This window comes from Sus scrofa, chromosome 6 (genome assembly GCF_054392235.1).
Source record: "Sus scrofa isolate SSC_HxYL_T2T_F1_AM1 chromosome 6, Sscrofa_HxYL_maternal_Yorkshire_Landrace_v2.0, whole genome shotgun sequence".
Taxonomy (NCBI): Eukaryota; Metazoa; Chordata; class Mammalia; order Artiodactyla; family Suidae; genus Sus; species Sus scrofa.
In genome coordinates this window covers 95,847,650-96,365,255 of record NC_139388.1, presented here as the reverse complement: position 1 = coordinate 96,365,255, position 517,606 = coordinate 95,847,650, and the positions used below count along the sequence as shown (strand labels likewise).

At 42.0% G+C, this 517,606-nt stretch overlaps 7 protein-coding genes, 3 long non-coding RNA genes and 1 pseudogene across 69 annotated transcripts; 6 read left to right on the top strand and 5 right to left on the bottom strand.

Annotated features, from left to right (window-relative positions):
- The first annotated feature begins 11,974 nt into the window (after positions 1-11,974).
- On the top strand, positions 11,975-16,607 carry C6H1orf216 (chromosome 6 C1orf216 homolog). The gene is made up of 2 exons (XM_021095921.2): positions 11,975-12,179; positions 14,752-16,607. Exon 2 carries the CDS (start codon positions 14,757-14,759, stop codon positions 15,444-15,446), a length of 690 nt encoding a protein of 229 aa, XP_020951580.1. The 5' UTR covers positions 11,975-12,179; positions 14,752-14,756; the 3' UTR covers positions 15,447-16,607.
- LOC146402669 (uncharacterized) lies at positions 12,017-16,607 on the bottom strand. Its single transcript, XR_014805134.1, has 3 exons — positions 14,061-16,607; positions 13,036-13,249; positions 12,017-12,451 (listed from the first exon to the last, which is right to left on the bottom strand). It is a non-coding gene; the product is annotated as an uncharacterized LOC146402669 (long non-coding RNA).
- A 56,422-nt stretch (positions 16,608-73,029) lies between these two features.
- Positions 73,030-110,961, top strand: PSMB2 (proteasome 20S subunit beta 2). The gene is made up of 6 exons (XM_021095920.2): positions 73,030-73,240; positions 78,798-78,920; positions 81,780-81,850; positions 105,524-105,686; positions 107,175-107,224; positions 110,727-110,961. The coding sequence occupies exons 1-6, from the start codon at positions 73,150-73,152 to the stop codon at positions 110,832-110,834; spliced, it is 606 nt and encodes a 201-aa protein (XP_020951579.1). The 5' UTR covers positions 73,030-73,149; the 3' UTR covers positions 110,835-110,961.
- A 5,815-nt stretch (positions 110,962-116,776) lies between these two features.
- Positions 116,777-119,940, top strand: LOC146402668 (uncharacterized). Its single transcript, XR_014807459.1, has 2 exons — positions 116,777-116,914; positions 118,710-119,940. It is a non-coding gene; the product is annotated as an uncharacterized LOC146402668 (long non-coding RNA).
- TFAP2E (transcription factor AP-2 epsilon) lies at positions 118,574-138,854 on the bottom strand. The gene is made up of 7 exons (XM_021095919.2): positions 138,528-138,854; positions 137,740-138,225; positions 137,127-137,178; positions 123,872-124,094; positions 122,368-122,486; positions 121,701-121,842; positions 118,574-119,740 (listed from the first exon to the last, which is right to left on the bottom strand). Exons 1-7 carry the CDS (start codon positions 138,552-138,554, stop codon positions 119,458-119,460), a joined length of 1,332 nt encoding a protein of 443 aa, XP_020951578.2. The 5' UTR covers positions 138,555-138,854; the 3' UTR covers positions 118,574-119,457.
- A 7,330-nt stretch (positions 138,855-146,184) lies between these two features.
- On the bottom strand, positions 146,185-155,100 carry NCDN (neurochondrin). Of its 7 annotated transcripts, none has more exons than XM_084963864.1 (7): positions 154,207-155,100; positions 153,670-153,840; positions 151,606-152,574; positions 150,344-150,585; positions 149,484-149,708; positions 148,979-149,121; positions 146,185-147,712 (listed from the first exon to the last, which is right to left on the bottom strand). In XM_084963864.1, the coding sequence occupies exons 2-7, from the start codon at positions 153,790-153,792 to the stop codon at positions 147,276-147,278; spliced, it is 2,139 nt and encodes a 712-aa protein (XP_084819990.1). In that variant the 5' UTR covers positions 153,793-153,840; positions 154,207-155,100; the 3' UTR covers positions 146,185-147,275. The 7 variants fall into 7 exon arrangements, with proteins under 7 accessions (XP_084819990.1, XP_020951575.1, XP_084819991.1 ...); XM_021095916.2 differs by having other exon boundaries at positions 153,670-153,810; XM_084963865.1 differs by having other exon boundaries at positions 154,528-155,100.
- Positions 155,101-155,231: 131 nt separating this feature from the next.
- Positions 155,232-271,650, top strand: KIAA0319L (KIAA0319 like). Of its 6 annotated transcripts, none has more exons than XR_014807455.1 (21): positions 155,232-155,348; positions 158,559-158,725; positions 199,505-200,028; positions 228,451-228,697; positions 231,818-231,919; positions 235,499-235,596; positions 240,533-240,620; positions 242,053-242,145; positions 244,161-244,293; positions 248,079-248,307; positions 249,620-249,743; positions 250,315-250,447; positions 252,222-252,370; positions 253,714-254,020; positions 254,075-254,408; positions 255,916-256,075; positions 262,301-262,443; positions 263,273-263,395; positions 263,966-264,056; positions 265,498-265,589; positions 270,403-271,650. XR_014807455.1 is itself a non-coding variant. In XM_021095912.2 (21 exons), exons 2-21 carry the CDS (start codon positions 158,587-158,589, stop codon positions 270,588-270,590), a joined length of 3,147 nt encoding a protein of 1,048 aa, XP_020951571.1. In that variant the 5' UTR covers positions 155,232-155,348; positions 158,559-158,586; the 3' UTR covers positions 270,591-271,650. The 6 variants fall into 6 exon arrangements, 2 of the variants coding, with proteins under 2 accessions (XP_020951571.1, XP_020951570.1); XR_014807454.1 differs by having other exon boundaries at positions 155,232-155,686; XM_021095912.2 differs by having other exon boundaries at positions 253,714-253,865; positions 254,270-254,408.
- LOC146402667 (uncharacterized) lies at positions 180,823-184,589 on the top strand. The gene is made up of 2 exons (XR_014807460.1): positions 180,823-180,888; positions 181,163-184,589. It is a non-coding gene; the product is annotated as an uncharacterized LOC146402667 (long non-coding RNA).
- LOC100624298 (large ribosomal subunit protein eL6 pseudogene) lies at positions 185,692-186,548 on the bottom strand (annotated as a pseudogene).
- Positions 271,651-278,502: 6,852 nt separating the features above from the next.
- ZMYM4 (zinc finger MYM-type containing 4) lies at positions 278,503-443,140 on the bottom strand. Of its 48 annotated transcripts, XM_084963815.1 has the most exons (34): positions 442,730-442,824; positions 417,799-417,860; positions 401,285-401,330; positions 385,208-385,275; positions 364,023-364,547; positions 363,691-363,872; positions 362,278-362,339; positions 361,754-361,924; positions 357,525-357,730; positions 354,177-354,261; positions 353,684-353,939; positions 347,404-347,578; positions 347,080-347,292; positions 342,679-342,829; positions 342,080-342,195; positions 341,383-341,655; positions 341,058-341,208; positions 339,541-339,713; positions 338,308-338,458; positions 337,608-337,748; positions 337,235-337,272; positions 336,141-336,285; positions 331,958-332,076; positions 330,669-330,840; positions 328,053-328,106; positions 326,764-326,943; positions 325,754-325,848; positions 308,381-308,552; positions 308,010-308,105; positions 305,666-305,817; positions 298,292-298,403; positions 296,308-296,556; positions 282,304-282,433; positions 278,503-281,151 (listed from the first exon to the last, which is right to left on the bottom strand). In XM_084963815.1, exons 9-34 carry the CDS (start codon positions 357,582-357,584, stop codon positions 280,944-280,946), a joined length of 3,867 nt encoding a protein of 1,288 aa, XP_084819941.1. In that variant the 5' UTR covers positions 357,585-357,730; positions 361,754-361,924; positions 362,278-362,339; positions 363,691-363,872; positions 364,023-364,547; positions 385,208-385,275; positions 401,285-401,330; positions 417,799-417,860; positions 442,730-442,824; the 3' UTR covers positions 278,503-280,943. The 48 variants fall into 48 exon arrangements, with proteins under 48 accessions (XP_084819941.1, XP_084819940.1, XP_084819916.1 ...); XM_084963814.1 differs by lacking the exon at positions 385,208-385,275 and having other exon boundaries at positions 442,730-443,140; XM_084963790.1 differs by lacking the exons at positions 357,525-357,730; positions 363,691-363,872 and having other exon boundaries at positions 442,730-443,140.
- A 47,242-nt stretch (positions 443,141-490,382) lies between these two features.
- SFPQ (splicing factor proline and glutamine rich) lies at positions 490,383-507,031 on the top strand. 2 transcript variants are annotated; one of them, XM_084963867.1, is made up of 12 exons: positions 490,383-491,291; positions 492,019-492,207; positions 492,577-492,878; positions 492,987-493,082; positions 493,672-493,868; positions 493,973-494,057; positions 494,457-494,574; positions 494,964-495,012; positions 495,093-495,214; positions 503,948-503,995; positions 505,607-505,693; positions 506,942-507,031. In XM_084963867.1, the coding sequence occupies exons 1-10, from the start codon at positions 490,479-490,481 to the stop codon at positions 503,969-503,971; spliced, it is 1,995 nt and encodes a 664-aa protein (XP_084819993.1). In that variant the 5' UTR covers positions 490,383-490,478; the 3' UTR covers positions 503,972-503,995; positions 505,607-505,693; positions 506,942-507,031. The 2 variants fall into 2 exon arrangements, with proteins under 2 accessions (XP_084819993.1, XP_084819992.1); XM_084963866.1 differs by having other exon boundaries at positions 497,673-503,995.
- The last annotated feature ends 10,575 nt before the right edge of the window (positions 507,032-517,606 follow it).

The following is a 517,606-nucleotide window of genomic DNA, read 5'->3' as shown; positions in this document are numbered from 1 at the left end:
CTTGACCCCTCCTTCCTTAAACCCATAATCAAAGAGTCTCTAAGTCCTGTTATTTCTTTTTTTCTTTCTTTTTTTTTCTTTTTTTGGTCTTTTTGCTATTTCTTGGGCCGCTCCCGCGGCATATGGAGGTTCCCAGGCTAGGGATCTAATCGGAGCTGTAGCCACCGGCCTACGCCAGAGCCACAGCAACGCGGGATCTGAGCCGCGTCTGCGACCTACACCACAGCTCATGGCAACGCCGGATCGTTGACCCACTGAGCAAGGGCAGGGACGGAACCCGCAACCTCATGGTTCCTACTCGGATTCGTTAACCACTGCGCCACGACGGGAACTCCTAAGTCCTGTTATTTCTACTTCCAGATTACATCTTGAATCCGCTCCAAAGCGAATGCCCTATTCCAAGATTATTCCCATGATTTCTTGTTGCAGTGTCTTCCTATCTCCCCATTCTTATTTTTGCTTCCCTTCCAACCAGTCTGTGCACAGCAGCCAAAGGGTGGCATTTGTCTAATCAAGTTGGAGGATGCCGCTCCCTCCCTCAAACCCTCTCACTGTCTCCCAGTGCACTCAGAATTCATTTCAAACTCTGCATGGCCTACGAGACCCTCGTGATAGAGCTGTGCCTGCCAGCCTCCTAAACACTGTTCTCTCTTCACATCACACTCAGCTTCAGGCCCTTCCAAAGCAGCCTTCCCTTTAACTGAAATGACATTTTCTCCCTTGTCCTTTGTCTCATGTTGGTTTAAATCTAACTTCCTCAGAGATGCCTCCATTACCACCCCTTTCTTAATTAGGTTACCTCTGTTAGTTTCTTATCTTTTTCTTTCCTTTTTTTTTTTTTTTTTTGTCTTTTTGGGATCGTACCCTTAACACGTGGAAGTTCTCAGTCTAGGGGTCAAATCAGAGCTGTAGCTGCCAGCCTACACCTCAGCCACAGCAACTTGGGACCCAGGCTGCGTCTGCGACCTACACCACAGCTCATGGCAACGTTGGATCCTTAACCCACTGAGTGAGGTCAGGGATCAAGCCCACATCCTCATGGATCATAGTCAGGTTCATTACCGCTGAGCCATGATAGAAACTCCCTTTTTCTTTCTTTAAAAAAAAAAAAAATTTTTTTTTTTTTTCTTTTTTGGCCACCCCTTGTAGCATATGTAAGTTCCCAGGCCAGGGGTCAAATTTGAGCCATAGCTGCAACCTACACCACAGCCGCAGCTGCAGCAACGCTGGATCCTTAACCCACTGCACCAGGCTAGGGAGCAAACCTGAGCCTCCACAGAAATAAGCCGGATCATTAAAAGCTGGATCATTAACCCACTGTGCCACAACAGGAACTCCTTTTTTTTTTTTTTTTTTTTTTTTTTTTTCTTTTGGACCTTCTATCACAGTTGGGCACCTTAACATTTTAATGTTTGTTTAGGTCTGCTTTCTCCTTTAGACTAAATTCTATGAAAGCAGAGACTATATCTATTGTGTTTTTGTTTTTGTTTTTTTTTTTAATGTATGTTTTAGGTAACACCATGCCTGGCACTTAGAATTATTCAATAAGTATTTGCTGAGCAGTGAGTAATTGGAAGCCTGAAAGAGCTCATGGTGAAGAGCTTGGAACAGAATGGCTCACACAGATGCTTTCTAGTGTGGGATTGGATAGAGGTGGTTGTTATGTGAGACCTTGAATCCTTACTCTGCAGCTTACAAGTGGTGTGACCTTGGAATAAGTCATTCTCTCTGAACTTTTTTCCTCAACTGAAAAATGAGGCTAAAATGAAACGGTTTGGTTTAACTAACAGGGCTCTGGTTAGGATCCAAGGCATGGATTAATGGGAGCTTATTCAGCACATTTAACAGGCTGTGCTAATGCTAACTAACCTGTTGCTGAGCAAGGGGTGGATCTGATGCTTCATTACAGTCTGGCTGAGTAGGAAGGAGAGGCCAAGCCTCACCAAAGTGCCACAGCCGCCAGCCCAGGGGCCCGTGCCGGCACCTGTGGAGGCTAGCTCTCTGCCTGGCCTTGTGAGAGTGGGCAGGGTTGGAGGTCTGCTGGTGTGCCTGGATGGTAGTAAGTTGGGGAAATAGGCATGGCTTTGTGTATGGTAGTGTCACCTTTTGAGACCCAGGTGCCAGATCTCCGTCCCTAGTAGTCGAATCATCTTCGTCTGTACTGTCCATATCTTTCCCATCCCCTCTTCCTCTCCTCTCTTCTCTCACCTGAAAGATTTTTCATTTTCAGTTTATTGATCTAGTTCTTCCCTGTGGTGGATACATAATGGGGAAAGGGGGGTTGAAGTAGCTACAGCCTAAGGGTGATCAGAGGAAGCTATGGAGCTGGACACCTGGGTTCTTTTCATTCATTTCAGAAGGAACCACAGTCTAGCATTCTTGATGACTGGTGGGATGGAGGTGAGGGTGCAGAGGCAGCTCCCAGCTCCAGGCTGCAGAATCACAGGGCCCTGTCCAAAGGGTGGAAGGTGCAGAGGCAGAATTTAGAGTGAGTCCTATAGGTTTTTCAGCCCCCATCTCTTTTTCTCAGTGGCTGAAGAATGGAAAAAAGCTGACTGCCCACCCCTCTCTTTGTTTGTCTTATCTAATTTAACTTACGTTATTTATCAAAAAGACAGGTTATTTGGAAAACCAGATGGACCCAGGCAAAAATCATCTGGGTTTTCCAAACATGAAAAATTAGGTTCTGGGGGCCCAGGAGGAAAGGCTTATGAGTGTGTGTGTTGAGGGGGTGGTTAGGAGGGGGTGAGGAGTATTGAGATTACTTTATGTCTCTGTCGTCAGACCTGGAAATTGCTACATAACTTCCAAGCTTCCCCCCTGCCCTCTTTTTCCTTCAAGTTCTTGATGATTGCAATCTAAATGAGAAAACTAAAAGCTTTACGTTGGTGGTTGGGAGTGCTGAAAGGTTTAATTAATTGGCCAAGGATGAGGACATGTCAGGGCTATAGCAGAACAGCAGCTAACAGTTTTCCCTAGCTTTCCTGCCTTCACTTCCTCCCACAGAGCCACTGGGTTAGTGAGAGGTCCCGGGTTACAGAGGCTTCTGGAGCAGAAACCTGATCTACCTCTTGTCCCTTCAATGTTATCATCCCAAAATGATCGCAGCAGTTATGGAAGTTAGACATTAAGGGAAAAACTTACCCTTTCATGACTTTCTTTTCTTTTTTTTTTTTCTTTCATAAATTTCTGATAAAGACATGGCCAAAGAACACTGGGAGTTAAAGGTTGTCTGTCCATTAAATATCCAGGGAAGGACCTAGCTCTGCAGCTACAACAGGGATTTTTTTTTAGGGCTGTACTTGCAGCATATGGAAGTTCCCAGGTTAGGGGTTGAGTCGGAGTTACATCTGCTGGCCTATGCCACAGCTGTGGCAGATCTGAGCCATGCCTGAGACCTATGCCACAGCTTGTGTCAGTGCTGGATCCTTTAACCCACTGAGCGAGGCCAGAGATTGAACCTGCATCCTCATGGATACGAGTCAAATTCTTAGCCTGCAGCGCTACAATGGGAACTCCCAGAGCAGGAATTCTTAAAGCTTGTGGTTCTGTTACCCCTGGGCAGCATCATTATTAGGAAGGAATTGAAGTGGGTGGCTATGGAAGCCTGACTTTTGGCTGCAACAAAGGAAATGTTCTGGCTGAAAGCATAGAGGGATCCCTTTCTGCATACACACATGCATACTCACAGAACAGAGCCAAGACCCTTTCTGGCCTGAAGAATCTTGGGCAGTAGCAAAAGCACTTGTCCCATCGTGAGTGTAATTTTTTTAAAGTGTCGTTGGACTGTGAAAGCCACTTAATAACTTGCTGTCATCTGTATAATCTGAGTTAATACTAGCTCCACAGTTGCGAGATTAAACTTGAAAAACTTGTAAAGTGTCTGCCTCCAGGCTCAGCAGAGAGTAAACCTCAATGAATGCCTGTTGAATGAATTAACTCATGAACTGGAGCATTAAGTGTCCGTTGACCATTTCCAAAGGTCAGTGTATAGCAGATGGAATAACTGAGGCTGGTGAGCTGTCCTGTTGAGCCTGAAGCCTGAGGCACGACCTAACCCTGCCATTCCTTTAACACATGTTTAACAAGCATCTGTGGTGTGTGGGGTAGACCCCACAATGCACACCCCATCCCCTTTAGTGAAGGTTGCTGGCCCAGCTGCAGATGGCCTTCAGTGAGGGGATGCTGCCTCAGCTGCAGAGAATGACTTACCGCGTGCCCGTGCCCCTTTCCAGCACAGCCCACATCCAGTGGTGACAGGATTGTAAAGGCCTAGCCATGTTAACTCGTTTCAGGAAAATTCTAAAGGGCCTATTCTCGTTTCAGAGCTCCCTGAGGGGTCAACCAAGTATACCACAGATCCGTGTGCTAATTCAGCTACCCTCCCCTCCCTTCCACAGACGATCCCAAAGGCACTTCTTAGTAAATATCCTGCACCCTAAACTGTCTAAGTCTGCTTCATGGGGAATCCGACTTGTGAGTGTGCTGGTCCTGGAGGCCAAGGCTTTTGGACAGAGACTCCTTTGCAGTTTTCAGCTTTTGTTTCCAGCATTGGAGGTGTCAGTGCTGCCTTTCATGTCCACCAGAGGGCAGCAGCAGCATGGCAACCCGTCCTCCTGAGGCTCAGGGCAGTGGGCTTGCCTCTTTTCCTGTCTCCCTCCAGCTTCCCACCTCCAGTATCAGGCAGGAGCACCTCCCTTAGTGTGCCCACCCTTCCAGGGGAAGAAAACTTTGGGAAACTGTCTAGGCCTTGGTTTTGTCAGTCTCAAAATGGCCGTCTCCCACCCCAGTGCCAAGGCCAATCTGTCTTCCTAATGCGGATCCCTTCCCCTCCTCAGCGGGCCACCTCTTTGCCCAGGATCTCCCATGTCTCCACACTCACCATCCACAACAGATTTGTTTTCTGTGTGACAAGGTAATTATGAACTTGGGGCCAGGAGGCCCAGGGGCCAGTCTGAGGATGGTCACTTCCATCTAGTTCTCCCTGTTCGGCTAACATTATTGATTTTTTTAGTTTTATTTATTATGATGCTTTTTCTGTGTGATCCTGCTCTGGTGACATGAGATATGGAGGCGAGAGGGCAAGAGGGGATTTATTCTTGTGACAGTTTAGCTCTTTGAAACCACCTACCCACCTGACAGTTTTTGTTTGTTTTGAGTCTCCTGGATTTACCGGATTTGCTTATCTGTCTTCATTCTACCCAAAGTTCTCCCAAAGATTCTTCTAGCAATTGGAGCCAGATGTGCCCAGAGGATGCCATTAACTCCTCAGCAAGCCTTTACTTGCATTCCCCTTACTGGTCAGTTATTTCGAGGAGAGGCTCCCCAACTTCCTGCTTCTTTCTCAGCCCTTCCCCTGCTGCAGTCCTTACACAGACCAAGCTATAAGCCTTTTTTTTTTTTTCTTTTCCCTGCCAGAGTTTCTCTGGCTGAGAAATGGGTGTGAGGAAAACCTAACCAGGAAGCTTTCAGAGCATGAGATTGAGATTGAATGGAGCCTATTCAAACAAAGAGCATGTCTGCCTGACCCTCAGGTTACTAGAGGCCTCCCATCCTGTACTCTGCTTCCTTAGAGGGAAGAAGAGGGGCAGGCTTTAGGCAATAAATTGTAAGTGGGAGGGGGGCACTCTGAGCCATGGTGATTGCCTGATTGCCGTGGGAATCAGCTGAGGCCAAGGGCGATTTGTGGGGCCACGTTCCCCCAGCCTGTTTTCTCTGTGTATACCAGGAGAATGAATAAATCATTGTTCAGGGGCGGGATGCAGCTGCCGGGCTCCTCCCCTCGGCACATGCCCCGACTCCAGGTCCTCCATTGAGGGCTGCTGGAGCAGAGCGGTTTATACACCCAGCTCCCCAAATCCTATTGAGGCAGCCCCCTTCGCACGAGCCACTGGCTCCAAGCCCATTCAGCCTGGCCCTTTGTGCTGGAGGTTAAGTGGTTACATGTGGGGGGCACCCAGAAAGGACCTGTCAGGCCCTGAAAGGCTGTGCTGATACCACTCCCTCCTACTGATGAATGGGTGGGTGGAGGAGAGGTGGGCGGCCAGAGGGTGGGGTAGGGGAGAGGGCCTGGGGATTATGGAGCCCACTTGGAGGCAGCTGCTAGGAAGGGGGTGGAACAGGCACTCCCTTCTCTCATTCCCCCTTCTGATCAGCTTCTCTACCACGCTCCCTCTGTTGTGGGCTCTGGAACCTTGGATTTGGCTTCTCTGAGCTCCTGGCGGAAAAGAGGCCATGCACCACTTGGGTGCATTGGGGAGAAAGTCTATACTACCTTTCATGCTTCCAGCTTCTCCAAAACACCCCTCGGTTTCTCCTTTTTCCCTTCAGGGTCAGCAGGGAGGATGGGGAGAGGGGTAGAGAAATTCATCTCCTATGTTCACGTGGAGCAGTGGATTTGGAACTGCCCCACTGAGATTTAAAAACTTCCTGGGGGGCAGTTCCCCCGTCATGGCTCAGCAGTAGCCAACCCTGGCCTCACTCAGTGGCTTAAGGGTCAGGGGTTGCCGTGAGCTGTGGTGTAGGTCGCAGATGCAGCTTGGATTCTGCATTGCAATGGCTGTGGTGTAGGCCGGCAGCTGCAGCTCTGATTTGATCCCCTAGCCTGGGAACTTCCATATGCTGTAGGGGCAGCCCTAAAAAGAAAAAAAATAAAGTAAAAAAAAAAAAAAAAAAGCTTCCTGGGAAGCCCCATGGGATCTGCTCAGGGTGGAGGGTTCAGGGCAGGAGAGATCTCAAACTGGGAATATTCCAAAGATTTTAGTGTAAAAGGATGATTCCAAGGCTTAAAAAAAAAAAAAAAAGAAAAAGCCTTAAAACTTCAGATTGGATGTATCTCCCCCTCATTTTACAGCTGAGAAAACAGCCATGCTGGGGGCGTAGAGGATGGGCATGTCTTACCTACGAAGATCACACAGCAGTTTCTGGAGCGACTAGAGTGGCACTTTACCTTTAAGAGGTGGTGGAAAAATAGCTGAACAAAACAACTAGGTCACCAGCAGCTGCGAGGTCTTCCTTTCCTGAGATGAGCTAATTCTGGGGAATGGTTTTCTTTCTAATCTGCCTTAAGGGCTCTCAGGTACATCAAAGTTCCTCCAGGGCTGTGCCCGGCCTTGAGTGCCCAAGAAACAGTGTTCTGAATTTTAATGTTATTTAACAACGTTCAAGACATGTTATTGTTATTTAACCTAGAAAGGTTAAAATGCTTTGCTTTGCACAAGTTCCCAAAGCCATGTGGGAAGTTGACAGACAATATGAGCTCAGAGAAAGAAAAGAAAGCAGGTCGCCGTGCAGCTTGTACCCCAGGACGAGATGCCTGCGCTTTGTTCTGAGGTGGAAGCTTTGGGGGCTTCCTCAGTTGTCTCCCTGCTGTCCACAGGGTGAAGCCCAAGTTCCTTGGAGTGGTGGTCAAGGCCTTTCACAACTTGGCCAATGTTATCCTCCAGCCTCATCTCCCATCTCCGCTTCTTCCCAAACTCCAGACACACCAGCCTCCTCCATGTTATCGGAACAGGTTCTGAACACACACACCGCATCCAGTTTCCTCTGCCTCCTCCTAACTTCTTTCTTTTTCTTTGCTTTTCTTTCGTTCTTTCTTTCTACCGTTCGTTCTTTCTTTCTTTCTCTCTCTCTCTCTCTTTCTTTCTTTCTTTCTTTCTTTCTTCCTTCTTCCTCCTTCCTTCCTTCCTTCCCTTCCCTCCCTCCCTCCCTCCCTTTCTTCCTTCCTTCCTTTCCTTCCCTCCTTCCCTTCCTTCCTTCCTTTTTTCTTTCTTTCTTTTTGTCTTTTTAGGGCTGCACCCGAGGCATATGGAGGTTCCCAGGCTAGGAGTCTAATCAGAGCTGTAGCTGCCAGCTTACACCACAGCCACAGCAACGGGGGACCCGAGCCTCGTCTGCGACCTACACCAGAGCTCACGGCAACGCCGGATCCTTAACCCACTGAGCAAGGCCTGGGATCGAACATGTGTCCTCATGGATGCTGGTCAGATTTGTTTCCACTGAGCCACGATGGGCACTCCCTTCTTCTACTTTCTTTTGGTGAACTTCTATTCATCCTTCAAAGCCTGGCTCAGATATCGCCTCTGTGAAGCCTTTCCTTATCCTCTTTTGTGCTCATTACTCTTCCCTTCTAGCTCTGTTGCAGGGCCTGTCACATTGTATAGCCCACTTTTTGATATTTCTCTATCCAAACAGAGAGCTCCCCAAGGCCACCACCAATTCGGATTCTGCTCTGAATCCTCAGCACAGTACCTGAGGCAGCCGTTTGCAGCTGTGTGCTAAACATGAATGAATGGATGGGAAGGGGCAAAATGTTTGAGACTGAAACATCTTGACCCTACCTGTCTCTTCCTGGGAGTACTAACATCGAGAAATTATCCAAGTATAGAAGAACTCCTATGGCCATCCTATTTCATGGAGTAGAAACTCCTCTCATCTTCCCTTGTCTCCTTGCCTAACACCCCAGGCCCCCAGGGCCTGGATCTGGCTACTCACTGCTAGCCAGTCTTGGCTGTGATATCTGTCTGCTTACCAAGATATCGATGCACTGCCCACTGCTAGATCATCATGATGGGCTGGCCTGCTGCAGAACTCTGCTTGGGTTGGTACTGTCCATCTCTGGTGATTTCTGTTCTATCCCCCTGCCAATTAAGTCCTTGCAACCTATGTAGCTGGGTGGACGCAGCCACAAAGAGCCCTTCTTCTGGGGTGACTGATTCCCTGGCATCTGGACTGAGGAATCCTCTGGTGACTGAATACCAGACATCTATACAAATGCTTTTCTGTGGTCACAGATGCCCTTGGCTTCCTTGCTCTCTGAAAATCATGGCGTGCCCAGGACCACTGTCTGAGCACTTACTGCATTAGTTATACGGTGCTAGAGTATTCCACATAATGTACCCTTGACTAAGAAGAGAGGCTATACCCTGATGCCCTTGGAATTCACTTTACTTACCAGGTATATGTTATTCAGAAATAACCAGTGTTATAGAATAACAGAGTGACCAACTGATGACTCAGCAAGGTCAGGTTATTGCATGCTGAATATAATATAGGCTTTAAATCAACAGTCAATATATAATTCTTTGGGTTTTGTAGCCAGAATACTTGGAAAGAGGTCGAGGTGGGTATTGCACATTATGATTGTACCCAATGACATTCTCAAAGAGTTTGCTTCCTGTCTCTGACAGTCTGGGTTCTGCAGTTCAGGAGGTTTTAGCATCTAGGGAGAAATGTCTCTAACCAAGGAACACAAATATGACTCCACTGCATTTCGGGCTCCTCATAATACTAGAGGAATAGAAGAAAGGAGGCCACACTGTAGGCTGGACTGGTAATGGCTATCAAGGGGAAAGAGAATTGCTACTACTTAATGAGGGCCGAGAGGTGTGCAAGTGGGACCCAGGGGACTGCTTTGTGCTCTTGTATTAATCATGATTCTGGAGTTCCCGTCGTACCTCAGCGGAAATGAATCTGATTAGCATTTGTCAGGACGCAGGTTTGATCCTTGGCCTTGCTCAGTGGGTTAAGGGTCTGGCTTTGCCCCAAACTGTGGTGTAGTTTGCAGACGTGGCTCGGATCTGGCATTGCTGTGGCTGTGGTGGAGGTTGGTGGCTACAGCTCCGATTCAACCTCTAGCCTGGGGACCTCCCTATGCTACGGATTGGCCCTAAAAAGACCAAAATAAATAAATAAATAAATAAATAAATAAAAATTCAGGATTCTGTTGTTTTACAGTGAAAGAAATTCCACTCAAATTAGGCTTGGCAAAATAAGGGGCTTATTGCAAGGAATACAAGGACTTCAGGAAACAGGAACAGGACTATCACCAGGCCTTCTATCTTTCTGTGTCTGTATGTCAACACTAATTTCTCCTTCTACAGACTGACTTCTGCTTGGCAGGGAATGTGATTGCTATAGCCCTGGGCTCACATCTTCCCTGCTTTGTCTTCCTTTCATTTTATTTCAGAAAGTCCTAGAGAAGGAGTCTGACTCACCTAGAGCAGGAGTCCTGTTTCTGGACTCATCAGGCTCCCATTTGACCCATCTAGTTAGAGCTGGGAGAGACGGGGCTGGAAGGAGAGGCAGGAGGAGCTGTCTAGGGCCCACCAAACAATCAAACAATGTTGTGGCTGTGTGACATGGGGAGACTGGCATTACTGTAGACCGCCAAAGCTCAGAGACTTCACAAGTGAGGATTTGGGTCACTTCCTAGGGAAGACAACTCCAGCTGAAGGTAAGGGGAAGTTAGAGTGATTAAGGGGAAAGGGAGGCTAGTTAGGCCTCAGGACCTGATGTAGAAATGGGACGGAGGTCTCTGCATGTGTATACATTTTTTTGGTTTTTGCTCTTTTTTTTTCAGAGATACACCCACGGCATATGGAAGTTCCCAGGCTAGGGATTGAATCAGAGCTGCAGCTGCCAGCCTACGCCACAGCCACAGCAAGTGGGCATCCAAGCCGCATCTTCGACTTACACCACAGCTCATGGCTGGATCCTTAACCCACTGAGTGAGGCAAACCCACATCCAAACCCACATCCTCATGGATACTAGTCAGATTTGTTTCTTCTATGCCACAATGGGAACTCCCTCCGCATATATATTTTTAGCTGGGGGAGTACCCAAAGCTTGAGTTACTTCTTCCTTTTCCGTTTTATTTCCTTTTCTCTCTTAAAATAGTTGTCCTAATCATAAAATGATTTTTCTCTTCCACTTCCTTTATTTTGTTTACAGGATGTGTTGGTGTGATTTAATTTGCCATTTAATCTCTATTGCAGAGTGGGAAGTTAGAATTAAGCTGGGAATGGAAGAGGATGCCTCATCATAGAGATCAGACTCAAATTCTCTTAAAAAAAAAAAGCAAAAGAAAGGAGGGGGAAAGACAATGGTATTTTCTAATGTATTACGACTCAAAAATGAATCCATATTAGTTTAGTTGAGGGTTTTTGTTGTTGTTGTTGTTTGTCTTTTGTAGGGCCGCACCCATGGCTTATGGAGGTTCCCAGGCTAGGGGTCCAACTGGAGCTGTAGCCGCCGGTCTACACCATAGCCACAACAACGCTGGATCCTAGCCGCGTCTGTGACCTACACCATGGCCTGCCAGAACCTTAACCCACAGAGTGAGGCCAGGGATCGAACCATAGTCCTCATGGACACTAGTCAGTTCGTTAACTGCTGAGCCACAACAGGAACTCCTAGTTGTGCTTGTTTTTAATTGGCAGGGGGAGGGGGGAGCATGGGGAAGTTATAGCCAATTGCTTGGTTTGTCCAGTAAAGGTGAGGGTGTAGAAGGGATCTTCTGGAAGATCCTATGACCTGAAGGCTAAATTTGTCCCATATTTTTTTCTGGGGCTGCCTCTCCTTAACAGCCAGTGCTTTTCGGTTTTATCAATAGAGTCAGCAATTACTCTGTTCATTAAATGACTTTAATCAGATAAGCACAAAAGAAACATATAACTTTAAATGGTGATAGCTGCTATTAAGAAAAGGAATAAAACACCCTGGAGGATAACATAAAAAGGGGGGACTAATCTGATCTGGGAGGTTAGAGGTTTTTCTGAGAAGAGATCCGAAATATGAGATGGGGGAGAGAATTTTCGGCAGAGAGAACAGTGTGGCAGAAGGGGCGTGAAGCCCAGCTGCAGAGGCGAGGGCACAGGCTGAAGCCGCAGAGGTGAAGCAGGATGCTCAGAGCCCCACGGCTGCTGCCCTAAGGATTTAGCCTGCAATGCGGAAGCCATTGAATGGTTTTAGGCAGGAAGGTGGAGACATGATCAGATTTTCATTCTGAAAATGTCACTGAATGTGCAGTGAGGCAAACCGATCGGAGGGATCCTGTGAACGCAGTTATGAAATAAAACAGAGTCTGCAAGGGCTGGGTCAAAGGTGCCGAAGGCTCAGGAGGCGGTTCCAGCGCTCCGGCCCTCGCGCGGCTCCGCGGAAAACCGAACCGACCCACGTGGGCCTGGCCGCCCCGCCCCGCCGCGCTGACGCCGCGCGACTCCGCAGTCCCTGCCTGGGTGGGAGCGCGACACGAAAACCCGCACCCACGCCCCTGCCCGCGTGGACGCCCAGGCCAAGGGACAACCCCCCCCCCCGCCCCCGCCACAACCCCGACGGAAGAGTTCCCGCCGCGGGCCTTCGGAACAGAGCTAGCTGGGCGGGCCGGCGCCTCCAGGCCGTGAGTGGGGGCCCGGAGCGGGAGGGTTTGGACCCCTGCCGCAGGGGGCGGGGGTCGCAGCCTCGGCCCAGCTGCCTCTTTGGGGGAGATTAAGGAAGGGCCGTCAGTATCCTCGGTCTCCCGGGGTAGTCTCCTTCCCCCACCCCCTCAAGGCTAGGCAGGAAGGGGGGCTGCCTCCTCCCACCCTTACAGAGCGCCCCACCTCGGCAAATTGCTAATTAGCTTGGAGAGAAACCTGATCCTGGGCTGTCTCCATTCCCATTTTACCGTCTCTGAGAACCCCGCGATTCTTAGTACCACCTCCACTCATCCCAGCTTCCCTCACGGCCCCCGCCCAAGCTTAGAAAAAAAGAAAACATTGGGCCAGGAAGATCTCCAAGCCCCTTGCTTAACAGGATGGAGTGTGTAGGTTACAAAGGGACTGTCCCTAAACCGTTGCTCCTAGGACCTCTTCCCATTACTGAATGTGGGAAGGGTCCCTGCTCCCTCCACTTACACTATCCCTCACTCTTACTGAACCCCCACTTTTTCGAATCCTAGTAATATATGGTCAATAGAAAGCTCTCGTCAAGTAAACACTAATTTTGGGAGAGGTCGGTTGTTGGGGAGGAAGAATAATGGGGCATGCCCTCTTTCCAGGGCCTCAGGATGGAGCAAGCTAGAGGCAGGGGCACCGGGATTGTGCTAGACATGGAGGCTTCAAAGGGCCGGGTCAGGGGAGAGAGGCTTGTCAGTGGGGGAGGGGGTTCCTCTCTGAGCAGAGGGGCGAACCTAGGCTTCAGCTGTAGCCTCTGCTACTGTTGTTGGGGTCTTCCTGAGCATAGATATCCCACTGCAGTCCCCCTCCCCCATTCACACACTCACTCGGCAAGGATCTACTGTACCTGGTTAGTGCCAGGCTCCGTACTGGCTCCTGAATATGATGGAAGATATATAGAGGAATTCTATCTCTAGTCACAGAGCCAGAAGTGGAAGCTGCTATTGTAAGACAGATAAAAAAGCAAAACCCCAAAAACTTGAATAGACATTTACTGACCATCAAGAAACAAACATGGGAGTTCCCGTCATGGCTCAGTGGTTAACGAATCCGACTAGGAACCATGAGGTCGTGGATTTGATCCCTGGCCTTGCTCAGTGGGTTAAGGATCCGTGAGCTGTGGTGTAGGTTGCAGACACGGCTCGGATCCCGCGTTGCTGTGGCTCTGGCGTAGGCCTGCAGCTACAGCTCCAATTCGACCCCTAGCATGGGAACCTCCATGTGCCGCAGGAGCAGCCCAAGAAAATGGCAAAAAGACCCAGGGCAGTGGGGATTCAGAAGAAGGCACAGTTAGCTGTGTTAGTGTCTTTTGGGCAGAGGGGAGAATATCCAGATGGCTTAGAGAGGTGGGGCTATTAGAGCTGAGTTTTGAGGTACAAAAAGGAATTGTCTGGGTGGCAAAGGGAGGAGTTTGGAGGGAAGGGGAGAGGAAGGGTAGTGTAGGCCAAGGGAACTGTGTAATGAGAATAATGGTGTGTCCTGAGATCTCTGAGCAGTTTGGGGTGGTGGGAGGGGCAGAGTGGCAAGAAGCAATTCTGGAGCGGTGAGCAGGGGCCAGATGAAGCACGGCCTTATAGGCCATAAAGGGGTTTAGCCAGAGTTTGTTGGGGGGAGCCATGACAAATTTACTTTTTTTTTTTTTTTTTGCTTTTTAGGGCCACACCCTGCCATATGGAGGTTTCCAGGTTAGGGGTCAAATCTGAGCTACAGCTGCCAGCCTATGCCACAGCCACAGCCACACAGGATCCGAGCCGCATCTGTGACCTACACCACAGCTCATGGCAACGCTGGATCCTTAACCCACTGAGTGAGGCCAAGGATCGAACCTGCAACCTCATGGTTACTAGTTAGATTTGTTTCCACTGTGCCACACGGGAACTCCCAAAGTTAAATTTTTAACTAGAGGCAGAGAGATCAGCGAAAAGGCCACAGCAGTCAGTAATCCAGAAACAGCCCTAACCAAGTGAAAGCGAGGGGAGATGTATGTACAGACGCACGTTCTCTTTCTCTTTCCCTCTCTGTGTCTCTCTGAGGTTTTTAAGAGAAAGAATTGTCTGAATTTGATGGCTAGTGAGGAGGGAATGAAGCAAGTGAGGAGTCCAGGCTGCTCTTGATTCTTGGCTACAGTGACGGACTGGAGAGTGGGGCCGTCTTGCTGCGGACATGGAACGGGGAGATGGGGAACTTGAGGAACCCAGGCTTGGTTGCAGAATTTGGTAGCTGTCGGGTCTGGGCTGGAGACAGATCTGAGTGCCCCAACACATGGTTGTTCTTGAAGCTACAGCAGAGCATGAGGTCATTTGGGAAGAAGTGCATTAAGAGAAGACAAGCTGCCTCCCAGGGCTAAGGGAAAACCCTGTGAGGAGATGGAAAATCGGCAGACAGAGAAGGAGGAAGAAGACTGCAAAGGAAGGTGTTACCAGAGTGGAGGGAAAGGGGCTGAGAAGGAGAAGCCTTGTCCTGTGGCCAGGTTGTCTCAACCTCAGCAACCCACACCATCCTGCTTTGACTACATTCTTCTGCTTCCCTTTACAGACCAGATGTTTGCCGTCCAGCCAGGGGTTGCTGAGGGGGCTCAGTTCCTGGGGGGCCCGCCTCCTGCAGTATGTCCACCCGAGCTTCAAGCCGACAGTAACTCCAACTTCATGGCGAGTGCCAAGGATGCCAATGAGAATTGGCCCGAGATGCCAGGCCAAGTGGAGCCCAAAGTGATGAGGAGCTCCTCCAGGTTGCCCTCTGACAACCAGGGCTTCCAGGTTCCTGGACTCCCTGAAGGGGAGGTCCGATGCCCACCGGAGGGGGCAGAGATCCCCAGAGCTGGGCCTGAGAAGATGGGCGGTGCCAGCACAGTCTGCTCCCCGCTAGAGGACAATGGCTATGCCAGCAGCTCCCTGAGCATTGACAGCTCTAGCTGCAGTCCTGAGCCTGCCTGTGGGACCCCACTGGGCCCTGGCCCTTCAGATCCCCTTTTGCCCTCGGTGGCCCAGGCTGTGCAGCAGCTGCAGGCTCAAGAGCGCTACAAAGAGCAGGAGAAGGAGAAGCACCATGTGCATTTGGTGATGTACCGTCGCCTGGCCCTTCTCCAGTGGATCCGGGGCCTGCAGCACCAGTTGGTTGACCAGCAGGCCCGTCTGCAGGAGAGCTTCGACACCATTCTAGACAACAGGAAGGAGCTTATTCGCTGTCTCCATCAGAGGGCAGCACCATCCAGGCCCCAGGACCAGGGCTAAGGGGGTTCCTGTATAGGGGTGCAAGAGTATATGTATATATTTGCAGGCATGTGTGTGATTGTGCACAAGCAAGTACGGGTTATTTGCTGGCATGAGTGCCGGAAGCATAAACAAGTGTGTCAGTGCTAACATTTAGGCAGATGTGCTCAGAGATGTGTGAATCAGCACCTGGGCCTAAGTGCGTGTGCTGTATGGACACACAAGCTAACTTTTGTGCAGGCCTATGCGTGAGTATGTACATATGTGTATGTATAGTATGTATGTGAGAGGGAGTAAATTTGTATGCCTGTGTGGAAGGGTACCCCCACAGTGTGTGAATATGTGCATGAGTGAAGATATATATGCAAAAGATGTGTGTTTATGTATGAGTGAGTTCGAGTATACAGATTTGTGGTGGGTGTTTGTGAGTGAGCCCTTGTGTGCGCAGGCCTATGTGTAGGGGTCCATGTGTAAAAGGTGCAGGCATGGGAGAACTATATTCGGAACATGTGTATTTTCAGGCTGACTCACAAGTAGGTGTGCAAATATATGTTCATTGCATATGTAGGATGTCCATCCACGCCCTGTGTTACCCATGGCCTACAGTAGCCTTTTTTCTCCGCAGGGTCCTAATGCTCCCTTTGGAGAGGGCTAGCCTGCTCTGATTTATCCCAAGGCTGTGGCTGATCCATTCTCTTGGGATTGCTCAGGCCACCTCTCCTTATCCCTCCCCTTTACTCCCCCCAGGCCTTGCTCTGGTAAGGCTGTTGTCCCTGATGGTGGATATGCTGAGGGAAGTTAGGTGGCTGCTCTGGCCTGCCATGGCTTTTTGGCTGCAGTTTTGTCAGGGCAGTTGGTAGGAACTTGATGTCAGGGAAGGGAGCTGGGATGGTTGACTGAGGCCATGGCAGGGATGGGGGCGGGATCAGAGAAGCTAGGGGACTGTCCCTTTTGAACTCGGTCTTGGGGCACACGGGAGATGGGGATGAGGGAGATGACAATGGCAGAACCCTGTGAAGACCAGGAGAATGGGAATTCTAAAATACCAGTTCCAAACAAATCGTATCTCACCACTGCAAAGGAACTGTTGCAAACCATGCCGACTTAAGCGTCTGATGAAAAGGAATCTGTGTTAATATAATGTCATATGTCAATTATACTTCAATAAAAGAAAAAAGAAAAGGAATGTGTGCTTTCTAAGCTTGCAAGGAATGGATAGATGTTCCAAGGCTGTTGGGGAAAATCTTACTTCCCTCTCTGTGCCTCTACTTGCTGTGCCTCTCTGGCTTTAGCAACACTGGATGTCAAATTCATTTGGTCCATTTCCCTGAAATCAGACTGCCTTGGCTGGCAGGAGCCACAGTTCAGCTTTGGTGGACAATGAGCAGTGTCAGCCCAGCCACTGGAAGCTCTTAGGATGCTGGGCCATACCCTCTTCTGTCACTGCATGGCCCTCTAAACAGGGTTGAGAGGCTCTAGCAGAGGCTCCATGAGATGGAGAGCAGGTGAGTTTTGGGGAGAACCAAGGACTAAGGTAGTTGAGCTCCCTGCTTTGCTTTTGGGAGCCAAGAGGATGCAAGATCCTGTTGGGTAAGTAGTGACATGGAAGTCACTGACACTGCCTCTGGCCCTTTGTCTCCCTATCTGCAACATGTGTGGGTGGGTAGGTGAAAGGTATAGGGAATGAAGCTGAAGCAATGGCCCTGGGGACTTTGTGCTCAATCTTGCATGTTGAGTGTGAACCTGGCCTCTGGACCAACCAGGATGAATGAACCGGGGCAAAGAAATGCATGTCATGGGAGTTCCTGCTCTGGCTCAGTGGATTAAGAATCTGACCAATATCCATGAGTCTTGGGTTCGATCCCTGGCCTCGCTCAGTGGGTTAGGGATCCAGTATTGCTGTGAGCTGTGGTGTAGGTTGCAGATGCGGCTTGACTGTGTGGCTGTGGCTGTGGTGCAGGTCGGCAGCTGCAGCCACGATTCAACCCCTGGCCTGGGAACTTCCATATGCTGTGAGTGAGGCCATATAAAGCAAAAAAAAAAAAAAAAAAAAAAAAAAAGCATTTCTTGGGTTTCTATTTTACCTGTTGTCAGGTAGCCTCTTTTCCACGCTATCTGAATCCCCCTTTTGAACGGGTTTTGGGCTAGGGGGGTGGGTGTGGGGAGAGACACTGGAAGGAGACATTCAGGCTGCTATGGCCAGCAGTCTCATGGGGGCTCTATGGAGAAGTGGGTGTGAGGGTGTCTCTCCTCAGGGGTCTCTCAGTCTGGCATAAACTCACACAAACACACTCACCTACTCGGTCTGCCCTGAAGCCACCACTTCCTTGAAGGGGGGCCTGACTGTAAAAGACTGAGTTAGTGTCCTTAGATGGCTCTGACATGAATATAGTTATACCACGTGTACACGACTTTAGATATTTGTTGATACCAATCTAGATTAGATCTTCTATTTTATTGCATTTTATTTACTTATGTAATTTTTAATGGTTGCACCTGTGGTGTATGCGAATTCCCAGGCTAGGGGTTGAGTCAGAGCTGCAGCTGCTGGCCTACGCAACAGCCACAGCAACGCTGGATCCTTAACCCACTGAGCCAGGCCAGGGATCAAACCCGAATCCTCACAGGCACTGTGTCAGGTTTTTAATGGGAACCCGAGGCACAATGGGAACTCCAGATCTTCTATTTTATATTGGTTTGTAGGATGACTCATTAATTCAAGTATATTACAGTTGACCCTTGAGTAACACAGGGGTTGGGGCATCAACCCTCCATGCAGTTGAAAATCTGTGTATAACTTAGAGTCAGCCCTCCGTATACTCAGTCCCTCCATACCCATGGCTCTGCAGCCGTGCATTAGATCAACTGCGGATAGTATAGTACTATAGTATTTACTATGGAAAAAAATACACATATAGGAGTTCCTGTCATGGCTCAGCTCAACCCGACTAGGATCTGTGAGGATGCAGATTTGATCCCTGGCCTTTCTCAGTGGGTTAAGTATCTGGCCTGGCCGTGAGCTGAGGTGTAGGTCAAAGACATTGCTTGGATCTGGTGTGGCTGTGACTCTGGTGTAGGCCAGCAGCTGTAGCTCCTTTTTGACCCCTACCTGGGAACCTCCATATGCCATGCAGGTACAGCCCTAAAAAGCAAAAAAAAAAAAGCAAAAAAAAAAAAAATCTCATATAAGAAGACCTGAGCAGTTCAAACTTGTGTTGTTCAATATTTACCTGTAGTTACCTATTGCATAACAAATTACCCTAAAATTTAATGACTTAAAACAATACACCTTTATTATTTCATCATTTCTGTAGGACAGGACTCTCTCATCAGGCTGCAATCAAGGTTTCAGTCCAGATCCAGGGTCTCCTTTGTTGGGAGCATTCAGTTCCCAGAGAGCTGTTGGCTGGAGGGCACATTTAGTTCACTGCCATGTGGGCCATGGCAGCTTGCTTCATCAAAGCATGCAAGCCAAGAAAGTTATAGAGTACTAGGAAGAATGAAGTCACAATTGTTGCCAGAATTCAGCCCTCTGTTTGCCGGTGCCAAGTTGAAACACAGAGACAGAGTTTTGGGTAAAGGAGAAAAAAAATAGTTTTATTGCTTTGCCAGGCAAAGGAGTGTCATAGCAGGTTAATGCCTTGAGACTATGCCCCACTTTGGGAAGGATTGTGGGAAGTTTTATAGTTAAAAGGAGAAAAACAGGTTTTCATATAGGAATCAGGATTGGGACAAGCGTGCATTCTTCTTTCTTTGGGGGAATCTTCGTCATCAAAGCTGGAGTCAGGAGATGTTCCCGATGGTGGTCTTCTGGGTTATTGCCTCGAATAACAGTACTTGCGAAAAGGGCACATTGATCAGAGATGAGAACAAACTAGGAAAGTTCCTGAGAAAACATCATGTGGTAATAATCTTTCACCCACAGGCCATTGTGCTCAAGGTGCCTAATCATTAGCTTATGGGTGACTGTGTTTAGGGTGCAATTGGGTCAGGGAGAAGGACAAGGAAAGACGCTAAGCTGTTTAATTTTAAAGTATTCATTTCTTTTTTTTTTTTTTTTTAAGTACTTTTATTTATTTATTTATTTATTTTTGTCTTTTGTTGTTGTTGTTGTTGCTATTTCTTGGGCCACTCCCGCGGCATATGGAGGTTCCCAGGCTAGGGGTTGAATCGGAGCTGCAGCCACCAGCCTACGCCAGAGCCACAGCAACGCGGGATCCGAGCCGCGTCTGCAACCTACACCACAGCTCACGGCAACGCCGGATCATTAACCCACTGAGCAAGGGCAGGGACCGAACCCGCAACCTCATGGTTCCTAGTCGGATTCGTTAACCACTGCGCCACGACGGGAACTCCTAAAGTATTCATTTCTAAAAGAAGCATAAGGAATATAACTTTTCTCTTAGGTGTATAAGGTGCCTATATTATTATGTGTATTCCTTGAGAGGGAACCAGGATCTTGCCCCAAGGCTGTACTATTGTTGCTTGATCCTGATCAGCAACTGTCTGAACCTGTCCCTAGGAACTCAGGGAAGGTCACAGTGTCTGAATGAGGCCAATTTCCTAAGAACAAGAAATGGGGGACACAGAGAGGCTCTTGTGCCCAGCAGCCCCACAGGGCCGTGTTTGGTTTCACAATTATCTGCAACCTAATCATAGACGTGACATCCCTCGGTGTTGTCATATTCTCTACTGGTTAAAAACAAGTAGCTTATGGAGTTCCCATGATGGCACAGCAGAAATGAATCCGACTAGGAACCATGAGGTTGTGGGATCAATCCTTGGCCTCGATCAGTGGGTTAAGGATCCTGCATTACAGTGAGCTGTGGTGTAGGTCACAGATGTGGCTTGGATCTGGTGTTGCTGTGGCTCTGGTGTAGGCTGGCAGCTGTAGCTCTGATTTGACCCCTAGCCTGGGAACCTCCATATGCTGTGGGCGTGCCCCTAAAAGGACAAAAAGACAAACAAAAACAAAAACAAAAACCCAACAAGTTGCTTAAAGTCAGGGATCATTAGGGGTCCCCTTAGAGGTTGCCTACTACAGGAGGAATCATGGGGGTTTTTTTTGTTTGTTTTTGCTCTTTTTTCTTTTTAAGGCCACACTCAGGGCATATGGAAGTTCTCAGACTAGGAGTCAAATCAGAGCTGTAGCCATTGGCCTGTGCCACAGCCACAGCAACACCAGATCTGAGCCGAACTGCGACCTACACCACAGCTCACAGCAACACTGATCCTTAACCCATTGGGCAAGGCCAGCGAATGAACCCGCTTCCTCATGGATACTAGTCAGGTTCATTACCTTTGAGCCACAATGGGAACTCCCAGGAGGCTTGTTTTGATTGATTCAATAAAGGCATATTTTATGGATTACTTTTTAATTACACAAATACAAGTCACATTCTACTTAGAAAAATTGAAATATTTCAGAGAAACCGAGTGTTCCCTTTTAGCCATTCCCAACAAGTTATATATTTTTTTCTTTTTTGCCACGCCTATGGCATATGGAAGTTCCCAGGCCAGGGATCGAACCCATGCCACAGCAGTGACCCAAGCCACTGCAGTGCAACTCGGGATCCTTAACTCGCTGTGCCACAAGAGAAACCCAAATTTTTTTTTATTTTGTTTTTTTCTCCTCCGCCTCCAAGGTATACATATTTTTAATTTCACAAAGTATACTTCTCACTGAAACAGTCAGTGACCCAGTACATTAATAATTTTTGTTTTCTCAACATTTGACATTTAAACAGAAACAAAAAATAAACAGAAACAATATTGAACAAGTTTTTAACAAATTCTATTCATTAAGAGATGTTGTTCTAGCAAAGGGATATAGCTACATTTGAATAACTTTAACCACAAGGATATTTTTTTTTCTTTTTATGGCCGCAGTTGTGGCATATGGAAGTTCCCAGGCTAGGGGTCAAATCAGTGCTGCAGCTAAGGCCTACACCATGGTCAAGGTAATACCAGATCCAAGCCCCAAGCCACATCTGCAGCCTACACTGAAGCTTATGGCCACACTGGATCCTAACCCACTGAGCAAAGCCAGGGATCAAACCCTCATCCTCAGGGACACTATGTTGGGTTCTTTTTTTTTTTTTTTTGTCTTTTGTCTTTTGTCTTTTTGTTGTTGTTGTTGTTGTTGTTGCTATTTCTTGGGCCACTCCCGCGGCATATGGAGGTTCCCAGGCTAGGGGTCTAATTGGAGCTGTAGCCACCGGCCTACGCCAGAGCCACAGCAACTCGGGATCCGAGCCGCGTCTGCAACCTACACCACAGCTCACGGCAACACCGGATCGTTAACCCACTGAGCAAGGGCAGGGACCGAACCCGCAACCTCATGGTTCCTAGTCGGATTCGCTAACCACTGTGCCACGACGGGAACTCCACTATGTTGGGTTCTTAACTCCCTGAGCCACAATGGGAACTCCACCATGAAGGTTTCTAACAAGACGTTCTGAGCCAAGGAGCAAGAGAGCTGGGGCTGGCCCTCTGTGAAGGTCTCTGCCTGAGATTTCTATATTTGAGAGGTCTGGTTTTTTGTTTGTTTGTTTGTTTGTTTGTTTTGGCCACTGGGCCAGAGATTGAACCCATGCCACAGCAGCAACCCGAGCCACTGCAGTGACAATGCCACATCCTTAACCCACTGAGCCACACAGCAACTTCGGGAAATTGTTTTAAAAGCCACCCAGGAGAGATTTCTTAGTCCCTAGGACTGTGAGAAGAGTGGGGAAGGTTCACACACGAGGGAGAGCATTATTAGCCAGTGAGCCACCCCTCCCTTTCTTGCCAGAGTGAAATCCCATGACCAGGAGCAAGAAAGTCTAACTCAGGTTTCTGGTCCTATGTGAGGAAACCTAGGAGGAGTTTAGGAGGAGGAATGAGGGATGAGGTGCTGAGACCTGGAGACCCACAGGGGCAAAGTGCACAGCAGAGGCCTGTGCAGGCCCCAGGACAGGACTGAAGCATGGAAGGGACTGGCAGGGATGTAGGTAGTGCAGGGCTGGGTCCGCTGGGGAGGAAAAAAAGTCTCAGTCCATGGAAACTTTCTTTCCAGGGACCCCAAGTGGGTCTGAGCCATCAAGCTGGTCAGAAGGGGTAGGGTTAAAACCTGGAGTGCTGAGAGGCAGGGAGTGGACTGGAATGAGGAGGGGTGTAAGAAGTTGGGAGTAGGGCACTCAGCGACTAGCATCCATGAGGACGTGGGTTTGATCCCTGGCCTTGCTCAGTGGGTTAAGGATCTGGCGTTGCTGTGAGCTATAGTGTAGGTCGCAGACGTGGCTTGGATCTAGCGTTGCTGTGGCTGTGGCATAGGCTGCTCACTGCAGCTCCTATTTGACTCCTAGCCCGGGAACTTCCATATGCTTAAAAAAAATTGTTTAAAAAAAGAAGTTAGGGGGATAAGGAGACTGCAGAATGTAGTAAGCGGGCCCCTGAGCCCTCAGCCTGGCATGTCTGGACTCTGTGTACAGACAGTGTCTGACTTTCGATGATTTATAATTTTTGGACCTTTTGATGGTGTGAAATGGATAAGCATTCTGTAGAAGCCTACTTTAAATTTTGAACATTGCTCTTTTCCCAGGCTAGAGATATGCAGTATGATATTCTCTCAAATACTGTTGTCATGCTGGCAGCTCCTGATCAGCCACACGATCACCAGGGTAAACAACCAATACACTTACAACCATTCTGTACCCAGACAACCATCCTGTTTTCACCTTTGGTACAGTATTCCATACATTACATGAGCTATTCAACACTTGATTATAAAATAGACTTGTGTTCAATGGTTTTGGCCAACTATAGGCTGATGGAAGAGCTGAGCACACTGAAGTTAGGCTAGGCTAGACTAGGTGAGGATGTTCCATAGGTTAGGTTTATTAAATCCATTTCTGACTTACCAAACTTTCAACTTGCCATGGGTTTATTGGGACAGAACCCCATTATCAGTGGAGGAAGACCTGTAGTGGCTATCTCCAAGGACACTGAATGGCCCCTGATGGCAGCTTGTGCCAGCCTGCATTTCCTATAGGCCTCACCCCAAAACCAGTGTTTGTGTCTTCTTTTCTAGTGCAGACTGGACCCAGATGTCTTGGATCCTCCACGTACTAGCTGTGCCTCACTTTTTTCAACTGTGAAATGGGAGCAATCAGTACTTCTCTCACAGTGTTATGTGAGAGTTCAATAAGTTTACAGAGGTAAAGGGCTTACAGGAATTCCCTCGTGATGCAGCAGGTTAAGGATCCAGCAGTGTCACTGCTGTGGCTTGGGTTGCTGCTGTGGCTCGAGTTTGATGCCTGGTCTGGGAACTTCCACATGCCAAGGGCGAAGCCAGAAAATGGAGGTGGGGCTTAGAGCTGAGCCTGACACATAGGAAAGAGTCCCTAAATGTTAGCTGTTACTATCTGACTAGGAGAGAATGGGGAGGCCATCAGGGGTAGGAAATGCAGCTGGGCAGTTGTGCTGTACATTAAAAATCATTGTGGAGTTCCTATTGTGGTTCAGCAGTAATGACTAGCATCCATGAGGATGTGGGTTCGATCTTTGGCCTTGCTCCATGGGTTAAAGATCTGGCATTGCCATGAGCTGTGGTGTAATTCACTGACAAGGCTTGGATCTGGTGTGGTTGTGGCTGTGTCTGTGGCATAGGCCCAACAGTTGCAGCTCCAATTTGACCCCTAGTCTGGGAAGTTCCATATGCTGTGGGTGCAGCCCTAAAAAGACGCCCCCCCAAAAAAAATCATTGCTAATGGGCCTTGAATCCCAGATCTCTGATTTTAATGGGATGCTGGTGGTGAGAAGAGGAACATGACATGAGAGTGTCCTAGGAACTGAACCAGACCTCAAATCCATACTCGTACATGCCCACACCCACCAGGCACCCACAGAACCGGAGGGCACCAATCCCATGCCTAAGAATTGTGCATATGCAATGCGCACACACACACATACTATACAATTGTTCATGCAAATGCACACTCCTAGACACAGACTCACAAGCATGCTTCCTCCTCTTTCCCCCACTCTTCTCAGTCAATAATAAGACTGCACCCAGTGTGGGGAGGTTTCCAGACCCAAGCAGACCCCCCAAGCCTCTCCCAGCTCCAGCACGGGACAGCCAGAAATGTGTCTGCTCCTGCTTTCCAGGCCTGAAGGCCTCCGTAGCCAAACCTTATCTTTCCCCACATCTCCCCTCAAACTCCTAAGCTCAGAGGTGGTTGATCTTCTAACTGTTCCCTTCTCATTCATCACCAGGAGATTTGAGAAGAGATTCAGCTGGTTGGGGGACAGGCCAGTGACGGGGGACGGTGCTCAGGGGAAAAAGGAGAGGGGGTCATCATACTAAGGTCAGGGTAGGGGCTAGGTTGCCCAAGGTCCTGTACCTCCCTGCAACCGGTTGAAAGAGGCGGGCCGTGGGATGAGAGCAGTCCAAGAGGTTAGGGGCCTGGGGGGCCTTGACCTTGCCCCATAATGGGGCACAAGGTGGAGCTCTAGTGCTCCTCGCAGAGGAGGAAGGAGAGGGCAGGAGGCCGGCGTTCAGCTGGTGTTCGGTGGTCCCCGGGCGGGGCTTGTCCCCCGAAAGGCACAGACAAAGAGGCTGCCACCCTGGACCCCCGCGCCACTGCAGCCGGGGGACTCTGCACAAAGCTGGGGGCGGGCGGAGCCGAGCCCGCCCCACGCGCCGGCGCGCACGGGACTGTTGATCCGCACGATTGCGAGCGACGTTTCCTGCGCCTAATCCCAACAGGCATGAAAACGGCTCGAGCGGGCCGCCAGCAGGCCCTTTGTCCCGGCCCCTCGCGGGACAGCTGCAGCAGGATCCCTCCCCCCCTTTTGTGTCTCCTCCCCTGCGCCCCTCTCCGCCCTCCCCACCTCAGCTGGCCGGATGGCCGCGAGCCTCCCAGGGCTTTCGCCTCGGGCGCTTGGGCCGCACAAAGGGGGGCAGTGCCCTTAATCTGGGGGAGGGGGAGGATTAACCCCAGGGTCTGCAGGGAGGGTTGGGACCGTGGAGGGAAGAGCAAGAGAGGGCTGCGGGGTGTAGGGATGTTCAGGTGAGAACACAGATTTGGGACAGGAGCCTTGGGTGGACACTATGAGTGGGTGCCAGTTAGAGGGGGCTTGGGTTGTTACTTATGCTCCTTGGACGCCTCTGGCCAGCCTCCGACATTCCGTGTTCAGATAGTACTCAGGTCGAGAAACTTCCTAGATCTGGATGCTCCCCCGGGCTGTCCTGGGACCTCCTTTCTCTGCACGCCTCCTGAGATCTCCTCCATTCTCTGCCTCTGTCCCTGACCATCCTCTGGACTCCAGCGGGGCCTCTGCCCCCACTGCCCAGCGGACAGCTCCACCCAGATGACCCACAGCATCCCAAACTTCCAAAACTGAGCTCGTCTCCCCACCTACAAACCAGCTCACCCTATTCAGTCATCTGGGGTGTGATCCTTGGCCCTCTGAGTCACTCCTCATGTCACATGTCCCCAGGTCCTGTCCCCTCCTTCTCCTAAGCACTTCTCCAGTCTATGCCTTCCTCTCCACTCAACTTCCCCGTCTTGGTTCAGGCCACCTTCATCTCTCACAACTGGAAGGGCTTCTGGCTTGGCTTCCCTCCTCCCATTTGCAACACTGCTCTAGGGTGGGCGTCCTAAGATCCCTCCGACTTAAGACCTTTCCAGGGCTCTTCAGTGGCTCGACTTGCTTAGCTTGGTTTGCAAGGCCTTCTCTGGTTGCTTCCTACATCCCCACCAGCCTGACCTTTCCTCTCAGTCCAGGGTTCCACAAGTCACTGTCTCATCCACAAAGACCTTCCTCAAGAACTTTCATGGAGATTTTCCCCATGCAATCTCTGTCTAGCCTTGTTCCTCACAAAACCAACCTTCGGATTCCCAAGTTCTAGGAAACTACACAGCAGTGGATGATTCAGGGAAGCCAGACTCTCCAGAGATGGTGTGTGCTGCCTGGCCTTGCCCACACTACGTGGCAGAATAGCAGGGTTCCTCCCAGGCTGATGAGGTCCTGCCCTTCCCTGGGCTTCCTCAGGCCATTGTGGCTGCAGAGGCCACTCCAGGTGCCTGAATCCCCTGGGGCTGCTAAACACCCTTGTCTCTGTCCCAGACCTCTGAGGATGGACCACATCCCCAGGGGGCTCAGAATCCCACAATCTGCAAGCGTGTCCGTGTCACTCTGTTCTTGTCACCATTATCACCAGCCACCTCCTTCCAGGCACTGCTAGGAATCTGCTTCCAAGGGCTCTTTAAGTCCTCATCTTAGTTGCAGACAGGAAATCCCTATATTCTAAGAATATTTATTGGGAGTTGTGGCACAGCAGAAAGAATCCCACTAGTATACATGAGGACACGGGTTCAGTTCCTGGCCTCACTTAGTGGGTCAAGGATCCAGCATTGCCGTGAGCTGTGGTGATCCTATGGCTGTGGTGTAGGCTGGAAGCTGTAGCTCTGATTCCACCCCTAGCTTGGAAACTTCCATATGCCACATGTGCAGCCTTAAATAGCAAAAAAAAAAAAAAAATTTTTTTTTGTCTACCATGTGCCAGACCCTCTGGTGGGCAGTGGAGACCTAGATGAATCAGACACAGTCCCAGGCCACTGGGGCTTCACAGTCAATTCCTGGAGACCCAGACATGGGTGAGAAGAGTACAGTGTGATAAGTGCTAATACAAGTCTGTCCACAGAGCTATGGAAGCACTTTCCAAAACAGGTTCCAATAGTCAAGAAGTAAAAGATTTCCAAGTCAAAGAGGCTTGGAAAACACTGGGTTAAACGATGTTAACTGGGCTTCTTTATTGCAGGACTTCTCAGGGCCTTTGCTGTGCAGAGATGTGTGGGAATTCCTGAGACGAGGGCAGTGTATGAAGAGGGCTTCTCAAACTTGTTTGCTCATGGAATCCTTTTCTCATGGGTCATCTTATAGATGGAGCATTCCAGGAATCACATCTGGGAACCACAGAGCCATAGGAACCTAGAAAATAGAGAGACTAATTCTGTGTTTGACATGGGGAGAGGAATGAGGGAGGTGAGGGATGATGAAGAAAGAGTTTGCAGAGGTGCTGTTGTGACGGTTATGACTGAGAAGATGAATACGAGTAGGTGAGGACAACGGCATTTGGACTCACACTAGGGAGCCAGGAGCCAGGAACCAGGAGCAACTGAGAGGTCAGAAGCAGGGCCCTGTCCCCAAGACAGAGGAGATTCTGAGTTAGTGACTGTGATGAGGAGCGAGGCTTTACCTGTGCCACTGTTATGAATGCTTGTTCTCATGAGGTTGGCCTAAGACGTCACAGCACTTCCTGGGAGGCTGGGCAATATAATAAAGTCAGTAAAATATCCCACCTGTCTGTGAGCCACACAAGCCTCTGTCTTCAGGTACACCCTGAACCTCCCCCTTTGCGACCTACGCTGCGGCTGGATCCTTTTAAACCCCTGTGCCAGTCTGGGGATCGAACCTGTGTCCTGGCGCTGCAGAGATACCACAGATCCCATTGCGCCACAGCAGAAACTCCCCCACCCAACTTTTGAACCTTCCCAGTCCCTCTTCCCTTCCTCTTCCTCGTGCCCCTTAGAAAACTGGCTTTAAAGTCTGTGTTCAAGGTCACTAACCTTATCAACAAGAAAGAAAGTCATTGAAATTTGTGAAGCCTTCATTTCCTCATCGTTTGAGAGGGATAAGAAAGTAAGTGACATTTACTTTTACGAGATGGCTGTATTAAATAAGGCTCTTGAAATGGCTTTGTAGGTTGCAAAATATTTTACAGCCCAGTGTAACGTTGTTGTTTGGTTAGTTTGTCTTGCTTTATTTTTTACCCCTTCTAGAAGCAAGTGTTTTCATTTCAGTCATTACTGTTTGTTTTGTTTTCTTTTCTTTTTTTTGCTTTTTTAGGGCCACACCCGTGGCATATGGAGGTTCCCAGGCTAGGGTTCGAATCAGAGCTATAGCCGCTGGTCTATGTCACAGCCACAGCAACGCCAGATCCCTGACCAACTGAGCCCACATTCTCATGGATCCTTGTCCAGTTTGGTTCCTTAACTGCTGAGCCACGGAGGTTACTCCTTTCATATTTTTTAAAAGTCCCCTTTGGAATAGTATTCCTCCCTCTCCTCTCTCCCTACCTGCCACTTAGAACCACAGGGCTGCAGGCTCGGCTTTGGACATTGATCCCCTTTCGATTCTCCGCCCCATCCCACTCTTTTCTCCCAGGAGATCTCAGTACTTCTCTCTTCTGGGCTCTCTTGTTGAGTGTCAAGAGTTACTGAGCTCAAGGCCCAACCTGCCTCTGAGGCTTGAGGAGGCTGTTCCTTTAAGGAGGCTGGTTCCCAGGACTAAGTGTGGTGGCAGGGAGGGACAGTGGCAAGTGGGATGGGGTGGCTGCTGGTGAGAAAAAGGATCGGACCCCACCCCCGCCCCCTGCAGGCCTCTCCTAATCGCCACACTCTGCGTTATTACCCGCCTAACGCAGCGTGCTTTTAAATAAAATATGCAAAGATTTCCTTCTCAAATTATCTCCCCAGGCGTGCTAGCTTGACTCCAGCTTGTTAATAGAAAAAATGCAAATAGGGCCTCCCACCTCTTTCTCCCAGCCCCTAGGCCCTGGACAGCTAATGTGATTTCTTCCATTTAGGAATTTCTGTTTCCATTGAAACCAGTTTGGGGGGAGGAAAGGGGCTTTTCCATCCACCCGGAGAGTCTTAGAAGGGAGGGAACAGCTCAGGTAGAAGTTGGAGGAAATCACTCGGTTATGGGGCTTTTGCCTCTTTCTGAGCCTCATTCTCCTCGTCTGAGATCTCAATTAGTCCTTAGGGCTGCAGTGAGGCTGAACTGAGGGGAAGGCATGGGTGGGGTGCAGAGTAGGTGCCCCTTTCTGGTTTAAACCTGCTATGCTTGGAGGATTCAGAGATGGAGCACTGGACTTATTATGGTGATCATCTTTTTTTTTTTTTTTTTTTTTTTACTATTTCTTGGGCCGCTCCCGCGGCATATGGAGGTTCCCAGGCTAGGGGTCCAATCGGAGCTGTAGCCACAGGCCTACGCCAGAGCCACAGCAACGCAAGATCTGAGCCGCATCTGCAACCTACACCACAGCTCATGGTAACGCCGGATCGTTAACCCACTGAGCAAGGGCAGGGACCGAACCCACAACCTCATGGTTCCCAGTCAGATTCATTAACCACTGCGCCACGACGGGAACTCCTCCATTTATGAGATAAATAAGTACTAGGGACTAGGGATGAGATGTAAAACATGATAAATACAATGAACATTGCTGTATGTTATATATGAACGTTGTTAAGAGAGTAAGTCCTAACATTCCCCCCCCAGCTGCCTTTTTTTTTTTTTTTTTTTTTTTTTGCTGCATCTGCAGCATGCAGAAGTTCCTGGGACAGAGATCGCATCTGAGCCCCAGCAATGACAATGCTGGATCCTCAACCACTAGGCCACCAGGGAACTCCCTGGGAATTCTCATTACAAGGAAAAACAATTGTTTTCTATTTCTTTCATTTTGTATTTATATGAGATGATGAATGTTCACTGAACTTATTGTGTAATCATTTCATGATGTCTATAAGCCACATCATTATGCTGTACGCCTTAAACTTGTATCGTGCTGTATGTCAATTATCTCTCAATAAAACAAATTAAAAAAATAAGTCTACTCTGTTCCAAGTACTGTCCTGGAAGGATGTGGATGAATTAAAAGGGAAGAGAAAGATCTCAGCTTTACTGGACAGATGGAACACATGTGGAAAAGAGCAGTATCAAAGTATTGTATTTTTGCCTTGTTTACACTGTTAAATACAGCTGGAAACAATCAAAGACCCATCACTTGAGGAATGACTTAGGAAATTGTTACATCCAGTAATGTTTAGGAATAGGATGGTAAAGTTCCCATTTTATCATAGTAAATGAAAAAGCTAGAGGCAAAGTTGCAAATGTCATGTGACGTCAACCACATTCTGGAAGAACTACAGAGAAAAAAACATTCAAAAGAAAGACATTGAAATATTGACGATGGTTACCTCTAGATGGTGCTATCTGGGTGTGGTTTAATTTTTTGGAACTCGGTTTCCAAAACGTCGAATAATATACCTGAATTACTTTTATCTTTTTTTATTTTCTGGCTGCGCCCACAGCATGTGGAAATTCCCAGGCCTGGAACCCGAGGCATAGCAGGGACAACACTGAATTTTTCACTGCTAGGCCACCAGGAGCTCCCGGAATTACTTTTATAATGGAAAGACTTCAACCTTCTTTAAAAAAAATTGCTTTTGGTTACAAATGAATAATGGCGTTTAAGCTTTTGAGGAACTGCCAGACCCTTTTCCAAGCAGTTGCATCATTTACATTCCCACCAGCTGGTCATGGGGGTTCCAATTTCTCCATATCCTCACCAACACTTGCTATTATCTGCTGTTTTGGTTATAGCCATCCTTGTGAGTGTGAAGTGATCGTGTCATTGTGGCTTGATTTGCCCCTTCCTTCCTTCCTCCTTCCCTCCCTCCCTCCTTCCCTTCCTTCCTCCCTTCCTTCCTTTCTGTCTTTCTGTCTTTTTAGGGCCAAACCCACAGCATATGGAAGTTCAGGCTAAGGGTTGAATTGGAGCTGCAGCTGTCATCTGACACCACAGCCACAGCCACACCAGATCTGAGCCACATCTGAGACCTACACTACATTTCATGGCAATGCGAGATCCTTAACCCACTGAGCCACGCTAGGGATCGAACACTTGTCCTCATGGATACTAGCTGGGTTCATTACCACTGAGCCATGATGGGAACTCCTTGATTTGCATTTTTCTGATGGTTAATGATGTTCACCATTATTTTTTTATAGCTGCAGCTTATGTTTTGATTGTTCAGTTCCTATATCTGCCCAATCCTACTTTCTCCGCTTCCCCACTTACATCGACCCCAGAGTACTCCCCAGTCAGCTTCCTGCTTGCAGAGCTCCACCTCAGGATCTGTCCTCAGGGCACCAACTTTAGACAGTTGGAATTACATATCTGGGCTTGGCAGCAAAGTTTGTTTGATAGACAGAGATTTGGGGACCACTTATTATAGCAAGGATGGTAGACGTGGGGCATTGGGCAAGGTGATGGGAGATGAGGGGCCAGAGAGCAGAGGGATCCCATCTTAGGGATAAAGGCCGGTTGTGGAGGGTGTGGGAAAAGGAAGAGTAGACAGACAGACAAGGGAGCAGAGGCAGGACAATGTAGGCTTGTAACTGGTGTTTTCTAAAAGGACAGGTGGTCAGGGCCTTTCAGATGCTGACTGAGTCCAGGCCACTTTTGTTTATATGAGGGTCCAGTGTACATGGAAAAATGTCTAATGCTGGAGTTCCTGTCATGGCTCAGCGGAAACAAATCTGATTAGCATCCATGAGGACTTCCTAGATGCTCCCTGGCCTCGCTCAGTTTCGATCCCTGGCCTTGCTCAGTGAGTTAAGGATCTGGTGTTGCTCTGAGCTGTGGTGTAGGTCACAGACGCGGCTTGTATCTGGAGTTGCTGTGGCTATGGTGTAGGCCAGCAGCTATAGCTCTGATTTATCCCTACCCTGGGGGCCTCCATATGCTGCCAGTGTGGCCCTAAAAAAAAAAAAAGACCCCCCCCAAATGTCTAATACCAAAGAAGTGTGCCTTAAATGTGATATAATTTAAATGCTTCCATTAATACATTAATTTTTTTGTAGTGATACAACGCCCCCAAACCTATATATAATCTCACTGGAAATAAAAGTACAACATTTAGGGAGTTCCTGTCATGGTTCAGTGGTTAACAAATCCGACTAGGAGCCATGAGGTTGTGGGTTTGATCCCTGGCCTCACTCAGTGGGTTAAGAATCTGGCATTACCGTGAGCTGTAGTGTAGTTCGCAGACGAGGCTCGGATCCCGTGTTGCTGTGACTCTGGCGAAGGCTGGCGGCTGCAGCTCCGATTGGACCCCTAGCCTGGGAACCTCCATATGCCACAGGTACAGCCCTAGAAAAGGCAAAAAGATAAAAATAAATAAATAAATAAATAAAAATTAAAAAGTACAACATTTAGACTTGTCGTGAATATGAAGCCTATTCTAAGTTTCTCCTGGCCACCTTCCCCTGCACTAGGTCCTGCAGTCAGCAGAGGCTAACCTGATCAGAATTTGGAAAATAAAACCAGAAGGGGACAAATTTGGTAAGGATGTATAGAAATTAGCACCTTTGTATATTGCTGATGGGAATATAAAATGGTGCAGCTGCTATGGAATTCCTCAAAACCCAACAAACACAGAATTACCATATGTTTGCCACTGGGTAAATGCCCAAAAGTATTGAAAGCAGAGACTCAAAGATGTTCATAGAAGCATTATGCCCAGTAGCCAAAAGGTGGAAACAACTCAAGGGTCCGTGTGGTCTGTACCTACAATGGAATATAATTCAGCATTAAAGAAGAAGAAAATTTTGGAGTTCCCATTGTGGCTCAGTGGATTAAGAACCCCATGTAGTCTCCATGAGGATGCGGGTTCAATCCCTGGCCTTGCTCAGTGAGTTAAGGATCCTGCATTTCCGCAAGCTACGGTGTAAGTCACTGAGGCAGCTTGGACCTGGCATTGACGTGGCTGTGGCCTAAGCCTGAAACTGCAGCTCTGATTTGACCCCTAGTCTGGGAACTTCCATCCACCACAGGTGCGGCTGTGAAAAAGAAAAAGGGGGAAAAAAAGAGGAAAGAAATTTTAATACAGGCTACAACAGAAACCAGAGAATCTTATGCTAACTGAAATGAGTCAGTTGCCGAAGGGCAAATGTGCTTTCACTTATATTAGATAACGTAAGATAGTCAAATTCAGAAAGTAGAATGAAGGTTGGCAGAGGCCAAGGAGCTAGAGGGATGGGGACTTATTGTTTAGTTGGCAGGGGTGGGGGGGCAGGGGGGTGGTCAGTTTTGCAAGATGAAAAGAAAGTTCTAAAGTTGGGTGGTTGTTTTAGTTACACAACAATGTGAACGTACGTAATGCCACAGAACTATACACTTAAAATGATTAAGATGGTAAATTTGATGTTATGTATGTCTTAGCACACACACAAAAAACAAACCAAAAAAGCAGTTGCCAAGAGCTCTACTCCTGTGAGAGTGCTTCCATCCCTGACTTGCCTGGACCAATCAGACCTAAGTGACTTCACACGGCCCACAATCAGCAGCATCACAAGATGCAAGCAAACAGCATACAAGTTACACCAGCCACCTGAGCTTAGGAACCAAAAAACTCTGTAGGTGATGTGGTGCTTTATAAGCCATAATCGAAAAGCCAAAACTGAATTATTTGTGGTTGGTGATTAACAAAATCATTAGCTTATACCCACTACCAGAAGAAGTCTACAAGTAACATGTGTGCACAGCTTGAATCAGGTGTTACAAAAACTCAAGTTCTGATTTTGGAAGGATTTACCTTTTTGACTTGGGTAATTGGTGCTTTTTGGGAAAAAGGGGTGGGGGGGAAGAATCTGAATTCGTGTCAGTGGATTTGACAGCCAGTGGTGACTGGAAGCAAGGACAAAGATGGTTATATGATCATCATAGTCTATGTGAATGCTACCCTAGAGCTGTGCAGTCTACAACCTGCACAACTGTACTAAGCTTCCTGAGTGGCAAGCAGTGAGTTAGAGGATCATGTAAGAACCTCCCAGAATGCTCACAACTGTAAGAGAGAGGGGATGGACTTCCGAGGTCACCCAGGGAAGGGGCTGGGATTATTGTTGTTTGAATACAGCCTCAAATGCACATGTCGTGACTTCAGGGAGTCTCCAGCTTACTTGTGGGCATTTGCTGGACCCCTCCTCCAGCAGGTGAGAGCAGAGGGAAAGGCTTTATCCCTAAAGCCAGGAACTGGGTGTGACACTCTGGCTGTTGGAATGGTCTTTGTAAAACACTCATAGATTAGTCACTCTTCCAGATCAGATGTAAACTATTGTGGGCTGTGATGGTTGCAGTTGGGTCCTGAGATGCTGACCTTAGGGGCAGCTCAGCCCCTCCTTAGAAAGTGGTTTACCTTGGGTCCTGCTCCCACTGTCCCAATTCCAGGGTCCAGGAAGGAGGACCCTGAGCAGGAGTTAAGGGCCCTGGGCTCAGTGGGTGTCCTGGGTTCTTGTGACCCTGTTGTGTTGGGGTTGGGGGTGGGGACACCAAGGTGCTTTTCCAGGTTGCTGTTAGGCCACTTCTGAGGGGCTGAGCTGGGGGTCCAGAGGTCTGGGGTTCTGGCCAAGTGCCTGCTGCTGTGCTGAGCACTCCGTCAGCCTCCTGGCCTTGCTCTTGGTTCTCTAACCCTCCCCCACCCTTCTGCCAGGGACTGGCTGGGTCTCCCCCAGGCATAGACAGGCAAAGTTCAGGGGCGAAAGCAACTACTCTGTTCCTTCCCCAGGATCCTCTTTGCCCCTTTTTACAACCTCTTTCCCAGGGGGTCCTTTGTGGAAATGGAGTGAGAGCCAGAACAGAGTGAGCCTCTGGCTCTTTATTAAAGATTTGTGTGTGTGTGTGTGTGTGTGTGTGTGTGTGTGTGTGTGTGTGTGTGTAAGGAGAGAGAGAAGTGCGCTGAAAAATGAACGTGTCCCTTTTCCAATTTCTCCACAGCTCCCACCTCCCAGCCCTGCTCATCTGTGCAGGTGGACCTCGGGCTTGTCATTAAGTCTCCGTCTCTGACACCTCTGCAGCGTCCATGCCTGGGGCGCCTCTGTCTCCCACTCCCCCCAACCCCATCTCCACTTCAGCTGCATACCACACAGTCCAGCATCCCTGAAAGCTTCTCCGTCCCACCACAGCGCCAGCCCTCAGAACCAGCCCTTCACAAAATAACCACCCAGCACCCCCGCCTCCCCAACTCCAGACTTGGCATTGAGCTCCCAGATAATAGGAGGAGACAGAGGAAGGAAACTAGAAGAGGAATGCAGAGAATATAACTGAGCCTGAAAAGCTCGTTTCAGAGTTTCCTTGTGGCACAGTGGGTTAAGGATCCAGCATTGTCACTGCAGTGGGTTGCTGCTGTGGCACAGGTTTGATTCCTGGCCCAGGAACTTCAGCATGCCACAGGCAAGTGGAAAGAAAGAAAGAAAGGAAGGAAGGAAGAAAGAAAGATCAAATTTAAGAAAGAGGAGTTCCTGTTGTGGCGCAGTGGTTAACGAATCCGACTAGGAACCATGAGGTTGCGGGTTCGGTCCCTGCCCTTGCTCAGTGGGTTAACGATCCGGCGTGGCCGTGAGCTGTGGTGTAGGTTGCAGACGCGGCTCGGATCCCGCGTTGCTGTGGCTCTGGCGTAGGCCGGTGGCTACAGCTCCGATTCAACCCCTCGCCCGGGAACCTCCATATGCCGCGGGAGCGGCCCAAGAAATAGCAACAACAACAACAACAACAACAAAAGACAAAAGACAAAAAAAAAAAAAAAAAAGAAAAAAGAAAGAGAGTCTGTCTGTCCAGCTATTTTATACTCATCTGTGCACCCAGCCATCTGCCCATCTGCCTGTCTTCCCCACTTCTCTCTGTGTTTTCCTTCGTTCTATTATTTTTCTTTCATTCATTCATTCATTCTCTCTCTCTCTCCCTCTCTCTCTCTCTCTTTTTGCTTTTCAGGGCTGCACTTGCAGCATGTGGAAGTTCCCAGGCTAGGGATCCAATCAGAGCTGTAGTTGCCAGCCTCCACGACAGCCACAGCATTTCCAGATCTGAGCCGTGTCTGTGACTTACACCGTAGCTCACTGCAACGACAAATCATTAACCCACTGAGCAAGGCCAGGGATCAAACTCGTGTCTTCATGGATACCAGTCGGGTTTGTTACATTGAGCCACAATGGGAACTCCCCATTCATTCATTCTTAAATTTTTCATTAAACCCCAAATAGAACTACAAAACAATTTATATGAAGGAAAAAAAATCCCCGAGCTCTACTTTGGGGAACTTTAGCTTTTATCCAATATTCCCATTCTTGCTTCCATTCTCTGCCCAGTCGCATGAAGGCAAAAACAGATCTTGCTAAAATAATTATTTAAGAATATATGTCAGCAGAATTTCCATTGTGGCTCAGCAGATTAAGAACTGGACTAGCATCTATGAGGACCCAGGTTCCATCCCTGGATCTGGCATTGCCCCAAGCTGTGGCATAGGTCACAGATGTGGCATTGGATCCGGCGTTGCTGTGGCTGTGGTGTAGAGTAGCAGCTGCAGCTTCAATTCGACCCCTAGCTCGGGAACTTCCATACGCCACAGATGCGGCCTTAAAAAAAAATGATCAAAAATTAAATGATCATAAACTCTGTATGAAGGAGGTTCTAATATTATTCTTATTCTAGAGTTGAGAAAACTGGTAATGTTCATGGAAGCTAACTTCACTCACCCAAAGTCACAGATTTCTGTTTGTGTGACTGGCTCTCAACCACTGTGCAATACAGATTCACTTACTATAATTAAAACTTACTATTTTAATTATAGACAAAGGTATCTATTTCTCACAAAAGATCAGGAGCTGCTGAAGGTCAGGGACTGGCTTGGCTTTGTTTCTGTGTTGTCAATAAATATTTGCTGTGTTGAATCCGATTGAGAGCTTTGAGGATGGAGTGGATTTTGGGTTGGTGCCCACAAGGATAAATGGTAGAGTTAGTGAAGAGATTAGCAGGAAAGGGAGTGTTTGTGGGCAAGAGGTAGCTTTGGGGACTTATGGAAAGAGGAGTCTGATGAGTGGGGCGCCTAAAGGACACTGTCTAGGAGCTTGAGCCTCTGGCCCTGCAGCTGTTGCTCCTTGGATCACCCCTCTGGCTCTGTTTGGGGAAAGGGGACAGGTATGGGCAGAGTAGGGATGCAGGGGGCTATGCTGGTGCTGAAGGGACCATTGCAAATATCCACACTCCTCACTGGATTTCTGGATGGAGAAGAGAGCAATTTAGAGCTCATCTCCAAGGGAGAAAAAAAATATGCCTGATTCAAGGTCAGGTGTGCAGTGTCATTTTCTTAGTTTTTTTTTTTTTTCGTTTTCTTTTTATGGCCACGCCTGTGACGTATGGAAGTTCAGGGGCTAGGGTTTGAATCGGAGCTGCAGCTGCTGGCCTATGCCACAACCACAGCAATGCCAGATCCGAGCCACCTCTGCAACCTACACTGCGGTTTGCTGCAACACTGACTCCTTAACCCACTGAGTGGGGCCAGGGATGGAACCTGCATCCTCACAGGCACTATGTCGGGTTCTTCACCCACTGAGCCACAATGGGAACTCCCGTTTCTTAGTTTTTACAGATACAGCATGACAATATAAAATGGAATAATGGGGAAATTGAGTGAAGGGCATACAGGAACTCTCTGTACTATCTTTTGTAGCTGTTATGTAAATATAAAGTTATTCCAAAATAAAAAGTTTGTTAAAAACAGGAAAGTAAGATATAGCTGAACTGATGGCTGGAATTCCAGAAGAGTGCAGACTCTGAACAGAGAAAGGAAATTTTTTGCTACCCTTGGACAAGCTACCTTGCTGCTCTGAACTTCATTAATGTAATGAAGAAACATCCTTTTGCAGTGTACCTGTTGAAGATATGGTAATAATGAAATAAGAGAAGGGACAGGAAGGCTGTCAGGATCCCAGCAGAGCCGTGAGATTCAGGACCAGGCTATAGGTCCCATAGGGAAGCAAGCCCCAACCGTGTGCAGAGGCAGCAGTGAGGGTGGGTTCGGTTTAACCCAATTCACTGTATACTGAAGCAGGCTGACTCACACCCCCTGCCCTGGGAGATAAGGCAATGATCCGCTTGATGGGAAGTTGGGGGGGCAGGCAGAGACCAACACCTCCTCAGAGATGCTGCTCTAAAGCCCAGGGCTCCAGATGGCTTATCTCTGGCTCATCCTGTCCCTCTGCATGTCCTGGGAGACATGGACAGCCAAGAGCAGGTTGAGGGGGAGAAGTTCCTGTTGTGGCGCAGTGGTTAACGAATCCAACTAGGAACCACGAGGTTGCAGGTTCGATCTCTGGCCTTGCTCAGTGGGTCGAGGATCCGGCGTTGCCATGAGCTGTGGTGTAGGTCGAAGATGCAGCTGGGATCCTGCGTTGCTGTGGCTCTGGCGTAGGCCGGTGGCTACAGCTCCGATTGGACCCCTAGCCTGGGACAGGAGCAGCCCTAGAAAAGGCAAAAAGACAAACAAACAAACAAACAAACAAATAAACAAAAAGAGTAGGTTGAGGGGGAGTTCCCTCAGCATAGTAAGAACCTGACCAGTATCCACGGAAGATGTGGGTCTGATCCCTGGCCTTGCTCAGTAAGTTAAGGCTCTGGCATTGCTGTGGCTGTGGCATAGGCCTGCAGCTGTGGCTCTAATTACACCTCTAGCCTGGAACCCTCCATATGCTGTGGGTGAGGCCCTAAAAAGGCCAAAAAAAAAAAAAAAAAAAAAAAAAAAAAAAAAAAAGAAAGAAAGAAAGAAAAAAAAAGAGTATGTTGAGGGGGTCTGGGCCCAGAGTAGTGGCCCAGGTTCTGGCCCCAGACGACAGGTCCTCCCTTTCCCATCCATGGAGGGAGGCAGGCAGGCATCAGTTCACAGCCAGTGGGATAAAGTGGCAACTTTGGACTGGGAGATATGAGTGAAGCTGGGTCTGACAGGTAGAGGCTGAGCATTCCTGCACGCCTGGGCCCTCCTTTGTATTAATTACCCACTGACATGGTTTGTGTGCTGCTCTCCCTTTGTGCTATTTTAATTAACAGAGATCTCCTCCAAGCAAACCAGCTGCTGTGTAAGTTGTCAAACTGTCAGCACACACAGGATGGGTGTTATGGGCACATTAAGTGTGGGAACTAACGACAGGGTACCCCTTTCCTTGCCATCTTTGTACTTCCCCCTAAACTCACCCCAGTAGTAATCATGGGCAGAAGAATGTCAAGTTCAAGAACTTGTCTTTGAGGAGTTCCCGTCATGGCTCAGTGGTAATGAAACCCACTAGTATCCATGAAGACGTGGGTTTGATCCGTAGCCTTGCTCAGTGGGTTAAGGATCTGGCGTTGGTGTAGGCTGGAAGCTGCAGCTCTGATTTGATCCCTAGCCTAGGAACCTTCATATGCTGTGAGTGTGGCCTTAAAAAGCAAAAAACAGGAGTTCCCGTGGTGGCGCAGTGGTTAACGAATCCGACTAGGAACCATGAGGTTGCGGGTTCGGTCCCTGCCCTTGCTCAGTGGGTTAACGATCCGGCGTTGCCATGAGCTGTGGTGTAGGTTGCAGACGCGGCTCGGATCCTGCGTTGCTGTGGCTCTGGCGTAGGCCGGTGGCTACAGCTCTGATTCGACCCCTAGCCTGGGAACCTCCATATGCCGCGGGAGCGGCCCAAGAAATAGCAACAACAACAACAACAACAACAAAAAGACAAAAGACAAAAGACAAAAAAAAAAAAAAAAAAAAAAGCAAAAAACAAAACAAAACAAAACACCAAAAAACAAACTGAGAGTCTCGGGAAGAAGAGAAGTGGACTTTTAGAAATCTTTAGGAGATAGAATCTCCAGAATTAATGCTGATTGGACATGGGAAGCTTAAGAATAGGGTAGAGGAATAAATGAATAGTAGGTGGCCAGAGAGATAAGAAGTAGTTTAAGAGTTCAAACTTGTCAAGAGAAGAGTTCCCTGGTGGCTCAGCAGGTTAAGGATCTGGTGCTGTTGCTGCTGTGGCTTGGGTCACTGCTGTGATGCAGGTTTGATCCTTGGCCCCCGGGAACTTTCACATGCCATGGGTGCAACCAAAAAAAAAAAAAAAAACCTTGTCAAGAGAGAAGACTGGGGGGTGTAAGTTGAGTGCAGCAGTCAGGCAAGGAAAAGGAAATTTATTAAAGGGAAACAAGGGGGTGACTGACCCTTGCCAAGAGCCAGCCCCCTGTCCTTCTGGCAGGTCCTTCTCATACCCCAAGGACGGAAAATTGGATCCCCTGAAGGGGGAGGGTTAGTTTATCTTCAGCCTGCAGCTGGACTCCGGTGGTCACGTAGTCTTGAGAAAGCCGGAGGTGTCCCACGTAGGATGGTCTCATAGTCTTGAGAATGTCGGCACCAGCGGCAAAAATAGGATATCGCTTGAGCAAGGTGGTCAGTTTCATGGGTCACTGTGACCTTTCATATTTTGTTCGCGAGGTCAGCACAACGAACCATTTTAACAATGAGCCCCCATGTAGCCCCTAACAGGGGGAGTGAGTTCCAACAACGAGAGAAAGGTCAGCAATATCCAACGCTGCCACAAGGTCCCAACTACAGGGACTGGGAAGTGGACCCTGGGTCTAGCTCACAAGAGACAGCAGGTACCCTTGGTGGGCAGTTGTATGTGGGTGGAGAGGAGATGGGATCTTGTGCAGGGGACAGCAGTGATTTGGGAAATAAAGGGGTGCAGTAAGAGGAAGAGGAGTGGAGACAGCGCTTTAGAAAAATGGCAATGAATCGAAGGAAAGCAGCAGATAGAAGGAAATGTTGTATGGAAGAGATGTGAGCATATGTATATGTGAAGGGAAGCTCTAATAAAGAGCAAGAGACTAAAGGAGATGGGGGGACAGTTGATGGAGAAAGGTTTTAGAAGAGAAGAGGGTGGGATGCAAAGCTTTAGTTGGCATTTGGCTGTGGATCCTGCTGAGATGGGAGGAAGTAAGGATGAGAACACTTTTATCAGTTTTGGTGATTGGTTTCTACTGGGATGGGTTCAGGAAGTTAAAGTTTTGCTTCTGGAGTTCCCTTCGTGGCTCGGCTCGGTGGTTAATGAATCTGACTAGGAACCATGAGGTTGCAGGTTTCATCCCTGGCCTTGCTCAGTTGGTTAAGGATCCGGCGTTGCTCTGAGCTGTGGTATAGGTTGCAGACATGGCTCGGATCCCGAGTTGCTATGGCTGTGGCATAGGCCAGTGGCTACAGCTCCGGTTAGACCCCTAGCCTGGGAACCTCCGTATGCTGCGGGAAGCGTCCCTAGAAAAGGCAAAAAGGCAAAAAAAAAAACCAGTTTTGCTTCTGACAAAAATAAACTCTAAATGGCTTAAGGACTTAAATGTAAGACAAGACACCATCAAACTCCTGGAAGAGAACATAGGCAAAGCAGTCTCTGATATCAACCTTACAAATGTTTTCTCAGGTCAGTCCCCAAAGCAACGGAAATAAAAGCAAAAATAGGAGTTCCCGTCGTGGCGCAGTAGTTAACGAGTCTGACTGGGAACCATGAGGTTGAGGGTTCGGTCCCTGCCCCTGCTCAGTAGGTTAAGGATCCGGCGTTGCCGTGAGCTGTGGTGTAGGTCACAGACGCGGCTCGGATCCCGCGTTGCTGTGGCTCTGGTGTAGACTGGTGGCTATGGCTCCAATTAGACCCCTAGCCTGGGAATCTCCATATGCCGCGGAAGCGGCCCAAGAAATACCAAAAAAAAAAAAAAAAAAAAAAAAAGCGAAAATAAACCAATGGGACCTAATCAAACTGACAAGCTTTTTTTTTTTTGCCTTTTCTAGGGCCACTCCCGCGGTATATGGAGGTTCCCAGGCTAGGGGTCTAATTGGAGCTGTATGCCACAGCCACAGCAACTCGGGATCCAAGCCGTGTCTGCCACCTACACCACAGCTCACAGCAATGCTGGGTCCTTAACCCACTGAGCAAGGCCAGGGATCGAACCCACAACCTCATGGTTCCAAGTTGGATTCGTTAACCACTGCACCACGAAGGGAACTCCAAACCGACAAGCTTTTGCACAGCAAAGGAAACCATAAAAAAAGCCAAAAAGACAACTTAGGAAATGGGAGAAAATAGTTTCAAATGATGCAACTGACAAGGGTTTAATCTTTAAAATATACAAACAACTTATACAACTCAGAGCAAAAAAGCCATCAACCAACTGAAAAATGGGCAGAAGACCTGAACAGACATTTCTCCAAAGAAGATATACAGATGGCCAACAAGCACAAGAAAAAATGCCCCATATCCCCTCATCATGCAAATCATCATAAATTGGGATTAGTTATAGGATTAAGTCAGGGAATCAGATCCCACCCAGACATCCAGGGACAGAGCAGGGTGAGCCCTTGGCTATAGGTGAGGAGGGAGGTTATTGAGCAGGGTCTTTGGCTCCGACAGAAGGCAGTGAGACCTGGCTCTGACCTTAGGGGCAAGAGATGGGGGTATTTCTAGTATCAAAATAGCAGGGAAAGAGGGTGTAGGAGTTTGGCAGGAAGCTCCCTATGCATTTGCTGGACAGGCTAGCGAGATACTCAGTTATACACCTAGGAAGTAAACTGTTCCAGATGGACCTTCAGAGGTGGGTGGGAGTGGGCGGAGGGAAATACATTTAGAGTGGAGTGTCCTTGCCAAGCCTGACCCGTTGCTTGCAGGTGTAACTGAGGGTGAACTCAGGTATGAGACATGTTAGAAAGTGGAGTTCCCGTCGTGGGGCAGCAGAAACTAATCCAACTAGGAACCGTGAGATTGCGTGTTTGATCCCTGGCCTTGCTCAGTGGGTTAAGGATCCAGCGTTGCTGTGAGCTATGGTGTAGGTCATAGACGTGGCTTGGATCTGGCGTTACTGTGGTTCTGGCGTAGGCCAGTGTCTACAGCTCCGATTAGACCCCTAGCCTGGGAACCTCCATATGTCGTGGGTGCAGCCCTAAAAAGGACAAAAGACAAAAAAAAAGTAATAATAAAAATAAAAAGTGTGATGCCAGGTGCAGGATCAGGCCCCAAATCCAGAGAAGGGGCCGGGAATCTCAAGCCATCCAGACATTCTCTGAATGCTCCCATCCTCATCTTGGGCTCTGTGGAAGGAAGGCATCAAGAGGACAGATCACATCACATCAGAACCTGGCACGGCCTGGCTCGTGGCATCCTTTAGCTTGTCTTGCCCTGGCATATGCCATCAGAGAAGCCCCCTGGATGTTGTCTGGTGCCTCGTTAACGGCATTGCTGAGCTCATTAAATCGATCTTTCTCCTCTCCTCAGTCTCCCAGCTCCCAGCTGTCACCTCAGTCACTCCCAGCCCAGGCCTGGATTAACCCGCAGAGTCTCCAGCACAGAGAATCCTATAGATGTTGCTGCTGGTCTCATGACAAAGATTTAGAAAAATTGATCGGAGTTCCCTTTGAGGGTGGATGAGTTCACTAGGGCTACCTTAACAAAGTACCGAAGACTAAGTGGCTTCAACAACTGAAATCTATGGTCTCTCAGTCCTGAAGTCTGAGGTCCATGAAGTCTGAGAATCCAGGATGCAGAAGTCTGAAATCAACGTGTCGGAAGTGTTGTTCCCTCTGAGTGCTGAGAGGAAGAATCTGTTCCGGGCCTGTTTCCTAGCTTCTTGACAGTTTTCTGTCAATCTTTGACATCCCTTGTCTTGTAGAAATATCACAGAGTTCCCTTTGGGGCTCATTGGGTTAAGGAGCCGACATGGTGTCCATGAGGATGCAAGTTTGATCCCTGGCCTCGATCAGTGGGTTAAGGATCTGACATTGCTGTGAGCTGTGGTGTAGGTGGTAGACGTGGTTAGGATCCCATGTTGCTGTAGGTGCGGCATAGGCCAGCAGCTGCAGCTCCAGCTGGACCCCTAGCCCAGGAACTTCCATATGCTACAAGTGTGGCACAAAAGAAAAAAGAAAAAAAAAAAAAAGAAAGAAAGGAAAAGAAACATCACCCCTTCTCTGCTTTCATCTTCACATGGCATTCTCCCTGTGTGTGTCTGTGTTCAAATTTCCCCTTTTTGTAAGGACACCTGTCATATTGAATTAGGACTCCCCCCACCCCTACAAAGACCTCCTTCTAACTTGGTTGCTCCTGTGAAGACCCTGTCTCCAGACAAGTCACATTCTGCTGTTCCGGGGGCTAGGACTTCCAATCTCTCTTTTGGAGGACAGAATACAACCCCTCACAGGGGACAATCTTTTGTCCTTCTCAATCCTCCTCTGAATACCCAGCATCTTGAAGATACACCTTCACGTTCTTTGTCTCTAGGATGGCCTGAACTGAAGCTCAGAAATGATTCCTAATAGAACATGGTGATAGCCATGGGAATAGAAAGGAGAGGAGGAGGAAGAGAGGAAAGAGAAGAAAGCAGAGAAGGAGAGGGAATGAATGGAGGAGAAAAGCCACACCCAAACTCATTTTCAGGATATCGATAGTAAGGAAGACAGAGGTAAAGTCTCTCGAAGGACTTGGGTTGAACTTCTCAGCTGGACCCAAACTGGAGTCTTGGTCAGGGAAGATGATTTATATTAAAGAACTTTTCCTTTCATGGACAAAATGTCGAGTGAAAGGAGTCACACATAAAAGAAGGCACACCATATAACTCCATTAATGTGAAAGCGACGATTAGAAAAACAAATCTATGAGGAAAAAGTCAGAAGTGCCTGCCTTTGGGAGGTGTTGATTGGGAGGGGGCATGAAGGCATCTCCAGGGTACCTTGATCTGGATGGGTGTACATGTATGTGACACCACTGAGCTTTACATTTCAGATGCCCTCTCTTCACTATAACTAAATTATGCTGTAGACAAATAAGTAAATAAGCCCCTTCCTTACTTTCCTTCTCACCACTGATTAGTCTAGGCCAGTCTATCCAGTTCTCAGGCTATTTCTGTGCTCTCTGTGCCTGCAAATGCTTACAAAGGTGAAATAACAGAAACCCCTAGCATGGTGTCCACAACACAAGAGCAACTCAAAATGCAAATTCACATTATGCTCCCGTGCACATCATGTTCTGGGGATGCAGCAGGGGTGGTGTCCAGAGATGATCTGGGCTCCCTCCTCACCTCCCATCCATGGAGGGTGACCCCAGGCTCAGAGTAGAGGGCATTCAGGCTTTGGTGGAAGACTAGTAAAAAATAATGTCTCCTATCCCCAGGAACAGCACACAGCCCAGCAGAAACCCCAAATCATAATTAAAAGATGCCCTGCAACTCTCTTGGCAGCATAAATTTTGAAGATGAAAGTAAATGATTAAAATAATTAAACACTTCAAGCTGACAAGCTGGAGCAGAATCTTGCCAGCGGACGTTTGTCAGTAATTAGCTAATTAATCCTGGCGCAGATTATAAGCCATAACAAACCAGTCAGGCTGAACAGAGCCGGCTGCTCAGAATTAGACTTTTTAAAAAGAGGAGAAGGTGGGGGGAGGAGAGAGCAAATAAGAGGGAAGGGGAAAAAATAAGAAAAAGACATGGCTTTTCTGGCCACCTGTCCTGACCCTAGCAGATAGTGTGGTCCAGCCTGTAGGGCGCTTCCTGGAGAGTTCAGGGACTGGTATCCACTGAGACCTCAAACAGAACAGATCCTGGGGAGGAGAGGAGGGAGCGCTTTGGCCCCCACGCCAAAAGCAGCAGTAGGAAGGTGTCCAGGTAGGAGTGATTTGATAGCAGGTGGGTACAACACTATTCCATTTATTTCCCATTCAGCAAGGGACCCCAACAGTGACAAGGGTCCCATTTGTGTGAACAGAAATGAGATCCAAGTTGGGGGTCAGGGCTCAGCCAAGCAGTCTGGTATCAGGACAGGCTGCAGACTAGTGCTTCCAGTAGGACTATGATGTAAGCCACAAACATAATTACATAAAGCAAAAAGAAACAGATGGAATTAACTTTAGTAATGTGTTTTCTTTGACCCCAAAGGCTATCATTCAGCCTATAATTAATATAAAATACTTTTTCATGAGCTATCTTCCCTTTTTTTGGCACTGAGTCTTTAAATTCTGGTATGTATTTTATACTTGCAGCCCACTTCAATTTGGTGTAGTCGGATTTCAAGGGCTCAATAGCCACACATGACTAGTGCCTCCTGTATTGGATGGTACAGCTCTAGACAGAAAAAAAAAAAAAAAGTGGAAAGTGGGAGACTGAGATCCTAAGCCCTGGGACAATCTTCAGCAGGGAGGAGGCAGACCAGAGTGATGTTACCTCCTTACTGTCTTTCTCTCCTTGGCCATTCTTTCACCTAGCTGCTCCTGCTGGCAATTTCCAGCCCAGGCAGGCTTAGCTTTAAGGATCTCCAAGAAGAAGCATCTGGGAAGGACAGAGGAGAATCCAGAGAGACTGGATATCTGCCCCGGAGCACACACAAGGGCAGGGCAGTGCTACCGCTGTACACAGAGTTGTGTCCTGCTGTCTGGGAATGTGAGGGTATCTGTGCGTCTGTGTGTTTCAGAGATGCTTCAGGACATGAGCACGGACCCTCAGAGAGCACCCTGCAGCTTCAGCCTTTGTGGGAAAGCTGTTTCCTTCATAATAATCACATCAGGCAAGAGACAAGAGATGGCACATTTCACTCTAGTGACTCTAGTCAGATGGAATCTGTCTCTTAGAAAACAATCAAGATCTTTTTCCAATTATTTTATTGTGGTAAAAATATATGGCATAAAATTTATCATCTTGGAGTTCATGTTATGGCTCAGTGAGTTAAGAACCAGACATAGTGTTCCATGAGGATTGGGTTCAATCCCTGGCCTCTCTTAGTGGGTTAAGGATCTGGCGTTGCAGCACGCTGCAGTGTAGGTTACACTTGCGGATCGGAACCTGCATTGCTATGGCTGTGGGGTAGGCTGGCAGCTGCAGTTCTGATTGGACTCCTGGCCTCGGAACTTCTATATGCTGCAGGTGCACCCATAAAAAGAAAAAAAAAAAAACCTTAAAAAATGTATCATCGTTACCATTTTTATGTATACAGTTAAGTGGTATTAAGTACATTTATATTGTTGTGCGACCATCACTATCATTCATCTCCAGAACTTTCTCATCTTGCAAACTGTTTAATTGCTTATTAAGCAATCACTTCCCATTGCCCAAGCCCCTGGCAACCGCCATTCTACTTTCTGTCTTTGTGAATTTGGCTAATCTGGGTACTTCACATACGTGGAATCATACACTTTTTGCCTTTTTGTGACTGGCTTGGTTCACTGAGCATGACATCCTCAAGGTTCATCCACGTTGTAGCATGTGTCAGTGCTTCCTTCTTTTCTGAGACTGCATAATATCCCAGTATGTTTATACGCTTTTTGTCGGTCCATTCATCCATTGATGGACGCTTGGGTTGCTTTAATATCTTAGTTTATTGTCAATAATAGCTAATCAGGATTTTTTCAAGGGGAAGATCAACTGCTTTTAGCCAGAGACCCGTCCATTTCTACTACCATCTCAACTTAAGCTCTCTGTGCATATGAATTGAATCTCTCAGAATACACATCAAAGCTCTGGTAAAAGGCAGAAGTGAAAGGACACAGCCTCTGGACCAGTGGCACGGATTTGTTGGTACAGCCACTGACTTGCCCCCACTGCCTGGGGAAGAGATCTGGAGAGGGAAGAGGAGGCACGAGGGAGGAGGTGGACTTTGAGAGCCATGTCATAGCTCAGACTACAGGACAACAGAAGCCACTCTAACCCCTAAACTCACCACCAAAGATACAAAACACTTCCTTCCCTACCCTCAAAGCTCATCTTTGTTTAGCCAAGCTTCTACCCATACATTTGAGTATGTATCTTGGGCAGGAGCTCTGTGCCCATAATCAAATAAAGTACCATTGCTTGGGGCCACGGGAGGTGCACAGAGACTCTTGTGGTGGCTCAGGGCTCAGGGACATCCTTGTTAGCTGGATTGACTGGGGGAAGTCCCAAGGAGGAGAAAAGCTTCAGTTGTACCTTGGAGATGGGGAGGAATCAGAGAGCAGAGAGAAGGAAGGAGGGCACTTTATAGGGGAATTTCATATAGACCCTTTCATTCACATAGCTCTTCAGAGCTTACAAAATGTGTTCACATGTGTAATCTCATTTCATCCTCATTGGGCTGTAGGATCCCAGAGGTACTGTCTCATTTGAGAGGCAATATAGCATAGTAATTAAGACTGCAGTCTTTGGATTTCTGGTTAAATGTGGCAGATGGAATATATGCATCTATATCTGCTCCCTCAAAAAAAAAAAAAAAAAAAACCCTCACTAAAATAAAAGTAAAGGAATATAAAAGAGGCATGGTGGACCACAGATGTCAGTACATTTTTGGAAGACGGCAAGTGGATGGAATAGTTGGCAGAGCTGAGATAGCTATGTACCAAGTGCTGCAACGGAGGATGCCAAAGAAGAGTCAGCCAAGTGGAGCCCTAGGACCAGGGAAAGAACAGATATTGTAGGCAACGTTTATTGCAGAAGGTGGGAGGCATGGAACTAAGAACATGGGAACAGGTTGAAAGTCTGCATAAGAAGCAGGTCTCTTCCCTGCACAGACAGTCAACTACATCTTCCACACCCTGGCAGGGACTGGAGGTTTTATTCTCCTTAAAAAGTGAACTAGGAGCTCCTGTTGTGGCTCAGTGGGTCAAAACCCCACAGAGCGTCCGTGAGGGTGCGGGTTTGACCCCCAGCCTTGCTCAGTGGGTTAAGGATATGGCATTGCTGAAAACTATGTGGTACAGATTGCAGACACAGCTTGGATCCTGCATTGCTGCGGCTGTGACGTGGATTGGCAGCTGCAGCTCCAATTTGACCCGTAGCCTGGGAACTTCCACATCCCACAGCTGCAGCTCTAAAAAAAGGGGGGGGGGGAAGTGAACTAGAATGGGAAATAATCTGAAAAAGAATGGATATGTATGTATATGTATGCCTGATTCACTTTTCTGCATGCCTGAAACTAACATTGTAAGTCACCTATACTCCAATGAAATTTATTTAAAAATCACAGCTCTAAAAAAAAAAAAGAAACACAATGGTGGAAAATTTTTTAAAAAAAGAGATGGGACAAAGGGACTATACACTCTGTGTCGAGTGTCCTCAGTGAATAATGAGGGTGTTTTAGTGTCTTTTTAAAAAAAAAAAAATTGGAGTATAGTTGATTTATATCTAGTGTTCTTAGTTCAATAAGGAAAATAATCTTTCTCTCTCATTAAAAAAAAAAAAGAACCAGAGATACGAACTATTATGTAAAAAATGAGCTGTGAGATACTGTACAACACAGGGAGTATAGCCAATATTTTATGATAACTATAAATGGAATATAACCTTTAAAAATCGCTATATTGTACACCTGTAACTGATATAATACGGTATCAACTATACTTCAATTTTTTTTAAATAAAAAGGAACCAGAAAGACTCTAGCCAGGAACATTGGGCCCAGTGGAAATCAGGGGAGTATGCCATAATAAAAAGAAGGACATTAGTGAGGAGGTGTGAACAGCAAGACTCTAGGGCCCATGAGACACTGTTTCTAGAATGCTTATGGTCAGGTGCATAACCTCTCAGGTGGGGACTGGTGGAGACTTCACTGGGGAAACTGAGCATAGAAAAGACCTTTAGATATTAAAAGAGAGATCACATAAAATGGAGAGAAGAGATTCACAGAAATAAGGGAAGAAGATTTCTCAGAACTAAAAGACATGTACTTCCAGAGTGAAAAGGCCCACAAAACGTGTGACAAATATATTAAATGAAAATAGGCCCATACCAAGTCTCATTAACATACACTTTTAGATGGGCAAGGATATAGATAAAATCTTACAAGTTTCCATACAGAAAAGAGAGGGTACACACAAAATGTAACATCGAACCAGGAAAGGCAATGGACTTCTCAATAGCCATAGTGGAGCAATGCCTTCAAAATTCTCAAGAATCCCTATACCAGCATAGCCATAAATCAATTGTGAGGGTAGAATAAATAATTTTCTGAAATTCAAGACTTTAAACGTTTTACTTCTCATATTCTTTCTCAGGAAGCTACTGAAGGATGTGCTCCATCAAAATGAAGGACTAAAGAAAGGAAGAAAAAGATGTGGGTCTTGGAAAAGGGGATACAGCCCAGAAAATTTACAATAACAATGCCCTAAACAAAAGCTGTGCCCAGAGTAAGTATAGTCAGCCCTCCATATCCATAGGTTCCACATCTGTGGATTCAAGGAACTGAGGATTGAAAAATTAAAAAAAAAATATATATATATATATATATTGCTTTTTAGGAGTGCACCCAAGGCCTATGGAGATTCCCAGGCTAGAGGTCGAATTAGAGCTACAGTTGCTGGCCTATACCACAGCCACAGCAGCTTGGGGTCTGAGCCACATCTGCAACCTACACCACAGCTCACAGCAATGCCATATCTTTAACCCACTGAGCAAGTCCAGGGATCAAACCTGCATCCTCATGGATGCTAGTCATATTCATTAACTGCTGAGCCACAATGAGAACTCCTGAAAATATATATTTTTAAAGTTCCAGAAAGTTCCAAAAAGCAAAACTCAAATAGCATTTACACTGTATTTACATGCATTTACACTGTATTAGGTATTATAAGTAATTTAGAGATGATTTAAAGTATGCAGGAGAATGTGTGTAAGTTAAATACAAATACCATACCATTTTATATAAGAAACTTGAGCATTGGTAGATATCAGTATCTCTGGGGGTCCTGGAATCAATCCCCCAAGGATGCTGAGGGATACCTGTACACAGTGAGCAGCGAGATGGAAGACTCTAGGATAGAAGCCTTCAGGAAAAACAAGAAAGTGGAATTAATAGATTACCTGATGTATTTCACCATGTGGAAATTAGCATTTAGAAGGTTTCTACATTCTGTCAAAGAGTTTGGGAAGAATTCATGATAAGGACATGGCAAACAAGGAAAATAGGAGAAAGAAAAAAAAAGCTATTAACACAAGGGAAGACAAAAAATCTGTACAAGAAAGGTTATGCAGTATTAGTTTTGGCAGTGAATCAGGAGTGCCAAATTAATAAGGCAAACCCTAAACATTGATTTGAAATTGTGATAGAATTATAATAGGATACAAGAGGGAAACGTGTGGATGTGCTATAAGAAGAGGAAATTATTATCTTTCATAGTAGATTAAGAATTAGCATAAAAACATGTTATTTATTTCATATTCTTCTTTGTTCTTTCTCCTTCTCCTCTTCTTTTAATGGCCGCACCTGTAGTATATGGAAGTTCTCAGGCTAGGGGTCAAATCAGGGCTGTAAATGAGGCCTATGCCACAGTCATAGCAACACCAGAGCCAAGTTGCATCTGTGACCTATACCACAGCAATGCCAGATCCTTAAACCACTGAGGAAGGCCAGGGATCAAACATTAATCCTCAAGGAGACAATGTCGGGTCTTTAGCCCACTGAGCCACAATGGGTAAAAAATCATGTTCTTCAAATGCTCAGACATAAACACTGGTAGGCACAGCTAAACTGATTTTAAATGGTTGCCTTGAGGAGTGAGACTTGAGGGTATGGTATGGACTCCTGATTTTTGTAATAATACTTGTAGTACTAGTTTACTTTTTAAATCCAGGTGCATGTATTGATTTGCTTTAAAAAAAGGAACATACCATGGAATATCATTCAACCTTAAAAAAGAATATTCTGTCAATGCTACAATATTGATAAATCTTGAGGACATTACAGTAAGTGAAATGACAGTGACCCAAAAAAGACAAACACTGTGTGATGCCACTTATATGAAATAGAGTAGTCAAATTCATAGAGATAGAAACTAGAATGGTGGCTATCAGGGGCTAGCGGGGCAGGGGAATGGACAGTCACTGTTTGATGAGTACGGAATTTCAGTTTTGCCAGAAGAAAATTGTTCGAGAGATGGATGGTGGTAATGGTTACACAACAATGTGAATGCACTTAATACCATTGAATTGCACGTTTAAAAATGATTTAAGATAGTAAATTTTATGGTATGTTTATTTTCCCACAATTTAAATAAATATAGATCTAAAAATTGGTTAATACGGTAAATTTTACATTCTGTGCATTTTCCTACAATTAAAAATTTTTAATAGAAAAAAGAGAATGCAGCCTATGACTCTGATTTCCAAAAGATTAAGTACAGGATTAGAATGTAGGGATTAAATGTCAACTCCAAGAGGACAGGAAGTACTGTCTGTTACTCACGACTACATCCTTGGAATCTAGTGTAGTAGTCACTAAATAATCAAATACAGTGAGCACTCAATAAATGCCATCTATTTTCATTCTTGTTATTTGCCTTCAGGGTACATCCCTTCATGCTAGAGCAACAACATTTTCATGCACGCACACATGTGCACACACACATGCATACAAGCATGCAATCTCAGGTCATATCCCTTCGAAGTACTTGCAGAAATAGGAACAATTCGGCAAGACAAGCATTATCACGCCATTTTTTTAGATGAAGAAATTTAAGCCATATGGCCCATAAATCGGATCCCAATCTTGGTCTTCAGACTCCAAGTCTGATATTCTTCCATCAGCAGCTGACAACTGAAAACTTGTAGAAGCACAAAGCTGAGAAATTACCTAGATTGAATGGGTGTGATAAATGGACCTGTTTGACTGGATAAAAGGAGAACTCATGCAGGGGAGGACTGGGCAACAACTCTGGAGATGCAAATCCTTGTCAGATGGCGGGGGAGGGCCTAGAATGGCAAGTGAAGAGGCCTGGAAATTATTCAAAAGCAGTGTAGAGCCATTAAAAGTCTTCATATGAAAAGCCTTTAAGGAAGCTTCATTTGGCAGCGGTATGCAGAGTGTACTGGAGTGGGAGGCTGGGGCAGAAGCACTTGTTAGGAGACTGCACAATGTAATGACAATGTTCTAAACTGGCACGATAGAGGCAGTGGCAGGAATGATGAAAAAAATCAATGAAATTCATGAACCTTTAGTCAAACTAATCAGGAAAAAGGGAGAGAAGATCCAAATTACCAATACAAAATCAGGAAGCAGAAGAAGGTTATCACTAAAAATCCTAGAAAACTTGAAAGGATATTAAGGGGGTATCATGAAGAGCCTTACACCAATAAATTTAGATAAAAATATGATTTCCTTGAATCACTCAAGAAGAAATAGATAACTTGAATAGCCCCCTATCTGTTAAAGAAATCACATCTTCCTTTAAGGTAAAGGGGGATGTGCCTGTAACTTCCCATTGTTTGTTGCATCAAGTCTCAGCATTCAGTGCCACCAGAGGTCCTATCTCACTCATTTGGCTCATTCAGAGACCTGCTTAAGTTAGTTTGATGTAGATTTCCATTTCTTTCTTTTTTCTTTTTTGCTTTTTAGGGCCATACCAGTGGCATATGGAAGTTCAGGCTAGGGGTTAAATCAGAGCTGCAGTTGCCGTCCTTTACCACAGCTCATGGGGCCAGATCCACTGAGTGAGACCAGGGATCAAACCCGCATCCTCAGGGATACTAGTTGGATTAATTTCCGCTGCACCACAATGGGAACTCCCTCCATTTCTTTTTTTTTTTTTTTTTTGTCTTTTGGCTATTTCTTTGGGCCGCTCCCGCGGCATATGGAGGTTCCCAGGCTAGGGGTCCAATCGGAGCTGTAGCCACCGGCCTACGCCAGAGCCACAGCAACGCGGGATCCGAGCCGCGTCTGCAGCCTACACCACAGCTCACGGGCAACGCCGGATCGTTAACCCACTGAGCAAGGGCAGGGACCGAACCCGCAACCTCATGGTTCCTAGTCGGATTCGTTAACCACTGCGCCACGACGGGAACTCCCCCTCCATTTCTTATAGTCAGAAGAATCTTGACTAATCTTGGATTTTAAAAGACTACTTCCAGGATAGCAGAGCCCATGGCATCTGTCCATGGTGCTGACTCTGTGGCCCTATTCATTGCTTCAGCAAGGAGTCAGGGCCACTGAATACATCCTCAACCCAGGACGCAGTGGACCCTGTTGATTCTGTCCACAGTCCTAACCACAACCTTCATTTGCCCCTACAGCCCTAAGGGTCAGTATCAGAGATTATAACTCTTAGTCACACTCTCCAAATTTGGGAAACCAAGAATTTACCCTGAAGCTGTAGCTTCAGAGACTTTCCATGGTCCTTCAGTGCGCAACTCAGGCAAAGCTGAGGCCAAGCTCTGGTAAGTGCATGCACAGACAACTTGAGGCAGAAGGCCAGCCCTCAGTAGAGAAGTCCAGGCCCTAAGGAGAAGTGTGGCAAGATCAAGGCAGAAAAATCAAGGCTACTACCTATGGGGCAGAGCTCAAGCCTTGGAGGTACAGGAGAGAAAACTAATGAAGGAAGTCTGCCATGTGGACCAAGTACAACTGGAAGCAGTGGAAGAGGTCACAGCCTGACAGGCACAAGTATGCCCAGGTCTTACCTAGATACTATGTGACAAGCTTAGGATAGAACTTCTAAGTCCGGATGGCTCTTATGATGTATCTGAGTTTGTTTGGTTCCCTTGCTGGAACTCAACAGTTCATTCACCCAAAGCCATCCCAATTTTATGGCTGAGCTTCTTTGGAGGGAGAACTTCTCCAGGTCAGGGAGAACACTGAAGCTTTTGCTATCACTTGCACATGACACTCAGATGATGAAAAGAGAGAAGATGGATCAACCAGAGAGGGATTCCCAGAGTGGGTACCTCTTGAAAAGAGTGAAGAGTCAACTTCCATATAATATTTTTAGTTCCTACTATGTGTCAGGGACTGCACACACTTCTTTTTTAAATCCAAATAATTCAGTGAGAAAGCTGTTTTTTTTTTTTTAAATCCCATATTGTATTAGGGTTCTTCAGAGAACAGAATCAATAGGATATTATACATATATATATATATATATATATACACATATATAAGAGGAAATCTATTACAGTATTTGGTTGATATGGTTATGGAGGCTGAGAAGTTCCACAGGCTGCTCACAGGCTGAAACACTAGGAATGCTGGTGGTATAATTCAGCCTGAGTCCAAAGACCCGAAAACCTGGAGATCTGATATCTAAGGGCAGGAGAAAATTGATGTCTCAGCTCAAGACGAGAGGGAGAGAATTTACTTTTCCTCTGTCTTTTTGTTCTCTTTGGGTCCATCAACAGATTGGGTGATGCTCACCCACATTGGTGAAAGTAGATCTTTATTGAGTCTACTGATTCAAATGCTAATTTATTCTGTAAATACCCTTACAGATGCCCTCAGAAATGTTTTACCAGCTAACTGGGCATCATTTAGCCCAGACTAGTTGACACACAAAATTAACCATCACACATGCACGTAGGGAAACTGGAGCCCAGAGAAGTAAATTATTTGCCCAAGGTCACATGGTCAATGTGTGGCAGAGCCTTTGCTTTTTCCACTGCATGGTGTAAGCTGCAAGTTGAACTCTGCAACCACTCACTCACACAGGACCCTCCTAGCAAGCAGTGCGTTTTGAAAAGGCCACCTGCCTTTATACCAGCTGCACCTAGCATCACTGAATGAGGTAGGTACCAGCCATGCCACTTCTTCTTTTGGTCAAAAGCAGTTAGAGGAGCTCTGAGCACACATCAGGCCTGGGAACAGGAGGAAGTTTGGAGACTTCAGGTATCAGGGAGGGAAAGGAAACCTCTGTAGAGGGAGGAAGCTGGTGGGGATGGAAGTGGGAGAGGATTGGCTCCCTGCTGCTCCCAGAACGATTCTCACCTGCCAATCGATGGCTAGAGACTCACGCAAGTGCTAATCAGCTCCATTGACACACTCAGGCTGGGGCTACAATCCATTTTCACATAGAATGGCCGATCGATTCCTCATTCCCTACAGTCCCCCATCAGCCTCATCAGACCATCCGTCCTTGAGAAGCTGAGATACTAGTTAACTCTCTGTATCTCCAGCCATCTGCAAGCTTTGGCCTTCTCTATAATCTCCCCAGATATAATCTGCCCCCCCTCCCCCAACCAAACCATTACCAGGTGGCCAGTATAATAGAACTCTGGGTTGGGCATCCAACAGGCTTGGGTTCCAGTCTCAGGTCAGCACCTAACTGTGATTTTGGACAAGTCACCCCACCTTTTATAACTTCAATATGTCTCAGCTGTGTAACGGGGATAAAAATTTCACCTCTGCCATGTCACTCTGAGAATCCCAATTATGTCTACTGAATATTAAGTTTGGGAAACACTGCAAAATGTAGCTAATATAAAGCACAGCCTAAAATAGGTTCTTTCCCCAAACCTTGCCTTCCCCTTCACTCTAAGCCCTATCCTTGATATCTGACAATTCTGTGAGGGAAGGTATATTGACTTAGATTTAGGAGAAGTTTATCTCCTGTCTCAAGATATGCTCAGTAGTCAAAAATAGCTCTTGGGTCCTTGTTCTCCTGGCAGGATTAGATCTTATGGTGAGGGCCACTGGGTTCTAGAAACTGAGCTGAGAAGTAGCAGAAACCAGGCAGGCAGGCAGGAGCTGAACTCAGCAAAGCCAGGTGGAGTGCCTGGGGAAAGGATGTTTTTAGGATTCTGGGTAATTTCTGGGCATATCCCCTACTCTAAAAAATAAAATTTGGGAGTTCTTGTCATGGCTCAGTGGTTAACGAACCTAACTAGCGTCCTTGAGGATGCAGGTTCGATCCCTGGTCTCACTCAGTGGGTTAAGGATCCGGCGTGGCCGTGAGCTGTGGTGTAGGTCGCAGATGTGGCTTGGATCCTGTGTGGCTGTGACTGTGGTGTAGGCCAGCGGCTACAGCTCTGATTGGACCCCTAGCCTGGGAACCTCCATATGCCTTGGATGCAGTCCTAGAAAGCCAAAAATAAAGAAATTTCACCCATAGTGACACTTTGTCAGTACTCATCAATTTTATTTAATTTCAGAAAAAAGGACCATATTCTAGAGATGCCCTATATATTCTTCCTGTGGATATCTTCTTTTAAAAGGAGGAGTCCTCTGGATCCCTCCATCCTAATCCCTGGTCATAGATGATTAGATGAGAGTAGGGTGCAGTTGCTTAAAGCTGGGCCAGTCATATTTTTTCTAACTTCACGTGCACTGGGGCATAATAGTGTATGTGGAAACAGAGCACACCACTTCACTGAGAGAAGAATGGAGCAGACATGCAGAAAAGCAGAGGCAAGAAATTAGCAGGCTCCAAGGGATAGCAATGAGGGGAGTTGCTGCCTGATGATTTCCTAGTTCCCCAGCATATTGACTGTACTTGTTGGAAGGGGCATTCAATGAGTTTCCCCTGTGCTCTTCCATTGTAAACAACCTTCTATTCAGCTGGATTGAGTGTATTTCTTTTCCTTGCTACCAAGAAGCCCTCCACCTAGAACAGACCTCAAGTGTGCAAATGCTGTTTTATTTTTTTTAACCACCAAATGCTAATATTGACACTTTAACTGGGACGGTTACCAAACACTGAATCGGAAGTTGTTTGGCCATGGAACAGGTCTTCCAAAGTGCTTTTGAGTCAGCATCTGTACACCACGCATACCCTGGAGGTAAAGTACCACTCACTCACTCATTCAAAATGTGTTTAGTAGGAGTTCCCGTCGTGGCTAAGTGGAAACGACTGTAACTAGTATCCATGAGGACACAGGTTCAATCCCTGGCTTTGCTCAGTGGATTAAGGATCCATCATTGCCATGAGCTGTGATGGATCCTTGTGTTTTTTGGATCCTGTGTTTTTTGCTGTGACTGCAGCATAGGCTGGCAGCTATAGCTCCAATTTGACCCCTAGCCTGGGAACCTCCACATACCATGGGTGTGGCCCTAAAAATAAAAAAAATAGTATTTAGTGAATGTCAAGTAATACTGTTCCAGGTACCCTACTATGTACTGGGGTTACAACAGGAGTGATACAAAATCTCTGTTCATATGAAGTTTGCATTCTTTTGGGGTTATTTTTTCTGACATAAAATGGAAACAGGAGCAGTATTAAATAACCAAAATACATTTAATATAAACACATTAATCAAACAAGTTAAATACATACATAGGACTTAAGATGTCTTAAAATATGTTACATATTCTCTTCATGTATTAATTAATCCATCTGCTTCTTACAACATCCTTATGAGGCAGGTGCTATTATTACCTCTGTTCTATAGGCTAGAAAATTGAGGCAAGAAGTTAAGCAACCTGCCCAAGCTTACAAGTTAAGTGTTAAATCTGGGATTTGAACCTAGGCTGCTTGGTGCTATATCACCCATGCAATTAACCATTACATCATACTCTCTCTCAGTACAAATGACTAACATACTAAATCAGAGATGAATCTGTACCAATCCTTCTTGTCTCATCTGAGCCCAATTTCCCCAGATGAGGGCCAGGAAGCCAAGCAGATTTAACAGGTTGTGAAGAATAGAGCACCTCATCAGCCACCTCTGGAGCCAGAGTAGTGCACAGAACTTGGGTCCTGGGTGCTGGAAAGGAACCCTGGCTACTGGTCATTCTACCTTGGACTCTGCATAGCCATCTGAACTCCCCAGACCTGACAGCCTGCTGATTTCTCCAGGGAGATACCTGGTGAGGGAAGCTAGGTCACTCACATGGATAGCATCACAGCAAATGCCCAACGAGCAGGCCGCCCAGCCCAGGGCCTGCGTCTTGTAATTGTGCTCTTGCTTCTTTTGCTTCCAGAAGTTTTCTCATAGTCATGCCTTCCTTATCAGCCCCTGTCCTGACTGTATATTTTTCCCACTGGATGATGTCAACAGCTTCATCACTGGTCTGCTAGGGCCAAGTCTCACTCCTCCAATTCTCTCTCTCTCTTTTTTTTTTTTTTTTTTGTCTTTTGGCTATTTCTTGGGCCGCTCCCGCAGCATATGGAGGTTCCCAGGCTAGGGGTTGAATTGGAGCTGTAGCCATCGGCTTACGCCAGAGCCACAGCAACGCGGGATCCGAGCCGCGTCTGCAACCTACACCACAGCTCCCGGCAACGCCGGATCTTTAACCCACTGAGCAAGGGCAGGGACCGAACCCGCAACCTCATGGTTCCTAGTCGGATTTGTTAACCACTGCGCAACGACGAGAACTCCTCTTTTTTTTTTTTTTTTTTTTTTTTTTTTTTAATTTGCTTTTTAGGGCTGCACCCACGGCATATGGAGGTTCCCAGACTAGGGGTCTAATTGGAGCTACAGCTCCTGGCCTACACCAGAGCCACAGCAACGTGGGATCTGAGCTGCCTCTTTGACCTACACCACAGCTCACAGCAACGCCAGATCCTTAACCCACTGAACAAGGCCTGGGATCGAACTTCCAACCTCCTCATAGTTCCTAGTTGGATTCGTTTCTGAAGCGCCACAATGGGAACTCCCTCCTCCAATTCTTCCTCTAAATATTTCTGTAAATCTAAAATTACTCCAAAACAAGAAGTTTATTTTAAAACACAATGGCGGAGTTCCCATTGAGGCTCAGTAAGTTAAGAACCCAAAATAATCTCCGTGAGGATGAGAGTTCCATCCCTGGCCTTGCTCAGTGAATTATGGATCCAGCAATGTAGCAAGGTATGGTGTAGGTCTAAGATGCAACCCGGATCTGGTATTGTTGTGGCTGTAGCATAGGCTGGCAGCTGCAGTCGCCTAGCATGGGAACTTTTCTGTATGCTGCAGGTGCTGCCATAAAAAGAAAACAGTTATATCTAATCATTTGTGATGGAACATGATGGAGGATAATGTTTATATATGTATGTATAACTGGGTCACTTTTCTGTACAGCAGAAATTGACAGAACATTGTAAATCAATTATAATACAAAAATTAAAAAAGAAAAAAAATTAAAAAGAAAACAACAGCAACAATAAAAACCAAAGTGGCTCACCACACCCCTTAGCCTGATGTTCAAGATCCCTTGGCAAACCCCAACCCCCTCCAACTGACTTCACACCATTCTTTGAGGATGCCATCCTATTGGAAACTTTAATACCATTGTATTTTTGGAATGCTCTTCTTCACACCCTTGACTTTGCCCCCTGTAAGCCTGATGAGTTCCTAACCAGTTGTTGTTGTTGTTGTTGTTTGGCTACACCCACATCACGTGAAAGTTCCCTGGCGAGGAATCAAACCCACAACACAGCAGCGACCCAAGCCACTGCAGTGACAACACCAAGTCCTTAACCCACTGAGACACATGGAGACTCCACCAGTTGTTTTTATTTACCAAACACATATAGTATTGTGTGCTACTACCTATGTAGTAATAGTGCTATATTCTAAGCACCTTACAAATATTGATTCATGTAATCTTTACCACGACTCCATAAGGGAGGTACTACTATTGACCCATGTTACAGGTAGGGGAACTAAGGCACAGAGAAGTTAAGTAACATGCCCCCCCCCAACAGAGCTGGTATTCAAACCCAGGCACGCTGGAGCCAGACTCCATGATCTGAACCAGTACACTGTGCTGTCTTTTCAGCTTTCAAAATTCGGCTCAAAAGTCATCCCCTCTGGAGCCCTCCTTGACTTCTTTCCAGCAAAGTTACTCTTCCCCACTCTCAGGTCTCAAAGCTCTTTGTATATTAATTAAAAAATCTGTTCACTCATTCATTCATTATTCACTGAAACATATTTATTGAGCATTCACTATGGCCATTCATTCTTATTTATTTAATTCCTTGCTTTTTTTTTTTTTTTTTTTTTTTTTTTTTTGTCTTTTTGCCTTTTTCCTGAGCCGCTCCCACGGCATATGGAGGTTCCCAGGCTAGGGGTCCAATGGAGCTGTAGCCACAGGCCTACACCACAGCCACAGCCATGCCAGATCCAAGCCACGTCTGCCACCTACACCACAGCTAATGGCAACGCTGGATCCTTAACCCACAGAGCAAGGCCAGGGATCGAACCCGCAACCTCATGGTTCCTAGCTGGATTCGTTAACCACTGCGCCACGATGGGAACTCCTTAATTCCTTGCTTTTTTAGGGCCGCGCCTGTGGCACATGAGAGTTCCCAGGCTAGAGGTCAAACGGTATCTGTGTCGGTGACCTACACCACAGCTCACAGCAGCTCTAGATCCTTGACTCGCTGAGTGATGCCAGGGGTCAAGCTGGCATTCTCATGGATACTAGTCAGGTTTGTAACCCACTGAGCCACAATCAACTCCCAGCCATTCTTCTAGGCACTGAGAATACATCTGTCTACAACGATTTGTACAATCCCATATTGAAATTATTTGTTGATCTCCCTCTCCCTCTCTATGGGGACTCCTCCTTAAAACTGTTTATCTTTGTAACCCCTTGAATCTTGCACAGTACCTGGTATGCAGTTTGTCATCAGTAAATGCATTTTGCAGAAATAAATGAATAGTTATCAGGAATGGTGGTGACAGTAATGATAATGGCAAGCATTCAGAGGAATCTGGTATGCAACTGTGACAGCGTGGGCCAGGGGCCAGGTACATCATCACAGTCAAGCCCCAGGCCAGGAGGCTCCTGGGGAGATGACAAGTACCTTCTGTATGTAGACCAAGCCGTTGTTGTCACTGTGATTATTTCTGCCATTAGTGTTGGTGTTATGCTGCAGTGTGGCAGGTGCCAGCAGCAAGCTGGCCTGCCACACTTTCTCGTGGCAGGATAAGCATCAGAGAAGCAAATGGCTTTCAGAGGATGAGCAGCAAGGAGGACCAGGCTCAGGATGGGCTTTCAGCCCAGAGTCTCAGCAATCCAAACATCTGTTCTAGGTGGCTAATGTGAGGACACATTTGTATCTTACCCTGCTTTCCACAGTCCAAAGCCCTAGATATATCAGGGAGAGGGGCTATCGAGGAGGGGTGCTTTAGAGAAGGAATCATCAGATTAAAGGGCCTCAAGCAAGAGGGACCATCAACTTTCACTAGATCAGAGCCTGAGTGGGTGATGGGATAGTTAGGGGTGGGCTCCAGGTGGAAGTTGGATTTGGGCTGAGGATGGGAGGAGGAGCAGTAAGGCAGAGCTTAACATAGCCCTGAATTCCTTTATTGTTCCAAATCCTGGAAGGAGGCACACCAAGCTTTCTTGTTCTGTTTAATCTCCTTGGGGATCAGAAGTCAGATGGCACAAATGGTATTTCTAATGTTTGTGCAGAATTCTCATAAGTCCTCTATGACTTTTCCTAAAGGATCCTAAGATCATTGTATTTATGATGACAGGCTTCTTGGGCCCCTGGAATTTTCTCTAAGAGACTATGTCCAGCTCCCTGCCTCTGGGCAAGAGATTGAAAAAATTATAGGTGGTAAATAGCACAGTGACAGTGTGCGGTGCTGTCAGTTTCAGACAGTACAAAGCATCAACAGGTCTCTGATCACAGGCCACTTCAATTCTACTGGGGCTGTGTCAAACACAGCTCCTGGGGAACCTACAAGAAGAGCCGTGTTTTTAGCCATGAGCAGATGTAACCACTCTGGTCCCTGGGGCTAATACAAGGAGGAGGAAGGTGTCATTTGTCTGACAGTTTCCAGGATACTAAAGCTGATGCTGAAAACACCATCCAGCCCCCGTGTTTGTATTTTGGGCCAATCATACACCCACCCCCCCTCCCCAGGGGGTGGGGGATGGGAGATTTTCCAAGGAGAAGTCTTTCTTTTCAGGTGGTTAAGCTAAGGCCTGGAGCACAAGGTGTAGTCACAGAATTTGTCCAATGTATAGGTCCCTGATTTTTTTTTTTTTTTACCACCCCCACAGCATATGGAAGTCCCCAGGCTAGCTACTGAATCCAAGCCACAGCTGTGACCTATGGCACAGCTGAGGCGATGCTGGATCCTTAAACTGCTGTGCCACAGTGAGAACTCTTGTAGGTCCCTGATTTTTATCTTTAACTTCTTCCCTAGGACTGGTTCCATTTGAAAGCCTTCTAACTGAAAGCCAGACTTCTTTTTCCCAGGTCATCAGTGGGGAAGCAGAAGAGAGGATTTGAAAATTGAAAGGTTCTTATCCGTCCTGGCTCTTTATCTCTAAGACTGCTTCTGTCACCTCTGGGTACCTTGACCAAGAAGAGTATTGCTTTTGGGGGGTTTTCATTCCAAATCGGTGCAGTTCACCTGTTTGTACTTTAACCTTTCTCTGGTTACCTCAAACATAGCCTCATCCATCCCTGGCCTTCTCCTCTGCTGTGCCTCTCCCGCTGAGGCTTTGATAGGCTGCCTTTCCCCTTCTATGCTTTGGTTTGGTACCCTACATTCTCTTTTGCCTGACTCCCCTCTGGCCCAACCTCTTCAGTAATGAACTTCCTTCTGGTACATCCACATGGACGATTTTTAATTTTTTTTTGTCTTTTTGTCTTTTTAGGGCTGTACCCACAGCCTATGGAGGTTCCCAGACTGGGGTTCTAATCGGAGCTGTAGCTGCCGGCCTACGCCAGAGCCACAGCAATGCCAGATCCGAGCCACGTCTGCAACCTACACCGCAGCTCATGGCAACGCCAGATCCTTGACCCGCTGAGCGAAGCCAGGGGTTGAGCCTGCAGCTTCATGGTTCCTAGTCAGATTCGTTTCCACTGCACCACAATGGGAACTCCTACCTGGACCATTTCATAGACATCCAAGAAATGTGTATTTGGAAGAAATTTTCCTGACTTGAAGCAGAAGGTGCTAAATAGAAATGTGATGATGAAAGATGAACATCCAGACTAAGGTAAAATAGATACCATGAAGGCCAAAGATGTGATATAGAAAGGTGCTTTGCTATTCACAACAACCAAGACATGGAAACAACCTAAACGTCCATCAATAGATGAATGGAAAAAGAAGAGGTGGTACATATATACAAGGGAATACTACTCAGCCATAAAAAGGAATGAAATAGGTGTTCCCGTCGTGGCGCAGTGGTTAACGAATCCGACTAGGAACCATGAGGTTGCGGGTTCGATCCCTGGCCTCGCTCAGTGGGTTAACGATCCGGCGTTGCCGTGAGCTGTGGTGTAGGTTGCAGACGCGGCTCGGATCCTGCGTTGCTGTGGCTCTGGTGTAGGCCGGTGGCTACAGCTCCGATTCAACCCCTAGCCTGGGAACCTCCATATGCCGCGGGAGCGGCCCAAGAAATAGCAACAACAACAATAACAACAACAACAACAACAACAACAACAAAGGAATGAAATAATGCCATTTGAAGCACGTGGATTGAATTAGAGATCATCATACTAAGTGAAGTAAGTCAGAAAGAGAAAGACAAATACCATATCAGTGATATGTAGAATCTAAAAAATGACACAAAAGAACCTATCTACAAAACAGAAACAGACTCACAGACACAGAGAACAAACTTGTAGTTCCCAAAAAGTGGGGAAAGGGATGGGATGGAGTAGGAGGTTGGAGTTAGCAGAAGTAAGCTATTATACATGGAAGGGGTAAACAACAAGATCCTACTGTACAGCACAGAGAACTCTATTCAATCCTATGATAAAGCATAATGGAAAGAAAATTAAAAAGATGGATTTGTATAACTGAATCTCTTTGCTGTACAGCAGAAATTAACACAACATTATAAACCAACTATACTTCAATTTTAAAAAAGAAAGAAAAAAAAATTTTTAAAGGGGTTTTGTAGAAAATGATGAGGTTGGGAGTTCCCGTCATGGCACAGCGGAAACAAATCCGACTAGGAACTGTGAGGTTGCGGAATTGATCCCTGGCCTCTCTCGGTGGGTTAAGGATGCCATTGTTCCCCTGAGCTTTAGTGTAGGTTGCAGACATGGCTTGGATCTAGCATTGCTGTGGCTGTGGTGTAGGCCAGCAGCTATAGCTCCTATTCGACCCCTAGCCTGGGAACCTCCGTATGCTGCAGGTGCAGCCCTTAAAAAAAAAAAAGAAAGAAAGAAAAGAAAATGATGAAGTTGGTAATACACACAAAAATACCTATAAAGAGAATTTAGAAATGCTGCTTGTGACTTTAAGTGTCCAACTGTCAACAAAATATGGATGACAACAAATGAACTATTTAAATGATGTATTTATCACATGTCCAACTGGGGTAGGCAACCTCAAAGGTACCCCCAAGGCTGAGAAGAATAGGATGCTGGACTTGAATGTGGAAGAGAATGTTTTTTGCAAAGGGGGCCTGATGAGACCAAAAACTTGGAAGAATCAAGGGCTGATCTAGAGGGGCAGCCAGCATATGTCAGGTGCAGCCAAGGAGACAAGGACAGCACTGAGAGGTGAAGCTAAGGACAACGAATGAATATGAGTGGTTGAATATCATGACCAGCCCATGAGTCAAAGGTGGGGCTGAAGAAGAAGCTGTAGTCACCGAAGTTCTGTCAGAATGTGCCAAGTGAATGGGCTCTGACTAGCAGAAGCAAATGAATAGGAGACATGGGAGCTTGAGGAGGGGGATGGTCATTTAGTTAACCATGGTTCTGGCGGATGATGCCATGCTATTAAGAGACAACTTCCATCGCCTTGTGGATTGGTTTAAAGGTGCTAACTTGTATCTGACAATGGAAGGATATACCTTGTTCAAAATAAATTTATCTGCTGGAAAGGGCATGGTGTAAACTGTCCAAGAACCTATATACTTGTAATGGATGTAAATTTTACTCACATGTAAGAAGTGAGTAAAATTTTTCTACATTAGGCAATTATCATGTAAGCCCTCACTCACCCTTGTTAATTATAGATTTGATTTCAGAAATGTTTTTGGGGACTCTCCCTCTCCCTAAGATTACACAAAAATTCTGAGCAATGTATACTGGCTTGGATTAGATTCCCTAGAAGCACAGTTTTAGACAGATATTCTTGTTCAAGTGACTTATTTGGGGAGTGATTTCTGGAGAAAGGGTATAAGAGAAGCAGGATGGGACAGGGAATAAAAAGCTGGCAAGAGTGTGGTCTTAGCTAATTCTGCAAGAAAGCTCCAGGGCACAAATTGGACCTCAGAATTAGCTACCCATTGACACAAAAGAGTCAGTCTCTTGTATCCCTGTGCCAGTTAGTTATTGCTCAAAGTGGGGTACAGACTCCCAGGTAAGGGGATGACAAATTCTCTAGAAGAGAGGGTAGCTGTTCTGGGCTGAAGGTTTGTGTCTCCCCAAATTTACATGTTGAGGCCCAAACCCCAATGTGATTATGTATGGAGATGTGGCCTTGGGAGGTAATTAGGGTTATATTAGGTCATGAGGGTTTGGCCTTCATGATGGGAAGAGAGACCTTATAAGAAGAGAAGATTCCGCCCCCTCCCCATCTCCCTGCATACACTGAGGAAACACCATGCTGTAAGGAGATAGTGAGAAGTCAGCCATCTGTAACCCTGGAAAAGAGCCCTCATTAGGAACTAAACCTTGATGGCACCTTGATCTTGGACATTCCAGCTCCAGAATTGAGAAAATAAATTTCTGTTGTTTAAGCCATCCAAGTGGACACAGCAGCTGCGAGTTGCTATCAGCCAACATAGCTGGCGCGGGGAGGTGGGAGAAGTGTTTTACACTGACAGAGACTCTACAGTCGGCCCCTTGCCCCAAATAGCTCCACTCACTTCTCACATTAAATTCATTCTGTCTAGTTATAGCTTTTCCAGGACCCTGGTTGGCCACAGTTCCTGAAGAAACTTACAAGAGGAGGGTTAGTGAAATGAACTATAGCCCCTGCTGCTGCATTTGGTCTATGAGCTCTAACTGCTACTCATCATCTCTCTCTACCACCATTCATTTTGGATCTCCCTCCCCTTTGGCTTACCTGGTAAGTTGACCCAGATCCTAATTTCTGCCCTCCCCCCAACAATGTCACTGATATATAATTGACATATAATATTGTATAAGGCTAAGGTGTACATTGTGGTAATTTGATACACATCCACACCCTTATTTCTTGTCTTTTTTTTTTTTTTTTTTTTTTTTTTTTTTTGTCTTTGGCCACTCCTGTGGCATATGGAGGTTCCCAGGCTAGGGATCAATTGGAGCTGTAGCTGCTGGCCTATGCCATAGCCACAGCAACATGGGATCCAGGCCGCATCTGCAACCTACACCACAGCTCACGGCAATGCCGACTCCTTAACCCACTGAGCAAGGCCAGGAATCGAACCCACAACCTCATGGTTCCTAGTCGGATTCGTTAACCACTGTGCCGTGACGGGAACTCCCTTATTTCTAAGATGTCTGGTCTCCTTCCTGGTCACCAGACCCTTACCAGGCCATGGTTGCTATGATTGCCCATTTGTAGTTCAACTGGGTACAGGAGTACCAAGAGATGCCCTAGGGGATCATCTGAGTGCCAGAGTGCCATATTCCTCTATGCCCTCATCATGTAGCTGCAGCCCTATCTCCTCAATGAAGATTAAGATCAATTATCCCTGGCAAACTGTGCAGTTTGCTTGTGCTCTCAGGATCTGCTTAGACTTGATCTTAGATGTATTACTTTCATTTTTGATGTATTATTGCTGGGCCCATTTGACCTTATAACACAGTAGGTTAGACGGAACTCATCTCCTAATGAGAAATTCAAACTATACGGTCATTTGATATCCCATGGTCAGACAATTTTACCAAGATGGTATGCCCTTGCTCTAGAATCCTAGAGATCTGAGCTACAACTCTTGATTGTGGATTACCCAAAGTTCCCTATGGCATAGTCACCTCTAGTAACATGCAGTCAGCTGGGGCAAATGTCCCAAGTAGCCCGGCTGACACTGCTGCAGAGCATGTTCTTGTCCTGGACCCCACTCAAAGCTAGAGATCTTCCATATGTCAATAGATGTTATTGCCACTCAACATCTTAAAAAAAAAAAAGCTTAATCTGTTGCTTACTTAAGTATATGCTGATCAGGCTCAGTTCCAAGAAGAGTGAACTATTGATCTCAGAGTTTTGGGAAAGTTTTAGGATTCAGAGATTGGTGGATTTGCAGAGGCATGAGTGGGTCGACATAATCTTAAGTGTGATTACTTGGATGAGACTGTTATTGGTTGGCATTCAGAAGCATGTTCATTGGAATGAATCAAATCTTGATTGGTTGACTTTTAGAAACAAGGAGCTGTCACTGAGTAGTTGCAAAAAGCATGTTCACTATTTAATTGGTTGATATATCAACATTGATTGGCTAAAAGGGTTTAAAATCCATTCAAATGATGATTTGTTCCCAAGGATATTAGAACTCTCGTTATTGGTTATACAGGTTTAAAACATATTCTTTCATCTTGTGGCTGTGTTGTGCGTGGGAGCCCTGTATGGCTGAGGAGGCACCCAAGGCTGTGCAGGGAGGAGGCCGAGGCCGCAGCTTGAGGGAGGCCCCGACCCCGCTGAGCCTGTGTCTGGCAGAGCTGGTGTGAGACGAAGAGACAATCCTCCCCAGCTGTCTGGATAATCAAGAGTTTTGGCCGGACCTTTGAGCACACACCGAGATAGTGAGGAGCCAGATGAAAATCACAGACTATGGCGCAGAAACGGATTAATAAGGAATTTTAGTGATTTGGCCCGTGACCCTCCAGCACAATGTTCTGCAGGTCCAGTTGGGGATGACATGTTTCAACGGCAAGCCACAATTATGGGACCTAATGACAGCCCGTATCAAGGTGGCATATTTTTTTTTTTGACAATTCATTTTCCTACAGACTATCCCTTCAAACCACCTATGGTTGCATTTATAACAAGAATTTATCATACAAATTTTTTTTTTACTTTTTTTTTTTGTCTTTTTGCTATTTCTTGGGCCGCTCCCGCGGCATATGGAGGTTCCCAGGCTAGGGGTCTAATTGGAGCTGCAGCCGCTGGCCTACGCCAGAGCCACAGCAACGCAGGATCCGAGCCGCGTCTGCAACCTACACCACAGCTCATGGCAACGCCGGATCATCAACCCACTGAGCAAGGGCAGGGACCGAACCCGCAACCTCATGGTTCCCAGTCGGATTCGTTAACCACTGCGCCACGACGGGAACTCCTATCATACAAATATTAACAGTAATGGCAGCATTTGTCTCGATATTCGAAGATCACAGTGGTCTCTTGCTTTAACTATTTCTAAAGTTCTTTCATCCATTTGTTCACTGCGATGTGATCCAAACCCAGATGACCCCCTAGTGCCAGAGATTGCACGGATCTATAAAACAGACAGAGTAAGCACAACAGAATATCTTGGGAATGGACTCAGAAGTATGCCATGTGATGCTACCTTAAAGTAAGAATAACCTGCATTATAGCCGGAATAAACTTTAAAAAATTACTGTTCCTTTTTTGATTTTCTTATCCAGCTGCTCCCCATCAGACCTCATCTTTTTAAATTTTATTTTTTGTTTACCTCCCTCTATTCATTCACATGCTCATCTGAGAAGACTTGAGTTCTTCCAGCTTTGGACAATAACTGCTTTTAGAAACTGTGGTTACAAGAGAACAGTTGCCCAAGATTCAGAATTTTCTAAAAAATTAAACATGTGTATTATGTGGCCAATGTCTTCATTCTAACTTGGTCATGACACTAAAACCATTCCTCACTGCTCTAAAATGCTGAAGAATCATTTGAGAGGGAGGGAGATGGATGCTCAGTTGTCACATCAATGGAAGCAGCACTATTCTAGCACCTCCATTCTTGTTTAAACCCTCCACTGCTAGAGTTTTGAGGTTACATAATATACTTTATGCTCATACCTGATGTGGCTGGAGAATTGGTACTGAATTTATAGCATCAGCAGAACAGAAAATGTGATGTGTTTTATGCACATCAATAAAGGAATGACCTGTTCTTGTTCTACAGAGAATGGAAATTGGAAGTCAAACACCCTTTGTATTCCAAAATAGGGTCTCAAACATTTTGTTATTTTCATTTAAATTGCTAGGAGGCTTGAGCTATTAGTTAATCTATCTTCCAATACACTGTTTAATATAGCACTGAATAAATGATGCAAGTTGTCAATGGATGAATGATCAACTAATAGCTCTGCTAGTAATTGATTTATTTTGCTTCAATAAAGTTGCATAAACCAAAAATAAATAAATAAGACAGATTCTTGCTTGATACTATGACTTTAGAAAAAAAGTCAATATTTTCATAATAATATGGGAATTTAAAAATTCTATTTTCCTTTTGGTCTTCACTCAGCCAAAGCTAATAAAAAGAGCTTGGAAAGCACTCAAGAAATGTGACCCAAGATTTCTTAGGCCTGACCAAGAAAACATGTTCAAACAACTCCTTGAGTCTACCTTAGATAGCCAGGCTGTGTTTTCTTAGATGCAAATTGTTCTATTTCCTTATGGTGTTAATTGATGTAAAATATGAAGTTGGGAGCCAGATTTTGTGTACCTGCGATGTAATATGTGAACCTCTTCATGATTTTGTTTTTCTATTCTATAAGAGGGTCTTGCCTAAGGATTTTAGACATAGTGCTTGTTAACATGAATATCTGCTAAAGAATTCGCGGAGTTCCCATCGTGGCGCAGTGGTTAACGAATCCGACTAGGAACCATGAGGTTGCAGGTTCGATCCCTTGCCTTGCTCAGTGGGTTAAGGATCTGGCGTTGCCTTGAGCTGTGGTGTAGGTCGCAGACACGGCTTGGATCCCACGTTGCTGTGGCTGTGGTGTGGGCCAGCGGCTAGAGCTGATTAGACCCCTAGCCTAGGAACCTCCATATGCCTTGGAAGAAGCCCTAGAAAAGGCAAAAAGACAACAACAACAAAAAAAAAAGGATCCAGCTTCAGTGTAGGCTACAGATCTGCCTCAGATATGGTGTGGGTGTGGCATAGGTCAGCAGCTGCAGCTCTGATTGGACCCTAGCTAGCCAGGAACTTCCATATGCTGCAGGTGAGGCCCTAAAAAGGAAAAAAAAGACTGTGAGCAGTGAGGCTCAATGAATTTTGTGCTAAGGTAGGACGAGGTAAAGCTGGGACCAGAATTAGGTGTTGATTTATAGGCCTCCCACTACATCAGGGGGTCTGTAAACTATGTCCAATGGGCCAAGTTACCTCTCTCCCTCATTTATTTTTGTAAATAGTTTTATTGGAACATTGCCATGTTCATTGACTTATATATTGGCTATGGCTGCTTTTGCACTACAATGGCATCATTGAAAAGTTGTGGAAGATACTTTATGGCCTACAAAGCCAAAAATATTTGGCTTTACAGAAAACTGGCTATATCATGCTGTTTCAGAACCTCCGCAGGCATTTTTCTAAGATTCAGTTATTCTAAGACTTTAATTGGAGGAGGGAGTCTCCCTAATTCTTCTCTCTTTTTAGGGTCGCATCTGTGGCATGTGGAATTTCACCAGCTTGGGGTCAACTGGAGCCGTAGCCACTGGCCTATGCCAGAGCCACAGCAACGCCAGATCCCAGCCATATCTGTGACCTACACCGCAGCTTGCAACAATGCTCCTTAACCCACTGAATGACGACAGGGTACTAACCAGCATCCCCATGACACTAGTTGGGTTCTTAACCTGCTGAGCCACAACGGGATCTCCCCCGCCCCCTGCCTTATGCGTGCGAAAGCTCCTGGGCCAGGGTTCAATCCCACGACCCTGCAGCCTGTACCATAGCTGTGGCAGTGCTGGATCCACAATCTGCTGTGCCACCAGGGAACTTCCCAATTCTCCCCAATTCTTAGTGAGATAAAACAAGTTATTTCTTGCAAATCCACTTTCCTCTATACTAACAAGAAGTTACAGAATCTCTAGTGTGACTTAGCTAGAGGAGATTTCAAGAGTCCCAGGGAGGAAAGGGCCAGACTAAAAGATACTTAGGTCCTTCCTTCTTTTTCTTCTTCTTTTTTTTTTTTAGGTCCTTTTTAAAAATTGGATTTTTCCAATTCAGAATTTTGCAGCCTTTATGAATGAATGAATATCAGTATATACAAAAGAAAAAAGGTCTGGAAGGATACATATCTGGTGGGTAGCTACCTCTGGTGGGAGGAGAGATATTTAACTTCACTTCTGTATTACTTGTGTATGCATGTATATAAAATGTAACTATGTAATTTTTGCAACTGAAAAACACAAACGCACACAATGACAAAGAGAGAGAAACAGAGAGAGGCTTGAGAGACTTCTTCCCCAGTAGTGTTTAAGAAAAGGAGCTTTCTAGGATGATGGATGTATCTGTGTTCATAGTGGGATGGTTGACTTAATGACCTCATTTGCCCCTGGCATCCATCCCATGATAGATGGGCTGTCCCAAACTCAAGCTCTGTGTTCCTTCATGGGCAGAGAGCTGGAAGAAACATTCCTAAGAGTAAGGACCACCCATTTCTGCAGAAGCAAGTGAATTGTATAGCTGTTTTTGTAGATAAAATTGCAACCAGTTTTCCATTTCTGAGGAGGTTAGTAAGGCTAGCATGGAGACTCAACTGTGAAACTATTCCAATGTCAGAAACTGATCATGGAATATTTCAGTCCCCCCCCAACCCCCGCAATGCCTGCAAGATATAAAGGGATGGCTGTGCCTTCTCCTATTAAAAAATGAGTGGTATGTGAGCCTTGAGAAACACTCAAATAACAGATGTGTATAAAATAGAAAGTGAAAGTGCTTCCCTCAAATCACTGTTACCAGAAATAACTACATATAATTTGGGGTTGGAACGTCTATAAATAGACCTTTCATGATTTTAGTTTTCATGCTTAGATCTTTAATACAGCCACATTTTACCTTTATGAAGCATGTAACCAGGGCTCCTTTCAAAGGCTCTTTTTCCAGTCTAATCTAGTTTGCAGGGAAGGGGTTCCTGGGATTTACCGAGGAGAGAATGGAAACGGCCATCTAGGGACGTATGCCTTTTGGCACACACATGTACACTTTACATACGGTGCGTGATTTCCTCCCCAAGTGAGTTTTATTTTTATTTATTTTTTTAAATTACTTTTATTCTTCCATTATATTTGGCTTCCCAAGCGAGTTTTAAATTCTGTTATAAATAAAGAAACGAGGCATTACCGAAGGTAATTGGCCTATGCAGTCCAGATTTCAAGACACGACGTAGAGTCACAAAGCGATAACAGACTTTAAGCCACCAATCGCCACGCCCACCTTCCAACCTCTCGCGACAGTTGAACGTCATCTAGGAGCGCCGGCTGCCGGGAAGGTCGCGCGGCCTGCGTCGCGCGGAGCTTCGCTCGGCGGTGCTGTCTCACCGGTGAGGCCGAGAAGTCGGCCAGTCCCGCGCTCTGTCGAACCTGCAGGCCCGGGCCTCCTGTCACTATGGAGTATCTCATTGGCATCCAGGGTCCCGACTATGTCCTTGTCGCTTCCGACCAGGTGGCAGCTAGCAATATTGTCCAGATGAAGGACGGTGAGAGGAAGCAGGGGAGGCCCTGCTGGGCCTGGATTTAGAGGCAGCGGGGGAGGAGTCGGGGTAGGGGTGGGGGTGAAGGGGTTTGGGGTGAGTACCAGAAAGGTCTGGGAGGTGAAACCCCGCCTGCCTTGGTCTGCGCTTAATTTTAGAATTAAGAGACAGGCAGACAAGTTTAGGGCCTTGACTTTCGTTCTTCCCAGGGCTTCTGAGTCAGTACTTGCTCTGGCTTTTGCTGAATGCTTGGTAGGCGAGAGTTGCTTAATGGAAAATAGTTTTTAAGTGTGTAAGCGCCAGCCAGCTCCAGGATCCCTAGACCCCCAATCTCTGATAAATTTCCTCTTATCGCAATTGATGAGGTCAGTTTGATGGCAGCAGCAGGTGCTCCCAGGGAGAGTGAAAGAGACTATGGGGCTAGAAATCTGGCAGTTTCCATTGACTGACTATATCTTCCCCTGTCTTAGCACTGATCCTTCTTTTCCAGGGCATTGGCTGCCACGTTTTCCTTCTATTTAAGTAGTTAGAGGACTTAGAAAACTGGAGCCCTGTCACTTACTTGCTTTATGACTTTGTGCAAGTTATTTTGCAGTGCCCAGATTTCCTCATCTGCTAAATCAAGTTAGTAATAACAGCCTCAAAATCTTGTTGCAAGGATTGAGTGAAGAAGTTTTGTGCAAATGTTTAGCACCGTAACAAATACTTAGTAATAAACATACCAAGCACTTAGGTATGTATAATTTTAAGCAACTTATATTAATTCATTAACCCTTTGAGATGGGCACTATTACATTGCCACTTTACAGAGTACACTTTACAGGCAAAAACGTTGAGAACCTTGCCTAAGGCTGCAAGTGGCAGAACCCAGATTAACTTGTGCAGTTTAACTCCCTATCTTTTGCCATAAGTGCTATACTATACTGTCTCCCTAGTTAGTATTTTAACAATGTTTAAAAGATTTTTGGTTGTTGATCTGCAGAATCCAAGAGTAGGTTTTCATAAACATTACTGATGTTGAAAAATTGTTACTCTTTGCAGATGATTTGATGTTCTTTTGACAGATAGGTTTTGGGCACCTGTATGTTCATTACAGTGCTAGGTGCTGAAGGAATGCAAAGAAGAGTAAGATGTGGCCCTAATCTGGACGTTTCAGTTTAATAAAGGATTCAGATATATGTACAAATAATTTAACAATCTAGAAAGTGATCCTGGAGTTCCCGTTCTGGCTCAGTGGAAACAAAGCTGATGAGGAACCATGAGGTTGTGGGTTTGATCTCTGCCCTTGCTCAGTGGGTTAAGGATCCAGTGTTGCCATGAGCTGTGGTGTAGGTCGCAGATGTGGCTCAGATCTGGTGTGGCTGTGGCTGTGGTGTAGGCCTGTGGCTACAGTTCTGATTAGACCCCTAGCCTGAAAACCTCCGTATGCCTCTGGTGCAGCCCTAAAAAGCAAAAAAAAAAAAAAAAAAAAGGAAAAGAAGAAAGTGATGCTGCATATAAAAAATACAATCAAACTTCAAACTTCTTGGGTAGTGCTGAGGAAGCAGAGATTGTTTTTAGGTAATCCAGAGGAGGAAGAGATTCTAGTTGTAGAAACTGGAAGGCTTCGAGGGCAAATGCCAATTCATTTGGGGCTTAAGGAATGAAAAATTAAGTTGTTAAACATCTATGGTATGGATTGTTCCTCAAGTCAAATTTCTTTATGAAAGTCCATGATTAATTTGTAGAAGTTTTATTTGTAAACCGAGTTTTCCAAAGGAGTCAGTTTATTTTTTTGAGGGTAAATCTATCCATTACTTTGAAGACTGAGGCCTTTGACATACAGGTAAGTTTAGCATGAACTAGTGTCTAGATAGAGCAATAACCAAGTCAGCATAGGTGTTCTGTTTCATCACAATAATGTGTATGAAATCAATTCAAAAAATAAAATGGGGAGTTCCCGTCGTGGCGCAGTGGTTAACGAATCCGACTAGGAACCATGAGGTTGCGGGTTTGGTCCCTGCCCTTGCTCAGTGGGTTAACGATCCGGCGTTGCCGTGAGCTGTGGTGTAGGTTGCAGACGCAGCTCGGATCCCGCGTTGCTGTGGCTCTGGCGTAGGCCGGTGGCTACAGCTCCGATTGGACCCCTAGCCTGGGAACCTCCATATGCCGCGGGAGCGGCCCAAGAAATAGCAACAACAACAAAAGACAAAAAGACAAAAAGACAATAAATAAATAAATAAATAAATAAATAAATAAATAAAATGTATTTTAAGCCCACTTACATACACAGTAGTTCTAGGTGTTATAGGGTTTGCAGTATGTTGGGTATAATCCATAAAGGAATCTAAGGCGTTAAGAAAACAAGGACCTAATACTTTTTTGGGTTAAAATGATTTTGTATAATAAAAGAAGTATCACTAGTAAGTATTAGGTTATTTTTATTTTTTATTTTTTTTAGGGCCGCACTCAGCCCTAAAAAAGGGAGGTTCCCAGGCTAGGGATCCAATCCAAGCTGCAGCCACTGGCCTGCACTACAACTCATGGCAACACCAGATCCTTAACCAACTGAGCGAGGCCAGGGATGGAACCTGCGTCCTCATGGATGCTAGTTAGATTCGTTTCTGCTGAGCCTTGACGGGAACTCCAGGTTAGTTTTTGTGTGAATGGTTTTAAGAGTAAATCCTTAAGGTAGTCAGAGAAAAGAAATCACTGTGGTATAGAATGATAGATTTGAGTTATTGAAAAGAATGGTTCAGAGTTCCCGTCGTGGCGCAGTGGTTAACGAATCCGACTAGGAACCATGAGGTTGCGGGTTCGGTCCCTGCCCTTGCTTAGTAGGTTAACGATCCAGCGTTGCCGTGAGCTGTGGTGTAGGTTGCAGACGCGGCTCGGATCCTGCGTTGCTGTGGCTCTGGCGTAGGCCGGTGGCTACAGGTCCGATTAGATCCCTAGCCTGGGAACCTCCATATGCCGCGGGAGCGGCCCAAAGAAATAGCAAAAAGACAAAAAAAAAAAAAAAGAAAAGAAAAGAAAAGAAAAGAATGGTTTGAAATAATTGCACTCAGCTCTCTCTCATCTTCCCTGTAGTCTTTTCTGATATAAAAATGTTTATGATAGAAGCTTTGGAATTGTCTGAGGACTTTTTCCTTCTTTCATTTCATGAAGTAACTTTGTCTGGTGGGCAAGAATGCTGAAAATATGGAGGTTCCCAGGCTAGGGGTCAGATTGGAGCTACAGCTGCCAGCCTACACCAGAGCCACAGCAACACCAGATCCGAGCAGTCTTTGACCTACACCACAGCTCATGGCAACACCAGATCCTTAACCCACTGAGCGAGGCCAGGAATCTAACCTGCAACCTCGTGGTTCCTAGTCAGATTCATTTCTGCTGCGCCACAACAGGAGCTCCGCAAAAGAATAACTTTTTTTAGGTCTTTTGTCTTTTCAGGGCTACACCCGCAACATATGGAGGTTCCCAGGCTAGGGGTCTATTCAGAGCAGTAGCTGCCAGCCTATGCTGCAGCTGTAGCAACACCAGATCCGAGCCATGTCTGCGTTCTCCCCGACAGCTCATGGCAGTGCCAGATCCTTAACCCCTTGAGCGAGGCCAGGGATCAAACCCGCAACCTCATGGTTCCTAGTCAGATTCGTTTCTGCTGTACCACGACAGAAGCTCCTGAAAATGAATAGCTTTTTGAGATTCATTTTCTCCAGGTATAAATTGAGAGTGATACCTCCAATCAATTTTTTGTAAGATATTTTGATACTATAGAGGAGGTATTTCCCAGGTATTTATTAAAATAGCACACATCTTCAATTTGGTTATATGCCACATTTCATTTTTCTTGTCTCCTGACCTGCATAGAATTAATTCATGTAATATTACCATTTTATACACTTGGAAACATAATTTGGGCACATAATTGGCCCAGATTCATAGTGCTGAACCAAGATTATAACTAAGGTCTATTGGTTTCAGTCTCTTTGGCTTTGCAAAGTATTGTACACTGATGTTTATTTTGTTGTTCGTATGTATTACATATGGATCTTGTAAGTTCTTTTTCAGGGATTGGAAATTGCCTAGAGCTACGTGGGCTGTTTCCTGAACAACTCGGAGCCATTAGCATCTATCATTTTTGTTTTTATATTCCCCTTCACCAGTCACTGGACACACAATAGATGTTTAAAAAATACTTTTGGCCTTGAGTTAAGTTCATTTCCAAATTGAATGGTTTACTGTCTCAAAATTTAGCATTTCTTTTAAGTGTAATATAAATTCTTTGTAAATAAGCTCCCCCACCAAATTAGAACAGCTTTTTTTCTCATTATGATAATGAAGCAAACTTATCAAGTAATGTTTTCTTATAAAGATGATGCATATTAAGTATAGACCTTTTAGGAAATACTCATAAGCAAAATGAAGGAAATAAAAATTGCCCATACTTTTGCCACCGGCAAGAACTCAGATGCCAATGGTATATAATACTCTTCTGGTTCTTTTTCTCTGCATAGATAATATATCTATAAGTGAATTTTTTTTCTTTCATAAACAGGTTTGCAAATTAACAGTCTTTAAATCTCCTGTAGCCTGTAACAAATAAAAGTGTGTTTATTTAGGAGTTTCCAGGAATTTTATACTATCTATACACACATTTTAAGTGGTTTTTTTCCCTCCCCCCCAAAGTCTAAGAAACCATATTACTGGTATCTACAACCCTCAACACTTGTAAAGTATTTGACTGTAGCATTTTGTTTTTTAAATCCCGTTAAAGAGATTTTAACATTTTAGAAGCTTTCAAACAGGAAATATGTCTCCCAGGGAAGATTATTCAGCACTATTTGAAAAATGGAAAGTGAAAGTAAGATAGGGAGATTTAGCCTTTTTCTGAAGCTGTAAACTGAATATTGAGTTTTCTTCTTGGGGCACTGATTGCTATCTGAATATTTATTTATCTATTTAATCTGAATGAATCTGGTTCAGTTAGATAAGATTAGAGTTATTGGTATTTTTGAGGTATTTTAAAATAGCTTAGTGTTACAATATTTGTTAGAATTTTTGCTTTGGCACTCATTTTAATTTTCTCTTTGCTTTAGAAATGGAGTTGGTTACTTATATTCTCAGTTGGTTTTTTTGGTCTTTCTTGAGATGGTTCCGTTGCAGTAGCACCGGTCCTTTTCATATACTCTTGTATGTGTGTATATATAATACCTAACATGTGTATTTATAGAGACGTTTCAGGGTTTGTAATTATGAGCCTAAAGTAATGGCCATTGGCTTGGATTCCTCCAGTTTCTTTGTCCTATTCCTTGCATTTCAAGTGCTTTAATGTTTTTTATGGGTGTTTTCAATTATCAGCTTTTACATGTATTTTCCAACTGAAATTGATATTAATAAAATATGTAGATGGTTTTAACATGGAGAGTGAGAGAGTAATTGATACAGTTGCCCGTTAAAATCTCCTAAAAACTGATTCATAAAATTATTTGATATAGTAATTGATAAACCTCTCCTGGTTACCTATATAATAACAATAAATTTCAGATAAGGCAATTTCTAACACTGTGTTTTCTTCTTTGAGCAGATCATGACAAGATGTTTAAGATGAGTGAAAAAATCTTACTTCTGTGTGTTGGAGAGGCTGGAGACACTGTACAGTTTGCAGAATATATTCAGAAAAATGTGCAGCTTTATAAGATGCGAAATGGTGGGTAATACTTAGAATGTAGCTTTGGTGAGTTTGTCTTTAAATTTGTACTGAAAGAATATTCTTGGGAGTTCCTGTTGTAGCTCAGCGGTAGTGAACCCTACTGGTATCCATAAAGATGCAGGTTTGATCCTTGGCCCCTCTCAGGGGGTTAAGGATCTGCTGTTGCTGTGAGCTGTGGTGTAGGTTGCAGACATGGTTCGGATCTGGTGATGCTGTGGTGTAGGCCATCAGCTGTAGCTCTGATTGGACCCCTAGTCTGGGAACTTTCATACAGCATATGCCCTGGGTGCAGCGCTGAAAAGACAAAAAACAAACAAACAAAAAACAAAACAAAAAGAATAGGAATTCCCTTCTTGGCTCAGTGGAAATGAATCTGACTAGCATCTAAGAGGATGTAGGTTCAATCCCTGGCCTTGCTCAATAGGTTAAGGATCCACTGTTGCTCTGGCTGTTGTGTAGGCTTGTGGCTATAGCTCTGATTTGACCCCTAGCCTGGGAACCTCCATATGCTGCCAGAGTGGCCCTAGAAAGCAAAAAAAAAAAAAAAAAAAAGAAAAAGAAAAAAAAGAAAGAAAAAGAATATTCTCTTACTGGCAGGTCTCTACATGAGCAGACCAGTGTGGTCATATTTTTCTTTGAGTCTTCCTATCTTTAAAGCCTTATCTAGATCCTCTTATCCTAAAGATTTACAAAAATCACAGAGCAGAAAAGAGAATTGTTAAAACACTGATACCTGGGCGATAAAACTAACACTATCTTGAAAAATGGGCATGTTAATATCAGACTTTTAAGTGTTAGAGAATGTGATAGGAGCTAAAGTATATCTGAAATCTCAGAGCTAAGAGACCTAAGTTAAACTTGGTTTTACTATTTTTTTAATATGATAAGTCACTTATCCTTTCTGGGCCTTTATTTCCCTTATTTCTCAAATGGCATTATTATAATAATATTAATGAATAATGCTTATGAAAATGCTTTGTAAACTTTAAACTCTGTGTAATTATAGGATATTTACTGTGTCATAAAAGGGTTCTGCCTTGCCTCTCTGGCAGGTTCTTGTTTTAGGGAGATAATTAGGTATTTTGTGAGCTCCATCTGGGGCTAATGAACTTATATCTACTGGAAAAGCCTGCCTGTGAAATAATACTTGCTAATGGCCCTCTGATCCAGGGAAATTTATAGTGACACTGTAGCAGAAAGAACTTTCCTTCCAGTTGCTTACTTCATAGTGTAATAACACTGTTGTACACAGCACCGGTATAATGTGGCACTGTAAAGGAGTTTAATTTGAATATAGTTGTATGTGTAAAATGACTAGATTTGATACATTCATATAGTTTTCTAGACAGCAAATTTAGCTTCATGCATTCAATTCTGTAAATTATTTTGAGGGCCTCATCTCTGTTAATTACTCTGCCTAGTACCACAGAGAATTGAAAGACAAATAAGACTTAGTTCCTGCCATGCAGGAAACTAAAGTACATGGTACTTAGGTTTAAGCAAATTTAAAATATTTCAATAATTATTTTTTAGTGGTTCTACTTTTTCCCTACATGGCAGGTGAATGAAGCCAATGTTTCTGAAGTACAGTCAGTAGAGCAATGCTTCATTGTCCTGTCCCAGGAAAGGGAGGAGGAGTAAAAAAATTGTCTGTTACATAGCTGTTAGGGTCTAAAGTCAGTACGTACCACAAAAATTGCATGTGCTTAAAATTGCCCTTTAAACCCCTTAAATTGAAGTTCCCGTCATGGCGCAGTGGAAACGAATCTGACTAGGAACCATGAAGTTGTGGGTTTGATCCCTGGCCTCACTCAGTGGATTAAGGATCTGGCATTGCTGTGAGCTGTGGTGTAGGTTGCAGATGAGGCTTGGATCCTGTATTGCTGTGGCTGTGGTGTAGGCCGGCAGCTGTAGCTCCGATTAGACCCCTAGCCTGGGAGCCTCCATATGCCATGGGTGTGGCCCTAAAAAAGACACCCCCCTCCCCCGAAAAAAACCACTCTTAAATTACCTGTCAAGTATAGTTTTGTGTATGTAACCTATACAGTAATTTTTTTTTTTTTTTGCTTTTTAGGGAAGTTTAGTTTAGAACATTGTAGGAAATAATTACATACTCCCTTTCCAAGCCGACATTTTCTGTGTGGGTCTGCTGAATTGTGGGTCATTCTTGTGACTTTTGACACTAGCCCCATTTTACAGGTGTTAAGTTTCAAAGTGAGTGCCTTGTTAATGCACCCCTGATGCCACTGGTCTGGGTTGTACTTTCGTTGGCATTACAACTTTATTTAGAGGTTTTATGGTCAAGATACTCTATTTTTAAAATATTGTAGATAGTGATAGGAACATTTTTTTCCCTGTGGCTTGAAAATTGTATTCTTTTTGAAAATTGTATTACACTTAATAAAGTTGCTTTTTTTTTAAAAAAAAAAAAAAGAAAACCTTATAAAGTGTGATTCTGAGGCTATTCTGATTTCTAGCCTCTCTTTTCCCAATCTTTTTTTTTTAATAAACTAAAAAAATTGTCCTCTCAAGACCTTTCTTTTTTTTCAACACCTGTATATATTTATACCTCTTTCCTTCTACAGAGGAAACCACAGTTTGTGGATGAATGAATAGCTTAAGCAAGGCTATGAATTTGATCTCACCATAGAATAGTTACCTTGGTTCTGTTTTATGGCGAGGAATTACTGTCAGTACTAACTAGCTGTTACAAAAATGTTGACTAGAAGTACAGTTGTGCTCCTCATCCTGGTGTCCAAAGGGTGGTAGGCTCTAAGAATAGGAGTAGTGGAATGACTTGGATACTGATAGTCCTTCTGCTTCACTTTAAATATGATTATTTATCTCTTGTACCAGGTTATGAATTGTCTCCCACAGCAGCAGCTAATTTCACTCGTCGAAACCTGGCTGACTGTCTTCGGAGTCGGGTAAGCAATATAGCAGGCAGCCTTAGGAGCAGAAAAATCAGCTGCTTTTCTACTCCTGTTACACATGAGTGGTATTTTTGCATTTCTTTGGACTTCTGAGCCCTTCCCATTGCTACTTTTTCATTCTTCAGTCTCTTTGGATTTATTTTTTTTCTTTCTGAGTTGTTGCTAATGAAAGCCCAGAGAGTGAATATACATTCCCAAAGAATTTGGATGGAATATACCAACATGAAGGCCCTGTGATGGCCTTTAAAATTTTTTCTCACTGTTTTCATAGCAAGCCATATTTCTTAATTCCTGTGGTTGAAGGTCCTTACATGGTAGTGGAGATGAAGCCTTGAAAATAATCATGCAAATTTCATTTTGAGATTAACTGTATCTTTCTATGAGTGTTCTTGTCAAAGCACACAGAATTGTTCTTCCTCACTTATTCTGGTCTTGTTGTTATCTTAGAACTGTAATAGCATATTTTTTGTTTGTTTGTTTTTTTGTCTTTTTTGTCATTTTTTAGGGCCGTACCCACAGCATATGGAGGTTCCCAGACTAGGGGTCTAATCGGAGCTACAGCTGCTGGTCTGCGCCACAGCCGCAGCAATACAGGATCCAAGTTGCGTCTGCGACCTACACCACAGCTCACGGCAACACCGGACCCTTAACCCACTGAGAGAGGCCAGGGATCAGATCCACAACCTCATGGTTCCTAGTTGGATTCTTTTCCACTGCGCCACGATGGGAACTACAGTCATAGCATGTTAATAGATGCAACGTAAGTTAAAGATTGAATGAAAAAAGGAAGAAAGGGGAAGAAAAGGATTGAATTGTGTAGGATGTGCCAGGAAAGTTCATATGATTGCTAAAGGTATGTATTGTTCCCTTCCCACAGGGACTGAGTAAATGGAGCCTTACCATATTACCTTTCCCTCAGTGCCTGTTTACTCATCTATGAAATCTAGATAACATCCTAACCCCACAGGAGTGCTAGGTAAATGAATGCTTGTAAATCATAATATTTAACATTCATATGACTTTTGCCCAAAGCATTTTGCTTAATAATTTAATCTACTCACTATTCCACTGAGATATATAGTAGTTAATTCTCTTTCAGTGGTATGGAATGAAAAGCATAAAGTAGCAAAGGTATTAGCTCCAGGTCAGGCGGAAGCTACACTAATGGTGCCATAATTACTTGTCTGTTCCGTTTTGACAGCTCATTGGTTTTCTAGTAGTGTTTCTAGAGCTTAAGTGCTATTTGTGTTTTTATTACGGTTTTAATTTCAACTGCACTTGTTTAAGCTGAGTTATGACAGAAATTGAAAGAGTTTTTATTTGTTTTTTACTTATTATAGATCTTTAAAGCAGTTTATTTTCTAGTGCCTAATAATAATGGTTTGAGAACTTTCTCCATAAATAGAATTTCTTTTTCTCAGTGCTAGCTTGACCAAGGCGGTTTTGCAGTATGAAGGATTATGAAGTTTGAAGAGAAGCTAGAAACATGTTGGATTGATAGGAGAAGACAAAATTTACATTTTTTGACCTAGGTAAAATGTCAGTGGCTTTTTTTGTTCACTCCTCTGTTGGAGAGGAAAATGGGTCAGATATGACCTTTGCTGCCACTTAAAAGTTCCCCTGGTATTCAGTAAAGAGTATGCTGTGGCTCGCCTTGTAAAATATTCCTCTGACGTGTAAGGCAGAACTGGAATAAGAATTCCAGCTTTGGGCACAGTAAACACTTTGTTACAAATGCTACAGACATTAAGTGAGTTAAGCTCCTTTTAGAATTGAGATAAGAGTGGCAGTGTGCTTCATGCAAATGTAGTGAATCCAGTTAATCTCTTAGCAGAAATGTTTGATGTTTTAACAAATAAATATCCCATGTAGACAGTGACATGGGGCTGTAGTAAACAGTGGTTACCTCTGCCTTGTGCTCTAGGTCCAATCTGTGCTTCCCTATCCTCCTATCAAAATAGACCATTCATATTTTAGTCATTTTATTATGGGGAGAAAGGTGATGGTAGTTCTTCTGTCTTCCTACTAAGTACAGAGTTACCAGATTTGGTACATTTATATGGTCACACTAGTTAGCACATGAAATTTATTTTGAGTCAGCTGGTTACCATGTATAACTTTGTGTCTGTAGCTCAAATTATTCGATTTTCAACTTGCTGTGTGCTGTGCTATTTGCCAGTCTTATGTAAATGGGTTCTTTAAGATGCATGCAGTTTAGCTTTGTGGTTAAACATAGTGTCAAGAATTACACTGCCTAATTTAAATCTTTGCCCACTGACTTGCTAGCTATGTGTCTTTGGACAAATTCTAAGCTTAATTTCCCTATTTATAAAATAATGGTACTTACTTCAAAAGAGTTACTATAAAAATTAAATGAGGTGGTCATGCAAAGCTGTTAGCACAGTGTATGCCACATATAATTAAGTAAATCACTTGTTTTTATGCTGCTATTAAGAAGCAATTTAACAGTTACAAGTTAGTCTCTATGGGAGATTCTTTGTTATGCTTTTTAGTTGAAAACTTATCTACTAGTAAAGAGTGGAATACTAATACTTGATAGGAAAAATAGAAATAAACCAACATCTATCATCTTTTATCTGCTAGGCTTTTTTCTAAATTGACCCGGTCCAGTATGGTAGCCACTAGTCATATGTAGCTATTTCAATTTAAAATAATTAGAATTATCAATAGATGAATGGATAAAAAAAGATGTGAGATACACACACACACATTGGAATATTAGCTATAAAAAAAGAATGAAATTGTGCCATTTGTAATAGTGTGAATGGACCCAGAGGGTACTAATGCTTAGTGAAGTGAGTCAGACAGAGAAAGACAAATACTCCATTATCATTTTTAATTAGAATCTAAAAAATAAAACAAATATACATAACAAAACAGAAACAGATTCACAGATATAAAGAACAAACTAGTGGGGGAGGGAAAAGATTCACAGATACAGAGAACAAACCAACAGAGGGAAAGGGGGAGGGGAAAGATAAGGATATGGGATTACAAGATACAAACTACTGTGTATAAAATAAATGAGTAACAGGATATTTACAGTACAGGAAAATACAGGTATTATTTTATAATAACTTTAAATGGAGTATGATCTATAAAAATATTGAATCCCCATCTTGTACACCTGAAACTAATAAGTCAGCTATGCTTCAATTACAAAATTTAATTTAAACTTCAGTGCCATTCTAGATACCTATATTTGGGACCTTATTTAATGCTTCTTATTACACCATGAGTATTAATCCCATTTCACTTACAAGGATACTAAGACTGGTTAATAGAGGGTTAAATATTTCTCTTATGTATCCGAGTATACCAAAGGTGCATATATAGCCTGTTAAAGACTAAAGGAAGACTTTTGTTTGTTTGTTTTTGCTTTTTAGGGCCGCACCCATGCATATGAAGGTTCCCAGGCTAGGGGTCCAATCTGAGCTGTAGCTGCTGGCCTATGCCACAGCCACAGCAATGTAGGATCTGAGCCACGTCTGCCACCTACATCACAGGTCATGGCAAGGCCAGATCCTTAACCCACGGAGCAAGACCAGGGATCAAACCCACCACGTCATGGTTACTAGTTGGATTTGTTTCTGCTGTGCCACAATGGGAACTCCTAAAGTAAGACTTTTAACTTCAACTACTGCACTCTTACATGCTGTCTCCTTTATTAATTACTAGACTCATATACAGTTATGTTCATACATTTTTGGAGGCATAGAATGTTCAGTTCTATTAAGAAGTCAAGATCCCCACATAGGATTATATAGTTAAGGTATAAATATGTGCCCATTGGAAAAAAAAAAAAAAAAAAAAAGAAAAGGAGTTCCCGTCGTGGCGCAGTGGTTAACGAATCCGACTAGGAACCATGAGGTTGCGGGTTCGGTCCCTGCCCTTGCTCAGTGGGTTAACGATCTGGCGTTGCCGTGAGCTGTGGTGTAGGTTGCAGACGCGGCTCGGATCCCAAGTTGCTGTGGCTCTGGCGTAGGCCGGTGGCTACAGCTCCGATTCAACCCCTAGCCTGGGAACCTCCATATGCCGCGGGAGCCCCCCAAGAAATAGCAACAACAACAAAAAAAATAAATAAAAAAATAAATAAATAAAATAAATAAATATGTGCCCATTGTAGGTGTTGAATAAATATTTGCTGAATAAATGTCATCTAGTTAGGTCTACTTATAACACTGAAACTGTTATTGTGCATTTATACACTAGAAGGGAATTTTATTAAAATTTTTTTTTTTTTTTTTTTGTCTTTTGAGGGCTGCTCCCGTGGCACATGGAGGTTCCCAGGCTAGGGATCGAATCGGAGCTACATCTGCTGACCTACGCTGCAGCCACAGTAACGCTAGATCTGAGCCGAGTCTGTGGTTTAAATTCTTATGATTTGATTAATAATAGACTACGGAAGGGAGAATGATGAATAATGGAGCTATTTCTTGCTTGAAATGAATTACATGGCACATTTGGTATAGTCCATATGAGTGCCCTAAAATTATCTAGTATTATCCATGGAGATCTCCATTTTACCTGTGTGGGAACTGAGGTATGAGCCAGCCAGATTTGATACTCTTGGGGAATGTAGAGTTTGTGATAAAGCTTAGAGTAGAATGCCAGCTTCTATGGTGTGTAATCTTCAGGCTTTACTACAGCTACTTGCTGGGCAAAGTGTTTTCATAGAACCTTTTCTGAAGTGCTTGATGAGTCTTTGGTAATTTAAGTTTTTATGGGGCTATACCTATAAATGCTTAGCAAGTTAACAATAGAAACAGTGTTGTTGGAGTTCCCGTCATGGCGCAGTGGTTAACGAATCCGACTAGGAACCATGAGGTTGAGGGTTCGGTCCCTGCCCTTGCTCGGTGGGTTAACGATCGGTGCTGCCGTGAGCTGTGGTGTAGGTCACAGACGCGGCTCGGATTCCGCGTTGCTGTGGCTCTGGCGTAGGCTGGTGGCTGCAGCTCCGATTCAACCCCTAGCCTGGGAACCTCCATATGCCACGGGAGCGGCCCAAGAAATAGCTAAAAAAGACAAAAAAAGAAAAAAAAACAGTGTTGGAGGCCTTCCTGTCATGGTGCAGTGGAAATGAATCCGACTAGGAACCATGAGGTTTCAGGTTCTAGCCCAGGCCTCATTCAGTGGGTTAAGATCCGGTGTTGCCATGAGCTGTGGTGTAGGTCACAGACACGGCTTGGATCTGGTTTTGCCATGGCTCTGGCGTGGGCTGGCGGTTACAGCTCCAATTTACCTGGGAACCTCCATATGCGGTGGGTGAGGCCCTAAAAAGACCCCCCCAAAAAAAGAAAAGAAATAGTGTTAGAAAAATACTATCCAGCCTGGTCTAGTGGTTTCAAACTTAATTACATGAAGCTGCCTTAGGAAACTCACCAAAGAAGACCAGTGTGGTGACGCTTTAGATCTGCTTCATATAGATAAAATCAACTGTTATCTTTTTTTTGTCTTTTGTCCTTCTAGGGCCGCACCCTTGGCACATGGACGTTCCCAGGCTAGGGATCTAATCAAAGCTGTTGCTACCAGCCTATACCACAGCCACAGCAACGCCAGATCCAAGCCACATCTGCGACCTACACCACAGCTCATGGCAGCGCCAGATCCTCAATCCACTGAGTGAGGCCAGGAATCGAACCCGCAACTTCATGGTTCCTAGTTGGATTTGTTTCTGCTGCACCACGACGGGAACTCCAACTTTTATCTATTTTTATATCTAAGAATTCCATGTAAGATTTTATTTGAAAAAATGACTTCATTGTCCCTTTCCCACTAAAGTTTGAAATCTAGTGGTATAGTTGAAAGAGCCCTGTTTCAGGAGGTATGACAATAGCTCTCCCATGAGCTAGATGAAAAACCTTGGGAGAAAGACAATAAACCTTGGTGGTTTTAATGGTTTCTTCCAGCCCCCAAATAGCATGATTTAAAGATCTGATATCAGATTTCCCACTATGGCACAGCAGGTTAAGGATCCAGCATTGTCTCTGAGGCGGTGGCACAGGTTCAGTCTCTGGCCTGGTGCAGTGGGTTAAGGATCCGGCATTGCCACAGCTGTGGCTTGGATTCTATCCCTGACCTAGGAACTTCTTTATGCCACAAGTGCAGCCAAAAAAAAAAAAAAAAAAAAAAAAAAGATCTGATGTCAAATACTGCGGAACTATAGTAATCAGAACAACATGGTATGGGCACAGAAACAAACGTTTAGATAAATGGAACAGAATAGAGAGCCCAGAAACAAACCCACATACCTACTGGCAATTAATGTACAACAAAGGAGGCAGGACTATACAGGGGAGAAAAGATGATCTCTTTAGCAAGTGGTGTTGGGAAAGCTGGTCAGTTACATGTACATCAGTGAAATTGGAACACTCCCTCTCACCATATTAAAAAATAAACTCAAAATGGTTTTAAAGACCTGAATATAGGATATGACACCATAAAACTCCTGGAAGAGAACATAGGCAGAACATTCTTGGACATAAATTGTGCCAGCATTTTCTTAGATCATTCTCCCAAAGCAAAAGAAATAAAATCAAAAATAAAGAAATGGGACCTAATCAAACTAAAAACTTATGTGCAGCAAAGGAGACTATAAATAAACAAAATGACAGCCTACACAACTGGAGGAAATATTGCAAACAATGCTACTGACATGGGGTTAATATTCAGAATATACTAACAGCTCATAAAACTCAGTATCAAAAGAAAACCACAAACAAACCCACCCAATTCAATCAGAAAGTGGGCAGAAGACCTAAATAGACATTTCTCCAAAGATGACATACAGATGACCAACAGGCACATGAAAAGATGCTCAGCATCACTAACATTAGAGAAATGCAAATCAAAACTACAATGAGGTACCACCTCACACCAGTCAGAATGACCATTATTAAACAGTTTACAAATAGTAAATGCTAGAGTGTGGAGAAAAGGGAATCCTTGTGCACTGTTGGTGGAAATGTAAATTAGTGCAGCCACTGTGGAAAATGGTATGGAGGCTCCTTAAAAAAATAAAAAATAGATACAACAATTCCACTGCTGGGCATATATCCTAAAAAGATGAAAACCGTATTGGAAAAGATACATGCACCCCAGTGTTCATAGCAGTACTGTTCACAGTAGCCAAGATATGCAAACAACCTTAGTGTCCATCAATAAATGATTGGTTTAAGAAGATATAGTATTACAATAGAATTGTTTAGTATACACTATACAATATTACTCAGCCATAAAAAAAATGGAATATTGATGTTTGCAGCAACATGGGTGGACTTGGAGACTATCATACTAAGTGAAGTAGGTCAGGTAGAGAAAGACAAATATATGATGTCATTTATATGTGGAATCAAAAAAATAATACAAAGAGTTCCTGTCGTGACGCAGCAGAAACGAATCCGACTAGGAACCGTGAGGTTGCCGGTTCGATCCGTGGCCTTGCTTAGTGGGTTAAGGATCTGGCGTTGCCGTGAGCTGTGGTGTAGGTCGCAGATTCAGCTCAAATCTGGCATTGCTGTGACTCTGGCGAAGGCTGGCAGCAACAGCTCCGATTAGACCCCTAGCCTGGGAACCTCCATATGCCGCGGGTGCAGCCCTAAAAGGACAAAAAGGCAAAAAACAAAACAAAACAAACACAAATGAGTCTATATACAAACTTACAGACACAGAAAAGAGGGGGGATAAATTAGGAGTATGAGGTTAACAGAAACAAATTACTCTCCATAGATAAGCAACAGGGATTTACTGTATAACACAGGGAACTATATTCAGTATCTTATAATAACCTATAATGGAAAATAATCTGAAAAAGTGTGTATATATTGTGTGCATATATATGTATGTGTATATATATATACACATCACTCTGCTGTACACCTGAAGCTGACACAATATTGTTAATCAAAACTATGCTTCAGGAATTCCTGTTATGGTGCAGCAGCAACAACTCTGACTAGTATCCATGAGAATTCAGGTTCAATCTCCGGCCTTGCTCAGTGGGTTGGGAATCCGGTGTTGCCATGAGCTGTGGTGTAGGTCTCAGGCATGGCTCAGATCCTTCATTGCTGTGGCTGTGGCTTAGGCTGGCAACTGCAGCTTCAGTTCGACCCCTAGCCTGGGAACTGCCATGTGCCATAGGTGCAGTTCTGAAAAAGCAAAACAAACTGCACTTCAATTTAAAAAAAACCTGATATGAAGACCTAACCAGACTTAAATTTTTTTATTTTTATTTTTCAGTGAAAGGGAAAGAATATATTGGAAAGAATTTCAGTTATCAGTCATTTCTAGAAGTAACTTTTCCTAGCACTCTGCCCTGGATTTGAGTGTGTTTGGCCTGGTTGTTAGTAGTCATGCATAGTGTACTCTTGTCCTAGATGAGTCCTGTTGCTTTGAGCCTTCTCTTCAAAGGACAATATTGTTCTTGTGCCTTTGGTGGCTGGCACAAAGGCATCATTTGTTTATTGGTATCAGGTCATATGACCTTGTGAACAGATGGCCCAGGTGAAACCTTGATTTTGTAGGTCTTGTCCCCTAAACACAACCAACCATTTTGTTACATGTGATTAAAATATCACTAACAAGGTTAATTTCACAAGCTTTTTGGCAAATGTGGTTAGCAGGATGTGACATGACACAGCATTACTTTCTTTCTCTATGTGCCATCTCCCTTGAGGCCTCATCTCCCCTGCTCGCCCCTATCTCACCCATGCCCAGGCTTGCCTTCCAGCTCACCTACTCCAGATGGGCGGCACAGTGGGAGGACACTGGCAAAGGCAGATGTGTTTATTTTCCGGAGACAAAATGTTGTGCTGTCCCAGATGGCAGTGCCTTGGAGCAAATGGCAGCCTTTGACACTGCTGCCACGCAGCCTGGGCATCTTGACAGACAGAGCTGGCTTACTTTGGATGATGGAGAAATTGAAAATAAATAAATAAATAAATACCAGGATGTTCATCATGAAACTCACGGAATTTAAGTGCAGGTAGTATTTTTTTTAGACCTGCAGAGCAGTTTTCTTCCCTGTCAGACCTCAGTTAGCTAGCTAGCTAACTGGATTTTTGCCATGGACCAAGAATTATTTGTCTCAATAGAACATAAAGTACAAACTTAAAACATGTGACTACATTTAGATGGATGTTCAGTGGTGCTGCATAACACGCATATCCCAGGTCACATCTCAGTAGAGTCTCTGAGGATTGGGAGTGGCTCATGTCTGTCCCATTGGAGATACCGCTGTTCTGTTTTTAGTGGTCATTTTGATTATCTAAAGACCCAGGGACAGATGTGCCTTGAAGTTGAGATGCCTTTGTGCTTATAATGTTTTTCTGCCAAGAAGAGTTAAGAATTCTGACAGCTGCCCTTTTAAGCAGTTTGCTTCTATAGTCCTTAGAACTTGACTGAGTCCATTAAGGAGACAAAGACTCTGATGTTGAATTGTTACACTACTAGTCTCCTAGGGAAAAAATGGCTTAAGAACATCTTTCTTCGAAAGTTACTGGCTTTATCAGGAAACCTTTTTTCCTTTTTTTAAATATGTGCTGTTTTTCCCAGTCCTAGTGCTGATAGAGTTAGGAGTTTGCAGGTGTAAAGTCCTCCCCTCCCCTTCCCCATCTCTCTCCAGGGGGTTGTATGTGAGAAGGTGTTGCTTTCTCACTCAGAGAGCATGTATGTGCTACCCTGTTGGATGCCTGCTGTGAGCATAGAGAACCTGTGTTCTGGTTGAATGGAATGAACCTATTGGGTGGCTCAGATTGTGTGACCCCCATAATGCCAACTTCTCACTTAAAGCATCTTTCCTATCCACGATGGGGGTGAAGCAATATAGATAATTGGTCTAAATTTGTGTCATTTTGAAACTTGTGCCTTGAAAATTAGGTGGCTTCCTGTTAAAGTTTGGTTTAAGCTGCAAGCAGCGGAGTACTGTTTCACTAAGCAGCAGAGTGCTTAGTAAAATATGTTTACCATTAGAAATACAGACTTACCTCACCTTTTAAGACTGCTGTAAACCGGAGTTGCTGTGAGCTGTGTTGTAGATTGCAGACGTGGCTTGGATCTGGCATTGCCGTGAGCTGTGGTGTAGGCCAGCAGCTATAACTCTGATTAGATCCCTAGTCCAGGAACCTCTGTGTGCCGCAGGTGCGGCCCTAAAAAGCCAAAAAAGAAAAAAAAAAAAAAAAAAAGATTGCTTTAAACCAGTGCCTTGGCCTGTGTGGGCATGCCTTCACACACACAGATACAAATATACACATGTACGCTGGCATCTTAGTGTTTCTCTTTATCTGCCAGGACCCAGGATCATTCAGAAATAGGAATTCAGGGGCTGACCCAAAAAATCTGTTTTCTTTAGTCTCTCCCACAATTATCTAAAATGAAGGAGGGAGTTCCCTTCGTGGTGCAGTGGTTAACGAATCCGACTAGGAACCATGAGGTTGCAGGTTTGATCCCTGGCTTGTTCAGTGGGTTGGGGATCTGGTGTTGCCATGAGCTGTGGTGTAGGTCACAGACATGGCTCAGATCCCATGTTGCTGTGGCTCTGGCATAGGCTGGCAGCAACAGCTCTGACTGGACCCCTAGTATGGAAACCTCCATGTGCTGCGGGAAGCGGCCCTAGAAAAGGCAAAAAGACCAAAAAAAAAAAAAAAAAAAAAAAAAAAAAAAAAAAAAAAACATGAAGGAGAATGGGAAACCTTTAGAGGGAGAAGTAGTTGACTGTTCTGTTTCTTGACCACAGAGGTAGTTACATGTGTGTTCACTTTATTCATTAAGCTGTACGTGTATATTTTATGCACGTTTATGTGAGTGTTATTGCATAAAAAACATTTTACTATGTATATTACATGTACAAAATCCATAATCTAAAGTAGTTTGTTAAATATGGCCCAGAATTTTAGGGGAGTGGTAAAAGATTGAAATTGGTCCATGTTATGAAGACTTCGATGGAAAAGATTTTGTGCTAAAAGCTGTGGACCTCTCTGGAAGCTTATTGGCTAAGAGGGGGTTATCATGATCAGATGAGATTTGGTTAGACCACTGGCTACCTTTGGTAGACCGTTTGGGGAAAATAGAAGGAAGCAGGGAGACCAATGAGGGGCGCACATGTCCATTGAAGAGGTAGGAGTAACTTGTGTTGAACCCAGCCTGCTAATAGGGAGCAGTGTGTTCTAATAGAAGGGCTTCTAAATAGTCTTTACTCAGGATTATCTTGTTACTATTGACATCTGAAAACATACCATTGTATATATCCTACATAGTCTTTTCCAGCAGACTTATAGCCAACTTATTTTTTTTTTTTTTTTCGGTCTTTTCGCTATTTCTTTGGGCTGCTTCTGCGGCATATGGAGGTTCCCAGGCTAGGGGTCTAATCGGAGCTGTAGCCACCGGCCTACGCCAGAGCCACAGCAACTTATTTATTAACTCAGGGAGATGAATCACTCTGATGTTCAACATTCAGAGATATTCATAGGCATGCCTAGCACATACAACATGGTAATATATATTATTATATGCCTTGGAATATACAGAGCATAGCTTCTGCACTTGAATTTTTTTTTTTTTTTTTTTTTTTTGAGAACCTATTTAAAGGTATATGGAGTCTTATATTTTCCCTGGAAACTGCCAGCTCATGAAAAAAGAATTCAAGCGGCCTTGTTGCAGACATGGTGCTGTTGGTTTTACCATTGCACAATCAGCAATTTTATTTTGATGTTATTTAGGAGAAAGCAGTATTTTTGATTAGCAAGTAAAATTAATGTAGAAAACAAATACTGTGTTAACTAGTTGGTATAATAAGGCATCTGTGCCATGTTGCATTTCAACTCATTAAATTTCTAAACTTCTAATTACGATAAGATTACAACTTTAATAGGAGAACCGTTCAAAATTTGGGTTAGTGATGGCTTTAGAGAAGTTAAATTTATAGAAATTTCAGAATTATTGAGGGGGTAACTAAAATCTAATTTTGCTAAAAGTTGAAATATACAAAATATTTAATTTTTTGCTCCTAAAATTGAGATTCAGTTGACATTTGTTGGGCATCTACTACTTAACTAAATTTCCTTCTTCTAGGAACTTTTAACACATGAGTACTTTTCATTCCTCACAGCTCTCAGGCACATTCAGATGCGGCACTTGAAACCTCAAGGCCAAGTGGACTGTCTTTCATAACACACCTGTAAAGTGATAAAGCCACATTTGATCTTGAGTCTTCATTATTTTTTTCACAAAAACATAGGCCTAACTTTTGACTTATGGCATTTAAAAGCACATGTTTCTCAAATAATAATTTAAAAGGTGTTTTGCTTTTAAAGTTTAAAATGTTGGTTGTAAATGCAGTGACATTCTTGAACTTAATTAAGTTCAAGGATTCATCCATTATAAGAATTTTTGCCAGTGTGTTAAGCAAAAACATTCGAACAGAGCTAGTCATTATTAAAAGAGAATGAAAAAAAGAGAGAATGAAGATAATTTTTACTATGATTTTGTTTCTGCCAGCATGAAGCAAGTATGCCAGATACACTTTCAGAGAATGAACTAAGGCAGAGAAAAAGAAATGAGAAACCTTGGTTAGACAGTCTCATTTGCAGAGTAGTTTCTTTTATTTTGCCTTGGGCCTCTGAAAATCAAAGGTTTGTTTCATTTGAGGCACAATTTGCTTCCTTATTTCTTAGTTTAGTGTGAGAATTTATAAACATGGACCAGTTTGTATTTTAGTGCAATAGAAGATAAGCCTCTCTGAAGCAGAAAAGAACAAGGGAAGTCATTCGGTTAACTTTTTTCTTTTTTTTTAAAAGCTGCATCTGTGGCACATGGAAGTTCCCGGCCTAGGGGCTGAATTGGAGCTGCAGCTACCGGCCTGTTCCATAGCCACAGCCACAGCAACACAGGATCCAAGCTACATGTATGACCTACACCACACCTTGGAGCAATACCAGATCTTTAACCCACTGAGCAAGGCCAGGGATTGAGCCTATATCCTCATGGATACTAGTCGGGTTCTTAACCCACTGAGCTACAATGGGAACTCCCAGTTTAATTTAACTTCTCTGTGGTGAACTTCACTATAGTATTCTGATTCTAATAGGTTTAAACTCATACTTTTTTTCCCAGCCACAAGATTAAGAGGAAACTATTTTCAACTTCCAATATCATACTTCATTTTTTTTCCGTCTGAGTGGCAACAGTAGGTGATAAGACTGGTCCCACCCTGTGATCATGAAGGAGAAAAAGGCTAGTTTCTTCTCAGCTCCCAAGAACTGCTCTCTTCATCTTAGATGTTTACACTCTGAGAGATTAGCCTCTCTGCTTTCTCTCATTTTACTTCCTCCCCTGCTTTGCCTCCAGACCTGCCTCGAACCCCTTTCTCACTGGTGTTCTCTGCTTCATACTGAATCACTCGTACTTCCCCTAACCTGCTGTGTGTGTTCTCTCCTGTATCTCTGCCTTTGCCTGCTCCACCACTTTGCTGGTCATTCTCACCTGAATGTACTTCCATGTCTCCAAAGGCTAACTCTTAATTGGTAGTTAAGACTTAATTCATCGTTTTCTAGGGAAACTTTCTGTACTTCTCCACACATGTAAGTCACCCTCAGCTGCTTCTTGCCCTCAGCTGCTTCTACCTCTGCCCTAGTTTCTTGTTATAATTGTTTCCTTTATTGTCTTCCACAAGTGAAGCATAGGAATATATGTTTGTATAAAGAAAACCTCCTGACTGACTCTTCATTCAGTTTCTTGATTTCAGCTGTATGTTATTTTTTCTTTCCAGCTATTTCTGAACAGCTCACCTTAAGCCTCATTGGGTCTAAATTGAATTTTTTACATTTGCTTTTCCACTTTTCTCCTTATTGAGAGTCCTCTTAACTCTTCTTTCTCCCTCATCTTCTATTCTACTAGTCGTTAATTCCTATATATTCTACCTCTAAATACATCTCATACTCCATATCTCCCCTTTCATCCCTGCTGCTTCTGCAGTGTTCTAAGACATGAAAAAAGCTGAGGAATGGGAGTGGTTTTCATAGGTTCCTCCATGGTTTACATGCCAAAGTTCATATTCTTTAGTCTGGGAAGCCAGTGACAGTATCCTCCCAGTTCTTGTCAACCATTTCCTCTCTGCCTCCTACTGAATCACCTAATTCACTGAGTATACATGATCCATATTCACCAAAACATTCTATGTTTTTTTACCTTCGCATATGTTTTTTCCTCCATCTGAAAACTTTCCTACTCCTGTCTGCCTTATCACCTCCTTTCCAATCAAGTTTTCCATCTTCATCACCTGGCACAGTGCTTCTCACATAGTAAATGCTAAATAAATAACCTTTATTGAATTTATAACGTATTCACATTCTGCATGCAAAAGAGAAGTTGGTTGGGGCAGTCGCTCATTTCATAATTATCCTGTGCAGGCTCAGAGAAGTCCTGTAGGATTTGGTTGAAGGCTTTGATAAACTTGATATGTTTTTACTTCAGATGTAGTCACCACTATTATTAGAAAAAGAGATTGATGGGTTTCCTTAAAAAGGACTCTGTCAAAGAGGATTAAAGACAAGGTACAAGTGATTCTGTATTGCTTAGGCATTAGGGATAGGTAATTCTTCCCCACCCTGTCCCTATCATAGATCCATAATCTTTTAGAGCTAGGAAAGTTATGTAGGACACAAGGACAGTTGGAAGCTGCTGAAATCTTTCAGATTTTTAAAAAGTGTTTGAAATAGTGAACATTGCAATTCCAGTGTAGGTACAAAGTATTTTTTTAATTAATAATAGGAGTTCCTGTCGTGGCGGAGTAGTTAATGAATCCGACTAGGAACCACAAGGTTGTGGGTTTGATCCCTGGCCTTGCTCGGTGGGTTAAGGATCGGCATTGCTGTGAGCTGTGGTATAGGTCGCAGACATGGCTCAGATCCCGCATTGCTGTGACTGTGGTGTAGGCCAACAGCTGCAACTCTGATTAGACCCCTAGCCTAGGAACTTCCATAAGCTGTGGGTGCAGCCCTAGAAAAGACCAAAAAAAATAAAAAATAAAAAAATAACAATAGGCCCATTTTATTTATAAACGAAATTGAAAAATTGGGCATTGACAAAGTAGTTGAAGTGTTGTTATCTATTTATATTTAGTATCTACTACATACTTGAGTAGTTGTAGACCCTCTAGAGGAGTCATAATGATCTGATATTAAACCTGCCCTTTTTAAAAGTTTAAATATAATTGATCAGATATATAATTGGTCAAATATAATTGGTTAAGATATAATACGTGAAATTGAGAAAAATAGATGCTGGTATGCAAAATAATAACATTTTGAAATACTTGAGTATGAAACTGACATTTACATATTGAATCATATTTTCACACTGATTTCCATTTTGTGGAGGCAGCATTGTTTCTTAGAAAAGTGCACAAGGCTTGGAATCAGGAAGCCTGAATTCTGGTCCTGACTATAATTAGCTGTGTGGTTTAGTGTAAAAGTCACTGTCCCCTCTTTGAACCTGAGTCCCCACATTTGCAAGAAAGACACTGGAGAAACTAAATGAGCTCTTAGATCCCTTCTAACTCTGTAAGTGGCATTTTAATGAAATATTCTCAGTGCCAAAGGTGAAATTTCAGGCTGCTTTGACAGTCGGCTAGACTTAATGAAATAGTGGGCACCATTCCCTTCAAAGTCTAGTCTCTGTTTAGTGTATTTAGAAGTTTAATATTTATTAAATATTAAATATTTATTAAAACACTGTCATCATTAGCCACATCCTTTGTCTCAGTGGTGTTTTTGCATCTCCTGCCCAATTTCTGACCCGCCAGGAATGGAAGTATGCTTCATACACTGCTTAACATTCCAAGGTGTGCAGCACATTGCACAAGGAACTACGCGTTCACCAAGGCACCTCACTCACAGCAACGTCGTCTTGTTCAATTAGAGGTGGCAGAGGCTGGCCTGGCTCCAAAGGAAGACTGTCAATTCCTCTCTTTTTTCTGTGTCCACGCTCGGCAGGATGCTTCCTCACGCCCACCTCTCTCCCCCTTGCTGTGACTTTGGCTTCCGCCAGATGTCACACCGCTGCTTGTCACCGCCCAGACTCTCGTCGCTGATTTTGTTGTTTCAGTGTATTTATCACAACTGTTCTCTTTAGCTGTAAAATTTATGGAATTTCACACTCTTCTTAATCACTACAGTGTTTCCTTTTCATGAGAGAGGGAATATACAAGGAGTTGTACGCACAAGAGTTAGAGGGAAGGAAATGCTCCGTCTGACTTAAGGGAAGTTTGCCGTGTGTGCCATGTACAACCCCCACTCCCAGATGTACAAGGGAACTGAGCTCAAATGTACAAAGTGGAACTGAACTCAGTGCTGTGGGGCTCAGAGGCACTTAGGAAGTCCATTTTAATCCCAGGGAGAGGGGTATAAGAGATGTGCTTTTTGGCTAATTCCCCTGACTTAAACTGTATTCCTTTTAGCAACCAAAAAAAAAAAAAAAAAAGTGGATGATTTTACTGGCACTCCATGGTACTTTTTTTTTTTTTTTTTTTTCCTTTTTAGGGCCACACCTGTGGCATATGGAAGTTCCCTGGCTAGGGGTTGAATCAGCTGCAACTGAGGCCTGCGCCACAACCACAGCAACACTGGATCTGAGCCTCATCTGCCACCTGTGCCACAGCTTGTGGCAACGCCAGATCCTTAATCCACTGAGTGAGGCCAGGGGTCAAACCTTCATCCTCACAGACACTATGTCAGGCTCTTAACCTGCTGAGCCACCGCAGGAGCTCCCACATCTTGAATATTATTGTCTCATCAGCTGTTAATTATGTGGTCAGATCCTAAAAATGATGGTGATAGGGAGGATGATGGTGATAATAGATAATATGTATTATTATTATGTAACAGGTATTTCATTGAGCTCTTAACATTTATTTATTTAAACCTTTCCAGGATGATAGATACTGTTATTATCTGTGTTGTATAGATGAGGAAATCTCAAAATGATTTAAAGCTTTCCACTTTAAAGATAAGCTTACATCATGTATTTTTTAAGGGAGGAAAAGATACTAATTTATCTAGGTTTTTTTCTTTTTCTTTTTTCTCTTCTTTCCCTACTTGTAAAAAGAGGCAAAAATTTGGTGGCATTTTATTTTAGAAACTAAAATTCATTTTGAGTTCCCGGAATGGTTCACTTAAATTATTTTCTTTGTGTGTTGGTTAAATACAACTTTAAAAGTAAGCACTTTGGCATTTTCACGGCGAACCGTTGATGGTGATCCTCAAGGCCATTGGACAGAGAGGGCTTCAGCTAAATGTTTGGATTCATTTATTGATTACTTGGATGTTTAGGTTAGTTCAGAATTACGTATAATATTCATGGAAACAACCTAAATGTCCATTGACAGATGAATGGATAAAGATGTGGCATATGCATACAATGTAACACTACTCAGCCATAAAAAGGAATGAAATAATGCCTTTTGCAGCAACATGGATACATCTAGAGATTATCATGCTAAGTAGGTCAGAAAGAGAAAGTCACATTGTATATGTTGTCGCTTATATGTGGAATCTAAACTACTACACAAATGAATATATCTACAAAACAGAAACAGACTCACAGTTACAGAGAACAGACTGGTGGTTTCTGGAGCAGGGGATGTGGGGTGGGGGGAGGATTGGGACTTTGGGATTAGCAGATACAAACTATTATACATAGCATGGATAAACAACAAGGTTCTACTGTATAGCACAGGAAACTATTTAAAAGTGCTGCTTTGAACATTGGGGTGCATGTATCTTTTCAAGTTAGAGTGTTTTCCAGCTATATGCCCAGGAATGGGATTACTGGATCGCATGATAGTTCTGTTTTTAGTCTTTTGAGAAACCTCTATATTGTTCTCCATAATGGCTGCTCCAATTTATGTTCTTGCAGACAATGTGCAAAGGTTCCCTTTTCTCCACATCCTCTCCAGCATTTATTATTTGTAGGTGTTTTTTTGTTGTTGTTGTTGTTTGTTTTTGTTTTTGTTTTTTTGTATCTTGTCTTTTCAGGGCTGCAATCGCAGAATATGGAGGTTCCCAGGCCAAGGGTCTAATCAGAGTACAGCTACCAGCCTACGCCAGAGCCACCAGCAACGCCAGATCCGAGCCACGTCTGCAACCTACACCACAGCTCACGGCAACACCAGATCCTTAACCCATTGAACGAGTCCAGGGATTGAACCTGAAACTTCATGGTTCTTAGTCGGAATCGTTTCCGCCGCACCAGGACAGGAACTCCATATTATTTGTAGATTTTTTGATGATGGCCATTCTAACCAGTGTAAGGTGATACCCCATTGTGGTTTTGATTTGCATTCCTCTAATAATTAGTGATGTGGAACATCTTTCATGTGCCTGTTGGCCATCTGAAAGTCTTTGGAGAAATGTCTGTTTAGGTCTTCTGCCCATTTTTTGATTGGGGTTTTATTATTACTATTGAGCTGTATGTATATTTTGGAAATTCCTTATAGATCACATTTATGAATATTTTCTTCCATTCCATAGGTTGTCCTTTTTATTTTGTTTGTGGTTTCCTTTGCTGTGTAACTTTTTAAGTTTAATTAGGTCCCGTTTATTTATTTTAGTTTTTGTATCCATTACTCTAGGAGATGGATCCAAAAGTTTTTGCTGCAAGTTATGGCAAAGAGTGTCCTGCCTGTGTTTTCCTCTAAGAGCTTTATAGTATCTGGTCTTACATGTAGGTCTTTAATCCATTTTGAGTTTATTTTTGTACATGGTGTTAAATAAAGAATGTTTTAATTTCATTCTTTTACATGTAGCTATCCGGTTTTCCCAGCAGCAATTATTTATTTATTTATTTATTTATTTATTTATTTATTTATTTATTGGTCTTTTTAGGGCCACACTTGCAGCCTATGGAGGTTCCCAGGCTAGGGGTTGAATCGGAGCAGCAGCCACTGGCCTACACCACAGCCACAGCAATGTGGGATCCAAGCCGTGTCTGTGACCTATACCACAGCTTATGGCAATGCCAGATCATTAACCCACTGAGCAAGGTCAGGGACTGAACCCGCATCCTCATGGATATGAGTCAGGTTTATTAATGCTCAGCCATGACAGGAATGCCCTACCACCACTTACTGAAGAGACTGTCTTTTCATCACTCTATATTCTTGCCTGCTTTATTGTAGGTTAATTGACCATAAGTGCGTGGGTTTATTTCTGGGCTTTCTACCCTGTTCCATTGATTTGTATGTCTGTTTTTGTGCTAGTACCATACTGTTTTGATGACTCTAGCTTTGTAGTATAGTTTGAAGTTGGAGCATGATTCCTCCAGCCCCATTCTTTCTCAGGATTGTTTTAGCTATTGTTTATGGTTTCCTTTGCTGTGCAGAAGCTGTGTGAGGAGTTTGTCTTGTATTTCAGTGCCAGAAGTGGTTGGGCTTCTCCTGCGTACTTACCCTGTTTATTTCATGGACACTGTGAACTTCATAGGTGACTCTGTTTCCCTAGTAATAATTTTAGTGTTTATTGAGCCTTTCTCTATTTTAGGTACTGTACTTTTTGTATGGATTATCTCCTTGACTCTTTACTATAGTCTTTTTCAATGAGAACGATAAAATTCAGAGAGGTTAGGTGACTAACTTTTCTAAAGCCATACGTCTGGTAATAGAGCTGGATTTCAAACTCAGGTCTAACTCTGTATTGTAACCCAGTGTTTCCTCCTGAGATATTTGTTTAAGCTATATTTTTCTCCTTCATTTAACTCTATATGTCTGTAGCATAATTTTTTCCTTACTTAACAACCCTATCTAAAGGATTGTAGAAAAAGAAGGACCTAGGAGCCTAGGAAAAAGTAGCGGTATATGTAGTCACAGAGAATCTGGCAGTCAAATTTGAACCAGTTCTTGGAAATAGGACCTTTTTGACACTTGTTTAGTGATTAATCTTTCTTCTTGGGATACTAGGCATTAGCTGTGTATGTATTAAAACATGTGTAATGCTTTCTGGTATTATTATTCACTCAGCAGATATTTGTTAAACATATACTATATGCTTAAATATTGAACAAGCTAGACACAGTCCTGCCTTCATGGAGTTTATAATTGGTATAAATATTTGAATAAGTGAGTTGTGTCTTACACATACAACGTGTTTCCCTAAACACACTATAGTCACGTATATATGCTGCAAGAATATTACAAAATTGAATAGCTTAGAATTTGTCTTATTCTAGGAAAACACTATTGGATCAAGAATATGAACTTAAGAGTTCCCGTCATGGCTCAGCGGTTAACAAACCCAGCTAGTATCCATGAGGATACAAGTTTGATCCCTGGCCTCACTCAGTGGGTTAAGGATCCTGCATGGTGTAGGTCGCAGACATGGCTCGGATCCCATGTTGCTGTAGCTCTGGTGTAGGCTGGTGGCTACAAACTCCCATTGGACCCCTAGCCTGGGAACCTCCGTATGCCATGGATACGGCCCTAAAAAAAAAAAAAGAATATGAGGAAAGGTAACGGTCAAGAAACTCATAACTATGGCTTTGTCACTTTGAATGCAATGATTCTTAGAGAAGAGTGGCAGTATACACGACTTTATTTGAAATTTAAAACAAAAAAACTAGTGTGAGCCAGAGGTCTTTGATGGAGCATTGTCAGAAGAATTTCAGAAACTGCAAGTTGTTCAACAGATGTATTGATTTAATTAGTCTAGATAACACCATTTATTTATGCTTAAGCATCTCACACATGCAAAAGTTGGTAATTTGAAGTCACACAATAATTTGTGAGTTATCTTCTGTACCACGTGTTGTAGCTTCTGAATACCAACTTGAGGAGCTTGTGTGTCAGATGCTTAAGCATAAATAAATGATATTATGTAGACCAATTAAGCAATACACTTCTGGAATTCTTTTGACACTTTCATGTAAGTTTTTTTGGTGGTGGCTTTTAAAGATCTTATTAATTATTTTAAACACAGTTTAATTTCATAGTATGGGCAAAATCCTCATTGGAGACAGAATGTATGTAGGTTCTATTGTTAGATCTCTAGATATCTGGATGGATCCTTAATGTATTATTGCAACTTGATAAAATTGTTCTGGTTAGCCATAAAAGGAGTGTTCTCCAGTGAATGAAGAAGAATTATCCTTGTAGCAAAAAGGTGAACTTATTTTGTGATAGGTAAGGGACTATTTTATTAAATATCTTGGGTGGGGAAACCAGTTAGACTCTCCTTATTACATCTATCTCTCTTTTGCTATTTTAATTTTAACTGTAAGAATGTCAATATAACATTTGCTTGATTTTGCAGTACTATTCTCAGTTTTTTTAAAAAAATACTGTTGGAGTTTCCTGGTGGCCTAGCATTTAAGGCATTGTTACTGCTGTGGCTTAGGTTTAATACTTGGCCTGGGAACTTTCACATGCTGTGGGCATGGCCAAAAAATACTATTACATATTTTTTTAATTTTTATGTAATTTAAACGATTTTATTGTTGTTTAAAGTGGTAAGCTATCAAAAAGAGACTGGGGTATAACTAATATACTAGAAATTTAGGTAGCATCTTTTCTTCTAGAGTTTGGGATGCTTCAGCTTCATTGTTTTTCCCTACCATACTCCTTAGAAGATAGAAAGGGTAAAGATTAATTAACCCAGTTTTACACATAAAGAAACATAACACTCAGAGTTCCCATTGTAACTCAGCAGCAGTGAACCGGACTAGTATCTGTGAGGACATGCGTTCGATCCCTGGTCTTGCTCAGTGGGTTAAGGATCTGGTGTTGCTATGAGCTGGTGTAGGTCACAGGCGCAGCTCGGATCCTGCCGTTCAACCCCTACCCTGGGAACTTCCATATGTCACAGGTGTGGCCCAAGAAAAGCAAAAAAAAAAAAAAAAAAAAAATGCTCATTGGGGTTAAGTGTCTTGCCAAAGGTCAGACCTACTAAGAATGTTGTTACAGAATGTGACAGAGCATTCCAGAGCCTAACACACTTACTGGGATATGTGATAAGTAGATAATTATTTTCCCTAAAGACTTGCCTCTTGTTCTATTGCTGGTGAACTCTTACTCCTCTGAGACTATTCACCTTCTTATCCCAAGGCAGAAACTTGTTTGCATGTTAGGGCTACTCTGTAACCTTTGAGAAATATTACTTAGCACAGCTGGCTTGGTATTCCAAGTAGGTATATAATATTTTCATGTGTTTCATGCCCTCAGCATTTGGAAGTTCCTGGGCCATGGATCAAACCCACAGCACAGCAGTGACTTGAGCCACTGTAGTGAGAACAGTAGATCCTTAACCCACTGCACCACAAGGGAATTCCTTTTCGTGTTTTTGTTTTTTTAATGGCCACACCTGAGGCATATGGAAGTTTCTGGGCCAGGGATTGAATCCGAGCCACAGCTGTGGCAATGCCAGATCCTTTAACCCAGTGCACCAGGCCACGGATGGAACCTGTTCCTCTGCAGCGAACGGAGCCAAGGCAGTTGGATTCTTAACCTGCTGCACCACAGCAGGAACTCCTTTCATGTATTCTTTTAACACAAGTTCGAATGTTTCTTCAGGCTTCCAAGTGCCCATGTTAATCTGTGTTCAGAGAATTCAAGATGTTGCTTTTAAGACCATTTGCTGTTATTTTATTCTCCATAATAGGATGCATAAATATGTTTGAATTCTTTTAATGGGCATTTAATCAAATATATAAGTTTAGGGATGGGCATGTAACCATGAGCAAGTCCTGCTCACTACCCACTGAGGCAAATGCAAAAGGAAAAACACACTTTGCAGAGAAAAAGGATGTAAAATAGTCTCACCGCTGATGCGTGGGGACATGGGCAGGTTGAATTTAACATAGTAAGTGGCCTACCTGATACACAAAAATAATCATCCACTTGGAGATGATGAGCAAGGTTCTCTATAGAAACTTGCATTTTTAGACTTATAGATAATACAAAGAAAGGATACCTACAAATAGATTATAATTATTGTCTCTTTGATAAAATTATCTTAATTATTTTAGCAGAGCCTTTTTGTATTAGGAAAATGTTATCGCTTCACCCAAATCTGCGTTCTTCTAGAGTTACCATATTTCTTTGTATTTATGAACTTCTGTTATTACTCTCTACATTGAAAGTTAAGTGATTTGACTTAAATATTTGAGACTTCTTACCCTTTCCCACCCCAAGATATATTTCCTAATGGTGAAGCATATAGTTTGCCATTTGAGATTTTGGTCCAGATGTCCAGACCGAGCCTTTTTATTTTGAATGATGTGGTTAGAGCTGCAGCTTTCTTTAGCCTCTGGCCTCACTCTCAGAACTGTATGTTGGTTTCAGCAATTAGGAAAGACAGAAGAGCACCCATGCGTTGCCTTTGAGATGCTTTTATGGCAGGTTTTGGTCTACAGGCATTAAGAAGCAGCTTTTTTATATACCTTAGAGTACTCCAAATATTCTTCCAGTCAGGAAAAACAAGCTGACCTCCCTTTACCTCTGACCACACTCTGGGTCCTTTAGATTTCTCCAGATCTTTACTTCCATCATAATTTACTCAGGTGCTGCTATTTTCTTATTCATCAAGAGTTGGAATGTTCTTATTTCCATGAGAAGACATGTAGGTGTTACTGCTGCGACCATCACTTTGCAGTGTTTTTTCCTTGCAGACCCCATATCACGTCAACCTCCTCCTGGCTGGCTATGATGAGCACGAGGGTCCCGCACTCTACTATATGGACTACCTGGCAGCCTTGGCTAAAGCCCCTTTCGCAGCCCACGGCTATGGTGCCTTCCTGACTCTCAGTATCCTGGACCGATACTACACACCAAGTAAGTTCCCGCTCTTTAAGTAGGGAGCAGTAGCAGAGCCCCGGGTTCAGCTGCTTCCAGTTTTGTGCACAGCGCCTTGGAGTTGGGTTGCCAGGGCTTGAATAGAGGATGAATCCTAAGAAGCGCACATGCAGCTGCCCTCTGGGAGCTTTCTTGTGTAGCTCAGTCAGTAGGGTTATTGAAAAGTTGATCAAAGTCCCTCTTTTGCCAGACAAAACGAGGTATTGCATGTATCCAGAGCTGGGTTTTATTTTAAGTGGGGGTTGGAGTAGTGAGTAAAATCGTAATTCTCCATTTTTTTTGACTCATTTTGCTCTACTTACAAGCTCATTCACTTCTCAGCTATAGAGAATAAGCAGGTAAACCAAGTGGTGTGTGTGTTTGTTTTGAGCTTGTGGTGGATGGACAGGTTCCCAGCATGACAACTAAGGGTCTCTTTTCTTAAATGTCAGAGGTTTTTAAAGTGATAGCCTGAGTTGTTCCCTTGGTTCTCATCACCTGATGGCTACTCTCCTATAAGAAAAAGCTGGCTCTCTACTTGTCTAAACTGTCAGCTTGGCAAACCTTCAGACGCAGGGGTGCTATTATGTTAAGTTCTGTCTTCTGACCCTACTCTCAACCTCACCTTCAGCCACTGTGAGCAATAGGCACTTGGGATTCTCAGCTTTTACAGGCTATAGATGCAGCACAGATAATTGCTTCTCTCCTTACATTCCCTTCTTCCCTGTCAGTATAGTAAGAATCTGGCTTGTTCATTCCTTTTTTTCAGTGTTGCCCTCTCAGTCAGCCTCAGCCATGCCACAGCTCTAGGCCACATCCTGTAAAGAATTAGCCTGGCCTTCTAGTGATTGTTTCTTGATTTGGCATCTGTCAGCAATACAGCTGATTTGCCCACCAAAATAACCACCAACCACCCCTGAAGCCTAAGTGCATAATATGTCACTCCAGTTTGCCATGCCTGTGGACAGTTCTTTTGCCTCCTATTTTATGAGAGACTCAGCCCCATCCTATGAATTCTTTTTCCATTGTGAAACCGAAGCCCAGCTGGCAAAGTGAGGCTAAAACTCCGGCCCTGTCCTCTCTTTCCCTGATTTGCAGCTGGCTAGGGCAGATGGAACTGATTTAAGCCCTGGTCTAAAGGCGCGTGGTGGGGGGAGAGTTGGGGGATGGGCTATAAAGAGGAGGCAGGTTGCTGGACTTCTTTAGAGGCAAGTCCTGGCCATGGGAGGCAGAATTCCGTCATGCTTACCCTTCTCTGTAGCAAATCAATTTGCAATGGCTGTGGCTGCCAGAGCATTGGGTCTGGGGCACCGTCAACTGCATATGGAATAAGTTTGTTGCAAACCAAAAGGCTAGGCATTTTTTTGCCTTTTCTATTTGTGTAGCATGCTGAACTGAAAAACAATTTAAAACTTCATCAAAAGTTGTGGCAGAGAATTGAACTTGATGTCAGCACCTTGAGTTCTTGGCCTCTGTGTTCTCTTTCAGCTATCTCACGTGAGAAGGCAGTGGAGCTTCTTAGGAAATGTCTGGAGGAGGTGAGTAGCTCCCATGGGATCCTGAAAGGAATGTTTTGTCTCTCTGTTTGCCAATATTGTTCCTGTTCCTTGGTTACATTTTTTTCTGATCCTTGCCAGAAGGTATAATAAATATCCACTAACCAGCTGTGAAGTTGCTACCAGGGATAGAGTTTGGTGAATAATAAGCTTGTTTTTGCTCTCATGGGTCACTTTCTCATCAATGTCAGTTTTACAAGTTAATTACTTTTTTTTTTTTGCTTTTTAGGGCCGCACCTGTGACATGTGGAATTTCCCAGGCTAGGGGTCAAATCAGAGCTATAGCTGCCAGCCTACACCACAGCAACTCGGGATCCAAGCTGCATCCGAGACCCACACCACAGCTCATGGCAATACCAGATCCTCAACCCACTGAAAAAGGCCAGGGATAGAATACCTGTGTCCTCGTGAATACTAGTCAGATCTGTTAACTGCTGAGCCACTAAGGGAACTCCTAATTACTTTTCTTTTTGGTTCATCCACACTGGTGGTTCTCAAATTTTAGTATATATAAGAATCATCTGGGGAACTTTTCTTTTAAAGGCAGATTCATGCTTTCCACTCCCCCCTCCTCCCACTCCCCCCCAATTCTGATTCAGTTGTCCTGATGTAGAGCCTGAGAATCTTTTAACTAGCAGTCCCAGGTGATTTTGCTGCAGGTGTATCTAAGGCCTTACTTTAAGAACTATTGTGCCAGGAGTTCCTGTTGTGGCACAGCGGTTAACGAATCCGACTAGGAACCATGAGGTTGCGGGTTCGATCCCTGGCCTCGCTCAGTGGGTTAAGGATCTGGCATTACCGTGAGCTGTGGTGTAGGTCGCAGATGTGGCTCGGATCCTGTGTTGCTGTGGCTCTGGCGTAGGCCGGCGGCTACAGCTCCGATTAGACTCCTAGCCTGGGAACCTCCATATGCCGAGGGAAGCAGCCCCAGAAAAGACAAAAAAAACAACTATTGTGCCAGACCTTATACCTGCTCTACTTTTGTGCCACCTGTAATTGCTATAAAATCTGCTCCTTTAACAGTACATGAGTCTTGGAGAGAAAGCCTCCCTGGGAATTTAGGAGGCCATAGAAGCTTTGAGCAGAAGGGGAGAGTAGCTCTTAGTTCATGAGGCAGGAGAATGGGCCCTGCCCACTCCAATACTACTCCTAGGAGTCTAAGTCTCTGGGGTATGATCGGGGGAAAGGAGGAAAAGAAAGCGGCTCCATTAAGCTTCTTAATTCGTTTACTGTTCTTGTAGCCTAAGGATGAACTTGAGTTCGTGGTCTAGTGGGAAGAGAGTAGGAGGTTGAGAGCAGGTGGTCGCATTGGACAGTAATGTTGGTTTGCTTCTTACACAGCCTGTCATATTCAGTCCACAGTGCCCCTTCTTCCTCTTGTTTATAAATCCCCTTTCCAAAGCAGAAGCTGAGAATAAACTCATGTGCTTTTCTTTTTTTTTTTTTCTTTCCTCTTTTTGCCATTTCTTGGGCCGCTCCTGTGGCATATGGAGGTTCCCAGGCTAGGGGTCTAATCGGAGCTGTAGCTGCCGGCCTGCGCCAGAGCCACAGCAACGCAGGATCTGAGCCGCGTCCGCAACCTACACCACAGCTCATGGCAACACCGGATCCTTAACCCATTGAGCCAAGGCCAGGGACCGAACCCGCAACCTCATGGTTCCTAGTCAGATTCGCTAACTGCTGAGGCACGACGGGAACTCCTCATGTGCTTTTCTTAAGCATTCAACCAAGAGGCTATATTATTAATCCAGCAGCTCCAGGTGTTGCAAGGGGCTTCCAGGAAGAAGCCACTGGAATATTGAATGCTTTGAGACTTTATTCCCCAGGGAGGTTAAAGATGATTATTTTATAAATCTGCATTTCCTCATTGTCACCTTTTCTTGATCTTGGAGCTTGTTTTTAGACAAGAGAGCACTGTGGCAATGAAATGGCTTGTTGCTGTCTAGTTCTCAGCTGTAAAGGAAAAAAGAACTATCAAGGGAGGGAGGGCTCAGGCCTGGGGAGAGGTACAAGATATGCTCCAAAGGAAGCGGGTAGAGCTTTGTGCCTTTTTTTTTTTTTTTTTTTTAGGGCCGCATCTGTGGCATATGGAGGTTCCTAGGCTAGTTGGAGCTGTAGCCACCAGCCTGTGCCACAGCAACACAGGATCTGAGCCACATCTACCTACACCACAGCTCAAGGCAATGCCAGATCCCTCACCCAAGCTTTGTGCCTTCTATCTGGAGATTAAGTAAGGTGTTAAGGAAGAGTAGCCAAGAAGCAAAGATTTCCATCAGATGTGTTCCTCAGTAATCTCTAGCCAGGAGATTGATCGGAGCTATCTGCTTCTATGCATTCAGACCGCAGTTCCTTTGGAATAGCCTTTCAGAGGGAGTCTTATGAGAGTCCAGACATGTTTCTTTAATCACAGATTAGCTTGCATTGGAGGAGAGAGAAATAGGAGTTGTTGGGAGTTCCTGTTGGCTCGGTGGTAGTGAACCCAACTAGTATCCATGAGGACTCGGGCTTGATCCCTGGCCTTGCTCAGTGGGTTAAGGATCCCACGTTGCCGTGAGCCGTGGCGTAGATTGCAGACACAGCTTGGATATGGCATTGCTGTGGCTGTGGTATAGGCCAGTAGCTGCAACTCCAACTTGACCCCTAGCCTGGGAACTTCCATATGCCACGGGTGTCTAAAAAGACAGGAAAAGAAGAGGTAGGAGTTGTTCCAAGAGGAGTTTTGAGGCCATCCTTCCCACCACCCTCCAGCTATAAACACAGTCACACTCAGACACATCTGGGTGGGTGACTAGAGCAAACTTTTGGGACCTAGGAGTACATGGTTTTGGTCCAAAGCTTATTCCTAGGGCAGTTGCTCCTTGGTTGGCTTGTTACCTTGAGACATATTAAAAGAGAAGTCTGTTTACCAGGCTGATTGGTGGCAGATTGTGAAGAATAGTGCATTATATTGTCTCATCCTTCATCAGCTGATATGCCAGTGAAACTCTCAGCTCTTGCTCACTACCTTCCAGTCATCCTCCAGCTGCAATTTGGGCTTTCCTCAGTGTCCTAGTACCAACTTGCTCCACTAAGATACGTGCTTCACAAAAGCAGAGATTATTACCTATTTATATGTCCAGTGTCTAGAACAGAAAGCTTGACCCATAGTTAGTTTTCAGTAAAAATTTGTTGGAGTTCCCATTGTGGCTCAGTGGAAACGAGCCCGACTAGCATCCATGAGGATGTGGGTTTGATCCCTGGCTTAGCTTAGTGGATTAAGGATCCGGCCTTGTTGTGAATTGTGTGGGTCGCAGACACAGCTCAGATCCCACATTGCTGTGGCTGTGGTGTAGGCCGGCAGCTGAAGCTCTGATTTGACCCCTAGCCTGGGAGCTTCCATATGTCCCAGGTGTGGCCCTAAAAAGCCCCCCCCCCCAAAAAAAATTTTTTTTAATTAAAAAAAATAAAAATTGTTGACCGATTTCCGTTATATGTCTTTCTGCAGCTCCAGAAACGCTTCATCCTGAATCTGCCAACCTTCAGTGTTCGAATCATTGACAAAAATGGCATCCATGATCTGGACAACATTTCCTTTCCTAAACAGGGCTCCTAACATCATGCCCTCTCTCCCATTTGCTAGGGAACTTTTTTTGATGGGCTCCTTTATTTTTTTCTACTCTTTTGACGTGTGCTCTTGATAAATGGTTAATTCAGAATAAAGCTGAATATGAATAAACTGAGTGCTATGAGTTGAGTCTCAGTTTATCTAACATCACCTCAGGAAGGAAGTGGAGAAAGGATTAGCTGCATTGGACTTTTTTGCCAGTACTGTCTTTCCTCCTGCCCCTTTCTCTTCATTAATACTCTAATTGTCCTTTAGTGGCTGACAGTTTGCTTGCTACGGTCTTGTTCCCTCTAAAGCAGTAGTTCTTTTTTGTCCCTAAGCTTAAACATTTTTTAATTAATTAATTTGATTAGGTAATACATGAACCTAGAAAAAATGCAAAAAGTACAAAAACAGTGTGTATTTTTTTTAAATCACATCTGCAGCATGCAGAAGTTCTTGAGCCAGGGGTTGAACCCGTGGTACAGCCGTAACCCAAGCCACAATAGTGACAATACTGGCTCCTTAACCCACTGAGCCACCAGGGAACTCCTTCCATCCCTATAATTTAAGCAACTTCTCTTCCCAGAGGAAACTTCAGCTACTGATTTTTTTTTATTTTATTTTTTATTTTTTGGCTTTTTAGGGCTGCCCCACAGCATATGGAGATTCCTAGGCTAGGGGCTGAATCAGAGCTATAGCTGCCAGCCTACATCACAGCTCATGGCAATGCCAGATCCTCAACCCATTGACCAAGGCCAGGGATTGAACCCGTAACCTCATGGCTCCTAGTTGGATTCATTCCCACTGTGCCACAACAGGAACTCCTCAGCTACTAATTTCATATCTGACTTTCAAAAGATAAACTTTTTTTTTTCTTCTCTTTTTAGAGCTGCACCTGTGGCATATGGAAGTTCCCAGGCTGGGGGTCAAATAGATGATGCAACTGCCGGCCTACACCACAGCCACAGCAACACAGGATCCAAGCTGCGTCTGCCACCTACACTGCAGCTCATGGCAATGCCAGATCCTTAAACCACTGAGTGAAGCCAGGAATAGAACCCACATCCTCATATATAATAGGTTTGTAACCTGCTGAGCCACAACAGGAACTCCAGGATAAACTCTTCTTATATAAAGGATGTACACACAAGCTTGTGTGTACACACACATCTGCTTTTAATTTTTTTTTCTTTTCTCTCTTCTTTTTTTTTTAGGGCTATAGGTACAGCATATGAAGTTCCCAGGCTAGAGGTCAAATCAGAGCTACAGGGGCCAGCCTATATACCACAACCATAGCAATGCCAAATCTGAGCTGCATCTGCGACCTACACCACAGCATGCCAGATCATTAACCCACTGAGCTGGGCCAGGGATTGAACCCACACCCTCATGGATGCTAGTTGGGTTTGTTTCCACTAAACCACAATGGGAACTAACTCCTAAAATTTTTTAAAATATTCTGCATATTGCTTTTTTTCATCTAACATTATATTGGGGATTGTTTTTATATTAGTGCATAATAGCTACCTTATTCCTGTTGTCAGTTGCATATATTCTCTTAAATTCATGTACTATAGGCAGTTAACCAGATAGCTGTTTTACTTCCTAATCTTGCTTTCTGGAAGTGAGGAGTAATGTAGATGTTTTTTGATTGGTGCCACTAAAATAGTGGTTCTTAACCAGATGCATGGATTAGAATCATCCAAGGAGTCTTCTTTTTTTAGTGTACATGATAAGGTGCATTCACTCAGATTCTAATGAGTAGGTTTGTGGCCTTGACTAGGAATATTTTTTAAAGCTTCTTAAGTAATTCTGATCTTCAGTCATGATAGGGGACCACCAGATTTGAAGCTTCTTCGGAGCTGTGGTCCTCAAATTTTAGCATTCATCTCAAGTTCCTGGAGGGCTTATAAACATAGCTTGCTGGATCCTACCCCTATAGTTTGGGGTGTGGCCTGAGATTTTGCCTTTCTGATATTTCCAATTGATTCTGATGCTGTTGGTCTGGGAACCATACTTTGAGCAACATTTGGTCTTTTTTTTTTTTTTTTGCTTTTTACAGCTGCACCTGAGGCATATGGAGGTTCCTAGGCTAGGGGTCCAGTTGGAGCTACAGCTGCCCACCTACACCACAGCTACAGCAACGCAGAATCCAAGCCACATCTGTGACCTACACCACAGCTCATGGAAATGCTGGATCCTTAAACCACTGAACTAGGCCATTGAAACCCACAACCTCATGGTTCCTAATTGGATTCATATCTGCTACGCCACAAAGGGAACTACAATATTTGGTCTTAAACTAAGATAAGCCTTACTTTATTCCATTCTGTGCTACTTTTAATACCACATACAAAAGCTTTTTGGTTTATCTGAGGTAAAATACATCACCTCTCTTGAGATACTCCTTATAGATTAGCACATTTGTATTAACAGTATTGAGTTAATATCCGATCTGAATGTTATATACTTTTTACTACTCTAATGGTAAATGCTTTATACTATAAGAAGCAAGGTAATCACTGAATAAATTGGGAGAAAGAGATGCTTCACATCACCGTAGCTAGTTGATCATCAGGCACTACCATGAGTATGCATAGATTTGGGCTTTTGGCTAGATTCCTGTCTCTTTCTAAGGCAACTATTTTTTTTTTTTTTTTTTTTTTTGCCATTTCTTGGGCCACTCCTGCGCCATATGGAGGTTCCCAGGCTAGGGGTCGAATCGGAGCTGTAGCCACCGGCGTACGCCAGAGCCACAGCAACTCGGGATCCGAGCCGCGTCTGCAACCTACACCACAGCTCACAGCAACGCCGGATCGTTAACCCACTGAGCAAGGGCAGGGACCAAACCCGCAACCTCATAGTTCCTAGTCGGATTCATTAACCACTGCGCCATGACAGGAACTCCTAAGGCAACTATTTTAAGCTCTACAGGTGATTCTGATGCTTTCCCCAGTTGAGTATAAGCAGTCCTGCTTCATGGTTTTCCCATCTGTAAAATGGTCAAAATTTTGTGGTGGTGGTTATGAGGATTCCACGCACCAATGTAAAGCATTTGCAACAGGGCCTGGCATCTGTGAGTGCTCAGTAAGCATATAATTATTGGTAAACTTGTTATTCTGCATCCAAGCCTCACCAGGAATGAAATTGTTATCTGCCTTTAATTATAATTCCCCTGAGCAATCTCACAGGCAAACCGACCAGCCAACCCTTTGTCTCTTTTCTCCAATCTAGATCTCTTTCCTAAGCTCAAGATACAATTAATTATGTGTATCTCACCCTTTAGTCCTAGGAACATCAAATTCAGCATGTCTAAAGCTGAACCATACCGTCAGCCCCACCACCACCACTCCCTCCCATTCCCAAGTGTCCAGGCCAGAAACTTATAATCATTTATCTTTTTTTTTTTAATTTTTAAAAATTACAGTTGATTTACAATGTTCTGTCAATTTCTGCTGTACAGCAGTGACCCAGTTATATATACATTCTTTTTCTCAAATTATCCTCCATCATGTTCCATCACAACTGATGAGACGTAGTTCCCTGTGCTATACAGCAGGATCTCATTGCTTATCCACTCCAAATGCAATAATTTGCACCTACTAACCCCAAATCATTTATCTTTAATAAACTTTTTTGGAATAAAAATTTGGTTTTATAGAAAACTGGCAAAGATAATTAACAGAGTTTCCTTATATCCTTCACCTTGTTTCATCTAATGTTACCATGCTACATAGCCACAGTGTGTTTGTAGAAACTAAGAAACCAACCTTGGTCCACGCATTAGTATTAACTAAACCGCAGCCTTTATTCAGATTTCACCAGTTTTTCCACTAATTTCCTTTTGCTGTTCTAGGCTATGGTCCAGGATACCACAGTGCATTTATCTGGGCATCATTGTTGGTGCCTTCTTTTTCTCCAAGTCATCAAGTTCTGGTACCAAGTTCACATAGTCACCAAGTTCTGGCAATTTCACTTATTAGATCTCTCTCTCTCATTTTATTTATTTATTTATTTTTTGATTCCATAGGATATGGAAGTTCCCAGACTAGGGATCCAAGCTGAGCCATGGTAGTGGGGATGCCAGATCCTTAATCCCCTGAGCCACCAAGTAACTCCAACCTAAATCTTTTTTTAATAAAAATCTCCATCTCAGAGTTCCTGTTGTGGCTCAGTGGGTTAAGAACCCGATAAGAGTGTTTATGAGGATGAAGGTTTGATTCCTGGCCCCGCTCAATGGGTTAAGGATCTGGTGTTCCTGCAAGCTGTAGTGTAGGTTGAAGATGGAGACTCAGATCTAGTGTTGCTGCAACTGTGGTATAGGCTGGCAGCTACAGCTCTGATTTGACCCCTAACCCGGGAATTTTCACATGCTGCAGGTGTGTTTATTAAAAAAAAGCGAAAAACAAAACTCCATCTCCATTATGCTGATCTATCTCCCATCATTTCTTTCTTTTTTTTTTTTTCTGTTTTTAGGAAGTTCCCAGGCTAGGGGTCAAATCGGAGCCACAGCTGCAGGCCCACGTCACAGTCACAGCAATGCAGGCTCCAAGCTGCATCTTCGACCTACGCCACAGCTCATGGTGACGCCGGATCCTTAACCCACTAAGTGGGGCCGGGGATGGAACCCGAGTCCTCATGGATGTTAGTCAGGTTTGTTACCACTGAGCCACAATGGGCACTCCTATCTCCCATCATTTTTTTCTTGAACTATTTTAACAGCCTCCTGTCTCTTTTTTTTTTTTGCTTTTTTGGGCTGCACCCACAGCATATAGAAGTTCCCAGGCTAGGGGCTGAATTGGAGCTGTAGCTGCTGGCCAACACCACAGCCATATTAACATGGGATCCGAACGGCGTCTGTGACCTACAACACAGCTCACGGCAATACCAGATCCCTCACCCACTGATTGAGGCCGGGGATCAAACCTGCATCCTCATGGATACTAGTTGGATACGTTTCCGCTGCACCACAATGGGAACTCCACAGCCTCCTGACTTCTTTCTATTTTTAATCTCCTCCCACTCCAGTGTACTCCAAAAGTTGGATCATGCATCACTTAAAACTTACTGATGGTTTTCCATTGCTTGAGAAATAAAGCTCAACTCTTTGGTTTGACATACTAGGCTTTTCATAATTCTTTCCCAACCTAGTTCCCCAATTTCCTTTCTCTCTTCTGCACTTCATAAAGCCCATTACCCAACTAAATGGCCTCAGCATACATTTTTTACTTTACTCATGTATATACACCTACTGTAAACGGGTAAGCATTGCTTCCCAGAACTTTTCTTACAGCAGATATGTGTATATGTCATGATGTAGTGCACACTGATATTTTCTAATCTATTTTCGTCTACCAGATTTTTTTTTTGCGGGGGTGGGGGGTGGGGGGGCGGGCAGGGCATGTGGAAGTTCCCAAGCCCAAGCTGCAGCAGTGACCATACTGAATCTTAACCACTAGGCCACTAGGGAACTCCAACCCCAGATTTTATTTTTTTTTAAATGCCACCTATGTCCTTCTAAATCAATTTCCTGAAGTTTGAAAAACACTGGGAATATTTTAACACTCATGACCAAAAACTATTCAGAATGGTCTCCCAATTGATTCCTATCTGCTTTCAGGTGATTAATACATTGAAAACAGTTTCTTCCTTTCCAGGCTTGTGGTGAGTGAGAGTGGATAGTTTGGAGAAGAGAGCAGCTGTTTTGCCTCAGGATAGAGAAGCTTAATTCTAATTAGTGAAGAGGTTGGGGAGACTGACAAGGAAACTTTAAGAGATGGAAGAGAGTGCTGAAATAGTTTAATTGCCAAATATTTAATCCCCTCAACTTCCATAGTCTAAAATAATTCTAGTAGTTGAACATCTTGCTAGGCCCAGGGCTTTGGTTTAAGTGAACATTCTTCCAGCCTTTCCTTCATGCCTCCTTTCATATGGGTGGCTTGAGACAGGGAGACTTCTTGGGGACAGAAATCACATCTTTGGACCTTTCATCTGAGAGAGGACTCCTAGACCTTTCATTTCTGCAAAGCACTTGCTGCTGGCACATCTACAGAGAACTGGAGAAAGAGAATTCCAGGCAAAGAATGGTAAGTGCAATGGCCCTGAGGCATAAAAGTGGTCGTTTGAGGATTAGAAACCAGGCGTTCCCATTGTGGCTCAGCAGGTTAAGAACCTGACTAGTATTCATGAAATTATGGGTTCGATACCTGGCTTCACTCAGTGGGTTGGGGATCTGGTGTTTCCATGAGCTGTGATGTAGGTCGCAGATGCAGCTTGGATCCTGTGTGGCTGTGGCTGTGGCATAGGCTGGCAGCTGTAGCTCTGATTTGACCCCTAGTGTGGGAACTTCCATATGCTGTGGGTGCAGCATTGAAAAAAAAGAAAGGAAATCAATGTAGCTAGAACAAATTGAGCAATGAAGGGAGTAGTTTAAGATGTAGTTGAAGAAATAGGCAAAGCCTAGATCATTGCAAGGCCTTAGTATGAAAGTGTGCCAGTGAAAACAGGGAGACCAGTTGGAAGACTGTTGCAATAGCCCTGAGGACTCAAGTGGTAGCAGAGCAGATAGAAGAGGATGGACTTTCTCATGGATTAGCTGTAGGGAAAGAATCTAATATGACACCCTAGTTTCTGGCTTAAGCAACTGAGTGTAGAGAGTGGTGACATTTATTGAGGTCAGGAAAGTGGCCTGGTCAAGATTTGAATACGACTCAAGTACTCTACTTTGGATGTAAGTAGAAGTGTTTCAGAAAAGAACAGTGGGGAGTTCTCGTCGTGGTGAAGCGGAAACGAAGACGACTAGGAACCATGAGGTTTGGGTTTGATCCCTGGCATCGTTCAGTGGGTTAAGGATCCGGCATTGCTGTGAGCTGTGGTGTAGGTCACAGATGCGGCTCGGACCTGGCGTTGCTGTGGCTCTGGCGCAGGCCGGCAGCTATAGCTCCGGAAAGAAAAGAGCAAGTGGTCAGCCATGTCAAATGCTGTGAGGTCCAGAAAATGGGCCTTTGGATTTGACATTGTGGCTATTGATAACCTTGCTGCGTGGATTTCCATTGGCTGGTAGGGATAGAAGCCACATTTAAAGTGGGTTGAAAGGAGTTCCTGACACGGCTCAGATCCCGAGGGGCTGTAGCTGTGGTGTAGGCAGGCAGCTACATCTGATTCGACAGGAGTGAATTGGCAATGAGGAAATGAAGGTAAGAGCAATCTTTCAAAAACTTAACTGCAAAAGAAGTAGATGGGGAAAGGATTTACGTTTTGTAAGGTAAGAGATCCTAGAACATGTATCCTTTGGGGAATAGTCAAGTAGATAATTCCGCAGAGGGAGAGACTGTGCAGGAAAGAAAAACAGCCCAAAGAATGAAATCCTCAAGAAGACAAAATAGCTGGATTTGAATGGTTCCAACATACACCCAGAGTCATCAGCATTCACACATAGAGATCTGCCACCAGTGGCCATGGTAACACATCACATAAAGCCAATAGCCAGATTGACACATTGACACACAGGCCCAGTAAGTCACAATAATATACATACAGCTCCCACCCACCAGGATTCACTTCACACACACATAACTAATAGGCACACTGACAAGCCAGATAGACCCACCCCCTCACACAGAGATGCCCACAGCCCCTTCTAAGGGTTTCCCCCTAGAGGCACAGTCCTTCAACCCCTCCTAAATCCTGTGGTCTTGCCCTCTTGGGAAGCAAATCCAGGACTGAAGGACAGGGAAGGCTTCATATCCAATGAAAAGTTTTTATTAAGATAATGAAAACAATCTGGGAGTTGGGGAGGTATACTGACTGCAGGGCAGGAGAAACGACACATACAAAATCCCAAACAACCTCAATGTCCCTGACATCTTTCTTCCCTCCCAGCCCACCCACAGCCCTCTGAGAGCAAAGACAACCTCTCCATCCTGGTCCAGCTGGACATCTTGGTACATGAGCAGAAGACAATGAAACAGGAGTCCTCAATGGGATAAATAAGTTGCACTGGACATTTAAAAACTTTAATTACGACATAAATAAATAGGACAGACAGCAACAAGACTGAAGTGCAGCCTGGATTCAAGTTATGCAATTTGTGCTTTATCTTCTCTGTTCCTCAAGGGTCTCTCCTGCCTACTTCTTTCCAAGGGTTGGAGGGGTCCAAAAAGCCCACCGGGGCCTCCTGCCAGCATCCCTTTTCTGGGGGTAGGAGAGTCTGGAATGAGGGGGTACCAATGCCTCAGTAGCACCTCTAGTTTGTTAGTTTCCCTCTGCTGGCTTAAAGCAGCAAGGCCTTGGCCCCTAGGAGAACCCATTGCTGCCCAGGCACCCTAATGGGCAGCACTGGCCCCAAGAATCAGGCTTTTCCATGCCAATTTCCTGTCCAAGCCCTTCGCAGCAGTCAAGGGTCAGAAAGTGGCACATGTGAGACAGCCACCTGGGCCCTTAGCAACAGACCACCCAGACACCACCTCCCATTACTTCATCCCACACCCCTAATTCGGGGGTTTCTAGAGGAATGTTCTCTTTCTGGCTTGATTCCAACCCCCCCTTTTAATCCTTTCAGGCCACCCCCAGGAACAAAGACCTCATTTCAGGCCTTGGGAGCCCCTTAGGGATGAGGTAGGGAGAGCAACTATTTCCGGTGTTTGGCATCCTTCTCCGAAGCCTTGGTGTCACCATGCCCACTGCCCGTGCTGCTTAGAAACATCTTGTCCAGCCCCTTGAGTGACTCCAGCAAGTAGTTCTGGAAGGCAGTGAGGGCAGCACAGATGGCAGGCCCCCCGAAGCCATGGGTGATGAGGCTGAAATGTGTCAGGCAGCTCTGCATTCCAGGCTCCAGGATGAGTGCTGGGCGGCTATTGCCCAGCGGTGAACGGTCCTGTGCCATCAAGTCTGCAAACTCCTTGCAGATCTGCCTGGTGGGGGAAGGAAAGTCAGAGGACAAATGTCTGCATCCAAGGAAGGACCCACCACATGCTGGGCACTTTATATATACATATGATTGCTGACCCAGTAGTCTGCAAATGATGATCATACCCATGTTACAGAAAAGTGAGGCTCAGAGATGTTAACTGATTTGCCCAATATCACACAGCTAATAAACAGCACATGCCAATACCCTACAATCTCTTTTTCTGTGGATGTCCTGCCCACATTCAAAGTCCAGCTCAATTCCTACCTTATTCAGGAGTCTCCTTGATTCTCTTTCCTACTTCTACCTCCACCCAAAATACCCAATGCTTTAAGAGTTTTGTCTATGAAATTATCAGGGAACAATCTAGAATCTGCCTTAAATAACAGAAATAAGGAATTCATGTCATGGCGCAGCGGAAACAAATCCGATTAGGAACCATGAGGTTATGGATCTGATCCCTGGCCTTGCTCAGTGGGTTAAGGATCTGGTGTTGCCACGAGCTGTGGTGTAGTTCGCAGACACAGCTCAGATCCCACGTGGCTATGGCTGCAGCTCTGATTCAACCCCTAGCCTGGGATCCTCCATATGCTACAGGTGTGGCCTTAAAAAGCAAAACAACAACAACAAAAAAAACACCAAACTGAAGTAATAGCAGTGAACATGATTTGAGGCCTAGATGCTGTACCAAGCACACTATATGTATTCTCACAACAAATCGACACTGTTATTATTACCCCCATCATATGGAAGAGGAAATTGGTTGGTTTCAGACAGGTGAGATGACCCGCCCAAGTGACTAGGCTGGGGTTTGAATCCAGCTCTTGTCTGCAGCCTTTGTTCCCTTCTCTGTGCATGCTGCATGTGGGCCAGACAGGACAGTCGCCCATGTCTCACCTTTACATCACCATGGACACCCGTCAGCATCTTAGACATGACTGGGACCCAGGAAATGCTTGATGAATTAGCTGATTAATGAGTGAGGTGAGCCCTGCCCTAGATATGTTTCTCCAGCTGCAATGCAAGCAACCTCAAAGGTCCCATGAGCCTATGATTCCACTTCTGCCTAGAGGACTTAATTGTGATTTGAAGGACTGCGTTAGGTGAGGGGACTGGATGGTGTCCTAAGCAGCAGAGCAAGCCCGAGGGCAGGAGAGAGCAAGTAGGTCAATTGGAGTGGTTGGGGTTTGTGCAGAGCAGGTTGTGGGGCCCTCAAAGGAGCCTAGACTTTACAGGTTGGTGATTTTCAAAACCTTTCTCTTGCAATGGGACCCTTTCTAAAAACTAAATCTTAATGGAATACCAGTTCATTAAACAGGCCTCGAGGCATCTCCACAGAACTTAGTTTGAAAATCAATGAAGTAGCAATGGGAGCCATGGAAGGCTCTTGGATAGGGGAGCAGTGCATGTGCAAGGAGGCTGAGGGAACAGAGGGGCACTGGGGTGAGGGTCCACGAGTAAGACTGGGAGACTGGAGTTGAGGTGGCAGCATGTGAGTGGTGGTGAGGGAGGCATCGATGAGATTTGCAGAGGGCTCAGGTATAAAGGACAAAGGAGAGTCAAGCCAGGGGCCCAGGTGGGTGTTGGTGTCCTGATGGAGGTCACTAGAGTAGAGGGGCTGACTGGCAAGGCTCAGGCAAGGGAGCAGGGCCAGGGAATCTCAGATCCAGGATGGACCTGGGGCTGGTGGTGCCATGGGGCAGTGTATGGGGGCGTGGTACCTATGTAAGCCTGTCTGTGACACTGTTTTTGCTGATTTCTGGAACCCAGAGATGCTCACGTATCCATGTGTGCCTCTGCTGTGCCAGGTGTGCCCATGGGTAGTGCCACATGTACCATGTATACATCGCATGTACAGAAGTGATATCCATTGTGCCCATGCTTGGTGTCTGTGTCTGTGCCCTGCACCAACATGTGCCTGTACTCAGCACCCATGACAGCGTGTGCATGGCGCCCTCACTCACTTGGCAGCCAGCAGCATGCTCTTGCGGCTGTGCAGTTCCCCAGGGTCAGCATGCTGTCGGCACAGGTACTCGGCAGCTGCCTTGGCTGGGAACTCGGTCTCACAGACATAGCCGAAGTCTCGGGCCAGGTGCACGGCCTCTCCTGGGGAGGGGAGGCAGAGATGAGCCATCACTATAGCCAGGTGTATCTTTGAGCTTGGAGCATGGCCTTGAACCTTGAGCTCCTGGCAAGGCCATCCTGCTTCTTCAGATACTTTCTCCTCATTCCCCTCTCAGCTCTAGTCCCAACCCCACTGCTCTCCCTTGGGACCACCTGGGATGGGCTCAGCTCAGGGATGGGAGCTGAGCCTACAGTGTATCCCAGAGCCTGAACCCAAGGTGACCCGGCCCAGAGTCACTAACCTCCAGGTAAGGGACTTTGATCCCCTCATCTCTACCACATCCAAACATTGGCCACTCTCCTTGCCACACACACACACACACTCTCTATTGTACCAGCATGTGCATATGTGTGCATGCACATACTTTTAAAGATTAACACACATATCACACACACCCCTTACTTATATGTGATGCACAGAGAATACACATGACTAAACACACCATCTTGCACTGGAGACAGTCACACACAGTCACACTAGATGACACATGTCCCATTAGATCTCACCCTCTACCAGCGAGGTCAGCAGTGTCACATTGGCAGCCTTGCGACGGCCAGCTGGCAGGTTGAGCCCAATCTTCTCCAGCCGTTCCCGCAGACACCGGCCCCCGTTCTTGGACTTGGCCCTTGACGTGCACACAGAGAGACAGATACACACATGAAGACGAATAGAAGCATGTAGGCTAAGTGACCCCCAGCAGAGCCTTGCTGCCCCCACTAACCCTGCTGAGGCTTGGGTCTGGCCCTGGGGACACTCTTGGGCCTCTATTAACCTGATCCCAATCTCTTTCTAATCTCACTGGTTTTGCAGCCAAGATGGGAATGGAAGGTGTAGCGAGCGCCCAGCTCCAGGAACCCCTCATTTCTCCCTAATCCTCTCAATAGCAGGGACAGCCCAAGGTGGAGCAGGATAGACCAGCATCTTATGGTCCTTCTCCCCACCATAGCACACCAACACAGCTACGCAGGGACAAGCAGACCCAGAGACACCGGGGAAACACCGAGAAACACATGGGGAGACACAGTTAGACACACAGCTGCCCAGGGGCACACAGACACACACATACAGATGAACACACACAGATGGCCAAGAGTAGACATACACCCACACCAATAGAGGCAGACACAGACACCCAGAGACAGAGGCAGAGACACATGTTCATGCAAGTCAGGATCCCAGGGACATTTGTACAGACACTTACAGACTCAGACAAGCCCCCTCCGGGATGCTCAAAGAGACCAAGAATAAGGAGATATTCCCACACCTGCACAAATGCAGCTCCACACAAAGGTACATTTGTGCAAATATACATGTGTCTAGCTGCAGGTACACATGCAGTCTCTCTCTCTCTCTCTCACACACACACACACACAGAGTGGGACACACTCTAACACATCCCACTAAAAATAACACAAGAAACTCACACTCATGAAAACATATATTGCTGGTCACCACTTCCTACCCCCCCAACTCATGCACGCACACACGTGCACGCAAGCACACAAACACTACAAAATACATCAAAACTCATAGCCCTGAAGCAAAAAATACCTTACCCAAGCACAAGGACGTGCACAGAGAGACAGACACAACCATGAAGACAAACTGTGGACCTCATGCTCCCCACCCTAAAACACACACACACACCAGAGAGGCCTATACTGGCACAGGGTCCTGGGAATACCTTTCCTATGGAAGATGGCACTCTCCCTTCCCCAGACCCAACCTTGTCCATCATGCCCAATGTGGCTGAGGCCTCCATCCCTTCCCTGTACCCAGGCTCCTCACCATCCCCCGCCCCCAAGCCCACAGACCAGTGGGAGCTGCTGGGGACCTAGGCCTGTGCCCAGAGCATGCACCCCAGAGAGACTGAGGTAGAGAAGACCCTGTCATCTGGACAGCTGTGACCTGGGATGGGGCTGGCCCCTCTCTGATCCCCTGGGAAAGTCTGAAATGTCCACAGATTTTAGCCCTGGCACTGTGCAGGGAGTTGTGGGCTGACCTTCCTACCTGCGAAGGACGCCACCCAGGAGGGAGGCATTGAGGCATTCGGGAGGTGAGAGTCGCCGCTGGACCTCCCCCACTGTAACCTTGTACTTGGACGTCGAGCTGAGCAGAGAGAGCCGGCCTGGCACGGAGCAGAAGACCTCACTTGGGTTCGTGATGCCACCAACCAAGCTGTCTTTGGCCAATGAGAGAGCTGAAAGGCTGCTGGCTTTGGAGGGGATGGGGACTGTGGAGCAGAAGTGAGAGCAAGGGAGAGAGAGACAACACTGAGCCAGGGACCACAGGACAGGGGCACTAGCCAGTTGCAGCATGATCATGTCGAAGAAGCACTGAGCTACCATGCTGCACACACATGGCCGCATCTGCTGTCCTGGCACTTTTCAGAAGGAAGTTCTACTCTCCCTGCTCTGCAAGGGAAGAGACTAAGGCACAATGAAGTTAACGGGATCCACTCAAGCTCACTCAGGTAATGGGTGGTAGAAATTAAACCCGAAGTCCTCCGGCTCTTGAACTGCCATTTCCTCCACTGAATCAGGCTGGTTCCCTTGTCAAAACTCAAACAGCTTCAGCAGCCTTGGAGTTTGGGCATGTGCAATCAGAGAGGGAGTTGGAAATAAGGCAATAGAGTCTGAGCTGGAGGCAAGACTCCTGGGTCCTGAAGCAGGGCCCATCCAGATCCGTGCAAACACAAGGAGTCACCAGTCCTCACACCTCAGCTCACTTGTGACCCCAGATCAGTGAAGGGCCTGTAGACTTTGGATTCCCACACAGGGAGGGTGAGGCTCCATTAGGCCTCCAGCCCTGGCCCCCTTCCTGCCAAGTCACTCTGGGATGCTCAAGGAGACCAGGAATAAAGATACACCCTACAGCCCTCTCCCCCAAATGCTCTCGAATTATCTACCAATATCTATGAGGGGTGGGAAAGGGAATCTGAGAAGTTTATTTTTTAACACCCATTCGGACACACTTGGGTCTAAAAGAACGGTCTTCCTGCAGTCTACCCTCCATCCTCCTACTAAGCCTCAAGGGGAAGGGAATAACTGAGGCACTTACTTCCCCTTGGGCTTCTCTTTTTTCAAGGAAGTAAGAGCATCAGTAGAGAAGGGAAGGTCTTGTGTGTATTAGGGGAGGGGGGTGCACATGGGGCGCTGAGGCCAGGAGTCACTGAGCATTCACTATACTATGTGCTTCCACAGATAACCTCACTGAATCCTCAGAACAACCCACCAGGGGGCTACATTATTCCCATTTTACAGGTGAGGAGACTGCAGCCCAGAGAGGTGAAGTAATCTGCCTGAGATCATGCAGCTGGTAGGCTTAGTGCCAATTGCAAGCCCTGGACTGTGATCTCTAAAGGCAGCACTCAGCCCTCTAGTCACCTGGCAAATACTTGCTGAGCACCTGTGTGCTTGGAACTGTGCTCAGCCTCAGGAATGCAGAAGTAAGCAAAGCTGGCCCAGTCCCTGGCCTAGCAGAGCCCCTCCAGCTTTTCCCTCTCTGGATCCACATTCAAACCCTCCACCCCTCCAGAAGCCTCAGTGAGGCTCCCCTCCTCACTGCCCTCTCCCACCACATCCCATCCGTCACCATGTGCTAGGGCTTTCATTTCTCCACATGCCCTGCATGCAGCCACTTCTCTGCCTGTACAGGGACGCTCACTTCCCACATGAATTTCTGCACCCCTCTGCTCCAGAGGGATCTTTCTGGAACACACATCATTCCTCAGCTGAGACCCCGACAGTGCCTGGTCTGTTCCGTGAGAATCAAATTCCAGGTCCATAGCTGAGCAAATGATGCTATTGATCCTTCATTGAGTGCCAACGGCATACCAAGTGCTTCACATTGTCAGCTCTGTGGAGAAGATGCTATTATCTATCCTCGTTTCAAGATAAAGAAACTAAAAGTTCAAAGAGGTTAAGATGGCACAGCATTAAGGAGCAGAAATGGGTCTTGAACTCTGAGGATGGACTTTAAAGTTCACATCCTTAACTGCCATAATGCCCTCCTTCAGCCTCTTTTGTGGTCCAGACCCTGCCTACTCCTCTTGCCTGGTCCACCATCTGCCCTTTAGGCTCTCGGCCCACACTGACCAATACGAATATACTGTAAGCCACAGGTATAAGTTAAAATTTTCTAGGAGTTCCCGTCGTGGCACAGTGGTTAACGAATCCGACTAGGAACCATGAGGTTGCAGGTTTGATCCCTGGCCTTGCTCAGTGGGTTAAGGATCCGGCATTGCCATGAGCTGTGGTGTAGGTCGAAGATGCGACTCAGATCCCGAGTGGCTGTGGCTCTGGGGTAGGCCAGCGGCTACAGCTCCAAGTGGACCTCTAGCCTGGGAACCTCCATATGTCGCAGGTGCAACTCTAGAAAATACAAAAAAAAAAAAGCTAAAATTTTCTAGTAGCCCTGTTTTTAAAAAGAAGCAACTGGTAAGACCAATTTTAATATATTTTACTTACCCCAATATATAAAACTATTATCACTGAAACATATAGTTAGTTAATGGTTAAAATTTGTATTTTATTTTATGGCTACACTCATGTCATATGGATGTTCCCGGGCCAAGGATTGAATCCAAGCTGCAGCTGCATAAATGCTAGGTCCTTTTAACCCACTGCACCAGGCCAGGGATCAAACCCACGCCTCCACAGCAAACGGAGCTGCTGCAAGCAGATTCTCAACTCATTGCGCTTACAGCAGGAACTCCTATAATCAATTTGTTTTTCTTTTTTCTTTCTTTCTTTTTTTGGCCGCCGCACAGCATATGGAGTTCCCAGGCCAGGGATCACATCCGAGCCACAGTCGCAACCTAAGCCACAGCTGCAGCAATGCCAGATCCTTAACCCACCGTACCAGGGATCCAGCCCACCTCCCAGTGCTCCCAAGACACTGCCAACCTCCTTTCGCCACAGCGGGAGCTTCTAAAATCAGTATTTTAAAAATCAGACTTCTCTTGTGACACGGTGGGTTAAGGATCTGGCATTGTCACTGTAACGGCTCAGGTCACTGGGAACTTTCACATGCCACAGGTGCGGCCAAAAAAAAAATTTTTTTTTTTAATTATTAAGTCATCTTACGTTGTTTTCTTGTACTTGGTCTTCGAAGTTCAATGCATGTTTTACACTTACAGCCCATTTTAATTTGGACTAGCAATATTTCAAATACACACGTGGCCAATGGCTGCCACAGTGGACAGCACGGATCTAGACTTCGAAGGGGAGAGCACAGCAGGTAACATGAGTGACTGAGACGTGGGGATCTGCTACTTGGTCGAGTGTTACCGTGCAGGACACAACAGCATTGACAGAACTCTCGGTTTGTTTGGTTTTTGTTGTTGTTGTTTACTGGCTGTGCCCAAGGCATGTGAAATTTCCTGGGCCAGGGAACAAACTCACACCACAGCAGCAACGCAAGCCACTGTAGTGACAACGCCAGATCTTTAACCTGCTGCCCCACGAGGGAACGCCTGTTAATTGTTATTATTGTTGGTGTTTGCTGGTGAGACTAGGATTCGAGATTTCCAGGTGAAATCTCTGGATTTCTAAAACATTAGCAACTGATTAAAAAATGTAGGTGTTCCCATCGTGGCACAATGGAAACGAATCCAGCTAGGCACCACGAGGTTGTGGGTTCGATCCTTGGCTTCCATCAGTGGGTTAAGGATCCAGCATTGCCTTGAGCTGTGGTGTGGGTCGAAGATGTGGCTCGGATCCAGTATTGCCATGGCTGTGGCGTAGGCCGGCAGCTGTAGCTCCGATTAGACCCCTAGCCTGGAATCTCCATATGCCATAGGTACGGCACTAAAAAGCAAAACAAAAAAAAAAAAATGGAAACCCAGGACAGAGCAAATAGAACATGTGAAGTGCCACCTGCACTGTGGGATGACGAGCTCACCAGGGTATGAGCTCTTTAAGTCCCATAGAACGGCTCACTCTTTGTCTCAGGCTCCCTTCTCCCTTTTCCTAAGCAGGGCCCTCTCCTTCCTAAGCCTTGGTCCAGGCACCACCCTCAATGCAAAACTTCCTGGGCCCTCGACTCCAGCTCCCTCTCCCCTCTGTCACTGTCTTTACCACACTGAACTCCTGTCTGCTTCCTTTTCAGTCTTTTCCACCAACTGGGAGTGCCTGCGGGCAGGGTCTTGGCATAAGTAGATGGCAGTGAATGTGGAATAAATGAATGAAGCAAGGGTTCTTGAAACCTGAAATGGGGAGTGATGGCCACAGCCCAGATTTGCCCAGGGTAGAGGTCATTAGGAGACCATCATTCCTTTTTTAGCCACTGATAATAAACTATCCTACCTCCCTGGGTTGTCCCAATTCAGGCACGAGGGAGGGGCCAAAAGGTCATGGGAATAGTGGAGAGGTGGGGGGATATGGAGAAAGTAGCAGCACACACCACACCCCAAACAAGTTCCCTGTCAACAGAGCAGGGCCAAAAGGTGAGGCAGGTGAGGTACTCACTTTGGGTGCAAAATTTGAGAAGGCACCACAAAGCAATCAGGACAAGCAGTAATCCTATGTGTGCTGGGCTACACCTGTGGCATGCAGAGGTTCCCTGGCCAGGGATCCAGCCTGCACCACAGCAGTGACAATGCCAGATCCCTAACCTGCTGAGCCACCAGGGAACTCCAAAATAAACAGTATTTTAAGGCTTTTTTTTTTTTTTTTTTTTTTTTTTTAGGACTGCACCTGTGGCATATGGAAGTTTCCAGGCGAGGGGTGGAATCAGAGTTACAGCTGTCAGCCTACCCCACAACCATAGCAATGCCAGATCACTGACCCACTGAGCAAGGTCAGAGATTGAACCTGCATCCTCATGGATACTAGTCTGATTTGTTTCCACTGTGCCATGACAGGAACTCCTTTAGTACAATATCTTTAAAAATAAAAATTAAGGAGTTCCCACTGTGATGCAGCAGGATCGGTGGCATCTCTGGAGCACTGGGATGGACGTTCAATCCCTGACCCAGCAGAGCAGATTAAGGATCCAGTGTGGCTGCAGCTGTGGCATAGGTCATAACTTTGGCTCAGGTCTGATCCCCAGCCTAGGAACTCCATGTGCTGAAGGGCCAAAAAAGAAAACAAATTAATGTAAAAATACATGATGAGGAGTTCCTGTTGTAGCACAGCGGAAACGAATCTGACTAGTTTCCATGAGAACTCGGGTTCGATCCCTGGCCTCCCTCCATGGGTGAGGGATCTGGTGTCACCGTGAGCTGTGGTGCAGGTTGCAGACGTCACTTGGATCCCGTGTTGCTGTGGCTGTGATGTAGGCTGGCAGCTGTAGCTCTGATTTGACCCCTAGCCTGGGAACTTCCATATGCCAAGGGTGCGGCCCCAAAAAGCAAAAAAAGAAAAAAAAATCCATGATGACAAAATCTCAAAAATTTAAATAGAAGCAGGCTCTGACCCTGACCTTGCATGACTCTGTCTCACTCCCTTTACCCCAATCCCGGCCTCCCCCCAGAATGACAATCAGGAATGTGCTGACCCAACAGACACACTGACATTGGACATGCAATAGCAGCCTTGCTCCTCCGACACCAATGTCTCCTAGCCCTGTGCACAGGTGCCCTCTTCACTTGTGTCGCTCTGCCTTGAGGGGACTTTTGGGGGGTGATGGAATTATTTATCTTGTTTCAGTGGTTACATGACTATATGATTACATTTGTCAAAATTCATAGAAAGGTGCATCTAAGAAGGGTGAACTGTAAATGTAAATTATATGTAAATTATACCTCAGAGTTCCCTTGTGGTGCAGCAGGTTAAGGGTCTGGTGGTGTCACTGCAGCTTGGGGTGCTGCTATGGCATGGGTTCAATCCCTAGCCCAGGGACTTCCATATGCTCTGGGTACAACCAGAAAGTAAAGAACAAGAAAAAGAAATTATATTGCAATCTTGACCTAAAAAAATAAAACTATGAATTAATAAATTAACAAGAAAGGCAAAGTGACTATCCTCTCTCCCATGACTCCTAGTCAGAGGGACAGAAAACCCTTCTCTCCTTCAGCAGCCTCCTCCATCCCCAACTTTCATTAAAATCTGAGGATCAGAGTACCCACTGTGGTGCAGTGGCTTAAGGATCCTGCATTGCCACAGCCGTGGCATAGGTTGCCAGGTGTGGCTCAAGTTTCACAGGAATGTGACAATGCAAGTGCTTTTGCTCCTGCTCATATATATCTATATTTGTCCTTTTTACAGCTGCATCTGCAGCATATGGAAGTCCCCAGGCTAGAGGTCAAATTGGAGCTGCAACTGCCGATCTACACCACAGCCACTGCAACACCTGATCTGAGCTGCATCTGTGACCTACGCAGCAGCTTATGGCAACGCTGGATCCTTAACCCACTGAGCAAGGCCAGGGATCTAATCTGAATCCTCGCAGAGACAACATGGGTCCTTAACCCACTGAGCCACAACGGGAACTCCATGTTGACATATTTAAACACAGAGTATGTGCTGGATGTATGCAAACATAGATGCAGCTAATGCAGGTGCATGACAGACATGTGTTTGTGTATATGAATTATAGATTTTGTTACTTCCCTCACATGCCAATCCTCTTTTCCTTAGAACTTCTTCCTTCAAAAATGACAGAGGGTTAGACGTCAAGGTTAGGGAAGCAGCTGACCTGGGGAAGGAGCAGTCATGGAGGTGGGAATTAGCTAGCCCAGACTGCAAAGCAGGAACACTGGTGTTTGTCTCCCATACCACAGTGAGTCTGGAGGCTGAAGCGATCTATTCATGGTGTCCCCCTGGTCATGCATGCAAAAGCCGTCCACATGTACACACTCCTACAGACATAAGAGCTCCTACTTATTCAACCTATCAGACAAGACTCTCACATACTCACAAGTCTACACGCCTGTTCACAGTGGTGAATGGTCTGATCACTGAATCTGGGGAGTGTGCAATAAAGTCCCTGGAAAGCGGGTTAAAATTGCAATTCTTTCTAGAAGAAAATACAGGAGAAAAATCTTCATAATCTTGGGTTGGGCCGAGTTCTGAGATACAACACAAAAAGCATGGTCCAAAAAAGAAAATGATTGGAGTTCCCGTCATGGCTCAGTGGAAACGAATCCAACTAGGAACCAAGAGGTTTCAGGGTTCGATCCCTGGCCTCACTCGGTGGGTTAAGGATCCGGCGTTGCCATGAGCTGTGGTGTAGGCCAACAGCTACAGCTCCGATTAGATCCCTAGCGTGGGAACCTCCATGTGCCAAGGGTGCGGCCCTAAAAAGACAAAAAAAAAGAAAAAGAAAAAAGAAAATGATAAATGACTTCATCAAAATCAAAAACTTTGGCATTCCCGTTGTGGCTCAGCAGAAATGAACCCGTATCCACAAGGATGTGGGTTTGATCCCTGGCCTCGATCGGTGGGTTAAGGATCTGGTGTTGCTATAGCTGTGGTGTAGGCCGGCAGCAGCTCCAATATAACCCCTAGCCCAGGACCTTCCATATGCCGTGGGTACAGCCCAAAAAAGAAAAAAAAAAAAAGACACTATTAAGAAAATTAAAAGACAGGAGTGTCTTTTGGCTCATTGGTGGCTCATTGGATTAGGGATCTGGCATTGTCAACTGCTGTGGCTCTAGTTACTGCTGTGGCATAGGTTCAATCACTGGTCGGGGAACTTTTGTATGCTGTGGGCGCAGCCTAAAAAAAAAAGGAAAAGAAAAGAAAAGAAGTGAAAAGAGAAACCATGGACTTGAAGAAAATATTTGCAAATCCTATGTCTTATTAGGGATGTGTATCCAGAGTATACAAAGAATTCTTATAATTCAACAGTAAGATAAACAACCCAATCAGAAAACAATCAAAATATGTGAATAGGCATTTCACTAAAAATGATATATGAATGGTCAGTAAGCACATGCAGAAGTGCTCAACATCATTAGTCATTAGGAAATTGCATATTAAAACTATACTGAGATTTAAAAATTAAAAACAAACAAAAGTTTACTGAGATACCACCAGGATGGCTGTAATAAAACAGACATATCAAATGCAGATGAGGATGGGGAGAAATCGGAACCCTCACACCTTGCTGGTGGAAATATAAAATACTACAGCCACTTTAGAAAACAGCTTGGGAGTTTCTTTAAAATATTAAACACAAGCTTCGCATAAAATCCAGCAATTCCAGTCCTAGGAACTCAAGAGCAATGAAAACATATGTCCACACAAAGACATGTGTGTGAATGGTCATAGCAGCATTATTCATCGTAGCCAAAAAGTGGAAACAACCCAGTGTCCATCAACTGACGAATGAATAAACAAAATGTGTTACAACTATACCATGGAGTACTACTAAGCAATAACAAAGGAATGAACTGCTGATACAGACTACAACAAACATAAATCTCAAAAATATTATAAGTAAAAGAAGCTATATGCAAAGGTCAATATATTTATATGTTCTATTTATTATTATTATTATTAGTCTTTTTGCCTTTTCTAGGGCCACTCCCGTGGCATATGGAAGTTCCCAGGCTAGGGGTCTAATCGGAGCCATAGCCGCTGGCCTACACCACAACCACAGCAACATGGGATCCGAGTCGCGTCTGTGACCTACACCACAGTTCACGGCAACACCGGATCCTTAACCCACTGAGTGAGGCCAGGGGTTCACAACCTCATGGTTCCTAGTCAGATTCGTTAACCACTGCGCCACGACGGGAACTCCTGTATGTTTTATTTATGTAACATGTCCAATATGTGCAAACTTAGTAGATAAGAGACTGTCTAAGGCTTGGAGTAGGAATTAACTACAATGGGAATGAAGAAATTTTGGAGGGTGATGGAAAGGTCTTAAAACAGACCATGGTAATTGTTACACAACTCTATAAATTTACTAAAAATCATTGAATTGTACCCTTCCAATGAATGAATTTCAGGTCTGTAAATTTTACTTCTATCAATCAGTTCAAGAAATGAAGTTCCAGGGCCACACTTTCAGGGATTCTCATTTAATAGATGTGAGATCCAGACCAGGAAATCTGTATTTGTTAACGGGCACCCCCAGGGGATTTGATGCCTAAGGTTCCTTTAGCCACACTTAGGGCCCAGAGCCTGGGGAAAGGACAACAGGAGGAAGGCAGACAGGAGGGATCAAGACCCTCCTCCCAGCCTACTAGGGTCTCTTCATCACCCCCAGCGGGACCAGCTAGTTTTGTTCTCACCAACTGCTAGAGGGGTTCTTTTACCTTTTTTTTTTTAATTGAGGTATAGTTGATGTACAATATTATATAAGTTTCAGGTGTACAACATAATGAGTCACAATGTTTAAAGGTTATGTTTCATTTATAGTTATAAAATATTGGCTCTGTTCCCCGTGTTGCACAATATATTCTTGCAGCTTATTTATTTTATGCACAGTAGTTTGTACTTCTTAATCCCCTACCCTTATCTTGCCCCTCTCCCTTTCCTCTCCCTCGAGGGTTTCCTTTAAATATAACTCCTACCCTTCACCGCCCTGCTCTGTATTGCCCCCAGGGACAATCCACAGTCTATCTGCATAAGCACTGGTTTTTTAGTCTCATTCTGGGGTCAAAGGTAGCCTGGGAGGCAAGTGAGGCAGGGGTGGAGACGTGCAGAGTCAGATTCTGTTTTTACACAAAATTTGGACATTTTGTTTATTGAGGATTTTTTGCATTATTTTTTTTAAAAAACACTGCAGTAAGATATATTGTTCATCTTGATTGCTGAGTTTTTAGGGACCCTCCTAAGCTTTGCCTCAGGCGAGTTCCTCACTTACCTCACCTCAGTCCTAGCCCTGCTTGTAGATTCACTTGGAAGCCCAGAACCTCCCCATCTCCCTTGTCCTTTCCCAGAGCCAGGCATTTGCGGAGGAAAGGGTAACAATTTACATCAGCCTGGAGGTGCCTTGAAATTGGACAACAGAGCCTAGCAGAGAGCCATTCCCCACCCCAATTAGGCAACCACCCACTCTCCTTGGAGAGACCGAGGGATACTGCAATTCCCATCCCCAAACTACTCCCCTCCAGCTGTGACTATATAACCTGAAAGCCACAGAGGTGATTAACCTTTTAAATACCTGCCTGGCTTTCCAAAGCATGCTGTGCCTAGTGGGGTGAAAGTAGCTCGGCCCTTTGGATAACCCCTCTTCAAGTGCACTCTAACTTTAAAACCCATCACTCATTCATTCAACAACCCCCCGAACACCTCCTGAGCCCTGTGCTAAAGTCTCTCCTTACCAAAGCCTTCCAACCTCAGTCACCCACCGCTCCTCTTCTGAGCTCCCACCGCCACTGTACAGACCCCTGCTCACTGCCTTTCTCGGCTGGAAAATATTCCTGTCCATGTCTGTCTCTCTGACCAGTCCCACCTGCTTTCTGTGCCCCTAGGATAGGTCGCAAAACTGAAAGCGATAAATGTGGATAAAAATAGAGGGCTTTCCCCTCCCCCACTTCCCTTAATGTCAGCCTCAGCCCCATCTGCCATCCCGGTCCTATGCTGTCCTGGCTGCAAGGGCCTGCCCACCTGCAAGTGCGTGATGAGGCAGGGACTTCGCCTCCCCTCCCTCGCCTGGAGTAGTGAAGATTTTACAACTTCCCCTGACGCCAGGCCTCCCAGCGATAGGAAGGCTGCTTCTGGAATAGAGCTGGGCTGCCTCGGTTTCATCCAGGACTCGAACGGCGGTGACACAGCTGCCCCTCCCGCCAGATCCGGGAGGAGCTGGAGGAATTCTTTGCTTCAGCTAGCCAAGAACGACTTTCTATAATTCCAGGGCCCAGCTCAGAGTGGGGTGGTCCCCAACCGCCCCTGGCAGGTGCCAGAGGACTTTACGACACAACGGGGGCTCCCGAGGCATTCGTAAAGGCCCGGGGGCGAAGAAGGATGCTAATCAACTGCGCCCAAGTGGCTGGCAGCGTGGCCGGAGTCCCGCAGTGACTGCGGACGGCCCAAGCGAAAATTACCGGTGCGCGGGGTGTGGAGGTTCCAGGGCGCAGGGCTCCAGCCCGGCCACTGGAATATAGACACAGCTGGGTCACCCGCGCATGCACTTGAGGTCTAGATTTCCAGAGATCAGCTCTGTCTCGGCGTTTGCAAAGCCAGAGAGCACCGAACTCTCTCTTCTCCCCAAAGGCTCGCGGCCCGAGCCGAAGGTCAAGCTCCTGTATTGGGAACCCCGCGCTTCCTTCTGCTGGGGCTCTCATCCTTTCCCCTTTGGTGCGTCGTTCCCTACTGTGACTCGACGTCCGAGTCAAGTCGGGGCTCCCAGGGTGCAGTCCCCGGCTCAGGTCGCGGACACTCCACTGCGACCACTGACGGGCTTGACACTGTTATACCGCCGGGGTGCGCGCCCGCGGCGGTCTCGCACCTCTCCAGCGCCCAAGTCCAACCTCACCCGCCGGAGCCAGCGCGCAACTCCCGGACGGTCCTGGCCCCACTGACAGTGTTCTTGGAACCGCCTCTGGGGATCTGGGCGCACACCTAGGACCCGGGATTTATGAAAACTGATGTTCTTTGAGAGAAACCAACTCGAGGCAAGTTTAGTTCCTTTTCTTGGCCAGTCTCTTGTCCTGGCTCTGGCCAAGGGATTGGGGTTTAAAATACTCAGGGCCTCGGCTGATTTTTCTACCCTTTCCCAGGGCAGAAATCCTGCAGCTCCTTCCCAAAATGCAAGGTCCTGGCTATCCTCAGGGAGTCAGTGAGCCCAGGCGCCCCTAGCTCGTTGAACTCTGGGAGGAGTAGGGAACCGGGAACCCCAACCAAGGTCGAATCTCCAGGTGGTCGCAGCCCAGCGGTGGGCTCATGCCACCGTAGACCAAACGCTCTCTTTCCCTCGGCTTCAAAGAAATCCTCTAAACCCAGGCAGAGCATACCAACAATGAGCTGGCTCTGAGCACACACCTCTGCCCTGACTCCAGGCACCCTCCAGGCAGCCGGGTTCCCAGCATCCTCCCCAAACCCCCAGCTCCGGGTAATACAGCCGGGATACCTGGAGCTCCCTTCCCCCAAGTTCCAGGAGGCCTGTCACCTCATCTTCCCCACGCACACTCCAGGCCAGCCAGCTAAATCCCAGCCCCAGGTAACACAGCCTCGACACTTGGAAGTCCAGCTCCCACCCCCACCCTCACGCTCAGGTCCCTCCTCCCCCATCTGAGAACACGTGGAGGGCAAACAGAGCCCAGGCTTGAATTCACTCATTTGAAAAACAAACTCGAGCCAAATCCCATGGGAGCAGCGCCTGGCCTGCCGGGGGCAGAGCGGGCTTGTCTGTGCCTCCATATTCCTCTCTGGCATCCGCCCCAAATTTAAATCTCTGTCTCTGTCTTTCCCATCTTTCCCTATCATGTCGGAACTCGGACCAGAGGCCTAGAAATCCACTGGAGGGCAGATCTCAAACCCCTGGCTTTTACTAGGGCAGAGAGACACAAACACCCCCCAAAAACACACAAAGAGCAAACCTACGTGCTTAGAGATCTTCAGTGCCAAAGAACAAAATCTGGGACACAATAAAGACCCTGACATACACCTCCAAATGCACAGAAATTGCACCAGCAGAACAGACACGCTCACATACTCACAGCAACAGAGACACTTACCAAGATATACTAGAAAGACACCTAAGAAAGGAACATATAGACAGGTACAGGACCCCAAACTCACATAGACACGGACACCAGGGCCCTGAGCCTCCTGCACACAGCCTGATAAAATATTCACACACCACCTTCCCCAATCCTAAATGCTGAAAGAGGCTCCCGTACAGAGAAAAAATTCTCTAGAGAAACTGCAAGGCCCCTACGGCCCTGCTGTGAAGGGAGGGGCAGAAGTACCTGGCAGGCTAGGAAAGGGTAAGGCTCTGTAAAGTGGAAATCATTTAACGAAATCCATGGGACTAGCACCCCCATCACTCCCTCTTAGGAAAGAGGGAAGCGGTTTAACTCGTTTTGCAAATTAACTCCAGATCCATAAGAGTGCCCTCCCCTTGGTAGGGAGAGGCCAGGCCCCTGTACACCTTGGCTGCCAGGGCAGCCAAGTGAGTGTGGTTGGCCTCCGGAGGACCCCAGGAGTTGGATCTGGGGCTGACTTACCAACCACAGCAACTGCCCAAGCTCTAGCCATGCCTGCAGCCTCTACTGCCTCTCTACTGGGCGAGGAAGTGTGACGGGTGACCACAGAGCTCGGTAATGCACGGGAGGTACCATCACAGAAGAAATTGGCTCTGTGTGCTGGGGCCTGCACCATCTCGCCCCGTTCTGCCCTGGCAGATGCACCCCATTCCTTACCTTTCTTGATCACGGACTGGTCCAGGAGACTCATTCCCGGCTCATCCATGGCCTGGAAAATAGGACAGAGTGGTGGTAAGGGTGGTGGTAAAAGTGGTGGTAGACCTTTTCTCCTGTCGCTTCCCAAGCCCCTGGTATCCCTGCCCCCCGTACTGTCTGCTCCACCCAAAGCGCACCACCCAGCAGCAGGCGGCAGGGACTGGCCTGGTGGGATCAAGGTTCCCCTGGGCTCTGAGTTGGAGCCCTGGCTACCTCACCATGCAGTGCAGAAAGGGACTTTTGAACCTTTCTTCACTGAAGGCACAGGCTACCCCAGGAGATCAGGACTGGGCATAGATGTCCCACGTTGCCCAGCGGAGACAGACGGCCCCTGCCTATTTACTCAGAGAAGGGTGGCCACCATCCAGGCACGGCTCATGGACTCAATGCCAGGCGGCCTGAAAGGCCAGGCAGCATCTAACTCAGGACGTGGGACGCATTCTCAGAGAGTCAAGGGCAAGAAGAGGCAGGCTGGGAGACAAGTCAGGTTCCTGTATTGGTCACTCTTTGCCTCCTGCCAAGTCCCAAACCACCGCGGCCGGTCCTGGCCCATTCCGGACCCTTCGGGCCTCACCTGCATGTCCTCCAAGCTCGGCGGCGCCGCCAGTCCGGGGAGGCCGAGGGGCGCGTCGGCCAAGCCGTGCGCGCCGTCTGCCAGGCCGTGCAGGAGCCGAGGCACAGAGGCAGCGTACTCGCGGCGCGGGTCTAGGCCCAGGGCTCGGGCGGGCGGCGCCAGCAGGCCGGGCGGCTCGTCGTGGGCGCGGGCGGCGGCGCGGGGCGCAGCCCAGGCGGCCTGCGGAGGCTGCGGCTGTGCCAGGGGGGCCAGGCCGCCGTAGGGGTCTCCGGCCAGGTGTGGAAAGGCAGCGGCGGCGTCGGACGCCTGGCCGTAGGGTAGTGGCGGCTGCGGGTAGGGCGGCGGGAAGTAGGGCGGCTGGAAGTCGGCGGCGGCGGCAGCGGCGGCCGGCGTGTGGCAGAGCGGCGGCGCCGGCCCATAGGCTGCCTGGGGCAGAGACGACAGGCGGGCCCCGCCAGCTGCTGCTCCCAGCCCGTCGGGGCGCTCCTGGGGAAGGAGAGGGGCGCGTTAGGCGACCCGCCAGCAGCTGAAAGGATCCCAGGCCGAAAAGACCTTCCTCAGTTCCCGAGGGTCCATTTGCTGTTCTGTCTATCTCTGAATGACCCTTGGGCGCGGGAACCTTGGGCTGGGTACAGCGGTCTCCAGCGCGCACAGTTCTCAGCGGGCAGAGTCGCAGTGACTCCCTCCCTCCGAGATTTCGTTGGAGGAGGAGGTTCGGAATGTCCAGCACTCAGGCTCCCGGATCCCCAGCCCAGTGCCCCTGTGCCCCTCGGCCCGAGACGACTCACCATGGCGGAGTAGGTATGCACCAGCATGGGGCGGGCAGCGCGGGGCGCGAGGCGTGGCGGCGGCGGAGCCCTCGCCCGACGGCGAGCGCTGCGGGAAGAGGTGCGGGGAGCCTGAACGGCCCGCGGGGATCAGTTTACGGCGGCGGGGTGCAACCCAGCCCCGACCCCAACAGGCATGGGGTTCTCAGCAGTGGGAGCCCCCGGGCGGGTCCATGGGGGCGGGACGTGGGCCGGACGGGCGCTGATCGCACTTGAAAAAGTCGGTCAACGGGTGCCCAGCGCCCGCCCTTCTTCCTCTGAGCGCAGCCTGCTCCATGCACTCCAGTTATAGTGGCGGGGGCGCGCGGGGCCTCCGGGGGCGCGCATTAAAGAGACACGCTGGGGCCGCTTTCTACCCGGTCCCCAGAGACAGCTCAAAAGGAGGCGTGGCTTTGGTGCGACCCCCTGGGAAGGAAAGAGAGTTGAGTTGACTAGAAGGCGCTGTTCTGAGTGCCTTCTAGTCTCCCAGCTGCCTTGAAACAGAGAAGGTTTCAAGGCTGGGAAACAAGGGCTCTGGTTTGCTCTTGGCTCTATTGCATCTCTGCCTTTGAGCAAAGCACTAGTCTTCCTTGGTCTCAGCTTCCTTGTCCATGAAATGGGTATTAGTTCCTTGTCTGTAAAATGGGTATTGGTCCTTTCTGCAGCTCACTGGACTATGGATAAGGCGGGAAGTCCTGAATATGGAAGAAGTTTATGAGCTGCAGGCTCAAGCCCACTGGCTCATGTGCATATACCTATGTCAGTGCATGTGTGTGTGTGTTTGTGTGTGTGAGAGAGAGAGAGACAGAGAGAAAGAGAGTTGGAGACCATCACAGCCTCTCTGCATGTTTCTGGATCAAAGCCCCTCTAAGGGTGCCTTCTTCGTTCAGTCTTCCCTCAGCTGGAAACTCCCAACGCCAAGCCAGGCTCTCTGAGGAAGCTGAAAACACAAACTGCCTGGAGGTCAAATCTGCCCCGGACTGGATTTAGGAGTGAGTTCCACCTGAGAAGGGCTCAAGATAATTCTGCAGTCATTGAGGGTCCGGGTTGATTGAATGTGGGCCTCTCATACCCAGAGGATGTTGAGTGAATCTGTAACTGACATGGTGTGGACCATGTACCATCATCACACTAACACACAGGCTGTGTATTTATGTGTCACCATGGCAGACACCAGCTGGTTCTCAAGCATGTTTCCAGTCTATACAGTCACTCCACCTTTCTTTCTCTCAAAAGCCAAACTTCCCCTCCTGAGGAACAGGAACAAGGATTAAACAAAGGGAAATGAGAGGAATACTAAGGAGAATGGGAATTAAGAAAGCAGATGGGAGGTGTTAAAGAAAAAAAAAAAAGGCAAGAAGATGCTCAGACCAGGGCAGAGTAGAAATAATCACAGCAAACACTTATTACAGACTGTGCCAGACTCTATGCTAAGTACTTGATGAATATTGAGGTATTTAACCCTCTCAACAGCCCTATGAGACAGAAAGCCTTAGCACCCCCTTTCATAGTTGAGAAAAATGAGGCACAGAGAGGGGACATGACTTGCCCAACATCAAACAGTCAGTTCAGTGGCAGAGCTGCAATCGTCTGCCTGTAGCTCCTTTCTGTGCTCAGAATTACTGTTCTGTGTTGCCTTAGACCCAGGTCCCTGACTCCTTAGACTTAGTCCTGACTCCAATGGACCGTGTGATCCTGGGCAAGTCCCTTTTCCTCTCTGACCTCAATTTCTACAACTTCGACAATAAAAAAGCTAGGGGAGGGAAGAGAGGATTAGATGTTTTCTCAGGCCCCTTTCCGATGAAGTGAAGTGAGCTGGGAGTTCCCTGGTGGCCTAGTGGTTAAGGATCCAGCATTTTCACTGTTGTGGCTGGGGTCACTGCTGTGGCATGTGTTTGATCCCTGGCCCAGGGTGCAGCCTCAAAATAAATAAACAAAAAGTTTAAAAGATATTGAGCTAGATTGCTTTTTTTTTTTTTAGGGCCGCCACCATGGCACATGGAGGTTCCCAGGCTAGGGGTTGAATTGGAGCTACAGCTACTGGCCTACACCACAGCCACAGCAATGTGGGATCTGAGCCATGTCTGCAACCTACACCACAGCTCACAGCAACGCCAGGTCCATAACCCACTGAGCAAGGCCAGGGATCAAACCTGCATCCTCATGGATTCTAGTCAGGTTCATTAACCGCTGAGCCATGAAGGGAACTCCTAGATTGCTTTTTTGTTTATTTTTATTTTTTTGATATTGAGCTAGATTAGAAGAGAAAGGGAGAGGAGATTGGAGCAAAGTATCCCAGAAGGCAGATGGCAGGTGCAGAGCTCAGGTCTGGGTCATCTCAGCCTGGGAGGCTTTGGGAGAAAGGAAGAGGCTAGAAGCCACCAACAATTCATCAGTAAGAACTTTTCAGGGGCTGAAACCCCAGCGAGGGTGGTAGATGAAGCAAAATTGGGCAGCTCTGCAACCTCATGCCCAGGACAGATCAGAGGGCAGGAGTACGTTTGTGTGTGTGTGTGTCTATATATGTGAATGTGTGAGTCTATGGTGATACCCCCCCCTTCCCCAACCCTCAATTTCAGCCACAGGACATTAAACTTCAGGCCCCAGGAAAGGTGTATGTGTGTCAGCGCATGTATGCAGGTTGCTGGACCCCTTTGGGAGAAGTCCAGGAGCAGTGAGGCTGATAATGCCTAGCTCTGGGGCTCTCTTGCTCTCTCCAGTAGGCTTGGAAAGGGAAGACCAGAATGACAGGAAGAAATGTCTTCCCACTGACCTCCTTGGGTTTCTTCCTCCTGCAGCTTAAGGTGAGCCCTTCTTGCTTCAATTGACTTTTTTCTTTCTATCTTTCTTCTTCTTTTTTGCCCCCCCCCTTTTATTTAGGGCTGCACCTATGGCATATGGAAGTTCCCAAGGTAGGGGTCAAATTGGAGCTGAAGCCGCCGACCTACACCACAGCTCATGGCAATGCTGGATCCTTAACCCACAGAGCGAGGCCAGGGACTGAACCCACACTTAGTTGGGTTTGTTACTGCTGAGCCACAACGGGAACCCCTATTTACCTCCTTTCCCATCTGACCATTTCTCCGTCTTCTTTTCTGTCTCCTCTCTTTTCACCCACATCTTTAAGGTCAGTTATTCATTCTCAGAGTTGAAGCTGCTGCTCTTTTATTCCCATCTGCACTCTTCACTAGTGAGTTCCTCCCTTCTCAAGACTTTCATGACTACCTGGCCATAATTATCTCCCAATCTTGTTATCACCAGTCTGTATCTTCACTAGAAATCCAGACCCATAGATGCAGTTGCCAGTTGGATATTTCCTTCAGACATTTTGTTGCAGCCAGCTGAGACTTTCCAAGTCCCAAAGTGAACTAACATCTCCTCCACCTCCACCACCATCCCTAACCTGCCTCTTCCTCCTGTGTTTTATAGTTCTGTACATGGCACCACCATTCTTCAAATTAAAAAGAGCCATCCCAGGCTCTGACCTTTCTCTCACTTCCATAAGATGATCCTCATCAAATGTCATTATTTCTAACCCTCAAACATCTCCCTCCATCCTCTGGCAGTATCTTAAGCTACCATACTCTTTCTCATAGACCACTAGTTCTCCGAGTGTGGTCCCTGGACTAGCATCACCTACAACATCAGGGAACTTATTAGAAGTGCCTGTTCTTGGACCCCACCCAGATCTACCAAATTGGTAACTCTGGGCATGGGGCCTAGCCATAAGCCTGTAAGGTGACTCAGAAGCTCAGCAAAGTCTGAGAACCACTGCTTAGACTACTGCAACCATCCCCACCCCACTGGTCTCCTGCCTTCATTTCTATCTCTTCTTCAACAGGAGTGACTGGACCACGTTACCTCCAGCCTGAAAACTCTACTGGGGCTCCTCATGGCCTATTTTCAGGGGAAAAAATTTTAAACCCTAACCAGCATTCAGGATCTTTGCAGCTGCAACTTATTTTCCTTTCTTGCCTCATGAACCAGTTCACAAGAAGAAGATGAAAGGAGAAATAGAAAATTTGTCTAGTATTGGGCTTGGTACATAGCAGGTGCTCAGTAATGCTTATTAAATAAAGGATAAATGGATGAGTTTATGAATCCCTCAGGCTACTGAGCGATCCTTTAGGAAGTCTCCATGTGAACATGACACTACGTAGTTAGATGTGGAACCCAGACATAATCTGGGGAAGTCATCTGATAAATGAGTGATTTTGCCTACAGCTGCAGAAGAGAGGGATGTTCTCTACGGTCTGATGCTGTTTTGAGGGCTCCTAAGGCTGTAGGCTCTGTTGTCCTTCTTTCTCAGGGCCAACCAACTCCTCACTTTCTGAGGTATGGAGGTGGGCATTGCTTGCTGCCCACTCTCTGGCACACATGTACATGTGTGGAGGCCTGGAATGTTCACAGGGGTACACATGCAGACACTTTTGGACACAGGGCACATAACATGCTCAGGGGCACTCATGGGAAACACATACATGGGGACACAGGACATATATTGACACAGAAGTATGCATGTTCAAACATACAAGGACTCCCTCGCAGCATACTTGCCATATTGCTCTTTGCCCAGGCTCAAATATTCCCCCTCCCCTTTTTTTTCTTTTTTAGGGCTGCACCTATGGCATATGGAAGTTCCCAGGCTGGGGGTCGAATCGGCATTACAGTTGGTCTCTACGCCTCAGCCATGGAAACATCAGATCTGAGCCACATTTGTGACCTACACTATAGCCTGCAGCATCAATGGATCCTTAACCCACTGAGCAAGGCCAGAGATTGAACACGCTTTCTCAAGGACACTGTGCTGGGTTCTTAACCTGCTGAGCCACAACGGAAGCTCCAGATCTTTCCCTCACTTTCAAAAAGTGAGTTTGCAGATGTTTCCTGGTGGCTTAGCGAGTTAAGGATCCAGTGTCGTCACCGCAGTGGCTCAGGTCACTGCTATGGCACTGGTTCGATCCCTGGCCCTGGAACTTCTGGATGCCTTGGGTGTGGCCCCCCAAATAAAGAAAATGAGCTTGCATTTGGACTTTATGTTAAGCCTCAGGCTTGCCTCCCTTTATTGCTGACGAAGTCGCCCTCCTCCCAGCCGTTGACAACCTTCTGCTCTGGGCCTGGCTGAGTATTTGCAGGGTGGGGGAAATCTGGCACAAGGAGATGCTGAGGCGCCACCTCGTGGTTAGATCCTACAACTGCAGCTTCAGTTCCCCCTTTCTCACTTGCTGCTGACTTCCAGGAGCAAGCTTGGTCTTACCATGGTAGACTAGCCCCCTCTCCATTCCAGAGCCTGGATCTCTCTGACCATCTCTCACTGAAGTACAGGGCTCAGTCAGCTCGGCATTTTTTTTTTTTAAGGCCACACCCAAGGCATATGGAAGTTCCCAGGCTAGGGGTCCAATGGGAGCTGCAGCTGCCCCCCTACACCACAGCCACAGCCACGCCAGATCCGAGCCATGTCTGCGACCTATACCACAGCTCAGTGCTGGATCCTTAACCCACTGATCGAAGACAGGGATTGAACTTGCATCCTCATGGATACTAGTTGGCTTGGTTACTGCTGAGCCACGTTGGGAACTCCCAGCTTTGTATATTGAGGCTTTCTGTAGGGTTTGTCTTCCCCTCCGCCCAAGGGAGATTACGAGTAGGGACCAGGGGGTGCCATTTTCTTTGGGACACTTTCCTTCTCTTTTCACTTCCCTAGATGATCTCAGTCACTCCCATGACTTTAGGGACCCTCGGTACTGACAGCTCCTAAATCTGTCACTTGCCCAGACCTCTATCCAAGCTCCAGACTGCAGAGTCACTGCTTCCTGGATACATGCAGTACCAAATCACCATTTATCAAAATGAGCTTACATTTTGCATAAATCTGTTTCTCTCCCAGTGTTCCTTGTGTCAGCGTATGGCCCCGTTACCCACTCAGTGGCCCAGATCAGGAAATTGGGAGTCATCCTTTGCTCTATCCATCTTCACTTCCAATTAATCACCAAGCCCAATTAACTAACTCCTACCTATTCTTTTTCCACCCTCACTGCCACTGGCTTAATTCAAACTTAACTACGTCCTCTCTGAGCTCCCTGTCTCAGTCATTCCTCTTGCAGCCAAAGTCTTCTTTATAAACTGAATCACATTCAATCTGCTTAAAAACTAGTCTCAGCAAGCTCCCACATTTAAGCTTCTTAGCACAGCACACCAGGACTTGTAAGATCTGGTCCTTTCCCACTGGTCCAGCCTCATCTTCACACTCTGTAATGACCTACTTGGAGTTCCCAAGCTTGCCTTTATACCTGCTGCTCCTCTGCTTGTCTGCCTGGCCAGCCCCTCTTCCCCTCAGGTCTCAGGGAAAATAGTTCCTCTGAGTTTCTAGGATGTATTCAGCTAGGCTGAGAGGCTCTCATGCTCCAGTCGCACTTCATTCAGACCACCCAGAGAAGCAACTGCTTACTTACCTCTTTAGGAGCTGGCTGTCTGTTGCCTAGTATATTTCCCCTCTGGATTTTAAGCTGCTTAGCAGACACGATTTGTCTTTTCATATTTTTCAGGGATTTCAGGGACTCCATGCCAAGGACATGCCTTTCAGTGCACCCAATAGATAAATGGACGTTCCTGTCTATGCATAGCCAACCACATGTGGGCACTTAGGATGTGCTCAGCGAATGCTTGTAAGCTTAGGGGCTAGGTGGAGAAGAGTGCAGAGTGTGGACCTGGGGTTGGTCTGGCTCCAGCCTGGCAGATTTGGTTCAGATCTGGTGAGGCAGTGGGTGCTTGGGTCGGGTCTCTGCTGAAGCCCTCAGACCCTTCCCCTTCTCACTTGGCATAGACCAGGGGTGAACAGTTGGTTGTCTGAAATTCACATTTGGCTTGCAGATGTTCTGTTGGGATACTACTGATTGAATTTTAAAAATGATCAACATTCAAAATCAGATTTCATATAAAAATTCGGATCTCTGACTTCTTTTTAAAAATTGGAGCATGGGGAGTTCCTGTCGTGGCGCAGCAGAAACGAATCTGACTAGGAACCATGAGGTTGTGGGTTTGATCCCTGGCCTTGCTCAGTGGGTTAAGGATCCGGTGTTGCCATGAGCTGTGGTGTAGTTCGAGGACACGGCTCGGATCTGGCATTGCTGTAGCTGTGGCGTAGGCCAGCACCTGCAGCTCTGATTAGACTGGTAGTCTGGGAACCTCCATATGCTGTGGGTGTGGCCCTAAAAAGCAAAAAAAAAAAAAAAAAAGCAAAAAAAATTGCAGTACTTGGCAGCACTACTTGGCAACAACCTGCTGCCACGCAGGAGCAGCACTTCCTTTGTACACAAGAGTCCTAGAGCCCCCAGTGGCCTTACCACATCAGCAGGCTAGTCTGCAACCTGCTCTGGCATTGAAGGGTGTGGGCTGAGAAGTCGGATAGCCTTCATGTTCTTGGCTCTGGCACTTACCAGCTGCAATACCTAAAGCAAATCACCTACCCATGCCTGATGAGTTTCTTCACCTGTAGAATCGGAATGATGCTGGCTTCACTGATTCTTGGAAGGGCTGAATGTGAGGTGTGTTTAACAGGGCATGTGTTCAGCAAACAGTAGCTGTGAGCTGCTGGGACTTGGAAGGGAGAAGGTGCAGGACAGACCACATGGGAACCATCTTGTCACCAATGAACATTTATTGAGTGTCCACATGTGCACAGCTTTGAACTTGGCGACCAGAGAACGCACTGGGGGAGGGGAGGGGAGAGGAGAGGGCAGCAAGGGGTTGGGGGGAGGGTCCCCTGGATTCATAAGAAAGGTAGTCCCCGCTGGAGCCGCCAGTCGCGTCTCTCTGCAGCGGAATCATAGGCAGGGGTGGGAGTTAAAAGCCAGGCACCAGGATGGTGATGGGGTGCAGTTACTAGGGAAACATGCGGATTCTGGGAAAGCGTCCCTCTGGTTCCTGGCTCCAGCCAGGCCAGATGGCACCAGGGGCACAGGGACCTGATGCTCAGGTGTCCAAGCAGGGATTAAGGACAGGCAAAAATAAATAACCCCCCAACCCCCATTGTCACTCTGCTGCAACACGACACGAAAGCTTAGAGACCAGGACCCAAGGGCTCCTGGGTCCCCTCAAGGAAGCTCAGGCGGAAGGAGGTTTCCCAACCCCCCCACCAGGCCTGTCTGCCCCGGGTTTCCCTGGAAGGCTGGGGCAGTTCAGACCCTGGGTCACTGACGCTGATAGGAAGAACTGCGATGTCAATGGCCTGAGCCTGCTCTGTCTGCCCAAGAGGGCCAAGGGCAAGAACCAAATGGCCAATTGAAAGGACGTGGACGTGGGAGGCCAGAGGGGCACCACAGCCTAGGGGAGCCCACGCCCTGGCCGGCAGGGCACGTGGGCCGAGGCAGCCGGCTCCTGCCAGCCCTGTCCCACCTGGGGGGCCTCCCTCCCACAGGGGAGCCAGACATTGGGCACAATGCCACCTAGTGCCCCTCTCCTGGGGGGTTGCTCCAACCTCCCCTGGCCTGGAGGGGACAGCCACGCTGATTTCCAAGCCAATCCCTGTCCCTGAGCGGGCCCAGGGGGCGTGACGCAGTTCCTCACATTTGAAGGGTGGGCACCATGCCCTCACTCTTGGAAAAGCCAAAAGCTGGGGTGTTTGGGGGGGAAGTTTGGGGAGGGGGGTCCAACTTGGGGGCTTCAGGGAAGATGCCTCCTCCCTCCTTCCCTCGCCGCCCGCCCCCGGCTCTATCCCCAGTGGATGCCCCCTCAGGGCTCTGCCAGGCATTGCTCCAGGGCGGCCATGCGGTAGTGGCTGGCCGTCTCCTCACCCGCCTGCAGCCTCATGGCCTCACGGCACAGCCGGTTGGCCCGCGCCAACTCAACCAGGACGCCCTGATAGGCGGCTACCATCTCAGGCTTGACGGAGTTGGGGCTGACGCTGCCCAGCAGCTGGAGCAGCTCCTGCGGCCAGCGGGAGCGCAGGGCGGCGGGGGCCAGCCAGGGCAGCAGGGGCACGCAGCCTGTGAAGGCCTGCATGCCCAGGAACCAGAGCTCCTGCAGGTCGGCCCAGATGCCCTCGTAGTCGGGGGACAGGGCCAGCACCGCCTGGTCCGAGCCAGGCGTGGCTCGGGCCACGTGGGACTGTGACAGGAAGAGGATGGCAGCTGCGAAGAAACCTCGGGACGCTGGAGTTCCCTGAAGAGCTGGAAGGCAAGGAGGGAGGGGGCATGAACCAGAGGGGCCAGTGGCCTCGCCAGACCCTCCCTTCCCTTCCCTGGTGGCACACTCAGGAGCCAGAGCATAGACCAGCATCAGCCTGCCTGGGTTCAAACCCTACCTCCGACTTCACTGTGTGACCTTGGGTAATTCACTTTTCTGGGTCTTGTTTCTTCACTTGTAAAATGGGGCCAAGAGTGCTAATTTTAGCACGCTGTTGTGAGAATGAAATGTAATAACCCTGGGACGTTACCTCGTGGTCGGACCCTCCCGTAGTCTGAGGAGCCTCTGCTGAGCCTAGTACTACAGAGGCTGGGGAGGGCAGAGTGATTTGATTCTTAGGCCAGAAAAGGGTACCAGAGGGGACCATGGACTGGGTCCCTGGTTTGGCTCACCTGCCTGCAGGGGTTTGCCCCCTGCACTGCAGATGCTATCCTGGGGGCTGTTAGCATAACCTGGCAGCATCTGTGGGTGAATCAGTGCTGGGGCTCTACTCAGGGGCTGTGGAGAGGCAGCCTGGGACCGAGGGAGTGCAGGGGCTAGAGGGCAGGAGAGACCCTGGTCCACTGGGACCCCTTCCAGATGCTGGGTACACCCTCCCTCCCCTCAACCAGGAACAGAGGCAATTGAGGGTATGGGCTCATTACACTCTGTTCCCAGGCATCTGTGCAGCGCCTCCAACCTGACAGATGGGGCGCAGGGAACAGGCGGGGACAGAGGGACCTAAGCAGACACCCACGGCCAAAGTGGGAGACACAGAGGGCTGGCAGGGGCTGGAGCGGACACCCCTCCCCCTGCACGCAGCCAGAGTGAGGTGGGTGCGGGGGAAGGTATGTTCAGAGAGGCACTGAAGCCTGTCACGAGGGAGGTGAGGTGCAGAGGAAAAACCTCAATGGAGAGAAGTCATGTTTTTGACTCAAGGCCTGGGTGGGGGCGGCTCCACCTTGAAAATACAGAATTCAGATTCCTCGGGCTGCTGGGGATTCCAGGTGCCTATGCCTGTGCCTCCGAGCAGGCCTGTGCTTACACCCACCAGATCTTGCCTTAAAAGTCTTCAGAAGGAAGAGAATGTTATCATTTGGGGAAGAAGGGTGGGGAGGGCGGGGGATGCAGATGCACTTCAGAGACTTCCTCTTGACTGGAAAATTCTGTAAAACTATTTTTGGAAAACGGTGACTTATGCCCTGAGCACAGCAGGTCTATCACCCAGGTTTGCTGCCTCTGTCTGTTAGGACTGGGACCCCAGGGCTTACCTGGAGAGGTGCTAAGGAGCCGGGCCATGAGGAGGCCCAGGGTGGCCACGTTGGCAGCCAGAAGCAGCCTCCCCTGCTGCTGCACTAGTGCGGGCAGCGACGCCATCAGAGTGTTCATTAGAGAAGTGAAGCAGGCATCTCGCCTGGGGAGAAAGGGAGAGAAAGATGGGAGGTGGCGAATTAGTAGGGCCAGACCAAGCCCCGGGAAAACTTGGGCTCCCGGCTTCCCCAGGCCAGTGTCTGGCAAGAAATTAGCCAGCAGGGTGAACAGTTAACGTTAGGCCCCATCTGTGGCACCTGGGGAGCAGAGACTGGGTTATGCCTGCAGAGGGAGGGTTCCACATACACCAGATCTTCGTGTTGGGTGGCTCTCTCTCCATTCTGAAACCCTTTCGTTCTAACACTAACAGGAATTCATGTGCACAGGGAAGCAAAGTGGGAAACTGAGATTTGGGGCAAATTTGAAGAGGCCCCCTCCTTCCTCCAACCTCCTCCCCAGCCTCACTTGATCAGCCCAGGTGCGGTGACCACGAGGTTGAGGAAGATGTGACAGCAGGTCTGTAGGCCAATCTCCACGCTGTCGGGCAGCACTGAGGTGTCATGACCAGGGGAAGTGAGCTCCCACTGCTGCAGGAAATACTTGCACAGAAGAGAGGGGGCCCCCTCCTTGATCAGGATCTCCCGGGGCCCATCTTCGACTGTCAGGTGGCACCAGCCGGGCAGGAGGAGCCTGGGGGGTGTAGAAGGGAGACAGATGTGTGAGATGAAGGCACCAGGCTTCCCTTTTGGGGGGGTACCCCCATCTAAGAGAAATGGAAGTAGGGGAGGAGAGCACATTTTTGAAGGCACTGCACAAAGAGCACAAGCTTTGGGGGTACACAGGCCTGGACTCAAACTTGGGCTCTGAGTGTGAGCAAATTACTTTTTTTTTTTTGGCTCTGCGGCCACAGCAGTGATAATGCCGGGTCCTTAACTCTCTGAGCAACTCCTGGGCAAGTTACTTTAACCTCCTGGAGTCCCGGTTTCCTCATCCTGAAGACGTGAATGAGACGTCTATCCCAGATTTGCTGTGTAGACCAGATGAGATCATTTTGGGAAAGGTATAGTAAAATGCCTGGCCGTAGAGGCTCAATAAGCAGTTCTCTCTTTATAGAGCGATCTGGGTTTGGCAAGTGAGACTAGGCTCACCAGGTGTTTTGTGGCAACAAGTCCCCCGCCGCCCTAACAAACCGAAATACTACTCAATCTCATGCCCCTCAATCTCAGGAAGCCTGGCACAGCCCATGTTGGGGGGAGAGGAGGTGTTCCTGTGTTACTCCTTCCTTTAGAACATTCTGGCTGAACAGACCATAACTACAAACTCACCGGAGAGCATCCCCTGGCCAGGTGGGCCCTGGGGTGGTGGGGGAGATGGCCAGGGTGGCCACCTGCTGGGAGAGGTCATTGGCCTCCTCAGCCTCCTCGTAGAGGGTCTTAGCATAGCGGACGAGGAAGGGCAGCAGCTGGCAGACTTCCTTGCGCAGGGATGAGGTCTCCTCGGCCAGCCAGGCACCCAGGATCCGCACGGATGCAAACACAAAGGGCTCCTTCTGCTTCTCCTGCCCCACCTGTTGCCAAAGGATCCCTTTGAGATGAGGCAGGACTGGGGAGACCCTCCCCTGCCTGGCCAGCATGCCAACCAGCCTAGAAATAATTGAACTCCAAGAGAATTCTAATTCTGGCCTGTGAGCCCTTCAAAAGCAGGCCCCGTGCGCCAGAGCCCAGCACACACAGGGACACACTTAGCGGGGACCCCGGCAGAGAGCAAGCCCCCAGGTCATGCCTGTTGAGTGAACTGAACTTTAGACAACATGCTCTGGCCGTAGCTGGGACTCAAGTCTCCTCTACATCTCCCCCACCTCTCAAGTGGCTCAAGGCTAGAAGGGAACTCACAGGTCTGAAGCTGAGTAAATACCCCCTCTACAGTGGCTCTGACCTAGAGGGGGAGGCCAGGCCCCTGGCCACCAAGGAAATACCCCTAATGGTGGAGGCGGTGGGAGAGAAGCCCCCTTGGGGCTAAGACAGAAAGAATGAGACGATGGGAGCTTGGCGTGGTGTGGGGGATATACGGCTGCTGAGTCTAGGGGCTGGAGCAGGCAATGAAAGAGATCAGAGTTCTGAGCGAGCCCCTGTAGGCCGGGATCGCTAGACTCTCAGACAGGGAGGGCAGAGGGGATACTGGGGGAGGCGATCAAATGGAGTCAGGGGAACCTCTACAGAGGCCAGAAACCAGACGGCCCTGCTCCTTTTCCTTGCACACTTGCACATTGGCCTACGTATGTGTGTAAAGCAATGCTATAGATTGAGCAGAACAGACTGCTTCAATTTCGTGTGTGGACTGGGGGAAGGGCTGCGAGTGGGAGGTTACTGTGTTGTGTGTGCGCGTGTGTGTACTGTGATGTGAGTGCACATATGGCGTGTGGTATGGTGCTTGTGTGGAGGCTCAGGGAGGGCGGGAGAGGGAGGCTGGGCCGTGCACTACTCCCTGGAGTGCCGCAGGATCGGATCGGCCCTGTTACACCCAGGTGCGGGGCTTCACTTCCCCCTTTGCCTTGTCTTCTGGCTCCTCCCACACTGGGCACTCTTACCTGCTGCAGATAGTGGATGACGGCCCCGATGGCCTCCTTCATGACGCTCACCAGCTGCACCTTCTGAGGCTCCTTAAGCAGGGACTGCTCACAGCGGGTGCACTCCTGGATCCCCAACTCCATGAGCGCGTAGCAGGCGGTCACCACATCCTCTTTCACCTCTGTGCCTGTCTCCTCCAGTGCCAGCCGCACCTCTACGCATGCCAGATTCACCAGCAGGGCCAGGAACTTGCTCCCGGAGCTGCCCGCTGGGATCCAGTCGGAGCCGCAGGCGTGCGCCAGGCGGGCTGCCAGCTTCAGTGCGGGGTTGCGCTGCCAGGAGCTCAGCTTGCTGCCCAGGATGCGTGCCAGCCCAGCCTGCAGATCCCGGAGGCATTCAGAGGGCACGGTTGTCGGGGGCAGAAAGAGGGGCAGCAGCTGGCAAAGCTCAAACTTGCTGGCATCCTCAGCTTTCTGGAAATCTTCGCTGAGGCCCCGCAAAACAGCCAGCAGGTCGGGCTCCGCCTCCTTCCAGCATTGTGTCTCGGCAGCAGCCAGCAGCCCCACCAGGAGTGCCAGGGCCTGGTCAAAGCCATAGCCGTGCCCCAGGTATGCCTGACACAGGGCAGACACGGTGCCACCAGCAATGAGGTGTCGGGGCCCACGGGGTGTGCCTGCCACGGCCGTCAGGCACTGGTAGGTGTCATCGATCATGGAGCGGCGAGCAGCATCGTCAGGGTCCCCCCGGGCTGTGAGAAAGGTGCTAAGGATGGGGATCTTGTTCAGGACCTGGGGGTGGGCAGCTAGTTCAGGGTCACTGCAGAAGCAGGCCAGCAGGGCCACACCCAGGGCCCGGAGAACGTGGTCGGGGCAGCCATCTGGCGCCTCCTTGGTGGTCAGGAGACGATTGGGGAAGGTGAAGCCGACGGCATCAAAGATCCGCCGCCGAGTTTTGGCATCGATGTCACCTGCTTTGACTGCCTTGGTCACCTAAGGGAGGTATGGGCTATCAGCAGGATGAAAGGAAGAGGTGGCAAAGACTGTCCCCTGCCCTCTGGGGGGGTGGGGACATTAGCAGGACTAGGTTATATAACAGGATGCTCTGGGGTCAGGGAGCCTTCCAGAGATCATTTCATCCAGCTCCTTCCTTCTCCCCAGAGACAGATAGGTGTGACCTCTGGGATCCCTCATCTATGATAACCCCTGTGGAAGAGAGGTCTGGTCCTCCTCAACTACTTGTTCTGCCATTTCATCACCTCGTTAGTTGAGAAGTTCTTCGTGATGTCTAAGCTAGATGCCCATAACCAGAGTTGGAAGAGGCTTAGTACTCAGTGTTAAAAATCCTCCAAGGATTTAGGGGACCTCCCTAATTGCTCTCTCCAGAGAAGTCTCTAATCCATTCCCGCCACCTCTTAGGGGAAATGGCTCCTGTGTCTCGCCACTCTGCCTGTCAAAACATTTCCCCTTACGTTTCACCTAAACACCTCCTCTGCTGCAGTGTGAGCCCTTGACTCTCGAGCCTTCTTCCTGTTGCCATGGCAAACAAGCAGCGGCTGTACTCCCTCCTCCCTTCACCCCCCACACACCAACACCCCCCCCCCCAGCACTGCAGCTCCTGTTCTGCTGTCCCCAGCTTGAGTTCCTCCAATGGGGTCAAGCCCCGAACCAGATCCTTCACCTTCAACCTACATACTGCCATCCTGGCTATCCCCTAGGACCCTTTCCCAGTCATTCCCAGTCCCACTACTCTCTCTACCCCCAGAACAATTATCCCCAGCCCTCAAGTACTCTGCACTAGTTACTACCTGCTGCTGTTACCCTATGAGTCAGCTCCCATCTGCTCTGGGATGCCCCAGAGAGCAGACCTAGGCAGCCTCCTCCAAGGCTCCCAGGGGGTGAATAAACCCCTGTTCTCCCCTTTGCTCCCACACTCAGGGGAGCAAAACTGAGTTCACAGGTAGATGCCTTGGGCCTTCTTTGGTGCCACAGGATTACCAGCACCACTTTGGGGACTTGTTGACCCCATTCCTTGGGGGCCCAACCACCCGGCCCTCCCCACTTCCCAATTTTCAGTCAGTTCCTTACTAGCAGCAGGGCTGCAAACTGCTCGCTGTCATTCTTGGCCTCACGGAGGGCTCCAAGGTAGCGCTCCAGGGTGGGGTTTCGGCCCTCTGCCTGGTTCAGAGCTGGCTCGCAATCCGAGGCCATGATGCCCGCCTTGCCCAACTGTGAACACAAGAGGGACTGAGCATCCCTCTGCAGAGGAGGGGTGGGGGTGGGAGTGGAGGATGGAGGGAAGGATTAGCACAGAGGGGAGGATCAGGAGGGACGGACTCCTCAGAACTGACCTCCCTTGGGGAAGCCCCTATAAGAGGCTGGACCCACAAGTCCTTAGGGATGAAGAAGGGACCCTGGTCCAAGGTCACCTCCAGAAAGCGGGAAAGAAGGACCATGCATCCTGCTGCCCAGCTGGACAGCTAACCTCACCAATTTCCTTGGGGTGGGAGGGGGCTGGCCCCACTGCTCCGCTGCCACCTGGCACCAAAGGCCAGGTTTTGTTTCCCTCCATCAGGCATACAGGGAAGGAGTGGTGAGGACAGACAAGGAGGAATGGAAACATACATGGGTGAAGTTCGATTATCCGGACTCAGGCCGACAAGAGGGAAAAGGGCATCTTGGGTTTCCTTTCCCCTCCCTTCTTCAGAAAAGGCAGGAGACAAGCTTCAGCAGAAGTGAAGAAACAGGGCGCTGACCAGGGAAGGCTAGGAGGCCCCTCTGGGGACCCCACCCCTCCAGCCAGGTCTCTCAGTCGCCCCCGCAGGCTCCTTGCCTCCTCTCCTTTCCCTCCCTCGGGCAGAAGCTGCAGCAGCAGCAGCAGCAGAAGCAACAGCAGAATTAACCCTTTGCGTTCCCTCTCCTCGCCCTCCCCGCCCGGCTACCAGCCTGTCGATGCCGGAAGGGGCTGGAGAAGCAAGAAGGGGTCCCGGGTAGCTCCCAGGACAACGGAGAATCCAAAAGCCGGATAATCGAAGCGGGGCTGCTGAGATGGGGAGATGAGAAGGGGAGGAGGATTCCTGGCGGTCACCACCTGTCCCGCAGCAGCCAGGTCACAACACGACATTGATGAAGTCACGACAGGGCGGCGATGAGATCACACTTCACGATGGCGCGGTGATGTCACGGAGAGATCACGGCAAAATCACGACATGGGACAGCCCCCAAAGATGACAGGGCAAATTTGTAAAAAAAGATATAGCTATATACTGAAAAGGGCTGTGACAAAATGGAGTCTCGACAGAGCACGGTGATGTCGCGATATGGCGCGATGGAGTCGCGATAGGGTCCCCGGGGTGTGTGGGCATCGATCAGCGCCGGCTCCGAGTGGCCCCAGCTGGGATGTAGGGGAGGGCCTGAAGGGGGCTGAGCTCACCAGGCTGCGGCCCCGAGCAGCGAAGTCTTCTCCGAGCGCGACGCTCCCGGAGCCTGGGGCCGCTGCTCACGCCGCGTTGCCCACTCCTGGCTCCAGGCTGCTGCAGCTCCACCCCCACCCCCGCACCGCTCTCGACCAATCCGCCGCGGCCTCACTCCAGGCTCTGGCCAATGGCACGGCTGGGCGCTAAGCCGTAGGGGGTGCTGCCGCTGCCGCCATCTTGCTTATGGGTATTGCCAGAGTCTGAGGCCTGGGGCTCCGCAGGGCGGGTGAAGGTGCAGACCGCCTCGGAAGAGCAGGAGGCGACACCTTGGGGACCCCGCTTCCTTCGCTCGTGCGTAGTTCTAACCCCCCCCTCCCCCGGCACTATCCCTCCTCCACCTCTGGCTCGAGGATGGAATTGAGCTTCCGGGGGCAGGAGGGCTTGCTTAGGATGCGAAGTGTGTTTCCGGGTTGAGCCCGGGAGGTGGGAGGGGGCGGTGTTTCGGCCGCCGTAGCTGACCGGAGAGGCTGAGGCGAGAGGGAGCTATCCCGGTGGGGAGCCCGCACCCCCTTCTTCCTTTTCCTCCTCCTCTGGGTGAGAGGAGCGAAGGTTGGGGCCCTGACCCCATGGACCGGGAGGAGGCGGAGGCCGCCGAGAGCCGGGGCCCCGCTGTGTGGCCCTGAGCCCCGGTAGGTGGCCGGGGGCGGCTGGCTGCCAGGCGGAGGACCACGAGCTCAAGGGAGGGGCAAGCGGGAGAGGCTCTTTCTGTGTGTGCGCTGGGACCCGGAGGTGGTGCTCCTGGTCCCACTAGAGCAGCCAGCTGTTTCTGGTTTTGCAGGTTCGGAGCTCGAGTTCCAGGTTGAATCCCGCCCGGGCCTGGTCATGCGGCTCCCTCTATTCCCCGACAGACAGAATGGCCTCGAAACTCAGCTGGTCTTCTTCCCTCGCCCATAGCTACTGTCCCTGGTGTTTGTTCCCCCACCAAGACAGAAAGTTGAACAGAATAAGGGGGGCGGGGCTGAGCACTACGTGTGAATTATGATGCGAAACCTGTCTTATTCAGGACTTGGAAAATTATGCCCCACAGAAGGGTCCTGTGGTGGCCGCAGTGAGCACAAAGGTGAAATGAAGGAAGTCAAGAGAAAAGACCTCTGGCGAGATTCCAGGAAAGCTTTGCTTTCTCTCACCTCAGGGAGGTTGTGTCCAACCGACAGTAGATGCAGTTAGTGAGGAGCATTAGCCGACTCTCCGTGTGTTTTCTTATCTGATTAATCAGACTGGAAGCTAGGAACAAACTGGAAAGACGACCTCCCAGAACAATCTGTTCATTTTTCCAGCTATTTGGAAAACAATGTCTGCAAATATAAGCAAAGCTATTCATGGCAGTCTGTTCTGTAACTTTCCCAAATATCTTAGACTTTTCTTTTTAAGGAGCTTTATTCTTGATTACTCATACCAGCTGAATAGGCTGTTTCAGCCGTGCTCTGTCGTTGCTCAAACATATCTTATCGCTGGGTACATAAATGGAGTTCCACGTATGTAGCTGACAGACTGAACTATGATACATCCCCCATCAACCTGAAGTATTAAGTAAACATTACCCCCTGCTCTGTCTGAACAGCTGCTGCAACAGAGAGTGCTTTTATTTCGGGTGTACTTGTAACGCCCTAAATGCCAGAACTATTGCAAGCTTTTCTAGATTTTCATTTGTCAAGTATTGTGGGGGTGTGTGTTCTCTCCATGGGCTGTTTCCCTTTGCTTCTATAACAAACCATTTGGATCTTGGTGATGTATTGTTCTTGCCTCTGGTCAGCAAGCCTCTGGCTGGACCCTAGGAGTGATTTGTGCCCTTAGGCAATTGTAGGTTTCGGAGGAATGGCTGGGAGTTCACGGGAAAATAACTGCCTCTCTCTCATGCATGATTTGCGAGACATTGCACTTCTAATCATCTTGCTAATCCAATGGTGTTTATTACTCCCATTTTCAAAAGCTATTCATTTCTTTTATGCTTCTGTCGCCCACCTGCCACGCTATTGATGACAGGTGTTGAGTCACCTTGAATTTAAAATCCTTTTGTGGTAGGCAGAAATGTGTTGGATGAGATTCATACACACACACACACACACACACTCTCTCTCTCTCTCTCTCTCTCTCTCTCTCTCTCACCCATTCCATCGTGAAAGTCTAGAAAAGTTGCTGGATATACTTTCTGGCTTAGGCTCCATTTCATAATCTCTTAAGTGTGTCTCTGGACCACAGACCTTGTTGCCCCCTTCTCCCTAACATACAACTACAAACCACTAGAAATAGTAATGGATGGAAGCACATGAGAAAGATGAAGTACTTCAGATGCTTAAGGCTCAATTAAAGCTTTTTCTTGGGTGAGCCATACCTTAGCTTTGTAGCTCTGTGTGTGCGTTTGTCTATTTCCTGGTATTAATTGGTATTAATATCCAACCTATACAGTGCTGGCTGGGACTTTGTGTTGTCAGTCTGTGTCATTTGCCAGATGTGGATGACAGGTGCATATTTAGGGCAGAGGACTTTTGAATTCCTTCTTCACAATTCAGTAATTCTTGTAATGCTGCCAAGATTTATATAATAATTTATATAATATAGGGAAATCATGTAAGAAGAAACTGATGGAAAATCATTTTTTTTCTTCTGGAAAGGACCTAAATCATCCAGCTCTTTGGCGTTCCTGTCGTGGCTCAGTGGGTTAAGGATCTGGTGTTGCTGTGAGCTGTGGTGTAGGTCGCAGACGTGGCTTGCTTGGATCCTGCGTTGCTGTGGCTCTGGCATAGGCCAGTGGCTACAGCTTCAATTAGACCCCTAACCAGGGAACCTCCATATGCCGCAGGAGCAGCCCAAAAAATGGCCAAAAGACAAAAAAAAAAAAAAAAAAAAAATCAGCCCCTAGATTCTAGAGTAGCCAGCACAATGCGTAGTACCTAATAGAGGCTATGTAAATACCTGTCAATGGATTTAAGTGAGGAATTGCCAATGCTTCTAGGGATCTGGGAGGTTACATCAAAGTGTAAGCAGAATCTGTTTTAAAGGTAAGAGTGGTGGGGACTGGAGCAAGCTGGAGAGTGCATGGCCTGCTTAAAGACAGTCACATTAAAAGATTTTAAAAACATGGCTAGAAAGACCTTCAGATTAGCTTACCTCTCATGCTCCAAACTTAATAGATAAGAAAGTGTGTTTGGACAAAGTCACAAAGCTGTTAGTCTAACTGGAACTGAAATTCAGATTTTTGCAGTCTGGTGCTCTTTCCATTCTTCCACATAGATGATTAGCTGTTAGATTAGAAAATAATGGAATATAAAGTGTTTCAGTTTTGCAGTGGATTCATTTCATACCCCTTGCTATGTTTTTATCCTGATAATTATAGGCTATGTCAAAGCTCAGGTTTAAAATTTATAGGCAGGTATGAACAGTGAAAGACAAACTTGAAATTTCTCTTTTCCCTAATTCTGTCACATTCTTTAGCACTCTGCATTTTGAGGAATCAATTATTAATCACTTGGCATATCATTTTTTCTTTTTCTTTCTTTCTAGTGGACTGGTCCTGCCTGTCTGGAAGGCCATGGAGAAGCTGGGAATGAAGCCAAGCTCTGCTTCCTGGATTTTATCAAGACTTTGTTGGCAGACATCTGTGAAGTGGTTCAGAAGCCTGTACCTGTTTTGTATTTGCTTCTGCTTCAGTGCTCTGTGGTTGACAATAGGTACATTTTTAAAAATATATTTAAGGTTTTTTTAAAAGGGGTACTCTGTGTGAATCCTTCAGTTCATTTTAAAGACTAGTAGGAGCCAGAAAAGCAATCTGCTAGTTGATGGAAATGGTCATCCTTTTGGTGGACATTTATTTCATTGGGTTTATTTGTTTTAAACTAAAATTTTAAATTGGGTTCTTTCTTTCTTTCTTTCTTTCTTTCTTTTTTTTTTTTGAGGGGGCTCTCTTTCTCATAAAGGAGAATTGGCATGATCGTTTTGAAATTTGATGAAAATGTAATGAAAAAAGTTTCAAAGTTAGATAGACCTGGGTCTTGGAGGTAGATGTTGCTTTTCACTTAACTGTAAAACCTTGAGCAAGTTACCTGTTGTCTGTGAGGAAGGATAAGACCTCATAACTCGATTTAAAAGATAGTATAAGGGAGGAGTTCCCTATGTGGCTCAGCGGAAATGAGTCTGAGTAGCATCCATGAAGATGCAGGTTCAATCCCTGGCCTTGCTCAGTGGGTTAAGGACCCAGTGTTGCTTTGAGCTGTGGTGTAGGTTGCAGATGCGGCTTGGATCGGCATTGCTGAGGCTGTGGTATAGGCTGGAAGCTATAGCTCTGATTGGACCCCTAGTCCCTGGGAACCTCCATTTGCCTAGGTTGCAGCCCTAAAAAGACGAAAAAAAAAAAAAAAAAAAAGTTCCTTGGTGGCCAAGCAGTTAACGATCTGGCATTGTCACTGCTGTGGCTTGAGTCACTTGCTCTGGTGCTTGTTTGATCATAGGCCTGGGAACTATTGCATGCTGAGGTGTGGCCAAAAAAAATTTTTTTAAGTTAATGTAATTTAAGTGTGTAGTACAGGGCTATGATCATAAATGATGCTTTGATTTCTTTCCTGAAGGAAGCTGTATTCTACACTTAGAGGGAGAATGTGTTCCTTGCTTTTTCCATGGAAAGGGGTTATGCTGATAGATTTTATAAAGCATGCTTTCCTCCTAGAGATTGTTTCACCAGTCTAGAAACTCTTGCCAGGAAAAAGTGCCAAGAAGGCTAAATTTCAAAGAATATCCTTTTTTTTTCCATCTTTTTTCTTTCAGTTCTTTTGTTGACATTTTTCTTTTCAGAGTATGGCATGTGAAAAAACAGCAATTTGAGAATAACTTTTGAGTATGCTGCTGTTCTGGGCAGTGACCAAAAGACTTCTGTTGTAGAGACCACTGTCTGGGATAATCAGTCATTTGCTCCTATAATTACAAAGATTTCTGTTGCTTTCCAAAAGGAATTGGTGGCCATGATCTTGAGAATCAAATAATCACTGTATTTAGCAATTTCAGTAACATCAGCTTTAGGGTTTTTTGTTGTCTTGCAGTGGTGGTTGATGATTGCATAATTATAGCAGTGGAAATTGCAGTTGACAGAAAGCTGACCTAAATGTTTTTTACTCAGATGATGCTTTGCTGGGACAGCTAACTATTTCAGGCCAACATTTTATATAAGATCATTTGAATTAACTAACTGATTTAGAACCATCAGAGTAGGAAAATGACATTTTTTGAAGTACACCAACCACATAGCAGACCGCTGGTTATAAACATTACATGTATTTCATTTAATCCTTGTGATAATCCCAAAATAGATTGTTTTACTTTGTAGATGAGGAAATTGAGGCCCAGAAAGGCAAAATGACTTGATCAGGGTCTCACAGAAAGAACATGACAGAGCCATGAATCTAAACCTAGGTTTTTCCACTCCAGAGCTCACACTCTTTTTCTTCTGCTACCCTGCCTTCCAACCACAAATGATCTTTTGGAGAACCAAAGACAGTTGTTTTTTTTTTTTTTTTTTTTTTTTGCCTTGATCCAGGACGAGCATTTGTTATTTGAGAGATTCTGAGTATAGGGGAGGAAGAAACATTTCTGAGTGTTTCTGTGTTTTCCAAGCTAGTTGGTTAAACATAGTACTGTGGGTTCATTGGGCTGTTTTTTTAATCCCTGGAGCTTGGTGCTTAAAAACAGCACCCTAATGAACAGATCGAGTATGACAGGTGAAAAGGTAGTATTGTTAGGAGTGGTTTGGCGGGAATTAGATTGTACCAGTTCTGTTTTTTTGTGTTTTGTTTTGTTTTGTTTGCTTTTTAGGGTCACACCTGCTGCATATGGAAGTTCCCAGGCTAGGGGTCGAATTGGAGCTACAGCTGCTGGCCTATGCCACAGCCACAGGCATATGCCACAGCCACAGCAACGCAGGATCCGAGCCCTGTCTGTGACCTACACCATAGTTCATGGCAATGCTGGATCCTTAACCCACTGATTGAGGCCAGGGATCAAACCCGAATCCTCATGAACCCTAGTCGGGTTCATTAACCGCTGAGCCACAGAGGGCACTCTTTGTACCAGTTCTGTTTGATGAAAGTTTGGAGCTTTTACTGTCTAAGGACCAAGAACTATGTGTGTTCAAACTGAGGTAGCATGCAGGCCACACATGACAGATTTATTGTATATTTTAATTTATCAGAGCTCTTTTACATCAGTTTTTCAAAAAATGCAATGTCCTAATAGCAAAAATGAGTAAGAGATATAAACAGAGAGTATCATAAATGAGAAATTAAAATGATTTAGGAGTTCCTAGTGGCTCAGTGGGTTAAGGATGCAGAATTGTCACTGCTTTGGCTCAGGTTGCTACTCTGGCACAGGTTAGATCCCTGGCTCTGGAACTTCTGCATGCCATGGATGTGGCCAAAAAAAAGAGATTTATAAACTTAAAACAAAATGTTCATTTTCATTATTAACCAGAGAGCTGCAGATTAAAATGAGAAATACGGAATTCCCATTGTGGCTCAGCAGGTTAAGAACCCGACTAGTATCCGTTAGGTTGTGGGTTCGATCCCTGGCTTCAGTCAGTGGGTTAAGGATCCGATATTGCCATAAGTTGCTGCATAGGTCACAGATGCAGCTTGGATCTGGCGTTGCTGTGGCTATGGCATAGGCTGTTGGCTTCGGCTCCAGTTTGACCCCTAGCCTGGGAACTTCCATATGCTGTGGACGCAGCCCTTAAAAAAAGTGGGGGGGGGGGAGAAAAAAGAAAAAAAGTTAAATGAGAAATCCTTTTTAATATAGTATGTTGATGAAGATCAAAGTAATATCTGGTGTTGCCAAGAGGTGATGTGGCTGCCCTCCTGTTGTGCTAGGGAGTTTGAACAGAAAACTTTTTGGCATAAAATCAAGATCTTTAAAAAGTTCATATCCTTTGACTTAGTAATTCTGTTTTTAGGAATTTACCTCAAGGACATATTTAGATGGTTATGAATGAGATCATTCATCAATACTTCATTTATTCTGTGTGTTGCAAAACATTTTTAGAACCTGTTCCACAATAGGAGTGTGGTGACAGTAGGCTTGTCCACATGGTAAAATGTTATCTGACTTCAAAATTTACATTTTAGAATAATAAGTATATGGGAAATGCTCCTCTTATTAAATGAAAAAGCATGATATTCATATTCAAAATTGGTGTCAATTTTGTGAAAAAAAATATTCTTATGTAATAGGAAGTCTGAAACAAGATATATAACAAAATGTTTATATATTCTTTTCAGTAGTGGTACATATTAACTCTTTTTATAAGGGGGGAGAAAAACCTACCTGAAAAGGCAACAGCAAAGCAACAGTAAGCAATAGTAGCAAAAACCTATTATTGATAGTCTGAGTTAATATTTATTCATACATTTGTTCAGTTTTTATCTGAGCTCTTAAGTTTTCCATGATAAAATACATAGATTGTTTGCTATTGTCCTTTAGCTCATGGATTATAGAAATTATTCTTGAAAAACTAACGAAAATAAAGCAGCTCTCTAGTTATCCTCATTGCTGTTTACCACTTAGCAGTTTCTCTATCTCCGGAACAGTCACAGTTACCCATCGATATGTATAGTGGGCTTCTTTTTTATTTCAGCTTTGGGTTCAGTGCTAGATCCCACTGCCAGAAGGAAGTGATTACAATTTGTCTGATAAAAGATTCTCTGTTTTCCTTGTGGGCCATTGAGACACTATGTTTCTGTCTAAGGTTTTTGTTAAAAGGCTTAAAATAGCATTTTGGTCTAGAGACTGTCAGTATCTGGAGACAAATGTGAAGTGACCCCAAGAATTTGGAAATTCCTGCAGTAACTTGTCAGCTTCTTGAGAGCAGAGATTTTGCCTGTTTTGCTTATACTAGCAATTCCTAGCGAGTACCAAGGTCTTGGCACATAGTAGATGCACCATAAAAGTATTTGCTGACTGAATAATAAATTAACAATAAGGGAATTTTCCTTTGAGAATTAAATGTTAAACACAATGTATCACTTGAGAGCTAAAGCTTAAAATGAACAGAGCAGAGGTATGCGAGGGCACTTTAAGGAAGGTACTTTATGCCTTTCAGGACGGCAAGATCTGATTAAAATATTCACCAATGTGTTAACATCTAAAGAATGTGTACATTAAGAGTTATGCGTGCACATGCATGGGAGAGGGTATACAGCAGCCTTGGAATTTTTTTTTTTTTTTTTTTGTCCTTTTGTCTTTTTTTTAGGGCTGCTCCTGCGGCATATGGAGACTCCCAGGCTGGGGGTCGAATCAGAGCTGTAACTGCTGGCCTATACCACAGCCATAGCAAGGCCTTGGAAACTTAAACCCAGGAGAATCATTGGGGCTAATGTACACCTAAAGCTAACACTTGGCTATGAAAATGTTTACTCTTGTTCCCTTGCTTCTGGGAAGTAGATTATATAGAGTTAGTTAATAAGTATTTTGAGTACAGAGAAAAAGGTATTCAATTCAGAGCCAGTTTTTGAGAACTTATTAGGAGTCTGGACCTAGGCTAAGCATGAGGGTAATAAAGATGAGCACAACACAGTTCCTGCCCTGAAAGAACTCCCAATTTAATGAGGGAGATAGATGTATAATTACTATGATGTGTTAAGTGAGAAAATAGAGGGATGCAGTGCCCAGAGTGCTACTGCAACCAGAGAAGCATTCAGCTGAGAGATGAAGGAGGAGAGCTGAAGAATTCTCTCCAGAGAAGCTGATGCCTGAACAGAGTTTTGAAGGTTGAATTTGAAGGATATTCCCAGGCAATGGGATTGCAAGAGCAAAAGCACAAAATTATGAAACAGCTTGGTATGTAGAAGAAGCTCTCTTTGCAGTTTAGTGCAGCTGGAATGCAAAGAGCAAAGCCAGAATGGCAACCTGAAGAGGGAAATGGTGGCCAGGTGATAAAGGATCTTGTATGCCATGGAAAGAAGCTTTGAGTCTTATCTTTTAAGGCAGGTGGTCTGCATATTTTCTTGATTATACTGTCATATCCATGAAGAAATTTGAAGATGTACCTCAATATGTGTTTGTTTTTACTTTATACGAGATGCCAAAGCAAAACCTTAATACAATCAACTAAAAAAAATATAGTTTTAATATTTTCTTTTCACATCCCAGTGATTTGTCTTTTGCAACTCTGGTAAGCAAAATCTTTGTTTTGGAGATCATTGCCTTAGGAAATTCAGAGTTATAGAAAATTTTAGGCCAAAGAGTAAATACTTGTAAATTGCTGGAACATTTTTGCTGGAATATAAGGGAATGGTAATGGTAGGGATGGGAAGAAGATGGAAAGGGGAGGGAGGTCAGGGCTTGAGGAAAGGATATCCGTTAGGAAGCTAATGAACTAGTAGCCCAGGAGAAAATTGATGACGTTCTCTGTCTTCAGGGAACCTCTGTCGCTGAAGAGAGTAATTTCACTCAATATGAATCAATGGATGTAGGGCTAAATGGATGGATAGAATTTAGGAATTCTGTAGTAAGAGATTAGAGGAGGTCGTTTATTTTTTAATTGAGGTGTAATAACACTATTTAATTCCAGAACATTTTCCTCACCCCCTAAAGGAAACCTCATACCCATTAGCAGTCATTCCCTATTTCTCCCTCTCCTAGCTTCTGGAAACCACTGATCTACTTTCTGACTATGGATTTGCCTATTCTGGACATTTACTGTAAATGGATTCATACAGCAAATGGCCTTTTATGTCTAGTTTCTTTTGCGTAGCCTAACATTTTCAAGATTCATTCATGTTGTAACATGTATCAGTATGTCACTCCTTTTCATGGCTGAATAATATTCCACTGTATGTATATACCACATTTTGTTTATTATATCTAGGAGTGGAATTGCTGGATCATGTGGTAAGTCTAACTTTTTGTTTGTTACAGTTGCCACACCATTTTATATTTCCACCAGCAATGTGTGAGGATTTCTCCATGTCCTCACCAACACTTGTTATTCTCTGCTTTTTTGGTTATAGTAGAGGAGGTTTTGTTTTTTTTTTTTAACTTTATTGGAATATAGTTGACTTATAAAGTTGTCCTAATTTCAGCCATACAGCAAAATAAATCAGTTATACATATACGTATATTTATCAGAGGAGGTTATTATTGAAGGTTAGAAAAATCAGGGAAGTCTAGGAGGGGGAAATGAAACTTGACTTGGGCCTGATATCCAGTTTGCAGAGAGGCAAACTGACACAATAAGAAACAAGGACTGGTCAAACAACTAGATGGGTACAAATCATTCATTTGTTTTATTATTATTGCTTATTCATTCAACAAATGTTTATTAAACCAGGCACTGTTCTTGGTCGCTGGCTCACCGTCGCTGGCTCACCGTCGCCAGCCAGGGAAGTTTTCTGAGAGAGCAGACCACATTTGCCCTCCCCATTCTTCCACTTTTGTTTTCTTCTGAATCCAGTGAGGTCTGGCTTCTGCCTAAACCTTGGCTCTGCTAAGGTAACCAGGGACTCCCCTGGTTGGACATCTTTACTTTTTACCTTGCTTAACATCTCTGCTGCTGTGACTACTTTCTTGATACCCTTTTCTCAGTTGCCTTACGTTATACCATGTTTTTTTTTTGTTGTTGTTCTCCTTAGTTGATACATTGCCCTTTCTAATTATTTATTCTAAGCTTGTCCCTTAAATGTTTTGTTCTTCAGGGTTCTGTTTCAGCCCTTTCTTGTCTCACTCCTATGTGTTCTCCCTGGGTAATCTCATTCTTTCCCATACTCGTGACCTGTGTGCTCATTACTCCCAGATCTGTAAGTGTTCATTCACTTCTCTCAGGGCTCCAGACCACGTGGGCACGTGTATGTCACATGTCTCTAACTGGATGTCTCCCAGCTACCTCTAACTTAATATATCAAGACTAAACTCATGGTCTTTTACCCTTCTTCCTCCTGTATTCCCTGTAGCAGTGAAAAGACCACCTCCACTCATATTCTGAGGTAGAAATCCCTGAGTCATTCTGTATTCCTCTTCTCCTCCACATTCAGATCACTGCTGATAGAGTGCATGTCATTCCTCTGCATATGCTGTTACCTTTCTACCTGATGTATTCTGATTCAGGTAGACATAAGCTCCTTTCCAGTCCTTTCCCTGAAGCCTGTGATTTGAACTTGTTGTTTAATGTTCTCATAGTGTCTGTACATTTCACTGTAAACTATGCCACATTATACTCTGTGGTTTTAGGCTTTATGGAGAGGATCAGAGTGAGTATTGCCCTGGAGTTCAATCCTTACTCCTAAAGGCATTTCTAGTACCTGCTGATCTGTGAAGTTAATGTGATTTCTATGCTTTGGCAGAGCTGGAATTCCAAAATGCTCCTACTTCCTACCCCAGTACTGCTTGACCTCTAGTCATTCTGTTTCCCTCTCATCCTTGTAGTATCTACCGTGTAATAAACATTAGGTGGTCTTGCCTTGTGTTTTATGTCCCAGCTCTTAGCCTTTTGGAATCCCCTCTTTTCACAGTTCCTTCTCCAGTGTCTTACCACTCAAATTCTAGCCAAACTCAGATCTCTGCTCCTTGGGCTTGGTGAAACCCCTCTGTTCTGTTTGGGTTCCAGCTTTCTGTGCTATGGTTGAGAAGTTGTCCCTTAAAGGAGAACCGAGCAATTATGGGGCTCACTTCAAATTTCCTTTCTTCTTCTTCTTTTTTTTTTTTTTTTTTTTTTTTTGTCTTTTGTCTTTTGTTGTTGTTGTTGTTGCTATTTCTTGGGCCGCTCCTGCGGCATATGGAGGTTCCCAGGCTAGGGGTCGAATCGGAGCTGTAGCCACCAGCCTACGCCAGAGCCACAGCAACTCGGGATCTGAGCCGCGTCTGCAACCTACACCACAGCTCCCGGCAACGCCGGATCGTTAACCCACTGAGCAAGGGCAGGGACCGAACCTACAACCTCATGGTTCCTAGTCTGATTCGTTAACCACTGCGCCACGACGGGAACTCCCAAATTTCCTTTCTTCTAATAATTGTAGCCTTGCACTGCCTTTTACTTCCTGATGGAAAACAGTTGTCATGTATATTCTGTCCAGTTTCGTCGTTATTCATGGAGATGGTGAGTCTGTTATCGGTTATTCCATTATGGCTATGAGCAGAGGTCTGCTATGGTTATTTGCTTGGGTGCCTACTTCATGAAACTATCTTACTCATAGTTACATACCTAACATTTAGCACATAGTAAGTAGCAATAAAGGTTTGTTAGGTAAACTTAAGGATGATGCTGGAAATAGGGCCACCTTGTAATATAAATGTTAAGGAGAATAGATCTTTCCTGTTCTTCTTCTTCTTCTTCTTTTTTTCTTTGTCTTTTTGCCTTTTCTCGAGTTGTTCCCATGGCATATGGAAGTTCCCAGGCCTAGGAGTCTAATTGGAGCTGTAGCCACTGGCCTACACCATAGCCACAGCAGCGTGGGATCCGAGCCGTGTCTGTGACCCACACCACAGCTCACGGCAGCGCCAGATCCTTAACCTACTGAGCCAGGGATCGAACCCGCAACCTCATGGTTCTTAGTCGGATCCATTAACCACTACGCCACAACGGGAACTCCAGATCTTTCCTGTTCTTTGTTTCAGTCTTGACCCATTAAGTGGGCACTTTACTTCCCAAAGGGGCCAATGTTTGGAAGGTTATTTTTGCTCTTTTTTCCCACCTTTTCTCTGGCTCTCTCCATGAATGGAAGAGTGGTTTTTCTTTTTTCTTTTCCTTTTTTTTTTTAACAGCTGCACCTGTGGCATATGGAAATTCCTGGGCTAGGGGTCAAATCGGAGCTGCAGCTGCAGGCCTATACACCATGGCAACACCAGATCTGAGCTATGTCTGTAACCTACACAGCAACGTGCAGCAACACTGGATCCCTAACCCACTGAGTGAGGCCAGGGGTTGAACCCACATCCTCATGACACTACGTTAGATTTTTAACCTGCTGAACCACAGTGGGGACTCCAAGGAAGAGTGATTTTTCTGATTGGTGAAATCGGAAAAGAATTTTGTTGTATAGAATGGCCAGTCTTCAGGATTTTCATGTGTTCTCTTCCTGCCATGGTTTAACTGGTATGCCCATGCCAAGAGAGCCAATTTGTCCACTTGGTAAGTTTAATTCAGTGATTATCAGGAAAGCCAATTTGTGATTATCCATCTAAGAATCAGGAAGCCAATTTGTGATTATCCATCTAAGCTATGTTCTGTAGTTACCTTAGCACCTATAAGATGACATTTTAGTTTCCTTCTACCTGTAAATGCCATGATTTATTTATTTATTGCTTATTTATTTATTTATTGCTTAAACTTCCACTCGTGACAAATGGAAGTTCCCAGGCTAGGGGTTGAATTGAAGCTACAGCTGCTGGCCTACACCACAGCCACAGCAATGCAGGATCTGAGCCTCGTCTTTGACCTACAATACAGCTCATGGCAGCGCCAGATCCTTAACCCACTGAGTGAGGCCAGGGATTGAACCCAAATCCTCATGGATCCTAGTCGGGTTCATTAACCACTGAGCTACAAAGGGAACTCCTGCCATGTTTTATTTTTTAATTATTCTTAAACTCTGGGTGAGAGAGATTATTATCCTCAACTCTCAAAGTGACTGCAGATGGGACAAAGACAGCTTCCAGCTTAATAAGAACTCTTCCCCACTAGTTTTCATTCCTGTCTTGTTCTCATAACTGCTTGCATTTGCCCCTGGCAGACAGAAGGCACCTGGACTCACTTCCCTACCTTTTAGCTGTACTTTTAGGGCTGTAGCCTCTGTTGTACCAGTCAGACCAGATGGCATTCTTTTCCTTTAAGAGGATAATTATTTTGAATATGCATCGGTCTTATCTTTGGGAGAAAAGCATTTTCAGGAGACTTTTTAGGTGGTATTACATCCCTACTCTCCTTGTATCTGCTGGGCACCTAATTTAAGGCAGATGACTAATGGAATATACTTCATAGTGATGAGGCTTCAGCAGGAATTTTCTCCTGCCAAACTGTCCTATATTCTTAACTACATTGCAGTACAGGAAGGTAATAAATTATTAATCCTAAATCTGTCTCCTCAGATTGTGATAATGACTTGGGTACATGGCAGCTGGGGGAAGGTAGAGTTTTCTGGCTGTTAACATAAACCATGCAAGCTTTTTGATTATAAAATTCAGCTAACATTAAGCAAGTCTGGGATATTTTTACATTACAATTTAATTGATGTAAGTAAAAAACAATCAGAATCTCCTAAAGTTAGCCTCTCTCCCAATGAAATGAAGTAATTGTCTTTTGCTTAAATACCCTACCCGTTAGTAAAAGATAAGCATCCTAAGTCCTTCTCTCTAGCTTGGAAAACTAACTTTGGTGGGTTTGTGTTGCCTTTTAGAAGCATTATGCAAACAGACTTATTTCCTAATGTGAGAAAGTGAAGAGGGTTAAGAAAATGGCATATTTGGGCAGTAAATCCAATTCAGTTTAAAAGCTATCTTATTTGGAATGAATAAGCAATGAGATCCTGCTGTATAGCACTGGGAACTATCTAGTCACCTATGATGGAACATGATGGAGGATAATGTGAGAAAAAGAATGTATACATGTATGTGTGACTGGGTCACTTGCTCTATAGTAGAAAATTGACCTGACACTGTAAACCAGCTATAGTGGAAAAAATAAAAATCATTAAAAAAAAAAAAAGAAAAAAGCTGTCTTAAATTGACTCTCCTCAGAAACTCCTCAAGGGAGGAAATAAAATAATGGAGGAAGTTATAAAAACAGAATAATAATTGCAGGACCCAAGCAAGGCCTTCTGGCTTATTTTGGAGATTGTGTAAAAGTCTTACTAATTGGAACAGCTTCCATTTCAAGGCATTGTGTGGAATCAGCAAGAACATGATCAAAATTATGTGTGTGGTTACTCTTTGGACATCTGTTTTATTTTTTATTTTTATTTTTTTATTTTTGTCTTTTTGCCTTTTCTAGGACCATTCCCATGGCATATGGAGGTTCCCACGCTAGGGGTCTAATCAGAGCTGTAGCGGCTGGCCTACGCCACAGCCACAGCAACGCCAGATCCTTAACGCACCGAACAAGGTCAGGGATCAAACCCGCAACCTCATGGTTCCTAGTTGGATTCGTTAACCACTGTGCCACGACGGGAACTCCTGGACATCTATTTTTAAGTGATTAGTACTGAAGGGTTTGGGTCAAAATGCGTAGCTCTTGGTTTGAGGGCCTGCCGTTTGAATTTTCTTTCTGATCCTCCATCCAGGAGCTTCCTTAAGAAAAGTTAGCCTGAGAGTTCTCTTGTGGTACAGCAGGTTAAGGATCCAGTGTTGTCACTGCAGTAGCTTGGGTCACCGCAGTGATGTGGTTTTGATCCCCGGCCTGGGAACTTCCACATGCCCTTGGCACAGCCCCCCCAAAAAAGGAAAAAGGAAAGAGAAGTTAGCCCATGTGGTTAAGATCTTTTAGCCACTTTTGATTCCAGGCAACACTGGATACATTTTAGAGAGAAGTTGTAAGAATTGTTCCTGACCGCCTACCTAATCATCAACTGAGCAAGAGACAGGAGACAGAATCTCTAAGGACTTGGGAGTCAGACAAGCCTGAGTCCTGGTTCTGCTATATACTGAGTGGTATTACTGAAACCCACCATTCTTCAGGTTCCTCATCTTCAAAACAAGAATGACAGTACCTTTTACAGGATTATTTTGAAGATTAAATAAATGTTCACAAAAAGTGTTTAGTCTACTTCCAGGTACATAAATAACAATTCAGCAAATGTTAGCAGTAGTCATTATGATGTAATGACATAAAATCCTGTTTGGTTGGATTCTTATCTGATCCCAAGATGACCCAGTAAAGCAGTAGGTTTGAAGTCTTTGCTGGCTTCTGAAACTTCTGGGCAATTGGATGTCAGTCCCCACCTTTTTTATGGTATAATATGGGCAGCATTGTCAGGAAAAGTAGGCCTCCACTCAGTCTTGAGATTGGTTGAAGCCCATGACAGGGTGAGCTTACTGTGCATTTCCTATAATTATAACAAGCCGCTGAGGAGCACAATGCCTTCTTGTTTCCTCCTTCAGCCAGGGATACTTTTCCTTTGGAAGAGGACTCTGTTCTGATGCCATGACACTACCTGGCCTTCAGCCGTGTTTCACTTCCCCCAACACTGGTGATATGCTCATGTTGGGCAAAGCCTTGTGCTAGGCCAGATTGTCTCTCTCTTTGGTCAGGGCAGTGTTTTTTTTTTGTTTTTTGTTTTTTTTTGTTTTTTGTTTTGTCTTTTTGCTCTTTCTTGGGCCGCTCCTGCGGCATATGGAGGTTCCCAGGCTAGGGGTCTAACTGGAGCCGTAGCCACCAGCCTACGCCAGAGCCACAGCAACGTGGGATCCGAGCCGCATCTGCAACCTACACCACAGCTCCCGGCAACGCCAGATCGTCAACCCACTGAGCAAGGGCAGGGACCGAACCCGAAACCTCATGATTCCCAGTCAGATTCGTTAACCACTGCGCCACGACGGGAACTCCCAGGGCAGTGTTTTGACTGGGGCTACCTCAATAGCATTTTTTGATTTTATGTCAGAAATAGCTTGCAGAGTTAGTTCCTTCCTTCCTTAATCTATTTATTAGGCGCCTGCTATTCTAGGCATTAGAAATGCAGTGGTGAGTAAGACAGACATGGTCTCTACCCTCGTGGAGCTTGCAGGCTAGTGATTCTTTAATCGTTACTAGGGAACAGAAATGAATTCTCTTTGATAGCAATGATGTTACTGATATCAGTGATGCTGAGGGCTCCATAGGATCTCGATAATTCAGTGATAAGGGAGACCCAGTTTTCCTTGCAGAATCCTAAGAGACTAGGCAATTTGGTGTCTCAAGATGATCTCAGTAGAGTAACCTTCTGCTACAAATTATGTAGGTGAAGCCCCTGTCTATAATGCGGTATATCTCCAGCTCTCCTTTCAATCCAGCCCACTTTCTCCACCATTTATAACCCACATCTCTGAATAAGCAGTAAGGGTGGTTATCCGGCGATTTGGAAAAGGTGCGACTATGCAGTCTTTGCCTCCAGTTTGGAACTATGTGTGAGTCCTCTGGTGATTTCATGAGTATTAGAAATACCCAGCCAGTCAGCTTTTGAAAATCTTTTCTGCATCAGGTTTGTTACTTAGGCCCTCAAGTGAGCAGTTGCAATGCAAAGCAAGCAGCAAATTACATAAATCCTGAACTTCTCTGCTCAATCACAAAAGGAAACTGTAAAACGCCCTATGATAAGAAGGAATTATGAATGTTCCTGAATGATGAGTTAACAATCACAGGCACTGTTCTAGGAGAAGCAAAAGCAGAGAGGAATGCTGGTCATGGCCTACCAAACTCCATCAACTGCAGACTCTGCCTCTGAGCCCAGTGTAGCTCATCCCATTTCCCCTTTTTATTTATTTATTTTTTTTGCTTTTTAGGGCCACATCTGCAGCATATGGAGGTTTCCAGGCTAGGGGTCAAATCGGAGCCAGCCTACACCACAGCTACAGCAACGCAGGATCCGAGCCATGTCTGTGACCTACACCACAGCTCATAGCAACGTCAGATTCTTAACCCACTGAGCGAGGCCAGGGATCGAACCGGCAACCTCATGGTTCCTAGTCATAGTCGTTTCCACTGCACCATGATGGGAACTCTGCATTTCCCCTTTTTAAACTCTCCCAGCAAGTGATGGGCTTTTGAGGAATGCTCTCTTTCTTCCAACTGGCTTAACATGCTTTGATTCTGATCCAGCAGCAATTTAAAATAAATGCGTGCTCTTGGATTCTCTCACTTTTTAGGTAATAAGTTCATTTGTATTACCAGACCTGGGAGATGGGAGTTAATATTGATTTGATTTTACTTCTGTACTCAAATTTCAGATTCAGGTTTAAAACTTTAAAGGAATTGCCATTCTGCATATTAAGAAAGGACTCCCGGTGTTCCCGTCGTGGCGCATCTGAAACAAATCTGACTAGGAACCATGAGGTTGCGGGTTTGATCTGTGGCCTCACTCAGTGGGTTAAGGATTCGGTGTTGCCGTGAGCTGTGGTGTAGGTTGCAGACCCAGCTCGGATCTGGTGTTGCTGTGGCTGTGGCGTAGACCTGCAGCTACAGCTCCAGTTAGACCCCTAACCTAGGAACCTCCATATGCCACAGATGCGGCCCTAAAAACACACACACACACAAAAGGATTCCTGTTTTTTTGCTTTTTTTTTTTTTTAAGTACACCTCACAGCTTATTGTCCTTAACTGAGGGCAACCTGAGTCTGCTGGAAGCATATGGATTTAGGCCTGGTAGAATGAGTGAGTCTTAATCAGAATAAATGAAGCTGCCTTGTAGAGAGAAGCTAAAGAGCCAAATTCCACTTCAGAAAGTTGAATCCTGCTGGGTCAGTGTTGGCTCTTGGCCTGAGCTAAAAAAACAAAACAAAACAAACAAACAAACAAAAAACTTGTGCTGAATACCATGCTTCTCTTTTTTTTTGACCATGACTGAACCCAGGCCACAGTAGTGAAAGCACCAAATTGTAACCACTAGACTACAAGGGAACTCCCCCAGGCTTCTCTTCTACCTGTGCATTCTACAACTTTAGTCTCTAACTGCTTGGCTTTCTTTTTCTCTTTTTTCAGTTTGATTTTTTTTTTTTTTTTCCTTTTTGGGGCCAAAACCTGTGGCATATGGATGTTCCCAGGCTAGGGGTCGAATCGAAACTACAGCTGCTGGCCTAGACGACAGCCATAGCAACTCGGGATCCAAGCCAAGGATGCGAACTGCACCACAGCTCACTGCAACGCTGGGTCCTTAACCTACTGAACAAGGCCAGGGATCGAATCTGCATCCTCATGGATACTAGTTGGATTTGTTACTGCTGAGCCACAGTGGGAACTCCTGGTTTGATTTATTTAACCCTTTCATATCTGATGATAAAAGTCACACATTCTTAATGTAGAAAGTTTAGGAAATGCATATTCCAGATAGAAATAAATACTTCCTGTGAATCCCATTGCCAGAGATGACCACTGTGTACCTGCAGCTGTAGTATCAGGGATATCCCTGGAGAAGTTGTGTTTTGTGAGGTCTTGCTTTCTCTGCTCAATTCTGACTTTTACTGGAGGCCGTTATGGCACCAGCCTCTCTAGACCTGGTAGAAGGGAGGTTTTCTATTCTTGTCGATGCCATGTCCCAGCCTAACAGAAGCTGCAGGCTCTTCCTCTCTACTTGATTTTCAGAATCACTCTCAGCTATGCTCTACAGAGTGTGCTTATAAGCTGTACCCTGACATTTCTCATACTGCACTTTTCAAATCATAGGGTGGATTTTCATATTACCCATTCTGTGAACGTTTAAAGGGAGGACCTGGCTCCTAAGCTCAGGGAAGCAGATCTTGAGCAGGGTTATTTGCCCAGGATAGTCAGGACAGAAGGAAAAGTTTTCTGGCCTTTCCAAGGAGACTTTCGCTGACAAGGAAGACTTTCCCTTCCTTCCCCAAGCTGTTTTGATTGAACTGTTTCGCCCCCACTCTTTCATATTCATGTGGGGGTTGCTGCCTTGGCAGCGGGGAAGAAGAAGTAAAGAGTGAAGGCCCTTTGTATATGGCATGTTTTCAAGATTTTTTTTTGCTGTGTGCTCATGGGGAGTGTGTGTATGTGAGAGAGAGCGCGCAAAACACATTTGGATATCCTTATTGCTCGAAATAATGTCACTTTGATGCACCATTTTACAGATGAGGATGAGGAAAGGCCAGATGCTCTGTGGCTAAACAGAGTCTGTATGAGGTAACTGGGTAGTGAAGAATGTTGACCGTTTTGCCCAGATTTTTATTTCTGTCAGTAGAGTATGTGAATTGCAGTCAACTTGAAAATGGAAGTATAAGACAAAGGTGTGTGTGTATATATACACACACACATATACATATATATGTATGTATATATATGTATATATGTACTTGTCATAAAAATGAAGTTATTGAAAGCCATACATCCAGAGTAAGTAAAACAAATGGTACCAAATTACCTGAATGCTACATTATGTCAATGACTAACTACATTACGTTTTTCTAATATTTGTGATCTCTGGCTCTTGATATGTGTTATCTTGTATTCAGTGCCTTAAAATATGCTTACTGCATTTCAATACCTTCTTTAGTATGCTTAATTCAGATCACTTATGATAATATCTAGGTGTTATGTGCATAGTATAGATACATATAATTCATGTCAACAAACACTGTCCCTGGCTAAATAAAACTTATTTCCTGCCATCAGAGAGTTCACATTATGGAGGCAGAGATAGATGTAGAAACATAAAGAAGCATGACAAATTTCAAGATGTGTTATGGGAACACAAACAGAGGGGCAGGGAAGAGCTGAACCCTGTTCTATAGCAGGCTGGTGAGATAAGTGCTATTCTGATCCCTTTGAACTTCTTTCTCCCAGATTCATCTGAAGTGGTTTTTAACCTGTGGAGCACTTTCACTTCTTTATCACAGGGAGGGGGTGGGGTAGGGGGAAGAGTATGTACAGCTCTATAAAGTCTAGAGAATAAGAGCCCTCAGAAAATTACTTTTATTTCTGTACAGATATTATACAGATTGGCTTTGATTTAATTTGAATAATCCAGCTCTTAAAAATTCTAAGAATACTAACTACTCATACAGTTTCACTTTCATTTACACACAGATGAGAAAGCATCTGTAGTTCTGCATTTTATTTGCTACAAGCAGAAAGTGGTTTGAGATATTTAAGTAGCTGAAGCTTGGTTGTATTGAGTCCTTGCATGTCCCAGTTCAGCCCACTGCAGTTTTTTTTTTTTTTTTTTTTTTATGAGACTTACATAATATTCCAAAATGAGAGATTTTTAATGGATAAATTGATAGAAATTTTTCCTCTATTGGCATATCTGCTAACATGACACTTCATGGTTTGCTATGTTATTTCATCCTGAGCTTATTGCTGTTTTAATTTACATATCTCTGCTGCAGCCCTCTAAATGACCTCTTTAGAAACAACAAAATCCCTCAGGAAAAAACAAGGAAAACAACAGCAACCCAAAGCAAAAAACCTTCTGCACAAACAAATCAGTGCTCAGATTCAAGGTTTATTGTGTGGGTTTCCAAAGAAGGTTGGTATGATTATGAATGCAAATAATTTATCAACCCTTCAGTCAGAGACAGCAGTCAACTGTGGTTCTTAGCAGTAACATTTAAAAGTGGGCTCTACAGGGAGTTGCTAGATTCATGATGTTATATCTAGGGGCTTTTCTCTTTAGAAATAGAAAAAAGGCCTTTTTGGGACAATTTTTTGTTTTGTTTTGTTTTGTTTTTTTTTGGCTGCCTCTGTGCCATGCAGAAGCTTCGGGGCCAGGGATTGAACCCAAGCCACAGCAATGACAATGCCAAGTACTTAACCACTAGGCCACCGGGGAACTCCTAGGACCACTTTTATGTACAGGCCAGAATTTATCTGTTATCGTGTGGTACCTGTGCTTTTTGAAGTACAATGACAGTGCTACATACAGAGGTGTGGGTTCCTTTACACTGTGGCTTGGAGGCGTGCTCTCCTTGCTGACAGCATTCTCCAATCTTTTAGTCATAAGGTGGTGGGAGAAAAAGTGAAGCAGGAGATTCTGAGTATATTATATGCAGCAGTATAACCCCCAGTCACCATTTTTTTTTTTCTTGAGTACATGGTTTAATCATTTGCTTTCAATTTGCCTTTAAATATTATAAAGCCTTTGATGACTAGATCATTTCTGAGCAGGTGACTTTATGGTAGGAGAGCTATTTTCAGCTGTACCAGTGTTTCGATTAATACTCTCACTTATAACTTGGTTGTGAAGAAGTCTTTGGACTAAACCTTAGCAGATAGGTCTTTTGAAACTGTATAGCAACTATATCCAATTAATGCAAACTTTTGTTTTATTGCTAAGTATCAGGTAGAAGCTGAAGGCCTGAGAGTTGTGATAGACTGGTTTCTGTTCTTCATCTGGGTGACCAGAACTTTAAGAGGTGTTTTTTTCTTTTCCTTTTCATCATTACTCAGGAGAAAGGAAATTGAATAGATTTAGATGTCATCAGTGATAGATGACTATTTGCTTAGGTGAACTGGGAAGCTATTCTCCACTGTTGTTTTTTTCAGAAAGTTTCATGGTGAAAGCCTATCTTGCCTGTGAGTGAAGTGGAGTGGTCTGAAATGGATAGATAGCTCAGGGAACTGAAATTTGGTTGGTCCCTTCATGAGGAAAGATTGCTTTGTGATTTAAAAAGATTTTTCAGCTCAGTGTTTAGGCAGGAAAGGCTGTCGCCTGGCTGGTTATATTGGATTTTGCTATCTCTTTTTAATCCATTTGGCTTTTCTTGAGTTTCCTTTTGCATATCTCTCATTTTACCTCTCATTCAGTGCTCTCCCCAGTTTAATTCAAAAAGCTCTTTCTCATTTCTTAGTGAACTGGGAACTTTGCTTTTTCTTCTCTCCATCCCTCCCTTTTTTTTTTAGCCAAGGAAATGAATTAAGAATCTGACTAAAACTTAAGTAGTTCCATATTAAAACTTTTGCCAGATTTTGTTAATTAAAAAAACCCCTCATACATTTATTTAAATACTGGGTAAACTTTAAAAATTAACAAATATTTCTTTGAATGCCTGTTGTATGCCAGGCATTTTTTTTTTTTTACTGTTTTTTAAAAAAAATAACTCAATGAATTTTACATTTATAGTTGTACAGTGATCATCACAACCCAATTTTATAGCATTTCCATCACAAACCCCCCACTCATCCCCCCACCCCCAACCTGTCTCATTTGGAAGCCATACATTTTTCAAAGTCTGTGAGTCAGTATCTTTCTGCAGAGAAGTTCATTGTGTCCTTTCTTTAGATTCCACATGTAAGTGATAGCATATGATGTACATGTCTCGTTGTCTGACTGACTTCACTTAGCATGATAATTTCTAGGTCCATCCTTGTTGCTGCAGATGCCGTTATTTCTTTCCTTTTAATGGCGGAGTAATATTCCATTGTGTATATATGTACCACATCTTCTTTATCCACTCCTCTGTTGATGGACATTTAGGTTCTTTTCATGTCTTGGCTATTGTACATAGTGCTGCAGTAAACATTCGAGTACATGCGTCTTTTTGAGTCATGGATTTCTCTGGATAGATGCCCAGGGGTGGGGTTACTGGATCAAATGGTAATCCTATTTTTAGTTTTCTGAGGAATCTCCATGCTCTTTTCCACGGTGGTTGCACCAAATTGCATTCCCACCAATAGTGTGTTAGTTCCCTTTTCTTCACACCCTCTCCAGCATTTATTGTTTGTAGACTTTGATGATGGCCCTTCTGGCCGGTGTAAGGTGTTACCTCATAGTGGTTTTTATTTGCATGTCTCTAATAATTAGTGATGCTTAACATCTTTTTATGTGTTTTTTGGCCATCTGTATGTCTTCTTTGGAGAATTATTCGTTTATGTCTTCTGCCCATTTTTTGATGGGGTTGTTTGTTTTTTTGGTATGGAGCTGCAGAAGGTGTTTACAAATTTTGGAGATGAATCCCTTGTCAGTCGCTTCATTTACAAATATTTTCTCCCATTCTGTGGGTTGTCTTTTCCTTTTTTTTTTTTTTTTTGTCTTTTTTCCTTTTCTAGGGCCACTCCCGCAGCATATGGAGGTTCATAATCGGAGCTGTAACCACTGGCCTATGCCAGAGCCACAGCAATGCAGGATCCGAGCCGCGTCTGCGACCTACACCACAGCTCATGGCAACGCCGGATCCTTAACTCACTGAGCAAGGCCAGGGATCAAACCTCACGGTTCCTAGTCGGATTCGTTAACAACTGAGCCACGATGGGAATTCCTGTCTTTTCCTTTTGTTTAGGGTTTCCTTTGCTGTGCAGAAACTTTTAAGTTTAAATAAGTATCATTTGTTTATTTTTGTTTTTATTGCCATTACTCTAGGAGGTGAATCTGAGAAGATACTGCTGTGGTTTATGTTGGAGAGTGTTTGGCCTATGTTTCCCTCTAAGAGTCTTATAGTATCTGGTCTTACATTTAGGTTTTTAATCCATTTTGAGTTTATTTTAGTGTATGGTATTAGGAAGTGTTCTAATTTCATTCTTTTATGTGTGGCTGTCCAGTTTTCCGAGCACCACTTATTGAAGGGGCTGTCTTTTCTCCATTGTATATTCTTGCCTCCTTTTTCATAGATTAGTTGACTCTAGGTGCGTGGGTTTAATTCCGGGCTTTCTGTCCTGTTCCACTGGTGTATATTTCTGTCTTTGTGCCAGTACCGTATGATTTCGATGACTGTGGCTTTGTAGTATAGACTGAAGTCAGGGAGCCTGATTCCTCCAGCTCCATTTTTCTTTCTCAAGATGTCTTTGGCTATTCTGGATCTTTTTTGCTTCCAAACAAACTTTAAAATATTTTGTTCCAGTTCTGTGAAAAACGTCCTCGGTATTTTGATAGGGATTAGAGTGAATCTGTAGATTGCCTTGAGTAGTATAGTCATTTTGATAATACTGGTTCTTCCAATGCAAGAGCATGGTATGTCTTTCTATTTTTGTGTGTAATCTTTGATTTCTTTTGTCAGCATCTTATAGTTTTCAGAGTACTGGTCTTTTGTCTCTTTAGGTAGGTTTATTCCTAGGTATTTTATTCTTTTTGATGTGATGGTAAATAGAATTGTTTCCCTGATTTCTCTTTCTGATCTTTCGTTGTTAGTATATAGAAATGCTGTCGATTTCTGTGTATTAATTTTGTATCCTGTGACTTTGCCAAATTCATGGATGAGCTCTAACTGTTCTCTGGTAGCGTTTTTAGGATTTTCTAGGTATAGTATCAAGTCATCTGCAAATAGTGATAGTTTTACTTCTTCCTTTCCAGTTTGGATTCCTTTTATTTCTTTTATTTCTCTGATTGCCGTGGCTAGGAGTTCTAAAACTGTGTTGAATAGTAGTGGTGAGAGTGGACATCCTTGTCTTGTTCCTGCTCTCAGTGGGAATTCTTTCAACTTTTCACCATTGAGATTGATGTTAGCTCTGGTTTTGTCATATACAGCCTTTATAATGTTGAGGTAGGTTCCCGCTGTGTCCACTTTCTGAAGGGTTTTTATGAGAAATGGTTGTTGGATTTTGTCAGAGGCTTTTTCTGCATCTATTGAGAGGATCATATGGTTTTTATTCTTCAGTTTGTTAATGTGGTTTATTATACTGATTGATTTGTGGATATTGAAGAATCCTTGCATCCCTGTATGCCAGGCATTTTGCTGTGCCTGCAGATGCAGAGATACAGGATACAGGATTTAATCCCAGCACTTAAAGAGGGCAGAGTGTTTGAGGAAGACAAACAAATATGATCCAGTGAGAGAAATACTATGATGGAGGTGTGTGGAGGATGTGGAGAAGAGAGGAATCTTGGAGTGAAAGTTTCAAGAAAGACTCTCTGGAAGGAATGGTGCCTGAGCTAATATGATGTGTAATAACAGCAACAAAAGTAATGTCAGCTGATAATTACTGAGCTATAACAACATGCCAGGCATTGTTTAAGTACTTTATATAGTTTATTTCCTTTTGTATCTGTGATAACTCTGTTATCATTTCTATTTTTACTCATGAATAAACCAAAATTTTGACCCAAGATGACACAAATAGTAAGTTGACTGCATTGATAGTCAAACCCAGACAGTCTTATTTCAGGAGCAAAAGCCTTAACCAGACTTGTAGGGTGGGGATCAGAAGATGGGATGAGATGGAATAAGGGTATTGGTCTTTTTTTTTTTTTTTTTTTTTTTTGTCTTTTTGCCTATTCTAGGGCCACTCCCACGGCATATGGAGGTTCCCAGGCTAGGGGTCAAATCAGAGCTGTAGCCGCCAGCCTATACCAGCGTCACAGCAATGTGGGATCCAAGCCGAGTCTGCAACCTATACCACAACTCACGGCAACGCCAGATCCTTAACCCACTGAGCAAGGTCAGGGATCGAACCTACAACCTCATGGTTCTTAGTCGGATTTGTTAACCGCTGAGCCACGATGGGAACGCCTCTTTTTTTTTTTTTTTTTTTTGGTCTTTTTTGCCATTTCTTGGGCCACTCCTACGGCATATGGAAGTTCCCGGGCTAGGGGTGGAATCGGAGCTGTAGCTGCCAGCCTACGCCAGAGCCACAGCAACGCAGGATCCGAGCCGCATCTGCGACCTACACCACAGCTCACGGCAACGCCGGAACCATGACCCACTGAGCAAGGGCAGGGATCGAACCCGCAACCTCATGGTTCCTAGTCAGATTCGTTAACCACTGCGCCACAACGGGAACTCCCTCTTTTTTTTTTTTTTTTTTTTTAAAGGCTGCATCTGTGGCATATGGAAGTTCCAGGCCAGGGGTCAAATTGGAGCTACAGCTGCAGGCTTATGCCACAGCCACAGCGACACCAGATCCGAGCTGTGTCTACGACCTACACCACAGCTCACAGCAACACCGGACCCCTGACCCACTGAGTGAGGCCAGGGATCATTGAACCCACATCCTCATGGATACTAGTTGGATTGGTTTCTGATGTGCCACAATGGGAACTCCTGGTATTGGTCTTGATATGGATTTTCTTGTTCTTTTTTCTTTTTTGGTCACTCCATGGCATATGGAGTTTCTGGGCCTTGGATCAGATCCGAGCAGTAGTTGAGACCTACGCCATAGGTATAGCAATGTTGGGTTTTAACCCACTGTGCTGGGCTAGGACTCAAACCTGTGTCCCCATGCTCCAGAGACACCACTGATCCCATTGCACCACAGTGGGAACTCTGATGTGAGATTTTCTTCTGGAAACAAAATTTTTAATGTAATTTTCTGAGGGTTCTATGTGAACTTCCAACCTTACCTTGGAGAAGTGGATGTATTTTCTCATTAAAACCGAAATTAAATGAGGGCAGTTATCATAGTTCCTTTAACCTGTGAAGTTCAGTTTTAGTTAGGTTAAAAGAACACTTCCCCCTCTTTTGCCTGTAAGTATTGCCCTCTGCTAAGTAGATGTTATGGTACTGTTTTTCTCTGTAACAAATGCCACAATCCAGTACCTATGAAAACTTTTGTTTGTTTGTTTGTTTTTTGTCTTTTTGTCTTTCTAGGGCTGCATCTGTGGCATATGGAGGTTCCCAGGCTAGGGGTCTAATCGGAGCTGTAGCCATCCGCGTACACCACAGCCACAGCAACTTGGGATCCGAGCCACGTCTGTGACCTACACTGGCAACGCCGGGTCCTTAACCCACTGAGCGAGGCCAGGGATCGAACCCAAAACCTCATGGTTCCTAGTCTGATTTGTTAACCACTGCACCACGACGGGAATTCCTGAAACTTGTTTACCGTAAGTCTTTTTTCTTTTTTTTTGCAAACTCTTGACATTTGGAAGTTCCAGGGCCAGAGACTGAACCTGCACCACAGCAGTGACAATTCCGTATCCTTTACCTGCTAAGCTAGGAAACTACTTCGCCATCAGGGAACTCCCTGTCAGCAGTTTTACAGGAGAAAACCTATTCTTCTTGGTATTCTTAACCGGAGAAGTGCTATAACACTCTGGTTTTGTGATCAAGTCATTGGAAGCTTGTTTTTTCTTCTAGCAGCCAATCAAGAGTTAATGTGAATGGTGGCTAAGAGATATCTTGTGGGCAGCTAGTTTCATGGAGAGTTTGTCTTTGATCAGAATGGTCTTTGGGAAAAATGGAAACATTCCCGTCAAGGGAAAGGAGTCAGAATATGGATACAAAGCCTATTGATTCTTGTTTAGCAGTTAGTTTTTTTTCTAGCAAATCACCTAAACCATAACATTTAACAAACTGTGCTCTTAACAAAGCTAAGCACACAGAAAGGCAATGAATAGTAATTATTTTCTTTTCTAAGGACTGCTTTGTGAGGTGACTGCCACCTTTCAATCTAACCTGTAAGCAGTTGAGGAAGAAAGTATTGGCCCTTTTGAAAAGGAAGAGAGAGGGCAATGGTTATTACCCTGGCTTTTCCCAAACTTCATAATACCTGATTGTGCCCGTCAAAGGATTTAGTTACCTCCTCTGCCTTGCTTTTTGAATATGCTAACCCCCGCAGGAGAGAACTGGTGTGGAGAGTAACATGGAACCATTTTTGTATTTGTTTATTAGTGGGTGTACAAGTGACAGACATGCTGACAGTCAAAAGGAAGGTAGAGTGTGCCCCCTGATGTGGTTTGTTTTTGAACAGTCCCTTTGAGTTGTTTTGGGGATTGATAATATCCTTGCCTGTCTCATTTTCATGTGGCATCCATCTTGGCGGAGACCCACTGCTTCTGAGAGAACGCATACTTCTGATGATAGCTTCAGGAAGATAAATGGTGTAGAGCCATAGTGCAGTCACTGACTTAAGCACCAAATTTAAGGCATCTGCTTTCTTGGTAATGGTTCAGTACAGGTATAATTATCACATGAAAACTGTGAATGGATTCTTGACCACATTATGAAATTGTGAAATTGCCAAGACCGGCTCAGCAGGTTATGGCTAAAGAACTGGTGCTGTGAAGCTTAAGGAAAAAAGTTAACATAAAACAAGACACAGAGACATTTATCTTAAAGGTGGGAACCGGGGGACTCAAGGTCTCAGGGACCAAGAGTGCCGCCTCAAGAAACCACACTGCTTTTATTGTGCTCTTTGGGATTATGTCAAGTGGGGAGGGGGCTATAGGTGCAGGATATAGTTTTTTGTTTTTTTTTTAATGTTCTTTTATTATTTTAAAAGTCACAGAGCTAGTAGATGGTTAAGCTTTTACTCTGACCTTTAGGCGTCAGCTATCTATGCATAGCATTCTAGAGCATCACCATTGTGCTTCTGCAGATGGCGTGCCTATCTGCAGCAACCCAGTATGCCTAGGTTTGCACCTTGGTTCTCCTTGCTAATGCATATCTTGCCAACGACCCCTCATAACCCCCTTAGGGCCATGAGGCTCATCTTCCTCCTATTCTTTTTTTTTTTTTTTTTTGTCTTTTTGCCATTTCTAGGGCCGCTCCCACGGCATATGGAGGTTCCCAGGCTAGGGGTCGTATCAGAGCTGTAGCCGACGGCCTACGCCAGAGCCACAGCAACTCGGGATCCGAGCCGCGTCTGCAACCTACACTACAGCTCACGGCAATGCCGGATCGTTAACCCACTGAGCAAGGGCGGGGACCAAACCCGCAACCTCATGGTTCCTAGTCGGATTCGTTAACCACTGCGCCACGACGGGAACTCCCTTCCTCTTATTCTTTAGAGGACGTATCATGCTGTGCAAACCGCGTGCCTATCCGCACAGGTCTGGTGTGTCTAGACCAATGCATTATGTCTTCATTCAGCTGACCACATGAATAACTTATGCCTTTAGGTCTTCTTAAGCTTAAGTCATTTGCCAGCACTACGACTGTTTTCCAAGCAGGGATATAGGGTAAAGTAAAGCAGGACAAGATGGAGTTTTCAGCCTAGAAAGTAGAAGCAAAGAGGCTAAGAAAATATTGTAGAAATATGTTTCACGACATGAAATTTCAAGAAAAGAATTTTAGTTTCAATGAATGTTAAAAAGTAAGTGCACATTGTGCCTATAAAATACCCCAACCATGTGTAGTTTTCCACAGATCACCCTCCACTCCCCTTCCTAGGAGAAGAACTTATCAACTGCTTTTTTTTTTTTTTTTTTTCCTAATAATACTGGTGGGGCATTCTCTTGACTGCCATTCCCACCATTTCAGCCCTTCTCTGGGATAATGTTTGGTGAATTTGGTTAAGGTATAAATTCCCAATAACCTCAACAATGTGATTCCTAAGATAGCAAGCATTCTGTCTCTACTTCCATCTTGGTTGTCAGCCAGCACAGTTTCCAAGTCAGCCAGAGAAGTCAAGCTCATTACCTGAGACTTAAGAATGCTGTAGGCAACAGCACTGTCTCTAAATATTTCCAGAGTTGTTCACAGCTTTCTGAAAATATTTGATGAATTTCCTTCTGGCAATAATTCTTATATTCTATAGACTTTTTTATTCTGCTACTTGGAATTATGAAACCTGGTGTAGATTTTGTGCCAGATTTATTGAATTCTGTCTTTTGGGAGGTGGTAATGGTAAGTAAGCATTGCTAGTTCCAGAGCCTCCTGTTTTGGGGATCCTCCAGGCAATTCATATGAAAGCCTGTGTTCTCTGCTTTGTCATGACTTTAGAAAGAAAGGGACTAGCTCTCTCTTCCTGTTTTCACCCTGGGTAAGCTTTCTATGTGCTCCTACCAAGAATGAGTTCTAGACTTTTTCAAAGGGTTTTTAGCCTAATGTTCGACCACCTGTAAGCCCTTTTTTGGTAAGGATTTAATACTGCTTTTGTTTAGGCCCTGGAAGCAGAGCCAGGCTATGGAGGCGTGGGCAAGAGAGGAACTGATCTAAAATTGGAACTTATTTTCATCTTACCTTTTGTCCAAGTTACTTCTAGAATCCAATATTGACTCTACCAATGCTTCCCCACTTGCTTCTCTGATAAATCCTTTTTCTCAAGATCAATATTAATGAAAACATGAAAACGGAATCTCAGAGAAGTTAAATTACTTTTCAGAGATTAAATTACTAGTAAGTGATGGATCTTGATCTGAAACTGGAACCCTTGTTTTTTTTTGGATCAGTTATTTAATTGGGTTCTTTGTTTATAAAACAAACTTGTGAAGATAAATCCCATTTGTGAAGGCAAGCCCTGGAGCTAAGGAACAGCCTTGACTCTTTGCAGAATTTGTGAGTCCACAGCTTTCTGCTCTGTAATTTCCTATTTCTCTTTCTCTGCGTCAAAGATCTCACCTTCTTGGTGCTTGGGCTTATGTAGCTTCTTTTTCTTGAAGTAAGCACCAATAAGGTGTTCTGGGATTTTTACTCCACTGATAACACTTTTGGTGGAGGTGGAAATAACAAATTTCTGGTTTGTTCTACACAGAGGAACTCGATTGAGGGACAGAGGTCCAGTCACCAGTAGCAAGCCACTGCTCAGCTGCTTCAGGAAAATGGCCTTCTTGCCTCTGTGGTGTCTGGTGAGGGTGATCAGAACGGTCCCAGGAGTGACGTTAGCCTGCAGTTTCTCCCTTGCTTACTGGAGGGTTTTTTGCCATGACTCAACAGCTTTCAGGGTACATCTTCAGGAGGATAATAGCTAGGCATTTTTCGAAGTTTAACCACTTGGGTACCACCATTCTTGTCACCACCAATGGGTTTTGAGTTGGCGGTGACGAGTAGTAAGAACCCTCACCTTCTTTTCTTTTCAACCTTGGATTTAGCTGCTGAATACATCTTCTTATACAAAGCCTTTCTGGAATACATAGCCGATCAGGAATACCTGCCAATTCTTCTGACCAGGACAGGGTTTCGGCAGCAGTGGGGCTTCCCCTTCTTAATCTTCTTAGCCTTTTTAACCTTGCCACCACCATTAGCCTTCTTGGCTTCAGACTTTTTCTCCTTAGTATCTGGTTTCTTAGCTTTTTCGCCTGCCATCTTAAAAGACGGGAAAGAGCTGGAATCCTTGTCTTCTAACTGTGTAAGATGATTTATCATCCTTTAACCATCTAAGAGGAAGAGTAATGATTCACTGAATGGATGAAAAAGATCTCCCCTTCTCCCATTTTTGTTATTGAACACATAACAGAGCAACATTAAATAATGTTTGATTTAAAAAAATTTTCTCAAATTCCCACTCTCTTAGTTCTCATGTGAACTAAGAGATCAGAATATTGTCTCCCATTATAGGGAACTATTGGGATTAATTTTTTTTAGCAACGCTGTAGCCAGGTAACCTCCCCCAGACCTTACATGTCACTGCAGCAGCTTGGGTCACTGCTGTGGCCCAGGTTTGATCACTGGCCCCGGGACTTCTGCGTGCCGTGGATGTGGCCAAAGAAAAAGATATAAGTGCTTCTGACCATCTGTTCTCTCCCAGGCTCTATTCCTTTGAGCTATTACAAAGGATCAGGTTGTCAGCTATGACTCACATGAATCGGAGATCTTACCCATTACTAAGCTTTAGTAATACTATTAAAAATACAGCAATCAAGAGTATAAGTGAAGTAGTGAGAGTCTGGAACAACCTGTATGAATCCATAGGTTGTTCCTTCCCTCATTGAATGTGTTCTCTCCAGCCCAGGGTAATGGATGAGATCTTTGACTGAGGCTTCCAGGCCACCTCAAAATCAGGGGGGGTGTTTGGGTTATGAAATATTTCTCTTTCATACTACCAGATAGTTGTATAGCTTATGTGACATTTTTTGGGGAACCATGGAAGCAAAAGAAGGCCTTTGCAGGACAAACCAGTTTTGTAGGCTCCCCCCTTGCCCCTCATTTTATCTCTTCCTCTTTCAAGATCTGAATTTAACCAGAGCTGCTAGAAACAACAAGGGAATTAGAATTTTTTGCTACCTTCTCTTGGCCCTTGTAATTGCCATAAATCCCCTTGACCAATGGGTTGTTCCCCTCCCCTCCTCATTCCATTGATATGACATCCTCTGTGACTTGCCTCAAAGGTTTCACCATTTTACACCAAGGATGTATAGGCAGCCATCCTGTCATCAGTTCCTCATCATATTTTTCCATTCTCTTTTTTTCTTGCTGTGACATGCCTTAACCATTATGATTTGTGTCAGTCTGATTTGACATTCCCGTATAACTTGGTGCTTTTCAACTCACTCGCACTTTCTACCCTTTCCTTCCTAACTTTTTAACTGTGACAAAAATCCATTGAGTTACTAGATTCTCTTTATACTCAAACTCGTTAGTTGGGACATTAGATAGAATGTTCTCAGACCTGGTTTTTTCTTGGCAAAGTACCTGTTTCTCCCTCTAGCCTGCAGGCAGTGGTTGCTCATCCTCCTGTATCCCATGTACTGCTGAGTTTTAAGGTGGAGCCGATGTCCTTATCATTCCTCACTGTCACTTCTTGAACATTACTCCTCCACTTTTTTTTGTAAAAACTTATGCTCTTTGAGGTTTATAACACTTCTTAACCCTAATCATTACTCACCTGCCAACTGTCATTCACTCTCCCTTCATTTATTGTGGCGTGTGGGCCTCATCTCTTTTCATAGTCCTGCCATAAGTCTGGATTGTCTTCAGTACAACCCTCTCAATACCTGGCCACATGGTTTCCTGACACTTCATTTGTTCATTCATTCTTTCAGTACTTCATTCATGCATGTTCATACTTGCGTTTATTTGTGCATTCATTCAAAAAGGCTTTTTGATCACTTGCAATGTAATGTACTAAATCCTATGCTAGAATTGGAGATAACAATGGTGAGGGGAAAAAAGGCCACACATGATCCTGTCATCCTGGAGCTTATAGCAAAGTTGTAGGGGAAAGATATTGAGCAGATGATTATGCAAAAAAATGTAACTTTATAAATGTTATAATTAACTTTGAAGGAAAGGGGGCAACAGGGTCCAAAGGGTGTATTAGAGAGACCTTCCTAGTATGGAGGCATCTCTGAGGAAATGATGGTTGAACTGCAACCTCATATGAGGAATTAACTGGATAAAAAAGAGAGGCAAGAAAAAAAAAGAGGCAAGAAAATTCCAAATGGGGGGACAGAGTGTACAAACCCATTTAGGAGAGGGAGGGTGGACCATTTGAAGAATGAATGAAGGCTGGTAGTGGAACATGATGAAGGAGGGAGAGCATGATACAAGGTGGGGTTAGAAAGGTAGGCAGGGTCCAGATCATACAAGATCTTTTTAGGTTACCTGAAAGACTTTGGTCTTGCTTTTAGGGGAATGAAGCCATTGGAAATTTTGTTTGTTTAGGAGTTCCCATTGTGGCATAGTGGGTTAAGGATCTAGTATTGTCTCTGCAGTAGCTTGGGTTGCTGCTGAGATTTGGGTTTGATCCCTGGCCCAGGCACCTCCATATGCCGGGAGTGTGGCCAAAAAAGGGAAAATTTTGTTTATTTAACATTTTATAATTAATTAATTAATTAATTAGCTTTTCAGGGCCGCGCCTGCCGCATATGGAAGTTCCCAGGCTGTTGAATCAGAGCTGCAGCTGCCAGCCTATGCCACAGCCACAGTTCACCTGGGAACTAAGCCTCGCCTGCAGCATACACCACAGCTCATGGCAACGCCTGATCCTTAACCTACTGAGTGAGGCCCAGAATCGAACCTGCATTCTTCTGGATACGAAGCTGGGTTTGTAACCTGCTGAGCCATAAGGGAAACTCCCAAAATTTATTTTTCAAAATATAATACGTATACATTGTACAAATTCAAAAGGTGTAAAAGGCTATTTAGTGAACAAGTCTCTCAGCCACCTAGTTTCCCTCTAAAGGCAACTATGCCAGTTTCTTGAATATTCCTCCAAAAATAGCCTATTTGTATATGTACATAAACATTATATTCTCCCCCCCCACACACAAATTGTAGCATACCATACACACTCCTATGCACCTTTGTTTTTCCACATAATATTTCCTGGATATCATTTCATATCAGGACTGTAGAGAATGGCCTTATTCATCCTAGCAGCTGCATGGATCTTCCTTAATTTATTTAACCTGTACTCTATTGAGGGATGTATAAGTTATTTCTGATATTTTTCATTTCAAATACTATACAGTATATATCTTTGATATCATGTGACATAAATGATAGTGTATCTGATAAATAAATCCAAAGTTAGCTACCTTTATTCATAAAGACTGAATTTCTCTCCTTCAGAATACTTAATTACTTTGCAGTCCTGCATTTATTATTATGTCTATTTAATCTCCGTTTCCCCCATCTAAATTATAAGCTCCATCAAAGAAATGCCTAGCATGAAACAGATGCTCAGTAATATTTGTTGAGTAGTTGAGTGAATAAGCAGATAAGGATAATAGCTAAATGGGAAGTAAGGGTGCCTTATTAATTAAACTTTTGAGGTTATCTTTTATACCGGACAGAAATGATTTACATCTCTATAAAAATCAAAGTGATTTGAAACTTACCAACTTTCTTTTTTTTTTTTTTTTTTTTTTGTCTTTTTGCTATTTCTTTGGGCCGCTCCCGTGGCATATGGAGATTCCCAGGCTAGGGGTCGAATCGGAGCTGTAGCCACTGGCCTATGCCAGAGCCACAGCAACGCGGGATCTGAGCTGCGTCTGCAACCTATACCACAGCTCACAGCAACGCCAGATCGTTAACCCACTGAGCAAGCGCAGGGACCGAACCCGCAACCTCATGGTTGCTAGTCGGATTCGTTAACCACTGCACCACGACGGGAACTCCTGAAACTTACCAACTTTCTATATGTTAACATCTAAATTTAGGCTCTACTCAATAATAAATAGTAAGTCAAACCAAAGTATATATTCTTTTAGACCAGAGATTGGCAAGCTTTCTTAAAGGGCCAGATAGTAAATATTTTCGGCTTTACTGGTCCTAAAGATAACTCTGTTGCAGCTACTTAACTCTGCCACTAGAACAAAAGCAGCCATAGATATGTTCCAATGAAACTTTATTTACAATAATCAGCAGCTGGAGTTGGCCCTTGGGTCATCATTGGCTGCTGCTAGTTTATAGAATCAGTAGTGATAGCCCTTCTTTCATTCCTGATACTGTCAATTTGTGACTTCTTTCTTTTTTTGTCATCAGTCCAACTAGAGCTTTATCAGTTTTATTGATCTTTCAAACAACTAGATTTTGGTTTCATTGATTTTTCTCTGGTTTTTGTTTCATTGGTTACTCTTTAATTTTTCCTTTCTCTGCTTATTTTACATCTAATTTGCTCTTCTTTTTTTGTCTTTTATGATGAGAGTATAGACCACTTTTTTCCCCCTTTTCTCAGCCAAGCCTGCAGCATATGGAAGTGCTCAGACTAGGGGTTGAATCGTAGCCTCAGCTGCTGGCCTGTGCCACAGCTCTTCATATCCGAGCCACATCCTTGACCTATGTCACAGCTTGTGGCAGCATTGGATCTTTAACCCACTGAGCGAGGCCAGGGATCACACCCACATGCTCATGGATGTTAGTTGTGTTCTTAACCTGCTGAGCCACAATGGGAGCTCAATAGATCAGTTTTGTTTTTTTTTTTTCGGTGTTTTTAGGGCCACACCTGCAACATATGGAAGTTCCCAGGCTAGGGGTTGAATTGGAGCCACAGCTACCAGCCTTCTTCACAGCCACAGCCATAGCCACACCAGATTCTTAACCCACTGAATGAGGCCAGGGATCAAACCTATGTCCTCATGGATACTAGTTGGGTTCATTACCACTGAGCCACGATGGGAACTCCAGTTTTTTTTTTTTTAGTAACTGTTTTTTGCTTTATTCTGCATTTCACATATGACAGTCCCAAACCCAACTCTCAGTTTTTCTTTTCAGACTTTGTTATTCTTTCAGCCTCTATGTCAACATACTTTCTTCCAGTAGCGCATAACAGATTGATCCTCACCTGGTGAGTGCACACAGGCTCTCAAACATCCCGACTGTCCAGCATGGGAACCTGGGTCCTTCCTTTTTTTTTTTTTTTTTTTTTGTCTTTTGTTGTTGTTGTTGCTATTTCTTGGGCCGCTCCCGCGGCATATGGAGGTTCCCAGGCGAGGGGTTGAATCGGAGCTGTAGCCACCAGCCTACGCCAGAGGCACAGCAACGCAGGATCCGAGCCGCGTCTGCAACCTACACCACAGCTCACGGCAACGCCGGATCGTTAACCCACTGAGCAAGGGCAGGGACCGAACCCGCAACCTCATGGTTCCTAGTCGGATTTGTTAACCACTGCGCCACGACGGGAACTCCTCTTCCTTTTTTTAGTTTATTTTTTTTTCCTTCCCCCCCCCCCCCCCCCCGCATATGGAGTTCCTGGGTCCCTGGGATCAGGTCTGAGCCACAGTTGTGACCTAAGTTGCAGCTGTAGCAATGCCAGATCCTTAACCCATTGTGCCAGGCAGGAGATTGAAACCTGTGTCCCAGCACTCCCAAGACACTACCAATCCCTTTGTGCCACAGCAGGGAGTCCCCTGAGTCCTACCTTTTGATTGCATCCATGTCTGTGTGTGTTGGGGCTCTGCCTTGGTCCCATTACCCCTGAAATGTCCGTAGGCCAGGAATGCCAAACACATTATATACCAACTCTTAATAAACACAGGGGGCTGCTTTGGAACCTAGGGTTGAGGGTGAAAGGCAGGCTCTGTCTAGGTTCCATTATAAAGAATGCTGTGCTTGATTGGTAATGTCTGCCGCAGCAACACCCACTAGACCTGTCTGGAATGAGGATATTGGGAGAAGAAGCCACATGCTGGCCACAAGTTTAGATAGGGACAAGGCAAGGAGTTCCCTGGTGGTCTAGTGGTTAGGTTTTGGCATTTTCACCTCTGTAGCCTTGGTTCAGTCTCCCACATCAAGCTGCTGCACGCTGTAGCCAAAAAAATAAATAAAAGAAAAGAAATAAATAGTAAAAAAAAAAAGGGACAAGGCATATGATCCATCCTTGCCTTAGGTGTTTGTTCTGTTTTCTAGGTTGTGTTGTCTCACTGGCCATGTGGCTGAGGAGGCAGTCTGAAGGCCACAAAGCTGCTGGTGGCTTTCCCAGGCCCTGGATGGGAGAGCATAAGCATCAAGCTAGAGGTTGGAAGGGCAGTCCATGCAGGGCTCTCCAGAGGTCTACATGCTGCAGGCCACGCTGGCATTAGTTCCCTGTCCTTTGGAGTCATTTCATTCAGTCAGAGCCAGCTGGCTGGCTGTCAAAGAATTATATGCAGCTCAGGGTAAAAATACTTTTTCATGGCACTTACACAGAAATAACTTAAATCTCTGGATAAACTTCAAAAATCTCTATTCCAGGAGTTCTTACTATGGTGCAGTGGGTTAAGAATCTGACTGCAGTGGCTTGGGTTGCTGCGGAGGCACAAGTTCAACCCCAGGCCTGGCACAAGGGTTAAAGGATCTGGCATTGCTGAAGTTGCAGCCTAGGTCACAGCTGTGGCTCCGATTTGACTCTGGCCTGGGAAACTTCCATATACTGTGGGTGCAGCCATTAAAAAAAAAAAAATACCCCAAAAATCCCTCCAATTCAAACTGAAAAGGTTTCTCTTCTATGTGCTCAAAATAGAGTTACAAGACAGACTTACTTTATTAATTAATTAATTAATTTTGTCTTTTTTGCTTTTTCTAGGGCCGCTCCCTCAGCACATGGAGGTTCCCAGGCTAGGGGTCGAATCCGAGCTGTAGCCACTGGCCTACGCCAGAGCCACAGCAACACGGGATCCAAGCCTCGTCTGCGACCTACACCACAGCTCACGGCAACACCAGATCATTAACCCACTGAGCAAGGGCAGGGACTGAACCCGAAACCTCATGGTTCCTAGTCGGATTCGTTAACCACTGCGCCACAACGGGAACTCCAGAATGTTCTGTAGTAGCTATTTCCATATTGATAAACATTCTTGTTCTTCAGATATTTTACCAGCACAAACTATACTGTAATGAAATCCTCACAAGTGAGAAGTTTTCCGGGATAAAGGTACACAATATTTTTGATGTATAATTTATTGAATGTCTTCTTACTTATGCTCAGAAGGAATGAACTGGTTCTGTATGATTTATCACACTAATTACATTTTATGGCTCTTTGTTATGAATTTTCTTCTTTTTTTTTTTGGTCTTTTTTTTTTTTTTTTTTTTTTTGTCTTTTTTAGGGCCGCACCTGAGGCACATGAAGGTTCCCAGGCAAGGGGTCGAATTGGAGCTGTAGCTTCCGGCCTAGGTCACAGTCACAGCAACGCAGGGTCCGAGCCACATCTGGGACCTACACCACTGCTTATGGCAACACTGGATCCTTAACCCACTGAGCGAGGCCAGGATCAAACCCAGTCCTCATGGATGCTAGTCGGGTTTGTTAACCACTGAGCCGCACGGGAACTCCTGTTATGAATTTTCTTATGTTGTTTAAGGGCTGAGCTTTGGGAAAAAGTTTTCCCACATTAATTATATTCATTAGGCTTTTCTCCAGTGTGGATTCTCTGATGCTCAACTAAGCTCTTCATAAAGGCTTTCTCACAGTTACTACATCAGTAGGATTTATTTCCACTATCGGTTTTCTGATATCCAGCAAAGGATGTGTACCTTAAAGATTTTCCACATTTACTACAGTGATAGAATTTCTCTCCTGTATGCATTCTTTGATGGTTAATAAGAGTTGAGCTCTTCCTAAATGCTTTTCCACATTCATTATACCAGTATAGTTTCTCATCAGTATGAATTTTCTTATGTTCCAACACAGTTGAGTTACTCAAAAAGCTTTCCCACACTCATTATGTTTAAAAGGCCTTTCTCCACTATGTACTCTTTCATGATGAGTAAGGGCTGCCTTCTGAGCAATGATTTTCTCATAGTCTTTGCATTTGTAAGGGTTTCTGACTGGTATGAATTCTGTGATGACTTAAAAGGATAGAGTTCTTTCTGAAAGCTTTTCCACATTCATTGCATTTATAGCGTTTCTCATTAGAATGAATTCTGTAATGATTAATAATTGTTGACTGCTTCTTGAAAATTTTCCCACATTTAATACATCTCTAAGCTTGCTTTCTTATATGAGTTTTATGATGATTTAAAAGAAATGAGCTTTTCATAATGGTTATCACACATTCTTTATGGGATTTCTTAGCAGTATATATCTCGTGTGCAATAAAGGAGGAATTAAATTCAAAGACTTCCTACATTATAGTACTTCTGTCCTCCTCCTCCAGGCCTATATCAGTCATGATGCTTTTTGTTTGCTCTTCCAGAGCAGATCCTTCAGAAGTATTTTGCTTTAGGGCTGACATCTTTTTTTTTCAAAGTGGTACACCTGGACTGCATGATACCTGATGGAATTTCTCACACTTCTATCCAGCGCTCTGCACTTTGCTTCAGTTGGGCTATTAATTTTGGTTTGGAAGAGAGAAGCTTCATAGACAAGAGATTTTTTTCTTCTTCTTCTTTTTTTTTTTTTTTTGCTTTTTATGGCTGCACTTGCAGCATATGGAAGTTCCCAGGCTAGGGGTCGAATCAAGGCTGCAGCTGGTGGCCTATGCCACAGCCACAGAAGTGCGGGATCTGAGCCATGTCTGCAGCCTACCCCACAGCTCACAGCAATGCCAGGTCCCCGACCCATTGAGCAAGGCCAGGGATGGAGCCCGCATCCTCATGAATACCAGTCGGATTCGTTTCTGCTGCGCCACATGGGAACTCCATAGACAATAGCTTTTTATAGTTTTCCAGCATCACATTCCCATTGAATGTCATCCAGGTGTCATCATTCAATCTGGGTAAAAGCCAAAGCCACATCCCCAAATGTCAGTGATCCCTGTATGTAGGCTCTTGCTAGTCTTGGAGCTCTCTCTCTTTAAATATTCTTCCAGGCAAGGGTATAGAATCCTGCTTAAGCCAGTAGTTCTAGAGGCCAGGAGGCCAAAATCAAGGTGTTGGCGGTGTTGGTTGGTTCCTTTTAAGACTCTGGGTAGAAACCTTCTTTGACTCTTCCTAGCTTCTGGTGGTCACCTTCAGTCCTTGACATTCCTTGGCTTGTAGCTGTATCATTTCAGTCTTTGCTTCTATCAGCACATGGCATTCTCCCTATGTGTCTTTTCTAGATCACTGATTTTAGACTTCTTTTCTAAAATAAGCATTTAATGCTATAAATGCTCTCTAAATATTGCTTTAACTGCATCCCACAAATTTTAGTATGTTGTGTTTTGATTCATTCAGTTCAAAATATTTTCTAAACTCTCATGCAATTTCTTTTATTTTTTATTTTTTTATTTTTTTTTGTCTTTTTGCTATTTCTTTGGGCCGCTCCCATGGCATATGGAGGTTCCCAGGCTAGGGGTCGAATCGGAGCTGTGGCCGCTGGACTACGCCAGAACCGCAGCAACGCGGGATCCGAGCCGCGTCTGCAACCTACACCACAGCTCACGGCAACGCCGGATCGTTAACCCATTGAGCAAGGGCAGGGACCGAACCCGCAACCTCATGGTTGCTAGTCGGATTTGTTAACCACTGCGCCACGACGGGAACTCCTTCTTTTTTTTTTAGAACTGCCCTTGTAGCATATGGATGTTCTCAGGCTAGGGATCGAATCGGAACTATAGCTGCTGACCTGTGCCAGATCCAAGCCACATCTGTGACCTATACCACAGCTCGTGGCAACACCAGATCCTTAATCCACTAAGCGAGGCCAGGGATTGAACCCACGTCCTCATGGATACTAGTCAGTTTCATTAACCCCTGAGCCATGATAAGAACTTCTCTCATGCAATTTCAACCAACACTTGTATAAATTAGTATTATACCAAGTGAACCACTATTCAGATGTTTGGAGCTCTTTCTCTGTGTAGCTTCCTCCTTTCTGGTAGTTTGTTCCAAATTCTAGCTATCACAGTCACCCTGAACTCTCTTTCCTCAATTCAGCAGGCCATCCGATTCCGCTTGGTTTCTTCCCTATTCCATAACCTGCAGCATGTGCGGCCTGTAAACAGAAAGCCAAGTTGGTCATGGGGGTTCAGCCTTGTTTATTTCCTTTTTCTCTGGGCTCACAGTCCCAGAACAACATGTTGAACGCATGTTGAACCACATGTTGTTCAGTGTCCAAAACCAATTGTTTTGTGTATGTTGCCTAGTTTTCTAGTTACTCTTGGTGGGAAAGCAAGTCCTATGGGAATTTCTCCTTCAAGGACAGATGTGGAGGTCACAGTACATTAAAAAAATTAAATGGAATAGCTGCTTGCAGAAGAGTGCAAGTTATTTTCATTTTTGTGGACCTCTTCACTATGTTCAATATGAGAGACTTTTTCTGAGAGGAATGATGGAAAGTTGATAAAAAGGCAACTGCCAGTAGTTATTGATGTAACAATTTGATTTCAACAAAGTCACTACACTCAGCTGTTACCAAGGTTTATACCATTGGTTAGTGTGTGGGAAGGTAGATGAGGAAATAAGGGGCATTTCTGTAGCTCTTGGTAGCTTCATTTTTTTTTTTTTCATAGTTTCTACTTCTTCATCTTTTCTTGAGGAAGTTCGATTTTTTTCTGGTCTCTAAAGTATCTTGTCTGATTTTAGGTTGGTGCCCATGTTTCTCTGTTTTCTTTAAAGAATAGTGGAAGATTGGCTTCCCTGGTGCTTGCCCCACTCCATAATCCAGAAACCTGCCTATTTGCCTCTTATCTCACAGTCGACTAGTGTTTATATTTAGTATTTCCTGGCTGTCAAGTTGGCTTTGGCTGATTATCCATAGTTAGTCATAGCCCTTTTTCAGTTATATACATACAGACGTGATTATCCAGCTCTTCAGTAGTTTGGCTCTACTATGTATTTTCTATATGTAATTCTAAAATATATGTTATAATCCCAGGGCTAGGGCTTGGGTGAAGAGAGAGTCACCTCAGGTATGTCATCTTAGGGAGACACTCTCAAGGTCAGGTAAATGAACCCTACATTTACATGACTCTTGAGAGTGAATGCCTCTATGCCCGAGGTACCTTCTTGTCTTTCCCTGGTTCTGGCTTTGTTAACCCTGACCACAGTTGGTTACATGGCTATACAACTAAGACCTTAAAATGAATGCTGTATAACAACTTCAATTTATAACATGCTTTGATTTTACTTCATCTATAGAAGCGAGGTAATATTTCAGGAAAATCAATACTGTGCCTGAAAAAATTCAGTGGCTCAAAAGTTTATCCATGAGCAGCATTAGCTGGAATTTTGGACCATGTTATCTAGGTTAACCACAGTAGGTCACCACTGTACTTCTATTTCTTTTTCTTTTTTTTTTGTCTTTTTAGGGCTGCACCTGTGGCATATAGAGGTTCCCAGGCTAGTGGTCTAATTGGAGCTACAGCTGCCGACCTACACCACGGCCACAGCAACGCAGAATCTGAGCTGCATCTTCGACCTACACCACAGCTCATGGCAACGCCAGATCCTTAACCCCTGAGCAAGGCCAGGAATCTAACCTGCAACCTCATGGTTTCTAGTTGGATTTGTTTCCACTGTGCCACGATGGGAACTCCCCCCCCCCTTTTTTCCCCTATTTCTTTCTTATCATGACATGGATTGTCATTAGGAAGTTCATTCTAGCAGAATATCTGTCATGATTAAATATCATGAGATGTTGGAGTTGCTGCTGTGACACAGTGCATTAAGAATCCAACTGTAGTGGCTTGGGTTGCTGCAGAGGTCCAGGTTTGATCCCTGGCCCAGCACAGTGGGTTAAAAGGATCTGGCATTGCGGAGTTCCCGTTGTGGCACAGCAGTAACGAATCCGACTAGGAACCATGAGATTGCAGGTTCGATCCCTGGCCTTTCTCAGAGGGTTAAGGATCCGGTGTTGCTGTGAGCTGTGGTGTAGGTCACAGACACGGCTTGGATCTGGTGTTGCTGTGGCTATGGAGTAGGCCAGCAGCAACAGCTCTCATTAGACCCATAGCCTGGGAACCTCCATATGCCACAGGTGCAGCTCTAAAAAGACAAAAGACACACACAAAAAAAAGGATCTGGCATTGCTACAGCTGTGGTGTAGGTCACAGCTGCAGCTTGGATTCAGTCCCTGGCCCAGGAACTTCAATATGCTGCAGATGCGACCATAAAAAAAAAAAAAAAAATCATGAGATACTTGACTACTGCTCTGGTTCATGCTGTGATATGTAAAACCACTTGATTTTGGCAAACCATTGGTTAGAAAATGGATGAACCTGAAACCTGCAAGAGGTCAGGAGTACTTGGTTTATGTTGCTGCCAGTTCACTGGGGGAGGTATTCCATCTTCTTCAGCAGCCTGCTCTTCTGGCCCCATAGTCTTCATATTGTCCCTGAGAAATGCCTCAGAGGTGAGTGGGTGGCCAAGTGGTAAAATTCTGTCCCTCAGTACACGTCACCAGGAGAGCTCTTTCGTTTTATTTTACTGTTTTTTTTTTTTGTCTTTTTGCCATTTCTTGGGCCGCTCCCGCGGCATATGGAGGTTCCCAGGCTAGGGGTCTAATTGGAGCTGTAGCTGCCAGCCTACGCCAGAGCCACAGCAACGCGGGATCCGAGCCGCGTCCGCAACCTACACCACAGCTCACGGCAACACCAGATCGTTAACTCACTGAGCAAGGACAGGGACCGAACCCGAAACCTCATAGTTCCTAGTCGGATTTGTTAACCACTGCGCCACGACAGGAACTCCTATTTTACTGTTTCATGAACTGGAGGTCTGTGTAAAAGATCTGTGTGGAAGGGACTCATTGAGGAGGGGAGCCAGTGATGAATGTGGAGCAGTAATTCTGCAAGCTAAAATATCCTGAGCCAAAAAACACTGTCTTTTGCTTCTTCTGTTCCACTTACTAGACAGCTTTCCCACCCTCTTAAAACCCAGTCTTCAAATAGCCTCAAATGTTAGTATTCAGGACTTTTTACAGAGCTGTAGTCTCTGTTTTTATTTCATCTTTAAATGTTTTCATTCTTTGTTTTTAGATGCCAAGGAGAGCAGGTGCCAGCAGGCAAAGACACAATTTGGAGTTGGCCTGAGATCTAGAGGAAAAAATCACCTCCGGCTTCTTGAAGAAACCCCATCTTTCCAGTCTTGTTGGGCTGCCTGCTGCCAGGACTCTGCCTGTCATGCCTTTTGGTGGTTAGAAGGAATATGCCTTCAGGCAGACTGCAGCAGGCCCCAGAGCTGCCAGGCTTTTAGGACAGACTCTTCCAATTCCATATTGGTGTTTTTAAAAAAATTCCAAATTGCAGATGATTTAGATATTCTACTTGAAGATGATGTACCACATATTCTGGGGCTAGATTGGAGCAGGGCATCTCAGAGGAGGCAGAGCCTACCCAGAGCTCCACTCAGACCCACTGTATCTTCCAGTGACCAGCAGAGCTTAATCAGGAAGCTTTGTAAGAGAGAGAGTCCCAGTGAAGAAGTAGCTGCAGTGACACAGCCTTCTAAAGTGAATGCCTCCAAGGAACCAGGTGATCTGAATACCACTGGCTCTGCAGAGGTAAGTATATTATGAATAGGGAGCACAGAAACTGTTTAATCTGCTTTTGCATTTGGCACACATGAGCAATGAAGCTGGTGCTTGTGGGCAGCTCTTATAGGCTGAGGAGTGTATCTATAATGCTGCATGGTGTCATCTTAGTGGGTGCTGCTCGGATGTTCAAGGGTAATTTGACCTTAGAGATGTTCACTCCAGGCAAGTCTGACCATTGTTTTGGTGAAAGCAGAAAGCTGCTCATTATCTACTCTAAGCTGGTTCTTGGCTACAGGTAAACGCAGTTGTGTGGGTGTCAGTCTCCATCAGTGATTCTGCAGTGTTTTCTGCCAGATTGCAAAACATTTGATTGATGTGGTTGCAGTTAAGTTCTTTTCCTCCTCCATCTCCTGCCTGTAAACACATTCCTTAAGAGGTAGTTTCTATTCCAGTCTGAAGTAACCATGCTTGGTACCACAGATTAAGACCTGACCTGCTGGGCTGGAGAGCCGGATGTGGCCATTAGCCAAGAGGTCTCTGAATTCTCACCAAGCTTTGTATGCCAAGGGAGAAACCACCAGTGGAGTTTATTCTGCTTATTATGTTTCTTCATTGTTGATCTTCCTGGGCGAATGATTAAAAGGAATGACTCACTCTGTGCTCATTCTCCCTTGATTACTGTGACTTATTTTTGTATTTGTTTTGTCCTAGTTGTCTCTATCAAGTTGAAGCCAGAATGGGGAGGCTTCTACATGCCAGGCATTATGTGTGCTAATTGTTGTACTGTGTCATTCTGTTTAATTTTCATAGCAATATTTCTGAGTAGATAATATTATCCCTGTTTCATTAGTAAGGAAACTGAGGCCCGAAGAGGTTAAACAGTTTGATCATGCAGCTAATGAACAGCAGACCTAGAATTGGAACCCAGATTTAATATTAAGAAAAAACTTTTCAGTGCAATATTAGAGATACAATATTAGGTTTAATATGTCCATAAACATTAATGTCGGGTATTTTTCTAAGCATTAGAGATATGAAAGGAATTCCCATTGTGGCTCAGTGGGTTAAGAACCCAACTAGTATCCACAAGGATACAGGTTCAATCCCTGGTCTCACTCAGTGGATTAAGGATCCAGCGTTGCTGCAGTGTGTGACAGGTCACAGATGCAGCTTTGATCCTGCATTGCTATAGCTGGGGTGTAGGTCAGCACCTGCAACTCCGATTTGACCCCTAACCTGGGAACTTCCATATGTCACAGGTGTGGCCTGAAAAAGAAAAAGGAAAAAAAAAAAAAGAAATATAAAATCAAACAAGACATTGCCATTAGAGTTTATGGTCTAGTGGAGATGCAGACATAAAGGTGTATATTTACAGTAGTGTATAATTATTGCATTTGTAGATTTATGTATCCAGTGTAATAGGAACACAAAAGAAGTGATCCCCTTGAGCAGGCAGGTGATGTGTATATGCAAGGAAGACTTTTCAGAGATGTTTAACTTACTTCTTGAAGAAAGTGTAGGATTTTACTATGGGGTCAAAGGTAAATAAAAAACTTTCTGGAGAGAGATCCTGTATATGCAAAGGCTCAGTTGGTCAGCAGATATTTATTGCACACTTATTATGCAAGGTCCTGTACTAAAAGCTAGGCACTAGAAATATTATAGCAAATAAGATAAACATGGAAGAATTCCCTTGTGGTGCAGCAGGTTAAGGATCTGGTATTGTGACTGCAGCAGCTCAGGTCACTGCTGTGATATGGGTTTGATCCCTGGCCCAGGAATTTCTACATGCTGCAGGCACGGCCAAAAAAAAGGATTAATTTGATTCCTGTCCTAACAAAGCTTATAATCTAGTAAGGAAAACAAATATGAAATTTATGGTAATTAAATAATTATAACTTTGATGCACATTATGAGAGAGTAAATATAGAGTGCTTAAGAGCATCTAACAGGGCCCTAATCAAGACTATGTGGTAAAGTTAGGCTTCCCTAAGTAAGGAAAGTTGAAGCTGAGATTTGAAGTAGGAGTTAGGAAAAGAAACAGGCAAAGAATAATTCAGGCAGAAGAAATAACGATTTCAAAGTTTGTTAGGTGCCCTGGAGCATGGCAAGATTCAGAAGTAAAGAGAGACTGGTTTTGTTTAGCAAACAGAGCAAGAGAGCTAGTAGTGAAAGAAGAGGCTTCAGAAGTATGTGGAGCCTTGAGACCTTAAAATATCAGTATTTATCTTAAGCAGGGAATGAAATGATTAGATATGTTACTGTGTGGTGAATAGACTAGAGAAGTACAAGAATGTACTGGAATGATCAAATAGGAGGCTCTTCAGGCAAGAGAACCACCACACCTTTAGAAGGAAGTCGAAGATTCAGGAAAGGGGATAAATGACAAATACTCCCTCAGAGCCAAGGTTCTCAAACTTTAACAAATGTCAGAATCACTTGGAGTTCTTGAGAAAAATAGATTCTAGGCCAGAACTACAGTTTCTGATTCAGTAGGTCTAGAGTGGGGCCTGAGAATTTGCATTTGTTGCAAGATCCTGGAATGCCCATGCTGATAGTCTGGAAACCACCTTTTAAGAGCAACTCCTTATAGGCCAGGTGGGTTAGAATCCAGAGCAAAGAGTACAAGATTAACCTTAAGCAGAAGGAGAGACATCTCCTTCATTGTGATAAGAAGAAAGAAATGGTTGGATATAGATGCAGCTAAGATGGGCTTTTAGGCTCATTAGAAGGAAATTTTGGTAGTTCTAACCACATTCTTGTTTTTTCTGAAACAAATGGGATAGATCATTTACTGAGAGTAGAAGGAGTACAAGAATGTACATGGGACAATCAAATAGGAGGCTCTTCAGGCAAGAGAACCACCGCACCTTTAGAAGGAAGGTGAAGTGGGGGTAGATAGGTAATAGGCAGGAAAATGAGAGGTTTTGAGAGTGTAAAGGTCTGAAATGACCATTGTAAGGGGTAGAAGATAGAAAATTTCTGGATAGCTTGAAGATGGAGACTGAATTTACAACAGTGGCACTGATCTTTATAGTTGTATGATTCTTCTCAGTAGCTCTCAGCAACCCTTTCAAGAAGGCTGATAGTTTGATTCATCCGTGATTAGAACCTTGCCAGTTTTGTATAGAAGGAAATTGGGGCGTGAAGACAGTGGATAAAAAGGAGAGTATAAGAAGAAAGAAAAAGAGGCAAAGGCAGGAAGGGGTGACAGAGATGCAGTAGAGGAGTTTGACATTCAGAGGTTTCAGTGAGAGAAAGCAGATATAGGGGCACAGGTAAATGTGTAGGATGGATAGGAAGTAGTTATCAGAATATGGGATATTTGAATTTAAGATTTTGGAGGTTGGGAGTCCCATTGTGGGGCAACAGAAACAAATCCAGCTACTATCCATGAGGACGTGGCTTCGATCCCTGGCCTCACTCAGTGGGTTGGGGATCTGGTGTTGCCGTGAGCTGTAGTGTACTTCGCACATACAGCTTGGATCCCAAGTTACTGTGGCTGTGGTGTATGTAGGCTGGCAGCTGTAGCTCTGATTCAACCCCTACCCTGAGAACTTCCATATGCCCCAGGTGCGACCCTGAAAAGAAAAGCAAAACAAAACATAAAAAAGATTTTGAAGGTAGAAGTTCTGGTGATTACAGGATCTAGGGTGAAGTTATGGAAGAGAGTTGCTGGGGTAGAGTGGACAAGATATCTGTTGGTGACAAGGAGCTCAAAGAACATACTGAACAAGTTATCCATGTAGACATTGAGATAGTCTTTAATAAGGATGATAGCAGCAATAGCTAATGTTTAATTAATACCTACTATGTGTCAGCTACCGTTATGAGCCCTTTACATGAATTAACCCTTTTATCTATACAACAAATCCTATGAGGTTCTATTACCATCTTTATTTTATAAATGAGGAAACTCAGGAAAAGAAAGGTTAAGGAACATGGCCAAGGCAACATACCCACTATATGGTAGTACCAAGACTTCAACCCAGGAAGTCTCATTCTATCCAGTGTCTGTCCTCTTATTCCTCTTACACTTGAGTCAAGGACTTGCAGTGAGGAGGAGTTTTAAGAGCCAGATGTCAAAGCCATCAGTAAAATAGGAGGAGTAATGAGTAAGTTGGAAGATGACAGCTATGATGAAAGTTGAATTACAGTGCAGCAAGATAGCAAAGGAAAAGAGGTTTTTTTTTTTTTTTTTTTCTTTTTTTTACAAAGAAGATAGAAGAGTAATGATTTGCAAAGGGCACTGGGAAGAGGAGCAAAATAGCAACCCACCTTTAATCTTGAAATATGGGAGAATAAGCTGGCCTTTGTATTGCAGAGGTGCGTTAGAAACAGTATCCCCAGGGGAGAGGGCAAGCTTACAATTAAGAGTAGGTGGTCGGAGACCACTTTATGGGCATGTGACCTCTGTAGTACCCATCCTCAGAAAGGCCTTGTTATTTTATTTTTGGCCATGGTGTATAGCGGCTTGATGTCTGGATCTCAGTTCCCAGACCAGGAGTTGAATCTAGGCCACAGCGTTGAAAGCACCAAGTCCTAACCAACCAGACCATCAGGAACTCACAGAAAGGGCTTGTTCTTGACCTAATGCTCTGCTGTCATTATCTTAAAATTCTCTCTTTTTTTTTTTTTTTTGGTCTTTTTAGGGCTGCACCTGAGGCGTGCGGAAGTTCCCAGGCTAGGGGTTTGAATCAGAGCTGTAGCTGCTGGCCTACACCATGGCCACAGCAACACAAGATCTGAGCCTCATCTGTGACCTACACTACAGCTCATGGCAATGCTGGATCCTTAACCCACTAAGCAAGGCCAAGGATCAAACCCGAGTTTTCATGGATAGTAGTTGGGTTCATCACCACTGATCCATGATGGGAACTTCTTAAAATTCTTAATTTTTGAACAAGGGACCCCACATTTCATTTTGCACCAGATCCTGAAAATTATGTATCCTGCCCTGCAGAAGATATAGGGAAGAAAACATGACATGACTGAGCATTTGGGACTTTTCCAGTAATGGAATAGAAGTTCCAGATACTTCAGTGGAATTTTTGGAAGGAAAAAAAGGAGGTTGGGTTTTAAAGGAGAGAAAGTATAGGTCATTGTTGGGATAGCATTTTGGTGTGATAAATGTTTAACAACTGGGTTTTCACCCAGAAAAAGTCAAGCCCTCAATCGTAGACACTGCCAATTTTCATGGTATAAATACTACCATTATGACCAGTTTCAAGCTACCAACATGAAGTCACTGAACACAGAGTTGACAGAAATGGGCATAGTCAGCTTATGAGCTGGCTCTAGCACACAACAGGAGAATAAAGTTAGACCAGTAAAATTAGAACTTTGGGAGTTCCTGTTGTGGCTCAGCAGTAAGGAACCCAACTAATATCCATGAGGATGCGGGTTCGATCCCTGTTCCCCCTCAGTGGGTTAAGGATCTGGTGTTGCCATGAGCTGTGGTATAGGTGGCAGACGCAGCTTGGATCCTGTGTTGCTGTGGCTATGGTGTAGGCCAGCAGATACAGCTCTGGTTTGACCCCTAGCCTGGGAACTTCCACGTGCTGTACCTGCCCTAAACAGAAAAAAAAAAAAAGAAAAAAAAAAAAAAGAACTTCGGTAGATGTAGGCCTAAGAAGCTTCTGAAAGATGGTGAAAACTCAACCTCAGGCCTCGTAGAATTCAAGTGTATATTGGAGGGAAGATTCTGAGTTTGTGTTGGCTAGGCAGGTTTTTGTTATTGTTTTTGTTTTCCCTAGTTGCTCACCCATTGTAGGCAGTGGCAATAAATTGCTGCTAGAGAATAGGATCTTAGGCTTTATGATCTGACATGGAGAGTTGGTGAAAATGGGGGGAAGACTATCGAACTTGAACTATGAGCCCTAGAAGTGGGAAAGGGCAGTGTTGCATAGAGGCATTACATAGTTTGGCATCACATATTGGGAACTACAAGCATTGCTGAAAAATGGGTTCAAACTTCTGCTTAATACACTAGGGAAAGTAAGAGAAATGTGTGCATTGCAGATCTCCTAATTAGGGATGACTGGCTAGCTGCAATAGTTTTTAGTTTGTACTGTTTTCACTGAGATGTCAAGCAACTCTATATCCAAAGGAGGAAGAAATTGTATCATAAGTTACTCTAGTCTTGCCTGAAATGCCTGCAGAGCTACAAAGGCATGAGGTTGTCACGTAGCAGTTTTCAATTTTTTGAGAATCTGCACAAACACACATATACATATATATATATATATATATTGCATCCACGAGCAGGTATGTGGACCTTTAGCAATTTCAGAAGTGGAAAGAAGTGTCACCAATTTATTCTCCTTTCTCAACTTAGAGAAGGAAAAGCTTGTATTGCTTGGTTTAAGTACTTCATCCTTTCTATACCGTAAACCTCTGAATTGTTGGCAGGAGGAGCAGAAGGCTTGTTAACTGGGTATTGGAACATTTGTAGACAAGTAGTTCGGCCACTACAGTTAATTGCTGCCAATCCTGCTTGTGAAAGGGGTGTTTTCTTGGAGCCCAGGGAATAAAGCTCCAATTAGGTATCCCCACATAAAAGGTTTGACTTTAGAAAGACTGAGGTGCTCCTTTCTTTACCAGCATCACCTTGTTTCCAGTCACTATTAGAGCATTTTAGCGCCTGCAGGCCACTGGCTTTCTATGGAACAAATGACTGAGAAAGATAAATGAGCCAAGCCCTTGGACACCTCCCTGCTGCCTTTTAGTACCTCTACAGAAGGTCAGAACTTACCTCTTATTAGAAGCTCTGTATGTGGGCAGCAATAGAGAAGAGCCTTGCATAACCAAGGACAGAAACCCAAGCAGTTCTTTTTCTCTTCATCCATGCTTTTGTTTTATTTTGTTTTTCAGAGTTTTTTGTTTGATTGCTTTCTTTTGGTTTTTGTTTTAAAAATCTTTCCTTTAACCCTTTAGCCTTCTGAAATTTTTGCTAAAGGCTCATATATTCTTCTGGCCATTACTTCCTGACAAATTTCGAATCTCTCAGGACCTAGTTTTCTCCAGATTCTCATTCTTAGTTATCTAAGCAGCAGGCAACCAAAATTTTTTAGTCCTAGGCCCTCTTCCAGCCCTCTGGTCTGGACAGATTGTGTGGGTTTCTTACCTCTCGGTGATCTAGGTACTTCCCATACTGTCTGTAACTGTGTACATATAGTTATTAAACACTCGCCAGACAATTCCCCAACTCCCACCATTCTAATCTTACATGAGTGGCTTATGGCACTGAGAGAAAAACTGGGCAGTCTGTTTCCTTGTTGTGTGTAGGTGTGCAAAAAATCCCTGCTATTGTACTTTTCCTTTTTCAAAAGTATTAATGCCTGAACCATACTACCTTTTTCTTATTTTTTTTTCCCACTGTAACTGTATACTTTCTCCTCTAATCTAAATATTCTGGTTCTTTTATATGATTATCTTTTTTTTAATTGAAATATAGTTGATGTACAATATTGTGTTAGTTTCAGGTGTACAACAAAGTGATTCGGTTATACATTTATATATGTATATATCTATATTCTTTTGGGACACCCAAGGCATGCAAAAATTCCTAGGCCAGGCATCAAACCTGCACCATATCAGTGATCTGAGCTACAGCAGTGACAATGCCAGATCCTTGACCCATTGAGCCACCAGGGAACTCCCCTGTATTCTTTTAATTTAATTTAATTTAATTTAACTTAAATTTAATTTTATCTAATGGCTGCACCATGACATATGGAAGTTCCTGGGTCAGGGATTAAATCCAAGCCATAGCAACACCAGATCCTTTGACACACTGCACCAGGCCAGGGATTGAACCTGCATCTCTACAGGGACCCGAGCTGCTGCAGTCAGATTTTTTTTTTCCTTTTCTTTTGGGGGCTGCACATGCAGCATATGGAATTTCCCAATCTAGGGGTCAAATTGGAGCTACAGCTGCTGGCCTGTGCCATAGCCACAGCAATAGGAGATCTGAGCCACATCTGCAGCCTGTGCTGCAACTTGCGGCAGTGCCAGATCCTTAACTCACTGAGAGAGGCCTGGGATCAAACCTGAATCCTCACAGACACTATGTCAGGTTCCCACCATGGTGGGAACTCCTGAAATTTTTAAATAAATAGAAACATATATTACTCTTCTTTTTAATAACTTCATTGAGGTATAATTTATGTACTATAAAACTCATCCCTTTTAAGTGTACAATTCAGTGATTTTAGTGAATGTATAGAGTTTTATATCTTCACCACAACTTAGTTAACATTTCTATAACTCCCAAAACTTCCTTTGTGTTTATTTGCCCAAAAATTCCCTTGTGCCATCTCTACTCCCACTCCCAGTCACAAGTATCCACTAATCTGCTGTCTCTATAAATTTGCCTTTTCTGGACTTTTCATATGAATGGAATCATCATGTAGTCTTTTGTGTCTGGATTCTTTCACTTTAATGTCTTGGTGTTCATCCTTGTTGTAGTATGTACCAGTAGTTGGTTTCTTTTAATTGCTGAATAGTATTCCATTGTATGGACATGTTATAATTTGTATATCCATTTACCTATTGATAGATGTTTGTTTGTTTCCAGATTTTGGTTATAGATAAATCTGCTGGGAACATGTGTGTGTGCTTTTGCATGGACATATATTTAAATTTCTCTTGGAAAAATACTTGGGAGTAGAATAGCTGGGTCATATCATAGGTATATATTTAATATTTTAAGAAACTGCCAAACTATTTTTCAAACAGTTGTGCTATTTTACATTCCCATTAGTAATGGAAAGTTCCAGTTGTTCTACATTCTCACCGACATTTGGTATGGTGAGTCTTTTTCATTTTAGATGTCCTAATAGGTGTGTAATAGTATCTCATTATTGGTGGGTTTTTTGTTTGTTTTTCAGAGCCACACCCACAGCATATGGAGGTTCCCAGGCTAGGGGTCCAATCGGAGCTGTAGCTGCCATCCTACACCACAGCCACAGCAGTGCCAGATCTGAGCCACATCTGCTACCCACACTACAGCTCACGGCAGTGCTGGATCCTTAACCCACTGAGTGAGGCCAGGGATCGAACCTGCAACCTCATGGTTCCTAGTCGAATTTGTTTCCCCTGCACCAAGATGGGAACTCCTCATTATGATTTTGATTTTGATTTCCCCAGTTAGTAATGACATTGAACATCTTTTGACATGCTTATTTGCCATCCATATGTTTTTGGTAAAGTGTTCGTATTTTCCCCCACGTGTATGTGTGTAATATATATCTGTGTGTGTATGTATATATGTGTGTGATATATATATCTCTGTGTGTATATATATATATATATATATATATACGCACACACACTGCATAGAAATTATGTCTCTATGTGTGTATATACATCTTTGTGCATAAATACATATATACATATACTGCATATGAATTATTTGTGTGTATATATATATCTATGTGCGTATATACATATATACACACACTGCATATGAATTATTTGTCAGATATGTGATTAACAAATATTCTCTCAGTCTGACACTTGCTTTCCATTCTCTTAGCAATGCGTTTTAAAGAGCAGATAGTAATTTTGATGATGTCCAGTATATTGGATTTTTTTTCAGGGATCATACTTTTGGTGTTGTAGCTAAGAAAAATTTCTCCTAAGTTTTCTTTCAAAATTTTATAGTTTTAGGTTTTAAATTTAGGTCTGGAATTTTTTTGTACATGGTGAGAGCTATGGATGGAAGGATTGTGATTTGCTTTTTACATGAGTATCCAGTTGTACCAGCACCATATTTTTTTCATCCTTTCTCCACTGACTTGCTTATAATCTTTATTGGAAATCAGTTAACCATATTTTTAGGAATCTATTTCTGGACACTGTTTCCACCTGTTTGTCTACGTTAACATCAGCACTATACTCTCCTACTAACTATAGCTTTGCAATAATAATACGTCTTTATATCAGATAACATAAATCTTACAGCTTTGTTCTTTGTTAACAAAATTGTTTTGGCTCTTATAAGTCCTTTATATTTCCATGTAAATTTTAGAATCTTGTCAATTGCTTTTTAAAAAGCCTTCTGGGATTTTGATTGAGGTTATGTTAAAGCTGAAGATCAATTTGGGGAGCATTCATAGCCTAGTAATAATAGCGAGTCTACTGTCTACTGATCTATGAACACAGTATATCTTTCTATTTGTTTAAGTCATCTTTAATTTCTCTCAGCATGTGTTCTCCTATGGCTTCAGCTTCTATCTTTAGGAATTTGATTCCAAGTCTGAGTCTCTATTTGAATTTCCCAGAGGTACTTCAGATTCAGTATGTCTAAAACGTAACTTGGCTGTTAAATTCTTTTTTTTTTTTTTTTTGTCTTGTGAGAGCTGCACTCGTGGCATATGAAAGTTCCCAGGCTAAAGACTGAATTGGAGCTGTAGCTGCTAGCCTACACCACAGCCACAGCAATGTGGAATCCGAGCTGTGTCTGCAGCCTACACCACAACTCACTGCAATGTCAGATCCCTAACCCACTGAGCAAGGCCAGGGATCGAACCTACATCCTCATGGATACTAGTCAGGTTTGTTACCACTGACCCACCATGGGAACTCCTGCCTGTTACATTCTTAAAACTGCTCCTTTGTAGTCTATCTTAGTTTTTATTTATTTATTTATTTTGGTGGGGGGGGAGGGCATGCCCATAGCATGCAGAAGGGATTGAAGCCACGTCACAGCAGTGACAATGCCAGATCCTTAACCTACTGTACCGCCAGGGAGAGCTTATGTTAGTTTTGATGACATCACTATAGTTTGTCCCTCACTCAAACCAGATACATGGGAGCCATTTTAGATTCTTTTCCTCAAGCCCCAGATGCATTTCAGCTTCACAAATATTAAATTCTTAATATTTTAAAATCCATCCCACAGGGGAAATTTCCAGTAATGTTGGCAGAGTAAAGCAGTCTCTTGAACCTTCTTACAGATAATAATTATAAAATATGTAAAGAAATGTTTAAATAGACTGGAAAGTATCCAAAAGCAGACAAAAGCTATCAGAGAGTTTACTCTTGAAAATCAGTAACTGGAAATGGTAAGAATTGTGAGTTTGCAGGTGGTTAAAAATTTTGCTTGAGGGCATTCATCATCTCCTGCAGCAGAGGAAAGTGGTAGTGGAAAGCATCAGCCTTACTTTCTTGTAGTAGCAAAGAATAGAGTCCAAGTAATAGAAAAATTACTTGGAAATTTAAGGGGAGGGGCCCTTGAAAGGAAAAAAAACAAAATAAGACAGCAATATCACAGCAGAGGGTAAAACCCATGACCTCACTATAAACTCCACTAAAATTCCTGGGTGAACGTCTGATCTATACCTACATGGGGGGATTCCAGAGGGTCTGGTTAATATAGAAATCAGAGAGATGGAGTTCTGTCTTTGAAAGACAGAAACCTAAACCAGGTGAGCTCTGTGAATTTCCCACTTTTTAAACTGAGTTCATTGCCCAACCATGTATAATTCATGTGGCAAAAATCTGAAGTCTTATTTATTTGAGGTATCAGGACAGAGTTTAAGACTGAAAAATTAAAAGTAATCTCCAGGAGTTCCCGTTGTGGCTCAGTGGTTAACGAATCCGACTAGGAACCGTGAGATTTCGGGTTCAGTCCCTGGCCTCGCTCAGTGGGTTAAGGGTCCGGCGTTGTGGTGAGCTGTGGTATAGGTCGCAGACGCAGCTCGGATCCCACGTTGCCGTGGCTCTGGCGTAGGCTGGCAGCTACAGCTCCGATTAGACCCCTAGCCTGGGAACTTCCATATGCCGTGGGAGCGGCTCAAGAAAAGGCAAAAAGACAAAATAAATAAATAAATAAATAAATAAATAAAAGTAATCTCCAGATTAAAGAAAGCACAGCCAGAACAGGTCCCAAATATGGATATAATCTGTGGCCATAATCTTGGGCAGTCACCAGATTCACAAGAATACCTAAAGGGGACCATGCTGAAAATATAGCTGCAGGAATTACAAAGAGATACCATTTTCTGCACATTGCAGGGAAAGCAAAATAAATCCACCTAAGTTACTTACCCACTAGGAAAAGTACTGCAAATAGTTCCACAGATTACACAGTAAAATTCAGAGTCACTAGGTATGTTAGAATGTCTAATATTCAAACAAAAATTATTAGATATGCAAAAGAACAGGAAAGAATGACCCATACTTAGCGGGAAATAACAGTCAGTAGAAACTGACTCCAAGTTGACTCAGATGTTGGAGTTAGTAGCCAAAAAAAATCTCAAAATATGTTCAGAGAACTAAAGGAAATGAAGGGAAAATGGTTTTACTGAGTAAACAGTTAAGGAGAAAAGAGAAGTGAACAGTTAAGTCAAAAGAGAAAAGTAAACAATTTTTAAGATGGGAAAAGAGGAGTTCCCTTCATGGCACAGGGGAAATGAATCCAACTAGGAATCATGAGGTTCTGTGTTTGATCTCTGGCATTGCTCAGTGGGTTAAGGATCCCACGTTGCCATGAGCTATGGTGTGTATTGCAGACGTGGCTCAGGTCTGGGGTGGCTGTGGCTGTGGCATAGGCCAGCAGCTGTAGCTCTGATTGGACCCCTAGCCTGGGAACCTCCATATGCCATGGGCACGGCCCTAAAAGGACAAAAGAAAAAAAAAAAAGTGGGAAAAGAGAAGCAAGCTTCCACCTATGGCATCATGAAGTAGTCTGTAATTTTCTCATTGTAAAATCAAGTGTAAAGCTGGACAGTATTGTTAAAAACAAGTATTTCAGGCCACTAGAAATATAGTGGAGGCAGAAGTAAATTTAGGAGTATTTCCTCTTGGAAAGCTGGTAAGATTGAGCAAGTACAGTGGGAGTCTGTAGTTGTCTTCTTGGGGCTTCTCCTGTTATCCCAGTTCAGGTGACAAGACATGTAGTCTTACAGATGTGCAGCTAGACATGAAAACTTGCTAGGAACTTTCCTTCCAAATGGGATGGACTTGATTTGGGTCAGAGAGTGAAAACATATGGCTTTGTCAACTAAAAGTGGCAAACTTGGTTGCGAGTGAATGGATTGAATCCACAGTTTGCTAGCCTGAGGTTGCAGTGCCTGTTGGTGTGAGTGATGGACCTGCCAGAAACTTAATGGGAAGGTCTTGAAAATAAGAGAGCCATAGAAGGGCTAAGATAAGCTCTCCACATATCCTGGCTGACTGTGAAACTACTTGCATATATGAGAGGGACCCAAGAAAGCCTGGTAAAAAAATAAAAATCAGGAGTTCCATATGGATTAAGGTTCCAGTGTTGTCACTTCAGTGGCTTGAATCATTGCTGTGGCAAGGATTTGATTCCTGGCCCAGGAACTTCTGCATGCTGTGAGTGTGGAAAAAAAAATGGCAGGGGAGGCTTGGGACTTGGTTGCAGCATTGAATGCCCTCCCCCAAGCAACACACAGATGGATAGGCAGAGGTTGAAGTTTTATGGGTTCAAGGCCTTTAAGTGACCTCTGTCTAAACCATTGACTTAATGCAAAACTATGTAGATATAGGAGTAATACCTAGGAAGCCAGGCTAAAATAAAAATAGAAATTAATGGGAGTTCCTATTGTGGCTCAGCTGGTTAAGGACATTTTCCTTGAGAGGATGTGGGTTTGATCTCTGGCCTTGCTCAGTGGGTTAGGATCTGGCATTGCTGTAAGCTGCGGTGTAGGTCACAGATGTGGCTCAAATCTGGTGTTTCCGTGGCTGTGGCGTAGGTGCCAGCTATAGATCCAATTCGACCACTAGCCCAGGAATTTACATATGCTGCAGGTGTGGCCCTAAAAAGAATAAAAAAACTGAGCAGAGACATCAGTGGCAGCATACTCTGAGGAAGTCCGTTTCTGCAATTTAAGTACAGGGAAGTTATTAAAAATAATCAACAGCCCATCCAAAAAAAAAAAAAAAAAAAAAAAAAAGCCCCAACCAAACAACAACAATAAAAAAATAGAACCCAGAGCTTCTATAATATATTATAGAAAATTTCCAATTTTCAGAGTTACCTGGTGGCCTAGCAGGCTAAGGATCTGGTGTTGTCACTGCTGTGGATGGATTCGATCCCTGGCCTGGAAACTTCCTCATGCCTTGGATGCAGTCAATAAATAAATAAATAAAATTTCCAATTTTTAACCAGATTTTATGAGACTTGTGAAAAAAGAGTGGGAAAGTGTGACCCATGCTCAGGGGATAAAAGTAATCTATAGAAATGAATTCTGAGTGGATCACCTATTACATTTAACAGATACTTCAATGCAGTTTTTAAAAATAGGCTTAAATGAAAAATACACTTAAAAATGTAAAAGAATCTATGTTCATAGATTAAAGGAATATGATATAAGAATTGCTCAGCAAATAGGGGCTCTAACTACATTCATTAAATGTTATACTACAGGTTCTTGCCATTGTGATAATGCAAGAAAAAGAAATTTAAGGAGTACAAACTGGAAATAAAGAAGCAAAACTGCCTTTATTCACAGATGGTATAATCATGTATTTAGAAAATTCCAAGGAATGTATATAAAAGCTACTGGAGCTGTTGAGTGAATTTAGCTATTAAGTGAATTTACAATGTAATGTTACTCAGCCATTAAAGAATGAAATAATGCCATTTGCAGCAACATTAATGGATGAAAGACTATCATACGAAATGAAGTAAGCCAGACAGCCAGCCAAAGACAAATATCACATGATATTGCTTGTATGTAGATTCTAAAAAAAGTGATACAGATGAACATATAGAAAACAGAAATAGGCCCACAGGAGGCAGGATCAAAATGGTGGAGGAATAAGATGTGGTGCTCACCTTCTCCCACAAACGCAACAACAACAAAAAATCTACATGCAGAACAATTCGCACAGAACATCTGCTGATGAACTCTGGCAGAAGACCTTAAACCTCCATAGAGGGCAAGAAACCCTCCACATAACTGGGTAGAACAAAAGGAAAAAAAGAGAAAGAAATCAGGATGGGACTAGCACTCCTGAGAGGAAGCTGTAAAAGAGGAAGGGAACCCACACCATGGGAAGCCACCCATCTGACAGGGAGATCAGCTGAGACGGAGAGACCTCAAAGCCTCAGAGAAAAGCTTAGCAGCTGGACTGAGGACGGCAAAGCAGAGAGAGAGCCGCACAGGCCATCCATACCACCTCCCAGGACACCATAGCCTGAGACGCTCGGGAGGGTGTTGGGTGCCGAGACTCAGGCTCCGTAGGTCAGTTCTGGGAGAGGACCAGGGTTGGCTGTGTGGAGACAGCCTGAGGGGCTAGGGAGCAGTGTGCTAAAAGCTGGGGAGCAGAGCCCTGCAGCCAAGGGAACCCAGAAGGAGGTCTGGGCCCAAGGAGAAGCAAGGTGCCATTACTGGGGAGGGCAAGAGGAGGAGGGGCAGACTGCCATAGGAGTATCTTAATCTGCGCACACTCAGACTCTTGGAGGGTGGGGTGATGGGCTGGTAAGGCACCTTTTGCATGGGCTATGGGAGATGGGCCCCTCTTCTGCAGGCTGCAGGTGGCAGTGCCTCCTGTGTGGGTTAAACATGATGGGGGTGCCTTTTGTGTGGTCTACAGGTGGTGGGGACAAACCATCTGAGACTCCAGAGGTGGATGTGGCCCATCACCACTCGGGGTCCACTAACAGAGACCACCTGTGACCCCAGTCACCTCAGAGGTCAACACAGAGGAGGGCACTGCAACCAAGCACCATGTGTTGTTGCTCTCACCTCCCTGGGAACATATACGCCCTACTGTTGCCACTGCCAAATCCTCCAGGGGCCATCTATACCTGCCTGTGGGTCACTGCCACTTCCTAGAGCCCTGCACCTAGTAGCAGCCTGTGCCACCTTCCTGCAGGTCCTTGCCACTGTCAAGGGCCCAGCAACCAGGCACTGGCTACTAACTCTGCCCATCGCCTCCATCTACCTGCAAGCACATGCAGCACCGTATCATGGGTATAACAGCCTGCACCCAGTGAGGCAAGAGATAGAAGGTATCCAAACCCAAAGCAGCCCTCACACCAAAAATAAATAGTAAGCCCTCCCTCACAAAGTACCCAGGGCTACTTTTGCATATAAATAGCCCTCCAAGACTAGGGCAGTTTCTTTCCCTAGACTCATAGAATAAGAAAAAAATAAGCAAGATGAAGAAGCTCAGGAACTATTCCCAGTTAAAAGAAAAGAAGAATTCCCCTGAAGGAACAAACAATGAAACAGACCTCTGCATTCTGACAGTCACTGAGTTCAAAAAAGAGATAGTGGAACTGCTGAAGGAATTAAGAGTAAGTATGAAGGATCTAAGAGTGGATATGGACAGATAGATGCAGATTACTTTAGAAAGGAACTAGAAAATATAAGGAGTAGCCAAGAAAAATAAGAAAATTCATTTGCAGAGACATAAGCTGAGTTAAAGACACTGAAGAGCGTAATTAATAATGCAGAGGAATGATTTAGTGACTTGGAAGATAGAATAATGGAAATCACCCAATCAGGACAGCAGACAGCACACCAAGTGAAAAACACATGAAAGCAACATAAGAGGTCTATGGGACAATATAAAGCAGGCCAATCTATGCATAATATGGATTCCAGAAGGAGAAAAAGGGGATTGAAAATATATTTGAAGAAATTATAGCTGAAAACTTTCCAAATCTAAAGGAAACAGATACCAAGAGGCCCACAGAGAGCCCCAAACACGTTGAACCCTAACAGGCCCACACCAAGACAAATTATAATAAAAATGGCAAAAGTTAAAGAAGATTCTGAAGGCAGCAAGACAAAAACAGTTAATTATAAGGGAACACCCCTAAGTCTAGCAGCTGATTTCTCTACAGAAACACGATAGGCCAAAAGAGAGTGGCAAGATATATTCAAAGTTCTAAAAAGGAAGAATTTGCAGCCTAGGATACTCTACGCAGAAAGAATATCATCATAGGAGAAATAAAGAATTTCTTCAACGAACAAAAACTGAAAGAGTACAGCAATACTAAATAAACTCATTATCACCATGGGAAAGTAATCACTTAAATAAGCCAGTATACAGATCTAAAAGGGGGAAAAATCTATTGTAAAAGCAACAATAAACACAAAAAGAACAGTAAAAGGATATATGTGAAGGTGCTAGGAAAAAACTTCAAAATCATAAAATGTGGGTAAGGAAAATAAGAAAATCTAGATTTTTTTTTTTTTTTTTAAAGCATGTATGACTATCAGGGTAAAGCAAGGAGATATAGGGACGGGTTAACATAGAAAAACGGGGCAACTGCAAATCCAAACCAAAGAATACACAGAAAAACTAAAAAGAGGACACAAGCGTAAGATAAAAGGAAATCATTCAACCAAAAAAAGAAAAGAACAAAAGAGAAACATAGACTCAACTGGAAAACAAGGTTTAAAGTGGCAATAAATACATCTTTATCAGTAATTACCTTAAATCTCAATGGACTGAATGCTCCAATGAAAAGACATAGGTAGAATGGCAGACTGGATGAAAAAAGAAGGGCCTACAGTATGCTATCTACAAGAGACTCACCTTAGGGCAAAGGACACTTATAAATTGAAAGTGAGGGGAACAAAAAAGATATTTCAGGTGAATGGAAAAGACAAGAAAGCAGGAGTTGAAATAGTCATATCATACAAAGTGACTTTAAAACAAAGGCCATAAAGAAAGACAAAGAAGGATACTATTTAATAATAAAAGGATCCATTCAAGAAGAGGATATTCACTTGTTAATATATATGTCCCTAATATAGAAGCACCCAAATACATACAACAGATGCTAACAGACATTAACAGGAGAAATTGATGGGAATACAATAATAGTAGGAGACTTTAACGCTCTGGACAGAAAATCGCCAAGGCAACAGAGATCCTAAATGACACAATAGGGAAGTAGACTTAATTGATGTTTTCAGGACCTTACATCATCAAAAAAAAAAATCAGAATATCATTCTTTTCAAGTGCACATGGAACATTCTCAAGGATTGACCACATACTGGGGCACAAAACTAACCTCTGCCAATGTAAGAGTATAGAAATTATTTCAAGTATCTTCTCTGACCACAATGGCATGAAACTAGAAATCAATCGTAGGAAAAGAAAGGAGGAGAAACTGACTACATGGAAACTAGACACCATGCTACTAAAAAAAAAAACAACCAATGGGCCAATGAGGAAATCAAGAGGGAAATTAAAAAATACCTTGAGACAAATGATAATGAATGTAGAATCTATGGGATGCTGCAAAAGCAGTGCTTAGAGGGAAGTTCATAGCAATACAGACCTTCCTCAAAAAAGAAGAAAAATCTCAAATCAACAACTTAAGCTACTATCTAAAAGTATTAGAAAAAGAAGAACAAAAGTCAGCACAAAGAAGGAAATCATAAAGATCAGAGGGGAAATATAGAGATTCAAAAAGACAATAGAAAAAAAAATGAATAAAACCAAGAGCTGGCTCTTTAAAAGGGTAAACAAAAATTTTTTTTTTTGTCTTTTTGCTATTTCTTTGGGCCGCTCCCGTGGCATATGGAGGTTCCCAGGCTAGGAGTTGAATCGGAGCTGTAGCCACTGGCCCACGCCAGAGCCACAGCAACGCGGGATCCGAGCCGTGTCTGCAACCTACACCACAGCTCACGGCAACGCTGGATCGTTAACCCACTGAGCAAGGGCAGGGACTGAACCCAAAACCTCATGGTTCCTAGTCGGATTCATTAACCACTGCGCCACGACGGGAACTCCTAAAAGGGTAAACAAAATTGACAAACCTCTGGCCAGACCCCCAAAGAAGAGGAGAGAAGGAAACTCAAACAAAATAAATTAAAAAGGTGGGTTTTCTGTTGTGGCTCAGCAGTAGTGAACCTGACTAATATCCATGAGGATGCAGGGTTGGTCCCTGGCCTGGCTCAGTGAGTTAAGGATCTGGCATTGCTGTGAGCTGTGGTGTAGGCTGCAGATGCAGCTCGGATCTGGCATTGCTGTGGCTGTGGTGTAGGCCAGCAGCTACAGCTCCAATTTGACCCCTAGCCTGGGAACTTCCATGTGCTGTGGCTGTGGCCCTAAAAAGACAAATAGAAAGAAATGAAAAAAAAATCTCAATGGATACTGCAGAAATACAGAAAACCATAAGAAAGTACTATGAACAATTATTTGCCAACAAATTTGACAACCTAGAAGAACTGAACAACTTCCTAAAGACATACAGCCCGCCAAAACTGAATCAAGAGAAATAGATCAATTGAACAGACTGATCACTAGAAATGAAATTGAATGTATAATAAAAACACTCCCTACAAACAAAAGTCCAGGACCAGATGGCTTCACAGGTGAATTCTACCAAACATACAGAGAACTTATACCCATCTTTTTAAAACTTTTCTAGAAGGTTGAAAATGAAAGAATAATCCGAATGATATCCTATGAAACCACCATCACCCTAATACCAAAACCAGACAAAGATACTACCAGAAAAGAAAGTTACAGGCCAATATCTTTGATGACTATAGACGCAAAAATTCTCAACCAAATTTTAGCCAACCGAATCCAACAACGCATAAAAAAGATCATATACCATGACCAAGTGAGATTCATCCCAAGTTCACAAGGATAGTTCAGCATACGCAAGTCAATCAGTGTCATACATCACATAACAAAAGTCAAAAACCACATGATCATCTCAATATATGCAGAAAAAGCATTTGACAAATCCAACATATCCATTCATGATGAAAACTTACCAAAGTGGGTATAGAAGGAACATATCTTAACATAATAAAAGCCATTTATGACAAATCCACAGCCAATATAATACTCAATGGAGAAAAGCTAAAACCTTCCTACTAAAATCTGGAACAAGACAAGGGTACCCACTCTCGCCACTTTTATTCAACATATTGTTGCAAGTCCTAGCCACAGCAATCAGACAAAAGAAATAAAAGGTATCCAAATTGGAAGAGAAGAGGTAAAATTGTCATTCTATGCAGATGACATGATACTATATATAGAAAACCCTAAAGACTCCACACAAAAACTACTCAAACTGATCAATTAATTCAGCAAAGTAGCAGGATTCAAGAGTAACATTCAGAAATTGGTGGGATTTCTGTGTACTAACAATGAAATATAGAAAAGGGATATAAAAATGTAAAACCTTTTAAAATCACACCCCCAAAAATTAAATACCTAGGAGTAAACCTAACCAAGGAGGTAAAAGACTCATATTCCAAGAACTGTAAAATATTAATCAGGGAAATTAAAGAGGATTCAAATAAATGGGAAGCTATTCCATGTTCCTGGTTTGGAAGAATTAATGTCATTAAAATGGCCATACTAGCCAAAGCAGTCTACAGGTTCAATTCAATCCTTATCAAATTATCCATGACATTTTTCACAGAACTAGAACAAACAATCCAAAAATATATATGGAACCATAAAAGACCCAGAATTGCCAAAGCAATCCTGAAGAACAAAAACCAAGCAGGAGGCATAACTCTCCCAGACTTAAGACAGTATTACAAAGCTACAGTCATCAAGACAGTGTAGTACTAGTACCAAAACAGATATACAAACCAATGGAATGGAATAGAGAACCCAGAAATAAATTCAGACACCTATGGTCAATTAATCTTTGACAATGGAAGCAAGAATATAAAATGGAAAATAGTCTTTTAAGCAAGTGGTGCTGGGAAAACTGGACAGCTGCATGTAAATCAGTGACACTAGAACACCCCCCCACACCATGCACAAAAATAAACTCAAAATGGCTTAAAGACTTAAACATAAGACAAGACACCATCAAACTCCTAGAAGAGAACATGGGCAGAACATTCTCTGACATCAGTTGTACAAATGTTTTCTTAGGTCATTCTCCTAAAGCAATAGAAATGAAAATAATGGAACCTAGTCAAACTTAGAAGCTTTTTTGAACAGCAGAGGAAACCTTAAAGTGAAAACAAAAAACAAAAAAACAACCTATGGAATGGGAGAAAATAGATTCAAACTGTGCAACTGACAAGGGCTTAGTCTCCAAAATATACAAACAACTCACACAACTCAACAGCAAAAAACAAACCCAATTGAAAAATGGGCAGAAGACCTGAATAGACATTTCTCTAAAGAAGACATAAAGATGGCCAACAGGCACATGAAAAAATGCTCAGCATCACTAATTATTAGAGAAATGAAGATCAAAACTACAATGAAGTGCTACTTCACACCGGTCAGAATGGCCATCTTTAGTAGGTCTACAAATAACAAATGCTGGAGAGGGTGTGGAGAAAAGGGAACCCCCCTACACTGTTGGTGGGAATGTAAATTGGTCCAACCACTATGGAAAACAGTATGGAGGTGCCTCAGAAAACTAAATATAGAACTATCGTTTGACCCAACAATGCCACTCCTGGGCATATATCCAGACCAAACTTTCATTGAAAAAGACACATGCTAGAGTTCCAATTGTGGTGCAGCAGAGACGAATCCAACTAGGAACCATGAGGTCGTGGGTTTGATCCCTGGCCTCACCCAGTGGGTCAAGGATCTGGCGTTGCCATGAGCTGCGGTGTAGGTCACAGACATGGCTCGGATCTGGTGTTGCTGTGACTGTGGCATAGGCCGGCGGCAATAGCTCTGATTGGACCCCTAGCCTGGGAACCTCTATATGCCATGGAGCAAAAAAGAAAAAAGAAAAAGAAACAAACTCAAAGACATGGAGAACAGACTTGTGGGTGTCAAGGGGGAGGGAATTTGGGGTTAGTAGATGCAAGCTATTACATTTAGAATGGATAAACCACAAAATCCTAAAAAGTCAAAAAGACAAAAAAAAAAAAAAAAACACATGCACCCATATGTTCATTGCAGTACTATTACAATAGCCAAGACATGGAGACAACCTGAATGTCCACTGACAGATGAATGGATTAAGATGTGGTACATATATACAATAGAATACTACTCAGCCATGAAAAGAAGAAAATAATGCCATTTTCAGCAACATGGATGGAACTAGAGACGTAATAAGCATAGAGAGAGAAAAACAAATACCACGTGATATCACTTGTATCTGGAATGTAATATATGGCACAAATGGACCTATCTACAGAAAAGAAATAGACTCATGGACATAGAGAACAGACTTGTGGTTGCCAAGGGGAGGAGGAGGGAATGGGATGGACTGGAAGCTGGGGGTTAGTAGATGCAAATTATTGCATTTAGAGTAGATAAGTGATGAGACCCTGCTGTATTGCATAGGGAACTGTATCTAATCACTTGTGCTGGAATATGATGGAGGATAATGTGAGACAAAGAATATATGAATATATATATATATATATATATATAAAAAACTGGGTCACCTTATTGTACAGAAGAAATTGACAACATTTTAAATCAATGATAATAAAAGATTAAAAAAAAAAGAAATAAACCCACAGACATAGAAAACAAACTTATGGTTACCAAAGGGGAAAGGGTGCAGGGGAGGGATAAATGAGGAGTTTGTGATTTACATGTATACACTGCTATGTATAAAATAGATCACCATCAAGGACCTATATAGACAGGGAACTATACTCACTATTTTGTAATAACCTGAAAGGGAAAAGAATCTGAAAAAGAATATATATACTCAAGGAGTTCCTGTTGAGGCTCAGCGGGTTAAGAATCTGACTAGTATCCATGAGGATGTGGGTTGGATCCCTGGCCTTGCTCAGTGGGTTAAGAATCCAGCAGCGTTGCCACAAGCTGTGGCCTAGGTTGAAGATATGGCTCGGGTCTAGTATTGCTATGACTGTGGCATAGGCTGGCAGCTGCAGTTCCTTAGCCCTCATGCTATATATTATACTCCTGTGGCTTTGTAACTGGCAGTTTGTACCTCTTGATCTCCTTCACCTATTTTTCTTCCACCCGTCACCCCCATCCTTCAGGCCTTTTCCTTCTGGCAACCATGTTAGTTCTCTGTAGCTATGAGTCCTATTTTTGTTTTGTTTATTTGTTTTTTAGATTCCACTTATAAATAAGATCATATGGCATTTACCTCTTACATATTTTACGTAGCATAATACTCCCTAAATGTATCCATGTTATTGCAAATGGCAAGATTTCCCTTTCTTTAGAGGTGAGTAATATTCCCTTTTGTATATAATACCACTTCATTCATTCATCTGTTGATGAACACTTAGATCGCTTTCATATGTTGGCTGTTGTAAAGAATGTTGCATTGGAGTTCCCGTTGTGGCTCAGTGGTTAACGAATCTGACTAGGAACCATGAGGTTGTGGTTTCCATTCCTGGCCTTACTTAGCAGGTTAAGGATCCGGTGTTGCTGTGAGCTGTGGTGTAGGTTCCAGAGGAGGCTCGGGTCCCACGTTGCTGTGGCTGTGGTGTAGGCTGGCAGCTACAGGTCCGATTAGACCCCTAGCCTGGGATCCTCCATATGCTGTGGGTGTGGCCCTAGAAAAGACAGGGGGGAGGAAAAAAAAAAGGAATGTTGCATTGAACATTGGTGTGCATATCTTTTCAAATTAGTGATTTTTTCTTTGGGTAAATACCCAGTTGTGGAATTTCTGGATTATATGGCACTCCTTTTTTCAATTTTTTGAGGAGCCATCATACTGTTTTTCGTAGTGGCTGCACTGATTTACAATTCCACCAACAGTGCATGAGGATTGTCTTTTCTCCACATTCTCACTGACACCTGGTATTTGTCGTCTTTTTGGTGATAGCCATTCTGACACTTGTGAGGTGGTATCTCATTATGGTTTGCTTTACATTTCCCTGATGATGATTTGTGTTGTTGAGCATCTTTTCACTTTGTCTTTTGGCCACATGTATACCTTTTTTGGAATAATATCTGTTCACTTCCTGTGTACATTTTTAAATTGGGTTTTTTTGATGTTGAGTTGTATGAGTTCTTTGTATATTATGGATATCAATCCCTTATCAGATGTATCATTTGCAAATATTTCCTCTGATTTAATAGGCCCTTGTTCATTTTGTTGATTTCCTTTACTGTGCAAATGCTTTTTAGTTTGATGTAGTCCATTTGTTTTTTGTTTTTTGTTTTTTTGCTTTTGTTTCTCTTGCATGAGGAGACAGATTGAAAAAAATCAATATTGATTTTGTGCTAAGACTGATGTCACGTAGATGACTGCCTATGTTTTCTTCAAGGAGTTTTATAGGTTTAGGGCTTACATTTAAGTCTTTAAGCATTTTGAGTTTAAATTTGTATATGATGTGAGTAGTCCAGTTTCATTCTTTTGTGTGTAGCTGTCCAATTTTCCCAACACCATTCATTGAATAGGCTGTCTTTTCCCCATTGTATATTCTTGCCTCCTTTGTTGTACATTAAATTAATCATATAAGCATGGGCTTATTTCTGGGCTCTCTGTTCTGTTCCATTGATCTGTGTATCTGTTTTTATGTCACTACCATATTGTTTTGATCATTGTAGCTTTATAGTATAGTTTTCCATGGTTTTTTTGGTGGTGGTGTTTTGCTTTTTAGGGCTGCATCTGCAGCATATGGAAGTTCCCAGGCTAAGGGTCGAATCAGAACTACAGCTGCCGGCCTATGCCACAGCTATAGCAACAGAAGATCCAAGCTGTTTCTGTGACCTACACCACAGCTCACAGAAACACCAGATCCCCAACACCCTGAGTGAGGCCAGGGATCTAACCTGAATCCTCATGGATACCATTCAGATTCGTGTCCACTGTGCCACAATGGGAACTACCTGTCAGATTTATGTCTGCTGCACTACAGCGGGAACTCCCTGTACTATAGTTTTAAATCAGGGAGCATGATAGATACCTCCAGCTTTGTACTTCTTTCTCAAAATTGCTTTGGCTATCCAGGATCTTTTGTGTTTCCATACAAATACTCAAATTATGAAGAATGCTTTTTTTTTTTTTTTTTTTTTTTGTCTTTTTTGCTATTTCTTTGGGCTGCTCCCACGTCATATGGAGGTTCCCAGGCTAGGGGTCTAATCGGAGCTGTAGCTGCCAGCCTACGCCAGAGCCACAGCAACGCAGGATCCGAGCTGCATCTGCAACCTATACCACAGCTCATGGAAATGCCGGATCATTAACCCACTGAGCAAGGGCAGGGACCGAACCCGCAACCTCATGGTTCCTAGTCAGATTTCGTTAACTACTGTGCCACGATGGGAACTCCTTTTTTTTTTTTTTTCCCTTTGATAGGAAATGCACTGAATCTGTAGATTGTCTTGGATAATGTGGTTATTTTAACAATATTAATTTTTTCAAAAATTTTTCTTTTTTTTCCTTCTTTTTTTTTAAATTTTATTTTCCCACTGTACAGCAGGGGATCAAGTTATCCTTACATGTATACATTACAATTACATTTTTTTCCCCACCCTTTGTCCTGTTGCAACATGAGTATCTAGACAAAATTCTCAATGCTACTCAGCAGGATCTCCTTGTAAATATTAATTTTTATAATCCATGAGTGTGATATATTTTTCCATTTGTCTGTCATCTTCAGTTTCTTTCATGAATGTCTTGGTAAAAATCTTCATAATATTTATTTATTCATTCACTTATTATTTAGGTATAGTCGATGTATAATATTGTATAAGTTTCAGGTGTTCAACATAGTGATTTGTAATTTTTAAAGGTTATACTCCATTTATAGTCATTATAAAATATTGGTTGTATTCCCTGTGTTGTACAGTATGTCCTTGTAGCTTATTTATTTTTTTACATAGTAGTTTGAACCTCTTAATCCCCTACCCTGTCTTGCCCCTTTCCTGTTCTCTTTCCCCAGTGGTAACCATTAGTTTATTCTCTATATCTGTGAGCCTGCTTCTTTTTTGTTATATTACTAGTTTGGTTATTTTTTAGATTCAGCATAAACATGTAAGTGATTTTGTACAATATTTGTCTTTCTCTGACTTATTTCACTTAGCATAATATGCTCCAAAGTCCATCTCTTGTTGTTGCAAATGGCAAAATTTCATTCTTTTTTATTGTTGAATAGTATTCCATTGTGTGTGTGCGTGTGTGTGTGTCTGTGTGTGTGTGTACATACCACACCTTCCTTATCCATTCTTCTGTTAATGGACACTTAGGTTGCTTCCATATCTTAGCTATTGTAAATAATGCTGCAATGAACATTTTTGGATCGGTGCTTTTGTTTTTTACAGACATATAGCCAGGAGTCAAATTGCTGGGTCATATGGTAGTTCTATTTTTGGTTTTTTGAAAAACCTCCATGCTGTTTTCCACAGTGACTGTACCAATTGATATTCTTACCAACAGTGTACAAGGACTCCCTTTTCTTGTTCATCAATGTCTTATCGTTTTCAGAGTACAGATCTTTATAAACTCTTTGGTTAGATTTGTTCCTAGGTATATTTAATTTAACTTAATTTTAATTTAATTTTTTTATTTTATTATTTATTTGCTGCACCTGCAGCATATGGAAGTTTGCAGGCTAGAGGTCGAATTGGAGCTGCAGCTGCAGGCCTTTGCCACAGCCATAGCAACGCTGGATGCAAGCCCACATCTGCCCTGAACCTGTGCCACAGCTTGTGGCAATGCCAGATCCTTAACCCACTGAGTGAGGCCAGGGATCAAACACACATCCTCATGGACACTATGTCAGGTATTTAACCCACTGAACCACAATGGGAACTCAGGTATTTTATTATTTTTGATGCAGTTGTAAATGAGATTGTTTTCTTAATTTCTCTTTCTGATAGATCTTTATGAATGTATAAAAATGCAACAGATTTCTATATATTAATTTTATGTCCTGTAAAATGTATTTACTGAATTCATGTATTAGTTCTAATAGTTTTTTGGTAGTGTCTTTAGGATTTTCTCTGTATAGTATCATGTCATCTACAAATAGTGAAGGTATTACTTCTTCCTTTCCAGTTCAGATTCCCTTAATTTCCTATTCTTGTCTGATTGCTGTGTCTAGGACTTCCAGTAGTATATTGAATAAAAAAGGCATGTGTGGGCATCCTTATCTTACTCTTGATCTAAGAGGAAATGCTTTCAGATTTTTACCATTGAGTATCATGTTGGCCAAGTGCTTGTTATACATTTGTGGTATGTTTTCTTCAGTACTTTTCAAACAGTTTTTAATCATATATGAATGTTGAATTTTATCAAAAGCTTTTTTGCATCTCTTAAGATGATTATGATTTTTATTCTTCAGTTTGTTAATGTATATCACATTGATTGATTTATGAATATTGAATTATCCCTGATTCCTTGAGATAAATCCCATTTGCTCATGATATATGATCCTTTTTAATTTTTTTCTTTTCTTTTCTTTTTTTTTTGTCTTTTTGCCATTTCTGGGGCCGCTCCCGCGGCATGTGGAGGTTCCCAGGCTAGGGGTCTAATCGGACCTGTAGCCGCCAGCCTACGCCACAGCCACAGCAACTTGGGATCCAAGCCGTGTCTGCAACCTACACCACAGCTCACGGCAACGCTGGTTTCTTAACCCACTGAGCAAGGACAGGGATGGAACCCGCAACCTCATGGTTCCTAGTCGGATTCATTAACCACTGAGCCACGATGGGAACTCCTTTAATGTATTATTGACTTTGGTCACTTCCCTGTGTATAATCCTTTCATTAGCATCATTAACGTGGCTGCTGCTGCTTTTTTTTTGTTTGTTTGTCTTTTTGTCTTTTCTAGGGCCGCACTTGCTGCATATACAGGTTCCCAGGCTAGGGGTCTAATCGGACCTGTAGCCGCCGGCCTACGCCACAGCCACAGCAGTGCTGGATCCGAGCTGTGTCTGTGACCTACACCACAGCTCACAGCAATGCTGGATCCTTAATCCACTGAGCAAGGCCAGGGACCGAACCCGCAACCTCATGGTTCCTAGTCGGATTCGTTAACCACTGTGCCACGACGGGAACTCCAACACTAGCCTTCTTAATCTCATTTTTTGTGCCTATACTCATCTCTCACCTCAGTCTCTTGTCTAGGTTACCCTTTAAAACTCTCAGAACTCTCTACCTCCAGGAAGTCTTTATTTATTTAAACCATCCTCTTTCACATGCTTGCTCTCTCCAAGAAAGAGCGGTACTCTCAGATTGTGTTTCTTTGGTTCATCATAGTTCTTATAAGTTTATTCACCATTTCAGCTTATGTTTCCAGCTATTTCTCCCCCACTAGATTGTGTACTTATTGAGTACAGTGATTATGTTTCATTTATATGTTGGATCCACAGGCCTGTTTTATAATAGGTACTTAGTACATATTGTAGAAAGATTGAATTGTAAAAGATAAGTGAGAAAAGAAGTTAAAGTACATAGTATGATTATACTGTTTAAGCAAAGCTCTTTGCATAGAAAAAAATACTGAGCAAATTTATATCAACATTTTCATACCAGTTTGGGTGGTAAGATTAGTTTCTTTAATTTCTTTAAACTGGCTGTATAACTTTTGCCTATTCAAATGAATTTTTGCATTTCTCTAGGTCCACAAGGCAGTTATAATTTCTAATCCCTTAACCACAGACCAGACTGAGAAGATTGCTGGTTGGTCAAAGAATGTATCAGTTCAACCTGAAACGTCCGAGGACCCTGGTACTACTTCTAGTGTTCAGCAAGTAAAAAGCCCTGGGAAAATGCAGGTTGCTACCCCTCTGCCAGTGGCTCCCTCCTACAGTTATGCTACCTCTACCCCCCAGACCTCATTCCAGAGCACCTCAACACCATACCCAGGTGAGGCCCTTTGCTTCTGCTCTTGGAGATAGGATAGGAAAATAGAGCTTTTGATCAAAGTGTTCCCCTTTAGTGGAAAGAAAGGAAGGAGGCATGACTTTTGAATACTATAGATTAGAAAAAAAATAATCCCATTAATGTCCCTGTAATTATAGGACTTGGGCTCTCAATCCTTTTTTTCAGTAAGCTCCAACCTGTGGGAATGTATGAGGCTCATTTCCTAGAGCCAGATTCTAGGTGCCCAGGACTTAAAGGCAGAAGATACAATTAAATAATATTCAAGGAACCAAGCAAACAGAGGCCACTGGAAAGAAAGAGTTGGATCTGTACCCCTGTTTGCCTTCCGAATGGCTGATTGTAGGTCAGATATTTCTGTCTCTGATTTTGACAGCATCTTTATATATATATAGAGAGAGAGAGAGAGAGAGAGACTTTTTTTTTTTTAAGGGCTGTAGGCGTGGCGTATGGAAGTTCCCAGGCTAGAGGGCTACAGCTGCCAGTCCGTGCCACAGCAACAGCAGATCCGAGCTGCATCTGTGACCTACACCGCAGCTTGCAGCAACGCTGGATCCTTAATTCACTGAGCAGGGCCAGGGATTGGCCCATATCCTCATGGGTACTAGTTCATTTATGCTGAGCCACAAGGGGAACTCTGCATCTTTATCTTTTTTTTTTTTTTTTTTTTCTGTCTTTTTGCTATTTATTGGGCCGCTTCCGCGGCATATGGAGATTCCCAGGCTAGGGGTCCAGTCGGAGCTGTAGCCATCGGCCTACGCCAGAGCCACAGCAACGCGGGATCCGAGCCGCGTCTGCAACCTACACCACAGCTCACGGCAACGCCGGATCGTCAACCCACTGAGCAAGGGCAGGGACCGAACCCGCAACCTCATGGTTCCTAGTCGGATTCATTAACCACTGCGCCACGACGGGAACTCCTGCCTCTTTATCTTTAAAGCAACTCATAGGGAGGAGATTTAAATAAGAGTGTTGCCTTATTAAGCCTATGCTTCCTAGCTTCCATTCTAAGGTATTAGGAGGAAATGGTTAATCAAGAAAACTGTGTCAATCCCCTGAAAAAGTCAACAGGGTGAAGCAAAACCAGTGAAAGTGAATTTTTGCCAATTTTTAATTTCCTAAATTCTCCTTTGGTGGTAATATAACATGAAATATTAAGGTTTCAATTCTGAGACACTAAAGTAATTTTTGTATTCAGATATAATGGTTGTAGTTTCTGGTGTAATTATGAAAGATTTGGGCTGTGCTGTATTTTTGTCCATTATGCTTTCTCTGATTATAGTGGTTTCTTTCTTTTCTTTTCTTTCTTTTTTTTTTCTTTTTTGGAAAGTTACTTCAGCAATTCTTATTCTACCTCCTGGGGTATCTAAAGGCTGAAGCTTCCATAATGAATGGTTTCATTTCTCCCCGAGTGCAATGTTCCCAAGCAGATGGATAAAATCTCAAATTTCATATTTGTCTCTTTTCATCTCCCTGTCTTGAAATATAGATGGACCAGCCAGTTGTTTGCTTTAAGCTCTCTAGTTCCTGGGTCTCATACCAAATGAACAGTTATTGTTAGAGAAATAAGATTTATATAATCAGTGGTTCTCAACAGCCTGTAAACATTTTGGGTTGTTAAAACTGTGGAGGAGGGGTGCTACTGACATCTAGTGGGTAGGGACTAGGGCTACTGCTAAACATCCTAGAGTGCACAGGACAACCTCTTCCCCCCTCCAAACAAAGAATTATCTAGTTGAAAATGTCAGTAGTGCCAAAGTTGAGAAACATGGAATAGCTGGTGAATAGTATAAAGGCAGTATCTAGCTATTAGCTGATGTGGGTGTTCCGAAAATGCTAAAGTAGATCACCTTAAACTGAAGTGGTCTGGGAAGATTTCTTGGAGAGAACACTGGCTTTTAAGCTAGAAACAAGGTACAGTATTTAGAATAAAGTAGGCACATGTCCCATTTGAAAGAAATAGCTTTAGGAAAGTCTCCATGAGTAGACCATGGCTTATATGGAGCATAAGAGGGAAAATGAAAATAACTAGATTCAGAATTAGCAGGGGTGAAATGATGTCATCAGATGATGAGGGTCTCTAATGCCAGGTTAGGAGTTTGGCCTTAAACATGGAGTGGGAGTTGGGGTCTTAAGTAGGAGAGTATCATAGTGGGTGAGTATTTTAGAAAAATTCATGGTGATACGTGTTTTAGGAAGACAGAGTAGAATGGATTAGAATGGGGAGAGGCAGCAGTAGGAAGACTAGTTAAGATTCTTGGAATTATCTCAATCTATAGCTGCAACAATTGAAATGGAAAGAAAATTAAGGCTGGCCTTGTTGACATTTCTCCTAGGAACTTCATATATGTATTTAATTTAATTAATTATTTTTAATTTAACTTTTTTTTTAGGGCCACACCTGTAGCCTACAGAAGTTCCCAGGCTAGGGGTAGAATCAGAGCTGCAGCTGCCGGCCTACACCACAGCCATAGCCACGCAGGGTCTGAGCTACGTCTGTGATTACACCACAGCTCACTGCAACACTGGATCCTTAACCCACTGAACGAGGCCGGAGATTGAACCCACATCCTCGTGTATATTTGTCGGGTTTGTTACCTCTGAGCCACAACAGGAACTCTGATATATATGTATTTTATTAGAATGTTATATATCACCATAAAGATTGTCCTTGAAAATGAGATGAACTCTATTTATTGAAATCTGTGGAAAGTACTCTATAAAGAGGGCTTAGGGACACACCATACTTAAAAGGCAATGGAGAAAAACTCAGAAAGGAAGAAAGTAGAATAATATGGTGTCATGATAACCAAGAGTTTTAAGATAGAGGCAGCCAGCAGTATTAGATGCCATAGAGGTGAGGGTGAGGGTTAGAAACAGCTGTTAGATTTGCTAAGATGCAGTTTGTTGATGACCTCTAAAGATCCTTTTCAATGAAAAAGTGCTGGGGAAAAAAATCACATTTCAGGGGATTAGAGAGTAGATAGATAAGAAAGGCAGTAGCTGAATATTGTTTATAGAAGAAATTTGGCCCCCAGAGGAAGGAAAGAAATGAGATAGTTTGGATCTAATTTCTTATATTTTGTATATTTTCTTTGTTTCCAGTTGTAAAGGAACTGGTGGTCTCTGCTGGAAACAGTGTCCAAATTACCCTGCCTAAGAATGAAGTTCAGTTAAATGCATATGTTCTTCCAGAACCACTTGCAGGTAAAATAATCCTCTTATACTTGTATAATGTTTTAACTCATATGATATCTACATCCCTTAACTCATTTACTTGTTGTATAAGTCCTGTGAGAATAGGATATGGCTTGTGCATGCACAAATATTTATGTGATATGAAAGGCAATATAATAAAATGTTTGAGATCATAGGCTTTGATGTCAAGGCTGGGTTCAAATCCTAACTCAGTCATTAGCTGAATGATTTTAAGCAAGTTATTTAACTTCTCTTAAATTCCCATTTTTTTCTTAGTAAAATGAGGCTAATAATTCCTACTTTATAAGATTACTTTAAGGGCAAAATGAAATGGTATATAAGGTGCTTACTTCTTTGCCTAGCACATAGTTAATGCTCATTAAATATAGATTGTATTATACCCACTTAAAAGAGGAAGAAACTGAGACCCAGGTTAACCTGTTTGTTTTGGCCAAACAACTCGTAAACAGCAGATATAGAACTTGTAGAGAAGTTATTCAAGACTACTGCTAATATAGATTTGTCACCTAAAAAAATGCAAGTCCAATGTGATATACAAAATTCAAATTTATAAAATATATAAATTAGGGGATGATTAATTTATTATTTAAGAAAACTTTTGTATTTTGAGCATCTGTTTCTTGAAGTATATGTTAATATGCCAGGGTTTTACTTATAAACACATGTTCTCTTAAGACTATCTGTAACATGAAATGTAGCATACTTTGACAGAAGATGATTGCATTGGGTTTGCGTTACTCTTTTTTTTTTTTTTGTCTTTTTGCCATTTTCTTGGGCCGCTCTTGCGGCATATGGAGGTTCCCAGGCTAGGGGTCGAATCGGAGCTATAGCCACCAGCCTACACCAGAGCCACAGCAACGCTGGATCCGAGCCATGTCTGCAACCTACACCACAGCTCACGGCAATGCCGGATCGTTAACCCACTGAGCAAGGCCAGGGATCGAACCTGCAACCTCATGGTTCCTAGTCAGGTTCGTTAACCACTGCACCATGACGGGAACTCCTGGGTTTGTGTTACTCTTGTTATAAGGTTAGTCAAGTACTTCGTTATAAGGTTAGTTAAGCAAAATGTCACACTTTATTCAGGATGGGGTCCTCCCATTTTAGGTACACATGTTTCCAATACAATATCCCTACTTTCTGGGCCAAATACCAAATAGTGTATTTATGCAGAAAATGCTTTTCCAGAGCCTAAATGCCCTCTCTGTTCTATATTTCTGCCCTCAAATTGAATTTTCCGTATCAATTCATTCCACCATCCTGGAGAGAAACGTTTTCCTTTTCTCCTCTGGTGGTAAGTTGAAGGTTCAGGTGAGGAAAGAACTGCTTTGAGCTGCCATTGCTTCCACTCTTTTGTGAAAGATATCCTGGGCTCTGTTGTATTTTCTTTTCTTTTTATTATTTATTATTTTTTCATTTTTTTTGCTTTTTAAGGCTGCACTCTCAGCATATGAAAGTTCTCAGGCTAGGGGTCGAATCAGAGCTGCAGTTGCTGGCCTACACCATAGCCACAGCAATGCGGGATCCAAGCTTACACCACAGCTCACGGCAACGCCAGATGTCTGACCCACTGAGTGAGGCCAGGGATCAGACCCACATCCTCATGGATACAAGTCAGATTTCATTTCCTCTGTGCCACAACAGGAACTCCTGTTATATTTTCTTTTTTTTTTTTTTTTTTTTTTTTTTTTTTTTTTTTTTTTGTCTTTTTGCCTTTTCTAGGGCCACTTCCTGTGGCATATGGAGGTTCCCAGGCTAGGGGTCTAATCGGAGCTGTAGCTGCCGGCCTACGCCAGAGCCACAGCCACGTGGAATCCGAGCTGTGTCTGCAACCTACACCACAGCTCACAGCAATGCCATATCCTTAACCCACTGAGCAAGGCCAGGGACCGAACCCGCAACCTCATGGTTCCTAGTCCCTGCAACCTCATGGTTCCTAGTCGGATTCGTTAACCACTGAGCCACGATGGGAACTCCTATGTTTTCTTTTCTAACCCCTATTCGCATATACATTTCTGTGAATTAATATCACCTGGTATATCAGTATTCAAGAACACATCAGTTTGATTCTCCTGTCCCCAGGTTCTTCAGCCTTTATCAGGAACATGAGATGGATGGTTTCAAACTTTCGAAGATTGGGGATGATGAGGCAGGACCAGCTCTTCCTGTTCTTCATCCCCTTCATTTCCCGTGGCAGTCCCTGAAGCACCTCTCAGGATCCCTCTAGGGTTCAGAGGCATGGTTTGAAAACCACTGCCCTAGATCATTAAAACCAGCATTCTGTCTAATAGACCTACGCAGTTGTACCTACCCTTGGGCAAGTTTCTGTCTGTAAGGCATAATCCATCCCCTGAGTATTTCTGTCCTAGGAATAGTGTCATTTTTTGAAATTTGTGTTGCTAGCCTTAGATGTTATAAAATTGTCAGTTCCCAAACCAGTGTGATTCTCTTTTCTCTGTGGAGAAAAATTTCCAGGCACAGTTCAAGAAATGTTATCCCTTAAAACAAGTCCCGCTTCTGCTGCTTTCCTGTTCCTCACCCAGCTAACTTCTGCATATACATTTATGAGAGCTGCCTGGGGCCAACGACTGGCCAAAACAAAGCTAGTATTTTCTGGAGGAAGGAAGAGTAATAGATCTTGTATCTTAGGCTTATAAAATAAAATCCAATCTTAAGATGAAGCCTGCTTGGAATCAGGTTCTATGTGTTAACTTTACCTTTTGACCTCATGAAATAAGAAAAAGACAATTATTCTCTGTAAGCATTTGAGGTTTCTTTTGCTATTCTTTTCTTTTTTCCTTTTTGGGTAGTAACTTAAACTAAACCTTCCTACCAAATCTCACCCTTTCCTAGCCTTTGCATTTTGTTCTAAAAAGTATTTAAGACCTCTTAACTGGGGAGGGATTCCATTAGGTAACAGGGTCTGTCCTCTTCTACCCAGTCATATAGTCCAAGGTACCAATGAGGACCATTTAATGCTTCATTTGATCTTAATTAATTTCAGTGGGGCCTGTTTTAAATGGGCCATACCCTACCATCTTCTGCAGTATGTTATTTAGCTCAGCAGGAATGAAGTAGCTCTTTTAACTCACCAGGGTGCGATGACCTCAGTGAGAGGAGCATTGTTAGCACTCTCTAAAAAGCTATTTTTGAACCATGTTATTTAGAAGTCATTGCTGTTCTTTGTTGCAAAAGAAGTTTTGTAAGAAAATGGCCTTTGTTCCCTGTGAGTTCATCCATAGTGGTTGGTGGGGCATGTATTTTCCCTGGGGTGCCACACTATGAGCAACCTGGTATTTGGGGGAGGACCGGCCCAAAGCAGGGTGGTTAAGGGCAGGAATGAACACTGCTGGGAGAGAGTGGAAGAAGCTTTAGCAGTAGTTGAGTCAGCAGAATCTCCTCTTTATTTCAACAGACTATTTGGTTTCCCTTTAGGTTTCGGGGTGAAAATTTTAAAACTAAGGCCTTGTCAAGGTTTGGAAGAGATTTGTTATAGACAGGCTGTGTGGCTGCCCTCTCTGTGTGTAGGTGTGTATTTTCATGATTTTTGTAACTGCCCTTCTATAGGAGAAACCTACACCTACGACTGGCAGCTGATTACTCATCCTAAAGACTACAGTGGAGAAATGGAAGGGAAACATTCCCAGGTCCTCAAACTATCCAAGGTGAATTTGCCTCCTGTCCTTTGCAGGGCTGGGCTAGAGGTGTTGACCATTTTCTAAAATGTATAATATAGAATTTTCTGTCCACACTTAAGTCAGGAATAATTTTTCAGAAGTGAATCCTCCAAAAGTCTGGCTGGCTGACATCCAGTATTTGTTAGTGTATGATTCTCAAATTTTCACTTATGGTAAGAATACTGTATAAGCATAGTGGTGACAGCTGAAAATATACACTAAACAGCTTTTAAGGGTAACATAAGGATTTCAGAATTTGGGAGATAAGCTAGGTTATTTGTGGCCACATGACTGAGTAAGGCTTAGTCTTTTTTGGGATTTAGTGTTGTTATTAAGAGTCATAAAAATGCTCATATTCTTTGGCCAAGCAGTCTCATTCATTCATTCATTTATTCACTCATTCTTTCTTTCAACAACTGTTCATTGTAAACTAGTCATATGGCAGGTATTGGAGATTTACCAGTGACTTAGTCATAATGACATTCAAGGACAATAGTATTTAGTAGGTACTGCTGACCAGAAGCAGGTAATTAAAACAGGGATACATTAGGTCAGTGCAAGGGATATCAAAGCCCTGGGTAGTTAGAGTAGATTTCTTAGAGTTTGCTTAGTTGAGTCATGAAAGGTAACTAACTTATTGGGTAAAAGTGGGGTGATAATACCCCAAACAGAGGAAGTAATATGTCCATTGGGACAAATAATAGAGAGAAATGTGGGGAAAAGGGAATTATATGTGATTCATCCTGACTGGACTCTAAGGTCTGAGAAGAGCAGTGGCACAAGTTTGAGAGTTGCAGGGGTCAGATTGTACAGAGCCTTGTGTGCCAGAGTAAGGATTTTAAATCTTATCTGGAGGGAATATGGAACCTTTGAAAGGTTTTAAGTAGGAGAATGACATGTTCAGATTTTCAGTTTAAAAAGATCACCCTGATTGCAGATTGGTGGGGTTAAGACCCAAATTAGGGAGATCAGTGAGGAATCTGTTGAAAAATGTAGGTGTGAGATGATGATAGTCTGAGTGAAAATAAATAAATAAATAAATAAAATAAAACTTAAAACCACCTATTTAGCTCATACCATGTATCAGACACAGTGCTGATTGTTTTATATAATTATTTCATTTAATCTTCCTAACAACCCCACGATGCAAGTATTGACATCTTTTTTAAAATGACAAAACTGAAAAATAGAGAGCCCTCCTACATTGTTGGTGGGATTGTAAATTGGTATACAGCCACTATGGAAGATGGTATGGCGGTTCCTCAGAAAACTAAAAATAGAGTTGTTCATCAATCCCGGTCCTGGGGATATATCCAGACAAAACTATAATTCGAAAAGATACATGCACCCCTATATTCATGTCCATCAACAGATGAACAGATAAAGATGTTAGGGTATGTACACATACACACACACACTGGAATACTACTCAGTCATAAAAAGCAATTAAAAAAATGCCACTTGCAACAACATGGATGAATTTAGAGATTATCATACTGAGCAAAGTAAGTCAGAAAGAGAAGGACAAATACCATATGATATCAGTTATACATGTAATTTTAAATACAACACACATGAACATATCTATGAAACAAACAGACTTACAGACATAGAGGACAGACTTGCGGCTGCCAAGGAGGAGGGGGTTGAGGGTGGGACGGATTGGGAGTTTGGGATTAGCAGATGTAAACTAGTATATATAAGATGGATAAACAATAAGATCCTGCTGTGTAGCACAGGGAACTATATTCAATATCCTATGATAAACCATAGTGGAAAATAATATGAAAAATTATATATATATGTATGTATAACTGAATCACTTTACTGTATAGCAGAAACTAATTCAACATTGTAAATCAACTATACTTCAATAAAATTTTAAAAATAAATAAATAAAAATTAGAAAAATAAAATGGTTTGGCCAAAGTGCACAAAGCTATTAAATGGTAGATTTGAACTGGAACTTTCCATCTCTGAAAGTCCATACTTTTAACAACTGTGCTATGACGAATGGTTAAAAACTAAGATGATGGTGGTATGAACAGAGAGAAGTGGGTGGATTTGAGAAATATTTTGGAGGTCAACTTGATAAAACTTGGTGATTAATTAATTGGGTGCAGTTGTTGGAGAAGTCTAGGATAATTCTAGCCTTTTGGCTTAGGCACCTGGATGGATGTTGGTGTGTTTGTGGTGATATTCACTGAAATGAAGAGCATAGAAAGAGGAGAGAGGGAGAGGTTTGAAAACGATTAATTCATTTTGGGACACAGTGAGTTTGAGGTACCTATGAAACATTTGAGTGGAGGTGGCCAGTATGTAGCTGGAGGTGAGGGGCTAGAGATCAGGATACAGATCTGGTATGGAGATATAAATTTGTACATCAACCTCAAATAGATGACATCTGAAAACATGGTGATAGATAATATCAGCCAGAGTATGTAAAGTAAATAAATAAACAGATTGCACTGGAATTCTGGGGAACACTTACTGAAGGTAAGGCAGGAAGAGGAAACGTAAGAAAATGAGGAGTAGGTACAGAAATAAACTCCAAGAAAGGAGAGCATTGCAAGAAGGAAGTGGTCAGAAATGCTCCATGCAATCAATTAATATTTACCCAAAGGAGATAACTCAAAAGAAAGAAAGAAGTCATTCTACCTGAAAGACATCCATCATAGTAGCATTAGTTATAATAGTAAAAATTTGGAAACAACCCAAATATCTAACTATGTGAAATGCTTGTATGAATTATGGCACATTTATTCATGTACTATTCTGAAGCTATTGAAACGACTATTAAAAATATTATTCTAATGGGAAAGTGTTCATGCTAAATGAGCGGAAGAAGGAACAATAAAAAGTTTGATGCACACTGTAAGCTAGGCCATGAATACTGCTGAAATATGAGCTCTTTATAATCATCTTCAAACTCCAAGCCTGGGACAGTGACCAGAATATAATTGGTTCCCAGTAAGAGTTGAACAAATGAGCTGTTTATAGCTATTTTTTGGTATGTGGTCAAGATTAGAAGGAAAGAAGAAAAATATGATTAATTGGTATGTTAGGACAGTCAGATTGTGGGTAATTTTTTTTCTTTTATGTTCATACTGGTAGTAGAAATCAGGAGGGAAAAATACTCAGATATTTGAGAGCTATTTGGTGTTTTTTCAAAATGTTTTTCTTTGCAGAGATGATTGTTTTAATTTCATAACTCTGTGAAGTAGGATGGTTGGGCCCTTAATGTTCTTCTGGAAAGAAAATGGGAGTACAGAGATTTTAAAATCCCTTCTGTTATTCTAGAGTCAACTAGTAATAAAATTCACATTAAAAGCTATGGGTTTTTAGTTTATAATTTATTGTTTCATCTCTCCAGCTAGTTTACTTTCCCCGTTTTGAAAACAGTGCAAGAAGAGGAGATTGCAAGAATCATCATTGGAAAATTCAGATATATATTTTATTTAATTAAAAAAATTTTTTTCTGCTCACAAATTTTATTTTATTATTATTTTTAATTTTTTTTGTGATTTTTTTATTCTTTTCCATTATAGCTGGTTTACAGTGTTCTGTCAGTTTTCTACTATACAGCATGGTGACAATTTAAAAAATTTTTAAATTTGTTTTGTTTTATTTTTATTTTATTTTATTATTATTCTTATTATTCTTATTATTTTTATGGCCACACCCATAGCATGTGGAAGTTCCTGGGCCAGAGATTGAATCTGAGCTGTAGCTACCACAATGCTGGGTCTTTTTTTTTTTTTTTTTTTTTTTTTTAAACTCAGTGAGTTTTATAGTTGTACAAACATCATCACAACCCAATTTTACAATATTTCCATCCCAAACCTCCAGTTTTACAATATTTTCATCCCCTTCCAACTTGTCTCCTTTGTTAACTGTAAGTTTTTCAAAGTCTGTGAATCAGTTTCTGTTTTGCAAAGAACTTCATTGTATCCTTTTTTTTAGATTCCATATATAAGTGATAGTATATGACATTTGTGTTTCACTGTTTAACTCCACTTAGCATGATAACTTCTAGGTCCATCCATTATTTCATTATTTTTTATGGTTGAGCAGTATTCCATTGTGTACATGTACCACATCTTTATCCATGCCTCTGTCAATGGACATTTAGGTTGTTTCCATGTCTTTCTTGGCTATTGTATATAGTGGTGCAGTGAACATTGGGATACATGTATCTTTTCGAGTCATGGTCTTCCCTGGATAGATGCCCAGGAGTGGGATTGCTGGATCAAATGGTAATTCTATTTTTAGTTTTCTGAGGCATTGCCATTCTGTTTTCCATGATGGTTGCACCAAGTTACATTCCCAGCAACAGTGTATTAGAGTTCCCTTTTCTCCACACCCTCTCCAGCATTTATTGTTTGTACACTTTTGATGATGGCCGTTCTTGTTAGTGTAAGGTGGTACCTCTTAGTTTTGATTTGCATGTGTCTAATAATTAGTGATGTTGAACATCTTTTCACATATTTTTTTTGGCCATCTGTATGTCTTTGGAGAATTGTCTGTTTATATCTTCTGCCCATTTTTTGATGGGGTTTGCTTTTTTGGTATTGAGCTACAGGATGTGTTTATATATTTTGGAGATTAATCCCTTGTCAGTCGCTTCATTTGCAAATATTTTGTCCAATTCTGTGGGTTGTCTTTTCATTTTGTTTAGGGTTTCCTTTGATGTGCAAAAACTTTTAAGTTTAATTAGGTCCCATTTGTTTATTTTTTTAACACCAGATCCTTTAACCCACTGCTCCTGGCTGGGGATTAAACTCATGCCTCCACAGTGACCTAAGCTGCTATAGTTGGAGTCTTAATCCACTGCACCACAGTTGTAACTCCAGATATATGTGTTATTTTAAATATAATTGCTGCTGTTTGTGGTTGTTTAAAAGATCTTCTCTCACTTCTGCAGCTCACTCCAGGCCTGTATGAATTCAGAGTGATTGTAGATGGTCAAAATGCCCACGGGGAAGGCTATGTGAATGTGACAGTAAAACCAGGTATGTTTCCCAGCCCTGCCCATGTTTTTATTGCTCCCTCTGCACGATTCCCAAGAAGATGGAGATCTAACTTGGATTTTTAATTTCCTTTCTTTTCTGGTAAAGAATGTCTTGGGCAATTCCTAGTTCAGTGTAGTAAAAGGTTAGAGTGGCAGAGTGTAGATAGTTTGGTTCTAGTTGGAACACCTGACTGGGCAGGAAACGTTAGTCACATGGCCCGCAGTGCAGTATGGCCTGTCTGCTTGAGAATTATTGCTCCAGGTGAGTCATGCTGGGAGAGGACCATATGTCATAATTAAGAGACACAAGAAAGCCAGGAGAGTGGGAGAAACATGTAGAAAGAAAACCAGGCCAGTGGCTGGTTCTGTCTGATTTCTCTCCAGAAATACGGGCCTTTGCATGCAGAATTCCTCATTTAAAGCTTGCCAGTCCTCTTTCACTGTGGAAGACACATCCCATCATTCTTTTTAGATCATCCTGGTATATTACAAGACATTACCTTGTTTTGCATTTTTAGAAAAATTTAAAGGAAGTTGGAAAGTGGCATATACTGGCACTGTTTTTTTCCCTTTTTTCTTTTTAGGGCTGTACCTGTGGCATATGGAAGTTCCTGGGCTAGGGATCCAATCAGAGCTGCAGCTGCTGGCCTACACCACAGCCACAGCAATGCCAGATCTGAGCCACATCTACAACCTACATTGCAGCTTGTGACAACACCAGATCCTTAACCCCCTGAGCGAGGCCAGGGGTCAGAACCACATCCTTAAGGACATGATGTTGGGTTCTTAACCCCTGAGCTACAATGGGAACTCCTGGCACAAATTTTTAATACTGTTTTCTGTCTTTGTTGGTAATAAATTTCCTTGTCATTCCTTCCTTGAACTTTGTAGCCAGGGTAATCCTTGCACCTTCTTAAACATGTGTGTAGCATAAAGACCATTTGATCATCTCTGAAGGAGAAAAGGCTGCTGGGTTATAGTTCTGTCATTTGAGTGGATCAGAGCCTAGTCACCTCACACACAATCAGCTCAGGGATGGTTGAGAAATCACTCATTATCTTTTTTAGGACAGTCTGTGCCAAGGGATAGTTTACCTGCCAAGGCCTTTATTGAACAAAGCTTGTTGGTTGTCCACCTCTACTCAGCATGTCTGAAAGCAGTCACTTGCTGCTCTAGTACTTCTAATGTACTAGATAGTAAATGAGCATTGAAAGAATGCACAGCTTTAACAATCATCAGGATTGGAAGAGGCTTTAACATTCCCAGGTGTCTTAGGTTAGAATGGCAGGTCGATCTTGTAACTTTCCCACTTGCGATGCTTCAGCTATCAATTATGTAATGGAAACTATCTTGTATTCCACCCAGATATGGCCTTTTCCTCCTATAATTTATAAAGCCCCTCTTCCAATATCTTCTGTGTCACATTCTTGCAGAGCCTCGTAAGAATCGGCCTCCTGTTGCCATTGTGTCACCACAGTTCCAGGAGATCTCTCTGCCAACTACTTCTACAGTCATTGATGGCAGCCGTGAGTACCTGTCTAGGGATGATGTTTTAGAAGAGTATTTACTGTGTATTCTGGTAGAAGATTTGGGGCCAGCTGTGTTTGCATACTGTTTAGGTCAGTACTCTTGGCTACGTTATCAGAAGACCAACCATTTGAAGCAACTGATTAGGAAGTAAAAATGAGATAGGCCCTGTTTAAAATCCCCTATGGGTTGTCTGAAGTAATATTTTTGAGATGGTAAAAAAGTGGGATTATTCATGTACTTAGCATTATTTTAGTTGAAACTTGCTGGTTTTCAAATTTGCTTAGCTGGACTTGTCATTCTCAGTTATGGAAACAAAGCTCCTTCCTCTCATGACAAGATAAGGAACTGGAGGTCTTGACAAAGAGCTCTCACTCAGCCATTACTGCCTAACAAGATTCTTGTCAGCCTTCTTCTGGAGAGACTCACAGAATGTACTCCACACCCTTGCCTGGGCTCATTAACATTTTACCCTTCAGAGCAGTGTCACCTGATGGGTGACATGAGAGGATTTCTGGGTCTTAGCCATCCATCCTGGCTATGTATATGCAGGTTTTGGGCCTATTGTCTCACCAGGTTTTGCTTGATTTCTTTTTTCTTTCTTTTTTTTTTTTTTAGGGCCACACCTATGGCATATGGAAGTTCCCACGCTAGGGGTCACATCGGAGCTGTAGCTACCAGCCTACACCACAGCCCACGGCAACGCCGGATCCTTAACCCGCTGAATGAGGCCAGGGATTGAACCCACATCCTCATGGATACCAGTTGGGTTCTTAACCTGCTAGAGCCACAATGGGAACTCCTGCTTGGGGTCTTTTTCAACCCATTAAGGCCCTGTTACTCAGACTGTCTTGACACCAACAGTGATTTTTGACCGAGGCAGTCACTGCTTTAACAGAGAAATCTCTAGCAAGGTTAAGCATTTCATGTAGATGGTTCTGGCAGAAAGAGGCTAGAAGAACAGGAGGTCAAGCAGAATAGACAGAGTAGAAAGGAATACTTGTGAGAGTGGTAGAAAGGATTTACATAGTACCATTTCATTTTATGTTTTTGAATAGATCAAAGTTAAATAATATGCAGAGGTGTAGAGTGAAAAGAATCACTACCATCCCTGTCTCCCAACTCTCCAGTTTTCCTCCAGACAGCCAGTGGAGGTTGGTTGTCTTACCTTTCAAGAGATGTTTTATGCATATATAAGAAAATACATGTACAATCTTTATGATAACATTGTACACACACACACTGTCATGTGTAAGTCTTCCTTCTCTGTGTTGGAGTATTTTTCTGAATCAGTCCATCAGTACTTCTTCATTCTTTTTTTCTTTTAATGGTTACATAGCCTTCTCTTCTATGAATGCATACTTTCATTGTATGAATATGTATGAATAGATACTTATTTTCAATCAATCTGTATTGGTGACCATTTAGATTATTTTTGGTTTATTATTACACATAATGTTGCCATGAATAATCTTATAAGCAGACATGTAACACCAATATTAAATATCCTATAGATGCACAGCACAAGTACACTACACCTGTAGGATTAAATTCCAAGAAGAGGAATTGCAGGGACAAAGATAAATTTTGCCAGACTGTTCTTTATCGAAGTAGCATCGATTTATACTTCCAGCATGACTTAGGAGGAGGCCTCTTGCCCCACACCTTTACTACTGATAGGTTACAAAATGCTATCTCAGTTGTAATTTAAATTTTCATTTACTTTCAGTGAGGTTGAGTATCTTTTCAGGTGTTTAAGAATTTTTGATTTTCCTTTTTTTATATTGTATCATTTTTATCAGAGGTTACCTGTGTTAGAGTCCTTGGAAAACTATGCAGTGGAGGCAGAATGACCTAATAATCCTGGGGAAGAAACACTCTGGAGAGATAGTCTGTAATTCCATGAAGTTTTCCTAGCCTCAAATCTCTGGATAGTTGCCCTGGTTTGTGTAAACTGGATAAGTGCTGAGACCCAGTGCTCTCATGTTGTAACTGATGTTTCTTTATGGTCAAGAAAGCACTGATGATGATAAAATCGTCCAGTATCATTGGGAAGAGCTTAAGGGACCTCTGAGAGAAGAGAAGATTTCTGAAGATACGGCCATATTAAAACTAAGTAAGCTCGTCCCTGGGAACTACACTTTCAGGTAAATTTGGATCCTTCAAGTTTTCCATGGACCATTTTTTTCCCCTTATGGGTTTTACATTCTTTTTTTTTTTTTTTTTTTTTTAATGGGTACACCTGTGGCATATGGAAGTTCCCAGGCCAGGGATTGAATCCAAGCCTCAGGTGTGGCAACCCACTATGCCAGGGTTCAAACCCACACCTGCTCAGCTACCCAAGCTGCTACAGTCAGATTCTTAACCCTCTGTGCCACAGCAGGAATTCCCTTTACCTTCTTAGAGGAGTAACTCAGAGATATCAGATTCCCTGTACAGTTGGTTGATCATACAGCTTTTGGTTCCAGTGGTTCTTTGAGCTATCTGGAAATTGTGGTCATGACAGTGATAACTTTTTAGGTCAAGAGTCCTTTCATAATAGATCACGACCCACCACAGTTAATCCTTCTCCAGCCTTACTTGGCATATATCCAAACCCTTTTTTAGAATTTCTTTTATTAAGTGAAAGAGCCCATCTTTCTTTGCCTTTTCTCAGGAAAAATCTAGAAGAAATCTATTTTCGTCTCTTTCCTTTGGGAAATGCTTCCTCACCTTACGAAATCTTTACTTTTGGCTAGTGGTTTATTTTAATATGATTTGTAAGATCTTTCTTGATTGGGGCTTTTTGGAGGATTTGATTCAGTGTTAGTCCTTTTGGGAACTAGTGTTGATATACTATACTGTGATTAATAAGAGTGTGAGGCTGACTCTAAAATAATCCTTATATTTGCATTATTCCTTGTGTGTTACAAAGCACCGCACATGAATATCAAACAAACACCATATGTACACTATACTATCTTCATTTTACATCCGAGGAAATTGAGGCTCAGTGTATTTACTAACTTCTATGACATCACACAGCTAGAATTGAAATGCAGATTTTCTAATCCTCAAGTCAGGGCTCAGTCTATTCTCCTCCTTGACTTGACTCATACGCATTTGTTTGTACTTCCGAAAATGCCCTTTTCAGTTTGTTGGGGTTCTGCCTATTTTTAAGGACCTCCTTAGCTTTCTAGATTGAGGCTCTCTGAAGTCCCTCCGGATAGAAGAGGACATGTTTCTCTTCTTTCCCTGTTGCACTCAGTGCCTCCACATGGCACCTGCCATGGTGCAACAGCTCGTTCATGGGTGTCCGTCTTCCCCGCTAGATCTGAGGTTAATCACGTTTTAGACACTGTCAGAGACACGGCCATGAATGTCCTAGTGCAACATCTCTCATATATATAAATGTATGGGTTCTGACTTGGGGCACTCTCATTGACTCAAGACTTCAAGTGAATGAAGGGTAGTTGCTATTACAACAAAGTAGTCTTCCATAAAATGAAAATGTGAGTTGGTTTTTACCTTGCATTTCTTTTCTTTCTTTCTTTTTTTAATGGCCGCATGCTTGGCATATAGAGGTTCCCAGGCTAGGCGTCAAATCAGAGCTGTAGCTGCTGGCCCTCACCACAGCCTCAGCAACATCAGAGTCGTGTCTGCGACCTACATCACAGCTCATTGCAACGCCGGATCCTCAACCCACTGAGAGAGGCCAGGGATCGAACCTGCGTCCTCATGGATACTAGTCAGATTCGTTTCTACTGAGCTATGACAGGAACTCTTACCTTGCATTTCTAACATAGGAATTTTAATTCCTATGGGATTTATCCTAAGCCATGTTGATCCCTTTTTGAAATAGTAGCAGCTGTAGCTACTGCTTCTTGAACATGTACTATGTGTTTAGTACTGTTCTGAGCTCTTTGCATGCTATAGTTCATTTAATCCTTGTAACTGGTATTACAATTACTCTTTTTTTTACAGATTAGAAAATTTAGGCACAGAGAGGTTAAGTAACTTGCCCAAGGTCACACTGGCTGTCTGACTCCAGAGTCTGAGCTTTTAAAGAGCATTTTGGGTAGGTAGGGAATTGGGAATGATTTTTTTTTTTTTTTCCTAAGCCTCAATGCATGAAAGGATGGGATTGAGTTTTTTTCTTTTTCTTTTTTTTTTTTTTTTTTCATTTTTGGTCACCCTGTGGTATATGGGGTTCCTGGGCCAGGGATCAGATCTGAACTGCAGTTGCGACCTAGACCACCGCTGTGGCAGTGCTGGATCCTTTAACCCACTGTGCTGAGCCAGGGAGGGAACGTGCGTCCTGGCACTGCAGGGATGCTGCCGAATGTGTTATGCCACATAGGGAGCTCTAGGATTGAGTTTGATTAATATTAAGATCCAATCTGTTTGACTCCACTTACTTTTTTTTGGCCGCACCCTCAGCATGTGGAAGTTCCTGGACCAGGGATCAAACCTGCACCACAGTTGCGACTGTGGCAACACCTAGTCCTTAACCCACTGCGCCACAAGGGAATGTCCATGATTCCACTTATTTTCCCTCTCCCCTGCTTTTACATGGCCTTTTTCTCCGGTTCTGTGCTCAGCTGATGTTTGGTTCTAGGATTTTTGCATGCAAGCTAGGGACTGTCTGAGGTAAAAGTCAGAGTAAGGGCAGCTGCCATTTTGCCATCTGTCTTATCACTTGTTTTTGTTCTGAAATAGGAGACAAATAAGATATGTTAAACAACCCCCCCCCCCAAAACTGTGAAAACAGGGAAACTGGAAAAACTGGATTTTTCTTCATCAGATGTACTGATTTGCACATCTGTGTGTTTGATGTTTTTATAAACCCGTAATATCAGAAATTCCCTTAAGACCATAGGTAAAAAGTGAGATGGTGAGATAAAACCCCACAGATGTCTGGCTCTTTCTGTGGCTGGTGGTGAGATTTAAACAAACGACATGCCTTTTATATGCTTTTCCTCTTTCTGTCAGCAAAATGGAAGGAGCCCAAACCTCCTTGCTTGCTTATGCTCACATTTTGAGGTGGCAAGAGAAGCTTTAGGCTGTTCAGCTGGAAGGCATCATTTAGGTAAAAGCCTGCTCTTATAAATGAACATTTTTTTTTCTCTTGCAAATCCTCTTTCACACTGGCACAAACTGTGGGACTGTTGCGTAGGAGAAATCATTTCCATCTCAGGCTCCTGTCTTACTGGAGCCAACCCTCCTGGTCCATCCTAGAGGCTGTCTGCCCAGGAAATAGTCCATTCTTGTGCTGTGTACACAGCCAAAACAGGATGATGGGAGGAGAGCCTGCTGCAGTCAGAGCTTGCTTTATTTAGTGTAGCATCTTTGAACCCCATAGCAATAGGGGCCAGGGATTATTGGTTCTGGGCTTTGGAGTCAGAGAACTGGGCTTGCATCTTGGCTCACTATTCAGCTCTGGGCGGGTTACTTAGCCTCTGTAAGCCTCCTATAAAGTGAGATTGATGATACCTATCCTGTGACTGTTGTGAGGGCCAGTACAGACAGTGCTTTAAAGGTCCCAGCCACAGACACATGCAGGCAGCAGAGCAAAATGGTGCTACAGATATATTTCCTATATTCATATGCTGACTCCACTACTTTCAAGCTTGAGCAAGTTGCTTTACCTCTCTCTGCCTTGATCTCTTCATTTTTGTAAGGAGTGAAATGGGGATAGTACTTTATAGAGCTGTTGTAAGGATCCATTGAGATGTAAAGTACTTAGAACAGTGCCTGGCACACAATAAACCTCAGTCAGTGTTAGCTCCTAGTATTACTCTATCTTTCTAAAAAGAATGGGTATGAATTGGTTATCAATTGGTAACCCCATCACCTTGATGGGGTATTTTTTACCTTGATTTTCAGTTCTCCCATGTTTATTCCCTTTTCCTTAAGCCAATCCCTGATTGTACTCCTTTCTCCGTCCTCATAGCTTGACTGTAGTAGACTCTGATGGAGCTACCAACTCTACCACTGCAAGCCTGACTGTGAACAAAGCTGTGGATTACCCTCCTGTGGCCAATGCAGGCCCCAACCAAGTGATCACCCTGCCTCAAAACTCCATCACCCTCTTTGGGAATCAGAGCACTGATGATCATGGCATCACCAGCTATGAGTGGTCACTCAGCCCAAGCAGCAAAGGGAAGGTGATGGAGATGCAGGTAGGGGGGATGCAGGTTGTCTTTTCTTGCCCATGGGAATTAGAGCTACTGGTCTGGGTCACCTGTTCAAGGCTTATTTCTGCTCCATTTTAATTACCAAAGTCAGATTTGTGCATAGAACGTTTGAGTTTTTTTTTAAATGTAGAAAGTTTAGGGGGCCTTTAGTTAATACATTAGCAAAAACCTTTGTCTTCAGTGTTTAGTATTAGAGGAGAAGACTGGCTGAGAAATGGTAGCTGTTCTAGCATGATTTCAGAGAATCAAATTATTTAGAAGCTACAAGGGTGCAAATCTTACTTAGTAAGCTCTATTACAAATTGGAGTAGATTGCCTGACTAGATGGTGAACAACTTCTCTCTGGAGATATTTAAGAAGAGACTAGGTCTGTCACCAGGCAGGTAATGTTAAGTAAATGATGAAAACTGGATGGGAGTGGGGGCAAACCAGAGAATGTAAGCCCTGACTAAAGGGATCAGCTGTCCCTCAAGTCTGGCTGGTTGTTTTATGGTCTGAATGTTGCTAGATCCTCTAGCTTTTCAAGAGAAGACGAAATTTAGACTTTTATGTGAAATTGTCCAAGTTTTAAGACTAAGGCCAAACAAAATGTCTGCAGGCTGGACTTAGCCCAGAGGATGCCAGTTTTTGCCTACTGTCCTAGAGAAAGCTCCTGCATGCGAAGTTTGCTCTAAATTATTTATAAAGTTCCTTCTGACACCTTCCAAGTCTCTGTTTCCATATTTGAGGCATGATTTAAAGCTCACATTTCACCTGGCTTTAGTTTAAGTATTACGTTAGTTTAAGTATTACATTAGTATTACATCAGTTTCTCTGCTGTTGCAGAATCTGACAGACCTAAGGGGACATCAGGGAATTACGTAGAATCTTGAGTTGTTGTTGCCATGTTTTATTGAGGCCACTTTGTTAGGGTCACACTGTGTGGCCTCAGTAGGAAGAACATTGTTTTTAAATTGTGTTATTTTATTGTATATTCATAGTCTTCTTTCTGGCTTGGGTCATAGAGACTGATTTTGGTTATCTCTGCAAATTTTCCTATACTCCTCTCCCTTGTGAGAGCTCTAACTGTTTGAAACTGTTGCTATGTCAGGGAGGTTTATTCCTTTAAAGGGGGGAATTTTTAACAAGAAGTCCCACAGTGTCTGATTTAACATTCACTAATTATATTGAATTGGAGAGGTAATAACCAGGTACCAGCCTAGGTTTGGAAAAGTTGGTAAATCATCTAGACCAGGGCAGGACTTACTGTAGGATATTGTGATTCTGGGAGTCCATGTGTCTGTGTTTATATATCCAGGGTGTTAGAACACCAACGCTGCAGCTTTCCGCCATGCAAGAAGGAGACTACACTTACCAACTCACAGTGACTGACACAATAGGACAGCAGGCCACTGCTCAAGTGACTGTTATTGTGCAGCCTGGTAAGTTCTAACTTTGTGGTGAGGGATCTTCGGTTGGCTGGTCCCTTGAACCTTGAGGGAGAAGAGGCTTGGGTTCTGAACTATATGAAGGTAGAAGTGGGAGGTTCCATTGGCCTAGTGCTTTCTTCATAGAGTACTTCACAGCCTCAGCTTGTCCCTTTTGCTCTTCCTTAGTTATTGCGCCTTCAAGGGGACCAAGAAGATGGAAGCTCTGACATCCCAAATCCTGCCTTATTTTCTTAAAGCTTAGAGCCCCCTTCCTCAAGAAAGCTGTAACTTAATCTCTCAGACCTTTTCATTTGAACTCCTACAGTACTGTATTTCAGATTTACCGTGGCATTGTAATTTTAGTGTCTTCTACCACCTTCTTTCAGAATCATTTTATATATGTTTCAGTCTTAAATTCTTCATTGTGAGCTCTCTGACCATACCCTCATCTCCCACATTATCCGACAACTTCTGTGGGTGAAGAGGCAGAGTACTCGAGGCTTCCAGAACATAAGTCCCAGTTGGTTCTTCTCCTTTCCCAGCAGGACTGCCTGCTTTTGACCTCCACATCTCTGTCTTCCAGAAAATAACAAGCCTCCACAGGCAGATGCAGGCCCAGATAAAGAGCTGACTCTTCCTGTAGATAGCACAACACTGGATGGCAGCAAAAGCTCAGATGATCAGAAAATCATCTCATATCTCTGGGAAAAAACACAGTGAGTATTGACACAAAACCCTTATATATGCAATGGCCCCAGATGTTTGAAGAGCAAGGTTTTACTTGCTTATAAGAGTTTACTTGCTCTTATTAGCTTATTCAAGGAGGGGAGAGGGGTGTGAATGAGAAAGAAATGTTTGCAGTCCCAAACCTCGACTTTAAGAAAATGATATAAAATAGTTTTTGTAAGAAAAAAAGAATACTTACCATCAGCTGTCCCCAGGTGGTACTTCGTGATCCCAGTGCTTTTACAGGTACAATCCATCTGCTGAAATGCATAGTTTAATTACACTTGAGAGGCAGAATGGAAGGGGTAATGGAGCTGAAAAATACTCTTGCTCAAAATTAACTGGGTAAGGCTGGCAGGAGGGATGGGGCAGAGCAGCTATTAAGGAAAATTGAAAATTCATCTACAAAATGAAAGCATTTCTATGTTATTATTTCCTTGAAAACACCATTTGCCATTTATTTTAGCCAGAGGCCAAAGGCAGTAAGCAGAATAATACTAATTAAATTGGAATTACCTAATCGAACCATTCCTGGTTCTTGTAGTTTCTTTCAGCTCCTTTAAACCATAACAAGTGGAACTCAGATTATACGCAGGATCCCACAGGATGCAAAAGGATTCCAAGGAAGAGTTAAAAGCATTCTCAATTTCCAAAGGTAGCAACCATAGGACAGATTGGGTTTTTTATTTTTGTTTTTATTTTTGACTAGGGCATTAGAGATAGGTAGGAAGGGGCTATGATTTACTTAAAAAAGCACTTGACTTACGATTGGTGAGTTGGAGTCTAGAAATTATTTTCCGTAGCTTTTGTTTGTATTTTTTGGAGAATCTAGTTTTTTCCTCAGCCCAGCATGTTTTTAATTATAACTGTTTGGTTGAAGATGCAGCTGATAAACCTTTCAGCTGAATTTTATTGGTGTTTACAGCAGAAATGCTTAGCATAGCTTCTTGGAGGAAAATCTGTTTCAAGAGGGCTGCTGGGGTCAGGACTAAACGTTTACGTTGCAAAACAAAGCAGCAAAACCTGGGAGTCTCCAGGTCTCTCAGCTCATTCTGCAGTGTTAAGGAAGGCTCTGAGGCATTTTGATCCTTGAACAGAAGGGCTCTCTGATATGTGTAGTGTTGTGCCTGGATGTTGGCACAGAGATCACTGCCCTGCTGCAAGCTGCTGTGTGAGGCCACAGGGGAAAAAGAAAGATACGGAGTGTCCTGAGTATTCTGTGGCCCCTGTCCAGGAGCTGGAGGGAGTTTTGCTTATAGGGCTGCTAAGAAGAGGATGGTTTTGTCCTGAGAATTCCCCTGAAGCCTTGGCCCATTTCCTTTCCCTGACTTTTCAGCAGGAGGGAGTTTGGCATATGATTAAGAAAGGCATTTTGCTTCTTTGCTGGCAAGAGCTGAACCAACTCCTGAGCCAGAAATGCTTTTCAGAAACGTCACTCTCAAATCATTCTTTTGATCAGAGACCTGCTCAGGGCACTTTCTTCCTTTTACAAACTAGAACAGCAAAGAGTTTGAATGTTCTTGAAGCTCTTATAAAGCTCAGTTTGAAAGCTGGTGAATGGAATTTTCTGATCAGCAGGTAGTCTGTATTTTGGGACCAAATGACACTCTGTCCGAATGGAATATTTTTAAACATGCCCTCTCAAGGTGTGAGAAACAATAGTTCATGTCTTAGCTGAGGCAATAATTGTCTGCTCCTCCTGAGTCAGAGACGAGAAGCAGTAGACAGGTACAACTCCACCCTCTGGTTTCTCTCTTTGTCCAGGGGACCTGACGGGGTACAGCTTGAGAATGCTAACAGCAGTGTCGCCACTGTGGCTGGGCTGCAGGTGGGAACCTACGTGTTTACCTTGACTGTCAGAGATGAGAGGAACCTGCAAAGCCAGAGCTCTGTGAATGTCATTGTCAAAGAAGGTACCTTGCTGCCTTGGGTTGGTGCAGCAGCCTCTGGGTGGTATAACTGAAGAATCCATCATCTCTTGTTTGGCTACAGAAATTGATCAGAGACAAGGGGTAGAGGAAGAAAGTTAGGAGTAAGGGCAGCTGTTAATTTGCTTTTCTAAAGCAACCTTTGATTGAATGACCGTAAGGTGAATTTTAACTTCTCATTTTCCCTCCCTCCCTTCTTTCCTTCTCAGTTGAATAGGGCAAGAATTAAGGTTTTTTTCCCTTTGCGTTTTTATTTTGCATCTGCTGCTAATACTGGGCTTCTGTGACTCTCCTGCTAGCTACAGTGACACCTTCTGTCAGACCTTAAAATGACTTCCCTGCACTGTAGCTTCCTGTGCTCATCCTAGGAGCCTGCATGCTGAGGCAACTTGAACCAAAGTGGATTGGCTTTGCTCTGATTTGCAGGCATGGTGATCAGTGATGGTCTTAGAAGAAGGCAATACACTGATAGTCAGAAAAACTATCAGATATGCACATGACCTCCAGATGTAACAATATTGAACTCAGTGAATAGAGAGCACAGACTGAGTAAACAAAGCTGCAGGTGGAGCCCAGGATAAGAAAAGTGTCTCTCTCCTTTTTCTCTATTAAAGTAATAAGGAATGAATCAAAAAAGATGTTCAGAGAATAAAATTTTAAGCCATATTTTGAAGACGATTTGTGGTATCAGTTGATGAAACATGAACTTCAGGGCTTTAATCCATTTTAGGCCTTTGTTTCCAATCATCATATACGCCCAAAGCAGAGAAATGAATTCCTTTTGGGGAAGCTGCTATGAGAATACAGGAAGAAGCTATAGTTGTCCCCTCTATTTTACAGTGTCAGGAGAACATTTCTTTGGGCGGGACTGGAGTCTCAGGACCTACAAGCACTGGTGGCTTTAAATCTACATTGTTGGAGTTCCCATCATGGCTCAGTGCTTAACAAATCTGACTAGCATCCGTGAGGACATAGGTTCAGATCCCTGGCTTGTTCAGTGGGTTAAGGATCTGGCGTTGCCATGAGCTGTGGTGTTGGTTGCAGATGCAACTCAGATCCTGAGTTGCTGTGGCTGTGGCTGTGGCGTAGGCCGGCAGCTATAGCTCTGATTTGACCCCTAGCCTGGGAACCTCCATATACCAAAGATGCAGCCCTAAAAAGCAAAAAAAAAAATATGTAAATCAATCAGTCAGTCTACATTGTTGCTGTCATGGATAGTTTTCCACTTAAGATGCTTTTGATGTTTAGTTTTCTTGTAAAGCACTGTGAAGAAACATTCCTTCTTTTTCTGAATGTTATATTTTTTTCGATGTTTTTTCTTTGGTTAGAAATGAACAAACCACCGATAGCCAAGATAACTGGGATTGTGGTGATTACCTTGCCCACGGACACAGCAGAGCTGGATGGTTCCAAGTCCTCAGATGACAAGGGAATAGTCAGCTACCTCTGGACTCGAGATGAGGGGAGCCCAGCAGCAGGGGTAAGTGTGCCAGGAGGTGGAGAGCTACAAGGTCCAGATGATAAGATGTGGGGAGAAGGCGGAGCCAAACATTCCAGTATCAGTTTTAACCAAATGGTCTCTTGTGTCAAACCTAGATTACTCTCTGAAATCCAGGGAGGTTAAATGACTTTCTTGTGTCAAACCTAGATTACTCTCTGAAATCCAGGGAGGTTAAATGACTTTCCTAGGGTCACGCCTCAAGTTAGTGTGGGATAGAAGGTGATTCTCTTCCCTGTTCCTAGTGGCTGTGGGCCGTAGTCTATCACAGAGCAGGAGCTGCCCATGGCCAGCCCAGGGGGATCTTGGTTGTGACAGGAGCAGCAGCTGTCTCCACGAAAGGAGTGTTGTTTTCTGCAACATAACCATGCTGTTCAATCCCACAGGACGTGTTAAATCACTCTGACCATCACCCTATCCTCTTTCTTTCCAACCTGGTTGAGGGGACCTACACATTTCACCTGAAAGTGACTGATGCGAAGGGTGAGAGTGACACAGACCGGACCACTGTGGAGGTGAAACCTGGTGAGTTCATTAAGTGAGCTGACAGAGTGGCATTGCTGGGTCAACCCAGCAGGGCCTTGATCTTGAGACCCTTCCCCTAACAGGAGAGTTAGATGGCATATCCAGCTTTCAAAAAAATCTAGAACCCTCGAGCTGAGAACTCATTAGACTGTCTGTTCCAACAAGACCTCTCCTACCTGAGCAGGAGTCTGGACCTCCCCCTACTCAGCTCAGATGGAGAAACAAACTCAGAGAGGGCAGGGCTTGCTCAGCTTCACACAGCAGTTGTGTCAGAGCCAGGCCTTTGTGCCTCTACTTCAGCACTTTCTCCTCCAACTGTGACTGATGAGAGAGGGCCCAGGGTGCTTTGGGAATCTGAGCACAGGAATAACTTGAGTCATGATGTCTCATCAGCACCCAGATGCAGAAAACAATTTATTTTTATAAGTTGAGCCTCAGGCTTTATCTGACAACCCAGAGAAGGTAAAGAAAGTAACTGGTGTCCTTTACATTTTTCAGATTTGCAGAAATAAAATTTCTTTCTTAAATAGAACCATGTTTTTGTTTTGTTTCAAGGTTAATTTGCTAATTTTTTTAGGAAGGGAATTAGTAAAATATAGAGCTTTATAAATTCCTGAGCATCTGATGAGAAGGTATTAACTTTAAACCTACTCTTTATCTAGGCCAAGCTCACGTACTGATGTCTTAGATGGAAAAGGATCTTGGCAGGTCTTCCAGTCCTTGTCCTACCTCTGTGAAGGACAACGGCCAAGACACTGTAAAGTCTCTTCTTGTGTTTAAAATCAGATCACAGCTAGTGGACTAATTATGTAAACTACACATCAGAACAGACAAATGGTGCATCCAAGTATGTGAATAAGGTATTCCGAATAGTCATTTTAAACCTGTAAGTGTAGAACAGTTAGGACATAATCAGAAGTAAAGCACAATAGTCTCAAGGTTCCAGAGTTGTAAAAACATCACGCAGCTGTGATGTTGTCTTAAGGAAATCCTTGTTTCTTGGCTACCTGGTTTTCCTTTGCGTTTATGGTTTTCAAACCTGTAGGGCAGATGCATTCCCATTATTGATAAGATCATTGAGATAGAAACCTTCCCTCCCATTGTTGTAGACAAAGTATGGAGGGTCACTGAAAGTCAGATTAGTTCAGGAGAGATTGCTAGATACCTACCTGCCACTTGGCCTGGAGAATTCAGCAAAGCCAACTGGGCAGAGGCTTTTAAAGGAAACCTTGAAACATTTCTGTCCTCCCCACTCCCTTCACTAAACCTCATTGCTTTAGCCTGGTCCCCAGAACATGTGTGGTTGAGAATTAGAGGCCAGGACTAGACTGCTGAGGACCAGGCCAAAGCAATGGGGAATTCACTGTTGTACCTTTCTAGTTGAAGGAGGTCAGTTGCATTTCTGAATGCTCTCACTGCTTTCTCTCCCGGGCCAAAGCGGATACAGTGGCAGGTCTGCGTTAACTCTCTTACTTCTAAAGCCATGACTGATCCACATGCTTTCCAGATCCCAGGAAAAACAACCTGGTGGAGATCATCTTGGATGTCAACGTCAGTCAGCTCACTGAGAGGCTGAAGGGGATGTTCATCCGCCAGATTGGGGTCCTCCTGGGGGTGCTGGATTCCGACATCATTGTGCAAAAGATTCAGCCGTACACGGAGCAGAGGTAGCTGGGCAATGAATGGGGGGAGAAAAGGACAGACTAGGGGTCCCCTGGGTTTCTTGACTGAGCTGAGAAATAGTGTGGGTAGATAGAGACGGGTGGGCTCTCTAACTGGGAACCGCTCATGGTGTCCATTTCTTTAGTGAACTTTTCTAGTGTAGGTCACATGCTCTGTACTAGACATTGTAGCAGGGTACAAGGTCAGGAGAGGTCTATGATGTTTGAAGACCATAGTCTAGTAGGGGAGATAATCAAGTGAACATAAAACATCAGTACAGGGTGGATTTTTTTTTCCCCACATCCATGGGATGTAGAAGTTCCTGGACCAGGGATTGAACTCCTGCCAGAGCAATGACCAGATCCTTAACCTAGGAGAACTCCAGTATAGGGTGAATTTGACACAGTCACTGCTCTTATAAGCAGATAGGATGGAAAGTTCCTGGAGAAGGAGAACCAGGTATAGCCTTCTTGACATTCTTAAGAGAAGCCTTTTTTTTGGCCTAAGCCATTTTGTGGTCTAAACCTGACCACACTGCTTGACCTTGGACAGGTCTCAGAAATTCATGATCTTAAGGGAACAAAAGAATGCAGGAACAAATGACTCTTTGTCAGGCAAGAGAAGTTACAATAGCAAAAATAATAAATCATTTGTAAAGATTACCTGTTTTGTTTCACTGGTAAAGATGAGCTTGAAGTACTCAACCCCAGATCAACTGGAACGTAAGAAATATTGATGTTCACCTTTTCTGACTCCTGTGACTTTGATCAGCTGAAGCTGGGACTCTGGACCTTTGGCCCAATTCTATGCTGAATTCCCCTCTGCTCAAACCATTTCATGAATATTCATATGCCCTTCGTTTAAAACCTCCCCAGTACTGCCATTCTGGAGACACTGCTTTGGGAAGTATCCCTGATGTTCTCTTTACTTCCACAAGTGATAAATCCTTCCTTCTCCCCATGTTTGGCTCAGTTGTGTCTTTTGGTTCAACACCAACCATGAAGAAAACCCAGTTTTTTGGGTAACACTGTTGTGGAGCCACAGAGGCAAGGGCAGTTAATTCTTCCAGGAAGCTTGGGGTTGAGGTAGTTCAAAGATTTTCCAAAAGTAAAACTTGCACTGATCAAGCATAGAAGGACTAAGCAAATTCAGAATAGGGGAACAGCATGAACAGTGTTCCTGTGGTGTGAAAGCATAGGGTTTCCTCTGGAAGAAGTGAGTTCAGAGTACTTATCGGGCCCTAGGATATGGTAGAGGATAAGGCTGGCCCTGAGAATGCTTATAAGCAAGCCAGGCAGTTTAGGTTTAATGGTTTGGGTGGGAGGACTCAAGCTTTTTTGTTTTTGCTTTTGTTTTTAGGACCACACCTGTGGCATAAAGAATTTCCCAGGCTAGGGGTTGAATTGGAGCTACAGCTGCCAGCCTACGCCACAACCACAGCAAAGCCAGATCTGAGCCACGTCTGTGACCTGCACCACGGCTCTCTGCAACGCCAGAATCCACTGAGCGAGGCCAGGGATTGAACCTGCATCCTCATGGATACTAGTTGGATTTGTTTCCACTGTGCCACAGTGGGAACTCCTCAAGTTTCTTTTCTATATGTGAAGTTTTTATTTATTTATTTATTTTTTGTAGCAAGGCTGTTAGATTTTTTTGTTTGTTTTTAAAGAGAGATCTGTAGTGTGGAGACTAAAATAGGGAGAGGCCAAAGGCTGGGAGACCAATCAGGAAGCTTTTGGACTAGTAAAAAGGTGATTATACCTAAATGAGGTAGTGGCAGTAGAAATGTCGGAGAGAAGAGGAAATTGAAAGAAATTAAGAGGTAGAACAGTAGGATGTGGTGACCCTTTGGGAATGAAGGTAAGTGAAACCTCAAATATGAGAATTTTTGGAGTTCCCGTTGTGGTTTAGCGGTAAATGAATCTGACTAGCATCCATGAGGATGCAGGTTCAATCCCTGACCTCATTCAGTGGGTTAAGGATCCAGCATTGCCGTGAGCTGTGGTGTAGGCTGGCAGCTACAGCTCCAGTTCAACCCCTAGCCTTGGAACCTCCATATGCTATGGGTGTGGCCCTAAAAAAAAGGAAAAAAAAAAGTGAGGATTTTTGTTTGGCTGCCTGGATAGATGGTGGATGCCATTAACTGAGATTAGGGATAGAGAAGAAACTAGTTTCAAAGAAAAGATAATGAGTTCGGTTTTCACTGTTGGATTTGAGGTGTCTTATGGTTACATGGGGCAATCAGGTAGTAGCGAGTATAGGCCGGAATGTGAGCAGGAAGCAAAAGCCAGAGATGGGGAGTAACTACATACAGGCAGGAGTTACAGCCGTGAGGATGGATAAGTCACACGGGGAGAGTGTCAAGAGGGTTGAGGACAGAGCTCTGGAGAACATCCGTATTTTAAGGAGGAGGCAAAGGAAGAAAGGCCAGCAAAGGAAACTAAGAAACAGCAGTCAGAGAGGTGGGAGAAGAACAAGGTAGGAGTGGTCTGCTGAAAGTTAAGGGACAAGCTGGCAGTAGGGGGGCTGCCAAAGGATTCAGGTGCTAGAGACAGGTGGGGTGAAGACACAAAACAGGCTTTTGGGGAGTTCCCTGGTGGCCTTGTGGGTTAAGGAATCGGCATTGTCACTGCCGTGGCTTGGGTTGCTGCTGTGGCGTGGGTTTGATCCTGGCCCAGGAACTTCCACATGCCACAGGCACAGCCAAAAAGAAAAAACAGGCTTTTGGGTTTGTGAGTGGTAGATCATCAGAACAAAAATGAAAGCATATTACTTAGATAGTAGGAGCAGATTTTTTTCATGGTTTGAGGATCCAGAAAGAGGTATAACACCTCTTTGAAGAGGTTGGTGCTGAAAACAATAAAGGAGATAAGTTCAAAGAACACCTTTTGAAGATGAGAAATACTGGGACATTTTTATAGACTGAGGGTAAGGTGCAGAGGAAAAGCAGACGGTGGAGACTGGGGAGGCGGGTTATAAATGGAGGGAGGTCTGGGGCACTGGCTTTGGAAGAGCAGGAGCACCGCATTCTCTGGACGTAGGAAGTGAGGGAAGATATGCTATTATGAGTGAATCTATAGGTGGAGAAGATGAAATTTGTGAGTGTTGGTACCCATGTCCTGGTTTTTTTGTTGTTGTTTTTTTCTGAAAGTGGAGGCAAGGCCATCGGCTTTAAGGTGAGAGTGAGGTGGGCAGGCTGAGGAAGATGGTAAAGGTTGGGAACAGCAGCTCCAGGAAAGAATGCTGGCTTTGAGCAATGTTGGAGTCTCAGCTAGAGTTAGAGACATGAGGTGAGAGCAGTGATTCCCAGCTCTAGCTGCATAATAGAATCGCCTGGAGCTTTTATGAACTTGCCATTACCCAAGCCTCACTTCGACAGATTTTGATTCAGTTGGTCTGGAGTGAGGTTTTAAAAACTCCCCAGGTTGGGAGTTCCCTTGGCGGCTCAGCTGTTAACAGATTTGACTGAGATCCATGAGGATGCGGGTTTGATCCCTGCCCACGCTCAGTGGCCTAGGAATCTGGTGTTGCCGTGAGTTGTGGTGTAGGTCACAGACTCAGCTTGGATCTGGCATTGTTGTGGTTGTGGCATGGGCCAGCAGCTGTAGCTCTGATTTGACCCCTAGCTTGGGAACTTCCATATGCGGTGGGTACGGCCCTAAAAAGCAAAAATAAAATAAAGTAAAATAAAAATAAAAACTCCCCAGGTGGAGTTCCCATGGTGGCGCAGCAGAAATGAATCTGACTAGGAACCATAAGGTTTTGGGTTTGATCCCTGGCCTCACTCAGGGTGTTAAGGATGTGGTGTCGCTGTGAGCTGTGGTGTAGGTCGCAGACGTGGCTCGGATCTGGTGTTGCTATGGCCGTGGCATAGGCCACCAGCTGTAGCTCCGATTTGACCCCTTGCCAGGGAACCTCCATATGCCATGGGTGCAGCCCTAAAAAGCAAAAAAACAAAACAAAACCAAAAAACAAAACAAACCCTCCCCAGGTGAATCTAACATGCAGTCGGGGTTCAGTGGATCAGAGACAGCACGATGACTGGGACTTGCTTTTTAAGCTCTGCTTAGCAGCCTAGGAGCAGGACTAGGGAAGATGGCTGCTGGGATCCATCCAAGCTGGTGGGAATTGGCTGGGACAAAGCAATGGAAAGACATTAGCGAGAGTGCAGGTAAGAGCATTGTAAGAGGGGTTTGTTTTCAGACTTGCTATGACTATCTCTGGATCATGAAGAAGAGAGAAGCAGCAGTGACTCTGGGTTTCCGGCTTAGTTGAGGAATTTGGGAGGAGGATATGCTCGGAGGAGATAGTGTATTACAGTGGGAAGGAGCATGGGCCTCACACCAGGCAGACCTTGCTTCTGAGCCCTGTTCTGTTAGTGGGAGCACTGACACCAAGACAGAGCACAGGTTATTGTACTTCTCTGAACCCATTCTTCATTTGTAAAAATGCTAGCACCCATTTTATAAGATTTTGTTGAAGCTTACATAAGATGATGTTTGTATAGTCCCTACCATATAATGAGTTAGTGGTTATTCTAGTTTATTTTGAAACATGTTGGCATGTGTGGAATATCTGGGGTAGATATTCTACCAAGCATTTGCAGATACAGATTTGGTCACTCTGGAGGGACATGGGGAGAGGAGATAAAGATTTGAGTGTCTTTTGTATATAGAAATTGAAACAGTAAGCATGGATTAGTTATGGCTAGGAGAAAATAATGAGAAATGGACCACAAATCTTTTATGGAAAAAGTTTGGTTTTTGATCCTGGAATTTGTAATTGCACTGTTAGTCTCACTGTGCAGTAAACTTTTAAAAGTCTTTATGACAGGGCTTCCCAAACTTTTATGTCAATCTACCCATAGAAAATAATGCTGTTTATATCATTTGGGATAATTTTATTGGAAGCAACTGGTCCAGGGCCTCTGGGATACCCAAGTCCCCTGCAGCCACCCAGTGTGCTATGGGGAGCAGTGTATGTGGCACAGCTATAAACCCAGTGTGACCCACTGATTGGGAAAATTCTTTTTGTGACACCAACCTGGAGTCACGAAGCAGGCTGCTGCAAATGGAGGCCAAGGCATAGAGAACAGAATTTGTGCCACCCAGGAGTGAGTTCACACATGGTCTACCTTGGGTGGAAGTTGACAGTCAGAAAGCAAACAGATTCTGGGCATGAAACAACATAATCTTGCACCAGTTGTACCATTGTATAGGGTCTTTCTCGTTGCTGTCATAATAGTGATCACTTTGGTTATGTTTCGACCTATGGATAATGCTTTGATGCTATCCAACAGTTTACATTTCTCAAAGCACTGTGGTTTTGCTTACAAATAACCCAGGCACAAACCCAATAGCACCACACCCTTAGCTGTTAAAAGGCTGACATTGTGATAGAACATGATGTAGGATAATGAAAAAAGGAATATGTGTGTGTGTGTGTATGTGTGTGTGTGTGTGTGTGTGTGTGTGTGTGTATAATGTTTATATATGTTTATATATATAAAAAAATTGGGTCACTTTGCTGTACAGCAGAAATTGACAGAACATTGTAAATCAACTATGATAAAAAAATAAAAATCTTAAAAACAGCTGACAACAGGGATGTACTCGTAGGCAAATCTCCATTTTTATGATCTCAGTTACCGATTTGGAATAGGCCTTCTTTTTCTTTTGGGCCACACCCACGGCATATGGAGGTTCCCAGGCTAGGGGTCTACCCTACAGCTGCCAACCTACGCCATAGCCACAGCAACGCCAGATCCGAGCCACGTCTTCGACCTATACCACAGCTCACGGCAATGCCGGATCCTTATCCACTGCGCAAGGCCAGGGATTGAACCTGCAACCCCATGGTTCCTAGTCAGTTTCATTTCCCCTTTGCCATAATGGGAACTCTTGAAATAGGTCTTCTTGTTAGCTGGGGCAGCTTAGGGCTTTTCCAAAGGCATAGTCTCTGGAGTTGGACATATCAGGGTTGGGATCTGGCTCTGCCATAATTAACTGTGTGACCTTGGGCAAGTTTCTTAACCCCTCTGAGCCCCAGTATTGTCCTCTGTAAAATGGGGGTGATGCTGATAACCCCTTTCTCACCAGCTTACTGTGAGAGAAAGTGTATAATGCTTAGCACGGTGTCTGGCACAAACAGAAGGTACTTATTAGCAAATGGTAGCTACTGCTTTTGTGTTGACAGCTTCAGCTCATTCATACTGTTGCATGTCTCTGCAGCACCAAGATGGTATTTTTTGTTCAAAACGAGCCTCCTCACCAGATCTTCAAAGGCCATGAGGTGGCAGCGATGCTCAAGAGTGAGCTGCAGAAGCAAAAGGCAGACTTTCTGATATTCAGAGCCCTGGAAATCAATACTGTCAGTGAGTAATTCTGGGAAGTTGGGAATGAGAACTTAGCCACTGCCCCAGCTCACCTGTTCGTCCCTGCTGTCCTTGGGCTTCATTTCCTGTTCTCCAAGAACAAGAAGATAATCACTTAACTTCGCTACCCTTATCATGAAGGAATCTTGACTCATTGCAGAGGTTCTAAACCTGGGCCTCTGGGTTAGCATTCAGAGGAACCGTGAGTTTGAATTGGAAAAAAATTACGTCTTTGTTTTCATGAACCTCTATATTCATTGTTTCCTTCAGTCATGAATGTAGGCAACAAACTACAGTAGTATTAACACAACGTGCGACTTTAAGGCAATAGAAATCTCAGATAATTTTGTATCCTACTACATGACGAAATAGCATTTTTACTCATCACTACTTCAAAATTATGACAGTTGTTAGGCCCACTTCTAGATCTTAATATTTTAATATAGACACATATATTATTAAAATTTTATATTCCTAAGTACTTTAAAAACATGTTCAATATAACTGTTTTCTTCTGTGATACTGTGTATTTTTTTTTGGCAATTAAATTATTCAGAGGAGGGCGTCTACCAGACATGGAAGATTAGAAACTGCTGATATGGAGAAACAAGTAAAACCAGTGTGGAGCCTTTCTGATTGTTCCTGTTTTATCCCACCGTGATAATAATGGGTACTGTTCCCAGCTGTGAAAGCTCTTGGGGCAGGTCTCCAGGACATGTCATCACAGGCCATCGAGCAGGGGGTCCCTTCACACTTCATGGGCACTGGAAGCTGGTTGTTCCCCGGCTCTGACTTCTGTTGACTTTTTCTCCTTTCCTTCTGCTTCCAGCCTGCCAGTTGAACTGTTCTGACCATGGCCACTGTGATTCATTCACCAAACGCTGTATCTGTGACCCTTTCTGGATGGAGAATTTCATCAAGGTGCAGCTGAGGGATGGAGATAGCAACTGTGGTGAGTTTTCTGCTTGGCACTGTGCCAGCTGGTTTGGCACGGAGCGTGGCTCTGAGTTGAGTGGGTGGGTGTTGGTGTTTCCAAGGCAGATGAGCAAGTGAGAACTTGGTGTATTTTCTGTTTGCAGAGGACTTTTACTTCCTTCCTCCACACTTGCTCAAGGTTAGAGGAAAGCTCTGAAGCAGTTGTTTAAGAAGAAACACACTTAAATCAGACCAACTGCAAATTGCAGCCTAAATCAGACCAGCTGGAAGGCCTCCTGTCGCTTTGGAGTGCCTGTGTACCCAGCCCCATGCAAGCCCCCAGGTTTCTATTCCCTGCCTTCCCTCTGTTAAAGCTCCTTATAGCCTGCCCCACTGCTCCACGGTCTCAGAGCAACAGCTAGAAAGCTGGGGCTATTTGTAAGGTTTAAAGTTTCAGTTGCCTTCTACTCCAAGATCTCACCTTCCCTGGGGAGCCCTGGGGGCCTTTTTGTCTACAGAGTGAAGCCACCTCCTGCCCAGGGTGGACAGCCCAGACCTCCCTTCCAGCCCGTCTTCGCTGCCCTTACCATTCTGATTTTCTTGGCAGAGTGGAGTGTGTTATATGTCATCATCGCTTCCTTTGTCATCGTTGTTGCCTTGGGAATTCTGTCCTGGACTGTGATCTGTTGTTGTAAGAGGTAAGGTGAACTTGCGGTGGAAAGTCATTCGGGCTTCTGATCATATGTTCACTCATCAAAAGTGCTGAGTGTGCCCCCCACGTGATGGGTGCTGAGTCCTGGGCTTTCCCCCTTCCCATCACTGTTGGAGTGGCTTGGTCCACCTACGGCACGCACAGAAGAGCTCTCCTGGCCCTCTGACACTCCTGAGGGTAGACGCACACTCCTTCAGTTGAGTGGCTATCACTGCAGTGATTTGCAAGCTGGAAAACGTGGCAGGAGTGGGAGTGGCAGGATCTGGGGTTGGACCAGGCTCACATCTCCAGGGCGTATGGCCTTTAATACTTCACACCTCAGCCGCACCACGTTAGCACGTGGCTTAGTTTGTCTGCCTTCCTTCCGTTTGGGATTCCCGTGCATATGTGTTTTCACATAATGGTAGACTTAGGTTAGTCATGATTTAATAAGCCTTGCAGGTTTTTTCATTTAGTCTTCCTATCTAGTGTTATAATATTTAATGGTAACATATATTATGTTTTCATTATTAATAATAGGTGTCATTTCTGTGTTTACTGTGTGCCAAGCACCAGGATAACATTTTATATATTTTATAGGTAATAGCTTTTTTAATATGCATAGCAACCTTTTCTCATAGCTAAGGAAATGTAGGCTCAGGAAAATGGCATCACCTGTCTGTGGACACACAGTTAGTAGGTGGCATAGCTGGAGTTTAACCTGTAGCATAACCTCGCAATAAAAACTTAGAAAATTAAAAGAAATTTTAAAAATTACCACCAAGCTAAGACAGCTACCGCTAACAATATTGTTGACTTAATGCTTTCCTCCATCCCACACCCTTCAAGCGTAGGAGTTTTGTTTTATATATATATATATATATATATATATATTCTTTTTTTTCCCCCCCTCTCCTTTTTAGGGCCGCCCCTGTGGCACATGAAGGTTCCCTGGCTAGGGGTTGAATCAGAGCTACAGCTGTCAGCCTATACCACAGCCACAGCAACAGCAACCCGGGATCCGAGCCGCGTCTGCAATCTATACTGCAGCTCACCACGACACCGGATCCTCAACCCACTGAGCGAGGCCAGGGAGGAACCTGCGTCCTCATGGTTACTAGTCAGATTTATTTCCACTGAGCCACAGTGGGAACTCCTTTTCATTTATGCTTTTAACCAGTCTGTCCTTTATTTGCCACTGTGGGGTGGTAAGTCCATGATAATATAACCATGTTTTCCTTGCTTTTTTCCAAATTGGTAAGGAATATTTGAAGAACAAATCAGTTACCTCCCTCCCCAGCTGAGGAGAAAGGAGAAACAGCCTTTCCATTGAGTAGCGTCCCCTGAGCCAGGGCTGTACATGCAGTCTGGCCACCATGCTGTGGTGGGCTCCCTGAACCTCATACAGACCCTCTTTCCTAAGCAGGGGCGGGGATTGTGTTTTTCAGGCAAAAAGGAAAACCCAAGAGAAAAAGCAAGTACAAGATCCTGGATGCCACGGATCAGGAAAGCCTAGAATTGAAGCCAACCTCCCGAGCAGGTAGTGGCCCTGGGAACTGGGAGCATGGGTGTCTAGATTGGTGCTCTCTCCCTGAAGAGCCACCGTCATCACCAGTCCCCTCTTAAATGTGTTGCTAACAGCTCCTTGTGCTGGAAAAGCCTCTTGTTCCCTCCCTGATAAGGCCTGAGGGCCAGCTTTGCCCTGTGCTGGACAAGCTGCCTACTGGACAAGCTCACTTCCCAGCATTCCTTTCACTGTGCTGAGGGGCTAGGCCTCTTGCTTTGCTTTTCCTGCTCATTCCTCTCAGAGCTCCTGCCTGCAGTTCATCTTCTCACGCTGCCCCTGAGTCAGGCTCAGAGACCGTGGTCCCTTACACTTGACCAGTGTGTCCTTTCTGGGCAGACAGCAAGGTGAGGCAGCCAGTGTCTGTCAGGGGGCCTCCTTTCTAGCCAGCCTTCCTCTCCTAGCTTCCTCTCTCCAGTATCTGTCAGGTTCTATCACTGTCTTAGAACAGGTAGAGGGCAGATTTCCTGCTGGCTCCTGCTGTACTGGGCTCATCTGTCAAAAGAATTTCCAACTGCATGAGCAGTAAGATGGCTTTCAGTGATGGGGTTAGGAGGGGCCCCCTTCCTTACCTCAGCTTGGTCATTGGTGAGGTTCCCATTCATCGTGGATGCTGCAGGACAGGTCCTGTCTGCTTATGGGAGCTGGACTCTCTGTGGAGCTATTCCTAAACACCCTGCAAGTAGAACTAATCTTTATACAGAGTATTTATTAAACATTTCTCATACTTACCGCTTTGTACTAGGAGAGGCTGTAAGGGGACCATAGAGAGTTCTAAAACACAGGCTCTGCCCTCAGACTTCCACTCTAGTGAGGGAGAAAAGACATGTAAGAAGAGAAATGCTCATGGCAGCTGGCTCTGTCTTTCCCCGGGCAGCTTGGTTAGGGAACACTGTGGGGCGGTACCAGGAGGCGGGAGGCTGGCGAACCACAGAAGTGCAGCCAGAGCGTCCCACACAGGATACTGAGGATGAAGGGTGAAAACGAGGGTCCAGAGGGGGAAATGGGCATAGCATCCTGTACGTGGCAGCCAAGGTCATGTTTACGTTGCTCTGGCAAAGTTTCTCCACCCCTTGAAATCCTTCGGTGACTTAGGTTTGGTGAGGTAGACATGGCCTTGGTGACCTTACACCATTGTGCTTTCTGAGATCCTCTTCTTTGCTGATCTTTTTTCTTTATAAACAAATTATGTTCGTTCATATTTCTCTGGAGAAAGCATTTTATCATCCTTCCCATAACTTGCCAGTTGAAGTCATGCTCATCTCTCTCCCACATGTCTGTTTTGGTGATTCTCTCACTGTTATTATCAGCTGTGTTACTGTTTGTCCCCTTAGTAGTCAGTGAGGGCAAGGATTGTATCTTCTTCATCTGTGCATATGGATCAAGACCGCTGTGTATCAGGCCCTGTGCCAGACACTGGTAAGCCAGACAGACCTTGCTCTTGGAAAGCTTGTATCAGGCGGACCTTCAACAAACAAATTCACAAATACGCAAAATGTGGTAGTGGAATAACACTTAAGCTGAGACTCGGGCTGAGAGGAGTTAGGCATATACTCTGGGAAATAGCATACCAGGCAGAGGAGCAAAGCTGGTGAAGGGCTGGCTGCTGGGAGCAGCAGAGAGCATTTGAGGCAGAGCTTGGGCGAGTGGCACAAGGTTGGGCAGGCAAGCAAGAACCTTGCCATGAGTTTCTTCTAAGAATTGGGGAGCTGTGGGTAGTTTTCTTAAGGAGGTGAACAGTGTGATTAGATTTACATTTCAAAAAGACAACTGTGGCTGCTACTGAAGGAACTGGAGAGGCCAGAGTGAGTGAGAGATTGGATTAGAGTGTCCTCATGGTGGAGAGATGGTGAGGTAGGAGAGGCAGCTAGATTCCTGATACATTCTGAGGGAGGACTTGCTGAGGTTCATGATATGTGGTCCAAGGAGTGTGAGAGAAAAGGGAGAGGAAAGGATGGTCCCCAGCCTTCCGCCTCAAGCACCTGTGGATCAGGTGGCTTTATTTCCTGAGATGCAAAGGACTGGAGAGGAAACGCTGGCGAAGATCATTTAGTTTAGGACAGTTACGAATGGGGTTGGGGAAGTGAGGCTGGAAGATTGACAAGGATGGGGAGTTTGCAATATCATCAGCCGAAGGAGTTCAGTATTCATTATCGTGGTGATGAGGAGTGACGTCTTGAAAGTGTTGGCTGGACTTAAGTGGCTCAGCAGGTTAAGGGTCTGATGTCTCTGTGAGGATGTGGGTTTGATCCCTGGTTAGCCTCGCTGAGTGACTTAAGAATCTGGTGTTGCCGTCAGGTGCCATATAGGTCACAGATTCGGCTTGGATCTGGTGCTGCTGTGGCTGTGGTTTTCGCCTGCAGCTGTAGTTCCTGTTCAGCCCCTGGTCTGGTCTGGGAACTTCCATATGCTGCAGATGTGGCCGTAAAAAAATAAATTAATTAAAAAAATAAAGTGCTGACTTTGAAAAATAGTCTAGTAACTACATTTTAATCCATTGAAGAGATTACAGGTGGCGGCCAGCAAAGTGATTTTTGCCACCATCCAAGGTCAAGGCTGACTCCTGACCTGAGAGACTAGTAGCACTGTTGACAGAATTAGGACATACGGTGCAGTCTGGGTAAGAGGAGATGAATTAAATAGAACTCAATGGAACAGGACTGGAGGTAGTGACATAGGAATCTTCTCTGTGCTGGGGAAGGTCAGCACCACAAAAATGGGTCTGATCCCTTCTGGGAAGAGTGCTGAGGGATAAAGGAAGAGGCGCTGAGGTGAGGGAGCAGGGGTGTCATCAGAGAGCGGCCAGCAGACACTGGCATAGGAGAAGATGATAAGGAACTGATGACAGTGACAGCAGCGGTGATGACACTGGAGGAGTTTGTAGTCACCTAAAGTGCTGGAGTAGATGGTGAATGACAGCAGAAGTGACAGTGCAGTTTTCTTAGGGAGTAAGCAGGTGGTGAGGAAATGGAGGCCATCAACACTTAAAAGTCCTTTTAGAAGTTGAGCAGTGGTACGTGGGGTGCATGGGGTTCAAGAACAAATTTGCAGGCAGAGGTGCAGAAGGTCGAGGTGATGTTCCTGAGGAGGGAGGAAGGAGTGGAGAAAGGGGTTCCGATATGCTCCCGAGGTGGGAGGGAGGGAAAAGCTGGATGATGCTGCTGAGGGCTGGGAGGAAGAGCCTGGATGCAGCGCCGAGGACTTGTGAGAAAGGCGAGGAAGGAGGGAGGTGGCCGGCTGCACCGAGGTGATGCTGATGAGACGAGGGGAGGAGCATCAGCCCTTTTTTTGTGGGCAGTGTCTGGCTGAGAAGGCAGTGCATGTCCCCTTGGATCTAGTGTGAGTCTGACCAGGCCAGAAGCTCTTCCCCTTGTTCTGAGCTCTGTGTGGATTAGTTGGTGCCACCCAGAGCGGAGACACTGGTGGATGAGAATGGGTCGCAAGAAACTGAAGAATTACAGCTTGAAGAAGAGTAAATTTAGTGGGGCATGCTGGGTATGGAAGTGACCCGAGATGGACACTGTTTGCTGGGAGCCAGGATCAGCTGGAATAAAGAGTGACTAGGAGTGACTGAAGGCCGCCAGGCAGTGTGGGGATGCCCGCCCTCAGCAGATGTGGTTCACATTTAGCAGCTGTGGTTTTGGGTTTGGTTTGGTTTGGTTTTGCTGTTCTGTTGCTTTTCCAAAACTTTCTATTGAAGCATATTAGGTTGAACCATATAAAATTTTTGGTATTTAAGGGGTTCCCATTGTGGCTCAGCAGTAACAAATCCGACTAGGAACCATGAGGTTTAGGGTTCGATCCATGGCCTTGCTCAGTGGGTTAAGGATCCCGTGTTGCTGTGAGCTGTGGTATAGGCCGGCTGCTGTAGCTTCCATTTGACCCCTAGCCTGGGAACTTCCATATGCTGCAGATATGGCCCTAAGAAAAATTTACTGGTGTTTGACATTTCTCAATCTGTGGACATACCAGTTTTCTGTGGTTCAGTCTAATATGTATAGAAAATCATAAGCACAGCTTGATGGGGTTGACATGTGAATGTGCTCATGTAATCAGCCTCCAGTAGTGCCCCATGGGGCTTCCTTCCAGTCACTCCTTCACCCCAGTTTTACTTCTTACTTCTTGGAGTAGTTTATATAAATGGGATCATTGTGTTTGGCTCCTTTCATTCAGTATTACATTTACGACATTTATCTGTGTTGTTGGGTAGAGCAAGAGTTCAGCCATTCTCATTGCTGTTTAATTCCTGTTGTATGAATACATATATATATATATTTGTCCAGTATACTGTTGGCAGACGGTTGAGTTCTTTCCATTTCTAGCTATCACAGGGAGTGCTGCTGTGAACATTCTTGTCCGTGTCCTTTGGTGGACATGTGTATGGATTTCTGTTAGGTCATTCTCCAGAGCCTGAGTTCTTCTTATGCTTTCCTGCCTCCCACAGAACTCCACCCTGTGCAAAAAGGAAAATGATAAAACAATCCACATTTGAGAGAGAGGAAAGAGAATGTCATTGGGTGGCACTAACCAAAGCCAGTAGGTACTGGAGATAAAGAATCCGCATTGGAACCCTGCTCTCTTGGTCTCTAGTCCACAGTCTGTGGCTTCTCTGATGGGACTGTCCCATGTAGCCAGGACGGGGAGGACTCCGGAAGCCTCCTTCGCAGGAGAGGGCAGGAAGAGGACATGACTGTCCCTCTGCTCTGCTTCAGGCTGGGAGGAGGGCGCCGGGTGTGGCTCGAGGCAGAGAAGGTTTGTGCTCCTGACACTGGGTTCAACTCCCTTGCAGGCATCAAACAGAAGGGCCCAATGCTGAGCAGCAGCCTGATGCACTCGGAGTCCGAGCTGGACAGTGATGATGCCATCTTCACGTGGCCAGACCGAGAGAAGGGCAAACTCCTGCATGGTCAGAATGGCTCCGTGCCCAACGGGCAGACCCCGCTCAAGGCCAGGAGCCCACGGGAGGAGATCTTGTAGTCTCCGGGTCTGTCTCCTCAGGTTAGGGTCAGCAGTGCCAGTCTGCTTCTCATACCTCCCAAGTCTGAGGGCAGCTGCTGGTCACTCCACCCTAACACCTCAACCAGAGCTGCTGGTACTTGAATCTAGAGACATTCTCCAGGCACCCCGGAATGAAGCTGTGAACGAAGAGTTTTCCTCTTTAACCTGTCTGGTAGGTCCCCCCCAACGTCCTCACCTCAGGGCCACCTTTTTTCCAGCCTCTCCCCTGCTCCGAGGGCAGATGGTGCCAGCTCCTGGCCTCCTCTCCAGCTCCCTGTTGGCAGGGTTGCTGCTCCCAGGGCGACTGCACAGTGAGGCCTGGCTGTGTCCTCCACACCTGGGTACAGAACGAAGCACCACAGCCGTCTGGCTCCAAAAGCCTGCTTGCGGGCATGGTCTTTGTTCTCTTCTCGGGATGGAGTGTGCCTCTCGCTAGGCCCAGAGGTAGTGTCACCCTCTCCTCACCACTGAGACTGGACTGGTAGTCCCGTAACAGCCTGGCCCAGGATTCGGGGAGGGCTGGCTCTTTCAGGAATGGAGAGGGGCCCCTCTGGCTGCTGAGCTGATGTGTTAGAGCAGCCAGGCTGGACAGACTGCCACCCCCCTTCCTCCTGGCCATCCTGGTTGCTTCAGGGCTCAGGCCACCATGCCCTGTGCCCAGAGGAGACAGTCACAAACAGAATGGAAATGTTATGGCATGAGGGCGCATGTGTGTGAGTGTCCCACGGTGGTTTCCTCTCAGTCTGTCTCTGTGTCCCTTGCATGTGTGTGTGTGTGGGTGTGTGTTAGCGTGAGTGTGCATCAGCTCCTCCTAGGGCTCTTGGCTACTCACCAGGCAAACCTGACCTGGAAAGACTTCCAGCTCCTTGGAACAGAGACTTACTGAATCCATCTGGGCCTGTCACTGGTTCCTCAGCCATGGTATCTGGGTGTTGAGGAATGGGAGCTTTGGGAGAGTGGCTTTTTAAAAAGAAACTTACCGTTTATACTACTGCACTACTGTCTGTTGTGAGATGATTAAACATGGTATTTAATTGTACACATGCCTGCTGGGTATGCTGCTTTGTGCTCCATTGCTTACCTTACCACGGCTCCAGCCGTCTGTGCGTCCCTGTGACATGATGGCCTCTGGCAGAGAAGTCTTGGGCCTCGCATCAGAATGTGTGGTCAGTGTTGCTAGGATTCTGCCTCAGGGGCTGCCTGGCTGCTAAAGGAGTCACTGCCCTGGCTCCTGCCGGCCAGCTGCTGCTTGTGGCTTTGAGGGAGGAGGGTTTTCTGTCCTTTCTTCACCCCTTTTGTGAACACAAAATTGATACACACACGAAGCCCCCAACCCAGTGGACAGGCTGGGGCTACAGTGTCTCAACAGCCAGGGTGACCTTTAGGGGCCCTGACAAATCAAGTCCTTTTCTGGAACACACAGAGATTACATCTCAAGCCTTCTGCACAGTATGGGCAGAAGAACGGAGTTCCGTCTTTGGCCCTGACCCTTTAGAAACTTCTGTGTTGACACCACGCCCCCCCGCTACCCGCCCCTGTCCCTCTTTCCATCTGCTGGCCAGATGCAGTGACCACTCAGGAGACTCTAAGGCCATGGTAGAGACACACACAAGGGGAAGGGAGCCTGGTCCCTAAACCACCATGTAGAAGAGCTGCTCTACCAGAATGGTCAGTGGGCTGTGACAAGAGAAATAAGCTTCATTGTGTTAGCCAGTGCATTTTTCTTTAAAGTAATGGCTTGCGTTAAGATTGTGTGACAGCCATGTGGGCCGCAGGAGGGGCCGTACAGTTCTAGGTCACATGCTCTCTCTTCTTTCTCTGAAGAGCATTCATTCGGATCCTCCCTTAGGATAGGGCACCCTGCTTGGGGATCCGGCGTCAGGTGTATGTTTACCTGCAGTGTGTGGTCTGGGCGTTGAGGGCCTGGAGAGGAAGAAGCAGCAACAAGCTGAAACTCCTAGATCTCTGTGTGGGGGAACTTCCCACCTGACTGTTGACAGGCGGTATCTCAGCTGTTACTATATCTAGTAGCCCAGAAAACTGAACAGATTTTCAAACACCCATTTCTGTGGTTTAAAAAAAAAAAAAAAATGCTTAAAGGAAGAGCCAGGACAAATCCAGTGCAAAAAGTGCTTAATTCAAATTTGTGCTGCTAATGCCTATAGCATTTTAGTATTCAATTGGAAATAAGACTACATGGATAAAAATCGTTATTTTTGTAAACTGCAGGTAACTACACACACCCTGAATCTCTGAAGAGGTCCAATGTCCTCAAGAAAAACAATGTCATTACACACCTGGAGTCAGACTGGGGTTCTTGGTCTGAACCGTAGAGCCCAAAATGGGGAACTGAATCATGGGAACATCTGAGCCATAGGATTTTCCTTGGCATTTATTATTTGGCTAAATAAATTAAATCATTAAAGCAGATAAAATAGGGAGTTCCCATCATGGCCCAGTGGAAATGAATCTCACTAGCACCCATGAGGATGCAGATTTGATCCCTGTCCTCACTCAGTGCGTGAGCGAACCCAGTGTGGCCTTGAGCTGTGCTGTATAGCTCGCAGATGCGGCTCGGATCTGGTGTTGCTGTGGCTGTGGCATAGGCTGGTGGCTGCAGTTCTGATTCGATCCCTAGCCTGGGAACCTCCACATGCAGCAGGTTCAGCCCTAAAAAGATCAAAAAAAACAAAAAACAACAAAAAACAAACAAACAAAAAAAAACAGATAAAGTACCATCTCATTACAGCAACTTAAATTTTTCCCCAGGTAATGCCCTTCAGGGCATTGCAGCCAAGAATTGCTCTCCCTCTGAAACGTGGAGCTATAGTGACTTGTGTGCCTCTTACACTCTATACGGCCCTCAGCCTACTTACAAATTCATGAAGCTGGAGGCATCTTAGGTTTTATGACACTCTTCTCATTCTGATTCTGTTACACAGAGACAAAACACATGAGTCTCACACATACACTCTCTCAACGAACAATTAAAAAGAAAGCAAAATAAATATACAGGGAAGTAAATACTAGCAATATGAAGAATAAGAACCAAGTGAAAATATTAAGTATGAAAAATATAATGAATAGTATAGAGGAGCAGATACAGGTCAAAATCAGTTAGCTGGAGCATCACTTCAAGAGTCTTTACCAAAAAGCAGGGAGGAGTCAGAAGAGATGGACACACACACACACACACACACACACACACACACACACACACACAGCAGTCCAACGGTAGAGTAGAAATGCTAACATCTGAACGAATGGAAGTCCTAAAAAGAGAAAAAAGAGGAAATATTTGAAGAAATAATGCGAATAGACTGGCCACAATTAAAGGAAGCTAAAGGGACTCAAAGATGAGTAAGGAAAACATACAACCCAAAAACAGTAACAAGAGATTTGAGACCACCTAAGAAAATCAAAAATTCTAAAAGCTCCCAGAAAGCAGCAGATCAATTACAAAAGGAACAGGATCGGATTCACATCACGTTTCTTAACAGTATCCTTAAGTGAAAAAAGACGAAGGAATCATGTTTTCAAAATGCTGAAAGAAAAGAACTTTGAACTCAGTTTATCTCAAGACAAACTCATTTAAACAGGAAAGTGTTATAAAAATATTCTCAGTGATACAAGGCTTCAGAATTTTTTTCAGGAGTTCCTTTTGTGGTACAGAGGAAGTGAATCCGACTAATACACATGAGGATGTGGGCTCGATCCCTGGCCTCACTCAGTTGCCAAGAGCTGTGCTGTAGATCGAGGACTCGGCTCAGATACCATGTGGCTATGGCTGTGGCTCCAATTCAGCCCTTAGCCTGAGAAAATGTATTACTTTTAAATAGGTCGATGAAAAGGTTCCAGTGAGTAGCAAGGGGGAACACAAGTTACAGTAAGTAGAAACTGTGAAACAATGGCAGAAATAAGTTGTAAGAACAGTAGTTAAAATAATGTAAGCATCTTACGCTTAACCAAAGGGAGACTCACCCCTTCTTTTCCATCTTCACTTGCCCTCCTTGCATGGAGCCAGTGTTGGAAGAAGAAAATGCACACACAAGGAGTATTGGTGGGCCTGAAGCCCATGGAAGCTGGCTGGTGAAGGGGGCCACAGGGAGGCAGCCCAACCGTAGGGCGAGTGAGACAGTGGGTGGCTGAAACAGTAAGGAGATTGATTACGCTGTGCAAACATGTTACCTGATGAGGAATTAAGCACATATATTGAGGATAATAGGAGATAGATTTTCCACTTTTTATTTATGAACATGGAAGGGAAGAGGCTAAAAACCCCAAGTTACTGAATTCAAACTGGAAGAACTGGAATGTGAACTCACCGGTTAAAACAGACAACAGAGTCGAATACAGTTATATAATAAATATGTGTTTATATTTGCTTATGGGTTATTTATTTATTTGTCTTTTTAGGGCCACACCCGTGGCATATGGAGGTTCCCAGGCTAGGGGTCAACTTGGAGCTATAGCTGCTGGCCTACGCCACAGCCACAGCAACACCAAATCTGAGCTGTGTCTGCAATCTACACCACAGCTCAGGGCAACCCGGAGCCTTTACCCACTGAGTGAGGCCAGGGATCAAACTTGCATCCTCATGGATACTAGTCAGGTTCGAAGCCACAACAAGAACTCCTTGGATTGATGGATTCTATCCACTGATAGGGCATAGGAACAGTTTTGTCTTAGTAGAAACAAGCATACCAAATACTCAGGCTTGGAGTTCCCGTCGTGGCTCAGTGGTTAATGAATCTGACTACGATCCATGAGGTTGCAGGTTTGATCCCTGGCCTTGCTCAGTGGGTTAAGGATCCGGTGTTGCCGTGAGCTGTGGTGTAAGTCACAGATGCGGTTCGGATCTGGCGTTGCTGTGGCTCTGGCGTAGGCCAGTGGCCATGGCTCTGATTCGACCCCTAGCCTGGGAACCTCCATATGCCGAGGGAGCTGCCCAAGAAATGGTATAAAAAAAAAAGAAAAAGACAAATGCTCAGGCTTTAAGGCTCCATGGCAAAGGCTAAGACTGGGGCAGGGAGAGTATAAAATAATACCAGAATGTCTGATTTTGAGTAATACTGAAAAAATGATGGGGACACGTCAGAACATAAAAGCGAGCCAGAGAGGCTTGCATTAATCAAACCTGGGATAGGAATTCCCATTGTGGCTCAGTGGTTAATGAACCTAGCATCCATGAAGATGAAGTGGGTTAAAGATCCAGCATTGCTGTGGCTGTGGTGTAGGCTGGAGGCTACAGCTCCAATTCGACCCCTAGCCTGGGAACCTCAATATGCTTCGGGTGTGGCCCTAAAAAGAAAAACAAAAAAAATCAAACCCAGGACAATTGGGGCATCAAAATAAATTGAACTATAACCTACTGAATAGGAATCTATGAGTATATACAGATATACATAAGTGAGTAAAAATTTAAAAGGTTCAACATGAATTCTTTTTTAAAAAAACAATTTAGGGCAAAATGATTTTAAAAAGTAATAAAACAGAAGAGGAAAAATAGGGATGAAACTGAAAAAATTACAGAGAAATATAAAAATTCCAAACTGACATCAAAAACTTGAATAGACTGGAGTTCCTGGGAGTCCTGGCTCGGTGGTTGATGAATCCGACTAGGAACCATGAGATTGCGTGTCTGCGACCTACACCAAAGCTCACGGCAACGCCAGATCTTTAACCCACTGAGGCCAGGCATCGAACCCACAACCTCATGGTTCCCAGGTGGATTTGTTTCTGCTGTGCCAAGACAAGAACGCCTCAGACTTCTTTAACTTGATGTTTAAGATTGCTCTCCAGAATGGATATTTATTCTTAGAATATGTAAGGGTTTTTATATCCCTACATCACTACCACCACTTGGCATTATCCATTTTTCTAATTTTATCCAGTCTTCAAGATGTAAAGTGATAGCTCTTTAAAAATATCCCAGGAACTTCCATTGTGGCTCAGTGGAAATGAATCCGACTAGTATCCATGAGGATGCAGGTTCAATCCCTGGCCTTGCTCAGTGGGTTAAGGATCTGGTGTTGCTGTGAGCTGTGGTGTAGGTCACAGATAGGGCTCCAATCCCACGTTGCTGTGGCTCTGGTGTAGGCTGGCAGGCAGAGCTCGGATTCAACCCCTAGCCGGGGAACTTCCATATGCCATGGGTGTGGCCCTAAATGAAGGGAAAAAAAAAAAAAAAAAAACCAAGATTATTGATGAGTTTGAACATCTTTTTACATATTTGTTACCCTTTTGGGTTTGCTCTTCTATGAACTATCCATTATTCTTCAGTTTTCTTTACATTTTAGCAGTTTTTGATATATTCTATGTGTATATCCTTTGATGGTTTTACAAATTACAAGTATCTTCTGAGCCTGTCATTTGTTACCTTTTATTGACAGGAATTATTAATTACTAAGTACTTTTAAAAAAGCAAAAAACAGAAAATGAAGTTCCCGTCATGGCTTAGCGGGAATGAATCTAACATCCATGAGGACGCAGGTTCGATCCCTAGTGTTGCTCAGTGGGTTAAGGATCTGGTGTTGCCGTGAGCTGTGGTGTAGGTCACAGACGAGGCTCAGATCCTGTGTTGCTGTGGTTGTGGTGTAGGCTGGCAGCTACAGCTTGGATTCGACCCCTTGCCTGGGAACCTCCATGTGCCACAGGTGCAGCCCTAAAAACAAAACAAAACAAACCATAAAAACAAAACTAAGTACTTTATGGCCTGCATTACTACTATGAATAATATCTTTTCCTTTTAAGTACACTATCTAATCAGCTATTGTTCTTGTGGAAAAATTCTTGAAATTTTATAAGCTTATTTTTTAGTTAGCAACCTTAAACTTATTTTTAAATAACTGTTTTTCTTGGCTTTTTAACATAGATGTTCATAAACATCTGAAAATAATGACGTACAAATGAGTTTTCTCACTTGCCAATATTGATAATCTTGTTTTTTTCCTTAGAGTCTGAATCAGAACTTCCAGTTCTCTATTCAGCAGCAGCATACTGGGCATAGCAGGTCTTTTAGTTATGGCACTGGTTTGGCTGCTTTAGTGGAGACCAAATAACAACTTCAGTAAGATGAAGGTTTGTTTATGTGACGGTTTTGAGCTAGTAGGCAGTTCAGGAGATAAGTGGCTGTCCCATGAGCCACACCTCATGGTTACTAGTCAAGTTGGTTAACCACTGAGCCATGACGGGAATTCCTAATGTGCTCTTGGTACGTTGCCCTTTCCCACACAGACAAAACCACAGCAATGTGGTTTGCTGTGACCATTCACCTTGGGAAGTGGGAATTAGAGGGCAAGCCCTTGCCTCTTAAAGATATGGCCTCATAATTACTAACACGTTTGCTTCCATCCCACTGGTCAAAACCTAGTCACATGTTTACACCTAGTGGCAAGATAGCCTGGTTACCAGAAAGCTACCGAGTAGTCAAAATATGGGGGTATTTTTTTTTGGGGGGGGGTCTTTTGTCCTTTTTAGGCCCACACCCTAGGCATGTGGAGGTTCCCAGGCTAGGGGTCTAATTGGAGCTGTAGCCACGGGCCTACGCCAGAGCCACAGCGACACAAGATCTGAGCTCCACCCGCGTCTGCGACCTACACCACAGCTCACAGCAACGCCAGATCCTTAACCCACTGAGCGAGGCCAGGGATCTAACCCAAAAACCTCACGGTTCCTAGTCAGATTCGTTTCCACTGTGCCACAACGGGAACTCCGGTATTCTTTATTGTAATCTCACAATTTCAAAATAGTTCAAGGTGAAGTAGGCAAACTGTAAATCTCAAAAAAGTCTGCATGAAATGTAATATATACAATACTTGATACTTTAAATATAATTAACATTAAAAATCAAAACAAGTCTTTGATGGGGGAAAAAAGACAACTGAAAAGATTTTGCAATGAAACAATATATTTACTGGACTGAGTAAAAACCAAATAATTTATTTTCTGAAAACTGCTCTTTTTCTTTGTAATATACCATCTGTTGGGTCATACCAATAGGGTCAAAAAAGTTCTTTCATAACATAAAGAAAGGAATAATTCACCCATCAAATACAAATATACTGTTTTATTCCAAGGGAATATTTCTGTGGTTTCTGCAAGGGAAAAACCCAAAAGTGTTTAAAAAAAAAAAAAACAGAACAGAATGGCTAATTTAATGTTTTTCTTGTTTGATATTTTTCTCCCCCCCCAGGGGGGGATGTTATTTTGCATAATTTCAATAAAATTTTAAAAAGCAAATAACCTGACACACATATTAACAGCTATATGCTTATGCGGAATGACCAATAATTAATCAAGATTTTCTTTTATGAATTAATTTAGGATCTGGACAAAGTCTGTGGACTAACATGCAATTGAAATCCTGACACAGTCATTCACCTGGGTATTTGGCTGTTCTCAGAAGATACAGGATTTTTTTTTCCTCTCTGGTGTTTTATAACAATGTACCTACTGTGCCAAATATTTTTTTTCATACAACTACAAAAGGGGAAATATTAGTGTTTATATAAACCATAAAATTCGTATAGTGGGTACTATTACACCTGATGTTGCTGGATAGTTTATTGGCAGACTTATCAGACAATCCAATTGCTTTTCCTCCATATCAAACAAAGTTTAGAAGTAAGTTTTCCAGCCAGAAATGACAAACACAGATGGAATTAATCATACAGAATTGGGGCAGATTTACTTCTTTCACATAGTTCATGGTAACAAAAACAAAATTTGTTACAGGCAGAGGGACAGAACTGTAAGTACACAATGTCAAAAGGCCTACCTTAAAATTTTTGTTGTAGTTAAATGACTTTATTAAAAAAACAAACAAAAAAAAAACACCTGCCACACCTATCTATAAAGATGGGACATAATGAAAAGTCTTCCAAGGTTAAAATTTCTAAGAGGCTTTTTAGACTTCTCTCATTTCTATTACAGGGTCAAATTAATCTCAGCTAAAGAATTTATGTGATTAGCCAATATCATTAATGCTTTGATTCAAAATTCTGTGAGGAAAAAACAGAATAGAGATGAAGGAGATGGATCCATATGCCAAACACACCTATGACTTGCAATCCTCATAGAACTACTGAAACAGCTAGAGTTTGGAATAATGCTATAAGAAGACTGGATATGCAAGACAGTCAATGTCTTTGTATCCTAACCCAAGAAGCCTATTTTCAGTTTCTTAGGGCAACAAGGTCATTTTCCAAATGCTTTATATAGGAATATACTAGGACCTTTTTTCCTACCATAATTCTGATACCTAAGTAACACTGTGTCTTTGTGGAATCACCCACAGGTCTGCCAGAGTAAAGAGAGATTCATCTTTTTGAAACGACAAGGGCCTCCAGAAACTGGTACAAAAGACAAAATAAGAGGAATTATTTGGGAAACAGGAAGATAAAACAATGGGAGAAAAGCTGCCATTTGGGGATAAAATGAAAACGAAAGGAGAACCCCCATTTCTGTGTACCACAGCTCATGCTGTGAAACAGCAGCAATAAAGGCTGACACCCAGAGAAGTGGGCATTTTAGTGGGTTTTCTACAAACATTTCAAGACACTTGGGCTCTGACAGGCTCTACAGACTTTCTGCAAAATCATCTTGCAGGTTCAGCCCCTTTGACTTAATTTACCCACATCCAGACCCGCACTTAAGAAGCTAGACCCAGAAAGTGAAACGGACACATTGCTGCGTGAACAGCAGTGAAGGCCTTTTCCCTAATGTGAGGGACCCCATGGCGAAAGCACCAGAGGGTTCTATCCTTCACAGAATTGGCTTGGCAGTGAAAATTAAAATCAAGACCACTTCACTCTCTACCTTTTAAAAAAAGTTGAGTATTTTTATTGGGTCTTCAAGTCTGGGTCCCACAGTCCTCAGCTGATGTCACTCTTAGCTCGGTACTGATTTCTCCCCTAACTTTCACATAGAGCTTGCCCAAGTAGCCTACTGCAGCCAAGGTTTCACTCCAAAGCTACCTCTCTAAGGTCTAAGGTTACTATGGTAGAGTTTTATACAACAGGTTTCCTTAAAAATATTCCACAATTTGTTATTCCCAAACAAAATAAGATTATGCACCACTCAGAGAAATTGGTTAGTCATTCTGAAGATGTCTAAGGACTATGTCACTGCCAAAGAACAACATCTCTCAGTTCGTATTCTTTCCTTCAATTTTCATTTGTACATCCACACTGTGGCTCACGAGTCATCTGTTTTCCATTATCTTATAATCAAGTCGAGAGGACTTGGCCTTAAAGATCGTTTTCCAAAGCTGGATGCATTCACAGTTTGGTGCATACCAACGTATATGAAAATAGGAACCGCACTTCCACTTTAATCTGACAATTCAACATCAGAGTCTTCTGATTTGGCTTTGGCAAGTTCTTCGTGTACTTCCCTCACCATGAGAATACGTGTTAACATGGTGTCCAGGGTCCCAGGGTCTATCGGAAACGTGGAGTACCACATGGGGCTGTTTGGAACACAGGAACGCTCAGGCTGCAGGTAAAACACGTCATTCCTCTGCTTTACACTTTCGGAACTATCCACAGGGGAACAAAAAGAACAGAAAAAAGGAAAATTGCAGGTCAGAGCGTATAGGAAATATGTGACTACTCTTCCAATACAATGGCTCTCAACTTTTCCATACTGTGACTAATACTGTAAACAGAGCATCCACAGAAGTGAGTTTATAAAGTATTTATTCTCCAGGAGCAACCTGTAACTCCGTATTTTTTTCTCCCACACTCAAGAATCACACTGGATTGGAAGTGAGTATGATGCTAGCAGACAAAAAAGTGTAAATCCTTCACAACAGGATTATGAAGGATTTATCAGATGCAACAAAAAATTCAACTCCCATGTAACACTATCGCTGAGACAAACATATCCTCAGCGCCCAAGATCTGGAATGAATCCCAAGAGCACTCAATACGCACTATCAAAAAGCAAGCCCAGGAGTTCCCGTCGTGGCTCAGTGGTTAATGAACCCGACTAGCATCCATGAGGACGAGGGTTCAATCCCTGGCCCAACTCAGTGGGTTATGGATCCAGTGCTGCGGTGAGCTGTGGTATAGGTCGCAGTCACCCATCAGATCCCAAGTTGCTGTGGCTGTGACAGCAACTATAGCTCTGATTGGACCCCTAGCCTGGGAACCTCCATGTGCCTCGGGTGCGGCCCTAAAAATACAAACAACAACAACAAAAATACAAAAAAACCCAAGCCCAGTCATATTTGAGAAAGTGCTTTAGTGTGGATCTTACAACTCTTTAACTCTAAAACCAAAAGGTTTCTGTAAGAAAAACACCACTCAAAAAATTTCAATTCTTTAAATTGTTTTCCTATTTATGGGTTTGATAACACAACCTCTCCCTTATCTTTCTTATAAATAAATTCACAGCAGTTTAGGTATCGCTCAACTAGATATAGTTGAGCAACAATTGGAGAAAGCAAACAATGGCATTGATTCTTGCTTTTGAAGAGATTTTTGAATTAAAAAACATTACAAAGATAAAGCAGTTTGTTTCAAAATCCAGGCAGATATGAGTTGGGAAATATACGAAATTAGCTGTAAATCATTATTTAAAGTCACAGACCTTTCTAGCTAACATTTACATTTAAGCATCTGAAATCCAAACTGTTTTACTACTCTTTGAAGTGTGTTATTATCCAGTTCGGAGGAAAATCACTTACCATTTTGAGAGATAAAACTCATAAAGTCGGACTGGGCATCTTAGGGGGTTGTCAGTATTCTCTGCCATCTCCACACCCACTGGAACCTCGTCATCTTCATTTCGTTTCCTCTTGCCAAGAGTTAATTTATCTTGACACAGGAAATAATAATCAAAATATTGTTAAGTCTTTCTTTACATCTTAAGACCAATGAGCTTTACCGGCTTCTAGTAGGAACTGTCATTCCTTTTCCTTTCACCTTTCACTCATTCAACACTTACTGAGCACCCATAGAGGCACTAGACTAGTGCTAGCTTAATGAAACAAAGTCCCTGCCCTATAAAATCTATGATTTCCTCCTCATCAAAGTGGAAGCAGCATGATAAAAAGCCTGATGCTTGAGAGAAAGTCTCAACTGTGAGACTGAGTTTGTTAAGAGATTTTTATGAGGCATTTCCTAACCCACAGCAAGATAAACAGGGGAAAAAGGTCCCGTGTGCTCTCCTCCTACAGAAGCACACAAGACAGACGTCGTCACCTCTTCATCTGAAAATATTTTTCCTGTGGGGCACCAGTGTCCACTGGGCATTTGTTTAAGTTTCTTTCATTTGTCATAGTATGAGAAATGAAGTCTTTGGAAAATAAATCCTTGATAAAGTTGACCATTTGATAAGGAAAGAGCAAACCCTTTTGTACCAACAGAATTTTGTAGAGGCCAAGGGTTACCACGGTGAAGACATGGAAAGTGGCCTGTTTCCGTCCCACCTCTCCATTCAGTCTTCAAGAGAAGAGTTACTGAGAACCTGAGGGAGAAGGTTTTCTTCTTTGCCTATAGCTGCTTTTAACAACTCATCCAGAACTTTCTTTCCCCAGCTTCGTGTATTACTTATAACTTAAACAAATTCACCCAGTTTTCCATGTAGAGGCTACCTAAATAGAATTTGCTAGCTACTCATTCAGTAAAGAAGCTAAAATTATTACCAATCTTTTCAAGCACTTAATCAGAAAACAGGGAAATGTTATTACCTCATTGCCTCCACCTCCCAGAAGTAATATGAATTAAGAGCACAAACTGGGCAATATATAAATGAAACCAAGTGGACATAGATGTGTGATGAAAAAAGATAACCTTAATATTTTCTAAAGCAAAGGAGCAATGAGAAAAAGTTAACACAGACGAAAAGCACAATTATTCCTTACAGAGTTTAGATTCAGTAATTAAAAACTGTCACATTCAAAATATATATTTCACAAAAAAAAAAAAAAAAAGGCGTTCCAGATGTGGTGCAGTGGAAACGAATCCAACTATGAACCATGAGGTTGCAGATTCAATCCCTGACCTCGCTCAGTGGGTTAAGGATCCCACGTTGCCGTGAGCTGTGGTGTAGGTTGCAGACGGGGCTCAGATCTTGCGCTGCTGTGGCTGTGGCATAAGCTGGCCGCTTCAGCTCCAATTCAACCCCTAGCCCAGGAACCTCCATATACTTCGAGAGCAGGCCTAAAAAGCAAAAACAAATAAACCCAAAATATGTATTTCATTCTTATCCCAAGGAGGTAACTACCTAAGCAGTCCACTCTAGGTGAGGTTTAAATTCCTTCAGAATTGGAGTTCCCGTCATGGCTCAATAGTTAACGAATCCGATTAGGAACCATGAGGTTGCCAGTTCGATCCCTGGCCTTGTTCAGTGGGTTAAGGATCTGGTGTTGCTGTGAGCTGTGGTGTAGGTTGCAGACATGGCTCGGATCCCGTGTTGCTGTGGCTCTGGTGTAGGCCAAAGGCTATAGCTCTGATTCGACCCTAGCTTGGGAACCTCCATATGCCGTGGGTGCGGCCCTTAGAAAAGGCAAAAAGACCTAAAAAGATAAAAAATAAAAAAAATAAATTCCTTCAGAATTTGACAATGTTGAACTAAAAAGAGGTCAAACTGCAATGAATCTGGGGGATTAAAATGATGGAGTGAAAAGGACTGGAGCTCACCTTCTCTCATAAAAGCAACAAAATTACAAACAACTGCTGAACAACCTTCAACCAAATAGACTGCAAATTATCAAAAAAGATATTCTATTCCAGAAGACAAAGAGGAGGCCACACTGAGACAGTAGGAGGGGTGGTTATGTGACATGAGCAACCCCATACCTGAGGGTGGGCGGCCCACAGACTGAAAAGTAACTGTATCGCAGAGGCTCGCCCACAGGAGTGAGAGTTCTGAGCCCCAAGTCAGGTCCCCACACCTGGGGATCTGGCATCCGGAGGAGGAGCCCCCGGAGCATTTGGCCTTGAGAACCAGCAGGGTGTGTCCACAGGACTTGGAGGAAATGGAGCCTCCACTCTTGAAAGGCACACACACACTTTCATGTGCACTGGGTCCCAAGGCAAAGAAGGAACTCCATAGGAATCTGAGTCAGACCTGAGTGCAGTTCTTGGAGGATCTCCTGGAAAAATAGGGGTGACTGTGGTTCACTGTTGGGGAGGGACAATGGAGACAAAGGTCTTGGGAATATTCATCAGTGTGTGCTCCTCTAGAGGTGGCCGTTTTGGGAAAAAAAGTGGCCCCACCCAGCGGGGGAGGGGGAGCCCAGACCAAACAATAATCCAGGTGGGAACACAGCCCCACCCATCAGCACACAGGCTGCCTAAAGCCTCCCCACCAACAGGCACACAGGGCCTCTAATCACACCCAGAGACAAAGCCCCACCCACCAGAGGGATAAGAATCAGCTCCACCTACCAGTGGGCAGACACCAGTCCCTCCCACCAGGAAGCCTGCTCCAAGCCCCCATAGCAAGTTCAGCCTCAAGGAGAGCAGACACCAGAAGCAAGAGAGGCTACAACCCTACTCTCTGCAAGAAAGAGACCACACCAAAAATCTATACAAAATGAAAAGGCAGAGAATTATGACTCAAAAAACCCAGAAAAACAGCTAAGTGATCTGGAGATAACTAACCAACATGAAAAAGACTTTAGACTGATGACAGTAGTGAGTCAAGATTTTAGAAATAAACTGGAGGCAAAGATTGATAAATTACAAGGAGGAATGAGCAAAGAAATAGAAGATTTAAGGATTAAGCAGAGGTGCAAAATAAATCAAAAAGAGGCGCTCTGCTCACAGGAAAAAAAAAAGATTTAGAAACAGACTTAAAAATTAAGCGGGTTCCTTTTAACTAGTTGGCCCATCTATTGCCTCTATATCAGTGATTCTCGAACTTGGTTATTTATTTATTTATTTAGTCTTTTTGCCTTTTCTAGGGCCGCTCCTGTAGCATATGAAGGTTCCCAGGCGGGGTCTAATCGGAGCTATAGCTGCCAGCCTACGCCAGAGCCACAGCAACTTGGAATCTGAGCCACGTCTGTGACCTACACCACAGCTCACGGCAACGCCGGATTGTTAACCCGCTAAGCAAGGGCAGGGACCAAACCCTGCAACCTCATGGTTCCTACTCACATTCGTTAACCAATGCGCCACGACGGGAACTCCTGGACCTCTATTTAAATTCCCTAAGAAATTTTATTTTTTTGCCTTTTTTTTTTTTTTTTTGGCCTTTGTTTTTTTGGTCTTTTGTCCTTTTTGGGCCGAACATGGAGGTTCCCAGACTATGGGTCTGATCGGAGCTACAGTTGCCAGCCTACACCACAGCGACAGCAACTCCAGATCCAGCCACATCTGTGACCTACACCACAGCTCACGGCAATGCCAGGTCCTTAACCCACTGAGTGAGGCCAGGGGTTGAACCACCAACCTCATGGTTCCTGGTAGGATTCGTTTCTGCTGTGCCATGATGGGAACTCCAACCTGAGAAATTTTATTTTATTTTTGTCTTTTTTGCCATTTCTTGGGCCGCTCCTGCGGCACATGGAAGTTCCCAGGCTAGGGGTTGAATCCGAGCTGCAGCCGCTGGCCTACGCCAGACCCACAGCAACATAGGATCCAAGCCATGTCTGCAACCTACACCACCGCCCACAGCAACACCAGAACCTTAACCCACCGAGCGAGGACAGGGATTGAACCCACAACCTCATGGTTCCTAGTCGGATTTGTTAACCACTGAGCCACGATGGGAACTCCCAACCTGAGAAATTTTAAAATGCAGATGATCTGGGCTATATCCTAGACCAATTAAATCAGAATGTCTAAAAGCCAATTAAAGCATACTGAGGCAAATAATTTCTCTAATTTTTAGTCAAGCCTTTAACCTGGCCCTGACAATAAAGAGAAGCATTCAAATGCTAAATTAAAGCTACACTCCATCATGTCTAAATTTTGCAATTACTCTCTGGCCATTGTGGCCCAGCAGGTTAAGAAACTGACATAGGCTCTGTAAGGATGCGGGTTCAATCCCTGGCCTGCCTCACTGAGTTAAGGATCCAGCACTGCTGCCAACTTGTGGCAGCGGTCACAGATACAGCTCAGATCCAGTATTCCTGTGGCATAGGCTGGCAAATTCAACTCCAATTCAACCCCTAGCCCAGGATCTTCTGTATGCCACAGGTGCGGGCATTTAAAACAAAAATGTCTATCTGGAGTTCTCCTTGTGGCATAGCGGAAACAATCTGACTAGGAACCGTGAGGTTTAGGGTTTGATCCCTGGCCTCACTCAGTGGGTTAAGGATTTGGTATTGCAATGAGCTGTGGTGTAGGTCACAGACGCGGGTGGATCTGGAGTTGCTGTTGCTGTGGTGTAGGCTGGCAGCTGTAGCTCCGATCAGACCCCCAGCCTGGGAACCTCCATGTGCCATGGGTGTGGTCCTAAAAAGACAGAAAAGAAAAAAAAAACAAAAAGAAAAAAAAAGTGTCTATCTGAATACTACTAAGACTTCGAATAGAATCTTTTAAGAGGCGGAGTTCCCGTCATGACACAGCGGAAACAAATCCAACTGGGATCCATGAGGCTGCAGGTTCTATCCCTGGCCTTGCTCAGTGGGTTAAGGATCTGGCGTTGCTGTGAGCTGTGGTGTAGGTTACAGACGCAGCTTGGATTCTGTGTTGCTGTGGATCTGGAGTAGGCTGGCAGCTACAGCTCTGATTAGACCTCTAGCCTGGGAACTTCCATATGCCGAGGGTGCAGCCCTAAAAGGACAAAAGACAAAAAAAAAAAAAAAAGACATCTTTTAAAAGAGGGATAAGACTGCAGAATAGGAAGATCCTGGACTTGTTTCCTTTCGTGGTCACACCAACTCTACAATGATAAATAGAGGAACTACCTCCAAGAAAGACTGGCAGAAAAGACTTTCCACAACCAAGGATAAAAAAGAAAATCCCCAGTGAGAGGGGCAGAAGGGGTGGTGATGTACCTAGCCAGGACCCACGCCACTGGTGCACCAACACACAGGTAGGGGAGCTAGGACAGCTGCAGAGGTCCTCCTGAGGAGACAGGGTTCAAACACCACACTGAACTCCCCAGCCTGGTGGGATCAGCACCAGAAAGACAAGACCCAATAATACCATGCTTGTTAAACCAATGAGGCTTATGTCCAGAGGGTGGTAGGAAACAAAACTCTACTCTTAAAAGGGTGCACACAAAAACTCCCGCTCCAAGTCCCACCGCACTGGCAGCAGTTTGAAAAGTGCCTGAGGAGTTCCCGTCGTGGTGCAGTGGTTAACGAATCCGACTAGGAACCATGAGGTTGCGGGTTCGGTCCCTGCCCTTGCTCAGTGGGTTAACGATCCGGCGTTGCCGGGAGCTGTGGTGTAGGTTGCAGACGCGGCTCGGATCCCGCGTTGCTGTGGCTCTGGCATAGGCCGGTGGCTACAGCTCCGATTCGACCCCTAGCCTGGGAACCTCCACATGCCGCGGGAGCGGCCCAAGAAATAGCAACAACAACAACAAAAGACAAAAAAAGACAAAAAAAAAAAAAAAAAAAAGAAAAGTGCCTGAATCATACATGAAGAAGATTCAGTAACTGATTTTAGGGTATGGACAGGAAAGGAAGAGATCTCTTGGAATTTTCAATGGTGACAAAGACAATGGCGAACATGTTATTTCTGCACACCTTCTACCTAGCTGGTCTGGTTGTGGGCACCATTTATGACTGCTGTTGGACACCATCTCACCCGGTTCACCTGCAGATCTGTCCAGTGGGCATCCTCCAAAGCAACTTCCCACCCCATCACACCAAGCAGGTGGCTTCAACCAGCATCAGAGGCCAAAGCATCCCCCAATCCACCACTCCCAGGAAGCTCTCTCAGATGGCACGGGAGCTTCTCCAAAGCAGCTCCCACCCTAGGAGCTGGCCTCACATACCAGAGTGCCTGCAATAGTCAAGACTGAGCACCATAGCCAGCTAAGTCAGCATACTAGCATACACACAGCCATCACAGCCAAGCCACAACAAGAAGGTGCACGCAGCCCACAGAGGTGACAGCCCCGAGCAGCTGGCTCTACTGACCAGGGGGACCCATGCTACTAAGCCTTATAGGATACTCTGTTATTTTTTTTTGCTTTTTAGGGCCACACCCACAACATATGGAAGTTCTCAGGCTAGGGATCAAAATGGAGCCTACACCACAGCCACAGCAGTGCCAGATCCAAGCTGCATCTGCGACCTACACCACAGCTCGTGACAATGCCAGATCCCCAACCCACTGGGCAAGGCCAGGGATCGAACCTACATCCTCATGGATACTAGTCAGAATCATTTCTGCTGCACCACAAGGACGGGAACTCCCTCGGAGGATACTTTTTACATAAAATCACCCCTTTAAAACTTGGAAATGTAGGAGTTCCCATTGTGGGGCACAGTGGTTAGCGAATGTGACTAGGAACCATGAAGTTGCGAGTTCAAATCCCTGGCCTCCTTGGTGGGTTGAGGATCTGGCGTTGCCGTGGGCTGTGGTGTAGGTCACAGATGCGGCTTGGATCTCGTGTTGCTGTGGCTCTGGGGTAGGCCAGCTGCTACAGCTCCAATTCAACTCCTAGCCTGAGAATCTCCATATATATGCCGCAGGTGTGGCCCTAGAAAAGACAAAAAACAAAAAACAAAAAACTTGTTGGTGTAGCTGATCTAATACATAGAAACAAACACAGAGAGCTAAGAAAACTGAAGAGACAAAGGAACGGTTCCAAATGAAAGAATAAGATAATAACCTCAAAAAACAAAACAAAACAAAAACAAAACAAAGATAGTCCATCTACCAGATAAAGAGTTCAAAAGAATGGTGATCAAGATACTAACCAAACTACTCTGGAGAAGAATGGAGGACCACTGTGAGAACTTCCAGCAAAGAGATAGGAAATACAAAAAAGAGGAACCAATCTAATATAAAGAATACAATGAGTAAAGTGAAAACTACACTAGAGGGAATCAACCACAGATCAAAGGAAGCAGAAGAATGGGACCAGCAACTAAAAGAAAGGGTAAAGGAAGTCACCCCACTGGAAGATCAAAAAACAAGAAGTTAAATTAAATAAAAACAAACAAACAAAAAACAAAAAAAGAGGCTAGTTTAAGAGACCTCTGGGGACAATGTCAAGCATACTAACATTTGCATTATAAGGATCCCAGAAGAAGGGAGAGAAAATGAAACAGAAACCTATTTGAAAAAATAACAGCTGAAAAATTTACTATGTTGGAAAAGTCACCCAAGTTCAAGAAATAGAATCCCAAACAAAATGAACCCAAAGAAATCCACACCAAGACATGTTATAATTAAAATGTCAAAACTGGAGTTCCCGTCGTGGCGCAGTGGTTAACGAATCCGACTAGGAACCATGAGGTTGCGGGTTCGGTCCCTGCCCTATGCTCAGTGGGTTAACGATCCGGCGTTGCCATGAACTGTGGTGTAGGTTGCAGACGCGGCTCGGATCCCGCGTTGCTGTGGCTCTGGTGTAGGCCGGTGGCTACAGCTCCGATTCAACCCCTAGCCTGGGAATCTCCATATGCCGCGGGAGCGGCCCAAGAAATAGCAACAACAACAAAAAAGACAAAAATAAAATAAAAAGAAAAAAAATAAAATAAAATGTCAAAACTTAGAGAAAGAATATTAAAGCAAGAGAAAAATAATTAGTTACATATAGAGGAGTCTCCATAAGATTATTAGCCGGTGGAGTTCCCATCATGGCTCAGTGGTTAACGAATCCGACTAGGAACCATGAGGTTGCGGGTTCGGTCCCTGCCCTTGCTCAGTGGGTTAAGGATCCAGCGTTGCTGTGAGCTGTGGTGTAGTTGCAGACGCAGCTTGGATATCGCGTTGCTGTGTCTCTGGCGTAGGCTGGTGGCTACAGCTCCAATTCAACCCCTAGCCTGGGAATCTCCATATGCCACGGGAGCGGCCCAAGAAATGGCAAAAAGAAAAAAAAAAAAAAAAAAAAATAGCTGGCTTTTCAACCAGAAGGGAGTAGCATGATATATTCAAAATACTGAAAGGAAAAATATGCAACTAAGAGTACTCTATTTGGCAAGATTGTCATGCAGAATTAAAGAAGAAATAATGTTTCACAGACGCAAAAAGCTAAAGCGGTTCATCGCCACTAAACTGACCTTACAGTAAATGTTAAAGGGACTTTTTTTAAAAAAAAATTTATGGCCACACCCAAGGCATATGGAAGTTCCTGGGTCAGGGATTAATCTGAGCCACAGGTGTGACCTATGCCACAGCTGCAGCAATGCTAGATACCTTTGACCTACTGCACTAGGCGGGGATTGAGCCTTCTCCTCCACAGTGACCAGAGCCACTGTAGTCAGATTCTAAACCCACTGTGCCACAACAGGAGCTCCTAAAAGACTTTTTTAAACATAAAAGAAAAGGCCATAAATAGAAATATGAAAATTATGGAACAAAAAATCTCACTGTAAAGGCAAACACAGAGTAAAGGTAGTGAATCAACTGCCTGTGTAACCAGTATGGAGGTTAAAATACAAAAGTGGTAAAATGATATAATCTACATTTATTAGGTAAATAATACACAATTTTTTTTCCTTTTTTACGCCCGTACCTGTGGTATACGGAAGTTCCCAGGACAGGGATGGAACTGGACCTGCAGCCACAGCAAAACTAGATCCAAGCCATATCTGTGATCTTTGCTGCAGCTTATGACAACATCAGATCCTTAACCCACTGAGAGAGGCCAGGAATCAAACCTGCATCCTCACAGTGATGGCAGGTCCTTAACCTGCTGAACCACAATAACTCCCACAAATTTTTTTAAAGTACAATATGATGTCAAAAGCATAAAAGGTTAGGTGGGAGAGTAAAAAATGCAGTGCTTCTAGGACACACTCAAAATTAAGGAACTATCAGCTTAAAATGGACTGCTATATACACAAGTTCTTATTTAAGAACCTTATAGTAACCACATATCAATAACCAGGTAATAGGTACTCACACAAAAAAAGAGAAAGGAACACAAGCATAACACTAAAAACAGCTATCAAACCACAAGGGAAGAGAGCAAGAGAAAAAGAAACAGATAAGAACAACAAAAACAACCAGAAAACAATGAACAAAATGTTAATAAGTATATACCTATCAATAATTACTTTATATGTGCAATCTAGAGACACTCATTTGGCTGAATGATTACCAAAATAAGATTCATATATATGCTGCCTACCAGAGACTCACTTCAGATGTAAAGGCACACACAGACTGAAAGTGAGAGGATAAAAAAGGATATTCCATGCAAATGTAAACAAACAAAAAAGCTAGGATATCAATACTTAGAGCAGATGAAATAGACTTTAAAACAAAGAGATAAAGAAGGGCTCTGCATAATGACAAAAGGATCAATCCAACAATAAGAGGAAACACTTGTATATATGTATGTACCCAACACAGGAGCACCTAAATATATAAACCAAATATTAACAGATATGAAAGGAGTCCTCCATAATCATAGTGGAGGACTTCACACTCCACTTACATCAATGCAGATCATTCAGACACAAAAGCAATAAATACTGGCCTTAAATGACACATTAAACCAGATGGACTTAATAAATAGTACATCCACCCCCAAAATGGATAACATTCTTTTTAAGTACACATGGAACATTCTCCAGGATAGATCACGTTAGGCCACAAAATGAGTCTCAATAAGTTAAAGAAAACTGAAATTATACTGAACATCTTTTCCTGACCACAACTCTATGAGACTGTTAGAAAAAAGTATGGAAAATACACAAACGTGGAGTCTTAACAACATGCTACCAAATAATGGATCGCTGAAGAACTCAAAGTGGAAGTCAAAAAGTACTCTGAAACAGAGTCAACGGGATGCATCAAAAGCAGTTCTAAGAGAGAAATTTATAGCACTGTAGGAAACAAGGAAACAAGGAAACTTAGGAAACAAGGAAAATCTCAAATAATCCAAACTTACACCAAAAAGGAGTTAGAAAAGAACAAACAAAACCCGAAGTTAGCACAAGGAAGAAAATAACAAAGGATCAAAGTAGAATAAATGAAACAGAGACTAAAAAATAGCAGGAAAGATCTGTGAAACTAAAAGCCTGTCCTTTGAAAAGATAAACAAAATTGACAAACCTTTAGCCAGATTCATCAAGAAAAAAAGAGGTCAAATACATAAAATGAAAAATGAAATGGAAGTATACAACTGACACCACAGAAATACACACAACTGTAAGAAATTACTATGAATAATTATATGCCAACAAACTGGACAACCTAGAAGAAATGGCTAAATTCTTAGACACATACTACCTTTTAAGACTAAGTCAGAAGAAATAGAAAACATCAACAGATCAATTATCAGTAATGAAACTAAATCAGTAATCAAAACACTCCCAACAACAAAAAGTTCAGAACCAGATGGCTTACAGATGAAGTTTACCAAACACTTAAAGAAGAGTTAATACCTATCCTTCTCAAACTATTCCACAATATAGAAAACTAAGGAACTCCTCTAAATTCATTCTACAAGGCCAGTATCACCTTGCTACCAAAACCAAAGATACTACACAAAGAAAGCAAATTTCAGGCCAATATCACTGATAAACACAGATGCAAAAATTCTCAACAAAATATTAGCAAACTGAATCCAATAAATCATTAAAAGGAGCATACACCATGAGCAAGTGGATTTATCCCAGGGATACAAGGATGGTTCAATATTCACAAATCGAACAACATGACACACATTAAGAAAACAAAGGACTAAAAAGCATAATTTCATCTCAATATGGTCCATAAAAGCTTGTGAAAAAATTCAATACCCACTTATGACAGAAACTCTCAACAAAATGGCTACAGAGGGAACATACCTCAACATAATAAATGACTAAATCAGAGTTCTCATTGTGGTGCAATGGAAATTAATCTGATTGGTATCCAGGAAGATGCAGGTTTGATCCCTAAGTGGGTTGGGGATCCAGCGTTGCCATCAGCTGTGGCACAAGCCAGCAGCTGTAGCTCTCATTTGACTGCTAGCCTGGGAACTTCCCATATGCCATAGGTGCAACCCTAAAAAGCAAAAAAAATTTTTTAAAAAGCGTATATGACAAACCCACAGCTAATACCATAATCAACAGTGAAAAGCTGAAACCATTTCCTCTAAGATCAGAAATAAAACAAGGATGCCCACTCTTGACACCTTTATTCAACAGTGTACTGGAAGTCCTAGCTAATCTGACAAGAAAAAGAAATAATAAGAATTCAGATTGGAAAGGAAGAAGTAAAACTGTCCTGTTTGCAGATGACATGATACTATATACAGAAAATTCTAAAGACACTACCAAAAAACTGTTAGAATTAATAAATGAATTGAGTAAATGTATTTTACAAAGTACAAAATTAATATGCAGAAATAATCTGCATTTCTACACACTAATAACAACCTATCAGAAAGTGAAATTAAGAAAACAATCATATTTACAATTGCATCAAAAATAAGAAAATACCTAAGAACAAATTTAACCAGAGGTGGAAGACCTGTATTCTATGACCTTGATGAAAGAAATCAAAGACAATACAAATAAATACAATACAAATAAAGACAATACAAATAAATGCTCATGCACTGAAAGAATAGTGTTGAAATGTCCACACCAAGATAACCTATAGATTCAAAGCAATCCCTATCAAAATACCAGTGGCATATTTTATAGAAATAGAGCAAATAATCTTTAAATTTATATGGAAACACAAAAGGCCCCAAACAGCCAAAGCAATCTTGAGAAAGAAGAAAACTGGAGCTATCATACTCCCTGACTTCAAACTACAGTTCACCCCTAGACAACACAAGTTTGAACTAACTGGATCCACTTATTTGCTGATTTAGTTCAATAAATAGGTACCATAGTACTATTGAATACATGGCTGTTTGAATCTGCAGATGTGGAAATGAGGATCAGGAGGGCTGACTGTAAAGATATATGCAAATTTTTTACTGTAAGTAGGGTTGGTGCCCCAACCTATGTATTGTTTAAAGGTCAACCGTATTAACACAAAGCTATAGAAATCAAAACAGTACAGCAATGGCACAAAAACAGACACATAGATCAATGGAACAGAACAGAGAGGCCAGACTAAACCCATACTTACATGGTCAATTAATCTGCAACAAAGGAGGCAAGAATATACAATGAGAAAGAGACAGCCTCTTCAATAAATGGTGCTGGGAAAACTGGACAGCTACATGCAAAAGAATGAAATTCAACCATTCTCATGCCATATACAAAATTAAATTCAAGATGGATTAAAGATTTAATTTTAAGACCTGAAACCATAAAACTCCTAAGATAACCCAGGCAGGAAACTTGGACATCAGTTTTGTAATATTTTTTAGGATATATCTGCTTAGGCAGAGACAACCAAAGCAAAAATAAATGAATGGAACTATATCAAACTAAAAAGATGTTGCACAGCAAAGAACACCATCAACAAAATGAAAAGGTAACCTACTGAATGGAAGAGGATATTTGCAAATTATCTATCTGGTAAGGGGTTAATATCCAAAATGTATGAAGATTTCTTAAAACTCAGTATCAAATAACCAAGTGATGCAATTTAAGAATGGGCAGAGGATCTGAATAGGTATTTCCCCAAAAGACATATATAGGACTTCCCGTGTGGCTCACAACATAACTACTCGGTGTTGCTTCTACAGTGGCTGTGGCTTGACCCCTAGCCTGGGAACCTCCATATGCCGCAGGTGCGGCCACTTGTTTTAAAAAAAAAAAAAAAAAAAAAGACATATATAGATTGCCAACAGACACAAGGACAGATGCCACCAATCATCATGGAAATGCAAGTCGAAACCACAATAAGGTATCACCTCAAACCTGTCAGAACGACTGTCATGAAAGAGATGATAGATAGGAAGTGTGGGTGAGGATGTGTAAAAAGGGGAACCCTTGGGAACCCTTGCAGCCACTGTGGAAAACAGTAAGGAGGGTCCCCCAAAATTAAAAATAGAACTACAGTATGATCCAGCCTTTCCACTCCTGTGTATTCACCCAAAGAAAACAAAAACACTAATTCAAAAAGACATATATGCACCCCTTTGTACACTGCAGCATTACTGACAATAGCCAAAAATATGGACACAACCTAAGCATCCTTTGGTAGAACGCATTAATATACTCAGCTATAAAAAAAGAATAAAATCTTGCCATTTGTGATAACACGGATGGATCTAGAGAGTGTTACGCTAAGTGAAATAAGTCAGTGAGAGAAAGACAAATAACATATGATTTCACCTATACGTAGAATCTAAAAAATAAAACAAATGAACAAAACAGAAACAGACTCACAGCTACAGAGAGCAAATTGGTAGTTGCCAGAGGAAAGAGGGTTGGGAACTGGACAAAATAGGTGAAGAGATTAAGAGATGCAAACTTCCAGTCATAAAATAAGTAAGTCATAAGAAGTAATCTACAGCATAAGGAATATGGCCAATAATATTATAATAACTTTGTATGATCACAGATAGTATTAGACTTATGGTGGTATCCATTTCATAATACATTTTAAGTCACTATGTTGCACATTTGAAACTAAATGTTATACATCAAGTAGACTCAATTAAAAAATAAAGAAATGAACAAACAAACCTTAAAAACTCCACCACACACCTGGTTCTGACTCCTGCTTCTGTAAAGGTGGGAAGAACCTCAGGTATGTCATCTTGGTGCTGTACTTCAGAGTCCTGGTCCGTCTCATCACGTGGGCAAAGGAAAGCTTCAAGTGCTCAGTAACGTTCTTTAGTTGAAAGTATTTGGTATTGAAGAAAAGGAGGGTGTTCAAGAGGACGATTGGTGAGTAAGCGCCCAGTTGCTTGCACTCCCACAAATGCTCTTCTTCAATGCGAGAGAACATGTAACCTGGACAGAAGGGGGCGGGAGGAACAGAACTGAGCTCCTGCTAACTGGGAATAAGTAACTTCTCTTATTCTCTGACAGGAAGATACTAGAGAAAAGACTGGTTGTTACTCTTTTTCTCCCTCTTCCTCATATAGAAAAACAGAAAAGGCACTGCAAAGAAAAGGGCAGATGATTCCAGTGAAGCAGGCAATATGAGGACTCACCTGAAACAGTTTTAATCTACTGTTATTTTAGACCAGAGGGTAGCAAACTTTTTCTGTGAAGAACCAGATGATAAATATGTTAAGCACTGGGGGCCATAAGGACTCTGAACAAGTTTGTTGTTGTAGAAGATGAGGAACTATAAGCAATTCATAAACCGGTGTGGCTATTTATAAAATTCACTTACAGAAACAAATTTGAACTTCATGTCATTTTCACATGCCACAAAATAATGTTCTTGAATTTTTTTCCAACTACTCAGAAGTGAAAAAAATGTTGAACTCACGTATTATACAGAAACAGGCAGCAGGCCAGATCTGGCCCATGGGCTGCAGTTTGCAGACTGCTGTTAGAGATCATTATGTTTACTGTTAACTGGTTCAGTTTTATTTGGCTAAAATCATTAGAAGGGGGAAAGCTCTCTCTCTCTCTCCCACATCCTCTTATTTTAAATTTATATTAAGAGTGATTACTTCATGGAAACTTAACTGGATTTTTCTTGAAAAGCAAAGGTCAGAAGATTAAAATAAACAGACCCTTTAAACCCCTCTTCCTCATGATACCCCTTGGTCTTTCATGACATCCTCTTCCCAGTCCTCTTCACTGCTGCTTCTTCTATATTCTGTTCTTGGGAGAGTACTCATCAACATGAACTTATTATTTCCAACTCTATGTTCCTAGGCCCCTCTCTCAATGTTAAATGCATCAAGCCATCACACTGCTCATAATGCTTCTCTATAGCCCGACAGAACAGGGCACATATTTCTGGGCATCACATTCAACCTCTCTATTCATAGCCAAGGAGGCTGAGACCAGGAGTAAATCAGGGACTTGTCCAAAGACATACAGTCAAAGACGTTTTGAGAGGAAGACTTTAATTCTTTTTTATTTATTTATTTATTTATTTTTTTGCTTTTTAGGGCCGCACCCACGGCATCTGGAGCTTCCTAGGCTGGGGGTCTAACTGTAACTACAGCTGCCAGCTTACACTACAGCCACAGCCGTGCCAGATCCGAGCCTTATCTGCAACCTACACCACAGCTCACAGCAACGCTGGATCCTTAACCCACTGAGCAAGGCCAGGGATTGAACCTGCAACCTCATAGCTCCTAGTTGGATTCATTTCTGCTGCGCCATGACAGGAACTCCAAGGCTTAACTCTTTTGACCAGTTCAGGATACTTTTTATAAAATATCAAAACAGGTCCATGCTAACAAATAGAATCTAGAAGTAGGATACGTGGCAGATACTGGTACACTACACAACTGTGCCAGATCAAAAGTGGTTTCTAAAGAGTAAATGTAACCTCCAGTTGTTTTTTTTTTTTTAATTTTCAACAGTTTGTATCTTATATGAAATGAAAATTACAACTTTACTAAAATCAATAATAATAAACCAAAGACTTTCTCCTCAAAAGTCCAAATACGTTATAAATCAAGAGACATAAAATGAGTGATTAATAAAAAGGTAATCATAAAACTTAAGGAACTTAAAGCATATCATGAAAAGACAAAATATAGAATAATCATCCTACCATTAGGAAGTATTGTAGGTTCCCATATTTTCAAGAGTTTGGTAAGTTCAATCATAAATCTGGAATAGGGCTCAGTAAAAATGTTATCTATTCTACCATTTTCAAACAGGTACTACGAGAGAAAAAAATGGAAACATATATGGTTGATATAAAGAAAATACAAGTTTTAAAAGATTATTATAAGGAATAGAGTTTACCCTTAGTTTATATCCTTACAATAGTGTGAAACATTTTACAAATACTGTTCAAATACCAAGATTCAAGCTAAAGATCTTTTTCACATGAATTAACATTATCTTGAGCACTGAGCTTATAAAGATTTCTATTTCCTTTTTAAAACATTGATTAAAAAATAATTATAACAAATAACATAAGTACCTTTTTTTTTTAGGGCCACACCCGCAGCATATGGAGGTTCCCAGGCTAGGGATCAAATCAGAGCTGCAGCTGCTGGCCTACGCTAGAGCCACAGCAACACCGGATCTGAGCCTTGTCTGTGACCTACACCACAGCTCACGGCAATACCAGATCCTTAACCCACTGAGCAAGACTAGGGATCGAACCTGCGTCCTCATGAATGCTAGTCAGATTCGTTAACCGCTGAACCATGATGGGAACTCCTGATATAAGTACCTTTTAAACAATTAATAAAACTACTATACTAAAAATTGGTTCTAATTCATACTTGCCAAATAATTTTTCTAATTCTCAGTGTCTGAGATGTGCTTACTCTTTAGCCTAGTTATAAGATGACTTCCTGAAATAATGCAGTTAGCTACTGTTAGGTGACCTGAAGATACCTAAATTTTAAAACTATTTATTTGGAGGCATCTAACCACAGTTCTCAATGCTCTGACTCACAACCCAGCCTTCAAAAAGTTCAAGTCTAATTATAGGACATAAAAGTATGTTAATTATAACCACCAAGAATCATATCACAGGAAGGAAAGCAACAGCCTGGGTAGATTACTATTAAAAAAATATTCTGAGGGTGCAGGCTAGGTCAGATGAAATCAGAGAAATATAATGAGCATTTACAGAACACAAAGTAGCATGATTACATGTTAAAAATCTTTTGATATTTTTAAGATTTGGTATTTTTAACATATATCTATGGCTACTTTGGTTTCCTACTTTTTGGTCTATGTATGACTTGGAGAAAATTTTTATTTCAACTTAAATTTATGCTGGCTAATAACAATTATACATCATTTCAATGTGCTCTGTTTTTTGTTTTTTCGTATTTTCTAGGGCCACACTCATGACATATGGAGGTTCCCAGGTCGAATAGGAGCTATAGCCGCTGGCCTAAGCCACGGCCACAGCAACACCGGATCCGAGCCGCATCTGCGACCTACAGCACAGCTCACAGCAACGCTGCATCCTTAACCCACTGATCGAGGCCAGGAATTGAACCCGAAACCTCATGGTTCCTAGTCGGATTTGTTAACCACTGAGACATGACGGGAACTCCCTCAATGTGCTCTTTGATGGCCACACCTGTAGCATGTGGAAGTTCCTGGGCTAAGAATCAAACCCAAGCCACAGCAGTGACAAATGCTGAGCCCTTAACCACTAGGCCACCAGGAAACTCCTCAGTGTGCATTTTAATAGGCCTTTTCAAAAGCAATTTATGATCAGATAGCCAGATTACAGTTATGTTGTTGAAAAATGAAAGATAAACCCAGTATACAAAGGCAACTACAATCAACAGTCGGGGGGATTTCAATCCTTAAAAAAATATCCTTTATGAATACAGAATTGAGTTTTGTACATTCACCCAAATATACGTACATATAAAATACATGGATTAAAAGCAATCACTTCTCCCTCAGATCATAAACAAGACAAAAATGCCACTTCTATTCAACACTGTATAGGAAGTCCTAGCCAGAGTAATTAGGCAAGAAAAAGAAATAAAAAGCATTCAAATAGAAAAGGAAGAAGTAAAACTATTTCTATTTACAGGTGGCAAGAAACTATATAATAGAAAATCCAAAAGAACACATACCAAAACTAGTTATCAGAGCTAATAAATGAATTCAGTAAAACTGCAGAATATGAACAACACAAAATCACCCACAATGAACAATTCACTTCAAAGAATAATTCACAACAGTGACATCGCTGGACATTTAACCTGCTGGGCCACAAAAGAAGGCCTGAACTATTACTTTTTTTATGAATACTTCTGTGGTTTCTAATTTTTTGCTGTTAAGCACAATGTTAACAGAGTTCCCACTGTGGCTTAGCGGGTTAAGAACCCAACATAGTGATGTAAGGATGCAGGTTCAATCCCTGGCCTCAATCAGTGGGTTAAGGATCCAGTGTTACTACAAGCTGTGGCATAGTTTGCAGATGTGACTCAGACCCCATGTTGCTGTGGCTGTGGTACAGGCCTGCAGCTGCAGGTCCAGTGTGACCCCTAGCCCGGGAACTTACATAAGCCATAGGTGGTGCCATAAGAAGAAAGAAAAATATCATAATCAAAATACTTGCACTTTTGTGCATTTCGTTGGGAGAAAGATGCTGATCAATGGATTTGCTAGACTAAAGAATTTATATGCATTTAAAGGTACTGTTTTGGTTTTGGCAGCACTTGGGGCATGTGGAAGTTTCTGGGCCAGGGACTGAACCCATGCCACAGCAGCAACCCTAACTGATGCACTGACAATGCTGGATCTGTAACCCACTACATCACAAGGGAACTCCCCATTTCAATTTTTTTTTTTTTTTTCCTTATGTCCACACCAGTGGAATGAGGAGGTTCCCAAGCTAGGGGTCAAATCAGAGCTACAGCTGCTGGCCTATGCCACAGCCACAGCAACACAGGATCCAAGCCGCATCTGAGACCTACACCACAGCTCACAGCAACGCTGGATCCTTAACCCACAGGGCGAGGCCAGGGATCAAACCCACAACCTCATGGTTCTTGGTTGGATATGTTTCTGCTGGGCCACAACAGGAACTCCCACATTTAAAGTTTAATAGCCACTGTTAAAGTGCCCTCTGAAAAGATCTCCAACAGTGTACATATATCTTCACTAAAACTTGGTATTATCAAACTTTTCAACTTTTTAAATCCAACTGATAGGTGATTTAAATTTGTTTTTCTTTTTATGGCCGCACCTGTGGCATATGGAAGTTCTCAGGCTAGGGGTTGAGTAAGAGCTGCAGCCGCCAGCCTACACTACAGCCACGGCAATGCCAGATCCAAGCCACATTTGCAACCTACACTACAGCTTGCAGCAATGCCAGATCCTTAACCCACTGAGTGAGGCCTGGGATTGAACCTGTATCCTCATGGACAGTATGTCAGATTCTTAACAATAGGAACTCCTGATAAGTGAAATTTTCCCTGATTATAGCTGACCACATTTTTATATGAGAGGCACTCCAAAACAGTGAACATAAGCACTGCCCCTGAGGCTGAATTATCAGAGTTCACACTTTGGCCCTGCCACTTACTGTGCCTCAGTTTCCTCAGCAGAAAATGATAACAATATTAGTTTTTAGACAACATAGGGCGACACTAACAATTAAGTGAGTTAATGTATGAAATGCACTTATATTAATATATATCATCCACAGTAAGTGATTGTTAAGTATTCCTAGTACATTTTATATATTAGCAATCTGTTGAATTTTTTCTCTTGACTATTAGTTTCTTTTACCAAATTATCCCTCCTAACTAATGTTGACAGTGGTATTCAAGGTGGTGACATTATAGATGAGTTTAGTTTCTTTACATTGTTACATTTTTCAACATTTTTTACAATTAGCGTAATTATTTTTATAATCAGAAAAAAAATAAAAAAGAGCACAGGTATCTAAAATGTCAACATACGTAAACTATCAAAATTCCTTACAGTTAAGGAAAATTTATTTCTTGTCAAAATTGACAAAGGGTTCATAATTATTTACTTCCAATAACAATCATCAGACAATCTGTTAACTTACGGCCTCTTTTTAATGATATTGTAATAGAAGGTTTGTTTGTTTATTATGCTTTTTAGGGCCATACCAGTGGCATATGGAAGTTCCCAGGCTAGGGGTTAAATCAGAGCTATAGTTGCCAGCCTAAGCCACAGCCAGAGCAATGTGGGACTTAAAGCTGCATCTGCGAGCTATACCACAGTGCACAGCAATGCCAGATCCCAGAAACAATGGGATTGAACCTGCAGCCTCATGGATACTAGTAGGATTCCTTTCCACTGCGCCGCAAGGGGAACTCCCAAAAGGTCATTTATTAATTAATATAAACAAAGAACAAGATAAATATACTAGGAAAACACTTTAACAGGTTTATGAATTGTCCCACAAATAGAGTCTATTTAAATACAGCAAAGTATCTGACATGTAAAGAACTCAAATGTTTTTGATTGAAATCCTGGCAATGATCACATTTTGATTCTATCCAAATCATTAGAATATTAATAAATATCACAACTTATTTCTTGATGTCTGTACTGACAAAATAAGAAAATGTCCTTTAGATACAATATTATAGACTCCAAGAGTACAGGAAATGTGTTCATAATCCTCACAATTTTTGGCTAAGCAAAAATGTACACATAGCACACATAGTAAGTTCTCAATGAATTTTTGTTGAAAGAATCCATAAAATCCGCTAGTACGTAAATTTTAAAATATTTTTTACAACACAGAAATAGGATCAAAATATAAGGGGAACTTATTAAGTAGCAAAGGTGCTTTTTTTTGATCTTTTGTCTTTTGAGAGCCGTACTTGCGGCATATGGAGGTTCTCAGGCTAGGGGTTGAATCGGAGCTGTAACTGCTGGCCTATGCCAGAGCCACAGCAACTTGGGATTCGAGCCACATCTGCCACCTACACCACAGCTCACAGCAATGCCAGATCCTTAACCCAGAGCAAGCCCAGAGATCAAAACTGCAACCTCATGGATACTAGTCGGGTTCATTAACCACTGAGCCACAATGGGAACTCCAAAAGGTGCCATTTTAATTCTGTGGAAAACAAATGTTGCTTATGTAACTAGCTACCCCTAGGAAATGTTATTCGTCATAAACATACCTTTCTCATATAAAAAACTGAATTGTAGATAATTAAAGATGTCAATCCAAAAAGCTCCAAATATTTTAGAAAGAAATTGATGAGAATTTACATTTAAATACTTGAGTATGAAAACCATCCTAAGCAACATGGAAAACCCAAGAACTATAAGGAAAAATATATCCATATTGGACTATGTAAAAGAAAAAAAGAAAACGTAGAAAAGGTCATTTATTGTGCTACAAACAATGGTTATCTCAGGGTACGGGAATGGATGGAGATAAGTTTTTCTTATTTTATTTATTTTTTTGTCTCCTTGTCTTTTCTAGGGCCGCACCAGCAGCATGTGGAGGTTCCCAGGCTAGGGGTCTAATCAGAGCTGTAGCCACTGGCCTCCACCAGAGCTACAGCAACACAGGATCCAAACTGTGTCTGAGACCTTCGACCACGGCTCACGGCAACACCGGATCCTTAACCCACTGAGCGAGGCCAGGGATCGAACCTGCAACCTCATGGTTCCTAGTTGGATTTGTTAACCACTGAGCCACTACAGGACCTCCAATACATTTTTCTTTATAGGCCTTCACCTACTGTTTGTTTGTTTCTGCTTTTGTTTTCTTGGTCTTTTTAGGGCCACACTGGCAGCATATGGAGGTTCCCAGGTTAGAAGTATTTCATCATCTGCAGCCGCTGGCCTACACCACAGCTACAGCAACGCCAGACCAGAGCTGCATCTGTGACCTACACCACATCTCAGGGCAACACTGTATCCCTAACCCACTGACTGAGGCCAGGGATTGAACCTGCATCCTCAAGGATAATAGTCAGATTTATTTCCACTGAGTCATGACCGGAACTCCTTTTTTTTCCACCTACTGTTTTAACAGTACTTAGCATATTTTATAATTAAAAAATAAAACTTTAACAACAAATAAATGCCTAAATAGAACAACACATCACCAATACAAAAGTGATAAAATTTGGCAAATAGAGAAAAGAGAAAAAACAATGATATCCAGAGTTATACTACCCCTGGGGAGTTCCTGTCGTGGGTCAGCAGTTAATGAATCTGACTAGCATCCATGAGGACGCAGGTTCGATCCCTGGCCTTGCTCAGTGGGTTAAGGAGCCTGTGTTGCCATGAGCTGTGGTGTGGATTGCAGACGTAGCTTGGTTCCTGTGTTGCTGTGGCTATGGCATAATGGCTACAGCTCCAATTCCACCCCTAGACTGGGAACCTCCATATGCCGTGGGTGCGGCCTTGAAAAAAAAAAAGGCAGAGTTATATATACCACCCCAAGATGATAACGGCTGTAAACACTTTTCATGCATTTCATTTTATTATGTATCTATGTCTGTGAATGGTTTTATTTATTATTTTTCTATTTTATTTTTCTTTTGGCCACAGTCATGACATGTAGAAGCTCCTGGTCCAGAAACTGAACCTTCGCTACAGCAGTGATCTGAGCCACAGCAGTAACAATGCTGGATCCTTTCTTTAACTGCTAGGCCACCAAGGAATTCCTTATATGAATGATTTTAAACCACTGTATGTTAACATATAGTAATACACATAGAATATGAACTTATATTGTTCATTTAATGCTTTAATATTTTTTATGCACTACTAGAAGTCACTTTGTAAACAGTTTTTATTAGCTACATAATACATAACTGTATAAATGTACTATAATTTACTTAACCATTACCCTTTGGTGGATACTTAAGGTGATTTCCACTTTTGGGCAATGATGTCTGAACTTCAGAGCTCTGACAGACTCCCCCAAAATGAATTACTGGTAAAAAATATGAACATTCAAAAATATTCTTGAAACATATGCTCGAAACTGCTTTCTACAAAGTATGTACTAACTATAATTACCACCAGCTATTAAGGTGAACCTATCTCACAGAACTCATATCAACAATGAGTGTTGTAATTTTTTTATTTTTGCTAAGGTGATAGATAAGGTGATATATTAATTTGCATTAAAAAGTTTAGATGAGACTTAACATTTGTATAAATACATATATATATATGATGAACAGAGTCACCTATGTCACTTCTTTTGTTAACTGTTTTGTATACCTTTTTTGTCCATTTAGTAATAAAATACGCCACCCTCAATTTCTGTTTTACTACTAACAGTCTCAGTACAGCTTACAAAAGCTTATACGATTAAGACTTTTAAATCAGAGTCGGTGGTTCATTGAGAGTTAAGGAGCAATAGTAATAGCTAGCAAACCATATATATACACTATAGTTTTGCAGCTTAATTCACAAGTTCTAACAGAACTATTAAAAATATAATAGATATAATAACAATTATTGAATTTTATACCTGCTGGATTCCAAGGCACAAGTATAAGATACTGTCTGGATCATATTTTTCACCATTTGGTCTCCGTACTTCTTGGATAAACTGGCATAAGCCCAAACTCAACTCAGCAAAAGTGCAGGACAGAATATCTTCCTTCAACTTGATAGAACGGACTGTGAAAAGGTAGAAAACATCTGAAATACTAACTTACAGGAAAAATAAGAGCATTACTCAATTCACTGACTACAGTGGCCTGGGTATTCTGGTATACAATGGTGAATACATGGATTAAAGACAGATTCTAATCTCAAGGTTTTTTTAGTTAAAGGAATAAAGACAATACAGCACATAAGATGTAATAGGTGCTATGATAAAGATTTTATTTAAATAGGAATCTATGAAAAAAAATGAGGCCCATCTACTAGGGAAGGGTCACGTTAGATTTTGGAAGATGTGACACTAATGCTAGACCTTGAAAAAGAATTAAACAGGTGGATAAAGAATTCCAATCTGAGAAGTTCTTTTGTGGTACGGTGGGTTAAGGATCCATTGTTGTCACTGCAGCTGCTCAGGTCACTGCTGTGGCATTGGGTTTGAGCCCTGGCCCAGGAACTTCTCCATGTTGAAGGCATGGCCAAAAAAATAAAGAATTCCAATCTGATGATATAAAATGATATCCCAAATTGTATTCCACAAAATATAAATCTGGAAAACAGCAGCATATTGTATCTGCCTCTAAAGAATTCACAATGTTTTTCAATACATTAAAAGCTGTAGGGTTATTTGCAAAAATAATAATGCTGTTTAACTTTGTCATATTTATTTGAATATAGAGCAGTTCAGTAACACATAATATCTTCATGCCTTTAAAAATGCTGCCATAATATGTGCTTGGCCACAAAAGTGAAAAGGTTCAGGTGTATAGCAGAAAAGAGTGTAGGTGGGCAGATCAGAGTAAGCCTCATATATTAGGATTTTGAAGACATCTAAGAACTGAATTAATTTTAAGTAGAGTTATCTAATTTGACATGTAGGCAGGGTAAGAGTTGAAACAGTCTTTCTAGTAACTGCATTTCTGCAGTCTAGATTGCAGGTTTCCAGAGATATACTTGAACTCTCTGAGTTGGTTTTGCAAATGGAAATAGGTGATTTATGAGGGCAAGAACCATGTCTAACCCTTTCACTCGAGTACCCATACCATGTGCCTGATACATGATAAATATATTCAGGAAGTATCTCACTGGATGAATGAGTAGTAGTAATGAGTAGGCATCCCCTACATCGCATTCACTCCTTACAGTCAAATGCAATATTACTTCTCCATTCTAAGTACCCCTCCTTCTCTCTCAAAAGTGTTATGGTTCAGAGTGGAAGGTAAAGGGCCAAATAAACTCCCATAACAAGAATATACTGATAACATTCTGGAACAGAGAGATTACACTTCATCTAGGGAAATTCAATGAGTCAGTCACACACCATAGCAGTGACTAACTCTTCAATAAGGAGGGTAGACTGAGGAGAAGCTAAGGGTGCATGCAATCACCAGGTGTTAGAAAGTATAGTTGGAATGAGGCAAAAAATCGAGTTACAAGGGTATCTTACATAAAACAGAAAATAAAAAAGCAAAGTATAAGTTGAAAACAAAGTTTAGAATATAACAACAAAACCAGGAGAAAAAGAAAGCTAATTACTGGGCTGTGCTGCTAAATTATACATCTTTGCTCTATTTGAACTGTTTACTAAGTTCCAAATTTCCTGGAACCAAAAGAGAAACCTACAAATATGGTCAATCACATACATCTCCTTATTAGGAAAAATTCCTATAGAAGCTTTTCCAAGTATTTTTCTTAAAAAAAAAAAAAAAAAAAAAGTGTCAGAGTGGATTCCATACGGGTTATTCTACAGACATAGGGTTCAAGAAGATAGATTTGAGTCATTTGCATAATGTTAGAAAAGCAAATAAAATTCCTTTTCTTTGAATGAGAAACCAATGTAACGAGTTCTTTAAAATTGAGAATAAATATTAATTTCTCTTTTTAAACATTAGACTTCAAATTTTAAATAATTTAAAAAATTCCATTTACAAACTATAAATTCCATTTACAACAATGAAGGAGTTCCTGCTATGGCACAGGGGGTTAATGATCCAGCACTGTCTCTGTGATGGTAAAGGTTCTATCCCTGGCCCGGTACAGTAGGTTATGGATCTGGCACTGCTGCAGCTGTAACGCAGATTGCAATTGTGGCTTAGATTCAGTCTCTGGCCTGGGAATTTCCATATGCTGAGGGTGTGGCTAAAACAAACAAACAAAAATCAACAATGAAATTACAAGCAATTCAGATTACAAGGAGATAAATGTTTTACCTCTACAGCCTGGCTCTGAAGATTCTTGAGAGAGCGCATGGTCTTGAGCACTTCCTAAAGGATCAGAACATGGGCTAGATGACGCATGTTCAACTCCTGACAAGGAAAGAAAAATTAAAGAGAAGTTTAAATAAAGATGGAAAAAAATTTAAGTAAAGCCAAAATCAAAGTTTTATGAGATTTTTTTTGTTTGTTTTTTTGGGGTTTTTTTTTATTTTTTTTATTTATTTATTTATTTTTTTTAAAGTTTTATGAGATTTTTGACCTAGTGCTTATCTCTTTTGAATATGTATGACCTTACTTATTACCTTATTTATCTATATCCCTCCCACCCCCCAAAATCGAGACACAAACTCAAGCCCAGTATTTACCGCCACATTTCAGATCCCCCTGCTCCTCCTTGGCATTTTTCCACTGAACCCAATTCTTCCAGGCATTCACCCCATACATGTATTTCAGTGTCATCCCAGATACTGAGCACCCTTGAAAGGCTCCTTGAATAAGACTCCTGGGTTCAACAGACACTATAGACTTCTTCCGCCCCTGTAAAAATTCCAAAAATTTACAGAATATAAAATTTAGTTTTGGATCTTTAAGAATTATGGCTCTCAAAGATAGAAAGGGCATAAATGTACAGAAAATGGAATTTAGTATTAGATCCCAAAGACTTACAGTTCTTAGATCTAGAAAGAGCTTTAGAGATTATCTAATCCAATCCATATGGGAAAAGAAAAAAAGAAAACTGAAGTGTAGAAGGTAAGATTGTAATAATCACTAACATATGAGTACTTACTAAGTTCCAGATACTAGACCTACCCAATGCGGTATGAATAACAATTATTACTGCTCATGACTAATTAAGGGAACATATGAGTACATGGGCCATAAAACAAGCCTCAATAAATTATCTAACTAAAATAGAATTAAGCTAGAAACCAATAATGGAATAAAGTTAGAAAAATCCTTAAAAATTAGAGATTAAACAACACTTAATAAATACCCCACAGGTCAAAGAAGAAATCACAAATACAGTTAGAGAATATTATAAATGTACATAAAAAGGAAAACAAAATTTATGTAATAGTGCTAAAACAGGGCTTACAGGGACATTTACAATGTTAAAAAGCTTCTATGAGAAGTCAATAAAAGTTGAAAGTCAAAAATTTAAAGAGTTTCCATTGTGGCTCAGTCAGTTAAGAAACTGACTTGTTTCTTAACCCACCAAGAGGAGGTGGGTTCAATCTCTGGCCTCGCTTGGTGGGTTAGGGACCTGGCGTTGCCCTGGCTGTGGCGTAGGCTGGCAGCTGCAGCTCTGATTCAACCCTTGGCCTGGGAACTTCCATACACCACCCTAAAAAAGGGAGAAAAAAAAAAAAAAAAAAAAAAAGCTTATATGTTAAGAAACTGGGAAAAAGACTACCTTAAAAACCAAAGTAACCTAAGAAACAAAACAAAGTAGAAGTTCCCACTCTGGCACAATGAAATCATTGGCACCTCTGAAGAACCAGGATGCAGGTTCAATCCCCAGCCCAGTGCAGTAGGTTAAAGGACCTGGCATAGCTATGGCTGCACCATACATTTCAAATGCAGCTTGGATCAGATCCCTGGCCCAGGAACTCCATGTGCCAAAAACAAAAAACAACCCCCCCCCCAAAAAAAACCAAGTAAGGAAATAATAAAAAAAATAAGAGCAAAAATGAATGGGAAAAAAAAGCGAAAAAAATAGTAAAACTAAAAGCTGGTACTTTTAGAAGGTTAAAAAAAAAAAAAACCAAATCTCGGAGTTCCCGTCGTGGCGCAGTGGTTAACGAATCCGACTAGGAACCATGAGGTTGCGGGTTCAGTCCCTGCCCTTGCTCAGTGGGTCAAGGTTCCGGCGTTGCCGTGAGCTGTGGTGTAGGTCGCAGACACGGCTTGGATCCTGCGTTGCTGTGGCTCTGGCGTAGGCTGGCAGCTACAGCTCCGATTCGACCCCTAGCCTGGGAGCCTCCATATGCCGCGGGAGCGGCCCAAGAAATGGCAAAAAGACAAAAAAAAAACAAAAAACAAACAAACAAACAAAAAAACAAATCTCCAGCTGAGATGATCAAGGATAAAAAGAGAGAAGACAGGAGTTCCCGTCATGGCGCAGTGGTTAACGAATCCGACTAGGAACCATGAGGTTGCAGGTTCGATCCCTGCCCTTGCTCAGTGGATTAAGGACCCGGCGTTGCCGTGAGCTGTGGTGTAGGTTGCAGACGCAGCTCGGATCCTGCGTTGCTGTGGCTGTGGCGTAGGCTGGTGGCTACAGCTCCAACTCGACCCCTAGCCTGGGAACCTCCATATGCCGCTGGAGAAGCCAAGAAATGGCAAAAAAACAAAAAAACAAAAAAAAAAAGAGAGAAGACAGATTACCAACAACTGATTCTACAGACATTAAAAGAATAACAACAGAATATCATAAACATTGTTATAACAATAAACTTAAGTTAGATCAATTGGACAAATTTCTTAAAAGACACAAATTAACAAAGCTGGCTCTAAAAGAAATAGATTACCTAAATACCTATAGCAATTCAATTCATAGTTTGAAACCTTCCCACAAAGAAATTACAGACCTGGAGTTCTTGTTGTGGCGCAGCAGAAACAATCTAACTAGGAACCATGAGGTTGTGGGTTTGACCCCTGGCCTCGCTCAGTGGGTTACGGAGCAGGTGTTGCTGTGAGCTGTGGTGTAGGTCACAGACCTGGCTCGGATCTGGTGTTGCTGTGGCTACGGTGTAGGCCGGCAGCTGCAGCCCCAGTTAGACCCTTAGCTTGGGAACCTCCACATGTCGCAGGTGTGTCCATTAAAAAAAAAAAATTCTAGACCCAGATAGTTAGACTGTTGAATCCTACCCAACAATTATATAAATTATACCTCAGAAAACAGAAGAGGAATAACACTAGTTCACCTTATGTTGCTATTATCCTGATAGCAAGGACAGACAATGTCATTATGAGAAAATTACAGCTGAAGAGCTCTTTTAAAATAATACACTTAAACCTTTAACAAATTATCAGAACCTGAATACAGCAATATATAAAAGAATAAATACATCGTGGCGCAGCAGAAACGAATCCGACTAGGAACCGTGAGGTTGCGGGTTCAAACCCTGGCCTGGTTGAATGGGTTGAGGATCTGGCATCGCCATGAGCTGTGCTGTAGGTTGCAGATGTGGCTCAGATCCTGCATTGCTGTGGCTGTGGCACTGGCCAGCAGATGTAGCTCCAATTCGACCGCTAGCCTGGGAACCTCCATATGCCGCAGATGTGGCCCTAAAAAGAAAAAAATAAATAAATAAATAAATACATCAAAAGAAAGTAGTGATCATCCCATGAATACCAGGTTAGTTTAACATTTAAAAAGTTAACATATTTCACCATTTTAATAAACTCAGAAAAGAAAAAACAGATTTATCTGAAGAGATCCACCTGATAAAGTTCAAAACACAATCATAATAAAAACCTGAGCACATCAGAAATAGAAGAGAAGTTCCTGAACTTGAGAACATACAGGTAACATGATACTTTATGTTGCAAGGCTAAACACTTCCGTAAGATTGATAAGAAGCATGATGGTCTGACTCCAGTTAACGCAAAAAATTTTTAAAAAGGAAGAAAATGCATCAAGATTGTAAAAAAAAGGGAGTTCTCTTGTGGTGCAGTTCTTTAAGGATTCAGTGTTATCACTGCAGAGGCTTGGTCTGCTGCTGTGGCATAGGTTCTACTCCTAACCTAGAAATTTCTATATGCCATGGGTGTGGCCAAAAAAGGGCTGTTACTAAAAAAGTAAAAAAAATAAAAAATAAAGAGAGAGATTGTAACAAAAAGAATGAAACTGCCTTTTTTACAGATAACAAGATAGTGTAGGTAGAAAATACTAAGGAGGTCCCGTCGTGGCTCAGTGGTTAACGAATCCGACTAGGAACCATGAGGTTGAGGGTTCAATCCCTGGCCTTGCTCAGTGGGTTGGGGATCTGGTGTTGCCGTGAGCTGTGGTGTGGGTCACAGACATGGCTCAGATTCCAAGTTGCTGTGGCAGTGGCAGAGGTCAGCGGCTACAGCTCCGATTCGACCCCTAGCCTGGGAACCTCCATGTGCCGCATGTGCGGCCCTCAAAAGACAAAAAGAAAAAAACAAAAAACCATAAATCAATGGAACAGAACAGTTTCAGAAACAAACCAACACATATATATAGTCAATTGACTTTTAACAAAAGTGCCAATGAATCTAATGGGAAAGGGTTGCCTTTGCAAAAGTGCGCAGGAACGATTATCATGTATCAAATAAATGAAACTTGAAATTTGCCTCAACTTATACAAAAAAATTACCTCAAAATGGATTATAGAAAAACATAAAAGACAAAAAAACAAAACTAGAAAAAAAGATAAAATATTAATTACCATAGTTAAGCAAAGATTTTTAGGTGGGAGCATAAAAAGCATGAATTGTAAAAGGATAAAAATTGATAGAGTAGATTCCTCGAAATTAAAAAGTTCTACTCTGGTGCGGCTGACCAAGGCGGCAGAATAGGAAGACCCTGAGCTCATCTCTTCCCATAAGAACAACAAAATTACAACCATGTACAGAGTAACTATCCATAAAAATGACCTGAAGACTAGCAGAAAAGAGTTTCTACAACTGAAGATATGAAAAACTACTACAAGATGGGTAGGAGGGGGAGACACCATATAATCAAACTCCACACCAGCAGGTAGGTAACACACAAATGGGAAGATAATCTGCGACTGCAGATGTTTCTCCCAAGGAGTGAGGGGTCCGAGTCCCATATAGGGCTCCCCAGCACAGGACTCCTACACTGAGAAGACAAATGTTTAGAACACTCAGCTTTGAAGGCCAGTGGGGCTTATTTTCTGGAGAGCCAGGGGGCTGTAGGAAACAAGAGACTCCACTCTTTCCTCACATACTCCAAAACCTAGGCAAAAGCAGCAGGCTGTAAGGAGCCCACGACAGACCCACTTGGTTTTGGGAAGCCTCCAAGAGAGGCAAGAGGAACAAGAACTTACCTTGGGGATATAGATGCTGGTCATAGCCATTTAGGGGAGTTCAGGCTACAACAAGAACCCTGCTGCTGGCAAACAATATTTTAGAATCCTCCCACTAGCTTATGAGAATTGGAATCAAACTGCCAACCAACCAGGTGCCACCAATCTTGGGTGGCCAAGCAGCTAGCCAGGTGTAGACACTGTCACACCTACCAGCAGGTTTCCTGCTGTAAGGCCCCATGAGTCACCAGCAACCTAAAAACAAAGCTCTAACTTACCACTGGGTACCAGCTGTAGGACCTTCTCAGGACCAGCCTTGACCACAGGTAGGCTGACAACAGCTCCAGGATCACTAGGGCTCCACAGCCAGAGATTTCCCAGAAGCATGCTCAGCCCATCAGTGGGTCAGTACTAGCCCCAGGATACCATGGGAACCATGCCCACACACCAGCAAGCCAATACCTGCTTTGGGAACCCTAGGCCCCACAGCCAGAGATCCTGGGATTCAGTTCTGCCCAGCAATGGACTGGAACTAGCTCCAGGACACATCCTCACCCACCAATGGATGGGCACTAGCCCTGGGATCCCATGGGCAGTGGCCCTGCCCACCAGAGAGCAGACACTATCCCTGGGAATACTGTAGTCCCACAGCCACCTGTATTAGGACCCAGTCTATACCTCAGTGGGTCAAAACCAGCCCAGGACACCCACCTCCCACACAGCCCCACCCACAGAAGGAAAGCACTAGCTTAGGAACCCTGCAGAGCTCTGCAGCCAGCCACCTTATAACCTGGCCCTGCCCACCAGTGGGCCAGCACTGGGACCAGAACTCCCTGGGCTGCAGCCAGCCACACAAGGAGGCAGACGCCTACATATGGCAACCAAACGGGCTGGGGACCAGTCACACCTACAACCACAGCCACAGTAGTTAGTATTTCATAACATAAGGACTCATGCAGTGCGTATAGAGGGCACCCCTAGAGCATACAACTCTGGGGATCAAAAGGGACTGCACTACTTGGTCCTATAGGACATGTCCTACATAGGTCACTTATCTAAGACTGGGAATCATATTAACCTATAAAGTACACAGAATTAAAAACAGAGAACTAGGCAAAATGAGGCAATAGAGGAATATGTTCCAAATGAAGCATTCTACCCAATAAGAGTTCAAGGTAATAACTGTAAAGATAAAGAATGAATAGTGAGAAGTTGGAAATTTCGAAGAAAGAGTCAGAAAATGTAAACAAAAACAGCTGAAGAATACAATAAATGAAATTAAAAAAAAAAACCACTAAAAGGAATTAACTAAAAGATTAAATGACACAGAGGAACAGATCAGCAAATTGTAAGACAGTATAGTCAAAAAAATCTCAAGCTGATGAATTTCCTCATGGCTCAACAGGTTAAGAGTCAGGTGTTGTCAGTGCTGTTATTCTGCTATTCTTATTACAAATGCGAAGGTTTGTGGGTAAGGCAAATATATGGTAAAGGTAAGAAATCATCCACACATAAATAAGATATCAAAACCACCAATCGTGAGGAGGGTACAAATGTAGGATACTGGACATGAATTTGCAATTAAGGAATCAGCAACTTAAAACAATCTTGTCTATATACAGACTTCTACATCAAAACCTCATGGTAAACACAAAATAAAAATCTACAATAGATAAATACACAAGTAAGAAAAGGCAATCCAAACACAACACTAAAGACAGTCATCAAACCACAAGGGAAGAAAAAGACCAACAAAAACAAATCCAAAACAATTAACAAAATAGCAATAAGAACGTACATATTGATAATTACCTTTAATGTAAATGGACTGAATGCTCCAACCAAAAGACAGTGACTGGCTGAATGGATTCAAAAACAAAGTGAGACAATGGAAGATAATAATCCATGCAAACGGAAATCAAAAGAAACTGGAATAGCAATATTCATATCAGACAAAATAGACTTTAAAAAGTTACAAGACAAAGAAGGACATTACATAATGATCAAAGAATCAATCCAAGAAGAAGATATAACAATTGTAAACATATATGCACCCAACATAGCAGTACCTCAGTATATAAGACAACTCTTAACATCCTTAAAAGATCAACAAAACTAATAAACCCTCACCCAGATGCATCAAGAAAAACAGGTATCAGACACAACCTAGAATAGATTTATAAGGAGATCCTGCTGAATAGCATTGAGAACTATGTCTAGATACTCATGTCGCAACAGAAGAAAGGGTGGGGGAAAAAACTGTAACTGCAATGTATACATCTAAGGATGACCTGACCCCCTTGCTGTACAGTGGGAAAATAATAAAAAAAAATAAATAAATAAATAAAAAAAAAAAAAAAGAAAAACAGGTAGAGGACTTAAATCAATAAAACTAGAAATGAAAAAGGAGAAGTTACGATGGACATCACAGAAATACAAAGGATGACAAAACACTACTATAAGCACCTATTTGACAAAAAACGGACAATTTCTTTGGAAGGTACAATCTTACAAGACTAAACCAGGAAGAAATAAAAAGATGAATGGACCAATCACGAGTAATGAAACTATGATTAAAAACTTCCAACAAAAGTCAAGGACCAGATGGCTTTACAGGTTAATTCTATCAAACATTTAAAGAAGAGTTAACATCCATCCTTCTGAAAATCTTCCCAAAAAATGGAGAGGAAGGAACACCCCCAGACTCATTCTATAAGACCACTATCACCCTGACATCAAAACCAGAAAAAGATACCACAAAAAGAGAAAATTAAAAGAGTTCCAATTGTGGCGCAGTGGAAATGAATCCGATGAGGAACCATGAGCCTGTGGGTTCGACCCCTGACATCACTCAGTGGGTTAAGGATCTGGCATTGCTTTGAGATGTGGTGTGGGTTGCAGACATGGCTCACATCAGTGTTGCTGTGGCTATGGTGTAGGCCGGCAGCTGTAGCTCCAATTCGAATCCTAGCCTGGGAACCTCCATGTGCCATGATTGTGGCCCTTAAAAAAAAAAGAGAGAGAGAGAAAATTACAGAGTAGTATCAGTGATGAACACAGATGTAAAATCCTCAACAAAATACTAGACAACCAAACCCAGCAATACAAAAAAGGATCATATCCCATGGTCAAGTGGGCTTTGTCCCAGGGATTTTTCAATATACACAAATCAATCAATGTGATATATACCACATTAACATATTGAAGAATTAAAAACCACATGATCATGTCAATAGATGCAGAAAAAGCTGTTGACAAATTTGAACAACTATTACTGAAAAAACCCTCCAGAAAGTGATCATAGAAGGAACCTATCTCAACATTAAAAAGGCCATATATGACAAGCCCACAGCTAACATCATTCTCAATGGTCAAAAGCTGAAAAAATTCCCACTAAGATTAGGAACAAGACAAAGATGTCCACTTTCACCACTTTTACTCAACATGGTTTTGGAAGTCCTAGCCAAGGCAAACAGAAAAGAAAAAGAAATAAAAAAATAAAAATTGGGGGGAGTTCCCGTCGTGGCGCAGTGGTTAACAAATCCGACTAGGAACCATGAGGTTGCGGGTTCGATCCCTGGCCTTGTTCAGTGGGTTAAGGACCCAGCGTTGCCGTGAGCTGTGGTGTGGGTTGCAGATGCGGCTCGGATCCTGCGTTGCTGTGGCTCTGGTGCAGGCCAGCAGCTACAGCTCCGATTAGACCCCAGCCTAGGAACCACCATATGCCACGAGAGTGGCCCTAGAAACGGCAAAAAAAGACAGAAAAAAAATAATAACAAAAATAAAAACTGGAAAGGAAGAAGTAAAACTATCACTGTTCGCAGATGACATGAAATATACATAGAAAATCCTAAAGATGCTACCAACAAACTAAGAGCTCATGAATGAATCTAGTAAAGTTGAAGGATACAAAATTAATACATAGTAATCTACTGTATTTCTACATACTAACAGTTAAAGATCAGAAAGAAACTACGAAAATTAGCCATAAAAAAGGATGGAATAATGCCATTTGCAGCAACATGGATGGACTCAGAGACTGTCGTACTAAGTGAAGTTAAGTCAGTCAGAGAAAGGCAAAATCATATAATATCACTTATATGCGGAATCTGAAAAATAATAAAAATGAAGTAATTATAAAACAGAAACAGGAGTTCCCGTCGTGGAGTAATGGTTAACGAATCTGACTAGGAAGCATGAGGTTGCGGGTTTGGTCCCTGGCCTTGCTCAGTGGGTTAGGGATCCGGCGTTGCCGTGAGCTGTGGTGTAGGTTGCAGATAGGGCTCTTATCCCACATTGCTGTGGCTCTGGTGTAGGATGGTGGCTACAGCTGCGACTGGACCCCTAGCCGTGGGAGCGGCCCTAGAAAAGGCAAAAAGACAAAAAAAAAAAAAAAAAAAAAAAAAAAAAAAACAGAAACAGATTCAAAGACTTTGAAAACAAACTTACGGTTACGGAAGGGGAAAGATGGAGGGGGTGTAAACTACTATTCGGATTGGCATAAACTACTATATAGAAAACATAACTATGAAACAGTTACTAAAAAAAAAAAAACAGTTAATCAACAAGGACCTACTGTATAGTACAGGAAACTCTATTTGATATATTGGGTTTTTTTGTTGTTTGTTGTTTTTTTCTTTTTATCTTTTTGCCATTTCTTGGGCCACTCCTGTGGCATATGGAGGTTCCCAGGCTAGGGGTCCAACCAGAGCCACAGCAAAGCGGGATCCAAGCCATGCATGCAAACTATACCACAGCTCATGGCAAGGCCGGAACCTTGACCCACTGAGCAAGGGCAGGGATCGAACCTGCAACCTCATTGTTCCTAGTTGGATTCGCTAACCACTGAGTCACGACAGGAACTCCCAGCTATTCAACATATTGTAATAAATTCTAAGGAAAAATCTGAAAGAGAGTGGATATACATATAACTGAATAATTTTGCTGTATGCTTGAAAATAACACAACATTGCAAATCAACTGTATTCCAATATAAAATAAAAATTAAATAACAAAAAACAAGCAAAAAACAAAAGAAAAACCTCATGCTATCAACAAACCAAAAAATCAATAATGGACATACACACAAAAAGAAGAAAGTAACCCAAAATAACATTAAAGATCGCCCTCAAATCACAAAGAATGAGAACAAAAAAAAGGAACAAAAAGTTTGAAAAACAGCCATATAACAATTACCAAAATTGCCATAAGTCTATACCTATCAATAATTACTTTACATTAAATGGACTAAGTGCGCCAATAAAAAAGGCACAGGGAAGCTAAATGGATACAAAAATGAGGCCCATACAAGTTCTACCTAAAAGAGACACGTAAGATCTAAAGATACACACAGACTGAATGTGATAAGATGGGAAAAGGCGTACGTAAATACATAAAGCAAACATTAACAGACATAGAGGGAGAAACTGACAGTAATACAGCAATAGTAGGGGACTCTAATATCACACTTGCATCAATGTACAGAATATCTGGGCAGAAAATAAATAAGGAAACACTGGACTTAAATGACATAGTAAACCAGATGGATTTAATAGATATATAGAGAACATATTAGTATAGAACATCTACCCCAAAGTAGCAGAATACACATTCTTTTAAAGTGAACATGGAACTTTCTCTAGGACAGATCACTTGACAGGCCACAGAACAAGTTTCAGTAAATTTTAGAATGAAATCTGCTATCAAGCATTTTTCCAACCACAATGCTATGAGGCTAGAAACCAAATTCAAAAACCATGAAAGGGAGTTCCCATTGTGGCTCAGAGGTCATGAACCTGAGTAGTATCCATGAGGATGCAGGTTTGAACCCTGGCCTCGCTCAGTGGGTTAAGGATCTGGCATTGTCGTGAGCTGTGGTATAGGTTGCAAACATGGCTCAGATCCCTTGTTGCTGTGGCTGTGGCCTAAGCTGGCAGCTGCAGCTCCAATTCGACCCCTTGCCTGGAAACTTCTACATGACAGTGTGGCCCTAAAAAGCAAACAAACAAAACCAACAAAACAAAACAAAAAACCCTGCAAAAAACATACATCATTTGAAGACTATACAATATTCTATTAAACAGTCAATGGGTCACTGTAGAAACTGAAGAGGAAATCAAGTTATACCTGGGAACAAATGAAGATGAAAATACAATGATACCAAATCTGTGGGATACAGCAAAAGCAGTTCTAAGGGGTAAGTTTATAGTGATACAAGCCTATCTGAGGAAACAAGAAAAATCTCACCTAACCTAACAATACACCTAAGGGAAACAGAAAAAGAACAAACAAAACCAAAAGTCAGTAAAGGAAATAAATCACAAAGATCAGAACAGAAAAAGACTTAAAAAAAAAAAAAAAAAGGCAAAGATCAATGAAACAGAAGAGCTGATGTTTTTAAATGTAAGCAAAATGGATAAACCTTTAAACATATTCAAAATGAAAAAAAAGAGAGGGTTTCAAATAAATAAAATATAAAATGGACAGAGAGAAGTTAAACTGATAGCATAGAAATATAAAGGATTTCAAGAGATTATTATGAACAATTATACACCAATAAAAAAGGACCACCTAGAAGAAATGCACAAATTTCTAGAAATGTACAATGTCCTAAGATTGACTCAAGAATACACAGAAAATGTGAACAGACCAATTACCAACAATAAAATTGAATCCATAATCATAAAACTTCCAACACAAGTCTAGGGCCAGATAGCTTCATAGGCTGAGGTTGACCAAACATTTAAAGAGTTAATACCTATCATTTTCAAACTAATACAAAAAAAACTGCAGAGGAAAGATCACTTACAAATTCATTCTATGAGGCCAGGATCACCCTGATACCAAAATCAGACTAAGATACCATAAAAAAAGATAATTACAGGCCAATATAACTGATAAATATAGATGCAAAAATCCTCAACAAAGTATCAGCATACCAAGTTCAATATTACATTATAAAAAAGATCATATAACATGAGCAAGTGGGATTTATCATAAGGATGCAATAATTTGGTATCTGGAAATCAATGTGATACACCACATTTATAAACTGCAGAATTCAAATAATATGACCATTGTAATAGATGCAAAAAAAGGCTCTGACAAAACTCAATATCAATTTATGATAAAAAAAAAATCTCTATAAAGTATAGAACAGCAGGAATATATATCTCAATCTAATAAAGGTCATATGTGACAAACCCACCGGGAGCATCATGTTCAATGATGAAAAATTGCATCCATTTCCTCTCTGATCAGGAATAAGACAATATCCACTCTTGCCATTTTTATTTGACATAGTATTAGAAGTCCCAGCCATAGTAATAAGACAAGAAAAAGAAATAAATGAAACCCAAATTGGAAAGGAAGAAGAAAAATCACCAGTTTATGGATGACATGACACTATATACAGAAAATCCTAAAGACATAACCAAAAAACTATGAGAACTCAGCAATGAATTTGGTAAAGTTGCATGATACAAAATTAATATACAAAATCTGCTGTGCTCTGATACATTAACAATGAACTATCACGAAGAGAAATTGAAAAAAACAATCCTATTTAAAATATCATCACAAAGTATCTAGACTGTCTAGATACTCATATTGCAACAGAACAAAGGGTAGGGGAAAAAAATGTATACATGTAAGGATAACTTGATCCCCTTGCTGTACAGTGGGAAGAAAAATAAATTAAAATAAATAAATTAATTAAAAAATCATCAAAAAGAATATTTACAAATAAATATATTTAAGGAGATAAAACACTCAACTCAGAAAACTGTAAGACTACTGATAAAGGAAACTGAAGATTTATCAAATGAATGGAAAAATACATCATTCTGATGGAATACAAAAATGACCATACTACACAAGGGAAGCTACAGATTGAAAGCAATTCCTATCTACCACCAATGGCATTTTTCACAGAACTAGAATAAATAATTCTGTAATTTACATGGAAACATAATAGGCAAAACAATTTTGAGAAAGAAGAACAAAGCTAGAGATATCATGCTCCCTGATTTCAAACTATACTGCAAAGCTATAGTAATAAGAACAGTATGGAAGTGGCACAAAACAGACACATAGATCAATGGACAGAACAGAGAGGTCAGACATAAACCCATACTTGCATGGTTAATTAATCTACAACAAAAGAGGCAAGAATACACAATGGGGAAAGACAGCACCTTCAAGAAATGGTGCTAAGAAAACTGGACAGCTACATGCAAAAGAATGAAAGAACCATTTTCTCACACCATACACAAAATTAAATTTAAAATGGATTAAAGATTTAATTGTAAGACCTGAAACCATAAATCTCCTAGAAGAAAACCCAGGCAGGAAACTCTGACACCCGTCTTAGTATTATTTTTCAGGATCTATCTCCTCAGGCAAAGACAACCAAAGCAAAAATAAACAATGGAACTATATCAAAATAAAAAGATGTTGCATAGCAAAAAAAAAAATCATCAACAAAATGAAAAGGCAACCTACTGAATGAATGGAAGAGGATATTTGCAAATTATATATCTGATAAGGAGTTAATATCCAAAATGTATAAAGAATTCTTAGAACTCAATATCAAAGAACCAAAAAATGCAATTAAAAATGGGCAGAAGATCTGAATATACATTTGTCCAAAAAAGACACAGACTGCTAACAGACACATGGACAGATACCTCCAATCACTAATAATCATGGAAATGCAGGGTAAAACCACAATGAGATATCACCTCAAACCTGTCAGGATGACTATTATGAAAGGGATGCTAGATAGCAAGTGTCGGCGAGGATAAGTAAAAAGGGGAACTCTGGAATGCTGTTACTGGGAATGTAAATTGGTGCAGCTGTTGTGGAAAACAGCATGGAGGTTCTCAAAAAATTAAAAACAGAACTATAATCTGATCCAATAATTTTTCTCATTCCTGGGCATTTGTTCAATGAAAACAAAAATACTAATTTGTAAAGATACATATATCCCTATGCTCACTGCAGCAATACTGACAAGGACCAAGATATGCAAGCAACCTAAGTATTCATTGATAGATGAATGGATAAAGGAGAGGTGGAGAGTTTCTGATGTGGCTCAGTAGGTTAAGGACCTAACATTTTTTCTGTGATGGTGTGGGACTGATCCCCAGCCTTGCTCAGTGGGTTGAGGACTGGCATTATCACAAGCTGCACAACACGTCCAGATATAACTGGTGTTGCAGTGGCTGTGGCAAAGGCGTCAGCTGCAGCTCCAATTCGACCCCAACTCAGGAAATTCCAGATGCTGTAGGTGCAGTCGTAAAAACAAAAAGAAAATGTGTATATATATATATATATATATATATATATATATATATATATATACCCAACCATAAAATTAAAAAAGAATGAAATCTTGCCATGGATATAGAGGATATTACAATGAGTGTAATAAATCAGACAGAGAAAGACAAATACTTTATGGGTTTACTTATATCTGGATTCTAAAAAACAAAACAAATTAACAATAAACAAACAGAATTACAGTTTTAGGGAATAAACAGGCAGTTGCCAGAGGGGAGGGATTGGTAAGATGAGAGTAATAGGTGAGGGAGACTAAGCAGTGCAAACGCTAGTCACAAAGTGAGTGAGATATAGTTATATTATGAAATGTACAGTGTGGGAATTAGACACAATTATAATTATGTAATATCTCTGATGACATATTATAACTAAAATTCTGTGGGGAGTTCCCGTCGTGGCGCAGTGGTTAACGAATCCTACTAGGAACCATGAGGTTGCGGGTTCGGTCCCTGCCCTTGCTCAGTGGGTTAAGGATCCAGCGTTGCCTTGAGCTGTGGTGTAGGTTGCAGACACGGCTCGGATTCCGCGGTGCTGTGGCTCTGGCGTAGGCCGGTGGCTACAGCTCCGATTCAACCCCTAGCCTGGGAACCTCCATATGCCGTGGGAGCGGCCCAAGAAATAGCAACAACAACAACAACAACAACAAAAAAGACAAAAAATAAAATAAATAAATAAATAAATAAATAAAATTCAGTGGAAAACATTTGGAAATATACAGAAATACTGAATCACTATGTTATATTCCAGAAACTAACAAAGTGTGATAGGTCAATTATACTTCAAAAACAAATTCTTAGAAAGAGAGATCAGGAGTTCCCATGGTGGCTCAGTGGTTAACGAACCCAACTAGTATCTATGAAGACGCAGGTTCGATCCCTGGCCTCGATCAGTGGGTTAAGGATCTGGCATTGCTGCGAGCTGTGGTGTAGGTTGCAGATGTGGCTCAGATCCTAAGTTGCTGTGTCTGTGGCATAGGCCGGCAGCTATAGCTCCAGATTCGACCCCTAGCCTGGGAACCTACATATGCTACAGGGGTGGTCCTAAAAAGACAAAAAAAGGAAAAAAAAGAAAAAGAGATCAGATTTGTGGTTATCAGAGGTAAGGAGAAGATGGTGTGGGAACTGGATGAAGGTAGTCAAAAGGTACAATCTTCCATTTAAGTAAACACTAGGGAGGTAATGTGCAACACAATAAATGCAATGAACACTGTTATACATGAAAGTTATACATGAAAGTAGTTGAGAGAGTAAATCCTAAGAGTTCTCAAATTGAGAAAAAATTTTTTTAATTTCTTTAATTTTTTAAATTATAGGTTAAAAAATGAAAGAAAGATGATAGATATTTACTATCTTAATGCGATATTAATTTCATGATGTATGTAAGTCAAATCACTGGGATGTATACTTTTTTTTTTTTTTTTTCCTTTTTACGGCTGTACCTGCAGCATATGGAAGTTTCCAGCTAGGGGTCAGATCGGAGCTGCAGCTGCTGGCCTATGCCACAGCCACAGCAACATCAGATCCAAGCTGCACCTATGACCTACACTGGAAGTTGTGCCAACACCAGATCCTTAACCCACTGAGTGAGGACGGATATAGAACTACATTTTCATGGACGCTATGTCGGGTTTTTAACCCACTGAGACACAGCTCTGATGCTGTATACCCTAAACTTATACAGTGCTGTATGTCAATTATATCTCAACAAAATTGACAGAAAACAAATAAATAAGTGAACCCTGGAAATGTGGGGGAAAAGTTGTTTTTCACAATTAAGAAAATAAAGTCACAGAAAAGTAGCAAAAGTCATACTTGATATAAGAATTACATCCATAAAAAAAAAAAAACCTTACAATTCAATAAGATGACAACCAACCCAATAAAAAATTGTGCAATAGTTTTGAATAGACATTTTACCAAAGATACACAAATAGCAAATATAAATACAAAAAGATGCCCACTAATTAGTCATAAGGAAAATACAAATTAAAATCATAAATTAATACCACTATATACTCACTCAGATGGCTAAAATTAGAACTCAACAATACCAAGTATTAATAAAGTCATGGACCAGGGAGAACTCACAGACTGCTGATGGGAATTCAAAATGGCACATCCACTTTGGAACACCGTTTGGCAGCTTTCTTACAAAGTTCATGATATACATACAACCCAGCAATCCCACCCCTAGGCATTTTTTCTCAAATGAAAACATATATTCTTCACAGAGATTTATAGTAGAATGTTCATAATAGCTTTGTCAATAACGCAAAAAACTGGAAATAACCCAAATTTCCATTACCTGATAAACAATTATATAAACTGTGGTTTATCCATGAAATGAAATGCTCAGAAATAAAAAGGAATGAACTAGTGATACATGAAATGATACAGAAGAATCTCAAAAACATTATGCTAAGTGAAAGACACAGAAGAATACAAATTACGATTCCATTTATATGAAATATTAGAAAATGCAAACAAAGCAATACCATTTTGCATCAATGTGCAAAGTAGATCAGTGGTTGTCACGAGGTGGAAATAAAGACTGACTGTAAAAAGTCAAGGCAACATTTTGTAAAAATTAGAGTGTTATGATTGTGGTGGGAGCTTCATACTGAATATATTCGTCAAAGTCCATTAAAATATACACTTAAAATTTATGGGTTTTTTTTTTTTTTTTTTTTTGCCTTTTCTAGGGCTGCTCCTGAGGCACATGGAGGTTCCCAGGCTAGGGGTCCAATCGGAGCTGTAGCTGCTGGCCTACACCACAGCCACAGCAATGCAGGATCCGAGCTGCATCTGCAACTGACACTACAGCTCACGGCAACACCGGATCCTTCACCCACTGAGAAAGGCCAAGGATCGAACCTGCAACCTCGTGGTTCCTAGTCAGATTCATTCACCACTGAGCCACGACGGGAACTCCAAATTTATGAATTTTTAAGAGTAATTATAATTCAATAGAACTAATTTATTAAATTAAGGCTAATTATCCTTTTAATTGTGATATGGGAAAGCCATGTCAACATGAGAAACAGTCCTTGTGAGCTTCACTATTATAACTATACTATACAAAATAGTGAACATGTTTGTTATATGTTAAAAAGCTAAATGTAGAGAGAAGAACGTCTTCAACAAAGACTATAGAAAGCTGAAGTAAAAACAAAACAGAAATCCCTCAATTACAGAAACAATAAAAAAGTCTCTGCTGAAAGAAATATAAAAGATGATTTGTGACTTTAAGATACAAAAACAAAAGCATAAAAATACAAGGTCGAAAAACAATGTACAGAATTCTCTGACTCTGGCTTTTACACATATAGAATGAAAAAAAGAAAATGCTAGAAAAATGAAGCTTGTGCTTGCTTACTCTTCGTCTGGGCTGGGGGAAGCCATCTCTGTGTCGCCGCCTTGTTCGGGAACGAGCCTGGATTCCCTGTCCTTTATTCAGTGGGTCAAAGGATTCTATGATAGCCAGGAGAGAGCATAATGTGAGGTAAATAACTCATAGATTTAAATGAAGGCTTAGACTGGGGGGAGAAGATATCAGATAATCATCATTATATTCATTATTTTCTTTCTGATAATATATGGAGTTTATTTATATTTAAGGAAACAAAGGAGATAAATAGAAACTTCATTAACAATCAAGAAAATACCCCCATGATTACTGTGGAAAGTTAAAAACAACAACAGCAACAAATAAGCCCTTAATAAAGAACTACAGTGTGAATTAATACCTTCGAAGGCAGGGACCACTTGTTTCCTAGATTGTTATTACACATTAAAACTACTGATTGGGAGTTCTGGTCGTGGCTCAGCAGTTAACGAATCCGACCAGGGACCATGGGGTTGTAGGTTCGGTCCCTGGCCTTGCTCAGTGGGTTGGGGATTCAGTGTTGCCGTGAGCTTGGTGTAGGTCGCAGATGCAGCTCGGATCCCGCATTGCTATGGCTCTGGTGTAGGCTGGTGGCTATGCTCCGATTGGACCCCTAGCCTGGGAACCTCCATGTGCCGCAGGAGCAGCCCAAGAAATGGCAAAAAGACCAAAATAAATCAATAAATAAAACTACTGATTAAGAGTTGTACCAATCTTCTAATAAAAAAGACTTTCAGGAGTTCCTGTAACGAATAGGACTAGCATCCATGAGGACATGGGTTCGATCCCTGCCCTCACTCAGTGTGTTAAGGATCCAGGGTTGCCATGAGCTGTGGTATAGGTCACAGATGCAGCTCAGACCCACATTGCTGTGCTGTGGTGTAGGCCAGCAGCTGCAACTCCAATTTGACCCCGTAAGCCTAGGAATTTTCATATGCTGCAGATATGTCACTTAAGGAAAAAAAACAAGATTTTCAGCAGACAGGCTTTACTGCACAAACCTGATGGAAAATCTGCTTCCAGGTCCTGTTCGGTTTCCCCTTTTGAGAACTGCTTTACTTCTAAATCAGTATCTTGCACAGTATTGGACTTTAAGGCATAATGATTCAATTCTTCCTCCCAGCTATGTGGAGTAGATACTGCCTCTGACTCAAGATCACCACTGTAAGTACTTCCTTGGTCTGAAATATATAGAAAACAAACAAACCTTCAAAATGATAAGACTCTTGACATGCTCAGAAACCTCCCTGATACTGAATATCAAAAACTGAGATATAGCTGCTGGACAATTACCTAGGTACACTCAAGAATGAAGTCACTTGTTCACTAGTCTCACAGAACTGGATTTATATTCCTGGTACACTTTAGTGCATTATTTTAATTAATCCTTAAAACCAGTACCTGAGGTAGCTTTTATTAGTCTCATTATAAGTTAGCACACAATCATAGATATCTGATGCCTCCTACAAATAGATAAAATAGCAAATATTAAATCCAAGGATATTAACACTTTATGGGTTTGTATCACCAATAGGAGATAATATTTCTACAATTCAAAATATATTTATGTTAGATACAGAAAGCAAAGCCATCAGCCTTTAAGGACAATGGACACGTCTCTTCCATACTCTTTTACCACTTCCTGCCAGGTTGGCTTTACCATGTTTTTGCTTACTTCTATCGCTCCTTAATTTTCACTGCCCAATAGTATTCCATTGTAAGAATATGCCATAATTTATTTATCTATTCTATCATTTATGGCTGTTTAGGCTATTTCTGTTTTTTTGCTATTATGTTATGAACATTCTTTTACATGTTCTTTTTGCACCGTGTGGATACATTTCTTAGGAGCACAATGGGTAAATCATAAGATAACTCTTTCAAAGTAGTTGTAACAATTAACTCCCTCCTGTAGGGTATCTGTGTTTCCTTTGTTTCATACCCTTTTGTTATTTTCAGATATTTTAATTTTGCAATCTGGTGGATGTATAATGATGTCTTATTGGGGTTTAATTCACATTTTCCAATTACTGATGAGGCTGAATAACTTTTCATATTGTTTATTGGCTATTTGAATTTTCCCTTTTGTGAATTTTCTCTTTGGTTAGAACTATTGGGTTATCTATCTCATGTTAACTTTTAGGAATTCATTTATGTAACAATCACATAATGTTGCAAATATTTTCTCCGATTTTGTGGCCTCTCTCTCCACTGTTTATCTAGTCTTTTGATGAACAGAAGTACTTAATTAAAAAAATAGATATATGTGTGTGTGTTTATGATTACAAACCTTTTTCAAATATCTTGGTGTCTAGAAAGAGCTCCTGTTCAGAAGTTTGGGATCCTAAAGAAAAAGCAAAGTACAAAACAAAGTCAATTTTTATGTATACATAAAACAAACTGCATCTCAAATGAAATGACAGCATTATGGATTTCTACATAACTTGCCTTCATATGCAGTATTCATTAATAAAAATTAGGCAATTAGTGATAAATACATTTAAATTACAACTGATTACAAAGTTTACACTTCCAAAAAGAAGTATGAAAGAAGTCATGGCAAGAGCTACTTTTTTCTTTTGGCCACCCCATGACACATGGAGTTCCCAGGCCAGGGGTCAGATCTAAGCCACAGTTATGACCTAAGCTGCAGTTCTGCCAACAGCAGATCCTTAGTCTAATGTGCTGGGCTGAGGATTAAACCTGAGTCCCAGCACTCCCAGGAAGCTGTCAATTCCATCAGCGGGAATTCCAAGAGATACTTTTATTTTGGGTTCTTATGCTACCTGAAATTCCTTTTCTTTAACCACAACACACACACACACAATATTTACTTACTGACAGGTTGACAAATCTGTTTTAAGTTTCTTTTTCCTCCCCCCAATAAAACGTGCTTTACAACTGCACTAGAAAGCCAAAAGACTTAGAATATAAACACATCAACAAATGGAACTAAAAAGAACAAAGTTCTATTAATTACAAGTTATTTTATTTATTTTATTGTGTGTTTTAGGGCCACACCCAGAGCATATGGAAGTTCCCAGAATAGGGGTCTAATTGGAGCTACAGCTGCTGGCCTACACCACAGCTCATGGATCCTTAACCCACCAAGCAAGGACAGGGATCAAACCTTCGTCCTCATGGATGCTAGTCAGATTAATTTCCACTGAGCCACGACGGGAACTCCCTACAAATTATTTTAAAATTAAGCAGTTTAAGGATTCAAAGTATTAAGAAGCCAATTTTTTAATTTTTTATTTTATTTTATTCGGGGGGAGGCACCTGCAGCATATGGAAGTTCCTGGGTTAGAGGTCAAATCAGAGCTGCAGCTGCTGGCCTTACACTACAGCCATGGCAATACTGGATCCAAGCTGCTTCTGTCACCGACACTACAGCTTGCAGCAATGATGGATCCTTAACCCATGGAGCAAGGCCAGGGATTGAACCTGGATCCTCATGGATATTAGCCAGGTTCTCAACCCACTGAACCACAATGGAAACTCAATTTTCTTAAAAACCAAAGCAAACTGCCTCTTTTCCCTGAAACCAAAGATAAATGTACCAGATCCTTTCAGTCTTAATTCATTTCCCCCCCTTTATATTTCTATACCATTTGACTTTAATTACACTATAATTAAAACTATTTGTGTTGAACAGTTTTTCCATCTGGTTCAAGGCAAAGTCACAGTAGCTCTACAGAGAAAAAAACTTGATAAATGTTGACTATTAATGTGAATGGAAAAGCCAACTTAAAATGAGGTTTATCACCATGAATTGCTTGAACTTCCAAACTAAGTGTCAGAAATTAGAACATCATACATAGGGACAATATCCTAAGACATTAACATACACATATACATGGGTCACAATAATGAGATTATACACTAAAGCGCATTATAAGATCAGAAACCATGTGATAAAAGCAAAAGGTTTTTACCCATTTCTCAGAGCATGTTTTAAAAACTTACTGGCAACACAACAGAAAAGTTGTTTTCAAATGCTTACAATATTCAGAAAATCATCTAGAATTTATGATACAAAATCAGGACCCAGTTGCTGATGACAGAAAAAAAAAAAGAATTTCTCACCTCATCATTGACAGAGGGAAAAAAACACCGCAAAAATCCATCTGTACATTTCAACTATCTTAAACATCTTCCTGTGCTTTTATCTCTTATTATATTCAAAAACCAAGGGGGTACTAATTAAGGCTAGAAACTGTCTCTAATACATATTACTGTGTCCTGGCTAAAATCATGTGCTTTGAAGTCAGACAGACACAGATTCTACTTCTGGCTCCATTATTGTCTGTTGTCTGCTAACCACAGCAAGCTTATTTTCCAAAAGAGGAATCTCAAGTAAACAGTGCCTCCCTCATGGGTTTGCTTTGAAGAGTAAACAAACTGAAACACATATTGTATTTAGGACAATGTTCAGAGAAGAGTAAACACGTAAGTGCTAACTAGTGATATTATCATTATTCTACACTCATAAAATGGAATTTACCTATAGGGCATTTTGAACCAAATGGTTTTCCATCCTAAGGTTCTACTTATCTTCTACCAACATGCTGACTATTATACAACAGGACGATTACATGATAGGATATCATATCTGGGGTCCACGGTTTTGACTACAGGGATAAAACCAGAACATGATCATGAAACATGGATGTATGGGTATTTTTCTGGAATTGTTAAGAAGTAAACGCTGTATGGATATTCAGTTTCCTTTGTAAAAAGGATACACAGCTTTCAGAGGCATCAACAAATTCAAGAAATCCACATACTTGGAATTTAAACACAAAGTTTTTAGAAACTCCTTGACTGCCTAATACTTAAAATTACTTGAGCTACCTGAAAATTTGTAGGTGTGTTTCTTTTTTAGATGTAAAATTATACCAACCTCCCTGAGATAGAGTCTTCTCCTTCTCTTCATCTTCTGCAATCATTTCTGCCATCTCAAGGAGATCAGCTTCAAAAGGATGTGAGGGAAGCTTTTCCTTAATGTCTTCAATACTCTCAGTGACTTTATCTTCATTTTCCATTGAGGATGGAACAAGCATAGGGACAGGCATCTGAAAGACCAAGGACAGATTGACGAGTTTCTTCGGCAGAGGTCTGTCATCAAACCTATTATTTGTGAGATCATTTAAATATAAAAATAATAAGCAAATTCAAGGTATCCCCTGATGATAAAACAGTCTTAATAGTTTGTTTTTGTAAGATTACAGCCATTTAAATAAAAATTCAGTTAAGTGTTTTCCTGGACATTTAACAAAATGTGACTGAATATACTAAAAGAATAATTACTTAACTCATTTTTTTGTTTGGTTTTTGATTATATTTCTTGCTTGGTATTTTCACACAAATGTTTCTCTTAAGAATTTAGTACCAGGAGTTCCCATTGTGGTGCAAGTTCAATACCTGGCCTCGCTCAGTGGGTTAAGTATCTAGCATTGCTGTGAACTGCGGCCATAGGTCGCAGACATGGCTCAGACCCCGTGTTTCTGTGGCTGTAGTACAGGCCAGCAGCTGTAGCTGGGATTCAACCCCTACCCTGAGAACCTCCATATGCTGAGGCTGCGGCCCTTCAAAGCAAAAAAAAAAAAAAAAAAGAATTCAGTACCAGTATGGCTCAAGAGTAAAAAACCCAACTAGGATCCATGAGGACGTAGGTTCAATCCCTGGCCTCACTCAGTGGGTTACAGATCCAGTGTTGCCATGAGCTTTGGAGTAGGCTGGCAGCTGCAGCTCTGATTTGACTGCTAGCCTGGGAACTTCCATATGCTGTGGGTTCATCCCTAAAAAGACAAAAAAAAAAAAAAAAGAATTCAGTACCAAGGAAATACATATTTCCAATAGAAAATAGTGAGAATCCTGTAAATCACAAAATTCCTCTCTTCACCCTTGTTAGAATCTAGGATTCTAACATACATACACACAGTATCTGATCTTTTTCTATTTGAGTGGTCTTACTGTGTATAAAATGTTATAAAAAGGCTACCTCATAACCTTCCTCTGAGAAGGCAGGTACAAATAGAAGGAGTCCTTTATATGCTCCATATTAAGGAATGTAGTAAAAGTCAGGTGTATTTTACCAACAAACAAAAAGTTTTTTAGGGAACTGTCAAATCTTAATTGAGGAAAATGTGCATGCACTATATTAGCCTTAATCTCTAAATGATTACTCACTGGAACTGGAATTCCAAATGGGACTGGTGCATACTGAGTATAGAGATGAAGAGGTATAGGTATAAACACTGGTACTGGAACTGGCACCACAATAATTTGGGGCTGAGTTGGAGTGTCTTCTAATGGGAAAAAAAATCCACAAAAACAAAGGTTAGAAACAACATTTTAATTAGGAAAAAAACTTCAGGCATATAAATATTTCATAGGTCAAACGAAGTATAATTTTACTTTTAAAAAATTTAAAGCATGCAGAGATATATAATTCAAAAGGAATATAATCTATGATACTAGGAATTCAGGGAAAGGAAAAATAGGAAAGAAAGGCTTGAGTATAATAGCACTAACAATAAATGGGCAACACAATTATCAATGATATGAGGACATAATGAATGAAGGATATAATCTGCATGGCTGAATGGAATAGTGATCTTAAAAGTATAGAAAATTTAATATGAGTAAGTAGTATATGTTATAAAGGAAAGTGAATGATTAGAAGGGCCATATTTGTAAGGCTGTAATGCACATTTAAAATCATTTCTAGGGATGGACCAGGGATTTGAGAATGGCATATCAAACTGAGGTATATGGAATGACTGGCCAATGGGGACCTGCTGTAGTATAGCACAGAGAACTCTATGCAACATTCAGTGATAATCTATGTGTGAAAACAATCTGAAAGAGAATGGATGTGTGTACATGGGTGACTAAGTCACCTTGTTGTACAGCAGAAAGTATCACGACCTTGTAAATCAACTATACTTCAATAAAACTTAAAAAAATTATAATACTGAATACTGCTAAGGAGGTAATGAAAAAATCATTTCTAGTAGACAGTAGGGAACTACTGCAAAATGGTAACAGAGTAACGTAATGAAAATGGCATTTTAAAATATTAATTTGGCTGCAATCTTAGCATGGAATAAAAAGTATATAAAGTGTATAAAGTAAAGTGTGAAGGCAGGAGGCAACTACAATATGTAGAGCTAAGATGTTGACGGCCTAAACTAGGGTGGTTATGATACCTGCAAAAAAGGAATAAATAAAAAAGTAATAAAATTTAAAAAAAAAAAAAAAAAAAAAAAAAGAGTTCCCGTCATGGCCCAGGGGAAATGAAACCAACTAGGAACCATGAGGTTGCAGGTTCGATCCCTTTCCTCATTCAGTGGGTTGAAGATCCAGCGTTGCCTTTAGTTGTGGTATTGGTCGCAGACGAGGCTCAGATCTGGTGTTGCTGTGGCTGTGGCATAGGTCAGCAGCTATTCTTCTGATTAGACCCCTAGCCTGGGAACCTCCATATGCCACGAGTGTAGCCCTAAAAAGCAAAAAAAAAAAAAAAAAAAAAAAAAAAAAAAGACAAGTAGATGTTCTAAGATATTAAAAACATAAAATAGAACCTGAGAACTAACTTAAATATGACTAGGGTGGGAAGGATGGAGGTAGGATTCATTCGATTATTTAAAAAGTATCTAGAGGAGTTCCCGTCGTAGCACAGTGGTTAACGAATCCGACTAGGAACCATGAGGTTGTGGATTCGATCCCTGGCCTTGTTCAGTGGGTTAAGGATCCAGCATTGCCGTGAGCTGTGGTATAGGTTGCAGACGCGGCTCCGATCCCGCGTTGCTGTGGCTCTGGCGTAGGCCGGTAGCTACAGCCCCGATTGGACCCCGAGCCTGGGAAACTCCATGTGCCACCGCGGGAGCAGCCCAGGAAGTGGCAAAGGGACAAAAAATAAAAAAATAAAAAGTATCTATAAAGTCTTTTCTGTAGGCCAGAAAAACATGCTAGGTAATTATAAAAGCATTAATGTAAGAGAAAGGTAATGCTAGAGGAAGTGACAAGCTGACAATCTGACTAGGGTTAGCAGTGGAAAATAATATGGGATCAATTTTACCATGGTGCAGTGGACATAAAAACAAGTTATCTGATTAGAGATGTTTGATTACCAAGCTACCTAATATTAAATTAAGTAACTACTGATACAATAAAAATAGAGTTCCCTTGTGGCACTATGGGTTAAGGAGCTGATATTGTCACTGCAGCAGCTCCAGTTGCTGCTATGACATGAGTTTGGTTCCTGGTCTGGGAATTTCCACATGCCACGGGCACAGCCAAAAAAACCCCACAGGACTAAGTCATTTATAGCCTTGCTATTCAACTTGATCCATGGACTGGTAGCACTAACATCAACCAGGAACTTAAGCGATGCAAAACCTCAAGTCCACTGAATCAGAATTTGCTTAACAACACTCCCAAGTAATTCGTATGCATATTGATGTTTGAGAAGTACTAGCCTAGTGGATAACATTCCAGATGTGGGAATCTAGATTCCTTTCTATTTTAAAACTAGGAATTTCAGATGATAGCATGAGGAGTTCCAGAGACCCATTCCCTAGGGAAATAAGCAAAGCTGACAAAAACTTAAAAAATAATCATTTTGCGGTTCTCTAGTGGCACAAAAGGTTAAAGACCCAGTTTTGTCACTACAGTAGCTTGGGTCACTGCTATGTCATGGGTTCAATCCCTGGCCCAGGAACTTCTACATGCTGCAGGTGTGGCCAAAAAAATAAATAAAAAATAAATAAATGGAGTTCCTGTCATGGCCCAGGGGTAAAGAACCCAACTAGCATACATGAGGACACAGGTTTGATCCCCGGCTTTGCTCAATGGGTAAAGGCTCCAGCACTGCCATGAGCTGTGGTGAAAGTTGCAGATGTGGCTCGGATCCCAAGTTGCTGTGGCTCTGGCATAGGCCAGTGGCTACAGCTCTGACTGGACTCCTCGCCTGGGAACCTCCATATGCTCCAAGTGCGGCCCTAAAAAGACAAAAATAAATAAGTAATAAATAAATGAAATTAATAAATGTTTAAACTTTTGAAAAATTGTCCTAAGGGTATAAGCCAATGGGGAAACATTTATTCAAGAAAATATACTAAATTCAATAAGAATAGTAGGAGTTTATGACATGTTGTCTACCACCTGCTCCATATCCCTACCTCAAGCTAGCTCAACATGACAGGAACTCCACTGTGGATGGATGTGGCCAAAAAGATGGGCTCCCCTTTCTTCAGCTCCTAAGCAAGAGTTACTATATCTCACCAGAAGGGGCAGGCCACCATCATTTCTTATCCATCCTAACTTCAGGTTAAAAAAGGTTAATTTCCCCATGAGTACAGCTTCCACCCACAAAGATTTACTATAGGAATAACAGCCAAGAAAACTAGCGTCAGAACTACCTTCACCCCAGATCACCTTGCAGGGCAGAGACTGCATGATGGGAGAGGGAAGCTGAAATCAGAAGCTCACATCTTGCCCATCACCCAGAAAAGTAGCAGTTCAAAGAGGGGAAAGGCAGTTCATAAGAAAAGAAAGCCCTGGAGTTCCCATCGTGGCTCAGCGGAAACAAACCTGACTAGGATCCATGAGGATGCAGGTTCAATCCCTGGCGTCACTCAGTGGGTCAAGGCTCCGGCGTTGCCATGAGCTGTGTTGCAGGTCCCAGTTTCGGCTCTCGGATTTGATGTTGTTGTGGTGTAGGCAGCGGCTACAGCTCTGACAAGACCCCTAGCCTGGGACCCTCCATATACTGCAGGGGCAGCCCTAAAAAGCAAAAAAAAAAAAGAAAGAAAGAAAAAGAAAAGAAAAGAAAGCCCTGAAGCTCTTCCCAAAGAAATGTGGAAAAGTTCAAGCCTAAAGGCATTATAGAAAATAATTGTTTGTTTTCTGGGGTTTTTTTTTTTGGGGGGGGGGGGTTGGCCCTGCCTGCAGCATGTGGAAGTTCCCAGGCTAGGAATCAAACCTGAGCTATGGCAGTGACCCAAACCGATGCAGTAACATCACCAGATCCTTAACCCACTAAGCCACCAGGGAGTTACCAATAGTTCCTCTTAAGACCCTGTTCATATAATTTCAGAGTCTATGCTTACTCCATAATATTACACTGTCAAGAGTAAGGAAATTAAATGAAATGTTCACAGAATGGTATTATCAACTACCTTCTCTTTGCCATAACTTGGTAAAACTGATGAAAATAACTAACCTACAGGGGTATCATAAGAACTCAGTTTGACAATGTATCTTAGCAACCAAACACATCACCTAAAAATAGCAGGAACTTAATTAACAAGCAGATGCCACATTCCTTTTCCCTAGCAAAAAGTAAATAAAGAAAGCACAAGGAACATACCTGTCTGGCATTCTTTGTTTTGGGTATGTGGCTTGCAAGAGGTGGCTTTCGTCTGTGTGATGGGTTTGCACAATAAAGCTTTATTCTTCAAAAGTCTTGAAGGCTGGGAAGGTGGCAGTTTCAGGGCATCCGTTTGTGTACTTGCCTAGTAAAAAGATATCAGAATCCAAAACTTATTAATTACAAGAAATACTATAAATATTATATAGTATTTCAAAATATAATTTCAAAAGAAATACACTGGAATTGCATGGAAGACAGAACATAAATACTCAACTAAATATATGAAATATAATATCTCTGAAACATCAATAAAGGAATATTTTAATAACTATATACTGACTCTGAATATGCCTAATTACCAGTTCTATTTACCAAGAAAAATGCTGTTTGTATTTTAAGATATTATTAATCAATTAACAATGGTGGTTGAGCTTAAAATGAGAACTGAGTTAAGGGAACTCTAGACTGAGTTAAGTCTTTGAAGAAATAGCTTCAAGATAATAGAAATAACAAAAAATTATGATCATTTAAGTGACTTGAAAAAAAAAGAACACAGAAATTGTCCCAGAGACCAGGAAACACTTTAGAAATGTCACTGTTCTAGTCTTAAGTTTTTCTCATTATTTTTCTTCTTCTATTTTATTTATTAATTTTTGCTTTTTAGGGCCACACCCGAAGTATAGGGAAGTTCCCAGGCTAGGAGTCCAATCAGAGCTACAGCTGCCAGGCTACACCACAGCCACACCAACACAGATCCGAGCCACGTCCGCGACCTCCACCACAGCTCACGGCAATGCCAGATCAGTTACCCACTGAGTGAGGCCAGGGATCAAATCCACGACCTCATGATTCCCAGTAGGATTCGTTTCCGCTGAGCCACAACCGGATCTCCCAAACCATATTTTATAAACCCTTTATTTACAATGTGACTACATTACAAAATACTTCCCAAACCTTGCATGCCCAAATTTTGTAAAATTTAATTCTGTAGAGTTAAAAAAAGGGGGAAAAAAAAAAAAAAAAAAAAAACAACCTTCAGTAACCAGGCATTCAAAGAAATTAAAGTACATATAAGACCTAATTAAACTTACATCCCCAATGATTTTCGCTGTTACTGTTGGAACGGCACCTGATATAAATTAAAATACATAATTTAGTATCTTATCCAATTATTTAAACATTAGTACCAAAAGGTGATTTTTGGAAAATAAACACGAAGTTTCATAATAAAAACATGTATTATCTTAATCTAATTCAGAGGAAGACTAACATCTAAAAGATATATGAGAAAAAGAGATCTGGAAATTATAAAAACACTGTTTAATGCCATGGCAGCCCCTAGTAAGCCGCTGTTTGTGATATGAATGTATAAAACATGAAAATGATGACTAACAGAAAAAAAGGAGATAGCCACTGTATTCAACCTCAAAAAGGGGAGATGAATGCTTACAAATCAAGTCATACCTTGTAAGACACTGTTAGAATTCACTGTGGGCTGAGCAGCAGGAGCACTTGCTAATGATACTACATTAGCTATAACTGGAGTTGAATCTTTTCTTAGAGATGGGGGCCCTGCTGAAGCAGCTGACACCATGGAAATACTTGCTAATTAAGATAAACAAAAATAAGAATACCTCATATAATTTATATGTACATACACAGAAACCAAAATCTCAAGGAGGTTAAACAATGCTTTTAGTTGAGAATAAATTCTGTTGGAGCAAAGAGTCACTTCGGTTGGTTTTTTTTTTTTTTTTTTTTCTATTTTTTAATTAGTGATCCTTCAAAGTATTTCATGTACCTTCTCTTGCATAACTCTGCCTGTGGTATATTTAAAAGGTCATGTGATTTGGATTCTATGTTCTTTGTTATAGTCTCAAATCCTTTTCCAAGGAAGTCAAGACGAATATCTTCAATTATGAAACATTAACTGCCATTCTTTCCCATAAAGTTCTTACAGAGTTTGACTCAATATGCTCAGGGGACACTAAAGAACTCATTTCTACAAGGCCTTAATCTAAGGTTTTAAACAAAAAGGGATCTAAATGTTAATGTCATTTAAACAGAATGAAATTTACATTTCATGAAATTACTGACAACTGTTTAAATCTGTCCAACAGTAGTTAGTTCCTGGCATTGATCAAAGACTTAGGTTTAATTTTACCTGCATTGTTTTGTGAAGGAGGGTCACACACACTCTGCTGATTACAGAACATCAAGATACAAAGCAGGTTACAGAAATGTTTCATTTCTCCCCGCCATTTCAAGGACTCGCTGAGCTTACCCTGTCGCTTACAACCATCACATTTGGCCATCTGAAAAAGAAACAGAAGACAGTACAGAAGTAAGAAACAAATTATCTGCAGTGTGAGAGAATAAAAGAAGGCCACATGTAACAAGGGAGGAAATTTACTTAGAATTTAGACCACAGGAGTTCCCGTCATGGCGCAGTGGTTAACGAATCCGACTAGGAACCATGAGGTTGCGGGTTCGGTCCCTGCCCTTGCTCAGTGGGTTAAGGATCCAGCGTTGCCTTGAGCTGTGGTGTAGGTTGCAGACGCGGCTCGGATCCCGCGTTGCTGTGGCTCTGGCGTAGGCTGGTGGCTACAGTTCCGATTCGACCCCTAGCCTGGGAACCTCCATATGCCACAGGAGTGGCCCAAGAAATAGCAGCAACAACAACAACAACAACAAAAGACAAAAAGACCCAAAAAAAAAAAAAAAAAAAAGAATTTAGACCACAAAAATGAAGATTAACTATTTTGGGAGGGGAGACAACACAGAGGTGGGGGAGTAAGAGATAAAAACCATTATAAAATGTAAAACAAGCTACAAGAATGTATTGTATAACACAGAAAATACATTCAATATTTTCTGATAACTATAAATGAAGTATAAGCTTTTAAAAATGTGAATCATTATATTGTACACTTGTAATATATATAGTACCGTACATCTACTATACTTCAATTTCTAAAAAAAATGGTTAACTTTTCTAAAATTTGAAATATTTATTTACAAATTTATACTAAACATTAAAAAGGGACACATCATAGAAAAGCCAATAAATAGTTATTAAAAAACACAGTGAAATGGAAACAGATTGATTTTCCTTAGATACGATAATTCCTTTTAGTTAAATAATAAATAAAATTATAATTTTAAAGATTTTAATGCTTTAAGACTAATATATCTTTACAAAGAAATTAAAAACAAAAAGAATGCAACTTCAGTGACACTAAAGTCTTCTTAAATCTTACATTAATACTGGAGAACAGAATGCATTTCATACTTAAAAAGTTTTAAATAGTTAATTGCTCTTCATACTATTTGAAAGAAAAAAAGAAGAGAAAAATGTCCCCTAACTTCAAAACTCAGCAATGTGAATTATATTTACCTGATAGAACAGGACTGTATATTTGGACATACATTCTTCACAACAAAACTCTTCCACTTTCCCTCCCAAATTATTCTGTACCAATTTAGGAGATGTCTGTAAACAATAACTGCACATTTTACAGTGATTTCCCCAGCGTTTTGCCAAGTCATGTTTATAAAGCAATTTGCAACCTAAAAAATCAGAGAAGATAAAATTAACATTAGGGAGAAATAGTAAGTACATCCAGCTTTCATTTAAATACCCTACAATAGGAGTTCCCATCGTAGCTCAGCAGAAATGAATCTATTATCCATGAGGATCCCTGGCCTCGTTCAGTGGGTTAAGGATCCAGTGTTGCCACGAACTGTGGTATGAGTCGCAGACATGGCTTGGACCTGGCGTTGCTGTGGCTGTGGTGTAGGGCTGATAGCTGTAGCTCGAATTTGATCCCTAGCCTGGGAAGCTTTGTGTACCACAGGTGCAGCCCTAAAAAGGCAAAAAAATTAAAAAATCAAATAAATAAATACCCTACAACAAAATTTGCACAGTTGGGCTCTTACCAATAGATCAATTTTGAGAATTTATACTATTATTTTTTAATGAAATAAGACAGAACAGAAAATATTAAAGTGCATCATACATAATAAACGTCAGTTTTGTTTCATAAAAATTTTGTTTTATTTGGGTATGTGATCGTACACTGGGTCACACACAATGTAAAATGTACGTCTTTTTTGTGTGGTCAGAAGGTTTGAAAGCCACTAGCCTCAGAGGCTAATCCTGCATGGTTTTAAAATAAAACAAGGAGTTCCCTTCTTGGCTCAGTGGTAACAAACCTGACTAGTATCCACAAGGATGTGGGTTCGATCCCTGGCCTTGCTCAGTGAATTAAGGATCTGGCATTGCTCTGAGCTGTGGTGTGAGTTGCAGATGAAGCTCAGACCCCATGTTGCTACGGCTGTGGTGTAGGCTGCAGCTACAGCTCTAATTGGATCCATAGCCTGGGAATTTCCATATGCCGAGGGTGAGGGCATAAAAAGCAAAATAATAATAATAATAATAATAATTAATAAAATAAAATGAAACAAAACATTCTAAACTCACAGTCATCTAAATTTTAAGGAAGACATACTGATTTGCACATTCAGGTCTCTTATATTCAGAAACATAATGGATGTTTAAAACAATAAAAGAATAATCTTAGGATGCTACCAAAATTTAAGCAGTTCCCTTTAAAAATAAATATAACAGAAATAACTAAATATAAGAACCAAAAGACCCCTATGAACCTAATAACATCAATACCTTCTTTTGCTATACACTTTGAGGATCTTTCCCTTCACTTTAACATTCATACAATACGAAGCTAAGATCAAGTCAGAAAAGAGCCAACAAAGCAAGTGTAAACAAAACAAAAAGGCGATGGTGTTAGACACAATGGATAATATAGATAAACTTACATAGTGACAGCTTAAATCATCAACTACTTTTGAAACTACACATGCTCAGTAGGTAAGATAATCTTCTGTCTTTACCTTCACTACAGAATGACTTGTCAGCACCTGAGAATCGCACAGTCTCCTTTACAATTTTCTCAATTTTACAATATTCACACATTGCCATTACATTATTTATTTTCTTATATTCATCAGAACAATTTTTGCCACAGAACTGAAACATTTTACCCTGCAAAGAAATAATCATTAAGTACTAATTAAACATTTGATTTATCTTATGGAAATCCTTATCCCTCTTACTTTCAAAATAAACAGAGTAACTGTGAGGGATAAAAAGCCAGAAATAATTTTTGTAGACAGACCAGTTTATACTCAAACCCTCTATTATGCTGCTATACTTTACCTTATAGTCAAGAAGCTCTGGTTTTGTGGCAAAAAGACGGTTACAGTGCTGACACTTGAGTTTTACAACACTTCGTGCAAACCCAACATGTTGGGATTGGGCAGCAAGACGCTGAAGACCAGCTGCAGCAGAGCTACTGATAGAAGTGGGAGAAACAGCAGAGGTATTTCCTCCTGCTGACACTGTTGAACCTGTGGGGATGCTTACAATTACTTGGCCCTGGGACAAGGGCACTACTGAAGAATTCATTCCTGTTGGTTTGTTGAACAAATTCTGGAAGAACAAACAAACAAAAAGATCATTCTTATTACTTGTTCAAACGAGTAAATACTGAGCACCTATCTATGCCAAGCAGTTCTAGGCACTTAGGATACATTTGTGAACAGGCAAAATTCCCCGCCTTTGAACAGCTTACAACTGAACTAGGGGATTGTGGGGTTATTTATATCCAAAAAAATAAAATAATCTAACTAATAATATTCATTAAAAATAATATCCTCCCAATAGATAATCTAGGTCACAATCGTACCATTTGATTAAATGATATGTCTCCAAACACAGGATAGACCAAAGAACCCAAGTTTAAAAGGAGAAGGATAGAAATTTGGGCAATCCAGGCACTTCGCAAACACCTAACAAGTTTACTTAACCTAGGTGGCACACTGACTGGAGAAGAGGAAGCGTCCTGAAGCCATACCTGGAAAGCTACCACACAACTGTAGCTGCAGAAGTTGCGTATACTTCCATCTGACATGGCTAGATGGTACTGAGGAATTGCTGAGGTTTTACAACTGTTACACTGAACCTGGACACCTTAGCAAATCAAAATAAAAGCTAATGAGTAACAAATACAAATGTACATAAATGTGTGAGAAAACAAATATTACATATGAAAATTCAAGGGCCAAGTCAAGTTGCAGGAATTGAAACTAAACTTCCTCAATATAGATAAAAACTAAAAAAGTTAAAAATATTTCTTTTAATTTAAAGTTGTCACAGTCTACCCTGAAACTACACATAAACAAATTTTGACATAAACCAGGTATGGATAAAGAAAATACATTTTAAAAGCCATAAATTATTTTGGCAAGAAAAAATGCAAATAGATAAGCAAATAAATAAACACAAAATAAGCATTCAAGAGAATAAGTGCTATTTTGCAACACAGATATGAAATATTTTTAGTTTGTCTTAAAAATCTATTAAATTTGGACAAAAATCTGTACTATGTAAACAAAGCCACAACCATAATTTTCTCAACTATCATATCTATACAGTTTATGAAACCAGTATTACCTGCAGAAGTAACCATTTTAACTCTGTAAGCAGATAAGCAATTAACAGAACAGAAAAGCTCTGTCTTTCCCAAGCTATTGGTATTTTCAATCATTTCTGCAGAGGATCTCAATGATTTGCAAAGCGCGCATGGTGTAATTTTGGCTGATTTCTATTAAGAGAATAAAATAACATTCATTTTTACCAAATTACAAGTAAAAGCATAATTCTTTTGAAATGTTTATACTTAACACTATTGAAATATTTTAAATCAGTGGCTTTCAAACTTTTATAATTACAATCCTCAGTAAAAAATAAATTTTACAAAATGACCCTGCAATACATACTTCTGGGGGTTTTTGTGTTTGTGTTTCACATATATTATGATAACATGCAATGCACTTTGTTATTTTCCATTCTATTTCATTAAAAAATAATGCTGGTCACAACCTAGCAGCTAATTTGAGGATCTATTAATTGGTTGTAACTATAGCTTTTCAAAACACTATTTTACCCCTTCTCCAAGATAAGGGTAGGGGATTAAGAGGTACAAACTACTATGCATAAAATAACTAAACTACAAGAATATATAGTGTATGAAAACAAAGTCCCCAAACAAAAAACCTCCACTATTCTAAAAGTTACACAAGGAATTCATGTTTTTATACTATCCTAAAAATTGGAAAAACTTCCCCACAAAAAGTACAATGAAATGTGAATTCAAGGAAATCAACAACCTTACTAGAAAATTCACTATCAAATACTCTACCGCTAAAAATAAAATACAAGCACACTGTAAGCAATAAAGTAGGAAAAAATTTTGGATATCCCAATTGTACAAATATAAACAACCATAGAGTCTTAAGTTCCCACTAAGTTAGTGATTCAGTAGCAAATAATGCTAAATACTATTAACGTGTCATTCACTCAGGATAACTCATAAGGTATATCCAGCATCTATTAAGAGATTTCAAGAACTCTGTGTCCGCTTCAAGGATAAGTCTGTTAGAATTGCTATTAACATAAGTACATGTTCAAAGGAGCACATCCTTGCATTCTGGAATGTCTTATCTCCAACCCTATTTCTTCTTTCCTCCTCCATCAGGACTGCAAACACAAACTTGATTTATAAGAATAAGGTCAAGAATTATCTCTCAAGTTTTTGCTGATAGTCTCAATTTGCTCTATCAAGTAGAATTGACCATGCTTCCGCTGTGCCCCTCCACATTCCATAATACTTTCTTCATAACATCTCTATAGAGTTATACATCTATCGCCCCCAGGAGACATATAGAAACTCAAAACAGGAATCATATCTAACATCTGCTGAATAAAAAAAAATTTTTTTTATAGCTATACCTGCAGCATATGGAAGATCCCAGGCTAGGGGCTGAATTAGAGCTGCAGCTGCAGGCCTACGCCACAACCACACCAATGCCAGATCCAAGCTGCATCTGTGACCTATGCCACAACCTGCAACAATGTCGGATCCTTAACCAACTGAGCAAAGCCAGGGATCGAACCTACATCCTCACACACACTATGTCAAGTTCTTAACCTGCTGAGGCATAACATGAACTCTTTGAATAAACTCAAAAAGAAAGTAGCAGAAATGGCCATGTTCAATGTGCAAGGTTCTGTACTAGGTACTTTCTCATTCTTAGTTCATATAACCCTAAAAACATCCCAGTAACATTGGTAATACATACCCATTTAAAGATAAGAAAATGGACTAAGTTTAATTGCTTTCTCAAAGGTAAAAATCCTATTTGAACAGAAAGTCTAGGAATCAAACCAAGATCTGCTTTACTTCTAAATCCACATTCTGGAGTTCCCTGTTGGCTCAGCGGGTTAAGGACTGGGTATTGTCACTGCAGTGTCACTGCAGCTACCATGGTGCAGGTTTGATCCCTGGCCTGCAGAATTCTGCATACTGTGGGTGCAGCCAAATATAAAAATCACGTTCTTTCTCTAGGCCATAGTACACACTAATATTTGAGAAATTTAATACATATTGGCTAAATTAAATGTAACAAACTTAAGATTTTGAAAATATTTCTCTTCTTGTGGACTATATACCATCTTCCAATGGAATGAATTCGAGTAACTTTCAGAACATGATACAATATCAGGAAAACCATCTTTCGGACAATAATAAAGCACATGAAAATATTGGATCCCCCACCACCATGAGAACAAATATAAGGTGTTTCTAAGGAAGGAATAAACAGTCTAATTCTAAGCCCTATTAATGTGTTTGCAAATTAACAAGAAATAAATGGAAACACTACAATGTTTAAAATTACAAAATTACTGCAAAGTTTTAAGAACAATTTAAAAGAACTTTCCCAATCGACATATATTAAATTCACCAATTTTGATAAACTGTATAAAAACTTACTATTTTAAGAAAAAGAATGATCAGCAAATACACGAAAACAAAAGCACTGTAAAAATGAAAAAGTAAAAAGTTCTTACTATCCCTTTGGGTTTACCAATTTTTTTTTTTTTTTTTTAATGGATGCACCCATGGCATATGGAGGTTCCCAGACTAGGGGTTAAATCAGAGCTGTAGCTACCGGCCTATGCTACAGCCACGGCAATGCAGGATCCCAGATGCATCTGTGACCTACACCATACCTCAGGGCAACACTGGATCTTTAACCCACTGAGCGAGACCAGGGAATCAAACCCACAACCTCATGGTTCCTAGTCAGATTCATTTTCACTGTGACACGATGGGAACTCCAGGTTTATCAACTTTAAAACTGAAATTTTGATCAAAACTTACTAATAAAATATGTCTAATAAAACAGCATAGAAGACATCTGTCACAGAATTCAAGCAGTTCATCCTCTACAAACCTCTTCAATTCATAAAGTAATATATAACTTACATTTTTTCCTATTTCATAAAGAAAAAAACTTAAACAATTAATAGTAAGAATTTTATTTTCTGAATTGCAATTTCAATCATATGGATCTAATTTCAAGAATACATATGCACTTTGGACCTTACCTTGTAAAATAAAAGTGTGTATGTGTGTGTGCAAATAAAAATATATTTTAAAGATAAAAAGGCTGTACATTAAAAGGATCGAACTGGGGACCTCTGAGAAATGCATTGTTTGTGCTTTTCTGCATTTTCAAAACATTGTTCGAAAACATTAACCATATTTGAAATAAAAAAGCCATGCCCTAAAAACACATATTTCAAATTCATTACCAGAAAAACAGTCTGCTCTCTGGATTCTTGGAGTTCCACATCCATGGATTTAACCAAGTGCAAACTAAAAATAATTCAGGAAAGGGGTTCCTGGTGGCTCAGCAGGTGAAACATCCAGCATTCTCACTGATGTGGCACAGTTTAGATCCCTGGCCCAGGAATTTCCACATGCTGAGGGTACAGCCAGAAAAAGTTTCTAGGAAAAAAATCCCAGAAAGTTCCAAAAAGGAAACCAATCTGGTGTATGCTGACAACTATTTACACGGCATTTACACTGTATTTGGTATTATAAGTAATCTAAAAATGATTTAAAGTCTAAGTGAGAATGTGTGTACATTACATACAATTACTATGCCATTTTATATAGGCACTTGGGCATTCTCAAATTTTGATATCTGTATCAGGGTTCCTGGAACCAATCTTCCACAGATACTGAGGGACAACTGTATATGGCACTTGTAAAACTCTAACAGTTTCTATGGAGTTCCCATTCTGGCACAGTGGAAATCAATCTGACTAGGAACCATGAGGTTCCAGTTTGATTCCTGCCCTCAGTCACTGGGTCAGGGATCTGGCCTTGCCTTGAGCTGTGGTAGAGGTCACAAATGAGGCTCGGATCCTGCATTGCTATGGCTGTGGCGGAGGCCAGCAGCTGTAGCTCTGATTAGACCCCTAGCCTGGGAACCTCCATGTGTCCCAGGTGCAGCCTAAAAAGTCAAAAAAAAAAAAAAAACGAAAACAAAAACAGGAGTTCCCGTCATGGCTCAGTGGTTAATGAATCCAACTAGGAACCATGAGGCTGCAGGTTCGATCCCTGGCCTTGCTCAGTGGGTTAAGGATCTGGCGTTGCAGTGAGCTGTGGTGTAGGCTGCAGATGCGGCTCGGATCCTGCGTTGCTGTGGCTCTGGCATAGGCAAGCAGCTACAGCTGCGATTGGACCCTAGCCTGGGAACCTCCATATGCCATGGGAGCGACCCAAGAAATGGCAAAAAGACAAAAAAACAAACAAACAAAAAATAAGTAAATAAAACAACAGTTTCTAAAATATGTGCATTTGACAAATACTACTTACATGTAAAAGTGTTAAGCTAATAAGATATTAATATTTTTGTGATATTGTTGTGATAAATAATTTCTACCAAAGTTTAGGTCCTTCTGAAATGAACAAAGACATTGGGACTAAATGTGATCATGTACCTGCTTATATGCTGTGACACACGCTGAACTACAAAACTTCTTAGACTGTCCCTCTATTTGAAGCATGTGGCATTGTCCAGAGCCACTGTAGCAGTAACCCCCACAATTTTCACAACAGTTCATGGTGAGGTTGTTAGCAGAGCGGAACTTAGAAAAGCAGGTATCACTGCAAAGTTTATGTACCACATTCTGGTAATTAACTTCATGTCGAATCTAGGAATTAAAAAATAACAACTTACAAACAACAAGTAGAGACCATCAAAAGCCGTCCTTTAAGCACAAACATCATACTCCTTCTCCCAATAAAGTAAAAAGATAACTTACAACAGCATTCTTCTGACACATGCTGCATTTGGTTGAAATACTATTCGTATTTATGGTAACAACAGGTTTTCTTTTCAGCTCATATGTTGACAAACATGACTGACTACAAAAATCTTTACTAGTGGTGGTATTTTCAAACTGGGCACTGATCACATCCTTTGGATTTAAAATGTCTCTAAAAATGATAACAAAGATAAAATAAGCCATAGAATAATTCATTTTTTTCTTTTTTTCAACTAGAAAAATCAAATAAAACAAAGGCAATTATAGTGTAGGGAAAGGGCAGAGATATTTAAATCTGAAAACCTGGGTTTTCTTGACTGCACTAATAAATTGCCTTGATCTTCAACGTCTATTCTATAAAATGGAACTAATACATGACTTAGGTTATGGAACTGTTCTGAGGTATACTGTATACTACATTTCAAGATTAAAAGGATATACATCAAAGAGCTATCATTCACTATCTCTAGTAGGTAGGATCATAGGAAATTTTCATTTTGTTCTTTAGGTTCTCCTATATTTTCCAAAAACTCTCTCTCTCTTTTTTTTTAATAGCCACACCTGTGGCATTCAGAAGTTCCCAGGCCAGAGATTAAGCCCATGTCACCACTGCGACCCAAGCCACAGTGGTGACAATGCCAGATCCTTAATCCACTGAGCCACTAGCAAACTCCTCAAAATACTCTTTAAATAATATTACACTTGAAAAATTTTAAAGCCACTATGTTATAAAAGAAAGTATACATTTCAAACTACACAATGCATATCCTAGTAGGGTTATATAAAATTGAAAATTGTTGTATTTAATAACTGAATTTGTAAGCATTAGTAGCAAAAGGCAATGAAGACTAAAACCCAATGATTAAGACTCCCTCCCACTCCACCCCTTATCTCATTCCCAAATTAGCGTTCCCACACAGTAGTTTATCTGATAGTTGAAGTGTAAACCATTTTAAAAACGCCTTGATGAAATTCTCTAAACAGTGTCTCTCTCCCATGAGTATACACTCTTGCAACAGTAAATAAACTGGTATATTCATTCTTACATTTTAAACAGACTATATTAATTCAGTACTTTCAAAGAAAAGATTACAAATATCTCTGCTTCAATAAAAGATCATAGTAAATATAATACAACTCATGTATTAGTTCCCATACCTCATCTTCAATACTTAGACTGTTCTACTATCCACAATTTTTTTTTTGCCTTTACACTTATTTTTTACCAGGTTTTAATGTATTTCATTTATATGGGTATTAATTGAGCAGTTATCTTAAACCAGGAAGTAGCTCAATCCTACATCAAGATATGGCATAAGCACTCAAGGAGCTCACAGTATATGAGGATAAATAGACAAATGACAGATAAAATACCGTATCAGAAGCATTTTTTTTTTGGGGGGGGGTCTTTTTTTTTTGCCATTTCTTGGGCCACTCCTGCGGCATATGGAGGGGTTGAATCGGAGCTGTAGCCGCTGGCCTACACCAGAGCCACAGCAACTCGGGATCCGAGCCTCATCTGCGACCTACACCACAGCTCAAGGCAATGCCGGATTCTTAACCCACTGAGCAAAGCCAGGGATCAAACCCGCAACCTCATGGTTCCTAGTTGGATTCGTTAACCACTGAGCCACGATGGGAACTCCCCAGAAGCATTTTTAACATAGAAAAGTATAATAATTTTGTAAATATATATAAACAAAATGCACTAAAGAAATGAAGAAACAAGTGTTTAGATAAGATGGGAAACAAAAAGCTACCCAAAAGAAGGTGACATTCAAGCAGGACCTTAAAAAGGAGTTTTTTAGAAGGCTAAAGAAATAAAAGAGTTGGGGAGTAGCATATATCAAGGCAAGGGATGCATAAAAGCAGGTATTTCTAAATTCTCTCAGTATGCTTAGCATCTAATTACTTTTTTTTTTTTTTTTTTTTGACTGTTAGAGCCACACCAGCGGCATAGTGAAGTTCCCAGTCTAGGGGTCGAATCAGAGCTACACTTACCAGCCTACGCCACATCCACAGCAATGCATGATCCAAGCCACATCTGCAAGCTACAATGCAGCTCACGGCAATGCCAGATCCTTAACCCACTGAGTGAGGCCAGGGTTCAAACCCGCATCCTCATGGCTACTAGCCAGTTTGTTACTACTGAGCCACAAAAGGAACTCCCAAGTCCAATTACATGTAATTCTAATAGATTACATCTTACACCAGGATAAAAGGAATGCTCTCATTTCAGATGGTAAAAATGCAGAAAAGATACAGAAAATTTTGAAAGAATTACCTTTCTGAGTGCGATTATATCAAGAAATCTAACAGAATTTTAAAAAATTACCCTCCAAATTATCTCTCTAATGTAGGATTTGAAATGCATTTTTAAAAAGAAATAGTTAAGTCCCTATTACTAATGAAACCTATACATTAAATGATGATTAGCCAAAATATATTCAGAGTTTAGGTTAAATTCAAGATGCTAAGATATCTGGTTAATAAATGATTGAGAAAAATAAAGTTGTTACATCAAATAGATAATGAGTTTCTTTTGACCTAAGTTGTGCTGCTATATTTCTACTGGTCTATCAGGAAGAAAACCTTTTCTATCTCTACCTATTCAAATTAAAGTAAAAATCTTTCTTACAGGGACTGACTTACAAATTAAACCTGTTTGACTATACGGGAGGAAAATGCATGTGCCAATACTAACCAGCCGTGTCACACCAAACAAATCACTTAAATTCTTGGAATCTAATTTCTGTGTATTTAAGACACAATCCAAATCAACCACTTTTTTTTGTTTGTTTTTCATTTTTGGCCACTCTGTAGCATATGGAGCTCCCAGGCCAGGGATAAGATCCAAGCTGCGGTTGTGGTCTAAGCTGCAGCTGTAACAACACTGGATCCGTAATTCACTGTGCCAGGCTGGGGATCGAACCTGTTCCCAGTGTTCCCAAGGCACTGCCTATTCCACCACACCACAGCAGGAGCTCCCAAATCAACAATTCCATAATCAGGTTAACCAGACCATTCCAAACTGTTACAAAGACTGTGTAAGTAAGGGGGGAAATAGGGAAGGAAAGGAAAAGTGGTAAAAAGGGTATGAAAGAGTAGTTCAGAAAATGGAGTACAAGTAAAAACATTACTGATCAGTGGGTGAGGACTGAATGGCAAGAGAAAATGATATTCTATAAGATGAGAAACAGATAAAGTTAAGATAGAAAATGTACAATGAGATCCTGCTGTAGAGCACTGGGAACTACATCTAGTCACTTATGATGGAGCATGATAATGTGAGAAAAAAGAATGTATACATGTATTTGTGACTGGGTCACTTTGCTGTAAGTAGAAAACTGATGGAATACTGTAAAACACCTATAACGGAAAAAATAAAAATCATTATTAAAAAAAAGATAGAAAATATGGTGAGGAAAATGCTGAGTTGAGAGGCAGGCAAGGAGTACCTCAAAGAACAGAAAAGGGTGAATGGTAAAGAATAAGGAATAAAAAAAGAATAGAATAAGTGAATGAAGAGGTAAAACAGTTAAAAGTCAAAGACCAGGAGTTCCCGTTGTGGCACAGTGGTTAACAAATCTGACTAGGAACCATGAGGTTGCGGGTTCAATCCCTGCCCTTGCTCAGTGGGTTAAGGATCCGGCGTTGCCATGAGCTGTGGTGTAGGTCTCAGATGCAGCTCGGATCCTGCGTTGCTGTGGCCCTGGTGTAGGCTGGGGGTTACAGCTCCGATTCGACCCCTAGCCTGGGAACCTCCATATGCTGCGGGAGCAGCCCAAGAAATGGCAAAAAGACAAAAAAAAAAAAAAAAAAAGTCAAAGACCAAACATTACAAAAGAAGAAAATATAATCTTAAAATTAATTACACAAGATCAGGAGTTCCCCTTGTGGCCCAGTGGGTTAAGGACCCAACCTTATCTCTGTGAGGATGCAGGTTTGATCCTTGGCCTGGCACCCTCTTAAGGGTCCAAGAGCTGCCATAAGCTGTGGCGTAGTCCACAGCTGCAGCTCCAATTCACCCCTGGTCCAGGAACTTTCATGTGCCACAGGTGTGGCCATAAAAAGAAAAAAATTACATAAGATCAGACAGAGAGCTAAGATATGACAGGCAGGTAAAAACGACTATCTCCAAATAATAGAAGGCAAACACCAGAGACCAAAAGAATATAATACATTTAGATGAGAACAACATATATGGACAAGAAACAAAAAACGCATAGGGAGAGCACACACTTTAGAACTTTGGTGAGGCATTCCTGTTGTGGAGCAGTGGCTAATGAATCCGACTAGCAACCATGAGGTTGCGGGTTCGGTCCCTGCCCTTGCTCAGTGGGTTAAGGATCCGGCGTTGCTGTGAGCTGAGGTGTAGGTTGCAGATGCAGCTCGGATCCCGAGTTGCTGTGGCTCTGGTGTAGGCCGGCTCTGGTGTGGCTCTGATTAGATCCCTAGCCTGGGAACCTCCATATGCCGAGGGAGTGGACCTAGAAAAAGGCAAAAGAAAAAAGAAAAAAACAACTTTGGTGAGTTTCCTATGGCCATTTTGAAATTCACTGATAAATCCTTGCAATATATATCTATGACTATTACTATGAAAGGAGAAATATTGCTGAAATTTTACAAAGTGCTGGTTCCTAAAGTTAAGAATTAAATAAACATAAAAGGAAGTTATTACGTGAAATTATTTCATGGCAAAATAAAAATCAGAGAAAAAATCATATTAAAAATTATAATTTCCAGTTGATTTAGTCTTAGAATCTGAATAATATACTGGAATACAGAAATGAGATATGTGGTACATAAGCACTCATTTTTAAAAGCATGTTTCATAATTCAAACAGTATATATAAGAAGTCTATTTTCAATCACTACATTAAACTTGAAACATAATAGGGATGTGCATATAACTTCCTGAAAAAACTTCTAACCATATTCAAATGTCTTTTAAGTTTTTTTTTTGTTTTTGTTTTTTGCTTTTTAGGGCCACACCCATGGCATATGGAGACTCCCAGGCCAGGGGTCTAATCGGAGCTGTAGCCACTGGCCTATGCCATGGCCACAGCAACATCGGATCTGAACATCATCTGTGACCTATACCACAGCTCACGGCAATGCCAGATCCTTAACCCACTGAGCCAGGACAAGGATCGAACCCTCAACCTCATGGTTCCTAATAGGATTCTTTCAGCTGCGCCATGACAGGAACTCCTGAAGTTTCTTTTTATATACCTTTTTCCAACTGAACCAGAAGAGGGAGCATCTCCTTCCCTTTCTAGACAGAGAAATGGCAGCATCCATGTGAGAAACTGTAAATACAAATATCTAAACTAAACTAATAAATCATGGTTTGAGTAGATTGACAACAGAGACCAAAGTGTTTCAGAACGAGAGAATTTTCATCTTTTCCTGGTTTACCTATACAGTTTCTAATAACCACCTTGTGAAATTAGGCTAAATTAGTTCATGTTCCTCAAATATCATCAGGATGACTTTATGAGGATCACCAAAAAGTAAAAGGCCATTCTTTTTGGCCATTAAACACTGAAATGGAAACTTTGAGATAGTTCAGAGACATTGAAAAGATAAAAATACATACACTGGGAGTTCCCATCATGGCACAGCAGAAACGAATCCAACTAGGAACCACGGGGTTTAGGGTTCAATCCCTGGCCTCGCTCAGTGGGTTAAGGATCTGGTGTTGCCGTGAGCTGTGGTGTAGGCCACAGAAAAGGCTCAGATCTGGCGTTGCTGTGGCTCTGGCATAGGCCAGCAGCAACAACTCTGATTAGACCCCTAGCCTGGGAACCGCCATATGCCATGGGTGCGGCCCTAAAAAGACAAAAAAAAAACATACACTGGAATCTATTTAAAGTTAAGAAAAAAATGTTATCCATTACGTAATAGGAAACATTATACAAACATTAAATATTTGTTGGATTTAAATATCTATTGCCTGCAGTTACAAGATAAGATATTGTGGTCCTAACACCCCTAAATGGTATAGTTTTTGTTTTATAAAGCATCTCAACCACTAAGAATGGTAAAGTATGTTTCAAAAGCATCTCATTATATAAAAGGCACATTATTTAAAAAAAGCTGAACACCTAGCATCCAAAATGACTGAAAACAGCAACATGTTGATACTAAACAATGTGATTATTTCTCAAAAAAAAAAAAAAAAACAAGGAAAGGCAGAAAATTAAACAATATACAGATAAAAACAAATTATCTTAAAAGAAAGGAAACAAGATAATTTAGAATTTTGCTGTACTTTGAGCAACTTGAACAAGTTTTCTTAGTGGGAGGAGGCGGTGGGCGGGCAGGTGGAACTGTATATCCAGTGAGGCACAGTGTAGAGCAGAATAGCTGAGTAGACCCTTTCCTCTGATAAGCAGTTTGCCCCTTCTGGAGGATTTTTTTACAACCAGAACAGGAAACTCGAACAGCTGTGGCTGGAACTGAAGGAAGCATTTTATTCATGCCAGATGACGCCAGTGAAGGCTGAAAGCCAGTAGTCAACTGTGGAGCTTTAAAAGAAAATTGAAAAAAATTTTTACTTTTTACCATGAATTTTAAGTAGGCATCCTCTCTCTCTCTCCTAGAACTAGTCTTGAAACCCAACACTAATTATGGAATAAACAATTAAAGCCATTCTAAACAGGCAGAGAGAGCTGCCTAGTTTACTAATATAAGTAGATACTTCATCTCACTCATACTTGTCGGAATAAATAAACATGATTCATTTATTCAGTTCTGTTTCTTACCAAGAGGACTGCCACTGACTGAAAACACAGCACTAATTTTCAGTTCCCCCTCTTGAGTTTTTTGCTGTTGGCCATGACTATACTCCTTTAAAAAAAAAAGAAAGAAAAGAAAAGAAAAGAAATAAATACATAGAGCAAAAAATTAATAAAATATATCTAAAGAAATCCAGACATTCAAGACATTTTACTATAGCTATATCGGGGTGGAAAATGTTTACTACATTAACATTAATAAGAAATAACAGCAAGCAAGCTATAATTACAATAAGGGTATTTTACAACATGTTTGTGTATGCTGAGAGTAAGAGGTAAAAAGTGAAAGTAGTCATCTATTTACCCTGTAAACACTGCCAGATATTTATAAGTCAGTTTTTTAATTCTTATTATTACAGTACTTTAAATTGCTGTTTACCTATTATAAAAGTAATACACACTTACTATACAAAATGTATACAAGTAGAAATGAAAAAAAATTCTAATCATATTTCTATTACCTCCAAAACCATCACTATTATTCTTTCATTGTATTTCTTTCCAGTCTTTTCCCTCCTGTGTTTCTTTACACTTAGTCATAATTATACTGAATATATCATTCTAATAAAATGATTTTTGATCACTTGAATCAACTGAACATTTGCATATAATTACATATTACTTCAAAATCACTTCTAGTGGCTAAATATCAGCGCTTTAAAAGTTGGAGTCCAAGAATCCCTGAGGTCTATAAATGTACTTGCGGCAGTCTATGAGAATTTTAACAAATATTTTAAAAGTCTGAGTTTTTATTTCAATGATTTTTTTTTTATTGAATGGAAACATATTTTTAGCCATGAATAACCACATATAACTGAGTAATACTACAAGTTTTTAGTGCTATTGTTTGCTTTTCCACTTATATTAATGCGTTGTGAAACCCCTAAGTGGTAGATTTAACTTTTTATTTGAATTCACTGTTTATCACACTGAAACTTGCAAAACCCTGGAAGACTTCTTATTCTTGGAAATCTCAGGCAACTCCAACATACCCCTTTCTTTTTGTAGTAAGAGGTGCCTGTATATTTATTACTTGAGTACAAGAAATCCTGATATATATTATTTAACAGATAACAGATTCAACAAGAATGAGAGTGGGGTGAGGTTAGGCACTTGCCTCAGGCACAAATTAAGGCACCGAAAATCTCAGTAATATTTTAAAACTCAAAAATGCAAAATCTCTAATAAAGAAAAATCCAAAACTTTAAATAAAGTACAGGATCAGTATTACTAATTTTTCCTTTGACCTTAGGCTCCAATTTGATAGCCATGTATGGCACTGAAATTATATAATCACATTTGATGTTGGTCTATTTGTTTCCACACATTTGCTTTAAACAGTAATGCCATGATGAAACATCTTTGTAAATATTCATACACTCATATTTAGGCTTATCTCCTAAGGAGAGGATCTTTAAAGTGGAATTACTAGGTAAGTAAGTACATAGTAAGATTCTTGATGCACAATGACAAATTATTTTTTTTAATTTACTAATATTTATTCTAGCAATTTGTGAAAAAAAGCCACTTAGAAGTCTTTTCCCACTGTTTCAATTTCTAATTTTTTAAATATCCATTTACCAAAAAAACAGCATTAAATGATAACAATATTAACACCTTACAGCAGCTGCTATCAACATTTCAATATGTACTTTGAGTTAAAATTTTATGTACTATAGTTTCGTTATTTTCTTTTGTTTATTCTTGGCCACGCCAGTGGCATACAGATGTTCCCAGGCTGGGGATCGAACCCGCACCATAGCAGTGACCCAAGCCGCTGCAGTGACAATGCCAGATTCTTAACCCACTGTGCCACAAGAGAACTCCTAAAGTTTCCATTTATATCCCAAAAATCTGACAGTTTTTACCTCTGTGATTTCTTCTGTTTTTGTTTATTTTTTTTGTTTTTGCCACTCCTGCGGCATACGGAGGTTCCCAGGCTAGGGGTCTAATTGGGGTTGTAGCCATCGGCCTACACCACAGCCACAGCAACGTGAGATCCGAGCCACATCTGCAACCTACACCATAGCTCATGGCAACGCTGGATCCTTAATCCACTGAGCAAGGCCAGGGATCGAACTGGCAACCTCATGGTTCCTAGTCAGATTCGTTAACCACTGAGCCACAAGGGGAACTCCAATTTCTTCTGTTTCTTACAAAGTTCTACTTTCACAATAAAATACTAAGAAAGTGGTTTGATTGTTTATAATATAATCCTTTATTCAAGAGGTCAGCAAACTTTATCTCCAAAAGGCCACATATTTTTTATTTTTTGGGGGCATACTATCACAACCACTCAACTCTGCCCTGGTAGAGCAAAAGCACATATAGATAATGTGTAAATGAATGAATGTGGGAATGACCCAATAAAACATTATTTATAAAAACAGTGTGCAGAAAAAGACAAAACAGAAACAAATACTGCAGGATAGATTTGGCCCTTTGCTGATAGACAATTTGCCAACTCCTGCTTTAATCCATCTGGGATTTATTTATTTTGATGTATAATGGACATTTTTCTTTTACATTCTCTGAATAGCTGGTGAATTCCTTCCACTCACCACTCACATGTCAAATTCTTTTAAAAACGTCTCTTGTGGCGATCTATTCTGCATAATTATCAGGCCGACTACTCTTAAGACATCACACTATCCTAATGAAAATAATTGTGAGCTATTTAATAGTTTGCCACATCTACAATTTTTAGAATATAAGTGTAACGTAATGTGTGTGTGCATGTCTATTCCTCTTTAAAACACAAGAAACTACTGATATTTTCTTTAGAGCTGTGTCAAAACTACATCTTGGAGTTCCCATCGTGGCTCAGCAGAAACGAATCCAACTAGTATCCATGAGAACACAGGTACAATACCTGGCCCCGCTCAGTGGGTTAAGGATCCGGTGTTGCCGTGAGCTGTTGTGTAGGTCGCAGACATGGCCTGGATCTGGAGTTATGTTGGTTGTAGCGCAGGCCAGTGGCTACAGCTGATTCAACCCCTAGCCTGGGAACCTCCATATGCCACCGGTGCGACCCTAAAAAGACAAAATAAATAAATAAATAAACCTTCATCTTAATTAAGGAATAGCTAGTAGCTTACATTTTTTAAAAAATCTCTCCATTCATTCAAGTTGTTTTATCTGATGTAAGCACTTCTTAATTGCTTTGCTGTAGGAAATAGTATATCTTTTCATCATATTATCTAACTGGGAAACAAATGATTTATAGAAATATTGCTGTTTTATATAACTAAAATTCAACTACCTACTCCACTAAACTTTCATGAATTGTATTAATTTTCTAATAAAGATCCTTACCAGCAAATGATGATAATTTTGTCTCCCCTTTTCCATTACTTCTTCTAATTTCTTTAACATGTATTAGGTCGAAAATCCAACAAGAGTTAAATAATAATGCTGACATCAGTAATTTGTGTTCTTTTAGTAATTATTAACAGAAGGTTTCCATCATTTTACTTTTAAATTCAATGACTGTTATTGATCAGAAGTAGATATTTCCTTACCTGATCAAGAGAGTATCTATTATAAGAAATGCATAGTGAATTACATAAAATGTCTTTTTGGCATCTATACATCTAAGTAGTCTTATCTGACATGTTGATGAAGTTATATATTAAAATATTTTCCAATACTGACTCATCCTACATTCTATATTAAATTATAAGTTAAAAAAAATCTTTAAATCTCAGAAAACTCCAGAAAAAAATTATTACTCATGGGCATACTTTAATGGTCTCTAGTCAGCTCTTTCTCACTGTCTGTGACAGTTATTTCAAACTTCTGATACATTCCTTAAGGCTCAAGTACATATTACTTATGTAATACAGTACAATAAATATATATCTTAAGTACTCTGCTTGTATACCCCACAATGCCTCAAGGCAGAATCATGATGTTTATGTTAGTATCCTCCCAACAATGAAAATTTTACAAGTAATTAATAACAAACCAATGACTAATAACTTCAGAAAAGAAAATTCCCATGACCCAAAATCTTTCAGAAGCAGAAAGGTATCAAAACAAAACAAAAAAATTCTTTACCATTATCTTTACCTTCCCTTTGTTAAAACCATAAAGTATATATAACAGTATCCCAAGAAAGTATTCTAGAAGTACTGACGGTTTTTACTGGGTTCTATAGCCAAGTTAACCTGACAAGGCTGAAAAAAAAAGCCCCAACATTTAATTACTGCATTCTACTTTCTAAGACTATATGACTCACAACTGTGACAATAAATTGATTTGTTTCCCATCCTAATCCATTTACTTTAAAGAGTGATTACAGATTAGCTTTCCTTTTATTATGAGCAAAAAGGAAAGAAAAAAAAATGATGATTCTAAGGTAATACTACTGAATTTCTAGCTTATACTACTGAATTTCTAGCTTTTAGAATCTACAGAAAAGGAGGGGGGAAATGAGGTCTCTGGCTCTTTAAAAAGTTCTTATTTTAAAAACTTCTCTACTCGTTTTTAAAAATAACTTTTATTTATAGAAAGATTGATAGACTAATAACAATAAGACCTTGATTCAGGCCCCAGACTGGTTCCTTCCTAGCCATATGGCCTTGAGTAACTAACTTAACCTCTATGAACCAGAGTCCTCTTATCTAAAAACAGAGTTGATACCATCTGCTCTGGCTTCCTTAAACTGGAGGCTGAAACAATATAGTACACATAAAAGTACTTGTAATTATAAATATTATATACAGAATATATTCTAGTAACATGCACTAGGATTAGAATGAAGAAATGAAACTGGGAGGACAAATGATGTTAGGCCAGTAACAGAGGTAGAAGGATGTTAACTGGCAAGCCCAGGAAATTAGAACTGAAGAAATAATCAAGAGCAAATGGAAAGAAGTAGTTAAATACATATAAACACACATTTGAGTATCTTAGGAAAAGCAAAAAAATGAAGACCAAAATGAATGTGTAAAAAGGAGAATTAGGAAGTAAGTTGAAAGCAAAGCCACAGTTAAGCCAAGAGAAAAAGCCAAGGAAAGTTTTGACAAGATTCCAGAAGCTAAAGGTATGATCTTATTAAGCTAAGAGAAAAGTTATTACTAGTAACTGATGGTCAAAAGTAAAGACTGACCACAGCTGTTAAATCTATTGCTATTTTATGAGCATTAGATTAAGAGTACTGTTTCAGAGTCTAAGAAAATAATATGCCAGAACACCTTTTTCCAGTCTATGGGAAAGGAGTAAGAGTGATAAAACATTAGGCAGTACTGAACAAGGAATATAGATTTTCAATGGTCACTGAGAAAAAAATACCTGAAAGAACAGGACAATGAAGAAGGGAGTGGGAGAAGGGGTGAGAGAAAGTAGGAGGAGGAGAGGAAATAGAAGGGGAAAGTAGTGGAGGGGGAGGAAAGAGAAGAAAGGGAAGGGAAAATAAAAAAGAAAGATAGATCCAGGTATCTACAGTTTAACATGAGGTCTCCTGAGAGATTTCTAGAAGAGTTATCAAAGGTCTGATCCCACAGGATTGGTGTAGCTGATAACAGAGAGGACTTTTCTGAGAAAACCTAGCTTTACACACTCACATGCTAAGACATTATTGTAGGGTCAAGGTAAAGAATGCTTCTGGACCTTATGACTAGGACATTCCTACTCGGTTCTCAAGAATCCAGAATCCCATCAATCAGGTGGTGAGGCCTTGGGGAAATTCTTCCCCCAAATCATGATGAAAACTTCATACTCAGCATCTCATAACACATTATTTTACTTTAAATAGTGTACAAAAATATAGGCGTTTCTGTGCCCCAACAGTTCCATTCAATTGGTATTCTCCAGCTATTGTAATCTCTGACTGTTTTTTCAAAACAGTAATACAAAAAACCCTTCCTGATCCCTTCTGCCCCTAACGTATTTGGTCTTTGCTATAACTACCTCTTCATCCCAGGGAAAGTGTCACTGAGTTATGTACAAGGAAAAAAGTGATGCCTTTGGTACCCTGCCAGCATTATGATTTCTTATGGATTTCGCATGTCCAGACAGGGGCATGTAAGGAGACAGGAGATCTGCTCTGTATCAACATGGTACTAGTCTTCTGAAGCATATACACTGTCCTATGAACTTCTACATGTCAGGATATTTCTTTACCCCTAATTCAGATATTCAAAACCTCCATCTTGCCTGCTTCTATTAACATGCTTTCAATCGAATTTCTATTCAGATATTTTCATATTCCTACTCTACCACCTTCTTCTTTGTAGCCACCACACTCATACCTATCCAACTCCTACAGCTCTATCATTACTACCCTATACAGCTACCCTCTACTGGGCACAGTGGAATTCTCACTTCACTGAAGCATCAATGTGAAGCATCCTATATATCACCTACATCTATATATCACCCATTCTTCCATTTCCTTACTCTAAAAGAGTGGTTCTCAACAGCAGAGGATTTTGTTCCCCAGGGTACATTTGGCAATGTCTGGAGAAATGGTGCTACTGGCATCTAGCAGACAGAGGTCAAGATGTTAAACATCCTACAATGCACTGGACAGCCCCTCACAACAAAGAATTAGCTGGCCCAGAATGTCAATAGTGCCAAGAAACCTTGCTTAGAGACATCTGAGTGAAAAAATCCTCTTGCACAGAAGTCTCACATTCTCAACCTCCCTAATATAAAAGAAAGACAAGGAAAGGTAACCTTTCTCCAGATCAAATGTTATTTCAAAAAACAGTTAACTCTTGCTATCTTTACTTCTCCGCTTCTGCACTTACACCATCTGTATAAAACACAGACTACCCTCAGACAACTACTGTTATTGCATATTCAACCTTTGGTCTTTCTCCTACATTCCAAAAATGATTACAGAATCTGATATAGTCTCTTTATTTCATTCCAACAACTGCAATATCACTAACTGAATGGATAACTTCAATGACTTCAGGATTCCCAATTACAGGATCTCTATGACTTTTACCTCCACAGCAACCTTAAATAACAGAGCTCTATCCCTACTCTTATTACTCACAGATCTCAAATTTGGAATCCTGTATCACCAATCAAAACATCCTTTAATCTTCTACCCAATGACCTAATGAATTAGTTCTTTAATTAACTGACTCTTCGAAGAATAACCTGTCCATTAATCCCTTCTGAAAAACACTTACATACATAGTCTATACTTCATTAGCAGTAACTGCAAACTCAAATCACACCATAAACTCATAAACCACCATAAGAAACCCTCAGCCATGTCTGCTGTATCAAACTCAAATTCCTAAAGACTCACTTTCCCTAAAACTGTAAAAACTACCCAACAGTGGTATTAAGGAACAAAGTGGATTAAAAGCCTTAATTACTACTCAGGAAAAGTTTCCTATAACTTGTGTTGAATCCTTAGCAGTATTCTTACAAGACAATTCAATTGCCTCAACCTTCATTAAGAGTCTCCTCTCACCCTTGTCAACAAAACACTTCACTTCTTAATCAAGAAATTCCTCTCTCAAATGAATAATTCATGTGTGGAACAAAAAGAAGGGGGGGAAAAAAGGTGAAATGTTTACTTGAGCATTGTCAGGTTCATCTTTAATTTTGTCTAGTAGTCCCTGCTGTGGTGCCATTGCTTTGTCATACTCATCATCCAAAGGTTCTTCTTTAATTCTAATATTTGATGCAAAGGAATTTCCCAGTTCCGAACCAATGGATTCTTTATTGGCAAATGGATAGCTGGAATCCTAAAACACAATATAAAGGATTAATAAATATTCAGATTTTAAAATTATTCCTCTTCAGGTTTAACACCCAAAGAAAAGCTCACTGGAAATGAAGAACTCAATGGAAATTCATTATGGTCCCTATGCCTACAAGTAAATGTGATATGCATCTAAATATCAAATACAAATTAAGAATCTAAGAGCAGAGGCTTCCTAGAACATCTCCAAAGATGTTCTTACCCAAATAATAAAGGAAAAATTTTTAAAAATCAGTGTTCTACCTAACACATATAGTTACAATTTAGAAAATCACATAAAGAAAACTTTGACACTTGCCACAGTTACAGCAATCTACATACACACTGAAAACTTACCCTAAAGTTTGTTTCTGGGGTTTGTGGTAAATGGGTATGTAATGTTTCTTCAACTTGATTAGCTATTGAAAGAAAAAAACAAAACAAAACAAACACATGTATATGAATAACAAATCTTATAAAAAGTGACCTAAAAAGCTATCATTCGACAATCACCTCTCTTTTCCAACAAAGATGCTCATTAGAGTGAAATGGGTCCTAAAAAAATACCCAAAAGGTAGTTTCACTCAAAACAATCTGTCCCCACCTAAAGTTTAGCCTCACCTCACACTACTTCCTTGTCCAAAACTAAATCAAGTGGTTATTTTATTCATTATGCTCTGAAAGCACTTATGTTGGTTCGTCCCCATTTCTACTTATATCATTCCAAGTCCCCTCTATCTTAATCTTTAGAGTCCTCTAGACTTAGCTCAATTCAAAATTTACCTCTTCTCTTAAAAAACCTTCCCTTGTCTACTGAATTAAAAATCATCTCTAAGAATACCTAAAACATAGTCTCAGTTATTTGAAAGAAATCTTATTGTATTGTGTTATGACAAACTCTTCCACCACTCTCTTTAATTATAAATTAAATCTTATGCTTTTCAACTGGTCACTGACACTTAAACTACCTGACTTGTCTTGTCCCTTCTACTATTAGACATTACATTGCCTGAAGATAAGTACCCTCATAATTTAACCCTCATAGGGACACTGAAAATATATATTGAATAATATGTACTGAAAAATATGGTATACCCTTGTACGGCCTTGCACACACTGGATACTTAATTGCTCTTTATAACAATATTGATTAGTTCTTTTCTAGCATATTTTTCCTAGTACTGTAGAAGAAATATAAGGGTTGGTATATTCTACCTTGCTTTCCTTCACATCTATGAATATTTATTGAAATAATACTATTTTCACTACACCAGGTTAGGCCCCAAGAACAAAAAGATGAGTAAGATATGATCCGGCCCTCGATAAACTCCTACACTAGTATATAAGGCAAAACAAATGCAGAGCTATAATACTGTGTGACAATTACTATAAATAATGAGGCATAAACAAAATGCTATGGTAATATAGGTAAGGAAACAAACATTCTTGATGTAGAGAGGTTAGGGATGACTAAAGGGTAGAAGAGATTTAGAGTTAGGTATTGTTGGATAAGAAGCACTTTTACAGGCATATATAAAAAGAGAGAAAACATGCAGGCAAATGGAACAGCAAGAGGAAAGAGAGGTACAGAAATAAGAAAATGCATATATTCAAGAATGGAACTGAAGCTGAAATACAGGGTATACTTGGCAAAGAGGTCCAAGAGGATTCTAAAGAAACTGCTAAACATAAAATAGAAATGTTATCAAAAAGAAAAACCCTTCCTAATTTGGACTAATTTGTGGGACAGCAGTTTGAATTAGTGCTTACAGCACAAAGAAGTTAAATCCAACTTCAGGTTCCAATGTTCAACCAAAGAAAATGAACAGGTGATTCGAGTATCTTGCCTTCTCATCAAAATATTGCAACCAGGGGAGGGAGAAATGAGGTTTAGAGCTATTTTTCAACCATTTATACCATTACCAATAGTTACTGGGAGAATTTCAGTCACTCTGCAAAGAACAAGGATAAAAGAAAAATGACAAGCTTACAATGAATTTAACTGTTCATATTTTGCTTAGCATCAGAAGTAATAAAAGCTGTATTATTATCAGTACGTTGTTACTTATTGTGTTTTATGGCTCTATTCCAATAATTATTACCTGCTTTATCAAAAAAACTGCTTTTCAACCTTGAATCCAACTCTTTATGGGGTTTATCCAACCGTTTTTCACGTTCATGATAAGTTAGGTCTCTATTTTTCTCCTTTCCAGAAAATGTCTCTTTGCTGTTTTCTCTTACTAGACTAAAATCTTTCCGTATTGATTTAAAGACAGAAACCTGATCAAACTGTTTAGGAAAGTCTTTTTTTAATTTATTTTGAATCTGTATTTCATTTTCATTGTCTGATTCATGCTGTGTGACTCTTCTCTCTACTTCCAAGCTATCATCAGTATGAATTGAAGAAACAAGATTGTCCTTTGAACTAAAATCCTGTTCATCCTCATTGTCACTACCAACGACTGGAATTCCTGCAAGATCCCCAGAGTTCAAAAAATAATCATCTTCATCCAGCAATGAATTTTCAGATCCTGTTTGATTCGGCATTCCATAAGACATGCTGTCAAGGGTAGGAGTTAAGTTGTGGTCTATATCTTCAGACATTTCTGTATCCATGATACCACCACCTTAAAAAGTAAAATACTGTTTAGACAAATAATAGTGCTAAAGATGACCATATTTATAAGGTCTGTCTGGTAATTAACCAAATATAGTTTTTTCTTCTCAAATAAAATATAGATAATAGTACCATAGTATTCAATTAGAACTTTGATATAGGTGTGACAAATATGATATTTCTGTCTGACAGATAAGGAGGTAAGGATGTAAAACTTGAGAAACTATTTCAGGTTAGAAGGAAAGTCAATGTGATATAGAAAAAAAAGAGTATCAACGTCAGAATCAGACGTATCTGCTGGAATCAGCATTACAACTTAAAATCTATGTGACCCTGAAAAATAAACTCAGGTTTCTTAATGTATTGAATAATATAATACTCACCTTGGAAATTAATTTTTGGTGAGGTTTAATGATAGAGTACATAAAAAGCCTATTAACACAGTGACTGACACATAGAAGGGAATATAAAAGTGATAATTATCATTATCATAGAGACTATTCTGGGGATTTGAGATTAGAACCCAGATCTCTGATCTCAAGAGTCCTAATTTCTCTGCACTAACTCTAATAAACACTTATAACAGCTAATGTTACAAGGATAAATATTTAATCATAAAAATAAAATTTATCCAAGCCAGAATAAAGTTTAAAAATTATTTACTGTTCAAAACTACAAGTCCAAAATAAAATGAAACAAAACAAAACAAAAAATTCCCAGCTCTGTTATCTATTTTTCCTGCCCTAATTCACCTTTCACAGTCAAATTTCTAGGCGAAAAGTCTACATTGGTTTGTTTGTACTTCATCTGCCAACCATTAATACTTTGAATTTAATACAACCTGGTTCCCTACTTTGCATTGGAACGTCTCTCATTAAGATCACCAATAATTTTCTCATGGAGTTCCCATCATGACTCAGTGGTTAACGAATCCAACTAGGAACCATGAGGTTGTGGTTTTGATGCCTGGCCTTGCTCAGTGGGTTAAGGATCTGGCATTGCCGTGAGCTGTGGTGGAGGTTGCAGATGCGGCTTGGATCTGGCGTTGCTGTGGCTCTGGCATAGGCTGGAGGCTACAGCTCAGATTAGACCCATAGCCTGGGAACCTCCATATGCCTCAGGTGCGGCCCTAGAAAAAGACACACACAAAAAGACAACAATAGCAATAATAATAATAATAATTTCCTCATGGTCAAATCCATTTGATTTTTCAATCCTTATTTGGCATATCCCTCCTAGATAAAATACTTTTGGTTTCTTTGACACTGTTATTTCTTCCTACTTTTGCAGTTTTTTTACTAATTTATTTCATATTTCTCTTCCTCTGCTGTACATGCTCAATATTTCACTTTTCATCTCATTTTATACACTCAGACTATTTTATTCACCACCAGAGCTTTAACTTTTGCTGTTGACTTCCTAAGCATTTTAGCTTAGACTCTTCTTCCAAGATTTAGATGTCTACATTCAACTAGCTTCTAGGGACCTCCAACTTAAGCACCTCTAAAACCAAATTCATCATCTTTCTATTCCAAGCATACTTTCTTGTATTTCCATTACTTAATTAACGGCATCACCAAGTCAGCAGTTTGCTCAAGATTAAAAAAAGAGAATCACTCCAATTCTCCTTCCCCCTGGACAAATTCTATAAACTGTACTAATTAATATCTCTCTCAAATCTATGTCCTCCACTTGGTATCATTTGAACACTCCACATCTCTTCCTGTTGACAGTGTACTAACTCAATCCATATGGCTACCTAGGGAGAAACCATATTCTTCCAAACCCTGCCATCAAACCACATTTAATTGGTCCATGAGCAGACAAATTAGAACTGATAAATACACAGAGTTAGGCAGAGACCGAAAATATTAATTGCACCAACAGTCTTGCTTTTATTTGTTTCTGAAGGCCAGATGCACCCTTCATGTGGCTGCTTCTTCAAATCATTCACTGAGTTCCATGACCCAGGATGAATTCCTCTTTTTATTTAAGCTGATTTGAGTTGGATTTCTTGTAATCAAGTCCTAACTGATACAGGGTCCAAATGAAAGCTTTCCTTAAGTTGTTCTCCTTTATAAAAACACCAGAATTATCTTTCTATAGCACTAGTCATTCCACATTATACCTTTACCTGAAATCCTTCAACTCCCTACAGCCTAAAGTGCCCACTCATTTATTTAGCACATATTTATTAAGAAACCACTCTGCCATTAGTACTGTGCTAGGTTCCAGGGGAAAAGACAGCTATGATTCCCCCTCCTTACACAACTAGGAAAATAGACAAGTAGAGTAAATAATAAAATTAGAAAATTACCATTTTTACTTAACTAAGTAACTCAAACAAAGACGCTAAAATCTTAGCAATGTCCACATCTAACTTTCACATAGTATACCACAGAAAGAGAAGCAGGGCAGAATGAGAAAGCATGTGCAATATTAAAGATATTCACTATACTGTTCTTCTGAATGTTCTATTTAAAATTTTTCATAATAATAGAAGGTTAGGGATGAAATATAAAGAAAGAGCAAGGTGTTAAAAAAAAACACCTAACGATATGTAATGTGATAAATTTACTAGCCTGTAAGCAAGTAAAGGTCAGGGTGAGAGCCTTCTCTATACAACAACACTTTATCCTTGCTACCCAACCACACAGCATGTGCTCAGTAACTGTTCATGAATGAAAGAATATGCATTTCACTGTGGTCAAGAGTTTAATCTAAGTTCTACAGCATATGAGAAGTCAACTGAAGAGTAATATTGCAAGCAACTTCCAAAATCTCTGTTTAAATTCAGGATATGGTATTGGGAGGAAAGGGTAGCCACTTGAAAAACTGGATCATAAGTCATACCAAAATAATTTCTAGATGTATTTAAGGTTTAGATATAAAAAATAAAACACTAATACTAAAAAAAATGGAAGAACTATTTTTCAGAGAAAATCTTTCCTAAGAATGACACAAAACCTAGAATAAAAAGACCAATTTACTGGAAAAAATAAAAAATCAAATGTGACTAAAATATTCCTAAAAGAAGAAAACACAATCCAAATGAAAAGATTAAAGATAAAATTGTTAAAAAACATTTCACTACACTATCACAAAATGTCACTTCCCTAATGGATAAAGATTAAGACTCATAGTTCAATAAAGATACTAACAATCAAACACATTTATATAAGCAAAGAATCTAAACAAACATTTTACAAGAAAAGAAACACTACTAAGATTGATCTTTGCTCATAAGTGAAATGCAAATTAATAATACATCGAGATACCATGTTCACACAGCACGTTCGTAGTGACAAAAGGTTCTGATAACAGCCTGGCATCTATGCTACAGAGGCCAAAGCTGCCAGGCTGTGGCTTTGAAGCCAAAAAATATACAAAGAATGTGACACAGACCATACGTGAGCTGAAAAGCCTAAAATATTTCCTATTGTGGCCCTTAACAGAAAAAAAGTTTGCCGATCCCTGTAGTCTATTTAAGGGAGTATAAATTGGTATAATTCTAATAAAGAGCAACCAGGCAATATTTATGATAATTTAAATACACACACCTCTTGATCCAGCAATTCAACTTTTAAGAATCTACCCTACAGATGTCTCTCAAAAGAGCTATGAAAAAGAACATTTATAGCAGACTGGAAACAGCCTATCCATCCATCAGTGAGGTTCAAGTAATTACAATACATATCTATAACAGAATATTATATAGTTTTTCTAAAAAATGAGGCAGCTTTACATGAGTTCTTAGGGTCATTTAGTAAAAATATCTAAGTAAGGAAGAACGAACACATTTGTTATGCTATCATTGCTGTATTTTTTATAATTTATCTATAGATATAACTGTTTACACATTAAAAATATCTTCCACTGATTTTCTGTGACATCAGAATCAGGTGGCTGGAAGATATAAACACTTAACTTCTCAAAGCGTACCCTTTTGTATCTTGAGTTTTAAATCACATACATCTATTGCCTATTGAAAAAAATCCTTATCTGAGAATGAACTCAAGATTTAAAGTTTCTTCAGAGATGGCAATTTCTAACAAAGCATCTAATTTGAATTTATAATTTCGCTAGTCATCACATAATAAATCTGAAAGCAGCATAAAATTTTATGAGGTTAAATTATATTAACCTCATAATATATATAACTAACTGGAACAGAACTGTAGTCATCCCTGCGGCCCAAGCAAAAGAAACAGCTTCTGTTTCTCAGAGCCTCCACCTACCAAAAAAACATGGCACTAAATTATATTTGGGGATCACAGTAGGTGGTCAAATACTTGAAAGCACAAATTGTTCACAAAGATTCCTAGCTAGTCTTTAAACACTTCAAACAAGTTTGGCATGTGTGAGGGAAAGCAAGGACTGTGTGGCTAGAACTGAGTGAGTGTGAGGATGAGTGCTAAAAAATGACAAAACGGAAAAAGCCAAAGGATGCATCTATAGGAATGTGCACACCATACAAAAAAACGTGATATATTTAACTGTGAAAGGAAGTCACCAGAAGAACCCAAAGAGGAATTAACATGATTTATGTTTTACAAGGAACACCCTAGCTTCTGTATGACTACTTTAAGGCTGTTAAATGTCACACGGAGTGAAGAATAGAAGCAAGACCACCACACAGATGGCTACTGCAATAATCCAAGAAAAATCTAGTGTCTAAGACCTGGCATAGTAATGGTGGCTATGAGGAAAAATACTCAGATTTGGGTATAATTTGAAAGTTAGAGGCATTTCCTAATACATGAGATGCTGAATATGAAAGAAGTCAAAAACAGCACAATACAGAGCCATTCCTTGAAATGTAAACACTAAGGGAGGAACAGACTGAAAGGGGAAGAATGAATAGTTTTGACTTGGACCCATTAATTTTGAGAAACTTATTAAACCTTCAAATGGAGACATCAAAAGAGGAGAGTCTCGCCAAGAAATGACATATAAATTTGGGACTTATCAATGAAGACATGGTACTTAAAGTTCATAGGACTAGTTAAGATCACCTAGTAAGAGTATCTACTCCTGATGGAAAAGAGCTGAGAGTTCTCAGATACTTTAACTTTCAGAAATCTGGTAGAAGGAAGGAATCAGAGAAAGAAAGACAGGGCAGCCAGTGAGGTAGGAGGAAAACTAGGTAGCTGATGTCACAGAAGCAAAATGAAAAAAAATAAGGAGTTCCTGTTGTGGCTGAGCAGAAAGGAACCCAACTAGTATCCATAGGATGCAGGTTCAATAGCTGGCCTTGCTCAGTGGTTAAGGATCAGGTGTTGCTGCAAGCTGCGGTGTAGGTCACAGATGGAGTTGGGATCTGGCATTGCTCTGGCTGCGGCATAGGCCAGCAGCTGTAGCTCCAAATCTACCCCTAGTCTGGGAACTTCCATATGCCACAAACGCATCCCTAAAAAGAAAAAGAAGGAATAAGAAAAGAAAAAAATATTTCAATAAGGAGGAAGTGGCCAACCAAAATGAATGTATAATACATAAAATGAAGACTGGAGACTACTACTAATATTGGGAAAGCTGAAATGAACTTCTACTTTGATAAAAGCTATTATCAGTGAAAAAATGAGTACACAGGAGTTCCCGTCGTGGCTCAGTGGTTAACGAATCCGACTAGGAACCATGAGGTTGTAGGTTCAATCCCTGACCTTGCTCAGTGGGTTAAGGATCCAGTGTTGCCATGAACTGTGGTGTAGGTCGCAGATGCGGCTCGGATCCCGCGTTGCTGTGGCTCTGGAGTAGGCCAGCGGCTATGGCTCCAATTAGACCCCTAACCTGGGACCCTCCATATGCCACGGGTGCGGCCCCAGAAAAGGCAGAAAGACAAAAAAAAAAAATGAGTATACAAAAGCTGGAGTGGGGTGATCCCATAAAGACACCGTGAGGAGATAAATCAGGAACCTTAAGTACAGAAAACTCTTTAGAGTTGTTGTGCTCTAAATTAAAGAAAATGAACAGAAACTGGACTAAAATCTGTAGTGAAAAGTTTTTATGACTTTGTATCTTTGCTTTCTTTATTCTTTATTTTTTGGTGATTTCTTTTTTTTAAGATGGAGAATACTACAGCTTATAGTATACTCATGAGAATGACACAATAAAGAGAGAATAACTCATGAGTTCAGAGGGATAATCTTTGTGCAACAAGAGATGTGATCAGTAATAAACCTCCTTTGTGAAAGAACGAAAGGAGTACATGGATTAAATGCAGGTAGATTGTTAGATTTTGTGAAAATGACAGTTATTTTAAGCAATTTAAGTATAATATTTGTGTGTGATAATGAAAATAAACTCCATGATGTCAAATTAACTTTTACTCCTTGTCTTCCTTTTGCTTATTTCCTGCTTTAGCGGCATACTGATATTTATATAGTATACCCAATAATCACTTCATTTTAAAGTTCAACCACCAACTAAGGTACCCACTAAAGTAAGACACAAAAATGAACATTATGAAAGGGCTGTTAGTTACTTTAATTGCCCATGTATCACTCAATTACTCTCATACATTTTTGTTTTAATTAAAGGTTAATTTTCAGAAATAAAGTAATATAAATTACAATTTTAACTTCAGAAGTCATGGTTCTCTAACAATTGTCTGACACAGTTTTTCTCTATTAGGAAAAGGAACAAAGATTTAAAAGAAAAAACCCACTCCAAAGAAATGTAAAAACAAATATCAGTAAGCCTAAAAGTGAGGTAAACTTGGTTCATTTAAACTAAACACTTAAATTAGCATTTTGTTATTACTAAGATTCTGAGATGATTTATTGTTTTTTAAATAAAATGCAATTTCCTAAATAATAAAAGCTTCTTTAAACTATAAAATCAGTAATGCAGTTCACCAGTTAAAAGTCTAATAAAGCCAGGAATCTTAAAAATGAAATGGGTGGGGGAAAAAACTGTAACTGCAATGTATACATCTAAGGATAACCTGACCCCCTTGCTGTACAGTGGGGGAAAAAAAAAAAAATGAAATGCACATGCCTTAAATATTTATTTTTACTTGAGATAATTTTAAAAAAGTACATTAGCTCATCACTGATGATCAATCAAGACTTAGGGAATGGGTAAGCCAATTTGAGTTCCTTCCTGAACAAATCACGGATTGCACACAAATAATGCAATCTTCATGAGAGCAACTTTGGTGTCTTTAAAATGGAGTGAGAAAAATAAAGATACTTGCACTTCAATGTTTTTACTGACTTTACTTATTAGTAAGTCTTTCTAAAGCATTAAAATTGTTCATAACAACTATTTATTTCCCAGAGAAAATTTCAGTTAGTGTCAAAATGATACAATTAAAATGATTTAATTACAATAAGTACTACTAGACTAAACATGCCTGGGAACAATTGACCCGTGGTAAGCATGCAATTCATCAAAATCTGAATCAAGTGTCTTTGTCTGAAACTACTAGATGCTTAACAGCCATTCCGTCTTCCTCCCTTAATGACAGACCCTGATTCTCATCAGAGCATACTTAGTGTAACAGGAAGAATGGTAATTTCTATTTATGATCCTAAGCTGAAAAAGAATCATAACTATTAAGAGGCCAGTAACCAACATAAAACTTTTCATGAAAACAGGACAATAACTGGAATACAACAATCCAGTCTTCTTTTAAACTGTCAGCATCAACCCATTAGTGAGCCTGGGTCAGGTTTCTTTTTTTTTAATAGGCTAACACAGAAAACAACATGATTCAGAGCAACAATAAGTAATGCTACAAAAACCTGTACATACAGGAGTTCCTGTCGTGGCTCAATGGTTAACGAATCCAACTAGGAACCACGAGGTTGCGGGTTCAGTCCCTGCCCTTGCTCAGTGGGTTAACGATCCGGCTCCAGCGTTGCTATCAGCTGTGGTGTAGGTTGCAGACATGGCTCGGATCCTGTGTTACTGTGGCTGTGGTGTAGGCTGGCGGCTACAGCTCCATTCGACCCCTAGCCTGGGAACCTCCATATGCCGCGGAAGCAGCTCAAGAAATCACAAAAAGACAAAAATAAATAAATAAATAAATAAAAATAAAATAGTTTAAAAAAATCTGTACATACAAACGGCACACACACAGCAGGCAGACATCAATGTAAAATATATTTCTAAACATATTGTTTCAAAATTTTTAAAAAACAAAGGTAATAGGTGTTAACTATTAACTAAATTTATGACGGTAATAATTTTGCAATACAAACAGTAAATCATTATGTTGTACACCTAAAACTAATGCACTGTTATATGTCAGTTTGGTCTCAACTTTTAAAATGTTTTAAACACAGCAAAAAAATAAGCACCCATAGATAATTTTGCTTCTGATCATGATAATGCTTGACGATCACTGAGCAATCCTTCTCAACAATTACCAAGAGATATCAGAATCTCTTGGTGTGTCTGTTGGAAACAGATTCCCAAGTTCCACGCCTAAAGATTCTGGTTCAGTAGGTTAAGGGGGGCAACCAATGATCTGATTTCTAATATATTCTCGTGTGATACTGATAGTGCCAATGTCCTACCACACTCTAACAGGCTCTAGTTTTTTAATGCACCAGGAATACGCACACTACAGAAAATAAATCACTGAATCCACTGGCTAAAAGCGATCCGAAGATCCATGAAGTCCAATCTTTTATCAGATGATTGAATTTCTTCCATAAAACCCAAAGTGGTCAACCAGCCCTCTGAATGTTCTACTAACAAAGATAAACACCACTCTGCCACACCAAAGATAAACCGAGCAATATGTTAAGTGCTAATGAAAACGAATCAGTTTTCTCAGGGAGTCATGACTCAAGACTACAGCTCTCTTTTCTTGTTTTCATTTAGGTTATGGGTTGTTACTGTGGAACCATTAAAGTATGCCACTGTATAGTCAATACATTCAGTGAGGAGAGATGAGACTTGTGAGACTCACAGAATTCACGTTCATTAATTTTTGCTTTAACTTGTTCCCACAGGAGGGAAAAAAAGTTTGAAACCAGCAGAACCATTCAGGACAATTTGATCTCATAACTTACCAAAAAGTAATCAATAAATGTGAACACTTAAAACACCTCTGATAAAAATTAGTTACATTTTACCAATTTCAATAGTTTACTTGCACACTATTAAGACTAAAAAAAAATGACTTTCACATACATTATAAAATAAAACACATAACTATTTGTTCTTCACTATGAGGACAACTGAAATAAACACAACAGACTTTACTTGTTTGAACGTTCACTCATATTTATAGTGCTCTAAAAGAAATGATCAAGAAGATCAGCGAGATCTATAAATTGATATAATCAGCAAGTATCTAAAAACAGCCCAGGGTCTATTAAAACAGAAACATAGCACTACAACAGTATTGTATATTTTAATGGAATACAACATTTAAATATTTTTATAACATTTCATAGACCATATTACTCTCATAAGTAGAAAACAATGATATTTTAACAAAATAACAAAGGCAAAAATAATTTATGCTAATAGTTACAGAAGCACAATTCCATAGAGGTATGAGGACAGTTCCAACTATGTCACAATCGGAAGTTCTACAACATTCCTGCCATTCCTTCTAATTCCAAAATTTCTGTAACATAGTTATTTATAAAATAAAGCTTTTAATTTTCATCTCTCCCACCCTGCCACACCAGATTTAGCTAATATCCTTTTGTACTCAGATAAACAAGGATCTATTCCAGTGCTGAAAGTAATTTTTTATCCCACCCCTTGTAAGTGGGGGGAAAAAAATCCAATGTTAATATCATCTTTTTTAAGGGCTTTAAAACTGTAGAAAAACTTGCACTTTTCCATCCTCAATGGCCATCAGTAAACTTATAACAATTTCACTGTTACTCTTATGAGCTCACTGAATACAAGACACACCAACTCTACCAGTTCATATTACCTGTGGCAGTGGTCAATAGAGATATAAACGGGGGGGGGAGGAATCCTACTTGAAGAGCTTTATCTACAGTAGGGGCTGGTAAACTACAGCCCTTGACCAAGGAATGGCCTGTAGGCTAAGAATAGTTACTACATTTTTGAGGGAGTAGAAGAAAGAGAGGGACAGGAGAAGGTGAAGGAGGAGGAAGAGAAGACTATATTTGTTGATTGCATACCACAGAACCTAAATGTTCACTACTTAGTCCTTTATGGATAAGGTTTCCTGATCCCTAGTACAAGAATATTGTTGAGTGTAGTTCACATAGTATAATCTGCATCATGCTAGAAAAACATATTAAGCTAAAACAGGCCTAGAAAAGACATTAGGGCAATTATCTATAGAACTATTTCTGAGTTATACCCAAAATTATTTAGAACAGAAAAAGTGTAATTAGGCACTAGCTACAATCCACTCTTATAAAACTACTTCCAGGCATGGCAAAGTACTGGTACCAAATAACCCTCTTGCTATGAATAAAAAACTGGACAAAGCATATAAAACAAAATGTACTCGAGGTATGGACAACAATCAACACAAGACTGTGATCTCTGAGAAAACAGAAACTAATGAGGTGACTGCCCTTGACTTTCTGCCTGGGAACATTTAGCAAGTCCCAGTGTAGAGAAGGAAAACTCGGGTACAGTACACCAGTCTCAATAAATCGAGGAGACAAGAGACCAAGAAAGTTAAAGCAGCTGGCATCTGCAAAAAAGATTACCAAAGAAGACAAACACACACGAGATAGTGGGGAAGGTTAAGCTTGCGTAAGGTAAGGAGATATATGGGAACTCTACATTCTGCTCAATTTTGCTGTGAACCTAAAAATGCTCTAAAAATTGAAATCTATTTTTATTATTTTTATTTTATTTATTTATTTTTTGTCTTTTTTTGCCTTTTCTAGGGCTGCTTCCTGCAACACATGGAGGTTCTCAGGCTAGGGGGTTTAATTGGAGCTGTAGCCACTGGCCTACGCCAGAGCCACAGCAATGCGGGATCTGGCTGCGTCTGTGACCTACACCACAGCTCACGACATGCCGGATCCTTAACCCACTGAGCAAGGTCAAGGATGGAACCCGCAACCTCATGGTTCCCAGTCAGATTTGTTAACCACTGTGCCACGACGAGAACTCCAAAATCTATTTTTAAAAAAGAAAACGAGGAGTTCCCATCGTGGTGCAGTGGTTAACAAATCCGACTAGGAACCATGAGGTTGCGGGTTCGGTCCCTGCCCTTGCTCAATGGGTTAACGATCTGGCGTTGCAGTGAGCTGTGGTGTAGGTTGCAGACATGGCTCAGATCCCGCGTTGCTGTGGCTCTGGCAAAGGCCGGTGGCTACAGCTCCGATTCAACCCCTAGCCTGGGAACCTCCATATGCCGCGGAAGCGGCCCAAGAAATAGTTAAAAAGACAAAAAAAGAAAAAAGAGGAGTTCCCGTCGTGGCTCAGTGGTTAACAAATCCAACTAGGAACCATGAGGTTCCAGGTTTTTTAGCTAGAAGGGAAATGACACCTGATGGAAACCTGGATCTCAACAAGAGAATGAACACTGGAAACTGACAATTAAAAGCAAAAACAAAAACAGAGAACTTCATCATGATATTTGAATAGTTCAATACTTCTCTCCAAGTAATTCAATAGTCAGAAGGTCAATAAAAACATAAGACTTGAAAACATACTATCAATCAATTGGACCTAAATGACACATAAAATATTAACCTCAAAATGGGAGAACACACATTCTTTTCCAATACACATGGAACAATCACCAACACAGATCACGTAATAAATGATGGAAATATTCTAATGTTAGAACTATCAAAAAATGGAACTCATACAGAAAATCTACTTTGACCAAAATTAAATTGAATCAGTACTCAACAACAAAAGCAGACTTGGAAGACCCCCAAATATGTATAAATAAAATACTGCTTTAAAAAAAAAAAATGCCACTAGTCAAAGAAGAAACTACAAGGAAAATTAGAAAATATTATGACCCCAATGACAATGAAAATACACCTTAACAAAATTTGAGAAATGTAGTAAAAGAAGTACTTAGAAGGAAATTTATGAATTTATATGCTTCTATTAAGAAAAAAAAAGTATAAAATCTATGACCTAAACTTCCACCTTTAGAAGCTAGAAAAAGATCAAATTAAGCACAATGTTGAAGGAAAGAATAATAAAGAGAAAAACCTATGTAACAGAAAATAAACAGTGGAGAAAAACTAATGAAACCAAATGTAAGCCCTTCACAAGGAACAAAAATAACCCCTATCCTGGGAATTTCCATATGTTGTGTCTGCGTCCCTAAAAAGACAAAAAAATAATAATGACAGTAACAATTAAATGGTAATAAGAAAAAAATAAAATGGCAGATTTTAGTATACGTGTACTTTATACTTAAAATATTTTAATAAAAACAATACAAAGAGAAGATACCTGGTGGCATAGCAGTTAACGACTCAGCATTGCCACTGCTATGGCTCAGTTTTGATCCCTGGCCTAGGAACTTCTGTATGCTATGGGCGCGGCCAACCACTGCCCCAAAAATACAAAGAGAAGGGTAGGGGGAGAGAGAAGGAAAGAGAGAAGACACAAATTACCAATTATCAGCAATGAAAGACAAAGCACTGAAGATTTCATAAAGACTAAAAATAAATTAATAAAATGTTGGAGTTCCTGTTGTAGCTCAGCAAACAAATATGACTAGTATCCATGAGGATGGAGGTTCGATCCCTGGCCTCGCTCAGTGGGTTAGGGATCCAGAGTTTCTGTGAGGTGTAGGTCACAGACACATTCGGATCCCACGTAGGCCCGCAGCTATAGCTCTGATTAGATCCCTAGCCTGGGAACTTCAATATGCCTCGGGTGTGACCCCCCAACCCGGAAAAAAAAAAAGAAAAAATGTTAACTTTATAGCAACGAATATTAAAATATTATGAATAACTTTATGAAAATACATTAACTTGATGACAACACATTAAAAAACTATTAACAACTTTGTGGAAATGAGTTTATAGCTTAGATTTGCTATATCCAATACAGTAAGCCACCAGCCACCTGTGATAATTTAAATAAAACTGAAAGTTCATTTCTGTACTATCACATGTCAATTACTCAAATGCATTGGCAGTTAGTGGCTACTATATATTTTAACAGTATACACAGAACATTTCCACCATCACAGAAAGTTCTACTGAACTGTTCTGACTTATAGAAAATGCCTTGAAAGGTACAAATTACAACAAAGAAGAAATGGAAAATACGAACAGCATAGAGAAAAAAAAAGAAATATGAACAGTGTAAAGTCCAGATGATATCACTACTCAACTCAATATTTAAGGAAGAGGAGTTCCCATCGAGGCTCAGTGGTTAACAAACCTGACTAGCATCCATGAGGACTCGGGTTCAATAATGGGTTAAGGATTGGTGATGCCGTGGACTATGGTATAGATCACAGATGCGGCTCAGATCCCACGCTGCTGTGGCTCTGGCACAGGCCAGCAGTGACAGGACCAATTCGACCCTAGCCTAGGAACCTCCATATATTGCTGCCACTGCAGGTGTGGCCCTAAAAGACAAAAATATATATATATATATATTTAAGGAAGAAATAACATCCATTTTACATGAATTCTTTCAGCAAATATAAGAGAAAGGAACACTTACTAACTAATTTTATAAGAACAGTATTACCCTGGAACCAAAGCTAGAGAAAGACATGACAACAAAAGAAAACTATATACAAACATCCTTCAAAACATAGGTTCTTAAAAATCAGCATAAATACTTATTAAAACGTTAGCAAATTCAATTTTTTTTTCGTCTTTTTGCCTTTTCTAGGGCCGCTCCCGGGGCATATGGAGGTTCCCAGGCTAGGGGTTGAATCGGAGCTTAAGGTGTCAACCTACACCAGAGCCACAGCAACGAAGGATTCGAGCCGTGTCTGCAATTTACACCACAGCTCATGGCAACACCGGATCCTTAACCCACTGCGCAAGGCCAGGGATTGAACCTGCAACCTCATCATTCCTAGTCGGATTTGTTAACCACTGTGTCACAACGGGAACTCTAGCAAACTCAATTTTTAAAGATATAAAACAAGTAATAGACAGTGACAAAGTAGGATTTATCTCATGAATGCATGGCATAGGCCAGCAGCTGTAGTTCTGATTTGACTCCTAGCCCAGGAACTTTGTTCATGGATACTTACATACACACACACACACACACACACACACATTTATTTATTTATTTATTTATTTATTTATTTGCTTTTTAGGGCTGCACCTGTGGCATATGGCAGTTCCCAGGCTAGGGGTCAAATCAGAGCTACAGCTGCCAGCCTATGCCACAGCCACAACGATGCCACATCCGAGCCATGTCTGTGACCTACGCCACAGCTCACAGCAATGCTGGATCCTTAACCCACTGAGCAAGGCCAGGGATCGCCCACATCCTCATGGTTCCAAGTCAGATTTGCTTCCACTGTGCCACGACAGGAACTCCATGGATATATTTAAGACGTAAATTTTCTTCCAAATTAATCTACAGATTTAAAGTAATTTCAATCAAACTCCCAGTGGCTTACTAGTATACATTTACAAAATGATTCTAAAATCCTATATGTAAATGCAAAGGGCTTGAATAGACAAAATAATTTTTAAGAACAGAGTTGGATGACTTATACTAGCTTGTTTTATAAGTCTTACAGCTTAATAATAGAATATATATATTTCAAAATATGATATATTTTATTATCTGTACATTATAACTCAATGAATTCAAATTTTTTCATTTCATTTATAAGAAATTACATAGGGATAACAAAATATGTACAAGATCTGTACTTGACACTATAAAACATTGCTGAGAAAAAGGAAAGAAGACATAAATAAATTACAAGACACATCATACTCATCAACTGGAAAACACTATTATTCAGATGTCAGCTCTCCCCAGATTCATCTACTGACCCAACACAATCCCCAAGGAGGCTTTTTAAAAGAAATTGACAGGTTACTTCTATGAAACTGCATGAAAATGCAAAATATCTGGAATGGGGGAAAAAAAACTTTGAAAAATATGACCTAGAATACTTGATTTAATATAAAATTAATCAAGACAGTGTGGTATTGACATATGGATGGAAATACAGGTCCTTGAAACAGAATGAGTCCAGAAATATACCTAAACATATAGATCAACGGATTTTCAACAAAAATATCAAGGTAAATCAATCAAAACAATCTTTTCAATAAACAGTGCAATTAGATATCCATATGGAAAAAATACTTGACTCTTACATAAAACTACATACAAAAACTGACTTGAAAATGATGATAAACCTAAACATAAAAGCCACAGTTAAAACTTATATTAAGTGAAAATATTCATGATCCTGGGATAGGTCTTCTCATCAGAATACAACAAATGCAGCCCACAAAAATATGATGATAAAAATGTGGAACTTCATCAAAATTAAAAATTTGTGCTTTTCAAAGCACACCACTTACACAATGAAAAGGCTAACCAGAGAATACAAGGATAGATGAATGAATGGATGGATGGGTGAATGGACAGATAAAGAGACAAGATACAGATGGATGAAAATAAAGATATTCCCATCTATTTTTACCTAATGATCTATAGATTTGTATCCAAAATATGTATTTAAAAAAAAAAAACACCCTTACAGCTTAATAATAGAAAAGACAAACCAATGAATTAAAAGATGGGCAAAGACTTGAAAACACATTACAAAAGAACATTTTAAGAATGGCCAACACGCACACTCAAACGATGGTCGAAATCACTGGTCAGCAAGAAAATGCAAATTAAAACCATAATGAGTTTCCACTATCCTTCTCACTAAAATAACTCAAAGAAACTACTTAAATGAAATGAACAAATTTCTTGAAAAACACAACTTATCAAAACTGACACAAAATTAAACATATAATATGAATAATCCTCTATCTGAAAATCTGAATTCATAACTTGAAACCTCACACCAAGAAATCTCCAAGGGAGTTCCCATCGTGGCGCAGCGGTTAACGAATCTGACTAGGAACCATGAGGTTGCGGGTTCGGTCCCTGCCCTTGCTCAGTGGGTTGACGATCCGGCGTTGCCGTGAGCTGTGGTGTAGGTTGCAGACGCGGCTCGGATCCCGTGTTGCTGTGGCTCTGGCGTAGGCCGGTGGCTACAGCTCCGATTCAACCCCTAGCCTGGGAACTTCCATATGCCGCGGGAGCGGCCCAAGAAATGGCAAAAAGACAAAAAAAGAAAAAAGAAATCTCCAAGACAAGATGGCTTCACTGCTGAATTCTATAAAACATCTAATGAAGCTACAACCACAAGCATATACAAAGTCTGTCAGAAAAATCCTTAATGAAATATTAGCAAGTTGAATCAAATAATATACACATATATATTTAAATACTAATATTCTTCAGCCATTCTTCAAGGTAAAATGGGAATAATAAAGAAAAAATGTAATAAAGCCTTAACTAATGTGCAGAAACCAAAAATAATGATTCCTAAATGACAAAATAAGAAAACTGCTTAACTGGCATCAAAAATTAGTCCAAGCCGGAGTTCCTGTCATGGCTCAGTGGTTAATGAACCCAACTAGTAACCATGAGGTTGCAGGTTGGATCCTTGGCCTTGCTCAGTAGGTTAAGGATCCAGCATTGCCGTGAGCTGTGGTGTAGGTCGCAGACATAGCTCGGATCCTGTGTTGCTGTGGTTGTGGTGTAAGGCAGCAACTATAGCTCCAATTCGACCCCTAGCCTGGGAACCTCCATATGCCGCAGGTGCAGCCCTAAGAAGACAAAACACCAAAAAAAAAAAAAAAAAAAAAAAAAAAAAAATTAGTCCAAGGGACAACTACTTTAATTATCACCTATAATGCAATCTTATGGGGTTTAGCAAAAACAATAAATATAGTTTGAGTAGACACTGTGAAAAAGAAAAACACTTCTAGTTGATACAATTTTATGTCTGGATAACTACAGACTCAAGTGTTAAAAGACTATTACACGAGTTCCCATCGTGGCACAGTGGTTAACAAATCCGACTAGGAACCATGAGGTTTCGGGTTCGATCCCTGCCCTTGCTCAGTGGGTTTAATGATCCGGCATTGCCATGAGCTGTGGTGTAGGTTGCAGACGCGGCTCGGATCCTGCGTTGCTGTGGCTCTGGCGTAGGCCAGTGGCCATAGCTCCGATTGGACCCTTAGCCTGGGAACCTCCAAAGACCAAGAGGTGGAAGTAACCCAAATGCTCATCAAGGAATGGGTAAACAAAAGGTGGTTATTATCCATAGGATTATCGTTCACCTTAAAAAGGAAGAACATTCTGGCACACATTACAACAGGTATAAACCTTAAGAGGGGAAGGGGAATTTTTGTTCAATGGGTATAGAAATTTCAGCTTTGCAAGTTAAAACAGTCCCAGAGATATGTTGCACAAAAATGTGAATGAACTTATTATTAATATTACTGAACTATATGCTTAAAATGATTAAGACAATAAAATTTAAATTGTGTTTTTACCACAATTTAAAAGTAGTAAATGAAAAGTGTAATGCATTTATATAATGAATTACTATACATCAGTGATGAATAAGAGCTACATGCATCAACGCAGTCAAATCTCAAGAATATACAATGATAAAAGGAACTGGTAACATATGCAATATGATTCAAAAATAACAAAGTTTATAAACAAGCAAAACTAAATATATTGATCAATAATGAAAATGTGGTTAAAAAACTATAAAGAAAAGCAAGGAAAATGGCAATAAATTGATACTTATCAGTAATACAAGCAATTATAACCAATAAAATAAATAATCTAGAACAAATTCATGGAAGTTACAATCTTCCAAGACAAAACCAGTGGTACACAGAAATTAACACAACACTGTAAATCAACCACACTTGAATATGATTTTTTTAAAAAAAAAGATGACACTAGTAAGAAACAGAAAATATGAACAAACCCCATCACTGGTACTAAGATTGAATCAATAAGTAATGATCTCCCAATAAGCAAAAATCTAGGAGCAGATGGCTTCACAGGTGAATCTTATCAAACATTTAGAAAAGATTAACACCTATCATTCTGAAACTATTCCAAAAAATTACAGAGGAAGGACCACTTGTGAACTCATTCTATTGGGACACCATCACCCTAATACCAAAACCAAAGATACCACATGAAAAGAAAATTACTGGCCAATATCACTGATGAACGTACATACAAATATCCTTACTGAAGCAGAAGCAAACCAACTGCAACTATATATTAAAAGGATCATACACCAACACCAAATAAGATTTATCCCAGGAATGCAAGGATTTTTCAATATCCACAAATCAAGGTGATACACCACATTAACAAACTGAAGGGAGATGCGATTGATATGGCAGAATAGAAGGACTGGAACTCATCTTATCTCAAAAACAACAAAATCACAACCAAATGCTGAACAACCTTCAACCAAATGGACTGGAAACTTTCAAAAAAAGATACCCTACTCCAGAAGTCAAAGAGGAGGCCACACCAAGATGGCAGGAGGGGCAATTACATGATATAAGCAACCCCATACCCACCCGGTGGGCAGCCCACAGACTGGAAAGTAACTGTATCACAGAGACTCACCTACAGAAGTGAAAGTTCTGAGCCCCAAGTCAGGTCCCCACACCTGGGTTTCTGGCATTGGGAGAAAGAGCACCCAGAGTGTCTGGCATTGAGGGCCAATGGGGCTTGTGTGCAGAAGCTCCACAAGACTGAGGGAGATGGAGACCCCATTCTTGAAAGAAGCACACAGGCTTTCATGTACACTGGGTCCCAGAGCAAAGCAGAGACTCCACAGGAATCTGGGTTGGATCTGACTGCAGTTCTTGGAGGATCTCCTGGGAAAACAGAGGGTAACTGTGGCTGGTTGTGGGGGAAGAACACTGGAAGCAAAGGTCTCAGGAGTGTTCATTGGCATGTATTCCTTTAGAGGTGGCCATTTTGGGGAAATCTGGCCCCACCCATCAGCGCTAAGAAGCCCCAAGCCAAACAATAATCCAGGTGGGATCACAGCTCCAAAATCAGTAAACAGGCTGCCTAAAGACCTCCCCCAGGCACAGAGCCACTTCTAATCTCACCTAGAGGTGAAGCCCCACCCACCAGAGGGATAAGAATCAGACCTGCCTACCAGTGGGCAGGCACCTGTCCCTCCCATCAGGAAGCCTACAGCAAGCCCCCCCACCACCAACTTCAGCCACAAGGGGGGCAGACATCAGAAGTAAGAAAGGCTACAATTCTATTGTCTGAAAGAGGAGACCACACCAAAAACCTATAAAAATGAAAAGGCAGAGAACTATAACTCAGATAAGGGAGAAAGAAAAAGCCCTAAGAAAAACAGCTAAGTGATCTGGAGATTATCAGCCTCCAGGAAAAAGAGTTTAGACTGATGACAGTGAAGATGGTGCAGGACATTGGAACTAGACTGGAGGCAAAAACTGGTAATTTACAGCAAACATTAAGCAAAGAAATACAAGATTTAAAACTAGCAAGCACAGATGCAAAATACAATTAACTGAAATAAAAAATTAATTAGAAGCAACCAACAGGGGAATACAGGAGGCAGAAGAATGAATAAGGGAGGTAGAGGACAGACTAGTGGAAATCACTGATATGGGACAGAAAAGAGAAATAGTTTGAAAAGAAATGAAGGGCGCGGTGGTTAACAAATCTGACTAGGAACAATGAGGTTGCAGGTTTGATCCCTGCCCTTGCTCAGTGGGTTGAAGATCCGGTGTTGCTGTGAGCTGTGGTGTGTATGGGTCACAGACGCAGCTCGGATCCTGCGTTGCTATGGCTCTGGCATAGGCCAGCGGCTACAGCTCTGATTAGACCCCTAGCCTGGGAACCTCCATATGCCACGAGTGTGGCCCTAGAAAAGGCAAAAAGACAAAAAAAAAAAAAAAAAAAAAAAGAAATGAAATGAAATGAAGATAGTCTAAGAGAACTCTGGGACAATGTCAAATGCACCAACATCCGTATTATGGGAGTGCCAGAAGAAGAGAGAGAAAAAGGGACAGAAAAATATATTTGAATAAATAATAGCTGAAAACTTCCCTAACATGGGAAAGGAACCACTCAAATCCAGGAAGCACAACAAGTACCACATAAACAAACCCAAGGAGGAACACCCTGAGAACATGTTAATCAAACTGAACAAACTATAGAATAAGGACCATATGATTATCTCAATAGATGCAGAAAAAGCTTTTCATAAAATTCAATGCCCATTTATAATAAAAACTCTCCAGAAAGCAGGCAAAGAGGGAACATATCCCAACATAATAATAGCCGTATTTGGAGTTCCCGTCATGGTACAGTGGAAACAAATCTGACTAGGAACCGTGAGGTTGTGGGTTTGATCCCTGGCTTCATTCAGTGTGTTAAGGATCTGGCGTTGCTGTGAGCTGTGATGTAGGTCCCAGATGCGGCTCAGATCTGGTGTTGCTGTGGCTGTGGTATAGGCTGGTGGCTACAGCTCTGATTCAAACCCTAGCCTGGGAACCTTTATATGCCATGGGTGCAGCCTCCCCACCAAAAAAAGACAAAAAAATAAATAAAATAAAATAAAATAAAATAAAATAAAAGCTGTACTTTACAAACACACAGCTAACATCATAATTTACGGCGAAAGCCTGAAAGCCTTACCTCTAAGATCAGGCATAAGACAATGATGTCCCATCTCACCTCCTTTACTGAAAATAGTTTTGGAAGTCCTAGCCACAGCAATCAGGGAAAAAAAGAAATAAAAGGAATTCAAATTGGAAAAGAATTAGTAAAACTCACTGTTTGCACATGACATGATGATATACACAGAAAAATCCTAAAGATGCTACCAGAAAACTACTAGACCATGAATGAATGAAGTAAAATTGCTGGATACAAAATTAACATACAGAAATCTGTTGAATTCCTATACACTAAAAAGGAACTATCAGAGAAATTAAAGAAACAATCCCAATTGCCATTGCATCTAAAAGAGTAAAATACCTAGGAATACACCTATATCAGGAGGCAAAATACCTCTGTTCTGAAAAACTACAAGATACTGACAAAAGAAACTGAAGACAATAGAAACTGATGGAAAGATAAAGCCAGTTCTTGAACTGGAAGAATCAATATAGTTAAAATGACTATATTACCCAAGGCAATCTACAGGTTCCTGATCAAATGCATTATCAATGGTATTTTTCACAGAACTAAAACAATTTTAAAATTTCTATGGAAATACAAAAAAAAAACCTTGATAGCCAAAACCATCTTGAGAAAGAAGAACACAGCTGGAAAAATCAGCCTCCCTGACTTCAGAGATTACTACAAAGCTACACTAACTAAAATATTAGTAAAATATAGGACTTCCCTTATGGTGCAGCAGGTTAAGGTGTCACTACAGTGGCTCAAATCACTACTGTGGTATGAGTTTGATCCCTGGGAACTTCCACATGCCATGGACACAGTGGGGTGGGGGGAATGGTATAGGTACAAAAACAAACCAAATAGGTCAATGGAACAAGAAAGCCCAGAAATAAACTCATGCACTTACTGTCAATTAATCTATGACAAAGGAGCAAAGAATGTACAATGGAAAAGAGACAGTCTCTTCAATAAGTGGTACTGGGAAAACTGGACAGCTACATGCAAATAATGAAATTAGAACATTCTAACAGGTAGTTAACCAACAAGGATCTAGCATATAGCACAGGGAAATATACCTAATATTTTGTAATAACCTATAAGGGAAAAGAATCTCAAAAAATTAGACATATATATATGAATAACTGAATCACTATGCAGTAAACCTGCAACTAATACAACACTGTAAATCAATTATACTTGAACTAAAAAAGGAAAAATTAAAGCCAATAAAAATAGTAATGAATAGGAGTTCCTGCTGAGGCACAACAGGATCAGCAGCATTTTGGGAGAGCTGGGACGCAGGTTTGACTCCCAGCCCAGAACAATGGGTTAAGGATCCGGTGTTGCCACAGCTTCAACCTGGGTTGCAACTGCGGCTTGGATGTGATCCTTGTCTGGGAATTCCATACGCCACATTCCATATGCTGCGAGGTGGCAAAAATAAATAAATAAATAAATAACAGAATAGTAATAAATACACAAAATAAAATTTGTTTTGTGGTCCATCAAAATAATAAATTGACTGATTTTTTAAAATAAAAAATAGATTTTAAAAATAGGAATTCCCACTGTGTTGCAAAGGCATTGGTGGTGTCTCTGTAGAAGCAAGACACAGGTTCAATACCTAGCCAGGCACAGTGGATTAAATGATCCAGTATTATCACAGCTTTGACAAAGGTTACAACTGTGGCTTGGATCTGACCCCTGTTGTGGCTTGGATCTGACCCCCGTCCGGGGAACTCCACATGCCACAGGGCAGCCAAAAAAGAAATAAAAATAAAACAATGTAGAGTTCCCACTGTGGCACACTTGGTTAAGAATCCAACTGCAGTGGCTTCGGTCACCATGGAGGCTCAGGTTTGACCCCCAGCTCAATGCAGTGGGTTAAAGGACTTGGCATTGCTTCAGTTGTGGCTCAGATTCAATTGCTAGCCTGGGAACTTCCATTTGCTGCATGTGCAACCATTAAAAAAAAGGAAAAAAAATACATTAAATGTCAACTGACTAAAGGCTCCAATCGAAAGACTCAATATAAAGCAAGTGTAGTCAACTTGCTGTACAGTAGAAAACTGACAAACACGGTAAACCATAATGGAAAAATAAAAATCATTATTTAAAAAAAAACTATTCTAAAATTAAAAGTTTATTTTTAAGAAATAAAATTAAAAAATAAAGCAAGTGTACATGGAACATTTTCTGGTATAAACCACATAAAAGGACACAAAACAAGCCTCAAAAAATTTAAGGACAGAAATTATTTCAAACATTTCCTCTGACCACAACAGGATGAAATTAGAAATCAATGTCGGGGGGAAAAAAAAAAGGCAATTACATGGACACTAAGAAACATGCTACTAAAAACCTAATGAGTCAATGATGAAATCAAACAGAAAACCAAAAAATTCTATGAGACAAATGACAATAAAAACACAACCATAGAAAGTCTATGGGATTCAGTAAAAGCCACCCTAAGAGGGAAGTTCATGGTGATACACAGGACATCCTCAAAAAGCAAGAAAAATCTCAAACAACTTAATCTATCACCTACAAGAATTAGAAAAAGAAAAACAAAGAAATCCTAAAGCAGAAGGAAGGAAATAGTAAAGATCAGAGAGAACATAAATAAGACAATTTTTTTAAAGAGACAGAAAAAAAATTAATAAAGCCAAGAGCTGACATTTTGAAAGGAAAAACAAAATAGACAAACTTCTGGCCAGGCACACCAAGAAGAAAAGAGAGAAGACTCAAACAAAATAAGAAATGAAAGAGGAGAAATAACAAATTTATAACGCAGAAATTCAAAAAAATCATAAGAAATTACTATAACATTATAGTAGACAACCTAGAAGAAATGGACAAGTTTCTAGACAACCTAGAAGAAATGGACAAGTTTCTAGAAACATAGAGCCTGCCAAAACTGAATCAAGATAAACAGATAATCTGAACTCACCAATCACTAGACATACAGACGCAAAAATCCTCAATGAAATATTAACAAACAAAACCCATCAACACAAAAGAAGGATCATACTTTGGATTCACTCAGGGTCACAACGATAGTTCAACTTATACAAATCAATCAACGTGTTATACCACATCAACAAAAGAAAAAACAAAAACCACACGATCATCAATAGTTGCAGAAAAAGCATTTGATAAAATTCAACATCCATTCATGATTAAAAAAAAAAAACTCACCAAAATGAGTGTAGAGGGAACATATCTCAACGTAAATAAAAACCACTTATGACAAACACATACCCAATATAACACTTAATGATGAAAACCTGAAAGCCCTCCTGCTAAATTCTGGAACAAGACAAGTATACACCCTCTCACCACTTCTACTGAAGTCTTGCAAGACCTAACCACAAAAATCAGTCAAGAAAAAGAATTAAAATACATCCAAATTGGAAAGAAAGAGGTCAAACTGTCACTGTATGCAGATGACATGATACTCTATGTAGAAAGCCCTAATGACTCCACATAAAAAATACTAGAGCTGATAAAGTAATACAACAAGGAAACAGGATACAAGATCAATATACAGAAATCTACTGCATTTCTTTACATTAACAATGAAATCACAAAGAGAAAGTAAAAGAATAAAAATTCCATTTAAAATCACAGCCAAAAAAAAAAAAAAACCTCTATGAGTAAACTTAACAAAGGAAGTTAAAGACCTATACCCTAAGTACTATAAAACCCTGATAAAGGAAATCAGAGATGATACAAGGAAATGAAAAGACATTCCATGCTCTTCTACTGGAAGAATCAGTGTTGTTAAAATGGCCATACTACCTAAAGAAATCTACAGATTTAATACAATCTGTAACAAACTAGCCATGACATTTTTCACAGAACTAGAACAAATAATACTAGAATGTATATGGACCCACCCACCCACACACACACAAACACACACAAACAGCCAAAGCAATCCTAAGGAAAAAGAACAAAGCTAGAGGCATAATCCCCCCAGACTTCAGATAACACTACAAAAAAAATCATGGTATTGGCCCAAATCAGACAGGCATCAATGGAACAAAACTGCCGAGAAATAAACCAACACACCTACAATCAACAAAGGAGGCAAGAATTTACAATGGAGAAAAGACAGTCTCTTAAGTGGGTGTTGCTGGAAAAGCTGGACAGATGCATGTAAATCAATGAAGTTATCACTCCCTTAAATCATACATAAAGGTAAGCTCAAAACGGCTTAAAGACTTACTTAAATATAAAGACATAACACCATAAACCTCCTAGAACAGAACGGAGGCAAAGCATTCTTGGTAACATTTTCTCTGATCAGTCTCCCAAGGCAAAAGAAATGAGAAAAAATAAACAACTGGACCTAATCAAACTTAGTAAGCTTTTGAACAGCAAAGGAAAACATAAACAAAACAAAAAAACAATCTATGGGCCAGAAGAAAATATTGCAAATGATGTTACTGACAAGGGCTTAATTTCCAAAATATACAAATAGCACATACAGCTTAATATCAAAAAAACAAACAACCCAACCAGATTTTTAACAGTGGGTTAAAAATCTGACTACAGTGTCTTAGGTTTGACCCCTTGCCTGGTGCAGTGCGTTAAAGCATCCAGCATTGCCACAGCTGTGACACACGTCATAGCTGCAGTTCGGATTTGATCCCTGGCTCAGGAACTTCCAAGTGCTGCAGGTGTGGCCATATAAAATAAATCAAAACAAAACAAAAATGAACAGAAAATCTAAATAGATATTTCTCCAAAGAAGACAAACAGATGGCCAATAGACCTATGAATAGATGCTCCACATCACTAATCATTAGAGAAATGCAAATCAAAACTAAAATGAGGCATCACCTCACATGGGTCAGAATGGCTAGTACCAAATCTACAAATAATAAACGCTGGAGAGGGTGTGGCAAAAGGGGAAACCTTCAACATTGTTGGTAGGAATGTAAGTTGGTGACACCACCATGGAAAACAGTCTGGAGCTTCCTTAAAAAGCTGAAAATAGAGTTACCATATGACCCAGGAATCCTCCTCATGGGCATATATCAGGTAAAGAGGAAAAGTCTAATTCAAAAACAAAGGCCCAGAATAGCCAAAGCCATCCTGAGAAAGAAAAATGGAGCTGGAGGAATCAGGCTCCCTGACTTCAGTCTATACTACAAAGCTACAGTCATCAAAACCATATGGTACTGCACAAAGACAGAAATATACACCAGTGGAACAGGACAGAAAGCCTGGAATTAAACCCACGCACCTACAGTCAAACTAATCTGTGAAAAAGGAGGCAAGGATATACAATGGAGAAAAGACAGCCCCTTCAATAAATGGTGCTGGGAAAATTGGTCAGCCACATGTAAAAGACTGAAAGTAGAACACTTCCTAACACCATACACTAAAATAAACTCAAAATGGATTAAAGACCTAAATATAAGACAAGATACTATAAAACGCTTAGAAGAAAACACAAGCCAAACACTCTCCAACATAAACCACAGCAATATCTTCTCAGATCCACTCCTAATGACAATAAAAATAAAAATAAACAAACGGGACTTAATTAAACTTAAAAGTTTCTCCACAGCAAAGGAAACCCTAAACAAAAGGAAAAGACAACCCACAGAATGGGAGAAAATATTTGCAAATGAAACAACCGACAAGGAATTCATCTCCAAAATTTATAAACACCCTCTGCAGCTCCATACCAAAAAAAAAAACCCCATCAAAAAATGGGCAGAAGATATAAACAAACAATTCTCCAAAGAAGACATATAGATGGCAAAAAAAAACACATGAAAAGATGTTCAATATCACTAATTATTAAAGAAATGCAAATGAAAACCAAAATGAGGTACAACCTTACACTGGCCAGAAAGGCCATCATCAGAAAGTCTACAAACAATAAATGATGGAGAGGGTGTGAAGAAAAAAGGGAACACTATTACACTGTTGCTGGGAAGGTAAACTGGTGCAACCACTGAGGAAAACAGTACCGAGATCCCTCAGAAAACTAAAAGTAGAATTACCATTTGATCCAGCAATCCCACCCCTGGGCATCTACCCAGAGAAAACCATGACTCGAAAAGATAACTGTACTCCAATGTTCACTGCACAACTCTATACAATAGCCAAGACATGGAAACAACCTAATGTCCATCAACAGCAGCATGGATAAAGAAGATGTAGTACGTATACACAATGGAATATTACTCAGCCATTAAAAGCAAAGAAATAATAGCACTTTCAGCAACATAGGTATACCTAGAAATTATCATGCTAAGTGAAGTCAGTCAGACAGTGAGACACCAATGTTTATGACATGTATGTGATATGTTATCACTTACATGTGGAATCTAAAAAAAGGATACAATGAATTTCTTTGCAGAACAGATACTGACTCACAGACTTTGAAAAATTCATGGTTTCCCAATGAGACAGGCTGTCGGGGGAGAACGTGCTGGGGGTGTGTGATGAAAATGCTATAAAATTGGGTTGTGATGATCATTTTACAACTATAAATGTAATAAAATTCACTGAGTAAGAAAAAAATAAAAAATAATTCAAAAAAAGACATGCACACCAATGTTCACAGCATCATTATTTGCAACAGCCAAGAAATGAAAGCAACAGATGAAAGGATAAAGAAAAATGTAATATATATATGCGTATATACACAGATGTATAACAATGGAATATTACTCAGACATTAAAATGAACTGAAATCATGCCATTTTGCAACACCATGGGTGGACATAGAGATTTTCATACTAAGTGAAGTAAGTTAGGTAGGGAAAGACAAAGATTATATGATATCATTTATACATGAAATCTAAAAAATAAACACAAATCAACTTATTTACAAAACAAACAGACTCACAGACACAGAAAACTTATGGTTAACAAAGGGGAAGAGGCAGGGGGAGGGAAAAATTAGGAGTATGGGATTAATAGATATATAACACTACATATGAACTACACAGGCAATAAGGACTTAGTATATAAGTACTCAGAACTATATTCAGTATTTTGTGATAACTTATAATGTAAAAGACTGAAGCTGTACAATTGAAACTAAAAAAATAGTGTAAATCAATTATTTAGTTAAATAATTTTTTTTTTTTTTTGGTCTTTTTGCCTTTTCTTAGGCAGCTCCCACGGCATATGGAGGTTCCCAGGCTAAGGGTCGAATCAGAGCTGTAGCCACCGGCCTACACCAGAGCCACAGCAATGTGGGATCTGAGCCGCGTCTGCGATCTACACCACAGCTCATGGCAACACCGGATCCTTAACCCACTGAGCAAGGGCAGAGATGGAACCCGCAACCTCATGATTCCTAGTCGGATTCGTTAACCACTGCGCCACAATGGAAACTCCCAGTTAAATAAATTTAAAAAAAAAAAAAGAAAGAAAGAAAGAAAGAAAAGCAAAGAAAACAGCAAAATTCAGGACGATGGCTGTTTGGAGGAAAAAACAAAATGGGACTGAGGAATTGGCATCAAAGGCATGATAATGTACATTCTTCTAAAAACTCCATGGTGGGAGTTCCTCCTGTGATGCAAGGATTGGCACCATCTGCAGCAATGGGTCACAAGTTCAATCTGCGTCCTGGCACAACTGGTTAAGGCCTTGCCACAGGTGCAGCATAGGTTGCAACTGTGACCTGGATCTGATCCCTGGCCCAGGAACTCCATATGCCTCAGGGCAGCCCAAAAATATTTTTGAAAAATAATAATATAAAAAAAATTAAAACCATGTAGGGAAGCCAAAGTGTTTTGTTTCTTCTTAATCTATCTTACACGGTAAGAATAATTTTTGCATTTAATACTTTACAAAAACTTTTCCTTTGTTTTTTGTTTTTTTTTTTGTCTTTTTTGCTATTTCTTTGGGCCGCTCCTGCGGCACATGGAGGTTCCCAGGCTAGGGGCCGAATCGGAGCTATAGCCCGGGGCCTACGCCAGAGCCACAGCAACGCCAGATCCGAGCTGCGTCTGCAACCTACACCACAGCTCACGGCCATGCCGGATCCTTAACCCACTGAGCAAGGGCAGGGACCGAACCCGCAACCTCATGGTTCCTAGTTGGATTCGTTAACCACTGCGCCATGACGGGAACTCCCTTTCTTTTTCTTTTTTTATCTTTTTTTTTTTGCCATTTCTTGGGCCGCTCCTGCGGCATATGGAGGTTCTCAGGCTAGGGGTCTAATCAGAGCTGTAGCTGCCAGCGTACACCAGAGCCACAGCAATGCGGGACCTGAGCTGTGTCTGCAACCTATACCACAGCTCACAGCAACGCCAGATCGTTAACCCACTGAGCAAGGGCAGGGATCGAACCCGCAACCTCATGGTTCCTAGTCGGATTCGTTAACCACTGCGCCACGACAGGAACTCCCAAAAACAGTTTTCTAAATCTTCCAAGAAACTCTAGGATGCCATAAAATCAAGAGGTAAGCAAAACTTTAACAGACTGAAAATATGATGTTAAAGATATCAAATTTTGGAGTTCCTTGATGGCCTGGTGGGTTAAGGATCCTAGGCTGCCAACGCTGTGGCTTGGGTTCAATCCCTGACCCAGGAACTTTTGTATGCTGTGGACACAGCCCCTCCTGCTCAAAAGGATCAAATTTTTATATCTTAAAAACATTTGTTTAGGGGGAGTTCCCGTTGTGGCTCAGGGGGTTACAAACCCAACTAGTATCCATGAGGATGCAGGTTCAATCCCTAGCCTTGCTCAGTGGGTTAAGGATTCGTCGTTGCCATGGGCTGTGGTTGTAGGTCACTTCTCAGATCACGAGTGGCTACTATGGCTGTGGCATAGGCTGGCAGCTGCAGCTCCAATTCTACCCCTAGCCTGGGAACTTCCATTATGCCACAGATGCAGCCCTAAAAGAGCAAAAAAAAAAAAATTGTTTAGGAAGAGACACAAACTAAAGGAAACAAAGCAAGGGAAATCAAATCCCCCTATTCCACTATCTAAACAACTAAGTCATGCGCTATAAAAGTTAAATTTTCTGAATGAACAAGTGATTATCTTTTTAAATATATACCTGAATCTTTTTTTCAGACTTATCCTTTACCTTACAGTGACTCACATTAACTATTACTACAATATAAAACAAGCCGACAAATGTGAAATGGAAAAAAAATATATAAGAAATGTGCAAAGAACATTCGTTTGTTTAACAAATATGTGTAACTAGACAATACTGAGGAGATATTTAAAATATTAATCTTATTAAAAGCTGCTTAAATTCAAATTCAGCCCTACTGGTATGAATGTAAAATGATGAAGACATAATGGAAAACAGTTTTAACAGTTTCTCAAGAAGTTAAACAAAGAAATACCAGCAGTTCCACTCCTAGGTATATACTCAAGAATGGAAAGCAAGGACTAAAATACATAGTAGACACATATTCAGAGCAGTGTTATTCAAAATAGCCTAAAGGTAGAAACAACCCAAGTGTCTATCTACAGACAGATGAATAAATAAAATGTGGTTCAGACATCCAAGGGGTTATTACTCAGCACTAAAAAGGGAAATTCTAACACATGCTACCACATGGACGGACCTTGAAGACATTACGCTAAGTGAAATAAACCAGACACAAAAAGAAAAAAAAATTCATTAAGAGTTAAGAAAATGCAAATTAAAATTAACACCATAATATTTCACATCTGTCAGGTTGCCAAACATGAAGAAGAGCTATAATATACACTGATGAGGCAGGGAAGGTGTTCTTATACATTTCTGATGGAAATATGAGTCATTAAAGCTTTTTAAAAAACAGGCTGTTTTCCCTGGTAGCCTAGTGAGTTAAGGATCCAGAACTGTCACTGCTGTGGTTGGGCTGCTGCTGTGATGTGGGTTCCATCCCTGTTCTGGGAACTTCCACATGCTGCAGGTGAGACCAAAAAGAAAAAGAAAAACAGGCTAGCAACACTTATTAAAATAAACACAATCCCCAGTCTTTGCAATCTATGGATAGATGAGAAAAACCACTAATACATGACGACATACATTAAAGGATTTTTTTTTTCTTTTTTAATCTTTTGTCTTTTTAGGGCCGCACCCACAGCATATGGAGGTTCCAAGGCTAGGGGCCCAATGGGAGCTACAGCTGCTGGCCACAGCCATAGCCACACCAGATCCAAGCTGTGTCTGCGACCTACACCACAGCTCACGGCAACGACAAATCCTCAACCCACTGAGTGAGGCCAGGGATTGAAGCCGCAACCTCATGGTTACTAGTAGGGTTCATTAACCACTGAGCCACTACGGGAACTCCCTACATTAAAGGATTTTTAACGTGTCATTGTTTATCATGGCAAAAAATACTAAAACAACATGAATGCTTAAAAACAAAGCAAAAAAATGATTTAAAATGACCTATACATCTAAATCATGGAATGTTACACTCTAAGAGCCGGAGCTATCCCAGTACAGGTAGAAGACCATCATTAAGTATTCTTGAGTGTAAGAAGTGATGTGGATACATGTATGTACATGATGATCCCATTTGTTAAATAAAACAAAACAAAACAAAACAAAATAAAAAACCCTAAAATCAGAGTTCCCTACTAACCTAGTTGTTAGGGATTTGGCATTGTCACTGCTGTGTCTCAGGTTCAATCCCCAGGTCCACGAACTTCCACATGCCACAGGCACAGCTGAAAAAACAAACAAAAAACAACAAACAAACAAACAAAAAAAAAACAAACTAGAATCCTTACATATGACTACCATGTGAATACGTGTGTATATAAGTTTTATGAGCATAGGAGAAAAAGACGGACATTTATCTACAAAGCTGTTAACAAGCATTATGACGTAAAATAGGGGCAATGGTAACTTGGTCCCCATGCTGTACAGCAGAAAAAAAATAAATTAAAAAAAGAAAAAACAAAACAAAACAAAATAAAGTCAAAAAAGTGGAACAAAAAAAAAAAAATAGGTACAATGAATGGAAAGGACAGGCTAAGACAAAAGAAGAGCCAAAATGTTACTCTTAAACAATTATATATGATCAGATTCATATAATTTGTGTTTTTAAGTAGATAATGTTGTGAATATCCAAATACAGACCTAGGAGTTCCCACTGTGCTCAGCAGAAATAAACCCAACTAGTATCCATGAGGTTACAGGCCCTGCTCAGTGGGTTAAGGATCCAGCGCGGCCATGAGCTGTGGTATAGGTCACAGATGTGGCTCAGACCTCATGATCTGATGATCCAATGTTGCTGTGGCTGTGGTGTAGGCCAGCAGCTATAGTTCTGATTCGACCCCCAGCCTGGGAATTTCATACGCCATGGGTGTGGCCCTAAAAAAAAAAAAAAAAAAAAAGCAAATACAGACCTATAAGGATATATTTTTTCAACCCATCTTCCAGTTTAGAATAAAATATCCCATGAAAGGATTATATGTAGTTTTCGAATAGGGCCACAACAGTATTTCCCATCTATGATGTAACTTTGATCCCTCTCCTATCCAAAGGTGAGGTCTATATCCTCTTCTATTGAATCTGGTTGGGCTTGTGACTTGGCTGTAGCCAAAAGAATGTGATAGAAGCAATGCTGTGTCAGAAAACTTTGTGAAGCTAAGTCAAAAAAGAAGAAACTTCTACCTTATTTACTGAATTACTCTTTTGCTTGGAGCCCTGAGCCACCATAAAAGAAGTCTGACTACACTAAGGTCACCATGCTATGAGGAAGACAAGACAAAAAGAAAACTATGCATAGGTACTCAAAGCAGTACCAGTCTTTGAGTCCTCCTAAGCCCAGACTAGACATGAATGAATGAACTTTCAGATTATCCCAACTGAGCTTTCAAATCTTCTTAGCTAAGACCCAAGATACTGTGGACCAAAGGTAAGTCATCTTTCATACACTGTTTCTGAGTAATTTGAGCCATAGATCCACAAGCATAATAAAACTGTTGTTTTCATACCACTAAATTAAAAGTGGTTTGCTAAGCAGCACATATGTGTATAAAGAATACAAATTCAAATTATGTTTTACCTTAATTTAGATAGCAGTCTCTAGAAAACTGTTAACTGACTAAAAAATTACACTAATGATGATAGTCCAATTTTTAAAATACGCATGTTAAGTACTTAAATTCTTTCACAAAATAACTGGGAGAAAAGCAGTATTTTTAAAATTTATATTACTTAACATGAGGTTTAAATATGTATTTAATTAAATTAACAAATGACCAACAGATATCTTTCATCCATATGTTTGAGAACATACAGTTTAAATATCAAAAATTTTAGTGTTGAGATCTTTTCATCAGAAAAATTTGAGTCTTTCACAAATAAACTGGTATAGCTGCAAATGATCAAAATATTATGAATAATTTTTTAATCCAAACAACTGCACATGAACTGTCGCAAGACATGTTTCCTTGAAAACGCCATCTTGTCCTTCTTTACTTTATCCCATCTTCTTGTCTTACTTTATCCCATCTTCCTGCTTTGAAAAACAGTCAGCAGTACTGATAAATGACTTAAGCTTAAGAACAAAAGACCTAAAGGCATAAGTGACTTAAGCTTAAGAACCGTTATGTGCCTAGAGGTCAGAGTAAGAGCTTAACCCTTTACCACCTAAGTGGCTTTTTAAATAGTAAAAGAACTTACATAATAGTAAACAAACCCTGTATCATCCACCATAGCCACTCCTCACTTGATCTCATCTAAAGAGCACAATAAAAGCAGTGTGGTTTCTTGAGCCGGCAGCCGTGCGCCACGCGCTCTTGGTCCCTGAGACCTTGAGTCCCCGGCTCCCACCTTTACTTAAGATAAATGTCTCTGTGTCTTGTTTTATGTTAACTATTTTTCCTTAAGTTCCACAGTACCCGTTCTTCAGCCCCATCCTGCTGAGCTGGCCCCGGCAATGAACAAATCAACGATGCTCTTATTTTTCCCTTGAAGCTGTCAAGTCTGTTATATTCAATGAACTTAATCTAGCAGTAAGAAAATTAACCACTGGTAAATGACCAAGTGGTTACCTTCGAGCCATTTAATGAATAAAAGTCCTTGATTTTAGGAAGAAGCTATCGGAATTAATTTTTTTTTAATCTTCTATTCTCTTGAACTTCTTTCAAACTTCTCATAAATTGGCAATGATTAAGGGAACATGAATTAGGTTAATGCATTGTTTTAGTCACTTCCTCTAACACCAGGTTATCTTAAAAAACCCACAGCACAAATTCTCCAAACAATGAACCAGAAGTTGGACAACCCTTCTTTCTCTTTTGATTTGCAAAAAATATTGAAGGCTTATTTCTTTTAAATCCCTTTCACTGAAAACACTATATATTTTAAAAGTTAATTCAGCCTCTAAACGTTTAAACCAAATTTCCTCAAGTTCTCAGTGACAAGGTCATACTCTATCAGTTTATATATCCTGACAACTAGCAGATGCTATATTTTGTTGAAAGTTTCAGAAGGGTTATAATCTAAAGGGGCTGAATTTGATCTATAAGACAAATATTTGAAGCCCTATGTGCCAGTGGTCTTGATAATAAATACACTGTACGTCTGGTATTACAGAAGAAAGTTTGATGTACTTGCCTGAGAAATAGTTAATCTCCTTTTTTCTGGACATGACATCAAGACAAAATGGTAGGTCTAAAATGACCATCTCTAGAATGAGAAACTTTCTGAATACCACCTAGGCAGCAGTATACCCTTATCTCTCTGAACAGGTGTCTGTCTTCCTGAGTCCCCTTCATAGAGGAATGCCTATCTCCCCTTCCAAGCTAGTCACTCCTCTGCCTTAAACAGCCCCCTAATGATAACCTACCAGAAAGGGGGAGATAAAGGGTAATCTTTACCACATCACTGGCACTCAATATTTGGTATAAAAACCCATGCTTATAAACCTTCAGCCCAAAAATATTTTCAAGGATAGAGCAAAAAAAGCACCAGACACAAGAAACACAAACCCCAAAATTTGGGTGTAAGGACCCATGTGTATAAGCTAGGTTACTGACTTAAGATTTCTGGAGTTCCCGTCGTGGCGCAGTGGTTAACGAATCCGACTAGGAACCATGAGGTTGCGGGTTCGGTCCCTGCCCTTGCTCAGTGGGTTAACGATGCGGTGTTGCCGTGAGCTGTGGTGTAGGTTGCAGACGCGGCGCGGATCCTGCGTTGCTGTGGCTCTGGCGTAGGCCGGTGGCTACAGCTCTGATTCAACCCCTAGCCTGGGAACCTCCATATGCCGCAGGAGCGGCCCAAAAAATAGCAACAACAACAACAACAAAAAGATTTCTGCTACCACCTTAAGATTGTTGTACTGTGACATCTTTAACAAATAAAATGTCAGATTAAAACCATCATTAGAAGGCTAGTGGAGGAAGTTCCCACGTGGTGCAGCAGATTAAGGATCTAGCACTGCCTGAGCTGTGGCAGAGGTTGCAGCTGCAGCACCAATTCACCTGGTCTGGGAACTTTCACATGCCACGGTTACAGGGGAACAAAAGAAGAAAGGAAGGGAGAGAGGGAAGGAAGGAGGGAGGGAGGAAGGAAGCTATTTGAGTAATTTCTATTACAAATTTGAGCAAAGCAAAGTCCAGAAGCAGGAAATCAAAAATTATTTGCTGAAAGTGAGAAGTAGTGGCTGAGGAATCTCTTCTAACAGCCATATTTTATTTTCTGACCGTTTTCTCTGACCACGGATGACTGGTTCAAAGATAAACACTGGGTCCAAAGTGAACCAATCATAATCTTTTTCCTAAGAATTTGAAATCTAAAATGGATACACAGAAAAGTCATTGGACAATAACTGCTTTCTGGCAGTACTAGAGAGAGCAGACCCATGATCTTCTTTCACTGAGTTCCCTGGAGGAAATTTGTTCATCACCTCCTCCCAAAATTCTGTAAAATACACCAGTATATTCTAAAATTGTTTCTGGATAAGCTAGCTAGAGTCTATTTTTGTTGCTTGTATGCAACAAAAAGGACATTCAGTAACTAAATCCACTGAAGAACAGAAGAGCTAGTTACTTCTCAATATGTAGTCTAAAAAAACTGTTATCACTCAAAATATATTAACAAACTAATTCCAAAGAGAAAAAAAAGATCCTTCTAGTCAAAGTAAAGAAACAAAAGAAATGCACATGCCCTCTGACTTAGGAAGTCTAGATGGCGAAATTTATCCTTCATAAAGAAGTACACAAACACCTTTTGATGATTCATCAATTCTATTCTTAGATTCACTAAACTTATTGTGGTAATAATTTCATGATGCATGTTAAGTCAAAACACTGTGCTGTACACCTTAAACTTCTTCTATTCTTAGAATTTATTCTACAAAAACACTTTAAAAATTAGACAAAGATATGTAAAGAAATGCATACCTAAAATTGTAACAGTGAACAGCTGAAAATAATATACACACATATAAAAGAGGAAGCTGGTTAAATTGTAACACAGTCATACAGTAAAATATTGAATAACCATTAAGAAGGATATAATAGGCCAAAATCCACTCACACGGAAGATGTCTGAGTAGTTGAATGGAAAAAGCAAGAGCAGTAGCCATAGGATACATAAATCTCCACCCATAACATACAGATAAATATATACATTCACAGAAAAAAGTCTGGAAAGATATATATTAAACTTTTAAAACTGATTATCTTTGGCAAATGGTAAAGATACAGGCTTTTATTTTCTGCTTTATTCATTTTTGTACAGTAAAATTGAATGTATTACTTTTATAGTATAGGAAACAAGTTTTCTTAAGAAAATTATGCAACAATGAAAAGAATATGAAGAGAAAACTAAACGAAGTAGAAATAATATTTATTGAGCTGTAAATTTAATACAATACATACATATACAAAGCATGGCTATACTTCAACATTAATAACAATGAAAATAAAATATTTAAGAAAAGAGTAAGATTTTTACAATTCAGATTAACTTTACGAAAATACTAACAAGGTTTGATGCGATCTAAACTAAATCAAACTGGACCATCACATTAATTAGTCCTAACTCATCACAGCTGCAAATAAATGCTTTGGGCTTATAATTATTATCTATTTAAAGACACAACTGTGTTTGTTTTTTTTTTCTAAAATGGTACTTACAGTTCTCTACAATTTCATCAAAAACTGCGCCAGCTTTCTGCTCAAACTGAAAAAGCAAAAAAGGAAAGAGAAAAGTAACATTATTATCATATTCTTCATTCATACTTTTTGGTATCCCTCCCCATGCCCTGCCAAGAGCTGTAATCATCAACCCACAGTATACAAATTTCACAATAACATAAACAAAAACATCACCAGAGACTAAAATAAAATTTACAATGAATAAAAGGGTTCTCAGACCAAAGCCCCTCAGACCAAAAATGAAGATAAAAACATTACCTCACTATAAAAAAGCTACTTATTTTTTATTTGAGGGTTTTTTTTTTAATTGAAATACATTTAATTTACAATGTTTGAGGTGTACAGCAAAGTGATTCAAAGAATTACTTTTTTTTTTTTTCTTTTTTTGGCGTATGGAGGTTCCCAGGCTAGGGGTCCAATTGGAGGTGTAGCTGCCAGTCTACACCACAGCCACAGCAACACTGGATCCAAGCCGTGTCTGTGACCTACACCACAGCTCACAGCAACACCATATCCTCAACTCACTTAGGGAGGCCAGGGATCAAACCTGCATCCTCATGGATACTAGTCAGGTTTGTGAACCTCCAAGCCACAACGAGAACTCAAAGAATTACTTATTTTTTAAAAATCACTTTAATGTCACAAAATACAGAGGATCATACACATCTGAAATAATAATCAAAAACACAGCCAACACTTATTGAGAACTTATAATACTTTTTAGGAACTAAATAAAACTTCTAACAAAACTGAACAGAACAATCAGCAACAATAGCTTTTGGTCTTACTTTAAAGCCAGAAATCTGCTCTTTAAATCAAAGTTTTACAGAGATGCTTCCTTTTTGAGTATATCAGGGCCCAAGACGGACGCAAAGACAAGATTAAGGTAATTTCAGACCTTTAAAGCAAACACAGAAGGAAAAAAAAAAAGTAAAGCAGAGGCAACCCCACCCCAAAGCTAATAAAGACACTAGGATGTTTTAGCCCTAGTCTTTAAAGGTTTCCTCACTTTGGCAAGTGTAAGCATTCCAACCTTCTGCTTCCCTGCCTAGTATTTATCAGTGAGGCAAGAATAGAAGGAAGGCTGCTGTGTGATAAACCCTGCTCACTAGAACACAGAGTGAGTCTCCCTATTCAAGGGAAAAACTTCAGGGAAAAAGAACTACCAAGCTACCTATGCAACTACAGAAGAAACACAACAGCTAGCTAAAGTAATCAATAGCATCTGATACTGATGTGAAGAGACAACCAAGAATCACAGGTTTCTAAAATAAATTATGTGAAAGAGAAGGCTCAAGGTGGATTAAAGAAATAACCACTCCAGAAGGAAACGATTTATAATAAAAAAAAAAACTTCTAAAAAATATTTTTAGTGGTATCTGAGATATCTGATACTGATGCAAAAAATTAAAAACAGATGGGCATGAAAAGGAGACATGAGAAAACGTTCAGAAATAAATAACTGCAAAAACAAAAATTTTATTGGACAAACTAATAATAGAACTCTCACTTTCCAAAAAAACAAAAAGTCACAGAGTTAGAAGATATTTTACATGAAAACATGGAAGATTAAAACTATTAGGTCAAACAGGAGTTCCCGTCGTGGCGCAGTGGTTAACGAATCCGACTAGGAACCATGAGGTTGCGGGTTCGATCCCTGCCCTTGCTCAGTGGGTTAATGATCCGGCATTGCCGTGAGCTGTGGTGTAGGTTGCAGACGTGGCTCGGATCCCGTGTTGCTGTGGCTCTGGCGTAGGCCGGTGGCTACAGCTCTGATTCAACCCCTAGCCTGGGAACCTCCATATGCCGCGGAAGCGGCCCAAGAAATAGCAACAATAACAACAACAATAAAAAAAGACAAAAGACAAAAAAACAAAACAGAAAAAAAAAACTATTAGGTCAAACAGAAATCCCAAACGCAAACCCAACAAAGAGCAAAATAGTTGAAATAATAGAAGAAAATTTGAGATTGAATAGGTCCCAAGTTTCGAAGAGAAAATGAAAAAAAAAAAAAAAAAGGATACATCCTGGTGAAATTTCAGAATCTCAAAATAACAAATGAGAAATTAAAAAATTATAGTCCGTGGAGTTCCCATCGTGGCGCAGGGGAAATGAATCCAATTAGGAGACAGGAGGTTGCAGGTTCAAACCCTGGCCTCGCTCAGTGGGTTAAGGATCTGGTGTTGCCATGAGCTGTGGTGTAGGTCAGAGATGCAGCTCAGATCTGGCGTGGCTGTGGCTGTGGCGCAGGCCAGCAGCTGTAGTTCCGATTGGACCCCTAGCCTGGGAACCTCCATATGCTGAAGGTACAGCTCTTAAAAAAAAAAAAAAAATATATATATATATATATATATATATATATACATATATATATATAGAGAGAGAGAGTGCAGGTGATTCATTAAACACATTTACCATAACAAAATTCAACTATATAAAATAAACACTGAAAAGGAAAGCAAAGGAAAAAAATAGTAAAGACCACTCTACCTACCATTCCACTCAATGAGCTACGCTGCAGAACAAAAGGGAAATGGGAAATGTGACTGCAAGCCAAAGAATGAAAGCACCTGTATGCACTGAAAGGGCTCGAAGTGTTTGAAGATATATCTTTTCTTTTTCTGATGCAGTTGCAAAACTGTGAAAATATTGAAGACTACTGAATTATGCACTTTTAAGTTTGTAAACAAATGGCATATGAACTACATCTCCATTAACCTATTTTAAAAATTTATTAAGAAAAAATTTTCCATGAAATTTAGGTATTAGAAACCGAAAGGCAGGAGTTCCTGTCGTGACACAGTGGTTAACGAATCTAACTAGGAACCATGAGGTTGCAGGTTCGATCCCGGCCCTTGCTCAGTGGGTTAAGGATCCGGCATTGCCATGAGCTGTGGTGTAGATCGCAGACGCGGCTCGGATCCCGCGTTGCTGTGGCTCTGGTGTAGGCTGGCGGCCACAGCTCCGATTCGACCCCTAGCCTGGAAACCTCCATATGCCGCGGGAGCGGCCCAAGAAATAGCAAAAAGACAAAAATAAATAAATAAATAAATAAATAAAATAAATAAAAAAGAAACAATAAACACTGTCTTTATACAAAAGCCTTTAAAGTTATTTTTTTAAAAAAAAGTAAAAATAATCTAGTTAGCTTCTTTCAAAGAACCTAAAAGAAATCAAGACTTGCAAAAACTTTGAGATTGCACCTTTCTCAAAGCAGGGAGCAAGCTTCTGTCTGTTTCATAACTGCTATAACCCTAGCACCTAGCAACATGCCTAACATACAAGAGAGGCTCAATAAATGTTTGCTGAACAAAAGAATTACTTTCACCAGTTAATAGGTAATTTTTTTGGCCCAATCTGAACACACAGCATATGGATGTTCCCAAACCAGGGATCAAACCTCAACCTCAGCAGTGACCAGATCCCTTGCAGAGACAATGCCCGATCCTCAACCCACTGCACCATAGCAGGAACTTCAGTTAAGAAGTAATTTAAAACCCTTTTTATATTAAAAACTTAACCTAAATGTATTTTTTCCTCTTTAGGGCTGCATCTGCGGCATACAGAAATTTCTGGGCTAGGGGGTTGAATCAGAGTTGCAGTTTCCAGCCTATGCCACAGCCACACGGGATCCACATCTGCAACCTACACTGCAGCTTGCAGCAACTCGGGATTCTTAACACACTGAGCAAGGCCAGGGATCGAACCCGCATCCTCACAGACACAATTGGGTTCTTAACCCAGAGAGCTACAACTGGAACTCCCTAAACGTACTTTAAAATTTGCAAGAATCTCAAAAATTAAGCAAGAGAATCAAACAGTTTTTATTCTTGCAAAAGACCACTCTAACTAAATATCCCATCCTCTTCCCTCAACCCAACTAGTAATGCTAGTCTCTTCCTATTGCTACCCCAATTCAAATACCCCTTACTTATAATTTCAAATTTATTCATACTGATAATCTTTATAATCATTTTATCAGCTTGACAAATATAACAAATTTGTTACGGGAAAAACATACTTTTTACACAGGCAATACTTACTTTGTACTATAGAGTAGGACCATAAAAATGACTTTGCAAGTTTAAACCAAGCAAAGCAATCTGAATAATCAATGGGAAAAAAAAACCCCACATTGTTCCATGATCTTTAAAATTCAAAAAACATTTAAAACTATTTACTGTTAAAAATGTATAGGGATATGAAAAACACTGTGTAATTAATGGTTACTGCGTTATAATTTAAAAGAGAAGAAACAATGAGAATTAGTGTTTTGTTTCTTTGTTAAAAAAAAAACTTACGAAGAGTAGACAGTGCTTACCTTCATCTTTTCCTCATATAAATTATGATTCAGAGTAAGTATTTTTTCCAAGCTTTGCTAAACTCTCATAACCCGTTCCAAGTTTGGAAAATACTGGAATTCCAACATTTTACCCTTCGCCCTTTCAATCTTATCATACACTTCCAAGAGTTCCTTTAACCTGAAATTTTTCCAGTCACTTCCTCTGAGACATCTTCAACCTGTCACAATCACTTTCTTCATTAATGTTCATAAATCTGCTTTTACTAAGTTCCTCAGAGTTCATATCTGTACTCGCCACATTAGGACTACTTCTTGATCCTATGACTTCCATCATATAAAGTATGGGACTGCCTTCTAAAATAGACCTAAACCACATTAAGTAGTCGATGATCAATTATTTGCTCAATTAATCTTTGTAACTTGGGAGTAAAGTTCATAGCAGCACCCCACCAGCTCTAACAGCTTTAACCCATGCTGCTTCCGAAATGAAACCAGCCTTTACTGGCAATGAAACTATGCAGAATGTTGTATTTAAACTAAAACACGAACTAAGGAAGAAGGAAAATATGTGCTGCAGTGATTCTTTATGTTTCAACTGTTAAACTATACTTTTACCGTCAAGTTTTCTACCTCCAAAATAATGTATAAATCTTGGTATTAGTTTGGAAGACCAGAAACATTTATAATAATATTCATGATATTCCTCAAGGAAATCTCTTCAGTGCTTCCAAAAATCTATAACAACTATGAACTTGTAAATCAGAAAAACTTAAAACAAATAAAAGTTTCTTCAATTATTTAAGGTAAAAATAAAAATCTCAGATCCCTGACTGTGACTGAGATATAAACTGCCACAACCCAAAAAAGTAAAAATCAATCCAAAGAAATCTCCTAAATTGTATATAGACAAAAAATTGAAACGTTAACTAAGGTCTAGCATCAAAGTATCTGAGGAATTAAAAAAATAAAAAGGCAAAGATTACTCAGCCTGGAATTCCTGTCGTGGCACAGAGGAAATGAATCCAACTAGGAACCATGAGGCTGAGAGTTGGATTCCTGGCCTCGCTCAGTGGGTTAAGGATCCAGCGTTGTCATGAGCTGTGGTGTAGGCTACAGATGCAGCTCAGATCTGGCACTGTTGGGGCTGTGGTGCAGGCCCACAGCTGCAGCTCTGATTCAACCCCTAGCCTGGGAACCGCCATATGCCGTGGGTGCGGCCATTTAAAAAAAAAAAAAAAAAGATTACTCAGCCTACAAATACTTGCAACCATCTAAGAAACCTGTGAAAAACAAGAAAACAGTGGTTCTCTACAAGTGGTTCTTAGACTCTTAAGGTCCCAGGACCATCTCAGGTGTCCCTGAAAGTCAAAACTATTTCCAGAGTCATACTAGGATATTCTTTGTACTTACTATTTTGACATTTGCATTAATAGCGCAAAATCAAATCTGGCCCCTTAGGCCATAGAGTCAAATTGTACTAGCAGTGTATTCATCCTAATGGTTGTCATGCATGTATATTTAAGAGAAAATATGATTTAATTATTTCTAAATTTCTTGAAATATCTTGAAGAACTAACTAAATACCATCAAGCACTTTTATTTAAAGAATAACTTAAAAGTAAGCCCAGGAGTTCCTGTCGTGGCTCAGCTCAGATGTGGCATTGCTGTGGCTGTGGCATAGGCTGGCAGTTACAGCTCCAATTTAACCCCTAGCCTGGGATCTTCCATATGCCATGGGTACAGAGCTAAAGAGACAAAAAAAAAAAAAAAAAAAAAAAAAAGCAAACACAGTAAGTTAGTTTAATCTTAATTAAAATATTCAGTGCTTTAGTGATAATCCACGTTTTCTATCATAAAAGACATTTCAAAATCTAAGTTTTACGTGTTTTTTTCCAAAGCCACAATTAATACATGGTAATAAGATTGTACGTAATTACTCATTAGTATAACATACAATACATTAAATCAGATAATATAGGTAGAAACCAGAAAGATCAAGCTTAAATTGTCACTGAAAAATTTTTACTTAAGTTTTCATAGTTCTTAGTTCTCAAGCCTAATTAACTATGTCATGTTATGTTAATCCTAGATAATCTGACAGACTAGTAAAAAGATACCAATAAAAAAATATTTAACAAGTTTGAAAACATCGTACTTCTAGTTCATTTACCTTACATAAAACAAGAGTTATCTGTCATTTGAAGTGTATTTTTACTACATGCATACAGGCATACCATGTTTTATAATGCTTCGCTCTACTACACTTTGAGACACTGAGGGTTTTTTTTTTTTTTTACAAATTGAAGGTCTGTGGCAACCCTGAGTCAAGTAAATCTATCAGCACCATCTTTCAAAAGCATTTGTTCAGGTTGTGTCTATGTGTCACACTCTGGTAATTCTCACAACTTTCAATGCTTTCATTATTATTACATTTTTCTGCTGAAGTGACCTTTGAGGTTGCCACTGTAATTGTTTCAGGGTGTCATGAACTACAGCTACATAAAACAGTGAATTTATTGCTCAATGTTGTGTGTGTTCTGACTGCTCCCCCATCTCTCTCCCTCTCCTCAGGCCTTCCCAATCTCTGAGACAACAATATTGAAACTAGATCAATTAATAATACATCAGTGGATTTTAAGTGTTCAAGTGAAAGGAAGAGCTGCACACCTCTCATTTTAAATCAAAAATGAGAAATGACTAAGCTCACTGAGAAAGGCATGTCGAATGACAAGACAGGCAAAAAACTAGGCTCTTGCAGTTAGCCAAGACATGAATGCAATGGAGAAGTTCTTGTAGAAAACAAAATGTGCTACTCTAGTGAACACATGAATGATAAGAATGCAGAAGAGCCTTACTACTGATATGAAGAAAGTTTTAGTACTCTGGAGAGAAGACCAAAGCAGCCACAACATTCTTAGGCTAAAGCCTAATCCAGAGCAGGGCTCTATCTCCATTTTCAATTCCATAAAAGCTGAGAGAGGTGAAAAAGCCACAGGAAAAAAGACTGAAGCTGGCAGATGTTGCTTTACAAAGTCTAGGGTCTGTCTCCCTAACATCAAAGTGCACGGTGAAGCAGCAAGTACTGATGTGGAAGCTGCACAAAGTTATCCAGAAAATTCAGTGAAGATAATTAATGAAGGTGGTAACACTAAACAGCAGATTTTCAATGTAGATAAAAGAAGCTTCTATTGGAGGAAGATTCCATTTAAGATTTCCATAGCTAGAGAGGAGAAGTCAATGCCTAGCTTCAAAGAACTGGCTAACACCTCTTGCTAGTGGCTAATGCAGCTGGTGACCTGAAGTTGAAGCCAATGCTCATTTACCATTCTGAAAGACCTAGAGCCCTTAAGAATATTGCTAAATTTAGCATAATTCTAGAAACTAAATCTTGGCCTGTACTCTTTTCTCTTTTTAGGTTCACACCTGTGGCACATGGAGGTACCAGGCTAGGGGTCCAATCAAAGCTGTGGGCCTACGCCACAGCCAGAACCATGCCAGATCTGAGTTGAATCTGGTGTTGCTGTGGCTATGGCTGTGGTCTGCAGCTGCAGCTCCAATGTGACCCCTAGCCTGGGAATTTCCATATACTGCAGAGGCGGCCTAAAAAGAAAAAGAGAGAGACAGAGAGATGGAGTCCATTTCCCCTAAAAAGAAAAAAAAAAAAAAATTTGTGATTCTTGGAAAGAGATCAAAATATCAACAGGAGTTTGGAAGAAGCTGATTCCAATCCTTATGGATGACTTTGAAGAGGTTAATACTTTGGTGGAAGAAAGAATTGCAGATGTAGTAGAAATAACAACAAAAAAAGAATTAGAAGTGGTTAGAAGTGGAGCCTGAGGGAGTTCCTGTTGTGGCGCAGTGGAAGTGAATATGACAAGGAACCATGAGGTTGCAGGTTCAATCCCTGGCCTTGCTCAGTGGGTTAAGGATCCAGCATTGTTGGGAGCTGTGGTGTAGGTCCGAGATGTGGCTCGGATCTGGTGTTGCTGTGGCTCTGGCATAGGCCAGAGTCTACAGCTCTGATTCGAGCCCTAGCCTGGGAACCTCCATATGCCAAGGGTGCGGCCCTAAAAAGACCAAAAGGGGGGGGGCTGAAGATGTGATTAAATTTCTGCAATCTCATGATGAAATTACAACCAACAAGTAGTTTACTTCTTTGTAATGAGCAAAAGTAGTGTGAAGATGCTGTGAAGACTGGTTTTTCTATTTGTTTATTTTGCTTTTTAGGGCTGCACCCTTGGCATATGGAAGTTCCCAGGCTAGGGGTCACATCAGAGCTGTAGCTGCCGGCCTACACCAGAGCCACAGCAACACCAGATCCAAGCTGCATCTTCGACCTACACCACAGCTCACGGCAATGCTGGATCCTTAACCCACTGAGCAAGGCCAGGGATCGAACCTGGGTCCTCATGGATACCAGTCAGATTCGTTTCCTCTGCACCACGACAGAACTCCTGTGAAGACTGGAGAAATGACAACTAAGAACTTAGAACATCACAAAAACTTAGTTGATAAAACAGAGATGGAGTTTGAGGACTGACTTCAATTCTGAAAGAAGTTCCCATGTGGATAAAATACCATAAAACAGCATTACATGACACAGAGAAATTATTTCTGAAAGGAAGAGTCAATTTATGCAGCAAACTTAACTGTTGTCTTATTTTAAGAAACTGCCACAGCCACACTAACCTTCAGTAGTTACAATCCTGTTCAGTAAGCAGTCATCATCAAGGCAAGACCAACCTCCCTACCAAAAAGAATATTTCTTGTTGAACATCAGATGATGGTTAGCATTTTTAAGCAATAAAGTATTCTTTTTAAAAAATTTTTTTGGTCGCACCCACAGCATATGGAAATTCCGGGACATGGATCAAATCCATTTCACAGTAGAGACCCAAATCGCTGCAGTGACAATGCAAGATCCTCAACCCACTGGGCCACAAGAGAACTCCACAATAAAATATCTGTATTTATTTTTTTAGGGCCGCACCCACAGCATATACAAGTTCCCAGGCTAGGGGTCGAATAGGAGCCACAGCTGCCAGCCTACACCACAGCCACAGCAACTCGGAATCCAAGCCGCATCCTTGACCTACACCACAGTTCACAGCAATCCTGGATCACTGACCCACTGAGTCTTCATGGATACTAGTCGGGTTCATCTCCACTGTGCCACAATGGGAACTCCAATTAAAGTATCTTTAAATTGAGGTATGTACCTTGTTTTTTGAGACATAATGCTACTGCGCACGTAATAGACTACGTATAAACATAACTTTTATATGCACCAGGAAACCAAAAATTCATGCAAGTTTCTTTCTTTTTTTTTTTCCATGCAAGTTTCTTTGCCCCAATAATTGCTTTATTACAGTGGTGTTGAACTGAACACACAATTATCTCTGAGATACTCCTATAAGTACTCTCTCTTTCTAAAGGTGAGGAAAATACATAATCTATATAAGATTTCCTACCTAGGAGTTCCCATTGTGGCTCAGCGGTTAACAAATCCGACTAGGAACCGTGAGGTTGTGCGTTCCATCCCTGGCCTTGCTCAGTGGGTTAAGGATCCAGCGTTGCCATGAGCTGTGGTGTAGGTCACAGACCTGGCTTGGATCTCTCATTGCTGTGGCTGTGGCGTAGGCCAGTGGCTACAGCTCAAATTAGACCCCTAGCCTGGGAACCTCCACATGTGCCTCGGGAGCGGCCCTAGAAAAGGAAAAAAGACCAAAAAAAAAAAAAAAAAGAAAGAAAGAAAGATTTCCTAGCTAGAGAAACTGGACGAATCAATCACATGTTTCTAAAACTCTTAACTGTTGAAATTACGTAAACATTGTTTTAGAATTACTTAAAGGTTAGCTGTTCACTTTTTGAAAAGACATAATAGACCTAAAATGTACCACGCACACACACACTCACCCCTTTTACAAATCTCTTAACTACCAGAATTGTCCCTGAGGACAAAATAACAGATAAAAACAAATTTTGAAAAAGGAAATAAAAGGAATCCAAATTGGAAATTAAGTAAAAATGTCACTGCAGATGATATGATACTTCCTCTACTTAGAAAGTTCTAAAGATGCTACCAAAAAAACTATCAGAAGTAATAAATAAATTCAGTAAAAACATTTTATAGGCTACAAAGTTAATATACAGAAATCCATTGCATTTCTAGCCACTAACAATGAACTATCAGGAAGAGAAATTAAGGAAACAATACTAACCATTTCATCAAAAAGAATAAAATACTTAGGAGAAAATCTACCTCAGGAAGCAAAAGATCTGTACTCTGAAAACTATTGACACTAATGAAAGAAACTGAAGTCAACACAGATAGAAAGCTATAATATATTCTTGGATTGGACGAATAAATATTGTTAAAATGACCATACTACCCAAGGCAATCCACAGATTCAGTGCAATCCCTATCAAAATACCAATGGCATTTTTCACAGAACTAGACCAAGTAATTTAAATATTTATAGGAAACACAAAAGATCTCCCAATAGCCAAAACAATCTTGAGAAAGAACAGCTGGAAGAATCACACTCCCTGACTTCAGACTATACTACAAAGCCACAGTCATCAAAACAGTATGATGCTGGCACAAAAGCAGACACAGATCAATGGAAGAGGATAGAAAACCCAAAAGTAAACCTACACACTTACCATCAATTAATCTACAACAAAGGAGACAAAAATATGCAATGGAGAAGAGACAGTCTCTTCAATAAGTGGTGCTGGGAAAACTGGACAGCTACATGTAAAAAAGAATGAAATCAGAAAACTCTAACACCATACACAAAAATAAACTCAAAATGGATGAAAGGCCTAAATGTAAGAGCAGATACTATAAAACTCCTAGAGGAAAACACAGGCAGAACACCCTTTGACATAAATCATAGCAATATTTTTTTGGATCCATCTCCTAATGTAAATAAAAGCAAAAATAAACAAGACCCAGTTAATCTTAAAAGCTTTTGCACAACAAAAGAAATCATAACCAAACTGAAAAGACAAACTACACACTAGGTGAAAACATTTGCAATCAATGCTACATACTGACAAGGGATGAATTTCCAAAGTATACAAACAGCTCATAAAGCTCCATATCAAGAAACAAAGCAGGCAAAAAACAGAAGACCTAAATAAACATTTCTCCAAAGAAGATACAGAGATACCAATAGATAAATGAAAAGAGGCTCAACATTGCTAATGCAAATCAGGGAGTTCCTTTGTGGCTCAGCAGTTAACGAACCTAACTAGGATCCATAAGGATGCAGGTTTGATCCCTGGTCTTGCTCAGTGGGTTAAGGATCCAGCATTGCCATGAGCCATGGTATAGGTTGCAGACACGGCTTGGATCCCTTGTTGCCATGGCTGTGGTGTAGAATGGCAGCTGTAGTTCTGATTCAACCTCTAGTCTGGGAACTTCCATATGCCTCGGATGCAGCCCTGAAAGGCAAAAAAAAATAAGTAAATAATAAAAAATAAAAATGCAAATCAAAACAATGAGATATCACCTCATGCCAGTCAGAACTACCATCATCAAAAAATCTACAAACAATAAATGATGGAGAGGATAGAGAGAAAAAGGAACTCTCCTACACTGTTGATGGGAATGTAAACTGGTGCAACCACTCTGAAGAATAGTATGGAGGGTCCTTAAAAAACTAAAAACAGACTTACCATATGATCCAGCAATCTCACTCCTGGGTATATGTCCAGACAAAACTATAATTCAAAAAGAATCATAGACACCTATGTTCACTGAAGCACTATTCACAACAGCCAAGACGTGGAAACAACACAAATGTCCATCAACAGATGAGTGGATTAAGAAGATGTAGTACATAAAAGTGGTACCACTAAGCCATAAAAAAAAAGAATGAAATAATGCAATTTGCAACAACATGATTAGATTCTCATACTAATTGAAGTAAGTCAGAAAGAGAAGGATAAATACTATATGCTATCACTTATATGTGGAATCTAAAATATGGTACAAATGAACATATCTACAAAGCAGAAACAGACCCACAGACATGGAGAACAGACATGTGGTTGCCAAGGGGCAGAGAGGAAGGAGTAGGATGTACTGAGAGTATGGGGTTAACTGATGCAAACTATTAAATTCATAACAGATAACAAGGTCCTATTGTATAGCACAGGGAATGATATCTATTCTCCTGGGACAGATCATGATGGAAAATAATATATAAAAAAAGTATATATATGTATGACTGAGTCACTTTGCTGTACAGCAGAAATTGGCACATCATAAACCAACTATAAATTTTAAAAATAGGAAAAAAAAAAAAGCTACAATGAGATACCACTTCACCCTCAACAGGATGGCTGCTATCAAAAAAACAAACAAACAAACCAGAAAATAAATGTTGTCAAGGATGTGGAGAAACTGAAATTATGCATCGATGGTGGGAATGTAAAAAGGTACAGCTGCTATGGAAAACAGATGGTTCCTCCAAATATTAGAAAATGAACTATCACGTAATCCAACAATTCCACTTCTGTGTATATTCTCAAAAGAAGTAAAGCAAAGCCTTAAAGTGATACTTGCACACCATGGGTTCATAGTAACATTTGCAATGGCTAAAGCATGAAAGCAACCCAACCATCTACTGACAGGCGAATGATGGGCAAAATGTGCTATTTACAGACAACGGAGTATTATTCAGCCTCTAAAAGTTAGAAAATTTTGACACCCATACATTTATACAAAACATATAAAATCTTAAGACATTATACTAAGTAAAATAAATAAAGACAAAGTAGAAAGGTAGTTGCCAATATTGGAGTTAGGAGAGAATGGGAAATTATTGTTTAATGGGTATAATATACATTTTGGTTTCAGAAAATAAAAAGAGCTATGATGATGGTGACGGTTACAACATTTTAAATGTATTTAACAGCACTTAAAAAATGGCTAAGATGGTAATTTTCATGTTATTTGTATTTTACCATATTTTATTTTTTAAGGCAAAACAAAAAAGGTTTTCAGATATACAACTGCTAAAGAATTCATCACCAACAGACCAGCACAAGAAATATTAAAAGGTATGTCATTCAGGAAGAAGGAAAATGATAGCACACAGAAATCAAAGTCAACCAAAAGGAATGAAAAGTATGTAAATATCCGAGTGCACCAATTAAAAATGTACATTCAACTCCAAATCAGCTTTTCTCTGCCTTGCTTGGTAATAATGGAGCTGGTGCCTACAGACATTGCTCCTTGGCCAGCTGGCACAATGCTAACCTCTGACAGCAGATGGCACAGGAAGAATACTCCAGAAGGAAGGGTCCTCTTCTCATTACAGTGTGCTCTAACCTGCTTGCTCCAGTGGGCCCAGTGCCCCAAAGATATTCTCCCCAGGTGCCAACTTAAAACCAGTCTCAGGGACACATACACATAACCCCATGGGTAATTTCCTATCAAATTTTGTCAGGACACCAGAGGGCAGCCTACCTAATAAGAGTCAACAGTACTCCTACGAGTGAGAGGTTTCCCAGAGAATTATGCCAGTGCTCCAGGGGGCTCGCTTTTCAGTTCCAGCAAGAGGTTTTCTAATGATTTTTGTCAGCACCCAAAGGGAAGTTTCCTACTTGCCAACAAAAATCTGCAGTACCTAAAACTTCTCCAGCATCTAATTGAATACATCTCTTTAACAAGATCTGAATCTCAGCCTTGAAAATGGAGATAGAGCATCTTTGAAAATTCTCCACCCCTGCTACTCTGCCTCAGTCCTAGAGGCAAGTGGCTGCTCCCTCTACCTGCTATTCTATAAACTTTAAAGTTCTCTCTTGGGAGTTCCCGTCATGGCTCAATGGAAACAAATCTGACTAGTATCCATGAGGATGTAGGTTTGATCCCTGGCCTCGCCCAGTGGGTTAAGGATCCGACACTGCAGTGAGCTGTGGTGTAGGTCACAGATGGGGCTCCAATCTGGTGTGGTTGTGGCTGTGGGTAGGTCAATGGCTACAGCTCCAATTCGACCCCTAGCCTGGGAACTTTCATATCTGCAGGTGTGACACTAAAAAGATTTTTAAAAATAAATTAATTTTAAAAATAAAGTTCTCTTTTGCCCTTATATTTAATTCTGTTACTGGTTAATAATTCTTTATATTACACTTTCCCTATTCAAATTATTATACGGTTTCTGACCTGTGTCTAATACAGGATAGGCACTAGCAGTGGTACAGCAGATAGACCTACAAAGATCTGGAGTGGCCTGTTGTGTCCTTGAGCTTAAGCAGGAAATAGGATGCTAGTAACCCCTGGCATGCAGTGCCATCAAGTTAAGCAAGATATCACCTGTGGTTGATCATAATGAAGTGCCGACTGAAGGAAATATCCTGGGAACCCAAGTGACTGCTACACTTAACTGTTAAGACAGTAATGATGACTATAAAGTCTGCTATGTGAGATAGATTCTCTGTTCTTCAGTAGTATGGAATAACGAGTTCAGGTTCCTTAACTCTCAGATCAAATCACAATCCGAGAAATAGAGCACTTTCATGACAGTATATTTCTTTAAAAAAAAAAAAAAAGGAGTTCCCGTTGTGGCTCAGTGGTTAACAGATCCGACTAGGAAACATGAGGTTTCGGGTTCAATCCCTGGTCTTGCTCAGTGGGTTAAGGATCTGGCACTGCCATGAGCTGTGGTGTAGGTCGCAGATGCAGCTTGGATCTGGCGTTACTGTGGCTCTGGCATAGGCTGGCGGCTACAGCTTCGATTCGACCCCTAGCCTGGGAACCTCCATATGCTGCAGGAGTGGCCCTAGAAAAAGGCAAAAAGACAAAAAAAAAAAAAAAAAAAACGCTTATAATTCTTATAACCACAGGTTGAAAACTCAAAAATAAAAAAAAAAATCAAATGCAAAATTTAACTGTTCAAACAGTTGAACTACATCATTACATAAATTCAGAGTCTCACTAACACTAATGTGAAAATAAGGGCAATGACTAGGAAAAGAACGGGGACCCTGAAACTTGGAATGGGAACATATGGTTCCATGGCTTCATTCCATAATGAACTGGAATGGAAAAAAAAAACAACAACAACAAAAAAAAAACAATGTCAAACCTCCAGTAGGGTAATTTTCACCATACTGTATCTAAGAAGAACAGCCTTTCTTTTCTTAAAAATCTTTTTATGATATCCTCATATGAAGCAAACTGCTGGAAGATGTCCATTCTCCTAAGATCAACCACAACCAACCTTGTTGCCACTAGACCCATAAGCTGGTTATAGTGGGACAGGTACACACTATGACCCAAACGGGAATAGCTCACATATCCAAAAATTCAAGATTTTGCTAACACAGAAAGGCAAAAAAAAAAAAACCAAACCTGGGGGGACATGAATGAAATTAGATGCTAACAGTTATAAGACAAGGAGATTAGAATTAATTAACATTGGTGAGATCACCACAGATTCAGAACGTGATGTGTTAGCTTGTGTACTCAGAGACGGGTGTAGTGACTTAATTGTTAATTTAAACTTATACTCAACAATAACTGATTAGGGAAAGCCAATCAACACTACATTAAAAAGAGGAGTTCCCATTGTGGCTCAGTGGGTCAAGAACTCAACATAGTCTCCAAGAGGAAATGAGTTTGATTCCTGTCCTCACCCAGTGGGTTAAGGATCTGGCATTGCCACGAGCTGCAGCCTAAGTCACAGATTCAGCTCAAATCTGGTGTTGCTGTAGCTGTGGTATAGGCTGGCAGGTGCAGCTTTGATTCCACTCCTAGCCCAGGAAATTCCATATGCTGAGGGTACAGCCATAAAAAGAAAACAAAAGACAAAACTACACTTACTAACAAGAAACATTTAATGAGGTTTAATGAGGTTGAGATACCAGAGTTTCACTGTCATTATGTAGAAGAGGAAATCCAAAGGCTTAGGGAGACAGGAACACTGGAGTAAATTTATCCACTGCAACCAGTACACCTACTACCCAACTACATTCTCTAAGAAGGCCCAGAAGATGCTCTACTAGCAAGCACACCTGAAAACCTGTGGGGCTGCTCTCTTTTGTAGGTCAGTATGATGGCAGAGAATGTTACCACTGAGATGGGCTCCTTGATTTCAGAAGATAATGGGATCCCAAAGCAACAAAGGCCAAGTGGCAGCACTTAACCCCAAGGATAAGGGCAGCAGGGACGTACCAGTAATCAGAATGCTTTGGCCCGCTGGGATCTTTGGCAGTGGCTAATTGATCACGATGTTCCTAGGAATGAAATACATGGGCAGTTTAATCTATATACCAGGAAAATGTCTAAATCTGGTGGCCAAAAACTGACTCAAGTCATCAGAGTGGAAGTCATGGACATTCAGACCACTTTCCAGACCTAGTCAATTCATAGACCCACTGCCCCTTGACTGAGACCGAGTTGGCTTGAGAGAGGACTCTGCCATTACCACAAGTACACAACATAAATCTTTCTCCAAGTCTGCCCCCAAAATGACCTATAAAGCAGTGGCTTTCAATCAGGAGCAGTTTTGCTCCCCAAATCTAGAAAATCAACATCTACAGGCATTTCTAATCACGAGGGAGTTCTACTGACATCTGGTGCGGAGTACAAGGGTGCTGTGAAACATCAACAACAGCTACCATAACAAAGAATTATCTAGTCTTACAAGCCCCCTACGTGATCTAGAGAGTTATCTCCCTGATCTCATCTCCTACTACTCACCAACTTGCTCACTCACCTTCAACTAGTACCTGCTTGATGTTCATAAAACATGCACAATACTCTCTGGCCTCAGAGCCTTTGTCCTTGTCTGTTGTTCACTCTACCTAGAATATTATTCAGATATCCACATGACTCTCATTTCCTTCACATTTCTGCTTAAATGCCATTGTTTAAAATTGCACTGCCCCTTCCACTACAGCATACTGTGTTCCATTTCTCTTGTTTATGCTCCATTTTTAATGTTCCATGTATATCAGAAGTTCCCATCATGGCTTATTGGGAACAAATCTGACTAGGAACCATGAGGACGCACGTTCAATCCCTGGCCTTGCTCAGTGGGTTAAGGATCCGACGTTGCTGTGAGCTGTGGCATAAGTTACAGACAGCTCGGATTCCGAACTGCTGTGGCTATGGCGTAGGGCAGCAGCTACAGCTCTGATTCACCCCCTAGCCTGGGAACCTCCATATGCTACGGGTGCAGCCCTGAAAAGACCAAAAAAACCAAAAAACAAAAACCCTCTATATGATTTGATTAGCAGTTCTCTCTCCCATCACTAGAATGTAAATGCCATGAGAGCAGAAATTTTTGTACAACTTATTTCATTACTATATCCTCAGTACTCACGGTGGTTCCTCGTACATAAGAGACACTCAAACATTTGTTGAATGAAAGCAAGGATGGTGACTGGATGGAAAATAGGGATGTGGAATGCTGAGGAATTCTAATATAACTCCTAAAAAGTTCTTATTTTATTTGCTCAATACCCTATTCTTCTGAAAACAGTCACTTCAGTTCGTCAGATATTTCAACCACTTCTCCCTTTTTAAAAATGTGGTACTTTTTTCAATGTACTCAAATCTATCATTCTTTTGAATTACTTTTTTTCTTTTTGGTTTATGCATTCGTCATACCAAAATGTTACATTTACCTCTATTTTCTTTGGGTGCTTTAATAGTTTCATTCTCTTACATTCATATATTCAATCCCTCTAGAATCTGCTATGGAATCTGGAGTGAGAAAAAAGATCTAACTTTATTTTTTTTGCTGAAATAAGCAGCAGACTGTCCAAACACCATTCAATGAACAATTCATAATCATATTCTAAAATAGACATCAATCTATTTATTTGTAATAATTTGTCTGACCATTCATATACGGGTGTTACATTCAAGATCCTGTAGAACGAGGTAACCACCTATTGCCCTACTTTTCCATTCCCCCATTGTTCTTTTAATTCACAAATGTTTTGACTATCTTTCACATACCTATAACTCCTAAGGAAATGGATCATTGCTTCATCAAATTCGACCCTGCTCACCATCAAAAAGGACCAAAAAAAAAAAAAAAAACCACCTGGATATTGACTGAAATAATATTAGTTTTATGGAACATTATTTTAATAACATTGAGTTTTCTAAGCCAGGAACACAATATATTTACTTTTTTTTTAAGAGTCATCAAAGCATGGTGGTTACAGATTCTCTGGAGTCTAGAGTCACACAACTTGAATAAATTCCAATCCCATTCTAAGCCAGCTAAATAATCTTTAAAAGGCACCTTACCTCTCCATTACCCTCAGGCACAGCACTATATCATAAGGTTGCTGTAAAGAGTGAGTTAAGATTCATATGCTTAAAACAATGTTCAATAAAAATTACTTGCTGTTGACAGTTATTATTTTATTATCATATCCTTAATTAAAGTCTTATCACTTTAAGTCTCATGTGTTTCTTGTTAACAGGTTTATCCCAAAGAATTTTAAATTGATTGCTTTGTGAATCGATCTTTTCTTAAAATATTATTTTCTAACTACTGATAGTCAAGTAATTGGGATTTGTGAGATTTTTTTTAAAAAACTTTATAACCAAGCATTTAACTGTTCTCCATTATAACCCTAGTGCATGTTCTTTTCCTCCAGACTATTTTCATTTTTGCACTTTTACTTCTTAGCCCTAAAATATTTTCTGCTAATACTCTTGAGATTTTCAGGTAAATAATACATCACCACAAAATAATCATAAATCAATTTTCCAAAATTTACCCATCTCATTTCTTTGCCTCATCTAACTATACTGACTACAACTTCCAGAACAGTAATAAATAATTCTGATAGTAGTAGGCATCAATCCTAAATTTTAAAGGATGACTGTTGGATTTGAATAAATATGTTTTGCTAAAGGGAAGGAAATAAACTTCTATTCTTTTTTTTTGTTAAAGGGCTGCACCCACGTCATATGGAGGTTCCCAGACTAGTGGGCGAATCTGAGCTACAGGTGCTGGCCACATCCACAGTCATAGTCACAGCAAAAACAGACCCAAGCTTCATCTGCAACCTACGCCACAGCCACAACAACTCCAGATCATTAATCCACTGAGTGAGGCCGGGGATCAAACCCGCAATCTCAGGGTTACTAGTTGGATTCTTTCTGCTACACCACAATGGGAACTCCTAACCTTCTACTGTTAGTCTTACAGAAAGAGACTTTATTGGAAATAAATATTAAGCATATCAAGGTCTTTTTTAGCATCTTGATATTAGATCTTTTCAATTTTGGCAAGTATTTTTAAAAACATGAAATAAGCTATTTCTCAAAAGTTACAAAGAAAGATTAAAAACTTAGGAAGTTGTTCTCTAAGATTAATTACCATTTCTTAAACAGTTATTAACCTATCCAGATTTTCTACTCCTTAAATCAATTTTGATAACATATTAGAAAATCTTCCATTTCTTCTAGTTTATATATCTAGAAGACCAGTTGAGTTAATCACATAAAAGTTATTTCAACAAATTATCACCAATCCATTATGGCTACAACTTTTTCTTCTCCATAATACTATTTTTTTTCTTCCTCAATTAAACCTGTCAAAAACTTGTCTCAAAAAAAAAAAAAAAAAAAAAGAGTTCCTGTTGTGCCCCAGCAGAAACGAATCTGACTAGTATCCACGCGGATGCAGGTTCCACCCCTGGCCTCACACAGTGGGTTGGGGAATGGGCGTCACCATGAGCTGTGGTGTAGGTCGCAGACACAGCTTGGATCCTGCGTTGCTGTGGCTATGGTGTAGGCCAGCAGCTGTAGCTCCGATTTAACCCCTAGCCTGGGAACTTCTATATGCCACAGGTACAGCCCTGAAAAAAAAAGCAAAAAAGAAAAAAAAACTGTCTATTTATTGGTTTCTTCACAAGGAATCAGCTCCTACTTCTATCAATGTATAGATTTATGTTTATTAATTTTTTCAGTCTTTTTTGTCTTTCTCTTACATTAATGCTTTTACAATTACCTAGCATATTTTTCCGGCCTACAGAAAAGACTTTATAGATACTTTTTAAATAATCGAATGAATCCTACCTCCATCCTTCCCACCCTAGTCATATTTAAGATAGTTCCGAGGTTCTATGTTATTTTTTTAATATCTTAGAATATCTACTTGTCTTTTTTTTTTTTGCTTTTTAGGGCCACACCCGCAGCATATTGAGGTTCCCAGGCTAGGGGTCTAATCAGAGCTACAGCTGCCGGCCTCCGCCACAGCCACAGCAACACAGGATCCGAGTCACGTCAGCTCACGGCAACACCAGATCCTTAACCCACTGAGCAAGGCCAGAGACTGAACCCACAACCTCACGGTTCCTAGCTGGATTCGTTACCACTGTGCCATGACAAGAACTCCTCAAAGTCATTATTTTCAACTTTGATTCTTCCCTTGGGCTTTCCTTGAGTTGTAACATATAAAGTTGAATAGTAATTTATTTTTTATATTAAAAGCATTTATGGCAAAAAAAAATTTAATGTTCAACATTTTCTTCAGAGTTACATAAGATAGCTCTCCTCATATCCCAAGTTGTGATACAGCATGCTCTCGTTGTCATATTGTTTTTTATTGAGGTATAACTGACGTATAAGTCACTGTTATACTCTGAACAACTGATGTTAGCTTCAACTTGTTTAATCTAACAGTTGCTTAAAAGGTTTGTTTGTTTTGAGGGCCGCACCTGCAACATGTGGAAGTTCCCAGGCTAGGTGTCAAAAGAGAGCTGCAGCTGCCAACTAGGCCACGGCCATAGCAATGCCAGATCCAAGCCACATCTGCGAATTACACCACAGCTCACAGCAACGCCAGAGCCTTAACCCACTGAACAAGACCAGGGATCAAACCCAAACCCTCACAGACACTAGTTGGGTTTGTTACCGCTGAGCCACAAGGAGAACTCCACTTAAAAGTTTTAAAGTTTCCAAATGGCTGGGTTGTTTGTGTGCTTAGGATGCTTTTTTTTTTTTGGCTTTCTAGGGCCACATCCACAGCATGCGGAGGTTCCCAGGCTAGGAGTCCAATCAGAGCTATAGCTGCTGGCCTACACCTCAGCCACAGCAACGCCAGATCCGAGCTGTGTCTGCGAGCTACACCACAGCTCACAGCAACACCAGATCCTTAACCCACTGAGCGAAGCTAGGGGTCGAACCCGCAACCTCATAGTTCCTAGTCGGATTCATTTCCGCTGCGCCATGACAGGAATGCCTGGGATTTTTTTCTTTTTTGGCTGCACCCACACATGCAGACCTTCCCAGGGCAGGGATCAAACCTGCCCACAGTGACCTGAGCTGCTGCAGTGATAAGGCCATATCCTTAACCCAGTAAGCCACAAGAGAACTCCTGGTTGAGTTGTTTTAATTGACACTGTGCTCATTTCAGCTTTATGGCACTGTGGTCAAAGAATATTATCTCTAAATTTTAAGGTTAAAAATTGTAATCTTTTCCTGAAGTATATATTGTGATTAATTTCTGTAATTATTCCATGAGAGGGTAAAAAGAGACATTTTGCCCCCAGTGTACCAAGTTCAATTAAACTACAGTTCCTCTAAACCACTAAAAAAAATTTTTCACTCACTGATTATAACTCAGCACTTCCCAGATTCAATCTCTGGTTTGGGAACTGAGATCCCACACTGAACCACTGCACACGGTGGCCAACTACACACACACACACACACACACGTTTTATATACTTCAATGCAAGGCTTTTTGATACATAAAATTCATGGCAATTACATCCTCAATGTGAATTATATCTTTCACAAACAAAAAGAAATTTGTGGCAATTATTTCTGCCATGAATAGTTTTGATATTAAAGTTCTAGTATTTTGCTGTATATACTTTACATACACTGTTTTTTTGTTTGTTTTGTTTTGTCTTTTCAGGGCCATACCCGTGGCATATGGAGGTTCCCAGGCTAGGGGTCCAATTGGAACTGTAGCCACTGGCTTACACCAGAGCCACAGCAACGTAGGATCCGAGCCATGTCTGTGACCTATACCACAGCTCACAGCAATGCCGGTTCCTTAACCCACCAAGCAAGGCCTGGGATCGAACCCACAACCACATGGTTCCTAGTCAGATTCGTTTCCACTGCACCATGACAGGAACTCCACTTAACCTTTTTAAAAGGTCTTCAACTATGAACCTGCAAAATACTTAGGACACAAATTCCTACACTGGCTAGAAACTCCAAAAAACCCTTCAAAATCTAAAATTTAAGACCATATAACTTTAAAAAGTTGAAGTTACTGAGCAGCTCAGCAGGTTAAGGATCCAGTGTTGTTACACCTGTGACTTGGGTCACTGCTGTGGCATGGGTTTGACCCCTGGCCTTGTACAGTGGGTTAAAAGATCTGGCGTTGACGTGAATGTGGTATAGACTGCAGATGCAGCTGGATGTGGCATTGCTTTGGCCTAGGCTGGCACCTGCAGCTCCAATTTGACCCCTAGCCTGGGAACTTCCACATGCCAACACGCAGCCATTAAAAAAAAAAAAAAAGGGAGTTCCCGTCGTGGCGCAGTGGTTAACGAATCCGACTAGGAACCATGAGGTTGTGGGTTCGGTCCCTGCCCTTGCTCAGTTGGTTAACGATCCGGCGTTGCCGTGAGCTGTGGTGTAGGTCGCAGACGCGGCTCGGATCCTGCGTTGCTGTGGCTCTGGCATAGGCTGGTGGCTACAGCTCCGATTCGACCCCTAGCCTGGGAACCTCCATATGCCGCGGGAGCGGCCCAAGAAATAGCAACAACAACAACAACAACAAAAAAGACAAAAGACAAAAAAAAAAGATCATACATCATGATCAAATGGGATTTATCCCAAGGATGCATGGATTTTTCAATATCTGCAAATCGATGTGACATACCGTATTAAGAATAAAAACCAGAGCTCCCATCATGGCTCAGCGGTTAACAAATCCGACTAGGAACCATGAGGTTGCAGGTTCGATCCCTGGCCTTGCTCAGTGGGTTAAGGATCCGGCGTTGCAGACGGGGCTTGAATATGGCGTTGCTGTGGCTGTGGAGTAGGCCACAGCTACAGCTCAGATTAGACCGCCTAGCCTGGGAACCTCCATATACTGAGGGTACGGCCCTAGAAAAGACAACAACAACAACAAAAAAAAAAGAATAAAAACCACATGATTATCTCAATAGATGCAGAAAAAGCTTTTAATAAAATTCAATAACCAGGAATTCCATGGTGGCCTAGTGAGCTAAGGATCTAGCAATGTCATTGCTGTGGCCCGGATTGCTGCTATAACAGAGATTTGATCCCTAGCCCAGGAACTTCTGCATACTGCAGTCAGGCACAGTCAAAAAAAAAAAATTTCAACATCGTTTATGATAAAAAATTCTTCAGGAGTTCCCATCATGGCACAGCGGAAACGAATTTGACTACAATCCACAGGATGAAGGTTCAATCTCTGGCCTCACTCAGTGGGTTAAGGATCCAGCATTGCTGTGAGCTGTGGTGTAGGTCACAGAGACAACTGGGATCTGGCATTGCTGTGGTTATGGTGTAGCCCAGCGGCTACAGCTCCAACTTGACCCCTACCCTGGGAACTTCCATGTGCCACAGGTGCGGCCCTAAAAAAAAAAAAAAAAAAAAAGAAACTCTTCAGAAAGCAGGCACAGAGGGAACACACCTCCACATTATAAAAGCCATATATGACAAAACCACAGCTTACATCACACTCAACAGTGAAAACATGAAAGCATTCCCTCTAAGATCAGGAATAAGACAAGGATGTCCACTCTCACCACTTTTATTTAACATAATTTTGGGACTCCCAGCCACAGCAATCAAAGAAACAGAAATAAAAGGAATCCAAATCAGAAAGGAAGAAGTAAAAATATCACTGTTTGCAGATGACATGATACTTTACATAGAAAATCTTTATGCCTCCAGAAAACTACTAGGGCTCATCAATGAATCTGATAAAGTTGCTAAATACAACAACTAACATGTAATTATTCTAATTAATTCTAGTTATTCTACTTAATATATAGAAATCTGTTGAATTCCTAAACATTAAACAAGAAACTCTCAGAAAGAGAAACCGTGGAAACTATCCCATTTACCACTGCATCAAAAAGAATAAAATACCTAAGAATAAACCTATCTCAGGAAGCAAAAGACACATACTCCAAAAACTGTAAGATGCTAATGAAAGAAACTGAAAACAACAAAAACAGATGAAAAGAGGTACCATGTTCTTGGATTGGAAGGGTCAATATTGTTAAAATGATCATACTACCCCCACTCAATCAACAGAGTCAATGCAATCCCTATTAAAATAGCACTGGCATTTTTCACAGGAGTTCCTATCATGGCGCAGTGGTTAACGAATCCGACTAGGAACCATGAGGTTGCGGGTTCGATCCCTGACCTCGCTCAGTGGGTTAAGGATCCGGCGTTGCCATGAGCTGTGGTGTAGGTCGCAGATGCAGCTCGGATCCCAAGATGCTGTGGCTCTGGCGTAGGCTGGTGGCTGTAGCTCCGATTAGACCCCTAGCCTGGGAACCTCCATATGCCAAAGGAGCAGCCCAAGAAATGGCAAAAAGACAAACAAAACAAAAGAAATAAAATAGCACTGGCATTTTTCACAGAGCTAGAATAATTTTAAAATTTGCATAAAAACACAAAAGACCCAAATAGCAAAAATAGTCTTGAGAAAGAAGAATGGAGCAGAAGGAATCACACTCCCTGGCTTCAGCCTATACTACCAAGCTACAGCCATCAAAACAGTATGGTAGTGACATAAAAGCAGACACACACATCAATGAAAGACACACAGATCAAGAGAGAGCCAAAAATAAACCCACACACTTATGGTCAATTAATCTACAACAAAGGAGGAAAAATTACGCAAGGGAGAAAAGACAGTCTCTTCATTAAGTGAAACTAGACAGCTACGTGTAAAAAAGAAAAATACTCTCCAACACCATACCCAAAAATAAACTCAAAATGGATTAAAGACATAAATTAAGACCAGATACTATAAAACTTGTAAAGGAAAACACAGGCAGAACACACTGACATAAATTGCAGCAATATTTTTTTGGATCCGTTTCCTAAAGTAATGGAAATAAAAGCAAAAACCAACAAATGGGACCTAACTAAACTTAAAAGCATTTTCATAGCAAAGGAAATCATAAACAAAATGAAAAGACAATTTACAGACTGGGAGAAAATATTTGCAAATGATGTTACCTACCAACAAGGGATTAATTTCCAAAATATACAGACAGCCCATAGAGCTCAATATCAAAAAACAACATATACAATCAAAAAATGATCAGGGAGTCCCACTATGGCTCAGTGGATTAAGAACCCAACTAGTATCCATGAGGATACAGCTTCAATCCCTGGCCTTGCTCAGTGGGTTAAAGGATCCAGCATTGCTGCAAGCTGCGGCATAGGTCACAGATGCAGCTCTGATCTGGTGTTGTTGTGGTTGTGGTATAGGCCAACAGCTGTAGCGCCAATTCGACCACTAGCCTGGGAATATTCATACACCATAGGGGTGACCAGTATGGGAAAAAAATAGGTCAGAAGGAAGTTCCCTTGTCGTACAATGGGTTAAGGATCTGGCAATGCCAAAGATACAGTGAAGGCTGCAACTGCAGCACAGGTTCAAGATCCCTGGCCCAGGAACTTTCACATGCAGTGGGTGTGCCCCCCCCAAAAAAAAACAGTCTGAAGACCTAAACAGACATTTCTTCAGAGACATACAGATGACTAAGAGGTACACGAGAAGATGCTCACGTTTCTATCATTTATAAAATGCAAATTAAAACTACAATGAGGAATTCCCACTACGGCACAGTGGATTAAGAATCCAACTGCAACAGCTTGGGTCACTGCCAAGGTGCAGGTTCAAACCCTGGCCCAGTGCAGTGTGGGTTAAAAGATCCAGCACTACCACAGCTCTCTGGCACAGGTCACAGCTGTGGCTCAGATTCAATGCCTGGCCTGGGAACTTCCATATGCTGCAGGAGTGGTCATTAAAAATTAAAATTAAAATTAAAAAACCCAATGGGATATCACCTTATGAGGGTCAAAATCACCATCATCAAAAAGTCTACAAACAATAAATGGTAAAGATGGTATGGAGAAAAAGGAACTCTCCTACACTGTTGGTGCAAACGTAAATTGGTGCAGTCACTATGAAGTATAGTGTGGAAGTTCCCTGAAAAAACAAAAAGAGGAGTTCCCATCGTGGCGCAGTGGTTAACGAATCCGACTAGGAACCATGAGGGTGCAGGTCTGATCCCTGACCTCACTCAGGGGGGTTAAGGATCCAGCATTGCCATGAGCTGTGGTGTAGGTCGCAGACGCAGCTCGGATCCCACTTTGCTGTGGCTGTGGTGTAAGCTGGCAGCTACAGCTCCAATTAGACCTGGAGAACCTGGGAACCTCCATATATCTCGGGGGCAGCCCCAAAAAAGGTAAAAAGACAAAAAAAAAAAAAAGGAAAGACAACACAGAGAATGGGAGAAAACATTGCAAAATGATGCAACTGACAAGGGTTTAATGTCCAAAATACACAAATAACTCATACAACTCAATAATAAAAAAAAAACTAACAACGGAAAAATGGTCAGAAGACCTAAATAAACGTTTCTCCAAAGAAGATAAGCAGACGGCCAGCAGGCATATAAAAAAAGCTCAAGATGACTATTTTATTTTGTTCTTTTAGGCCTGCACCCATGGCATATGGAAGTTCCCGGGCTATGGGGTCGAATCAGAGGTGCAGCTGCTGGTCCATGCCATAGCCACAGCAATGCCTGATCCAAGCCGAGTCTGAGACCTATGCCACAGCTTCAGCAATGCAGGATCCTTTTAACCCACTGAGCAAGGCCAGCGTCAAACTCATATCCTCATGGATGCTAGTCGGATTTTTAACTCTCTAAGCCACAATGGGAAAGTCCCACATCACTAATTATCAAAGAAATGCAAATCAAAACTACAATGAGGTATCACTTCACACTGGTCAGAATGGCCATCATTAGTAAGTATACAAATAACAAATGCTGGAGACGGTGTGGAGAAAAGGGAACCCTCTTTCACTTCTGGTGGGAATGTAAATTGGTACAACCGCTATGGAAAAGAGTACGGAAGTTCCTCAGAAAACTAAATAGAGAACTACTACATGATCCAGCAATCCCACTCCTGAGTATATATCCAGAGAAAACGCATAGTTTGAAAAGATACATGAACCCCCAATGTTCACTGTAACACTATTTAAAACAGCCAACACATGGAAGCAACCTAAATGTCCATCAAGAGAGGAACGGATAAAGAAGACGTGTTTTTTTTTATATACACAATAAAATATGATTTAGCCATAAAAAAGAATGAAATAATGCCATTTGCAGCAACATGGATGCAACCAGAGAGTCTCGTACTAAGTTAAGTCAGACAGAAAGAGAAAGACAAATACCATATGATATCACTTTTATGAGGAATCTAAAATGTGGCACAAATGAAACCATCTATAAAACAGAAAGAGACTCAAAGACATGGAAAACGGACTTGTGGTTTCCAATGGGGAGGGAGTGGGATGGACTGGCAGTTTGGGGTTAGTAGATGCAAACCAGTACCTTTAGAATGGATAAAACAACAAGGTTCTGCTGTATAGTACAGGGAACTACATTCAATCTCTTGAGACAGAACATGACGGAAGATTAAGTGAGAAAAAGAATGTGTGTGTGTGTGTGTGTGTGTGTGTGTGTGTGTGTGTGTCTGGATCACTATGCTGTACAGCAGAAATTGGCACAACACTATAAATCAACTCTAATTTAAAAAAAGAAAAAAGGAGTTCCCGTCGTGGCGCAGTGGTTAACGAATCCGACTAGCAACCATGAGGTTGCGGGTTCGGTCCCTGCCCTTGCTCAGTGGGTTAACGATCTGGCGCTGCCATGAGCTGTGGTGTAGGTTGCAGACGCGGCACGGATCCTGCGTTGCTGTGGCTCTGGCGTAGGCTGGTGGCTACAGCTCCGATATGACCCCTAGCCTGGGAACCTCCATATGCCGCGGGAGCGGCCCAAAGAAATAGCAAAAAAAAATAAATAAAAAAAGAAAAAAGGAGTTCCCGTCGTGGCGCAGTGGTTAACGAATCCGACTAGGAACCATGAGGTTGCGGGTTTGGTCCCTGCCCTTGCTCAGTGGGTTAACGATCCGGCGTTGCCGTGAGCTGTGGTGTAGGTTGCAGACGCGGCTCGGATCCCGCGTTGCTGTGGCTCTGGCGTAGGCCGGTGGCTACAGCTCCGATTCGACCCCTAGCCTGGGAACCTCCATATGCTGCAGGAGCGGCCCAAGAAATAGCAACAAACAACAACAACAACAACAACAACCAAAAGACAAAAGACAAAAAAAAAAAAAAAAAAAAAAAAAAGAAACAGAGAGAGGAGGTCATGTGAAGATGGAGGCAAAGATGGAATTATGTGGCTACCAAAATCAAAGACCTGAGGCTGGAAGAGAAAAAGATTCTTTCCTAGAATTTTCAGAGCAACATGGCCCTGCTAACACCTTGATTTTGGACTTCTAGCCTCTAGAACTATATGGGAATAAATTTCTGTGGTTTTAAGCCACCAAGTTTCTGGTGACCTGTTATGGCAAACCTAGGAAAGTACCACAGATTTTAGTACACTGAAGTGGTGTGCTGCTGAAATAAATACCTAAAAGCGTAGGAGTAGCTTTGGAATTGGGAAATGGGTAGAGCATGGGTGGATTTTGAGAAGCATCATAGAAAAAGTCTAGACTGCCTTGAAGAAATGGCTGTTACACCAATTCTAATGATAAAGAAGTGGGGAGCAAAAAAAAGACAGCGTCTATTACCTCAGGGAATACACGTACCATGAACAGAATTTTGGAAAAACACATTTAAGGTGCTTCTGGTAAGACCTCAGAGGGAAATGAAGAATACATTACTGGGAACCAGATGATGATCCTTGTTATAAAGGAGCAGAAAACTCAGCTGAACTGTGCTCTATTGTTGGATAGATGGCAGAAAAAAACTTGGAAGCAATAAACTTGGATATTCAGCTAAGGAGATTTCTAAGCAAAATGTAGTGAGCCTGCCCCCACCCCCCCCCAGTCCGGTGCTTACTGTAATAAGAGAGGAAAAAGCTAAAGTGAAGATGAAACTGTTAGGCAAAAATGAAACAGCTCTTAATGATTTGGGAAGTTCTCAGCCTATCCAGATTGCAAAGGATGCTAAAATTGGGAAATTCACTGTAAGAAGTGTGCTCTAGAAAGAGGGCCAAGGGTGTGTGGCTGGGCAACCTTTTGGTGAAGATATTAGGAGTGTGACTCATGGACCCAATTATTCACCCCAACTTAAGTCAGGAATAGGGATGGGGTTATCCAGGAGAGATCTGTGAAGAACTCTCTTGTCTAACTACATGAATACCTTTAATATATAGAGGAGACTTACAAAGTTTCTAAGCATTATTTAACCAGAAAAAAACCCTGCCAGCCTGTTTTTAAAGGTACAAAGACTAGAAAAAGTGAAAGAAATTTTCAGACTTCTGGAATCCTATGGGCAGGAAAGAGCTACTAAAGCTACTCATTTGGAGTTCTCTTGTCTCACAGCAGGTTAAGGATCCAGCATTGCATGTTACTGCTGCTCTAGTGCAGGTTTTTTGTCTTTTTTGCCATTTCTTGGGCCGCTCCAGCGGCATATGGAGGTTCCCAGGCTAGGGGTCGAATCGGAGCTGTAGCTGCCAGCCTACGCCAGAGCCACAGCAACGCGGGATCCGAGCTGCATCTGCAACCTACACCACAGCTCACGGCAACGCCGGATCGTTAACCCACTGAGCAAGGGTTGGGACCGAACCCGCAACCTCATGGTTCCTAGTCGGATTCGTTAACCACTACACCACGACAGGAACTCCTCTAGTGCAGGTTTGATCCCTGGCTCCCGGAATTTCCATGTGCCATGGGCGCAGCCAAAAATAAAAATAAAATAAAATAAAGTTGGAGTTCCTGTCGTGGCTCAGCGGAAACAAATCTGACTAGCATCCATGAAGAAGCAGGTTCAATCCTTGGCCTTGCTCAGTGGTTTAAGGATGAGCTGTGGTGCAGGTCACAGACATGATTCAGATCCCACCTTGGCTATGGCTGTGGGACAGGCCAGCAGCTACAGCTCCGATTCAACCCCTAGCCCGGGAACCTCCATATGCTGTAAGTGTGGCCCTGAAAAGACAAAATAAAATAAATTAAATTAAATTATTAGCTACAAACAGGTACTCTCTTTAAGAAAAAGAAAAATAAATCTAAAGACAGAGCCACAAACACAAAGGCAAATATTAGAGAAGTAGGCCCAAGCAGGGGTCCACAGTGCCTCCATGGACCCAGGGGGCAGAAGGTCAAGTCTGAAAGTTATTCTCAGGCCTTGAAACCTAATGAATTTTTGTCCTGGTGGGTTTTGAACTTCACTAGGAATAGTGATCCCTTTATTCCTTTCATTTTCTTCTTTTTGGAATGGCAATGTCTACTCAAAGCCTGTTCCACAACTGTATTTTGGAAGCAGAAAACTTGTTTTCTGGTTTCACAGATACATATGTAAAGAGAAATTTTACTCCAGACGATTGTATGTAGAGTCATACTTATATCTAACTTAGATGGATGATGTATGAGATTTGGGAGTTTTTGAGTTGATACCTAGATAAGGTTTTGCACTTAAATATTCATATTGTAATTGAGTTGAGACTTTGGGGAATGTTGAGATGAGGTGAATGTATTTTGCATACAGGATGGATATGAAGTTTTGGGGACAAGAGGGCTGACTGTAGTGGACTGAATTGTGGCTCCTAAAAGATATGTCCACCCAGAACCTTAGAATGTGTGCAGAATGTTTGCACATGTATTTCAGGTAAGAATCTTGAGATGAGATCATCCTGAATTTGGACAGACCTTAAATCCAATGAAGAATATCCTTAGAAGAGACTGAAAAAACACAGAAGGCAGCCACATGAAGATGGAGGCAAAAATTTGAGTTATTCTGTCACAAATCAAGTAACAAATCAATTCACCAGACGCTGGAAGAGACAAGAAAGGATTCGTCCCTAGTGCTTTCAGAGAGAACATGGCCTTGCTAACACCTTGATTTCAAACATCTAGCCTCTAGAACTGTGAGAGAACAAATTTCTGCTGTTTTAAACCAAGTTGGTAGTAACTTATTAGAGCAGCCTTAGGAAACTAACCCAGAAAGCCACTGATCAAAAATATGACAAATTTAAACATCCAAAAGAATACTAACCACAGTAGTTTAAATATATCAACTATATTAAAATCCATGAGTTTACAATGATATCCTCTCCCAAACCTTACCATTGGGATTTGCTAAGGGATCAATTCATTCTTTTGAAAATTGCTAAGTAAAGAAGAAAAAAAATAAGAATTTACTCAGTTTTTCCTGTACAAATGATATTATGAAGTAATCAAATAATTGATTGTGTGTGTGTGTGTGTCTTCTTAGGGCTGAACCCACAGCACATGGAGGTTCCCAGGCCAGGGGTCTAATTGGAACTGTAGCCACCGGCCTACATCAGAGCCACAGCAACGCAGGATCCGAGCCTCGTCTTTAACCTACACCACAGCTCATGGCAATGCCAGATCCTTTAACCCACTGAGCAAGACCAGGGATTGAACCCGTAACCTCATGGTTCTTAGTTGGATTCGTTAACCACTGAGCCACGATGGGAACTCCTCAAGCAATTGATGATTTGAAAGAATTCCAGTGAATATAGGAGAAATGACAGAAAATCATTCTTCCAACAAAATAATGGATCAAGGCAACAATCATCAATGGCTGATAAATGTATTAGGTGAAAAGTTAAGAAGAAACTATGTTTGGATCCTGCTAACAGACCATAAACTGATCAATTTTAGTATCTCAGAGTCCCATTGTGGCTTAGCAGTAACAAACCTGATTAGTATCCATGAAGACGTGGGTTCAGTCCTTGGCCTTGCTCAATGGGTTAAGGATCCAGTGTAGCAGTGAGCTGTGGTGTAGGTCATAGATGAGGCTTGGATCCCAAGTTGCTGTGGCTGTGGAGTAGGCTGGCAGCTGCAGCTCAGAGTCGACCCCTAGCCTGGGAACTTCCACATGACACAGGTGCATCCCTAAAATACCAAAAAAAGGAGTTCCCGTCGTGGCGCAGTGGTTAACGAATCCAACTAGGAACCATGAGGTTGCGGGTTCGGTCCCTGCCCTTGCTCAGTGGGTTAACGATCCGGCGTTGCCATGAGCTGTGGTGTAGGTCATAGACGAGGCTTGGATCCCAAGTTACTGTGACTGTGGAATAGGCTGGCAGCTGCAGCTCAGAGTCGACCTGAGAACTTCCACATGACACAGGTGCATCCCTAAAAAACCAAAAAAAAAAAAAAAAGTACGTATCCTGAAATAATGCAATAAGAATTCATAGCATCATTTAATAGAGTGACTATACATCCTAATTAGTCCAGGACAGTCCCAGTTCATGGCTATTGACCCAATGTAATTCTTAAATAGCAACCTTTTCATTCTTAAAATTGTCTGATTGGAAATAAATTATACAATCACTCTATTTATGAATTTTTCTTTCCAAATAAACTGAACCTAAATCTCATAAAGCTTTACCAATTCAAGTTCTCAACCTTGGCTGCAGACTAAAGTCACCTGGGAAATTTTTAAAATACTAATACCTGGAGTTCCCATCATGGCTCAGCAGTTAGCAAACCCGACTAGTATCCATGAGGACAGGTTTGATCCCTGGCCTCGCTCAGGGGGTTAAGGATCCGGCATTGCTGTGAGCTGTGGTGTAGGTCGCAGAAGCAGCTCAGATCTGGCATGGTTGTGGCTGTGGCACAGGCTCAGGTTAGACCCCTAGGCTGGGAACCTCCATACGCTGAGGATGCGGCCTAAAAATAAAAGGCAAAAAAAAAAAATACTGATACTTACAACCCACCCTATGAATTCTGACTTACATGATCTGAGAATCAGGGTATTTAAAAACTCTCCAGGTAATTCAAAAGTTTCTGCCAAAATAATGACCACACTATATCTATTTTGTGGGAAATGTAAAAGGTAACTGAACATGTTAAATACCACAGAATTCAATCAGCCAAAACCAGAATGTGGAAAATTCTCTTGGACAAATGAGAGAGTTTTTCCAACAAATAAATAGCACAAGAAAAAGTACAGCGGCTGGGAAGGACTGGGGGAGGGGGAAGGAGGAATAAAGTTAACAGAAACTTAAGAGACATACATAAATCAAATGAAATGGTAAACCTTTTTTGGATGGTGACTTCAACAAAACAACTGTAGAAAGACATTTAAAGAATCAGAGAAATGTGAAGTTTCCGATGTAGCCCAATGGGATTAGCTAGGTCTCTGGGGCAGCCAAAAAGAAAAAAAAAAAAAAATCAGAGAAATCTGAACTGGATTAAGGAACACTTAATTTTGTTAGGTGTAATAGTATTGTGGTTGTTTGCTTTGTTTTGTTTTTAATTCTTACCTGTTAGAAATACATACCAAAGTATTTACAGATTAAACGATGTGATACTTGAGATTTCTTTGAAATTAATTCAACCACAAAAAAAAGAAAGAAGTTAGGTGAGACAGGAATGGCAAAATGTTGGTAACTGTTTAACAGTCAAACCTGGGTTTTAAAAGTATGGGGTTTCGGAGTTCCTGTCATGGCGCAGTGGTTAACGAATCCGACTAGGAACCATGAGGTTGTGGGTTCGATCCCTGCCCTTGCTCAGTGGGTTAACGATCCGGCGTTGCCGTGAGCTGTGGTGTAGGTCGCAGACGTGGCTCGGATCCTGTGTTGCTGTGGCTCTGGCGTAGGCTGGCAGCTGCAGCTCCAATTCAACCCCTAGCCTGGGAACCTCCATATGCCGCGGGAGCGGCCCAAGAAATGGCAAAAAGACAAAAAAAAAAAAAAAAGTATGGGGTTTCATTGTACCAATCCATATACTTCATACTCTAAATTGATATGGAATTATCAGACATAATAAAAATATTTTACCTATAAGTGTGTAGTATACATGTAAGTATATGTTACATACACAATATATAGACACGTGAGTATGTATGTTATAAGACATATTGGGAAATGTAAAAAAAGATGAACACATATAATCCTTGACCTCAAAGAGTAGCAGGTAGTCTATATGTTGGACAAAAAAGATTTGCTCAGGTACCATCTTTGGTCAAAGGCAGGAAGGCAGCTAGCTCAAGCTTCTATGAAACCAGAAAGATGGTAAGAATGAAAGTAAAATAACATTATAAGTACTCCCTAAGCATAAGAAAGTGGTTGTGGATATACTATTGATAAACACCAGAAACTCTACATAACCTGACTCTGAAAAGCCCATGTTCTTACTGTTATGCTGAGGCATATGAAAACAAATTTTTGTAGGTCAAATGGTCAAATAATAGCAATTCTGTATGGTTCAACCTAATACTATGTTTTAACACCTTTCTTTTTCTTTGGGTAAAATAATTAGAGTTAACTCCTGGAAAAATAATCAGAATATTTAAAGGAAATGTCAGTCTTCTTTAAAAAGTGGTTGGTTTCCTAACACAGAACTCAAAAATTTCTAAATATCCAGAAAAACTGCAAGTTTACATTTATCTACTTATATTTTTAGTATATGATAAAATCATTTGATTTTCTAAGTAGGCCTAAGTTTTATCTTTAAAATTAATAACACCTTAAAAATAAACTTGGGAGTTCCTGTTGTGGCCCAGCAGAATGGCCCAGCAGAAACGAGTCTGACTTGTAACCCAGAGGACGCAGCTTCAATCCCTGGACTTGCTCAGTGGATTAAGGATCCAGCATTGCCATGAGCTGTGGTATAGGCCGCAGATGCGGCTCAGATCTGGCGTTGTTGTGGCTATGGTGTAGGTCTGTGGCTACAGCTCTGATTGGACCCCTGCCTACGAACCTCCACATGCCTCGGGTAAGGACATAAAAAGACAAAAAATAAATAAACACTTGAGTTGCAAAGACATATTTAAAGGTTATCTTAAGATATAATTCTTAGGTAAAAAGTTGACTTGAGGAGTTCCCACTGCAATACAGTGGGTTAAGGATCCGGTGTTGCTACAGCTGTGGCATAGGTCACAGCTGTGGCTCTAATTCAGTCCCTCGCCCAGGATATTCAACACGCCTTGGGTGCAGCCAAAAAAAAAAGCTACCTTAATGTCTCCTGAGAAGTAATTTAGTGATTTACATCCATTTGATTTAAATGTAATTCAATGTTAGAGCTTCCCTTGTGGCTCAGCGGCCCAATACAGCCTCCATGAAGATGCAGGTTTGATCCCTGGCCTCATTCAGGTGGGTTAAGAATTCCAGCTTTGCCGCTAAGTGTGAGGTAGGTCGCAGATACAGCTTGGATCTGGTGTTGCCACGGCTGTGGCCTAGGTCCAATTCAGCCCCTAGCCAGGGAACTTCCATATGCTGCAGGTGCAGCTGTAAAAACATAAATAAATTTTTTAAAATTCATAAAAATTCAATGTTTTGGCTTTTTTCTTTTTGCTTTGGCTGTGGCATTTGAAAGTTCCTGGGCGCGGGATGGAACCCAAGCCACAGCTGTAACTAGAGCCACAGCACTGGCAACTCAGGATCCTTAACCCACTGAACCCTGGGGAACTCCTTAATGTTATTTTAACAAAAAGTCACAAATAATGAATTCCAGACCCATAGTATTATTTTCATATATTACCATATATCATATATTAATAATTAATGTATACGTTTCTTCATTACCGCATGTTGTTATAATGAATTCTAATCTATACTATTTATCACATACAATTCTTCAAGTGGCACTTGACCATGGTTTAGCCTATTACATCATGATCTTGAGCTCTCTCTGTGTTGCAATTCCTCTTTATAAAATAGTAAATAGTGACAGTAATAGTGACTACTAGTTACTGAATTAATAAGGATTTAAAAAAATATAAAACATAGGAGTTCCTGCTATTGCACAGTGGGTTAAGAATCCAATTGCTTCACTTTGGGTCACTGTAGAGGCATGTATTCAATCCCTGGCCTGGTGCAATGGGCTAAAAGATCCTGTGTAGGTCACAGCTGCAGCTGCAGATTCAATCTGGCCCAGGAAATTCCATATGCTGCAGGTGTGGCCCTAAAAATTTTTTAAATAAAGAATAAGCATATATATATATATATATATATATATATATATATATATATTTCACATATAAAATATTTAGACTAATATCTGGAACTTAAATGTTTATAGATATCAAGTACTGTCATTACTTACAGAAGCCTCTGCTAGTTACAAGATGGGCACTGTGAACACAATTCAGGACCATTGTCAACACTAGAATGGTCTCTTCAAAATGCTCTCTATATAAAGAGCCAAAGCACTGTTAAAGCAGAAGACTTACAGTGTGTACGTGTGCACCACAAATATTTTTTAGTGATAGGTACTACTGTGTTTTTAAGCAACACCTTTAGCAACAAGACAAAAGATAAAAAGTTCGTTAAGGAATTAAGAGGGATCAGCCTTTTGCAATTATTTTATTATAAAATATTAAAATAACAAATCCAAAACAAAAACTTCTCCATAATCCTATCACAGTGTTTTCATGTGTTCATGTTATTTTCTATTCCTTGTCTACATGCATGTTCAGTTTTTACATATTTACAGTAACAATATAGATTACATTTTCACTTAACATTATACCTTGAGTATTTTCCATTTTGCAAAGTTTTCCCCTAGTCTCCCTTTCCTTCTCAACTCCACCTGCTAAATGTAATCAAGGGTAACGGCCTGACGTGTCCTCCACAACTTTCTCCAAGCTCATACATATACAAGTATAGACATATATATGAAAAGAAGAGAAAGATCAGTTTGTTTTTACAAATACTGAAGCATATTACTTATACACATGATTTCTCTTTCTTCTAATCATACCAAACATACATATCTAAATACACAGAAAAGTTTAAGTATAAAAATGGATACAACTTATTAGATCACATAATAACATATACACTTATAAAAGTTATTATCTTGAATGTAAACTTTGAAAAGATAAAGAGATTTCACAAAAAAAAATATGGGCACCAGATTTAGTGAGATCTCATGCTTTGTAACAGTTTATTGTTAATAGTCATGCATAAAATAATCCCACTATTTACAAGCCTACCTAATGAACTTTAAAACTTATTTCAGAAAATAAAAATTTTACAGTCTTAAAAAAGCACATAAATAGCATCTCAAAAAATATCCTGACTTTAAAGTAAGAGAATGTGAGCTCTGTGGATATAATTCTGGCCTTCATATGAACTTGGTTCTTTCTACAGCAGAGATGACAAATGGACATAGATATAGTGCTGACCCACCCAAATATTCAGCTTCCCCATGTTTACGATTGAGGGGCTAGCATTTAGATACATTCTGAATACAATAAAATCAATCATTAACACCTATTGTCCTAAGTGCCCACAAACATAAAAATAAGACACCAGGCAGACCTACAAAGAATTTAAGGTTGTTAACGCAATGGTTTTAAAACACACTCTCCCATCTAACCATAATCCAGAATAATCAGAAGATCCTTAAATCTGAATCAGAAGAGAACTTGGTGTATATAAAGGGTAATATGAAAGATTAACAGAAGGTCTCCAAATCACAAACCAGGTACACAAGCCACAGAATCTCTAACGTAAGAGGACAACCTCTCTTACCAAAAATAAATAAATAAATAAATAAGTCTTCTGAGTTCCTATTATGTGGAGATCACAGGTGTGGAAGATGAAAAAAAAGCTCTATAATGGCCCTACCGTTACGGAATTCACAATTTAACAGGAGAGTCAAAACATATAATTCTAAATGATCATAAACACCATATACCATAGCAGAATGCCTAGCATATAGTTCATCAACTAGTACAGGTACTCAACAACTTTTTGTGACTTATGATTATAAAGGTCAAAGGCAGTAAGCATCATAAACACAATACCACGTCACCCATGCAATTTTAGAATAAGTAATCTAAATTTATCATCTAGGCCTATTTAACCACCTCAAGACAAACATATTATTTTAAAAGATATTGTACGTTTGAATACAGTCTCCATTAATCTGCTTGGAGCATGTACATAGAATCCACACAAAGGGAATCCACGTCAATGCACGCACACAAGCACACACACAAATAAAATGAGGGAGAAAAGCACGTGTACCATTTAAGACAACTCTGAACATTCTAACCGAATATCAAAAACAAAATGGATTATGGAGCCTAAAAGTCACTGACTGTAACCTTCCTCCACAATAAAACTGGTAAAATGATGGGGAAAACCTGTACAAGTTCTGTGTATAGCATGTGTTGTTATAAAACAATGAAGTTTAGGGTGCTACTAGCGTGGCACCTTTTTTTGTTTGTTTGTCTTTTTGCCTTTCCTAGGGCCGCTCCCTTGGCATATGGAGGTTCCCAGGCTAGGGGTCGAATCGGAGCTGTAGCTGCCGGCCTGCACCAGAGCCACAGCAATGCAGGATCTGAGCTGCGTCTGTGACCTACACCACAGCTCACGGCAACGCCGGATCCCTAACCCACTGAACAAGGCCAGGGACCGAACCGCAACATCATGGTTCCTAGTCGGATTCGTTATCCACTGCGCCACGATGGGAATCCAAGTGTGGCACCTTTTAAGTGTATTAGAAGAGAAGGAAGTATTTAAAATCTAGCTGAATTTGTTACTGAAGTGCATAGGTGTTTTCTAGAACATTCTCTCTTATACAGTGAATGACAACAGCAATTGGAGTCAGAGACCTCCTTGAATAAATACTACACACCTAAAATAATTCATTCTATATAATTTAATTGGTGGACCACATGCCATATGCCTTTACTCAAGCATAACGAGGATCCAGTTTAAGACTGGCTCACAGCTTGAAGAACAATTTAAAATTTCAAAACACAGGCACTCCGGGAGTTCCTATTGTGGCTCAGCATTAACGAACACAACTAGTATCCATGAGGATGCAGATTTGATCCCTGGCCTTGCTCAGTGGGTTAAGGATCCAGGTTGCCGTGGGCTGTGGTGTAGGTCACAGACGCAGCTGGGATTTGGCATTGCTGCAGCTGTGGAGTAGGCCAGCAGCTACAGCTCCAACCCCTAACCTGGGAACTTCCATAAGCCACAGGTGTGGCCCTAAAAAAAAAAAACAGGAAAAATAAATAAATAAATAAGCAATCCATAACCAATATTTATACTAAGTGAACTATTTGAACATACTATTACACTGCTTAAATTGTCTTATGAGCACGAGGAAGACCTAATATGTTACCTCTAAGGCCATCCACATTAAATTTTAATTGCTCAATCCTACAATTAAATGCATTAAAATAAGAACTGATGAATGGATGAAGTAATAGATGTGGATAAATATGTGATACAAGTATTGTAAAATGTTAATGGTAGAATCTAGGTGGTGGATGTTATGGACACGCCATCAATTTTTTCAGTTTTGCTATTTGAAAACATTTTCCTAATAAATTGTGGAAAAAACATTAATTAACACTTCCTTGGTTATTTATCAGTTAAGCTTTTTAAGGAGGGAAACTTTTTTTTTTTTTGTCTTTTCTAGGGCCGCTCCCGCAGCATATGGAGGTTCCCAGGCTAGGGGTCTAATCAGAGCTGTAGCTGCCTGCCTATGCCAGAGCCACAGCAACGTGGGACCCGAGCCGCGTCTGCTCACAGCTCACAGCAACGCTGGATCCTTAACCCACTGAGCGAAGCCAGGGATCAAACCTGCAACCTCACGATTCGTTAACCACCTCAGATTCGTTAACCACTGAGCCACGACGGGAACTCCTGAGAGAAACATTTTAAAACATCCTTTGTGGCGGCCAACACAAGCGCTGTAGTTGGGACAAATGTGGATTCAAATCCTAGCTCACCTGCTTAACAAACAATCTGACCTTAAGTACTTCACCCCTCTACGTCTACATTTCCTCATCTGTAAAATGGGTTTTACATCATGAATGTGAACTTTAATTCTTCCTGTAAAGCACAGTGCCAGGCACATAATAAGCCCTCAAAATGTTAGCTGTAATACCAATACGAATTTGCTAATTTTATGATAAATAAAAAGGGCATCCTCAGTAAAGACTCAGCAGTAAATTTTTTAAGCAGTTGGCTTAACACTAACTTGGTCACTTTGATATCTCCAAAAATGAAGATTCTTGACAGGGAACTGATTGCTTAACACTAAGGGGGAGCAGGAAGATAAAAGAAAAATCTGAAAAATACTGCTCAATCAATATCAGAGTATTATCCTCCATCTGAAAAAAATCATTCAGAATTAGATGAGAAAAGTTTCAAGACAAACTTTAAAATGCACTCAACAGCTCCTATGTAGAACTGGCTTCACCTCTGCAGGTAGGCTGGGTACATCCTTGTTATGACAAAACTTGTCATACCCGTCTACGTTTTTAATTGTTGGTAAAGAGGCTAGACTAGAACATGACATTTATAGTTGCCAAAATCTTTCCCTCAATCAGGACATGCCAACGACCCCACTTCTTTTCAGGTAAGCACACCACCTCTGTCTACCTTGGTCCTGATAACGGTTATGGGGGGGAGGGGAAAGGAGGCAAGCAGATGAATTCGCGATATTATTACTGAAGAACCCTCTTAGTTATCCCTCAAAAGACCCCTCCACGACTTATTCCCGCCACCACCACCCCCACCTGACCTCTCTCCTGTTAAACTTCCAGACTCTGGTTTACTAAAGATGCACTTAAGTATCTGACACCTTTTCTCCCCTGGCCCAGATAACCCACCCCCAGTGCTGGAAAATTAAAAATACACAAACAACAGCCCCCGCCCCTCCCCCTCCCAACCAGCAGCAAATCTTTGTCCCACCTGCCGAAAGACCACTCTCAGCGCGCTCCAGACCCAAGGTTGCCCCAGTCCTGCCCGCAACCTTTCCGCAAGCGGGCCTTGGCGACTCCTCCACGAGCCTACGCTTGGCCCATTCCTGGCCCCGGCCCGGGGACGCGGCCCCCGCCCCGCCCCCCGCCGCCCGAGTTCTGCCTCACCTCACCTACCCTCTTTCGGGGGCTGGACTCCACCTCTCTCTCCGCCATGTTGGGCCCCGCTCGGAACCGCTGCGGCTCCCAGCGCGATAGTGGCGGAACCTCTCGGGCCCCCGGCCCCCGCCCACACTGCAGGCACGGCCGCCTCGCGGCAGCTTCCCAGGACCTGGCCGGGCCTGGAGCTGAGAGTGGGGAGGGGGCGGATGCCGCGCGCCGGGTCGGAGATCTGGAGATCCCACGGGTGCGCGCGTAGGCGGTAGGGCCTGCCGGGGAAAGGGGGGGCCCGGGACTCGGGGGGTTAATGGCCTCCAAGGGGCCCCGTGAGTAGGATTATTTTCTCTCAGAGAAATTCCTCCGCCTGCGGTTTCTTAAAGGGATCACCAAACCAGCCCCTTGCGCGCGCCCTCGATGCGCAGGCGCACCCTAGGCCCCTCCTTCCTTTCCCACCAAGCCCCCGGTCCTGAGCGTGCGCGTTGAGTGGCCTAGGGTAGGCCAAGTCCTGCAAGTCTCTTTGCTGCCAGCAGCTGCTCCCACCACTCAACTATGGCCGCTTCCTTAAAGGGACCATGACGCAGTGATGAAGGAGGAATGAAAGAAATTAGTGAAAGGGCTATCTGGAGTATTGGGTGAAATGTCAGTGAGAGGTCTAGATCACCATCTTACACCTAACTGCAGAGATACCATTGTAAAGGGGAAATGATGGTGAGCCCAAGTTCACAGTGGACCTCTGAATCTGAAGAATCCCAAGCAATGAGCGTACAAGCCAGTTATCTCAAGAAGATCCAGGTTTCTCGCCTTTAGGCCGCCTGATCTGAATTGAAGCACAGAGCGTAGAATATTAAGGGCCAACTCTGATAGCCTAACCTCAAAACCAAATCCTTTGGTGATTTTGAAGACTGAACCAACAACTGGAGATGATTTCTTCAATAGTTATTCATCCTTTGAATATCTAAATCGAGAAGGATCTTAGGAACCATCTACTTTGATGCTCCCAATGGTAAAACCGCAGCCTGGTCAAGGGAAGTAATTTACCCCAAAGCATCTAGAGGCTGGTGTCAAATTAGGATCAAGACTTGAATCACAGCCCTCTAGGCTTTTCAATGCATCAAGCTGTCTTTGAAGCAAGAGATTAATTAATTCATTTTAATCTAGAAGATTAAAAATGAAGGCTAATGATATTTCAAGAAGTTGTAATTATCCTCTGAAGATGTGTGATTTGCAAACATTGCTTGTCCTCGTTCGCCTCCACTGAAAGAGCTTTGAGAATCTGACTTAAAGGATGAGCATCTTGTTCTCTAAGAAAATTGGGAAGTAGATTTGGGTCTATCCTGAAGCCAAAGCTGAGGATGGCTGAAGAAAATTAGGGCTTGATCCAATCCTCTTCATCCATTCCATTGCCCCAGCCTCAGGTAGAAAAAAACTGCCCTAAAGGAGTTCATAAAGATAGCTTAGAGGCAATCATATAAGAAAGAAATGCAAAGAAGTTGCTTCCTGAAAGTCATTCACCATAACAAGAAACATTCAAATGCAAATGAGCAACTCCTAAAATTACAGGATAATGAGATGTAACTTTTGTGTGTCACTTTAACTTTTATATGTTACTTGGTAGATGTTTTGAATCTGAGAAGTTTCCTAATCCATCACGTTTTGCTGAAAACTATCTGTGAGATTGCTGAAAGTTTCCATGCTAGTCTTTGCTTACTCTTGTTCATCTTTAATTACATTTCTGGGTAGGAAAGAGGAGAGAAAGACACTCAGAAAAGTGTTATTTCAGCCCGAATCTAAAAGACATGTCAGTCTTTAGCTCTATGTTAACGACAAGAAAGAATTAAAAAGAGAAGCCAAAAAAAGATAGTTCCGGAGAATATTGGTACATGAAAGGTCTAGTCATTTCCACTTGTTTTATTGGCAAGTGGAATACTCCCGTCTAAAAAAAAAATGTGGTAGCTTAAAATGGAGTTGCTAAATTTGAAGTGGAAATAAGGAACCCATAAGCTTGCTCACCCAGCTTCCCCTTGCCCTCACTGTTCTCTGACTTTTATGCCTGCTCCCACTGTTAGAGAAGTATTGTGTTTATTAGAACACAGTTTAAAGCCATTAACTTCATCCATTTAAATATGGAACAACTGAGGCCCAGAAAATGTGACTTGCTTGAGATCACACAAAGGATTAGGAACAATGTCAGGACTGGAACAGACAGCCTAGGGCTGTCTCCTATATCAGACTGTTTCTCGAGGTATTGGGAATGTGTTGGGTCTTGAACAATAGTCAGGATTTGTGCATTCCAGATAATATACAAGCATACCATGCATGTTCAGAGCAATCATCTATGCAGGGGAAGGAGAAAAGAGAAAACTAATATTTAGTGAACACTGCAAGGTTACTCACATTGTCTGAATTTTACACAAGGATTTGTAGAGGTTACGTGACAGTCCAAAATCCTTCCACAGAGAAGCCAAACCATAGTTCAAAGCCTTTTTCTTTCTAGCCTATGCAAATATATCATAAACTGGAGGTTGCGAATTGGTGGCCTTGCAGACAAATCCTTCCCACAGCCATGTATTTGGTTTGCACCATGTACAGCTTGGTCAGGTTGCTTGCTCTGTGCCTCAGTTTCCTCATCTGTAAAATAAATTGTTGGGAGAATTAGTTAACATCTCTAAATCTCTTAGAATACTTTTGGCTCCTAACACCTAAAGAACATATTATTTTATACATTTTAAAATTTTTTAATTTTAAAAAATTTATTACATTCCAACGTTTAAAATGGGATATTTCACAAATAAATCCAGTTTTATGACTTCTCTTTAAAAAGTAGAATAGGAGTTCTCTTGTGCTGCAGCAGGTTAAGGATCTGGCGTTATTACTGCTGCTGCTTGGGTGGCTGCTGTGCCACAGATTTGATTCCTGGTCCTGGAACTTGCACATGCTGTGGGTACAGTCAAAAAAAAAAAAAAAAAGCAGATTATAATGGTGTAATACTTGGTGACTATCAAACTGATTCATTTTCATTCTCTTCTTTAAATTATGTCATTATAGACTGTTGTCTGAAGTGTAGCTCTGAGACTTATTTCCCTTATCAGGAGAGAGTAGATTAGCTTTAGTGGAGAGAGAAATAATTTGCTAAATTTCCTTAATTCTGTTTAACCTATGAAGTTCAGCACATAGTAAGAATCTCGTATTCTCTCACACTCCAGGGGAGATACTCCATCTCGAACAGTTCAGCCATGAAGCTGTGACATAGAAAAGTAAAAGAATAGCCTGACTCTTAATTAAAGGGTAGAGGGAAGAAGGAAGAGATATGAGAGGCAATGATTGAAAGATACATGCCTCTGTCTTCCTGCTCCAGGTCTTCAAAATAGAAAGCATTCTTGCTTTGTTTCTGCTAGGAGTTCCAAATAGAGATGCTTTGCCAACTCTGCCCACAGCAACAAGCAAACAGCCACCTATGAGTAAAAGGTGATGGCCTGGTATAGTGGGAAGAGAGAGAAGGCCTGCATTTAGCCCCCTCAGAGTATCATTTTTTCCAGAGGTAAATCCAAGTTTCGTGGGTCTTGAGATGGGGGTGGGGAAGAAGTTTTTAAAGAAACAGAACACAAAATTAGATCTAGGATCTTGAAGGAGCTCTGCAAGTGAGCAACCCTTTCCTCCTGTGTGATATCAGATATATCCAGAAGTTCCCACATACCCTGTGGAGGAATAAGGCAGGCAGCCAAGAGAACTGTCTGGCCAAGTATTGGGGGTAGGGAGGTGGGGGGTAGCTCCAAAGATCTTACTGAGCTGGAACCAAAAAGTAGTAACAGCCAGACCTCAGGAAGAACTGTGGTTTGCCTCAAGGCTCTTAGCAAGCCTAGGGAGGGCAAGCCTACAAGATATCCCACTCTCTGACAGACATGTTGCTGAGCATCCAGAGAAGTCAGAGAGCAGTACAAGAACACTAAATGGATCTAAGGTCTCAGGCTTCCTCAACAAGATTATGCTTCCTACACACTAACGTTATCTTTGGGACATGCGCAGAAGTAGATAGAGGCTGTGGGAAAGACTTGGTATTCCTTCCAGAGGGAGGTTATTGCCTAAAGGAATTCTATCCATTAGATTCAAATATGTCTTAAACAAAATTGGACACTTAGATATATTAGATAAACTCTAAGAATGGTAAGAAGAAAGCAAAGCAGGTTGCTGGCATAAAAAGTGAGTGGAGTAGGGCTACTCTAGTTATTCAGTTTCTAAAGAACTTTTTTTTTTCTATTTTTTTTGTGGCACTCACAACATCCAGCCCATGGAAGTTCCCAGGCCAGGGATTGAACTCGTGCCACAGCAGCCACCTAAACTGTAGCAATGACAAGGCTAGATCCTCCTTTAACTGCTAGGCCACTAGGGAACTTTTTTTTTGGGGGGGGGGCGTCTTATTAGGGCCACACCTGCGGCACATGGAAGTTCCCAGGCTAGGGGCTGAATCAGAGCTGCAGCTGCCAGCCTACACCACAGCTTCAGCAATGCCATATCCAAGCAGCATCTGTGACCTACAGCATAGCTCATGGCGATATCTGATCCTTAATCCATTGAGCGAGGCCAGGAATCAAACCCACAACCTCATGGTTCCTATTCGGATTCATTTCCGCTGAGCCACATTGGGAACTCCTCTGAAGAACTTTTAAACACTGGTTGTGGGAACCTGAACAAGTCTAGAGAGAGCTGGGTGCCTCTCTTGTGGACTGCCATTTGTAGAGGGACACTTTCTTTCCCTGCTACCTGGTGGGATAGTTTCAAGAATTCAACAGTTAGGGAGTTCCCATCATGGCTCAGTGGTTAATGAACCCAACTAGTATCCATGGAGGCGAGGGTTCTATCCCTGGCCTTGCTCAGTGGGTTAAGGATCTGACGTTGCCATGGGCTGTGATATAGGTTGCAGATGTGGCTTGGATCCTGCATTGCCACAGCTGTGGTGTAGGCCAGCAGCTGTAGCTTCGATTGGACCCTTAGCCTGGGAACCTCCATATGCCTTGGATGCAGCCCTAAAAAGACAAAAAGACCAAAAAAAAAAAAAAAATCAACATTTTTAAGGTTTACAGAAGAATCTTAATTTTCCTCCTCTCTATCCCCTGCCCTCACAGTAATAGGTGGAGGAACAGTAATATAATGCTGTCTGTCCCTAGCTGCTCCTTTGAGTTTCTTGATGCCACAGGAAACTGTCTTCCCAAATAGAAAAGATCTACTCTGTATAGACTCTTAAGAGCCCTTACCAGAAACTGGGGCATAGTCAATTGATTGAGGGTTCATAAGACAGCAGATTTTTACATTATACAAAATAAGCCTTCTGTCAGCCATTGAATAACCTTGGGCCAGTCTCATTACTTTTATGGGCCTCAGTGTTAGAATGTAAGGTGATTAGATTATCTTGGGTAGGGCCTCATTGGCAGCTCCAATTACTAAGTAAAGGTTGTTGGGACCATTGTGGCAAAAACATCTGCTGGGCCACATTTAGGTTTAATAATTGATTAGTGATATGTGCCATAGACGAGGGGTGGAGGGAAGCTAGTATACCCAACACTGTATGCCATCCCTAAGTTAAATGCTTGATTAATTATTCCCAATTTTAGATTTATTTTATTCTATAATGTGACTGGGATATAGCAATTTAATCTCACTGTTTTAAGTATTTGCCATTGTGTCAATGGGAATGGAGAGAAGGATGAAAAAGAGTTGATCCTCCAATTTGCCATTGCTCCTTGAGTAGTGAAGACCCAGAAGTCTGGTCTACAGCTTTTATTTGAACCAAAGTGTTTTTGTTTTTTGTTTTGTTTTGTTTGGCTTTGCTTTTTAGGGCCATACCTGCAGCATATAGAGGTTCCCAGACTAGGGGCCTAATCAGAGCTACAGCTGCCGGCCTATACCACAGCCACAGCAACACCAGATCCGAGCCGCATCTGTGACCTACACCACAACTCATGGCAACACCAGATCTTTAATCCACTGAGCAAGGTCAGTGATCGAACCTGCAACCTCATGGTTCCTAGTTGGATTCATTTCCGCCGTGCCATGACGGGAACTCTAAAGTATTTTAATTAGCTGCAAAAACTGGGGAAGATGGATTCTTTTGTCAAAGAATAACTCTTGTTTTTCTTATCTTAAAATGGAGAAAATAATGCTTATCTCCTTTTTTTGCACCAAGCCATTATGCACAAAATTCCCTGCTGGAATTTCATTCATCACATGATTCACTGGCTGTCTCTATTGACATGTTCAATCCAGACCTTACTCTGAGCTCTAGAACCTCATATGCACTGCATGGTGATTTAACATAATTTACTTATTTATAAGCCTGACACGTGCCAGAAATTAGAGGTGCTGACATAAATAAGATAATGACTGAAATGGACATATAATTAGACAATTAAGCTAGATGAGGGAGTTCAAGTCATGGCTCAGTGGTAATGAACCTGACTAGTGTCCATGAGGATGTAGGTTCAATCTCCAGCCTTGCTCAGGGGGTTAAGGGTCTGACGTTGCCATGAGCTGTATTGTAGTTCACAGACAAGGCTTGGATCTGGCATTGCTGTGTCTGTGGCCAGCAGCCAAAGCAGCTCCAATTTGACCCCTAGCCTGGGAACTTCCATATGCCACGAGTGTGGCCCTAAAAAGACAAAAAACAAAAACAAAAACAAAAACAAAACCCTAGATGATATGAGAGAAGTAGGCATAGTATGGCAGAGAGCACTGAGGAGGGATACCTAGTCTTTGTAGATTCCATTCGTTACATGTATATTTCAACTTGAACTTATTAACTTTGTCTCCACTCAAATTCATACTTCAAGAAACTAAAATCTGAAGTTCCTGTTGTGACACAGTGGTTAACGAATCCGACTAGAAACCATGAGGCTGCAGGTTCGATCCCTGGCCTTGCTCAGTGGGTTAAGGATCTGGCATTGCCGTGAGCTGTGGTGTAGGTTGCAGATGCAGCTCAGATCCTGTGTTGCTGTGGATCTGGCATAGGCTGGTGGCTACAGCTCTGATTAGACCCCTAGCCTGGGAACCTCCATGTGCCTTGGGTGCGGCCCTATAAAAGACAAAAAGACAAAAAATTTAAAAATAAATAAAAATTGTTATTTCAACCTTCAACATATGATAACTGTTTTTTTCATGATAGAAAGCAGAAACAACTGACATTTCTTGCTCGGAAAGAAATTTCCTATCACATGCAGCACTATTTACAATAGCCAAAACATGGTAACAACCTAAATGTCCATCGACAGAGGAGTGGATCAAGAAGATGTGGTACATATACACAATGGAATATTATTCAGCCATTAAAAAGAATGAAATACCAGAATTTTTAGCAACATGGATGGACCTAGAAATTATCATGCTAAGTGAAGTCAGCCATACAATGAGACACCAACATCAAATGCTTTCACTAACATGTGGAATCTGAAAAAAGGACAGACTGAAACAGATGCTGACTCACAGACATTGAAAAACTTATGGTCTCCGGAGGAGACAGTTTGGGGGGTGGGGGGATGTGCTTGGGCTGTGGGATGGAAATCCTGTGAAATCAGATTGTTATGATCATTATACAACTACAGATGTGATAAATTCATTTGAGTAATTTAAAAGAGAAAGAAAGAAAGAAAGAAAGAAAGAAAGAAAGAAAGAAAGAAAGAAAGAAAGAAGGAAGGAAGGAAGGAAGGAAGGAAGGAAGGAAGGAAGGAAGGAAGGAAGGAAGGAAGGAAGGAAGAAGGAAGGAAGGAAGGAAGGAAGGAAGGAAGGAAGGAAGGAAGGAAGGAAAGAAAGAAAGAAAGAAAGAAATTTCCTATCACAAACGAAAGTAGACATCAAAAGTATGGAAGGATTTGTCACAATCCATGATCTTCATCAGTATCTCTTTTGCCTTTGGAACTTTTCATTGTCATTTTTCTCTGCATTTTTTTTTTTTTTTGATTACATGTCCATTCAGTGGCTTTTTTTTTTTAATAGTTATTTCCCCAATAAGATTTTTTTTTCTACTGTAGAGCATGGTGACCCAGTTACACATACATGTACACATTCTATTTTCGCACATCATCTTGCTCTATCATAAGTGACTAGACATAGTTCCCAGTGCTACACAGCAGGACCTCATTGCTAATCCATTCCAAAGGCAATAGTTTGTATCTATTAATCCCAAGCTCCCCAACCACCTCACTCCCTCCCCTTCTCCCTTGGCAACCACAAGTCTATTCTCCAAGTCCATGATTTTCTTTTCTGTGGAAAGGTTCATTTGTGCCCTATATTAGAGTCCAGATATAAGTGATATCATGTGGTATTTGTCTTTCTCTTTCTGACTTACTTCACTAAGTATGAGAGTCTCTGGTTCCATCCAGGTTGCTGAAAATGGCAGTATGTCCTTCTTTTTATGGCTGAGTAATATTCCATTGGGTATATATACCACATCTTCCTAATCCAATTCGTCTGTCGATGGACATTTGGGTTTTTTCCGTGTCTTGGCTATTGTGAATAGAGCTTCAGTGAACATGCGGGTGCATGTGTCTTTTTAAGGAAAGTTTTGTCCAAATATATGCCCAAGAGTGGGATTGCTGGGTCATATGGTAGTTTTATGTATAGATTTCTAAGTTATCTCCATACTGATCTCCATAGTGGTTGTACCAGCTTACATTCCCACCAACAGTGCAGGAGGGTTCCCTTTTCTCCATACCCCCTCCAGCATGTGTTATTTGTGGACTTATTAATGATGGCCATTCTGACTGTGTGAGGTGGTATCATGGTAGTTTTGATTTGCATTTCTCTAATAATCAGAAATGTTGAGCATTTTTTCATGTGCTTGTTGGTCATCTGTACATCTTCCTTGGAAAAATGTCTGTTCAGGTATTTTGCCCATTTTTCCATTGGGTTGTTGCCTTTTTTGCTGTTGAGTTTTATAAGATGCTTGTATATTCTAGAGATTAAGCCCTTATCAGTTGCATCATTTGAAACTATTTTCTCCCATTCTGTAAGTTGTCTTTTTGTTTTCTTTTTGGTTTCCTTTGCTGTGCAAAAGCTTTGATTAGGTCCCATTGGCTTATTTTTGCTCTTATTTCTGTTGGTTTGGGAGACTGACCTGAGAAAATCTTCATAAGGTTGATGTCAGAGAATGTTTTGCCTATGTTCTCTTCCAGGAGTTTGATGGTGTCTTGTCTTATATTTAAGTCTTTCAGCCATTTTGAGTTTATTTTCGTGCATGGTGTGAGGGTGTGTTCTAGTTTCATTGATTTATCTGCATTTTTTTAAATAAATGATAACAATAAACCCATGTGAATTTCTTTTTTTTCTTTTCTTTTTTTTTTTTTTTTTTTTTTTTTTTGCTTTTTAAGGCTGTACCCACGGCATATGGAGGTTCCCAGGCAAGGGGTTGAATCAGAGCTACGACTGCTGGCCTATGCCACAGCCATAGCAACGCAGGGTCCGAGCTGCATCTGCGACCTACACCACAGCTCACAGCAATGCCAAATCCTTAACCCACTCAGCAAGACCAGGGATCAAACTTGCAACCTCATGGTTCCTAGTCAGATTCATTTCCACTGCACCACAATAGGAACTCTCCCATGTCAATTTCTAATGTACAATAGAAAAGGAGGTTTATAATTAACTCTCTCTATGTTATAGTCTAGAAAGTGCTGCCCTTTTTTTGGCTGTGTCCAAGGCATGCTGCGGTTCCCTAGGCCAGGGATCAAACCCACACCACAGCAGTAACCAGAGCAATAGCAGTGACAACAATGGATCCTTAACTGGCTGAGCCACCAGGGAACTCCAGAAAGGGCTAATTTAGACATGGTAGTCAGAATATTTTTCTGAGGAGGTGATATCTGAGCTGTGACTTAAATAATGAGAAAGAGATGAGTACATGCAAATGTCTGGGCAGAGCATTTTAGGCAGAAGAATTAGCTAGTGTTGATCCGCTCAGCAGAAACAAACTTGAAGTGTTCAAAACAGAAAGTTGCCAGGATGACTAGAACCCAGTGAGAGATGGGCAGGGGATGAAGTCAGAGAAGTAGAGGCCATGGTAAGGATTTTAAATGTTTTTCCATTGTATGAGGGAAAGCCATTGGAGAACTTAAAAAAAAAAAAAATGTAATGTGGACCCTGCAGATACCATGTGTAGAAAGAACCATAATGGGGCAAAAGGAGACATTAGTTAAAGGACTTTGTGATAGTCCAGGTGACAGATGGCAATGGTTTAACCCAGAGCATTGACAATGGAGATAGTGAGAAGTACTTAGATTCAAGATATGTTTTGGAGATCTAGCCAGTAGTATTGCTGCTGATGAATTAGAAGGCAGCTGTGCTCACCACTATACCACCCACACTGCTGCTGGTGAATTGGATACTGGAGGTAAGAAAAAAAGAAGACTTAATGATAATTCTTAGCTTTTCAGGCTGAACAACTAGATTAATGGTGTTGCTCATTTTTCGAAATGGAGAAGAGTAGAGCAGGATATTTGAGGAAGTAGGGCAAAGAATGTCTTGGACATGAGGTATCCCTTAGATGCCCAGGTGGAAACGTCAAATGAGCAGCTGTACATTAGCATCAGAAGCTCAAGAGAGATAACACAGTTGCAGAGAGAAATGTGGAAGTTATCAGTACACATCATCAGACCATTACCCAGAAAATATAAATTAAACTGGGTCCTGAAGCCCTCTAATATTTATAACTCAGGAAGAAAAAGAAGGTCATTAACTAGGAGAAAACCAGGAGAGAGTGTTATCTTAGTAACCAAATAAAGAATGTTTCAGAAGAGAAGATCAATTACCCATTTGTCAAATGTTACTGAGCAGACAAGCACAATGAGGCCCAATAAATTGACTATTGGATTGGAAGCTCATTGGTGATTTGGACTAGTGGCATTTCAATAGAATTGGTGTGGACAGAATCATGATTGAAGTGGACCATGGAGACAATAGGAGGTGAATAATAAAACATAAAGAAGACAATAGATATGAATGATTTCTTTTTAATGGCTGCACCCTCGGCATATGGAAGTTCCCAGGCCAGGGATTGAATCCAAGCTGCAGCTGTGACCTATGCTACAGCTTCAGCAACATCAGATCCTTTAATCCACTGTGCCAGACCAGGGATTGAACCCGCACCTCTGCAGCTCTATGAGCTGCTGAAGTCAGATTCCTAACCAACTGCACCATAGCAGGAACTCCTGAACAAGAAAACAGAGTAGTAGGAGTTCTCTTGTGGCACAGTGAGTTAAGGATGTGGCCTTGTCACTGCAACGGTCCAGGTTGCTACTGTAGGGCTGGTTCAATCCCTAACCTGGGGAACTTCGACATAGTGTTGGCATGGCCAAAAGAAAAAAGAAAAAAAAAAAAAAAAAGAAAGAAAGAAAAAGAAGAAATAAAGTGGTAAATAGAGGAGAATGTGGGTCAAGAGATTTTTTTTTAAGATGGGAATCATTAAAGCATATTAAAAATAGTAAAGCATCACCAAATACACTGGAAAGATCAAATGAACAATACAACATCAAAGATCTCTGTCTCCAAAATAGCACAAACAATGGAAATGAGGCCGAAAGAGTGGATAAAGGCCAGAAAGTGGAGGATAAGTTGGGTTAAAAAGAGTGAATCATGCATCATGGGGTCAAGCCATCATTAGAAGCCAGTGCTCCAGCCATCCATCAACATTTAATCCCTGGGAAAGGCATTCTGTAGAGTTGTCATAGTTATTGGCTTCTTTCTGTGAAGGAAGATAAATATCATTGTACAATTTCTTCTATAAACCTTGTTCTTCAGGTCCCATCAAAGAAGGTAAAATTCAGGATTAATGAAGATATGATAAAGATGAGCATATTTAAATCCTGATGAGTTAGATATTTTGAAATTTCAAGATGAAAATATCAAGGACATAGGCTCGCAAGTGGCAATAATTGTTGTAAGCCAGTTAAATAATCATGAGATATTTTTATTTTCTAATATAACGACAATGATAATAACAACATTGCTTTCAATAATACAAAAATTATTTTTCAAAAGAAAAGTTTTAAAAGATTATATTTAAAACTCATCCCCCTGAAAAGAATATATATTTGCTTGAATATGCATTTTAAATTTTTTTTTTTTTTTTTTTTTTTTTTTTTGTCTTTTGTCTTTTGTCTTTTTGTTGTTGTTGTTGTTGTTGCTATCTCTTGGGCCACTTCCGCGGCATATGGAGGTTCCCAGGCTAGGGGTGGAATCGGAGACATGTAGGCCATTCGATGTACCTTTATTACTATCTTGGGATGTAGTGCAGGGTATGGAAAAAACAGAGTGGCTGTGAGATACCTTAGAACAAAATACCAAATGCAAATGCAAATACCTTCAGAGGGTAGTAGTTGCTGTAAATGAGTGGAATAAAGCACGTAGAATAATAGAAATTTCATGCCACTCAAAAGTATGAAGAGTCACTGCTTAACTCAAGGAAATTTAGGCTATGAGGGAAAGTCAGCCAAGAATTTCCAGATATTCAAATTGAAAACTCAGCAACTGGATTTTTACTTGAAATTTCTCAAAGTTTTAAAAAAACTTTTTTACTGAAAATTTTTAATTGCGATAAAATACACGTTAAAAATTTACTATCTTAGGAGTTCCCTTTGTGGCTCAGCAGTAACAAACCCGATGAGTAACCATGAGGATTCAGGTTCCATCCTTGGCCTTGCTCAGTGGGTTAAGGATCTGGCATAGGTTGTCAGCTGCAGCTCTGATTAGACCCCTAGCCTGGGAACTTACAAATGCCACAAGTGAGGCCCTAAAAAGAAAAAAAATTTACCATCTTAACCGATTTTAAGTGTATAGTTCAATAATATTAAGTATATTCACCTTGTTGTATACTCAATCACCAGAACTTTTTCATCTTACAACATGGAAACTCTCTACCTATTAAATGATAGCTATTTCCTCCTCCCCCAGCATCTGGCAACGACCATTCTACTTTCTGTTTCTATGAATTGGACTACTTTAGATACCTCATATAGGTAGAATCACACAGTATTTATCTTCCTCTCTCCAGCCTATATAATTGAGCATAAAGTCTTTGAGGTTCATCTATGTTATAGATATATCAAAATTTTCTTCCTTTTTATTTTTATATTTATTTATTTATTTTTGGCCTAGCCCATGGCATGTGGAAGTTCTCAAGCCAGGGATCAAACACACGCCACAACAGAAACTGGAGACACAGCAGTGACAATGCCAAGTCTTTAACGAATAGGCCACCAGGGAACTCCTTCCTTCATTTTTAGAAGCTGAATAATGTACCATTATGTGTATATACTACATTTTGTTATCCATTCATCTCTTGATGGGCACTTGTACTGCTTCCTCTTTTCAACTGTTTTGAAGAATGCCACTATGTATATGGATGCACACATATCTCTTTGAGTCCTTTCAGTTCTTTTGGATGTATACCCAAAAGTCAGTTTTTTAAAACTGCTTTCCTGAGGAGTTCCTGGAGTGGCTCAGCAGTTAACTAACCCAACTAGCATCCATGAGGACCCAGGTTCAATCCCTGGCCTTGCCCAGTGGGTTAAGGATTCAGCGTTGCCATGAGGTGTGGTATAGGTCAAAAGTGTGGCTCAGATCCTCTGTTGCTGTGGCTGTGGCATAGACCAGCAGCTACAGCTCCAATTCTACCCCTAGCCTGATATGGAAGTCAGCATTATTAGGTGTGGCATCAATTAAAAAAAGACAAAAAAAAAAAAAAAAGAATAGAAAATGTGATATGTGTGTGTATAAAACAGAATATTACTCAGCCATAAAAAATAATGAAATAATGCCATTTACAGCAACATGGATGGACTCAGAGATTATCATACTAAGTGAAGTAAGTCAGAGAGAGAAAGACAAATATCATGTGATATCATTTACATGTGGAATCTAAAAAGAAAAAGATGCAAATGAACTTATTAGTGAAACAGAAATAGACTCATATATATAGAAGGCAAATTTATGGTTACCAAAGGGGAAAGGAGAGGCATAAATTAGGAGTTTGGTATTAACATATATACACTACTATATATAAAATATGTAACCAACAAGGACCTACTTCATAGCACATGGACACATACTCAATATTTTTGTAGTAACCAATAAAGGAAAATAATCTGAAAGAGAATATACATACCTGAATCACAGTACTATACATCTGAAGCTAACACAACATTGTATTATTATTTATTTATTTGTTTTTGCTTTTTAGGGATGCACCTACAGCATATGGAAGTTCCCATGCTAGGGGTTGAATCAGAGCTGCAGCCGCTGGCCTACACCACAACCACAGCAGCTCAGGCTCTGAGCCAAGTCTGTGACCTATACCACAGCTCATGGCAACGCCGGATCCTTAACTCACTGAGCGAGGCCAGGGATCGAACCCTCACCACTACAGAGACAAGGCAGATCCTTAAGCCACCATGCCACAATGGGAAATCTTCCATAAGCTTTAAATAAATATCACCTAATAGAAATGTAAAGTGATCGTTAAGGAACAGCAATAAGAGAAGGCATTCAGGCAAACTTTGGGAGAAAAGCCATTGCAAACACAGAGAGGCACAGACTTGAGAGGTCAACGCAGTTAACTCCCTTTGTAGCTTCACTTGAAGAACAGGGGCAGCCTGGAGACACAGCAGGCTCCAACTCCTAGGATGAAAAAGAAGAAATCATGTGGCAAAGAGCATTTCTTTGCTGCCAAGCACTAAATGTCCATCCTCTTCAGTTTCAATTGCTCTAATCTTGGCCATCTGCACATGAGATCACACCTAAAGTGGACACTTCCAAGAGTGAGGCAAACAGCCAGGTTTTATGCAGCTTGTGAAAACCTTAACTAAAAGCAGTTTGAACGTTTGTGGGCATGCTGGCTCCCACATAGCAAGTCCATATCACATTGAAACACTCAACTGGCCCAGAGAGTTAAGTCTTTTGTCTTTTGTCTCTACCTCAAACCAGGTATTTGAAGCTAAGCCATACAGAACAGTGATGTAATCATTAATTTTATGTATTTACTTGGCTAAACATTATTCTGGATATTTCTGTGAGAATGTTGTTTTTGAAAGTAATTAACAGTGGTTTATGAGTAAGCAGATTGCGCTCTCTATAATTTGGGTGGGCCTCTTCAGTTGAAGCCCTTAACAGAACAAAGACTAGTACCCCTTTCATACCCCCCCCAAAAGAAAGAATGTTACCAACTGATAGCCTTTGAAGTTGAACTGCAATATTGGCTCTTGCTTTGGTCTCCAGATTGCTGACCCATCTTGCACATTTTGGACTGGTCAGCCTCCATAATCGCATAAGCCAATTCCTTAAAATCTCTCCCTCTCTTTCTCTCTGTATGTGTGTGTGTGCTTATGTGTGTGAATATATATATTCTGTTTCTCTGAAGAACCCTGACTAATATACATAATAAGAGGCCAGTGAGTGATTACTTTTCCAAAGGAAGGAATAGGCACTGGCATTTTTGAGTGCCTATTGTGTGACAAACTATTTTTTCTAATTGCAGATAATTTGCAGTTTATTATTACTATAAAGGCCGTAGCATGTTCCTTAAAGAAATGTAAAAAATAGGAGTTCCCACTGTGGCGCAACAGGATTGGCAGCTTCTTGGGAGCGCTGGGATGCAGGTTAATCCCTGGTCTAGCACCGTGGGTTAAGGATTCGGTATTGCTGAAGCTGTGGTTTAAGTTCACAACTGCAGCTCAAATATGATCCTGGCCTGGGAACTCTATATGCCAAGTGGGGCAGCCAGAAAAGAAAAGAAATTTAAAAAACAGACAAGCAAAATAGGAAAAAAATTAAAAGCCAATCGCCCAAGATTGATGACGGTTGGCAATTTTTTGTAGCTTTTTAAATCTTTCATATTAATTTCCTGCTTTTTTAACTTAATATAACATAAATATATTACCATGCCTACAAATATTAACCTACAGCATTTTCGATGGCATCATATATCTTGTTGTATGGCTATACCATATAAACCATTCCCTTTCTATGGGACATTTAGGTGGTTTTGAGGTTTTTGGCATTATTAGCAGCATTACAGTAAATATCCTTTTACACACAGCTTTGAAAACATCTTACTATTTCCTTAGGAGAAATGCTCAAATGTGGATTTGCTGAGTCCAAGGTTATGGCTTTTGGCGTTTCCGTTTCGGGTCAGTGGTAATGAACCTGACTAATATCCATGAGGATGTGGGTTTGATCCCTAGCCTTGCTCATTGGGTTAAGGATCCAGCATTGCCATGAGCTGTGGTGTAAACCAGTGACCCCTAGCCTGGGAACTTCCATATGCCACAAGTGTGGACCTAAAAAAACACTCACAAGAAAAAGGTTTTGGCTTTTGATACATGCTTCTGGCTGGCCTAGCAGAAAGATATTAGTTACACTTTCACCAACAGTGTGTGTCTACTTCAGGTTCCCATCCTAGGTATGATACATTTTTTTAAAGAATTAAAATATAGCTTACATACAGAAAAGTGCACAAATTATAAGTATATAGCTCAATGGGTTTTACAAGTTGTGGTAAAATACACATAATATAAAATTTACCATCTTACCTTTTTTAAGTGTACAATTCATTGGTATTAAATCCATTTACATTGTTATGCAACCATCACCACCATCCAATTCAGGAATGCTTTTCATCTGGCAAAAGTGAAACTCTGTACCTAGTAAACAATAACTCCCCATTGCCTGATGAATTTTTAAAACATCAAACCAGCTCCCAGATCAATAAATAAAATATTACCAGCCTCCTTAAAGTCCCTCCAAGTATCTCCTTTTAGTAACTAAACCCATACACAAGGGTGTGACCTCTAGCAGGGTCTTTCTAACTATGACAATTAGATAAAATAGTAGTATCTTACTGTTGGTTTCATTTCTTTTAATTATTTAATACAGCTGAACTCTTTAAAATATGACTTAATCATAAAAAAAGACAACTTACAAAATGGGAGAAAATAGTTACAAATGATGCAACTGACAAGGGCTTAATCTCAAAAACATGCAAATAACTCATACAACTCAACAGCAAAAAAACAAACAGCCCAATTGAAAAATGGGCAGAAGACCAGAATAGACATTTCACCAAAGAAGACATACAGATAGCCAACAGGCACATGAAAAAATGCTCAACATCACTAATTATTAGAGAAATGCAAATGAAAACTATAATGAGGTATCACTTCACACTGGTCAGAATGGCCATCATTAGTAAGTCTACGAATAAATGCTAGAGATGGTGTGGAGAAAAGGGAAAATTCCTACACTGTTGGTGGGAATGTAAACTGGTACAACCACCATGGAAAATAGTATGGAAGTACCTCAGAAAACTAAATATAGAGCTAATATATGATCCAGCAATCCCACTCCTAGACATATACCCAGACGAACTTCACAGAAAAATACGTGCACTCCTATGTTCATTGCAACACTACTCACAATAGCAAAAAAATGGAAACAGCCTAAATGTCCACTGGCAGATGAATGGATTAAGAGGATATGGTACATATATACAATGGAATACGACTCAGCCATAATAAAACCCAAAATAATGCCATTAGTTGAAACATGGTGGAGGGATTTCCCATTGTGGCGCAGTGGAAATGAATCTGACCACTAACCATGAGGTTTCGGGTTCAACCCCTGGCCTCGCTCAGTGGGTTAAGGATCCAGCAGTGCTGTGAGCTGTAGTGTAGGTCACAGACACAGCTCAGATCCTGCATTGCTGTGGCTGCGGCATTGGCCGGCAGCTGTAACTCCTATTTGACCCCTAGCCTGGGAACCTGCATATGCCATGGGTGTGCCCCCCCCCCAAAAAAAAAACAAAAAGAAACCTGGATGGAACTAGAGATTCTCATGCTAAGTGAAATAAATCAGAAAGAGAAAGACAAATACCATATGAAATCAGATATCTGGAATCTAGTATATGGCACAAATGAACTTATCTATAGAAAAGAAACAATCTCAACGACATGGAGAACAGACTCGTGGTTGCCATGGGAGAGGTGAAGGGAGTGGGACAGACTGGGATGGACTGGGAGTTGGGGGTTGGTAGGTGCAAACTGTTGCATCTGGAGTGGATAAGCAATGAGATCCTGCTGTATTGCACAGGGAACTGTATCTAATCGCTTGTGATAGAACATAATGGAGGATAATGTGAGAAAAAGTATTTCTGTGGGAGTTCCCGTTGTGACGCAGTGGTTAACAAATCTGACTAGGAACCATGAGGTTGCGGGTTCGGTCCCTGCCCTTACTTAGTGTGTTAACGATCCGGCGTTGCCATGAGCTGTGGTGTAGGTTGCAGACGAGGCTCCGATCCCGCGTTGCTGTGGCTCTGGCGTAGGCCGGCGGCTACAGCTCTGATTCGACCCCTAGCCTGGGAACCTCCATATGCTGCGGGAGCGGCCCAAGAAATGGCAAAAAGACAAAAAAAAAGTATTTCTGTGTATGTGTAACTGGGTCACTTTGCTATGTAGCAGAAATTGACAGAACACTGTAAATAACTATAACCAAAATTTTTTTTCTTTTTTTTTTTTTTGTCTTTTGTTGTTGTTGTTGCTATTTCTTGGGCCGCTCCCGAGGCATATGGAGGTTCCCAGGCTAGGAGTTGAATCGGAGCTGTAGCCACCGGCCTACGCCAGAGGCACAGCAACGCAGGATCCGAGCCGCGTCTGCAACCTACACCACAGCTCACGGCAACGCCGGATCGTTAACCCACTGAGCAAGGGCAGGGACCGAACCCGCAACCTCATGGTTCCTAGTCGGATTCGTTAACCACTGCGCCACGACGGGAACTCCATATCACATCTTTTTAAGCCAATCATCTGTTGATGGGTACCAGGGTTGTTTCCATACATCTTGACTGTTGTAAATAGTGCTCCTATGGAGTTCCTTTATGGCTCAGTGGGTCAAGAACCTGATATAGTGTCCATGAGGATGTGGGTTTGATCCCTGGCCTCACTCAATGGGTTAAGGATCTGGCATTGCCACAAGCTGTACTGTAGGCCTCAGCTGCAGCACCAGTTCAACTGATAGGGAACTTCCCTATGCCACAGGTACGGCTGTAAAAAGAAAAAAAAAATAGGGATCCTATGAACACTGGGGTGTATGTGTCTTTTCAAATTAGAGTTTTTGGGGGTTTTTTTTGGATATATACCCAAGAGTGAGATTGGAGCTCTAGTTTTAGTTTTTTAAGGAATCTCCATACAGTTTTCCATAGCGATTGGGCCAATTTGCATTCCCACCAATGGTGTAAAAAGGTTCCTTTTTTCCATTCTCTCTCTAGTTTTTGTTATTTGCAGATTTTGATGATAGCCAATAGTTTTTTTGTTTTTGTTTTTTTTTTGTCTTTTTGCCATTTCTTGGGCTGCTCCCGCGGCATATGGAGGTTCCCAGGCTAGGGGTCGAATCGGAGCTGTAGCCACTGGCCTACGCTAGAGCCACAGCAATACGGGATCCAAGCCGCATCTGCAACCTACACCATAGCTCACTGCAACGCCGGATCGTCAACCTACTGAGCAAGGCCAGGGATCGAACCCGCAACCTCATGGTTCTTAGTTGGATTCGTTAACCACTGCGCCACGACGGGAACTCCCGAAAGTGACTATTTCTCCATACCTTCACCTACTAAATCTATCACCAGACTTCTTGGGCATTGCCAATCAGTTACATGAAAAAATGGCATCTTATAATTTTGAGTGTTTGGGGTTTTTCGGGATTTTTCTGCTTTTTTTTTTTTTTTTTTTAGGGCTACACCTGTGGTGTATGGAAGTTCCCAGACTAGGGATTGAATCTAAGTTGCTTCTGCCAGCCTATGCCACAGCCATAGCAACATGAGATCCAAGCCACTTTGGTGACCTACACCACAGCTCACGGCAACACTGAATCCTTAACCCACTGAACAAGGACAGGGATCCAACCGAATCCTCATGGATACTGGTCAGGTATGCTAATGCTGAGCCACAATGCGAACTCCCAGTTTTGAGTGTTCTTAAAATTCCCACTTGTTTGAAAACTTTTCCCTGTACTTTTGCTACTTTGCATTCAGATTGCAGAATGTTCTTTTGTTGTTGTTGTTGTTGTTGTTGTTGCTATTTCTTGGGCCGCTCCCGCGGCATATGGAGGTTCCCAGGCTAGGGGTCGAATTGGAGCTGTAGCCACCAGCCTACGCCAGAGCCACAGCACCTCGGGATCCGAGCCGCGTCTGCAACCTACACCACAGCTCACGGCAACGCCGGATCGTTAACCCACTGAGCAAGGGCAGGGATCGAACCCGCAACCTCATGGTTCCTAGTCGGATTCGTTAACCACTGCGCCACGACGGGAACTCCCAGAATGTTCTTTAAACTATTTTAACAACTTCCTCACCAGCTTCCTTACCTGCAATATTTCACCTTTTCAGGCTTTTCATATGCCATCTTCAGAATTACAAGTTTTTCTTTTTTCTTTTCTTTTTTTTTGCTGTGCCCATGGCATATAAAATTTCCCAGGCCAGGGATCAAACCCACACCACAGCAGCAACCCAAGCCACAGCAGTGACAACACCCAATCCTTAACCCCCTGAGCCACCACAGGACTCCTAAAGGTTAGTTTCAAAATGGAATCAGAAACCATATCAATGAATTCTATATTCTGTGACTTTCAAATTCATTGCTCTATTGTGTGTCTTTTTTTTTTTTTTTTTTTTTTTGGTCCTTTTAGTGCCTCACCTGCAGCATATGGAGGTTCCCAAGCTAGGGTTCAAATCAGAGCTGTAGCCACCCGCCTACACCACAGCCAGATCTGAGCCACAGCTGTGACCTACACCACAGCTCATGGCAACGCCAGATCCTTAATCCTGTGAGGGAGACCAGGGATCCAACCTGCATCCTCATGGATACTAGCCATGACAGGATCTCCTATCGTATATCTTGAATGGATGTTCCATCCATGAATAATTTTATAGCACTATGCATTGGTCATTTGGAAAATACTGGTTCACTATGTTATACTAATCTGACATACTTCATTATAAAATATCAAAAATCTCATCCAGTAATGTCACCATCAATCTTATCATAAAAATCTTCAATGTGGCAAAGCTGTCAAGGTCATGATAGCAAATACAAGTTTTCCAAAATTACAATTTCACATAAAAATTTGAATTTTATTATTGGCAAGAAATACTGTCAGTTGTTTTCCTTGAGGTCAGAGTCTAATTTCATTCAATTTTGAAAACATGTCTACCAAATACGAAAGTCTGTATAACCATCCCTTGTCATTCTTTCAAGTAAAAATGATGTTGCCTGAAAAAAGGCAACTAGATCTGGGAGTTCCCGTCGTGGCACAGTGGTCAACGAATCCGACCTAGGAACCCAAAGAAATAGCAAAAAAAAAAAAAAGACAAAAAAAAAAAAAAAAAAAAAAAAAAAGGCAACTAGATCTGCTCCCAAATCAAACAATCTCACAAGTGCTTTTCCTTGATGTAAACCTCATACTTCAATATGCAGCTAAAGTGCTTTATGTGGGAATTCCTGATGTGGCTCAGTGGTAACAAACCCCACTAGAAGCCATGGGGACACAGAATCAATCCCTGGCCTCGTTCAGTGGGTTAAAGTATCCAGCATTGCCCTGAGCTGTAGTGTAGGTCTCAGACATGGCTTGGATCTGGCATTGCTGTGGCTGTGATGTAGCCTGGTGGCTACAGCTCCAATTCAACCCCTAGCCTGGTAACTTCCACATGCTGTGGTTGCATCCCCCTGCCAAAAAAGAAAAAAAGACAAAACAAATAAAGTGCTTTATGCCTTCATCACATTTCACCACACAGAATATTAAAAAGATTTGTGCTCGAGTCAATTTTTTTTTTGTCTTTTGTCTTTTTAGGGCCACACCCACGGCGGCATATGGAAGTTCCCAGGCTAGGGGTCTAATCCAAGCTGTTGCTACCGGCCTACACCAAAGCCACAGCAACACCAGATCCGAGCCGCGTCTGCAACCTACACCACAGCTCACGGCAATGCTGGATCCTTAACCCACTGAGCGAGGCCAGGGATCAAACCCACAACCTCATGGTTCCTAGTTGGATTTGTTTTCACTTCACCATGAGAGAAACTCCTCGAGTCAAAATTTAATAAAATTCAAATTAATAATTTGTATGCTTTTATCAAGAACACTCATTTTACTGTGATTATGTGATGGTAAAGAATACAGATTCAGTAAAAAAAAAAAAAAAAAAATACAAATTTAGGAGTTCCCTTGTGGCTCAGCGGTAATGAACCTGACAAGTAGGGTGAGTTGTGGGTTCAATCCCTGGCCTAGCACAGTGGGTTAAAGGATCCGGCATTACCACAATGGCAGCATGGGTAGCAAGTGTGGCTAGGATCTGATCCCTTTCCTGGGATATCCATATACTGTGGGGTGGCCCAAAAAAAAGTAAGAAAAAGGAAACACATCCTTCCCAAGTAAGATTAAACACATCCCTCCCTCCTTCGTGGGAGATCCCTCCTAAGAAGTGATCTAGCTTCTTCAGGGAAGCAGAAGATAAAACGGTTCTCTTATTTATCTTTGACCAGCATATCAAGGCAGGTATGCTCCATACTGTGGAGCACACAGGTAAACAGACACTCCTATGTAGGCCTATATTATTACAGTGGCCTTTCTGAGACAGAGTCCGTCATTTCAAATAATTTCTCAGTTTGTCTTGACCATTGCTTTCAAATCTCCCTCCTCCCACCCCCCACCCACAGTCTTTTTACCTTCCCTTGGTAATACATTTCAAAAGCAATGTGTTGGTTTTCCTATGCCTGGAACATTTGAAGGCATGCAATAAGTAATTGTTAAATGAATAATTTAGAAGAACAAATCCTAGCTTTCTGCTTCTTGGTCTCTGACAAGCATGTGAACAAGCTATAAAATCACAAAAATATGGGCAAGCGTAGGAAGCAGGAGTGTTTATTCACTAAACCAGTGATTTGCAAATGGACTGGGCTTTAGAGAGTCTTATTTAAAATGCAGGAGTTCCCATTGTGGCTCAGCAGGTTAAGAATCCTATCTGTGGCCTCGCTCAGTGGGGTCAAGGATCGGTGTTGCCACAAGCTGTAGCATAAGTCACAAAGCAGATCCAGTGTTGCTTTGTCTGTGACATAGGCTGGCAGCTGCAGCTTCGATTTGACCTCTAGCCTGCGAACTTCCATATGCCCCAGGGGCAGCCCTAAGAAATAAATAAGTAAATAAAATGCAGATTCCAGGGCCGTGTCCCTCAAGGTCAGAATCAGTAGTCTGGGAAGGAATTCAGGAGGCCACATTTTTTTTTTTTTCTTTTCTTTTTGCTTTTTAGGACCACACCTGTGGCACATGAAACTCACCAGGCTGGGGGTCAAATCAGAGTTGCCAACCTATGCTACAGCTACAGCAACTTGGGATCCAAGCCAAGTCTGTGACCTACAGCACAGCTCAGAACAACACCAGATCCTGAACTCACTGAGAACCAGGGATCGAATCCACATCCTTCTGGATACTAGTAGGGTTCATAACCTGCTGACCCACAAGGGGAACTCCCCAGGAAGCCACATCTTGATTAAGGGCCTCTGCTGATTGTGATGTAGGCCACTTCTTGAGAAACTGCAAAAGGGACAAGGTCTGGCTGGGTATAGCATTTAATCATTCCTTGCAACCACTCCTCATGTTGCTAATTCTGGTCTAAGATTTGTCTGGAGGTAGGTCCAGAGAAGATTTGGCCTCTTGGGATTGTGGCAATTCTTAATTTCTTTTCCTCAGGCACATATTCACAAATTCAAATATGTTATAGTGGAAACAATCTGATTTGGGAACTCAGATACATCTGAGTTCAATTGTGACATCTCAAAACTCCTGCTGTGGCTCAATGGGATCAGCAGCATCTTGGGAGCACTGGGACTCAGATTCTATCCCTGGGCCAGCACAGTGAGTTAAAGATCTGCCGTTGCCAGAGCTGCGGCTTAGGTTGCAACTGTGGCTGGGATCTGATCCCCGGCCTGGGAGCTCCATATGCCTTGGGGTGACCAAAAACGGAAAAAGAAAAAAAAAAAAAATTGTGACATCTCTCTGAGCCAATCAATCAGATTGATTGATCAATCAGATATCAAATATCAAGAGTTTCTCCTGCTATAACCAATGAAAAAGAATTACAGTTCAGCTTAATTCTTAAAAAGGAAAAGAAAGAAGAGTTTCCCCTGAGTACCATGAGAGACTTGAAATTCTTCCATGTCAGTATCAACCTCTTAGGTTTAAGCCTTTGGTCTCTGTTAAAATGTAAATGACCCTGAGGAGTTCCCATTGTGGTGCGGTGGTTAACGAATCTGACTAGGAACCATGAGGTTGGCGGGTTTGATCCCTGGCCTTGCTCAGTGGGTTAACGATCCAGCGTTGCCATGAGCTGTGGTGTAGGTCGAAGACGTGGCTCGGATCCTGCGTTGCTGTGGCTCTGGCATAGGCTGGCAGCTACAGCTCCGATTCGACCCCTAGCCTGGGAACCTCCATATGCTGTGGGAGAGGCCCAAGAAACGGCAAAAAGACCAAAAAAAAAAAAAAAGTAAATGACCCTGAAATTAGTAACTAGATGCCCCACTGTCATCTATAGCTTAGTCGTTCATGAATTGTTTTGCAAAATTGAAGGTAGGAGGACAGCTTGGGGATGCCAAGAAGGGAAAGGAAAAAGAGGAGAGGATGAGGGAGAGGGGAAAAGTGTAGAGAAAACTGAAGGCACCTGAAAACGAACGCTTACATGGGGCCAGGAAACCTGCTGAGAACAATGGTTTTTAGCTAATATTCCTGCTTGTCACGTGAAGAAATGTTCAAGGAGTCTTAGACACAAGGGAATTTTACCTCATCTGTTAGTAAAAAGGATGTTCTTAGTGTGAAGGTGTGAAAATTTTAACAGCTTTTCTAAGGGAAAGGGGTTTTTTTGGGAAAATATCTTGAGGAATTTTCTTGTGGCTCATTAAGAATTGAATGGTGTCCCTGCAATGGCTTGGGTTGCTGCTGTGGCAGAGGTTCAGTTCCCACCCTGGGAACTTCCACATACTACAGACTTGGCCAAAAAAAAAAAAAAAAAAAAAAGTCTTGATAATACTCTTAAGCAGAAGGTGAAACTCTAGGGATATGACTATGGCTGGATAAACCACTTGAAACAAATTGAGGAGTTTGGTTTTGCTCTTGAAAGGGAGGGGAAAGAAGAATGGGATGGGACAGAGAAATGTGGAAATGGCCTGAAGTTGGACTAGGTGGAATGAAAACGATTATAGACATTCTTTAGCAGTAGGGTAGCCAAATGACATTAGAAAAAGGAGTGTCCGGTGTTCACATGGAAATTTTTGGTGGTAATGTAAGGAAGATAACGGTGAATAGCCACTAAGGTGTGGGATTTTCCATTATCCATCTCTCACCCTTAGGATGCTTGCGCTCTAGCTTTGGCAGAAACGGCTGATGGTCTCCCCCAAATCCGGCCTCCCCTTCTTTAATCTTTAGGTAAGTTTTGGCTATGCACAGAGCTGCCTCCTATGAGACTACATTTCCTAGCATCCCTTGTAGTTAGGTGTGACCATGTGACTAGATTCTGACCAATGGAATATGAGCAAAATGAATGAAATCTATAACTTCCAGGTTTGTCTTTAAAAAGAAAGAGTAAGTTTTCCCTTTTCCACTAAATGTGGATGCAATGGCAAGCTCTAGAGCACCCTACCTTAGCCTTGCATCCATCGAAGCTTCCACTGTAGCCATGGCTGCTACTTGTTAAATAGAATTATTAGAAAGAACCTGGGTCTTGGGAGTTCCCGTTGTGGCTCAGTGGAAATGAACTTGACTGGTGTCCATGAGGACGTGGGTTCGATCCCTGGCCTTGCTCAGTGGGTTAAGGATCAGGTATTGCTGTGTAGGTCACAGATGCAACTTGGATCTGGCTTTGCTGTGACTGTGGCATGGCTGGCAGCTATAGCTCCGATTTGACTCCTGGCCTGGGAACTTCCATGTGCCACGGGTGGGGCCCCCCAAAAAGGAAAAAGACAAATAACAAGAAAGAAAGAAAGAACGATTGAACGAACCTGGGTCTTTTACCAACCTTGTGAAGCAAATTGCCCTGTCAGCTCTGGACTGCTTTGTCTAGACCTTTTTAAAAGAAAGAAATTAATTTCTATCATGTTTTAATATTTTTTTCTTTTTGTTAAAGCAGCCAAACTTACATCCTTAACTAATACATACAAATACATATACGGAGTTCTCTTGTGGTACAGCAGGTTAAGCATCTGGTGTTGTCATTGCAGTGACTCTGGTTACTGTTTCGGCATGGGTTTGATCCCTGGCTTGAGGGTTTCTACATGCTGTGGGCGAGGCCAAAAAAAAGAAAAAGAAGCATTATGTTTGTTCTCAGGCAAAATTTCAAAAAGCACATTTAGGAGTTCCCGTTGTGGCTCAGTGGTCACGAACCTAACTGGTATCTGTGAGGACGCAGGCTTGATCCTTGACCCTGCTCAGTGGGTTAAGGACCCAGCATTGCTGTGAGCTGCGGTGTAGGTCGCAGGCATGGCTAGGATCTGGTGTTGCTGTGGCTATGGAATAGGCAGGTGGCTACAGCTCCAATTTGACCCCTAGCCTGAGAACTTCTATATACCATGGGTGCAGCCATAAAAAAAAGAAAGAAAGAAAAGGCACATTTATTTTATCATCATAAAAATAGCATACCAACAAGTGATATAAATTTTCTTGATATGATGAGAATGATACTCTATTTCTGTGGTCTTCCTTCCCCAAACCCATGATTCCAGTCCAACTGGGAGAGAAACATCAAACAAATCTTACAAAACAACTGACTATGCCCCAAACTATCAAGGTCATCAAAAACAAGGAAAGGCTGATAAATTGCTGTAACCAAGAAGAGCCTGAGTAGACATCGGACTAAAACTAGAGTTAGCCCTCCATATCCATGGGTTCCACATCCACAGATTCAACCAACTGAAGATCAAAAATATTTATATGTATTTTTTTGCCACACCCACAGCATATGGAAGTTCCTGGGTGAGGGACTGAACCTGAGCCATAGCTGTGACCTATGCTGCAGCTGCAGCCACAGCTGCAGCTGGATCCTTTAACCCACTGCTCCAGGCCACAGATATAATTTGGACCTCTGCAGTCAGATTCTTTTTTTTTCTTTTTTAGGGCTGCTCCTGTGGCATATGGAAGTTCCTGGGCTAGGGGTCAAATAGGAACTTCAGTTGCCAGCCTATACAACAGCCACAGCAACACAGGATCTGAGCCGTGCCTGCGACATACACCACAGCTCATGACAACGCTAAATCCCAACTCACTGAGCTGGATCCTTAATCCACTGTGTGAGGCCAGGGATCAAACTGGCCTCCTCATGGATATTAGTTGGATTCATTTCTGCTGCACCAAAATGGGAACTCCCATGTCAGGTTCCTAACTTTCTTAACCTGCTGAGGCATGTCAGAAACTCCTACAGTCAGATCCTTAACCCACTGTGCCACAGTTGGAACTCCTCAAAAATTTTTTTTGAAAAATCCCCAAAAAAGCAAAACTTGAGTTTGCTGCACACTGGCAACCGTTCACATAATATTTACATTGTATTAGTCATTATGAGTAATCTAGACATGACAAAGTACACAGGAGGATGTGTGAAGGTTACATGCAAATATACCATTTTATATAAGGGATTTAAGAACTTTTGGATTTTGGTAGCCATAGGAGTCCTGGAAACAACCCCCTGCAGATATCAAAAGACCACTAATTGTAATGTGGTATCCTGGATAGGATCCTAGAGCAGAAAAATGACATTGGGTAAAAAAACAAATGTCCTTTTAGTATGAAGTTAAATAAAGCATGGATAGGAGTTCCCATTGTGGCTGAGTAGGTTAAGAACCCAACACAGTGTCTCTGAGGAGGGTTCAATCCCCGACCTTTCCTGGTAGGTTAAGGATCTGGCATTGCCATAAGCTGCAGTGTAGGTTGAAGATTCAACTTGGATCCCGCATTGCTGTGACTGTGGCGTAGGCCTGTAGCTGCAGGTCCAATTCGTCTCCTAGCCTGGGAACTTCCATATGCTGTGGGTGCAGCCCTAAAAAGAAAAAAAAAAAAGTATGGATAATACTTTAAATAAAACACAAGTAATATTTCATTTAAATAAAGTATGGACTCATTCGTAATAATGATCAATATTTGTTCATTAATTGTGACAAAAGATGTTAATGGCGAGACAGAGCATGCAGTATGAGAACTCTCTTTTCTATGCTTGCAGATTTTCTGTAATCTTTTTTTTTTTTTTTTTTTTTTTTTGTCTTTTTGCTATTTCTTGGGCCGCTCCCGCGGCATATGGAGGTTCCCAGGCTAGGGGTCCAATCGGAGCTGTAGCCACCAGCCTACGCCAGAGCCACAGCAACGCAGGATCCGAGCCGCGTCTGCAACCTACACCACAGCTCACGGCAACGCCGGATCGTTAACCCACTGAGCAAGGGCAGGGATCGAACCCGCAACCTCATGGTTCCTAGTCGGATTCGTTAACCACTGCGCCACGACGGGAACTCCAAGATTTTCTGTAATCTAACTCTACTCTAAAATAAAAAGTTTACTGAAAAATAGTAAAAATAACATGCCTCGAAATGCAGTTAAAAAAACAACATATCACATTTCAGAAAATTTGAAGTATAAATTTTAATTTTAAAAATCATCCCAAACATTCTGCTGAATCTGTGTGTGTGTGTGTGTGTGTGTGTGTGATATGAATGATATAAATTACCATGGACATGTTCATTTTCTAGCCCTTCAAGATGACCTAGAAGTAATGACACTACAATAACCTTAAATACACTTAGAAAAAAGAATCCTTAGAGAAATGACTGAGTATAAATAATGGGCTGGGACAGAAAGAGCCTACAAATATTTTGCTGTGGCCAGAAAGTAAGTAATGCTCAAAGAATGAACATGTCAAAAGTACATATGAGCCAACTCCAAGGGGCTCCCACTGGTCAAATTTGGAACAATTTGGACTTCCCCGTTGTGGCTCAGGGGGTTAAGAACCTACTAGTAAATGTGAGGATGCAGGTTCAATCCCCAGCCCTGCTCAGTGGGCTCAGGATCAGGCGTTGCTGTGAGCTCTGGTGTAGGTCACATACGAGGCTCAGATCTGGAGTTTCTGTGGCTGTGGTGTAGGCTGGCAGCTACAGCTCTAATTTGACCCCTAGCTTGGGAACTTCCATATGCCACATATGGGGCCCTAAAAAAAAAAAAAATATATATATATATATATATATATATATATATATATATAACAATTTGAAAATCAACACTCATTGATTAGTGTTGATCAATCATTATTGATTAGTCAGTCATTAGTGAGAGTAAAGAAAAATAATACAAGAATAAAATAAGAAAGTTTTATGGAGTTCCCGTTGTGGTGCAGTGGTTAACGAATCTGACTAGGAACCATGAGGTTGCGGGTTCCATCCCTGGCCTTGCTCAGTGGGTTAAAGATCCGGCGTTGCCGTGAGCCGAGGTGTAGTTTGCAGATGCGGCTCGGATCCCGCGTTGCTGTGGCTGTCGGGTGTGGTAGGCCGGTGGCTACAGCTCCGATTAGACCCCTGGCCTGGGAACCTCCATATGCCGCGGGAGCGGCCCTAGAAATGGCAAAAAGACAAAAAAAAAAAAAAAGAAAAGAAAAGAAAGAAAAGAAAGTTTTACCAGTTTACTCTATTTCCCCACACCTTTGCCAATACTGGATGTTAGCACTATTTTACATTTTGCCAATCAATGGGTAAAAAGTAGCAGCTCACTATTGTTACGGTTTTAGAAATCACTATTTACTAGTGAGGAATATTTACTGACTATGTGTTTATTTCTTCAGTGAATTTTTTGTTGTTGTTTTCTTTTTTTGTTTCTTTTTTTCCTTGAATTTTTGATTCATATTATTTGCCAATATATCAACTAAATTATATGCATTTCTTATTGGTTTTTAGAAACTCCTACATGTTACAAATATTAAGCCATTGTCTACTGTATATGTTACAAGTTTTTTCTCCCAGTATTTTGCTTGTTTTTAATTTTTTTTTTTTTAATGGCCACACCTACAGCCCGTGGAAGTTCCCCGGCTAGGGGTCAAATTGGAGCTGCAGCTGCCTGCCTATGCCACAGCCACAGCAACACAAGATCCAAGCCTCATCTGTGACCTACATCACGGCTCATGGCAACACCTGATCCTTAACCCTCTGAGCAAGACAGCAGTTTGAAACTGCAACTGCATGGTTCCTAGTCAGATTCATTTCCCCTGCACCACAACAGGAACTCTGTTCCTTGTAACTTTTTATTATTATTATTATTTATTTATTTATTTTTGTCTTTTTAGGGCTGCACCCATGGCATATGGAAGTTCTTGGGCTAAGAGTCCAATTGAAGCTGCAGCCAACAGCCTACACCACAGCCACAGAAGCACCAGATTCGAGCCACATCTGTGACTTACAGCACAGCTTGGCACAACGCCAGATCTCTAACCAACCATGTAAGGGCAGGATTGAACCCACATCTTCATGGATACTAGTCAAGTTCTTAACCCCCTGAGCCACAACTGGAACTCTCTTGTAATCTTTTCAAAAAAACTTTTCATTGAGATATGACATATAGCATATATTATTTTTATGTTGTACATAATGATTTGATTTTTGTATGTATAGTGGAATGATCACCATAAGTCTAGTTAATATCCACCACCATACCTAGTTAGAATTTTTTTCTTGGGATGAGAAAATTTTACCTTGTAACTTTTCAACAGTGCCTTGCTACTGTCCCTGAACAAGTCCTTAGGAGCTTGAGGGCTTTGGTGCAGAGCCAAGAAGAAATTACAATTTTTTTTTTTTTTTTTTTTTTTTTGGCAGCACCCAAGACATATGGAAATTCCCAGGCCAGGGATCGAACCCTCTTGGCCTACATTGCTGCAGTGACAAAGCCGGATCCTTGACTCACTGTGCCACAAGAGAACTCCAGAAACAGCAAATATTAAAGAAGCATAAGGGGTAAAGAAAGGTGTAGATTGGCTCAGAGCGACATCTTTGACCTTTCAAAGTACAAATGCAATTGTGTGGTTGAGACAGAAACTGAATTTCAAGGCTATGAAACTCATCTTTTGTTTCTACAATTATGGATTCTGCTGACTCTTCTAGCTCACAGATCAGTCCTTGGTCTCGATTTTGAGGGCTGCTCTTCCTCCATTCAACTCTGCAAACAATATTATTTCCATCAGTAGAAATCTCTTCAAACCTAGAATTTGAGCCACTACAATTTTATCAAAACAAAAGTTCTGACCAAATGGGTTTATTTCTCTACTTTCAAGGGTGGGAGGTACTGTATTCTTGTAAGAATAAGCATTTGGGTGGCCAGGTAGTAGGTGGTATAAGGTTGAAGCAGGATATGAATGAGCTGGAAAAAGTGGTTTATCCATAATATGTCAGGGTGGCTGAGCTACTAAAGATCTAAGATGTAATTCCAGTTGCTTCCTATATAATGGAGTTCAAATCTACATTCTAGTAAAATAATAGACTATGTCTTTATATCATGTCTTGTGCTAGGTGCTATTCTCTGTGCTTTAAATACTCACTTGAATCACCCTCATTCTAAAAGTAAGAACTATTATTATCATCCCCATTCTACAGATGAGGAGACCTCCCTCAAGGCCTAGAAAGGTTGAGACCTGACAAAGCCAAGTAACTAGTAAGTGGCAGGTGTAGGATTCGAACTCAGACAGTCTGGCTTTAGAATTCTAGGCACAGCTTAAAAGCTACACTTACCTCCCAGGAGTGAGTTTTCTCTATGTCCTGAAACATTTTTAGTTTTGCTATTTTTCTTTTATTAAAAAAGGAACTGATTTCCTTTAAAAGACAATGGACAATTCCTTGAAAATTATGAATGGATGAGAAACATGGGATAGAGCGATTTTCTTATGGAATTGGATAAATCATAAGAAAAGAAAAGCAAAGGTGCTAATGTTTCAGAATTAAGAGTTTTGAGGAGTTCCCATTGTGGCTCAGTGGGTTAAGAACCCAACATAGTGTCTGTGAGAATGTGTATTTGATCCCTTGCCTTGCCCAGTAAGTTGGGGATTTGGTGTTGCTGTAGCTGTGGCATAGGCCTGCAGCTGCAGCTCCAATTCAATCTCTAGTCTGAAAATGTCCATATGCTGCAAGTGCAGCCCTAAAAAAAAAAAAAAAAAAAAAAAAGAGTTTTGGGCTTTTTCTGGGGTTCCCTGGTAGCCTAGTGGTTAAGGCTGTTGTGTGTGTCAGTGCTGTTGTGTGAGCTGGATCTTGGAACTTCTTCCATATGCCTAAGCATGGTCAAAAAGAAAAAAAAAAAGATCTGAGCTTTTTCAAAATCATGATTTCAGACTTGTGAGGCTCAGGCAATTTTCTGAAAAAAAAAATTTTTTTTTTTTTAACCTAGGAAAGACAATGGGGTGAAAAAAATCCATTTTTTTCAGAGTGGACCACAGCGGGAAGGTAACGTGAAAGAGAAAAGAGCCAGCAGACAGTGGTGGATGAGTGCCAAAATAATAACTCCTAAGGGTCAGGGGTGGATGAAAGATTTAATCCGGTTTTGTGAACGTGCTGTTTAGCCCATTGCCTGCTAACAAGTTATCTCTTGCACCACTGTATCCTTTCCTTCCAAATAATTGGGGCCAAATGTAGAAAACAGAAGGAGCAGGCTATTTGTGCGGTGGATCACCCGGCTGCTTCAGAAGCATCCGATTCTCTTCTCGTTCCCAGGAGGGCTCTGAAGAGGCAGCCCGGCGAGGCACGTGGTTCATGGTCTAAATTCAGCCGGCACTGAAAAGGCAGTGGGGGAGGGGTGGCAGGTGGGTAATGCAGGATTTGGGGAGGAGCTACTGAGCAACCTCGGTGTCTGGCTTACAAGGGCATTTGTAGGAATATCTCTCCGTGTGCTCCTTTGGTTTACCTCCATTTTCCTCTTTTATCCTCTGTCCAACGGGATTTGTGTTTATTTAAAATCAACCTCTTTCAGACTCTGCCCTGTTGTGAGCCATCCACCAGCTCTGATGAATCCTGAGTCCTATTTCTAGTTGGGGTGATTCAGAAGAAGCCCCAGGGGATGAGGGGGATTCCCTGAGCAGAGTCTATTAGTATCTCTGAAGAGGGCTGGGAAGAAATGCTGCTGCCTGAGGTGGGGGAGTGGAGCCGGGCTGACATGAAGACTCCTGCCCCAGACTTTCCCACCTATGAGTACTATTCCTTGAATTAAACTCAAGGAGAATGTATTTTCAGCCATTGTGGCAGAATATCAGAGAGGACTTTAGCTCAGTAATAACACATTAGACGTTTCCTTCTGCTAACACAGTCACTGTTTAGCCAAAGACATTATACGACTTTGCATTTATCTCCTATCTTCTGACTCCATTAGAATTTCACAAAAGAAGGCAACTCAAAGTCCAGGTAATTTGCATTTTTCCTTTCTTTAGTTTATTGGTATAAGTTCCTAGAGGGGGAAGGGAACTCATTTCCTGAGCATTAAATTGGCCAGACCCTGGGGCTATAGGTTTCCTATACTATCCTATTTAACTATTTAATCCTCACCACAATGTTAGGAGGGAATTATTATGTCATTTCTGTTCTCAGGGGAGGAAACTGAAACTCTTAAGTGAAGTAACTTCCTAGGGACACATGGCTTTCATGCCTGAGGTTGGGATTCAAATCCAGGTCTATAAATTCCACAATGCATAGTTTTTCCAACATACTTTGCTTTATTTAACAGTCATGAAACATTCATTAAGCATCTGAGATATAATTTCACAGACCGAATGCATAAATGAAGGATGCAGTCTCTGACTTCAAAGAACTCACAGCTTTGTGGAGGAAATCATCAAGTCAGCAGACAAGAGAAATGCAATGTAGAGTGCTAAGTACAAGGATGGGCACAGAACAGGGTGTTCAGGAACAAAAAAGGACCAAGTAACAGGTCTTGCCTGAAGAAGTCCGGAGAAGATCTTTAATCCACCAATGTCCGGTGCATTCCAGGGCTTGTGAAGCATGGCAGTGCACAGGAATAACAGCCGAAATTTTGTGGTGGGCACTGCACTAAATATGCATTATCTATCTCATGGAATCCTTATAGCCTTGATCCTGAGTTGGACTTTGTTGGGTTTTTTTGTTTGTTTGGCCACACTGGAGTTATGTTCTGGGACCAGGGGTTGAACCTACCTCACAGCAGTGACAATGCCAGATCCTTAACCTGCTGAGCCACCAGGGAACTCCATTGAGTCGAACTTTGAAAGACAGCAAAGGCAAATGGAGGCACGTAGCCACCCATGTGCTGCCCCTTCCTGCCATGGCACTGCCTCTGGGCTGTTATTAGAAGATGATAAGAGGCTTGAGTAGTGGGACTTAATCTGGAGCTAAGGCTCTATTCTGAGCCTGTCTGAACGGACGCAGATGAGACAAAGGCTTTTTTGCTGCTCTGCTGCAGTCCCCGTGACGAGGAGGGGAGGGCCGGTGCCCAAACTGCCTTTCCTACAGTATCAAAAATACGGGAAGCCTATCATCTTGGTAGTCTAGAGGATATTAAAATTCACTCCAGGTTGCACCAGATACACTCCTACAGTGCCAGCATGCTTGCCAAAAACCAAGCAGCCTCGATGATCTTGCCTGCTTTGTTCTGCCCTTCCAGATTGTTCCCTTGTGTTCTCTTGGAAAACGTCACTCAAGCAGTGCTTCCAGTGTGCCGTCAACTCAATGAAGCACTCGAAGCAGAGAGGTTATTTTCAAAACTGTCCCCGTCCAACCAGAGTCACCACATAAGAGCCCTTGTTGGGTTTCCAAAACTTGGATGTCACAATAATAATAAGAATCAGGAGTTCCCCTAGTGGCTCGGCGGTTAACAAACCCGACTAACGTCCATGAGGACATGGGTTCAATCCCTGGCCTTGCTCGTGGGTTAAGGATCCAGTGTTGCCATGAGCTGTGGTGTAGGTCACAGATGCGGCTCAGATCCCAAGTTGCTGTGGCTCTGGTGTAGGCAGATGGCTACAGCTCCGATACAACCCCTAACCTGGGAACCTCCATATGTCAAGGGTGTGGCCCTAAAAAGACAAAAAGAAAAGAAGAGAAAAAGAATGAACTTCAATTGAGAACTTATCAGAAACCAGACTCTTTGTTAGGAGCTCAGTATGATCCACTTCTCTTAATCCTTAAGCCAACACCTGGTGGTATGATTAACCCTTCTCATTTTACAAATGAGGAAATTGAAGCTCAGAGAGGTTCAGAAACTTGCCTGAAGACAAATGAACTGGGATGGAAACCTGAATCTATTTCATTCCATAGCTGCCCTATGCTGTTTTCAATGTCTGAGAATAAAACCAGGAAATGTCAACATATAATGGATGAGGCATCTACAGCCAACCTTCAATATGGTCTGTGAATTTACAGCCACGGCGACAGCAACACTGAAGCCTATGAAAGGGAATTTAATTGATTGGTTCTACTGTACCAATTCAGACTATGATAGTACCGTATTATTCAGCCAGGTGAAGTGGTAACGTCACTATACCAGAGTCCTTTTTAAGGAGATAATTTGTTATTTATTTATTTATTTATTTTTGTTTATTTATTTATTTTTTGCTTTTTAGAGCCACACCTGTGGCATATGGAGGTTCCCAAGCTAGGGGTTGAATTGGAGCTACATCTGCTGGCCTATGCCACAGCCACAGCAACACAGGATCTAAGCCAAGTCTGTGACTTACACCACAGCTCGTGGCCACACCAGATTAAGGAGATAATTTAAAATGTGTCCTTCTGCAGTATACGATTTTAAAAAGTGATTTTAAGAGTTCCCTGGCGGCTCAGCAGGTAAAGAACATGGTGTTGTCACTGCAGCAGGTTTGATCACTGCTGTGGCCTGGGTTCAATCCCTGGCTTGGGGAACTCCCAACATGTCGTGGGCATGGCCAAGAAAAAGATTTTATGTTAAATAATTTACTTTAGATTAGCAGATAATTACAGGCAGCATTATACGGTTGTTTTTATAAATCCTCATTAACGCTTATAAAGTAAATTTTTACATTTCTGCACTTAGATAATAATGCATATTAATTCACTTTAATCATATAAGAAATATATTTGTCCACTAACACTTTTAAAACAGATTTTTTTTTTTTATTAGGTCCAAACCTGTAGCATACAGGCCTATGCCACAGCCACAGCAATGCGGGATCCGAGCTGCATATTCAACCTACACCACAACTCACGGCAACACCAGACCCTTAACCCACTGAGTGAGGCCAGGGATAGAACTCGCAACCTCATGGTTCCTAGTCAGATTCATTTCCACTGCGCCACGACAGGAACTCTGATTTTTTGCATCTTATGTTCCTAAAAAATCAATTTATATTTGTAATGTGTTTCTAATTAGTGAACTTAAAAATACTGTTTCCAAGAGATAAAATAGAGACTTTTTGGGCTATTAATTGTAAGCACTTTTCTTTTTTTTTTAAATTTTTTTCCTTTTTTCTTTTTTTGGCTTCCCTGCAGCACATGGAGTTCCCAGGCCAGGGATCAGATCGGAGTCACAGTCTTGACCTGAACTGCAGCTGCGGCAACACCAGATCTCCAAACCACTGGGCCAGGCCAGGGATTGAACCTGCACCCGTGCTCTGAAAACACCGCCAATCCCATTGCGCCACAGTGGGAACTCCAGTAAGCACTTTTCAGGTAAAATTTCTGACCATAAATAGTCTTTATTCTCCCATAAGTGACTAACAAGCCCAATCAGATATAGTTCTCCAGTAGTGCTTAACCTTAGTGTTTTAAGAATATGGATACAGGAGTTCCCGTCGTGGCTCAGTGGTTAACGAATCCGACTAGGAACCATGAGGTTGTGGGTTCGATCCCTGGCCTTGCTCAGTGGGTTAAAGATCCAGCGTTGCCGTGAGCTGTGGTGTAGGTCACAGACGCTGCTCAGATCCCATGTTGCTGTGGCTCTGGTGTAGGCCGGTGGCTACAGCTCTGATTCGACCCCTAGCCTGGGGACCTCCATATGCCGCGGGAGCGGCTCAAGAAAAGGCAAAAAGACAAAAAAAAAGAATATGGATACAGACTGCCTGGTTGTAAATCTTGGCCCACCACTTAAATGTGTGAATCTAGGTAAATAATCTCTCAGGACATTTATTTCCTCATCTTTAAGAAAGCAGTGAAATAAAAAGAAAGAAATAACTACAGGCATAATTGTGAGATATTGGAGATATTGTGGGTTTGGTTCCAGACTCCTGCAATAAACCCAGCACTGCAATAAAGCATGTCATATGAATGTTTGGTTTCCCAGTGCATATAAATGTAATGTTCATACTACAGTCTGTTAAGTGTACAATAGCATTAGTTCTAAAAAAAAAGTACGTATCTTAATTTAAAAATACTTTATTGCCTAAAAAAAAAAAAGCTAGCTATCATCTGACAATTGGTATAAAAGCACAATAAAGTAAAGCACAATAGCGGAGTTCCCTTGTGGCACAATGGGTTAAGGATCTAGCATTGTCACTTCAACAAAGGGTTCATGTCACTGCTGTGGTACAGGTTCAGTCCCTGGTCCAGGAATTTGTATATACTGAAGGCATGGCCAAAAAAATAAAGTGAAGCATGGTGAAACAAGATATGCTTTATGAGGTTGTGAAAACTAAATGAGTTAATGCATGTAAAGCCCATATGCATATAAAATCCATTTTAGAAAATCCAGAAGTTACAGAAAAATAGAGACTAAATCAGAAATCACCCAATCTCAGTTACTCAATGGGCAACAGCTAATCCCAGTGGTGCTTTTGTACAAATTAGAAAAGCTGGCTCTTCTTCAAGACACTTGACTGCCATCAGCCAGGACTTTGTCTTAATGGGGGCACCGTTTAATAATTATACTGAGACATTAGGTATAAACCAAGATTGTCCTGAGCAAAACAGGACTTTTGGTTACCTTGTCTATGGATGACAATGTAAGATGTTTTTGATTTGAGGCTATAACTAATCATGTTGAGATGAACAAATTTGTGCATAAGGTTTTTTCTGTATTTAGAATTTAGGCTAGATTCCAGCATCTACCAAGGACACAGAGGGTATTTGTTGAATAAAAATGAATGAATGAAAGAGATGGGGGAGGGACTGGGGAGAAAGTAAGACTGAGATGGAATGAGGAGGGAAAAAGGAGAGAATGAAATTGCTAAATGGTATACCATATTATTTTCCAAAAGGGTTATAGTGGTAGTGACTGTTTCGATTTGTGTTAACTTAGATGAAAAATGGTATCTCATTGTAATTTACATTTCTATAATTATCAGTGAAGATGAATATTTTCCGTATATTTGTTCATTTATTTTGACTGTTTTTTTTTTTTTGAGATCCTGGTGATTTTATGAAATCATATAAATTCCTTATACATTAACCTCATAATTTTCTTTGCAATTATTTTTTTCAGTTTAACTTTTAATTTTTGTGTTGTTTTTTCACATGGTGATTTTTAACGTTCATGCAGAGAAACTTTGATATTTTGTTTTGTAATTTATTTTTATCATATTAAATCTTGGAAATTTCTTTTCCTGACAAAGATCTGATATTCACTTCTATTTTTTTCTCATTCTTTCAGGATCTGATTTAAAAGTATATTTATCTCTTTAATTCATCTGGGATAAGTTTGGGAAATTTGTTTTGATAAATATTTTAATACCATTTGTTGACTCTCCTTTTTTCATTGATTTCTGATGTCCCCTTGTAGTAAAAAATCATGTGTGGGATCTGTCTCTGTGCTATCTTCCTCCATTTGGTAATTCTTTAAATTCTAACTTTTGTTGACCTTTAAAATCAACCCGAGTGGTCAATTTAGCTGCAGTGAGAGTGATAAATGCCTTCAAGACTGCAGAACCTATGTGGAGAAAGCCTGGAAGGACTGGAAGGACGCTTAGTTCCCTGTGGGGGTGAGAGATGATGAAGATCAGGTAGAACATCATAATCACTTCAGGCCAAGACTCCCTCTCCCCCATAAATAGATAAATAGACAAGTAATTAAATAAATAAATATACTACAAACACAGCATGGTTTCCCTTAACAAAGGAAAGCAATAACAGAGTGAGATATTGCGGTTCATCCAATGTTTCTGTTATTGAGAGGGGCATCTAGATTCTGATTAGATAATGCTGGAAGATTTACCCAAGTATTGAAACCAAGCCTTCGGAAAGGTTATTTGCTTGGAGACTCAATAACAATGGAGTAATGGAGTGTGTGCGGCTAGCTGCTTTCCAAGGAGATGGAGGAAGTGGCACGGCCACTGAGACACCTAGTGGTGAGGATCTTTACTGCACCGTTAGCGTTTGTGGGTTGGGCCCAACAAGGAACCCCATGTTAAAGGGGAGTGTGGATTTAGGGAGATTAGGTGCCTTCTTTTCTGCTCCCCTTTGCTGCTTCCCCCCAAATAATTGGAGGCCTCTATTGTGTAGTGAAGCTACAGAGATAAGTGCTGATTGATCCGGAAACTGAATAACTTCTGCAAAGTTCAAACTATGAAGCTATATTGACACAAATTACGCTGACCAACATGGTTTTTCAGGCCCTGGGATACAGTTGAAGACTAAACTTGGCCAATTCAATTAATATTTATTAGGTAGTAGCAATGTGTTTCACCAAGCATGTTATCCCCATTCCCTACCTTCTATGTCTTCTAAAAAGTCAAATCAGGGAGTTCCCTGGTAGCCTAGTGGTCAAGAATCTGGCCTTGTCACTGCTGTGGCACCAGTTCCATCACTGGCCCAGGAACTTCTTCCCGCTCTGGGTGCAGCCAAAAAAAAAAAAGTCAAGCCAGAGGATAGTTAATACTTTTTATTTATCAAAATTATAGTTTGAATTCTAAGTTCAACCACATTCAGAATATTATAGGGTGAAGATTATTCTACATGCCATTTAGCATAATTCAAACTAGGAGTTCACATTTGAACTAGGAGTTATATTTAATATCTGAAATTAGTCACTTAGGACTGGGGGCATTCTTCAATGGTTCAGAAAAGGAAGATTAATGGATTTGTTCATTCATTCATTTATTCATTCATTCAAATATTAATGAGTATCCTAGCACCAGGCTGCAGGAATTTGATGGTTAAAAGAGAACCTCAGTCAGGAGTTCCTTTAGTGGCTCAGTGGTTAATGAACCCAATTAGTATCCATGAGGATGTGGGTTTGTTCTCTGGCCTCGTCCGGTGGGTTAAGGATCTGGCATTGCCTTGAGCTGTGGTGTAGGAAGCACACTTGGCTCAGATCTGAGTTGCTGTGGCTGTGGCATAGGCCAGCGGCTGTAGATCAGATTGGACCTCTTGCCTGGGAACCTCCACATGCCGAGGGTGCAGCCCTAAAAAGACAAAAATTTGGATGAGTGTTATGAAAGTAAAATACAGGGTGCCAATCAGATGAAGCAATTAGATCTTTCTTAGGTATCCCAGAAGGCCTTCAGAGAAGGGTAGGTATAAGCCAAGTCCTAAGAGATGGGTAGGAGCTGGCCAAAGAGTGGGAAGAAGGTAGCTAAAGAGAGATTATTTCAGGTGAGGGCATAAATTAAAAGAATTAAAAAGCGGAGTTCCTGTGATGCAGAGTGGGTTAATAATCCTGTGTTGCAAAAAGACAAAAAAAAAAACCCAAAAAACAAAAAACTTTCGGAGTTCCCGTCGTTGCGCAGTGGTTAACGAATCCTACTAGGAACCATGAGGTTGCGGGTTCGGTCCCTGCCCTTGCTCAGTGGGTTAACAATCCGGCATTGCCGTGAGCTGTGGTGTAGGTTGCAGACGCGGCTCTGATCCCGCATTGCTGTGGCTCTGGCGTAGGCCAGTGGCTACAGCTCCGATTCAACCCCTAGCCTGGGAATCTCCATATGCCGCGGGAGTGGCCCAAGAAATAGCAACAACAACAACAACAAAAAAGACAAAAGACAAAAAGACAAAAAAAAAAAAAAAAAAAAAATCCTGTGTTGTCTCTGTGGTGGCACCTCCCCAGCCTGGTGCCGTGGGTTCGGATCTGGCATTGCTGCAGTTGTAACCTATGACCTACACTACAGGTCGTAGTTGTGGCTCAGATTTTATCCCTGGCCTGGGAACTTCCCTATGCCATGGGTGCAGGGGGAAAACAGAAGAACTAAAAGGCAGTCAGTGTGACTAGAGCAAAGAATTCAAGAGGGCAAGAGGGAGAGATGACGGGGGAGGAATGTGATGGCCAGGGAATGGAGGCTTATCTTAGGAGTTGAGTTTCTATTTTTCTTTCCTGTCTGTCTGTCTGTCTGTCTTTCTTTTCTTATTTTTTCTTTTTTTTGGTATTTTTAGGGCCACACTCTTGGCACATGCAAGTTCCCAGGCTAGGAGTCCAATCAGAGCTGTAGCCGCCGGCCTATGCCACAGCTACAGCAACGCCAGATCCCAGCCACATCTATGGCCTAGAACCATCGCTCAAGGCAATGCCGGATCCTTAACTCACTGAGCAAGGCCAAGGATTGAACCCGCAATCTCATGGTTGCTATTTGGATTCTTAACTTGCTGAGCCACTGCGGGAACTCTGAGGAGTTTGTATTTTTCTAACATGGGCAATGTGAAAACAACAAGTGGTTTTATTTACTTATTTTTATTTATTTATTTGCTTATTTTTGCTTTTGAGGGGAACTCCTACAACCACTTTTTAACATGTCCTTTCTCTCTTTCTGGGTCCTCTCTAATCCACTTTCCATATCACAGCTAGAGTCATCATTCAGTAGCGAGTATGTCATTCAGATGTCATTTTCCTTCCCCCGTTTAAAGGCCCTCAATGGTCACTCATTGTTTTTAGAACAAAATCTGAACATCTAAAATTTAAAAGGCTTGATTTGATTTGACCCCTGTATGCTTTCTCCCATCTTAATCTTTCTAGTTCCAAGGCCCCATTCACAGGAAGCCTCTCTATGTTCTTACGATTTATCATTTTATTTTGTCTGCATGCTTTTTGCCTCAAGGTATTTGGACTTGCTGTTTACTCAGCCTGGAAGTGCTCTTCCCCCAACTTTCTGCGGAGTTCTGGCATGTTCTTTCTCAGCTTGAATGTCACCTCAAAAAAGCCTTCTATGCCAATCACCACATCTAAAGTAAGTTCCCTGATGGCACAGCCGGTTAAGGACCAGAGTCGTCACTGCTGTGGCTCAGTTTACTGCTGTGGCAAGGGTTCGATCCCTGGCCCAGGAACTTCTATATGCTGTAAGTGCCGCCAAAAGAAGCAGAAGAAGAAGAAGAGAAGAAAAAAAGTGCTGTTGTGGTTGCAATAATTTAGGTGAGAGATGGTGGTGGAAGAGATTAGGATTTAGTGGTAGAGATGGAGAGAAGTAAATAAATTTGAGATATACTTGGAGGAAGTATATTTTTGGATTTTATGTAGGAGATAAATACCTGTTGTGGTTAATTAGCTGCATACTATGCTGGGGCAGAGTGGAAGGAACAGATTAGGTTGATAAAAGAGCTCCAGTTTGGACATATTACATCCGATGTGCCAGTTAGACCTCCAAATGGAGATGTCTAATAAGTAGTGACATATAAGTTGGGAACTATCCTAGGGGAGTTCCCATCATGGCACAGCGGAAACAAATCCTACTAGGAACCATGGGGTTGCTGGATTGATCCCTGGCCTTGCTCAGTGGGTTAAGGATCAGGCGTTGCTGTGACCTCTGGTGTAGATCACAGATGTGGCTTGGATCTGGCGTTGCTGTGGCTGTGGCATAGGCGGGCAACTGTAGCTTCGATTCACCCCCTAGCCTGGAAAAAAAAAAGATCTATCTTTACCATGGAAATATAAATTTAAAGATTACTGAAGTTCCTGTCATGGCTCAGTGGAAACGAATCTGACTAGGATCCATGAGGAAGCAGTTTTGATCCCTGGCCTCACTCATTGGGTTAAGGATCTGGCTGGCATTGCTGTGAGCTGTGGTGTAGGTCACAGATGAGGCTCAGATCTGGCATTGCTGTGGCTGTTGTGTAGGCTTGCGGCTACAGTTCCAATTCCACCCCTAGCCTGGGAATCTCCATATGCACTGTGCCGTGTGTGTGCAGTCCTAAAAAAGCCAAAAAAAAAAAAAAAAAAAAAAAAGAGAGAGAGAGAGAGAGAGGGAGAAGGAGAAGAAGAAGAAGACAGAGGGAGAGAGGTGTGGGACAGATCGGGGTGGATTGAAGAGGAAACAGAGGTGAGGAAATGGAGACCTCTAGTGTAGACAATTTGTTTTAGTATTGGTGCCAAATGAAGAAATGAGATATGGTAAAGGGAAGGTTTTATTTATTTTTAAGATGGAAATGATTCAGTACAAGTAACTGATGATACACAAGGAAAAGTCTGTAAGAAGGCATTGGGGGTAGGTGTGTGAGATCTATAGCACTCGGGGGTGGGGGGTTTGCCCGTCTCTGGGGGCAGAGCCGAGACTCATCTTTTACGGTATCATGAAGGAAGTCAGAGAAGAGGTACGCAGATACGAGTAGTTGTGGATTCCAGTTAGATGTGAATGTTCCTCTGATAAATTTTTATTTTCTTTCTTTTATTTTCTCTCATGAGGAGAAGTCGTTAGTTGTGGTGGAGGAAGAGAAGAGGATGTAGGAATTTGAACAGAGAGAGCAAGAAAAATACCATATCAGAAAGAGGAAAAGTGAACATACTGGAGAAATTTAGTAATTTTAGTAATTTAGTAAGATTGCCAGGAAAAATCTAATGCCTTTGGAGGCTGGTGGTCAAAATGTAAAGCCTCAGCCCTTGTTAAAGAAGGTGAATTTTTGTTTGTTTTTGTTTTTGCTTTTTAGGGCCCCACTCACGGCATATGGAGATTCCCAGGCCAGGGGTCCAATCGGAGCTGGAGCTGGAGCTGCCGGCCTACACCACAGCTACAGCAGCGTGGGATCTGAGCCATGTCTGCAGCCTACACCATAGCTCATGGCAACACCAGAGCCTCAACCCACTGAGCAAGGGCAGGGACCGAACCCGCAACCTCATGGTTCCTAGTCAGATTTGTTTCTGCTGCGCCACGACAGAACTCCTAAAGAAGGTGAATTTTTGGAGTTCCCGTTGTGGTACAGCAGAAACGAATCCAACTAGTATCCATGAGGATTTGGGTTCAATCCCTGGCCTCAGTCAGTGTGTTGAGGATGTGGCATTGCTGTGAGCTATGGTGTAGGTCACCTGCGTGGCTCAGATCCTGCGTTGCTGTGGCTGTGGTGTAGGCTGGCAGCTGTAGCCCCAGTTTGACCCCTAGCCTGGCAACCTCCATATGCCGGGAGTGTGGCCTTAAGAAAAAAAAAAAGGTGAATTTTGTTTGTGTTTTCCTTCTAAGGCCACACCTGTGGCATACAGAAGTTCCAGGGCTAGGGGTCAAATCAGATCTGCAGCTGCAGGCCTGGGCCACAGCCACAGCAACAGAGAATCCAAGCCACATCTGCAACCTTCGCCACAGCTTGTAGCAACACTGGATCCTTAATCTGCTGAGTGGGGCCAGGGATCAAACCACATCTTCATGGATGAGCTGCAATGGGAACAGTCCAAATTTGTTTTTTTTTGTTTTTGTTTTTTGTTTTTTTTTGCTTTTGAGGGCCACACCAGCACCATATGGAAGTTCCCAAGCTAGGGGTTGAATCTGAGTTACAGCTGCAGGCCTCTGCCACAGCCCTAGCAACACAGGATCTGAGCTGCCTCTGCGACCTACACCAAAGTTCACTGCAACACCGGATCCCCAACCTATTGAGCATGGCCAGGGATTGGACCCACATCCTCGAGGATACTAGTTGGATTGGTTTCTGCTTCGCCACAATGGGTACTCCTTTTTTTTTTTTTTTTAATTTTTACCGACGTATAGCTGATTTACAATGTTGTTAATTTCTGCTGTACATTAAAGTGACATAGCTATACGTATATAGAAGGTGAATTGTTTGGTCCCACCAGACTTGGAGTTTTAGCAGGTGAGAAAAAAAACAAGATTTGTGGGGAGTTCCCGTCGTGGCGCAGTGGTTAACAAATCCGATTAGGAACCTTGAGGTTGCGGGTTCGATCCCTGCCCTTTCTCAGTGGTTAACGAATCCGACTAGGAATCATGAGGTTGGGGGTTCGATACCTGCCCTTGCTCAGTGGGTTAAACATCTGGCGTTGCCATGAGCTATGGTGTAGGTTGCAGACGCAGCTTGGATCCTGAGTTGCTATGGCTCTGGCATAGGCTGGCGGCTACAGCTCCAATTAGACCCCTAGCCTGGGAACCTCCCATATGCCGAGGGAGCGCCCCAAGAAATGGCAAAAAAAAACAACAAACCAAGATTTGTGGCAATTATAACATCTAAAGTAGGTAATAGGGAGTTCCCGTTGTGGCGCAGTGGGTTAAGAACCTGACTCAGCAGCTCAGGTTGCTGCAGAGGAGCAGGTTTGATCCCTTGCCCAGTACAGTGTGTTACAAGATCTGGCATTGCCACAGTAGGATGCAGCTGTGGCTCAGATTCAATCCCTGGCCTGGGAATTTCCGTATGCTTCAGGTGCAGCCATTAAAACATGAAAACAAAAAATAAATGGGTGACACAAGTTATAAATATAAGAATATGAGAGATAATGAAAAAGTGATACAGTTAATGGTTTGCAGGTTTTGATGAGGTCAAAAAATCAGAGTTACTGGAGTTTCCGTCGTGGCGCAGTGGTTAACGAATCCAACTAGGAACCATGAGGTTGCAGGTTCGGTCCCTGCCCTTGCTCAGTGGGTTAACGATCTGGCGTTGCCATGAGCTGTGGTGTAGGTTGCAGACGCGGCTCGGATCCCGTGTTGCTGTGGCTCTGGCGTAGGCCGGTGGCTACAGCTCCGATTCAACCCCTAGCCTGGGAATCTCCATATGCCGAGGGAGCGGCCCAAGAAATAGCAACAACAACAACAAAAAAGACAAAAAAAAAAAAAAAAATCAGAGTTACTATGTCAGACAGTTGAGATGTTTGAAATAGTGCTTTTTAGGAATGTTGTGGCAATAACATAGGATTAACTATGATGTGGGTGGGATAGCTGATATAGGATGTAAAGAGATTGTTGGAGGTGAGGAGGTAGAGAACATAGATGTCAAGTGATGAACAGAATCAGAAAGGACGACAATGAGTCATAAGCTAATATTTATTGAGGGAGGAATTATCCACCCAAAGGTCCATAGATGACATTAAGAGAGGTATCAAGGGAAATGGCTTATGCTCTTCAAAGTAGTTGGATTCTGCCCCTTCGTTGATATGTATAGATAATTCAATATTGGAATTTTATGTTTTTATTTTTCTGATTTGCATTTTTTAAAAATTTATTTATTTATTTATTTGTCTTTTTGCCTTTCTAGGGCCACACCTGCAACATATGGAGATTCCCAGGCTAGGGGTCTAATCGGAGCTGTAGCCACCCGCCTACACCAGAGAGGCAGCAACGCAGGATATGAGCTGTGTCTGCGACCTATACCACAGCTCAGGGCAACGCTGGATCCTTAACCCACTGAGCGAGGCCAGGGATCCAACGCACAACCTCATGGTTCCTAGTCGGATTCGTTAACCACTGAGCCACGACGGGAACTCCTGATTTGCATTTTTAAACATTTCTTATGATTTTTTTTTCTGTTATAGTTGCTATACAGTGTTCTGTCGATTTTTACTGTGTGAAGTGATCCAGTAATACATATATATATATATACATATTCTTTTCTCACATTATCCCCCATCATTTCCATCACAAGTGACTAGATATAGTTGCCTGTGCTATACAGCAGCATCTCATTGCTTACCCACTCCAAATGCAATAGTTTGCATCTATTAACCCCAAACTCCCAGTCCACCTCCCTCCCTCCCCTTTCCCCTAGGCAACCACAAGTCTGTTCTTCCAGTCCATGAGTTTCTTTTCTGTGGAAAGATTCATTTGTTTTGTATTAATAATCTAGTTTTAAAGCATCTTAATCTGTCCATAAAGTGTTTTGTGGTTTGTAGAATTAAGAAAAACGTTCATTTCTTCCTGTGATGTGTTTGTAAATTAGTGTATACACACAAAATCAAGGCCTTTCTTTTTGAACAAAGAGCAATCACTAAAGCCCATGGCGACACTTTTACTGCTAGAACAAACCAGTACTCCAGTGAGATTCCAAAATGAAATCAGTAAGATCAAGTGTGCGAAATCGGTAAAAAAAAATTTTTCTCTAAATTTATGGGCCCAGCACAAGGTAGAAAAGATAGCAGGCACTTAATTTATGCTTTTGAGCTGGAGGCTGTAGGTTCTTTCTGGGGGAGGATATCAGCAGGCTGCTCTTAAGGGCAATCAAGAAAGAAAGGACTTGCTAACATCTCTCCCCAGGAGCTGATAGGGCCCTGGCTATCTGCTTCCAAGGGAAAAATTGCTCCGGCGAACCCATTCAAATATCTCTCAGCAAATCACCGTCACCTACAGCCAACTCCTTTTCCGCCCATTGGCTTACTGGAAACTTCAGCCACTCCATGCCTCCCGCCTCTCATCCGGGAGCCAATAGGAAAGATTAACTCCTCGTAACTTAGCGTCATCAAGTACAGTAATTGCAATTGGCTATTGCCGCTATTGATCCAGAAGTAGGCGGGGCCAAGCCAGCCGGCCTATATAAGAGGAGGACAAAGGCGGCGCGCCGCCTGTGTCATCCGCCATCTTGTGAGAAGCAAGGTGGCCTCCACGTTTCCTGAGCGTCTTCTCCGCTTCTGCCTCGACCGCCCCTTGGTTACAGACATGTCTCGGGATCGGTTCCGAAGCCGGGGCGGTGGCGGTGGCGGCTTCCACCGGCGCGGAGGGGGCGGCGGCCGCGGCGGCCTCCACGATTTCCGCTCCCCGCCGCCAGGCATGGGCCTCAATCAGAACCGCGGACCTATGGGGCCCGGCCCGGGCCAGGGTGGTCCCAAGCCCCCGATCCCGCCACCGCCTCCGCACCAGCAACAGCAACAGCCGCCGCCGCAGCAGCCGCCACCACAGCAGCCGCCGCCGCTTCAGCCGCCGCCGCACCAGCCACCGCCGCATCAGCAGCCGCCGCCGCCTCCACAGGACTCGTCCAAGCCCGTCGTTTCTCAGGGGCCCGGCCCGGCTCCCGGAGTAGGCAACGCTCCCCCGGCTTCTGGTTCGGCGCCGCCCGCCACCCCCCCGACCTCCGGGGCCCCCACGGGGTCGGGCCCCACCCCGACCCCGCCGCCGGCCGTCACTTCGGCGCCCCCCGGGGCACCTCCGCCTGCGCCGCCGAGCGGCGGTGTCCCCACCACCCCGCCTCAGGCTGGGGGCCCGCCTCCTCCACCCGCAGGGGGCCCAGGCCCCGGACCTAAGCAGGGCCCGGGACCTGGCGGCCCCAAAGGCGGCAAAATGCCAGGCGGGCCGAAGCCCGGCGGCGGCCCGGGCCTAAGCACCCCTGGCGGCCACGCCAAACCGCCGCACCGAGGCGGTGGGGAGCCCCGCGGCGGCCGGCAGCACCACCCGCCGTACCACCAGCAGCACCACCAAGGGCCACCACCGGGCGGGCCCGGCGGCCGCAGTGAGGAAAAGATCTCGGACTCGGAGGTGAGTGTCTCCCAGAGCTACGCGTCGGTTTCTCTAAGATGGCGGCGGCCCCCTCTTTTCCCTTCCCTTCCCCTCCCCGCCCTCCATTTTGTCGGAGACCGGAAAGAGCGCCTGCGCGCGGGAGACGAGGAGGGGCGGGGCCGGCTGCCGGAGCGGGAGGCGGATGGCGTGGGTCCGCTAGCAGGCCCCTGTGGTTGGCCACCCGACTGGCGCAGCAGTCGCGGGGGTGGCCTTAAGGTGATGCTAAGCTATGGTGCGCCGTATTGAAACTAGCGGACTTTTGGAACCAGAGCAGAGTGAAATGTAGGATTGGAGAGATGGAGGGAGTTCCGGTCCTAAGCGCGCAGGCGCAAGTCTTGTCGTTGACAATGACACTTCCGTCCCTTTCCCTTCTTGTTAATACTTAAGCACTCTCTTATGTTTTGTCTGCTACGATTTTGATTCTGTCGGGGATACTCGGCATACGGCTGATGAGGTCCTGTTATAGAGCTTAATCTAGGGAGGTCTTCCTATTCGATTTCAAGAGTATACTGGGTGATTTTGGCTGTTTGCTGTTAGGATTGTAGTTGTGTCATGAAACCCGTAAATGTAGTAGCATTTTTTGTTTTTAAATGGAACAGAAAAGCGACTGGATTGGTAACATCCAGTTTGGGGAAAAAAGATTATTACTGGGTTTTCCTATTTTCCAGAGGTCATTGGTGTCTGAAAATGCCTTTTTTTTCATTAGGGTTTTAAAGCCAACTTGTCTCTCTTGAGGAGGCCTGGAGAGAAAACTTATACCCAACGTTGTCGGTTGTTTGTTGGGAATCTACCTGCTGATATCACAGAGGATGAATTTAAAAGACTATTTGCTAAATATGGAGAACCGGGAGAAGTTTTCATCAACAAAGGGAAAGGATTCGGATTTATTAAGCTTGTGAGTGTGGTTATTTGTTTTTGTGGGGGTTTTTTTTTTTTTGTGTAATTTAAAGGGTTTTGTTTTTTCCTAATACAAACATACTGTATTTTAAACTAACCAGCAAGGATAAATTGCTTTTAGAATTTTTTATCATGCTCAAATTAAGGATGCAACTGCAGTATAGTGCGTAATGTTGGTTTCTCAAGAAACAAGGAGTTGGGTTGGTAAGGTATTTACCTTACCTCCCTAGAGCAATGTCAGGAAGGGCTGCCTGGAGATAGTTGAACTGAGCTGGTGGAAGAATCGTATTGGGAAATAGGCTTGCGACAATTTTAGGGTGGATATCAGCCAGTTTTGAGGTCATTAACATGAATGTATGTCTTTCAGGAATCTAGAGCTTTGGCTGAAATTGCTAAAGCTGAACTTGATGATACACCGATGAGAGGTAGACAGCTTCGGGTTCGATTTGCCACACATGCTGCTGCCCTTTCTGTTCGAAATCTTTCACCTTATGTTTCCAATGAACTGTTGGAAGAAGCCTTTAGCCAGTTTGGTCCTATTGAAAGGGCTGTTGTAATTGTGGATGATCGTGGAAGATCTACCGGGAAAGGCATTGTAGAATTTGCTTCTAAACCAGCAGCAAGAAAAGCATTTGAAAGATGCAGTGAAGGTGTTTTCTTACTGACAACGTAAGTTTTTTTTAATGCTCATTCTGGCAATTTTGATTTATTGATCTGTATGAGGAAACTGCACTAAAATAGGAACAAAAGTTAAGATGGAACCATTTTTGTTGTTAGAACTCCTCGTCCAGTCATTGTGGAGCCACTTGAACAGTTAGATGACGAAGATGGTCTTCCTGAAAAACTTGCGCAGAAGAATCCAATGTATCAAAAGTAAGATTGATTAAACTTTGGGACAGTTTTTGAGAATGAACAAGAACTTGTTTATAGTAGTTTTTCAAGTTTGCTTAAAATACACGAAATTCTTCAAAATGGAAATGCTTAATTAGGAACTCTAGGCTTATAAAGTTAGCAGTTTTGAATCAGTGTATCCTTTTTTGTTTGGTTTTTTTAGGGCCAAACCTGTGGCATATATGAAGGTTCCCAGGCCAGGGATCAAATCAGAGCTGTAGCTACTTGCCTATGCCACAGCAACCACAAATCCGAGCCACCTCTGCCACCTACACCACAGCTTATGGCAACGCCAGATCCTTAACCCACTGAGTGAAGCCAGGGATTGAACCTCTGTCCTCATGGATGCTAGTCAGATTCAGTTTCCACTGAGCCACAACAGGAACTCCAATGTATCATTTTGGGCATTAACATGTACTATTTTTGCTGGAAAGATAACAACCAAAGTGGCTTTTATTTTCTTCTGTTATTTCCTACAAGTGACAGGCCCACTAGAAGACCATTGTTTTTTAGGGGAAATCAAACATTTCTGTGTGCATCCATAAATTGGTTCATGTTTAAATATTGTCAGGGAGAGAGAAACTCCTCCTCGTTTTGCCCAGCATGGCACATTTGAGTATGAATATTCTCAGCGGTGGAAGTCCTTGGATGAAATGGAAAAACAGCAACGGGAACAAGTTGAAAAAAACATGAAAGATGCAAAAGACAAATTGGAAAGTGAAATGGAAGATGCCTATCATGAGCACCAGGCAAATCTTTTGCGTCAAGGTAAAAGTTTCCCCTGTGTGAATTTTGCTGTTAGGATCAGTTGCCTTTTTAGCTTATTAGATAGAAATTAATGTGACTCTAAAATAAAATTTTCCAATGTTCAGATTTGATGAGACGCCAGGAAGAATTAAGGCGCATGGAAGAACTTCACAATCAAGAAATGCAGAAACGTAAAGAAATGCAATTGAGGTAAAATTTTGTTAAATTAAAATTTACCTTTTGCTTTCTGCATTAAATGTCTCTAAATTTCGAAGGTGAATCAGGATGTACAGAGGTGTTAAAGATGACGTCAGTGTTGTTTTAATGCCTAAAATTGGAATAGAATAAGATTTTGGTTAATAAGGCTCAAACTATGCTGGAGTGTTTGTAGGGCTGTTCTCTTTAAGAGTCACTGTCCCCAGCCTTTGTATTTACTCTAACCTTGGCTTATAATTTTTGGCCGTGCCCAAGGCATTTGGAAGTTCCCTGGCCAGGGACTGACCCTGCACCACAGCTGCAACCTTAACTGCTAGGCCAACAGGAAATTTCCCAAATTGAATTTTTAAAATCTGGCTAACACTGGTTCTTTATGCTTGATGAATTTTCTAGGCAAGAAGAGGAACGACGTAGGAGGGAAGAAGAGATGATGATCCGTCAACGTGAAATGGAAGAACAGATGAGACGCCAAAGAGAGGAAAGTTACAGTCGGATGGGCTACATGGATCCAGTAAGTAACCTTTTGTAATGTGGAACTTTTTTCTACAAAATTTATAGATACCTAGAGTGAAATTTTATGCATTTAAATATAGTATTTTACATTATGTCCATTCTGCCACTGTTCCTTTTTAACACTAGCACATTGAAATTGATATGCTTTGTGTTTTATCTTCTCATTGGGTAAGCCAAAAGATTTCATTGATTGAGAAGCTTTATAGATCTTTTGATAATGGACTCTCAATAACTGGTTTCAGAACATTGATTTTTAAAATTGCCTGAGTTTTTTCCTTAAGTTGGAAACAACTTTTAGGTTTTGGAAATAACCTTTGTACTCTAGAATATTTAGTATGGGTATGGTTACAGATGTATGAAAGATTTTTTTTTTTTTTTTTCTTTCAGAGAGAAAGAGACATGAGAATGGGTGGTGGAGGAGCAATGAACATGGGAGGTAAGAATGAAAATTAAATTAGTAATACCACTGGAGAGCAATATTCTGGATGAGTTGTAACCAGCATTTTTGTTTCCTAGATCCCTATGGTTCAGGAGGCCAGAAATTTCCACCTCTAGGTGGTGGTGGTGGCATAGGTTATGAAGCTAATCCTGGAGTTCCACCAGCAACTATGAGTGGTTCCATGATGGGAAGCGACATGGTAATGTATCCTGTGGGACATAGCTCAAAAGGAAGTTCTCATTTTCACAACTTACGTGTGTGTGTTTTTTGTTTTTGTTTTTCAAGTAGGTGACTGGACTTCTTTTAGTTCCCCTATCCTGTAAATCCGTAATATTGAGGAATACTTTGGCAACATAGAAGAACTCAGTGTGGTAACCTAAACAATTAAGGTTGCCAACAAAAAGTCAATGCTGTTAGTAGTATGTGGAGTTACCTTTGGCAATAAGTAGACTTAGTTGCTTTCCATTATATTGCTTGTGTTCTCTTGCACTCTAGCACATGGCAAATCCAAATTCTAAATGGTAGATAATATACCTGATTCTACATCACAGCGAAAATAATCAAATGGCAAACTGTCATTCATTAAGCTGGTATTTGCCATAAGTATGAATCAGGCTTGTTTGTAGCTTTAGGCATATTTTAGTGATGTGTAGGACTTTGACCTATATTTGGTGTGACTTGACCCATGAAAAGGAAATTGTTTTTAGTCTTCGGACTCGTCGTTACCCACTTGTTGGGCCTGTCTGTAGGTACACTTCTAAAATACACTGACATCTCTGTTTTGCTACAGAGTAGCAAAAATCAGTGATAATTTAAAGCATACTAGTTGAGTTCAATTGATCTGAACCCTCTTGATGCTGTTATATTTTAGCCATACAGGTAGCTGGTCAGAATACTTTAGAACAATCAAATGAATTTGGTCTGAGTGGCTGTATTAGGGCTTTACAATCCTTATTAGAACTGAATATCGGCTTTAGAGGTGGGTTTGGAGAAAAGTGCATTTTCACAACTGAATTGAATCTGATTAGCTCACCTGCAGACTTTTCAAAGGAGGGAAGCTGCAGCATGTAGCTTACTAGATTCATTTTACAAATAGGAACATAAGGATTTAGAGTGGGGCTTCATCTATTTAAAAATCTACATAGGCTTTTGAGAATTAGAATCATAAATAAATAACTGGTTGGGTTAAATTTAGCGCTGTTAGCTTTCTTCAAATTACATTTAAAAAATAATGTGGGTAACATTTTGGTATCTATGCTTCCTAAGAGGCAGGTGAAGATAAGTTTTTTGTAACACTAATTTGACATGATGTTCCCACAGTTAAGGTTCTGTAGTACATGTAACACGGAGTTCCTGGGTTCTAAGATGTGTAAAACCCCCAAACTTCCTTTTTACCTTTTTGAGATACAACATAAAAGTACAATGCGCTGAAAACTTAAAATTTTAGGATTTTGAAAAATAGTTTTGAAAGATTGAGATTTAGTGTTTTCAAGTAGCCCTGTAGCATTTTATAGGAAGCATGTTGAAATTATAGGGACAGTTAAAACCCTGATGCCATTTTAATTTCTGCGAGTTTTTTGGCCTTTTTTTTTGGTGGTTGTTCTGGTTTTGGGTTTTTGGTTTTTTGGGGGTTTTTTTGAACAATACTCTGAGTAACTTGTTCTATTTTAAATGGAATTTGAAAGGTAGTTCAGTCTGCTTTGCTTGCATATCTGTAGGGTTCTTCTGTTTGGGATTATAGGTTTTTAGAACTTAGAGAAGTACCTAAACTAGATGGAATAATGAAGTTCTGCTTTATTGCAGTCACTTAAGCTTAGTGTTAATGCTCTTTGGGAGACACCCAAAACAAGGAATCATAACTCTCAGTGGACTTTTCACAGTGTGGCTGTTATGAGGGTGGGCTTGTATATTCAGTCAGTTTGCAATGATAGAGGATGATAGAGAACAGTACTGTGAACCTAATTGTCTCTGGTTATATAGTGATGGCTTTGAAGGTGGTATACCTGTGAGAACATGGCAACACACTTGTAAATCAAGTTACTGTGCTGGTTAAGTGACTAAATCTGTTAGTCTTTTTGCTTTTTCTTTTTGTAGTCTGGTAGCATTTTATTAAAAACTTTGAACCTTTTTAAGATTTCTGCAACTTAGCAGATGTGTCTTAAGATCTTGAAAAGCACAAGGTTTCTTATGCAGCCACTAACTGGTGAGTAGGTCTTTGTCACTTCATTGAGTGAATTGAACCTGTCTGGTTGGGCTTGTTAGGCTTACTTGGAAATTAATTTCCTGTTCAGACCTTGAAAGTGAGAAGTTCGTAAGCTTTTTCAGTGGGTTTAATCTGATGTGAAATTTTTTAAAACTCATTTTGGAATGGGTTTTCACATCTGCACTAATTCTTAAATTTTTTAGCACTACAGGGAAGATCTATTCTTTGAAACAGGTGTATGAGAATGGCTCAAGTGGGAACATACCACAAGGCATGTATTATCGTAAACTAATTTTCAAATTACCCTTTTTTCCTTTCTATGTTCCCGGTACCTGTGGATCGACTCATTGGTGATTGTATCGACGAACGTTGACTACGGAACCTTCTAAAATATTTACTTAACACACATGGACATCAACTACATATAATGAACTGTTAATTACTGTTCCAATAGCGTACTGAGCGCTTTGGGCAGGGAGGTGCGGGACCTGTGGGTGGACAGGGTCCTAGAGGAATGGGGCCTGGAACTCCGGCAGGATATGGTAGAGGGAGAGAAGAGTATGAAGGCCCAAACAAAAAACCCCGATTTTAGATGTGATATCTAGGCTTTCATTCCAGTTTGTTTTTGTCTTTTCTTGTTTAGATACCAATCTTTTAAATTCTTGCATTTTAGTAAGAAAGCTACCTTTTTATGGATGTTAGCAGTTTATTGACCTAATATTTGTAAATGGTCTGTTTGGGCAGGTAAAATTATGTAATGCAGTGTTTGAAACAGGGGAATTTTTCTTCCTTTTTTTCCTTTTTTCCTTTTTTTTTTAAACTGTATAATGTCCCTCAAGTTATGGCAGTGTACCTTGTGCCACTGAATTTCCAAAGTGTACCAATTTTTTTTACTGTGCTTCAAATAAATAGAAAAAAATAGTTATGATATTGATCTTCAACTTTGCCATTCATGCTTCTATAGCACATTAGGCTAGGTATTCCACTTGGAAAGCATAAGAGTGTCTAGGCCTTTGAATGGCATATGCCATTTCTGGGAAATGTATTTGTAGGCTGAGTATTGCTTTCTACATATAAGTGCCCCCCTTGTTTTAAAAAGAAGAAATGCACATTGAAGTAGTTCCATGATTTGTTGGCGTTACAGGAAGCAAGCCGGTGCTAAGTATTTTTAAATGGCTATGTAAGCAAAGCTGATGAACTGTTAATCTTCATTCAGGAATGTGTACAAGATTATAGAATGGGTGTAAGATTGTTGGTAGGGGGAGAAAGTGGGTATGACTCAAATGGATCTTTTATGGCCCTATGATCTAGCCTTTCCTTGAAAGTTTCTGAAGAAAAAGTGGAAATATCATTTTGTTGCATTCCTCCATTCTTGTTTTTTAAAGAATAAGTCCCAAGCCCTCCAAATGGCTTGTATCAAACTTTCACATTTGAATTAAAGATTGTTAAACATGAAGTCTTTTCATGTATTACTTCAAGTGATTTATAAAGATGGAGTTTAGTCTGAAAAATTAAACTCGGAAGTAAGTGGAGTAATCATAAAGTAGGTTTAGTTACATACAAATTTGTACTCTGTAACTTTTACATCTCCTTGTGCTACTTCTGTTGGGCAAAATCTGTAGGACTATGAAAAACTTTAAGAGCTGGTGGTGACTCATTAATAATAGGCTTACAGAGAACCATTCTTACTGTGAAATATTTTTTTAACCAGTTTTTTTCAGTTTACTTTTGATGTAGCACTAAATCTGGAGAGAGTTGATCATGCTACACAGTACAAATACTTCTTCCACCATAAAGCTTTGGAGTGCTTCGATGGTGGTGTCAGTTTATCGCCAACTTCATTGACTCTCCTTCCATTGGAGCCATTTTGACTTAATATTAAAGTAGATTGTTACTGTTGTCTGTAGTACAGAGGGAATCTGCTTCCCCAGTGTATATATTGTTAGCAGAGGAACAACTTCCTAAAAGTAGTAGGTAAAGTAATTGAATGGTTTGGCTTTGTTCTTAGTTATGTTTCCATTCAAATTTGTACATTATAGAACTCTTACTATGGAATGTGTCTTCCTCCTTTTCACCTCTGTTGGTGTTAATTGGCAAAAGTAAAATTCTAAATCAACTCTTTGTTAAAATGCTGAAGGCTTAGTATTGTGCCTGAGTACAAAGGGATACCTTTTGCTGAAACAATTGAGCACTTTGTGCATAGGAAACCTGATAATTCTAAAAGTAAAACTCTAGTGGAGTATAAAGGCATGCAACCAAATTCTGGTTGTGTGACAGACAGGTATCTGGTGTGCTAATTAAGGGAGAATCTAACTAGAAAATGTTCATTACTTTATTCACCAAGACTCTTGGAAATGGGTGGTTCGACCATAATTCTGTCAATGAGGAAGTTTTGTCCCAAGTCATTAATTGGTGATAATGTATGAGATTTTTCTGTACCGTAAACAAGGGTCTTGATTTGAAAGGAGTCCATTACAATTTGATTGAATTGTATGGTAGGGACTCCACTAATGATAAGAAAATAAGGGGTGTTCATGGGACACCCACAGAGGGTGAACTTGAATGTGTGTGGGTGGGGGCTGGTGGGAAAGTGGGAAATCTGCCTATAAAATTAATGTTTCAGTTTATTTTTCAGATTACATGCCTTTCTTTATAAGGGATGCTGGCACAGACCCCTAAAATAAGTTTTGGTAGTATTGTACCTTTGAAGAGTGGTGAAGGATGCTAATGGATAATCTCCTGAAAGTTGTGGTTTTGAAAGCCTTAGACTGTGTAGAATTGCTAAACATTGTTTAGCAAATAATGTTGGCTTAGTTTCCACTAAGTATTGACTTTTCATCACTGAAACAGCAGTGTACCAAGGATTGTAAGCTACTCAAATAGACTTTCAACAAGTCTTGGATATGATAGTTTTTAGCCTAATGTGAATTAAATCATCTTAAAAAGTAGTTTCCTAAAAGCTGATTTATGGAACTTGGGGTGGGAAAGGGAAGGTAGTACTTTTGAAGTATTTTAGCCATTTTTCTCATTTAAAGAAAGACCTGCCCTCATTTCCTCTTCTCTACTTTCTCTCATAATTTTGTTTTAAGAGGAACAGATTGTTTTTAAACTTACTACTCCTGATCTTTACATTCTCTGAGAGATCCCGGGGTATTTAGTAGATATTTTAGAAACTTAACCCATTGGCTTACCTTTAGTGAAACCATAATCCTCTTTGTTTAGCAAACTTCTAAGAGAAGTGCTATAAACCACACCACTCTTTACTAGATGTATTATACCACTAATATAAACAGATAATAATTTGGGAAATTGTAATGTTACGCCTGTGCAATTTTATAAGTGGCATATTATGGCAGATAAAAATCTAGATACTTGGCTTTTCTTGGGCAAGCCACTAAGTTGTGGCAGAATATTTTCTGGTGTTCTTGGACTGCAATTATGCACTATTAAAGTAGTGGCCTGCTACATAACTGCATTTAGCCAGCATTTCTGCAGTGCGTAACTGTGAGGAACGTAGTACCGCAAATGGCAATGGACATTAGGACCCGGATGTAGTATTCCTGCTTGCTCCGAGATTCTCATTGCCGACTGCATACAGGTAGGTAACAAGCAATATAATCTAACTTGGTGACTTGATATGTACTTTATTCCGTGGGCATTCTGACATCATACTTCTGACAATGAAATTACAGTGCAGCACCTAACACTTGTATGATAAAGCTAGCTTATATCAAAACTGCGTGGGTTTGGGTGTAGAGCTGTAATCTGTCAGGCAGAATTCAGTGTGTTGCAGTTCTCAGATAAAAAGTGCAAACTGGAATATTTGGTACATCTGATTCAGTTGTGTGGTTTTCCTTAGTTGCATTGTAACTGAAGATAACATGGAACACGTCAGTGGTGTGGGGGAGAGGGAACCATACCATACTTGGAAAGTAGAATGCTTTCAGCATCTTGACACAGATTGTAGCATGTGATAATTAGTCTCTCTTGTAGCAAACTGACCTGCCCATGGGTCAGCAATGTCGATAATTTCACAGTGTAACCTTGGTAATTACTCTACAGGTTGAGTAATTAAGATGAAAAGTACAGTGGTTTTGTTTTTTTGTTTGTTTTTTTTTTTTTTGCAGTGTGATTTTAGAAAATTTTTAAAATGGGCTCTAGTGGGAACACTTTTGTTACTAACTTGGACATAGATGGGAATCTAACATGAATAGTTAAAGCTCTGTGATTTACCTAAATACATATCTACTCTAAACCTGGGGAAAAGTGGTGTGGCATGTTGACTTGCCTATTGAATCCATGTTGGGAATCATTTCCCAATCGTAAGACTTCGTCGTATTCTGTAGGGTAACTGCAAATGTTCAGAGTAGCTTTTTGAATTTGGTTCCCTTAGCTTGAGGGATGTGACGTTATAATCCAAAATGTTTAATTATGAAAACAGTAGTAAGTCTTCAAAAGCATCTTCCTTTGTTGCTTAGGATTTAAACTTTGCATCGACTGTTGTTCCAGACCTCAATTCAGCTGAACTTTTTGGTCTATGAACTGGTTTTTAGCTACCATGCATGAGAAACAGCTTTCATAATGTTTTCTGCTCTGTAACTGAGAAGTTTGGTTTACTTTGCATAAATATTGGTGAAACTCTTCATGACTGAGAATTTTCTTTCATTATATCAAGAAAAATGACTTGCCTTTTGGCAAGCAGTTCACAAGGTGGGGACAAATTTGTGCTTAATATGTAGTCCATTCAACCAAGTGACTTGGTTCTCCTGCTAGGTAAAAGAGCAAATGGTGACTAGTTTAGCTCTCTATATTAGTAACACAATGCACATCAAACAATACTCAGTGACATTCTTGACATTCTGCAACCCTGATAGGGTTTTTCCCATGGGATAATCCATTATGGTGGCCAATAATTGCTACCATGGTTCAGTGATTGTTTAGAAATAAAAGGTCAGATTTATTTCTTAACAGTCAGTAACAATCTTGAGAGAATGTACTTGTTAAAATACATATATGGACATCATTCGGGTGGGGGGTTAATTTTGCTTCATTCTACTTATTTCAAGACGAATAGGCTTTTGCACTTTCAATGAGAAACCTGTGACTTAAGTTGATTCTATCTAACTAGGTTTGATTTGTAAGTAGCTATAATTTGTGAATCTTAGTGCAGAAGGTCTTTTTAAAAGATCAGTCAAAAGGCTGGGGATTAAGTGGGTTTCAGTAATAACTCTATACTGAGGTGCTTGCATTGTATTTCATAGTCTTTTCTTATTACAAACCAAAATTACTATTTTTAATGAGAACGGTCTGAAGTTCAGAGGTGTGATGCCAGAATGTATTTTCGTACTGTTAGGCCCTTGGAACAGATACCGGTGCTTTATGAAAGATGAAAGAAATGCAATGGGTACTCTTCACATAAGGTTGCAAAACCTACAAAGAATGCTCAATAGTCTCACTTTTCCCCAACGAACAGATGCGTGTGACTAGTTTTGGACTTATAACCTTAATGGGGGTTGCATGTTTCCTATTGTTAATCATTGTCAGCTGCAGTGACATGATCCACAGTCCTGCATTTACTGCCTTTCCCTTAATGATTTTGGACAGGTTCTAGAGAGCCGGGATGTTTGCTCTGGGCCTTTACTTGGTTTTGGCTTTAGCTGATACTGTTTCAGTGCTCTGTCAGCTAGTGCAGTTCCCAAATGGCTGCCTCTTAGGGAAAGAACTCAGAGGATTTGGCTGCTCCTAATCATCTGTCATTGCTGCTAGATAATGATTGGCAATTTTTAAGACTCAACTGTGGAAATCTCACAGTTGTTGGTAAACCATCAAACATAAAAATGTTGCTTTTGAACACCAGTGCTGAAAAGATTTTATTTGGAGGGTGAAAAGGGGGATGGAAGGCAGAATAGAATAATCTGGAGAATGGAGGAAGAATGCAAAACGATATAGTATCCCTTATGGATGGTACATGTGCAACAGGGAACTGTTTCATATACCCTTGGCAGTCACTGATAATCAGGAAGGAAGAAAAACCTGGAATTTGAGTTAAGGCTGATCTTTCTGGTTTTTGTGCACTGTGGCCCTGCCAGAGATAATATAGTGAAGGTGAATGTCTTCTCCCTCAGAAAAATTCAGGTTCCTTGCTGTCCTGATAAGGCATAGCTTCCCTGCCCTAAGTTAAAAACTCAGTGAGGACTTAAGAGGGAAAGAATGAGGCCAATACATAGGAGTGCAGATAACAACTGCATTGTTGTGTACTGTGGAATGGGGAGGGCACTCTTGGAGGACTCCTGCTGAAGGTGGTCAGTCCACCTGAGAATGGAAGACATACTTGGTGGGGAGCAGGGTATGTGCTTTTATATGAAAAGAGCCGATGTTAAAACTCATTTGGTGAGGTAAACGTTGTCACATACCTTCACATAAGGGATAGTATATTTTGGGTTGCAGTCAAACTTCATTGTGCTCAGACTGGTGAAAATAGTAGTTAGGCTTTTGTGTTTTAAAAGAAGAAACAGCTCTCATTCCAATTCAGGTGTCTACAACTACCTTACGTCAGAATGATTTTAGATTTTTTTTCCCCCCCATAAAGTTTCTTCCTATTTTTTATGCTGTAACTTGCCCCCCAATCTTTGTCTCTGGAATTTTACTCTTCAAATTTTGAAATTAACTAGCATTTTCACATCTTTTTGCCCTTGTCTTTTATATTAACTTTTTCTTATTATTCTTTAGGTAAGAATGATTGATGTTGGCTGATACTGGAGTGTTCATTCACTTGAGGTAAGTTTTTTGGGAAGTCTTAACACAGATTAACCTTAGAGGATTTGGGGTTTGATTTCTATTTAATGATTTAAGCTATGTGGAGTGAAAACTGATTTTTAAGGTCTTCTCTTCTAAGATAATACTCCTATGTTTTTGGTTTTTTAAATAGGTGTGTGCCTGTGGGTTTAAGTGGATTGTAATGAGAAAAGGTTGGGAATATTTATTACAAAATAGAGTTTATTACAAAGTAGGATTGAAAAAGATGAAAGATTTAGAGAAGATGTAGAGAAAACATAGAAGATAGAGAAGTCTTTTTTTGCCACACCCATAGCATGTGGAAGTTCCTGGGCCTGGGGTCTCAACCCAAGCCACTGCAGTGATTCCACCAGATCCCAAACATGCTGTGCCACAAGAGAACTCCAAAAGAAGTTTTGAATTTAGAAATGCTGTATTTTCATTAATTCTACATTCAGTTTTTTGAACTAATTCTCTTGAGAGTCCTTTTTACGTAAAATGTAAGAAACAACTGTCTAGTCATTGGGAGTATAGTTTACCGTTGAACATGGGTTTGGTTTCCAGAGTTCACTTAAGGAGTTCCCAATGTGGCTCAGTGGAAATGAATCTGACTAGCCTCCATGAGGAGGCAGGTTCTATCCCTGGCCTCACTCAGTGGGTTAACGATCTGGTGTTGCTGTGAGCTGTGTTGTAGGTCTCAGATACGACTTGGATCTGGCATGGCTGTGGCATAGGCCAGTGGCTACAGCTCTGATTTGACCCCTAGCCTGGGAACCTCCATATGCTGCAGGTGCGGCCCATTCACTTAAAATGGCAGTTTTTTGTTTTGTTTTTGTTTTTGTTTTCAGTAAAATAAGTATTACTGTACATGTATGTGTATGTACTACTGTAGTACTGCATGATCTGGGTTTGGTTGAGTCCACGAATATGAGGGGCCAACTGCAAAATTATGCATGGATTTTCAAATGCTTTTAATCCCTTCTTTTTTTTTTTTTTTTTTTTTTTTTTTTTCTTTTTGTCATTTCTTGGGCCGCTCCTGTGACATATGGAGGTTCCTAGGCTAGGGGTCAAATCGGAGCAGTAGCCACCGGCCTATGCCAGAGCCACAGCAACGCGGGATCCGAGGCGCGTCTGTAACCAACACCACAGCTCACGGCAACACCAGATCCTTAACCCCCTGAGCAAGGCCAGGGATCAAAAACCTCATGGTTCCTAGTTGGATTCGTTAACCACTGAGCCACGACAGGAACCCCACCTCTAATCCCTCCTGTTCAAGGGTCAACTGCATTTGAAGAAAATTTAGGCGAGTATAACCTTGGTGTGGGCCAGGTTTTTTGTAAGCACTAGTGTAGCCCAAAAAACCAACAGTGTTGGAACCTGTGCCAAAATACATACCCATTATTGATGCCAGAATAAAATATACATGTTAAAAATGAATAAATGTAATACATGTTTTGGGTTTAGGGGGGGTATTTTCCCACACCCATACCCATAGCATGCGGAAGTTCCCAAGGATCAAATCCGTGCCATACGTACAGCTGGATCCTTAAACCCCTGAGTTGCAGGGGAACTTCTGCTGAGTGTTATTTTTAACAAACATATTTTTAATGATAGGTGGGTAAAATAATTGTTTTCAAGACATCACACAGCATGAAGTGATCAAGAAAAGCCACAACCTGTTTAGACTGATGAAGCTTCTAGGTAAGTTCAGTTATTATTACTCTATAAATTGCCTTCAGAAGAACTCTTGGGTTGTATACTTTTTACAGCCTACTGAGTATGGCAGGCCTCTTCTGTTTGGCTAAAGCCTCAGAAAAACGGACTTTTAAAGAATATGTATGTATATTTACCTCTGTCCATAGAGGACTGTGAAAGGAAGGTTCAGAAAATTTGAAGTTACCTGTTTTTCATTGAAATAATTAAATAGTGGGGTCACATGCTTAGGATTAGATGGAAAACTAATATAGATGATATTTTTATTAAGAAAAATGACTCTTTTCTATTACTTGCAACCATCTAAAAAACACCACCTCTCCAGGAGTTCCTGTCTGTTAATACACATAATACAGAAACATTCCTTTGATCAGCCTATTTAATGAACTCAGGTCTGATATACCATAAAACTTATAAATTGCTTATATAACTAGAAAACAGTATTTTAAAACAATTCACTATTTTTTAAAACAATTCACTATTTTTATTAAGTCAGATTCCACTGGTAATGAAAACTTTTTAACCTTAAGCTGTTTTACCATGGGTAGAGATTTCTCTAAATTATACATCTGAAAACCATAAACAGAACAAACCAGTGATGTTTCTACCATGATGAATCCTGTCATAAAACAATAATATATTTATACTAGATGCTACACAATGTATTTCTCAACCCCAAAATGAAGCTTGATAATCTGATGAACATGCTAAGAAGCTAGATGGACCATCTCTTGGCAAACAAAAATATTTCTATCCTATTAGGTTGATACGTATTTACGATGATATTTATACACGTAAAAAAGAGGTTAAACAAAAGAAATTAATATTATAACATTGTTTATAAAATTTTAACAATTTCTGCCAGAAGTGACTTAATATTGAGAGGCAATTCCACTGGCAAAACGAAAAAAAAAATTAGAATGTTCACGAAGTGTATATATGTAGATACTAACTTCTGAGCAATGGAGTAAAATAGAGCCTAGGTTATCACTTAAGTTTAAAGGATTGTCATGGTTTGGAACTTAAAAGTAGGAGAATTGAGGGCTGTATCTTACACCTAGGGAGAGAGTGCCAATTAATGGATCATCTTGAATGTTAGAGATCATTAAATACTATTACTACTACATTCTGTGATTGATATAACTGTTCTGTTGGGAGGTTTAGATGGTTGTTGCTGATCAATATGTGAGAACTTAACTGATTTGTTTTGAAGTAATTGTTTCCTTTAATTGGCAGGATCAGGTGAACTGTGTCATGAAAACCAGTGAGGAAGAAGGCAAAGAGGAATAAACAGCCTGTCTTTTAATAAAGACATTTAAAAAGTCAGATTGTCGTTTTGTTTTTAAGTAGGACTCTTCCATTTTTCTAGAATTTTCCTTATATGGCAGCAACTTACTTGGCCACAGGGTGAAGCATTTAATTTTTGGCCTTGGGATCTCAGTTACTAGACCAGGGATTGAAGTCAGGCCTAATTAGTGAAAGTGTCCTAACCACTTGACCACTAGGGACCTCCCGCTAGTTGACATTGTACTTATTACATTAAGTACACGAAAAGTTGTTTGACATCATTAGTCAATAAGAAAACACAGGAGTTCTTTTGTGGTTCTGCAGGTTAAGGATCTAGCCAAAAGGTAAATGCAACTCAGAACCATAAATTATTCAACAAACTTTCAGCTGTAATACGAATATCTTGGGATCTAATGTGTGACATGATGACTTGTTACTGACACTGCATCATAGAATTGAAATTTGCCAAGAGAGTAGAACTTGAAAATGTTCTCAGAGAAATAGGTGATGTATGCTATCACCATGTACGCTTTATATATTTTACTGTTGTATTTGCCAGTATACCTCAATAAAACTGGAGAAAAGATACACCTCACAACCTCTAGATGTCCAGAATAAAGTAAGTGTTGGCAGGGATGTGGAGAACCCTTGTATACTCTTAGAGGGAATGTAAAATGGTGTAGCCACTTTAGAAAATAGCAGCTTGTCAGGCAGTTACCGCGTAACCCAGCAAGTCTAGTAACCTCAGTGTGTGTGGGAGTTCCCGTTGTGGCTCAGCAGGTTAAGAACCTGAGTAGTATCCATGAGGATTCACGTTCAGTTCCTGGCTGTACTCAGTGGGTTAACCATCCAGCGTTGCTCCAAGTAGTGGTGTAGGTCACAAATGCAACTTGTATCTGGTGTGGCTGTGTCGTAGGCCAGCAGCTGCAGCTCTAATTCAACCCCTAGCCTGGGAACTTCCATATGCCTTGGGTGTGGCCCTAAAAAAGAAAAAGTCAAAAATAATAATGACAAGATACTTGTTCATGAATGTTTATAACATCATTTGTAACAGCCAGAAGGTGGAAATGAGTCAGTCATCACCGGTAAATGGATAAACATTGTGGCACTTCCATACCATGGAATATTACTCAGCCATTAATGAAAAGGAATGAAATAGTGATATGCACTACAACATAGACAAACCTTGAAAATGTGCTAGGGGAAGCCAGTCACAAAAGACCGCATATTGCATGATTCTATTTGTATGAAGAGGCCAGAATAAGGAAATCTACAAAGTAGATAAATAGTTGCTTGGGACTGGGAGGAAGGGGAAGTTATGGGGAATAAGTGTAATTGCTAAAGGATACAGGGTTTCTTTTTGAAGTAATGAAAATAGGCTAAATTTACTGGTGATGGGTGTGTGCACCCATCTGTACACTAAAACCCACTGTATCATATATATACTTTGGGTGAATTATATGTGAATTACATCCCAATAAAGATTTTTTAAAAAGAGACCTTGGTAGTGATGTAAGAAGAGGTCAGAGCAGTAGGCAGAGGTCAGATCATGGAAGGTTTTGTAGATCATGTCAAGAATTTTTATTTTTTAAAAATTTTTTGGTCTTTTTTAGGGCAGAACCTGTGGGAGGTTCTCAGGCCAGGGGTGTAATTGGAGCTGTAGCTGCAGCCGCTGGACTATGCCACAGCCACAGCAACCTGGGATCTGAGCCTTGTCTGACCTACACCACAGCTTACCTCAATGCTGGCTCCTTAAACCACTGAGCAAGGCCAGGGTTCGAACCTGCAACCTTATGGTTCTTAGATTCATTTCCCCTGTGCCACAATGGGAACTCCAGGATTTTGATCTTTATCCCAAGAGCTTTCCTTGTTTGCTAACAGCTTGACCTAAGTTATTAAAATTGCTTCCTAAGTTGTCTTGCCCTTTCCTCACTGTTGTCCTTGTCAGCAGTTTCCATGATTTAATGCTTCATAACAAGCCATCCCTAACCTAAGTGACTTGGACAGCAAGGTCTGGTGTTGAGGGTTGACTGGGCTCAGCAAGATAGATGGTGTCCGCTCTCTTTTGAAGACTATTGGGGTAGGCGTCCAAGATGGCATCTCACTCAACATGTCTGATACCTCAGCTGAGATGATTGGAACTTCAGCTTCTGTTTCCACGGAATGATTAGATATGTTTCCGAAAGGGAAAGGGACTGGTGTATTTGTTGAAGTTGGTGAGGAAGAGGGATTTTAGAGAATGTGTGGTATTACTTTTTAGGGCCGTGCCCTTGGTATACAGAGATTCTCAGGCTAGGGGTCAAATTGGAGCTACAGTTGCTGGCCTACACCACAGCTCACAGCAATGCTGGATCCTTAACCTATTGATCGAGGCCAGGGATCAAACCTGCAACCTCATGGTACCTGGTCCGGATTCGTTTCTGCTGCACCACAACAGGAACTCCTACAGAGGGAGACACCTAAATGACATTCCGTGGCAGGAATCCCAACAGACTGGAAAGCAGCTGCACGTTGAGAAGAATGAGGGAAGCCAGCCTGTGTCAGATAAGAGTTTTGGACTGGACAGTAGAAAAAAACTTCGCCCTTGGCAGTGATAGACCAAAGAGGAATAATTTTTGCATGTGAGAATTGATTGATATTTTACTTTGCGTCTTAGGGAGACCAGCTCTCCATTTACCTCTTGGTTTGGAACCAGGGATTTCTTTTCATCAAATTTTAAAAATCTTTGGATCTTTAACAAAGAAGTGGTAGTATCACAAGGACTGCTGAATAAAATCATGATGAACCCGGAGTTCCCATTGTGGCTCAGCAGTTAATGAATCTGGCTAGTATCCATGAGGATGTGTGTTCAATCTCTGGCCTCGCTCAGTGGGTGAAGGATCTGGTGTTGCTGTGAGCTGTGTTGTAGGTTGCAGACACAGCCTGGATCTGGCATTGCTGAGCTGTGGCATAGGCTGGCAGCTACAGCTCTGATTTGACCCCTGGGAACTGGGAACTTCCATGTGTCGGGAGTTCTGCCCTAAAAAGCAGAAGAAAAAATTACGGATGAGATTTAAAATTTTGAGATTTGCACTGAAATAACTAATTTTCCATTAGAGGAGGAAACCAAATGTTTTCTGAACAAAAACAGATGAAAGTAGCAACATATTTTCCCTTACATGGAACCAGGTAATAGATGTTACTTACTTTTCTTCCCTTCATTTTACAGCTTTTAGGTTCTTTGGAATGTGGTTGTAATCGAGATTTGTATCCTCTTGCCCCTTCTTGTTCTTTAAAAACTTTGGTAGAACTTTTTAATATTTTATTAAATAAAACAAAGCAAACATTATTATGTTTTTCATAACTTTCCTTTATAGTAGAATGTGAAATGGTATTATTTTATATTTCCCTCCCTTTTTCTCAGCCAGTCCATCTTCAAGTACTATAGACTGTACTTCTTACATGTCTTAATTCCAGCCATCTTAGTACCTGCCAGCATCGTAGCAATTCGGTGTCTCAATACACTCCACTTGGTCTCTCAAGGGGCCCTTTATTTCCTTCTCTGCCTTCACCCTGGCACTTTCACTGCTGTCATCGTTTCCTTTCTAAAACCATAATCATTTCTCCTCTGCTTTGAATCTCTTTCACTTGTACAATAAAACTGAAACTCCTTAACAGGTCACACAACTCTAGCTCTTTATTTAATTCCAACTTTTACTACACCTTTGAAACAGTTTTCCATTGCAAACCAAACTATTTGTACCTCCTCAAGTGTATCTTGGATTTTCTATCTCTTTGTCTTTGCACACAGGGCTCCAGCTTCCTAGAAAGGCCTTCATTTGTCAGCCTAGCAAATACCAACATTCAAAATACTATTTTTCTTTCTTTCTTTTTTTAATGGCCACACTCAAAGCACAGGAAATTCCCAGACTAGAAATCAAATCCCAGCCACAGCTGCAACCTGTGCTGCAGCTGTGGCAACACAGGATCAGGCCAGGGATTGAGCCCACACCTCCAGAGTGGCCTGAGCCACTGCAGTTGGAGTCTGGTTTTTTTCTTTTTTTTGGTCGAATCCATGGCATTTGTAAGTTGCTGGGCCAGGGATCAGACTTGTGTCACAGTTGGGATCTGTTCCACAGCTGCAGTAACATTGGATCCATAACCACTGCGCCACAGGGGGACTTACTGCAGTTGGATTCTTTTTTTTTTTTTTTGTCTTTTTGCTATTTCTTTAGGCCGCTCCCGCGGCATATGGAGGTTCCCAGGCTAGGGATCCAATCGGAGCTGTAGCCACTGGCCTACGCCAGAGCCACAGCAACGCGGGATCCGAGCCACGTCTGCAACCTACACCACAGCCCACGGCAACGCCAGATCGTTAACCCACTGAGCAAGGGGAGGGACTGAACCCACAACCTCATGGTTCCTAGTCGGATTCGTTAACCACTGTGCCACGACGGGAACTCCTGCAGTTGGATTCTTAACCCACTGTGCCACATTGGGAACCCCTCTCTCTCTTTTTTTTTTTTTTTTTTTAGGACCACACCTGAGGCCTACAGAAGCTCCCAGGCTAGGGAACTGCAGCCACAGTAACGCCAGATCTGAGCCGAATCTTTGACGTATACTGCAGCTCATGGAGCAACACCAGATCCTTAACTCACTGAGCGAGGCCAGGGAGCCAAGCCTGGGCCTAATGGATACTAGTTGGGTACAATACTGCTGAGCCACAATGGGAACGCCCCCGTCTTTTTTTTTTTTTTTAATTTTTTTGGGCCGCACCTGCGGCATATGGAAGTTTGCAGGCTAGGGGTTGATTCAGGAGCTACAGCTCCTGGCCTACACCACAGCCACAGCAACTTGAGATCTGAGCCGAGTTCGCGACCTAGATAGACCACAGCTCTTGGCAATGCCGAATCCCCAACCCGCTGAATGAAGCCAGGGATGGAACCTGCATTCTCATGGATACTGGTCGGATTCGTTTCTGCTGCGCCACAACGGGAACTCCTCTCTTTTTTTTAAATGAAGTTCTTTTTTTCTAATTTCCACCTGCTCAGAGGTCTGTACACACCTCTAATGATTCCTTTTGTGTTCCTTTATTGTTAACCGTTGGATTTATTTATATATAGTTCTGCTTTACCCGCTAAACCTCTGAGTGGCAGGGAGCCTGTCTTCCTGGGCTTTGAATCCTCTGTGGGAAGCCTGGTATAGGATAACTTTTAAATAACTGTATAATGAAATACTTCCTGTTTCACCAAGGAGACTGAGCCTGTGAGAACATAGCTTATCCAAAGTGTCCAGAAATGGTAAATGACAGAGCTGACACTCAGACTCAGTATTTTTTATTCCAGATTTGGTGTCCCATCCAGTATATCCAAGATATTAATGATATATTTTAGTCAATGAAATGATATACTTTAGTCTATTATTGCAAAAATAAAATATAGACCTTGCCTTTGACATACAGCACTGAATCCCTGTCACTCACCCCTGCCACAGCCACCTGGAGTCCACCCACTGCTCCTTAGGAAAGCAAACTAACAACCCCTCCCCAGATAATCCAGACTCAGGAAACATGGTCTCTTCCACGTGAGAGCTAGCTGAATCCAGAATCTGGGAACTTGTTTCCTTTTTTCTTGGGGTGGGATGGGCATACTTTAAAAAGTAATTAATATTATCTTTACTGTTAATAATTAAAAGTGTCTTTACTGTTGGAGAATAATAAATATGGCTTTGGTATTTCACACTAGAGCTTTCAAATAACATAATCTTAGATTTGTTGCCTTCAAGACATAGGCTTTCTTCATACTAGATTCTAAAGCTCTCTTTTGCTTTTACTCCATCTGCTAACTAGACCATTTCTGCATATGATTTCCTGGAAGCTTTACACTTCACTTACTACAAATTTTCGTTTCCCACAGGGTCATTCTTTCTTTTTTTTATTACTCAATGAATTTATCACATCTGTAGTTGTATAATGATCATCACAATCCAATTTGACTTTGATATTTTTGTATAAATCCAACCTCTGCTTTACATTCCCAATTGAAATACCAAAATGTTGGGTGTTCCCTTGTGGTCCTGTGGTTAAGGATCCAGCATTGTCACTGCAGTGGCTCGGGTCACTCTTGTGTCAAGGGTTCAATCTCTGGCCCTGGGAACTTCCACATGCCGTGGGTAGGGTGAGAAAGAAGGAAAGAGGGAGGGAGGGAGGAAGAGAGGGAGGAAGACCGGAATGTTGAGATATATGGATTTATCATCTTCTAATTACCTTGGTTATTTTTTTCATAACCTGAGTCTGGTACTCACAGCCGGAATTTGTAGGACAGAGCACTAGAAAGGAGGAAGATATGCAGCGAAGGAAATTTGCATAAAGACCCCCCCCCGCCCCCCGACTCATTTGGAGGAGTGTCAAATAATTTGTTTTTAGACCACTAAATTCTTTTTTTTTTTTTTTTCTTTTTAGGGCCACACCTACAGCATGGGGAAGTTCCCAGCTAGTGGTCAAATCAGAGCTACTGCTGGCCTACACCACAGCTCATGGCAACGCCTGATCCCCAACCCGCTGAGCAAGGCTGTGTCCTCATGGATACTAGGCAGATTCGTTTCCGCTATGCCACAACGGGAACTCCCTAGGCCACTAAAGTCTTGACATTCCAGGTGCTTTAGCCTCATCTAACCAATCTCTGTCTCTTAGATTTGGATTTTCTTTCCTATTCTGTGCATTGGATAATGCCTCCAAGCAGATAGCTATTATGACAACTGAAACGGAAGGGATCACCTCCATTTATTACTCTTTTTTTCAGAGAGCACAGTCCTACATAGGCTTTTTCAATGTTATGGACTGAATTGTATCTACCCCCTATTCATATATTGAAATCTTTTTTTTTCTTTTTATGGTCGCATCTGTGGCATATATGGAAGCTCCTGGGCGAGGTCTTGAATCCGAGCTGTAGCTGCCAGCCTATGCCACAGCCACAGCAATGCCAGATCCCAGCCGTATCTGTGACCTCTGCCACAGCTTGAAGCGAGCTGGATCCTTAACCCACTGAGTGATCCAGGGATCAAACTGCATCCTTATATAAAACATCATGTGTATGTATGTATATATTTGCTTTTTAGGGCTTCAAGTACTGCATACATGAAGTTCCCAGTCTAGGGGTCGAATAGGAGCTGCAGCTCCTGGCCTACACAACAGCCATGCCAGATCCTGAGCTGCATCTGAGACCTACACCACAGCTCACAGCAATGCCAACTCCTTAACCCACTGAGCGAGGCCAGGGATCAAGCCTACATCCTCATGAATACTAATCAGGTTCGTAGTCCTTTGAGCCACAATGGGAACTCCCTATTTTTTAAAAAGAGCTTTATTGGAGTTCCTGTTGTGGCTCAATATGTTAAGAATCCGACTGGTGTCTATGAAGTTGCAGGTTCGATCCCTGGCCTCACTCAGTGGGTTAAGGACAAGCTGCAGCATAGCTCTCAGATTCAGCTTGGATCTGACGTTGCCATGGCCGCAGTGTAGGCTGTCAGCTGCAGCTCCCATTCGACCCTTAGCCTGGGGTCCATATGCCACAGGAGCGGCCGTAAAAAGAAAAAAAATAGTTTTTTTTAAAAAAAACAGGTTTGTTGGGAGTTCCCGTTGTGGCGCAGTGGTTAACAAATCCGACTAGGAACCATGAGATTGCGGGTTCGATCCCTGGCCTTGCTCAGTGGGTTAAGGATCCGGCGCTGCCGTGAGCTGTGGTGTAGGTCGCAGACATGGCTCAGATCCCGAGTTGCTGTGGCTCTGGTGTAGGCTGGCGGCTACAGCTCCGATTAGACCCCTAGCCTGGGAACCTCCCATATGCCGCAGAAGCGGCCCAAGAAATGGCAAAAAGACAAAAAAAAATTTTTTTAAATAAAAAAAATTAAAAAACAGATTTGTTGAGGTATAGTCGATATACAATAAGTTGCACATATTTCAATCCTAAATTTGATAAATTTGACATATGCATGTACCATGAAATCATTACCATGAACAAGGTAATGGGGGAGTTCCCGTCGTGGTGCAGCAGAAACAAATCCGACTAGTATCCATGAGGATACAGGTTCGATCCCTGGCCTTGCTCAGTGGATTAACGATCTGGAGTTGCCCTGAGCTGTGGAGTAGGTCGCAGAGGCAGCTTGGATCCTGCATTGCTGTGGCTGTGATGTAGGCAGGCAGCTGTAGCTCCAATTCAACCTCCATATGCCGAGGGAGCGGCCTAAAAAGCAAAACCAACAAGAACAAGGTAATGAACATGGCCATCACTCCCCAGAAGTTCCCTTGTGCCCCTTGGCAATCCCTGACTCCTGTCCCTCCACAACCGTCCTTTCACTCTACCAGTCTACGGGCAAATACTAATCTGCTTTCTCATCACTGTAGATTAGCTTTCATTTTCTAGAATCTTTTATAAATGGCACTATACGGCATTAGCTTTTCTCTTTTTTTCTTTTTCTTTTTTTGGTCTGGGTTCTCAGATAAATTGTTTTGAGATTCATTCATGTTATGTGTCTAAATAGCTCATTCTTTTTGTTGTTGGAGTATTGCTTTGTATGGATATATCACGATTTTTAAAAATCCATTCACATATATTTTTAAATATTTTTTTATTACTCAAATGAATTTATCACATCTATAGTTGTACAATGATCATCACAGTCCAATTTCACAGGATTTCCATCCATTCACATATTGATGGACATTTGACTCATTTCCAATTTTTGGCTCTTATAAATAAATCTACAAATATTTATGTAGAAGTCTTCGTGAGAATATATGCTGTCAGTTTGCTTGGGTAAATACCTAAGAGTTGAATGTCTGGGTTTTATGATGCTCCTCACTTTTCTGTCCTGCTTTGAAGCATATATCACCTAATAAAGTATATAATTTACTCAGGGTATGGTCAGGCCACTCAAGATGGCCATTCTCTTGTTCTCTATCTTCCCGGCTTGACCAGCCCCTGCCCATCACCTACACCCTGTTCACATGACTCTCCAATCCTCTTAAATATGGGGCTTAAATAGTGACTACTTCCTTGCTTGCCTCCAGCCTCAGCTGCTGGTTTCCCTGGTAACTGATGAACCAACCTGATGTCAATTCCCCCTATCAATGATAGCCTCCTTCTCCCCCGGAGTAGAAAAGACTCTTGCCTGGTTCTGCCTGCTGTCTGCCATACACAGTGGGGTTTGATCCAGGACTTCTGCTTCAGACTTATAAGATGCCCTGGCCCATAAACCCTTGATGTCTCTGTCCCTGCCTCTGGGCTCTTTCTTTGGTCTTGCAGCCAGGCAACTACAAGGCATGCAGGCTTGAAGGGTGTAGCCCAACACTTCCTAATTCTGTTTATTGTCTGTCTTCCATCACCAGAAAGGAGGCTTCATAAAGGTAGGAAATATTTTGGTTTATTGCTGTTTCCCCATTGCCTAGAAATAGCATCTGGTCATAGTAGCTGCTCAACAATCATAACAAAAGCATTTATGTATTGTCTACTATGAGTCAGTACATTGCATATATAAGCATTTATTGAATGATCAAGATATGTTCTTTTATGAGACTCAGATATTGCCTTTTTAGGTTTTGGCTTTTGAGATTTTGGTAAACAAGCTTACTTATTAGTAATTAAGCAGAAACAGCAAATTAAGGTGTATTTGGCAGACTAACTCCAGACTATGTAGTGGCTAGCCACGCCATTGTGCGGTGAAGATCCTGAAGATAAATCTGGGCTTAGTTCTGTGATTGATGATGCTGTCTACAATGTTTACCCAGAACGGAGACTGGAGGCATAGGTAACCCACTGCTGGCATTTCTGGTTTAGACTGTGTAGTTTACTGAAAGAATGGAAGAGTATAACTTATCCCTTTGGCTTGCATGTCTAGTTTTTAATATATATGCAATGCAATATAATGTGGTTTTTTTTTTGGCTGCGCTCATGGCAAATAAAATCTCCTGGGCCAGGAGTTCCCGTCATGGCGCAGCAGAAACAAATCCAACTAGGAAACATCGATCCCTGGCCTCGCTCAGTGGGTTAAGAATCTGGCATTGCCCTGAGCTGTGGTGTAGGTCAAAGACCAGGCTCGGATCTGGCGTGGCTGTGGCTGTGGTGTAGGTCAGCGGCTACAGCTCCGATTAGACCCCCAGCCTGGGAACCTCCGTATGCCACGGTTGCGACCCTATAAAAAAACAAAACAAAACAAAAAATTCCTGCGCCAGGGATCAAACCCCTGCCAGAGTAGTGACCCAAGCTGCTGCAGTGACAACATCGGCTCCGTAACCCACTGCACCACAAAAGAACTATTGTATTTTTTTAATTTTGGTGATGTCCGAAAGTCAAGTACTAGACATAGTATAAGGCATAATATTGACTTTCAGTACTGAAAAGCTCTACCCCCGAAAAAGAATCTATATTTGAAAGTCATGCTCTCTCTAAATCTGTTTTTGATTCTAGTGTGAATAACCACAGCTGCTTCAGCCATAGCTGGGGAGGTTTCTGATTATACAATAATCTTTCATTGGGAGAAAACTGCTTATCAGAAGATTGCTCTTTTCAGATATTCAATTCCACACTCAGCATTATGTAACAAATTTCACCTTCCAGTTCACCAGCTTTTACCAAGAAC

Excerpts from the sequence above, each read along its gene's own strand:
- C6H1orf216 (XM_021095921.2), top strand. The coding sequence starts at position 14,757 with ATGTTTGCCGTCCAGCCAGGGGTTGCTGAGGGGGCTCAGTTCCTGGGG.
- PSMB2 (XM_021095920.2), top strand. The coding sequence starts at position 73,150 with ATGGAGTATCTCATTGGCATCCAGGGTCCCGACTATGTCCTTGTCGCT. Across the intron at positions 78,921-81,779 it reads GCTTTATAAGATGCGAAATG|GTTATGAATTGTCTCCCACA; the intron begins GTGGGTAATACT and ends CTCTTGTACCAG. Across the intron at positions 81,851-105,523 it reads CTGACTGTCTTCGGAGTCGG|ACCCCATATCACGTCAACCT; the intron begins GTAAGCAATATA and ends TTTTCCTTGCAG.
- TFAP2E (XM_021095919.2), bottom strand. The coding sequence starts at position 138,554 with ATGCTGGTGCATACCTACTCCGCCATG. Across the intron at positions 137,179-137,739 it reads CGAGCTTGGAGGACATGCAG|GCCATGGATGAGCCGGGAAT; the intron begins GTGAGGCCCGAA and ends CCTATTTTCCAG. Across the intron at positions 121,843-122,367 it reads GCTGACCTCGCTGGTAGAGG|GAGAGGCCGTGCACCTGGCC; the intron begins GTGAGATCTAAT and ends TCCCCTCCCCAG.
- NCDN (XM_021095914.2), bottom strand. The coding sequence starts at position 154,705 with ATGTCGTGTTGTGACCTGGCTGCTGCGGGACAG. Across the intron at positions 153,811-154,672 it reads ACCTGGCTGCTGCGGGACAG|TTGGGCAAGGCGGGCATCAT; the intron begins GTGGTGACCGCC and ends TTGTGTTCACAG. Across the intron at positions 149,122-149,483 it reads ACCGCACCTGGGCTGATCAA|GCGAGATGCCTGCTTCACTT; the intron begins GTGAGGCTGGGG and ends CTTTCTCCCCAG.
- KIAA0319L (XM_021095912.2), top strand. The coding sequence starts at position 158,587 with ATGGAGAAGCTGGGAATGAAGCCAAGCTCTGCTTCCTGGATTTTATCA. Across the intron at positions 249,744-250,314 it reads GACTGTTATTGTGCAGCCTG|AAAATAACAAGCCTCCACAG; the intron begins GTAAGTTCTAAC and ends TCTGTCTTCCAG. Across the intron at positions 262,444-263,272 it reads CCTGGAAATCAATACTGTCA|CCTGCCAGTTGAACTGTTCT; the intron begins GTGAGTAATTCT and ends TTCTGCTTCCAG.
- ZMYM4 (XM_021095899.2), bottom strand. The coding sequence starts at position 442,768 with ATGGCGGAGAGAGAGGTGGAGTCCAGCCCCCGAAAGAGGGTAGGTGAG. Across the intron at positions 342,830-347,079 it reads GTGTCACAGCATATAAGCAG|AAATCAGCCAAAATTACACC; the intron begins GTACATGATCAC and ends TTCTCTTAATAG. Across the intron at positions 341,656-342,079 it reads GTTGTGTGGTAGCTTTCCAG|AATTTGTTCAACAAACCAAC; the intron begins GTATGGCTTCAG and ends TTGTTCTTCCAG.
- SFPQ (XM_084963866.1), top strand. The coding sequence starts at position 490,479 with ATGTCTCGGGATCGGTTCCGAAGCCGGGGCGGTGGCGGTGGCGGCTTC. Across the intron at positions 494,058-494,456 it reads CGTAAAGAAATGCAATTGAG|GCAAGAAGAGGAACGACGTA; the intron begins GTAAAATTTTGT and ends TGAATTTTCTAG. Across the intron at positions 495,013-495,092 it reads AGGAGCAATGAACATGGGAG|ATCCCTATGGTTCAGGAGGC; the intron begins GTAAGAATGAAA and ends TTTGTTTCCTAG.